Below are 487,175 nucleotides of genomic sequence, written 5' to 3' on the forward strand. Positions count from 1 at the left end.
GGGAACGGCGAGCGGGCCGGGAGCCATGTTTGGTTTGGACTGCTTTGAGCACCGCCATAAGAAAGAAGCGCCTTTGGCTGGTGCTGCAGGAAAACCTGCGCGGGGCTGGCAGAGGGTGCGGGCAGCCTGCGCCGCGGCACCGCGCCTTCCCACGCCGGGCACCGGAGAAAACGCCGAAACCTGGGGTGATGCTGCCGGCCGTGCCCCTCGAGCTGGGGGGACTTTTACACACCTGGGCCTGAATTTTGATGGCAGCGGCCCAGCGATTTTGGGACAGCGGGAACCCTGCAAACAGGGAACACAAGTGGGAGCGCTGGGAGTGCTTCACCCTTGTTCCACCGCCCTGGGTAGCTGCTTGAACGTCTTTTCCTTCCTCAGCAGAAGTCCGGCAGCCCGTGCTGCCTCAGCAAGCCTCTGCCCCGCTGCCGGCTGCGGGCAGTTAAGCAGCTCCTGGTTCCTGTTCATTCAGGGCAGCAGAAACCAGTGCTGCTCCCTGAAACGTGCCGGAGAGGGCGGCTGCTGCGCCTGGCAGCGATCTTCCCTCTGCCCGCGCCTCCCACTGCCATCCCTGGCCCCGGGTGCATCCCTACATCCCTTCTCTCCGGATGAGGAAGGCATTTTTCCCACCCTCCGCCTTCGTGGATGCCCCCACAACCCACGTCCGTGCCGGCGCCGTGGCCGAGGCACCCAGCGGCCTGGGCTGTGGTGCCGGCAGACCGGGCACACGTGGTGGCATCAGGTGCTTGCGGCAGCCCTCCTGCCTGGCCCGGAGCCCAAGTCCGGGCAGCGCCGGGCAAAGTCCGGGAGCCGGGACACCCCTCGCCGCCCGCAGTGCCACTCCCCAGATAAACCTGCAGTAAGAGGCAAAACCAAACTTTGTCCTATTTAATAGCTGCGTGGAATCATAAAATAACCCACGAGCGGTGCTTGCATGAGTAAACACTCTCCTGCCCGCACACTTTCTCCGCAAGGAAATTGGCTTCGTGTGAAATTGCTGCGGGAGCCCCCCCGGCAGGCGCCAGCTCCCCCCGCTCCTGCCTCCCTGCTACTGAGCGGGGTCACGCACAGGAAAACAGAGAACTGGTTTTGTTCACCCTTTCAGTTACCGTCGTCTTTGCTGCTGTTCCTGTGAACAGCAGGGAGGTCGTTGAGGACAGGATATGAGTTTACATTAATTTTGTTTAATTTTGTCTCATATAAAGCACTGAACGGGGAGAGTGTTTAGAAATAAAAGGGGAAGGGACCTTGAAGTGAAGCACCAAGGTTGATGGTCGTTGCAGCAGCAACTATTGCAGTACATGTAAATGAAACCATGACATTTATTTGAAAGCAGATTTAAAAATGTATATAAGCGTCAGAAACACGGGAATCTTGTTTTCAAGGACTCTGGCAAAGTTTTTAAGGGCAATTTTGACCTGTGCCAGCAGGGAGCCCCTTTGCCCACCCCGGAGCACGGCCCCTCATGCTGCGGCAGTGCCCAGCACCTTGCAGGGCAGCAAAGCCCTTCCAGTGGTTGTGCCGCGCTCTCCAAAAAGCTGCTCAGGTGATTAATGGTGCCCGTGGCTGCCAATTAGCTGCTTTGCATCACGTCCGCATCCCGGTGCCTCCAGCAGCAGCGCTGGCAGGGGCGGCAGAGGCCGATGCCTGCCATCACCCTCCCCTGCAACCCCGGCAGAGTCGCGGCAAACCCCACAGCGCGGCTGGCCGCTGCCGCGGTGAACGCCGCACTCCCAGCTCCCGACACGGGCAGGCGTGGGCGGAGGTCGCGTGGTTTTTTGGGTGCCCCCCAAAAATACAGGAGCAAAAACCCACGCTCGGGGCAAAAAAAAACCCCGGCTGTTTCTTTGAGAAGCAGGGCAGCCGGGCTGCCTCCAAAGCCCTGCCTGCTCCTGCCCGTCCCTGCGCCGGTCCCCGCGGGGACGCGGACACGGGTGGAGGCGGGCGCCACCTCCCCAGCGCCCCCTGGCGGCCGCCTCGGGGGCAGCGGGCCGCCCCCGGGCTGCGAACCCCCGGGGTGCCCCGGGGAGCCCAACCCGCGGGGTTTCTGGCGCCCGCACGTCAGGAAAAACCTTTAATTTCTTAAAAAAAAGTAATTTGGCAGTAAGGGAAAAAAACCACCCAAGGTGCGACATGTTGCGACAGATCAGTGCAGCCTTTAACGCCTGTCCTGGGGCTCGCTGCCGGGGGGCTCACCTGCCTTTTTGGGGGGGCATGAGGTTGGTGACCCCAGATGGGTCCCTGCGGGCACTGGGCCGGCCTGGTGGGAGCAGCGAGATTGGGGTGCTGCTGGCTGCCCGCGCCCCACGCACCCGTGTCGTACCCCCTGCCCCCCGGGGCTGCAGGCTGGGAGCCACCGACTCCCCACGGAGGGACTTGGCTGCAAAACCGGAGGAAAAGAAAGGGTGAGAAACCTTCCCGCAGCAGGGCAGGGCTGCGGGAGCAGGGGGAGCGGGGTGGGACGGAGGTGGGACATCCCCTCCTAATGGCATCTCCCCACCAAACCTGTCCCCCGGCACAGGGAGCGGCTGCAGCCCGCGGGGGACACGAGGCTTCTCTGCCCCCCAGCCCAGAAGCTCTTTAGGAGGAATTAGAGGGGACAAAACAAGCAGAAAAATGCAGCAACACATGCTCCGGGGCATCTGCAACGAGCTGCTTCCTGGCTGGCCTCATGGAGCAGCAATGTCCTGTGGGGCAGGAGCGGGGCCGGGGGCTCCCGATGTCCCTGGCCACAGCTGTGTCACCAAGGACACGTGGTGCCACCATGGCACCCACTTCCCCATCCGCAAAGGGCCTGTCCCCGCACAGGCCCTGCCCGCGGAAGGAGCGGATCGTTTCCAAGCTCGTGAGCAAGGACGAGCGCTCAGAGAGCACCGGGTGCTTGCTTGGAGGATGCTTTCCCGGCCGGCGCAGGGCACCGCTGCAGAGCGCTTGCAAACAGGGTGGCTGCAAACTGACGGCAAATTAGCACTCGTGAACTGGGTTTTAGCATTGCTACCATTGCAGAACTCAGTTAACTGGGATATGAGGTGACCTAGGATTCCTTTATTTTCCACCAGCAAGCCCCACTCTGTGCCTGCTGTACTGTTGGGAATGCCGGACAGTGAGGGCTCAGTGCGGGTGGGTGTTTTGGGTGCGGTGGAGATACCCCCGGGCTGGTACTCCACGCAGGGCTGGGGCAGCCCATCCTCGTACCATCACCTCAGTCCAGGAGCTGGGGCTGTAAGAAAAGCATTGAATAACCCCAAACTTGTGACCCAGAGCCAGGAAAAGGTGCAGGCAGCCATCCCTGCAGCGCCGCAGCCCAGGGCCCGCCAGCTGGGAACGCCGGTGCTGCGGCCGGGCAGCTCTTCCCAGGGAAGGGACGGGGCAGAGAGCCTGGAGCAGCACCTTTCAGGCCAATCCTTTAATGTAAACTTGTAAGAAAGGTAATTTTTTTTTTTTTAAGAAAATATACATAAATCTTTTTTAATAGGTGTAATTTTCTAATGAATGGTGTAAGTTTTTTTTTTTAAGAATATACACTTCTAAAGAAATCAAATATTGCTGCTACAGGTCCCTGGTGCTGGAAGATTCCCTTGTCCCTAAGCAGTCTGGCAGATCAGCCCTGTTCTGCAGCCACTGGGAGAGCCAGGGCTGCTTACAGAGGCCAGTCCGGAGCAGTAGCAGCAAGCCGTGCTGGTTTTTTTTTCATGTATTATGGGAGCTGCCAGCACTTTTTCATTAATTTGAGGATTTTTGCCTCTTCTTCTGCTCAGGAGCAGTCTCCAGGCAGGAAACAGTTTTCTCGGACTGGTTTGCAGTTACTCGTGTAATGATTACCCCGCTGCATACGTTCAAGTAAAGCGATTTCTAGCGTTGGTGTTCCTGTTTGCACTGTGCAGCTCCCTCCTCCTTTGCAGCTGGGCTGGGAGCTGGGCAAATACTGAGTTTTCACAATTTTTCATTTGCTTTTGGGCCGGTGCCTTTCCAAGGGCTGCAGCAGTGTCGGCTGCTGAGCGGTGGCCGTGCATGGCACGGAGAAGAGCTGGACCGATGAAATGCCGCGTCTCTGCAGCTGAGGCACCCCGGGAGGGTGACTTCAGGGTGGCAGCTTGGGATGTGGGTTCCCATTTTCCATGGAAATCACATTTTGGGTCTGGCCCTTTCTGTCTCCCAGCTGGGTTCCAGGACACGGGGACACCGGGGGAGCTGTCAACACGGAACGGCCGCGGGACGGCATCCCGGGGGTGAAGAGGATGCTCTGGAGGGCTGCTCAGGAGATGGGTCTAAACTGCTGGAAGAGGGTGAGCTGTGAACCAAAGGGCTCCTCTGAAGATTGAATAAAAAGGGATTTCCTTCGGGAAGGGATTGCACGACTCTGAGGAGCCTCGGTGAGAGGGATCCCTGCCTTAAGGAGGAGATAAGAGCTCGTCAAGGCGGCAGAGGTGGGCCTCGCAGGGCTGGCAGCGGCTCCTGGAGCGGAGCAGGTGCCGTTCCCCACGTAGCCGCCTGCGTTGCAGGCAATATGTTAATAACACTTTGTTCTTCGGTTCTTTCATCAGAGGCGCTCCGAGCGATTCACAGGCGGCAGTTGGTGTGCGCAGCACGCCCACGGCAAACACAAATCCCTTTCTTCCCTTCGTTTTCACAGGTGGGGGCTGGCAGCGAGGGGCTGCCCGGGCTGCCAGGCGGGCGCAGCGGGGACGGGGTCGTGCTTGGTCCAGCCGAATCCCTGCTGCGTGGGGAGGGCTGGTGGCTCGAGCAAGCGGGGTGGCTCCATGGCCCTTCCTCACCAAAGTCTGGCCCCCCCTGTGCTGCAGGCTGCACAAAACTGCCACTATTTTTGGTCCATTTTTATTATGCCTTTTCAGCCAGGAAAGTAGCCTCTTGGTCTGATTCTTCCTACAGCCCTCCAAAGTCTATTTTTAGTGATGTTTGTGGTTGCACGAGCTGTGTCGTGGCGGAGTGTCCCCACATGTCCCCCCTGCGCTGGGGACCCGCGCCCCGTTATCAGAGCGGGCAGCCCCGCACTGCTGCTTGCTCTCACCACGAACGGGACCTCCACCGCGAACGGGACCTCCACCGCCGGCCCGGGGACCGTGCTTCCCGCAGCGCCTTATCTGAGCCGGCAGCCCTGCAGCTCTCTGCTCTCGTCCCTTTATCTGAAGCAGCAGCCGCAGGGACCCCAGGGACATTAACGCTGGGACAGTCAATGAGCGATGCAACGCAGACAGTGAAGCACATCAGCTTAAACCCACTGCGTGGGGAGGCGTCGGAGGTCTTGCTGCAGGTCCCAGGCTACAGGCCCTCAGATCTCTCAGAAACACATCCTGAGCAATTGCTCATCTTCCTTAGGCATTTTTGAGGCCGGTGCCTTAATGATCATGTGCGATGGAGACCCTCGGCGCTCTGCTTGTGAGCAGCCTCCTGTGTGCTTCTCTGCCGGCCACACCAGCAGTGAATCGCTGAGGTTCAGCCCCCTTCGTCCCCCTGCACCATCCATGGGAAGTGATGGTCTTTGCCCCTCAATCCCCCTGGCCCTACGTTGGCTAGGGGCTCACGCTGGCCGCAGCACTGCTCAGGCGGGTGAGGAAGCCCCCCAGCTCCGCTCTGCACCCCGAGGATGCACAGCGAGCCTGCCCGGGGCGTGCTGCAGCCACGGGGATCTGGGGCCCCGGCGCTGGCTGGGTCATGAGACCCTTTGCAGGGCAGGGGACTGGGACGAGCCGGGGCAGTGGGGAAACCTCCCAACCTGCCAGATGGAGCTGAACGTGCAACAACAGCCCCGGGGCTTGTTGGGCTGCAGAGACCTGCGCAGGTCAGGCAGCCCACACTGCTCGTTAGCAGAGAGCCAGGGTAGTTCCTCTGCCTGTAATCACCCTAATGAGTAGTTGTCCTGCCCAGCTGCAGCAGAGGCACTTCTGTGACCTGCTTTCAGTGTGTTTGATCTTGCTTTTCTTGTAATTCCTCGCTCAGGTGAGCCTGCTGCCGCAGCAGGTACGGTCAAGCGTGCATGGTCCGAGAGCGCCCGGGACCTGCACGTTGACTGAAGCCGATGTCCTCTGCCGCTCGCTGCCAGCACCCAGAGACTCAGTGCATGTGCCCTGCTCACCTTCTGGGAATACATACCTCGTTAGTGACTGACAGCATCAGCATTAATGGCTCAGGCTAATTGCCCAAGCCTGATGTCATGCTGGTGGAGGAGGCAATACCTTCCGCACACTCATAACACTCAAGGTTTGCTGCATGGGAGCTGCTGCTTCTGTGCATCCCCCTTTGCCCAGAAATCCACAGAAATCCCGCAGTTTGCCTCAAGCCCCCGGGTTTGGAGATTCCCCTCGCTGGTTCCCAGCCTCCCCAACACCTCTGCAGAGGTTTCATCCCTGGTGAGAGGAGCCAGCGGCCATCAGAGGCGGCCGCAGGGGTGAATCACGGCCGCTTCAATCCCTGCGTCGGTGCCCTGCCCCGCAGCGCTCGCCTGCCGCAGCGCCAGGCGCGAGGGCTCGCCGACGAGCTGGGGTTAACGCCGACGCGCTGAGCGATGCCGCAGCCCGGCCCTCCACCTGCAACACGGCGAGGGGCACGGGATCCGACCGCTGCCAATGTGGGATGCTCCTGGAGAGGGGTGGCTCTGCTTCTCCCTGCCTGCTATAGGTGATTGCATTTCTTTGCAGGGGTAATTCTGCCTCTCAAGGAAGAGCTAAAATCGGTGCTGGTGCTTGTTTTGCATAAGGACCGCGGGCCTCTGAACCACCGCCCCGGTGGCAAGCGCAGGCTGAGCTGCACGCCTCGCTGCAAAGCCGCCCTCGGGTGCAACATCTCTCCTTGCTCCGAAGCAGCTGCACAGCGCTGTGCTGCGCGGGAAACTGCAGGACTGAGGGACCCGGCCCTCTGCGCCCCGCCACGGGCTGCTGCGGGGGGACACATCGGGGGGCTCAGGGCTCTGCAGACCCCCTGCCTGCTTCGGGCCACGCACAGGGGACGGTGACGGCGTGGGGACCCCTCTCTGCACGGAGGAGCAGCCGGTCCCTGGGCATGCATTCCTGCAGGGCGGGGGCCAGCACCATGCAAGGGCACCCACGGGAGGAGGATTTGGGGTGCAGAGGGGTGCAGCCCGCAGCCTGCCCCAGGCCAGCACGGGGGCTCTCACCAAAGGCTCTCCCTTGGCAGCACATGCACAGCTTGTTTAAATCAAACACAGCAGAGCAAAGAACAGCCTCAGCTGACTGCAGCGCGCTGGGGAGCCCGCAACAGTCACCCCGTGTGCCGCACACCCCCGGGGTCTCTCCCCCCTCCCCGGGGGTCCTGCAGGGCTCCGCTTCCCCCAGAACCAAAGCAGGCAGGCAGAAGCAGGCAGGGAGAAGCAGGCAGGGCGAGGGGAGCTGGGGGCCCTGCCCCATGCGCAAACAGCCACGCGCTGCCTGCGCAGGGTGCTCCCGGGCTGGGCTGCTGGCAGGGAGGGCTTGGCTCGGGCACTGGGGCTGGCACAGCCCGAGCCCGGGTCGTTTTTATTTTAAATGCATCTGCAGGGACAAGTAAGAAAAACCAAGCCCAAGGGGTGGGTCGTGTTTGGGAGAGGTCCCTCGCACGGGAAGGCTGGGGAAGCGCTGCGGGTGGCAGAGCGGCTGCACGCCCAGCGAACGGGCGCGCGGGGCAGCAGGACGAAGGTCCTGGGTTGGTTTACACTGATCTCTGTTAGAGATGGCTGGTGGCGGGAGGGAGACTGCAGGGCAGCCGTGTGGCAGAGCTGGGTTTGGGGTAGAGAGTCTTTTCTAACCCATTAAGTTGGTGACTTCTTGGGGGCTGGGGTTTGCAGCACTCTCAGAGTAACCAGGAATGAGCCAGCTGCGATATCGTTATAGCTAAAAATGCAGCAAAGTGTCATTTTTTTTATAATACCCTGATATGGTTGAAATTTCCCTTTTCTGGATTGCTACATTTCTGTGGCAGCCCAGAAATACTTCTGCTTACGCGAGTGCCTGGACGCGGTGGATGTGCCTGGGGTTCCTCTGTGCCCTGGAAGGGACCATCCCGTGCTTCAGGACAGAGCAGCCGGGTGCCGCGCTGCCGTGCCGTGAGGCTGGGGGCTCCGCTGGCGCGGCGGGGAGCTTGGCCGAGCTGCCGGCTCGCAGATCTCGCTCCTGCTCCTTGCTCTCCTGCAGCTGCCAGGTGGGAAGCTGTGCCTTCCTTAACTTAGCCCTGCCTTGGCCGTGCCCCAAAAGAACCCTACGCCCGTTCCCTGCCCTGCGTTGTGCTCCATAAAAGAAAAGGGCCCTTTTTATTTGTGCGACAGCTGAAACCTGGGCTCTACGGAGCAGCTGTAGCCAGCCTGCAGCCGGCGGAGGGGAGGGAGAGGCTGAGCCGCCAGCCGGGGAGCAGGGCGAGCGGGCAGGCTGAGGATGCTGAGGGCGAGCGCTGCCTCCCCGCAGCCCCCGCGCCGGCAGAGGTGGCTGCGGGGTGACTCAGGATGGTCTCGCCTGCTCCTGCTTCGCAGCTCACCCCGCCATGTCCCTGCGAAGCTGCCGGCTCAGCAGCCCGGCCCAGCTCTCCCACAGCCGCCCTCCACACCCTGCAGCCCGTCCGACTCGGAGCCGGGCGCGCAAACAGGATGGGCTGGTTTTCGGCGCGGAGTCGGGCTTGGTGCTGGCGGGGCTTGGAGGCAGCGCTGCTGAATGCAGCTTCGTCCCCACGGCCGCTTCTCCAGCAGGACTGGGACCGGCCGAAGCTCTCCCGAACAGCCTCGGCAGCAGTGTCAGCATGGGGCACAAGAATAGTTGTACCCCGGGGGTTTTCAGGGTTTTTTTTCACTACCCTACGGACAGTGCAGTCCAGATTTTGACTGTCCATCTGTTTTGGAATCGGGGCGGTGAGTCAGCTTGCTGCAAAGACGCGTCCTATTTGCACAGTGTGGCTCTGGACTCGGACTTTGACCAAACCTGTAAGATTGGGATGCTTAAACCCAAAGGCCCAAGCCCAGCCCCAGCTGCCCACGCATACAGGCAGGACACAGGCAGGGGTGCAGGCAGGGCAGGACGCAGCCCCAGGCTTCGCTTGCTGGCATGGAAAACCACGCCGATGGTTTTTCTCTGAAACAATGTGGGTTGCAGGCTGCTTTGGTTCATTTTCTAGGGGATGTGCACCGGAGCGGTGCATGCTAAAGCACCCAGCACGGGTCCAGCCCTGCCCCTGCGACCGGGGCCGGGGGCAGGTTATCGCAAGTATTCAGGCTCCTGTGCGCCTTTGATGTGCGTGGGAATCCCAGCCATCGCTGGCGCCCCAAATGCCGCTCAGGGGTGGCGTAACCCTGCGGGCACCTGAACCCCCCAGCTCCAAAGACCGTGGCTGTGGGTCAGTGTCAGCAGCGAGCCCGGTGCAAGGGGCTGAGCCGCCCCGGCAAAGGCAGCGGGGAAGGTGCGGAGGAAATGTAACTCCTGACACTGGACCTCCTGCTGAAACACAGGAATATGCAACCACGGGCTGCCCTGCGCTCGGCTGCAATGGCGGTTTAACGTATTCCCCTTCCTGCCGGCCACAGGGCTGCAGCGCGAACCCAGCCAGCCGAAAAAAAATAACACAAGGGAAAAAAAACAGCATCTTTGCTTTTTTCCAGCCAGATCGGGGCCCTGAACCAGCTGCCGGTGCAGCCCCACGGGCGGTGTGCCGGCACAGCGGCGGCGATGGCAGCGCGTGGGAGGCGGCAGCAGGCAGAAAGCGGCCGTGTCAGCTGCAGCCGAGATGGGAACCTGCCCGTGGAAGCAGGAGGCTGTTTTAGCTAGCAGGGAGGAGCAGTTTTCTGCCCAGACAGTTACCAGCTGGCCCAGCGGGTTTCACTTTGGCATGTCCCAGTCTTCCCAGCGCTGCTGCACATGGCCGTTGGCCGTTTCTCTTAGGCACCTTCGTTTTTTCCCCCTCTAATTTCCCCCAGTAATAATGCTGAGAAGAGCTGCCGTGGGTGCTGGCAGCGGCAGCCAGAGCAGCTCGGCGAGGGCTGCTGCAAGCGTGGGGAGGCCCGGGCAGGAGGGCTCGGTGTCCGCTGGGAGCCGAGCCGAGCAGGGCGCCTGCTGCATGCTCGGGCTGAGCTTTTTGGTGCAGCATTGCTAACTGCATTATTTAACCCATGGCAGTGGCGGGTGCTGGGGCGCAGAGGCTCCCCTCAGTCCTGCAGCGCCCAGACCCCGGCGTCCCTGCGCTCTACTGAGCCTTTTAGGAAGGGGAAACATTTTTTTCTCCTCTTTTCCATCTCTGTCTTTTCAGATTAGGAAGGCAGCAAAGTCCCCTCTCCTCCGGGCTTGGTCCCAAGGGAGCTGTTTGATCCTGGCAGCAGAGGTGGCTCCTGCGTACCCCAGCCCTTCCTGGCACCCCCTTCAGAGCACCAGGGCCTCGGGAGCCCCAGGGAAGGGGTGGGTAGAGCAGAGCTCATAGAAACGAGCCCCACAGAGGTGATAAAAGCAGTGTTTGGTGTACCTGACCTTCTGCTTTGTAAAGTTCCAGCGCTGGTTTTCCAGGCTAAAAACACCATTTGCCTTGACTGCTGTTAAAGAAGCACACTTGCTTGGGCAGGATGTTTAAGGATTCAGGGGAAGAAAGTTCAGGCAGAGCTCAATTAGTCTGGCTTAATTTACAGGCAAAGTTCTGTGTCTGCAGGATTTGCTTCACTTTGTTGCACAATTTAATGTACAGAGCTGTACTGGGCTTTTTTATTTATTTTTCAATGCACATACTTAATGTAGAAGCACTGTTGTTATTCACATATTTACAACCCTCCTCATAATGAAACTGCTGTTTTTTCTGCTACGAAAAAACCTCTAGTGCTGTGCCAAAATGAGCGGAATATGTGGGAGGATAAAGCTGTGTGGTGCAGATCGTGTATCTTCTCGTGAACTTTCTGGTCATTCCTGCTGTCCTTCTGCCCAGCACTGCTTAATTCTGGGAGTTCTTCTCATAAAGAATCCATGCGCCACGAATGCGCTGATGCAAACAGCTCAGCAACAACTGCTCTGTGTTCTTGCTACCTGCTGTATTCACTGCGATGAGCAAGCACCGGCAAGCATTAGGTACCGCTTAGCTAATGCGATGTACTTTATTATTATATTAGCAATTATTGTTATATTAGTAATGCAATGTCATGCAAAGTAATTGCAAAAGTTACTGGTTTTAGGTAGTCTGCTTGCTACCTTCCACTGACTGACTGCTACTTCAGACTCCCCAGCACTGATAGGCTTTGCTTATAGAAAGTGCCAGGACTAGGTCGTCTGTCACTTCCCTCTGAGCTTTCTCTGCTAAAGCCGTATGATGGCTGTAGAGCATCTCGGTTTGAATGGTCGGTATTTTCATGCAGCACATAAAAAATCCAATGAAAACAATTGCCAGAACAAACAAGAAGTTGCTAAGTTTCTCTGTGGCATAAAATGATTATGTGGTACCTGCAGTTTTTCTTACTGGTCAGAAGTCATGGCCATCCTTGACTTTATTCAGAAGCAAACATAATGTTTTCTGTACAAGAAATCACTGTATTTGTATGGCCTCGGAAAGGATCAATCTCAAAAAAAACCCAAGCAACCTCCTCTTTGTCTGTATATTGTACATTCTGACAGCAAAGTAACACATGCATCTGGAGAAAACTGGCAAAAAACTGGCAAGATCTATAAAGGTTCTTAAGTTAAAAATTAGGAAAAACATGTCTTGGGAATGGAGCAAGGACCCAAACGAATTCTTCTCCCCCTGCCCTCAACTTGCTGCATTTCCTATTCTTGCTTAATAAGCAGGCAGCCAACAGCTGTCGGCAAAGCTTGAAAATAGCATAAGTGTAGCGTGTCAGAAAGCACTCCGTGCCTCTTTTGGTAAGCAGTGCAGGAGCGGCTCCTTAGGTAGGTTATCTATAGGCTGGCTTCGGCCAAGGAGCGTTGCATGTCCCAGCCATAAATAGCACCAGCAATCCACTTCTTTGGGTGGTGGAAATGTTGTTTTTACTTCAGTGAGAAACGATAACACAAGCGTCTGCTACGCAGGAGAACTGCATCAGCGTGCCCAGTCTCTGATGCCAGCTCCTGGAAGTCTCCTGTGCGTGTTTGAATTACCCCCATGCTGTCTGCTAGTGATTAATGACTGCATCAGCAAGCAGCGTTAACGAGATGACTGTCCTGAGACCAATGTGTGGGGTTTCAGTGATTTGGAAGCCGTAATATAGAAGTTACATCCTTGATTAGAAGCAGAAGTGCCGAGTTAATAGTCCTTGGCTATTTAATTCCCAGGCAATGGTCGTCTGCGGTTCAGATCTTCAGGATCAATTGCAGTTTGGCATTGCTGAGCGTGCATGAATGTTTCCCTGGCAGGAAATTTTGCCGACATTAGGAGAGTAGCAAAGCCCCAGACCTTGCCATCTGTCCTTCCCTCGGCCGGCCGCAGCGCGATCTCTGTCCTTACCCAGCATGGGCCGGGACGTGAGGAGGTGTGATGCCCCCGCGCAGCAGCCGTGCTAGCCAGGAGCTGCGGCACACGCTGTCCCAGCACAACGGAGAGCTTTGTCAGTACACCGCATCCATGGTCAGCAGCCTGCTGAACAGAAATTGGGGCCGTTTCTCCGTGAAATGGTGCACAGGAGGGCTCGGCTGCGACTGGCTGAGTTTCTCCTGAGCCGCCCCAGCGGTGGCCGAGATGCTGCCCCTGCCAGCCGTGCTGGAAAGCAAATATGAGCCTCGCTTGTCTGCAGCATCTCAGCCCAAAACAAACTGTGAAAGGTGTTTTCTTCGCTGAGCACTTTTGTCCCTGGCCCTTCCTTCCGGTGGCTCTGTCCACAGACGCGGTCCCACTAGCAGACGCGTTTTGGCCAAGCTTCCTAAGGAAGCAATGCGCGTGCAAAGCTGTCAGCCTCAGCCACCCCCCCAGTCACCTTTGAATTTGTTGGCCAGCGTGGAGCAGATTTAACAGAGCAACAATGATTAGAAAAGCCTTATCTGCTTGTAAGCCCTGTGAAAAGAGGCAGCTGGGAGCAGGGCAGGGACCTGCTAACGCTCCCCCAGAAGGCAAGCAAGGTATCGGGAGCAGCAATGCTCCAGAAGGAAAGCAACGCTCCTCCAGACTCTGCAAGGTGTTGATGAACCTGGTGGGTCCTGCCTGGAGCTCCCCAGCTGGAGGAAGCCAGGCTTTTCGGCTCTGCTGAATTGAAATGTTGTCTTATGGCCAGAAGTGCCCGAAAACTGTGAATTATATTCAGTGGGAAACATTGCCATTTGGACTTTTGACCTGTGTGGCTAATTGCCAGGCCTCTTTATTGTAAACGCCAACATGCAAGCAGGCGGTGCCTGCCACAGCGCGCGATGGTCCCGAGGAGAGCCGGAGCTTCCTTCCATGCACCCTGCAACTCCCGTTTCTTGCTACACAGAATGAGTAAGTCTTGTTGGTGACTGTATTCACATGATGATGAATTTCCCAGTTTATATTAAAATACTTTGAATTTGTTTTGTGTGTGTTTAGTTGAAGGTGTGACTCAAAACTTATTATGCCATATCTGCAGTTGGAAAATTTTGGAATATATGTCAGCTTACAGTATAGCTCAGGGAAGTTGAATATGCACAATCTTTGCAAAAGCAGCGAAAGAGATGCTCTGACTTCCCTTTGAGTGAAAGATCCCAAGCCCCAAAGACAGGCAGCTGAGAAGTCCGTTTCAGTGAGCAAATGCCCTCTTATAAACAAGAAGCCGTCCATGCCATCCGGCAAGCAGCACTCCAGCGCGCCAAGTGAGAAACATTTGTATTTTGTTCATAAAACGTGCGTGATGCAATGTAGCCTCGGCGCGTGTGATGGGACAGGAGGCTGAAACAGGTTCAAGGCTTTTCCGGAAATCATCTACTGTGTAAATACAAAGATAATTATGCGTTGCTCGGTGACATTTGATCCATCCCAAAAGCAAAAGGCTTGCTTGAGGAAAATATTTTGAGTTCTGAGGATATAATTCATGGTGATGATTTAACAATATCACCTGAGAACAGGGTGAGCTGCTTGTGTGAGCGATGCGGTGCTTCAATCCCCCTCAGACCTAGCGCTGGTACTGCAGGAGGGGCTTCCTCAAAGGCCTCCCAAAAGCAGAACAGAGATGGCTGTGGTACTGCAGGGAAAGCTGATGAGGAACAATAAATGCAACCAAAATAATTTTCAGCTAAGCTAGAAGAATCTAAACCGTGGACTTACTTTTCAAAACCAGTTGGTTTGTGGAGTCTCCAATTTATGAGCAATGTGCATTCAAGAACGGAACAAATGCAACAAAATGAATTTCTAGAGCAATTATTTAAAGTGGTCTAACTTCTCAGAGTAGGTGAGGCAAATATTAGAAGTATTATGCTTGCTGAGGATAAACTTAATTATACTAACAGGTACCGAAAGGTTCTGACAACTTATTTAAAGATATGAACTGTGAGCATTGGAAATAGCGTTTTAGAAGGACATGACAAATCTGTGCCAGTTAAATATGTTTTAATCTCTCGACAGAATTCCCACTGGCTATAGATAGAACTATAAAGACTAATTAATACTGCAAATATTTACCATCTTCACTTGATATTATCTTCTACTTGTGTATATCTGCTAATTAGATGAGTATAAATGTTAATGAAAGTAGGAAATTTTATTATACATCTAAGATCAAGGTAAATCTGCAAGGTTTTGAAACAGTAACTTTTATTGGTCATAGCAGCAAATCTCTTAAACCGCTGTTACTGAAGTTGCCTTCAGTGACACACACATTTATCTCAGTGTCATGCTTTAAAAAGCAACGTAATGCTAGTGAGAAGTGTCAGATTCGCAGGTTTTGAATGCAAAACCGCTCTGTATCCTCAGCAGAGGAACGCGTCCCTGCGTTAACCCGATCTCTCGGCAGAAGGGCTGTGTCCACGCTTGCTCAGCCTCCCCGCGCGGGGTACTTCGAGCACTCACGGGAACGCTCTTCACCGCCACGATGTACGATTTTGCTTTCAAATCAAACACCGTGGCATTGTCACCTTTCTAACCTTCAACGTACAACCGACAGGGTGTTTCACCTGCAGTCTGCGCTGGATCTGGCGGCGGGTCCGGTGACAACAATCGCACGGGACAAACCCTGCGGAGGCTGAGCGCAGCGCTGCCTGGCACGTGGCTGTCCCACGGCTGCGTGCCAAGGCCTGGGCTGGGAAACCCAAAACGCCCGTCTCTGATGGCATTCCATGCTTTTCAGATTTTTTTTTAACCTATTTTTATAAGGCAACAAGCTGGTGAACAGGGCAGAGTGAGATCTTGTATTAGTGCATTTACCTGGGTATGTCCAAGTATGAAAGCGTAAGTTCGTGACCGGGTCATACTTTCACTCAGGAATATCAGTATCCTCTTAAAGCCTCTTAACAGCTAATTAAAAACTGTAACTTTGTTGCAGCTAGCCTGCATTATTTAATCCTTAAATAAGCCCTGCATATCCCCCGGTGGTTTGTTGCACTTCAATGGCGGAATTTGTTAAAAAAGCAGTCTATAGATTTTTTCCACTTTTTTCCCTCAGCAGACCCTTGAGATGACCAGTTTCTCCTCCGAAGGCGAGGCCGCAGGCGAGGCGCCCAGCTCCTGAGGAGAGCGGGCTGCAACTGGGGCGAATGGCGCCTGCCGCCAGACACACACACCCCTAGAGTTAAGAAAGACGCTTAAAGAGGCTCATCGCGTCAGGACTGATGTCACCGCTGCCGGCAAATCCCTTCCAGGGCTCTCGGCACCCCCGGGTTAACCCCGGGGCCCTGGGTCGCGGCCAGCCCCGGGCCCCCTCCGGCGGCCGCCGGGGTCCGTGAGGAGCCGCTGGGCCCGCCCGCGCCCTCCCGCCGAACTACAGCTCCCGGCATGCCCCGCGCCGCCATTGTGTGGGGCCGCCGCGGCGGGAGTCCCCTCGCCCCCCGCCCCGCCCCGCCCCGCCCGCCTCGACGGCCCCACACAATGGCGGCGCGGGGCATGCCGGGAGCTGTAGTTCGGCGGCAAGGCGCAGGCGGCAGTGGGCGCGGGCCGCCTACCATTCCCGTCGTGCCCTGCGCGGGGTGAGGTGCCCGGATGTGCCCGGCGCCGGAAGAGAAGAGGGTCTCTTCGGAGCCGGCCATCTTGTGCGGCAGCGAGCAGGGCGCGGGGGCCCGGCAGCATCGGAGGAGGATCCCGCCGACGGGGGCCCATCATGCCCGGACACCTGCAGGAGGGCTTCGGCTGCGTCGTCACCAACCGCTTCGACCAGCTCTTTGATGACGAGTCTGACCCCTTCGAGGTGCTGCGGGCCGCCGAGACTCGGAGGAAAGAGAGCGGCGGTGGCGGCGGGAGCCAGGGGGGCGGCGGGGCCCGCGGCGGCCCGGCGGGCGCCCAGACCAACTCCTCCGGCGGGGCTGGCGGCGGCGGCCCGGGCCAGGCGGGCGCCGGCGGCGGCGTCGGTAGCGCGGCCAAGCAGCTGCGCAGGGAGTCCCAGAAGGAGCGCAAGAACCCGCTGCCCCCCTTCGCCTCCTCCGCCGGGGGCGCCGGCGACCGCCGGGAGGAGGGCAGCGGCCAGCCCGGCGCGCCGCTGCGGAAGGAGGGTGAGCGGGGCCGTGGGGGGCTGCGGCGGGGGAGGGAGCCGAGCGCCGCGGTGCTGCCGGGCCCGGCCCCGCCGAGGGGCCGCCCCTCGCGGGCCCTGTCCCGCCGCGCACAAAGGAGGCGGCGGGAAGGCGCCGGGAGCGCGGCGCGGGGGGCCCCGGGCAGGGCCGAGCCCTCGGCTGCGGCGGCAGCCCCGTGGCCGCGGCGGCCTCACACCCACGTGGGGGAGCGCATGGCGGGGCCAGCGGGCCGCGGGAGGCCGCCCGGGGCACCTGCGTGGAGGGGGCCCGTTAACGGCGGCTCCGGGAGGCCGGAGCGCTGGGAGGAGCGGCGGCCCTGCACGCCGTGCTGCCCGGCCGCACGTGGCCGCGGGCGGTGTGTCCCCACGGCCCGGCCCGCTCAAAATGGAGTCGTGCGTGCGTGGGGTGCCCGGGTGCTGCCTCTGTGCCGGAACGTCTGTTCTCGCGTGGCGGGGCACGGAGGAGGGGGGGCTGCCCGCCGGAGAGGAGTAACGTGAAAGAGAAAATCCCAGCGACGCATCCTACACTTAAATTGTGTTTCGGGTGGCCTGACGTATTTGACAGGACATCTGGCAGCCCCTGGGCTCTTCAGAAGTCGCTTGGGTCATTTTTCTAGGGAACAGCGTTGATAGGAATCACGTATGTGTTTTAATAATAGGTTCTGTGAATTCTCAGCCGTGTTTGCGTAAACCCATAAGACATCCCACACGGGAAACTTCGTTGAAAAAAGAAATCAGAGTATAAATAGGTTAAATGAATATGCTGTGGGCAAAGTAATTAGTAGGACACAGCTCTGCATGAAGAAGGATAGATGTTGCGCACACATGGCGTCCCAAGGCAGACAGTTGTACCACGCACAGTTTTCAGCGCACGTCGAATTGGTCAGAACTCTGATTAAATTGGAATCCTTGAAATGTATCAAAGTGTGGTGACAGCAGTTGACGTGTGGGTGAGGAAGTAACTCGCTAACTGCAGTTTAACTCTAAGTGATCTTTTCAGAAACATGGACAGTTCAGAAGAGCACAGTGCTACATGAAAGCATCTTAATACTTTAGCGCTTACTGCAGTGCATGTTGAAAATGATTCCCCACCTCGTTTTATGCTAAGAAAGAAAAAGTTTTAATATACTAGTTGTTTTAGAAAGTACGCCTCCCAAATGTTACTTGAAAACACCTTGTGACAATCTTTGCTTATGGATCTTTTGTACTTTAAAGCTTGAGAGTTTTTTTCCCTGTGAGGAATGCAATAATTTGTCCCGAGTGGCAATTTACTAAACCAGTGTCCTCTGGAAATATTAGTCAGATGCAGGATTATGGTGTTGTCCCGCGTGAGGTAAACCTGAAACGTGGGCAGTGTCTTTGGCCAACACAAGAGAACGCAGAGGATTTTTGGTAGGGCTAGCAGTCCATGTTTACCTCCCGGTTTTCATATTCATTTTCAAGAACAAGCACTACTTCACTATGAAAAAAGTATTTCGTGGCTTATTATAGTAGTGAAACAGAGAGTCAGGCCTGCTTTTGTAGCAGTGTGTATGAACACTGTAAACAAAGTGACTTCCAGTTTGAAAATTTCTATTTTTTGTGTGGGACAGTAGTTCTAACATTCGATGCCATGGTATCGACGGGGTTTGTATCCTGGATTAATGTATTGCAGTTTAAAACTATTCCACTACTCTGTAAAGGTGCAGATTATCTGACTGATGAATTACCAGTTCAAAGCTTTGTGATACTAAGAAAAAGAAATAACTTGTATTTTTGGTTAGGCTTCACCAGGAACCAGGTTTTTCTGAGCGCAGGGTGTTGAACTCGAAATTCAAAAGACGTGGATTGTTCATTCCAGTTCTGCAGCATACCTCCTATGTGACACTGGCCTGTTTGCTTTCCCTGCTGAGCTTTACCTCTTAAAATGAAATGGTCATCCTTAGTTTGAGAGTCCTTTTCAAAGTAAGTGTTCGTGAGTTTAACCTGTGTTTCCTCAGGGAGTAGGGATTACTTAGCAAGCAATGTATGTCATGCAAACTTCACGTTAAGTACAGCTTGTAAGGTAAGGAAGACATTGTTCATTTGGGTGTGTTGGCTTGGATATCATTACAACTGTAACTTCTTTAGCCCCACCCAAATACGACATTGCTTGTTAGGCAGGAACTTATTTCTTTAAAAAAAAAATTTTAAATTGGCATCTTCTAATTTAAAAGATAGTTCACAATTCTTAAGCCAGCCTTGATGGTTTGCTTATTATTTTTTCCCTAAACATTTTGGCAAGAAAATAGTATAACAAAGGAGCAATGTGTTTATCCAGATCTTTCTAAAGAAAAGTAAACAGGCCTTTCAGATGAGTGGAAAAAACTCCTGTATTTAAGATCCTTCAGTTGTCTCAGTGAAGAAGGTCATGCCATGGGGAGTTATTATTTAAAAAAACCCAAACCTTTCAGAAAGCATAGAGAGGGAGGGAAGAACGCTAGCCAGTTCAGTGGCACAGTGTATTCTTAAGCTATTTTAAGGAAGTACACGACGAGGTGAGTCTTTGTCAGGGAGCATCTGCGAGGATTGGTGTGGATGAGCACACCATTTAGTCACTGACCGGTACCTACTGGGCTGGACTGCCTGCTCATCGGGATGCAAGTGACACTTGTCTGGGTACGGGTGGCCCTTGTGGGAGAGCACACTCTGCCGTGGGTTGTACTGCTGGCCAAAAAAGTTTCCAAGAAGAGCGCAGTGGGATGAAGCAGGGTGGCTGTCATAGGGACTTGGGTCCAGCGTGGCGTCGCTGACTTCGTTTTGGTGCGCATCAAAATAAAAACCCCTTGTTTTACCTGAAAAGCACCTTTCAGAGGAAAAAAAAAAAAAAAAATCTTGCTTACCTTAATCCTTCTTTGAAAGTTGACCCTGTCATTTTAACACGGATTACTAATGTATTGTGTGCTCTGACAGGTTTTGTTTCCTACAATATTGTAAGAGTGTACACTTGTACAAAATACAATTTGATTGAAATGCTGCGTAAAAATGGGAATAAGAAGAGTCAAATGATCTACAGTGACTTTTTTATAAAGGTATAGTTTCTCAGATTATCTAGTCACAAGGCTAGAAGAAAAACTTCAATTTCAGCTTACTTTCAATATTGTTTTATGGTGTTAGAGTCAGTATCTCTCCCAGAGCAGCTCCACATTCCGTTGATGTGTTTCGCCTAATGTTTCAGGGATAAGACGTATTGGCAGGAGGCCTGATCAGCAGCAGCAGCAGCAGCAACAGCAGGGTGAAGGCAAGCCTATTGACAGGAGACCGGAGAGACGACCTCCTCGTGAGCGCCGCTTTGACAAACCTGCTGATGAGAAAGGCGAAGGAGGAGAATTTTCTGTTGATAAGTAAGAATTTTGTCTTGACTCGCAGCTTTCCTAGTTTTGAAAGGAGGGGGCTGTCCTGCCTTCTGCTACTAAGCTTAAAAAAAAAAAAAGCTGATTGAATCAAAATTAAATTGATTGAATTAAATTTTTGTCAGTCACAACAGGAGTGCATGTCATGCAGAATATAACACTTTTCCATGATTTTGTTTACAAACTTGGATCAAGTTATAGACCGGGCATGATCTAACATGAACAGTTCCATTGGTTTAACTGAAAATACGGTTTAAATCAGTAAGATATCTGCCGTATGTCTCTAAATCTATAGCAGATGGGTCAGGAAAGGAACGCAAGTATAGCTGTTGCCTGTAGGATGAGATTTGTTTGCTGTTACAGCTGTTGCTTAAATCCGTACACTGTCTTCAAGCCAATAAAACTTAGTCCATGTAGGTGTTTATACCTTGGTTGCTGTGACTTCAGATCTGGAATTGGTGAAGCCATCTTATGTCTAGGCAAGCTTTAAAGTGCCTCATGTGCATCCAGAATTCAAGTGTTCTGAAAGTAATGTTCAAATATTAAAATTTTAGTAGCCAAATCCTTTTAAAAGTAAGTTGGATGAACGCGAGTTAAGTTGAAATTGTGGTATCAGCTAGTGATGTAACACAATACAAACACTAAATTTTGGAATTTAGTGCCAGAAGATGCAAATGAACAGTAATCCTTCTGAGCATTTGTTTCCAGATTCTAAGATGCAGGCATTATATGTTTGGGTTTTTTCAGTGTAATAATTTGTCATTGAAATTAGAGCCTCAACATAGTTACAAACAATAATTATCAAAGGTAAAGCAAGTAAATAAAATTCTCAGAAGAGGAAAAGAAAACCTGAAAAACCATGCTGTAAATTTTTGGAGGTAAAATATTAAAGTTTGACTGTTCCATGCTAGACCCATTCTTGACCGACCTATGCGTGGACGTGGTGGACTTGGAAGAGGACGTGGGCGTGGACGTGGAATGGGCAGAGGAGATGGGTTTGACTCTCGTGGCAAACGTGAATTTGACAGACATAGTGGCAGCGATAGATCGTAAGTCTTTAACTTTTTCTATTTTTTTTTTTTTACTATTCTTTACAATTAAAACACATTTTTAAATTTGCCTTTGAATTTCTGTATCTGGACACTATAATGTTAACTCAGTTTTGTTAGTTCTGTTTCACATTCACATTTCAGCGGCCTAAAGCATGAGGACAAGCGTGGTGGCAGTGGATCACACAACTGGGGAACCGTCAAAGACGAGCTAACGTTAGTAATCTGTAATTGCTCAGAAAACTATTAGCAGAATGTTAATAAATCCTAATCCTTACAGCTTGCAAAACGTAAAGATTTAGCTGCCTTTTTTGCCTTTGATTTTGATAATTTTTGCTACACTATTAAGGCAGCCTTTGCAGAATTTAGAAAATTTGTGATTTTTTTGTAGCATAGGAGATGGCTTCGCTGTTAAAACCAGAATTTTGGGGAAGTCTGGAATGGGGGGTCTTGTGCTGGTTTTTGAACAATTCTTTTAGTAAAAAAAGAACAATTTAATTTTAGCATTTTTGTTCAGGTTAAGCGTGCTTTTTTACAAGTATTACATTGAAAACTGTATTTTTAATACCCCAATCCATTTTGTGTCTCAAGGTAAAGCGGGAGGCTTTCAGAATGGGTATTAGTAAGTGTTAGGCAAAACCATTAGGAAGGTGGAAAGCATGGAATTTAAAAGGCACAGAGAGCACCAATTCTTAATGAAATAGTTGTTTTGAAAGAAGAGTGGGTTGTGTAAATCCTCTATAGAACTTAGTTGTTAATCTTATGTAGCTTTAAATAGGGATGAACTTTTAAAAAACAAAACTCCAAACATTGTGTAATTACAGTGAATTGGATCAGTCAGCTGTAACTGAGGAAACGCCAGAGGGAGAGGAACATCCGCCTGCTGATTCTGAAAATAAGTGAGTATTACTTTGCCTTTAACCTCTGATATTTATTCCTATTTCTGTTTTGCCAAACTCAGATTATATTTTCTTCAGTAGATACTAAATTATCCACAGTGCTGCTGTAAGACTGTCTTTAAAAACTGCATGTCTGAAAATCATTATCTTGAAACTGTGTGTTAGTGTCATGCAGGCTCTTAGGTCACTTTCAGATTTAGTTATTAATAATCAGTTCTAATATGCTTAGAGTCTCGGGATCGCAACTCCTAAGTACCAAATCCAAAAGCATATGTGCTCATAATTAGGTAGAACCACCAAGCAAAAGGGACAAAATGTTCTTCTGCCAGAGGAAGGCAAAACTTTTTTTAAACTTAGTTTTTCAAAACAACTGTCGACACTGTGTGCCTAGCCTGTAGAAGAAGGGTTGTATCTCTCATTCTCTGGCTTCTGTGTATGCAGGCAATTTTCAAAGAAGTAAACTTGATTGCTTCTCATTTCACTTGGACACTGTTACAGAAGAAACCAGTGCCTGGATGAATTAATTAGAGTAACTAGAGAAGCAGAATGAGCAGTAGTGATATATACAGTTGATGTAAAAATGTGATACAAATTTTTATGGTGGCATAGTACAATAGAATGTTTTATTTTAATGAGGAATGTGCTTTATGGTGAATTCAAAAGAAAATGACAAACAGGTAAGATAGAATTTTGAAATACTTGTTTGCCCAAGATTTCTAATGTGGAGTTTGCTATAGCTTGATTTCCTTGTCAATAACTTTGGTTAGTGGTAAAGAGGGTACAATTACTGCGTAGAGAATAAGAAATGGATTTAGTTTAACTAAAAAAAGACTAAATGCTATTACTTCTCCAAGATTGTGGTGGTCCAAGGTTAAGGTCGTCTTGTATACAGAAGTAGTATGAGAATTTTTAAGGAATTACAGCTTGAGCATTGGTCAGAAAATGCAAGCTAGCTAGTCCTTAAAAAAATTACATGTATTGGAAATCTGGATATATTAAATTTGTTGTGTCTGCAGTATTTCCTGGACCTTTATTAGTAGCAGTGTTCTGGTGATTGACGAGATACTGACCCATCCATGTGTAGATCAGTTATCTGCAAAATTCTGCAGGCTATTTGTATGTTTTTTCTTCTTCCTCAAATCTGCAGAAAATGTGTACTCTTCTCGGTTTCAAGCATAACACATGTTGTAATCCATTGGTTATCTTTATAGAAAAGTGTCTTTACACGGGTTAGTTTTCACGTTGGTTAGTTTGGGGTGGACCTCTAACGTAAATGTTTCAGCAGAACTGTAGGATGTTTTGTGGCAGTAAAATGTGCAGAATGCCAAGGGGTAATACGTTTGCCTTGAACAAAAAAAAAATGTTTCTGAATATATACCATATCAAAAATCATTCTGTCCTACAGAATGAGAAAACATTGAAATACAGTAATTTTGATGTAAAACCTCTGCATTATTACATCAAAATTAATGGGGCTACAAAATGAAGATCTTTTCTCTTAAGTTAAGGCTTTCATGATCTTTTTGCTGCACATTCATGGAACTGGTTTCCTATAAATCAGAAATTCAGTTGCATAAACACACTGAAGAATGACTAGAAGATAGACTGCCTGTGCAGTTGGAACATGATCTGTTATTGAGCGTAGTGGTTGTGTGTTTTACTTAAAAATAGCTCTTTGGCAGAAGGTAGAGGCACCAGAGATTTACAATGAGGTGATGTATTGCACAAGTAACTAAGTTGCATGCATGCTGTTGTGTTTTCAAGTTAGCTGAAAGTAAAAATTGTTTCAGTTAGCTGGGAAATTAGTAATTGAATTGATTCAATAAAGGAAGACTATCCAAAGCTGATAAAATTCTGGTTTTTAAAAAACTAACAAGCTTGAAAATTGTGATAAGAACAAGCTCGCTCTCACTGCCTTAGCTTGAACCTTTGGGAGAGAGGTAGCTCAAAAAGGAGGGGCGGGTGGGAAGCTCCAAACAAGTCCATTGTGGAAGTTAGGCTTTCATCTTTGTAAAGAAAATTGTCATTAATGTGGAGAATAGATGGCACGGGTCAGTGTTATTTTTAACATTTTGCTGTGCTGTGCTCACCAGTTAGTTGCTTAAAGGTGTCTGGCTGTGAGGTAGTTGGTTTTTTTTTTTGGCACTCTGGCTAAAGGATGTGAGTTTTCATGTGTGCTTTCAGAGTGGTGGAAGTGATGGTTTTTTATATACACCTCTTAACTGCTAAATAGTTGTCAAACTTTTTTTTTACAATCTGGTGCTGATTAACAACTGATTTTGAATTTGTTGTATCTAGAATGTGAGTTCTAAGTCATGATCATAATATCCATGAATTTACTACAGAGAGAATGAGGTTGAAGAAGTTAAGGAAGAAGGTCCTAAGGAAATGACCCTGGACGAGTGGAAAGCTATTCAAAGTAAGGATCGTGCAAAAGTTGAGTTCAACATCCGTAAACCAAATGAGGGTGCTGATGGGCAATGGAAAAAAGGATTTGTTCTTCACAAGTCAAAGAGCGAGGAGGTAAAGTGATTTTCAATATTTGCCTGTATCCAGATTGTATAGGTTTTTCTACTGATATGCAGTTCTTGGAGTGGAAGCTCCATTCTTTGGGATGCTGACCTGTAGCTAAAATTTTAGAAAGTGGGAACAACATATTAACTGAAGTTATGCAGTAGCCTAAGTAGCCATTCTCTGTGGTTAGTTTTGGCAGTTGATCTGTACCTTAGGTTGGTGTATACTGTGATATAATCTAGAGATAAGGCTGGAATACTGCTGCATCTGGGCAGGTAACTTTGTAAGGACTGTCTCTTGGTGAGCATTTTAGAAAAAGTTTGTCAATATCAAATTTATTTCTTTGCTTTTTATGCAGTACACAGCTTTAGGGTGCTTGCTATCCACGATGTAAGATTGAAGAAATACTGGTCATGCCTCAGACACCTTAACTGTGTATCTTAAGTTTGTAACATAGGTATCTTCTCATTTTGTAATATTATATAGAGAAGTGCCCTTGAAGCTTTTGAGAAACCAGGTGAAATACATTTGTATGCTGCAGTGATATTCAACATAGTTGCTGTAGAATTATTTTAGAATTGTCGTTTCTCAAGCATACTCATTTCAGTCATTGCAAAATTTTAATTATTCTATTCCAAGATAGTGAGAGTGGCAAGGAGAGACATACTCTTTCACTTCAGAAGGAAGGGAAGTGCCGAGAGCTCTGTTTTCTAACGCAGGCCTGCATTAATCTTGGTTTTTAATCTTTGTTTTTAACACTGTGTAATAGCTTAAGTGGCCCACTGATAATCGATGGCCTGCAACTTTGTATACCAGATGGTTCTGACTCCCTTCGAAGTAACTAAATAGTATGTAATATGCTGTCTGGTCTTCTAATACGTATTTCTGCTTTTTCACAACTTGTCAGTTTTTTCTTGTAAGCTGGGGGCATAATACAGATGGGGAGGCACTATTCAGTACTTTCCAGTGAAAACTCCATTTCTAATCTCATGGAACTCATTCTGAGTTTGACAATCATGCTATCATCTTTTCTTGCTGTATAGGGTAGTTCTTTAAATGATTGTGTATCTTTTTGTTTACCTTAAGCTGTTCAGTGTTTGAAGTGTTCATTAAATACTGCTTTCTCTGGCTTGTGTAGAAAAGGGACATTGAGTTAGACTTAATGTTGCTGTATATTAAAAGAGTATATTTAAACAGAAATATTTATGTACTTTACCAAGATTTACTAAACCTGTAGTCCTTCAAGTTCTCTCATCCCCAATTTATTGACATTTGACATTTAGTCAGCTGAAGACAGTCTTTTTCAACATATCTGCCTGTATGGTAGTATAATAAGATGGTGGTACTCTTGAGTAATTTAGAAGCTAGAAAGACCCATACTGTATTTTCCATTCAAAAGGATGAATCGGTAGTTAAGTCAAAAAACCAAACAAAAACAACAAGAGTAATTAATCAAATTACTTTCATGGAAGAACTGACATAATTAGTAGATTGTTCTATTTGAGAGGTGTATTTGGTTAACTTCTCTTCGAAGAAATGAGGCAGATATTTTTAACACTATCATGTAAGAAGTTAGCAGCTCCTTGCTGTATAAGCACAGAAGTGAGATATTAACAAAACTGCCTTTAAATGTAGATGCTTTTAGCTTGCTTTTATTGTATGTCCAGCAGATGTCTCGCCCCATTTAACTTATTCATTGTTCACTGATCCCATGGGAAGCAGCACGGGGTTTTTTTGCGAAGTATTATAGCAGAATAGCTTTATAATACAGGCATTAGGAAAGCCTTCGCTGCGCCTGCTTTGTGAGCAGGTTTAGAAGGTGGAATATTTAGAAGTTATGAACAAAACCTACCAATCACCTGCTGTTCTTTTTCTGTTTGTCCTCTTGGACATACTTACGAGTCATGAAATTAAGGTTGGTGTAAGGTTTCTGTGATTCTTATCAATAAGAAGGGAGTTGATGTGTGGAAGTGACTTGGTTTATAGCTAAATTGTGGGGTTTGGCCCCAAATCTTCTGTACTCTTACGGCTGAAAAATCACAATGCGCCCCGGTAGATTTTCTCAGAAATTTGGATTGAAGGTTGTGATGACCACCCTCATTCCTGTAGCTTGAGAACTACTGGGAGAATGTCCTAGGAGTCTGTGGGAAAAGGGAGTATGAGGCTCTAGTACTGTTCATGTGCCTTAGTCTTGGGGAAGAGCTGTCCTCCTCCTCCTCCTCCTTGCACTCTTCACTGAGGGGTGAAACGCTTGACCCTCTCTGAGGTCTTTCCTCTTTTTCACATTTGCTATGCAATTACTAGAAAGTGATAGTTTGTATAAAATGAATTCTTAATACTGTCTCGGATTCCTGCTGGTTTAATATGAAATCCATGTGTATTGGCAGCCCTAGTCTAATAAGATTCTTTCCAGGAGATTGGGTTATGCCATAAAAGAGAGATCCTCTTTTTTCCTTCTCCGCAGGCTGGTTTAGTGGCTTGAGTCTTAAGTTCTGCTGGGGCAGCTGAACGAAAAATGGGAAGGAGTTACATTGTGGAGAGATCTTAAAATTTGTTCAGAAAGTTGGATGCAACTCTCCTGGAAAGATTGATACGCTAGTAGATCAGTTCCTACTCTGTATCTGCTGTGCTATGCCTCTTTCCTGTGCCTTCTAACTTTCTTGCTAATCTAATTGCTTCCTCAGCGGAGGTTACAATGGGAGACTGAGAAATATGTTTCGGAAAATAATAGTTCATCTTCCCAAAATTTGGAGGAATGACTTGAATCAAGGCTGCGCAGAAACCTTTTCTCATTAACAATAATTTTAAACATCCCACCCTCTTATCCTTCTAGTTCTGTACGTGGTGAGCCTGATGTATTGAGGTGCTAGAGATCAGCCTGCATGTGTGGTCTCTGCTAGAGTTTCCAGCAGCTTGTGTTAAACTTTTTTGGTATCGATCTGAGATTTCTCTTGTCTCCACGCCTGTGGTGTAGTCCATCCTCTAGTCTTTCTGGATGCTTGCACAGCTGTTGACCTCATCCTTTTGCTGCTTCGTGTGCTCAGTGACATCTGTATCCGGCAAGTTCATGTGACCTTATTACCTGTTGTTTCTGTATGTAGTTAAGTCTCATTTCTTCCTTTTGTTTTCTCCCTTTGTTCCTTTTGTCACTTTGGCGTGGACACGCAACTTTCATCAGACAAAGGCGATGACAGAAATGCAGGGGAGTCTGCTGGAGTCAAATGAGGTACTGATCCTTTATATCTAACTGGTAATACCTGTGTTTTGATATGAGCCCCTTCTGAAGTGAAGGTCTGGATATTAAGAAGTCACAAAAATAGAGAATACAAGTAGATACAATATGAAGCTCTTCTGTCCATGCCTGTTGTCTTAACTGTGCACCATGTAGGACCCTTCATAATTAGTACCCTTGCTCCTAATTGAGCTGAATTCAAACCTTATCATAAATGCTTCTATCATGAGTCTTTTTATTTTTTGTTGCTGTTGTTTTTCCATATCTCGCTGTCTGCTTTGGCACCCTTTCCATTAGTAGCTTGTTCTTAATTTTTGACAGCCTTCCCCAAGACCCCTAAGTGCAGCAATGCCTTCGAGAAGCTACCAGTTAGTAGATCAGAGCACTATTGAGAGTTGCCAATACATATAAATTAAACGCTTCCAAAGATGATTCAGAATAAGCAATTTGTACGGTATGTCTTTGATTTGTCACCTAAGTGGCAGAAGAGTGTGAGGAGAACATGCCAAGTCTTTTATTGGTGTTTTGAATTAGCTTTAATTTAGTTATTTTGGATAAAGAAATAATCGGGTTACATATAGAATTCGCTATTCGTTGGGTTTAGTGGTTAAACCAAAGTTAAGTTATGAAAATACAATGGTTTTGGTAGACTGTAGTGTTTCTTTTTTAAGCAATAGCAGTGTAGGGAAGGAAATGCACAGAATTATTGTACAAAGCCGCCGATACTACCTCTCAGAAAAGAAAATGTCGTACAACTACCAATAAGTCGAAAATATCATCTCAGTACCCTGCAGCAGTCAAAACTGTAGATAAAATATTAAGTAGTAGGAAAGGAGTCAAAACCATAGCAAAAGGTATTGTGTACTGTTTCACAAATTGTTGGTGTACTTACATTTGAGTGTCTGGCTGAGATGTGGAATGCCTTTTCTCTGAAAAATAACTGCTTAAGCTAACTTCCTAAGTTTGGAAAAGAGATCTCTGAGGGAAGGGTCTACAATTCAAATCTATAAAATCAGCAGTGGGGTGGGGACCAGTTGTTACATGGAATACATCTCGGTGAAATATATTTGAAATAAAGCAGCATGGAGAGGTATTTCTCGTTGTGCCTAATTAAATTGCAGTGCCCTCCACTGCAGGACATTGTGGAGGCCAAACGTACAACTGGGCACAGAAAGGGGTAATTAGATTGGCAGGGGAGAACGCTCTTTATGGCTCTGTGCATTATGGTGCTTGTGACTGACTCAAGGAATCCCTGAAAGCAGCTTTCAGCCTTTTGACTGCAGACCTGTGTATCCATTGGCTGCCTTATGAAGGATCCACAAATGGTAATTAAAGGGTACAAGGCTTAATTGCACAATATGTTGCCTTTGAAAGTCAGCATATTGTGTAATTACACCACACGAAAAGTAAGTTAGAGTCAGGAGGCTTAAGCTTGCACATGGCACTTCTGTAGGAAAAAAAAAAGCAAACTGAAAATTGCTGTGCCAGAAATTAGGTGTTATAGGAAAAGAAAGAGTGGTATGTTGTCGCATTTCCAGAACGTGATGATTGGGCCTTGTAAGAGGCAGAGTGCTAGAGTGGACTAGATGAACCCTTGGTCTGATCCAGTGTGGTCAATTTGATATTTTGTGTATCATCATAGGTGCCAAAAATTGACTTACTACCTGGAAAAATTACCTGTGCAGAATAGGAAAAATAATTAATTTTAAAACACTTGGTTCTTTTTGTGTTGAGTGTGTAATAATTTGTAATAGTCAAATGTGCTGAATAGTAGCATTTATGGTGTTAGACATAACTCTTCAGCCCACACTTTGCTTCTCGAGGCTCGGGTTTCTCACTGGGCACCAACCAGCTGTAAGAGGTTGTACCATGGCAAAGGTGGCGAGAGTCATATTTTTCAGTGTATTGGTGAGACTGGTTCTCTGTTTCAGCATTAATGTTTTGGCTACTTCAGTTACGTAGTGTTTGAACTATTTATGCCTCCATTGCTGTTTGTTATGGCTAATACAAACCAATAAGGGATTCTTACCATCTCCCTTGTTTTAAATATTTATACAAGGCTAAGCAAATGAGAAAGTGTGAAGTACTCATTGAGCAAAATAAAGACGGGTTACCAAGTAAGTATTTAAAAAGAATGACATGAATTGATAGAACCTGAAGGCTTCTCAGGATACGAAGTGAGAAGAGGAGAAATGCTAGAATGCTGTACTGGCTTGATGATAGTCAGTTTGGTCTCAGATAAGCCTAAACGCGTTCCTCTGAAGGAACTCCAGAGCTTCCCTGAATTATATTGGAAATGCAAAATATCTTTGTTTGCTCAAGTGCTTATTTGATTATCTATATGTGGTTTTGTCATCTGCACAAGTGGTATAACTTGATTCCTAACAATTCCTGCACTATCTCTTAACTTGAATCAATCAAGGTAATCAGTCATCAATTTGGGAGTGCATTTGGAGGTGAACACGCATGCTGTGGTGGTAAGAGTGCAACTACAGATGAAAACGTTTCTTTGGTGATTTTTCTTACTCACGGAGAAACACTCATTTCAGGCTCATGCTGAGGACTCTGTAATGGATCATCACTTCCGCAAGCCAGCAAATGATATTACATCCCAGCTGGAGATCAACTTTGGAGACCTCGGCCGCCCCGGACGTGGTGGCAGAGGGGGACGGGGTGGCCGAGGGCGTGGTGGCAGGGCCAGCCGTGGAGGCAGAACTGACAAGGTAAGTAGCTACAACTTTCATCTACAAAGGAGTTTAGTTTCAGCTGTTACTAGGATTTTCATACAGATAGTTTTAGGTGTCTGTCTTATTTCTGAGGGAGTTGCTCTGACAACAAACACTGCCTTTTAAAATAAAGTGTCTATTCTTAGAGGTTTACTTTAAACGAGGCTACTGTTAGGACAAAAGGATGAATGTTTTAGCAGTGTTCTTATTAAACACAAAAAAGGGAGGGTGGGCAGTAGGTTGGATTAAAAAAAAAGTGTCCATCTTTGAAGGTAGTATCTAAACCCAAAAAAATGACTTTTTGGTATGGACAGGTCTGAATGTACTATGAGATGCTTCTGTTTGTGCCAGAGCAGAACCCCAAGTGTTAGAGCAGTTATTTTCAGACACAGTCAGGACGATGTATCCGCATCGTGACCTGTTGGGGGTGAAAGACTGGTTTTATGGCTGCGTGTTATTTCTTGAATTTGAGGAGTTCAGAGTTTTCATGTGGAAATAGGACTTGTACTGTTTTTTTTTCTAATCTGCAGTAATTTTTTTCCTCCTAGTCCTAAAGCCCTAAGGAAGTACTCAGGACTAAGTACTGAATGGGGTTGGGGAGAGAACATGTAAAGTTGAAGTACCGTAGTGTAGCTACAGTAAAGATTTGATTTAATATGGATCATTTATTCGGCTCAAATGCATCTAATCAAATTGTTGCTCACTAGAAAATGAGTTCAGTCTGTGTGGTGTGGCTTTCTTCACATAGACCAGACTTGCTTATTTTTCTTGTGTAGGACGCTGACTTTGTTTTCTCTTTTACACTGGATCACTTTAAGTTTTACGCTTATTAGTTGGAAAACTCTCTCCTGATACCAATATAAGAAAATTTTAAGGAATTGATATTAAATGATGGTGGTGTTTGCTCTGAGTTGTTTTACTAATATGGCATCTTGCTTCTTCAAGAATGCTGTCATAAAGTAGTTAAAGACTTTGAGATCTGCAGCTTATTTTATGTTGACTTTGTTTATTTCCTTCCAGTTGGTTAAGGAGTTTGACGTGATCCACACACCCAACCAGGTTGGTGATCTCTGCTGGCACTTACGTTACCTGTGAGCAAGGCCCTCCTGTTGCAGGGACTGTAACTCCACTGCTGCAGCGGATTGGCTTTTTTTGGCTTGCTTTCTGCTTTTGTGTAGTGAGCAACTGGAGATAGTAAGGCTATAAGCTTAAGACCCCGCTGTTAGTTTTTAACTCTGTGGGCTGGGTACTTCTGGAGTGTCTTAGTCTTGCCTATAGAGATTGATACAACTTTTATTGGAATGGTTTAAATACATCTCTTTGTCTTGATAAATGAATATATTTACAGGAAATTCCACTATCCTGGCTCTTCCTACTCTTCTCTTCCACATCCCTCATGGAAGTATTCTAAAATACTTAATTTCTGCATTTCATTGTAGCACTGTTTTTTAGGTGTGGTACAAAGCCTTTTAAAAAAAACTGTTAGGGAAGTACTGAGGAGATTCTTAGTTAATGTGTGTGAATTTCTAGGGCTATGTTGGCACAAAAATTATTTTCATCAACACCTAGTTTGTGACTGGGAAAAGTTAAACGTCTGAAACTTAGTTTGTGCTACAAACAGGTCTTTTCTGTAACACTTCAGTCATGTCCCTCAGTAAGAATTGATGGCTATGTGCTAGTAGAATAGCATAAGCCCATGTGTAGGGATCTCTTTAAGAATGGAAAAAGAGATGTAATCTTGCGTGATAATCGTGTACAAACATCGTCTGTTTGCCTATAATGCCTCTTCAGATAGCTTTGATTCAAAAAGTAGTATAGGAAACTTTCTAGTCCTTGGAATTAAAAAAAAAAAGCATTGCTTGTCATGGGGGAAAAAAGTTGCTCCTGTAGTAATTTGTCCAGGACTAGACTGCTTACTCCCCTGTAGTGTGTACCTCTTTGAAACCCGGTATTTCCCTGTTGAACAGCGTTCCTGTTAAAGTAGTTCCTAAAAACGAAGAATTCCCATCCCTGTTTGTCTGGGGTGCCGGGCGTCCCCCTGCCTGCCGCTGCTCCTGCCCCGTGCAAGTGCCGCCCAGACTGTCCGCACAGGGACGGCGGCTTAACCTTGTCCCCGTGCCCGCGCCCCAGCGCGTGCCCGCAGTTGAGCGGTGCTAACATCTCGCACTGCCCAGCTCAGCTGTGCGCTGAGCCGTGTTTGCCTGGTGAATGGAAGGACTTGGTAATGTGTGAAGAATTAGAGACGCGGGAGGGCTTCGTGCCGCTGAAGGTAATAACTTTCTGATGTTTCTCTTTCAGTCAAGTGCTTCTGCTCCTGATGTAGATGACCCAGAGGCTTTCCCAGCTCTGTCCTAAACTGGATGTCATAAGCCAACCCTGCCCTCGTCGGGCCTTCCTCTCCGAGGCTTGCATGCTTAAGGATCCTAAACAACTAAGAAATTTAAAAAAAAAAAAAAGGAGACTGTCATTCATACCATTCACACCTAAAGACTGAATTTTATCTGTTTTGAAAATGAACTTCTCTCGCTACACAGAAGCAACAATATGGTAGTCAGTTTTGTATTTAGAAATGTAATGGTAGCAGGGATGTTTTCATAATTTTTTCAGAGATTATGCATTCTTCATGGATACTTTTTTGTATTGCTGCTTGAAAATATGCGTTTCCAAACTTGAAATATAGGTGTGAACAGTGTGTACCAGTTAAAAGCTTTCACTTCATTTGTGGTTTTTTTTTTTAATTCAGGATTTTAGACATTTTCCCCAAACAACAAACTGGGTTTTAATTATTGCACACTATTTCCGTTTCCTTAATTCCTGTTTAGCAGATTTTTATCAGCCCATGGTCTTTTTGGAATATGTGAAATTTTAATTTGGCAGACTGTTAGTGCTGTATGGAATACAACTCCTGGAGTACTTTAGTTTTAATGCTTAATTTCAGACTTGGAAAAACAGTCATTTTTCATCTATGTTTGGTAGTTTGTTTATGCAAAATCTTTATACAAAATTGATACCAGATACTTGAAAAAGATTCAAAGCACATTGGTTTATAGTTAAATACCTGTGTATTGATCCAGCGATGATGTGTGGATAATTGGTCTAAACAGTTTTTTTAAAATTAATGTACTACACCTTTCACTCACCCTTTTTACCTTTATTCCCTCCTTCTCCCTTCAACAGAACAAGATGCTTTGTTGGCAAAAAAGAGTTTTTAAATTACCTATGCTTTTTCTTTGAGAGGGTACCCTGTAGCCTGGAGTAACCGGTTTGTTGGAGCTGGGAGGCGGGGGAAGCTGGTAGCTGTTTCTCCGGTAGTCCGGCTGGACTCCGGCTGGGACTTGGAATTTAGCAGCAGAGTCTGACACGAGTGCATCACTGCCTGATGTATTCACAGCACTGCTCCGACAGCAGCAGGTCTTCTGAAGAAGAAACCACAGGCCTTGGCCGGGTCTGGCAGGAGGGAGTTTTGCCTTACCGTTTCAGGCAGGGATGTTGTAATCTGTGCGCGATACAACAAAAAGATGCAAAACAAAACCCCAACATTTAACCTCTCCATCAAAATTTTGTTCTGGATTTGTGCAGTGTTTGAGATCTGATTGCTAGCTGACAAATGAATGTTTTTCAGAGCGCAATTGTAAGAAACCCTTTGTACCCCTGTAGAAATTTGCCATAGGTTTAATTTAATCCCTGTGAACAGGATTACCACTTCAGTACAAAAAAGGAGTTGAGAGAATGACTAATAAAGAGGGTTTCTTAGGGTTTTTATCTGCAGCATTTGTTAGGAGACTAGAAACAGGTTTCTCATTTTATTTAATGTTTTACACTTTGGACAGCTTATAACATATTTGTAGTTTCTTAACTAGGTAGATAGAAAACAAAAGGTAACGCCCTATTTTTTTAAAAGCTGTACAGGACAGGCAAAAAGTATTGGAGACCTTTGAATATGAAATATCAAACTCCTTAACTGTGGTGTTTAGCTGGCTTGCTTTATCTGAACTATTTTCTACAAGTTTTTGTTGTAAACCACTGTTAATATCATTGGATTAGACTTTTTAGTGCACTCACCTATAGTTTAAAGTTCCAGGCTGTGAGAAGGAGGCAAGTTTTCAAACAGTGGATGGTAAAATCTCTTGGTTCATTTCTCCTGACTCTAAGCAGATCTTACACAGGTGCTCAGTGCAGGGGCTGTTGGAGGTCCAGCACTGAGTTGTTTCTCTTCCCTCTCCCTTTGTGCTTTGGTAGATTGTGTTGCAGTTTCAGCGTTAGGGACGCCTTGGATAATACAATTAAACAAATGCCGTGATATGCAGAAACACACTTGCGAAAAAGCTTTCTCTGTAACATAAACCCTCCTCCCTTATCCAAACTGTATATTTGCTGCTTCAGTTGCCACTCAGCTTTTTTTCCGGATGACTTCTGGTCCAGCCAGTCAGTCGTTTGGGACCCTGCTAGCCGGACTTGGTCAGAAGCTTTCCCTCTCCTGCTTTAGAGCACAGAGCAGTTTCCCGAATGGCATGTCACGTATGATTTTCAAGACAGCTTGTACTTCCAGTTGGTCCGTCTGCTGTTCTGATAGCTGTAAATTTGCCTCTTTCAGTCCATTTGTGTCAAGAACTAAAACTGTGAACATATATCTTTAATATTGGTGGGTGTTAACTGAAATAAAGGTTTATTTTCATGCTCTTTTAAAAATGTCATGAAAACACATGAAGATGAAACCACTTAGGTTAATAGCGTCTCATCTAGGTTCTGCCCCAAGTGGTCCAGCCTGTCTGTGGCGATGGTGCCCAGGCATTTCCATTGCCAGGAACGGACTTTGCCTTGGGAAAATGTCTCCCTCCGAGTAGCTTATTTACGATTAATGAGCTTGGTCTTCAGTAACATTTTCTGTCCTCTTGCTTGCTACTTGTGCAGTCACGCCTAATCCAGAGGACTAGACCTTTTAAAAGGTGGTCAGCAGAAAAAGTCGGAGGGAAGCGGAGAGAAGCACATGGTGCAAATTGGCTTTAGAATGTAATGATGGCAAGGTTTGAGCATGAAAGTTCATCTTACAGATTGAATGCCACTGATGCTGGGAGGAAACATGACTGATTAATAAATGCAAGTGTTAGCCGTGTGGGAAAGGACATAAATTTCTTCGGAAACATCAGAAGTTGGTGTGAATATATGGTGTTTGCAGTTCGAGGAGTTGAGACCACTCTTACCTGTAATGACTCTTTGCCCATGGAGATTGGTTTGCATAGCCACGCCTCTTATTTTAATAAACGCAGGACATATGCCTAAAGCTGACACTTCCAGCATTTGCTAACCTGCTTCTTTTCTAAAATCATTACAAGGACCATGTTACCTTCGTTTTGTACTCCTGTTCTGGTCTGCCTTCGCCAGGTGACAGCCTCCCGGCCAGGTCGGGGTATGTTTGAGCGAACGCCGAGTGCCCCGACGCAGTGGTTGGCAAGTCCCCCGCTGCGCTGAGCGCTGCGCTAGAAAAGCTAAACGTAATATTCTTGCTGGGGGGGTGTAACCTGACTGTGGGGAAAACGGTTCATTTGCCCTTACTGGGAGACTTTCAGCTAGGAGTGAAAAAGTTTGGTCATTGTCCTACTAATGATGTTACTTGTCTCTTGGAGTTGGAGTAAGACTTTATGGGAAGCCCCACATGGGAATTGATCTAGAGGCTTGAAAAGCAAGGAGAAAATGCATTCTAGCGTTCTGTTGTCCATGCGTTGTAGCTGAAGGTCAATCTGCAGAAATAGATGACTGACAAAATAGTGGGGTTTTTGCCTTTTTTTAAAAACACTTTTCTTTGGTAATGGGTATCTAATTTGGTTGTATGCAGCTGACGTGAGGTAGTGGTTTGTCTGTGATGCCCAGCCAGAATCCTCTTGCCAGGGCGGTTGCCATGAAAATGGAGCTCTGTTGTCTTGGATGTCTGACCCAAGTCCGAGTGAAACGTTTGCCTTTGAGTGACGCCAAGCCAGTCTTAAAGATGGAAGATGTCTGTGCAAGAGGCTGGAGACCAAACCTTGGAACCAGCTGCTAGACTCAAAAAGTGAAATCACAGAGCTGGTACTTTGCAAAAAAAAAAAAAAAAATCTTGTGCGCTTTCTGTGTAGCTGGCAGTGCGAGTGGCCTTGTGCGGAGGTGGGGAACGTGCTTCGCTGCCTTCCCAGGGACCGGTCTGGGGGTAGCTTATTTGTCTGCCTTACGTGCGTTATTTTCACAGGTGGAATACCTGACAGCAGTGAAAAAAGGCAGTGCAAGAAGAGGACTTAGACTAACAAAGCCATTCTCACTAAGTGGCCTTGGGCTTGTTCCTCGCAGTGAAGTGCAGTGGCCCTGCTTTGCTGGGCTGTGGCCGGCCGCGTGGCTGGGGCCGGCGGACTGGTCGCTTCTCCAGGACTGAAGTTCGGAGGGCTGCAGGGGTTAATGCAGGTGTTTGACAGATGAGTTGGAGCATGCTGTCGCTTCATTCAAGCAAGTAGGAGCTTACAGGTTGGTGGTGGTGGTTTGTTTTTTTTTTCCCGTATTTCAGCAACGATTACAACTTCAAAATAAGAAAATAAATGTGAGGGCTTGAGGTGTGCTGCGCCTGTGTGCGGTGTCTCGCTCTGGGTAGTCGTACGGCTGTTGACGTGTCTTCCGTGTTGGCAGGGGCTGGTAAACCCGTCGGCTTGCTGGGGTGCGCTGCAGGAGAGGTGGTGAGCTGGGTTGGCCCTGGTGCTTGTTTGGGGACAGTTCAGTGCGAGCTGAGGCTGCTTCGGTTTGTGTCGGTTCACTGCCCGAGGGGGTGAGCTTGCCTGTAGTCACTCAAGGGTGCTTGAGCTGTTTGATCTTCACTTGTGAGACGCTGCTACAAAGGTCATCATAACACTGAGTAAGAGTGAGGGAGCTTTATTTTACTTGCACATTCTTCACTGGGCGGGGTGAAGGTAAATCAGATATGGGATTAGTTTTACTGCAATCTTTCAGTTTAGCAATTTGAATTAGCACCTGCCCAGGATGCCCAGTTGTATTTGGGATTTGTACTTGACAGACTGCAGGATTTTCGTTGTCTTGTATGGAGGACAAGGAAAAGACGTGCTTCTGTCCTTTCTCCTAAGAAAGCGCCTGAAGGTCTGTCTGGCTCGGTGAGATCGCGTGGCACTTGCAGGGCGGCGATGCGGAGCAGGAGGGAAGCATGTCGGGACAGGATGGCCATTGCTACTATGTGCTTTTTCGTGCAGCGGTTCCTTTTAACAGTGGACCACTGTTTACCTTTGTCAGACTTGGATGAAGACGCTAAAAGGGGCCGCTGCAGATGGCTTGTGGACTGCTGTTAAAAGCTGTTTCCATGTGGAAGTGCATCTTCCCCTGCTGTCCTGTCTGAGCACGTCCATGTCTGAGCTGTGACCTTGAGCATGGAGGTGCTGGGCCGGTTTGGAGGCGGCAGTGAGGATGTGAACAAGTCCCAGGGTTGAAATGCTATCCCAAAATACAACTCAAAACTAGATTTCTGGGAACTATGTGAGTAGGGCTGCATTGCAGAGCTGCTGAAAAACCTCCTTGCATGGTTTTATTGGGATCAAAAAATCCTGCCAGCTTTGACACCCCTATTGAAGTTGTGGGTGGAAGGGGGGAGCGTACATCGCTTGTGTTGGTACCGTGGCGAGGCAGACTGCGTGCTGTGTCTTAACGAGTACGAGTACAGCCCTCGAGCGAGGGGCTGTGTCATGGGCGTTTTCTGGCACATCTGGGATGTTTTTCTTCAGTGCAAAATTTCTGCCGTAAATGTGGTGAGCTCATGCCAAGTTGGGCAGTAAAGGTAAGTATTCTCGTCCTCCAGTGACTGCGCAGTTACCTGGCAGGAAGAGTAAGCTTTGCCGCAGCCGTGATACGAGAAGGATCCCTGGGCACGTCCGGGAGAGGTCGTGGGCAGCGTCCTGCCGCAGGTGAGCTGAGGGGTAGGTGCGGGGATGGCGGAGCGGCTGTCCTGTGCGCCCAGCGCAGGGGGGCCGTGCGAGCGCCGTAGCAAGAACGTGCATCTCAGAAGTGGTCTCTGTGCTGCAGAGGAGCCCTCGGGTGCAGCCCGCGAGATGGCCGGACTGCAGCACGCCAGAGCTGTTACCTGGAGTGCTGCTCCTCCTGCTCCTCTCCGCTCGCAGCGTTTCCCTGCAGCGCCTTTCCCTCTGCTTCGGGAAAGCGGTTTCCTGGGCAGCAGCTGTCGCCGTCTTCAGTCTCTTCCTCGGTTCCTTATCCCCGAGAAGCGACTTGCAGGAGGAGTGCTGCACGCTGTCACGGCCCCGGCTTTGATTGCAGGCTCCAGCTACCGAACACGTCTTGGTCCGGCAGTGAGGGAGCTTTTGGGGGGTTTGTGGGTGTCCGGTGGGAGCTGGCAGCGAGTGGCGTGTGGGATCCCGCGGGCTGCTGGCTGCTCAGGCGGCCGAGCTGCTCTGCCGTCGCCAGGACACATCTGCTTCCTAGGAATACACACGGCTGTGGGCTAACAACAGGTAAATAATCGCTGATAGTTTTATTTTGTTTTCAATACACAGAAGCCGAAGACTGGAAAGCTAAGGTTTGAGAAGAGCCAGGGTGCTTGTGATCGCTTGTGCTGATCAAAGGGAAACGCTCTGGGCGTTGCAGGGGAGTGCAGAGAGAAGTCACCGAAAGCTGAACACGAGGAGAGCTGGTGCCAGGGCTTGAATTTCACATTCCTGAGAAACCTTAAAGCTCGTGTGCACACGAGTATTGTCATAGCCTCCCACCCACCGCAGAGGTGGTGTCGCAGTCCGGATGGAGGCACAGACCTCGGCAAACCAAGTAGCGCGAGTAACCCCAGCCGGTCTGGCGCTGGCTCAGAGGCAGCGTCTGCCGGTTATTAACAGTCACAGGCTTGTCCTGCAGTGCCTTTGAACTTGGCAGCGCCGGAGCGTATGGGCCTCCTGTAGAAGGTAACGTAGCCACATTGGAATGAAAACTGGGGGAACAAGCCAACGGAGATCTCCCTAACCCGGCAGCGTGGTTTTGCTTTTCACTTCAAGCGAAAAGCAGTGGGGAAAGCCGTGGCCTTGAGGTAGCAGCCTTGCGATGCAGGGGCATCTCTCGCTGCTGTGCAGGGAGAGCTTGGCAGGGCTGCTGAGGTCTCTTTCCTCACTGAGTCGGATCACAGCTGTTCGTGGAGGTGCTCTGAGGTGGTGGTATCGCAGCAGGGTTTCATCACCAGCTTACGCTGCTGTTCAACAGCTTGTGTAGCCAGCTGCGGAGGGAGAGCGGCCACCTGATCCTGGGTGGGAGGAGGATGCTCCAGGTAAGTTCAGACCTAGACCACCTCATCTGTTGCAGCAACGCTTCAGCTTTATTTTTAAAGACACTTTATTCTGCGTGGAGCTGCAGCGTAGCACTTGAGCTTGACCGGAAGAAACAACAGGAAACAAATTTCAGGTTTCCAACACTTTATTTATATATATACACATACAGTAAACAAAGTCATTAAATGTGTAACACATACTTCAAACCTGTAATTAGAATACTTCAATAAATGATTTAAATTCTTGTCACCGGTCCATTTGACTTACTGCCTACACGCGCTGCCTGTTGCTTTTATTTCTGGTGAGGTTTCCTCCTCTCCTGAGCTGAGCCACGATGGCGGGCTGGCCCTGGCTGAGCTGCCAGCCCTGCTGCAGCCGTGTCCCTCGGTCCCCACGCGGGCTGTAGCACCAGTGTCACTGGGGACGATGCGACTTAGTGCCAGTGCTGGGGCTGCAGCGAGGAATACCGCTGGTGGGCATTAAGTTTAGCACCAGTGGGTGCAGATCTCCCCGTCTGCATGGCTAACCTGCCGTGCACAGCCGGCGGAGCAAGGGCTGCAGCCGTGGTGCTGCTGGGGCCGGGATGCTGAGCTCTGACCCTGGCACAACTCCTCGCTCTTCCTGGGCGAGCGATGGTTGGAATGACGGCTAGCACAGCTCCGATGGCTGGGCTGGACCGCGCCAGGCTGAGCCACGGGTGATCGAGCAGTGGGACAGGGGCCTGAGGCAACCCAGGCTGCATGAAGGCATCCGAGTAATTAATTAACCTCTCCCAAAGCAGCCCTGGCATTCCTGATCTTCTGTCTTTAATTCTACCGAGCGTGCTGGGTGGTGAGGAGCTGCTGTATTGTACAGCAAGGTGTGACTTGCAGTGCCGGGAAGGTTGGTGAGTTGGGGTTTTTTAATCGCTTAAAGGTGTCACGTGCAAGTTGCTGGACTGGCTGTGCTGAAACACGCTGAAATATTCTAGTAAAGTGCAAAACATCAGGCCGGGCTTACCTCACCCTGAGCGCCTACCTTGTGAAAGAGCTGCAGTTTATTTTCACCGTATCCAAAGTAAGATTCCCTTCATAGGAAAGTACGGATGTCAAAAAAGTTGTTGGGAAGACGGAGAGCGGATTGCACTCGAGTTCGGGGTGGTCTCCAGTGGTGTCTGTAAGCGGGGGTAGGTACGCGGCGGCTTTGTCGGTGACAGGGTTGGTGATGTACTCGGAAGCGGTCTGCGTGTGCTCCGCCACCTCCACCGCTATCCTCTGGTAGAGGTCGGGAAGCTGCTGCTCATAAACCTCCCCGTCTGCCGTGCCGGGCAGGGGCTCGTACTCCGGCCCCTCGTGCCCCAAGCTGCTCGCCAGCGGCCAGGCGGCGTGTCCCCTCCTGCCAGCGCTGCTGGAGAGGGGCTTGTCCTGGAGGGCCAGGGGGTCGGCCTTCACCAGGGCTTCCTCTACCTCTGTTGTTTCGGGCTCTTCGAAGCTGCCGGCGCTGTGCAGGAACAGGCTGGAGGGCAAGCTCAGCTCAGCCTGCGGAGGGGCACGCGTGATAATGAATGATGCGATCGATATCCTGTCACCTCCCAGCCCCGCAGTGCAAGCATCCCTCCACACAGCAGCTGATACGGCGAAAAATGAAGGATCTCTGCATTGCTCTTGCATTTAACTTGCCCGATACATCCTACGATACGAGAACAGAGCTTATCCGCTATCAGAGACTGCTGGATTTGCTGCATTAAGAGATCACTGACTTGCACGGCTCCAATCGCTTTTTCTTCTGGAGGTGGTGGGATTAGAAGAAAAAAAAAAGTACAATTTACCTTCATAGACGTGTAGCTCTTGGCCCATGTAGCGTTAGCTGGGTCTGGAATGGCTTTGCTCTGCCACTGCGGCATAAGCGCAGAGAGGAGCGAGTGTAATCTGCAGATTGAATAGGTGCAATTAAAAGCATGAATGCCGATACCTGCGGCGCTGACCTGGGACGTGTTTGGGCATGTGATTACCGAAGAGCTCGGTGTAATCGTGAAGCCACCTTAGCAGGGACCTGCGGAGTCCCCGGCTGGGTGGGGAGCACCTCAGTGTTGGCTGGCGGGGGAACGCAGCTCTCGAGCAGAGGCAAGTGCCCGGCATCCTGCTCCTGCCAGCCCCTGCCAGATGTTTGCCTGCGAGGGCTCACAGCAGCCCTGCGGGCAGAGCTTGCCCTGGAAAATCCGGCTGGGGACACGTGCGTGTTGCTCTAAAGGAAAACAGTTTTTAATCTCGGGGTTTAACTTCGCTCCCAGCCCGGGTTAATTGCCAAGGACTGTACCTCTTCAGTTCTGTTTTGGCGGAAGCAGACCTTGGGCTCTAGGTTAAAAATTCACAATATGTATGAAATAAGGCTATGTTTTAAGCTCAATGGGTGTTCTTATTATCATTTGTGTACTCTGAAACCTTTATTCAGAACAATCCTCGCTGTTCCCCAAGGTGCTCTGAAAGGACGTGACCATCCCTTCTAATAACAATTCTGTGTTTTATTGGAACGTAACAGATGGATCCACTCACACTTTTCTTGCCGGAGGCACAGAACAAATGCAGGCTGAGAGGATGAAGAAGCTGCAGGTAAGCACAACAGTCATCCAGTCCCCAGCACCTGAAATACAGAACACCCATCATTCATCTTATTAAAAACAAAAAATAAAAAATTTACATACACTAGTTCAAGTTGGACAACAGTCATGGCCTGACCAGTGTTTGCACTCATAAAACATACCGACAATTTTTTGGTTCAGAATCAGGAATCTGGACGGACTGTTGGCTTTGTAACATAAAGATGCCTACCAACGTCTGGAGGTACGCAGTCCACAACCCAAACCACGCAATTGCTGATCTCCCTTCCAGTACTGAACCACGCATTGACAGAGGACATAAAGTAGGGGTGGTGCACGCAGCAGAGGGGTGTTAAGAGGGAAAGACCTTACAAAATTTGCTGCATCTTTCGTAAACTGTCAGCGAGTGAACTGTTTCTCAGGGACTGCCTTGGCTTTACTGTGCTTGCACTGCTTCAAATGTAATTTTTGCAAATCCAGATTTTATACCAGGAAAACTTCTAACGTGTCCGGATTGCTTTGATTTCCTCTCCCGCTGACCTCCCTGGGTTTCTCCCGCAGTCCATGGGAGAAACCTGCCTCCCGAGGAGCTGCGGGGAAGAATTCCCCAACGTACGCGACTCGGGAGCTTAAAGTTGTTGTTGTGGCACGTTGCTGGGGAGGAAACACAGCAAAACGAACTTTCTGGCAATACTTAAGCACAAGTTTCATCAATTCCTTTCTCAGGGTTTAGCGATCGTTTGTCCTGTTCTGGGCTCGCCACACATCTGATCAAAACCATCCGTCTTGCAGGACAGAAACCCTGATGGCTGCCGTTAGCTGCGGTCAGAAGTCTTTGGGAGAAGGTCTTGCTTCTGCATCCTCTGGGACGCCCGGGAACAGGGGCCGCGCACACGATGCTGTGCTCCTCAGGAAGGCTCCGAGGTCACGGCTGCTTTGGTGACCACAGGACCAGAGAGCCACCGACCCACGGGAGATGTGGAGGGCAGGACTTTCTGCATGGGTACCTGTGCCGGAGCTTGATGCACACAGATACCTGGGCCAGCAGCTCGAAGGGACCAAACCCTCCTTTCCCCCTCCCAATAACCCATCCTGCTGGCCAGCAACTACTGCCAAATGACTGGTGTCTTGGCACAAAACAGGGAGCTTGAAGACGAAGAGCTGCTGCATTTTAAAACTAGAGATCTTCAGTGGTTAGAGGAGTGGGAAAAGCATTCCCGGTCTGTGGAAAACAGGAGGCCGAGGTCTAGGACCTCTCCTGGCCCCCCGCCCCAGCAGAGACTCATACTTTCCAAGCAGAAGAGCTCGCTGTCGCCCCAGGGCCCCTCTCCAGCAGCCGTCGATGCCGTCATCCACAGGGCATAGTGCTCACCGGGCTGCAGGTCGGGGATGAACCGCGAGCGCCGGGCAGTCGCGTTGGAAATGGCTGGAAGGAAAAGGGGGAGAAGCAAATGAAGCGCCTAGCGCACGTGTTTCCTGCGTTGAACTCCGATGAACTGGGTTTCCAGTGCTTGGAGCACGGAGAGGTATTTGTTACTTTGATTAATTCCCTTTTCTATGTTACTGAATCCCTGGAAGGGCTATAAAAGACCGGGGGGTGACCGGTGCCACTGTAGAGCTGGGACACCCAGGATGCATACCCTGCCCCTTGACTGCTGTTGCTTGGTAAGTTAATGTTTCAATCTAAAGTGAGGTTTGTATGGTGGAACTATGAAACATCCATTAAAAACAGTCGTGCAATTTCTGCATAAAGTTTTTTAAAAAAAAAAAAAAAAGCGCATTTCTTGGGTGGAAGCCTGGGAGTTACGCAGGGGGAGCGAGAGGAGAAAAGCCTGGGGTGTGGGAAGGCGGCGGGTGCTGCCTGGGGTGTGGGAAGGCCGCGGGTGCTGCCTGCCGAGTGGGTCCGAGTGCCTCAGGTGCAGAGTACGCGTTTGTTGGACGGGGCTTTTAGCAAGTCTGTTATTTTACCCTGCCAATAATTGCAAGGGCCTGCGGTGTTGTGCTTTCAGAAGATAACTGATAGAAAAAAAAAAAAAAAAAAGAAAAAAAAGCAGGGAGAAATCTGATAGTTCCACATTCAAAGTAACTTAGCACGATCTAACCCCAAGCTGGAAGCCCTGACCACGCGGTCCTGTCGATGGGCAGCGGTAGCAGAGGGAGCCGACCCTCAGGCTTGCTGCTAGCCCTCACGGCAGACCTGCGACCCCCTGACCGCACGGAGCTCTCTGAAGGCACCCCTCTCCCCCACCCTCCCTCCTCCGCCCGCAGCACATGCACGTCACGTTGGTCTTCACCAGATGCCTACCGTAGACCTCTGGGGCTTCCTCCCTGTCCTTCTTCTGCAGGTATATGTGGTACCCTGTGATGCAGCCCATTTGCTGGTGGGCAGGGATTTCTTCCCATGAAACCAAGACGCCGTTTGCCCGTGGTGTCGCATACACCTGGGGCCCGGCTGATGGTGCTGCAAAACATGAGACTGACTTTTAAAGCTGAACTTAAGCTAGCTTAAAAATCCCCGGGAGAGTATTACTGTGACTTACCTTTTGCTCTTGAGTATCCCCGAACTGATACCACTTGTCCAGCTCTGTCCCGATAGAGTGCAAATACGCTGATCTGATAGCAGACGTTATCTTTTATGTGCTCTAAATAAAGAAATTAAAAGTGGAGAGTTACTAGTTAAAGTCCTTCCAGTCGTGGCTAGAGTATTTACATTAGCTGCTTAAATCTGAGATGAATCTTCTGAGTTATTAACGCATCCTTCATAAAGAAGGAAAGAAATGCTCCTCTGTGATCTGCTATTCAGCTTGGCAGAACCTCGCTGTGCAGAAAGCAAGTGACGCTGGCGCTCGGCGGGGCGAAATCCTGTGTTTCCTCATGGAGCAGCCGCTGCCGGCAGCCCCGTACCCTCCAAGGGAAGCCCGGGACCGCGTTTGGGCCCCGGGGAAAGGGAGGAGGTGAACAGCCGTTACCCGGCTCGTCGCTCTGGGATGTGAGGAGCCGGTTTGGCTGTGCGTGAGGCGACTGGGGAGCCACGGGAGTCTCGCGCCCAGTTTCCCCCCGCTGTGAGCATCCTCCTCCGGGCTGCTCCCGCGGGGCGCGGGAGGTCGGCAGCCTCGCTCCTCTGCTTTCCAAAGCAGCGCACAAAGCGGTGGCCTGAATACGCTGCTTTTTCCAGCTCATTCGGGAGTGGGGATGTAAACACCTCGGAGGCACAGCAGCAGGACAGAGGGGAGGAAAGACCAACGAGGGTAACGCTCGCTGTCACCCCGTCGTAACTTCATAGCTATCCGATGTGCAGAACACTGACACGTCGTACTGGTTGGGATTAGTAACCAACAGTTAGCAGAAAGGAAATAGTCTTTTCTTAAGCCTTTGATCTTTTGTACCTCTAGCTGGCTTGTTTCATTTTGGAAGGACTGGGGTTTTTTAAGAGACGTTTTACTTATCAGATATAAATCTCAGCTGAGAGTGACACTGGAACTGAGCCCAGAGCAGCCACGGATTTACTTTTTTTTTCCATCCCATACAAAAAGCTTTCAATGCCATCATTTCTTATGCTGAACTTACAAAAATTAGAATCTGACTTGTTCCTTAAAAAGCTTTCAGAATAGAACGGTACCTCCGTAACATCCTACCTCGCGCGGGCGTTACCTGCTATCACTGCGGACAGGTTGGACGCTGGAAGCTTTACCCAGGCTGGACGGGGCTCCGGGCGCGCGTTCCTCTGGGTGTCTGCCCACTCCACCACGTATCCGCTGATGGACGCAGTCGACCTGACGGGCGGATTCCAGCTGACGAGGATGCTGCTATTTCCCATGGCTGCGGCAGAGACTTTCTGAGGAGGAGGTAGGTCTTGCAGGGGAGAAAGAACAAGCAAACGGACACCGTCAGCACAAACTTGCCTTAACCTCAGGTGGACTCGGTGAGTTTGATGTATGGTGTTTACTGTGCCTCGTCCTGTCTGGCACCACGCAACGTATAAAAATAAACTGCCATTGAAATTTTAAACCGCTCCTCTGATAGAGCCACAAACATGTCATCTCCACTAGACCAAAGCTCTTGCTTTCACAGCTAGAGCCGGGTTATTTTTTCCTGCGGGAGGAAAGGTTGGGGAAGTCGCCCATTTTTCACCCGTAGTATAAAACCAGCGTCTTTTCCGCACTGTTTTCCTAAGAAATACAAGTTCTTGTCTTACTGCCTCCAAACAACCAGTGATATTTCTGCACCAATCCTCTCTCTGCCTAATGAAGGGGCTCATGTAATCAATGCAGCCTGCGAGCTGAGGAGCTGTGCATCTGCCTCCGGAGGAGGGCGAGCGTCCCGCTGGTGTTCGATGCAGCACTGGGAAAAGGTGAAATACTTGGTGGTTCTGTCACTGTTTTACTGACGTTACACCAGGACAAGTGCAAATAGAGAACTGCCTCTTTGAACAAACCCCCCGAGACCGCGAGGCTCCGTCGTGCCTGGTGCCGGCACAGGAAACTCGGGGCTGGGGGCGTTCAGGGAACGCTGCTTAATTTTGCTGCGCGGGTACAGCAGCGTGCAATTTCGCAGGAGGTAAAGCTTGTGTGATTTCCCTTCACCATCACCTTCCCTTCAGTCCCGCCACCTCTCTCATGTGAAAAAAAACCCAACCCTTTTTTTTTTTTTTGGCGTGGTTAATTTTCTGCTGTGTCAGGTCCCTGGATGGCTGGCGGCGTGGCTCACGCCAGCATCGGCAGGAGGAGTTGAGGTGCAATTACAGCAGTACCAATGCAGGGCAACTTCACGGGTCACGAAACTGCACCCCTGACCACGCTGAAAACTGGATCTGCAGATCCCTGAAGATTCATTGAGATGGACCTTGATGAGCACGAGGTGGTGGGACCTGAACGCTTCCATGGTGCGTAGCAGGAGGCAGAGCACTGGTGGTATTCCCCGTGGTCCAGACCCAGCAGAAGCCCTTACCCTGGATGCCCAGGTCGGTCACGACGGTTGCAGGGGGGGACCTGCCCCTTGAGTTCTCGGCGGTGACCGTTATCTTGTAGTGCCCCCTCGGCGTGACTCTGGCGTGGCTGGTTTGGGTGGTGAGGTGTGCTTCTGCCGCGGGGCTCCGCTGGGCCAGGGCTTCGAAGGTCACTGCGTACCGCAGGATTCTCCCTCTCGCCTCCGACTCGCTCAAAGCCTGCGAGGAAAGCGCGTTTGTTACTCTCTGATGATGATGATGATAAGCAAAGGCTGCAGAAAGCTGACGGTACCAAACCGGGGTGCCCGGGAAGGTTTCAGACCTGCTCGTGGAGGAAGGTGTGGTTGACCATTTGTGAGCCAAATATTTCAGCTGCTTTTAAACGAACCTACGACCACGAAAGGGATCTCTGTGTCACACCTACAAGCCCTCCTGAGCGAGGCTTTAGCAAGCCCTGTGGTTTGTCCCCCCCGGCGCTGGGATTCCCGGGATGGCTTCGGCGCATCTCCCTAGCCCGATGCTCAAGCTGCCCCGCTTAAGTGAGGAACTGTCACTTCAAGGTAGGTTTTTTTCTCTTCCTTTTCTGCTCTAATAGTAAAGAGGTTATTTACAGCGACAGCGTTACTTGACTACAGCACGTACCTGTTAATGTTCTTTGGTAACCGATTATCAGTTTTTACTTTCTTTTCCTCTAAAAGCTGGAGGAAACAAGCAGCGCTACAGAGATTGCTCGCTCACTTGTTGAGACTGCTTTCTTCTGGAATACTTTTTTTTTTTAATTTAACTTAAGATCTGTTGGCCTGAAGTACAGCTAATGCATTTTAAAGGCAGCATAGTTTCCCCATCAGTACCAACCTAAGAATACCTGTTCATAAGCGAACGCACACTTCTCTTGCCTAAAACAGTGGTTTTTTCCAAAGAAAGCTAGTGTCCTTGCTGCAGAATTTCCCTTCTCCACCATGATTTTGCGCATTTGTGTAAAACTGTACCATGTAACAGCCTATTCTGGTTTTTCCCTTGCTTTTGCTGCTGCCCAGCCCCATGACCCATGCTCTCCATTCCCAAGCCTTATCCCAGCTCCGTCACCGCCCTGCTCTTGGGAATCCGGGGCATCCAGCCACATGAAATGAGTTAATTCCCCAATGGTAGGGCCGAGAGCATGCATTTCCCTGAGAGTCTCTCTTAAGGTTGCATATCTTTTTTTTATTTCTTATTTATTTTTCCTGTTTAATTCCAGTTTAGTGAAGCTCTCTTGCTGCTGTTGATTTTCCAGCAGTACAGCTGGGGCCGGGGAAACACGCAGCCCCCTCCTGCCTTGGGTCTGAATTCAAGCCACGCTTTTCACAAGGGGGAAAAGGCGTATTAACTGCACAGCTGGATTTGTAAAAATGAGCCATTTTTGATTTGGGGAAAATCCCGATTTTTACTTAAAGCCATGCTAAAGAATTATTTAAATTCAGCCACTTAGAACACACACCTCTGCAAAGCCAGTCGGTGCTGCCCCGTGTAACACCTCGCGCTGGTTTTTCCACCCCGGGTGCCTGCAGCTGTACTATCGGTTTCTGAGTTTCCTGCAGTTCCCACCCAGCCAGCTCACTTGTTTGGCTGTTTTTTTGTCATAACACAACAAAAAAAAAAAGGATAGAGGGGAAAAAAACACTTTTAAAAATAGGAAAATGTTTGCAGTTTTACAATCACTTTGGCAGTGGCTCGGGACAAATGCGGTGCTGAAACCACTCTGAAAGCCTGCTGAAATGAAGTTGGGGATCCTTTCTTTGGCATTAGCGTGCAAATGTGGAGACATATAACGGTAGTACGTTGTACTGAGTCTGAGTCTTTTGCTTTGTAGCTGTCGTGAAAACTATAAAAGCAAGGTATTGCACCCATTTTATGAATGATGCCGCAGGAAGTCTGCTTCGACACAGAAAGCATCGCCAGCTCGCTATTGCAAGGTAAAGGTCTTTAAGGGAAATGTCTTAAAGCCACAACGGCTGGAGTCACATAATCACATGAGATTTTCTGCTTTCACTTACAGCATGGTGCTGCTTGGTGTGGGGAGAAGGTCAAGACTGGAAGGTTATCTAGAGATTGCAAACTGGAAGTCAAAGATAATTTATGCTTTAAAAAAAAATAATCTTACTGGCTTTGAAATAAAACCATAGCAAAACGCCTCACAATCCAAAAATTCCTCTTGGAGCTGGCTTTAAGTATTGGGCAGGTAATACTGGAGAAGCTCAGCACCCAGCCCCGGTGACAGGGCTTGGTTTCACGGGGAACGTCGGTATCGCAGACCTGGCGTAAGCCTTTTCCCCTGAGCTGGATGGTCACGTACGGTAACGTGGAATTTTTACCTTACAGCTGGGTTTTAATCTGAATTCTTTTTGAATTTTCCCTTGCAGGGTCTCAGGCCCCAGCTCACAGACCCAAACAACCGACTTTTTTTGACTCCGAGTTTGTCCAACTTCAGATCTGCAGCTCTATTATTAACAAACCCTTTTGCACGTGGTTTGCCCATCACCTGCTTCACACATGTAGAGAAAACCAATTTCTTCCTGCTGCTGCTGCATGACAAGAGCCTCGACCGACCGTCCTGCCACACAGCAGCGACATGGATGGGACCCTTCCGGTTGCCCAAACTACATCCAGCTCTTACATATTTTAGAGTTTGGTCACCTTAAGGGGCTATAACAATAAATTGCCTCTTCTGCCTCCCCCATTCTTCATTGCTCTGTTCTTCATGCAGGGCAGGAACACCTCTGAAGGAAGCTCATATCCAAAAGCGGACGCACAAGGTGTGTGCACATGGAGAACGTGGGGCATGGTGTCCTCCTGGCCTCCCAGAACTCCTGCCTGACCACATGTGGCAACCACGGCAAAGAACGACGAGGCAGAGGACGAAGAGAGGGAGAAACTTATTAGAAAACAAATTAGGAAGTCTGTAAGGTTGTTATCTGTCCCCTTAGACACGTCATCAGGGACATAGGTCCCCTTGTGGAAAGGGGGAGGGAACGTGTATCTGTGAAAGGTGGTCACTGAGCTGCGGTACCTCCACTTCTCTTCACTGATGTGATGTGCTGGGAACGAGTTATACTTCCAGCACGACAGAAAGTTTGGGGAACTGTAGAAGGGAAATTGTAGGTGGAAAAGAGTTGCTGAATCTCCTGGGGGAAGCAAGCCTTGGGTAGCAGAGCTGGTCCCTGGCCCTGGCCCTGGCCCTGGTAAAAGCCCTGCGCTCTCCCTGGGTTCAGTCCTTTCCTGCGAACACATAAACCAGAGTTCCCCCCCATCTGCCCAGGCTCCGCTTAACTTACCTTCCAAAAAAGAGAGATGTTCTGCCGTTGAGAGTCCACGTCCTGCTGCCGGTACCAGATGTCCAGGAGCCCGGTCGGCACTGGGGTGGGAAGGAAAAGGAGAGCAGCATTACTGGCTGTATTTTGAAGGAAACAAAGACGACATTGGGTAGGCGAAGGAGGTAAAAATCCTGAGACAATTAAAATTTCAGATTTAAAACGTCCCTGAAATGAAGCAATATGTAATAGCCTGTATTTGCTGTTGCAGCTGGAATTCAGCTGCGTTGATGACTGCCCACATGCTGGTACTCATGAAGAGAACAAGCCGTAATCCCAAGAGAGGATTGGGAAAGAGAGTCTGCTGGTGACTTTGTCCTGCGCTCGGCAATCAGGATGGCTCCCAAGGAAGCCCATGCATCAAAGTGACAGTATTAGCTCTCATCTTTGCATAAAAGTTGAGGCTAGTTAAGGTCCTTGGGGTTGGCTACTTCAACCCTAAAACAACGGGCAGCTTCAGGTGATAGGGTTTGTAGGATCTGCAGGATTTCACAGTCTGGTTCTCGGCCATAAACGTCTTTAACAGCTAGCTGGGTAGGACGATTCCCCTTATAGTCACAGAGTGACTGGAAACCCTTGATGTTTTGAATAAACCTTCCAAAATAACACTAAAGCAAACTTCTGGCTGCAGAAACTGGTGAACAATGTGCTCTGACAGTTCAGAACCAGATAAAGACACATAAAGAAAGCCAATGTGACCAAAGATAACACAGTTTGGTTCCTCGCGGTCCCTCACCAAAAGAAACCCATCAAATTCAAATAATAACTGCTCCTAACAGCCTAAGCAGCAGGCAGCTGGTGGACAATCCCAGCTAGAATGGGGCTCCTGCTATTTGCTAAATTCAAAGACAGAAAAAATCCTCAGTGCCAGCAATGTTAAGAGCTGTTTGTCCTGTATTAACTGCAAAGAGCGACTGGAATAGAAACAACAAGAAGGACCGACAGACGACATAAAACCAGAGCACGCTCGCTGTGAGCGAGGGAGGAAGGGGCAAGCTCAAAGAAGGAAAAAATAAAATATGGGATTGCATCTGTCGGGCTCCAGCCCAGATTTTAAAGTTCATTTCACTTGTGAACCACATAAATCAGCTGGGGGGAAAAAAAACCTCACTTATGAGCAGTGCTTGCGTAAAGCAAGTTTTGTGGCTGGTCAGAGGAAGAGGAAAAAACTTAGCTTGTTGAAAAGGTATACTCCTGCCTTTGCAAAAGGCTAAAGTCACGTGTAGAACTTCAGCTCCTTCAAAGAAGGGCAGCCATGGTCTACCCAGAGCTGCTCGCCTGGAACCTCCCCTTGCTGTCACCTAGTCTGAGGACAGAAAATGCTGAAAAGATTCTCGTTTCATGGCATCGGCTGGGTAGCAGAGCGATGACCACAAATGCCGTAGCAAGCCAGGGTGCATCGAGAAGGTTGAGAAAACTGGTGAGAGGAAGCTGGGGGAGGGAAGGAAAAGTTCACACCTTCTGCATCAATCAATGCTTCTTACAGAAACTGATGCTGTCAGTAGTGGTAAATAGCGTGAGTAATAATGGCGCTAGCCTGAAGAGTTTATAGTAATTCACAAAAAAGAGCAATGAAAGCCAAGTAGGAGATGAAAGGAGGGGATGCCAAAGCAGCCGACACGTCTTTGTTGAAACGCAAACTTCTGAGAAGGTTCCTTCTCCCGTAAGAACTGAAAGTTTTGCAGCATGTGAGTTCGTGCAGGTCAGGGTGAAGGCAGGCAGCAGGTACGTGAGCCCGCGGCCAGCCCAAGGCAGCCAATGTTCGAGTTGGCAGAAATTAGTAGGGTTGCCCTCAGGTCGGTGCTGTGTGTCCCTGGAGTCTGCTGTGCCGTCCTCTGGAGCAGAAACGTTCTTTGCTCAGCTGATTCCTGGCGGGATCTCTCTCTCTCCCGAACGCCTGCCCAGGTTCTGCTCTGCTGAAGCTGCCCAGGTCTCCAGCGACTCCACGGCGTGGTGGAGGAGGCCGCCAACTGAAAGAACTTCTCTACTTGGGAGAAGATGACTTGGCAAAATTTAAACTGCTCTGTTAAAACCTGCCAGCATCAGCAGAACTGAGAGAGTGCAGGCAGTTTCCTGGCCAATTCACCCAACTTCTCAGCAAATTGTTGGGTGAACGCAAGGACCCAGAGCGTGTCACCCAAGCTGTGGTTCATCAGCACCGGAGGGGGACGTAGCAGTCAGCCTGACCTGAGTACGGGCTTGTTGCAGGAATTCAGTGAAGTGCTGAGATATGAACCAGTACAGAATATTTTTCTTTCCCCAGCTAAGCTGCACAACTGTCTCTGCCTTTTCCAGATGTGCCACGATGGCTCCGGGCAACGCGGAGAAAATTCCTCCAGCCTTCAACAGTGTCAAAGGAAAATATCCTTCAGACCTTCCGAGTGAACTCTTGAAATACCTGTTTTGCAAGAAACTCCAACAGCTTCATTTTTTGTTCATCAAAAAAGCAATTCTGTACAGAAGTTATTTCCCTGTTGGCTCTGTGTCTGGATCTACAGAGGCTCTGCAAAGCAACCAGCAAAAACCCAGCAGCGTTTTGACTTCATTAGCTGAGGTCTCCGCTTGTACGCAGAGGTTAGACACAGGCTTAGCGCAGGAGGAGCCATCCCCTGTTACCTGCTTCTGGAGTCCGGGTTTGGTACGCCCGCCAGTTGCTCCACAGTCCTCGCTCAGGGTGAATTTTACAGCTGACCTGAAATTCGTAGGCTGTATGAGGCTCCAGACCGTAAAGACTGCACTTCTCCCTGTTTAAGCTTTCAACCTTTAATGAAGATAAAGGACGCATAATGTTAAACTCGGGAGGAAATAAAGGTTGAAGGCAGTGACGAGCTGAATTATTAATGCCCAAAGGAAGCCCAGCCAGCCAAAACAAGTCTTTAAAAAACAATAGGGAAAACCCTGATCTGAGGCAACTTTAACAACTCCAAGAAGGGTGCAATGAATCATCAGGCTTGCAGTTCTTCATCAGAAAAATCCCTCACGTAATTATGTGAAGGTAACAAATTTTCTGTTCACGTGTTTTACTCAACTTCAAGCAATACATTTATTTTACCACTTAAAATAAAAGCAGAGATTTCCAATCAGCATTAGGGAAGGCACAAACGTTTGGAAATTGCACGCCTGTAGCTGTGAGCTACAATGAGCAGATATGACCATATTCCAATAAATGGCGGGTCAAACATAAGCTCTGATTCTTCAGCGCATCATACAGACACTTGAGGTACGGGGAACTATTCATGCACACAGTTTTTTACAGGATCAGTGTTTTACCTTCCTTCAGTTTTAGATCAATGATAATTTTTGACCAGTAGGCAGTAGCTTTTCTTAAATATGATGTTAGAGAACAGAGGGAGGCAAATCCGGACAAACTGATTCCAGTGAGAAATAACAACATTAAAGCAACCTCCAAGAATCGTAATTTCCTTCACTCTCCAGAAGAGGATTACCGTGCTCCAGGTGTGCCTGCTGAGCGGCCGGTATCTCAGCCTGCAGTGCTGCGCTGCTGCTTCATCGTGCCAAGAAAAGGTGCAGCTGGTTGCAGAAGAATTTTCAAATTCCACTGAAAAGTTGGGAGGATGTGGTTTCACTAGCAGCAAGAAGAGAAACAAGCAAACAGCGCTCAGATAGGCAGCACAGCTCGGGACGGGGGGTACATGGAAAACAGAATTACTGGGTTAGGCTGGATGGATGCTTTTTCTCAGAGGGTTAAACGAGAAAGCGCTCAAAGTGTTTTCACGTCTTTTGAAAGGGCTGGGACTAACTGAAAGGCAGTAAGTAATGCATTTACCGATGTCTATTAGCGTGAACACGAGCGGCTGTGAAAAAGCACTTCCTAGCTCATTGGAGGCGGCAACCACAACGGTGTAAGTAGAGTCAAAATTCAACTTGCTCAGAGCCAGCGAGCCAAACTTCTTATTCAGACTTTCTTCTGAAACACATAAGACATCCGTCCCATTTGACAGCCTGGAACAGAAGGAAAATGCTTGCTTAACACTCTTCTGTACAGCAAGAAAGCTAAACCCTGGGTGCTCGGGGCACGGCTCACGTCCCCGTACGGTCCCTTGAGGCTGCGGCTTCCCTGCAGGTCAGCGCTCCGGGGAGGACCACTGCACTGACGGCCAGGTTGGCCCTTGAGAGGTCTGCCCGCTTGAAGACAGCGGGTATGGTAAAGCCCCCGCTAGCTCGATCGGTGGCAAAGGTGTTAGACTGCTTTTTGGGGTTAATCGCAGGCAAAGGAAATACTGGATTTCCACTGAGCTGCAAGGATGTGAGTAGGTTCTTTTTAATAATAGAACGGTTACCTAATATTGATTACCTAATATTTCTCTATGAATGAGCATAGGTGTTGGCACACAGAATTTGGGGGATGATGGATTTTGGTTTTTTACGTAAGTTAGTGATTAAAAATGTAATTTATCTGCAGTTTAATGGTCAGACCGCATGAATTCAAACACAACCTTTAATTCTCAATCTGTCGTTCAACCCATTGCCTTGAGTAAATCATTTAGCTTCTCTGTGTATTTTCTTCCACCTGAATCAGAGATGTTTATATCATGTTGCTTCAGGCCGACCTTTCATAATTTGTAATATACTTAATAACTTACTAGCAAGCACTGCTATACCTCTGTGGACCGTTACAACACTTGCAGGACTGGTTATCCACACTTCCCTACCCTTCTGCACGTTACCCGTATGTTCTCCTTCTGCTTAGACAGCAGTGACAGGTTTCTACAAGCTGCTAAGAAAGTTGCTGCTGCCTTGGCCAACAGAAGCAGGTGAAGAAGAAGAAGCAGGTGAAGAAGAAGCAGCAGGTGAAGAAGAAGAAGGTGGTGAAGAAGAGTGAGCCTTGCAGGGCACGGAGATGGTCAACATGCAGCACCTTGGAAATAAATGGGGAGTAGTTCAACCTACCCAGCAGTTTGCAAAGGGCAAAATTAATTTGTTCTACCCAGATGTTTGCTTGAATAGAGGTTTTTAATAAGGTTCCTCCTGTGCTTGGTCAGGTCTCCTAACGGGCCTTGATGGGCTCTAGGGAGCCTTTGCTCCTTCCCCACAGTTTGCTGCAGAAGTCTCCACAAGCTTTCTCAGGGCAGGCTCAGCAAAACCAGAGAGAGCAAAAATACAGGTTGGGTCTAAAACGGGAAGCAAAAATAACACATTTCCAAGCAAAGTCCCTCTCCATCTCTTTAGCTAAACTCCAGGACAGAGTGAGCAGCTCCATTTGCAGGATTGCTGGTGCAGGCACTGCTAACCACAGGATCACTAAATAGAGGAGACCCACCATGGGAAAGCAGCAGGTTCGAGCAGCCGTTTTCAGACCACTTCCACTCCTAACCTTCCCTTTCCAAAAGGGAGCCATGTCTTGGCACACCCTCTTTACCTGCTGAACGCAGAAGGAGCCAAACTGCTGCTGTGAACTGAAAAGGGGCTTTAACTGCTCCAGGTGGCTTCTGTGATCACGGCAGCCTTGGGTTGACTTATTCATAAGCCAAGTCTTTCGTGTGCTTTGATAAGGGTAAATCTTCACTAAACGGTGTGGAAAAAAAAGCTCTGAGATACCATTATATGAAAGAACCTCCATCCCTGCGTTACTTACCGTATTACGTATGTAGTGTTGATGTACGTGAGCCTTCCTTTCTCCCAGGTGCAGGTGGGATGGCCGTCTGTCCCACGCTGGATACACGACACATTTCTTGGCTCATCTGGAGGATCTTAAACAGATAATCTTGTCAGTCTTCCTTAAAGACGATGATTGGAGACATTTTAAGAAATGGTAGGTTTGGTTTTTTGATTGTTTTGGGGTTTTTAAAGAATTTATAGACAAAATATGCGGGCTAATAATTGTTACGTGTGAAAACAGCTGCGTCTGTGATCTCTGCAGCCTGCTGAGACTCTGACACTTGAGCGAAACCCCAGTGACTTTCCAAGGGTACCAGATGAACACAAGTGCTTAACAGCTCTCCGGACTGGGCACCAAAAGCTTTGCTTAAAGAAATCAACCATTATTCTTTTTTTTCTTTTTTTTTTAAAAAACCAGCACTGATACAGCAGACAACTGCTGCAGCAGCAGCAGCTCATCAGGCTAGAAGAAAATCTAAAGTTTCCTTTAGAATTTTTCTTGCAAATGCCCTGTGTTCTGGAGAGACTGGTGGGTGTCAGGGGTAGAAGAGGAGGGAGTACGATATTTGCTCTGAGCAGGCAGTTTTATTTATCATCTCTCCATTTATCAAAAACAGAGAGTCGCACAGTTCCAACCAGAAATATTGTAAATACAAAGAGCCAATAAAGTACAGCACCTTTTCTGGAAAAAGGGCACCCGCTGCTCGTTTCTAACACACGTCTCAGAGGTACCACAGGAAACGTTTAAGAACAAGGAATAATTAAATTCTCCTTACCTCCAGATGCTATATCGATTCCACAAATGAGTTTTTTCTTGTATTCGCAAACTATTTTGCACGTAAAGACGTGTTTGCCATATGTATGGACTAGAAACTTAGTGCTTACTGAACTGCCGTAATTGCTAATTAGTTCAGAGCTGTTAAAGAAAATAGCTATCCTGCATTGCTCAGCATGTTGCAGGGGTTTCAGCTGGCATGAGAGGGTGATACTGGTTCCAGGCTGGACATGAGAGGCTGTGTTAGCAGTCATATTCCCTTTGTCACAGGTTTCTGCAGTGCCGCGGGGAGGGTTGCTGGCAGTCACGTTCCCTCTACTGCAGGCTTCTGCAACAGAATGGGAAAACGAACCTTTAACACGAATACGTCGCTTATCTTGTACAACACGCTGCGCTCGAGGAAGAGAATCTCCCCAGATTTATAAGGCAAGAATTCCTGCCTCTGCATGGCAACTCGCGGGATATTGCTGTGCCCAGTCTTCACCGATCTGATTAATTTGCTGGCAGAGTCCGGGACACTTGTGCTGGGGGCAAACGAGCCGAGCAGCAGCGGGAGGTAAGGGAAAATGCGGGAGCACCCTTTCTCTTTACTTGTGAGTTCTGAAAGTCTTTGTGGCAGCTAACTGCAGAGATGTGTTCTCACGTACCCAACAGCTCTGCCTTGAACTAAACCAAATAACCTCCCTGCATAACTTATTAGCAACTACTTGCTATACACTGCACACGCAAACGGAACAGGCTTGCAGCGCCAATTATGCATGCCAATGCCTGAGCGTATATGATTCTATATTTGCCTCTTTTGCTGAGAGCCGAGGCCGTTCCCCTGCCCGCGGTCGCTCCCAGCCGCGCAGCCAGCGTGCGGAGCCCTGCCAGACCAGGCGCGGCTGCCCACAGCCTGCCCAGACCATCAAGGTCATTGCCGTAGCGAGCGGGAGGACACTCAGCCGTAGCAGCAGATCAAGGAGTTCCTAAGGAAATTACAGTATAAACCTAATCAAGCATCAATTTTTACTCTCTCTAATAAGAAAGGTGTTTACTAGTACGCCACACAGAAGCTGAAAAAAACCCTTAATGAGTCTGAGTGCTTCTTTTAAGTGATAATTGCTATGTAGGGGGGAAAAAAAACACCTTACCTGCTGTGAAGTGCAGGAACAACCAAATTGCTGCGGGCACAATCCATGCAAATAGCATTTTGCTCCCTATAGAGAAATGAATTCCTTTTACCAGTTCCTAAATGTGGGAAAATCATTTACAGATATTTGTATTTTACTATTTTACGACTTCAGAAAATCCAGAATCCTTATTTCATGAGACCTTTCTAATTAACATTCTCTGCTAATACAGCTAAGTTGTGAGTCTGGAGACCCCGTCATAAGCAGCCGCTGATTTTTAGATGGCTCTTCCTAGCGAGAGGCACAAGAGCTAGGGGAATGGCAGAATTAGGGGTACTTTAAAACTCTGTGCTTTAAAACCAGACAACTCTGTGCTTTAGAAAAAGAAATATTTGCTCCCTTCCCCCCAAAGACCCCCTGCGAGCCCAGAACCAAAACTCTTATTGTGAAGGAGGACAAGAACAAACCGTCCGTACCCCTCATGCTGTTTCTCCCCAAGGTATGGTTTGCATGCAATGCTCCGGCACAGCCCACGCCCACCCGAAATCCTGCCCCCTCTTTTGGATGGAGCCCCATTTATGTACCCGGTGAGGACCCCCGTGGGCTCTCCAGCAGGTCTGTGCCCAGACCGTGCCCAGAGGACCCCAAACCCAAGTGAAGTGATCTCATCCCGGATGACTAACACAGTCTCGAGATTCCCAGACCTGAGTATAACTCATAAAATTTTGGCTAAGACCTTGGGAACTAGCAATCTTACAACGTCTTTAGACTGCTTTCCAGGAGGAAAGCCATCCCACACAGCTTATTTAGGGCTATTTAACTCTACCCTACCAGACTAAGCTGCAGGCACAGGCAGTAAGCACACTGTTAACGACACAACCAAACAAAACAGCTTTGAAGTGTTTTAAACTCCACAGCATTGCTCAAAAATTGTGTTCAGATGCAAACCTATATTTACTAGATAAAACCCACTCTCCAGTACTGGAAGTTATGAATACAAACATTTACACAAATTATTCGAGGTCAGCCTGAACTAGGCTCAGTATTTTCCCATGCGTTTTGCAACCAGCATTAACAATTATTTCCTTTTTTACCCTTCCCCTGCAGAACTACAGGATCAGTGAGAATATATTAGATACTTCAGAAGTGAACACACCAACAAGCACTTTCTGTAACTCCCGACCTGTCACAGAGATGCAGCTATTTTAACAACTTGTTGCCATATCGGAAACAAACTACGGTAAAGTGAAATTTTAAATCCTGACTGCTTTTCATGCCATCTTGGATGGAGGGGCACTTCCATGGGGGTGCGTTGCACGATATAGTCTTTGCTACATGTATATTAACATAAAAACAACAAAAAAAGTTATTTCAGGTTGTTTTTATATAACGAGATGGGATCCATTCCATGTTTTTAAAATGAACCGATATCCGAGGTGAATGTGAAATGCATAAGATTTGTCAAAATGCATATTAACGCTTTGTTTTATTTAAATCCAAATGTTCTTCTGACTGAAATGTGAAGCCTTGCTGCAGTGCCTCAGCTTTGCACAAAGACACTTCATGCAGTGCCTTCCGTAGGTGATTAGCAACTGCAAGGATGAGCAATCATAGCGCCAAGGTTCTTCAAGTAAATGCTCTGCCTTCCAATAAACTGAAATTGCCCAGTGACTGTGTAAACATCCTTCAGACAGCTTGCTTACTGACAGCAAAACTGTACCCAAAATACTTGAGTCAAGAGTCAAAAATAGTCTCGCTTCAAATAGTTTTAATCAGTGGTTTACTTAGGTAAGTGCTAGACAGTTTATGCAGCATCGTATGAGTGCAGCAGCGCGTATCAACTGTGGTCAGAGCAAAATAGGAGAGAATAATGAGAAATAACCTTCAGCTTAGAGCAAAAATCTATGGAAAACTTTTTTTTAAGCAGAAAAAATCTCCAGATTTTGCATCAATGAGGGAAAATAGTATTGCTGGGCATAGGTTAAAGAAAATATAAAGGACATTGTCCTGCTAAGTGCAAGGCAGAGGAAATACATAAGGTGTTCACAGAGTAGGAGATCGTGCATGTTTGTGCATACTTATCTCTATGAAATCTCAGTTGAAAACACAAGAGCTACAGACCGTACATTTTGTTTACCTATGGATTTGCCACAATGGCATCGGCTGTTTACAGCAGTCACCTCAAGCTCTTAAATGAAATCATCTGGAAAGCACAAAAGCTGGGTAGTTTGCATTTAACCAACTTTTAATGCCCTTGTTCCCACTTCTCTCTAAAAAAGCTCCGCACAAAGCAAGTATCTGTTCTAAGGGTCTGACACGGAACCCGCAGGAAAAACTGACCGACGCCAGTGGAAAGAGGAACATTTCCCGCTGTTACATTTCACCCAGAAAAATACCACTATTTGTACCCAAACTGCGCTCTTGCTTACATATCGCTAATACCACTAGCTGGATTTTTAGGGAAACTTCCCACCGTCGGCAGGCTCGTGGGTGCCACTCTGGCTGCCCTGGCTGCCGCAGGCCCAGCGAGGACGGCAGCACCCCGCGCTCCCGGGCTGGGGCTCCACAGCCTTGGTGCCTCCCGCTACCGAGCGCGAGGTATTTGATAAGACCTCACCGTATGAAGGAAAAGGACGGTGTTATTTCTAGAGGACGGCTCTTCAGCGCTGTGCTCCCTTAGGAAGGTCTGTCCCAGGCTGCAGCGAGCATCCCGAGGCAGCGAGCATCCCGAGGCTGGCAGCATCCCGAGGCAGCAAGCATCCCAGGGCGGGCAGCATCCCGGGGCAGGCAGCATCCCGGGGCAGCAAGCATTCTGAGGCAGGGAGCATCCCGAGGCTGGCAGCATCCCGGGACAGGCAGCATCCCGAGGCAGCAAGCATCCCAAGGTGGCCAGCGCAGCAAGCATTCTGAGGCAGGCAGCATCCCGGGGCAGGCAGCATCCCGGGGCAGGCAGCATCCCGAGGCTGGCAGCATCCCGGGACAGGCAGCATCCCGAGGCTGGCAGCATCCCGGGACAGGCAGCATCCCGGGGCAGGGAGCATCCCGAGGCAGCAAGCATCCCAAGGTGGCCAGCGCAGCAAGCATCCCGAGGCTGGCAGCATCCCGGGGCAGGCAGCATCCCGAGGCTGGCAGCATCCCGGGACAGGCAGCATCCCGAGGCTGGCAGCATCCCGGGACAGGCAGCATCCCGAGGCTGGCAGCATCCCGGGACAGGCAGCATCCCGGGGCAGGGAGCATCCCGAGGCACCCATCCGCGGGACGCCGCGTTCTTCCCCAGCGCACCGCCAGCTTGCTGCCCGCGACAGACACCTCGGGCCGGCGCTCAAGGCCCCGGGGATGTTCCTCAGCACCGAAAAGCCGCGGTGGGGGGGGATTCCGGTCCCCGGCAGCGCCCCCTTCCCGCCGCCCCCTCTCCCCCACGGCCCATCCCGTCCCGGGTGGTAGGCGGAGGGCAGCCCGGGCTCCCCCCACGAGCCGAGGTTACTCACCCCGGAGCCCCGCAGCCGCCGGCAGCCTCCCGCCTCTGCGCGGCAGCGGCCCCCGCCCGCCCCGGCCCGGCCCGGCCCGCCCCCGGCCGGCCCCGCTCCCCCCCGGGGGCCGGGGGCCGCCTCCCCGGGGGGATGCAGGCGGGGGGGGTGCATGGGGAGGGGGGCGCTTTTCCGTGCACCGGCAGTTTTTCATCCGGAGCTGGCTGCGGGCGCGGCGGGCGGCTCCCCCCGCCTGCCCGGCCCCGGGGCTGGCTGGCTGGGAAGGTGATGCACGGGAAATTTTAACGACAGAAAGCCCGCGAATGAGAAAAGGATGAGATTAACAGAAAAAGTGTGTGAAACTCCAAGCATAACTCTCACTACTGGCGCGATACCTCATAAACTGGAAAGAACGAGAAGTGCAATGACAATAAAATACTCTCCCTTGTCAGGAGCGAGGGGCTTGTCCTGAGTGGAACCACATCCACTGTGGTTCTTATCTTCTCTTTAATGCGATTCTTCCTTTCGCTAATTTTTTTCAGCACTCCCACAAACTACTGCCATGTTTAAAAGAGCTTTTAATGAAAAAGTTACTATTGTTCTGTCTTTTTTCTGGACATCGATAACATAAACTCAGTTTTCCTGACAGCATCTCCCTGATGTGATTAACTTTTATTGGCTTGAAAATTGTAGCAGGAGTTTTTTGGAGGCAGACATTCAGATGAATGAAAAGGAAGCAAAAAGTTCACAGCCTCCAAGAGTCCAAAGTTCTGTATTTGAACCTCCAGTCCACTTCATCTCTCTTCCAGCGTCATATTTGGACTTCTTTCTAGAGAGCTGACAAAGTTCATAAAAATACCAACTTTGTGAGTCTGTACCCTATGAAACTCCAAATATCAACAGTTTCTTTTTAAGTATATATCGTTTCCCCTCTGTCTTCTTTTAGTTCACGCTACGTTTTCACTTTTCACAGTACTGCTTCCCAGCACAGGCTTGATCTACACTCTGCAAAACCAGGACTCATACAATTTTAAACCAGGATGCCGATAGGAGTTTATGTGGAATCTCATCTCACGTTTCTTATTGAGGCCTCGTTCATCGCTACCCCTCGCTGCGTGTATTTACTTCTCCTCCTTGGAAAAAATACGGCAGCAGCCATTACATGATGTGCTTAACTGGCATTAGCGGAACTGGGTGGTGTTTTACTCCTCGATGATACAGTTAAGGGAAGATGCCCGCCGGGTGGCCCAAGTGATCAGAGTTTTGTGTCCTGGTGACAGGAAACCAAACTGAAAATCACCTATCCATTACCTCTCATAAAATGTAGTTGCTTTCTTTTTGCTTTTTGCTTTTCTGCTTTTTCATACGATTCTTTCTTCATTGACTTGCGTTGAGCACAAAGCTCCAGGAGAAAGCACGTGGAACGTATGAATCATAAAGAAAACGGTGTGCTCCCTGCAGTCGGATGTCTCACCAACACCTCTACCCTCTGCGTGGCTGCAACAGAAGAGCCCAAGCACGAGGTCCTGCTGCAAACGGAGCTGCCGGTGCCGAGAGGCCGTTGTGCCGACCTCCCTGCTCCCGCAGGCAGGGGATGATGTCAAGGAAAGTACGGAGTCATCAGTTCTCTGCGAGGAGGGGGTGTCTGCGATTCTGAAAATGGAGCTTGGGAAAGCACCAGCAACAGTTGACAGAAGAACGTGTGATGTTTGTGACAGTGGCCGGCACTTGTAGCGAAGCAGGGGAGGGCAATGAAAGAGGCCGTAACAAAATGCTGTTAGTGGTTGTGGCTCACACCTCAGGCGAAGCTGCGCTGCCTGAGATCCACCGGCAGCAGCCATGCTGTTCCAGTAGCCTGGCTTCCACGGGGTGAAGCCCATATGATCAACCGAGCGTATGCCAACGCAGAGCGTGAAGGCAAGAGCTAAGGCAGCTTGTTGACCGTCCACTTCAGGGGATACCGGCTGCCTCGGTGGAGCTTGCTTGCAGGAGGAGAATTGCAAACTCTCTCCTAGCAGAGCTTTGCTGCCAACAGCAGATGCTGGTGGTCCCAGCACGGGAGGCAGGGAGCGCTTCTCTCACCCGTGGGACATGGGACACGGGTGCCTGCTGTTATCTCGCCGTCTTATTTCTGCAGAGCTTCCAGTGACAGAAAGCTGAAAGGAATCTCCATTGGTAGAGGCACTCAACGTATTGAGGTCAAGATGCTTTCTGCTTCAACCCACCCTATAATTCGATGAATGCTGGAATAAGGAAAAAGAGTAAAGAACGTGGACTTTCCTTGTAGATAGTGAAAATAAAATGGATGTAAATGATGTAATGAAATGTGAATGTATATCATCGTGGCAATTCATGCTCAGCTTCTGGAAGTCAAAGACGAAATACTTTACCTGGGATCACAAATGCACATAAAAGGAGACTTCTAAGGCAAAGCAAAACAAAACAGAAGACCAGGAATGGCTTGTTCAGCCATTGTGTCCATTGGCTTTGTAAGGAAAAAAATGGCTATCCAAAAATGTAAGAAGTTTCAAATGGTGAAAAGCTGCATCTTTTCCAAGTATTTTAACGAGAATCAGAGAACTTAAAGTTGATGATGGAAGAAGGCTGGAGCCCAGTCAGAAAATACATGAGTGCTAATGTTAAAAATACTACTGGAGGAAACGGAGTTTAAACTCAAAAGTGAAATCAGCAGGTGCAGCCCTTACACTCTCTGGTTTTGTCAGGTTGTGGGTCTGGAAATAACCTTGAGAGAGAAGAATTGTGAAGGAATGGTGGTGAGTCATCAACGTCGAAATGATAAGAGGGGCAGATCGCTGGGAGTTACTTACTGCGGGCTTAAAAACCCATCCAAGAGACTGTGAGTGTATGCAAAAACCCTGCTGTGGTTGTCATCAGTGGTCAGTCGGGAAGGAGTCGTGTTTGTTTATTTAATGTATTTCCTCCGTAACACTGTCTGGAGTTCTTGATTTTACCACATTGTCTAGTCCAGCTTAGGAAGAGCTGTTGTGATAGTGTTTGCATCCCCGCTCTTTCAAAGGTATGCTGCGATTTTTTGTCTTCAGTTTGTGTTCAACATAATTCCATTTTCTTGTGTCAGCGAAGACAAACAATTATCAAAAAAGATCAAACATTTTTTCTGCCTGCTTGAAGACCTCAGAGGTTCATAGACTGCTTTCAGACTGGCATCTCTTACCCAGTAGAAGGGTCACTCCTTCCAGCCTGCTCTTTTTTTAAAATTTCTCTGAATATCTGTTGGTTTCTCGCTCTGGTTTTGGTGATGAGGTTCCAGAAGAGAGTACAGTTTCTAGATCTGATTGTACCAGGGACCACACAGGCAAAGCTGTGCAGCAGCGCTGCACTACATGAGAGGTCTCTGGCCCCACCGTGAGCACTGCGTTGATCTTACTGTCCAAACTGCAGTCGCATTTTGTTGCAATTTCATATTTCGGCTGTGTTTTTTTGCAGTGCTGCCAACCCTCCATCACTGGCCACTCTCCCTACGGAGGAGAAGGTCTCTGGTTCTTGGGTGCTGAGCTTTAGCTGCTGATTTAAACCATTGATAACCAGGACAGCAGGGAAGAACCTTCTCAACAGCAGGGCCACCGCGGACAGATGAGGACAGGGACTCCTGGAGCAGCCAGAGCCAGCCAGACCGGCAACACCAGCACGCGGCACACCAGCCCTCTGCGGTCACCAAGCGTGCAGCACCAACACCAAAGCTCGAGAAGCTCAGAGAAGGTGACACTAATTCAGTGTAGGAATAAACAAAACCAAACCATAGCTGTTGTTATTTGGAATTACGATCAGTCCTTTGATCCAATTTACTTTGCAGGGCCGTGACTCCCGTCAGCGCCGTGGAAGAGGTGGGACCACGAGACGTGGTTGAGGGGACACAACAGCTCAGGCAGCCGAATGTCAAACCACGGCCCTGGCACACGCAGCTCAGCTTCCAGGAACCGAGCTTGGTCTGCTCATTCCTGCTGCCTTTCTTGCTTTACCTTCTGTAATGACTTTAATGACTGCTCAGATGTCCAGTTCCTTGCAACCCAGACAGCGGAGTTTTGGGCCACGGCACTATTGCCGCATTTTCAGGTGGCTTTTGCTGATCCAGGCATTTATTTGCAGCTTTGCACACAAGTATTGGTCACAGCCTGGGTTTGATCTTTTGCCTGTGCATTGCAGGTTTGTCTGTCTTCAATATTGCAGGCAGTCTGTGCGCTGGCTCTCTTAGTTTTACATTTGCTGGGCATGCCAGCGAGTCTCACTGGATTTGCCTTAACCCAGCGGGGTGAGATCCGTTACTTAGTTTGGTAAATGCAGTTGCTGTGTCTCCCCTTGATAACTGCTGAATATGAGGGGAGAGCGTGGGTCCAGCAGTGCCGTTCTAGAAAATGCTATAGATGATGTGCAAGACACAGCATCACCCTGCATCCTTTAAGAGGTTAAGAATTGTGGGGTTTTCTAATCTTCTTGTGGCAAGATTAATTCCTCTCTGTTGAAGAAAGACTTGGCTGGTTTGGTAAGTAGCAATCCTGAAATCTCCTTTAGTAGATCACTTCTATAGTTCGCTTTCTATTCGTTGTGTTCAATGCTTGCTTTGATCTTTTATCCAAACCCTGCTCCTGCTGCGTTACAAGTGGTATTTTCATGGGATTTGGCGTTCAGTGGAGCTGACATTCAGTGAAGCCAGCCAAGACACAAACCACAGCCTCACTTCTCACATCCTCTTCTACGAAATGCAGGTTTGGTTTCAGTCTCTGCTGTCGTGCTCAGCCCTCCCATCCTGTGAGTAACTCCTCATCTTCCCTCTTAAAGAATTAATCCTCCCGAAGGCTAAGGAATGTAAGAGGCTGCACCAAATAGCACAATTTTTAATGAATATCCCTACTTTCGTTGTGCGGCTGTTTCACCTGCTGTCATTTCTCCGTTGCCGCATTTTCAGGAGGCTTTGGCTGATCCAGGCATTTATTTGCAGCTCTGCACACAAGTGTTGGTCACAGCCTGGGTTTGATCTTTTGCCTGTGCATTCAGAAATCCCCAGAGGTCTGCTGTTGTTATTTAGCTTTGTGAAACGTTGAAGTTTTTAATCCAATTTTAGTCTCTGCAGCATATTTATTTGCCACTAAATCTCTTCACAATTTACTGACAACGAAGTGCTTACAAACCTTTCAGCAGGCAGTAGTCTGGCAAATGTATGTGCAGAATAAAAGCCAGCAGCACAAGATTACTCAGAAAACATTTCTATTATCTTCATATTCCTGTGCTGTTCCCGTTACCAAACGCCACACGGTGCTTTTGGACTTCAGATCCTGAGGCTTTCCCAGAGGTAGCAATTGTTGCTACCCAGACTCTGTGGATAAGAAACGGAGGCAAAGTGACTTGGTGAAGGTCATGCAGCCAGTCCGTGACTAAGCTGAGACTAAAACCCAGCTCTCCTAGGCTTCAAACGCTAAACCAGAATTAATGCTATGTCCTCCCGCAGAAAGCATGGCGATGGTGGCAGAGCAGCAGCATAAATAATTTAAAATTGTGGCTATGGATGCATATTTAATGCACGATCTATTACCTGTTAAGTTTATTTATTATGTATTTATTATGCATTTTGTTTAACTAATTTTCAAGCATACTTTTGGAAGGGGAATGGTAAGCGGCAGGACCCGAAGGGAGCGTGTCTCTGGCTGATCTGCACCGTGCTGTCGGTACCTCCGCCGGCTGCGCGCAGGGCTTGCGCCCGAGCAGGAGCACAAGCTCACGCCTGATACACCCTGTCCTGATGCGACAGGATGGAGAGAAGCGCAGGCAGTGAATGGCCCTGCTCTCCTCCGAGCCTGCTGAAGCTTTGAGGAGGCTACACCCAATTTCTTATTTCTTTTAGATTTGTCCTCTCCTTCCCTTTATGTAAAAAGATCCTTTTTATTGAGGTTGTGTTAGACCTGTGAATAGCAATGAGACACAGCGTCGTGGTGCATCTCTGTGGGTCGGGAGCTCCTGTGCTGTGATATTTAATTCCATTACGCTCAGCTCCATTACCCGGGCAGCTCCAATACTCCTCTGGCTGGGCTCGTCCCCAGGCTGGTGAGGGACGTCCCTGTCTGGGGGACTGGGACACCAAGCTCAAGGGACATGGGCTCACCGCTCCTTTACATCAAGGGACATGGGCTCACCGCTCCTTTACATCAAGGGACATGGGCTCACCACTCCTTTACATCAAGGGACATGGGGCCACCACTCCTTTACATCAAGGGACATGGGCTCGCCACTCCTTTACATCAAGGGTCATGGGGCCACCACTCCTTTACATCAAGGGACATGGGGCCACCGCTCCTTTACATCAAGGGACATGGGGCCACCACTCCTTTACATCAAGGGACATGGGCTCACCACTCCTTTACATCAAGGGACATGGGCTCACCACTTCTTTACATCAAGGGTCATGGGGCCACCACTCCTTTACATCAAGGGACATGGGGCCACCACTCCTTTACATCAAGGGACATGGGCTCACCACTCCTTTACATCAAGGGTCATGGGGCCACCACTCCTTTACATCAAGGGACATGGGCTCACCACTCCTTTACATCAAGGGACATGGGCTCACCACTCCTTTACATCAAGGGTCATGGGGCCACCACTCCTTTACATCAAGGGACATGGGGCCACCACTCCTTTACATCAAGGGACATGGGCTCACCACTCCTTTACATCAAGGGACATGGGGCCACCACTCCCGCGCACCAAAAAAGCCTGCCCTGTGCAAAGCCCCCCCCCGCTACAACTTCGACAGCAGCCGCTTTCTCCATGGAACTCATTCGGCACGAAAAGAAAATGTCTTGTCACAAAATAATTACATACGGATTTCTCTTGCATGGGATAACGTACAGATGAGTTTGCAACCTCGCACAGGCCGAGTGAGCGTTACCCGAGAGATCAATGCTTCTTGGCGCATGCTGTCTGTGGGTAGAGACGTTACTCAGCGTATACTTCCTTTACGTGCCTCCAAGGTATATAACCCCATGTTGCAATGAAGCTGAACAACCCATGAGACATTGCCAAACTGATAAGTAACCTGTGGAAATTGCCGGCACAAGATATGGCTGCCAACAATAAAACCGAACTTAGAAAAAGGTTTAGCAAATACTAATATCAAGAATTAGAGAGCATGTAATATTTGAGGGAGGGAGGGAGCCCTGAGCTGTTAAAATAAATGTACTGAGAGCAACATCATGATTTGATTCAAAACATGGGCCATCCATACATTCGAGGGTTGCTCGCTGTGACGATCTCGGTGTTGGACTTGCACGCCCATCGTTCGACCCCTGCCACTCAGGATGCTGGTTTACATCCCTAAATACCGCACTTGGTGGAAGGAAGGCACAGGCGGGATGCAAAGGGCTTTCCGAGGGCAGAGCAGGCAAAGACAAACAGCAGGGCGAAGAGCACGTCCGACAAGTAAAAATCTGGACCCGAGGACACGATGTGGCATGAGGCTATTGGACTGTTATCAAAATTCCTGCTTTCTTCACGCACGGGTCAATTTACCCGCGGATGTATCCATTGCCAGGGGCGAGCACCGCAGGTATCCATCCCAGACCAAGCCTGTCACCTCTTTTAAACCGTTGGTAGATACAAGCACTGTCCAAATGGGTTAGAAGGGAGGGAGAGGGGGAGCTGTATTGTATGTTAGAATAGAATAGTTCGGTTGGAATATATACACACACACACACACATATATATATACATATATATACACAAATATATTTTTGCCCTTCTCTTTCTATTTTCTCCAGTAACTAGCCCGTATTTACCAGACACATCCATGCACCCACGTAAAGGAGAAATATTTCCTTCGGCCCCCAAGAAATCAGTGGGCGCTTTGCCACTGATGAAGCACGCGTGCGTGGTGCGAGCAGGGCGATGTTTCTTCCCTGCACCGCTGCACGCTGAGAGCTGCTGAACAGGAGAGGAGCTGTGCTCCTCTGGCCACAGGTATATTTGCAGGTATCCATCCCGGAGTGATGGGTGGATATCACTGGAAATGGTGGCTGGAAATTCAGCCAGCAGGTACCTGAAATGTAAGACCAGGCTTTCAGCCTTGTTTGCTGACAAGGCGAGCATTTGCCCCCCCGGGGTTTGGTAGTTCAGGCGATACAGGCAGCGCGAGTCTCAGGATGTGGACATTGAAAAAAAAACCTTCCCCATCTCACATTTGGGCTGCTGATAGTATGTGGCTGCTCTTTTACAATTTCCTTCCTGCACAGGCAGCAATCACTAATTTTAGACTCGCTTACATGTAAAAGTCACATTTCTGGCTTGGAAACAGTGTGCTGCTTCTGAAGAATCCTACCCTGTCTTGCCAGGTAACTACTACTCTGTAAATTTAAGCCGCAGATTTCTTGGACTCTTAAAAGGAAACAAGCACAGCGCACAACTGTGTTGGTTTGAAGGTAGCCAGGAGTAAACAACAAAATCGGTCCATTAGTGCAACAGAAACGCATACAGTGCCCAGCAAAAATTGAAAGAAAGATTACAATCTTCAGGTTTAGCAGTTCTACTGCAAAAAGTGATTTCTTAATAGTGGATAACTCTAGATAGGTAATTATATCTAGGTTAGCATTTACATTAGTTTTGTAGCTTCTACGTCTTACAAAAATTTGTCAAGTCTTGCTGTTACAGTTTTACAGATTTTGCTTTGGTAACGCGCAGTCAGACGATCCTTTTGCCTCTTAACGTGCTGGTGTTAACGTTGTTCTTACAAGACACATCCCCTGCAAATATTCCCTGCGCTACGCACGGCCAGCGCAGTCACCCAGCACCCTACGAGCCGAAATCCCACGTACGGGTCTGTAGCTCAGAGGCTCTTCGTGCTACTTACTGCGAATGGAGACTCAAAGCTATATGCAAATACGATGGGATTCTTGCGAGCATGCCAAGCTGCTGGCAGGGTGTATTTAAGCCCCTGGTCCCTCTTGTTAGCGATGGCGGGAGCCGGGTGCTCTTTCGGCTGGTGCAAGGTGGGGAAGGCACCTCCTGCAGCAGGCTGTCTCGAACAGGAGTTTTTCATGCAGAGCTTCCATGCGCTGCTGTAGACTGCCCCAAACCAGCACGTGTACGGGCTGGAGGAGCGTGCATAGGTGTGCATGGGCGTGCACGGGTGTGCATGGGCATGCATGGGCATGCACAGGTGCACACAGGTGTTCATGGGCGTGCACAGGCGTGCATGGGTGTGCATAGGTGTGCATGGGCGTGCACGGGCGTGCATAGGTGTGCATGGGTGTGCGGCTCTGGCACCAGCACCCATCCCCACGCCGGCCACACGCAGTGTCACCTCCGCCGGCTGCAGCTCCAGACCAAAACCAGATGTCTGTGCTGGGACATAAGAGGTAGGAGAAGAGGAGAAGCAGAGCAAACCTCATGGAGAACATTGAGTGCTCAGGCATTTTCCGGAGTATCATAAACTTCTTTTATGCTTGTATTCCTTAAAAGCATTTGGAGCGTTTCCTTTAAAAGGTGTGGGTGACCAGCGAATAGATACGTAATCCAACCTCCTCCATTTCCAAGGAAATTTCTGGTTGCTTTAGGAACATTTTGCAAGACCAGCTCTGAAGTCCCGGCCAACCTTTTAAACGATTTCATGACCGCTCAGGAGGAAGGAGACTCCTGTAGTTCATTTTCTGTATTTCAGAAGACCCGAATTCCCTGCCATGTGCCAATAAATGCCGTTTCGCTGTGCCATGTCCTGCCTCACACATCAAGGCTGAGGCGCTGACAAGCTGCTGTGAGGAGGCGACAAATCCTTCACCCAAAGTGAAGAATCTGCCCAGTGACCAATTTAGAGAGACTTTAAATCAGCCTGGCAGACAATGAAGGCTTGTTGTTACCTGATGTGGGTTTTGTTATTGAATGGGAGGGAAAATGAAATTGGGTTATTCTGTCACACAGAAAGATTTCATGTTCTTGGTACCCGTCTGCTGTACGATACATAAACCCTCCTCGGTGTAGTGTCTCTTCGTTAGGAGTGATCCCAAGACGTCTTACACAGTTCCGTCAGGATGTCTAAGGGACTGTTTTATCCATCTTAACTGCAATCGGCTCCAGGGGTGAAACGCTCCAAATATTTAATAAAAGAATGATTTTGAATAATAATTGAAGCATATTGCATCCTGCAAAAACCACCTGCTTCATATTTCAGTTCTTACAGGAGTCCGAGTTTATGCTTTTATGCCCATGACAATATGAGGTAAGTTTAAAATTGTGATTTACTGGCCAGAGTATTCCAGGCAGCCACAAGTATTTGTCGTCGATTAAGAGGGTGAATTTCAGATTTGGAGTTTTGCTCCAGTTCTGCTGTTTGCAATCGCAAAGGCTGATCGCATTGCTTTGGTTCTTTTACCGCAATTACAATTTCTCTCAAAATAATCTTCCGAGGCTTTGCGGAAAGCAGGTCTTTATATCCACCGACTCCCCGTTCATGGCTCTCAGGCAGGAGACCAGCTCATCGGGGACCAGCGTTTGCTCTTGACCATCGCTGGCCAGCCTGTGTCCCCACTGGTTCTCCAGGAGGGAGCCGTGTCCCCCCTGGGCTGAGCCGAACGCCTGGCTTTGCCCGCTCCGGCTGTTGTTTAAGATGAGGTTGATCTTCTCCAGCAGACAGATGTGGGGTCCCCCGCCGTCCCCGTCCCACAGCTGGGGGACGGGGCTCATGTAGTCTCTGAAGAAGACGTTCGTCTCCGGTTCTGGGAGGGCTGCAGGGGGCTGTGTTTGGTAAATGTTGGCAGCTACGTACCCCAGCGGGTTCCTGTCGGACACCTGAGGTTTGTAGTCACTGATCTGCTCGGGGGCCGTGATGCTGGCAGGTGCCGTGCTCCCCGGGCGCTCCCTGTCCTCGGGGACCTCTCTGCTGGGCTTCCTTCTGGTGGCCACGTTCTTGTACTCCTCGTGCGCTGGCACCTCCTCGACTTCCATAACTGTGGGGTCACTAGTGTCCAAGAACGGCTCACGGAAACTGTTACTCGTGAAATCGCTCTTTTCCTGGAAAAAAAATGATAAGCGTAGTAACAAACTGGCAAATGTTACCAACGGGAGAGATATCATGAGAGCATCCCAAGGAAGAAACGGAGCAATGACTTCTTGTCTTCATCTCGTCTTCCTTCCCACCTCTCTCACCCAATCCCCCCTGTGAAAGGGACCACAGCGAGGTGGACGAGAGAAGACGGGGGAGCGGCTGTGCATGTCTCCGTGCTCCATGGCCACTAAGTAAAGCGTATATTGAAGCAAGGTTTAAAGACCTCAGCTAAGCTGGGCTCCCATGCACCTTGCAAATGCCTGGGAAATGATTCCTGATCGGTTCCTGATCCCTTAGAGCTTAATCCTCTTCCCATCCCTGTTTCTCACAGCTCCAGAGCGAGCTTTAATCTAAGGGGAGAAAAGTGAAGAAAAGCTGGGAGATAATGGCGCAATTACCTGGAGCGACTTTACCACGTTGCTGTTTTCCATGTGGGGGAAGTCTTCAAACAGCCATTTTGGCAAGAGCGACACAACGGCGGCGTTAATTCTTTACCAAAAAGAAAAAATAAACCCCCAAATGTTAGTCCATGTTATTAGTCGCTTGTTCATGCCGGGTGAAGCTGTCCCCTGGCAGGAGGGGAACACGAAGCGCATCCATCCTTCACGGATGGTTGGAAGCCCCAGGTTTACCCCGTCTGGGTGGGTTCCCCGCTGGAACTCTAGCTCTTCATCTTTCAACCTTATTCCTCTGGGTTTGATTCTGGAAGCTATCCCTTATGAAAAACTTGTCTGTACGTGAAAATGTTGCTAAACCGGGGGCTGGGGGGGAGAACCAAGCTGTGTGTATGAACCGGAGGCGGCATGTGTGTCCTGGACGGATGAAATCAAATACACAGCAGTAATGAAAGTTGATTTTCCTACAGCCAAAGCTGCTGCAGAAATGAAAATCATGCTCAAGAGATTTTCCTTTCGCTGAGCTTTGCTGATGTTCTGGTGCACTGCTGCGTTCCTGGGAAAATAGGCAGTCCCTGTTGTTGCCGAAATGCTCGTGTTGCACAATTACATCGAGAGCAGAAGAATTAGGCTGGGTTCAGGAACCGAAAGAGGCAGCCCCTCGACATCCTCGAGCCCCGGGTCTCCTCTCCCCTATCTCTTGGTTTGTCAGGAAAATCCAGCCGGCGGCCCTGTGCCACAGAGGTCACCCATTCCCATGGATTTGTGTCGGGGACAGCAGTGCCTGGACTCCGGGACATCCCTACCCCAGTTAAACAGCAAACTGGGACAGGAGGAGCGCTGGTTTGTGAGGGTGCCTAGCGAACAGCAGTCAGTGTTAAAAACCAGTATTAAGATTCTCCCTGTTGAGTTTTTCCGCTGTTGCACTCTCCAGTCTCTGCCTGTCCCTCGGGGTCCAGGGGCTCCAGCATCCCCTCCTCAGTCAAAACTGGGAGTAACAAGTCCTGATAAAACTTACCTACAGAGGCTATGTTTTTCTACCCCTTATATCTGTGTAACAATACATTGCATGTCCCTAAGTCTGGCCCTGACAGAGGAGTGTTTTTTACTTTTTTTGTTGGTCTCTGCCTTACTGTAAAGCGCATAGATGTCTTTTCATATAGCAATACGATTAATGGGAGAAGTTGTCCTTAGTAAGAGCAGGTTTCTGTAGTTAATTTTAAAATATTCTGCAAGAAAGGCAGGAGTTGGAAATAAGGAAAAAATTGTGAAGAAAGCAATACCTTTTTCTGGCTGATTTTTTAAACATCAGAATTACAAAAACAACCGATAGTATGACCATGCTGACGCCCAGTCCCAGGAAAACTCCAATGTCATCGTCTGAAAAAGGAATAGAGAGGAAAAAGGTCGGTGGGGTGCCCTGCTCCAGCCCCCATCTGCCACGAGGTTTGTGATAGAAAGGGCAGATCTCTGACAAAGCAGCCTTCAGCATTTCACTTGCCCTTTCGCTCCCCAATTAACGAAGCAAAGCCATAACAAAAGCAAAACCAAAACTGCTGTCCCATCCGCATTGTGCCGTGACCATCCCGGGCGCTGCGGCCCCGTCGCCTCCCCATCGCCATGCACGGGGGTCAGCCAAGTAATTCGAAGAAGGGCGGTCACGGTGTTTAACCATTTCCTACGCCGCCTTCCCTTCCAGAAATGCTGAAGTGAATTCTTCAGCTTACGTTGGTTTTGCTTTTGGTTTAAGTACTGCAGCAGATCATAACGCACCTTTTACCAGAAGATGTGCAAACCAGAAGCGTAAGCAAAATTAGGAAAATGGATGGGAAATGTTTAAATGATGCAAGGTTCAAACTGCAAGGTCGAAACAGTCTATCGCTGTTACGCTATATGTTAACATTATCTTATATTTCGCTTGTTTTCTTATCTCCTACTTGTTGTAACATACATTATATGATGAGTCTCATAAGAAAGCAAAACTTAAGGCACGCATTCTGCGGGTGCTATCGAGCCGTGAGAGCGCTGCAGCCTCTCCTGCCGTGCAGCCCCCGTCCCCAGCAAGTGAAAAGTTGCTTTTCTGGCCCTGACCTCTCCAGAGTGTAAGGGAGCTTTCCCTTCCCCATCACCAGGTGCTGCGGGCGCTGCTCGGGCTAAAACTTCCACTTCTGGTCAAGGAGAAGGTCTGGCTTACCAAGTCTGAGCTACTATCTTCTTACCATGGGAGATCTCGCTGTAGGTGCTGCCCAGGAGCTGGTCCTCTGAAGGGACTTAAACAGAGAGAGGAAAAAATGTCCATAACTTCATTTAGAGGACAGCGGGTGACATAGAAGCTATGGCTTATTTTTATTTTGTTAAAATTATTTAGAAAAATAAATAATGGTATAATGAGGAAAATAAAGCCCCCTAAAGTAATTAGTAACTCCAGCTCTGGCTGGACTCTACACGACCTCCTATTTCTCAGAGATCCAATTAAACGAGATGTTGATGAACACGTAACACCAATTACAAAACATCTTCCACCCACATCGCTCCCCTCAGCACCTGAGACAAGAATTGAGTCTTCCTGAGGAATTGTACATAATTTTTCATGAGCACCTACAGATTATTTCCCGAAGTGTCGGAACCCATGGGACTGAATTTTCTGATAATATCTGTTTGTGTGACGGGCTGTGCGGGGAGGGAAGGTCTGCAGCTAAAGAGCCTGCCGTGGCAAGAAGTGTATTTTTGCTAAAGTAAGCAGCACGCTTTCTTCCTGCCCAAATTCAGCAACTCCCTTGGGATCTCTTCTCCTTAATAAATATATGGTGCCGTCGCTGCTATAGAAAACGGTGAGGGTCCAGGCCAAGGGCGATCCCACCGCTGGGCTGGCTGTTGGACTGAACCTGTCGCCTGGACCAGAACCACAGCTCTGCGCTCAGGACGAGCCACCCACCGCATCTCCCCGGGGTCACCTCCCTGCACGGGGACCAGGGCGATCGCCCCGGGCCATCACCTCCCTGCACGGGGACCGGGGCGATCGCCCCGGGCCATCACCTCCCCGCACGGGGACCGGGGAGATCACCCCGGGCCATCACCTCCCCGCACGGGGACCGGGGCGATCGCCCCGGGCCATCACCTCCCCGCACGGGGACCGGGGCGATCGCCCCGGGCCATCACCTCCCCGCACGGGGACCGGGGCGATCGCCCCGGGCCATCACCTCCCCGCACGGGGACCGGGGCGATCGCCCCGGGCCATCACCTCCCCGCACGGGGACCGGGGCGATCGCCCCGGGCCATCACCTCCCCGCACGGGGACCGGGGCGATCGCCCCGGGCCATCACCTCCCCGCTCGGGGACCGGGGCGATCGCCCCGGGCCATCACCTCCCCGCACGGGGACCGGGGCGATCGCCCCGGGCCATCACCTCCCCGCTCGGGGACCGGGGCGATCGCCCCGGGCCATCACCTCCCCGCACGGGGACCGGGGAGATCACCCCGGGCCATCACCTCCCCGCTCGGGGACCGGGGTGATCACCCCGGGCCAGGCATGAGCAACACGGAGAGGGAAGGAACCACCGTGCCCTGCAGTCAGACCTCAGCTGGAGTGGTCTGCTGGCGTCGGGGCCACCCTGCAAGAAAAAGGGGCTCTGCTGGGACGCGCACGGCGCGCACGCTCGCCCTCGGGAGAACGTGCCCTGCCGGAGCATCCCGGGCCGAGCACGCAGGGGGGAGGCGTGCCGGGGCGGCAAGCGAGCGCTGCTGCAAGGACAAGGAAGGTAGTCGGTCCCCTTTCCCTGCGAGCAGGAGAAGAGTCGTCATCACGAAGCATGGGTCACGAAAGAGGACAGCTGCTCCAGCAGCAAGGCTGAGGAGCACCGGGGTAGGCTGCCTTTTCCTGGAAACGCCAGAGCGGTTTCAGCAAACAGCTGTCAGGAATGGAAGCGACACAGCCGATCTTCCCCTGGGATCGGGTAATGGTCCTTTCCTGCCCTGCTCCCTATGTTTTTGCCATGTCTTTCAACGGCGCTGAGCACTGCTGATGATGTGGTGGGGGGTCCCTGTTGTGTTCGAAGGAGGGGAAATGCCCCCAAAGCGGCTGGGGGCCCCTTTTGCAGAGACATCCCTGCAAGCCCAGCTCACACTGGCAGCAGGATTTTCCCAAGACAGCAGATTGCCAACACTGGGAAATTTGGGAAGGGTGGACTCGCATCTTTAGAAGTACAAGGATCCAGGTGCTTTACAAAACCCCTCATGGGCACATCTGAAAACTCCTCCGCACCCTTCAGTTGGCTGACTGCTTTAGGAAAAACCCCGCTGCTCCCCATGTTTGCCCCTCTGTCCCCGGAGCCGGCTGTCCCAGCAGGGCAGGGGCGAGAAGCCACCTCCTCCGCAGAGCGGGGCCATCGCCTGGCTCAAGCCAAAGGTTGAAAGCATTTAAGCAGAGGATCAGTATTAATAAGAATAGCAGCCAGCATCCGCATCTACAATCACAGAGCTTCAACTGGCCGAGACAATTAAGGATATCCAGCATAATATATCATATATATATATATAAAATATATATAATAATATCCTGAACAACATGGGCCCCCTGATTTCAGGCAGTGATTTCTGCAACAGAGTTAGTAACCCATCGATTGAGACTGGTTCAGATGAAAATGAGTGAAAACCTTTTGGAATTCACAGCCTTTAATGAATGAAACAGAACGAATTTAGCGGTCAAAGGACGGAGCTTATCCAAGCCTGGTGGAGTAAGCCCCGTTCCACTTCTGTTTGGTGCTTGCTTTGCAAGGACCAACACAAACCCAAGGCCAAATGCAATTTCTTCCTCTCCAAAGGGCAAAAAAACCCCTGTCTCTGATTTTGTGCATTTGAAGCATATGTGTCTCCTAGCAGAGCTCCTGGAGTTCAAGTATTTCAGCTCCCTGAGCGTGTCTGCAGTACAAGCCCACTCAGCTGGAGCGTGCTGCAGACGCTGCAAAGCATCTTTCAAATATATGGGATTGTGGAAGGAAAGTGATGGAGTACATTATTTTGCAGCCTGGGAATTCAGCAGTTTTGGGGGCAGGTGTCACTGGCACATAGAACTTGTATAAATTAAAAAAAAAATGAATATGATTACAGTAATGTCTTACTGGCGATGGACGGGCTCAATCTGAATAAGGAAGATGAAGAACGAGGTTCAACCTGTGGGGTCAAGCTGGAGGACTTTACTGTAGGTGTCAGCTGTGGGTTGTGCTGGAGCTTTGGAAGCAAACCTTGTCACAGGTAGAAGCTTCACTGCTGCCTCGTGTTCCCCACGTGAACCCCCAGGCTTTGTTAAAGGAGTCTATGCAACCACTAAGGATGAAGTCTCTATTTTTAAGCATTTAACACATTTCTAAGCCGTTTGCTAGTGCAAAGGTTAGAGCATCCTTCTTTTGACACCCAGCTCTTTCCCCTTCTGCACAGAGACCTGCTGCCGAGGTTTAAGGATCCTTGAGGATCAGGACCCTGGAAATTCATGTTGCCAGACCTGGAGGTGCCCAAACCACGACCTGCCCAGAGCTGGCAGTGTGTCCGTGAGGACAACTAATAGCCAGGGCTAACAGCCGTGATGAACCGGTCAGGAATATTTGTTTCCATTTCTTGGGGAAAAATGGAATAACTGCCCTCCTCAAAGCCATGAGAGGTGCCAAGCAGAAACACAGAGCTAGTTTGTCGTGGGGAAAGTATCTGAGCACCTTCAAATAATGCATCTAAAATTGCATCACAGCATGGGACAGTGGGCTGATGACAACCTCAGGTGTTACCGTTGCCTGCAGCTCCAGCTGGCTCTGTCAGGGCACCGAGGGCACTAGCAGGTCTTAATGGCCCTGACCAGCCTCACCTGGGACCTCCACCCACAGCCCCTGCCCAGGGGCTATTTAAGCTCAGCCCTGGGCTATGAGCTATGCTGGAGGGGTTCTGGATGTCCTAACTCTGACCCATAGACTGACTCCATGACTTGGCCTCAGCCCTCCCTTGTCTCCATCCACCTGCCCAGCCAGAGGTTTTGTCTGTGGTGTCCATGGCACAGCTGTGGTGGCACTGGGAGGTGTGCTCAGATGTTGAGCTGTGCATGGCTTATCCTGGCTCACCTCACTGCGGGCCAGCAGTAGGATGGAACAGCTCAGGGAGCTCCGTATGCCCAGCTCTTGAGGGCAACCAAAGCCAACGCACGCAGTGCTGGAGGTGATGCACAGACAGTCCTTACCTTCCTTTGCAAATTGGCCCATGCTCTTATCTAAAGAAGTTTCCAGAACCGAAGCCTGCCTTCCCACTCCAGGTAAGAAAGGGCAGGCTGCAGCTTGGCCAGTTGGTCTCTGTAAAGGTTGTTTTCTATGTTTTGGGTTTTTTATGCCATTTTATTGTCAAATGTGCAGAGCAGCAACCTCATTTTTCTACCACAAAAAGGGAGAATGACTCCATCGATGTATCTTGTGGAGTAAGATGTGGCTCTCGTGCATTAGAGATTTGTCAACAGAGGCAAAGACCAGCTAGAGAAGGCTTTCATACAGATGCATTGATAAAAATCTCTGTTTTCATGTCCTGCAGCCAAGAGGTTTCCATCTAGAGCCTTGCTTTCCTCTGGTCAATGGGAGGGTTTTATATCTCGTTTCTAAAACTAAGTGATTTTGCAAAACTGGCGGATTGTGGGTGCCTCAAGAATGAAACAGCAAGCCGAGCTCTGCAGCTCTGTTGCAGGAAGCAGCAGCTTCCCCACCCAACTGGGCTTACCTTGGCCGGAGCTTGGTTTGCTGACTCCATCGCGGTAGACTGCGTACACCGACACATTGATGTGACCTCCTGCTGCTGCCTCTTCTGGAAGGAAGCAAGATTTGCCTTTAAAATGTATTGTAAGCCGCCGTGAAAGCTCTAGGCTTGCTCAAGGGCTTGTTACTGAGTGGTAAAAGTAGATGGAGGTGTGGGGGGGCCCAGCTCTGAGCCTGCTGCACGCCTTCCCTCCCCTGGGGAAAGCCGCTGGTCCCAAAAACACACGTGGAAGCGCAAAAGCCTGGTCGAGTAACACGACCCAATAAACACCAGAATTAATGTGGGAAGCAGGAAGGGAGCGGGACGGGACCCGCGATGCTCGGGCCGCGTGGGTGAGGACCCGTGGGCTCGTCCCTCCGGGCGCGGCGGGAGGAGAGGTGCCAGAGCAGCAGCCCTGGCGCATCAAGCGTTGTGCCTTCTCTCTCTGCACCCTTTAAACATGCACGTGCATCTCCTGCGCTTGGGCAGGCCTCCACGGGTCTAGCGTGGCTTCCCTGCCTGCCAGCTCACTTGTCACTTCATTCCCTTTCCCTGTCCCTTCTTTCCCTGGGACCTTCACCTGGGGGACCACATCCCTCCTGTCTCCTGTCGCTTCCCTCCTCCTTGGTGCCTAAGGGCTCTTCACGGTCCCACTCTCCAAAAACAAGTGGGCAGGGGCTCACTTTTAATTGAAACTTGGCCTTTAATATATTTTGGCTTTATAATATCCTGATGAACTGCACCAAAAGGACTCCTGGAATATCTTACCTTGGATGTACGTGTGTGTTTCCTGGGATGGGACTTTTTTCCAAAAATACTGCTCCTCCTGCCTATACTGGGCGGTGGAAACCCACTCCACTATGAACCAGACCGGGGACCTCCCGCTGCGGTGGGGGGGCTGCCAGGCCACCGAGACCCTGCTCCGGTTCTCGGGCTTGACCTCGACAGCCGCTGGTGCCGGGAATTCTGTGGAGAGAGATGGCAAGGGGGCTGTCAGCCCCAGCTCAGCTTCGAGGAGCAGGAGGCTTGGAAGGGTCAGCTAAGCCCAGGCAAAACGTGGCTTTCCTGAAAGTGTTTAAGGACTGAAGAGGCAACAAGAAATTCTAGAATGTGGTGGTTTTATATATATTTTTTTAATATATATTTTTATATATATTTTTTAATATATATATAAAACTATATCTATAATTTTATATATATATATGAAAATAAATACATCTATTTTCATACGTGTGTGTGAGCATAGATATCTATATGAAAATAAATACATCTATTTTCATATAGATATCTATGCTCACACACACGTACTACAAAAACATCTTCAGCTTTGTCATGTCTCGTCTGAAATGCCTTACCTGTCATTTCTTACCAGAAAGGCGCGTGATTCTGATAAGTATGAGAGATTAGAGAATTTTTTCCACCTTGTTTCTTTTTAGTCATATATTTGTCCTCAATTTGAATGGGACTTTCCCCTCCCATTGCTCATTAAAAGAGACATTTTTTCAAAAATAGGAAAGTGTGGTTGTGGGGAAAACCACAACCTGTGGCATGGGGAGCCTTAGGTGGCCCGGGAAGGATTTTTCCTCCCTCTCTGTTCACCCTGGGGCTGTCTCCCTGGCAGAGGCAGCAGGAGCTATTTTTGGGAGCACGGAGCAGAGGAGCACCCCTGTGCTGAGCCAACGCAGGCAGGGCAAACTTATTTTTAAACTTATTGCTGCAGCCTTCAAAGTCCAGATGCTGCAGAGCATCTCCATCTCCGGGGGATGCTGGCCTTGTCTGGAGGACGTTGTGTTCCCTCGGCGGAGCGGGCAGAGCTCCGCCGGGGCTTTTCCCTTGCTTTAGCACAAGCTAGCATCTTTTCCCCCCTGCAATCCTGATAAAATCCAATCTCTTAAGGCTGCAGTCGGTGTGCGCGAGATCCTACCTTCCCGACCGCCGGCGTCCCGGCCGAGGGCGATGCTGGCAGGGCTGGAAGCCCCTCTGGAGTTGTGAGCGGTGACGAGGAGGGTGCGGGCTCCCGGGGGCACCAGGACGCTGCACGCCGTGCTGGAGGTGTTGCCGAGGAGGAGCATTCCCCCGGGGCTCTCGGCGGCCACGGCGTAGCCCAGGATCCTCCCGCGGGCATCCCGGGGCGGCAGGGGCTGCGAACGGCCAGACGGACAGCCCGGTGGGGACGGATGCGGGGTCCGACACTGAGCAGCCCCAGTGCAGGACAGATGTCCCCTCGGCTGGGCGACACGCGGGTGGATTTTGCCAGGATGGAGAGATGTTGCCCCAAGGACACATCGAGGTCTCGTCTTCCCCCCATCTCCTCGGCCAAAGGGCTCTTTAGGAAGGGCATCGCCTCCCGCTGCCGCGTGGCAGCTGCTCTCCTCGGGGAGGAGCAGAGCACGCGAAAATTTCACAGGAGCTGCCAAAAAAAGACCTTACCTTGATCAAGACCGTCACCTCGTGGCTGCCGTTCGGGAAGGCCGGGCCCAGGCGCCGCCAGACGTCGGGCGCCGCGGCGGGGGCTGCCGGAGGAAGCGTGGGAGGTGGCGTGGGCAAAGGGGAACCAGCCGGGGCCCCCACCCACGCGCAGCCCTTGCAGAAAGCCCCTCTTGGCCGATGGCTCCATGCGCGGCAGCGGGCTGGTCCCCACGCAGCCGGCGGCAGCGCCGAAGCCCGGCGGCAGGCTCGCTGCTGCATGGCTCTGTCGCCGCGGAGAGGAAGCAGCCCAGACTGCAAACAGCAGCGAGCACGGCTTTGGAGGACAAGCACGTTCCCCGGCTTCCTTGCCGTGACCGGGACGTAAGCAAGGACATTGCTCCGCGGGCATCCGAGCCTGCTGCCGGCCGAGATAACGAAGCCGGCTGTGCCTAAGCTTATCCCGGTGTTAGTAACTGGGATGCAAAGGGGGAAAGCCGACCTGAGACGACAGGTATTTGTGGCTGGTGGGACACCTCGGCTGATGCGGCTTTTCCACCCAGGGCAAGAGGAGCTCCCTGCTGCTGGGGAGCAAGCAAGCCAGCTACCAAAGACGGATAAGGACGTCGCATCCCTCTTTCTGTTCGGAAAACCGTGAGCCCACAAAGTCCCCCTGGTTTCCCTCCGGCTCTCACCGTGCTGCAGCAGCCTCAGGAGTCTGCCAAAATCACCATCACCTGCAATGTGCCACGGGGCTGGGAGCGCTCGGAGGGCGGGAGAGGAGCTGCCAGCTCGGACAGCGCTCAGCCCTGGCCTGCGGCGTGGGGACGGCAGCGGTGCCTCCCGGGCCACAGCATCACGCCCGATGTCTGCCAACGGCGGTCTGCAGCAGCGCGGGGACGTGCAGGCTCCTGTGCCATGTGCTCACCACGCGTGTGCCATACGCACACCACGCACACGCCGTGTACACGCCACGCACACGCGTGTTGCTGGCTAACATGAGCTGCCCAGCAGCCGGAGCTTGGGCCAGGTCCCCGCAGAGCCGATGGGCTGCTTGGGAAAACGCAGCGAGAGCAGCGCCGAGGCTGAGCTTACCTGCCTCGGGGGTGGTGTAGAGAAAGGGGGTGCTCCAGGCGCTCCAGGGGCTGTCGGCAGGGCTGAGCCGGCACCTGACCTGAAACACGTACTGGGTGTTACTCTGCAGGTCGTGCCGCGAGCGGGGCCCGTGCTGCGCCGCACCGTCCCACGCCTCCACCTGCAAGGGAAGCAGGGTGCTGGGGGGGAGCCGGGTGGGACCACGCGGCGCTTGCTGCCTTCCTCGTCGGCACGGATGGGGACAGTCACGGTCCTCCCGAAGCGCACGGGGCTGGCTAACCCTCGGGGCACAGCCTGCCAAGGGGGTCCCCATCGCCCCTCCCGTGGTGCTCCAGCACGTGTTTCTGGGACTGCTGCTGTTGCAAGACGCGGTGCATGCATGGTCCCCTCTGCTAATGCACCGGGCAAGCTGGGGGGTGCAGCGAGAGCCCCCGGCCCGCCGCTGCACTGGGCTTCTGGCAATTTGGGGGGCTCCGGTGGGTGCTGGGATCCAGCCTCAGCCCCTGCCAGTGCCGGGGGAGGTTTCCGAGAGGGCCCCGGGTGGAGCTGCCCCGGGGGCGGTTGTGTCTGTGGGGGCGAGGGGTGAAGCGTGTGGGCGTGAGCATCCCTGGAGGCTGTTTTGCCTTGTCCTTGCAGAGCTAGATAACGTTTGGAAATATTTTGCTTAAAAAGCAAAGATAACCTGGCCTGAAAGTCTGTCTGCCCTCTCAGAGGGCATCAGCTGTCCTGCCCCACCAAAAGTGGGGGGCTGCCCATAGCTGGGGGTGTGTGCCCCCCACCGGTGCCAAAGCAAAGGGGTGGGTTTTGAACGACCGCTATTGCCCGTGGGTGCTTAGGGGTCTCCAGCAGGACCAGGACTGGCACGTCTCCTAACGGGGGGCAGCCTGCACAGGGCCCCCCCCTCCCGCGGATCTGCATGGGGGGAGGTTTTGGGGGGTCCTGGGCCGTCTCACATGCCATGCCGGGGCATCCATGGCTTTGTGTCGCTCCTCGCAGCGCACGTTCTCCAGCAGCGTCTGCCTCCTCCAGCGGATGGTGGTGGTGGGAGGCGACGTCTCCGTCGTCTCGGCGCCGGCGACCAGGGGCAGAGCGGGCACCACTGCGGGGAGAGCCGGGAAAGCGTGGGTCGGGGGGCTGGCACGCCACGGGGGGTGGCCCTCGCGCACGTGAGCCTCACCGCTCACCGATACAGAGACATCTCGGGGTGGTGCATATGGCATCGCACGGCCCCAGCATGCGGTGCAGCTCATGGATGGACGGACGGACGGACAGACGTACCGAGCTCCTGCAGGTCGAGGCGCCGCGGGGCTGAGCGAGCAGCACCCAGCGCGTTGCTGGCCTGCACCCACGCCGAGTAGCGGCTCCCACTACGCAGCGCGCTCAGCGGCACCGGCGAGCCCGCGGGGAAGACCTCCTCCTCAGCATCCTCTTCCTCAGCATCCTCTTCCTCAGCATCCTCCTCCTCAGCATCCTCCACCGCCGCCGTCCCCAGGCTGGGAAGCAGAAGGCAGCCCCGGTCAGAGCCCGTCCCGGCATCGTGCACCCGCTGGAAAGGCAACCCCGGCTCTCGAGGGGTCACGGCTCGCGACTGGGGCGCAGTCGTCTCCAAAACTGGAGTTTGTCACTGCCAAAGTGAACTAGAAAGAAATTGCCTTCGGTTCTTGGCATTTCTGTAGGGCATTTGCACTTTCGCTGTGGGAAGGGAATTTGCTCAGTTCTTTCTGGCTGCACGGTTCAAAGTTTGAACCCAAGCAGATTTAGGCAGGCGGTTAATCACTTCTCTTCACAAAGCCTACGTATGACAGGATTTAATTCGCTTACTTTAATAACTGAGTCAGATTAACTTTGAAAGCCTGCCAGTCCTGCGGCACGGGGGCTTTGGTGTCAGACGTGGCAGAAGCACCCCGGGCCGGTAGGAAGGGCTGTGGCACGCTGCGCAGCAGCCAGCACGCCTGCTTCGGGTTCAAGCTCTTGTGCTCTGCTAGATTTTCGGTTTCGGGGTTTGGGCAGCGTTAGGTGCACACCGCCGGCTGCACCCTCTGCACGCCCTTTAGCTTAGAGAGTCAATGCATCTGCAAAAAATGCATGGCTGCAACGTGATGCGATGTTTGCTGGGCCACTAATAGCACTGAGCGTGTAAGGTCCATCCTGCAGAATTAAACCTGCAGTTTAAGGTGTGGTTTGTGAGCAGGAGACCAGGAAGACGCGAGCTTTAGAAAGCGTAACTAGGGCACGGCGCCCGCTCCCAGCCGCCAGCAGCAGAGCAGCCCTGGTTTGCGGCCGCCGCGCCCCGACCACATGCCCAGCGCTGGCTCCGCTGGGTACCGCGCTCCCTCCCGGCCCCGTCCGGCTCCTCGCATCGCCCACCCTGCAGCCCCCCCGTCCCGCGGGGTCTTACCTGCGCAGGTGGAGGGTGTAGTGGGTGAGCAGGTGGGTCGGCCGCCCCGCGTCCCACGTGCACGCCAGGCACCCCGAGTGCTCGCGGATGGTGCAGGTCAGGTTGCTGGGGGGGTCTGGAGGGTCTGCGGAGGCGAGGGCAGGCAGAGCGCTTGGGCACCCCCCAGCAGTGCAAACCACCCCCCCCCCCCGACCTCCTCGGTGCTGGCGGCTTAACAAAAATCACCAAAACCCCACAGGGGAGGGGGGGTACTCACAGCCGGCCCGGACCTCGGTGCCGCACACCAGCCGGTGGCCTTCGCTGTTGGGGCAGCGGGCGAAGCAGGTGACGGTCCTAAAGGTCATGCGGAAATCGTGCAGCCGGAGCTGGACGGCGCTGCGGTTGAGGGGGCGCGGGGGACCCTCAGTGTCGCTGTAGTTGAGGAGGATGAGGAACTTGGCCCAGGGGCAGCCGAGGGTGGAGAAGCAGTTGATGGAGATGTTGGAACCCATCCGCACCACCGGCGCGGGCTCGATCCAGACGTGCCCCGAGCACTTGATGTTTGCAACACCTGCGCCAACACCCGCCGGGTCAGGGTGGCTCCGGGCGGGTGTCCCACGGGAAGAGATGACGCCTGCGGGCCGCACCGCTCTGCACAGGCGGCTGCTTTGCTGGGATGCAGGCAACAGCATGGCAGGACCCAGCGGTGGGGGGCTGCTGGTGCCCCCCCCCGGCCCACTCGCTCCCCCCCAGGATGGGGATAAACCCCCCTGCCTTCAGCAGCGAGCCAGCACCCGGTGACTCATCCCTCAGATCGGAAACAGCTCGTTTCACCAATTTTAGGTTTTGCTCTAATGCTTAAATGACTGCAGGGAAATAACCCGTAGTCTCGAGAGCTCTGATCCCCCGAGATTAGGGCAGCAGCCCCCGCGCAGAGGCGCGCGCTGCCCTGCGCTATCAGATGAGGGCTCTGCACCAGCCCCGGCAAACCCGGCTCGCGGCCGGTATCGGGCTCGATCTGGCCTTCCTGGAAAGGGTGCAGCTGCGCTCCGGCTTCGTGTGTGCGGAGGCAGGGTCACACTGCTTGTCACAGCCGCTGAAATGCCAGCGTGCTTCAATGTGGCCGCATATGGATGCAAGGATGCAAGCAGGGAGGAGAGGGTGCTGTGGGACGTGGGAGCCCCCCGCAACGCTAATGAAGCGCTCCCCCCAAAATCCATAGCTGTAGCCCTATAATTTTCCTACTCCCGCTCCAATTCCCAGGCAGGGCCAGGGCGTTTGCTCCAGTGGTCAGCGAGGGTGATGCCGTGGTGGCCGTGCCGAGCCGTGCCGAGCCGTGCCGCGCTGCCGCTTACCTCCGCACAGGCAGCAGAGCAGGACGTGGAGCACCAAAGCCTCGCCGGACCCCGCCATGGCCTGGGCTGTGGCTGCTGCCCGCGCGTGGCATAGTCTGGGGGGAGGAAGGGTGTGAGTTGTCCCACCAGCCTCACCGCCGCCCCACACCGCCGGGTCTGCTCCCCGCGGGATGCTCAGGGACAGCCCCGGAGGTGGCGCAGGGGGGTCTGGTGCCTGATGGGGGGGTAGAGATGCGGGACCAGACTGCTCCCAGCACTGCCCAGGAGCTGGACGGGAGGCAATGGGCTCGCATTGAAAATCAGGAAATTCCAGTGAAATAGAAGAAAAAGCACCTTAAGGGTGACCACACGTGGGGCCGGCTGCCCTGAGGGGTTGCCCTGCTGCCTCCATCCCTGGAAATGCTCAGATCCGACCAGGCACAGTTACATGGGAGAGAAACTTCCCCTGTTTCCATAACATCTTTCCCACCTCCTTGCCGTGGCGGGTCCTGCCCGAGCCGAGCAATGGCTCTTCCTCGCAGCCCCCGAGACAGTCCCAAAATCCCGGGCAAGGGCTTCCCCCTCTCTCCAAGGAGCTGCACTTGTCCCCACATCCCATACTCTTGCCTGAATTTTTCCCTTCTCAGTCCCCAGCGTCTTTGGATTCAACCCCCCCCAGCCAACCCTCCCTCCAGAGGGGAAGCCCAGCCTCGCCAGCCCCTCGGGCTCGGGGTACGGGGTACAGGGTGTGGGGTACGGGGCTGGGAGAGCTTTGCAGCAGCCAGGGGACAGACTGGCAGGATGCAAGGAATTGCAGCTCCTGCACGGGGGGATTGCTCTTTTCCAAGAGAAACATCCACCTGGGAGCAGCTTGCAGGGTGGACCCGAGCCCCCCCAAAGGCTGGGGCGATGCTGCGGCAGGCGCAGGGCTGGGTGCTGGGCAGGCCATTGCCATAGCCTTACACCCCGTGCACGTGCACGGTGCTGAAAAGTGAGCAAAGCCCCGCTCCTCCATAGTTTTCTTTTTAAGCCAGCAGTAATTAAAATAACCCTACACAAAAGCTGGCGTTAGAAATGGCAAGTTTTCCCTCGAGGGACACGCTGAACCAGAGTCCACTGTAAAAGCTTCAAAATGACGTTGTTCAACCCAAACCAAGCGACTAGCTCCAGCTAATGCTTTTGTATTTCTCCTGCTGTGTGAGCTGACCTCTTTTTTTTAAGGGCTGTTCAAGAATTCATAATGAGTGAGTCAAATTTCAAGTGCCTTCCTATTACCTGACCCATTAAGAGAACTTGAAGGGCTCCCAATTGCCTGCAAACCTTCTGCAAGTTAGGACAAATGGAAAAAAAACCCCAAACCCTCGTGGTCTATGAAAAGAGCTGAAAATACAAGAAATCTGCCCGGCCGCCAGCTCTAAGACAAGATCGCAGGCTCTGCCTCCTCCGGGGATCACACATTTGCATTTTTATTCCAATTTACAGGCATTTGCAAGCTCTAAAGGCAGAAGGAACGAGACCATTCCCCTTGTCCAGAGATACTGGTCTTTGATCTCGTCTCTATTAAAAAGTACATTAGCGCTACAGAAATGCGAAGCAAATGAAGAAGAAGAAAGCCATCCCGGTTGTGCAAGCCCAAACCATGCGAAATCTTTACCGGCAACGCGTGCCAGAAGCGGCTAACGCACATAAGCAGCAGCCGAGAAACACGAGCTGGGATTTTTTGGCTTTAAATCCGGGTGGTATCGGGCTGGAAGCTGGGCAGAGCCGGGGGGTCCTTACCTTGCCAGTGCTCAGGACATGTGCTGCTGGGCCCCTCCGCCTGCTGCTGCGGCCGGGGCTGCCGAGCGCGGCGAGAAGCATCAGCAACTGTCAGCGAGCCTGACCTAGATAGCTGCGCCGAGAAAAACTGAGAGTTTCCAGTCTGAGTCAGTCCTTGGGAAAACCCAGCATCCCTTAAAGGAACAGCCTCGGGGGGGGTTGTCTGATTCGTCTTTCAGTTGTTACAGAATTTGGAGTCGCCCTGGCAAATTCAAGTCCATCCCAAATGGATTTTTATGGCCGCGTGGCTTCGTGCAAGGGGACAGGAACGCAGCGGAGGGGTCCTGGGCAGCGGGGCTGAGCTCTGACAGCACAAGAATGTTTTTCTCCTAAGCCCAGAAGCCTACAATGAGAAACTCCTTAAGGACTGAGGTTGTTTTCACTGGCACCGAGCGTCACCCTCTCTGCTTGTGCCGGTGCCCAGCTCATCCAGGGTTGCTACGAGCTGCGGACTCCCGGGGCAGGGAGCAGAAGGGGCCGAGGCTCCGGGGCTCTCCATCCCGCCGGCTCCCACCGCAGCTCCCGAACCCCCCTGCTGCAGAGCCCGTGGCTTCCTTTTTCGTGTCGGTTGAAGAGTTAACCTCAATAACAGTGTTAACCTCATTAGACGCTGCAACCACAGGAAATACCGCACCTGCCCTCCCAAGAAAACATTAGGGAAAATAATTGCCAACCCCCCCTTCCTCAGCCAGCAAGCCCCCGCTGCTCTGGGTTTTGACTGATCCATAGGGGGGGGGTTGTGAAAGCAAAGGGTGGGTGAAAGGAAGAGCGTCAGCCTGGGGGAGAAGCCTCGCCGCGTGCTGGAACTATAAGGTGCAATGATATATAATGTAGTGTAGTGTATATAATGTAGTGTAGTATATATAGTGCATCTGTATGTATAGTTATACACACACCGTGCAAGATTGGGAGGGCTTCGGTGAGAATTTTAGTTTCAGCGTGTTACTGAAGCTAATGTTTTTAATGCATTATGTACCAAAAGTATTTGTGTTAGTCTATCGAAAACCATTTTCAGGAGGCAGAGGGGGGTCGTGCCTTGCGGGTGGGCTTTGCTGCGGCTCGGGGGCCTGGTGTGGAGGGGAGCGAGCCGAGGAGGGTCCCGGCAGAGTCCCAGTCCCCTTTGCGGGGCTGCTGGGGCCGGGGGGGGTCATCTGCCTGCGGTGACATAGCTGGGGCTGAGCTGGGTGGGACCTGCTGCGAGGCACACATCTGGGGCCGGGGCTGCACATCTGGGGCCGGGCAGCACTGCGGGGGTGCACATCTGGGGCTGGGCAGCACCAAGGGCAAGCACATCTGGCCCCAGGCAGCACATCTGGAGCGAGGGCAGCAACGTGGGTGTGCACATCTGGTGCCAGGGCAGCACATCTGGAGCCAGCACAGCCCATCTGGTGCCAGAACGGCACATCTGGAGCTGGCACACCACATCTGGAGCCAGCACAGTGCATCTGGGTGCGGTGCAGTGTGCCTCCAGACATGGTGCATTGTGGCTGCTCCCCAGCACCCAGCCAGCCCGAGCACCTTCCCGGGATGGGTGTCGCAGCCCCTCTGAGCTGCTGGTTCCTGTATTTCCCAGTTTGTTCATATCCACCATCCGTTTTTTTCCGGTGCCAGTTAAACTCGTGTCGTCTTATCTTTTCCTGAGCGGCCACGGTGAGCTGCGGCTCAATGCCCCGAGCCAGCCGGCCCTTGGGCAGGAGGGGAGCAGCACGAGCGCTCACGCCTGGCCCTTTCCCGTGGCTTGCTCTTCCCCGTGCTCAAAAACCCAGTTGCTTCAGCCTTCCTCCGAGGCAGGTGACACCGCCTGGGCTTTCCAAACCCCATCCTCCCTGTTGCTCCCTTCAGGGCTCTTTGTGATTTGCTTAGATCTTCCTTACAGCCTGGCATCCAAAGGTGGTTTTGCTGCTGCAGAGGGACTCCTTCCAGGGACTGGCATGGCATGGCATGGCATGAAATGGCACGGCACGGCATGGCATGGCATGCACAGCATGGCACGGTATGGCAATGGCATGGCATGGCATGGCATGGCACGGCACGGCACAGCACAGCACAGCATGGCATGGCACAGTATGGCAATGGCACAGCACGGCATGGCATGGCATGGCATGGCACAGCACAGCAGGCTTCTCCCAGTGCACCCCAGGACAGTGCCTTCGGCACTCAGCGCCTGTTCCCCTTGGGACCCGGGGTGCTCCCCAGCCTTTTTCCAGCTGAACGCCCAGCATCGTCCCCGAGGCACGCTCGCTGTGTCCGGCCCAGGGCTGGGCTCAGTTACCCCCTTCCCCGCCAGTGCTTCCTCCTGACCCCCAACCTGCCTCGGTCGCATTGACCGCTTGCACCCTTTCTCCTCGGCAGCACCCACGTTTTGGGGGGCACCCACTAGCCCTGAATTCAAGCAGCTAAGGAAACCCGCGGGGAGCACGGGGGCCGTGGTGCCTCGCTCCCGCCTCCGCTCTAGCGTGACTTTCCCGAGCCGTGCGGCCGCCCCCGCGCAGGCGATTGCATCTCGCAGAGACTTCCTCGCTGGCTGCCGAGACCTGCCCTGCCCCGGCCCCCGCGCCAGCCCCCCGCCCGCCACCGGCACCGGGTGCTGCCGGATCCTGCCACCTCCTCCGTGCCCCACCGACCTCCCCTCCGCCCCGTCCCCTGGGGGTACCAGCCTCGGAATCCCCTTTCCCCCCGTCCCGGGATGTGCCCCAGAGTCATCGCCAATTTGGCAGCGGGGAGAAAACTCTGGCTGAGTTGGTCGCCAAATGAGATTAAGATTAAACCGGATTAATTTAATTTTTGTTATCTTTGGTGGGCTGGCTGCTGGCCGGGCACACTAAAATACTGCGGTGAGTCAGAGGCTTAGTTTAGCAGGAAGGAAAGGTCGGGCCAGAACGGGCTTCGCTGCCAAAGGCAAAGCACTTGTGTCATGCCCAGAGCTGTGCTGGCACGAGGGACGCGGGGGACACGGGGGACCCGGGGACATGGCCATCCCAGGCACATCTTCTGCTGCACCTTCTGCTGCCGACCAAACCCATTCACCCCCAGGCTCCAACTATTTGACCTTAAAGCCGCTGCGGTGGCATTTGTGCCACAGCAGCTGCACCCACGGGATGCACCCATGGGGGCTTCCTACAACCCCCGTGGGGTTCGCAGGGGGTCCCCACGTGCCAGCAGGTCTGCAGCGCTCTGTCCACCACCGCGGGGTGGCCGGTGCCGCCCCGGGGGGGACGGATGTGCCGGCGGGAGGGCACGCTTGGGAATCAGAGCGCTTGCGTCAATCCGGCTGGCGCCAGTGCCCGGGCAGGATTAGGTTCCTCTCTGCTGTTGGAGAAGTAAATATTTCCATGTCCAAGCCCGCAGCTTGATAAGGATGGACAGGACTTAGCGCAGGAACAAGGAAGGTGATGCCAATGAGAAAGCTTTTTTGATTGTGGTTTTTGGCCAGGCTAAAAGGACACCCTAGATACGGGAAAGTTGCCCCCAGGCTTTAAAGTTGGTCTGTCCTTCCTGCAGCCGGTGTGAGCCGTGCCGGGGAACGGCCCCTGCTCCTCCCGCACCCCTTCGCCGGGAGTGGGCCAGCAGCGCGGGCACAAATCGGCCAGGGGAAAAAAAAACAGAAAGTTTGGGCAAAGAATTTGCTTCTCCCCTGCAAGCCGAGGGGTGAGGGCAAGTGTGCCAGGGCGAGCGGGAGCGCGCCGGGGCGAGCAGCAGCTCATGCCCGCGGGGCCACAACGTCCCGTTTCATGCTGGAGGCCGCAGGGGTTGGCTGTGCCCAGGCAGGTCTGGACGTGGCAGGGAGATAATTGGGGATAAAGCTCTCAAAAAGGGGCCGTTTCCTCTGCAAACACCACCGCGGCCAAGGGCGACAAACATCCCACAGCTGCCTCACCTCCTCCCACCAGGAATGACCCCAAAGCGCTGCGGCGGCCAAGCTGGGGCTCATCACCCTGCACCCAGCCTGCGAGACCCCCTGCCCACCCTCCATCTCCCCACCACCACCCCCTCGGTGCAGCAGCGCCCGCGCTGGCTTTGTCCCTCCAGCCGTGAGCTCCCCCCACACCTCCCTCCCAGGGGGCTGCAGGACACAGGACCCCCCCACAGCGGGCACCCATGCATCTGCCCCGGTGGGGACCCACCGTGCCCTGGCCGTGAGCCCCCGCCCCGGTGCAGCCGCGGCCCCACGGCAGTTGGTGTTGCCGGGGGAAAGCCGCCATGCCGGGTGGGAACGGCTGCGAGCGGGACGCGTGGGCGGTGGAAAGCAGATACCACAGCAGTGACTGCGCTAGGTGCGCGCGTTAGCTCCTCTTCCAGCAAAATCCTCAACAACGCCAGTTTTTCTGATGTAACCCATAGGGTGGTGGGGTTTTTTTTTCAAGCTGCCTTATTTTGGGGTTTTTCCACTTGGCAGAACGTGGCCCAGAGGGGAAGATTTAATCTCTGAAGGGAAAGGTCTGGTGCCAAAATTCTGTGTGCAGGGTCACCCAAGGGCAACGCGCTGCAGGGTGCTGGGCCCCCGTGCCCAGCCGTGTCAGTGACAGCGGTGCCAGAGTGGGTCTGCACCCCCCAGCCTGCGCCCCCCGCCCCTGCTGCTGCTGCGGGGAGGGAGGGACCCTCTGTCCCCTGCCCGCTCCAGGCACGTGCTGCAGCGTGTTTGGAGTACGTGTCCCCTTGTCCCTGCACCCGGTGCCGTGCCACAGTGCCCTCCCCATGCAATGCCCACCCCACGCCTTCTCCCCATGCAATGCCCCCCAGTGTCACCCCCCCATACCAGGACCCTGTGCAATGTCCCCATGCCAGCCCCCTGCGCGCTACCCCCCTGTGCCCTCACCCATGCCCCCCATTCCTCCCTCCATGCCACTCCTCCGTCCAATGTCCCCCATGCCAGACCCCTGTACAACACCTTGCCCCCCACACCAGACCCCTGTGCAACACCTTGCCCCCCACGCCAGACTGCTGTGCAATGCCCCCTCAATGCCAGACCCCCATGCTATGCCCCCCCACGCCAGACCCTTGTGCGACCCTCTCCTCTGCAATGCCCCCCATGCCAGACCCCTGTGCTATGTCCCCCCATGCCAGAATCCTGTGCGCTGCCCCCCGTGCAATGGCCCCCGTGCCAGACCCCTGTGCAACGCCTTGCCCCCCCACGCCAGACTGCTGTGTGATGCCCCCCTGTGCCAGATCCCCGTGCAACTGCCTCCCATGCAATGCCCCCCATGCCAACCCCCCTATGCAATGCCATGCCCTCCCCAAGCCGGACCCCTGAGCATTGCCTTGCTCCCCCCATGCCCTGTGCAATCCCCCCCCCCGTGCAATGCCCCCCCAATGCCGGACCCCCGTCCTATACCCCCCCACGCCAGACTCCTGTGCAATCCTCTCCTCTGCAATGCCCTCCACGCCAGACCCCCGTGCAATGCCCCCCCCCGCCAGACCCTGGTGCTACGTCCCTCCACGCCAGACCCCCGTGCAACGCCCCCCACGCCAGACCTCGCTGCAATGCCCCCCACTCCAGACCTCCGTGCAATGCCCCCCACGCCAGACCCTGTGCGCTGCCCCCCGTGCAACGCCCCCCACGCCAGACCCCCGAGCAATGCCCCCCCCGACCCCAGACCCCCATGCAATGCCCCCCACGCCAGAACCCCGTGCAATGCCCCCCCCCCGCCAGACCCCGGTGCTACGTCCCTCCACGCCAGACCCCCGTGCAATGCCCCCCACGCCAGAACCCCGTGCAATGCCCCCCCCCCGCCAGACCCCGGTGCTACGTCCCTCCACGCCAGATCCCCGTGCAATGCCCCCCACTCCAGACCCCCGTGCTGTGCCCCCCACGCCAGACCCCGGTGCTGTGCCCCCCACCCCATACCCCCGTGCAATGCCCCCCCACCACGCCAGACCCCCGTTCGCTGCCCCCCGTCCCGTGACCCCCCCCGCTCCCGCCCCTCGGCCGCGCGGCCCCGCCCCGCCCCTGCCCCGCCCCCAGGCCCCGCCCAGGCCCCGCCCCCGCAGCCATGTCGTCGGCGGCGGCGCGCAGACGCCCGGCGGCCCGGGCCGAGGGGGGAGCCCCCGCGGGAGCCCCCGCGCCCGGCGATGCGGAGCGGGGCATGGCGGCGCCGGGCCTCACGCTCTGCCTCAAGCTGCTGGCGGCGGCCTTCTACGGGCTCAGCTCCTTCCTCATCGTCGTCGTCAACAAGAGCGTCCTCACCACCTACGGGTACGGCCTGCGCGCGGGGCCTTCGCACCCGGGGACTGACCCCCCTCCTGGGGGGGGGGGCTCTGCATCGCGGCCCCCCAGCGTGCACCCCTCCGCCGTGCCAGACCTCCCCTTGGGTGCCGTGCACCAGCGGGCACCCCGTGCATGCACTCACTCCTGTGCGTGCACCCCCACCCTTGGGGGCTGTGCGGCGGCCCCCCAGCGTGCACCCCTCCGCCGTGCGAGACCCCCATGCACCCCTCCCTTGGGTGCCGTGCACCAGCGGGCACCCCCGTGCATGCACCCATCCCCGTGCGTGCACCCACCCCCTGCATGCAGCTCCCCCCCCCCCCCGTCTGTGCATGCACCGCCACCCTTGAGTGCTGTGCACCAGCAGGCACCCCCCCTTGCACCCCCCATCCTTGTGGGCCGGGCGCCCCTATGGATGCTCCCCCTGTTTTGGGGTCCTTTACACCCTTTGGCACCTCCTGCATGCACCCCCCTGCTGTGGAGCTGGGCCCCCCCTGCACACCCCTCCTTTTTCCCCCGGGAGTGCATTGCACTGCCAGCCCCCCGTGGGTGCCCCCCCTTCCCGTGGGGACCCCCTGCGCTGGCAGTGCCCCCCATGGCTACGGGCTCTGCCGGTTTGGGGGCTGCTGCTATCCCCCTCCCCATGCATGCAGCGGGGGGTGCATGGCTGCTGGGACCCCCGGTGTGGGTGCCCCCACTGATGTCTGCTCTCTGCCCGCAGGTTCCCCTCCTCGCTGTGCGTGGGGCTGGGCCAGGTGAGTGGGGTCCCCTCTGTCCCGTCCCCCCTTGACCCCCCCCGCGGGGGGCTGTCGGGCTGACCCCCGCTCTCTTGCAGATGCTGGCGACGGTGGCGGTGCTCTGGGCGGGCAAGGCGCTGCGGGTGGTCAAGTTCCCCGACCTCGACCGGCACGTCCCCCGGCGGGTAAGCCCCCTCCCCGGGCACCTCTGCTCTGCCCCGGGACCGGGCGGTGGTCTCTGCCCCAGCCCCTCGCCGGCGGTGGGCACCACGGGCTCTGCCGCTGCTCGTCGCCCCGGGAGCTGCGAGCTGCGCGGGAGCCTGCGGCCATGGGGCAGCTCCGGGCTGAGGAGCTGGAACACGTGCGTGTGTGAACGTTGCCGTCACGGGTGGAAATAATTTCATCTTTATTTATAAAAGGAGGGTGCTGCTGGGGAGCTCCCTGGCTTTCTCTGGTCGCTCACGCCGTGTTTTATCCCTCTTAAAATTTTCCAGACGTTTCCTCTACCTCTTCTGTATTTCGGGAACCAGATCACAGGACTGTTCAGCACAAAGAAACTGAAGTATGGATGGCTTTTCTCTACCGGGGGGGTATACAACGGGGTGCTTGTGGGGGGTCCAGTGTTTGCGGGGAGCTGCTGCCGGGCCCTACGGCTTTGCATGGGTGTGGGTGACCCGAGCAGGAGCCGCTCGGGGCGATACGCTTCATCCTCTGCCCACGCTAAAATAAGCCACGTGCCTGTTTCCGAACGCTTTTCCCCAGCCAGCGGGTAGGGAGGGACACGGGTCTGGCCCTCGCCCACCGTGGGTGAGGGTCTGGGGCCGTCCCCGGGGTCGTCCCCCCCCCTGACAAGGTCTGACATAAGCGATACCTTTTCGGGTGTGGGGGTAATGGAGTTTCCATAAGGAGACTGGCAGGCTCGCCCGTGGCTCTGTGCTCCAGAGCCCTTATCCCGGGTGGCCGCAGAGCTGCGTTTCGGCAGCACCGGAGCGGGGAAGCCCTTTCACCCGGCTAAACCTTCCTCTTGCAGCCTGCCGATGTTCACCGTCCTGCGAAGGTTTTCCATCCTGTTTACAATGTTTGCCGAAGGATTCTTGCTCAAGTGAGTCTTCCCAGCCCCTTCTCTCCAGGGCTCTCGGTGGCAGATACCGGTTAGAGTTACAAAAGCCTGGAGGTGTTGGAATGCCGTGCAGCGTGTCAGTGAGTTGTTGTGTGTCGGAGATCCGTGTGGTCAGGGGTTTTGGCTCTAAGCTGGTTTTTAGGAGCGAGGGTGGGCGGAGGAAGCGGATATGGAGAGCAGCGGCGTGTTACTTGCCTTGATCTGCACAGCCCTTCTCCCCGCTGCCTCCGCACGCCCGGGGGGAGCTGGGCGAGACGAGGTGCGATGCGTAGCTGCCAGGCAGGGGGAAGATGGATGTGCTCTGTCTCTGCTTGCAGCAGCCTGGCTGTGCAGCACACGGTTTTGGAAGCAGAGGGTGTTGTGCCCGTCTGCCTCTGCTAACGGCTTTCCTCCGCCCGGGCGCCTGCAGAGACCCCCAAAACCGCGCCATGTGCCGACAGCCCCCTCCCCAGGGCCGGCACCGCAGTGCTGGGCTGGTCCCTACGCGGTGCCAAGCGCCCCGTGCCCAGCTGAACCCTTCGCTGCAACAGGCAGGGTTGTCGCACTCCGTAAACTTGCACCTCATCGATGCTAAGTTTTTTTTTTTTTTTAAATCATAGAGATAATTGTCTAAAAACGTCTCGCTTTTACTTGCTGCTTTTGCACGGGTTGGTTTGCTTGGGGTTTTCTTCCCCCCGCCCCCGTATGTGCTTCTCCCTGCTGTTCTCCAAAGTGCTCGCAGTGCTTCAGTGAAGATTTAGCTGTGGGTGACGGCGGTGTCCTCCTGCCTCTCTTTGCAGGAAGAAGTTTTCTTGGAGTATTCAGATGACAGTATTCGCTATGATCATCGGTGCGTTCGTAGCTGCTAGGTGAGCTCCCGGTTTGCTGTCCCCTCTCCGCTGGCTGGAGGGTCCCTGCGTGGGCCAGCCAGCAAGGCTAAGGTGAATCAAGTACCACGGTATGTCCCAAGAAGGGAGAGAGTAAATGCTGACTTTTCTTACCCTCAGACATGCTCTCTAATAGGAAAGAATGTTTTACCGACCCAAACCCCAGTCCTTGCATGATTAACTTTTTCTGACAACTTACTGGCTAAACAGAAGGTGGAAGAAATCTTGCAAGTGTTACACTCTGCGCAGCTTAAAGCTTTAACTTATGGTTTTTTTCCTTTCCCAGCGCTGACTTGGCATTCGATCTGGAAGGATATATTTTTATCCTTATTAACGATGCCTTAACAGCTGCAAACGGTGCCTATGTGAAACAGAAGCTGGATTCAAAGGTAGGCTGACCTTCGGCTTCGTTCTGGGCATTGCAGCGTTGCGCTTGGTTTGGCAGCAGCTTGCATCTGAGGGGGCAAAGAGGGGCGACTCACCCGGTGCTACCCCGTCCCTCTCCCAAAATCTCCTGTCCAGAAGGTTTGGCAATACCGCTGGGCTGCTCTCGGTGCCAGCGTTGCCAAATGGTGCGCGCCGGAGCCGTGCCCCTGTGCCGGTTACGACCGCAGTCCCTTGCGACAGCAAAGAAACGGCATCTTGATTGACGGTGGCCATAAAGCTTGTTGCAAGCTCGTCACCAAAGTCTCTTTTTTTTTTTTTAATATATGTATATATTTGTAAAAAAAATATAAAATATATATACACACAGACACATGCATATATATATACACACACACACATATACATTTACAAAAAACCAACAACTCTTCTGTCTCTGAGAATCCCACGTGGATTTAGCTCACAAGACCCAGTCTTCAGGAGCAATATGAATAAGGTTTTATGTTCCTGTTTGGAACCAGCTTACATACACAGATGTTTCTTATTTCTAGGAGCTGGGAAAGTACGGTCTGCTATATTACAATGCACTGTTTATGATCCTTCCCACCTTGACCATTGCCTACTTCACCGGAGATGCGCAAAAGGTAGGATTCCTGCCCCCAAAAGCAAGATCTTCAGTGGCACAATACCTTCTGGGCAAAACAAGTTGCTTAGGAGAACATTTTACTGTTCGTTATGAAGCACTTTTTTCTGTAACTTGGGCCTTCTTGCGTAAAATGGGAACTACTCAAAATGTGAAACTGCGAAGTAGTTCATCGTCCCCGAGCTGCGAGCAAGAACTGCGGAGCGTCTGCGGGAGGAGGCTGGGGCAAAGGGTGCTCCGAGGCCGGGAAGCCGCGTCAGTAGAAAGTAACTGTAAGTCTTGCGCTGGAGTTTAAATCCGCAGAGTTGCTCCATTCAAGCATTTTTGAAATGCTTGAGGAATGGGGAAGTGGGAGAGCAATAAGTGAAACCAAATATTACTTAAAACAAAGCAGTCGAGTATTTTTAGAATAAATGGCCTTCTTCAGGCTTCTTCCCATCCTTCCCTCTTGCTGGGGTGGTTATCAGGTTGAATTGCTCTGGAGGTCAGTCTGCCCGTGCTGCCCCAGCAGGGCGCGATGCCATTTACATGCGGTTCAATACTTGAAATTTATATTCTATTGTTATTATTCATTATTATTACACTCACTTACGTGCAGCTGTACTCGGCCGGCTCTCCTGAGCAAGAGCACTCGCTTTTCATGCCTGCACGAACCCCTCTCCGGGGGCAGGGAAGGCAAATGCTGAAGGCTGGAGGTGTTGCCCACCCAGACCCCCGTGGGTGACTGCCGTGGGTGCCGGTGGCCCCTGCAGACCCCCCGTCTGTCCCCCCCCACAGCCATACCCAGGCAGGGAGAGCCTGGTGGCTTTTTTTCTCATTAGGAGCTTAATGCCCTGATGAGGAGCCCCGGTAAGCAGTCGCTAAGATAATGAGCTGCGATTAGCGAGGAGAAGTGGTTGCACGGGGTGAAGGTAGCTCAGACCCTGCCCTTCATAAAGGGCGGCTCAGTGGGATATATTTGGGGATAAAGTGCTCATTTATAAGCAGGAGCTGGCGGATGGGGAGCAAAATGTTGCTCTGTGCTGCACTGTGCAGCCTCTGTTCAGCCTGTGGAGAAATAGCCTCTTTTTTTCTTTTTTTTATTTTTTTTTTTTCCTTTTTTCCCTGAATAAACTTCTTTCTCCCTGGCCGAGCTCCTGGCAGCTGGAGGCAGACAAAGATGCGCTCTGTTGGGGCTGCTGCCAGGAAACTCCACGTTTGCAGCCTGATGAAAAACCCTCTTGTGAAGGGCGTGCAGCTGAACGCGTCCCGCGCGGGGACGGCTCCCGGGGCAGAGCCGGGATGGGGGGCTGCATCGTGGGGGGCCACGCTGGGGAGGGGGGGGGGGGTGCATAGGAAAGCCTCCCACATTCTCATGCGTGTGGATGTGTTAAATCTTGTAGTTCGTTAACAAGCATTAAAGGTAACGATGTCTTGTCGTGCCACGCTTTGCGAGAGGCAGAAACGGGCATGCTGGTGGTGGCGAGCAAATAATTCCTGGGGGTGAAGGGGATGGACCGCCTGCAGGAAGGTCCCCCCCAGCCTGGCATTTCGTGTCCCCGTTGGAAAGCACCGTCCCCGCTGCCTGGCAGGATCCCCGTGCGCTTGGCAGCCCTTCTCTCCCCTGCGGCAGTCCCTGCCCCGCTGGGAGGGGGGGTGGGGGGGACCAGCTATCGCCTTGTTCTCCCCTCACCTCCTCACGGCATCACAGACTGGTTGAGGTTGGCAGGGACCTCTGGAGCTCAACTGGTCCAACCCCCTAGAGCAGGTGGCCCAGGACCAGATGGGTTCTGGATGTCTCCAAGGATGGAGACTCCACCACCTCCCTGGAGGTGCTCGGTCACCCTCACACTGAAAAAGTGCTTCCCGACGTCCAGGTGTCCCCTCGGCACCCTCCTGCAGGTGTTTATAGGCACGGGTGAGATCCCCCCGAGCCTGCCCCGCTCCTGGCTGAGCAGCCCCAGCTCTCCCAGCCTCTCCTCACGGCAGAGATGCTCCGGTCCCTTCATCTTGGTGGCCCTTTGCTGGACTCTCCCCATGTCTCTCTTGCGCTGGGGAGCCCAGCACTGGACCCAGCACCCCAGGGGTGGCCTCACCAGCGCTGAGCAGAGGGGAAGGAATCCCTCCCTCGACCTGCTGGCAGCACTTGGTCCAGTGCAGCCCAGGACACCATTCCCCTTCTTTGCAGCAAGGACACGTTGCTGCCTCGTGGTCACCCTGGTGTCCCCCAGGACCCTGGGGTTGTTCTGCAGAGCTGCTTCCCAGCCGGCTGGCCCCAGCATGTCCTGGTGCCTGCGGTTGTTCCTCCCGGGGACAGGACTTTGCGCTTCCCCTTGTTGGGCTGCAGGAGGTTCCTCCTGACCCGTGTCCCCAGCCCGGCCAGCTGGCCTCCCTCCCCGTCCCTGCCGCAGACCATCTCCTGCGCTGGAGCTTTGTCCTCGGGGTCATCCCAGACCTGCAGCTGGCAAAAACGTGGGTTCGGCTGCATGGAGTGTAACTTTAAATAAATAATAATTAAAAAAAAACCCAAAACAAACAAAACCCCCAACCCAAAAAACCAAACAAAACCCAATTCAAAAAAGCCCCGCCATGAAATCCAGACTTCCATTTTGTCAGCACCCCTCCAGAGGTTAAATTCCCCAAAGCGTTGCAGTTTGCTCCGCTAATCCCGGCCCCTGGCGAGGGCTCTTCTGAGCTCCCCCCCAGGACTTACTAAATCTATATGTGAATTTTTCACGTCCCTTTCAAACGTCGGGAGCCCGGAGAGCTGTCGCTGTGGGTGGCGGTGGCAGGGCTCTCTCGCTGGGGTTGCCTCGCAGCGAGCCCTGAGGTGGCCGGGGGGGCTCGGAGGCACAAAATGTGGGTGACCGCAGCCGCTGCATGGGTGATTTTGGACAAGAACCGGCTGGGAAATGCCTTTCCTGGTTCCTCCTGCTTGTGGGACTGTTGTTCATCGTTTTTTCCAGGAGGGATGTGCTGGGTGCTGGCTTGGGCTGGGAGGCGATGCTGCTTGGGCAGCCGGCCCTTCCGCAGCCCCGGGATGTCACGCTGGGATGTGTTTTCTTTTGTTTTATTCTTTTTTCCTGCTGTGACATGAAAGCCGATGTCGGAGGTTTGTTTCTCACCTTGCTGTGAATTACTGCGTCCCCTCCTCCTCCGCTAAGGGTTGGGGTGTGTTTCTTGCAGGCGATGGAGTACCAGGGCTGGGCAGACACGCTCTTCGTCGTGCAGTTTACGCTGTCGTGTGTAATGGGGTAAGCACGTACACCCCCACGGCTGGGCGGGGGGTTCCATCAGCAGCATATTTTGATGGTCTGAGCTGTTCTGGGTTAAAAAAAAAAATATATATAAATCTTTAGTCCCGATGGGGACACCACGTCTGAGAGCTACGGCAGATGGAAATTATTTCCTACCCTGCTTCAGTGCAGGTTTAGCCAAAAAAGCGGTGGTACCCATACTGCTCTGGAAAAGGGGGGGAGAGATGAATGGCAATGCCCGACGCGTGTCCTGGAGCCTGATGTCGGCTCTTCCTCCTGCAGGTTTATTTTGATGTACTCCACGGTTCTTTGCACTCAGTATAATTCTGCTCTTACAACTACAATAGTTGGCTGCATTAAGGTAAGTGGTTTCTCTGCTCCCAGGGCTGCCGTCAGCAATCGTTGCTCGGGGCTCGTATTAAACAGCGGCTTGAGCTGTTGGGGCGGGGGCTCATCGAGCACCTGGGACGTGCCCGGCACCGCGGCTCTCTCCAACTCTGCATGGCCCGAGTCACCTCGCACCTCCCCGCTGCCTGCCCGGGACGGCAGGGTGCTGCCTGGCTGCGGGAGTTATTCCAGCAAAAGCCAGGAACAGCCTCGGGGCATCCACAGCCTCCCTGCATCTGCTTCGTGCTGCTCCGGCACCCGGCTCTGCAGCGGTGTCCGCTCAGCGGCGGCACGGCAGGGGCTGGACGGAGGCTCTGGGACTTCTGCGGTGCGCTGCATGGAGGGGAGGATGGCTCCAATGGGATTTTTTTCTTTTTATTTTATTTTTTTTTTGCTGCTGTCTGGAGTAGAGAGATACTCGTGCATGTTTGCACGGCAGTCACAGCAAGCAGCCGTGCATGGCGCTGGCTGCAGTTAGCGCATTTAGCGTCCCCGGGGCTAATGACGTGCAAAACGCCCAGAAACAGCCACGATCCTCTGGGTCACCTCGGCCCAACGAGCCCGTTGCAAAAATAGACGGGTGCTCCTGGGCGTTATTCTGGGTTTTAGTGCCCGGCGGCGGGTGGCCGAGGCTGGTCGGGAGTCGAGGGAGAGCACCGCCGCCCCAGCAGCCAAAGCCTCCGTCCAGGAGCGTTTCTCAGCAGCTCTAGAACGTCCCACTTCGAGTCCAGTATTGCCACCGCTTGCCTATCTCACACTGTCTGCATCCGGGCTTTCCCGTTTCCAGGTTGCTTTAATGCATAGAGCATACGCTTGTCTCGGGCTATATGCAAACTTGTGCTCTTGTTCCTCAAATCTTGTTCCTTTGCAGAATATTTTAATAACCTATATTGGGATGTTTTTTGGAGGAGACTATATTTTTACATGGACGAACTTCATTGGTCTAAATATCAGGTAAGAACACTGGGCCTTTGCAGTTATTATTTATGATTTGCGAGTGAAAATTGCCCTGAAATGAGATGGCATCAACACTTCTTTCCAAAAAAAAAATAACCAAACCCCTATGGATTGGTATTCGTGCGGCAGCAGAGGAGCCGGCGCGGCGCTGACCCACATCTCGCAGCCCTGTGCCGCCGGCAGCGCCGCTCGGCCCCTGCTCGCAGCGCGGCTGCGGGGAGCTCCCGGCAGACTCGGGTTCTTTTAAAGCCGGGAGAACGCACAAGCACGTTTTAGCAGCAAACTGAAGTTGTTCTCAGAGCTGCATATCCGGATCGTGTAATTAAGGTAGCAAAAGAAGGATTTTTTGGTTTATTTCACCAGGTATTTTAGCACAGCTTTTGGAAAAGTCTCCTTTCTGGTCTGGGCTGTATCTCTGCGTTGTGAAAAGTCTCCTTGTTCCCTCCCGTCCTTCAGCAGGATTCCTTCAGAGACGGAGCGGGTCCAGCACGAGGCTAGGGACTCGGGCTAGCAAGCATTTGGGTACAAATTAAACAAAATATCTGATCTTAGGAGGAAAACAGAGAATTTCCTTGCAAATTGATGCTTGCAGCAGGTCCTCGACCATCGGCATACCCACGGTTTTGACTTTTCTTTGGCAGCTGGTGTTGGTGGCTGGTCTATATAACTAATAAACGTGCCGGTGTAAAGGGCAGCAGCTCCGCCGGGCTGCTGGTGGCAGGTTTGCGTCGTGCAGTGCAGCGGGGAGCCAGCCGTGAGCGTGCCGCAGCGTGCGGCGAGCGCGCTGTCGCTTCCGTGGCTCTCATTCTCCTACCGACCCTCTTTTGCAGTATTGCCGGGAGCCTGGTGTATTCCTACATCACCTTCACGGAGGAGCAAATGAGCAAGCAGTCCGACGCTGGCATCAAGATGGATATTAAAGGAAAAAGCTCTGTATGACCAGGGAAAGGCTTTTTTTGGAAGCAACCTATTTCTGTTCAGCTGATCACGGGCAGAATGCGGGAAGGAATCCGGGGCGTCTGCCACGGAGCAACGGTGATGCTCTTAATTTGCACAATCTAGATTGCTGCCTTTACAAATTATTGGGAAGATCACTGACTGCACGGTGAAGAATACATCTAATTAAGTCCGATCGTGAGGAATTAGTGGGTTTCTAATCACGCCGAGATTTGGCAGTAGAGATTGGCACAAGCAGCGTACACGCGGAGGACCGCGTACCCTGAGCGTCCCTGGTCTCGTCTCGGTGCAGCTGCCACCCGGGCGGTGGGCGCAGCCGGGGACGGGTGCTGGGGCCGCCTCTGCCCCGTGCCTCCCCCAGCCTGGTCCCTCCGGCCGGGCAGCCGCTGCCGCTGCTGCTGCAGGAAGGTGAGACCAGGGTCCCCGGCGCGGGGCCGGCCCCGCGGGGCAGGCGAACCCTCCTCGGGGAGGGGGGCGCGGGGTTGCAGCCCACGCGAGGCGAGCGCTGGTATTGCCCCAGCAAAGCCGCTTCTGCAGGATGCTCCTGGTTTGGGCCAAAACCCCTTTGTGGAATGCCCAGTGCTCTCTGAACTTATATTTGTTAGTTGGTTTTTGGTTTTTTTTTTGTTCTGGTAACCCACTTTTAAAGCTGGGTTTCCCTCCTTGGTTTCTAAGAGCCCTGCAAACGATCGCCCTGCTCTTTCCCGCCCGAGGACGCTTTTACGAGGCTCAGGGACGTTCCCAACATGAAGGTTTTTCCTGCCACCGCTGAGCTCGGCAGGGCCGGCAGCCTCCCTCAGACCACCCCGGGGTCCGAAACCTTTGGATTTGGGAAAGCTGCTGGCCGTGCCGGGGCTGGCCCCGGTGCAGGGACCCTCGCAGGGCGCTGCAGACCCAGCGGGGAGTAGCTGCAGGGATTGCGGGAGAGCTGATGCTCTCCCACCTGGCACACGGAGCCTCCTCCTTCAGTCCAGAAAATCCGCTGCAAAGCGAAGGCTGCGGCTCCCGCATCCCCTTCCCGCCCGTCGGCACCGCGCACGCACCTGGAAGAGGCCCAGGGACTTGAGTCGTGTTGGTTTTGGCAAGTCACTGGGAAATTCGGGGGCTGGTGGCTCTGGGGGTGCTGAGCGCGCGTTGCGTGTGCCCCCCCGCAGCACCAGCGCTGCAGCTTTGGCCAAGCCCTGTCCCGCAGTTCGGTTTTTTTTGATGTAGTAAGTCTTTGGTTTGTGACCTGTTAAAAGAATGAGATTTTTGATATGTCAGGCAGCATTAACAGGTTTTTTTAACGGTTTTCTGACACAGCACTTCTTTCTAGGTCTCTCCTTGGATTGTCTTTTGGTTTAAAAAGAATTGTTTATAATTTTGGTTAAAAAAAAATTTTGGTAAAACTATATATTTATGACTTTTTTTTGTATACATTCCTTCGGTAACCAAGAAAATAGCTTCTATAGACAATATAATTTGTTTCTGGAAGATATTTGCTAAAAGTATAACTGCTGTTTGGTGAAACTGCATTTATTGGCGTGCTGAACACTGACGTTTTTGTATGTGACCGAGAATTTCTGTAACAGTGCTGGTAAAGATGGGCTCAAGTTGCGCCAGGGGAGGTTTAGTCTGGACATTAGGAGAAATTTCTTTACTGAAAGAGTGGTCAGGCCTTGGAACAGGCTGCCCAGGGCAGTGGTGGAGTCACCGTCCCTGGGGGTATTTAAAAGCCGTGTGGATGAGGCCCTTAGGGACATGGTGTAGTGGGCATGGGGGTGTTGGGTTGACGGTTGGACACGATGATCTTAGAGGTCTTTTCCAACCTGTATGATTCTGTGATTCTATGATTCTAAGATGCGGAGGGAGACTGCTGGCCCCCGCTCCAAAAATCCCGTCCCGGGAGTTGTTCTGGCCAGGCGTGCCGGCGCCGGGAGCTTCCCTTCCCTCCGGGGCCTGCCTTTCGGGGCAGCGGGTGCTGAATGGGGTGGTGGGGATCGGGGGGTTACCGTATTTATTAGGCACCTGGCAGCACAGAGGGCCGAGTCGGTGCATCCCGGAGCGAGGAGCACCCTTCAGTGGGGCTCCCCCCTCGTAGTGCAGAATGGGAGAAAGAAAAACATTCCCCGATCAGTTTTATTGCTTCCTAAATTTCCATAAAGCCTCGGATTTGCAATCAGCTGTAAAGCTCTTCTTTTTGTTTTGTTTTTTTTTTTTTGGAGGGGCGGGGGGAAAGATGCTAAATGCTTCCTGCTGTGCAGAGGGCCCAGAGCTACTCGCACATCGGCTCCAGGCGGGGTTACTGGTCCCAGCACTGGTTCCCAGCAGCCGGGCGGTGCTGGGGCCGGCAGACCCCCGTCCCGGGTTGCCCTGGTCCCTGCAGCGTCCAGCGCCGCAGCCCCCTCCAGCGCCTGCTCTCGCTGTGCCGCACCCCCTCCTCCAGCCAGGCCGCTGCCGTCGCCGCCCGTGCTTGAGCAGAGGCCTTTGGAAATGGCTTCTCGCCATGTTTGCTTGTAACGCCGCTGTGCTGAGGCGTGCGCAGCCAGGCTGTCGATTCTGTCAAAAGGTTTTTGTTTGTTTTTTTGAATCTACTGGTTAGATTTATTGTCCAAACGGTGAAATATTTTTAAAGCTTATTTTGTTTGTAACTGGGCACACCTCAGTGCCAGGGTCTGGATGGTATTGTATACACTGGGAAAGCGAACAGTATTTTCTATGCTATTAATCAACTAAAATTTTTCTATATAGGGTATTTACAAAATGACCATTTTAGTGATTAAAAGGGTGATCTTTTTATTTGAATGTATGGCAGGCTTTGTATGTCCATCAGTGATGATAGCAAAAAGGATTTTATGTGCCTATGTCTTTTTGTACTGGCTTCAAATAAACCAATGACCTTCCCTCCTCCTACCCGGCCTGCTCTTGCCGTCTGCCAGCAGCTGGCCCTCGCCTCCCTGTAGCGTCCCGAAGAAAAAGGCTGGAGATAAAGGCCAGATAAAACCGGGGTGCAGCCGGGCTCCCCCTGCACCCCGGCGGTAGCACGTTTGTTGTCCCTTCTGCCTGCACTCTGGTACGCGTGGGGGAAGCAGGGGCGAGGGAGGGCTCTTGGGTGTTCAGCTTTAAATATTCTTGGAGGAAGGGAGGAGGAGAAGATCCTCATGGGAAAAACAAAACCAAAAACCCCTAGTGCTTTGCTAAAATCGGTCCCGTTCCTTCTCCCCAGCTAGCCTGGGCTGTTAGGTGGGCCGTGGTGTGTTACACGGGGGAATGCGGCACTCTGCGAGGTGCTTAATGCTCCCATTTAAAACCGCTGCTGGCGCTCCGCGTGCAGTAACTGCAGAGCAAGAGCTGGTCCCAAGCCGGCTCACGTCCCTGCTGCACCTCCTGCCCGCTGCTCTGGCTGCAGCTAACGGCAGCGTTGGGACTTACCGGGCCTTTGACTTAGCAATAAAAATTAACTCTTCCGTTGTAACCCACAGCTAGCCCACCGCCGCCCTTCCTCGTCCTGTCCGTCCTCGACGGCAGCACCAAGCTTGCTCTCTTCTCTGTCCTCCTTTACATTATGCTGCCTTTACGTCAAAGCGTACAGCAAAACCCTCCTCTCCCCAGGCTGACCCACCGCCCTCCAGCTGCCCGGAGGAACGCCCGCTCCGGGCCGCGGAACGCCCTCCCGGGGCACTCGGGGCAGCCGAAGGGTGTGAGAGCAACCTGGTTTTAGGGGAATCGAAAGACAGGGTTCAAAGTTTAATCAGAAAAGGGTATTTTGTTTCTGCGGTTTTCACCGCAGCAGTAACGGAGTCACTACCACACCGCTACAACGGGATGGGGTGTTGGCATCCTCTGTGAGCAGAAGTACTCTACCCGCTGTTCTGATCAAAACACTCAGGAATTTTTTATGCAAACATTACGTTTAAAAAAATATTTTAATAAGCTTTTTCAGAATTGCAGACAGGGAGCGGGGATAAGAGAAGGGAATTACTAACAGTGCAAAATTACTATGTGTGGAAAAATGTATAAAACTAATTTGTAAATTTTGTCTGTGTGTGGTGTAGTTGTTTTTCACTATCACGTTTAATCCTTTAGAAAGCCCAGCAAGGATTTATTCTGTTGAACTGGATTCTCCGTCCAGGCTGCAGTCTTAAAGCACTTCATGAATCCAGGACACCCGCTCCAGCCGAAGCCACCACGATAGCGCTTGAAAAACATACCCAAGTGTCACATGCAAGTTGTGATCTCTTCAGCGCAGTTTGGAAACACTTCTGGGCTCCAAACTGTACTGAAAGCTTTCTGAATGAAATCAAAGTTACTATATTTCTAGAATTTTAAATAGCTTTAGTAGTGCAATGACTTATCAAGTTATAGTGGCTGCATTTTGAAGAACATGAACAAAGTACTGTATAAAACACCAGCATAAACAAAATGTAAATTATAATTAAATATTCTTAAAGTCTAGCTGAGCATTACATATTTGTTGATTATGGAATGTCAGGTCTCTTCTATGTATCACCAAAAAAAGGTAAGATATAAAACAAAGCAACATTCCTGAAAATATACACAGTGCTGTATTTCACACACAAGCCTGAGACAATTTACTTATAAACTTTCCTATAAATTTTTGGAAATATTTCCAACTTGCAAACAAAAATGCATAAAAATAAAACTGAAAATAGGACTCTAGTTGCAAAGACTCTTAGAAGCACTGCCCTCAGTCTGAAACCGTCTCGAGACCATCTTTGATATAAGGCTGTGATACTTTGGGTTTCCGTTAATAAACCAGGTTGTAAAGTTAACAGCAACCTCTTACTAAAGCAATCAATTAATTAATTGATTAATGCAGGCCATACGTTAGCAAACCTTACTGATGTGCCTCTCCATGTAAATTGCTGTCTAATTCTAGGCCGATGTCAACTGCTGCACGTCAGCTGAACCGGTCAGAGCGGATCATTCACAACATTTCTGGGAACAGCAGGTTAATACACTCCAGAAACTCATCATGGTGACGGAGCCAGGCCGGATCCAGAGGAGCTGGCTCATTAACGACCATAAAGTCCAAGTACATGAGGTTGAAGAAGAAAACAAAACCCTTAGCAGTTGGTTTTTTTAGGTTGGTACATTAGGTTCAAACCATAGGATCGTACATTTAAAACTGGAATTGTAAAGACTCATAAACGTCAAGTAAAAATAACCAATGAAAAATGAACAGTACACCTGTAAGCCACAGGAGGAGGAGACAAGATTATAAATTATACAAATGAACAATTTTTCCTATTTTTAATACAGTAGATGTGTAGCTGTGGCTTAAAAAAAAATTAAAACACCCAAACACCGCTATTAAAAATCTTTCTATTTCATGGATGCAAACCGTAGGGTTTCAAATTATGCTAGTGAGACAGTGAGCAGCACCGCCTCCATGCCTTTATAAAGAAGTTTCGTTTCTCTCACTTTAATCTTAAACTAGGTATCCATACCTATTCTCACTTCTTGCACACGTGAATCTCTGTATACTGAATGTATAGATGTGCATATGCTGTACCAAGTCTGTGTACGTGATGTTTCTGCTCCCACTGGAACACCCATCCGTATCAGGTCCACTAGTTCTCAGAAATCCCAGCGCAGGCACCAGGTCACCAGCTGCACGTCCATTTCTAACCTGGACAGCCAGAATCACCTGGCCCATTTCCTACCCTTCCTGTGCTCAGTGAAATGTAGATGATAGACAGGCTGACAATAAATCAACGGATATCTAACACCTGATCGTGGCCAACAAGGTTTAGTAAACTTAAGCATTTGGCTGATGTGAAATCTATCTGAGCTCAAAATAAAATGAGAAAATGTATAATGAAAGCAAGAAAATTTGTGCAATGCAAGCATCATGCTTAACAAATTTTTAGCATCACTATTTGCCATAAAACAGAAATAAGAAAAAACATGTTTTCAAAATCAAATGACTTCTAACTATTCTGGATGTTAATTGTTTACTGTTTTCTGAGAAGAAAATAACATGTTGGTGACTAATGAGCATTTTTTAAGTCAATTGGTTTGGTCTGGGATTTTTTTGTTGGTTTTTTTTTTTAGAAAAGACTTCAGCAAAATAAAATGAAGCTGACATTAGACTCAGGATATCAATTCTCTCATAAAAGTTTACCAACTGTACAAGTTAAGAAAATTATACAAGCTTTTGTTTTAAGAAAGGACAGTTCAATCAAGACATAAGTACTGTAAAAATCTTTCAAAGGCTACAAAGAAATCTGGAAAAATACAGAATGTATTTCTTTAGCCCAGATAAAGAATATGGAAAGACATCATTGATGTCAACAATTTTACATACACAAACCTGACCTGGTTTATTTATTTACCTTTTAAAACTTCTATATATAAAAATAGTTGTGCTCATAACTTTCAGGATTCATAAGGGTTCCTTAACAGTGGGATGACACTTTCCTCTCGCTAGCATGAGTGGAAGTCTCTGTGCCTGCTCTGATGTGTGTCTTGGCATTCTGTGTTTCATTTTAACTTCCTGCAACATTTGAACCAGCCCCCTGCTTCAAATAGGATGTTTTGTTCACTTGTACAATGCTTAAATGGTGTATTACACACAGAAGTTTCTTTAATGTATTAGGCTGGGAGTATTTTTGCAGAAACTCACTGATTTGTTTCTCAAATATTTTTAAGAGCCTGAAGAGTTCCCAGAACTACAGTTGCCAGCTCTGAGAAATGGAATATTCTCCTACTGCTTTTCAGCACTGAAAAAACCATATAATCAGATCTTAAGAGCCAACTAGAAGGTGTTAGAAAAAATCTCAGCAGATTATTTTATGGAACTGGATTTTGTAAGGTAACCCATCAACCCTGAAAATTTTAGACACCCAAAATTTACTCCAAGGAATAAAATCAGCTCCTAGTATTCAGTCATCCAAAGTTTCTAGTTCTTCAAGCTTCCCATGCGAGTTTGCTTCTTGGAAGAACTCTGAAGAACCTGGACTCTCTTTTCCATTGCTGTTAATTCTTCTTCTTTTTAGAGGTCTCTCGTTTTTTTCTTCAAAATCATTTTCGTTTCTTGAAGCTGAATGAGCAATTTTTGGGTCAATGGAAAGGTTTTCAGTTTCATACCCATTTGTATCCAGATCCGTGTGAGGTGTTTTCTTGCCACTGGTAGGTCCATTTACATGCACTCCTTCAATTTTCGCTTCATCTTTATTTGGTATCTCACCTGGCCCATTAGCAGACACCCCTGTGTTACAGAGACATACCGTAAGAAAGAACAGAAGCATAAGCAGTAACAGAACAATCTGTGAGAGGTCAATAAAGCAGAAGTCTAACTAGTCCCATTGAACTAAAAAGCCAATACTGTTCTCCATATCCTCACTGTGTGATGAATGAGTGATTTATCTGCATACACGAGGGAGTTTATGGAAGCCCTTCCAAGCAACAGCAGCCAAGAAAATGTCCTGGAATCCCGTAACTGTACAAGCTGCAGGTGGACTGTCCTCACCTGGGCAGTTTCTGTAGCTTCCACTCCATTTTCACAATCTGATTCAGCCCCCAAAAGGTCCTCCCCTCCTCTTGCTACTGCTTTCACTTCAGCTCCTTCGGAACAGCTCTCCCTTGCTTTTGAGGGTTTCTTCCTTCACAAGTCGTACCCTGGCTCTTCTCCCATTCCTAACTGCCCTTTAATGCCCCACATCTGGTAAGAATAGCTAACGATGTTCCTGAGCCAAGCACCAGGGAAGCACTAGTGTGCTGCATGATAGCCCGGTTCCCATCGCCGTTGTCTCAAACATCCTGCACAGGACTCCTCGCAAAGTTAGCACTGCACTGCACTAGCACGGGGAAGACAGTAACAGATTGTTTACATTCAAAAGGAAGATTCTAGTGGAGATTTATCTTCAATATGTGATGACTGGCTAAATGCAAATGTAGCTTTTTTTAAAAACATTTTTAACTTAAAGCTGCTAACACCTTGGAATATATTTAAAACTAAAATTGACTTGTTTTTAGAGAGGCAAGCTGAACTTCTCATTTGGCTTGTCATCTCCGATGATTTGGCAACTCTGTTTAGGAGGGACAGGGCACGCGCTTACCATTCTGATTACTGTTGCTGGTTGTGCTGTCTTCCCTTTCAGACTGGCTGGTGCTGCTGTTGGAAGTTGTAGGAGGAGGGGACGGAGCTCTACTGGAAGCAGCACTTTCACTTTCATCCAGGAGACGGTCCATATAATCTCTACACAACAGAAACAGCACATTCAGCATTGCCCTTGCTGCGTAAAGGATTGGTGTTATTTGTACAAAAATATTCACTGCATATGCTGCAAGTGTGACCAATTCACATTTTGTATCTTTTGAAATGCACAGACTTATCTTGCAAAGTTAACACTTTAAGATCTCCTGTGTTAACTGGCCCACATATGGTTTGTCTACAGCAACTACGTATTTGTTGACCAATCACTGCAGCCAGCTTATATAAATTCAGCCTGTGCTTATGCTAAGTCCCATAAGATCATGCACAAGCAGAAACTTCAATATGCTGTGATGCTGTGGACTGTGTTTTCAAGGTGATGCTCTCAGGCAGGTTCATGCTAAGCTCTTGCAATTTGCTGCGGCAGTGATAACATACCATGAAAGTAAGTAAGTTTTGTGCACGTACAACCTCAAAAGGGGTAAAGTTAAAAGCAAATTAAAAACTTTGGAGTTAAAGATAAGACATTTCCATATCTGACATCTATTACAGTCCTGCAATTCAGGTCACTAATAGTAAATCTCTTATGAAAGATTTAAGTGAAGGTTTGTAAAGCCCTTCTACATACGGTATTAGTCTGGATTAACTCCAGAAACAGCATATCCTCACACATAATTATTCTGGAACTGATACTGCACCCTAAATTCCCACATCTATCTGCAAAAGCATTCAAGAATAGACAAGTACAATCCTTAATGACACTTCCTCTGATCACCATATGCAGTCAACTGCAAAAGAATCAGAGAATGTTTTAAGTGATTAACAACCAAAAATGTCTACTAATCTGGGCAAAAATGGAAAGGAAAAAAAAAACACAGATGGAAGAAGAGGGGGAGGGAGACAGTCCCTGACAACTGGTTAAGAAAATCCAGCAGCTCTGGATGCTTCTCTGGAACAGTCTACTTTACAAAGCCACAGATGGCAACTCTTAATGTCATACTGCAAGTTCACTTCAGCGTTCCAACACACAGTTCTAAAATGTTTAAAGAAACAATAATATTAAAAAGAAGGATCAACAGAAAAGCCAGGAACAAATGAGAAGTAAAAATAATAGTAAAAAGACTTGGAGAACGTCAGCGGAAAGAGTGGGATACTAAAATCATAGCATTGGAATGAAGGGCAGAAGAATACGTTGGCTCACTTGCTCAGATTTGAGGGAGGAAAATATACAGCTACGCACAGACATTTCCCTCTTTGCCTAGCAGCGACGTGAATGGGGAAAGGAGCTATATACACCCAAAAAAGCCCTGGTATGGAGTACTGTGTTGGCCGGAACTCTTGCCAAACAATACATTTCAAGAGTCGTATACTACAGCATGTACCACAAATCCCACCTGAAACTTGTGACTAACGCTTTTGCATAAAAGATGTCTTTAAAGTAAAACAAACATTTTAAAAATTCCACACATTTGCAGAAATGTTACATTTGTGAAACATTTAAATAGAAAACAAACTAAATCAAAAAGCTGTTCAATGCAAATTGCTGGCCTTATTCCAAATAAATGTATTCTAGAAATTACATTATATGCACTAGTAAGCTTTTCTTACACCTTGGCTGTTTTCCTGCTGCAAATTGGAATCCCTAGGCTGTCATACCATTTCAGATTAGAGCAGTATAAAATAAAGATTTAGATCCAACATGTAAAAGCACATAAAAATAATGCACATCTTACGTTACACCAGGATGAAGATTGTATTTCTTCTTTCCAAATCGGGTCTGCTGCGCAAAGAAATCATAACGCTCTGATTTCTTCCACATGTAATAAAATGCTACACACTCACCAACTGATCTTGTTCGTACCTAGGAAATATGTGCCATGCAAATTTTGATGAATTTAAATACATTTTTGGCAAAAAGCTACCATTTACATCAAAAGCTGTGAAATTCAAAGTCAATGCTTCTTTATACAACATAGGAAATAGTGGAAACTATTGACTCAAAATTTCAGAGGCCTAGAAATTGAAATGCAAAGTTTAACAGTATTTGTAAGAATACTGAAGATATCGTGACGTGCTGCAAGGAACAGCTTCAGGAGAAATATTCAAGTCTGTTTCACCAGTCTATTCAAGACCGGAATAAGACTCTAGGGACGCAGATCTTCCCGTATGTATGCACAGCAGGATTTTTGCACTGTTCTGAACTTAGGGTTCACAGCCACAGTTACAAAGGATTTCTGGACTTTGACAAATCAATCTGGACATACATGTACTAAAAATTAGAAGGAGTAAATATGGTAATTTGTGAAGGAAATTGAGGATAAGAATTTATTTACAATTACATTGCTTTAAAAAAAAAAGTGAGAACCACACTTAACATCAGTGTTTACCTTATTTGCCTGAATCACATGAAAATCCTTGCCATAGACCTTCAGTCCTTGTTCAAAGTTCCTACATTCTTCTTCTGTCCAAACAGATAATTCTTCTACAGCAAGGAAATGCAATAAAGAAAACACTTAACAAAAAAGCATACGGCCAATAAAAGAAAACTTGAAGTGACAGAAAACATATGTGGTATTCAAGTTTCTTACACCATCTGCTGACTAAATGAGAACCACCTCCAGAAATTTCACTTACTAGTACAAAAATGAAAATTCTCCCTTCTAGTGAGTAGGTGGGAGACTTGGCTGCCTTACGTAGCTAGTCAGTAGGGACTGTTACAAATGGTCCGTAACTCCAGTCCTGCCGCATGGGGGAAATAACTAGGCAGCAGAAAGAGGAAGAAGGGCTTAGAAACTTGGTCTCACCATGCTGCCCCTAGAACCATAGGAAGCAGGTATCCTTCAAGCCAGGACACAGCATGGAGGAGTTCATACTACGGACTCAAACTGGTTGCTGGTATTTGGAAGAAGCAGGGGAAAAGGAATGAGGAATGAGAGCTGCTTTACTGCTGGCAAGGGCCGGCAATGATAGGCTGTTAATTCCAGTTAGACAGAAAATGAAACTGTGCTGCTTACACTATTAGGTGGGAAATCTTGGCCCCACTGAAGCCAGAATAAACCCCTAATAACTTTCAGCCACACTTCTAAGAACTTAATATAATTTGGCCTTATTGATTCTTAAGGTCATGAATAAATAAGGATTAAAATAGCGGGAGAAGAAACTAATCTTCTCTATTTGATCATTCTTGTCTTGTGATTTGCACAGTAAACTCTGGAGAAGCCATAGGTTTGAAAGCAGAACCAACAGATCAATGTGCAAGGAAAATAACTTGTGCCTTCTCTTAGTTTCTTGTTCCTTTGAGTATAAAGATCAATACCAAAACAGGAAATGCTTAAGGCTCCAAAAGCATCTTTAAGACCAGGGTCTTTTTAGTGTAATACTTTTTTAAATAAAAGATTTAGATGCTCATTCTCCTTTATTTAGAATTGTGAATTATTTCATTTCATATTTTATGTTTGTTCCATTAACTCGGATGACTGAAAAGGTCTAGAAGAACAAAGAACAAAATGCCCAAGAAATGCAGAATTCAGCAATGCACAGTTACCTAGAAGCAATTTTAAATTTTAACTTCTTATTAAAGTCACTGATATTTATATCAAGCTCTACTGACAAGAAGTTAATTTGCACGCCCTCTCTGAGCATGTACCTGTTTATACTACATCTGCTAATTTCATTCTCTCAGGGAACAGTAAGAGATTCACTGAAGGTTGCATTTAAATGGGCACTGATATTTAAGGCTTACATGTAGTCAAGCTCAGTCTGCTGACAGCAAAACCCAGTATCTGTGTAACAAATAAAATGAGAGTTCAACAATATAAACTTAACTTCCAGTGTATGCTCACCTCTGGCTGCTTTTACATTAAATCTCAGCCTTCGTAATGATTCTTCAGTATCAAAATTGCACTTAACGAGTTCATACAATGCCTGGAAAGATGAAAAGACACACATTTAACATTCTAGAAACCGCTCAATATACGTTGTGCCACAGAAACATACTTAGTAAATCACTAGTACCTATTAAGAAAAGATTAAAAATAAACTCTTTGAATGAATGTAATATGTCTTGTACTGTCTTAAATTATATTTCCCCTGTTAAATTTCCAAATCTCTAATTACATAACCAAGTATATATCCAGGTAAAGTATTATAACATTTTCATCCACTGCATACCTTCGTAAAATTGATGGGGTTTTTTTGTATGAAGAAAAAAAATAAGTATGCATTCATATAGCTTTAAAAAAATCTGTAACTCAAAGAACAGAACTCATTCATACACAATTATTTATATATAAAATAACGCACTGATACATCAAGCAATGTTAAGCCTAAGTTAACAGTTTAATATTTGTTGAGAGGAAAAAAACCCATCATACTTCTATCTCCCCAAGGAATAATAAAGCTGTTTCAAAAGCAATTTCAATTCTTGGGAGTAAAATAAAATAAAATAAAGGGATAATTAATTCTGCAATATTAAACTACAAATCCTAATTATTCTTACATACCTGCTCATTGTCTTTAATATGTGATCCTTCAGGAATTGCATCTAGGCCTTTCTCATCTCCCGTACGCCTTGATGCTTCATTTAGGAACTCAATCACTTTTTCTTCAGGTAAGAAGTCAGGATTCCACAGCAGCTGGTCATCGTTTTCGTACACTGAATTAACCACAGGAAAAAGAAAAACTAGCTAAAACAACAATATAGAAGTTTATTCTCTCTTATGAAGCTAGTGATTATGAAACCTTGGAAGATCATTAGAGCACCAACATTAATCCAGAACACACACAAGGACAGGTAAAAGGTAGTCTCACAAATGCATGATCCAAATGACCAGGATACTATACCTTATATTGTCTTCAAATCTCTGGCATAATCAGTGCTCTAGATTCTAGGACCCATTTACGAAACTCCAGAAACTCCACCTTCCCGGTCCTCCCCCTGAAGCCACTTGAATCACAAGGTAGCAGCACTGCCTGACACCGTCCCTGGAAGATCCATCCAGCGTGCCTTTTCCCTAAGCAGCACAGTTTTGCTGATGGCAGCCAGCAGACATGGAAAACTATTTCAGAAACTAATGATATCTGTTTTCTTGCGAGACGATTAGGATCGGTCACATAAAACCAAAAAGGGCTCCATCAAAAATGGTGCTAAAAACACTACCAGGTGTCTGGACCGCTAAATATAAAAGTCTCAGCTAACATGGCTGGCAAAAGCCACCAACAGGGTCCACTACTTCTCCACGGAAGATGATACCCAGACATTCCGAAGTCAAACAGCTCCTGAAAGGAAACTTTGCTAAGACCTTCCTACTATTTCCAAGAAATACTTTCTAAAACAAAATAATTCAGGTAAACATCACTGAATTTTAATACTACCAAATTTCTACTGTTTTTTCAGAGCTTTTGCATGAGCTTTCAGACCAGGAAAGCCATAGTAAATGGAAGTTTATGGGAGGACCATGGCCAAATGGTATATCCTCTGAATTATCTCCCATTTTTATTTTGAAGAACCTAGAAGCTTTACAGGATTAAAATACCAGTACAGCAAAATAAAGTAAAATTCAGGTTATTAAAAAACAGAATCAGAAAAGTATCCAGACCTTGCTTGTGTCTCAGTCCTCAGTGAAAGATAACCTTACAAAAACCAGCAAGAAAGTAACCTTAACATTGATTCCATTAGCTTGATGAGCACCTTTGACTCTTACTCAACAAGAGAAAGAAGGAGCAAGCACTTGGGAAAGCACGGTCAGCACAGGAAGGGAAGATACGGTAGCATTCTGTGCAGGTGGAAAGGTCAGAGTGGCAGCTAGGTGCATCTCCACTTGAAAAAAATTATTTTTAACGTGAAAGACTATAAATAAAAGAACAAAACCGGTAAGGAAAATTATTAAGTGTCCTGCAAAGAAAGACAGCTCCATTTTATCAACGACACACTCTTTGGAAACAGCTCCCAACAATTTTCTGGGAGCTCTTTTTTTCCAAAAGCTAGTCCTAATCCGATGTTTGGTTGCTCATTTAAGAAAAAGATTCTAGGCATCTTGGGATACAAACTCCAGCAAAAGCAACGATTCTTTTCAGGAGATAACTGATAATTGGTTCTAAGCCACCCTTAATGATGCAAGCTAAGTACACTGCAATGTTTATGAATGACAGCGGTCAGTAAGTCTCAAAGCAGCTTGAGCACCTTTCAGTCTTCAGGGCTATCCTTCGATTTTCAAGTCCAAGCCTTCTGAAAACATATCTTTTAATTTTGTAGATTTTTCATAACCTGAAATTGTTTAGTAGCAACTAATTTGGTTCCCAGGCATACTTCTCAGAGAGCCAGTCCCACTGTAATTAGCTTAGTGTAGATTACACGGTCATTCTTTCCTCACAACAGCATGTCAGAACGCATTTTGAAAAGCAATGCGGTTATTCCTGAGAGTTCTAGCATTTTTGTGCTTTTGCTTATGGGACTGGATATGAAGGGACTAGCCTTCTTAGTGTTTGGGAATTTTACAATTAGAATTTCCCCTTCATTAGAGAACAACTAGGATGATGGGATATGTACATGAAAGTACTAAACACATAGTCTCAGACATTTATTTTTCAACTTTTTACGTTTCATTAATATTCCAGTTGGAATCCTGTCAAAGTTTACATCCAAAACACAGCAGAAAGGAAAGATGTGGCAGAAGATTATAAAACCCCACTGGTATATAAAACTAGAATAGCCCTAACTTTTCCCCTCAGTGGTTTTTGCCTATGACATAGGTTCTCTGTTCTGCAGAGAGTAGTGTGCAAGACTATGAAAAACTGGTTTATATAGGTTACTCCAATGCACAAAGCAGCTATTTCTTTTTAATTATTGGAGGCCAGAAGCCATTTAGAGCTAAGTAAATACCAGGAAAAGCAGCTGACTGACCAGTAAAGCATAATTTACTGCATCTCAGGCAAATACACAGTTCAAGCTCTATTTTCAGACAGAAGCAGGAAAGCGTGCAAAGAGCAACTTCTTCACAGCTAAAAAGCAGATGTTTTCTAATTTGCCATTTTCTATTTTTAATGGAAGCTCCTGACATCTCACGTAGTTTTAAATTACATTCTCTTCAACCTCTCTGTCTATGAAGTGCAGAGCTGACAGAATGTGTCAGCTTCAGTGTGAGCCTGCTCTAAGTCAATAGCAGGACTGATGCTCTTTTTAGATGGTTTCTAGCTAGATCAGGCTACAGCGTAGCTACTGCAACCTGGAGCTCGAAGCAAGACAACTGCTACTGCTTGAGTATATACTCGGATTCTAGGAAGGCACCCAGTTTTGTGCTGGTTAGTTGAAAAAGTAACTTACATAAAACTACAAAAGCCGGAGTCTCAAACTGACCTGCAGTGTAAATTCTTAGTAATAGGCTGAATGAGCAGGAAAATTTGCTTCTTTTAAGCTCGCAGCTGGGTCTACCTTTCCTGACTTGATTATATTGAGAGCATACAGCCAGAGGCTCTGGTTGTGAGGGAGGAAAAAGTTCCAGGAAAAAACCCCAAAAGTAGAACAAGAGGTTCTGTAATACTGATCGAAGAGTTATAAAATGTGAAAATCAAAGCTGCTGGTACCATTTTGGCTCTTTTAACATGTTAATCCAATTCCAGCAACACAATTCTTTATTAGCTATTTTGTTTTACGTGAACTAAATATACTAGGTGAAGAGGTTAACATAAGCTACATAGAAAGCTTGTGTACATTACCAAATTAGAATGCAAGGGTTAATAGGCAATAGGCCAGCAATATAATCTTCCTTTTCCGCTTCCAAGACTCAAGCGCTGATGGTAAAGTACAGGATGAACTCTAGTTTGAGATGATGGTTCTGTTTTTCACTTGAAGGAGCTCTTTTATTTTGCAAGACACATGACATCAATCAAATCTTTTATTTCTCCCCATTACAAAATAATCTCAAACACAGCGATCATGTTAATAGTGCTAAGTCTCACCTTTTTCATTCTCTTTGTATTTGCATATGCCAGCTGGAATTTCAGCTTGAAACATAGAGCCTACCATGATTTCCTGTTTTGAAATAACAGAAACAAGAAGTTAAGCAACCATCGCTGTGATGTTTTTTGTCAGCAAACAAGAGAATGATCACATCTTTTTTTATCCCTTAAAACTTTCATTGCTCAGAATCAGTTAACGGGCACTATATGGAAATGTATTTTTGACTATTTGGGGAGGTCTTTAGCACTTCTTACTATCAAATCTCTTATATTTATGGGGAAAAACTGGAGAGGATTTGGGTGATCTATAGAGCTCAGAGTTACTAGGAAACAGAACAACTCATTATTCATGAAACACAGACTTTTTTAACAGCCCTTAATATTTACCTTTTTCCAGTCTTCTGAGGGAATATAATCTTCATCTTCTTCAGATTCCTCTTCTATTTCACTATCTACAAGAAATTGTTCAAACGTTTACACAAAACGAGCTGTGATGGGGCCCGCGCATGCCAATGCCAGCCTCCAGCAAAGTGGGCTGAGCGCGGGGGCCTGGGACGTCACAGCCGGCTCCTGGGAGCTCGGCAGAGGGTGAGGGGGGCACGTGAGCCCAGCCTCTCATCCCACCAGCCTCCAGCCGCGCAGCAGCCCTGCTCTGCCTCACTGCCGTCTCATCTAACACCGCACAAGTGCAAATGGCAGTTTTAGTGACAATACTGACTGTTTCAGTATTGACAACTTTAAAAAATGACCCCCCCAATGTTCACATTTAGAATGGATTAAGATACACAATGGGCTCTGAAAAGTTATGGCACAAATGAATACCTGCATCAATTTTACTACTACCTAATTAAAATTTGCCTTCCCTCACCCAGCTTTGAAGCAGTTGAGATGATCCACAGCCAAATTTACTACAAACAGTTACTTTCTGAAAGTATTTTTATGTGGATGTTCAGCATCCACATGTGGGTTTCAACACCATTTTCAATGAGCTCCTAGCTTAGTTACTGCTGTTCTTTTTCCCTTACAGCAGCTGTCACTGAATTTAAGGTAGACCACAGCACAAGGTGCAAGAGATTTGCAAGTGTGCTTTTCTCAGTCTTCCTGGGATTTAGTAGGCTTGGATGTACTGCTCAGAGATGCACAGCAGCATTTAAAATAGATCATTTCGGATAAGGACTGACAAAAATTTTAAGCTCTTTATGATATAGGCTAGTTGCCTTTCACAACGTAGTGAAAGCAACCGCAATATCTGTTTTATGTATAGCAAGTGATAATATCAGCACTAAAATTATTTGTACATTAAATTACATTCTATACACAGCTGAACATTGTAAAAAAATCAAAACCTAATGCAATCCACTTGCATTATGCTAATGTTATGTTTAAAAAATAGAGTTCGTTTAAGATGCTTGCAATCCTCTGCACAGCTACATGCTGAGGTTCCTTGGCATTTTTGGATGAAAACAAACTGCAGATTAGAAAATGGCATTTCTACAATGTCATGGCTAGTAAGTATCAAGTATAAGGTATCATAAGGAACCTTTGCTTTAACTTTTGTTTGTTAAAACATAGAACAGCAGGAATTCAAACATCGGCGACAGTCACTTCCATCAAAGAAAGGTAAAATATCTGTTGTCCAAACAGTCCTGATGATAGCTCAATACTAAAAGGTTCAGATCCCATTAAGTAAGACTGCCACAGGAGTGAGTTGTCTAAAGGGACAGCTACATAACACCAGCTCAACAGTCTCAAAGGGATGAAAAACCAATTTTTAAACAAGAGAGAAAATAATCAGTCCACTATGCTGGTAACAGTATCAAATGTGGAATTCTTGAAGCAAATCTTCCTCATCGTTATCTCCCCCTTCATTATTTCAGGTTTAACAATCCATTGGCCTTTTTCAGATTTCACTGCTTTTGTTTTCTGTGTTAGCAATCTTGAAGAAATCTGGGGTTCTATTTCTTGAAGAAATCTAAATCTAATCTGAAAAAAATTCAGTTTTTACTTTTTCCTTCAGTTGAACTCTCACCTTCTTTCAATGAGTACATAAACTGGTGTCACCAGGCCTTGGCATGATAACCACGCACTGTGCAGCAATTATCTAGTTGGAACAGTTCATTTCCTACTCGCAAATATTTTTACCTATGTCCTTAGTATGAACTGGCAGCTGAAACTACGATGGTAAAGTAATACCATACTAAACAGTCATTTACCGCACCTGGACTCCATGTACAAGAAAATTTTTCTGAAGGGCACATCCATACAAACCAGTTTGCAGGATCACAAACTGGACTGTTACAACACCCGGAGTAGTGTCATGTCCGAGAGCCTGCTTTTTCAAAACTGTAGAAATCTAAATTTTTCCACAAATTTAATCCTTCCTTTTAAGAAGAGAGAATATCTACTGTCCTTATACAGAGTCCCTTATCTGCAGAGAAGATTTAGCATTCAGCTAAAAATAGGACCTTTTTGTTGCTTATTATTTTGAGCATAAGGATAATCAAGAGGAGTGTTATGAAAGAGAACAAACAAATGTTTATAGGTATCAACATGCGTATTTCAGAAAATATGCTATGGTAACTCAAGCAGTTCTTAAGCAAAGGTCAATCATATTGAGCTTACTGTGCTTAGTACGAAACTGTACATACTTGTATCAAAATATTTACATCGACGAGGGCGAATTATCTCCTGTGGATCTTGAGAAGCAACAGATGGTGCTGGGTCGTCATTAGATGACTGTGTCTCATCTTCCTGACCTGATGAATCTTTTATGGTCTCCTCCTTAAATATAAAAAAGCAAACAGGAGATCAGCTATCCCTTGTATGGGACAAACACTATTTCGGCCATATTTTTTCCAAAACTGTCAATATATCAAATCCCAGTATCTTTTATCTGACTTGAAGTGACTGTATAGATTGTGGCCTGTCCAGACTGAGCCACAACAAATGTGTTTAACACTCACATTATTTATTGACCAGGATTTTAAGCAGATCAATTTAACACTCAGACTCTAACATACAAATCAGAAATATGAACCACAATTAAATATCATGCCTAGTTTTTTAAATTAGTCAAGCAAATCCTTGCGGTTTTCATTTAATTTCATTTAACTTTAAATTTCACTTTGGTCTTTAAAACCCTTCCTTATGAATTTTCCGTAAAAAAGGGGAGGAATTATTTACTGGCTATACTTTTCTCTATCAAATGGAAACGGTACCTTCCATAAAAATTAATGTCAATAGTGTGGTTCAACCCCACAGGAATAGCATATCAGTAGACTCGAATATGTACGTCGAGTCATTAAAAGATCAAAAATTTAGAACAAGTTTCTTTATTAGAACATAAACCACAACAGCTATGGGAATTATTACAATTAAGGAAAATTAAAATGATAAAGGTTAAAAAAATATATTAGCATTTTTTATTTCAATGCATGTTGTCAGTATCTTTTATGTGTTCTATGACTATGTTGTAAGCACTCATATTTGCTAGTTCTCTCACAGAAGCATTAGGCACAGTGCATGTTTATGTGCACCTTTACCAGCAACCAGAGTATTATCACATGTGCAGCTTAAGGCAGATTAAAAATAGAAAACAGCTAAGCGCAGTATAGCTAAATAAGCTGTAGAAAGATGAGCACTTGCAGAGAAAGCTTGAATGATTTATAAAATTATTCCACCCCCACAGATGTATTTTACTGCCTCTCTGCTAAGAGCATGCAAGCATTTCAGAGCTCTCATTCCTGTACCCTGAGGCAAACAACCGTAACAGGTTAGCTAGCTCTCTTTGTGCCCGATCCTCCCCACCACCTTTGATCCAACCCTACCAAAACTGGGGTAGAGTAGGTGAACACATACATTCAGTTCAGCCGCAGTGCCAAGCCTGCAATTAAGCTAACCCATTGGCTGTGTTTACGGTGCCAGACTGTCAACCGTTGCTGCTGATGGGCAGGAACGCACTTGCTTCTGCAGCACGCTACAAAGTGTTAGGGCCCTACAGAGGGACAAAGATGACTCCTCTTGCTGCTAACAGCAGGGACAGACCCTGAGATTTCATCCATTTGAGAGAAAAGATAGGCAGTATCTTAAATCAGCTAGTAAAAGAACCGGAGAACTACAGAGGAGGTCATGAGAACACAGAAGATGGAAGCTGTGCCAGGAAGTAATTAAGAAGCAAGGACACAAGAAGAAAGTGGGACTTCAGGAACACCACCATGCACAACAAAATAAACCACTTTTGTGTCTTATTTTAATTTTGCATACTTCATGTTATGTAAGTTTCTCCCCCTCTCCAGCTTCTTGAACCTTTTCGGATGTAATATAACTATGCATCTTTCTTCTTTTTGAACTATTCAACCCATACAAGTAGCAATCTTTCACAGCATCTGTCAAGGGAGTTTGTAAATCCCAAGAACTTCATTTTCTGAATCAGATCTATCATTCCTGATCTCTGTGTTGCATTCCAGAGATTCTAAAATGGGTAAGATATCAAAGAACAAAATGTACCCGTTTAAAAGCCAGATTAGGTAATGCAACTTCCATTAACGCCTAAGCTTTTTTGTTACTGACAATACAAAAGGTTTCATATTTTAATGGAATTCAGGATGCAACTCTGAATGCCACCAGTAATGGAGAAGTTACAGCTGTGCCCATGACAGGACAGGATTGTCACAAATATGTACGACATACACAAGTAGAAAAGACTCTTCTAAAATCAGAAAATTTATTTTAAGAGCCCACAGAAGAGGATTTTAAAGATGCTAAATCAAAACTATACATTTTGCAAAGATATTTGAAGCATTAGATTCAGTTAACAATTTAAGTACAACCAGGGCTGCCAGGCTGAAAAAATACAATTTAAAATGCTAAAGCTAAAAAACTTGCAGCCATCTCCAATACTCAGAGACACATTTAATTCAATTCCACAATTCACTGTTCAGTTTCAGTAGATCAGCTTTTCATCTTGAAACAAGTATTCAGCCATATCTATAAAGGTACCTTCAGGCATATACAACTTCAGTTTTGAAGTCAGACTATTTCTGAAGGACAAGTGCAATACCTTCTTACATGATGCTGCACGTATACATGTACCCTAATTTGCTGCAGCAACAGTTTGGAATGATACAGAAGAAATTAAGAGCAATGAAGAGAAATACAGCTGGGTAATTAAGGATAAACATTAGAGTTCAGTACATAAAGCATCTGAAATCAACTATATTATGAATTACTTCTGCCACGATCTGGCATCTTGAGTGGTTGTCTAGTACAGAATGGCTGTATGAAAATCAGTTTCAAATTGGTGTAAACACTTACTTTGTTTTCACCACTACAGCCACTGTTGTCATCATTATCAACATCATCATCATCTTCTCCCTCCTCCTCCTCTTCATCATCATCTTCATCATCATCATCTTCTTGGAGTGGAATGGTACCATCATAGCCATAACGGCTAAGTAGCTCCTGGATTGGCATATCACTTTCCTAATAAACATCCAAACAAAGTTTGAGATTTTAACAAAAATATTTCACATCCCACATCTGCTCTACAGCTTAAAGGTGTGCATTTTAAACAAAAACAGATAGATCATGATAAGGTATACTAAGAATGGCCACTCCATTTGACTGTCCACTGAATGGACAGTCAAAAATAGAAGTTTTGGCTCCCAAGAAAAATGTGGGGTTTTATGCAGCGGAACTATTTCCTAATCCTTTACAAATTCACAGCAGACCTTGCATACCACCAATCTCTCAGAGGGGCCATAAAGCTCATTAAAAGGGTACCAAAGGGCTTTACGCCCCACCCCTCCCTTGGTATTTGCCTACTACTACTTGACCAAAACACAAGCACTGCAATGTGGCAGGTTACGTCTGGTTACATCATATCCCTTCACTACACAGAGCGAACACACTTGGCCTGAACATGGAGTTAAATATTCATTTGGGGAGTTGCACTACAGGGACAGTTCTACATAGTTCTGCAACTCTGGCTTTGAATACAAAATTACACCAAAAATCCACCTCTCCGTCTCTCTCTGCCTCTCCCCTTTCTGGGCAAAACAAAAAATGAGGGGTTGGATGGAGGTGAGGGATCACCTTATATTCAGGATCACCTGATATCCATGTAAAGATATTAGTAATGTTTATGGATTGATATACATTTTAAGCTAGTTGACTACAAAACCATCCACAGTTGGAAGCAAATCTGCTAAAATATGTGCACATTTAAAAATCTTTATATTTAGAATGCTGGTCCACTCTGAAGAGACATTTCAAATGATACAGTCCGTTCTCAAATTTAGTGGCTCCCAAGCTGTTATCAATTGCATTCACTTTATTAATAAAAATTATTAATTGCTGGGTCTACAAATTACTTACTTTATTACTTTTAATACCCCAGTATCCAGCCTTCAGGGGCAGTATATGGCATCTCTAATGAGATTTTTCAGAGCAGAAACTTTCAGAGAGCATTTTGAAATTAACTCTCTCAGAAGAACAAATCCTTTGTTTATTATTTAAAGGTGTCTGCCTGCTCTAAATATTTCTCCTTAGTATGTAACGTACATCTCCTCTGATAATCAGATTTTTTTAGTTATCGGCTGACCTTAGACCTCCTCCAATGAACTCCTTTCCTAAGGGCTTTCGCTGATCAACACATCTCTAGTTTCTGGAAACATACTAACAGTACCAATTACAAAAGGCAAGTGTAGTTAGTTCTGCTGTGTAAAAATAAGAGTAACGCAGGGGTTACCAGTACTCATTATCTGTGTATTTTATTTTATTTTACTTCAAAGAACTAAGCCATTCTACCACTTACTAGTCTACTCTTTGGTTAAGCTATATACACAGTAGATGCAGACCATGTGGACTTAAATGTCCTCACCTTCTCTTCTTGACTTCTTGTTCCCTATCGTATCATTTTATGGGAAGAACTCTTAGAAGTGGGGAATTAATATTTTACTGACACAGACAACATGACAGGACTGTGACCTTAATTAAAACCTGACAGTACAGCTATCAGAAAAATCTTATTCATAATTATCCAAACAAATGTTCTCCAGTACATTTTGGAAAGTAATATACTTTCATTAAGCACTCCTTACCACTATCCCATTTGTAGATACAGACTGAGAATTAAAAAGAAGTTTTACTACAATTCATAGGTATGTGTGAACGATATAACAGGCATATTACTATATGTTACATAGGAAAGTGGTATTGTATTTACAATGTTTTTCTTAGGTAGAGCCTCTTAACTTCAAATAGTCCATTACAATTCAAAAAGCAACTCTCCAAGATAAAATACAAATCATGATTTCTGTGTTGTTTCAGGATATCGCAAAAATAGGAAAGGTTAAAAAAGTAACAAGTCTTATCAAAGACATAGAAATTTCTTACGTGGAAGATGTTTAATAACAAGAAATGAATTATAACTCGTGCGTCTGGAGTAGAGGTAAGTGAGGGGGAGTGATATAACAGAGAAGTGTATCGGAAGCAGCACAGAGAAGGTAAATATAAATGACTGTACACGCTTCTAATTGAAGAGCTCAGGGGCAACCACTGAAATGAACACAGAATAGGTCTGAAAAGCCAAACATGTTTCCCACACTAAATGAACTGTGCAACATTGCCACATGCCTCGTGGACACTGAGTTTACAGAGGTTAAAAATAAAATGGACAAATCCACGGGAGGAGGAAAAACAAGACTGACAGGCATTACAGACAAAGAGACAACATCTTTTTCATACATGCCTGAACTGCACCCTGTTAGAGGCTGGAAGAGTATTTGGGAGAAACACTGCATGCTTCCATCTATGGTTCTCTCATTTAAAGACATGAGGATGCTGGTGCATAACCCTAAGAAAACCCAAGAGCCCTCCCTGAAAAGGGGGACCCCAAAAGGAGAAAGAAGTGATTATATGAAACAACAAATGGAAAAAGAAAGGGAGTCAAAAGCTTAAAAATCTGTAAGTAATGCAGAGAGGCACCACACACAGCACCACTTCTTAGAGGCACCCAGGAAGCCAGCACACACCACCCAGTAGCGCTCTGCCCACAGAGAGGGCAGCACAAAGGTAGAGAACTTGGCCTCACACTCCTCACATCCTCCATGTCACACTCCCTCCAGCTGATGCTTTGTACAGTCAGCTTAGCTAAGAGTGGGAGGAAGTTGAGTTTCTGCAACTTGCTGGGGCCTGGTCATTTATTATTTCCAAGACAGAGTGTGAATGCGGTTTCTTACTACCAAAATTACGCTGCCAAGTTTCCAGCATTTTGGAAAACTGCAGTGTCAGCATATGCCCAGGACGCCGAGAAATGTGCCTCATCCCAGGCACACCTTCCTGAGCACTGTCTCTCGGGCTGCTGAAGAAGAATACTGGTTAGCCCGGACTTTGGTCACATCTGGTAGAGATGCTCCTACATAGGAAAACAGTATTACTGAATACATGTCTGGATATGATCAAGGATAGTCTGCTATACCATCTCGCATATAGCTTTCCTGCCCAAGAAAAACTCTTACCTTTCAAGAAACATCACTGAGAACCACCGAATCCAATACTTCTGATTCTCTTCGGGTACTGCTCTGCTCTCAGGGAACTGTATTTTTTCCTATACTAGAGCAGCATAGAGGGCGACTTCAAGTCTCTGGACGCAGATATGCTACTGCTGTTTAGACGTACTTGCACACACAGATGCAGAATACTGCTAAACCTCAGGTACCAATACATTACAGATTCACCAGAGTTTCAACCAATGAGTAGAAAAGATCCCTACCCTCAGAGGAAGGTGTAATTATTATGACAGTCAGGAGTGAAACCATCAAGGTTCAAAAACGCTTTTGCAAAACCTGACTGCCACCTCGCCTCTGAAGGAGCTGAACTAGTAAATCAGGCACATTCACAGCCTGGGGGAAATCTGAAATACTACATGTAAATGTCTAGGGAAAGAAAAAGACAGGATAGCACTTGTCTTGACCATAGTTAGATTGCCAATCATCCATGACTCAAAAAAAAAAAAAGAGATAAAAGTAAGCCTTGATGTGCAGCCGCTATCCCACAACTAGAAGTAACCACAGGTCTCTAGCAAGATCCTGCTGGCATGGAAGCATCTGAAACTCAGTAAAAGCCCTACCTGCAATACACACACAAACTGACCGTAAGATTCTCTGCCAGTCTGTAAAAGCATCCTGCAGAGAAGAGTAGCGCATGGAGCAATGTGAATCTAAGTTATACCATTGCTCACTGTCCTGATCGCAAAAAAGCCAACACATGGAGAAATTATAAACTTGCAGCCCCAACAACCAAGATATGAGGGAATAAACTGATGGCTGAAATAGAGTTATAAACGAAGCATTGTAATGTGGTGATAGAATTACACGACCAGATGTTGACTCTTCACAAAATATGAGGGGGAAAAAAACATATTTTCAACTTAAAAACCACATGACACATATGTGGAGCTCCATTTCTCATTTAGTCTAGATGAAGCATATTTAGATTCACAAACTATTTATTTATCTTTATGTTTACCATTTAATATCAAACCTGAAATTACCAGAAAGTAATTATCATTTACATCCAAAATGTAGTTTAAATGCACTAAATTAATTTAAAGTCATATTGGCATAATCGCTTATACTAAATAGGATTTGTACATCGAATATGCATCTGAGAATCATTAATGATCTGTTCTGGAAGCCTTTTCAGCCAATGAGGCCATAGACAGTATCTAAATTACTTGGCATTTATAATGGACCTAGTTTGTAATTTAAGAATATTATTCCTGCCTGAGAAGTAATTTAAGACAATACATAAGTGACAGCATAACCTCAAAATGCCAAATAAATCTTATATGCAATTATTTCAGAAGATACACATTTTAAGATTTATTTATCACTATTAACAACAACTGTGAGTTCTGATCCCAGCTCTGCTGACTACTCTTTGTTTTGAGCCAATCATTTCATCTGCATCTCCATTTCCTCTACCTTAAAAATGAAGATACTCCCATACGCTCCACTAAAGTATTATACAAATGATTGTATAAAAATGCAAAAGAAATGTAAAATTATGGGAGTTTTTAAAAAATGAAAATCTATATGCACTAATGAAGTGCAAGTGCTTTAGAAAATAACAACACTGGAATATACAAGTTTAGTCAGAGAGTACTTTAACTTATATTAGCTCTAAAATGCAAATACTATACCAGCACATATATGCAAAAAGAAACTGAACAAGCACAGCGTTATACATTATTAAGTATTTATGTACCAGTTTCCTTTTCCCAACTTTTGAGAACTGCAAATTTAGTTCAGCCCCTTTCCCCCGTCTATATTATTTGCCTATTAGTGTTTTAGGGGTGTTTTTTTTTAATTCCAAATATAAGGGAAAAAACCTCCATATGTTTTGTGTGAGACTGTGGGCTGTGGTTATTTTTTATGACTACTTAAGGCTACCTACCCTGTTAAGATCCTCTATTTCAGAATTGAAGTTTGTTTCTCCTTCCATCATTTCCTCCTCTTCTAATGTCCGTTCATCATCAAAGTCATGCACCAGCATATCAGCTGATGGATCAAATTCATGGTCATCAGATGTTGCTGAACCTCCTGATAGAAAACATTTTAAAGAATGTTTTTAGTTAGATCATGGCCTCACAGAGTTTAATTTTTTATTTTGGTGACATTTTAATACTCAAATTATACTCAGAAATTAAAATACCTTCAAAATCCCTCAATCATTTATCTTAGGGAAAGCCAATCTCATTATTCAGAGTACCGTGAAAGCTGTCCTTTGGGTAGTAAGAGATCGTGGAAAAAAGAACCAGGAGATACTGTTTAACCAGCCAGTTCTCAAAGTACTATATATCTGGACATCGGGCCCCTAGTTAAATGTTTGTAAAATGTTCAGTTTTTGAAGACTGAATTCTTAAATCATCATAAACCTGCCTGAATCAAGAGTTCTACTGGGAGCAGAAATACTCATAAAATATAAACTCAGGGCAGTTGTTTCCTTTATACTTTGAAAGCTTTCTTGTTTACAACTACAAAGACAGTCTAATGACTCTTCCAAAATTTAAACTTAAAGTAAGCTTCAGTTATGCAGATTTATTTATGATGCAGAATCCTTAGTTATTTTTCCCCACGCAGTTTTTTCACAGTTCTTGTAAAGAAGTCTGGTTATACTTTATGACAATGAAAAATAAATGAATGGATGAATGGTTTGGCAGATGCAGCATTTTATGTAATTCAGCAATACCTGAATTTCTAATTCTAACCCTGCTAACATTTTCCACTTGTCTCTGTGGACAATTTAAATTTCGTTTTCCAAAGCTTGAAGAGTGTACCCACGCTAAGGGTGCAAGAGGGAGGGGTTGACTATAAGTGCTAACTATACTTTGTAGTTTGATAAAGCGATAAAGCAATTGATTGTTTCTCTGAAAGAAGTAAGAGCTCACGAGACAACGGCAGTCCAGCTAAAGTAACTACTGGAAAGCTTTTCCACTAGTAGGATGCCAAAAACCTTGGAAATAAATAACACTAAGTACTGTGGTACCAAAGTGAACAAAAAAACCCCAGATATTCATAATTTACATTTAGGCTGACTACTAGATAGCCAGTAGCTCTGGGATACTGGAATATCAAAAAATAACTAGCTTTAAAAATAGAAGTCATGAAACCCCTCATTTTTAGTAATCCAATGAGGTAAAAAAATACTGCTTTTCCTGCTGCTTTTGTTCTTGATGCTATTATGCATAAAAACATAGAGCAACGGTATATCTATTAATTGAGAGCACATAGTGCCTTAACTTTTGACTCTGTATTTAACTCTAACACCAACAGGTCACCATGCCTAGCGGGATGGTAATTGTATCACCGGGTAAAGTAGTCTCTTCCATGTTCCCAGCACTCACTCACATTGTGCTCCTTAGGACATCAGCATTCCTGAACACGTGTTCGTGCAGCTCTTGCAAAGACAAGAATCGTATCTCCCCAGTGTATTTTACCATTTAGAAACTTGTGCTGGTACAGATTGGAAGAAAGCAGTGACTACTTAAACCAGTACTGCCACCAATCTATTCATCAAATTATATCCTTAGATTACTAAGGATATAATTTGCTGGAAGAGACCAGTAAAAATAATTTTTCAAGGGTGCCCTCTTCCTTCACAAGTTTAGGAAATATTAAAAATATTTACCTGGGCTTGAAGACTCAACAGAAGGCTAAAAAAGAAAACACAGGAAATTATTTTTTCTATGTTGAACCTGTACAAACACAATTCAGTAATTCAACTGATACAAAGCCAGTCACTGCAAATAACATATTTACAAATAAAGCACCACAAACGCTGAAGCAATTTAAGGTAAATAGTATTCATTTTCTCCTTTATGTATCAATATTGCTGCACTATTTCAGCAAGAATAATTGGAAGAACTGCCCATTTTGTGATGCAATAATTGAGTTGATGAAGGTATAAAATAAAGCAAAACAATTCATTCTGAAAATAGTATTACAAGTCCACAATCAGCTTAGTATGGCATAAATCAGTGCTATTGCCAGATGGGGCAATGCTACTTTCTCTCCATCTCTACCTGCTCATTTCCAATTCTTCCTTTACGCTGACACAAAACTGAAAACTAACAGCAGTGATAGGTTAGTTTTTAACAGATCCAGCTCTGATCTAACTCCGTGTACTAAATCCCCTTTTCCACAACCAAGGTATATGCCAGATTATATTGGCAGTGGAAGCATCGTTTAAGAGAAATTATTCTTCCTATTTGAAACTGCATGATGTGCAATACACAAATTCCCTGTTCTATTTAAATTAAGGTACACACTTTTAAAAGGTAATCACAAACCACAATGAGAATTCCTCATAGAACAAAAGGAAAAAACAATTTAATGTTAATGTCTAATCCAGCTGTGAGGAAAAAAAGAAAAAAACAGCAAAAATTATTTTGCAAGGCTGACTTTCTTCCCAAGTACGTTTATAACACAAATTAATATGATCACAGACCACAAAACAAATATATTTTTTGAAATACAGAAAAAAAAAAAAGAGATGTCCGCAACAATCTTTATGTAACAGAGACATCCTTTGGACTGCCATATTTGGTAACCTTACATTTATAATCAGAACATACGTCTTCTTTCATAAAATTCTGATTTCCCTTGCTTATAACTTTGTCAATCTTTAACCTCCTAGGATGAAATTTGCATGTCAGACATGCAAACCTCATTTGTTTTGAAAATCCAAGCAAATGTTTCAACTATTTTCAGGAACAGACCTAATGAAGTGTTTTTTTCAAAGTTAGGAAGACTGACTTCTTACTTCAGAGAGCTGCAGTACCCCTTTCCTTGGCACCTTCTGGAAACTGAGATATTGTTTGGTATCATGGATATTGTTATATTACATAATATATAATGCTGTCTTCATGAAAAACTGCCTGCATTTGGCCAAGAAATAATATGGAAAACTTCAATTTGCATATTCGCAATAGATACTTGTGTGTATGCATAATACTATAGCTAGATTGTACTCCTACTAGAATTGCAAAATCTGTACACCCAGAATTATATGCAAAATTAAAACAAGATACTATGTTAGAAACCGGTAAATTTAAACTCAAGTAAAAACTTGTACTATTATTCCAAGATTTTCTAAAGCATTTTCCTTCTCCTTGACTTCATCTCATAAGGCCAAGCAGTCACTTGCACAAGCCACTTCCACCCAAAACATCTGGCCTAGCTATGTAGCGAAGCAAAAACTAGAATTTAAAAAATTCCGTATAATTATAAAGTTCTTTTACATCAGCAGCTCTTCACAGTGAGAAGAAATACACCTTCTTAGGAATCAATGACCACAATTCACTTACATGTCTGCTTACATTTTATGAGAGTCTACAATGTACAAATAAAACCTCAAAATATATTTGCCTGTGTCAAGCAGAAAGCAGTATCCAGAGGTAAAAACACATCTTGAACATTTGCCTGAAGGGTGGATAGAAGACAGAACACACAAGAAGTTTTGCTCTCCTAACATTGTACAGCCTAATGAAAATACCGAATATATACACTGTCTTCAGGTGAAGATACTACAGTCTATTTTTCTCATGCTTACTATTTAGTTTATGTGCGGTATCACTGCTGACTTGCAAGAAATAGCTTTTTAAGCAGCATTAGCTTTAAAAGGCAGTACTGCACAAAAAAGCCAAGAGAAATCATATCTGTACAATTAAGTAAACTGAAACTCATGTTAAGCGGGTAAGCACTAAAAACGTTTTTGCAAAATACTGTACAATGCCATAGGAACTTTTGCTAACGACGACAGTTTAAAAATCTTTCTTTGCAAAGATTATCTTAAAAAATTCCAGTGTACAATATTACTAGCATATACTGAGCTAAAGTTGAATATCAAAATCAGCCAGCAATGACTGATCTCTATTTGGTATGGTTTGTTTGTCTGATAAACTTGCAAAACTGGGTAATGCATAATAGGTAATACACAATTATTAGTGCAAATTAACAAAGTCTTAGCGTATTCATTGCAGCAATCACAGGTGGAAAATCAAACAAATTCAATTCTATTTCTGGCAGACAATGCTGAGAGTAAGGCAGACAATACTGCATGTTCAGTGCAAGGAAAAAATAAGGGAAAGACAAACATCACTAAGAAGTATCTTGGAAAGTTTTAAAATAAAGACTAAGTCTTCCTTAATAATTCTCTCGTAACAAATATGAAAGAAATGAGCACTGCAAATGCAAATTATAGCCACCACTAGCAGCAAGAGGAACCTTTATCTCCCAAAGAGGGCATAACAGAAACGTCACTGAAGCTGAACTGCACAGTGTAGGAAAAGCAAAACAGCAATGGTAAGCAATTCACCCGGGCAGCGCAGAGACGCTGCTGTGCGGTCTGTGGGTTGTGCAGCTTTCCCATCCTCGTTACAGGGCAGCTTCTGCCAGGCTATGAAGTACTCTGCAAATACATCCAGCCTCAACCGAGACCGGGAAGCAAGCTGTGGACCCTCACGCAAGGGTCCCTGGAATTCCAGGGTCCCCTTTTAACAAAGTATTGACCTAGCAGAGTAGTATCAGTACACTTGGCAGAAGGGTAGCATCAGTATACTTTGCATCCAAAAAATGACTCATCGTTACAACACAGACTGCTCTTACCAAAATCAAGTGACTCAAATACCGAGTTGCTCTGAGATGGAAAGAGGAAAGCAGAACCAGGGCTGGTAAAGATAAGACGGGAAAAAGTATCCCCATGACTTATGATGAAAGATTATTCCAGAAATTACTGCCCTCATAGGAACAGAGAACCGGATTTAATGTCCTAGAAAGCCCTGAAGATAATCTATTCTGAGGGATAAAACATGTTACTTAATAAACAATAAATTCTGCAAGTGCCATCTTAAAACTGTTCTTTCTGCCCAACCATGAAAATGCATTATTATTGGAAGGCTTTTACACAAGCCAACTCTCCTGCTGACAAAAAAAACCCTTTCCAAGATACAATCTGCACTTACTCATGGCCAGTTTCTCTCTAACCCAGTACTAACACTATTGTTAAGGCTAAATAACCACTCTCTCTCTCCCCAGTTATTTTTTGATGTAACAGAGGCAATTCAAAGGGGGGCTCAGTTGGGAAACAGTTTATGCATATAGATCAGTAGTGCTCATCTGGGCTTTGCAGTGGAAATCCACTGGGGAATTCTAGCTGGCCCACGCATGGGGCGGGTGGAGCCCCTCCTTGCCGATTCACCCGCTTTACCCCAGCCCAGCCTGGGAAGGAAAGTTCTGGGCAAAGGCCTCAAGTCAGAAGGAAAGGAAAGAAGAAAAATGAGTGTATAAACCAGGGATAACAGGAGTGTCAGGAAGCTGTGCCTCCAAAACTGAAGAAATCAGGATGGTCAGTGAGAAGAGGCTCATGGTATAATTATACTTGCGTCCAGAAAAATAACTGCAATTCAAAACACAAGAGCACTTGTGGAAAAGCAAAAATGCTTTCTTTACAACACCAGATAGGGCAGGGGTTCTGAGGGAAAGGTAGCATTCACTTTACCATGAATTAAGGATAGCATGAGTTCAGACAAACAGAATCTAGCATGGCGTAACGGCAGCAGCTCTGCCCTCACGAGAAAAAAACCCCAACCCCCAAAGTACAGCTTTGCTTTCAGTCAGTGTTAGGGATTTGCCAACAGCCAGAATGACCTGTAGGAGGCCTGCTGGTCCACGAGCCTTGTGTAAAGGGGAACCACCAACTCCCCACCTCAATTTGGAAGAGCAGGTTTCCTATGCTGAAATCCTCAACAAGCAGAACAGGGTCGGCTCTAACCTCTGCCCTGAAGCCATGCAGCATCCTTTGGATCCATATATACCTTGTATGGTTTTACATACGCATGCATGGATTTTTGTGTGATTTATATACAAATGTTGGAGCTTGTTGTCTCAGTCCCACTTGGAAGTTTCTTTACTTTACAAGTTTTCAGGATGGAAAAGACATAATTCCCTTCTTCAAGGATAAGTATCCAGAGAACTCCAGGTTGGACAACCTCACCCCCACCCCCAGGCAGGTGATGGAGCAAACCCTCCTGGAAACCATTTCCCAGCCAACGAAGGAGGACAAGGAGGCAATGGGAGCAGTCAGTGTGCATTTACAAAAGGGAAATCATGCCTGAGCAGCCCGAGAGCCTCCCTCAATGAGAGGACAGGCATGGTGGATGAGGGGAACGCAGGAGATGCTGCTTGCCTTTGCTCCAGCAGGGCTTTCCACGCCATCTCCCGTAACACCCTCGCAGACAAACTGATGAAGCACAGCCTGGACAAGGAGGGATGCGGATGAAACTTGCTGAATAGCCCAGCTCAGAGGGTTGTGACAAGCAGCAAAGTCCAGCTGGACGTCAGCGACAGAGGACAGAGCCCAGGGGTTGAGGCTGGGGCTAATACTGTCCAGCATCTTCATTAGGGACCGGGACAATGGGACAGAGCGCACCCTCAGCACGTTTGCAGCCAACACAACATTGGGAAGTGGATACAGCAGACGAGTGCGCTGCCAATCAGAGGAGACCTCAACAGGCTGCAGGAACAGGCCAGCAGAAATCTCATGAAGTTCAACATAGAAAGGCAAAGTCCTTCACATATGGAGGAATCATCTCCTACTACAGGCACCAGAACAGGCTGGGTTCCAACCAGCTGGACAGTAGCTTTGTAGAGAATGACCTAGAGGTCCTGGTAGACACTCGAGTTGAACACAAGCAGCAAGGTGACAAAGAAGGCCAACAGCATCCTGTGTTGCATTAAGAAGAGCAACCAGCACTGGTGAAACCACATCTGGAATATAATATTCCTAAAACAGTTGGGGTTGCAAGGCACACCTGGAGATTGTCTAAGTTCAACCCTGTGCTCAAAGCAGGGTCACCTATAACAGGCTGCTCAGGATCTCATCCAGTCAGGTTCTATATACCCCCAGGGACAGAGACTCTCCAACCTCCCTGGACAACCCGATCTATTTTCTGATCACCCTTAAAATAAAAAAAAAAGTTTTTTTCTTACGTTTAACTGGAATTTCCTGATTTTCAATGCGAGCCCATTGTCTCTTGTCCTGCCCCTGGGCACCACTAAGAGCAGTCTGGTTCCCTCATCTCTATTCCCCCATCAGACTTCTATACCTAAGGATAAGAACCCCCTGAGCTCTCTTTTCTCCAGGCCGAACAGCCCCAGCGCTCCCAGCCCTTCCTCACGTCTCAGGTGCTCCAGACCCTCAGGCATCCGTGCGGTCCTTGCTGGACTCACTCCAGCCTGTCCATGTCTCTCTTGTCCTGGGGGGAGCCCAGCCCTGGACCCAGCGCTCCGGATGTGCCTCCCCAGGGCTGAGCAGAGGGGTAGGATCACCTCCCTCGACCTGCTGGCAGTGCTCCGAATGCAGCCCAGGGTGCTGGGGGACTTTGTCACAGGAGCACACGGCTGGCTCCTGGCCAACTCTGTGTCCACCAGGACCCCCAGGTCCTTATCCACAGATCTGTACTGTGTCCAGTGCTGGGCTCTCCCATTTCAAGAGAGACATGGACAGAACAAAGCAACTCCAGCAAGGGGCCACAAAGGTGACTGAGGGACTGGATCATCTGACATAGGAGGAGAGGCTGAGAGAGCCTAGACTGTTCAGCCTGGAGAAGAGACGGCTCAGAAGGATCTGATCCATGTGCATAAATATCTGACAGAAGGGTGTACAGAAGACTGAGCCAGGCTCTTCTCAATGGCATCCAGTGACAAGAGTCAATGGGCACAAACTGAAATACATTTAAACACAAGGAAAAGCTTTTTTCACTGTAAGAGTGACGAAAATGGGAACATGTTGCCCAGAGAGGTTGCGGTGTCTGCACTCAGGTACACAAAACGAGGCTGGCAACGGTCCTGGGCAACCTACTCTAGCTGACCCCGCTTTGAGCAACAGGTTGGTCTTGATTGTCTCCAGATGTCCCTTCCAACTTCAACAATTCTGTAACTAAATGCTCCAAAATATATTGCAGTGGAGCCTACCACAATGAAGGGTTTTCCTGTTGAGAGTGGACACAAAACCCTAGTGGGGCATAAAAAGATCTTGTAAAAGTCAAGCACACTTTAAGAAACAAAGTTCAGCTTTTAGAATTCTGAAATGGTATGGAGAAGGCATGACAGCTCAAGCAAGCAAACAGCTTTCCCTATAGGCTGAAACACCGCTAAAGCAATCACCTCCTTCACAGCTTCAAAAACATTGCTAAAATACTGCCATGTCTCTAGAGTTAAGAATGACCCCCATGACTTTTAAACAATTCCAAAATGTATACCCAGTACAATCCTAGCCTATGGAAGGAAAAAAAAATACAAACCCCAAACCAGGAAATCTGCAAAAACCCAAACACCTCCAGAAACATTAAGTCCATTTCAGGCTGCCTCACAGAATGCATACATTCCTTGAGAGGTTCTAGTCCATTCTTTGCCACAGACTTCGTAGACAGCTTTTAGAACAGCCCCTGGGTCTCTATTCCTTTCTTCTAAGCTTTGCCTACCATATCTACCTAGTCTGTCCTAGTTTGTGGATTATCATCTGCATTTCATATGTTTCTAGTCTAAGTGATTTTCTGCCTTCTATTTCTAGCTAGATGCAGTGTCACATTATGTCTCATCTATATTAATGGCCAGCTGCTGCCAAAAGTACTAGTCTGACCTCTTCCCACCACTCTGTGTGCTCCTGCCACTTGTGCCAGGTCCAGCAATTGGGAAGCTGCAGCGTGTGCTGGTTCAGCAAACCAATCTCAAAGAAAACTAACACCAGTTTTCCATCCTATCAGTGAGCCAAAGTACTTCATCCTGGGCCTCTGCAATCGCCAGACATGCTGCAAACAACCCTGAGCACGAGTTTGAAGCTAGACACCTGGAGAAGGGTGCGTGGCAGGGGATCAGGAGTAACCCTTTCAGTGACAATCTGTTAGCGTTACATATAAGGTGAAAGAGCATCCTATTATTAAAGAGTTGTTTCAAGACAGTTACTGCAATTCTTGATTATTCAGTCCTATTTCCTTGCCTCCAAGTGATCACAACTCTGGCCAGGGTAGAACAGATGGCTCTGAGGGCACTTGCTTATGCTTATGAAAATTTCCTGGCCAATGTTAAAGATCGTATGTCTACATTAGTATCATCAGATCTTAAGTCCTAAGCTGTGGTATGTCAATATAACAGCAATTCCTGTGAAAAGGAATACCCCTGTTCTTCAGTGCTTTTCATTTTCTGCTGCAGCAATTCAGAGATGTACAAAGCACTTTTTTACCTCAAGGGCACTCATGGGAACAAAGAGTTGCTACCTATGAAAAGATAATGGTATCCAAGGCCCAGTAGAGAAAAACTATGGGATCCTTAAAATACACGGTTGACATACTCAAACTGTTCTATGCATAACACCCTCAGAAAAGACAACCGTGAACATTTGTTGTTGGTTCAATAGAATGAAAAATCATTCATGAACTCCTAACTCATGGACAACTAGGAAAAACTCAAGCGACCAAGGGAGTCCTGCTGTATGGATGCACCATTGAGCACATTTGTTAATGCTACAGACGAGCAACTTGAAGGAAATACCAGTTCTGAGATATGAAGAGCAAAAGAAAAGACATTGAGCAACAAAACATCAGGCTTGGGTAGCACCAAAAGAATCTGTCACTGTTTTTATTCCATGTGGTTTTTTAGGAGTCTCAGGAAAGACATGCAGAGTAGGTGTTTTCAGAATGTTAGTGACGCAGCAACAACCGAGCCAAAAGATCGTATCAAATACATTCCTCAATGTATGGATATGGGAATAAATGGAACTGAAGTTGGCCAGTCTCTTTCAGAGACTGTCTGAAAGTGATGAACCTAGCAGACACATATCAGACACAGAAAAATGCAGTGTTACTCTGATAACAAAGACTCACTGGACTTCAGGATGTCTGTATTACTATAATTTGTGATGGAAGTTAAATGGTAAAAGTAAAACCAAATTGGCATCACAACAGGTTTATTTAATGCAAACAGCCTTCTGCAGACATCAGTTTTGCACAGCTTATTTTTGAACCCACTACTTCAGAAGCAGAGATATGTTTCCAGGCAATGCCCATTTTTGCAGGCTGGCAGGAGATTTTTGTGTCTTATTCCAATGCTTCATCGCTGCTTGGACTGGAATGCGATACTCCAAAATGTGAAAGCTATGAAATAATTCACTGAGTTTTCTCTCTTTACATTTCTCCTACAGCCTGCAAAGAAACACCTGAACAGAACTGACAGGACACTACACAGTTTCACTTCTACCTACAAAACTACTATTCTAATTGCTAACGTCTTTCATACTGTTTAATATAATTGATTGATAAAGAAACATCTTAAAAGTAGCAGTATCTGCAGTCTTTACAAGACAATGACAAATATATATTCTGTTCCAATTTACTCAGTTATCTTTAACAGCTCCTTAAATGTTACCTAAAACACTTAAAAACTAAAATTAAATTTTGTCTATATTGGTAGCAATAAGCCTGACAAATTCATCAAGTTGATGCTCAGCTCTTTTGAACTCTGCTACAGGAAAATACCAAAGTGAACTTCTGGGTTGCAGTAGCTTCCTTTAGCAACATTTGGGGCGCAAAAAACTTCAATATTAACTGACAACCAAACCTTAAAATACAGCAGTGTTACCTATTTTATAACAACACGAAGAATGAAGCATGAGCAATGGGTAAAGAATACATATAACTACCTCACATGTTGAAGCCACATACGTGTATACTAAAGCTACATTTCACTAAGCAGACTAATTAAAAGTAAATTACTGATATGGAATTAGTAATACGTATTCTGTTCATAATATGTAACATTTATTCCCAAAATGCAGATACGCAGTTACATGAATAATATTCAAAGACTGCATGAAAACAGAAGTTTTGAATACACAAGGTTTAGAAACTAACTTTGTACACCTGAAGTTCAAATTATTTGAGAACAGGAGCTCAGCAGCAAAAAAAATTTGTAAGACCCATGCCTGAACTGTTGAAGTCTTAAGAACTGACTGTGGCAGCCATTTAATAAACCCTCCAATGAGCTAAGCTAAATGATGGCCTGGAGAAAACGACTAGTTAAAATGGCGAAGAACATCCTTTACTCAAGAGGGCACATGTCCCTTTTCATAAACAGGTATTTCAGATGAAGGCTTACAGTTCCAGCCTGTCCCTCTCTCCCTGCATTGTATATCAAAATAACCTATGTGTCAGAGAATGGTTTTCTTCCCAAGGTAAAAATGTGGCAAAGAGCAATATATTGAAGCAAGAAGAAAAAAAAAAACACTGCTGCCCCCCATTTAATGGTTTTACATGTGAATACTTCTACAGCCAAAACTACAGTGACATCCAAGCCCTTCTGCACATGAAATGGAAGCTTTTATACACATGGATTTTTTTTTTTTTTAAATTTGATTGCTAAATGAGAAAATTCTTATATTTCCAGAACACAAAGATCAAGTGCAATGTTTCAACTCACAGATCTCAAACGTGTACATCTAAGCCTTGAAACTATCACCTTAGCAAGGGTGCCCTGACTTGGCCATTCCCTTCCTAGTCTTGAATCCACTTAAGAGTTTATGAAGTCGATTTTTTCCCCCATGAGGGCAGCCAATATTAGAAGAGGTTGCCCAGTCTCTTTCCTTGGAGGTTTTCAAGACCAGACTGGAGACAGCCCTGAGCAAGCTGGTCAGACCTCAGAGCAGACCCTGCTTGTGAGCAGAAGGTTGGACCAGAGACCTCCTGAGGTCCCTTCCACCCCAAATTATCTCATAATCCTGAGTTCTGAGATTTTGGAGGTAGCCCTGAAAAACTACATATTTGCTCACTTCCCTCTCCCCGCCTGCTTCTTCGGAGAAAAATATCGGGTAAGGTTTGGTTCTGTTTATTACTAAGTAATAAAAAAAAAAAAAGAATAAAAAAAATTCAGCCTCACTTTTTCTGGAGAAACTGCCTGATCAGAGTGCCTAACTGGCAAGAACCACAGGCTGGGTTTTAACAGAGCTGACTCAGTCCTGTATCCATCTACCTAAATCTCTTCACCAGGAAAAGACTGGAAAGGGGAAGCAGATGATACACAGTATTTCACAGGGGATATTGTTAACGTGGACCGTTCAGACATTTGGTTTGCAACATAGCTCCCTAAATCTGCAGTGGCACACTTGAGGGGAAGCAGATGGCAGCCTTTCTTAAGTAACCTTTTTAAGTCAGTTTTGCCAGTGAAGTCACTGTATCACCCAGGAACATCTTCAATATTGTAAATACTAGTGAAAATTCTTAAATAGAAAGGTATTTCAACTGCACTCTAACAAAAGTAGCAGCTTTTAAAAAAACCAGTGATTCAGGAGAACACAGAAGGCTGAAGGATGGCAGGTGATGACTCTCCCTGGCGTGACTGAACTTTCTCCAGCCTGCTATGTGCTCCACGCTTCCGTCAGAGGTTATCATGCCACAGCAGGAGCAACAAAGCGAAGGTGCACCCAAAGCAAATCGGTACGAACTTACAGGCTTCTGAAGAGTGACGCTGTCATGCTTTCCTTTCTGCCACACTTGCTGTAGAAGGAGTAGCCTCCAGCAAGAAGAAATAGCACCCTGAAAGACCGGGGGGATGACACAGCAGGACAGACAGATGACAATGACATAAGACTGTCAGGGCAGCTTCTGATCACCCCGTAGATCTCTGAACTAGAGGGACCAGCTACCTCGCCAGCCTGAACACTCACAGCCAAGGTGAGCGCAGACCTCTGCAAGAAGTCCTGAAGAGCAGATGTACCAACATTTTTCAGGGCTCCAAATCAAAAGCATAGATAGCACACTTTAGGGTGGTAAAAGCAGTTTCTGTCCAACAGCTCATGACCATGCTGCTGCTGAATCATCTGCTGAACTCACACACTAACTTAACGTACTTACAATAAAGTGGAACTGATTCTCATGCTCCTTCTAGCAGACTAGATGACTGGAACCAGGAACCACCAATTGTATCCCAGGGTAGTCATCCCTGCTCAAGAACCAATGTACAGTGATTTACATAAAGGACTGAGTCATCAGAAAAACTAGATGAGAGCTGATGCTATAAGGCTAACTGAGGAAGACTGCTAGGTGGAGGAAGCTGCAGCCAAAGGGGAATGTCTTGGTTGACACGACTTGTTCAGGTAGACAGGACATTATGCTCACTGGAACTTCACCAAGAGAACTTCCACTTTCAAGGAGTATTACGAAGCATGACCGCAACAGTTAATCAGAATACCATCCCTGTCTTATCTGAAGCACACACTTTCAACTGGACATTTTCTAACTATTTATTATTCATTTCCATCTACAAAGTACAGCATCAGCCTCAACTTCTTGTAATATCCTGAAATTTCTTACTAAGAAAAATTGTAAGCCTATGGAGCGATCATATCGTACCATAGGATTTCAGATTAAATCAGATACAGTCACAAGCTAAGCATCACAAGAAAACAATTTGTGACATGAATGGGTTAGCAGTGAAATAGTAATACAGGCCGGGGCTTCTGGCCAGGAAAAAAGCTCAAAAAGAAACGGACTTTTCAACAATCCCACTACCTAAAATCCCTCCGCAGTATTAGAAAGAACTCTAAGTCCCAAGCAGTAAGCCCACAAACATCAATATTCTATCACACACAAAAAAGTCCACAAAACTCTTCTATTATGACAGAAAAAAACCCACTCTTTTCCAAGATTAGAAATGCAGAATGCTAAATGCTATTGTTTTCCCTTCAATAGCTTGTCAGAAAAACTGTGGGAATACAATCAGTGACTATAACCAACCACTTTGGAGTTTATACTCTCACCAAGGAAGTGAGAAAACTGAATCCCCAGATCTACATTAGGTTCACAGATACCTCTCTGAAGTATTCTACAAAAACTGCTCCAAAATGAAACAAACAACAAAAAAAAGACAATTAGTTAAAGCTAAGATCAAATGAGGAAAAAAAATTGTGCTCAACAGGATGGACTGATCACCCATTTTAATGATGATTTAGATCAGTCAGCAGGAAACCTGGATTTAATCTATTTTGACCTTATTTTGTATCCAGGCATTACTCAAAAGCTCTGTCCTCCCCGACTGTTAAAATATCTCAATCTGCAAACACATTAGTGATCGTGTTAACTTTACTACTGCTTCCTACAGGGGAGGCTATTACACTTTTATGCATAGTTTTAAAGTAATAGCATAGCTTAATAAAAATACAAAGATTAAGAATGTAAAAAAGGTTATTAGGAATGGTTATTAGGTCATGTATTTCTTAAACGTTATGTCCTGAAGTTGTTTCAAGCTGCATATGGAATCTAGAATTCAGTTAAATTCACAAAGTTTAAAATTCTTCAACTGAAAAGAAGCATAACATTCAGAAAAAAGGAAAATTTTACCAGACATTATGAATTTAAAGATGACTTATTAAAGCAGTGCCACACAATGTTAATAAACTGATTTTCTGCTCAAAAGCAACTAAACTTTCAGAAATCCAAACAACATTAAAGTGCACTCAAAGAAATCAGTCCACTGATACCAGAAGAGAAGTGGTCCTGCTCCTCTCCAAAACACGCATGCTCCTGCTTCTTCCCATACTTGCCTGACACCTTTAGGACGCCAATTCAAATTTTTAACCCCAGAGAAATTCACTCTGCAGGAGAAAAAACTTAAGTTCTTATTCCAGCAGGTCAGAAAGCTGAATAACCCTACTGAGAGGCAAACACTAGGAGCTGGCATGAAGGTGGTCAACTGTCTGCTCGAGAGTTGGGAGAAACAGGACCGTACTTTTCAGCAACAGTAAATGGTCAGAGCTGCATAAGACAAGGATACTGTCTGAGGAGAAGCTCAGTCAACCTCATAGCTTGACATTTTTGGAAGGAGGAATACATCACCCTCCCGTGGATCCCCACGACTGGTTCTGCTGCCCCATGCCATCCCTCACACCAGCTCTAGTCTCTGTTGGATCTCTCCATTAGCTGATACAACCGGTTACCCTGCAGGGAGCTTTTCACTTGTTTCAAAGCTAGCGAGCCGAATCAACCCACAGTAGAAGTTCAGGGAGCATCTACGCAAAAGCAGCAGCAGGAGCAGGATCTCCCCTTTCAGGCAGGAAGGAGCTGTTAGACCACCTCAGCTGTGGTCCATCCCCCCCTCAACCCATAATTAAAATCAGCTTGAAATTTAAACCAAGCTATGCCAATCAAAATCAGGGATACTGTCTCCCTAACTCTCCTACCCCACCTCTGACCAAACATGACCCCCCTCATTCCCACACGGCAGCCCCGGTACTTCTCTTATTCTTCAGTGAGTTAGTAAAAAAAAAAAAAAACAAAACACCACAAACCCTTATCATTTTCCCATTAGTTTTGCCTGTTCAGTATCCTGGCAAGGGCCCGTAGCAACCTGACTGGTGCATCCTATCATGGAACAAAATAAAGTAACAGCAGGAATTCAGCACTTCTGGAAATTTCAGTAGGTATTTAGCTGCCTATCTTTTCAACACAGAAGTCTGACCCCAGCTCTTCAGGTTTTTGAAATCAGAAGATCTCATTCTCACTTACATTTTATTCAAACATTATAATGGCTGAATAAACAAAAAACATCCTCTTTCAACTACTAATCAAGCTTTTCAGTCAAAAATCTTTTCTTCTCAATAGACATTAAAATACATGTATTTGGAAAAAGTATGTCTGTATCAGCATTTACTCCACCACAAAGACTAAATAAGCAGCTTAATGTCTGATATGGTAATATTCACAAAGCTTGAGCTCATCTTAAGTTAGAGATGCTTTCTTTCCGATTTATGACTAGAACAAACTTCTAACGTGTTGGAATATTCTCAAACCAATCACGTGAGCATGCTTCAAAGTAAAATGAAACCCTAACACAGGTTATTAATCCCAAATCTAAAACCAGTTTAATATGTATTCAAAATCCTTTTTTTTTTTGTCTGTTCTGTATTCAAACTGGTAAGCGTTTACAAAAGTGAAACAGCATTTTTTGTTAATTTAGTTTCACTTTCTGGACTCATTTACTTACTAACCAGGCTCAGAGCTCCCGTCTGAAGCACTTTCCTGTCAAATTCAAAAAGTTTCATATTTATATTGTTTATTTTTTGAGGTTTATATCTGCAGCATTAAAGCCTGGCTGATTCTCTAGAACGCAATATTTTAGGATCTTTCCTGACTGAAGGATGAGTTCCTGTGCATTCCTGCATAAGAGTCAGCACAAGATTTTCCACTGGGGAGGGATGGGGAAGAGGGCAAGGGGCACAACAGCCATCTACTTCCCACCCACATTTTCAAACGCAGGCTGGTCCTAGGCCCCTGCCTGAATTATCAGTCTTCCCTCGCTCGCTCTCATCATCGCATTATGCGGCGCATTGCTTTCCTAACACACCCCTCCTCCAGCATACCTAGCACACCACCACGTAGCGGCAGTCGTCTTCAGTTCCTCTAGGCAGATGGTTGATACCAGAGCTTCGGTGGTGATGCCGTGCTAAGGAGACTTCCCGTCCTATCCCCTATATATTTCCTAAACTGTGCTAGGAACCATATTCAGGACATTGCTCCTAGCTTAAATCACTGAGAGAAAGTATTATTTTTTTAAATTCTGATTGTTTCCCGATCCAGAACGCAGTGCAGCCATGCAAACAGTTGTCTGCACAATTCAAAGGCTGTGAATGAATGCCAGCCAAGCCTACATTGCTGCTGCCACCCCTGTGCTACTGAACTCATCCCACAGGTGGATCAAAGCTTTCACAGCCCCTTTATGCTGCTCCTGCCCCTTAACCTGAAATAAAGAAGCCAAAATAGGACAAAGAATTCATCTTAGCTTTTCTTCAAAAAAGCAAATGCTGAGGGGAAAAAAAACCACCTCTTCCTTTCTTAGTAAAATACCAAGACCAACACGTAATAAAAGCCTTACCCACTGGAACAACGTCCATACAGTGAAAAACAAAACCTGCCTGACCTCCATACCCCACTGACTTTTTATTGCTCTCTGCAGCATGAATCCCCTACAACTCTCAATGCTATCACTGCTGCAACGTCAATGTAAGTACGTGACAATACAGAATAGGAAGTAATTCAGCGTACTGCCTATGGCTCTTTAGCAATATGGCGAACTTCAGCTCTTACCAGAAGAGAGCTAGTATGAGTATTTCACAATAATGCTGTGTTTAATTAACAAAACTTACAAGCAATTGGTGAAACTTGAGACAAAGATCCTGAATACTGTGATGCCTAGACCAGCATGGGCCCCAATATGTCTCTCCAACTTTACAGATGACAGGAGTTTAATAGCCACATTTTTTCAGCCAAGAAACTACTTGGGGATCAGACCTGTGATTCTCTGCCCGTCAAGATACAGAAAAAACCAGACAGGCAGATTCTTTTAACTTCTAAGATTAGATTAGTACATTTCGTACCAATAACAGGAAGAATGCTTCATTACAGTTTTCATTTGGGAGAGAAAGATAAAACAAATTTAAGTAAAAATTCAGACATATTCAGGAATTTCAAGGGAAGAGGGAAGAAACCTCATCTGTAAAATATTCTAATCCTGATACCTCCAACCCCCCCAGCCTGGCTGGAAAAAACGCCTGTCCCACAGAAGAGATTTTTTTTTTTTTAAATAACATACCTTTCAAATAAGCATTTCCAATTCATTTGTCAACACTGTTCAAGCAGCAAATTACCTTAAGATTGGAATCTTAGGATAATTTGAAGAAAACTTAAAGAAATGTCTATTCATCTGTCCTAACTTGCCTCCTAAGAAGCAAAAGAGCTACTCTTCTAGATCCTATCGGAATGGACAAATCCACACCTCAATAATCAAACACGTACCTCACTCTGCCTCCCACAGAAGAAAAGAGGTCAATAAGCCTTTTCTCATTGCCTGCAACTCCCCTCAATAGTCCTTCTCCCTTTTTCAGGAGGAAGGTCTCCCTCTCAAGAGACTAGAAGGGCTGCCCTTCTATCCATAAAGGCAATTCCCCTTTGTCTTAACGATTACAAAAAGATATCTAAAGAAAATAAATATATGTTTTATCCTCGAGCAATGGTGCTCCGATCAAAGCCCAGAGAAACGATTCTTTCACGCTGGGACAGAGACAGACGATAAGAGCTGGCAAGAAGCGCATCCCTCTCCACCCCAAAGGGATTACACTCCCCCATGCCACAGCGCGTAAAGCTACCCCACTTTCCACCGCCCCCAAAGATGAACCCCGTCCCAAGGAAGGCACAAGCCCTGCTCCACTGCCCTCTCCCCCACCCTCGCTGCTCAGGAGCAGGGCCTGGGCCCTCGCTGAGCCGAGGGCTCCTCTCCAGCATCCCCCCGAGAGGGCTTCTGCCGGTAGAGTCTTGTCTCCCCGGCCCGCGGACGAGGCACAGACCCCTGCCCGGCGGCGACCACCTCTCGCTGCCGTCCTCGGGCGGGAGGCGCCGCTTCCAGGTCCCCGGCCCGCCCGCCCGGGCCGCGCTCGGGTCCCGCTCGTGGCCCCCCGCCGCCGCCGAGGCGGGCCCGGCGCCCCGGTCCCCCGGGGCGAGGCTCCCCGTCCCGGGGCAGTAGGCCCCGGAGGGAAGCGGGCGGGGGTGCCTGGGCTGCGGGCGCGGAGCGGCGCCCCGGGGCCCGGCGCGGCCTCCCCGGCCCCACAACTAACTTGTGGGACGCTCCGCCCGGCCGCGGCCCCGCGCAACAAGTTCCCGGGCAGGCCCCCGCCCCGCCGCCGCCGCCGCGCTCTCACCTCCGCCATGTTCGCTGTGCGGGCGGGCCGGCGGGCGGCGGCGGGCGGGGGGGGGGGGGGCAGGGCCGGGGAGGGGTCACATCGCCGCCGCGGCGGAGGAAGCGGCGCCGGCGGGTCACGGTCTGCGCGGCGGCGGGGGGCCGGGGAGCGGCGGGAGGGGGCGGGCCCAGGGAGGGGGCACGCCACGCACTACGTCACCGCGCACAGCTTCTCCGCCACCGCCCCGCGGCGCGCGGGAAGCCTGCTAGGCGCGTGCCGCCCCTCCCCGGCGCAGCGCGCCCCCACCCGCCTGTCACTCAAGGAGTAGGCCCCGCCCCCGCCCTGTCAGCGGCGACGCGCCCGCCCGCCCGCCAGCCCGCCGCGGCCCCTCACGGCCCCGCGAGCAACCGCGGCCATTTACGCCTTGGCAGGATCGGCTTTAAAATCAGCTGCCCCGCGCCGCTCGTCGGTCTCGGTGCCGCTCCCTCCCACCTGGCTCCTGAGCCGGCAAGTCGTACTCACGCGGTGAGCCGCACGGAGGTGGAAGCTGCCTCACCACGTCGGTCCTCAGGGAACAGCTCTTGAGCCGCGCCCGGGGCTCCTGCTGTGTGCGACACTCTTGGGTGGGATAACACCAACAACGCTAGGTTAGTCCTACGTAAAGAAACAACAAAAAAAACCACAACAGACGTCCAGTCCTAATTCTGTCTCTTTTCCCTAAAACCTTCCCCAGCTGTCTCACCTGCCCAGGTTCAGTTCTGTCCTGGGGCTGGTAGAGGGACACGCACAGTCCTGCAAGGCAAAGGGGAGAGCTCCTGATCCAGCAGCCTGGCATGACAATCGCTCGTAAGAGTGCGGACACTATAGTCTGTTAAATACTTTGGAAAAGCCTGTCAGTCCCCGTCTCCGGGGGAAAGCCTGCGCCTGCTCTTCCCCCTGCTTCACGTCTCTGCTGGCCTGGGGCGGGGGGCCGAGCCGGGAGGCTGCCCGCTCCTGCTCGTCCTCCTTAGAGGTACACAGATCATCTACGATCTGCAGTTCTCCCACGAACCGCTCCTCTGCCACCAGTTTTCCCAACGAACCGCATTTTAAATCCTCGAAAATGGTCCCCGTGAGGCGATGCTGAAAGCAAAGCACCCACGCATGCAACTTTGCTGACTCAAGCAAACGAGGGGAAAAAAACAAAAGAAAACAAAACCCTAACCCCCCCCCAAAAAAAGGCCAGACCTGCCCCGGTCCCCGCCACCGGGGCCGAGTTTTACGGCGGGGCGGAGGGAGCTCCCGTCTCCCCGGGCCGCCGAGGACCTTTGTGCTTCAGTGACAAAGGGGGAGCGGGGGCTGCCGCGGCCCTGACGGCAGGGGAGGAGCCCCGGGCTGGGCAGGGGGCGGGCGCCCCGGGGCGTTGGGCGAGGCGGGCTCTCGGCGGCCCGCAGGCCCAGCCCCGCCGGGCACGGAGCGGGGCCCGGGGACGGGGAGGCCGCGTCCCCGCGGTGAGGCGCGGGGGTCCCTCCTCAGACGGGCGGACGCGGAGGAGAGCGCGGCCCGCGCGCCGCGGCCCGACCTATCGGCAGCGCCGTCCTTGGCAGCCAATCCCTGCGCCGCGTCTTGGGGCGCGCTGCCATGGTTACCGCGCGACGCGCTGCCCCGGCCGAGTGTCGTCGCCATGCAGGGCCCCGGCGGCGGCCGGCGGCCGCCCCTGTGAGTGGCCGCTGGTGCGGGGGTCCCCGGCAGCGCTTTCCCCGCGGGCAGCCCGCGCAACGGCTGTCCCGGCTCGGGGCCTGCCGCGCGGCTCTCCCTCAGGCGGCTCCGGACGCGGCGGGTCGGTGGGCAGGGGCAGGCCGGGAGGGAGGGATGGAGGCGCGGGCGGGCTGCCGCCGGTGTCCCGGTCTGAGCGGCCCCGCACGCCGCCACAGGCTGCACCTCTTGCCCCTTTATCGCCACATCAGTTCCCGTTTGTGAGCTTAGCCCCGGAAAACCAAATACCAGTAAAATGTCTTTTAGGCTTTTACTTTACACGCAGCAAGCATTGCCCCCACCCCTGTCCACCTCGCTCCTCCTATCACCACTTAAGAAAGCCTCCTCAGAAGCTGAAGGGAGATTTTCTGAAGGAATTACATTATTTCAGGATTATCACACAGAATGGTTTAAATCTTTTAAACCATTCGTGAAAGCTAAGGGACAAGTAATTTGGTGACTGTATTTGGTTGGTTGTATTTTATTGATTGAAACAGAACTACGGCTGATTTCAGGGTAAGGCAAGGATCAGCTGCAAGTTCTGGTAGCCAAAGACGAGCGAGCATCCTAAGTGGCATCCATGCAAATAGAGCAGCGAGTTGCAGAAGCCAATCCACGACTTCCGATGGCAAAGCTGTGGAGAGGGGGTCTCTCGTGGGTAACAAGTATGCCATACGGGTGAGAAGCCATTTACACCATTACTAAAAAGTTTTAAATGTGAGTTATTGCAGATGTTAAAAGTTGTCAGAAAGGAAATGGGGGAGGGAGGAGGAAAGAAAAGGCATGTCTGAAGTTGAAGAGCTGTGGAGAAAGAAAATGGTCCAAGAGCTTAATCCATTCTGAAGTGATGATGATTAGTGTCCAAAAACAATCTGCAAGAATTAAAAAAAAAAATCGGAGTAACAGTTTCCCTAATCTGAGAACTACTTGCTTTCAAATCTACATGAGATATGTTGACTGCAGCACCTGTATGTCTTTACCTAAAGAATACAAGATTCCCATAACATAATATGAGTCATTTGAAGACCTTACTGAATACCTTCTTACAATAAAATATCTTGAGCAGTATAATAAAAAAGATGCGTAATTGTTTCTCTCATTGCTTTTGCTGTACTGTTAATTTGACATGCATAGTTACAGTCAATAAGCCACTCTTGGTAGTCATTACAGAATAAATAAGCCAGAAAAGAGAACAGGGTTGACCAAGAAGAAGTGGCTCTGATAATGAGACATAGTTTTTCCAGATATTTTGCAGCCATTTCTATACAGAGAGTTCCACACAAGTCCCAGGCAAAGGTGACAGCCCTCTCAAGGCTGAACCCTAAAGGGAAAGCAGGAATGCAAACCCCCCGGTCCCTGTCCTGGTGTATACGAGGCATCATTTGCAGAGAGGGGTTACTTATCCGTTCTGTCAGGGTGCTGCCAGGATCAGGGTCTTCTTTTTGTTCCAGATGAGATAAAATGTTGCAAGTGTCACCACTGTCGCTTGTTTTGGGAACACAGTGAAACTATTATAATTATTTAAATATTTCTTCAGGTTTTTGATGATGTGGGAAAGGATGTGACACCCCGTCCACTCTTCCGTTCAGATCCAAATAATGTTGTACCCAGGCAAGGCAAGCTCCTAGCATCAAGTGCTTACTTTGGGGCCAGAGGATCTGGTTTTCTCTCTTCTTTTTCCATGCATCAGACATCAGGAGTGAATGCTAGCTTAGGTTCGTTCTCAAGGTAAGTCAATATGCATCAGACATCAGGAGTGAATGCTAGCTTAGGTTCGTTCTCAAGGTAAGTCAATATGCATCAGACATCAGGAGTGAATGCTAGCTTAGGTTCGTTCTCAAGGTAAGTCAATATGCATCAGACATCAGGAGTGAATGCTAGCTTAGGTTCGTTCTCAAGGTAAGTCAATATGCTGTCTCTTAAATCCTGTCTCAGGGTACCTACCCTGCAGCGGCCACACATCTGCTCTTCGGAGAGGTTGGCAGCTGGAATAATTGGGCAGGGCTAACAATTATACTCTGTTGTCAAAATACAGAAACTCGCCGGTCATAGGCGTCATTTAAAATTTGAGGAATAGTAACAAATAGAATAAATGGAATTTGTCAGTACTAGTGACTGACTATGTCAGAACTACTGCTGAAATGCTAATACATACAGGTGAAAGCAGACTGCAGCAGACAGTCCTGTGATATTTCTAATTTTATTCAAATTCTCCTTCCTAAAACACACTTTTTTATGTAACATACCAGAATGGACCATTTTTAGAGATGGTGATGAGTACCTCAGTTCAAAAATGCAGACATCCAAACTGCAGGTTTTGTAGTGGTTAGGCCTGCAAACAAAGTCATGATAGAACCCATACACAGACATGTGACAAAACACCGTCTTAAAGGTAGAGGAGGTTGTGTTCTGGTTGTCTGAGCAAGGCTGTACAGCTGAGAAGGGGCATTTGCAGCTCATTAATATACTCTCTTTAGCTACTTCAGATGCTCTCTGCCTTTCCCAAGCTTGTTTTTACAAAAACTGGAATATATCAATACCTGCTTAGCTGCAGGTATGGAAAAAAGCTTTGGAAACAAAGGCCTGGTTTCACTGAAGAGTTACAAATTTATTTTGAAGTATTTTGTCTGTTTTAATGATACTTATTAAGTACAGACAACCCTTTTTAGAAACTTGACTGTTTCAGTTCAAATATCAAAATATTGTTAACATAATAAGAATCCTCTTTTAAACTAATTTAAGCAAGTTACCTCTGTGTGATATGTGCATCCATTTAAAAAAATACTCTTATACAAAAACTTTTGGTTTAAAACTGCTAAATTATGAGTTTCACTACTTACTAGCTTTCATTCACAAACCTTCAGTACAGAGGGAATAAAGAAAGTCAATGGACTTGAGCAATTTTATTTGCAGGCTGACAAACTCAATTAAGACATGCAAAAGAAGGTAAATAACTATTTGTGTCTAAAATGAAAAATAATGAACCACATCACTTTATCAAATGGTGTGTACACATTCAAATTGTGTGGAGAGGAGATGCTATTTATTTAGTCAAAGGGACTAAAAGACTAGTCAAGACAGCACTGGAAAAGAATACAAGTTAAAGAAAAGCATTTTTTACTGCTTTCTTTGGCAAATTTAATGCCATTGTGATTTCTGAGAAGACGAGATTGCTCTTTGAGAACTATCTTTTTGTCATGTTTCTTAGGCTGGCTATTATAAAGGATAATCCCAGAGGTAGGGATATTAACCAGGAGCAAATATACACAAAAAAATGACTTAAAAATAATAAGTATCTCTTGAAAAATAAATGCATCTTTTTTGGAGACAAGAGCTCTTCATTGAAAAGACAAAATGATATTATTTAACTTTAGTTTTAAATACAAATCTTAAAAATTGTCTTTTTCAAATGCCTTCGGTATATTTATAATTGCTTACACTTAGCTTTTGAGGAAGAGAAAATCTGCTGACAAACCTCCCAACTGTACCTAAGTTCTGAGTTTTACTTCTAGTTATCACAGCTGTCCCTTCTATGAACATTACCTATTTTTTTTAACAAGCTAATCCTTTCAAATGAGTTTCTTGTGCATTTCAGAGACATTTCAGCACATGCAAAACACCAAAGGATCTAAATTCTGGTTGAGAACAGTGCTATCTGTGGGTATGCATTATCACACAGTAGGTAGCCAACACTTCACGTTATTATGCTAAGAATGAATCTGAGAGCTCAACAGCTTCTTTTCCATCAGCTCTTTAATGCCTCAGGATATGCTGTCAGAGGAATTCTTCCTTTTTAAGTCTTTTTCAAACCATTTCATTACTTTCTTTCCTAAGCCTTTTATGACTTCTTTTACAACACAAGCATCACGGTATGTGCTCTTACAGTCTTCTGTGGTTTATCCTGATAACAATGCTGCTATTTTTGTAGTGCTTTGCTAACTGACATCTGGACTCTCACATACTATTTTCTGCTTATTTCTGTGTTACTGAAGGACATATGGAAGCAGCAGTACTTCTATATCAAGCGCATCAGCAACTGAGTCCATACTAGATGAAATAGTAGAACCTGGCTCTCGACGAGACACAACTGTTAGCTTATCTGGTAAAGAACATACACTGTATAATTATAGATTTAAACTGTTCTTTGGAGCACTGTGATTTGTGAGACACTGCAGTCAGTGGATGTGAGATGCCCAGCATTTCAAAGGAACTCAGTGCCTCACAAGTTTTGGCTCCTGATCATTACAATACTTTTGGAATTAAATTTGTCTTCTTTTAAATTTAGAGCAGAAAAGGTCTCGCTTGTTAACCTCATATAATTTTTCAGATGTGCAGGTGAGGCAACAGGAGATAAAAGAAGAACTGACAAAAGCAGACTTAGATAGGAGAGTGGATATTTACCTCACAGAGACGGAAACTATCTGGATATTGGATATGCCATCTGTTGTGGTGTCTGTAGAATCTGAAGATGCTGGAAGAGTTCTGTATGTATATTGGTAGTTGTGTACGTGCATGTAGTATGCTCAGCACAGCCAGTTTCTGCTGATCGCAAAGTCCTGAACAGGCTGTTCACACGCAGGTTCAGTGTTCTGAGTACTACGATTTGTCATTTCACCTTTGTTTAAAGCTGTATTGGGCTTGAGTCTCTCTTTTGACAAGACAGCCTAAATTCCTTACAACTCCATCTTGTTGATCAAATTCATACCTTCTTTCACTGACAAATTAAGGCAGATTAGCAAAAGCACAGGATGGTGACAAGAGAACACACAGGGGATGGGGGAAAGAGAAGATGGAGAAGTGTGGTATACATGAATTACACAATTTAACTTTAATTAAATTAAAATTAAATTAAATTAAAACAGTAAGAAATTACAAAGCTCTGCATTGATTCTTGTGTGTAGCTTTACAGCTAATCATTTATTAATAACAAAGATATAAACAAACTAGGCAGGCCTTGGCTTCCTCTGAAGCTCTTCACGGTGCTTCTATAGCTAGAAGAAACCTCATCCCACCGCAAGTGACCTTGCCTGTTGAAGTACTGTGCCTCCCCTTAGCTGCATCTAGTGAGTTTCCACTTCAGAGTCTCCTCCCTGGACTACCACGAACTTTGGTAGGCAGTTAACGCAGAACACATAGCTTTTTGGCTTACTCCCAGGAGCTGACCTGGGACAGAGTGCAGCGAAGTTCTCTCCATGACATGTCTGATAGACTTGTCACACAGCTTTTGCAGACGTAAGCCCCAAAGCCTGAGATGCAGTGGTCTGCAGCTGGCAAGTCAAACAACTTGGATAAGTGAGGTTTTTCTGCTAGTATACACACAAAGTTCATGGTAGGACTCCAACCCCCACTGTCTGTGAATCACGCTGGTGTGATTTTTGGGAAGAAGGAAGAGGAAGAGCATCCTACGAATCAGACTTAGCTGGTGCACACAGCACATATTGCCAACTGTATAGGAACAGACAGTGACCCTTCCTAAGCGCAGCAACCTGTTGGTGGACTAAGGCGGGGTATAATCTATGTCTGCTGTTAGAATATTGAAACCAAAATAATCGAAAAAGTTTCACAATTCCCGCTGACCATTCCTACAGAACCTGAGGGCTGGACGAAATAGGAATGTACTAGTTTCATTTTTGTCTCTTGGATGCACTGCCTTTCACTCCCAAGTGATGAGAGCTACCTATTTCTGAACTCCTCTGAACAACTCTGAATTCCACCAAAGTTGGAGTAGGGGTTTTTGCTGATGCCTACCTCTACAGGCCATTTCTGTTTCAGAACAGCATCACAAGGTCAGAAATAGCTGCTGAAAGATGATACATAGAGTATAAAATCTAGCAATCAAAAAAAACCCAAGCAGTAAATTGGAGTATCCTCTCCTGTTCAACTTGTGGTTAAATACACTGAGAAGTTGAATGCAAATGTTTTTCAGAAAGTCAATATACACTTTTTTTTTCCAGGGAGCGGAATAGGATTTACGTTGACATTTGCAAAAATAGACCTGGTAATGATCGCTTTGTAGAAAAAATGATGCAAACCGTTAATGGAGCCGCAAAGAACAAGGAAGTGCAATGTGACAAAATCATCATGGAAGATAAAGGTAAACTTTCCGAGTACCATATAGGAAAGGGTATTTAAAAGAATGGGCTCTCATTTACTACATTGTACCCTTGGCAGTTGGGTTTATTATTACATTTAGTTTACTTATTAAGTATTTATTTGGGAAAACTCTAGCCTATAGCTAGATCGTGGGGCCTCAGAAGACTCCCCGCACACAGGTAGGATACTGAGGAAATTCTTCCATTTCTAAGATGATTCCTCAACTTTCACTTCCAGAGCTTTAAGTTCAGACAGGCTAGTGTGATTTGTGGTGGCCTTTTCTGCCCCTCCTAAGACTTGAACATTGGTACTGGTACACTGTATCCATTGCAATAAAATAGTCGTTAGGCTAGCTGAGAGCTGCTGTGTCCTGCCTGCCTCAGCACTGTGCAAGCAGAGTGTGCTTCTTAGGAGGCAGAACTTCACCTAATACTTAACTATGCTCTTGAAATGTGAAAGGACACAGTTCCCTTTTTTCCCCTGAACTTTTCAGTGACGCTGGTTTCTATTTGCCATAATGCAAAGAACAGAACCTCTGTTATGAGATTTAAAATCTTGGGGAAAGCAGAAAATCTTGTCAGTCTCACAAGATGATGCAATTTTACAAAATGTTCAACCTCAATGCTCTAAAAAAATTATAGAGGAATATCTAGGTTTTAAATGCGTGTGCTGAGCTTTGCCTCACTATGGACTTTTTTTTGTGTAGGAGGCCAAAGAAAACTATGGGGAATGATGTTCCAAATATTTTTCCTTTGTGTTCATTGGTGTACGTAAAATGAGTGAAAAAAAAAAAGGAGAAGTAAAATAGATATTAATCTGACTTGAAAACATATCTTCCCCTTTTTTGTGTGCCTTGAGCATCAGCAGGGCTCATTCCAACCCACGTTTGAAAAGCTGAGCACACAAAGGCAAGGTTACGGAGCATCGTTTCACTGGGAGATGGCCCTGCTGAAGGGAAGCCACACACCCAGAAGACCCTGATGCAGCTGCTGCAATCACACAACAGCTGCTGCTACAGCCTTGTCCGACCCTCAGTTGGTTTCAAAGCCCCTCTGCCAAACAGTTGGGAGTGTAGTACAAAGAGTAAAAAAGTAAATCTTTGCTCAGCTGTACATAGTCCTTTATAATAACGTACCGAAACAAGAGACTTGTATAATACAGTGTAATTCATTTCTAGGGATGATGGTCACTTCCTGGGACTTGTACGATTCATTTAATGTATCGGAAATAGAACCTACGTCAAAAGCAGAAGGTAGCAGAGCCACAACTGGGAAATGCAGCAAATCTCATACAACTAAAGAGCTTGATCAGACTATGTCTGTCTCTTCTGACAGAGGTAACGTTTTTCCAGGTTTACACTTCTGCCGTGTTTTCATCCTTCTAAACCATGCATATCGCTATGTTGTGCGGTGTGGTGAAAACTACATGAAGAAAACGCTTGGTCTGCCTGTCTGGCACTTGAAAGAGAGTTTGCTAAAGAATCTTGGACAGGTCTGCACCGAGACCTTTTCTGTACAATGCTGTCATAAATGATCTTAAATAAAGATAAATAGTGAGTGACAAAGTTTGCTGGTACTAACTTACTTAGGACAGTAGAAGCAAAACACCAATTGTGAAAAATCCCAGAAGTATCTCTCAGTGTTTGAGCAATAAAAGAAAACAAAATTATAGCAAGAAAAAAATAATAGTGGAAGTATTTTTTGATGATGATACATTCTTCTATGCTTTTTGCAGGCGGAGGAGGAGGAGGAGACTTCTTATCCCCTTGACTTTTATGTGCAAAGTATTATCATGTTAAAATTGTTTTTTCCCCATATTATCTGTTGTCAGGCAGCACAACTTCTATAATGATTTCTGAAAGTGCTATTCTTGCCAGAAACCACAAAGAGGAGGAATGCCATTCAGAAGCTATATTAACATCAGAAAACTTTCAGCAGGATCTATTTTTCATGGAGAGGATTCTAATGGAGAATATTTTTCAACCCAAACTTGCAGCTTATCGGCAGTTTCCTGTCCTTATAGGTTTGTTTCTTATTGGCTACCCTGTTTTCAGTACAAGGCTTTGCATGCTATTGAAAGTCATGGAGTTATGTCCCTCATTGAATGTCTTTACAGACAACAAGTCATTTAAGAAGCAGACAAAGGAAAGGAGAGTTTATGAGATGTCAACATTAACTTTGCAGTTTTACACTCACTTTAACAGACACCCCTACCATACTTGGTGGAAGAATTGAATAAATGAGTTCTGAGCTGGCTCATCTCCCCTTATCACTGCAAACTGACACCTACTCAAAATATTAGTCAAACTTGTTTTCTGACAGTTAAGATACAGATTAATTCTGCTACTTCTCCAACCATTTTTTGCATTGGAATGTCTTTTGCAGTTTTTTTTTAATTTATTTTACAAGGAGACTGATGGTAAACAGACGTTTTAGCCTGATTCGTGTTTGGTGTCTAACGTAAAGTACATTCATTGCAGACTGTAAAAGGCATTGCCTGGACCCAATTGCTAAATAATATTTTACCTTTTATAGGAGTTCCAAGTTAACACAGGGATTAAAAAAAAAGACAGATTCATACTGCTTTTATTGTATTGCACCTCTTTGTGTCATAGAGAGTTTTAGTTTTTCAGGCAATGAACCTGTTACATTCTGTCACTCTTCAGGAACTAGCTACAGCTGGAGCACTATACTGGCCAGGAGGACTTGTGTTCTGACAATATGGCAGTTATTGTATTCTTATTTTGTTAATGGTGATCTGAGATCAATTTATGATTTGCACATTACATAAAATAATGGGGTGAGTAAACAAAAAGAATACTTAGCAAATGCAGCCTAAAAATGTGCTCTACCCTTAATTTTCCCAAGCAATGAGAAACTTATTACAGCATCATGTAACTTAGCTATGGTGTTAAGCATCAATGTGTGAGTGCGGCTCTTTAAAATTTGGCATGTAGCTTGAAAAAATCCCTGTTTAAACACATTTTTAAATACGAGAGATTAGAAACATTCCTGGTTGGGGGTGGACATAAGTTCATAACTTGTTGCTGGCTAGCTAAATCCACTCATTAAACACCTGGAGCATAACTGGCACACTACAGCCTGATCCAGCCATCTTCTATGTGTCCCTATCAACATTTTAGCCACAGTTTTAGAAGTTAGGATGTCTTAATTCCTCAAATTTTCACTTCATTTTTTTGCTGCAAAGTATTTGCTGAAAGGGCAAATTTTTCTTCTGATGCGAATGACTGGAGTTAGATAAGTGAAATGTTACTACTCAGACTCTACCATATTTGTGCATTTTAGATCCTGATGTAACATCAGACACTAGTGGTACAGTAGCAGCTGTGAAAGCTAAACAGGAAGAGCATAACAAGGAAAAGAAGGATAAGGAAGAACAGAAGGACGCATTCATTGACCCATCAACTCTGTCAGTTCTAAATAAAACCCCAGAAGAAATTGTACCTCCCAGACTGGAACGGCTGTGGTCATACGTATGTGATTTAACGAATGGTCACAGTGTGAGCAGTATGGCTTGGAGCAAAGTAAACCCAGTGAGTTAACAAATGGCTTCTTCTAAGCTGTTTACAAAATGGTATAAGCAATTGTTGGTGTAAATAAACTCCTGATTTTGATGTACTTTGTTGGGAGGGAGCTCAGAGAGATGGATTCATCCCTACAGTCAGGCAGGTCGTCTTTGCATCCCACTCTCTGTATTTTGTCCTTCCATATAACAATATTGCTACATTATTCTACAGGTTGGACAGCTGCGCTAGGCTTTTCCTACAAATGTATCACAACAGCTTTAATTGGTCCAGAATTTAATTTAATTGGTCCAGTTTACCATGGGCAGTCACCTGAACAACAATGTTAAGATAACAGAAACAGACTTGGTCTGTTATAGAATTGGAAGTTGAAATTTAAACCCCTACTACTAAACTTCATTACCATTGATGGAGTTTATTCACGACAGTTTACCACTATCTATGTGGTAGCTACATCATCTTTGTTTCTAACAGTAATCTCCCAAGAAAGCAGCATTCATCAAACTTTAAGGATAAGATCATAATAACAGGCACAGATTTCTGAGCAGCTGGCCCAAGTTTATTTAATTCAGTTTCAGTGGAGGTGAGAATGACTCAGACATCTCCACTTTCAGAGTAATGTAAGGCTCAGTTTTTCCAACAGAGCTCTCTCATGGCCGCAATGAAAATAATGAATGGAAGGAAGGTAAAAAGCAGGTGAGGATGAGAAACATAAAACCAGTAAGATTGCCCCAAGGGAAAAAAAGAGAGAAAATAAAGACCATTTCATACTGTTAGTACACCAGATCCCCAGATATTATAAAGTTGGACACATTTATAGACTTCAGTCTTAGAATTATAGGGCAAACAAATACCTACTTTTAAAGTGTTAGTTTCACAAACTACTTGTTGTGCTCAGGAAAAAAAAATTAATGGAGTTGAAGAATAAAGTCTTGCTGCTGTTTCTTACTTCTACTTATAGAAAGGAATGAACAGAATTCATTGGACCCCACTGTAGAAAGCTAAAAGCTAGGAGTTTGAGGTGGTCACTGAAGCTCCTTTTACAGCTAACGTTGAGAGAGAAAAGTAGAAGTATTATTACGTATTCCATTAAATACTGCACATTAAAATACGGTGACAGAATAATGTATATTCATCTCTGGAAAGCGACATATTTTTATGATGGCCAGGGAGGGAGGATTGCAAACACAGCTGATAGTGACTATGAATGCAGTTTTAGCTGAATCAGTTTCCAGTATTCTGGAAATTCTGAAATTCTGTTCTTATTGTGTGTTATTGTACTTGCATATGACATGAGCATTATTTTTCCAGACTTTGCACTGACACTCACTGTTAGCAGAAAGTTGCCTTTTAAAAATATACAACTGAACTTCAGATTAAACTGAGATATATCTGTTAATTTATGCTTTTAGGATCTTTTAGCTGTTGGTTACGGAGCGTTTGATTTTAAAGAACAGAAGAAAGGCTTGGCTTGCTGTTGGTCGTTGAAGAACCCCATGGTAATGAGCAGCCAGTTTGCTTGCTTTCTTTTTCTTCAGCACATTTTTCTGCTATACTATTGCTGCTTTATCTATTTCCCTCTTCCTGTTTCAAAAAGCAAGACGTAGCCAGTAAAGTTGAATTTGCTAGCCCAAACCGCGCATTTCTGGAAAACTGATTCTGACTGCAATACCTAGCAATGTGCTTAAATCTTGAGCCAAAGAAAGTGCTTGTAGGAAGCAGCTTAGTTTCTGTGCCTGTCCGTCCTCTCAATTGACACTTCCAACAGAGGTGCTGACTGCACTGGTGGTTTGGTAACATGGACGTCCGTTCACAGGAACTAAACTCATTGCACACAGGCCACCAAACAACTAACAAATGGCTACAACTTTCAGGTAGTACCAGTCTATACTAGGCAACTTAGCAATGCAGATCTGTGTATCTCATTTCCAATCCCTAGGGTGACCTACCCAAGGCTGTAAATCTGTTTCATTATTACTGTGGGTAGACCCAGGTGTGTAGAAATTATTTTTTAGACTGGAAAAGTCTTGAGCACAGCAAATGTGAAAATAAATCCATTTACCTTTTGTTTTTCAAAATCTATGGACCATTTGTTCAATAATTCCAAACTCTCATTACAGAGAGCATCTGTATTTTAAATTTAAGGATTATCCTTTCCAATCCATTTTCTGTTGTACCATGAAATTCTGTTAGGCTGAATGAAAAAAAAAGTATATAATTAAATATAATTATCTAATCTACCTTCTCATAATACTGTCAGAAAGACAGTAGAATTCATAGATGTAACACTAACGTCTTTACATATCCATCTGAAAAGTAATCCTTTTTAAACTAGCCATTTTTAAAAAAATCTTGGAAATCTCGGTTACAAAGCGACACAGTAAAAAATCACCTGATTGCCATCAAATTACACAACTTTAGTTTTATTTGTTCTACAAACTTCACTTGCCCAAAATTGTGTATTAGACTAATTTAAATTATGCAGAGTCAAGTCTTTGATGCATATTTATCATGCCAACAACAAACAAATACTCTTGTGATTCCCTGATGTCACCATAGTCCTCAAGTGCCTAACATTAAGAAATCAGGTCTGGCACGCACACTGAAATACAGTTCTCTGCAAACTAACACTCTACTGTTTCCCATTTCAAGAGCTCGGTGCGGTGACTTTAAGGATTTAATCTTATAACAGAGCTGAATCAGTTCTTTGGTTACATAGAGAAATGATGTGAAAACAGCGGTTTACAGATTACCTGAAGTACATTAGATTGCATTTTATCTTCAGCTAAGTTTCCGTAATTGGAAAGGTACTTACCTTCACATAGAAAACAATGAAGAAGTTTTCCAGAATGCCAAGTTTGTTTTAAAAAGAAAAAAACCAAATCAAACAAACAAAACCCCCACACTGTACTCACATAGCTGAATCTTAGGGAACTTGATTTTTAGGTATTTGGTTTGGAGTAGGCCCATCTAACTTATTTTACAGTGTCATATTTCTGCATAGTCTCTTTTTTTTCCTAATTTTATCAGTTGCAGCAAGAAATAAACTGAACCATTTAGAATATAGTACCTCATTTCTGTCTAGAAGTAGTCACTATGGTCATCAGCACTTGAATTTTCCAGCACAGCCTGGCAATTTAGTATCCAAGAAGACCACAGTAAATTAAGAAACTGACTTAAAATGTTCTTGTATTTTTCTACTGCTCAGTGGCCAGAGCGTATTTTCCAGTGTGAGCATGCTGTTACTGCTTTGGATTTTTCTATGGCAAGCCCAAATCTTTTAGCAGTTGGAATGTACAACGGTTGTGTCGCAATCTATAATGTACGGAGTTGTAATGATGCCGCACTTTTGGACAGCAGGTAAGGCTATGATTTCCTGTCTCCTCCACCTTGGTCACATCTTAGCAAATAACAAATAAAAGAATATCCACAACTGAGAAGCTGAGGGAATAGTAACACAGTCTTGATAAGTAAGGCTTGTGAACGCTCAGGGACGTTGCACAATTTTTTTATTTCCAACTTTTGTCAGTCTCTTCCAGTTTTGACTGGAAATGGCTACTTAAACAATACTCCCAAATACTAGAAGTTTCTGGAGCAAAACAGCAGACACAAAAATTTATGATAGTGCATAAATGCCTGGAAGGGCCAGAGTGGGCCAACCAGACTTTTCCCATCCACCTATTCACACCGATACAGCCAAATCCTCAGGCACTGCCGTTCTCCCTCTGCATTGCTATCATTCTCTATTCTTATTTCTGCCAAGAAAGGCTTACATTACTTTTAACACCACCGGCCCTTATTTGGGGTATGAAACTCTCTGCGCTGTTGCTGTGCATACAAAGCAAGTTCCCCACGTTGGAAAGGTGAAACAAATGAGCACTATGCTCTGACTTTTTAAGAAAATGCAGCAAGTTACCACCAGGTATCATTTTATACTCCATGTACTAACTAACTAGGACAATCCTTCCCCAGATAAGAAGTCCTTATGGGAGACCAGTGGTAGCTTTTGGTGTTTTCTCACTGATTCCACTTGCCAAAAATGGAGAGAACATCAGAATAGGTGAGGGATAAGCAGGAATTAAGAAGAAAATGAGAGAGAGGGGGTGATCAGAGAGACATTTGCCCTAAGGGCAGCTCCCCAGGTCTAGGGCTTTCTCCTACAAGGTGCAGATTGATTTCATGATTCAGGTATCAATGAAAGGTGTGTCAGCACATAAACAGTGTCCTGAAACTAAATATCAAACATGTTTGATAAAAGAAAAATTTTCCTGGAGAAAACAGCCAATGTTCAGATTTCATTTTTTTTTTAAAGAAAAGCTAAACAACATTTCTGTTGTAAGACTCGATATTAATCACAAAGTGGAAGGTTAATTATTTTTCAAATACATTGTCTTGTCTTTGTTTATATATGATTTATCGTGTGCATCTTTTGTCCCAGTGAATCCTCAAATAAACATACAGGTCCTGTATGGCAACTGAGGTGGGTGGAACAGGACAGAGATGCAACAGAGGATGGCAAAAAAGAGAGATTAATCTGTATCTCAGCAGATGGCCGAATAACTGAGTGGCTTATACAGAAAAGACTAGATTGCACTGGTAAGCATTTTCCCCTGCAGCTTTTCAGCAGAGGGACAATACCTGAAATTGCAATTGCTTCATTTTATTTCAGGTGACATTCTTTATACCAGTTATCATACACAAAACGTTTAAGAGCTGTTGAGCGTTCCAAAGAAGCATGAGTTATTCATAGCACTGTCACATACCTGTTTGACAAAAACTCTTGCTATTTGCACAGATCTGATGAAAATAAAGCGAACAGAAAGTGAGAAGAAAAAATTACCAGGTGAGAAAGAAAGGAAAAGTGAAGCTCTGATATCTCAACAAGCACCTGGAATGTGCTTTGACTTCCATCCAAAGGTAGGTTCAGAAAGTCCATCTTGGCTAAAGTATTATCCAGGAAAACTATGCAGCAGGGGTAAGATGCTCAGCTGGAGCTACTTTAATATGCACTAGCCTGGGATTTGGCACTGGTATTTAAAGCATATTTAGTTCTGAAACAAATTGCTTCTTAGCTAATAATAGTTTTACCCAAAATGGATGATATGGTAAACCAAGCAAGTAATCCCTGTATGTGAACAACTGTCTAATTTCAGCCACGTTACTCACATTTGCTTTGGGCCAGATCCTAGGGTAGCTTTCCCCTGTGTGTTGGTCAAATCAGTAAGAACTGACTTTCAACATCTCCAGAGTCTAGGACTTAAATGGCTGCGCTTCTCCTCTTTATCCAGCTGAATATTTTGTCCTCAGAGCATGTGTTTGCCCACATGGACCACAAAAAGTCCAAGATTTTCAGGAGTTAAAAATCACAGCGTATGTGCTGCATATATGGAGAACACACATAGCAAATCTGATACATTCTGGCACCACTATATCTACTGCACATACACCTCTGCAGCACACATGCAAGCAGCCCAACGCACAACATCCTGGCAACTCCACCTTAGTTCTTCAGAGGACTGTCACTGCCAAACTCATCCAGTCCTTTATAGATTTTTGAATGAGTGATAAATAGGTTAATCCAACTTAGGCTACTTTTACCTTTTTTTCAGGACACTAATTTTTATCTTGCTGGAACAGAAGAGGGTCATATCCACCAGTGTTCTTGTTCATGCAATGAGCAGTTTCTAGAGACATACAGAGGCCATAAGGTGAGTGATACATAGAAAAAGTAATGACAGCAGAAACTGTTCAATTAAGTTCACAAATGTAATAGTTTCTTTGCTTATATTTACTAAACAAAACATCTGCAACAAAAGAAACCTAATCTTCTTTTCTTATATTGGGAATGAATTCCCACAGCAAAAAGCATCACAGTCTTACAGGATTACTTTCTACACTATAGGGATTTTTTAAAAGTAATTTATTAAAACTTGTACCATAAAATGTTCTGGCTTTATTTTAAGAAAACAATCAGTAATCTGATTGTCCTGCAAACCACAGTTAAATAGTCTTATCTCTGAGAGAAAGATGGCAGAACTTTAAGAGCACCTCTTTTTTTGAAAGTTTCTGCTTCATCCAAGAAGCAGAAACATCCATCACATCTGCTGCATCCTAGTTTCCTATGGGTACACATAAAACAATGCTGGTTTTGCTATTAAGGTCAGAGGACAGTCATGAAAGATCAGTATTAAAAATCACCCTGTGAAGCTGTAGCTCTAGAATAACACAAAGTTCTTTTTTGTTTCTTCCCAAACACCAAGGGTCCTGTATACAAAGTCGCTTGGAATCCATTCAGCACTGACATGTTCCTAAGCTGCTCTGCAGACTGGAGCATTATTTTATGGCACCGGGATTCACAGACGCCCATTTTAAGTTTCAGTTCCACCACTGCTTGTGTTCATGACATTATGTGGTCTCCAAAATCAGCCTTCATATTTGCAGCAGCAAATGAAAGCAGAGTAGAAATTTGGGATCTTAGTGTCAGCACGTAAGTAATTACTTTTCTCAAAGAAGATTCTGAAACTTAATGGCACAAAGGCTACACATTATTGCCTAATCAGTATTGTTATCAGATCATGACAGCTCCATGCCATTTGCTTGCTTAGTTATTGAAATATTGCATTTTTAGATACTCATTTTGTAAAAGCAGATGGTGGTTACCAGGGAATTGTAATTATAAGAGAAGGAGCTGGATGCCTCATGGAGCTGATAAAGGGTGAAACTGCTTTTTTGCTGCAGAAATCACAGATTCTACCACTTCTATAGTTAAAAGGAAAAATAACAAAACTGAGCTACTTTGGACATTTTATAAAGATAAGATGGTCAGCAGTTCAGACACCTCTCACGTTTTCCCACTATTGCAAAGTGGGTGCACATCTCGTGCAGCTTAGTTAATCTGTGGCCTTGTACTGCTGGTCTGTACTATTTAGTATTAATAACAGCATGAAGCCAGCAGTGGAGTAGGAGGCCTGCCAAGTCTTACAGTAGCCAAAAGCAAATTATTCATATAATAAAAATATTAACCACCACCACCCCCCATATTGGGCAATAGCAAGATTTTAGGCAACCAGGATATTTTAGTTAGTAGCAGCTGGGATTTTTGTTCTGGTAGAAACCAAACAAAACACTGCCTCACTTCTTAGTTTTTGAGTTAGTCTAGAACATAAAAAGTAAAAAATGCAACATTTATCAGGCCTGCATTACTGCTAGACTTTACAGGATAGTACACTCAGGCAAATGCAATGTTACCTGTTAATTTTTGCCTCTGCTGGGTTGCAGCTTGAACCCTGTGATCTCGTGCTTTGCCAGCCCAAGAGTGAAATTCACATCTGTACTCTTTGCTGAGAACACCGACTGCCTTCTCGTAGGAGACAGTCAAGGAGAAGTCAGCGTGTTTGAGCTGCAGAACCTGGCTGCTCCCAACAGCAATACGGTACGATTCACTAGGAAAAGGTGGTGGTCCTCAGCGGCCTGCGTGCTTGTCTGGTACTTCATTCCTCAGAAAGGGTGTTTCTGTTAAAGATCTAGCTAATAAACATTGAAATAGGTGGAATCAGATACAATTCCATAACCAGATTAAAACCTGAGGTAGTTCCTGCTCTTCTGCATGCCATACCACTAGAAACTTCAGGAACAGGTACGGCAACATCGAACTTGAGGTTTCACCTGATCGCAAATCCAGAGGTTCCCCACAGCTGGCTTTGGGAGGGACGCTCGGGACAAGGGCAGGAAGGTGGGGGCTTCCTCTAAATGCATTGTGCAGGTGACTGTATTTGGCAGAATGCCCTTACCTGCTGACAACGCAGGAACGACGTGCCCTCTCCTGGCCACCACCAAGAGAGTCTCACTTTGCTGGTGTCAGCAAACTCATTACCCTTTGGCTCTGTATTGCCTCCACTCCTTCAGAAGCCACTACTTATCCTCGTCAGGGCTCTTCTGCCCTAGATGACATGGGAGAATTTGACTTGCCTTACAACTAGGCTCCTTTCCAATCGTACCATTGCATAGATTCCGTGTCGGCAGCAGTGCAAAAGCTGACTGATGTCAACTGTGAATCCCTTCTGTTCACTTTTGCATAAATCACTGCCCCGCTGGGCCCTCCTTGCCTGGTCCATGGTACCTGATGCCACCCTGGGTACTCCAGCACCAGGTGGATCGCTCCTCCAGGATCTCTCTGGAGGTGGCCTACAGCCCCAAACTGCACTGCTGCCTTTGTCCTTTCAGCTTTGAGCAAGTAGCTTTGGCTTACTTGGGTTCCCAATTTGTAAAGTGGAACTGGTACTTTTTAAAACCCCTTCTGAGTTACGTGGTGCAAAACACTAAACTTAAGTTGGAGAGAACGAAAATGCTGATGTTAATCTAACCTTCATTCTTAGGGTATTAAGCATTAATAATTCACAATTGTCAGTGTTGCATTTAGAAATTCTGGTAATTACCAGCCTCAATTGCCAAGTGCTGTAAGCCACAGAGCAAAAAGATATTTCCCTTAAAAACTGAAAGTGAGGCCATTGTTGTTAAACTTACAAAATAAAATTAGTGGGTTTTTTTTCCTACAAATCACCACGAAGCAGCCCAAGTCCTCTGAGCAGAGAAGTCTTCAGTTAGTAAGAGTATAGGGATAATTTTCTGGGTATGTCACCAGACCAGGACTAAAAATATCAGTGCTTAATTTCACACACATTGGGGACGTGGCGTAACTGGTCACTGAGTCACAGAGCCTCATTAGCCAGAGGGAGCCCCGCTTTCCAGCATCGTCCATTTCTTTCACTCCCTTTTCTGATAACAGCAAGGTCTTCCTAGGCTTAGGTATGTACAAGGCTTAGCACGACAGGGTCCATGCTACAGCTAACGCTAAAGGGAGATAATTACTTCAGGGGCAATCACATCTCAGTACAGCTACCATACTTGTATCACCTTGAAAATTAATGTCCTTTATGAACAAGATATATGTTTGTAGGCTGCTAAGTATGATGCTACAAATGCAATCCAAACAGGCCTGCCAAAAAGTGCTATTTTCAAGGAGCACTGTTAAAGGTCGGCATAGCATTAACAGAGTTCCAAAGAAGAATCAGCTGACATAATACAAACTACCTTAGCCTGCTTTCTGGATGCTCATTGCACAAGCAATTCTGTTCTCAGTTCGTAAATAGGAATTTTGGATCACTGCACGTCTTATACTGCAATTACACTGTCATACAGCTTTTTTTTCTTCCTTCTTGTTTTACAGGTTGATACCTTACATGACATAATTGGTCCTGCTGTAGCTATTTAACAGTAGCTAAATGATACCGCTTCTCGGCTGGTAAAGAGCAAGAAAGACTTACTGCAGTATTAACGTAAACCGTTTATTCTTTTTCAATCATTAAAATTCCTCTTTGAAACCATACTGGTTAGAAACTTCTTTCAAATGCTCTAAATTTTCCGCTGGAAGTCCCCCTCATTAGACGAACACTATTAACGCACAGACAGCCTTCCCTGTAATACAGATAAGATAATAGAAAGGTCTCAGTTGTCTTTTCTCCTTGGGTTTTTTCTCCTTGTTTTTTTTCCTCCAAGGTCTTTTCTCCTGGGGTTACTCAAAAAGCAAAAATGCCAAAATCACCTCCTGTATAGGCCAGTCCATAATACAGCCCAAGTCCTTACCAGATGTAGTCTGTATCTTCCCTGTGAAATCGTACAGTAAACAAATGGACTTTTCATCAGATCCATCTTGTCTGTCATCCCATAAACCACCGCCGAGAGTGAAAGCCGAGCTTTGAGTGGCACCAGTGCTCCTGTGGTCATCCCACACCAGGCAAAAGCAGAGACTAACTTTTTCAACCCCTGACAAATTAGGATGATGTAAAACTGCAGTTTAAATTCTCTCTGTTCCACACTGACACTTTTCTGAAAGCTCCTCACAGGAGATAACAGTGTGGTCCTGGAGCAAGGATTGGCTTTTGCAGCTCTGGAAGCCAGATCTGTGCTTTTTGAGCTCTCACCACCGCCCTTAGCCCACCGCCAGCAGCTGGAGAGCCGAAAGCTGTTGGGAATGCTTGCTCTGGCCTGCGTTGCTGGTTGGAAGCAGGCAGCGTTTGACTGTCTAGGCTGTCTTTTTTTGGATCAGAAAAAACAGAAAAAAGCACCCAGTGAGTACCCAGGTGGACTGTGGCGTCTTAGAGGATTTTCAGAGGCTGACTGCTCACCGAAAATACCGAGCATCTCTACAGATGAGTAATTAAGAATAAGATCTAGGCAATAGCCCTATTGCCTGATCGGTACAGCTGGGATCCCCGTCCCAGGAGCTAGGCGATACAGAAGCTTGGCAGTAAAGCGCCCTGCCTGCCAACTGACGGAGGCAATAGCCGCCTGCTCTTGAAAGCATTATGTAGCGAGACATGCATTTTATAGATACAGAACGTTCAGACTCTCTCATTAGCCTGACAATAAACGTCCAACATTTAAACACATCACTGACGTTAAAGATCATTTGTGATGCATTAACATTCACTTCCTGCTGTGTTCTGCACATTTTACAGTGAACACGCAAGCTTACCCTTGACATAAAATTAATCCTTGTGCATTTCAAAGAAAGACACCCATTAAGGTGAATCATGTGTTAACCATTATTACAAATCTGAACAAAATACACCATATATTTTCCATCGGTGGTCATGACTGTTTACTTACTGATGCTACTGGTAAAAAATGAGCTTTCTGTCAAGGCTGTAACACATCGTAATTCACCCTGCACATCGTGCAAACTAATTAACTGTAACATTATGGTCCTGGAAAACACTTCTGGTGCTAGGAAGTGCTAAAGATCTCCAAAGCTCCTCATGTATTTTGTTCTTAAACACGGAATTTCTGACCTCATAATTGACAAATTTTCTCCTTAAGGCATTTTATTGCAAAAATTTTTTATAGAAGCTTACAGCAACCGCAGCCAACAACATCCATGGCAGCATAACCAATCTACTAACCTCTGGTCCCAGAGCACAGTAACACTGCTCCACGCCACTTCAGTGAAGCCACTGTTGTCTTTCAGATACTATCAAAAGGAAAAGGACACGGCCTGATCTGTAGCTATTCTGTGCTTTGTTTAGAGCCATCTCCCTCTCTTTTCTATGCCTTTTTGGACAAGAGCCACGTCCACAGGCCTCACTGCGGAGGCACGCGAGCCGTGCAGCTGCAGGGAGCTACTCCACTGCCCCCAGGTATCTGCGAGGCAAACACCTACGGACACGAGCTGCCAAACAACTGCGCTGCTCTGTACAGTTTGTTACAGCGAGTTGGCTGTGCTCAAATGCTCCGCGTGGTGCAGGATTGCGTCCCACCACGTAGCACGCTAGGAATCATAGCGGGGCATTTGCAGGCTTGGATGCCTACACTTGCCACAAAAACCCCTCGGTACGTGATCTTCTGCTGAGTGACTGCCCGGCACCAGCAGATTCCTCTGAAGCGTCCGCAGTTGCCAGCTTGCAGAAGGAATGCTCGGCAAGAGAACAAGGCAACTGCAGACATCACTGGAAGTTGTTAACTCCCTTTTAGTCCGGGATCACTAACAGAAAAAGACCCGACGTTGTTTAAACTGTGATAACAGGCACGACTGGGCAACAGGCTGCAGTAGCACAGCTGTGTGGGAAACACACAGAGACAAAACCCATTATCTACAAATCATGTAATAAACACCCTTTCATTTTTGCAGAACATACACATTAACAGCATTGATCTAAGACCGTACCTTATAAACATGTTATAATGCATGTGCTCCTATAGTAAAGCTACTAAAGTAGTCTTAAGAAGTCCTTAATACCTGACTGAAATCCCAGCGTATCCCAAAGCACTTAAAACATTACCAGAAACAAGTGATTAACTTGTTTGTAGCAAACATTAAATCACCCTCAGATTGAGCCATCACTCAGTGGAGCGGATGGGCCGTCAGTATAAATGAGAGGGTTTCAGCAGAACTCCTCGCCGATCCCTTCTGCCCTGCCGACAGCCAGCCTCGAAGCACCGCGCCGGCAGAATGCGGGTCACGGTGCTGGCACCGGCCGTGCTCGCTCTCCTGATTGCAGCCTGTGAAGGAAGAGGTGAAGGAAACACCGTGAAGCTCTGCGGGAGAGACTTTGTCAGAGCCATCGTCTTCACCTGCGGTGGCTCTCGGTGGAAAAGGCATTTGACTGATTATCACTACCTGTTTGGTAAGTACTAATTAATGCATTACAGGCTTATCACCCCCTGCAAGGTGTGCCTAGATCTGGGGGGGTTCAGAAGAACCAAATCACCTGCGGGCGGTGCCTCAGGGCAGGGCTGTGCCCTCCATTTCCGCTGCTGCCCTGCAGAGGTGCATCTCAGGCATGAACAGCATGGGCTTTGCTTTCAGACAGCAAAAGTGGTGCAACTTCACGGTTTTTGTTTCCTTACAGCTTGCTTGGCTTAGCTGAGTGTGCTATTTTGCTAAAAAAGTAACATTGAGATTGAGATTTTCCAATCTGAGGAACCACGAGTTAAGCCCAAGGCTATCCCTGAAAATCTCAGTGCTGTGCCATTTTAAATGTCAGAGACAAGCTTTGCTGCAGTCAATGCAAGTTTTTTACCGTTGTCTTCAACAGAACACACCACTTTCCCCAATGGAAACCAGAAACCTTATTACAACTTAAGAATATTATAACTAAACTATGTTGGATATGTACTCTGCACTTTAAGTACCTTCACATGGTGTTGTATATATTTGTATTTATTAGCACATTTTTAGAGTCAGAAAATTCAGCCATTACATGCACTGCTAGCAATTTGTACTCTGACAGGTTAAAAGAACTAGAAAAAAGAAAATAAATGAAGCAGATGACAGGAGCAGAGGCTTTCCACACTTTCCATGCAGTAACATCTGCCTTTTTTGAAAATTCTATTGTAGCAGCAGCTTTAATCCAAGATACAAAGCAATGCCACCTGCAACACCCTGCCTGAGAGTCTGTTAAAGGAGAAGAAACCCCCACTGCTGAACTAAGCGAGATAACTACTATACTTATGAACTCCACAAGGCACTGCCCGACTGTACTGTGGTATTTAAAATGCACATGAATCGCAGGCGTAATTTAAGTGGGAACATCCAGGAACTTTGAAATTGTGGGGTATCTGATGCCTTAACATTACATCTGCATTTCAGGAAACCCACAAGCAGTTCCAGGTTAACACACTGGTCAAGTGCCACCAACACATCAAATCAGTTTTACCCTTTGAAGCAAATATATCAGTGTAAGACTGATAAAGCAACTACTCCTACAAAGAACACTCTTCAATATAAATCCATAAATTACTGGGTTTTCAATGTGTTAATCACAGACTGTGTCTCTCACGTATCTATTTTAATACTGCCCTGGTGAGAAGTCAGTGATCTGGTGCATCTTGGTTGTTCACATCAGAAACACGGAGGATAATACTGTCAGCTCCCTGCCTGTAGGCTGGTCTGTCTTTCTAGCAAAGACAAATGTTATAAACTACTCATGATTCCATGACTTCTAATTTTTAGCCTCTAATTTTTATGCGACAGAAAGCGAAAATCCCCTGCCTTTCTCACAAGAGAACAACGCTTATGCCGACTCCTCAACGTACGCAGAGCAGAGGCTGGAGACCGACGGCGAAGAAATCCACAGCGCCAAGCCTGAGACAGAGCGAGACGTGCAACGCACCAGGAAAATGTCTATGCTAAAAAAGCGCGAGGTAGCCAAGTTGCTTACCACATCCTGCTGCAGCGTCGGCTGCAGCAAGAGAGAGATCAGTTCGCTATGCTAAAATGCAGCAGATTCCGACGAGGTTCAATGCCAATGTCACGGCCTTCATGTATTAAAATAATCATGACATAAACCACAATTATTTCAGTTGTGTTCTTTAATTGTAGCTACATTCTTTGGAGTACACTAGGGAGTACTGAATGTTAAATGTTGTAGTGCAAACCAGTGAACGGCTGCAGTGACCGTTCAGGTTGGTTTGTCAGGATTCCACAAAGTGTTTACAGCGGTTTAGAGTTAAGCTTTAGGTCACGAGTACAAACATTTCTTCCCATCTAACTACTGTTCTAGTTTCAGCTTTGCACATAAAATGTAATAAAAGAAGCAATTTGTAATTTGAAGACATTTTTCACTTGATTTCAAGCACTATGGGACAGAGCTCCAAGCGGCACGACCGATCTCTCAGCCACCTTTTCTGTACCTGGGGATTTTCTTGGGGCTCAGGGGCAGCCAGGCCAGCCCCCAGCGCGCACAGCTCCCAACTCTCGCACCCCCTGCTGCCCTCCCACCGCAGAGCCCACCCGGAGCACCTCTGGGGCCGGCAGGGAGGTCTGAAGGGATCCCTCCGTCCCCCCGGCAGGGCAGGGTAACTCGCAGCACCCAGCTACTGCGGCTCGACAGGACGCAGCATCTGCAATACAGCGTGTGCGTGCAGCCGGGGCCACGGGGCCTGGCACGCCCTTAGCTGCCTGCAAACACCATTTAATGGGGGTAGTTTTAAAATGCTTTTGTTTTACTTTCCAAAAATGTGATTTCTACTTGGGGATCACGTAGCGAGGGCAAATTCAGGGAGAAAAAAGTATTACTGGGATACCGGGTTCTGAAAGCAGCTAGAATCAAGTGCAAAAAAGCACTTCACAGAGAATCACTTCCCAGAGAAAGCTCTGGGAAATACAATTATTACATTCACTGCCGAAAGGCTTATGGTAACCACATTTCAAAACAGGTGAAAGTTGCCTTGGTCCTTCACAACCGTTTTCAGCAACAGAAACAGGAAGAGTTAGGCTGAAAGTTCATTTCTGCTGCTGTTAAACTCGACTACCTCCTTATTCAAAATAGACAGCATAGACATTTGCAAGAGCAAACAGTGAAGTGTTCTGGAACACATACGACGAAAATGTATCACTTGCAGGATCCCACAGGCACCTGCTTCCAATTTGCATGCTCTGCTCATTCAGCTGCCCAATATGTGTCACCACAACAATCTTGTACCTCGGTATCATGAGGTCTTTTACTCGAGCTTTAATAACCTGCAAGACAAGAACACGTTTAGACACAAGTGGCAAGCTCTCTTTTCAGGGGATGCTCAGGGATTTGGTTTTCTGGGACAGACAAGGGCACTATAAAGCCCTTGCAACAATCCCCATGACAATCTTTTAACTGCAGCGTTTGAAACATCTACGGCAAACTCCCCCAGCCCCACGGACAGGTGCCATGTACGCTGCTGTGGTCATTTCACAGGAGAACCAATGCTTCTATCTGCTAAAAACAGGCACATCTTCCTGCTGGACTACTGAAATGCAAGCGCACATGTTAAGTAAGGAGTTACTGAACGTGAATACCATATTATCCTCCGTATGTGTTCATAGTTACCTGCCGATTACAGGGGGGAAAGGAAGAGCAGACAGTACTGCTTTTTTAATACCTGTGAGCTCTTCTGGGCCAAATCAGCTGAAAGACTAAAGGGTCAGGACAATCTTTTCTCAGCAGCATCTGCAGCAAGACTGGATTTAACCAACAAAGAGCTTGCACACGTGCCACTGTGCAGAATTCATCCACTACCATAACTGGCCTATTTCAGAAAGGTCTGATACATACTTAAAACTTATTAATGGCATTTCTGGACAGGGCAACCACAGCAGGGAGTTTTTACTGAAACTTGTGCTTGGCCAGAGCCACCGCTGCTCAAACAAACCTCATCATTAATTCGTATAAGCCTGCACCCCTATCAAACCAACCCTTGACGGCCTCCTCCAGCATTTGTTTTACACTTTATATATTTGGGGACCTCCCTGCCGCGATGGCCACCTCCCTGACGCCCCGTCGAGGCGTGAGGACAAAATGGCCGCCTCATAGCGGTACCTCAGCGATGTCCTTCGCCATGTCCCTGCACCGGGCCGGCTCGTAGGGCTGCTCCCTCAGGTAGCTCCCCAGCACGTCCTTCAGGATATCATCCACCGCCGCCACCGGGAAGTGCCTGGGGGGACCTGAGGGGCAGGCGGTGAGGTTAAACCCGGTTTTCTGAGGGAAAACCCACCGCGCTGAAGCCAGAGGAAGGCGCTTCCTCGTCTCGCCCCGAAGCGCCCGCCCCTGGGACCTACCCGAGCGGGGGTCGCTGCCGGCCGCGCCGCCATGCATTCCCGCACCGCTGCTGAAGGGAGGCGGAAGGGCGGGAGGGCGGCGGCCAGCGCCGTCCCGCGGCCGCCGGCGGCCGCGGGACGGCGCTGGCCGCCGCCCTCCCGCTCCTGCGCATCCCCGCCCAGCCCGAGGGGGTGTCGCCGGCATAGGGCGCCATGCCCGCCCCCGCCTCTATCTCGGCCCAGCCTCCGTGGGTGCCCACGGACCTGCTGTGTCCCGTAGCCCCCCACAGACTCCCACAGCTTGTACGCGTCCTGTGTCCCTACGGCCCCCATAGGTCCCCCGTGTGCCCTTACAGCCCTCACAGATCCCCACAAGTCCCCGGTGTCCTCACAGCTTTCACGGGTCCCTGCAAGTCCCCGTGGGCCCTCATGGCCCCCATGTGTCCCCACAAGTCCCCATGGCCTCCATAGGTCCCCACAAGTCCCCATGGCAAGTCCCTGAGGGCCCCTGTGTCCTCTATGCCTCCCCACAGTCCCCATGTGTCCCCACAGCTCCCTTATGTCTTCATGGCTCCTGAGGGTCCCTGCAACCTCCACAGCTTCTCATGGCTCCCATGGGTTCACACAGCCCCCTCACGTCCCCATGGCCCCTGTGGGTCCCCAGGGTGCTCATGGGGTCCCCACGGCCTCCACAGGTCCCCATGTGGGCCTACAGCCCCCATGGGTCCCCTTGGCCCCCACTTGTGCCTATAGTCCCCATATGTCCCTATGGCTTCCACATGTCCCTATAGCCCACACAGTCCCCATGACCCCTGTGGATCCCCATGGACCCCACAGGTCCCCACATGTTCCACCATAGCCCCTATATGTCCCCATGGCCTCCCACACGTGGCTACAGCCCCCATGTGTCCCTATGGCCTCCACAGGTCCCCACATGTCCCTATAGCCCACACAGGTCCCTGTGACCCCTGTGGATCCCCATGGACCCCATAGGTCCCCACAGCCTCCACAGGTCCCCATGTGTGCCTACAACCCCCCCACGGGTCCATATACCCCCATATGTCCCCATGGCCTCCCACACGTGGCTACAGCCCCCATGTGTCCCTATGGCCTCCACAGGTCACCACATGTCCCTATAGCCCACACAGGTCCCAGTGACCCCTGCGGATCCCCATAGACCCCACAGGTCCCCATGTGTCCCTACAGTCCCCATGGGTCCCCCTAGCCCCCACATGTCCCCATGGCCTCCCACATGTCCCTACAGTCCCCATGGGTCCCCCTAGCCCCCACATGTCCCCATGGCCTCCCACATGTCCCTACAGCCCCCATGGATACCCATGGCCTCCCAGGTGTCCACATGTGGCTACAGCCCCCATGTGTCCCTACAGCCCTGACGTGTCCCCATGGCCTCCATGGGTCCCCTCAATGCCCACAAGCCCCCACAGCCATGGTCCTTCATGTCCCCACAGCCCCCATGCATCCCCTCAAGCTCCACCCGTCCCCACAGTCCCTGTGGATACCCACATGTCCCCACATGCCAACCCCGACCTGTCCCCAGGCCACAGCTCCAGCAGCAATGATGTTTTGGGCCAGGGTCATGGCAGCCCCTGATACCTCTGCCTGGCTGCTCTGGGTGCTCCTGCACGTGCAAGTAAAGCTCACTTGGAAAAATAGTGGTTTATGGTTTTTTGTTTATTTTCAAGGAAAAAAAAATCACATTTAAATTGCAACTCAATTGGGTATTTAATGTGGTTCTTGTGTATAGAATTAATAAATGTTGTTCTGATGTGGGGATTTATTTGTTGCAACATTATGCATGGTAAATAATTGCATATTCAAGATTTTGTGAAATGGGTGACGGGGAGAATGGAGGAGAGACATTTATAAAAAACATTATTTACAAAAATGATATCCACATAGTCGTATTCTAATCTATAAGGCAAGTAACATTTAAAATATGTTGTTTCATGATTATCTTCAACAAGTCAATACAACACATTCATATTACCAGTGGTCAAATACAAAGCTTTGCTGCAATAGTCCATGTGCAACAAACCTGTACGTCTTTTACAGTTTTTTTCTCTGAGAACAGTAGGTAAGCAGCAAAGTTTTCATCACAGACTAAGCAGTACCTAGGCCATCGTAGACTAAAGGTATAATATATCTCATTGCACGTTTAGGCAAAAAAGGCCAGCCATTAATTAACTTATTTAACTTAAATCTTAAAAATAGACCTGTGTATCTTAATCCACAAATATTTATAAACATTTTATACATGAGGGAGTTCATAAAATGATACAGGGCAATACCCTGGGAAATCCAATTCACTTCTGGGGCTTCCTCTGGGTTCAGAGGTGTCACGGCGAGGTTCTCCTCCGCCCTGTGCCCTCCACCCACCAGCCTGTGGCTGCAGGACCAGAGCTTCAAACCACAACCTGACTCGATTCCTCTCTCCGACCACAACTAACGTTTCCATACGGTTTATGCCGTCAAAGCAACCGGGTGATTTCATCAACCTTAGAGCGTTTTGGAGTGGAAAACCCCTCCTGCGTGGATTACGAACCCAACAGCAGGACAGCATGTCTGCAGCGATTCACCAGAAAGAGAGAGATTTTGAACGGAGGAATAAGGTATTCTGAACGCCTTGCTAAAACATGGCGTGTTTTGTCACATACTGCTTGGCCTGTAGTGAAGTCCTGCTTCTGTGCAAACCTTTGAAGAGCATCGCCACACTAACGCGATTTTAAGACCAATTCTCAGCAGCGTTATCTGCAGTCCCTCCTACTGTGATAGGGGAGGTCACGCAGGAGGTGGGGGGTATTTCTGCAGATCTTTTTCTAGCCTTGCAGTGAAATAAGAATTAAAATACTGATGATCATAAAAACTCCCCGGCTCTGCAAGAATTACTTTCCTTGGGAAACTGTGAGAAAAAGAAGAAAAGAAGAATTCTGGCTATGAAACGAAATCTTTGGGACAGTAATTTCTTACCGGGAAAGTACAATGTGACGATGTTACATATTTTGGTCATGGTAAGCTTCAAAATTGAGTTTTTTAACCAAGACATTTTCACATGAAAACAACAAAAGGGTGGGGAAAAATCCCTCCGTATTCAGTGTATTGAAGTGGCTTTCGCAAGTAGATGTTGGGTGTTGGGGTAACAGACCTGTGGGCCATATTTCCAAAAAAAAAAAAGGTAAAATGGAGCAGGATTCCTCTGCAGCACAGAACTGCACCGCGTGCCTGGTGGGCACAGGAACCGCACCAGTGCCGAAGGAGACAGGGGACCGAGGGAGGGCTGAACATTTTTAGTAAAAGATGTTTGACTCTCTCTTAGGTCATTTAAACATATGTGACCTTTTCACTGCAGTCCGGCCATTTAAAAATGCTTCTGCTGGGAGAAAGCGAAGCGGTGATTCTTTACGTGATGCTCGTGCTGCAGGAATCTCGGAGAGCAGCACGGTGGCTGCTGGGGTATGGCTGCGGTTCGACAGGGTGCCATGGCTGGACGGTTTGGGTCGTACAACCAACACAAGTACGACTTGTGGTGGAGTGGGCAGCACGGCAAGGTCTCGGCAGGGACCTCCGTGGGAAAATAATCAGCCGTGCAAGAGCTGACCAATTTTTACTAAACAACTACCCTGCGTCTCTGTGATCACGTTAAAAGGAGAAGGCAGACGGGTCTCACCTGCAGGTGTGCGTGGCTTCAAAATGATAAGTTTAAGCAGCATATTTCTCTGGTGTTCCCCAGGCAGCCCAAACCCTGCCGTGAGAGATACCCCGACAGCATCCCGCAGCGAGGGTGTGATGTGCCTGCAGCCTGCCTGGGGGACTGCCTCCCCTCCCCATCCCCTCCCTGCTATATTTTTTTTCTCCCACCTATATTTTAAAAAAACCTCTAACAGACAAATCCTGAAAGGGCATACTGAAGACAAAATTGATTTAACTGAAATACCGAACAACAGCACTAACATCTTTAAGTCCAGCCTGCGTCGGGAGGAGCGCGCAGTTGTGTAACTTCCTCGGTACAAGATCGCGCTTCGTGTGACAAAGCTTTTGCGAGGGAAGCCACACGCGTGCGCACTGAGCACTCACACCAGCTGGGCAGGAATAGGAGTTTAATGGGCAGCGGCCTAACAGCAAAAATAAGAAGCAGCTTTATAACAGGGGAGTGATATTTAAGAACAAATGCAAACACCAAATGAAAAGCTTCTTATTTGGTAGTATTTCATACTATTGAGCAATTTCATAGTTATTAAGAAATATTGTTAAAGTAGAAAATTGGTCTGAAACGTCTCTGGTGAGGAGCACCATAAGCTGGCTGAGAATCGTGAATATTTGCAACAAACAGAAGAAGAAAAGTTGGAAAAAAAAAAGACTTTCTGCTCCCAATATCTAAAGACCCAAATCTGCAGGTGTCCAGGGGGAAAAACACTCCCGCTCCGTCAGCGGGCACCGAGACCCTGCAGGCGTGGGCTGCTGGTGGCTACCGGGGACCCCAGATCCCTTGGAGGAGAGGACACAGTCTAAAGGGAAAGGTCCACAGAAGTAACCAAGCTAAAACCTTTCTGTGCGTGCATCACACCTATTTGTTATTTGAATGCCTCCTTTATTTATCTGGGTTTTTTTATCAGAAAGTTAGATCTGAGTGCTGCTGAGTTAAGGGGTGCCAGAGCTGGAGGGCTGAGCCCCCTTTTCAGCCTCAGCCCGACTTGGCTAAAGACCTGCTGGACCACACGCTCGGAAACCGAGCGCCGATGCTTCGCTCTAGAAATGCAGGTGACTTGCAGGCAACCGAATCGCTGCCTTTTCAACGCCCTGCTGACGTAGCTGCTCTCTGCTAGCAGGCAGGGAGTACCAAACAGATGCATTCCCTGAAGATACGCAGTTTTTCCTGCCTAAAAGCAGAGGTGAAGCCTGCAGAGCCTGAGTGCCCTGAATGCAACAGGGCAGCGCATCCCTCTCCGGAGCCAGGGGCTCTCGCCGCTATTACAGAGACCAGAACTGGGGATAAACATCCCTAAACATGCCCCTATTTGGTGCTCTAAATTTAAGTCTGATACGTCCCAAACTGCTGCTTATAATCTTTTTTCTGCTGACACCTTCTCAAAGCCAGGTGGAAAGAAGACCAGGCTCCTGCACTTCAGACTTAGAAACGCAACAGTTCTCTTCCCCCTCCCCACGTGGGGTAATGCTGGGGTACCACGCTCGTACGGCACGCGGGGAGACAAATACCTGACAAAATAAGCATCCCCGGGGCACTGCCGCGCTGCCCCTGCTCAGACACCACCAAGGCAGGAAAACTAAACCATCAATGTGGACCGGCATCTCCTGGCAAGGGAGTCCAGAAGGGTGGTCATGCTGGGAGGCAAAGCGGAGACACGCAGTTCAACGCTCCTGAGCAAACGCCTAGGGAATAAAACGCTATGCAAAAAATTGGCAAAAGCAGTATGCAAAAAACCTGTCCCAAACCGCTGGTTTTGGTCCCAGTGTCGCTGGCTGGGAATAGCTGTTTTGTGTCACCTGCCGGTGGCTGGAGGGGGGCCGTGTCCTGGCGGGGCTGCCAACGTGCCGGCACATCGAATTCAGGTCTGCCAGGCAATTTGCCCCAGAAAGGGTGCAGGACTTTCTCATCGCTCTACCCAGGCCACGAGAGCTGCATCCCCGCACCGACACGCACCCGGAAAATGTGACCTCCATTTCGTGGGACAGCACAAATGGGATGAGCTTGGGAGCTTTGGGTTATGGGTTTTTTTGTTTAAAAAGCATTTAAAAACCCAATGCTAATGTAAACACCTTGTCTTTCAAAAGAAATATAAAGTAAAATATCTATGTTCTGGTAATATTTACATTATAAAATCCTTATTTTCAGGACTATAGTTCTCTTTTGGAAGCATGAGTTTATAACAATTGTACACAGCATGAACCAATTATGCAAAAACTGATTCTTAGATTTTGCTCTATATTCCTATGTCAGAAAGGGGTAGGTTACACAGTTTATACATATTTCCATTTCAGGGGGAAAATTATTAACAGAGTTGAACGCTCCATCCAGGAGTACTGGCAAGTTTACTTTCAAAAACGGCAGAGATGTATGAAGTTGCGTAACTGAATTGTGCTTTATCTTCTGTGTTGATACCTTTTGTGAGCATGCACACAAATCAACCACCCTGTCATACATATCTCAGTCTGGGAGTCATCGCAGAACTGAAATACCTCCAGATTTTCTTATTTTCTTTCAAGATGGGCATGGGTTTCTGGTTTTTTACGTCACTCCAAACTGCTCTGTGAGCAAGCACTTCCCAACATGCACAGTCTAAGTTTTCCAATGCGAATGCACAAACCTAATCCTGGCAACATTTGTGACTGTAAAATTAGCACTATTTGTCATCTCACACATTTCTAAAGTCCCCAGCACCACGTTCAGCGGATGCTCCTATGCTTCCCCATGCATCTGAACAGCAGCTGCATTTAATTTTGAAAAGATTCCTTCTTTTTTCCCCATATCGCCAAATTCTCCCGTTAAAACAAGCTCTCCATCTTGGCAGATGCCGCCCCATTAATGCCATGCACGCTATCAGCATGTTGCCAGCAGTAGGCTGAGACTAACGTCAACTAGAAATCAAACGCTGCATGCTGCACAGGCAAAGCAGAGAGAGGAGCAGCGTGCAGTGCAGGAGCCCGGCTCCGAGCCTGCGTCGGCTCAGGAAAACCGGAGAGGGACAATTTTTCCCCCGCAGCCTCCAGTTTAGCACTTTTATGCATTTTCCCATCTCCATGAGATAGCCGCTCCTGATGCCAGCGAGGCAGGCTCCTGCCCCGCAGGATTTTGGAACGCCCCCCACGCTGCTCCTGCTCCCCCGGCCCCGGCCCCAGCCAGCGCTGGGTGTCCCACCAAGGGTCAGCCTTGGCTGCCTTTGCTCACCAATGTTTGGGTACATATGCTTTCCTGCCTGAGTGGTAAAATGGAAAGGCACGGCGGGGCTGCGTGTCTTTAAAAGCATTTTTTAAACCCGTGGGACCTTCAAAAATGGAGGGAAAAAAAAGGAAAAGGTGAGCAAAGGAACGTAGAAATGCAACCAAAAATCTGGAGACTGCTTGGAAAATGCATCCTTAAAACCAGCAATAACTTTTCTGGACAGTGCGGTAAGCTCAGAGTTACTACCCAGCCTCTTTGCCTGCTTATTTCCCTATCTGCACCTCTGCAAAATGTCAGGGCACGGGGCAGGGAGAGGTGCTCGTCGCCTGTGCACGTGCTGCTGGGACCCTGAAGCTTAATCTGCGGCTGGGAGAGAACGAGGGCATGTTCACGGAGGCTGCTTGCAATGGAAATTTGAAGTAAATACTCTTTATAGAAGTGATATTTTTTTCTGCTTTTTGCTGGGAGACTGTATTAGGAACCTCCACATTTACAGCAATATTTTTCTGGAGTTAAACCAGCTAAACCTGAAGATAGAGCTTTTTATTCATCACCGTGAGACTTACTAAGGACTGAAGAAAAAGTAAATCAGCATGTCGGTTCTACTTCACTCTCTCTTTATGAGGCACCCCCTTCATAACAGCTATCAGTATTGTATTTAAATCGTATATATTGACAAAATGTAATCTACCTCTGTAAGCATTGTGCCATTCAACAGTACTACTATTAAATTTATATACCACAGTTTAAATTACATCCATTTCATGAATGGTAAAATGCTAAAACTCAAGTGTCTAACTGCCAAAATACAGCCTTACTGGAATGAGTACAATTTACAAATACAATAATTACATTTTAAAACCATTAACAATGTTACATCTAGAAGTAAATACTGTAGGACTGGTCAAGACGGTGTTTTCCAAGGAAAAAATGCTGAAAGTTGTCAACACTTCCAACAGAAATGTCCCGAGTGCAGGATTTAGTTCATTTTCCTTAAACTGTAATTAAAACCCGTTCCACGCACAGCAGTCCTTGGGTATTTTCCATATTATTTTCCATAGACTTGCATAAGCTTCCATCAGTTATCAGCCAAGTATTTACCTAGAAATGGGATCAGAAATCAGCTGTGGGGAGGGAGCAGCCCTGGTTCCCGGGGGATGGCCGCCCGCCTCCGCCGGCACCCCGCACCCACAGCTGCGCTGCTGCGATGCACGAGTGGCACACGGAAAAATGTTTGTCTTTCCCTCAGCAATGGGGCAAAAGGAAAAATACGTGTATTTGCAGCAATGGGGCAAAAGCTCTTCCTGGAGATCCCCAGACCTTGCCTTTCATGTGGGACCCACTAGCAGAAAAGAGCCCATGAAATTCAAGGCTCTCGTAAGCGGTAGCAGGATTTATTTCATGCACGGGAGCTTTTGCCCCTCTGCTGCCAGCCAGCCCCGTCACACCGTGCTGCGGCAGGACCTTTGGGCTTGAACGGTCAACAACTACACAGCAAGGGCAGTCCTAGGTGTGCCCGCACAGCCGGAGGGGACCATCATGGGTTCATGAAAGCCAGGTCCTGCTTGACCAACCTGATCTCCTTCTATGATCAGGTGACCCGCTTAGTGGATGAGGGAAAGGCTGTGGATGTTGTCTACCTAGACTTTGGTAAAGCCTTTGACACTGTTTCCCACAGCATTCTCCTGGAGGAACTGGCTGCTCATGGCTTGGACGGGTGTACTCTTTGCTGGGTAAAAAACTGCCTGGATGGCCAGGTCCAAAGAGTGGTGGTGAATGGATTAACTCCAGTTGGCGGCCAGTCACGAGCAGTGTTCCCCAGGGCTCAGTACTGGGGCCGGTCCTGTTCAATATCTTTATCAACAATTTGGACGAGGGGATCGAGTGCTCCCTCAGTGAGTTTGCAGACAACACCAAGTTGGGCGGGAGCGTTGATCTGCTGGAGGGTGGGAAGGCTCTGCAGAGGGACCTGGACAGGCTGGATCGATGGGCCGAGGCCAATGTATGAGGTTCAACAAGGCCAAGTGCCGGGTCCTGCACTTCGGCCACAACAACCCCAGGCAACGCTACAGGCTTGGGGAAGAGTGGCTGGAAAGCTGCCCAGAGGAAAAGGACCTGGGGGTGCTGGTTGACAGCCGGCTGAACATGAGCCGGCAGTGTGCCCAGGTGGCCAAGAAGGCCAACGGCATCCTGGCCTGTATCAGAAATAGTGTGGCCAGCAGGAGCAGGGAGGGGATCGTGCCCCTGTACTGGGCACTGGTGAGGCCGCACCTCGAATCCTGTGTTCAGTTTTGGGCCCCTCACCACAAGAAGGACATGGAGGTGCTGGAGCGTGTCCAGAGAAGGGCAACGAAGCTGGTGAAGGGCCTGGAGCACAAGTCTGATGGGGAGTGGCTGAGGGAACTGGGGTGTTTAGCCTGGAGAAGAGGAGGCTGAGGGGAGACCTCATCGCGCTCTACAACTACCTGAAGGGAGGTTGTAGTGAGGTGGGTGTTGGTCTCTTCTCCCAAGGAACAGTGATAGGATGAGAGGAAACAGCCTCAAGTTGCACCAAGGGAGGTTTAGATTGGACATTAGGAAAAATTGCTTCACCAAGAGGGTTGTCAAGCACTGGAAGGGGCTGCCCAAGGAAGTGGTGGCGTCACCATCCCTGGAGGTATTTAAAAGATGTGTAGATGTGGTGCTTAGGGACGTGGTTTAGTGGTGGACTTGACAGTGCTGGGTTAACGGTTGGACTTGATGATCTTAAAGCTCTTTTCCAACTTGAATGATTCTATGATTCTATCAGGGACACTGCTGTCCCAAGAGGAGCCACCGGCGAGGCACCTACCTGCCGCAAACCTCTTCTTGATGAGGGAGAAGCGATAGCCAGCGCCGACGAGCTCGATGTCGCAGCTGGACAGCGTGCTCCCCTCGCTGGTGAACTGCACGGCCAGGGGGGCCGGGGTGCTCGGCCCCTCCGAGAGCTGGAATCGGGCCAGTAGAGACCCCACACCTGCAATGTAAAAGTCCCGCACGAGACCCTTACAAGCCCGGCGAGGCACGCTGCGCATCCCAGGGCCAGATTTGCCAGCAAAGGCAATGAGGTGCCCAAAGTGCTGCAAGTGAAGCCCACTCCCATGGTGGTACCTGAGCCCGCAGCATGCCCTGGGGAGGGGGGGCAGAGGTGAACCCCTCATCCTCCCAGCAGATTTTTACTTTTCAGACACCCCAGCGATACGAAGCAGCTGAGCTGCGTGGGTGACACGTGGAGAAGTGACCCGTGGGAGGCTGCGGTCCCCCTGATGGGGACGCAACGCGGGGCCTCAGCCTTCGAATGCAGAGAGGGTCAACGGAGCAAAGGACGTGGCAAACAACCGCATCCAAACCCGGTGTGTTAATACCCTTCCGTGATGCCAAAGCGGTTGGCAAAACAGTACCAGTGGCACGTATCCCCGCTTTTCAAAGCTCTTTGCTCCTAACTTTAAATAGCACCCTCCCCCGGCAAGCGCCAGCAGGAGTCTGTGTGTCTGGACTTGCGTGCAGGCGTGATAAACGGGTCGGTGTCTGATTTAAGTATTCAGAGTTAATAACGTGCACATTTGCAGGATTACCTCCATTTTCTGACTTCTGAGAGATATCAGGGATCTTCCACAATATCCTTTGCTGCTCGGCATTCCTAAAAACACATGAAGAAGAGCATTTCTGTAGGAAACAAGAAATTACAAAGGAGTCATTTGAATTTTGCTAAAGGCCTTATGGGCTGGGGGAGCAGCTCCGGCGCCGCTCTCCAGAGCTGCAATTCTGGGAGCTTGGCTTTGGGTTTGACGCGAGCAGGAAAATGCCGCTCTTGCATTGCAGGTGAGAGGCAGCGGGGCTGTGCCGTGCCCTGCTTCCCCGCTGCAAATGTGCATGCCCATGCCTACGGCAGCGACGGCCATGCATCCCTCTGAGCCCTGGATAAAAGTAGCCAAAATACGAAATAAGGGTTGTTATTCTGCTGCCTGCACACATGCGTTCAGCACTGACCGCTTGCTTGTGGGAATGGCAAGAAAAAAAAGAAAATCAGAGTGGGGTCGCATGCTTCCTCCTGCAAGAGGAGGACAGGTTTGGGTCCCCAGCGTGCAGACACCTCCCGAGGGCGATCCCGCTCCTGCAGCCAGGACGGCTGTTTTGGGCAGGGACGTGGCAGAGATAGCAAACGAGCTCTTTGTCGGGTGAGCGATTCCTACCAGACAGCAGGAGGAAGCACAGCTTGAAGTTTGGTTACTCCTCCGTCAACGGGGACGAGGAACTGGACGTTGTTTAGAGCTACCGGTGTGGTCATTGCCTCTGTATTGTATTTGTAGTCAATGCGGAGGTCAGTGCTTGCAGGGTCACACCGCCAGCTCACTGCAAGGTTTAATGGAGTAGACTGAATACCCTGGGCAGATACCTTCCAAAATGACAGAAAAAACATTTAGTTTCCATAGGGGTGAAGGGAGAAATCCCATTTTACAGACGCGGTAATTGCATTTGGTTTCAGAGGAGACAATACCTTGTATTCTCATAGAAAGTTTGTACTGGGCTCAAAATCAGGCAATCTAGTGACATACAGAAGGGACTAGCGGGATAGCATGCCCCCACCTCACGTTATCTCCACTCTGCACTAGGGAAATACCGTCTTTTACGTCTATAAGTTAAGCACACAGTTTTGGCACAGTTCTGTCTTACAAAAAAACCCCTACCTGGTATTTGAGCATATCCACATTGTAATAGGTGGCTTGCGGTTTCTGTTCCGATACCTTCTTTAGGTGAGTCATCAGATTTGGCATGTTGACCCAGAACTCCTTCGTGTTGGCGTCACTCTGCGTGGTGTCACTGCGCAGAGGGAGAATTAACCCTTCGCGTAAGCCTCCTCGGCAGAAAAATGCTTTTCTACAAAGCATGCAGGACAGCAGCGCCGGCCGCCGGCTGGGACCGCATTTAATCCCACATTTAGAGAAATATTGCCTCCCTCCCGCGCATCTCTGGCTTGTCCTCAGACGCCTCCGGGGAGGCACAGCAGAGGCAGCCTGTAGGTCATCTCATTTTGCAAACAGGAGGTCTAACGAGCAGAGCGAGGCACAGAACAAGCAAATCCCATCAAAGCGCTTGCTCCTCTCTGCTGATGCTCTTCTGCCTGGCAAAGGGGCTGCTCGCAGAGGGAGTACTCGGGCAAATATTTAAGAGCTTGAGAGTTTCCTTCCCAAAATCAGGGTAGACTTCCAAGGAAGATACTTTGGGCCATGTGTTTTTTGCAAAGCACCTTACTTTTCTGGAAACCCGCCTTCCTTTGGGGTGCTGGTGAGGCGGGGGCTTACCAGCAGAGGAGCTGGGGGTTTGGCAGGACGTGCTCCAGCCTGTTGTAGTTCAGCACGCGGAAGGTGAGCACCGCCGGAGCGGGGTTGTTGGCAAAGTGTCGGGTGATGCCCGCTGGAAACGACAGCACCATCTCCCCCGTGATCTTTACGATACACCTGCAGCGCCGAACACAGAGACCGAGGGGGGAGGAAACGGGGGGGCTCAAAACACAGCAGGAGGGGAGGGTTCGCACCAGGGACGGTGCGGTGACAGCCCCCCGCTTCCCACCCGCCGTGCCGGGGGAACGAGCCTCTTGTGGCCCTAAACCAGAGCAAGCTGAAATAGCAGCAAAGGCTGGCAGCCTGCTAGGGATGGGGACCGATGCTCATGGGGACGCCCCAGGAGCATCCTGACCCTGGACCCCCCGCCTGGTGCAGTGCACTGACACCCCAGCACGCGTGTGCTGAGCCCAGAGCACCTCCTTCCCTCCCTCCCCATCCCTTGAGGTGCTCACCAAAGCCTCGACAGCACCCCAAGCCTGTCCCGACCCCAGGACCCCCCTGTATCAACACCCAGACCCTGTCAGTCGGCACCTACTTGTTCGGGTCGGCCCCTTTGAAGTATGCATTGACGGTTTCCGTGAAGGCGGCGGCGACGGGCAGGGTGTCCTGTGCCCCCATGGTGAGGGGGCTGGGTCCCCGCGACGAGCCTGCAACAGAGCAAAAACCTCCACTTCTTACGTGCAGAGAGAAATGGCACCGCTCCCCCCCGGGGCCGGCGCGAGGGGGTGATCACCAAGAGCCCCAGCCTAGCTTTATGGGCAAATACTAAGCAAAAGTCCCCCCAGGCTTTGGATGAGGCTTTAAAAACATTTTAAAATTATCTTTCCCCCCCTCAAAAGCAAGCAAAGAAAATAACGGAGGAGCCCTGGCCACAAGCAGCATGCGGGGCGCAGCGGCCCCCCCGGCACGGCTCCGGAGGGGCTGCCGCAGGGCAGGCTTTGCATGACAGTTTTTGCAGTAGGTTTCTGGGCCCCGGCAAGAGGGGCTGGGGAGGTTCGTTGTCCCTTGGCCGGAGAGCTCAGCCTGCCCGTGGGAAAGCGGGATATCGGCAGTCTTCCCCCCCCCGATGCTGCCTGAACTCCTGCCTGCGGGAACCCCAACCTGCGGGGACCCCCGCGATCCCCGGCACGCTCCCCTCTCCTCCCCGGCGTGCCTGACGAACCCCCCGCACGGCTGCTCACCCCCAAGGCCCACGGTACGCTACGGCAAATCTGCAAATCGTCAGAAATCTGGAACTACGGAGGAGAACGTGGGACTCCGGGTGCAAAAGCTAAAGCAATCAAGCCGCGGTTTATTTAGAAGATTAAAAAAAAGAGGAAAAGTTTGCTTCGGTCGTGCTGTGCGTCCGTGGACGCTAGCCAGGCTCTAAAATAATTCAGCCCTGCATGGCCATATGCAGGTTTCCCTTTGCTGGCCAGGAATGCCTGTCTCCGAAAACATTTGGGGATGAAAGCATCACTGCAAGCGTACGCCAGAAGCCCCGGGCGTGCTGGAAACCCTGCGTGGGGGCAGTGCCCCGCTCCCCGCGCCCGCCACCAAGAGGAGAGCGAGCGGGGGCTGTCGGCACGGCAAAGCTCTCGCCTCTCCCCGGGGGAAAGTGCCGAAAGATCAGCCCAGGGCTAGGGTCTGGTCGCCCACCTGACGTACAAGGCGCTGATCCCCTGGGCACCCGAAAAAGTCCTCGAGAGGTCACCACCCCTGCCCTGGCACCGCCGGTTCAGCCTTATCTATTTTTCTGCAACGCACCGTTTTGGAACCGTTTTTTTTATATCACAGTCTGGACAGCAGGTTAAGCACAAGGATAGTTTTGCCCCAAACAAACTAAAAAGGAATGGCAAAGGTCTCCGGAGGGGCAGCTTACCCGGGGACCCCCCCACCCCCTTACTCTGTTACCTTCATTTACAGGGTCTGAATCGGGCAGGTGAAACGGGCTGTTAGTTCAGGCCAGGGCTTTGTTTCGGGCGTGCAAGCGAGTGCCAGCTTCAGCCCAAGGCAGACAGGATTAATGCCGGCCTGGGGAAGGGCAGCACCTCCGCAGGCCGTGGGGCGAGGGAAAAGCAAAGCGGCTGAGCGAAATGCAGCGTTTCTGGTGAGCTCCTGCCTTTCTGCTTGGACTGCCTGCAAAAATAATCCCCTCCCTTCTTTATCCGCTGCTTCCCACCGCTGCCCCGCTGCCTGTTGCTTTTTGCCTCGCATCTAAGCAATCTGCCGGGGTTTGTGTGACGTACGGTAAGGTCCTGGCTTGCTGCTGCGAATTTTGTGCGAGTAAATAATAGGGTTTGGGTGGAGGAAATCAGGACTCATAATGTCTCCTGGGGAGAGCACTTCTGTCACTTAAATTACACTTTGAGTTTTGATTTATTAATTGTGAAAAAATGTGGCATTCGCAGACTTACAAATGCAAAGATTCCTCGCGCCTTACAAATGCATCCGCGCAGGCAGTGCGTTAATGTATAAAACCAAAGTTGCTCTCTCCTAGAGGCACAGATGGGTCTCTCCGCGCCTGGGATTTTCCCTTCAAATATCTAACGTAGCCTAAAAGGGTATAAAAAATTAATGTAGCCACGTGTCTCCTTCTTGGTCATATGTCTGCAGAGACTCGGGGGAATAAGTGATTTCAGCCACAGCCCGGAATAATGACGCTCAGTAAGCGCAGCGCGCTGGCTGTCCCAGCACACCGGGACGGGCAGACTGCGCATCTCACCGCACGCGACAGACCCATCGCCACACACACATCAATTATCCTAATGACCCCAGGGCACCCCAAGCCTTCTGCTTTTGAGGCGCAGCCCCGAGCTATGCATCAGGGACTCGGCACACAGCCCTTCAGGGAGCAGACACTTCACGTCAGTGCCAGCCCCGCCTGAAGGCAGCGGCAGCTCCCCAAACCCACCGAACACGCAGAATATCGCAGCCACGCTGCAATACCTGGCTGTGTGGCAGAGGGGACATGCAGGGCCACGGGGCAGCACCCCAGACTGGCAGGGTGCAAATTCTTTCCATAGGTACCACTGCTGGGTTATCGGAGAGCGCAGAGAGCGCATCCCTCGCTCCCCGCACCCAGAGCAACGACCCCCCAGCGCGTCGAATCCAGCCGCACGCGGTGGGATATTCTCATCACACCCACCCCGAAATACAGATGAGATTCAAAAACATCAATGCAGACGGCCCATAGAGGGGTGGAAACTGGAGGATCACCCAGCAGAGGAACATCAGGCTTATCTCGACAGGGAAGGCGAGAGGAAGGTCTTTAGCTGTCCAGCAGTAGCAAAGCCCACGACCCTTGGCAATATGATAATTATTCTTTGGGAGAGAAAAAAAAACCACCTCCCAAACATACACGCTCCGACTGCAGCCGGGTTTAGCCTAGACCCTGCACCGGAGCACCGAACGAGGGGTAGGCGTCTCTCATACCAACGTGCCTTTTCCTTGATTTTCAATCTCTCCTTTCTTCCACCGTTCCTCTGTACGTATATGAGACTTCTTCATTCTCCAGAATGAAAAATCATATGTGCGAGAATAAACTGGCTCGTCTCAGGTATCTCTATTACCAGGCTCAGCTGGCCTTTGAAAATCCCAGTTCATCTGAACAGCGACAGCAACAAAACATCCTCCACGGTTCTAATCTGACTTTGAATAAAAATCACGTGGATGTAATTGGCATTCAGGGTTCTCAGCTCTCTCCACTCTTCCCTCATGAACCTATATATTCTTCTCTTAATGGCTTCAGAGACTGAACAACTTTTTCAATAGAAACTTTAATGTAAAAAGAAAAGTATAGTCTACTTTAAGCCCTGGAATTCTTTTCTAGAAACTTGAGAGACAAGTCTAGTTACTGTGGCACGCCTCCACCAAAAATCTGGCTTTTCAGTGACTGCTTCAGAAATCATTTTTAGAAACTTTTCATTTTGGCAAAATGATCTGATAATACCGGAGAAAAAAAGAAATCCACTTTATGGAGCTTTGGATGCAGCCATAAGCAGCGCACCAGGTTCATTTGCCTTACTTTTCCCTACACAAAGTAGAAAATACAGCCGTGGAGGAATGACAGCTGAGCACCGGTGACCCTGTACGCAGCTCTGCCCCTGCTCCCATCACCAAAGCTGCACCACGTCTTCTCACACACGAGCAAACCACCCCACGTTCTGCAACCACATGGATCTTTGCAAAAAAAACCCAAACCCAGAAACAAAAGATCAGTTCTCTTCTGGCATTTCACGCCCTGAGTTACAGACGCCAAGCTCAGCAGATCTCCTTTCACCTCCCTAGAGACCAGCGTTGAAGTCTAGCTTTTTTTTTTTAAGTTGGACTCAAAGATTTCGGGATAGATCAGGAAATACAGCTTGTGGAAGTGAGATAGCTCCTTCCCGGGCTGTGAGCTGAGCCTGGAGCCGGTGCCACGCTGCTGCAGCCCTGCTGCTGTGCCGGCCGGCCGGCATGCCCTGGGCAAACCCACCCCCCGCTCTCGACCGTCGCGCTGCCAGAACAAAGTACAAGAATTCAAATATACCCTTCAAAAACATTAATATGCAAAACCACAAGAAAACCCCGGCCACCAGACGTGCCCGCAGTGCCGGTGCTAGGCCGAGCGAGGGGCGGGGGGGCACGCGGAGCAGAGGCGCCAGCGGGATGCGCAGTGCCGGGGCGCGCGTGCGGGGGGTAACGCTTGAAGGCGGCTGCTTCCACCCGGCCCTCGGCCGGCACAGCCTCGCCAGCCCTGCCCTGCCGCGCTCGGCTCTTCCCGAAGCGCCGGGCAGGCGGTTGGCACCTGGGAAAGGAAACCCAGGAAAGTTTTTTTTTGCTGGAAACAGCAAAACTTCAATGAGGTTTGGGAGGAAGCCGTTCCTCCCCGGCCCCCTTCCGGGTCCAAGCTGGGAGATGCCGTCGGAGCGGGGACCTCAGGGCCCGGTAGCTGTGGCCGATTAAAAGGCAAGAAGGCAGGAGAGGAGAAACCAACCCCCCGGTCACCACCACCTCCATCCCTGCCTTCTGCTGCTGCTACGGCATCACGCTCACCAAAACGGGCTTTGCTCCGTAAGCACCAACACCCCCTGCTCGGCGGCCAGGCAGCGCCGTCCCGCAGCACTCGGCTGTTTGCTGGAGGGGACAGGGATCGCACGCTTCACAGAAAGCCAGACCCACGGGGACCGTGCTCCGGCACGCCCCGTGCCAGCAGCCTCCCCCAGCTAGCCCCAGCCCAGCTCTGCCTGCAAGCACCACAACAGCTTCAAAGCGCTTCTTTCGGGTTTTAAAGCATCGATTCCTGCTGCTAGCAAACCTCCCCGCTTCTCTTTTCTTTTAAAGAAAAATGTTGGCGTGGTGTCTGTGAGATGAGGCTTCCTCCAAAGCCTCAGGGCTCCCGGAGCGGGGCTGGCGGTGCCTCTGCCCTCTCCGAGATGTTCGGAGAAGCTGCCATCCGCCCCCAAACAAGCTCTTCTCCCCCTGCACCCTCCCCGACGCGCCTTCCCATCCACGAGGGACCCCGAAACCCACGACGCCTCCGACCAGCCACCCTGGCAGCACAACCCGGTGGCATTTCACGCTCCCGAGCCCTCGCCGCGGAAAAATTTGGATGGGAGGTGGGGAAGGGGCCCCGGCTTGGCGGAGAACCCGTCGCCCTTTGGTTTTTAATTAACCGCACTGTGCCACAGCCCGCTCAGGGTAACGAGCAGCTTGCGAGGGAGAGTAGAAAGAAGCCCTGGTTGACAGAGTCAAGTTCCTCGGCAGTGCAAGCGGTTTCGCTCTCTGGTTTTCACCGCAGTCTCGGTACGAGAATATTCTTTTGGGGTTTGGTTTGTTTGGGTTTGTTTTTTTTTTTAATAAATAAAGAGGGAAACAGATCATCGGGACAAATGGCACAAATCAAATCAAAATTATTCTGGTCGAACTTGCGATGTCATCTAAGTAGCCATAGCATTTCGCACGGAAAGCCGGACTGGAGCCTTTGAAGGAAACCCCGGGAGTCAGAGAGCAAGAGCAAGGGGAGCAAGTCGTTACCGGGTATGCTATGCACTACTTACCTTCGAAAGTCAAATAAAACTTTCCTCTGTCAAACCAAACGAGGGAAGGCTGTTCATTCTCTGTATGGCCGGGAGTTGAAGCGGGATGGGAAAGGTTAAGGAGAGGGAGAGAGAAGGACACAGTGTGAGTCACAGAGCAGGTCATTTATCTCGCTACGGGGAGGGGACGAGGCGCTGCAAGCCGTTCACGTGCAAGGAAAGGGGGGGGCTTTTAAACCCTGGTTTTGGCTTAGGAAACAGAAAGCAGAAAGCAAAGCTATGGAAGCCCAGATGGAAGAGTATTTTTGCCCGCTTGGTAAGGATTTTTAGGTTTTCTCTTTTTTTGTCTAGAGCGGAAGAGGCTTCTCGGCTCATGCACTCCGTCAGCTCATTCTAACTGCACTGGTTTTGGCAGACGCCTTATCCTCTTCGCCTCCAGCGATGTCTCTGCCGTGCTGCAGCAGCAGCAGCGAGCGTTTCCCCGGTGGGATGCTGCAACCGCATGCCACGCCGGGGTGCAAAATAAGTGACAGTGAAACGTAGGTATTTTCTGTTGCATTTCAGGACATAAAACTTGCAGATAAACAGCCACACGCACACAGAGCAGGAGATGCCTAGCTGGAATTTTTCCTTTCATTACAACCACCTGCACTCACACCACCTCAAAAGCCACGTTAGACACCAGGCGCTGTTGAAATAATTAGGGGTAGGGGGAAAAAAAAGGCATTTTGAGCTGTCAGATGAACCCTTTTGAATTCGAGAGGTGATAGCCTTTCACCTCGCAGTCCTTTTTGTCACTGAGAAACTGTCATGCAAGGTGCTGCGAGCGGTGGGTGCCGGGGCTGGGGCACTCGGGGCGCCCGCAGCCGCCCGCTCCGAAGCCAGATGTCTCGAAAGCGCCCTGCTAGTACAGTACCTGCGGGCGTTTCACAGCGCCTTTCAAACGCGGGCAGTTTGTCACTAAAAGCATCATCTTCTGATAACATAAGCAGAAGAAACGCAAAGGAAAGAGAAAAAAAAAAAAAAAGAATGAAAAAACGAATCCCAAACGAAATCAAGCAGCGCACTGCATCAACAGAAAAAGACAGAGAAGGATTTTAACGAGAAAAATAACGGAAGGGGCGCTGACAGAAATAACAGCTTCTTTCTTTGCAGTAAATTATTCAGACTGCACATGCAACCACAACGAAAGCAAACCAGAACAGCACGGAGGACAAATAAATGAAATAACTCTTCCACCTGCTCTTGGACAAACTCCGTCGGACTTTGCCGCAGGAAACAAGAGATGGAGAGCGTGGTGGAGACGGACCCGGCCGTAAGCCGAGGGCTGCGGGCAGCCCCAGCCAGGTCGGGGTGTCCCAGCCCCGTGCCGGTCCCACGGGACCCCCAGGCGTCCCCGACCCGCTGCCGTGCCCACAGAGCTGCCCGTCCCTGCCCACGCAGCCCTGCTCCTGGCCCCTCCTCTGCCTGCACACCTTTCACCTTATCTTTTCCTCTTCCTGCCTGACAAACCCAGGAATTAGAAGTGCTCTCTCCTCCGCTGTGGGTTTGCAGCCCGGTGCAGCAAGGTGAGCGCTACACGGATGCTCGCCCAGCGCCGGTGCCCACTCTCATCCCGGCCGCCTTGGTGGGGACAACGGGGAGATGCTTGGGCTCCCAAACCCCGTCTGCCCCTGCCTGCCCTCCCTCCGGCTTTTCCCAGGCCAAATCTTGGCAACGCGGCACCCGCCACTTGGTTTGCGCGGAGCTGGAAGTGCAAAACCTGTAATCTGGGGGTGCTCCTCCCGGCTGCCCCGTTCGGGGTCCCCCTGCCGAGGGGTGACCCGAGAGCCCTGATTTTGGCTCTCTTTCAAGGAAAGCCCCCGCGGAGGGAGTGGGAGCCGCTGGGACCAATGGGCGCAGCTTCTCACCCGCCTGCAGCCACGTCAGCCCCCGCTGCCCGGGGTGGGTAGGTCACTAAAAACACCAAGCAGCAATTTTTGTTCATCAAAATATATGTGTTGGAGAAAAAGAAAAAAAATTTAAAACGAGAGCCTAAGGGACCCATCGCCTGCTCAGCCTACAGGACCAGCGCGCAGCCCCCATTTCATAGCCACTTCTCCCGGCCTCCTGAAGCCCCCACGACCGTCCCTGTCCTCAGCCTGGCTGCTCCCCCCCCACCAAAATCATGTTTAGCACCGTGGCCCCAGGCACCCCATGGCCACCGTGCCCGCAGGCACCGGCCGAGGCCACCGCCGGCGGCTCGCTGCCAAAGCTGCAGGACAGCGGGCACAGACAGGACCGACAGCCGACACAGCGGGGATGCTCGGGGCTGGCCGGCCCCTTGCTTGAGATGCATTTTTTTTCCAGCAGCATGCTGTGACGGTGACCAACAGCCGGCGAACAGGTACAAGCATCTACGACACCTCGAAGCAAACAACAGGATGGAGACGCAGGTCGGAGACTCCAGCAAACCTACGGGGAGGGCTGGGACGGGCACACGGGCACCACGGGTACGGCACCCGCCGCACAGCTCGGGCCATCCCATCGTCTTCCAGCCATCAAGGATGGCGTTGGGGTGGCGATGCTGCCTCTCCCCATGGCTCGCAAGGGGACAGCCGGTGGGAAGCGCCGCAGCCAGGACCGCGGCTGAGCACACACGAGCACCGGCCAGGTTTGGTTTTTCGGAGGGTTGGGCTCTCAGCTCCCTCCGCAGAGCCCATCTACACCAGCCCAGGCTACACCAGCCATGGCCGGCAAAGCTCCTTCCCCGCCACGCAAACCAGGCGTGCTCATCACAACAAAACACGGAAAGGAAAGAAAAAAGGAGGAGGGATGTTCCTGGTAGAAGATGGAGCTGCGGGAAGCAAGGGGCGGTGGGGCCGGCAGCTGGGAGGGATGGCAGGGGTGGCAGAGGAGGGTGCACCGGCAGCCGGGACAGACGGAGGGGACGGAGGGACAGGGGACCCAGCCCGTGGAGCCTGGGAGCTGCCAGCCAGACTTTATTTGCATTTCTTCTCTCAGGCCCTGGGGGGGGACCTGGGAGGGTTTGGCAAAACCCATGTTTTTCAGGACATTCCTCCAAAAGCAAACTGCAGCGCTTTGTTCTGGTCTGGGACGTGCCAAGCTAACGGTTTGGAAGAGCCTTTTCCAAGACCCCGTATCCCACTACCACTTTAAGGGAAAATGTGATTTTAAGACATTCAAAGAGATTTAATATTAGCTGTCCCCTGGATCCCAAGGTCTGGCTTCCAGCCCCCCTCCCCTCCAGGGTACAAGCATCCCCCGCAAAAAAAGCTTATTTTGACCAAATTTACAGACCACAAGCACATTTTATATTATATTTCACTTAGAGATGACCTCTACCTTCACCAAACATTCATTTTTTCACAACATTTGGAGCTGCCACAAAGAAAGCTTCCCTAGCAGCATCACGTTCATGATCCGTCACCCCCCCTCGAATCCCTTTTTGCACTTAAAAACCTGACGAAAATTAATGAATATGAACCCGAAGAACAAGCTAGTAAATGAAAAGGTTTCAGGAATCTTTTAAGGATGTTGAGAGGTAGGAAAGGTGAAAGAACAGCAGTGCTGTATGTTTTTACCAACGGTGGGAGTGGTGGCTGCGCTCAGGGAATTGGTGGAAGATATGGAAGAAGTACTTTCAGCACGGGCTAAAGGTGCTATCGGAGGAGGGCTGGATGAGTGAATAGGAGGGCTAAAAGGCCTGGACTGTAGAAAAACATAAAATAACAAAAGGTTAAAGAAAATATGCACAGCGACATTTGCATCAAACAAACAGAAGCTTTTCCCTGAAGCCGTAACCCTCTGCACCTCCAGGCAGCCCCGCGGGGTTAGTGCAAAACTGAACAGCTCCAGTTCTTCTAGTGCCCACGGCATTTTAGTCTGGACCTAGAAAAATGGCAGACGATTCCCACCATTTTGTGGGTCTGGGCGTTTGAAGTCCCCATCCGCACCAAGGACGGGAGCTCCAGGGGCCACGGGATGGATTTAACGCGCCCGGTATCGGGAAGGGAGCGGTGCCCACCATGTGCCAGCTCACTCGAGAGCGGCTCGTTGGGTCTTTATTGATCCTTTGGGAATAACTTTATATCCATAACAGCAATCCAAAAATTCTCTACAACTTACCTGAAGCAGCCCGGGGTGGTGGGGCAGAACCCGGCAGCCCAGCCGGCACGGTACGGTGGTGGGGAGCCCCACCAAAGATCGCCGGGCATCCCCCGCCCCAGCCAGACACCCTTCCCGGGACGGCCGGACCCGCACTGCTTCACCCCCGGGCACGGCCGGACCCTTCCCTCGGGCACGGTCCCTTTTCACACCCATTTTCTGCCTTTACCGTAACTGCGAACCACCGCTCGCCCGTGGTTGGCATGGCCGGGCCGCGCCGGCAGGCAGGGCGGGAGGTGTCCACAGCCGTTTTCCCACGTGTAATTCCTCTCGGTGAACAAATGATAGAAAACTCCGAACAGCCCGGGCAGCGCCCGCCGGTTACGTGCTCGTATTGACTTGCTCCGCTCCGTTAATCTGTCTCACCCGGCTGCAAACGCAGACCCGCCGCCCCCCCGGCACATGCATCCCCCGTGCACGCCACGCGCCCGCTCGCGGCCGTGAACGTACCACGTCGGCGACGGCGGGCTTGCCGGGGGGCAGCTTGGGCCGGGAGGGGGGCCGGGGCGGCGGCGGCGGGGGGGTGCCGCAGGCGGCCAGCGGCGTGCCGGGGCGAGCCGGGGACGAGGAACCTGCAACAAACGGGAGCCGTGAGCGAGCCGCAGGCTGGCCCCGGGGCGCTGCCCACCCCCAGACCCCCATGCCCACCCCCAGACCCCCGTGCCCACCCCCTCCGTGCACAAAGCAAAGGCTTCTCCCCCGGGAGCCGGCGTGGGTGCCCACGCACGCCCTGCACAAGCCCCCCTTGACCGTTGCTCCGCACCAGCAGCTTTGCGTGGGAGAAGAGCTTTTCGGGATTGCTGATGCCGATGCATTTCTCGCTGGGGCTGCCCATCTGCGCCGGGTACCCGGCTCCCTCGGCCAAATGGGCAAAATTGTTATCGGAGAAGTCTTACAGCTTTCCTGAAAACCAGACACGGGCAGGAGAAAAACGATGCTTAACCCCTGCGGGAGCTGGTGCCGATGCCGCAGCTCCCGGGGCTCCACGAGCTCCTCGGGCGGCCCCCAGCAGGGCCGGTCCCCACCGCGGGAACCAGGGGTCCTGGCGAAAGGGGCAAAGCTGTGTCCGAGCGAAGAAGAGGAAGGGTGGAAGAGCAAGGTTATCAGATTTGCTGGGAGCACAAAGCGTTTCCCAACCTTCTGGAGGAGTTTCAGAGAACAAGAGGGAGCTGTCATCGGGGTTCGTGTGGTCCCAGCGGCTGCTGCCTTGCTGCGAAGGCGGATTTTTTGCAGTCAAATAGAAATTTTAACAGATACTTAAGAGAATACCCAGCAGACTATTTTTCTCCATAGACAGAAGCTCCTTCCGAGGTAAGTTCAGCAATAACTGTACAGAGCAGCCGGAGATTGCGCCAAGACAAGAGGGGTGCAGGAGCGGGGGGGTGCAGACCCCATTTTGCAGGACAGCTGAGCTGGCGTTTGCTGCCCGCCTGCGTGGAGCCGAGCAGCCCGTTGCTGTCTGCAGCGCGGCGTGTTTTGCTCACAGCGATGTAAGGTGATGTCTGCAGCTTGATTCTTCCCACTTACAAGAGAATCAGTTTACTAAGAGTTTTGGGTGATAGCTCAGATTAAGGAAATCTCAAAGCTCGATCTGTAGGAATGAGACTGAGAGGTAAACGACAGAAGGCTAAGATGAGAGATGGGCTCGTTTAAAGGGAGTAAAGCCTGGCCATTCATTTGCGCAACTCCAAAATTCAAGCCATTTTTTTAGAAGCCTAATTTGGGAAGCAAAGTTTGACTTTTTCCTTCCTGATCCCAATAAAAGCCCTAAAAAATAGGGATTATTCAGGGAAAGTAACCTAGCAGCACTGAACGAGTGTCACAAGTCGGAGACTTCGAGGGTGCATCTTGCCCCGGCTCAGGAGCGGCCACCAGTAGCCAAACCCCGGCCAGACGTCAGCTTTCATCCGGGGGGGGGGGGTTATTCTTCAGCCTTTTAAGGCCCCTGGGAGACCGATGTACCTCGAGGTATTTTCTACAACAAGAAACTGTGGCAGCATGTTGTAAATCAGCACGAAATCAGAAGCCTGCCGGGGTGCCGGTCCCCAGCCCTGCCTCGGCGACACCCCCGAGCCCGAGCTCCCGTGGGATGCGACGGCAGGAGGGCGTCCTGGGGCAGCTCCGCTCCACGGCGTCCGGCAGCTGGACACCCGGGGCTGGATGCAGCAACAGGGGCCTCGGAAAGGTGGGGAGGGCACGGATGGGAAGGGTGCCGGATCCGCACCGCGCACCCAGACCGCCTGCCAGCTTTCTGAAGATTTACACGATTTTTGTCTGCGTATTTCATCGCTCTGCATTTTACAGCTCGCCGTCCCGCGCTGGGCTGGGTGAGGCTGAGGTGTCGGCGGGCTGCAAAGCACGCCGAGCTGAGACAGGAGGTAATTTCTGGATCTTCCCAAACAGGCAGCGCTGCCTCGCTGCGTGGGGTTTCTCCATCCATCCCCACGTGCAGAGCCACCGGCACGTCCCCATCCTGCGGATCTCCGCCCACGCAAGGCGGATGCTCGGTTGGCACCGGGGTGGAGAGCGGCGTAGGAAGAAGCTTGCTGTTTTCTGCTGCCGATCTCCTGGAGAAGTCCCAGCTCTGACCAGTGCCACCAGCAGCTGGATGCTGCAGCCCCCGTGCGGACCCCCACCCCCCCACCCCGCAGCCGCCTCGCCAAGCCGGCACAGAAAAGCCACCACCACTGAAGCGAAGCCACATTCGCAGCAACAGCCACGCTTGGGGGGACACCCCCAGCAGCCCCCCCACACCCCCCGGAGGTGGCAAACCCCCGGAGCAGATGGCACGGCTTTCGAGCTCAGGTGAGGCTGGTGACAGCGGTCGGGCACGGGGCTGGGGAGCTGCGCACCCAACGCACCCATCATCTCCCACCGCTGCCTGCACGCGTGGAGGTGCCTGCGAGGCTTTGCGGGGGTAACGCTCTCCAAAATAATTTCTGGTGGATGCAGGCCGGCAGCACGGCGGCTGGCGGGGCCGGGGATTTGCACATCGCGGCTGCAGCGGTGCAGGGAGTGCCCTGGGGTCAGCCTCTCAAGTAGCACGATCAGGTTGCACCTTCTCAAGCACTGTGGGAGAGCTTGTGTAAGCTGACCTCTGACGAGCTCGTTTGCCCTCATGGGCACGCAGACATTTATAATTAAGCAGGTAAAGCCAGGCAGCCAGACACACCTATTAGGTTCTGCCTTTGGGAGAGGTTCACCCTGGAAGCCATTTCTCCAGACCGGGCTGGGCATTCCCGCTCTCGCAGCCGAGAGGGACCAAGCGCCGTTCAGGCCCGTGCCACCTCTGAGCTGCAAGTTATTTGTTCTCGGCAGCCCAGGGGTGATGGTATGTAGGGACCTGTCTGTCTAGAACAGATTTAAACCCCTCTGGTTCTGAGGCTTGCTCAGATTATTTGCCTGAAATGTTTCCACCTGTATTCACTCTGAAACCTACTGAGGACAGAGGTGCAGCAATGGCAATCCTATGCCAAGCTTTGCATTGGGGGTTATGCACGTAGCAGAGGTGGGAAGGGCGGCTCGCAGGAGCTTTGGGGAAAGGCTGTCAGACCCATCCAACACGCAGCGAGGAGCAGGGGAGAGGACACAGGAGGCCAAGGGCAGACGCTGGACTTGGAAGCACGAGACGGCCGGGTGGGAGGGTGGGCGCCGGGCACAGGCACAACCAGGCGGGAGGGGACGGCGGATGCGGTCACGGCCACACCGAAGCACACCCAACGCCACGGGACGTACCGCTGGTGCTTCCCGTGCCGCTGCTGGCGCCCGGTCCGGGTGAGGAGACCACCGTCCGGTAGGTGGGCGGCGGAGGGGGAGGCGGGGTCGCTCTTTGTCCCAGCCCAAAATCTTTGGGAGAAGCGGCCGGCTCCGAGTTATCATCCTTGAGGTGGGGCTGCTCAGAAACCTTCTTGTGAACCTCTTCCAGGTGGAGCGGCGAGGGCAGCGGGCGGGAGGGCTCGGCCGCCGGAGCATCGGCCGGGCTGCCCGCTGCCGCCGGCGGGGACCCCGCTTTTTCCCGGGGCGTCAACTCCGGAGTCACGTTTTCCGGGGATTGATCGGAAAAATTGACCCACTTGTCTTCTGCGTTAACAGCAGCAGACTTGGGGGATAGCACGGGGCCAAAAATGCTGTCCAAGTCATTGATGGACGGAAGTTTGTCACTTTTGAGCTCTGCAGCTGTCTGGTCCCCTCCTGTGGTCAAAGTAGTTTATTTTACACTTAGCATTAACCGAGAGCTGCAGTCACGCTATTCTCTACGGGGCTCTACTTTCTAGAGGAGGTGCTTTAAAAGCATGTTTTCTTATAAGCTGCCGGGGATATAATTCATGTGCAAGATAGTTTCCACGTCAGGTCATGTGCAACGAACAATGAACCACACTGGATTGAAATACATACACTGCATGAGAGAGAGCATGCACCGCGAGCCAAGCCCTCCTCCTCCTCCTCCTCCTCCATCACTTCACACACAACGGTCCCGTAGCCTCCCAAAATTTACGGCTGGCTCTCAGCCTTTGTAACGTATCGTCTAAATAACATCGTTATGTCATTATCGTCACTCGGAATTATCAGCAAATATTAAACTTATGCACTCAGCTTTCTGGCACACTCCACTACATATATATATTTATAAACATACATATAAATATATATATTCAAACATGCTGGCTTGACCCTCTCTAGAACCGGTGCTGGGCATGCAGTACAGGAAAGCAGACAGGCTGTATGTATTTCAGTTGCAAGCAGCAGCAGACAAAGGTATTTCAGGGCTCCGCTCACTAACTGAGCTACCACACATCGACGCTCAATCTGACTTCATCACCAACACGGAGACGGGATTCATCAGCAAAATGTTACACGGCCAGAGGGGGGAGATCCTCCGTCCTTCCCTTCCCACCCTGTTTTCCTGCGTTTCTCTTCCCCGAGGGCTGGCGCCTGGGGAGCTGGCAGCTCTCTCACCCCGGGAGCGCTGCCCGGTACTTGGTTTTGCACAGACTGAAGGGAGGGACGAGGCGAGGACCAGGGCAGCGCCTGGCCGCAGCGCCAGGGTAGCACAGGAGCCGGTGGCCCTGCTACAGCCACGGCCATACGGCTAAAGCCAACGTGCCCTCTGGGCTCCTCGTGTCAGCATCCCCGTTCCTGCGTTTGGGGCAGCCAGCTGTGGGGCTACGGTTAGGGAGTAAAATCTAGTGTTGCTAAAATGGAAAAAAAAAAAAATAGACCTCTGCCCCTTGCTTTACTGGCTGCACAGGCTGAGGCGTGCAGCAAGCCAGACCCCAGCAAATAAACGGTTACACGTGGCTGGGCATTGCATTTGCTCGTGTTGATGAATCTGCGTATGCTGGTGGACACTCTGCCAGTCTGGCTGCTTAGATACATAGAAAAATCAAAATATGGGAGCGTGAATGAAATATTGATGGATAGAGCAGTAAGCTCAGAGCAGGGGATTTCCTCATGGTGACGCTGATCGCGCCCCGAGGTGCTCTGCACGCGTGTGTCCAGGCAGCGTCCCGCCCTCCCTCCGGACCCCCGGCCCCAGCAGGCAGCTCCCTGCCAGCACCATGAATTATATGCTTATAAGCACTTTACGTCCTCTGGCTGCATTCAGCAACCTCTTGCAATCCCTTCCTTCAGGCTGTCCCTTGCTCCAGGTACCGTTTCTTACTCCCCCCTGCCCCTCCGCATCCCCAGCTGCGGCCCGGGGGGGCTTTTCCCACCTTCCCTGCCAGCAGTGGGAACATGGGGGGCAGGACCAGCCCCCCAGCCCAGGCAGGTGCCACATCCCCTTATTTCATAAGCACAGACCGTGCCATGCCACTCCGGGCAGTAACAACGCTCCAGTTATTCCCAATTTTGAGCAGGACTGTAAGGTTAGTGCTGCGTTTCGTTTCTAAAAGTGACCGACAGCAAAGGCGGGGGGAGGAGAGAGCATTCATTTCACCAGGGCGACGCTGCCTGGGGAGTCAAAGGCGTCTTTGCACCGCTTTAAAGCATCGCCCTGACGGCAGCATCCGCTGAAGCACCACGAACACGAGGGAAAGAGGATGCACGAGGGGCAAATCTGTATCCGAAACGCAGCCACGGGGACCCGACCCCCCAGCACGGCCCCCCCGGGCTCTGGGTCGCTCTACCGGGGCTGAGCAATGGCCCGCGCGAGGGGGTGCGGCGCCGAGCTTTTACCTATTCCCACCGTCAGAGGAGAGCCGGTGCGCGGCGGCGTGGCCGGGATGTTTTTCGGTGGGAGCGGTGGAGGTGCTGCAAAACAGAGCGGAGAGAGGGAAAAATTCAGCGGCAGCGCGTTCGGGAACGTGCACGGCTTCGCTGGGAAGGGGGCTCCGGCAGCGTGCTGCCGAGGTGCGAGGCAGCACCAGCCCTGGGATGACTGCTGGGCGAGCAGGAGCACCCCCGCAGCCCGGGAGTTTACGGGGTTTTGCTATGCGACAGGTGATCGCTGGTGGCCTTTTTTGTTGGGTTTTAGGGTTTTTTGCGTTGTTTTTTGTTTTTTTTTTTTTTCCATTTTTAAATCTTAGATTGTACTCATGTTTTAAAACCTGAATTAACATTTTAATTAAAACCTGTAGCCTCAGAGGCACATATCTGCCTCCGCGTTTCTCACGTGCTCATCCCGCACGGATCCGGGAGGAGGAGTGCCGTGGCTAATTAACCCAGCGCTGCTTTACAGGGGCATTTTTGCAAAGCAGATGTAAATAGCATCCGAGTGGGAACCTCCTGGAGGAGCAGCCCGGGAGGCGGCGTGGCTGCTCGGGAAGCGGCTCGGCACCATTAAGCAATCGTTTCAATCACAAGTGTCACAATCCCCTCGCAAGCTCGTGACCGGAGGTTGCCTTGACCTTGGCACATCAGCACCGGCCAGCCGGCAGCGCCGGGGCCGGGGGGTGGGCTTGGCATGAAGCAGGTCGTGCTAATGGCAAGTGAGGGGAAAAGAGGAGCAGGGGAACAAGGAGAGAATGACTTCTGCAGCCAGGGAGGAGGAAAGGCTGCGGTTCCCCCCGCTGCTCCAGGCGATGGGGAAAGCCGCAAGGAAAACCAAGGATGTGGGGCTGCGTTGCTCTTCCTTACTTTAGCCCGGAGAAACCGGTGCTTCCGACCTTTCGAGCCCAATAACTGCTTCGTTAACATGAAGGATCAGGCACTGCTCACCTCCCCGGGCAGGGCGGTTTAACCGCTGGCTCCACGCCGGTGGGCGGCCCTGGCCGGAGGTCTCCCGCCTTGCTAATCGAGCACGCGCCGGCAGAGGCGCGTTTCCCCGGCGAGGACGCGCATCGTCTCTCCCACCCGGGTACCATCCACCCCATCCCTTATCAAACCCCAATGCACTGCAGCGAGAGTCAAGCCAGGGGAAGAAAAAATCCCTCTAACTTGCTACGGGATTAAAATGCTACAGGATTGCGCAGTACAGGAGTCTGGATGAGGAAAAGTAAAAGGCTTGATTTCTGTATGTATTCACTTATTTTTGGTCGCTAAGCTGCACGGTCACTTACTTCCCGTTGGAAAAGGTCTGGGTAGCTTTGGGGACTCTACGCTTGCGTTGACGGGCTGGACCGAACCCCACACCTCCGGCTGATCTAGAGCAGCTGAAAAATCAAAAATAAATACATACACATGCAAGGGCATTGATAAAACTCTTTTCTTACAAATACCAAAACACACAGATGAGACACGTTCATCTGAGGCTTGTAAAGAGAAGAAACCAAATAGTGACAGAAACCTCTCGTTAATTAAAGACAGGGGGTTTTCTGTAATGTTAGATAATTACAAGCTTGCCTGATTTTTAAACAGGTCACGCAATTAGTTTGACACTCATGCTGCTTGACAAACAAAACAATGCCGTTTAGGTATTTGGAGGCTTATTGCATTAAGTGAAACATTGCATTAATTGCAGAAATTGTCTGGAATTTTAGGATACACAGAAAAAAAACCCAGGTATTAAAATGAAAAGATCCAATTATATTCACACAGATTGTAGGGGGGAAAAAACCTCTCCTATATCTCATTTAAACTTCTTGCACTATTTTTCTTAGCTTGTGTGTCAAGAACTGCATGCAAACCTAGTTTTGATTAAAAGAATTAACCGGAGTCATTAATTACAAGGCATAACTAGGCTACAAGTGGCAGCAGCCATTTCACGATAGCCGAGCAGAGCCGGCCGTCTCCGGGAGGAGGAGACCTCTCCGGGAACAAACCGCTCCGGCGGGTGAATGGGGTTTTTCTTTGGGGAGAACAAGCCTTGCAAGATCGCTGTGCTTCGGGAAAGCTTAAAAAAAAAAAAAAGGCTTGGAGGGGAGGAAAGTGTCCCTATATTCCTGTTTCTGGGGAAAGATGGCACCACTGAGAAGACATCTTCAGGGGCACGGGGAGCTGTAAAGCGTCGCCAGACAGCTCCGTCCATGTCTTCCTTCAGTTAAGTCAGCGTGACGCCAGAATGCTGCCGCCGTGTCAGAAGCTAACGGCCGCCCGTAAACACACCCCGCTTCGAGGTGCATCGGCAGAGCCTGCTGAACAGGCAAAACCGGGGTCTCATTTGAAAGTCAGTATTTTTAATGCTCGTTAGCTGATCTCTTTCAGGACCTGTCCCGAGACCACATAATTAACGAATTGACTTAAACACTTGCTCTGCTTCTGTATAACCCGTACAAACCCCAACCCCGCGCTGCCTGTAAGGCAACCACCCTTCGCCTTCAATTTTGTTTTTTCCCCCCCTTTAAGAGGAGGGCTGTGGGGTCGATCACCCGGGCTACCCTGCTTGCTGGGTGCAGAGCTGGGTGCCACCGGCCATCCCCGGGGCACGGCATGGCCAGGGGTCACTGCCAGGAGATGCCACCCGTGTCCCCTGACCCACCGTCCAGCTTCTGCTCCTCGAACGCCGACTCCAGCGGGGGCCCGAAGAGCGGTGCCAGCGCGGCGGGGTCCTCCCCGGCTTTCTTGCTGCGGGATGAGACAAGCGCAGAGGAACAACGTGAGGTTCAGGTTTGGTGTCTGAGTACCAATTTTCAGGGAGTGTTTATGTTCTAGGTAACAGGCACCTGGCAAAACACGGGGTTTCAGGCAGGGGAAAAGGAAAGGAGAGCGGTAGCACTGGCCATAGCACTACGGTGCAAACTCTCGGCAGTCGCCGAGGCACCGGGGCTTGCTTCGGGGTCAGTCAGAGCTAACTCCAGCATGGAAAAGGAGAAAGAAGAGTCAAGGTCTGGACCACGCTCAGGTCCAATGCACCTCGAGTAAAACCCTGCAGCTGCACAGGGCATGCTCCTGATCAGATTTGGCTTCGCTCCATACCAACTCGCCTGTTTGCTTTCCTAAATCAAGGTATACCCACAGCACACACTTGCCAGCTCTCCCTATCGATCCGGCTGGAGGCGGCTTCCAGCAGCAGATGTCCTTGCTGCTCTTGCGGGAGAGCACCTATGGATGCTGTGCATCTGAAACCAGGGGTGCCACTGCCACCGGCACCTCAATTTCGCGTGTTTTTGTTCGGTCACGCTCCGGGGGGATCCGCCGCCGCTGCCTGAGCACCTCCGCTCCTTTCTCATCCGCTCACACTGCAGCTGAGCAGAGCGCCCGTGGACCCAAAGCTCCCTGTGCCTCTTGCATCCAGCAGCACGGAGCCTTTACTCCCCTTATTTAAACACCAAACGCAAACGTTTGGCTGTCTCACGAGCCTGAAAAGTTATAAAAGTGATGTTCCTGCAGCGGTGTCTTTGATGAGCCCAGTTCGGGCAGCTCAGCTGGGCGATGGCAATATTTGTGCGGCAATGATTGTAAATACCCCCTGAAGTTGCTGTGTTATTCTGGGGTTGACCTATCCAGGTATACATGAAAAAGGATCAAAATCTGGAGGCGAAACCAGATGCTTCCCATTGAGCAATGGTGTAAATGTGCAATGGCCCAACAAAATGTTTAAAAACCACATGAGGACGACGTGCCTGAACGTAGCGGTGTTGGATAATTGTGCCGATGGATTCCATACTGACCTGGCAGGGTCCAGCGTCGGCGTGGAACGCCGGGGCCGCGCGATCTCCTCACCTGCGGCACAGGACGGAGAGCGCGGGGTTAGAGCCGTCCCCCGGCCGCCCCCCGAGCAGCACCCCCAGCCCACCCGGCCGCTCTGTCGGCAGGAGGGCTCACACCAGCCGTGCCCCGTCCCACGCCTGCTATGGAGATGCTGGCAGTAAGAGGTCTGTTTTATTCATTCAGATTTTATTCCTGTAGAGAGCTAGACTAGGGAGCTGCACTGTTTCTATAGGGTACCCCAAGGACGTCCCATATGGCCTTCTTTAAGGAAGACATTTGGGTGCCATCATTTCTGCCAGGACCTCTTTAAAGCAAACCTAACGTGCTCCTCGTTTTTTTTTTCCGTCCCCAAAATGCCACCACCACCACCGCACTGCCGTGATACTGTTCTTGAAGGCTGCAGAACATACTTACTGGATAAATTCCTTTTAATCGTCCCCTGGAATTAGAAACACAGGAGGTAAGCGGAATGCACAGGGACACGGGCGCGTGGCAATTGTCACCCAAGGAGGGACACAGCAGGAGCAAAGCAGCCCCGCAGATGTGGCAGGAATTGCCTGTCTAGGCTGGTATTTACTGTACGCGGCTGAAATATGCCCAGCTGCACGTGTGCGTTGTGAAATCCCGTTTGCTCCCAGCCTACAGGGAGCAGAAAAACCCTACCGAGAGGATTTTGAGCCACATGAAGCCATCACCCGGCAGCGCTGCCCTCGCAGCCGTCCTGACCGCGAGTGGCTTACGGGAGTCACTGGCACCCTCACCCCGTGAGAAGTGGCATAAAACCAAAATCCTCACGTTTGACGGGCTGCCAATCGAGCTAAGCCAAATAACCTATTTTCAGCAATCAAAATCCTCGCTCCCGCCGCACAACACACACGTGCCCGCGGGCAGCAAAAGCCAAACCCCCCCCAGAGCGCAGTGGCTGGGGCTGCAGGGCAGAGCGGGGAGCGGGAGCCCCGATGGGCAGCGGGGGTACCCTGGGACCGCGCCAAGGGCAGGGTCTCCGGGGGAATTGCAAGGATGCAGGTCGAGGATGCCCATCAACAGGAACTCCTTTGCATCGGCCCGGGGGGACAAGGTCCCACCATCACCTGGGGTCACACAACGGGGTGGCTAACGGCACCGGCACCCCGCTCCCCTTCCCCGGCACTCACCACAGAACCCCGGCACAGACTCGGACCCCACCAGCACCCCCGTTCCCAGAGCGGCAGGGGCAGAAGCAGCGAGCGCGGGTGCTTACCGGGCTGCGCCGCTGCGGTCAGCGAGAAGGAAGAGAGAAGAGACACCTGGTCAGAGAGCGACAGGTCAGCACCCCGAGAGCCCCGACGCCCATCGCACCCCGCCGGCACGGCTTCTCGGGCCACAGCGCCGGGTGGGTTTCCTCCTCCACGCAGCCCCCAGCCCCAGCACCCGCTGCCGGCAGCGCAACGCCTCGCTCCCACGGGCTGGTGGGTCACCCCGGCCCCGGGACACGAGGCAGGGAGATCCGAGTAGCGTCCGGAGAGGGAACCCAAACCCCACGGAACGGATGATTTTCCCCACTTTGGGCTCAGAAGAGTCTGAAGCCCGGTCCTCCCGGGGAAGCCATCACCATTGCACACAGCAGTACTGCGGCAGCGGAGGTCGTCGACCACTGATGGGTTTTTTCTGTCTTTTCGTACCTTTTGATGTGCAGTGACGTACGTAAAACGTGCCCAGATAAAAAACTGCGCCCTTACACATCTTGTCCAAAACCTCTGGCTCTTTCACCCAAACTACACCCCCAGACTACGTACATTCAAAGCAAAGAGAGCCTAGCTCTGTTTTAAAATACTCTAAGTTAAACGAAGGGAGAAGGAAAATAATAAACAACATGCCTTCCAAAATGGTAGCATTTGTTATTTGCATTTTACATTTCAGCTCTGGAGACATGCAAAACAGGGAGCGTGCAAACAAGAGAACACAAGACTGTTAAAAAAAATCATAGGAGATAAAAAACTGTATTTCTTACCGGACTTTTCCTCTAAAAGAATGCAGAAAAATAAAAAAAGAAAATGAGAATATAAGATATTTTCTATAAAGGGATAACAGAGACATAAAAGATTTGTATTACGACCAGAAGCATCAGGTGTATAACTGTTAAACACACAGCAAAGCAGAGTCGTGCGTGCAGCCAGCCAGGCTGCCCTTCATTCGGACAGAAGATGGGAGCGATAGAGCACGGAGAAATACAAAACTTGCGTCTGAGCCATCTTACGGAAAGGGGTCACATGCTTTGACGTTAACGGGCCCTGCCAGCTAGAGACAGAGGCCATTTCCCATCCCGTTTCATTTCTTGAAACCGTATGAGAGCAAAGTCGAAAGCACGACTGGCACCCCGAGGTGCCTAAACGGTAGTCACCTATCAGCTCTGCCCAGTGACTATTTTTTCGGACCACCACAAAGCCCCCGCTCCTGGGGCTGAGTTTTCCGTGGTGCGAAGAGCGAAGCGGGCGGGAGCTGCCGGGAGGAAGGAGCAGGGAAGAGGGTGGGAGGTCTGAAGCTGCCGGGCTGTTGGAGGTACGGTACGCGGCACGGGCAGCCTGTACCGCAACGTTCATACTTCTCGAGAAACGAGACCCGAGCTCTTGGGCTTCAGACGGAGGATGCAGCTGACACCAGTGTACAACAGCATCCCCAGTTTTCTTCTTATCTTCAAGTTAAGGCACCGTAACTTGCACCCCAACGGGGTGGGGAGGACAGTGCCTGCGGACACGGCACGTCCCGTCCCGCTGCTCTCTTCCAGGAGAGGCCAGTGCACAGAGCACGGCTTTGCGGCTGGTTTTGGAGAGGAGACGAGCCCAGGACAAGGGCAGGGACCCAGACAGCAAAGCATGAAACTCCCGTGGATGCAAAACTCCCTCAGACAGCTCCTGCCCGGGGCACTGGTGCTTTCCCGGACAGCGGGGCCGGCTTTCCCGGGAGCGCCCGGCCGCTCGGCGGTGGCACCGCTCACCTCCCCGTCTGCATCCTTTGGCTCCGTATGCCGGATTTTGGATCCGGACATGGAGAAGCAGCACGGTTCTTTCTGTCCAGCCTGGCAGAGGGCTTTTCCCTGAGCCCGTCGGGTGGAGCGGAGCACGTCTGCACTGTTTTACGGGGAGGCATCGGCTGTGCTCCGCCAGTGGTGGCCGGGGACAGGGATTTCCCCAAAGCAAAGCACAGGGTGTCCCAATCCAACGCCCAAAGGGCAGGATCCAGACCGCACCTGCTGACTCACACAGGCGTGCTCACCAGGGGCTAAATCCTTCCTAACCGACGGCAAAACTCCCCCTGACCTCACCAGGAAAAACACCACGGAAAAGAGGAGAGACAGAGTCATATCTAGCAAAATGCACATTTTGTGGGGTTTTGTTTTCCTGGAAAAGGCGAGGTGCAGAAGAACTGCTGACCACATCGGCCTCATCCTTGCATGCCGGTGCAGAACTATTCAAGTATTTCACCAGTAAGAATAAATATAATCAAGGAACTTTGGACTGCTGGGAGCGGAGCGTAACCATTCCGTAATTTCTTAATAGATCTTTCTTTATTGCTAGAGACAACATTGCTTTATATTTTTTGGCTAGACCCTCTGAAGTCCCTACCCCGCAGGCTGCAGAATCAACGAGCAGCTCCCCCACCTCTGCCGCGCTGTGCCAGAGCCACCGGCTACACCCCGGGATGGGCGAGTGCCCTGCGGTGCCCGGAGCAGCAAACCCCCGCGGCAGGGGCCTGCTGCCAGCAAGGGACGCAGAAATAAAAGCCACAAGGGAAGGAGAATACACCAACTATAGACTCGGCCCCTTAAATAAATTCTTAGTGCTTTCCCTATCCCATTTTTAAAGTATTGCACCATTTCCTCTCTCCTCCCAAAATAATGTTGTCTCCTACGTTATATACATGTGTGCTCCAAACTGCTGGGGCCATCACTTTGCAAAACCAAAATTAGCTTGGTTTTGCAATAAGAAATTCCGTGGGTTTTTTCCCCTCTCTTGATCAAAATTATCCACCTCTCTGGCAAATAATTACCAGCCTCCAAAACTCCCCCCCACCCTGTTTTGCTGAATTTTCATGGGTTTTTGTTGGTGGTGGTGGTTTTGGGTTTGGGGTTTTTTTTTTTTTCCCTCTTTTTTCTTTTTTTTTGTGCTTCCCAAAGCAGCCGAATGCAGTTTCTAACCCTTGAATTCTAACAGCCAGAAACTCCCCGGTCACAGCGCAAAAAGCATCCAGACGTGCACATCGCTAAGAGGGACCGAGCATCGGGGGGAAGCGGAGCCGTGCCGGAGGGACTCGGTATTTCCAAGGACAGTGACTTGTCCCAAAAGCTTTCATTAAAATTGGTGATGTTGTGTTGGTTTGGAAAGAAGAAATAAAAAGCAGTCATTTTATTTCCTCTTCGCTTAGAGTTTGAGATTCATTCACACTTCAGATACAGGCTAATTATAAACCATAGAAAGCTTCATCTGAAAAGACACTGTAGCCCACACTAAAGCCCACTGAAAGACAAAAATCAAATCTTTTCACGGCTGAACAGATTGGGATGAGATAACAGAAACCTTGACAAGCCTTAGGAAGACCAGCGTGATGGTATTTATACTGGGAGGGACTAAGGAGACAAGACCTTTCCTTCCAGGAACCCTGGATTCACCCCCCGGGTAAGAAATGTCCCTCTAACATCCCATAGCAGCGGTGTGGAAAACCCCACAGATGCTTTCCCTGTCCCGGGAATCAGGGCAAGATCCATCCGATTTATGTCCTGAATGATGACCGCATTGAAAAATGAGGAAAAAAGGGGAAAAATAAGGGAATAATATATTCTGATCTCAGTTGCCCTGTTTTATGAGCAGGAAAGGGAATTTTTAAGACATTTTGAACTGGGATCACCACAATACATCTGAGATCTCCTTGCAGTCACATTATTGCATCTATATGGATGAGACCCTATAAATAAGGACACAAATGCAAACGTAACCGTCGGCACCTAAGGAAGAGCCCCCTGCTCGCTCGGGGCGAGCCCTGGGGAGCATCTCTGCTTTTGCAACCGGGGGAAGAGACAAACACTGGGGACTCACCACGGGGGACGGAGAAAGTGCAATGTTGCCTATCGACGCCTTCAGCTCGTCCACTGTCGCCGCGCTCTTCAGGATGTCTTTAGCCTGCAAAGGCTTGATCTTAATGTTGAACTTCTTGTGCGCCTCCTCTTCCTCTTCGGATTCGCTCGAGGAGTAGAAGTGCTTTCCTTTGGTAGGTAGAGCACAGTTAAAGAAGGTTTCCTTCTGCTGCGAGGGCAGAGCCTTGGCATTCAAAGGCTCAAGCCTCCCTGAAGAGTGGGAATTAGGTGTTCCCCGAGCTTATCCCAAACGCCCAAGGGATAAGCAGGATTTGCTCCTGCCATGCCCGGCACTGCCGGGATGTTTCACCGCTTTATCCGTGCGCGGGCAGAGGACGCGGGGACTGCTGCTCACAGCGATAAAGCCAGCCCTGGTTTAGCCCAGCACCGATTTGCGTCGCTGCCCGGGTTTCCTCCCCATCATGACCGCACTGGCTCATCGCCCACAGAGAACCAGCATTTTTCAGCAGTGGCAGAGGAAGAAATTCTGCTTTTCCACTGACCCTCCTCCAGCTGCGAGGAGGCGGCTTAAAACCTGCCGCCAGCCCGCGAACCCGGTGCCTGCACGGGCTCTGCACGGCCATCAACGTCTCCTCGCCCCTTGGCAGGACGCGCTGCGGGAGCTGCAAATTGATCTTTGCTCATTTTGCTTTTGCTGCCATGCAGGTCGGTTCCACCCCCCAACAGCATCAGCTGTGAGGAAGCACCGCACGGCCAGCACCCTCCGCAGACGGGATGGGACATCGCCGTCTCCACGGGCCACCCCGCTGGGCTGCTCCCACCTCCTCATTTCATAGCGGTGGATCAAAGGCAATTAAAACCACCTTCTGCTCTACTGCCTAGGTAATTCCCTCCGGGAGCCAATTTTAGCTGTGGAGTGGCAGCTCAAAAGGGAAATAAAAGGGGAAAAATAAAAAACAACAACAACAATAATAATAAAATAAAAATAGTCAGTGCCCTGTCTGTGAACCCCAGCTCATCTTACAGTCCGTAAGCCAAGAGGAAAAGCCGACAATAAAGGATATAGCCTGGTTCCTCGGGTCGGATGCTGTACCCCTCCTCATCAAGCTCAGGTGAATTCTGAATAGGGCACAAGAAACCCAAAAGAATTAGGAATGCTAATTCTGTTCCTAGAAAGCTGGAGCGGCTCCTTCCTCCTGCGGGAAGCGATGTCCAGCCAAGCCCCGTGGCGGCCCCCGGGGCTGCACGGAGCAAACGGCACCCGTGCTCTGGCAGGGCACCCGCTGGGGCATTTAGCAGGGGCTGAGCACCCGGCCTCGCTGCAGATTAATTTTTGCAGTGCTCAATTTTCACAGGTAAGATTTTGCAACGCTCAATATTTGCAAATTTTTTTTGCAATGCTTGGTTGCAACCCAGGTTTTCTCCAGGTAACTGCAACGTGCTGCAGGCCCGGGCAGCGCTCTCCCCACCTGCGGGTGTCAGGCGTCGGAGCCACACAGCTTCTGGGCAGTTTTATGTTATTTAATTAACATGCAGATACGAAAGACGTATCTGGACCCAACTAAGACCTGGACATCGCCCAAAATAGCCACACAGAAAGCCAAAACGGCGGCATGGGAGTGCAGCCCGGGTCCCCTGTCGGGAGCTGCGCGGGTGCTGGGTGGAGGGGAGGCTCCTTGGGACACTTACGTATCTGTCCCAGTCGATCTCCGCATAAAATCCATTTGGGGCTCCATTTGTTTTCTTCTGCAACACATTGGAAAACAAAATTTCCAAGTTAAGGAAACAAGACCACAGCGTGCCTTACACGTGTGCGTTGACACGGCTGGGATGCCGCTGGTATTGCTGCAGCTGCCGGCGCAGGCGCCACGGAGAGCCGCTGTGCACGGGCACATCAGCGATACACAACGGCATTTCCCATTTCTGGAAGGTCTCCCATACCAGAGAGCTAAAAACCTTTCTTTGAACATTCATCAGCTGAACATATAACATTTCTTAAGGAAAAGAAATGAAATGACCACTTCTCCGCATGCCGGGGTGTTCCAGCCCATGGGGAGAGCTGGCGGCAGCGGGGGGCTCCCGATGCCCATCGAGCACAGGTAGCACCGTTATTTATCGGGAGATAAACACCTGAAAGAAGGATTCGGTTTCTGTTATTCAGTAGCCAAACCGCCCGCAGAGCAAGCCGGGTGTCATTGCTTCACCGTGCGGTGAAGCTGGGTTGCAGCAGTGAGAGGCGGCCGGGCTAACCCCGCGGGGATGCGGCGTTAGCGCACGTCACGACGCACCAACACACACAGGTTATTGCTGCTTCGGACCGAGGGGGGTCTGGTTTGGAAGGAGGCTTTGGGCATCCATCGCCTGCGGGACCCTTTGCTGCTCTGCTCTGGGCATCCAAAAAACGCCCAAAGCTCCCGCTGACCACCGCAGCCAGCGAGCAGTGGAGCAAGGCCAGCTCAGGGACTTAGTTAGGCTGGGTTCTCGATTTTGGGCACCTAAATCAGATAATCCGGTTCCCTTCAGCTGCCAGAGGTAGCACCCCCCACCCCAGCACCCTGCCATGCACTAACGCAATGCACTGCCCTGGGGCAGCAGCGGCGGCAGCACGGGCGCTGGGTCAGGCCACCAGCACCCTCGCCCTCCACGTTTCACCCGACGGTCCTCACGATGCTGCCCAGGAACGGAGCAGCCTCGTTAGAGGTACGAGGGTGAAAACTCAGACTCTGGATGCAGTTATGTGGGATTTCTGCTTTTCCCCCGGTCCGTTTGTATTTAAACCCATTCTGTTCCACTCACGTATATCCACCTGACTGAACCTAAATGGTATTTTCCTATATTCCGGATTTCAAACCAAAAATTACTCACTGCTTTTAACAACCCTTTCATAGCTGTAAAGCGAGCTCTGTTTTCCTTACCGAATTTTTTTTTCCTCCTTCACGGACACTCTCAGGTTTGCTATTGCAAGGTGGCTCATTGGGATGAGGGCTGGGCAGCTGGAAGGGATTGCGGTTTGGCAGAAAAAGGGTTAAAGTATCGGGTGGTTGGTTGTTTTGGTTTGGTTTGTTTTTTTTTTTTTTAAAAAAACACACAAAAATAAGTTACAAGGAATTAGCAAACACATTGCCTGGTTTTATAAGAAAAGGAGGGCTCAGCTGCGGCTCCATTAGGAGTAAGCGTGGTTTTACCGGGGGCAGGTAACGGGGCTCTATTCAGCAGTCAGAGGATTTGCCTCTTGGCCGCTCCAGTGGCTTCAAATGTTACGGTGAGAACATGTTGTAGGAGGAAAAGTTATACCGAATGTCTCCATCCTCCAATTCCCCCGCCTCCAATATATTCAGTGGCTTCATGATACCCCCCCTAAAATTGCATTTCTGCATCCTGCGGCTTGCTGGAGCGCTGGAGACCCTGCCTGCGCCCAGCCTGAGCAGCAAGCCAGCCGGGAAATCAGCATAGGAGCCCGACGGAGGGGGACCCGAGCGCACCCAGGGGCCCTGCGCCCATGCCTGGCAAGAAAAGGCTGCCCAAGCACTTCTGCCGAAGGGAACGGCTCCGGGCTGCTCCTTGCATTTTATTTATTTATTACTGCTGAATAGAGCCTTGGTTAAAGCGCTACCTGAGCTGCAGACTCTTTTTTTTAATTGCTATTTCTTAACAAGTGGCTTATGAACACAGGGCGAGCCCAAAGCCAAGGATCTTGGGTCAGATGTGAAAAAAAAAAAAGTGATCTCTCTAAAGGAGCAATTTGGCACCCCAATTTTTGTATGGCTTTGTAAAAGACACCCCAGCACCGCTCTCCCTGCCCAGCCTCCCGAGGGTCTCATTTTTATTTTAAGGTGAGCTTCTAACGTCTGAATTTGCTCAAGAAATAACGACAGCACAGTCCCAGTCTGAACCCAACATTCTTATTTGGAAACTTGAAATCAAACGGCTAAAGGAGACGTGGTCCGTCTACTGCCCAGATCTAGCAGGGGCATTTCTATCTAACACCATCAATAAAAGCAGCAATAATTCAAAAACAAGCACCTCCTCATTTTCAGTTTAATATAGAAAATAAAAATAGGTATTGGAAACAGCTGTTCTGGCCATTTTCCCTTCACTCATTGTACAGCAAATCTGACCCAAGCCAATTAGTGGGAACAGAAATGAGGATGTGGAGCTGGGGGTTTTAGCAGGACACCTGGTCCCTCTGCCCACGGCGCTCATCAGGTGTTTCTGTAGTGTTATTTTCTTTATGTTAATTTTGCAGAAAACCTGGAATATGTCTTTATTTTAAACTTCTTACTGAAACCTATTTTCTATATTAAACAGAAAGGAAGAGACGGTTCACAAGATGCTGGTGGAGGAATTGGCATTTAAGGGGCCGGGGCAGGAGAGGAAAGCGGGGCCGGGGTCCGTGCAATACTTACGATGCCGTCCCTGTCTGGCGACCCTCTGCAAAGAACAGAAAGAAACGCAGCCGCGTTAGCTCCCACACCGCGCCGTCGCCCGATTAACTTGTGGAAATGGTTTTCTTAACGAATCCACAGCAGTAATGGTTTTAATTACAAAATTGTCAGCGAATCTGAATTACCTGCCACACGCTCCTCCTGAAACCCACACAATGGTCTCAGTACCTTTGCTTTCACATTAGCAGCTGACAAATTTAATATTTATTAGTAAATAAAGCACTCCTGCCGATGATTGCACTCTCCCAACTGAGGAGCTGGGCTGGCTCCTCCTCGCACCCATCCCACGGCCACAGCCCTACCCTGGGTGTGCATCCTCTTGCAGAAGACAATAAAAATTACATAGAGAGTAATTTAGAGATTTTTCTTCTGCTAGAAGCACCGTCACTTCGCTTTTGACTGGATTTGAAAATTGATGAGACCCCTCAGGGATCCTAATCCCCAACGGCTTATGGGATTTGGACCTTGGTCACAGCAAACGGCGTGGCAGGCTCAGCAGCCGTATTTAAACGCTGTCTGAGGATGCTAAGTTATTTAGCGAAAAGACAAACATGTTTATGAAAACCAGACGGGCTCCTCCACCTCCCACACGCTCCTGAGTTTTATGCGTTGCCAGAGATTTGCCACAAATTAATGTCTGACTCAAGGCATCATCAGAACCCCGCAGGGAGCTGCCGCCCGTCCGGCTCTGGTTGAACAGAGAATAACGCCCTCCGTGGAACTTCTCCGGTTCATCCCCGTCTGCCTCCCATCTCTCTTATCTTGCACTTAAACTCTTTGCACAAACGTTTCTGAAATTTTTTGGAAGCAGCAGAGACCCTCTCTGCTTCCATATTTCCCCTATGTGCAGGGAATGTCACCTCCTGCTCATCTCCCCAAAAAACCCCCAGTGGGTGGCGGGGAGGGGGCGGCAGGTCCTTCACCACTGCGCCGCGGCTCCGGCGCGTCCCGCGTCTCCCCGGCAGCAGCTCCGGAGACCCCACAGCGCGGTGCCCACCGCCGGGTCCAGCCGTGGTGACCTGAGGGTCTGTCTGGCCCCGCCGGCCCTCGCCGCTCCCCCCGGCCCCGCGCTGGGGGATTTGGAGAGCGCCCAAAGCCATTCGGGGCGATGACCGCCATGCGACCCTGCGACATGCTAATCACTGCTGCTTGCTAATTGCAGCATCTCCCCCACAATGGCCTTTCCGCGAGCTCGTTACCATCCCGAACACCCCAGGATTCGTTATCTCCGTGTGCCACCGGCTTCCTCAGCCTCTGGGAAGAGCAGGCTGCTGCAAGCAAGCGTGGAAAACACGGTGCTGGCTAAAGACAGGACCTAGACGCGGCTCCATTGATTTTCCGTGAGCAGAAGAGGAAGATGCGAAGCAGCCTGTTTCCTGCCCATCCTTCTGATAAATTATAAATGAAGCCGTGCACGGCTGGAGCAGGAGTTCCTGGCTGGTGGATGGACAGCCACCACCCCTGGTGACAAGCCCCCCTCTGCCAGCAGGCCAACAGCTTGGAGCTGCACAGCCTTCTTGCAACACGCTCCATATCCCCCCAAATTTTTCGGCCCCCTTTTGCAGCGGGCAAAGCCCCACAGGTGCCGGTGCAGCCGGGCTCACCGCAGCCCCGGGAGCGTGGCCAGACCTGCAGAGCTGCAGCGGCTGTCCCTTTGCCTGGGAAACCTCACCAACCGCCGCTGAGATATAAAACAGCTCAGGAAAACAAATTTAAAAAAAAAAAAAAAAAACCCATAGGGTTTCTGCTGTGCCAGACATGAAGCACCTGGACGATGCTGCGGGTGTGGGAGCAGGGTTCCCCGCTGCCTTTCCCCCTCTCCGTCCCCAGCACATGGGCTGGGCAGGCTCCTTTGCCACGCTGCTTTGGGACATCCCCCCCCCAAACGGCGTCAGCGACAGCCGAGAGCCCTCCCTGGGCTGGGCTCAGCGCCCCGCCAGTGGTTCTGCACCCATGCACAGTATCCCCTGCCAGATGTGGGGAGAAACCCCCGCCAGATGTGGGGAGAAGCCCCCACCAGCTGTTTTCCCAGGAAGCAAAAGCTTCTCTCGCAGCAAAGGCGAAGGAGCGTGCGCCCCACGAGCCCCTGCACCCTCGCCATCCCGAGCCTGCCCCGACCACACAGCCCCACAGCCCTTCACTCCACCAACGGCCCCACCGCCTGCACGGGCATCTGTTTAAGTTGAATTTGCATCTAAAAATATCTGAGCAGACGGGCACATCAGTAGTTTGGGCAGAGATTAATCTGCTGAAACTCTCAGAGGAGTAATTTTCTTCTGATCACCGCTAACTGTCACCGTAAATTGCAAACACGCGGAGAAACGCCTTTATCATCTCCGCAGCGCCACCGAGAAAATACCTGGTTTGTTGGCCACTGGATGTACAAGGGGAAACAGCCTAAACGAATTTGCTATTACCAGACGTGATCCGAGGATGCCGCATGCCTGTGGTGCGCCGACTGCCTTCCTGTCCTGGCACACGGGCATCGACCTCTCCCCCGCACCCTTATCTACCGACGTGGTTTGTCTCTCATTGACTTACGTGGAATCAGTATCCTTTTCTTTCTTGCGTATACCAAAGGCCTTCCTTGTACGTTTTTTCAATCCTGTGGAGAGAAGGAATATAAATAAGAATGCAATATTAATATTATGCTTCAAATAAATCCTCCAAAAGGTTCCTTGTTCCCTTGTCAGCTGTAATTTATAAATAAGGTTAAAAAAGGAAGAACCAAACCCAAGAACCTGCCAGCAGGACTTTGCAGGTAGTGTGTACATTTGCTTATGCCTTTTGTTTGTTCACTTAACACTTATTAACTTGATCTCAGCATGTGTGACTATATATTTCACAGTTAATATTTCTACGCTTTCCGTCTTAATTATACACTCCTTTGCCGTGCTGCGTGTGGGTACTAATGGGGAAACCCCATTTTGGTGTTAAAAACACAGTTTAAACCATGAGGTTGGTTATCTTCTGCACTGATTCTTGATCTGCACAGTGCTTAAAACCATGCCTGGTACCAACGGCGCCGGAGCTGGACGGGAAGCGGGAAGCCCTGGGAGCCACGGATCCCATCGGGGCAGTGGCCACCACCCCACCACTTTTACAAACAGGTGGAGGAGAGCGGGTTTCTGCGAGTTTCTCCCTCTTTTCCAGACTAAGAGCTATCCAGGAGAGGGTTTTTTAATAACGGCTTGCAGCAAGCACACCAGGGAAGGGATTTGGAGCATTTCAAGCTAGCGCGTTTCACTTGGCCGGCTGGTTTTCACGCAGGTGATTTTCTGCTGGCGGTGGCCGTCCAGCCCGACCGCTGAGACCCGGCTGTGGCTGGACGCTGCTGACACCCTTGTTGTGCAATTGCTGCCAGCAGCACGATAGCAATTAATTTCGGTCAGGCTGTAATTTAGAGATCCTGGTGGCCGAAGCAGCCAATGTAAAGCACAGCCCTCGAGTCTAGAACAGCTATTTCTGGCCTCTTCCTTTTGGAGCTCCTTGGAGTTTTGCCTTTGCCTGGAAGTTACCGAGCGGACACAGCTGTAAGGATGCAGCAATGGTCTGGAGCAGCAAATGCAACGGCTCACACCCATGCAACGAGCTGGCCTGCAGCAAAGGGCCACATCGAGTGTTCAGGATCCACAGCAGGTCCCCGCTCGGCAGCGGCTCCTTCCCCAAAACCTCATGGAAAGCAGAGTCAAGGCATCGCCCAGCAAATAGGGACCATCATTCCCCACAGCCCAGGGCCTGCCGGCGGGGCCGAGGGGAGGAGAGGCAGGTCTGGCAGCGCTGCCCCTCGCCGGTGCTGAGCCAGCCCTGCAGGGAGCTCAGCCAAGAAGCCAGGGGCACCGGCACCGAGTCCGGCTGTGCGGCAAGGTGCGAATTTGCAGGCAAGATGAACACGCTGCCATTAGGGGTCCCGTTAGCCACACGCGTGCCCGCACAGCCCCGCTGCTGCAAGCCTTCCTCTCCCCGATGCGGTGTGCAACGACTTTCGAAGGTGCAGACAAGGCTCAGCGGCACAAACCGGGGTTGCCACAACTGGGACGCAGCTCACGCAACGTGCAGCGTACCAGAAGCACGCAGCTTTACTCGTGCTAAAACCTGCTTGCTTAAAAAATACTATCTAGGATTCAATGAAAAAAAAAACTCAAGCTTCTACCTCGAGTGATGTGCTGAAGGAGCCAAATCTCCTGTAGCTCCCCTGAAATCGGCTCTGGACACCCCAGGAACATGGGAGCACTCGTCCCAGGAGCTGTGTGCCCCGGCACAGTTCATTTGATTGATGCTTTTCGGGAAGACGGGGCAGGTTTGCCTCCTGCTTTGAACATGCCCTTGAAATGCTTTTCCATTTTCCCAGGAACATCCTACTCTTCTGGGCATTGACTGAAGCATGCAACAAGCAGACAAATGCTAGCTTTCTGCAGCACATCAAAAAATCGATGTATTTAAATTATATTATCAAAATGCATGTGGGATGCTTCAGGCTTTTGATACCCTATGGCCGGGTGGTTTTTCAGGCCAACGCTTGGACCAAGCCAGCCAGGGTAGGGCCAGGAGAAGCTCCAGCAGATCTCCTTGGTATTGCTCATGGAGCTTTTAGGTTGGACATTTTCCCCCGTGAAAAGGGAAACAAAGGGGCTGCTCCTGAAAAAAATCACACCCAGTGCGCTTCCCTAGTCTGCCCAAAGCAAGCATTACACGGTCAGGGATGAAAGAATCACTTATGGGATCCCATACGCCCCCAGCCTATGGGATCCATACACCCCCAGCACATAGGGCAGCGCAAGCAGCTGGGAGCGACGCTGAACCCGCGGGCTCACCCAGCAGCCGTGGGCAGACAGCTCTGGGTTTACTACATCTTGCCTTTCAGCTTCCCTACAATTTCTTCAAGACTCAAGCGAGTTATTAATAACTGAGGAAGGTTTCCATTGATCTCACCCCTAGAATAACTTCATCCTCCAAACTCAAAGTAGAACAGGGAGGGTCGAAAACCCCAGAAATGAGTTGTTGTTTAGTCTTATCTGAAGAAATGCCCGATTTGGCTAAATTGTGTAGCGAAGCCTTCTGCTCAGTTATATAACAGGCCCACCATCTGCTTCAAATGGTGATGACTGAGGGGAAAAAGGGATATTTAGGAAAGGCAGAACAAAAATGAAAGCCTCCTTTGGAGACGGTTGTCGAGAGCCAGTGGGAGCGGTCCCCTTCCGAAGCCGCGGGGCACCGGCTGCCTGTGCCCTGATGGTGACCCCAGAGAGGACTGTGGTTCGGTGGGGGACAACGCGATGATTTTCCAGGACAGCTCTGCTTTTGGGTGGCTGCAGCTCAGAAGAGCTCATGCCTCCCTGTTAAAAATACCCCGTCTGATAGCGCGGGGACAGAGCCAGGGCTTGTGCAGGGAAGGGGCATTGCACGCTCTGGTCCTCAAGTCTCATTTCAGTTGGTTTTAGGAGCTGAAGCACCATAAAGTCAGTCCTGGCAAGAGTCGTCCTTATAGAAAGTAATAATAATAAGACCTTGCCCATGGAGGGAACAAGACATGGGAACACTACGGGTTCAGGGAAACCTCACAGGACAAGACAGAATTATTGCTGGAAGAGAAAAGGTGATGGTAAGTGGGAGAGAAAGCAGAGAAGAGGCAGTGAGGCAGCAGAAAGAGGGGCATGAAAGAAGAAAATAGAGCATATCCATGTGGGGCATGAAGGGATGGCTCAGAGGAGGGAGGAGCTGAAATCACCGCTCGGGTGATGCTCTAAAGCAGCACCCAGCATGGAGATCAAATCCCACCTCTCCCCATCCGGGAGTGCAGGTACCGGATCCAAACCGGTGGGAAGACCTGGAGAGCTGCATCGCCCTGTGATGGCAGGGCTGGGTGACACCAGCACGAAGGGCTGTATGTGTCACCCGAAGACACAGCCCACTCCTTCAGCTGTCCCCACCCTGTGCCCAGCGCCTCTGGGGACACCTGGGCAAGACACCCAGCCCCTCCAGACCCGTCTCTTGCAGGTCTCCCAAGGCTCTTCCTAGAGCCCTGAGGCACCCCACCTCACTGCACAGGTCGTACGGGGCACGCTGGGAACATGTCTCCTTTGACCCGTACTAACTCTGCCCAGCAGTGCCACAGCCTTCAGCCGCCGAAATCCCATCGGCCACAGGGCTACCAGAGGTGTCGGTGAACTGGGGATGAGGTCCCAGGCCACCGTAAGTGCCAGAACGATAAAGATGGGTGTGATGTGGTACCCGGCTAACGGCAGCACCAGAGGGGAAGGATGTAAATCCCTGCGGCTATAGCCATGCTGGCCCTCTCCCCGTCTGTTCACCCCAGGTTCTTCCTACCTTACTCATAGGAGGAACATTAATGCACTCGAGTATGTAACATTAATAGTTACAGAAGTCCTCACCCACATTCCCGAAGCCTTCTCCCTTGTGTCACATCCAGAATACAAGGACAGACCCAGCGCTGCGGGGCAGGCAGCACGTCTCTCTTTTAACCTCGGCTTAAAACTGCGCTTGGGGTTGGACAAAGGTCAGGACAAAGCTCGAGCTTTGCTGCCAGGTTCATAGCACTGGAGAGGGGGGGCAGGCGTGAACTCTGCCTTCCCACCCGCAGCTACTCCTCGCTGCTGTTTTCAAGATTAACAGCTGATTTCATTCTGCACGTTATTACGTGGCTAAAGCAGAGGCGGGCTGTCCCCGATCTCCAAGGGGAAAGGCCACGCGTCACCCTCACCAGCAGTTTAGCGTAGGCTCTTTGAAGGGCACAGCAACACCGGTGTGAGCCCCACGAGCACGAGCTGGAGAAAACACCAGCAGCAGCACCAAGTACCGCACCCGCGCGTCCTGCTGCAGGACCAGCGTGACACCCTTCTTCTGGAGGGGAGATTAGACCAAAACACTTGAGGACGGATGTATTTGACATCTCTGCCGTCTCCTTCAGCAGGTTTTCCTCAATCAGCCTCATGCACGACAGCCCAGAGTCATTCGTGTGCTATTACCTGTGTGGCAGCCAGAACGCCTAAAACCACATCAATGGCCACAAAAGCAGTCTTGCCCGCAGAGGACAAACAGGGGGAAAGCCACCGGCCCCTCCAAGGTACAACAACTGCAATTAGTCCTCAAGCCAAATGGCTTCAAATGCTCTTACTCAAAGACTCAGAGTAGCCACACGCCAGGGCTGAACTAACCGTGGGGTGCCAGGCATCTCATTTCAAACACAAATGGCTCTCTGAATCGGGGAGCATTATTCACCTTTTATTTACTATTATCCTTTTTTTTCCTGGTACACCTAAGAATTGGCATCTGAGAAACGCAAATTAGTATTTAACACTATGAAGCTTTCTGAAATTTATTCTTAAAAACTACCAGCATCTTATTTCCTATACTGAAAACACCTCTACAAGAAAAATAACCCTGTGCTCCCAAACCCAGTCCTTCATCCTCCATCCCCAGGTAGTGGGAGCAACCGCTGCTTCTGGACCCCCAAATATCGAGGGGGATCCCTGGAGGAAGAGCTACTCGCTCAGGAGGATGGGCCTCATAAAAGCAACACACCTCTTAAAACGGACAAGACACCAATGAGACTGTGCCTTAAACGTGCTTTTGTGATGACTAAAGAAAAAAAAATGATTGAAATTAGTTCAACTTCATCTGTGCAAAGATAAGTGTTACCTGTTGCCATGCCAGAGACTCAAGACCAAAGTAGCTGCAGGGAGCAGGGGGAAGAAGGAAGAAGGGGGAGAAATGGGGGGGAATAAGAAATAATCACTATTAGGTTTGGTTTTTCTTTGGTTTGGTTGCGTGGATTTTTTTTTGCATGCAGCTTGGAGCTGGATTTGAGCAATCCCCTTTCCCCACCGCACAAACCCGCACGTGCTCTTACTGAAGTACTTCGCTGGGTCCGAAGACGTGGAAGCCTGCTGCTGTTTCATAGCCAAAGGACTTCGTATTTGGTGTTGGCTTGCCTTAGGAAAGAAATAATAATCTTCCCCTTGCTCAGCAAAACAAAACCAAAGCCAATACAAAACTACTGAAATCCTCCGAGTTATAACCAGAGGAAAAAGTCAAACGGTAAATTAGAGTTTAAGAGGGGAGGGTGTAACCACATCGAGCCCCAACTAAAGAATCCGACCAGCAGCATCCCGAACGCTCTTTGGGGGTCAGCCCAGAAGAATTTTCCCTGCTATGACACAGCAGCAGCCTGCACCTCCCCGGGCCCATGCTGCACCGCCGACACGTTTTACATGAAAATGGGCACGTTTGGTCCATTGCAAACACCGGGGATTCTCAACTGCCACGGCCTCGGTAGCAGAAAAGTCAAGTCTCAGTTACTGTGCTCTTTCAGTCCATGTTATTTTTGGTTTTGCCCACCTTATGTGTAATTAAATTAGTATACATCTTCCTAACATTTTAAATGCTTTATCTAAACCAACCTTTGCATTAAAGCTCATTACCAGCCTTTCAGCAGGCTTAATAACGTGGCGAGGAACTGAGCCCTCCGCATACTGCCTTGATACAATCATTAATATTTTAACCACCTTCATTTACAAGTCTAATCGCAGACGTTACTCTGGAGAAGAGAGGATGGACCATCAGCAGGCAGCAGTCGGGCAGCCATGGCACCGTTCGTGCCGGCAGCCCGGGGGGTCTTCTTCTGCAGCAACCTGGCCCTGCAGACCATGGCCAGGGGTTACAACACGAGTCCTTCAGGAGACAAGGTCTTCTGCTGCTCCCCCTGCCTGCCGTGGTGTCACTGCAGCCGCCAGGCTCCAGCCACAAGCCCATCACCATTAAAGGTCATCATGATTAATAACGCACCGTTGCCTATGCTGTTACCTGCCTTCTTTCCTAATTTAAAATGCTGCATCCTAACTACCTCTGCAGAGCAATTTTTAGGAAAGATTCCCTTTTTAACCTATTTAAACCCATACAACTTTGTCCTTGGGAAGGGCTCACACCAGTCTCCAGCCCAGGCGAGGCTGCAGGCTTCGCCAGGCTCCTGGTACCGCAAATAGCTTTGCATTTGCTCTGCCGTGGTCTCCCTCTATTATCCCCCTTGTTGAGGGTATTTATTTCTGGCGTTAGCCTCCATCCTCTGTGCACAGTGACATAAATAATGCATGCCAGGTCTTTTTACCAAACGTCTGTCTTCTCAGTCCATAAATTACCCTTCTTATCCCCTTGAGGAAATAATTTTAAAACCCCTCTCTATTTCAAGTTGACTGGTTGTTCATTTTCCCCTCAATTCTCAAGGTTTCCTTTTCCTAGCAGGCCTAAATTCCACTATTTTACGCTTTCTGACAACAGACTGTCGGGCTCCCCGTCCCCAGCAAGCGCTGTGCTTCACTGCTCTCCCCCAGCCTCTCCCATGGGTCTGCTCAAGCTCCACCAGACGAGACCTCCCATCCTTCACACCACAGGGACATCCTCCAGGACCACAGCTCCCCGTAAACACACAATGAATATACTCCTACCAATTTAACCAGAAAAAAAGCATTTCTTACAGCTCAGCTCCTCTTGTATCAAAAAAAAAAAAGAAATAACCCAGAACTTCTTTCCAAAGAGGAATCTGTCCTGAGGCCAGATCAGAGTATTTTGCTTCAAATCAACTACAACCACCACGCGTTCACACTTGGATGAAGCCCCGGTGAAGGAGGAAGGTGCCATAGCAGTGGCTCAGGGAGCAGGAACAGCCCCTGGGCTTTCACAACACCAAGGACAGTAGTTTTTGTCTCAAGTCCCACCGATGGAAGCCACCACCCTCTGCTCGGGGAAGGGACCACCACCGGACCCTTGGAGATGGGGCCAAGGGACAGCTGCGCTTCTCAGCAAGAATGCAAATCCACAGCGTGATGCACATTTGAGCGGTGAACAAGCCTTGGTTTCAAATGAGAAGGTTTACCTGGCACTGAAGATTTTTGATGTTGATAATTTTGATTGATATTTGATGGTGGGGGTCCAGAAACCAGCTGCTCCCCAGGGTAAGGACTAGACTTAGTACTGCCCCCACACAAGCAAAGTCTACATTTTAACAAGTCAGGAAATTTATTTTTCTGAAAATTTGCTGGAAAACTCCTTCAAGAAGGCTGCGGGAGTCACCCGCAGGAGCTTACTTGCTTTGCTACCTCAAAATACATAAGAAGTCATTTTTAAACCAAAGAGTTGATGCCCCTTCTGAAGATGCTCAGTGCTGTGTGCGCATCCAGCTCTGCCCAGCAGCCCAGTGATCTCGCTGTACTTAGTATTTCATCCCAGTAAACCAATAGTTTCCAGCGCAAACTGTCACTAAACCACTACATTTAGCTTTGCCATCGAGGGCTAACAAAGTCATCTTTGATAACGAGCTAGCCAGGCATTAAAGGTCCTTACTGTCTACCTAGAGTGAATTTACTCTATCCTGTTACGCTTCCAAGTTATTGGAAAAAATTATCTGGTTAGCAAAGTCCCACGGACACGTATTACAATCTTCCACATGCTTACAAAAGTTTCTTCCTGTTAGAAAAAGAAAAAATAAGGGAAAAGGGGATGGAGGTCTCATGGCCACTCCTGTCGTTCTCTGCTGGAGCAGGACACTGTTGGCTTCTTGCCTGTGGCTTTCAGGAGAGGAGATACTTGAAAACAAAGGTGAGCAACAACAGTTATGGGTTTGTGTTTTGTTTTTTTCTTTTAAATAAAAATAAATGCTGGGAAGTTTGCTCCTTATTAGATATTTCAGTTGGAAGACATTGAAGGACTAACAGCGTTTGAGAGCCTGAAACAAGATCACAAATAAGTCTGAATAAAATAAAACATCGCAAGTCACTGCTCTGGGATCATTTTCTCCTACAGTAGAAGGGGCTACTCTGGCTGAGGGTCCCAAGCTGTTGAGCCTTGTAAATAATGCAGTTTTGAGATGCGGCACACACCACCTTTCACTGGGGGGGTCCAGTGATGGTCCTCTTGGTTATCGTCAAGGAGATAAAAGGCTTTGTACTAAAAACAAGCCCACCCATTAAGCGGGGACATGCCAAAGAGGAGCAGAGAGGTGGCATCACACCTGGGCTCGGTCCTGCTCAGCTGCTGCCCCCGACCCAGCACCCAGCGCTTCTGGAGCGACCCCAGAGCTGGCACACGGCTGATGGGAGAGCAGTCAGGGCAGCTGAAAGGCTGGAGAAGGAGGAGATGGGCACCTGCAGGAGCTTCGTCCATTCAGCACAGCACCAAAACCACGTCGGGAACAGCTGCATTGGCGTCCAAGCACCCACCCCGGGAATGGAAACGTGGTGATGAGGGGATCTACGCTCCAATGGACAGAGGTAATACAAGATCCCGTGGCTGATTCAGACATACAGTCACATTTTCAACCATGAGGGCAATTAAGTCTCTGAACAGGTTGCGGTGAACCCTGCCTAAGGAGTTTTTGAATTAAGATTCAACACCTTTCTAAAACTATATATCTTATTCCAGCTACTAGATGCGAAGAAGAACTTAGAGAAAGCCCTGGGGCCAAGTGGCCATCTCTAGGTTTGTGGCTGCCGACACACGTGTCCCAGAGCAGCAGCCCCCATGCCGGGCTCTGCTCCTGCCCAGCGCAGCCAGCATCCATCCCTGCGTACCCGGAGGGGTTTGGGCTCCCAGGACCTTCATGTCTTTCCCTTTCCCTTTAGTCTGCACCTTTCTCCCTTTGCAAACCACCCAAATACTCATCGCAGCAGTCGGAGATGGGAATTCAAAGGGCTGGGAAATGGCACAGCCCTTGAGCTGAAATCCCTGCTTGGCATGCGCTCATCACGGCGAGGGAGCGTGCACCGGCTTATTTAAATACACCCGAGATTAAACCTGTGCCTGGGCATTAGACGGGCCCCTTTGCTTTGCAGGCACAGATAACCTGTGCCTGCAGCACAGGGTGAGATCCCAGCCCTTAACTGCAGCCCCAGCACACGGGAACACACCCTGAGCCATGGAAATATATTTATATTCCATATAAATTCCATATAAATATAGGTCTGGGCTCTCCCCGTGGCAAGACCCAGTGCAAAAATCAGCATCCCTGCGGCGGGGCGCAGCAAGGAGCCCAAACGTTTCCATCTCATTACAGGGATGCTCAGCGGACCCGCGCCCAGCCCTCCTCCCATGCAGCCTGGGGACCAGGCCAGCAGCTGCAGGCTGTCCTTAAAATAAAGGGCAGCATCAGCAGGATGCACCACAACACACAGCGCATCAATTCATTTTTCTTCTGCAATGGCGCTGAGCATTTAAGGACTATTTAACATCAGAAGGAGGCAAATTGTTGCTCGTAGGTTATTCACCAACCTCAGTAAAGCAGTTGCAGGAATTGCTCACTGCCTGCTTTCCCCAGAGATTAGATTTTTAATATCAACTTTCAGAGACCCCAGGTGTGTGGCAACCGGGGGATGCGGGACACAAAACGTCTCCACCAATATTGTCAGTAAATTAAATCTGGATACAGTTGTGGCTTTCATTCACGACTGGCACATGCACAAAAACACCAGATGCATTTCTAAAGGTTGCTGTGCTATTTAAGAAGTTGTCCAGGACAGGCCCTCCCTCCCAAATGACGCTCAGATTTCTATTTTGAGGGGGTTTGGGTCTGTTGGGAACGGGAGATGACGGTGCTCCCACATGCCTCCCCTAGCACCAAGCAGCTGCGGGAGGGCGTTGGGCTCGCTGGTGGGGCAGCTCCCTGCAGACAGCGCGTCCAGGGGACACCCACGCAGGTTATATCCCCCATGCCGGTATTTTCTCCCCCTCGCCCAAAAAAAAAAAAAGAAAAAAGAATCATACTGCAAACCTCTCCTTTTCTTTGCAAGGCTTTGCCATTACATCTGCTCCTCGGCTGGAGCCACGGCCAACAGCAGGTCCCATCTCACAGCCCTGTTTTAAAAGGCATCTCCTTAAAACCCATTGCCTCCATGCGCACCACAGACTCCCAGCAACTACTTTGACAATCTTCTATGAAAAAGACACTAATTTTGCAGTCATAGTGTTTATGCAGAACATAAGGTCTTATTAAAATCCTTGCCTAGGTGTGACACTAAGAAACAGCCTCCATCCACCCCGTGACTTATCAATCAAGGCCACCCCGCTGCTGCTGACATCCGTGTGAGCCTCCAGGGACTCCCACGCCCGATTTCCCAGGTGGAGGAGAGGACACCCGGGCTGGTGGGGTGGGTTTGTCACCTGCATGACACGGGAGCCACTTCCTTGGGGACAAGGTACGACTCCGGGCGAGCTGCCAGGGAAAAGCATCACTTGCTCTTAATTTGGTCATCCCCCCCAAAATTTGCAATATTCACATTTGCATATGATGAAGATTTACACCCAAAATAAAGCATGACGAGACACTTGTTTCCAGTTCCTCTAACCATCCCGTTCCTCCCATGGTCTGCTGTCAAACCAATACCTTGATTTCAAAGCAGTGATTAACCGTGGCAAGAGCGTAACTACAGCTGAGAGCAGGAGACCTGACCCGAAAAAAGGCTTCTGTCCAGGCAGCGTTTGGCAAAGCTGATGGAGCTTCTTCCACCCGTCTGTCTCCCCGCAGAGGAACCGTGCGGCGTGAAGGAGCTGGAGGTCCCCGGGTGAAAGGAGCCAGGTAAACATGAAGTATAAACGACCTTATTATTAATAACTTATACAGCATAAATGACCTTATTATTAACAACTTACACAGGCTTCTTTTGCATCATCTTGCACTAATGCCAAAACCGGGCCAAACCCCTGCAAAGCTCCAATAAACCGTATTAAAAATTAAGTCCTCCTTTGACGTTTGGAAGGGCACCCTAAGAAGGACCTAAAAGTGCCCCAGATGAGCCCATCATCAAGCATATTTACCAATGCCACCAGCTCTGAGCAGACCCCACCAGTAACGAGGCGGCTACAGGACTGTTTTCAGCAATGTTACGTTTATTAATTTATTTGCTGACAGCAAAATACTTGGGGAAGATGATTTTTACAAAACCAATACGTTTGTGGGGCTGGATGAAACCCTCCGGGCACCCGAACCGGCAGCTGCAGCCGGGTGACGAGGGCAGGCTGCGAAACCTGCCGCAGCGTCGCCGCGGCTCGACCTGCCCCAGACCTCCCTGCAAGGTGATCTCCACACCTCCTACACGTGATGACATTAATCTCAAGTTGTTTTAAATTCCCTGCAACACGTAGGTGGAGAATTTTAAGAGGTTTTTTTGTTTTCCTCAATAACTCTCCTAAAGTAAAAAAACAAACAACCAAACAAAAACACAAAAAAGTTATAATTTAAATGCAAAGAAAGATGTGCCAAAGTCAGGGGTGCTTTTCCGAGGCTGGGATGGGTAAGGCACAGCTCCCAGATAATACAGGCTGCAAAGTATGGTTTTCCAGCCCTGGTACCTCACTGCTTTCAAACAATATTATCCTTGCCAGCACTAATCCAGTGTAAATAGGGATAAGGTATCACTTCGGCAGCGGAGCCCACTGGTGTGGGGGGGAGGAGATGGGGATTTGTAGGACAGGGCTCTGTGCCTGCTCCCGAAATCCATGCCTCTGGCTCCCAGGAAGGCACCAGCAGCTGCCTGGTGACCATCTACAAAATTAAAAACCCCCTAAAACTAAACTGAAAATTAAAATAAATCCTTCTGCAAGGCTGTAAGTGCAAAAAACCAGTAGCTGTAACCAGTGCAAGCCTTACTCCTCTTTCATTCACACAGATAAAGTAAAAAACCTTCAAAAGCCCCCAGAAACATCAGCCTGCAACTGAACTTCTATTAAACACAAATAGCCGAGGCTATTCAACAGCTGCCAAGGCAAAGAGGGCTACACTTCGTACTGCTGCATTGCACGGGCACAACCCGCTCCGCTAACAAACCGCCCGTCAGCCAGGTGTTTGCCTTCTTCCTACTGAACCTGTAGAAACTCAAATATACTGTCTTAAAGTTAACAAAAAATGGCTATATTGGGCCGGCACAGAAAATAGGAACGCTACCGCGTGTGAGCTTCGCTCGCCGCCCAGGCGGGGAGGCAGCCAGCGTCGCACCCCCATCGACCTTCCAAAGACAGATGGATTTTTGGTGAAAGTAGAGCAAGTTTGGGGCATGAAAATAGTTTGAGGTGGCTGGTTTGGGGAGGAGCTCTGCCTTCCCCTCCTTTCCACTCTTCCCCTCTCGGATCCCGGCGGCGGGTGGGGATCCCCAGCACAAGTGCTGGGAACATCACATCTTATACCACCTATAGCTTCGCAGCCTCAACACCAGCATTGAGGGAAGGGTATTTCCACATACAACCATGTTTTTCCACCTTTAACTGCTTCAGACCCTGTGATGGAGGTTCAGGAAGAATAAACACCTGATTTAACCTGTAATTTTTTTCTAAAGTGTCTTTAAAATTTGAATAAAGCCAATGAATGAATGCAGAAAGTTTCTGCCTTGGCAGAGAAAGTCCAATGGCTGCATTTGGGCACCAGTTTGAGATGCCCAAGGGCACGCTTTAAACTGGGGCTCACTCCAAGAAGGCATTTTGCAGACCTGTGTCACATGCAGTTGTTGAGTTTTGCCATAGTTTCTATCCTTTCTACCCCAAAAAAACCAACCCTGTTTGGGTTTTGCTTCAGCCGCTACATCCCATCGATCATTTCAGGTGCGAGGTTTTGCTGCTTCGCTCGTATATTGGTTTAAATCCTCAACGCCACCATGTTGGCACCGGATGGGTTTTAACTGGCAGGTACCGCCAGCCCCAATCCAGAGCATTTCCCAAATTCCCAGAGTTTGGGTGGGGCCTTTGACTTGGTGGTTGTTGGTTTTGGGCTAGAGCCATTTATCCTTTCCCTCCTTTAGCATGGAGAAACATGCTGCCAGTGGACTAGAGCTCCACACCAGCTCAGCAGGAAGGCTTTGGATGCCTGCAAAAAGGGGGGGTTTATTTCCTCCCCCACAGACTAGAGGTTTCTACTGCAACCTGTTCAGCTGCCTGGCCTCGGGACCTCTGAACAAATTCATGCAAAATTGTCGGGGATGCTCTTCGGGTCCACTTTTGCCAGCCCAGCTCCAACCTGGAGTGCACGAGACGTCGCTGGAAGCACCACGATGCAACGTGGGAGCCTGTCAGAGTCCCCAGAGTGGCTCTGGGCTGGACATACTAACCACATCCCCTGCTTTTGAACCCACAAAACCAAGAGCTAAAGAGCTTCTTGCCGTTTCTGTTGCAAACACTTCACTTCCCAAACACCCATTTTCACGTGCGCCATCCTCGGTAGCTCAAGACCTCAGTCGTCCTGTGCAGGCAGCGCCTGCGGGCAGGATCAGCCCTCAAAACACACCCTAAAAAGGCTTTATGCATGTCTTTGAATTTGAGAAGTGGTGAGATGTCCCCAGCCCTGTGCCCACCCTGGGCTATGAGGGGAGCCGAACCGCTGGCTCAGGGACAGCGTCGTCCTGTGCCATGCAGCGCACAACGCAAGGGTCAAACATAATCTTCTCTTGCATTCACGAAAAAAATACTTTCCCCACCAGTGTCGGGTCTGTCGGTTAGGCAGCAGTTCCAGCAGGTCTGAAGAAGTCCCCCTTGCATCTCAGGATACGGCTGGAGATGCTCCTGCAAGCCGAAGCCTTGAGCCTCTTTGCAAGCCCGAGCTCGGTCGTGGGTTACTGCTCAAACAACGTGCTGGAAAATACAGGTCCTAATCTGGTGTTGTGGTCCTCATCCATTGTCTGGGATGGTTTTGCCATCCACGCCTGAGTTTACATTAATTGCCTCAAACCTGCTATTGGCTTTCTCAAAGGAAAACCAAATGTTTCTACCAGGTCATTTCCTTGCCAAGTCACACGGCCAATGCTAAACGCATTTAAATATCCCATTTACTGAAACGAGACCACCTGAAATATAATAAAGCCAATTTACTTGCCTAATCAAGAAAAAGGGGGGTTTATGTGCCATTAGGTGCCTCTGGTCCCAGTACTACCTGTTCCGCACGATGAAGACATCAGGCCTGGAGACAACCATTGCTAAAAGATGATGCAAGAAAGTTCTTGCCATTTTGGATGTGACCAGTCATCCATGGCAGTTCCCAGAGTGACCAAACTCCCCCAAAACAGGTGCAAAAAAGTCTGGAGAAGAGGGTTACAGAGAAATTTCCACTCTGGGAAAGCTTCTCTGTAGCAAACGTCTGGTTCTGGGCTCTGGAAAAATGCAGGAACCATCTCCCGCAGAAGAAGAAATGACCTTCTCTACTGTAACCACGGCTGCTCCCATCAGCCACATGGCTGTCTGAACATCGCAGAGCTTCTGGCTTGACTGACATGTTGCAGCAGTGATTTCAAAACTTAATTAAGCTGTATAAAATACCTTCAGTACATTGGAGATGCAACAGATGGATAAAAAAAAAGGAGATAAACTTGTTCTTGTGCACGGATGTTTACCTTAATGACATGCCCAGTGCATTTCTGAGTACCGGTGAGTTATTTGACAATCAAAGGGAACATCTAAATACCTCTCATATCTACAGCCATGCATGCAGAGACCTTTCCAGCACCCGGCGGGACCTTTCCAGCAGCAGTTTCGGTCCCAGATCTAGTGCTGACATGCAATACAGTTTTGCTGCAGGATATTTTTGTCAATTCAAAGTTGGGGGATTTTAGTCCCCATCCCCAACACCTACTTTCCACCTGTGTGAGCGAGGCCAAGCACAGCAAAACCATCCCCAGCACCCTGAGCCTGCTGAACGACGGCAACTCCTGCACGCCGCGCCCGCCGAGCTGCGGAGGTGGAGGACATCCACTGCTGGTGGTCGAGACACCGCGAGGCACGTGGGCAGTTCTCCTTCCAGCGAGGGCTGGTTTCTTGAGGCAGTGTCTGCACTCAGTTCTTTTAGATATCATTGTGATTTTTAAGCACCCAGTGAAAGACACGCACCTTTTCTCCCCATCTACCGGGAGAATGAGAAAATATTCCATATTGGGTTCAGAACAAACTAGTACAAATCGCACAACCTGCATCATTCCCAAGGAGCCAAATTCTCTTCTTCCCAAAGAAAAGGATCTAAAAACATCAACCGAGCCGGGTCCATCCTGCCGGCCGTGGGCGATGCTGTGCGACCCCGTGCTCTGCACCCCGCAGGTGCTGGGGCTGCCCATGGGCACCGGCACAGCCCGGCTCCACCCTCAGCTTCCAGCACAGTGTCCAACATTTTGGCGAGACTAGTGATTTAAATCATTATAATAATAACAAAAACCCTTTAACATGTTTACTGCAGGGAACTACAGGTATTTTGTGTGGGTTTAAAAGTTTCAGATCAAATTAAGCTAAGCCATTCGAAAGCGTTCTTACATTAAAATAAAGCATCTCTGCAAGGTGTCAGTGTTTCAGTAGGGTATTGGTCACAAAAGTTTCACTCTTCCACAAATAGAGCCAGTTTCCAACTGTTTAAAAATTCATCAAAAGGCACTAATTATTTCTTTTAATGCTATTTCCTCACTTCTGTTCTAGGTTCCCGTATGCATTAGCTAGTTGGGGAACAGCATGTTAAGCAGTTTAATAAGTCACAAATAATGGGGAAACTTCTTACGGCTCTTTTTTCTTTTTTTAATGCGAGACTATTTCACGAAAGGCGATTCCGCCTCCGCGGGAACCCGACGAGCCGGCTGCCCCAGCCCTGGCCGACCTCCCCGGTGCGGGGCAGGACACCCGGCCAGCCCCTGGCCTGGGCCACGGCGGCCGAGGCTCCCGCGCAGCGGCACACCGTGGGTATTTCATAAGCAAGGCAAAAATCCTCAAGAAAAAAAAAACAAAAAAAACCCCAAACAAACAAAAAACCCAACCGCCTTCCCCCCCGCCAGCCACCAAACCAGTTAAATAACAAACCAAGAATTAGAGCAGGCCAACTTCAATGTATCTGCATTAATTCCTCCACAAATGTAGGCACTGTTGAGAGAAACCGCGTTGCTAATGACATCCTCTCTACAATTACCTGTTCTTGCACAGGCTGCGTGCCTGGTTCCCAGTGTGTCAGCATGGTCATGGCCTAAAATTAAAATCTCTTTTGGCTGTGGCTTTATCATCGACATTAGAGAAGACATTGAAGGCATTTCCTCACATCAAAGGACACCGCCACTCCTTCCCTGACACCCAGGAATCAAAAAAGAGCAAGCAGCAATTCCGATGTGTTCACACATGGCCATTGCAGCACCTGAATTTCCAAGGTTCGGCAAATATTTTAAGTCAATACAAGAAGTCTCGGATACGTGGAGCCCGACGCCTTTCTCGGTTGATTTGGTCGGGGTAACAGACCGAGATTTGCAGGGACACACCGACGGGCAGCCCAATTTCTGCCTGTCATCCCGGGGAAGGCCGGGCAGCTGCCTGGTTAGCATGCCGGCAGCGCCGCGAGTCCGGCGCTGGATGCGGCTCAGCACAGCCCTGGCCGAGGGGAGTCCTTCTGCCTCGGCCAAAGGGCCATTAGAAAAAAAAAAAAATTTATCTTGTTGGCCCAAAAGTGTCTATTCTGGTTAAAAAAAAAAAAAAAAATTAAAAAGTCTTCCTTTCCCGGCATATTACTCCAGAAGGCATTAAAAAAAAAAAAAAGGAGCTTTAAGGAGCTTTACATATGGTTGAGACAAATGACATAGGTTAAAATTTCTTTAAGAAATGCCCAGGGGCTTTTCCCACACACCATCAGACGCACAGCCTCACAACGCTCCCTGAAGTATCTTACGCCTGGAGCCCATATTTCCTTCTCGTTTCCTTTTTTATTCCAGTAAGCCTCAATCCAACACCCTCCCCTCCTCACCCTCAAACCAGTGACACTACATGGCAAAAATTACCTTCAGCTCAAATATCCTCGTTTCCCACTGGAAAGATGCTCATCCACAGAGCTGCACCGTAAAACCACAGACCCCCATCTCCCAGCGACAGGCTTCACAGCCCCCGCTCCGCGCGTACAGATAACACTGAAATTCATCCTCTTTGCATCACGTCAGGCTGAGAAAGTGGGTTTCCAAGCAGAGGATAAAATAATGCTTAAAGGACCTTGATGCCGACCGACCCACGCCGGCCCGGGCTCCCTCTCCCTGCCCGGGCTGCCGCCTCGCCAGCCGGAGGAGCCGGCGGCTCTGCCGGTTAACCGGGCGTGTGCACACCCCGAACTGCCTACACGGGGCTGGGGATGGAATTGCAAATAATCTGATGGGCTTGATATTATATCACCATCCGCCAGCTCGCCGGCAGTGGGCAGGGTGCTTCGGCTTGGTTGGGATTAGGGGGAGGGGAGGATTTTATTTTTATTATTATTACTGTTTTATTTTTTTAAAAAAGGAAAAGGATTCACACACACAGGTTCAGTGCATCCTCCTTCCTCCACCATTGCTTTTAAAACTCTAGCGATCCCGAAAGACATGCTCGGATCATCACCTACCTTCCATCATGGTGGCAGAATTGCATTCCTCAATTTCCAAGGAGCCTGAAAAAATACAGGAGAATACAATCCCAGTTACCAGATGCTTAACGTCAGCCCTTCAATCAAACGCCTCCGATCCCCAGCTCGCTTAGCTGCCAGAATAACAAGGAGAGGAAAAAAAATAAGGTGCTAGGCTAAGGGCAGGCCATGGATGCTGCTGTGCCTGTATCACCTCCAGGATCACCGGAGGATGCTGAGAGAAAGGGAGGACGAGCCGGGCTCGGCTCCGGCGCAGCCGGTCCCTCCCGCCCCGCACCTCGTCACATGCGCGCTCGCTCCCGACACAACCCCCTCCCGGGAACACACCAACCTATTTCCCATATTTCCCCCCCCCCCCACTTTCACCAAAAGCAGAACCCCTCTTCGTACCTCGTGACGCACTTCCCCTCCCTCTAATCCTATTGCAGCGGCTGGGGAGCCAGATTAATTACCGGGCGCTGTCAGATTAGGAGCGTGCGGAGAGACCGGCTGGGAACGGGGGGGGGGGGAACCCAAAATAAATGCAGCCTGGATGAGGCAGCGGAGCTCGCTCGGGTAGCAGCGGGTGCGAGCTTCGGCGCGCCCGGCGAGCAGAAGGGCCGGGAGCTCGGGCGCCCATCCGCGGGCGCCGGGCCCTCCTCGCCTCTCCCGCAGCCATTCAAGAGAGAAATCCATCGGGCTGACGTCACGTCGCCAGCAATTAGCCCCGAAAGGCTGATGCGGGAGAAATTTCTCCCCGACTGCCTTCCGAGAGCGCCTGGGAATTAATTTCACGTGAAGAGCAGCCGAAGCATCGCCGGAGCGGGGAACAAAAGGGGCTGGGGAGGGAGCGGGGGGGGGCTGCGAGAGCTGACCCCCCGCCTCTGCCCGGGGCACCCCCCGCCCGGGGACCCCCCATCTCCCGTCACAGCCGGGCCACCGCTGCCCGAGGAGATGCCACCCGAGGCGGATGCCACGAGCCCGTCCCCGCAAACTGCCACGTCCCCCCATTTCTCTCTGCCCGCCGCGGCATCCAGCCCCCCGGCACAGAGCCTCGCCGGGGCGTGCGACCCCGCCGGCTCGAAAGCCATTGCTCAGAGCTGCTGCAGGGCGGGGGGAGCTCGGCCGGAGGTGACAGGCAATGCCAGCGTGGGAGTTACACGGGACACTGCTAGGATTACCCCAGTAAATACGCAAGATACAAAACTGGTTCTGACAAAACTGGCTTTAACCAGCTCCAAAAGTTCAGTTATATTATTTTTTTGCTGGCAGGGAAGATGCTTTAAAACCCCTTAGGCTTGCACTGAAGTAGTCCCCATGCACGGCTGCGAGAACAGGAGCCGCTCATCCAAAACAGCACCCACCGCTGCGAGGGATGGCGGGGATCCCAGGGGCCGAGGGCACCCAGGCCAGGGACACATGAGGGGGTGTCCCCACCGCAGCTCAGCGCCCAGCAAAGACGGAGGTTATGACCATCGGCACCAACCTGCGTGTGCGGAGGAGCCGCCTCCCCCCCGCCGGGCACCACGGCAGGGCTTCAGCACGGCCAGCCCGTTTCAGCACGCGCAAATGCGGCTTTTCAGCGTGACCTTGTATCTGTGGTGGAAACCCAACTTCTACCTCTCACCCTGCATCACCATCTTTCCAACCCGTCCCAGTCAGCCACACACTTTTCTCAGGACGTCGCCCTGTTCACAGGCAGGGTGAGCAATACCTGCACCATTTTTCCCATTAAAAAAAAAAATCCATTTTTTTCCCATTAAAAAAAAATCCAAAAGGCAAGCACCTCCGAGGGTTTGGTTAAACCAGTGGGTAAATGAGCTTCAACATCACGTCATCAGCTCCAGCACCGAGCACCCACAGCCCCAAAGCATCCCCGGCCGCAGCCCTCACCCATCCCAGCCGGCGAGAAACGCCCGGGCGGAGGGACGGGATTATTTAACAGATGGTTTGTTTAATCCCCGCAAGGAGCTCCTGCCACCTGCCTCAGCCGCCTGCACTTTTGGTGAGGGCAGCGGCGTTGCAGGGAAGGGTGCCCGGCACTTCGGGAGGTGCGTTTGTAATCCCGGGGCAAGCGCAGCCCGCTGAGCATGGCCCCCCTGCCCCCCCAGACCAGCCCCAAAGCATCCCAAGGAACCGGGCTGCCACACGTGGCAGGACACCCAGGTGACAGGCACGCACCCGCTGTGTCCAAACCCCTCCCGGACACACCAAAATAACAGTTATCTTCTGAAATTCATCCAGCTGTTGCACAGCTGCAACATCCTGCAGCCCAGCGGCTCTGCTTCCAGCCGGGACAGACCCACGGCTCTCGTGATGCTCCCGGCAGGGTTTATATTCCTTAAACAAGCAGGAAGAGCTGCCGCTTCCCCTGCAACCCCCCTCCTGAGCTGGGCAACGGGTAAATAAGTTCCCTTCACCAAATTCCTCCATTTCGGTGCCGAGTTACGGCAGCCTCTCCATTGCCCCAGCTCATACTGCCCTAGCACAGGGGGGAAACCCATGGGTTATTGCTGACCGCAGCACAGCTCCAGCCTTGGTCGGCTCTGCGGGATGTCTCGACCTTACGAAATAATTCTTGTCGAGTGGAAAAACTAAAACACATCTTCCTGAGGGCAAAATTAATGCCGCGCTAATGAAACCATGAACCGGCTCCCTGCACGGGCTCTTCCCAAAGCCGGGAGGCATGGGGAGAGCTGGGTCTCCGCTGGAGCACACCCGTCCCGCCGGGGAGGGCAGCGTGCCGGTGAGCCCCTCTCATTCCAAGGTAAAATTGGTATTTAGGGATTTCCAAACGATTTCCAACCGCACTATATGACACATGGACATTTCTCAGCAAAAGTGCTGGAAATCTCAGGTGGCTCCTGAAGGATACGCGTTGGGAGGCTGCAAGGAAACATCAACAGACGAAGTCAACGGCCTTAAAAAAATAAAAAAAAAAAAAAAAAAAAGAAGGCAGAAAATGAGTCACCGGAGTGCATTACTCATATCCGAGCAGAGTCATGCTTTAGGTACATGTGACAGGCGCCGCGGGAGCGGAGGAGCCCGGCTCGTCCCCTGGCCGGCCGGGGACACGGTGGCCCCGGGGTGGGCGAGGAGCGCGGGGCGCAGCGCAGATGGGGATTTGCTAAATAAAGCTCCAATCCGCCAGCCTCATCCCTGCGCAGGATCCGGCCCTGGCAAATCCCCCAGCATTAACGGCGGTAACGGGCAGCCGGTGGATTGTTTACATCTCCGCGTACGTGGCTCCACAACCCTTTCGCTAAACCATAATTAAACCTTTACTAAAAATAAGCTCATCCGTTTAAGTGTTCCGGGTGGACGAGGCCAGACCCCCGGCAGCCTCACTGCCGGCACCTCCCATCACCACGCAGCGCTGGGGATTTCTCCCCCATCACCTGCAAAATAGACTTTCCAACAAAGCGCAACCATTTGCCTCTTCCCCTATAAAATTCGTTTTTTCCGTGCAGGGCGCTGGAGGTCGGTGTGCGTTTGCTGGAGGATCAAATCCTGGGACGCAGGAGTCTCACCGCGAACGTTTGTGCTTTGCTGTAGGACAGCTAAAGACAAACCCAAACCCTTGCACGGGCTGCCATTTGGGCTCTGATAAAGTGACGCATTTACAAGATTCCTTGCTCAAAAGGCTTCTTCCTACCAGGGAAGGAGGCTGGGGGACGCAGGGCCCCGCCAGGAGCATCTCGCCCGAGTCGCCAGCGAGCTCAGGAGGGTGCGGAGGCAGATCAGCCCATCAGCCGGGTCCTGAGCACCAAAAGGGCTCACAAAACCTTCTTGAAACGCCGCTGCCTGTCAAGCTGAGCCTAAAAAAGCTGTGTGCCCAGATGCTACCGGGCTCGACCACCCTGCATCGTGTTTTGCACAGCCAGAGTGTTGCACATGCACCCACAGTGCCCCGGCGGGAGCAGGGCCGGACCAGCCCCAGGAGCGCACGGGAACGAGCCCTGCCAGCCCCCGGCTCGTCCCTTCTGCCCATCACGGGGACCTTGTTGCCACCACCCCGGGTGGGAGCACCGGGGACCCGGGCTGCCCTGCCCTGGCCAGGGCTGGAAGGCGGAGAGGAGCAGCGCCCGCCCGCAGCCCCGCACATCCCCGGGCGCGGGGCCCCTTTCGGGACGCAGCTGCTCCTCGCTCCACAATAAAGCCTGTTACCTTCTGCTCTATTAGTTTTTTTGCTCTATTCATCCCGGGTTTTCCCATGCACAAAGAGCTGCCGGGCCCTTTCCATCTCAGTGAGCCGCTCCGAGGAGAGCCGCGGGAGCGAGCCCTCGCCCGCCGTGCCATAGCCCTTGGGGTGCGCGCTCGGAGAGGCGGGGGTGCCCGCTTTCCCAGCCGCGCTGGGGAAAACTTGCTTATCGGGCGTTTAAAGAGAGACTCAATGCACTTGGCTCTCCTCTGGACATGGAGAACAGCAAGGCTTTGGCACAGAGGAGGCTCGCTGGAGATGCAACAGGAGCGGAGCATGGCACAAGCGCACGCCGGCTCCCCCCCAGCCTTGCCAGCCCCCCTCCTGCCCACGCTTCTCCACGTGCTGCCCCTCGTCTTCCTCCAACGCCTGTCCCCACCGGCACGCAACCGCAGCCGGCCCTCGAGTAGCACCCTGCGAAACGCTCTGCACCCTGCCAAGCACCCCCCCCAAAGCACCCAGCCCAGGCTGAGAACCAGCACGGCAGCATCCCACAGGACCCCAAACCCTCCTCGATGCGAGCGACCCCCCTCATCACCACCGCGGCACAACAGGGTCGGAAACGGGCAGTGGTTCCCCTGAAACCCAAACACGGTGTCTGGTGGGACCGACTGCCTCCATCACCAGGCACGAGCGGGACGCGGGGCAGGGTGGCAGGCACCCACGTGCCGGAGCCGGCAGCCCCACTGGGTGCCCCCAAAAACTCACATTTTGCCGAGCAGGGCCCCTCCGCCGAGCGGCAGCCGGGTGCCCCTGCGGCACGGAGGTGTTGGCGGAGCCGAGGCACAACATGCACGCTCAAGGAGCGATTTAACGCTGCCAGAGCCAACTCTGCCTTATTTAATAGCTATCATGTAAGCAGAGGTAATTAGGCTACGCCCTGGGGCGTAAAGGCACGATGGGAGTCCCACGCACGCCCAGCGCGGCTGGGATTCCTGCTCCGTATCGCTGCAAATCCCGCTGCAGAGAGGCACCGCGTTCAAAAATGCCCATTTACCCGCACGGCCGGTGGAGCCGCGACCGAAACCCCCCTCCACCAGCTGGGAAGGACACCTTCTGCATGCACCGCACCAAAACCCACCTTCCTCTGCCCCCGCCTCCTCTTCCTCTCAGCAACCTCCCCTGCACCAGGAGCTCCTCCTGGCCCTCACCCATACCCCTGCTAATCAGGGGCTGATCAGGCTAATCACCTGCCCCAGCACCACACCCCGCCGGGGACGAGGCGCAGCTGAGGTGCCCCGGGATGCTCCGGCCCTGCCGTCCCCCCGCACGCGGTGGGGACGGGGGGTCTGAGCCGAACCCCCGCTCCCGGAGCCTCTGCAGCCCCCCGCGCACCCAGGTGGTCACCGGCTCTGGGCCTGAAAGGGGCAAACGGCCCAGCCGGTCAGAAAAGAGAGGGCAGGGGGGATATTGTTAATTGTTTGGGGGGTTTTCTTGCGAGAAAGAAAGTTTTCAGGAGCACTGAAAAGTCCTGGTGCGCACCACAGGCGTGGGGGGTGCACAGCAGCCCCTCTCCACGCCACATGCCCGGTCCTAAAGATTATTAAGCCCGTTTTGGATTTGATCACTGAGAGCATCGGCCCCCAGTGTCCTTTCAGGATGGGGACGGGCTTCCCCATGTGCCCCCGCGCCCGGGCGGGGGGGTCAGCGCTGCACCCCAGCTCCCGACGCCCAGCGCCCCGCGTTGCAGCCAGCATCCCCGTCGGGTGCCGGGAGGTGGGAGCGGGGCTGAGCCCCCCCTCTCCGGGAAGGCCAGGCAGGATCTGGCCCCTGGGCACACACATGCAGAGGAGCCCCCAAAATACCATTTCATCCAATTCCGCCCAAAAAGACATTCATTTCATTTGGAACGCTGCACCCCGAGGGTGGAAGGGGAGGCTCAGCAGCACGGGGGGCCGAAGCGGGCGTCAGCTTTCAGATGTGAAATAAACTCTACAGGAACAGCGTGGGCTGTGGGTATTTCAAAGAAACTTCATGCGCTTGGACGCTGTTCCCTCGTTAGACATTAGCACAAATAAAAGCAGACTCCGAGCTCCTGCGCTGTTCCCCTCTTCCCCGTAGTTTAGGCGTTAGCTTAATTGGAGTATCAATTAGCGAGGGGAATAAAATATCAAAGGACAAGACCACGAGCCGCAGCAAAACCAAACCAAGCGAGCCACAGACGCACTGCCTAGCGCCTGGTTTCTGCCCCGGCGCCGGCTTGGGGGGGGCTTCTCCCCGCGGTGCCAGGGGGAGCGGGTGGGCACAGCCTGGGTGCCCCTGGTGCCCGGCCTGCTGCCCGCTGCCCCCAGCTGCCACGCTGCCTGCGATGGGAAGCCCCAGTGGAAGATAAACTGGGAATTTTTTGCACTGGTCCAAATCCAACAAGATTTCAAACATGTTTTTCCCTCCAGGCGCCGCGGCTCACCGACTTTAAATAAACCCAACCGCCTTGACCCTGCGGGAGCAAACTCGTGCTCCCTGGGAGCAACAGGGCTCTGCTGCATCCTCGCGGCGGCCGAACCAGCACAACCCACACGGGGCCGGCGAAACCCGGTGCGGGCGGGAGCCCCGCTTGCTGCACGGGTGGGTGCAGCTCGGCCGGGGGTGCGGCTGGCGGGGGCACCCTGGGGAGCACGTCCCGCTCCCCCCTCCCCAGCACCGCAGCCGGGCACCACCCAGGCGCGCTGCCGCTTCTGGCAGTGGCCCACCTCGGGCTGGTTTTTTTTTTGGGGGGGAAGGTTTCAACCCAAATAGCTCAGCTGAGAGTGAGGTTATGGAAAAAAAATGTTATTTTAACGCTGAAAATATTCTTACCACCGTTCCGCCGCGAAACCCTCCTACCTCTGCTCCCCCTAAGAGCAGCGCTTTGGGGCTACTGCAAGGATTTACCTGTATTTTACTGCGGAGAGGGCCGTTGCTCGGGCATCAGGGTGCTCCTATGGGTGATCGCCCCAGCTGCTGCCTAGGTATGGCACCCACCCTGCTCAAGAGCCCAGCGCGGGGTCTACAGGGCACCCTTAGGTGCCCTGGGCAGGCAGGAGAGAAAGCGTTTGCTCCTGCTGGTTTCCAAAGCCCTGAGAAGATGCTCTCCAAAGCCCTGAGAAGATGCTCTCCAACCCCTGCAAAGGGCATGGTCCTTCCTGGCGTCTCCTTCACCCTTCGAGGGTGTTTCCAGCCATCTGCTGCAGGCTGGGTGGGAACACGCTTCGCGGAGAGATGATGGCCAGCCTAGTTCAAGGCAAATGGAAGTCAAACGCTCGGCCTTGTTGCTGCGGCGATGTGTAACCTCAAGCCTCGTGACTCCTCACCTTTGATGTGGTGGCAACGTCACGTGTGGTCGAGCACCCGTAAATGCCCTTTGTGTGATTGCATCCTCCGATGTGGCCCACGTTGCCAGGACAGAAACATTTATCCCTCCCTTGTAAAAAAAAGATTTTTCTGCAAGACCCATATAAACTCTACAAAAAAATGTGTGGGAGCAGAAGGCGGTGCGTGTTAGATGGGAGGAACAGACGGTGGGAGACAGAGAAGCTGGGCCACGGCTGGGCGATGGGTCCGACAGGTCTGTTTGTGCAAGGCCACCTGCGCTTGCACATCACACAGCGAATGCGAAACCGTGAGCTGCTATGGAGCGAGAGGGAGCGATGCGGGAGCGCGTCGGAGCGGGGAGAGGGCGGGGGGGCGTGCTGGGAAACATCTGTGCAGCGTGGCTGAAAAGGCAGAGAGATCCCCAAAGGTGAGCACCCCAAAGCAGGCCTGGAGACACTGCCTCCAGCTGTGCAGGGTTCCAGCTGTGCAGGGTTCCAGCTGTGCGGGGTTCCAGCTGTGCATTGCTCCAGCTGTGCGGGTATCCATCTGTGGGGGGTCCAGCTCCAGATGTGCTCAAGCACCAGCTTTGCTCAGTCTCCAGCTGTGCAGGGCTCCAGCTGTGAACTGCTCCAGCTGTGCGAGGCCCCCCCAAGCCATGCACCCCTCCAGCCGTACACGGCCCCAGCTGTGCACCGCTCCAGCTGTGCACGGCCCTGACTATGTGGGACCACAGCTGGATATGTCTCCAGCTTTTTGGGGCCCCACCATGAACGGCTCCAGCTGCCTGGGTCTCCAGCTGTGCATGGCTGGACCCCGACTCCACAAACTCCTGCTGCCTGTGTCCCCGCTGTGCATGTCCCCACTCTGCATGTCCGAGCTCTGTCCCCCGCAGCGGACATCCCCGCGTGCGCATCGCAGCGCTGCAGCGTCCCGTGGTGCACGCTGCGCTGTGCAGTGGTCTGGGGCCTCGGCAGATGGAGCTGTGCAGCTGTGCAGGCAGCCCTGCGCAGGCAGGATGGGAGCTGTGCAGCTGTGCAGGCAGCCCTGCGCAGGCAGGATGGGGCTGGCAGCGGGCGCTGCAGCGGGCTGAGCCCCGTGGCGTGGGGACCCGCGCTCCCTGGGGACGGCTCCCTGGCCCTGCCGTTGTCACAGACTGAAATCTGTCTGCAGCGTGGCGGTGACCCCCTCCTCCGGCCAGCCAGCCCCAAAACGCCGCATGGTGCACCCCAAACCGCAGCATGCTGCACCCCGACATGTGTCATGCTGCACCCCAAACCACAGCGGGGTGCACCCCGAAGCATGGTGTGATGCCCGGCCGGAGCAGGGCCCATGCCAGGCAGCGAGGCGGGAGGGCGGCAAAGGCAAAGGCAGAAATAACCCAGAACTATTTCATGTCACCAAAATCCTCTGCTTGGCCCCATCCGAAGCTGCTTCAACCACCAGCAGCGGGGCTGGGGGGTCCCAGGGGAGCCGGGAACCCCGTGTGGGACCCACGGCAGGACCCACTGCCCGCAGCGACCCCCTCCTGCAGGGAAACTTCTCCTGCAATATATACATTTTTTTAATTGCAGCAATCTTCTCTCTGCAATGAGGAGCTTGCCGTGGGGATGAGGATGTCCCCAGGCTGGTCCTGCTGTCCCCTGTGGGTCAGCCCTTCACAGCACCCCTGCAGCCCCCCAAAATGGTGCCAGACCGCAGCTGTGGTCTGTGTTCGGCCCCTCGTGCGTAACCGCGTCGCCAGCACAAGCTGTTCCCAGCTCACCCCCGGCTCCCACCAGTAAGTCGCGGGGTGGGTAACCCCACATCACGAGCGGGTGTCCCTCAGGGACGGGAGCCCTCGGGCACAGGGAGACCTTGGGGGTGGGGAGCCCTCGGGGACAAGCTCCTTGCGTCACCCCAGAAGGGACGTTTGGGAGAGCTAGAGCACCTAAACGCATCTTAAATCGCGTCAGCTGGACCACAGCCTGCCCTGTCCTTCCCGGCCAGCCTGGGAGGGTCCCAGCGGGCGTCCCCGCTGCCGGACTGGGAGACCCACCTCCTCTTTGCACGGAGGTTACCGTGAGCCCTCGAGCTCCGTTCCAGCACCGCAGACTCGATAAAATCTGTGCTTTGTGCGCCAGCTCCTTCCTGTTTTTGACTACAAAACTGTCAGCGCTTCGGATTTTCATTTCTTTTTTTTCATCTTTAGGTGAACTCTAAGCCAGTGGCACCTGAATCTCCTTGGCTAGCAAGCTGCTTCCAGCACTTTGCAAATCCTTACGGTTGGATTGCCACCTGGGAAACGCTCCATCCCGCTGGCTGGCGCAGAGCGGGACACAGCGCTGTGGGCCAGGGTGTGCTCAGGACATGGGGCGTCCCCCACGCGAACCTGATGGACGTGAAGCAAACCTTGGTGGGGCTGAAACGCGAGCAGGAGCATTCAGCTTCCAGGCACCCGTTGCAATAAAAGCACATTTCTAAAAGTGTTTTTGCTACTTATGCAAACCGGAGGCAATGTTTGGTGTCTGGTGGTCCCAGCGTAGGGACCCGCATCCCTGTCCCCAGTCAGGCCCGTGGTGAGGGGCACGGGACACCCCCAAACGCCGGCCCGATGGCTTGGCACAAAGCTGCCGCTGCGTGTCGTTATTCAGACGAGAAATCCGCATTCCCAAAGCATTTCCTCGGAAGAAACCCAAGATTTCTTCAACACTTTTCACTGGTGGAGAACACTGCGAGCGGCTCGGGCTGCGGCAGGGACCAGCACCGGCTTACTGCTGCCAGCGTGCATCGCTGCGGCGGTCGGCAGGTGGGAACACCCATGCTCATCCCTAACTCCAACGGGGGAAAAAGAACATGGAAAACCAGCCCCACACCCAGGAGGGCAGGCGCAGCGCCTGTGCGCCATGGGAAAAAGCAACAGAGCTGGTTTATTATCTTATTTCTTTGCATCACGGTTTCTATTAACAATGCTGACCTCCGGGTCAGAAGTTTCCTGGCAGCGGCGGGGGCTCCGCGGGACACTTGTCCCCATGCCCCGGGCAGCCGGGAAGGGCCGGTTCTGCTCCCGGCTCAGAGCTAAACAGCGGCTCATCCCCAGGATCGAGGACCGCGGGTGGGTTTACAGCTGGTGGAAATCCCCCCTGAAACCCCAGCTCTATGGCCTCAGCAGGAAACTATGTCCTGGAGGACGGCTGCCACTCGGCCCCTGCTGGAGTAGGGGCTGTTGCTAACATCCGTCATTAGCGCTGGCAGCAAGGAGGGGACAGCGTGTGCTCCCCCTCCTCCCGCAGCCCCGAGGCTGGAGGTCCCGAGCCCCTCCGGCTGGGCTGGGGTCCTGCATCGACCCCGCACACACCCCCGCCCCTCCTGGACCCAGCCCCAGTGAGCGTTGCAGAGCCCAGTTGCATTCCCTGGTTGCACATTGCAGTTGCACGCTGCAGTTGCACACTGCGGTTGCACAGCTGGTTGCATGCCTGGATTGCACACCTGGTTGCACGCCCCAGTTGCAGACCTGGGAGCCACCCCCCCTCCGGAAAGGCACGCTTTCTGCACCCTGTTTTCTTGCAGGTTTTGTTTTTCATCCTGCTCTCCCCCAATATTTGAGCAGTGGCGATTCCCAGCCCCTCTGGGCGCAGCCAGGACCTGCTGGGGGGTCGCTGGAGGCAGCACGGCTGCACCCGCGGGGGGACCACCGGGGAGGGGGAGCAAGCACCCATCAACATCGTCCATGCGGGCCGCTAACGAGCGAGGAGGAAGCACCGCACCGCTGCCTCCACGCGGGCGTGCTTCCGATGCTGAAGGAAACCGTGCAAACCCCACGGGGTGCTCGGGGCCAGCGGGAGTTTTGGACGTGAGGACGGTAAAGAAGAGCCAAGACGCGTTCCTCATCCCCCCAGGAAAGGAGGAAAACCGAGCCAGCAAGCCATCCCGCACCTGAACTGGGATTTCCCACCCCAAAATGGAAGGAAAACAGAAGGGATTCGGGTAGTTTTGCAACACAGCTGCCATGGGAGCGTTTTCTCTGCCGTGCTGAGAAGGAGAAGTGAAAGGAGGCTGTTATTTCAGCGCCAGAGCAACACCGCCGTATTTGCATGTGCTCAGGATGAAGCCGCTGCCTGGCAGAACTAGGTCATTGGAAGGGAAAGAAATAAAGCAAGCGAAGGCTGGCGGAGGGGAGGGGAGCGCGGGCGGAGGGGAGGGGGCCAGGGCAGAGCACCCCGTGCCCGTGTTGCCCCTGCACCCAAGCACACCACCTCCCCCCTAACACGTCCGCTGGCCGTGGGTTGGTGGTTCACCTGCAACTTCAGCTCTTTGCCGTCTGTCCTAGTTGGCCACTTTCTCCACCCAGAACTGCAAATGTTTTTCCAGCCCGATAACCCCGTTTCCCATCTCTGCACGTCCCCGGGAGCCGTGGGCTCAGCGCCGGGCACAGCCGGACGCAGCCGCCACAGCAAAGGCGCATGTAAACAATGCGTAAGGGTGAATTCACTGGAAAAAAGAAATCGGTATCGGCACCCCCAAGAAGTTTTCACCAATGGTTAAAACCCTGGCAAGGCGCTGGGAGAAACACCCTGGTCGGCGTTGTGGCCGGTGGGCACGGGGATGTCCCCGCTCGCAGCGGGGCAGGCGCCGAGCGCACCCAGCGTTAATGTCAGCTGCCGAGCCCACGTCAGCTGCGGCCGAAGCCCCCTCCCAGCCGGGCAGGAGGCGTTTGCGTGAAGGTGGGTTGGCACTCGCTGCTCCCGTGAAGCGCTGGGTGGGAAGGCAGGGGCGGGGTGGGGGATCTGCGCTTTCACGTGGCTTCGTGTAGGAGCCAGCGAGTCTGGGGAAAGCCTGCGGAGACCCACGCGGTGCTACAGCAGGGTCTCCTCCAGGCACTGCCGGCTCCCCCGGCATCACCCGCGAGGGTGGCTCAGGGGGAGTCCCCGGTGGCCCAGGGTCCCCGCTGTCCCCTTGCCCCCACACTGCCTGCCAGCAGGATGTTTTTTTACTGGAAAGTCAGTTGTTTTGGGTCAGGCCGGGACATAAAAGCAGCCCGCGAGCCAGCCCCGGTGCCGCCCCGCGCCGGGCGAAGGCTGCGCTGCCGGCCGCGGCCATCGCCTTCCTGTCTGCACCGCCTTCCTGTCGCCGCTGCCACCGGCACCGTCCCTGCTCCGCCGCCGGCTGCCGCTCAGGAAGGCGAAGGTCTCGCAGCCGGCACGATGGAGAGGGCGGCCGTGCCCTCTGGCCGCAGAAAACCTTCTCTTCCCGTCCCTAAGACAAGGGCGCCGCGTGTCCGCTGGGTTTTGGCCACGGGAGGGTTCGGTTTCACTGCACCCCCAGCCGAGCACAGCGAGCGCAGCTGCCTGCGCCTGCGGTTGAGATACTGCCCACGCCGACCTGTTAAAAAAAGCAGCACGAAGAGCCGCAGGCAGGGTCATGCTTTCATTTATTCACTTCATATAAAAATCTCTTAAGAATGCATTTGAACACAATATATAATACTATAACATACATTGTGTGAAACTTTTGGAAACAATAAAATAACCACCTGGAACAATGCAGTGTTCAACAGACATACAAACCCATTGATCATGCACAACTGTGCTATTTTCATTAACTAGTTAGTCACAAGTTGGACCAAAAGCTTGAAACATATTTTACAAACTGAGATTGACACCGCTCACGATGCCGGACAAGCTTTGTCAGAAGAAGTTTCACAGCACAATTATTACATCAGTTCACATTTTTGTCATAGAAATTCACATTGGGTTGTTCAGAAATTGGAACGTGACATTTAAAAGCCGGCCCGTTCGCGGGGGTTTCTTTTTTTTCGGTTCCCCCCCTCTAGGTTTTCAGCACTTCCAACCCCTCGCCCGCTGCCCTGGGGTCCGGTCCCCCCACGGCTCACCGTGAAGACGAACCCCCCGTGGACGGCTGCCACCCGAATGCCCTTCCTGGGTTGCGTCTGTCTCTTCAGCTATGTTCAGGTTCTTGTATTTTATGCAATACAAAAGGTTACAAGAAAAAAGGCAACTCTTATTCCGAGTTTTCTACACAGTTAACATCGCCGCCGACAGGCAATGCTAATTCATATAAATTAATAACTTACAAAACATTACAGTATATACATTACATAATAAATACACTGTTATAAACAGTAATGGAGGTGTTAGAGCTCAAGGCAGTGCAGGAGGAGGACGGTGGACCTAAACCTAGGAAACGTGAACGATAGGCGAGAGAAACACAAATATCTGAGCGTGCAACTTCCACTGAGCCAAGGAGCTGCCGAGGGGGAACGCGTGTCACACGCTGCCTTATCACGCTTACTTCTATATGTACTGCGCTGTGCCGTGGAAACAAACTACCCTCTATCCTGCGCACGACAAAAATAAAACCCCGTTGAGGAAAAAATACTGTTATTCCTAGCAAGCAAACAGAGATGGCATGAAGTGACTTTAAATGGGTCGCCCGGGGTATTAAGAAGATGATTAAAGGTGCAGTAATGCAAAACAGAGGGTTTCCCTTCTATTTAGTCTGTAAAAGTGATTAACTGCAATAAAGTGACAGGTATTGCCCATGAAAAAAGGAAGACTGCTTCTTGTAACAGGAAGAATCAAAAAAGTATCCGTCAATTTTGAAACACTTTGTGTCGCTTTTTATACTAAACTCCGTGTATTTAATTAATAGACTCTTGAAAAGACATGAAAGTGTTTACAAAGAAGGCACACAGGTCTGCAGACAGGTGGTCAGGTGGACAGGTTTTACATGGAGAGTTATTAATCAGTAGTTTCTATCAGTCTAACTGGTATAAATTCCAAAACTAACAGTATAAAATCTCTCAGTTGTGTGTCATTTACTCTTCAGTCACGACCCAAGCCAGCTCCAGGACAACACGATGTTCTTAGCTGACAAGGCTTAAACCACAATGTAAATCACCTGTTAATTTCCTGAGCAATCATTCACTACACGATCTTTAACCCTGACTCCAATCTCAAGTAGCTGGGAAGATCTTTCAGCCAATGTTAGACACAGGCCTCAGACCCAGGCTGCAGGCTAGTCCGTGAGACTGCTTGCATGCTCATTAAGTGTTTAAAATCCACTCACACAGGTACAGGACATTATGTGTCGACAGGAGACGTATCTTCTGTCACAATTTCTATGTTCGCCTCCCTCTGTGAATCCTCTTCCCCTGGGTCGGCCACGCAGAGTGTCTTTGTATTGCTGAAGTAGCCGATGCTCTCGCCGTCCTTCTCCGGTCCATCCGAATCCTCCTCCTCCAGCGTCAGTTCAAACTGGAACTTCTCCATCAGGCTCTGACAGTCCCTGCCCCGCTCCTCCAGCGGAGGAGATGGGCTCTGAGGTATCATGCTCTGGTACCAGTTCCTGTTGTCCTCCAGCGTGTCCAGGATGTCCTGGGCATCGGGCTGCACCAGGTCAGCCCACGTCTCCCAGAGCGGATGGACGATGTAGTCAATGAATCCCACCTGAGAAACACAGGAACACGCATGGTTAGGGGAAGGGAATGGCTAGGAGCAGATGGGTGTCTAAAAAGCTCAAATGCTGTTAATACATGATTTTTACAAGCAAAATACCTGCCTCAGAGCAAGCCCCCAAACCAGCACAGACCAATTGCAGACATAACCATCTGATACCCAAAGCTGCACCGGTAACGTTGGACTAGGTTGACATCTTGTCCAAAATCAAACCTTGGATGAAAGTTTAACTAAAAGCAGGAGCCACTAGAAACTCAGCGACGGAGCTGCCAATCCCATCCCTGGCTGCATGCGTGATTTTAAATATCCCTGTAGATGTCCCTTCCTGACTAGCGGATCGACCCCTGCCCTGCAGAGGTCGGGGTAAAGCCACGGCTCTGAAGACAGCATGTCCCACCAAGGGATGCCTCTTACCAGCTGTCACTGCACAGAGACATTTTAGACGATCATTGCCTCTACCCTAAGCATTGAGAAAGTTTGCTGTCTCTCAGGTAGGATTCTCTAGTGACTGCGGCAAGGCTGGTGCCTTTATGGCAACGCTGCCGTTACCCCGGGGTATGCATGCGGCTGGCAGCTGTGAAAACGCCAGTGCTCCCAGGGCGAGCAGCCGTCCTAACGTCGAATGTCACTGCTTTTACGGACTGAAGATTGACCTTTAGGTGTATTTTACTATGGTGTGTAGTTTGTACCTATTCCGAACTGTTCATCTTTAAACATTTCAGCATTTCTCCTCTACTCTGCCAAAGCAGCCACCCTGTTTCTCTGTGGAGCCGGCCCTGGTAGAGATTTCCTTTCCTTTCATTTTGTTTTGGAAAGAGCGCAGAAAGCAAGTCAGCTCATCCCAAGAAATACTCCTCCCGCACGAAGGCGGACAGACCGCTGTTGCCCGACTCCCATGGAGTGACGTGCCAGCGGTGGAAACAGTGAGGGTTGCGGCCGAGTCTGTCAGTCCTTCCGCCGGTTGGCGCGTAAGCTCTGAGCTAAATCATTTTTCAATTGTCTGACTAAGAGGACGTACGTCCAGGATGGAGAAAACTGAATGGCCATAAAGAGGATTGAAATTCTTCCGTCTTGGCAGAATGTGTCACTTCTCTCCTCGCTCCGCTGGACAACATTTCTGTGCAGCAGGAAAATGGCTCTCAAAGGGGCCAGACTCAACGTGCAGATGTTTGCTTTGGAAATCACACATGCCTCCTTCAGACACAACAGGATGTCAATAGAACCATTAACATTCAATTGTAACATACTGTTGAGGCAGCTTAAACAAAAAGGTGATGAAAATTTCCTGCAGCGCATGTTCCGGAGCACTTTTCAAGTGAAAAAAATTTTTGTATGGTTAGCTGATGGCTTCACCACCATCCAAAATGCTCAAGGGCTATACAGCATCAATGGCTAGAGATCGGTCACTTCGTAACCAGGTCTTTGTTTCCTTAAACAAACATCCCAAATCACGGAGTAGCTGGCCAGATGGCTGAGCACTGATCTTAAATATTTTGATGTAAAGAGGTACCATCTACAGCTTTGAAATACTTGCATACTATTTTCCCATCAGTTCCTCTTTTCACTCCAGACGGACATGCCACCTCCCTTTCTCCTTTGCCACTAATTGGGATTTCAATGGTAGCCATTTTGTGCAATTCCTGTTCCTTTTTACATAGCAAAAATGCCATTTTGAAACCTCTGTGAAGTGCATATGTGAAACAAAAAATTAATTGGAGCTCACATGCGGAGCACATGGGCATTTTCTGGCCAAGCCTGGCCGAAGGATTCATTTCTTGTTAGGTTAACAAATAAGACAGATTCTTCCAACAAAATCACCATGCGGTTGAGTGAATAATTTTGAAACCACTTGGCTTAGCCCTAGAGGACATTTGGAAATAATTATCATCAATTTTGTTACTTATTCAAGCTGAAAAACCTCGATGATGACTTGCTCGAGTCATTTAAAAACAACAAGCAAGACACCATTGTATAAAGATTGGAATATGTTTAGGCAAACATAAATTACCGGCTTCATTACAGACTAACCGGGTGAAATTTTACAGCCTGTGCTACACAGGTCAGAACAAAATCTGACCTTTAAACTGTTTAATCTATGAATCAGAACTAGGGATGAGCCAGTTAATCTCAAACCCCAAGACATATCCAGCTCCTTTTAAGGTTTGTATTGACATGAATAAATATTTCTTTGACTTCACCCGGCACACAGCAGCTCCATCAGACCTCTAACTTAACCGGCCAGATCATGCACGGCAAAACTGTTCTGCACGAGGCCGAATAACAACTGACATCCAGACTTTTCCAGTGTCCTGAAGTGGATCTCAGCTGGGAGAAGCTCCTAACCCTGCAGTTCAACAGGGCTGGCATTGCTATAAATGTCTAACACGGGGTACGATGTCAGCAGGTTTAGGAGGTGCTAATTAAGGAGGCTGGAAGGCACGAAGGCAGAAGAGACCTGGAGACCTGGCAGAAGGAGAGATCAGAATTGCTCTTTTCAAGCCTGGGGAACAAAAGGAAATCAACTCACTCTGGAAACTGGGACGCAAAGAGGGCAAGATGAACATGCATTTGGAAATGAGGAGATGCCAAGGGGTACATAAAGGAGTCTGAACAGCCTCGCCAGTCTATATGAGCTTCAGGCACAGCTGGATGTCAGGGTCAATCAGAACCAACCCTCTGAACAGTTGGCTGTTTGCCTAATTGTGCTAGAGAAAGCAGACGAATTTTGTCTCCGCTTTAAAAATACAAGCTTAGGCAGTACAGAAATGCAGCTCACGGCCAATTACCTGTGATTTTTCCACCGATGCTGTGTGTTTGTCGCACATTGGACTGATTTCCATTCCTCTTTCTCGCTCTTTGTCTCCCTGCTGGAAGAACTCCTCCATGATCCTATCCGTCCACTGCCGGTACAGCTCCAGAGACTTTGTGGGATTACTCAAGTCCGCACAATGTACCATATTTCGGAGAACCTGCAATTACATTAATCAGAAAACTCATAAAATCAAATGGAAAAAGACGACGGTTTCAAGCTGTATCTGCTTGCTTAATTCAGAACATTTAACCACAAGACTCTTTGATTATGCAACAGCCTATAAAAATATTAACGTCGTAACATCTCCGTATATGAGCCTAGCTGCTACAGTCCGCTTCAGAAGTAAAACATGCTGTATGTTTTTCAGACAACTCGATACTTGCACAGGGTGCAGTTGTGGCAATGTTCATATAGGTTTGTTTTTGAATGCAGGTGCTTTCCACCATTCAAAATTATTTCCATGCTCTCAGATGGTTAAATGCTCCTACTTTATTAAATGAGTAATATCCCTTCCACACACACAAAAAATGTGCCTGACTAACTGGCCGCAAGGATTTAGACAGCAACGGAGTGACCTGTTTTAACATCAGTAGTCTTAAATAAAAATGTAAGGAGAGTTTTCCCACGAGTCTGTTCTCAAGAAGTTGGCCATCAAAGTGGAGAGAAGATCAGGATGTATGTTGTCCTACTAGCTACGTAACCCTATTCCAGTACTGCTTTGTCATTTCTGTAAATCAAGGATTAGATTATATAGGGAACAGACTGTACATCACTAATTTCAGCTCAGTGTGAGAGTTGCTTTAGGTATGGAGTTACAAATTAAATTCTTGCAATCTTGCAATGCTATAGCAATCTTGCTATACTTTTTCAACAGGAGAAACACATGAGAGAAAGCAGCAAGGAAATTCAGGAGCCGTCAAAAACCCAGCCTTATAGAGTCATCTCAGAAGAAGTATGCAAGCTTGCAGTTCCATGCTCTAAGTGTTAAAAACATAATCCCCTTTACCTAAAAGGTATGGCACCACCTTGTACCTCTTTCTGGTGCAGAACAGAAGAAAATGGTTACTGAAAATTTAGGTCAGTAGCTTCTATACATGGTCCATTTAAAAGCCACAGTAAACAGAGGAGCATGGTTTCTTCAACCCTGAACAAAAGACACAATACATTGAGGAAACTCGGCTGCCGAACCTGTATTCTGTCTGTGTAGTTGTCCAGAAGGAGGACTCCTGAACTGGTCACTTTCTTAGTTTCCACCATAGTCTTCAGATCAGCTAACAGACTCATATGCTTGGACATATCTGTCGCCAATACCTTTACAGAAGTGAAAACACAATCTCAGTACGGGCAACCATGCAAAGCAGCCAGTTTTTTGTTTAAGAAGAGGAGCAGGGTGTGCATAGTTCATACCATGTCGATCACCATCTTCCTGAGCGTCTGACGCTGTTTCTTGGTCAGGTTCTGGAAGATGTCACAGTGCTCCTCTTGAAGCAGTTTGAAACCCACAGCGAGATGGTGGTTCTCCAAGACGGATTCATCGTTATACATCAGGGCTAGTTCGGAATCTAGCAAAGCAACATAAATGTGTGACTCCAGCATGTGAAATGTGTGATTCCAAACAGCAAACGCTTGTCCTGGGTACTGAAATGTTTATCTGTATGCAATAAATTGGGAAAAGTTTTCTTTTTTTGCTTCATGTGTGCCAAGAGCGTGCGGTTTTCTAATCCGAGCACATATGTATATAATATAAACAGCCCTTTGCTTGGTTCTAATGAACAAAATAGTACTCGGTTGACTTAGTTACGGGCTTCAGAATCACTGACAACAGAAAGCATGAATCCTGCAAATGCACTTTCCAAAAAAGAACAATACCCATATTTTGGAATCAAGATACACGCTTAGCCTGTTGCAGAACACAATATGAACCACAATATTTAGCTTTATCGTTGTCAATAGCAATACCATTATTTATCTTATATTAATGGTAAAATTTGCACTCACGACTGGAAGAATTATTATGTGTTAGCAAATAGTAATATTCACAAGATTCAAGGGCACTTTGCAAATTGCACTACAATAGCGTCCTTTGCTAGGAATTTCATTTTAATTACTGCTTTATTTCAAAACATCTAACTAGTTTACTGCACAATATTTTGAGAAAGCAATGCAGTCTGAAAGTCATAATTTGTGACCGCGCTGTAATGGAAAATGCATTTCCATTAGTTTCCAAGTTTGCAGATGAAATTATTATTGTATTTGAAACAAAACTCACTTGTATTAATAAGAAATTGATTGGAGACCCCAGGGTGATCCACATCATGAATTGCAGCTGCAAAAATTGCAGCAAGGATTTCTAAATCAGTGAAGACGGCCTAGGAAGGAAAAAATGAATTTGTCAGAAAAGTCCTTATGTTTTATCACTCAACAGTTTTGGAGGCTGATTTAGAGAAACCAATTAGTTTTCTGAGGACAAGACATTTACTCAGGAGAAAGGTCTACAAGCAGCATGTGCTCTTTAAGATGAAACACGAGATTCCAGGCAAAGCTGCTGCTGAAATTTCTTAATGGCAATTTCCCTGGCAGTAAACTGAGCTCTCAGAAGAGCAGGCAGCACACTGCTTTTTGCGAGTCTGAGTGGTATTGGTGATTGACTCAGCTTAAGGTTTTTCTCCTATGTTCACACAGGCAATGTGGTTCTTTCTTTTAAGCCGCCATCCCACCTTTAAATACGATGACTGCCCAACACAAAGCACTTAGCTCAAATTAGGTAACTCACATCCAGCGCAGGTGTAGAGAGCAGAACATGCGTGGACTGGGCAACATCAGCAGCATGGAGGCTGTTGTGGTAAGCTACGTCCGAATGGTAGTGGTCTTCTAGCGTCATCATGTATGTTACAAAAGTGTCTGATGAGATCTTGAATGTTTTTAGCAGATCTCGCTCCTGTATAATAAATGGTACAAGCATAAATCAAATAAGGATGTCATACTGTAGAAGGCAACAAAACAGAAAGCAATTAGAAATTAAAATAGTGTCGTAAAAGAACAGCAAATTTGATCAGAAAATCACGAACCTGAAATATAGCATACATAATGCAGGTGAGCGGCCTGTTGTGGGAATACCTTGCAACATTAAATATGTTGAGACCCCACTTATTCAGATCTTCCAGTTCCTTTTGAAAGGACAAAAAGAGAACGGTTACAATATTTTTCAAGACAATTCTGCATTTATCACTTGCACCATTTTCCAAAAGTTTAAAAAGATGCAAATTCAATCTTCATTATGGTAATTATGTAAGTGCATGAACACGCATACTTAATAAAGCACAGGAACACAGAGTAACTGTGAAGGGCTGATGCCAAAGCACTTGTATAAGGAGACGACACCTCCCTGTGTGGCAGGGGAATTATTTGTGATGTGCGTTTCCAGGTAGCAAGAAGAAATGCCCTGGCAGAGACAAAGGCCCCGCAGCCAGTTTGCTGGACATAGCGTTGTTATACGTTCCTGTGTTTGATAATTGCTCTCCTCAGCCTTCATCACATTTTTTAAATTATTTTAGGGATATTCTCAAGGAATTTATGAACATAGAATATGCTGGTACCATTAATTACAATTTGTAATTGTAATTTACAAATTAATTACATTTGTAATGGCCACATCACTTCAGGGATACCGATTCCAGTTTTACAAGGAGGGGGCAGTCTATCCAGCCAGACCATCCCTGGCTTCCAGATAATACCGACTCTCCCAGAACTGCAAGAATCTGCCGTACCTTGGCCAGATGGTCTTCCTTTTCTGTTTTCACACCAAATCGTGAAATGCTGGTGTTATTTAAGCTTGAACTATGCATTAATTTTTTCACTCCACTGATCTGTGTCATGAGCTGCTGTTTTTTCTTCTTCTCTCTGTCTTTCTGGGTGGGAGAAGGAATCTCCACATCATTCTGCTTGTCTGTAACAAATAAAGATGAAATGAGTCAACATCGTTTGCAGTGCAAGCACCCATCACACCCCCCCAAAATCAACCCTTAGCTTTGCTGATTAAATGGCTCTGCACACCAGTTCGAACCCATGTGTTTCTGCTGGGGGCCTTCTCTAATTTTGGGACCGAACTGAACCAAAATCAAAGCAAAACAGTCACATAACCTCTGCAGTCTTGCCCTCTGCAAGACTGAACCTTCCCACTGAGCCCTGCTGGGACGTGAAGCGCCAGGCTGCTTTCATCGTAGCCTTTTTCAAGCTGCATCGCTTGGGGACACGGCACGTGTCTAGGAGCTAGCTCTCCATGCCTGAAGGGCACCAGATTCTGCTTATACTAGTTCTCAATTAATTTTTACTATCTATGGAAAATAAAATATATATTAAAAAACCACATTTTCCTCAATAAAGTACACAAGCATACATTTTCACATTCACTCTACGGATACTTTTTGGGGCCAAGCCCATCTCCATGCCCTCTGCTCTTAAAACACCAACCCAATAACAAATTGGTGTCACTGATTTATTAAAGGTTTGCCTTTTACAAATACGTATAGACTAACATACCATGCACAGGCCATATTTCTATTGTCATGCTCAGAGATAGCAACAACATTAGTGCATGTTAAGCAGGCACTTAGTGGGGCACAAACTTGGCTGTGGAGATGTGTTTGATAAATAAATCTATCCACATATGCTGCCTATTGCCTTTACAACTGATTTATTTGCTGCATTAAAATGGAGATACAGTGGCTCATTACTTTCATACTAACCATTTTTTCATGAACTTCTAGAAAAGGCTACTATAATCTCTTTGTACCTTTGCGTCTCTGAGGACCTCTGGAGGGACTAGGCATCTAGGCATTAGTTACTTTTGCCTTGGCTTAATTAAAAATCTCTGAAATAAGAACTACCAGTGTGTCTGCAATACTGCAATTAAGAAGGAAGCCATTATTCACAGCAACAGTCAAGCTGACATCAATGGGTGTTTCCCTTGTGTGTTTTTGCTGAACAACAGAAGGACTTTCCTCTATATAATCTCCTTAGCAATGACTAACGCAAAGGCAGCGTAAATGGACATTCTTGAACAGAAATCTCTAATTTGTTAAATCATGTGTCCCCATGGTGGTAGCGGCAGCAACACCCCTCGCCCCTTAGGAAAGGGCATGAGCTGAAAGGCCATCGTGATCTTTCCCATTTACGTGATGTGGCCAACGATAAAACCATCGTTTTTCATCTTTGTCCTTCATATGGATCTAAAGCTGGCGTCCTTGCTCTCACTGACCAAATGGTGACTGCAGGACTGGCCCCTCTGCAGAGGACATCACTTCTTGGTGCCCTCCTCAGGTCATTTAATAAAGTCAAGAGACTGAATGAAGCCACGTGATCTGGTTTTAACATCTACTAGTTATCCCCATCTAACAAATGCTGTTTGGAGATAAATGAATGACTATCCACATGTTTCTTTTTTTTGTTTGTTCAACTTCCTCAGTTGTAGACTCCTGTTATTTTGTGTGTTCATTTAATTTTAAACCAAATTTTAGGGGGGGGAAAAGTAATTCACAAAAATGTAACAGCCTGACTTCCTAAAAAAGCTTTAAGATCCTTTTAAAAGCTTTACTCGTTTCTTTTTAATATGAGCAATCAAGTTGCAATCTGGCCCAATCTGGAGAGCCTGCACCACTCGGCGTTAACACGGCCCTAAATGGTTCAGTGGCCTTCATACTGCCATAAAACAGCGAGGACGACACCATTACAGAATATGTGAGAAGAAGCAGAATAGGCATGAACAAGACCATTGTCAAGAACTGCAAAGGGAAATGCAGTTACCTGCCCCAGCCAGAGTACGGGGAATAATACAGCCCCATTAGTACCAGCAGCGGCTTCAGCTAATTAGCCCCTGCTGAGATGCAGACTGCAGTAACTTGAGTGTATGTGTGGTTTATTAGTTTTGTATTAGTCCGCAGTACCAAGCCACATTGGGCATTTCTGCTGCAGCACATCCTGCTCCAGAGACATATGCCTACTGGCAAGAGCTGATAAACAACAAACTCCCTGAAAATGCCATGGTGGTCACGCTCCCCAGCGCGCTGTGTACGCTCCAGGCTCTCCAGCTGACGAAGTGGCCTGCTGGCTGGCAGCTAGGCAGCCTTGCTTCCATTCCCTGTATGAATTCATGTTCTGGATGTCACGATTAAGCTGAGCGATAGGACAAGGAGCTACAGACTTACATGGATTATTAATGATGTGATGTGTCCTAAATGCACGCAGCAGTTCCAGTTGCAACTGGCTATTGAAATCACTTTAAAATCCCTTAATGGAAATAATTGTTTGTCATACAGTGAATGCATTCTGGGCCATCTTAACCGCAGGGCAGGAGTCACCATTTGAAGCTGTTGGACTCAGAGATATGCATATGGGCGTCCTATGCTAAGCTTTGTTTTATATGCAAATTGTCACAAATTCTAAGCTGCTTGAAAACACAGAGAATTCTATTTTTCATAACAAATATATTTTGTAAACACAGAAGATTAATTCATGTCAGGAGTCCTACGAGCTCCAACAAAACTAATCACATGCAAAATATTCTCTTTACTCTTTATTCTGACTTCCAGTGCAAAATGAGCAAATATACACAAAGTAATATATAAAATGTCTGGGCTGAACCCACTTGTCTGAACCCCTGTTTCTGATGGGTGAAGATGCAGCTGTAAGAGGCAGCAGTTGTAAAGATGAGCGTATGCAGTTGGGCTTGTGTGACTTTGTCCTTTCCGTAAGGTCAACACAAAAATCAAACATTGCATAATGCAGCTACCAATAACTTAATTCAATGTGAACAGAAAAATCTTTTGATTTGGAGAAGGAATTCTTCTGTGGATAGACTTATTCAAACACTGTATTATTCACCTCCCCATATCCATTTTGAAAGTGAAAAATCAGAATATTTAAATAATGCTCTGCCCCAAAGGAAAACTGGGCACAAGCATTGACTGGTGGGTATTAGGCTGACATTAATGGTTATCTTTGAGTCACCCGAAAGCTTGGGATGCGACACCTTACCCAGGAAAGTGTTGGAAATGTACTCGGACACCTGGTTGCCAGAGCGGCTCATCTCGGAGAGGTGTGTCAGCTCCCGGTTCAGCATCCTCTTGAACTGGGAGGGGAAGAGCACATACACAAAGATGGCATTTTTGTGAATGCTTTTCCAAATTAACACAGCTCTAACTGTATCACAAGCAAGTCCACAAACAAGATGTTAAAAGCAAAATTCTGGAGATATTTGGAACAGAGTCAGCGACATATGGTTTCATTTAGATACTGTTCAGCATCATCATGACCAGATATTTCTTTTCAGTACACTAAACTACAAAATTAATTTCCTCCAAAGATGCATATTAGTTTTTACTGCAACAAATGAGAAGATAACGTTTCAGGTAATCTCTCTGAAAGATCAAATTCCTGTACTGGTTTTAAATTCCACCTCCTATAACCTTCTTTTGTTCTGAATTTTATAAATTTGCTCCATTTTGAATTATGCAAGTAAAAGACAATTGCATACGTTCAGAACAGAACAGAGAAGAAATATGCCGTAAATCTGAAGATCTGCCGGGATCATTGCAGTAAAATGTAGGATTCAAGCATTTGTTCACCCAGATATATATGCTATGATCCTCCTAATTTTCTAATCACACATTTTCATTGCTGCATCATTTTATCCCGCAACAGTGAATTCCCAAAGGGGAAAAAAAATTTACATACATGTATGCCGCATGCACAGTACACACATATGTTTATCTCTTGCCATACAGTACACATAAGAAACCATTTAAAAAGCATGCTGTCCTTATAGAGGTTTTATCCAAGCAATACAGCAGAAAAACCGAGTGATTTATAATCCTTCAGGATTTAAACCCACCTTAATATAACCCCAAGATACAGATAACAAATAGTTTGCTTCAGGCATTTTGGAAAACTCCACGCCACCGTCCACAAATCCTCACAGAGAAATCGCCGGTCAGACAGGAGAGCTCCTCGGGCACACGGACACCCCCCTTCCCCAGTCAATAAAAAAAATCAGCATTCATCAAAGCCAGAGATCTCCCAAAGCCCGGCAGTTGCTAATCCCAGACAAAGCCAACCTTGGCATAGCATCTTTGCAGAGGGCTGAACGCGGGTGTATTTGCTCGCAGGAGAGAATAATGAAATCAGGGATTGCACGAAGAAACGAGAACTAATCCAAACGCATTCAGCTGGATGGCTGGAAGCACTTATGAATTATGAATCGTCCTGGTTGCTTAGTTGGCTGAAGGGGGTCCCCACTCCACATTAGCCTTGCTCAGCTGAACTATACGACAAAAAAATGATGCTGGTTTCTGAGGGGTTGCCAGCTTTAGTAACACAGCCATCTTTTTATAAGGAAGATTAAAATGGAGGAAGCTCTATGCATATTTAAATAAGTCAAAAGTAGGCAGTAGTCTCTTCTCCATTTCTGCTTTTTTTTTTAATCCTCTTCATTACAGAGACTGAGGATTTTCAAAGCAAGTATTCACGTATGGATTGTTAAAAGCATAATTTTTCACATTTTCAGTGTGATCATAAATTTTTTCCCCTTACATCGTAAAGGGCAAAATGTAGCAATGTAGCAAAATGTACCTTTACAAACTTAAATAACCTTAAATCTGTAATGTCAGCCTGCAATCACAATATAAGATTTTAATAAATTCCCCCTTACAAGAATATATTCACAATCCAAATTTCAATATTTAATCATTACTTAATTTTTATTTTAAACTGAAATGCAACCACTTTATGAGGAAGCTGTAGCTGTCCTTTTAGCATCAAATCAAAAGCAAAGCACATTGTACTGTGTATGCGATACAGATCACAGCAAGGAACCATCACTGATATGCAGCACTCATACTGCTTTAGGACGTCCTTGGTGATTGCTGGCTGTAATACACTGCACGACACCGGCCAGGGTTCCTAAAATAAAAGTGCAATCTTTGTCTAAAATAATTTCCTTTCTCCGACTGCCTTGATTAAACGTTACCAGTCTCATTTGGCATGACGTCATGAGGGTTCCTCACGCCCTGTGGGACACACAGGGCGGGGGGGGCAGCCTGTGCTGCATCGCACCCCCGGCCTCCGCTGCAAGAGCTGACGGGCAGGGAGATGCAGAGCCTGCACACAGCCCACGCAGAGCCTGCAGCTCCCTGCTCGCCCAGGCTGGCGCACCAGCACTGAGCACCATGAAAATCACGCCTCACTGGCCAGGCACGGCTCCAGCTGCTGCTCAGCACCATCCAGATGGGACTTCCGCTCAGCCTTTCGGCCATAAGAACCATATAGAGCAAATGAAGTTGTGAACCCACCTTCTTCTCTCCTTAAGTTCATGATTATCAATCAGAGGTGGAAAGCTGATGCCACCTCCCTTTTACCATGTGGCTATCTGCGCAGACCAAAGATGGGGTACTATCTGCTCGGCCTCTGCCACTACCATCTCTGCTGTCTTCTCTGGCAGCAATCTGCCTTGCCCTGCCAGTGCGAATGTCACACAGTGAGGCTTCACTTTGTGGGTTACTCAACCAGTTTAAATACTGTCTCGTGGGATACGGGCAGGAGCGGGATGTGAAGGATGCCATCTCATGGGATACAGGCAGGAGCGGGATGTGAAGGATGCCATCTCATGGGATACGGGCAGGAGCAGGATGTGAAAGATGCTGGCTGCCCAGGAGGGCATCCCACAGTGCTGGGTCATGGGCAAGGGCTTTGGCTCACGGGGTCTCCACTAAACTTCATGCCAACCAAGGGGGACAAAAGCCTTTTTGAAACTCCTAAGAGAAACCTTAGTGATGGAGAATGAGTGGCAGCAAAAACGAAAAGCAAGTAAGAGAAAGCCTGTGGGAGGAGAGGAGAGCTCTGACCCTATCGTTCCTCACAGTGACGTATTTTTGCCGGTCACAAGCGCCAGCCACCAACACGTGAGCACTCCCACAGACTTACAGCGAAGCATGTGCTGAAACATTTCTCTGGATCAAGGCCTTTATCTTTACAAGGAAAACACCATAATCAGATGATCACACAAACAACTCTTAAGCAACGTTGAATCAGTCGGGTTTTCTATACAATCATGCCTTTCAGACAAATAATCAGAAGTGGTGGACAAACATTTGAAAAAAATGCCTCTACCTCACAACTGGCTTCATAAAGTACAAAGGGTAGCTGCTGCCTTTTCACAGAGGCACAAAGCAATTAAATGGCCTCACAAGGTCACCCAAGCCATGTGCAGCAGAAATGAGTACCAATAAAAGACCTTGGGATTCTCATATCTGATCTTTAACCAGAAATCTGTCCCCTTCATCTCCTCCAACAGCCTTAATCTTGCTCACTTTTCCAGACTTTTAATCAGCAATCTTTTATAAACGCAGACAGCAGTATTACAGCACTGCTGAAAGGACTATTGGTGCCAAACCCAGCCGAGACACCCACAGTGCTATGAGAATACCCACATGCTTTGCAAAGTTTATTGCAATTTACTATCTGAATGATGCTGGCACCTAAGCAGGATTTACTTAATAACATGATACTCTTTTAAAAACAACACAGTTCAGCACGGACCGAGGCATGCTGATGGTGCACTCGGTAATCACAATGTCTTCACTGCTCGTGGGGGGTATTTGGGATTTTTCCTGAGCTTCCCTTGATGTCAGGACGCTCTGGAGCGACACTGCTTCCTCTGAACTGCTTTGCCATTTGCCTGCAGCGCCCGCGGGGAGAAAGCATGACTGATGTCATGTGCAAACCTCTGTAACGATCCCTTCGTTAAATCGATTTGACAGCAAAGGGTAAAACAAACAGATTGCACGCTAGCAATGAGAAAATACCAACTGCTCTGCCATTAAGCAAACAGAAGTGTTGCTGCTTTAAAGAGCTCATGCATCAGTGCAGCATGGCCCTCATCTCGGCAATTACGATAATGCCTATCAGCAACATGTGGACGTGTGCTGTTATTTTCATAATTAATAATCATTTCGGTGCCTTTTACAAAGGAAATAAGCACTGATAACCTCGCTGTACAGATGGGAACTGAGGCACACGTAAGAATATGCGTGCGCACACACAAGGATGTACATGGGAGGGGATGCCCACCCCAACTCGAGGGGGTTTTTCCCTTACAAAGAAGCAAAATAAGGAAACGGGCTTGGGGCTCCCTTCCCCCTACCCCAAACTCCGATCACAGGACCATGCAATTAACACATTCAACTGATGAAAAGAGTGCAGATAACGTAAATAATATGAACCCCCAACTGAAATTTTTAATAACCAGATACACATGGCGGTACAGCTGACCTTCCCAGCAAGTCACAGAGGTCTAAAACCATCTGGAGGGTTGTGTGAGAAAAAGCCATCGCATCGCGTGGAGTTTTCCTGTTTTGCATGCTCTGAAGTAACTGCAGAAGTCATCTGAACCAAATTAAGTCTCCCAGAAATTGAACCACTCTTTGATTACCAGCAGTGACCCTTTTTCATGTATTCTCTGGTAGAGGGAATCGCAGTTTCTTTCCAGCTTTCCAGTTGTGCGTGCGTGCGGTAATTTCCTTGATTAGCGTTGGGAAAGTTCACTCACGGTTCCCCTCTTGGCTGCCCACACCGCACCCTCGCTGCTCACGTTTTCTCTGCACCGGCAGTTGCACTATTTGCTTTTACTTCTTCAGCTGCAGCGCGGGGCTGAGCGCTGGCCCCAGCACAAGGCTCTGCAAGGACACGACCACAGGGACCTCTGCGGGCACGCAGGAGGGCAGTGCCATCAGCACCGTGTGCATGGCAGCTCCTTCGACTGCTCGGCAGCTGGTCCTTCACCCCATCCTAACCAAACACTCTGCAGGTGAAGCTTGCTTGCCTTCCTTTTTGTGCAGAGGAAGAAAATTCGGCCTAATTTATGATAGGATTTGCCAGATTTAGGAGGCCAAGCACCCTGGGAGTGCGCTGGCTCCAGGGCCACCACGTGCGATACGGGGTGGAGTCCAGGGCAGCATCCAGCCACACGTGGGAAATCTCCCTGGTGCTTCAGCGTGGAAAATCCCATCTTTCTGGCTCTTTATGGAAGAAACAACTCTCTTCCTTTCCTAGGAAGGTTAGGGAGAGCCACGCAGAGGCACACGCAGTTCTTGGCCTTTCTGTCCCCGCGACAGCCTCAGTGATAGTCCTGTTGTTATTCCTGCTCCTATTCCCCTTTGGAGTACGGCATCAGAGGTGTTCCTGGTGCTTTACAGGGAGAATAAAGACAGGAGGATGTATCTGCTGCTGATGTAAATCCTTTGAAGTCGATTTATACCAGCTGGGGTTCCCTGAGGCCAAGAGTCCTTATGCAAAGAGGCTGCTTAAAAAAGTTTTAGTCATTTGCAGGAGCTGAGGGCAATTTCAAGATAAAAGAGCTGCTTAAGATGCTGCGGGGTTGCAGCCCCAAGTACCTAGGGAGAGTGGGGTCCCACCCCACACTTTGATGGAGGAATCTCGGTGCAGATCTCCAGTGTGTAAAAATGTTTATAAACTCTGTTCCCCGCGACCCACCCTTCTGACGCAAACATTACATCCCTCGCTCTTCCACCGCTCCTAGAAATCCTTAGACCAAAAGGATTTGTGGTACGAGGGTTACTTTCGCCTTTGATTTCTACGCAAAGGCAGCTGGGCTGAATCCTTCTCAGCTTAATTGCCCAGGTAAATCACTTCAGTTCCAGAGGCGCAATTAAACTTTGGTGTAACTCCATTCATTTCAACAGCTCTTCTCCTGGGAATAATTGGACGCCCAGCACCAGGAGCTGGGAAGAGCTGACACTCACCTGCCTGTGTGACAGAGCGGGAACGAGAGTCCAGCCGGAAATCATTTACACGCAGGAGGGAAATTACTCATGCACGTATACGGCAACCAGGACAAACAGCAAATGCGTAATGCTTTTGTCTGGACCTCTGGTCGCTCGAAGAGAATGGATGTGACACTCATGCGCTACTGCAGATTTTTTAAAAAATGAGATTAATCTCATCGCCTGTGTTTGAGAAGCTAGAAGAAATATTTGTAAATACCTAGCTCTCCCTTCCTGACACGGATACCTTGTTCCTGTATTGCACAGAGACACCTAAGCCTTAGGCAGACAAAACTCCAGGAGTTAGGATTTTGCCCAGGCAGAGCGAGGCTCGCAGGGTGCAATCCCGGGTGCCCCGCGACAGCGGTCGGTACCAAACCTGGACACCCCCTGCTCACTCCTGAGACGGGCAGGGAAGCAGAGCTCTGGTACACGAGCACCTTTTTACTCTCTGAAGGTAATTTTTCATTACTCTGTTTTTTCCCCAAACTACATTTGGAAAACCTGCTGACTCTGGAGTGCTGGAGCATTTCTTTTGTTGTTTCTTAAAAAGTTTGCAAGTCAAAAGAGCTAAAATTCTTTCATTTATAGGAGCAGTCATCTGATCGTTTATCTGTGCTTTCCTGATGTTATATCACTTACAGAAAGGACTGTGTCAAACACATTTGCAGCTGTCCTTGTTACTTCATAATTTCTATCGATTTTCCTTTTTAAGCACTCACATGAAGGATGATGGGAAGGTGCATTTAAATGTTTAAAGAAAAAAATTATCCCATTTCACACTAATCAGTACTAAAGGAGAAAGTCTGCAGGCACATTTCAGTGCCTGAAGAAAAGTGGCATGGTTGCAGTCAACTATCAGTCATTAAAAAAATCAAATGCTTTTGCAACTCTTTCTAGTTCTTGTTTCCTAAAACAATATAGTTTTTAATGCGCTAGAAACTATTTTTAATGAGATACAAAGTACTATTTGTTTTTTGGGTTTTTTTTGTTTTCCCTTCAGCTTATTTTTTAAACCAAAAAGTAAACACACGGTTATGAAATCTCCAATTTCACATCAAAGGAGAGTTGATTTATATATATGTTCAAAGGAAGACTTTAAAGGAGTAACATCATGACCAACTTGTTGGCCTTATGTTATTAGAATAATTTAAAAATCCACAATGTAAATGTTGATAAATAAATAGCATGTTGCCATAAATCAGCATGTGGCTGCTCATGAAAGCAATAACATATATCTGATGTAGACAGAATAATATTCAGATTTTACCTGTAAAGTTTAGCATTTCTGAAAGTAGCAGAACCTCCCTTGGGTGGGACATATTTACGCAACACAGGGCTTAAAAAGTGATGAAGTGGAACCTAAAGCAGGAGTGTTATCACCGGTACATTTCCAGCTCATTTCCAGACAAATGAGACTTGAAATATGCAAATTGCATTAAAATGCCGGAAAGGAAAAACTCCCTATAGGATCCTGCCCAAGGAAAGCACTGTGAATTAGCACGGCTTAGAAACGATACTGAATTTCCTTATTTAAAAGCAGGCTCGGGGCATGTTACTCACTTGCTGGGAACTGGTAAGGCAGAAGAAAAACCCCCTCCACCCGATGCTGGGGAATTGGTAAGGTCATGGAGAAACCATCCCGTTTACTTTCCTGAAAATGAATGTGTCATGTGTTTACAAGGTGTGCCCGCCTGAGTTTTTGTTGGCACAGGGAGAAAATGCCTGCCATACCCTGCAGGGCCAAATCTGCTTACCACCTCCTCGGTCAGGGCAGTCCTGCAGCATCTATTGCCGATAGATTCAAGTCTCGGTATATCCAATACCATTGTGTTTGGTACCCAACAGCCCTTGGTTTAGATGTACATTTGTTTGAATTGACATAAAATACCAGGACTGAGAGAGTTTAAGATTTCACGCTGCGTGGCGTGACAAAGCACATATTGTCTGTCTCCTCGGGCAGAAAAACCGCGGCAGCAGGGTACGGCCCAGTCTGCAGCTTGAACTGAAGCTTTGGGTTCCTTTGGAAGAGGCTCAGGTCGGTTTCTGCTTCATCCAGAATGCTCTTCCCATACTTAAGAATAGGTCTCTTCCAGCCAATTAATACATGCGTCTATATCTGGAGTCTACGTGTCAGTTTATTATATTTTGTATTAATTTCCTCACCGGTAAGCAGCAAACAAATGCCTGGCACCAAAACCCCTCACCTGTTAAAACTGCACACCGCAAGAGCTCTCTGTCAGACAGAAGCTCAGCAGCAGTCCCCCAGGAACTGCGCCCTCCCCATCATTGAAAGGTGCATTTCGTAACATAAAACAAATTGCACTGTAAGGAGAAAGGACGACACAAACGGCAAGCTACAGGCAAGGGGTAACTCTAGCATCACCTTTCCCAGAGCAGCTGCGTGCAGCGTGGTGAGCATTCATACCACTTTTTCATCCCAGCGCTGCTTTTATTCTTCACTCGAAGAGGCGAGTCAATCAAACCAGAAACAAGCAAAAACACTTGTTCTGCAAAATCATTTTTATAGAGTTTTACCAGGTAGAAAAATGTTTGTCGTGTTAACTGCAAAAGGAAAATCAGGAAGAAGAGACGATGAGTACCAGCCCGAGCTGAAGGCTAGGAAGCAACAACAAAATTAAAACCTACAGCAGCTTGTTTGTTGACATAAAGTTGATTAAAGAAAGACCTGATGCAGCTGACAACATCTGTGGCCTCGAGAGCAGATAGTGCTCCAGAAGGCTGCAGATCTCAGACCAAAATCTTCTGTCAGTCACACCCATGCAAACCACACTGATGAAGCGTTGACTGCCAAAGGAAGCCAAATGACTACGTAAAGAGAGCCCACAAACCAGAGAGCCTCCCCAGCCACTCGCCCCTGCCAGGGCAGGCAGGGAGCAAGTAGACGCATCCCTGCTCCTGCGGGGTTTGGGAGTGAACCGTAAGGAGATGCTGGACATTCGGATTAAACATGCCTGGATTATATTCTCAATCTTCAGAAAAAAAAAAAACTGAGAGGGAAGAGCATTTGTCATTTAACAAGAGAGCAATGCAATTAAACATGGGATTTTATTAATCGTATGAAGCAGCAATTTAAATTTAATTTAAATTTGAGTCAGGCTACACAGTCATCATTTAGGCAAATCCAGCTGGGATTTTACCTGAGTAGGAGAACAGGCTTTGGAAAATTCAAATAACTTTGTGCCCCGAGATGACTGTTCCAAGACGCCCATAATGAGAAAAACTCTGGCAACTTTTAATCGACAGAAGTCTGTTTGCTTCAGAAAACACAGGTTAAAGAGTAAGTCCTGTGGAAGAAGTCAGTGTAGCTCTACAACACAGTATCCCCCCCTCAAAAAAACGTGGCAGTTGGTCCTGCCAAAATGAAAATGAGCCTAATGCAAGCACCAAAACCATACGGAATACACTAATTAATGTAAATACATTTAAATGAAAAATCCTTCGCACATAGAGATAGGCAAATGATTTGCAGAATGATTTTTATGCAGCATTTGCCCAGCTGTGCTAAACCAGCAGCAAGGTGAGGCACTTCTCATTTATTTGCTTTAAACACAGAGCAAAGGCTTTAATCAGAGGAATCTCTCCCTCTAAGAGCTCTGACGGATGAGCCTTCAAACCAATACATCTCCACAACATGTTCTGGCTTTGATAACACAACATCTTTCAATTAAGTTTCACTTAGTGCAAATATTTTGATCACCAGCTGCCCCACTGAAAGCAGTTGGTCTGCAACTGGGTAAAAAATGAGGAGTCCCGAGTCAGGCTGTGGAAACTGGCCTGGTCCACAAAATCAGGGTCAGAATTAGGACTGCTCCGAGGATTAAATCCTACTTTGAAATCCTTCACAGCTCACCCTCATCCTAAGTGATGCTTCTCCTCTGAGATTTCATGCGTCTCCAGTATCCTCACTTCACTTCCAGAGAGGTCACTGCTCTGAACAGTTAGTCACTCTCTAGTCCTGCCCTCAAATCATGATTCACTTTGAACCTGCCTTTGAGCTATTATTTATTTAAGCCCCACCCTAATGTGTTATAACGTAGAAGTCTGAGAATGCAGAACTTTAAAACCCATCACATCCTAGTACAGGCAGAAATGTTTAAAGGACATGCTAGAAGGTCCTGGGCACCGTCGTGTCCCAGAGGATGGCAGCTCCCCAGAAAGGCTCCTGGGAAGTGGATTTGAACCAAAATTCAAACCCCAAAGTCTTCATCTCTGCTGTGGCTACCTAGACATGCACCAGCAGTACATATGGTGTGTGGCTGTGGGATCTCCCTCGTACGGGCTTTTCCCACCCATTTACCGCAACAGTCCCAGAAGATGAGAAAGCATCCGCCACTCAAAGTCACTTTGCTCTAGGAGGGTATCTTGAATGGTGGCACTGGCTCCTAATACTGTACCGACACTTTTCACAGACAACGGTGCAGGTTTCCAGTATTTCATTTTTTAAATATTTGAATCAGTTTAACTAAGATATCTGGAAACTGACAGCCCAGAGGGCTCGCAAGACCAAAATATTAGATGGTTAAATAAGCCCACGTATGGCCCCACTATTCCACCTCACTCTTAAGACACGTTTGATATAATGAGAATGATTTATTTTAGAGACCAAAGAGCAAGGGAGGAGGAATAGGATAGATATGGAGACAGCGACCCTAAAAGTCCATTTATGATAGTGATGAGAACTGATACACAGCAGTTGACTCGGACCCAGCTCCCCAAGCCTTGAACATCCATGAGGAGCTCTGAGGGGTTTCACGGTCTGGGGCAAAGCCACCGTCCAGAGCTGGCTCCTCCTCACCCAGTAGGCTTCACTTGAACCTCATGTTCACCACTCCCAAGTGTCTCTGTTAAAAAACCTGGCTCCCACTTCACACATAGCTTTGCCTTAAGAAATACAGTGCCCTGTCCTCTAGAGCAAGGACATCCTTAACACAAATGAAAAGCCATCAGATAAAACAAAGATGGAGTGAATATTCCCAACCTCAGCTATAAACAGCTCCTACCGCAGTGTTGATCAAGCACAATGATCATCTAGTGTTCTGCTCTGCAGACAGCAGCTGTACATCTAAGAAACAGTTAACCGCTGCGGAGCACGCAACCTGCGTTAGGACTCTGCAGGGACCAGCTCTGCAGGGACCAGCTCTGCAGGGACCTCCGCGGAGCAGTGCCAGGGGCTGCTGCAACCGGCCCGCCGCACTCCGGAGAGCTCTCCCAGGCGTTCGGGTCACGGATCCCTGTTTCCGTAATGCCGAGTCCCCGGGCGAGGGGAATACCGGTGCGCGGCTGGGGAACCGCGTGCAGAGCTCAGTGATTCATCCCGGCTTGTAAAAACAGGAGACGTGGAAGTCTCTTTGTTTCGCTGGCTGATGCACAAGTGAACAAGCCTCTCTTTGTGCAGCGCTCGGTTATTTTAAAGCATATTAAACAAAGGAAGTTACAGCAAAAGCAAGCGAAAGACTAAACAGCTCGGCACCACTTAAGGGAAACATCACATACGAAGAGGACAAGATTTGAGGCTGACGGACTGGCAGAAAACAGGCGAGCGAGCGTGGAGGCTGTGCAGCCCAGCACATACGCTGCTGGCACTTGGCCCCGCGCCGCGCTCGACCTCCACCACAGACCTCAGGAGTTTACATTAGTGTCCAGATGTTTATTTAGCCACTGCCTCCTGAAAGCTAGGTGCGGCCTTGCTCCTCTTTTCTGACCAAAATGCCCTTTGAAATACAAGCAAAATGAAATCAGTTATGTTTATCTTAGTGGCTTCTGGCTCACAAGCGACCAAGATAGGAGTGCGGAGCCCCGCTGTGCTACTGCCCCGAGCTGCCGGCTGAAAATGGCCCTGGGTGGCAAGATTTGAGTCACGTTATTCAGCACTTGGTAGTAACGGAGATGTCTTTAAGAGTTGAAATAAGAGAGTTTAAGGATTTACTCTGCAGTGTTTGTAGCTGCACGAGCACTGCTGGCAGGGAAGGGTCCCCCAGGGAACAGTCCGGGGACAGAAGTGGGTTTCCAAAGTTGCAAGAGCACAAGGCAGGCACCCTGACGACACCACTTCTGTCTACTCAAAATTAGAATATCCCCACAGACCGCAAATTATGTTATCTGTCCATTTACTTACTCGATGGACTGCAAAAAGCTCTAAATAAGACTGGTCTAATTTAGGGAGATGGAAAGGTTAGGTCCATTCAGATACATCCATTTTATGCATGATCTGGGCTGAATCCTGCACAGACAGGCAGGTAGCTCTTCAGAAATAATACATTTTCTCCATCCCTCATTTCTGTGATACTAACGGCCCCATAAAAACTTGGATCTGGCAAGACCAGCATTTCAGCTGGGAAAAATATTTGTTCCTTTTTATGATTCGGGGGATGCACTGAGCATGTCCTCCCCCAGATCCCAAATGCTACATTAGGGAATAGAGCTGAGAGGGTCCTACGCTTCCGTCTGCAGGACAAGCGAGGCTGCGGACAGCTGCCTAATGCCAAACGCAACATTACAGGGTGACCACTAAGAGAGAAAATACCCCCTCTTTATCAGCAGGCCCATGACTCACAAATCCTTCTAAGACACAGCAGTTGCCTGACAGGGTGATAAATGCAGGAAAAAAAGAATATATATATTACAATAATGTAAATATGTGTGGTCTGCTTCTGCAGGCAGCACTGAGTGCCTACAGAGCTTCACAGGTAATTTTGTTTCATTGCAAAGCTGCAGTGCCATACTCTGCTCACAGCAAAAGATTAGTGTAATGTTAGGAAAATAAATTCCCTTGCATTCCCTGCAACCACGTAGTTTTCCAGGTAGTTTTTTCTCTAATTTAGAAAGATAAGGGCACCAGTGCATGGCCAGTTGTTCTTTAGCAGAAGCTTGCAGCTGGAGCACCAAGGGACTCGGGCTGGTTTGCGGATTAGGCACTGCTCTGGTAACGCATCAGGACTCACGGACGCCGACAACAGTGCACCCGGAGAACAGAGTTCCCCTCTTTGCCAGTTTTATGTCTGATCCCTGCTCGCAGGACTGTAGGGTCCCACTGTGCAAGCAGCAGTGCTCCCTTGGCTCACAGTGATGTCAGTGTAATCAGGCTCGTTAGCTCACAGTAAGATTAGCTGCTCATTTCCTCACTTCTCCTGTAATTAACTCACATCTTAAAAAAGTATACGCACATGTTTTAACTGATGTTTTCCGAAAACCATCAACTTAGAGTCAGGATGCCGTCCTGCATGGCGTTTCCCCCCAGCGATTCCTTGTCGGTGCAGGACTTCTGAGAATCACCCTGTGAACACGTATGCCGAGATCCTCCCTCTCTGCCTGCTGTTGTTGCAACTCTGGATTTTCTAAACTACGTCTGTCAGGAAGGAGACAGGAAATTCGAGTCACACTTGCAACAGCTGTGCCATGCCTACTATCAGTCTCAAATGACGTAGTTTGGCTTGGGTGGCGCGGGGCCAGGAACTCGGCGAGAGCGGAGGTCAGGAAGATAGGTCACTGTTTATACTGCTCTTGCACTTGGGAGCATGCTGAGTCTATTTGCTTTCTTCCTATCTATGCTGTTTCTCTTTCCGTTTTTCTTTAATAATGTGGAGCCCAAGCATCCTGTTTTCAAAACATCTGACTGTTTTGCTATTTACCGGTGACAAATTTAAATGCCTTTGACCGAAGCAGGCAGTTGAGTGGGATACTTGGCGAAGGCAAAAACCTGACCAATTAAGGACCGTTGCAGCCTCCTCCTGAAGATGCCCGTTTCCAACCCAACGGCTTCTCGCACTGTAAGATCACTCTGCAGAGCATACGTCTGCCACCAAAACTCGAAAACCACAAACCCCCAGAGTAACTTGTGTCAATATTTACCGCTTATGAGGAAAGGAAAGCAAGGTGTGAGGCCATTTTATGCTTTTCTTTCACAGATGAAAACGATACTGGAAGTTGACCAAAAAGTGCAGACATTTCAGAAACTGGTTATGAAAGAACAAAGTTTTGGGAACCTTTTGCTCGACCCAGCTGTAAGCCATTTGCACACAGAGGGATGACAACTTTTAATTACTACACTAAGCAATTTAGTTAGTCTTTCACCTTCACGAGTCCAGATTGGCACTCAGTGAAAAAAACAAATCTCAAAAGGAAAGGCATCAGCGTCCACACTGGACGTGCAGCCTTCTCTGCAGCCTAAACGTTTCCAAACTTTCACCCCGGCTTCCCTCAACACCATCTCAAAAAAAATATTCCTTTCTTGAAAGCTCGGTCTATAAAACTTTTATTGCTTCCTTTGCCCCTGCACGTCGTGGTAATCACTAACAGAGGAGGAAGTTGAAATAATACGGCCTTTCTTTGCTCAACTTTTTCCATAAAATCAGTTTATGATTCAACATTTCTGATTTCATTGATTTCCAATTAGGAAAAAAAAAATAATAACATCGGGTTCGTGCCGTACAACTCAGAACTGGGCTTAACCATGGCAACGGGTCGAAGGCATGGATGCAGCAGGCACAGCCCTCGTCCCAACGACCGAGCAAGCTCAAGTCGGGACTGCATGACCTACTCCATCGGACAACACACGGCTGCAAACGCTGCATGAAAGCCTGGGTGCACAGACTTGCGCTTGAAAAAACAAGGCACGGGGATGGGGAGCAGCCAGCCTGTCCCGGAGGTGTGAAGGCTCCGCTGGCAGCCAAGCGCTGCCCCGGGCAGCGGCTGGGATCAGAGCGGGGAGGTGGCTCCGGCCCCGGGGGAGGGAGCGCCTCCCATCCGGCTGCAGCCACCCCGGCGAGTTAAGGTCTGACTCGGGGAGATGCTGAAATTCGGCTGATGCTTTGGCTCGGCAGGACGGAGCTGGGGAGCCCGGCTCCAGCACGGGGAGCGGGGAGGCAGGAACACTAACTTCCAAAAGTTGCACAAAGGCTTTCAGACCTCGCATTTCGCTTTCTTTCCTCTCTGCTGCTTCTCAGTGTACTCCCGGGACTCTCCGCTCTCCCTCCTGCTTCTGTGACTTTTAGCACAGCATACTTTTCTTACTTTATTTTAGCACAGCATACTTTTCTTACTTTATTTTAGCACCTTACTCCTCGCAGAAAAACTCAAAACTCCCCTTTCGCTCACGGCGCATTAAAAACTAAAAAAAAAAAAGGTCTCGGGAGGCGGGCGAGCAGCTCCTCTCGACGCTCATTCCCTATGCACAATCTTTGACTTCGCACCCTCATCATGTGCTGGCAAGCGGTGCCGAGCCAGCCCACCACATTAAAAACAAAATTAAACGCTTACCGAAAGACAAAACAGCAATAAAATAACGTACCACAATGTTTAGAGTTTGCCATTATTACGGACAGACAACAATGAAGATAATTGACTTTTGAAGTGATAATTTGTTAAATGCGGGCGTTTTCGCAGTGTTTCTGGTAATATCGGTTCCGAAGGGACCGGCGCTAATTGAAACCTCTTTTACTTCTCAGAAATGAGCCCGGCGGTAAGGATCGCTCTCCCCGCGCCGTCTCGCCCTGCCACCGCCAGTTTTTTCTGGCCGTGCCTCTGCGGGGGAAACCCGCACCTCCTTCCCCGGGAGTAACCTGGGAGTTGCTCTCCTGTACAAACGCGTAGACGGGCCGGGCATCACGTTGCCGTGCCCCGCTCCCCGCATCCCCCCGCTCCACATCCCCCCGCTCCACATCCCCCCGCCCCGCATCCCCCCGCCGCTAGGCTCACCTTGTTGGATGCCATCTCGCTGACGGAGCGGTAGGTCTGGATGGTCTCCAGCTGATCCAGGCACCAGTCGAGCTCCTCCAGCGTCTCCATGGCCAACTTCTGGTAGGGCTCCTCTGCGAAGAGGCAGACGGACATGTAGTCGGGCTGGCGCTGTGGCAGCCTCTCCATGGCGGGGCCGCCCGAGCCGCCGCCAGCGCCGCCGGAGGTGCCGCACCGCTCCCTCATCATGCGCCCGCCGCTGCGCTCCCCTCGCCGCCGGCGAGCAAATCCCCGCCCGCCGCTGGCACCCGGCACGGCCCCGGCCCCGGCCGCCCGCCCCGGCCCGCCCCGGCCCGCCCCGGCCCCGCAGCCCGCCCTGCCCCCGCGGGACGGGGAACCGGGCGCCCCCCGGGCAGGGCAGGGCCGGGCTGCGGCTCTGGGAGCGCCGGCCCCCCCCTCCCCGGCTGCTGCGGGGGCCCGGGCCGCCCCCGCCGCTCGGCGCTGCACGCGCCCGGGATGCTGGTCCTGCGCCAGCCCCGCTCCCCGCCCGGCCGGGCCCCTGCGCCCTGCCGGAGCCTGCTCCCCGGGCCTGCTCCTCTGCCCGAACAGCCCTGCTCCCCAACAGCCCTGCTCCCCAACAACCCTGGTCCCCAACAGTCCTGCTCCCCTGCCCCAACAGCCCCGCTCCCCAGCCCCAACAGCCCTGCTCCCCAACAACCCTGCTCCCCAACAGCCCTGCTCCACAGCCCCAACAGCCCTGCTCCCCAACAGCCCTGCTCCCTGCCCCAACAACCCTGCTCCCCAACAGCCCTGCTCCCCATACCCAACAGCCCTGCTCCCCAACAGCCCTGCTCCCCTGCCCCAACAGCCCTGCTCCCCAACAGCCCTGCTCCCCAGCCCCAACAACCCTGCTCCCCAACAACCCTGCTCCCCAACAGCCCTGCTCCCCTACCTCAACAACCCTGCTCCCCAACAGCCCTGCTCCACAGCCCCAACAGCCCTGCTCCCCAACAGCCCTGCTCCCCAACAGCCCTGCTCCACAGCCCCAACAGCCCTGCTCCCCATACCCAACAGCCCTGCTCCCCAACAACCCTGCTCCCCAACAGCCCTGCTCCCCTACCTCAACAACCCTGCTCCCCAACAGCCCTGCTCCACAGCCCCAACAGCCCTGCTCCCCAACAGCCCTGCTCCCCAACAGCCCTGCTCCACAGCCCCAACAGCCCTGCTCCCCATACCCAACAGCCCTGCTCCCCAACAACCCTGCTCCCCAACAGCCCTGCTCCCCTACCTCAACAACCCTGCTCCCCAACAGCCCTGCTCCACAGCCCCAACAGCCCTGCTCCCCAACAGCCCTGCTCCACAGCCCCAACAGCCCTGCTCCCCATACCCAACAGCCCTGCTCCCCAATAGGCCTGCTCCCCAACCCCAACAGCCTTGCTCCCCAGCCCACCTGGTCCTGCTCCCCAGCCCCACCTGGTCCTGCTCCCCAACAGCCCTGCTCCCCAACCCCACCTGGTCCTGCTCCCCAACAGCCCTGCTCCCCAACCCCACCAGCCCTGCTCTCCACCAGCTCTGCTCCCCAACCCTGCCAGCCCTGCTCCCTAATCCCACCTGGTCCTGCTCCCTGCCAACTCCTGCTCCCCAACTCCACCTGGTCCTGCTCCCCAATCCCACCTGGTCCTGCTCCCTGCCAACTCCTGCTCCCCAACTCCACCTGGTCCTGCTCCCCAGTTCCACGCATGATGCTCCCCAATCCCACCAGCCCTGCTCCCCAGCCCCACCTGGTCCTGCTCCTTAACTGCACCAACTCCTGCTCCTTGCCAGCCCCTGCTCCCCAACTCCACCAGCCCTGCTCCCCAACCTCACCTGGCCCTGCTCACCAACACCACCAGCTCTGCTCCTCAATGCAGCCATACCTGCTCCCCATCAGCCCTGGCTCCCCAATCCTGCCGGCCCTTGCTCCCCACCAGCCTTGACCATCAACTCCACCAGCCCCGCAACCTGCCCCCCAGTGCCACCCGCCTGTGCTCCCCAGCAGGCCCTGCACCTCAGCCCTGCCAGCCCTACTCCCCGACCCTGCCAGCCCCTGCTCCCTGCTCCCACCGAGCTCTGCTCCTTGACCCTGCCAGCAGGACAACGTGCTCCTGAGCGGCTCTCGGTGGAAAAGTTAAGGTTTACATAAGCGGATACAATGAATCATAAAATCTCCCCATGAATGTAACTGCTTCTCATAATACCAGTGACATATGCTTACCCCATAAATCTGTCAAAGTTAATGGATTCAGCATTTCTAATGGCACTGGCTGAGCAGGTAACAGTGACATCAGAGGTCAGGATTGCTCTGATATACACTCAGCAAAGTATCTGCTGTATAGCACATACGCTGTATGCGCATATGCCCCATACATGTGTATGCCACTGCCCTCCCTACCAAACTCTGGCTGGGACTGCGCGGGGTGTGCTCCCCGCAGGGCTGCCACTCTCTGTGGCCCCCCATGTCCTCGGGGCAAGGTATCTGCCTTCAGGCAGACCCTCTTCATCATTCACCATATCCATAAAGCAACAAACTTCATTAATAAGTATTGTATAGAGACCACACGGTCAATGTTTGAAGTTACATGGCAGAAAATAAATGCTGCCAAAGAGTAATTCAGCAGGGACTCGCAGGGAGCGCATGGCACAGACCCGTTTTAAAGATTCAGTACATCTGAATCTTTGTGGCATTGAAAGTTAGTGTTTTTTCTGTGCTGACAGAGCTCCAAACATGGCAAGTAATCTTGTTCTTGCATACTTCTGTGATACATACATCAAAAAGCAGGTGGAAATAGCCAAAACACACAGAATTTGGGCGTATTTTCCTTTCTAACATGCATATTCTCTATCAACTACTTTATCATGTAAATTAGCTGACCTGGAAGGGCTCAAATTCCTTGTAATAGAAAATGTTTGCATTGATAAAACTCACACAGGCTAAATCAAGATTTTAGGAATAGAAAAAATCATCTCCTCAGACAAACTAAAGAGGAGCTGACCATATGTTTAAATAATGAACCATACTGTGCTATTGTAATGTGTTCTCCTGCTCTAAGACTTCTCATTAAGCATGACCACGGCATGCAACCATGGTGCGAGCGATGTGTGCATTCCTGTACAGAAGGAGTAGGAGAAGGAATAGGCTCACTGTGGCACTAGACCCTAATTTAAGTCATTTGGGGATTTCCAGCCTTGGCGAGGGTCAGGGTTGCAGGACCTGCTGCCCCTATCACTTCACTTCAAGTCTTCACCTCCAGAAGAACCATCAGGGCAATGCAAGGCCAAGAACAGAAATCTACTTATTTTCCCCAGAGCTGAGGAAGGATCCAGGCTACTCCCTTACTTCGTAATCTGAGTTTTGTGTAATAAAAGGGGGAAAAAACCCCAAAATCATCAAGGAAAGATATTAGGTATTACAGAGAACAATGTGAATTATGAAAAAAGGAAACTTCAAGGGCTTAGGTATAGAGTGAATGGGTTTGGTAGTAGGCTACTGCCAGCTCTGAATTTTTTAAATTTTTATTTTCAGTTTTTAGAAGATGAGATAAAATAGAATGAATGTTTTATACAATCTAAATGTTTTTTAGGAATTTTAGCACAGTAGGTCTGGACAGTTGTGCAAAATGACCCTTCCTTCCCACTGGCGTTTTGCAGTGTGTGAGCTGCCCTTCTGCTTCGTTTCAGTGAGGCTTCCTGAAGGAAGCTTGTGAACAGTGGGGATCCCCTCAGGGTGAAGCGTGGTTTACTCAGTAAAAATATGAGTATTATCACTTACTTAGGCCTTTTCAACAAAAACATTTAGAGGACAATAGATTAACGATTTAAATGCAGATGTTTTGAAAACTGCCACTTAAAATATCTCTAGTCATTTCAATGGCAAAGATACAGTAAAGTGATAGTAAACAGTTCTGGCTAAGTATCATTTTAAGGAAAAAAAAAAGTTGAGATCTGCTACTGTTCAAAAGCTGTTTAGTGCCCAGCCTGGAAGAGATGTATAAAAGCACTGTTAACGTTTCTTTCAGAACTTGCTTTTTCTGACACTACGCCTGCCCATTTCCACTGGCCTGCCCACAGCTCCATCTGGGTCTTCGGACCCAGGGAAAGATACATCACCTGCATCCTCGGGCAGCTCTTCTTAAATTCTTCAGTGTCTTTTGGTTTTGACTAATCTAAATATTTTTTCACTCATTTTCTTAAGGAAATGAGTCTTGTGAAATGAGGCTCTGATGGCGTGCCTCCCTCCAGGTGTCTGCATGTCTTTCAGCTTCTCCACACCCTGCCCTCCTTCCTCAGTCATTTCTGAACCTGCTGGTGAGTTTTAGCTCCATTTGCTCGGCCAGTAAGTACGTCAAAGATACCACATTTGTACGAGTTTCAAGAAATCACACAGTCAAGTAGAAGAAGAGACACTACCATCCTCGACAGAAGGAAGACAGCCCGAGCTCAACCCTTCTTGGAAACTCAGTAACTAACTGTCTCCTAAGCCATTTTCTAAGTGACCCAGTCTGAGACCAATCAATGTGGAAACCCCAGTTCATATCAAACCAGCCCTCCTTGGGTACGTGCAACTCTGCTAACTCCGCTTGTTAACTTCTTGTGACTAGTTACAAATAAATTGTGAAAGCACTGGCTACGATTCCACAGATAAGGCTAAGTTTGCACCAAGTGTTTTTGAAAAACAGCATGTAAAATTAAAATACATACTCCAAGTCCCTAATGAAATGTTGTAAGATACACAGCTATCCAAAAATAAGTCAGATTTAAAGCCAATTAGAAGTTGCTCTTCTACGAATGTAATAACTTTCTGTGGGAATGATCTTAAAAGGGAGTAACATAGTTTTTCTAACTTTCTTAATAGTTAATATTCATGGATATATACCACATTAATCACATTTGAATATTTTAAAATTAACAGTACATTTTGATGCTGATAAGGGAAAACATACTTTATAGCAGAACCCAACACAGACCTCCGGAGAAGGAGCAGCTCCTCCCTTCCTGATGCACCGCGCCACCTTCCACCCTGCTCAGTGGTCCTGCAGCATCAGAAGGCACTGCCAGCGCTGCGTTCGGTATAGCACGATACACGAGAGTACGATACACTCTCGATAGCCTGTGATGCTTCAGTGCCAGCGCTGCCTGCAGCAGCAGCATTTGCTTCTGCAGAGGTGGCTGTGTGGGGCACAGGAGGGGACTGGAAGCGATGGTAGGGTTAAAATGCAAATGGGAGAATGGAGGAACCCTACAAAAGCAGGAGGAGAAGAAAAAGAGGAGTCACAGGGGAAAGATGAAGTGCATCGGGATTCTTTCACTGAATGGTATCTAGCGTCACTACAGGGATTCAAATAAACAGTAAACAGAAGTTTAGATGCTTCGTGACATGTTCTTTCCCTGAAGCCAAGGTGAGCGTCCCACTGATGTCAGGAGTGCAACACCCTCTGCCAGAAACACTCTCAAACCTTCTCCACTCACAGACTTCAATAACCTTCCTGGTACAGCTGATGCACATGGTCACTTACGGAAGCAGTCCTACAATTTCTGGGTATGGTCTCCTGGAATACTATATGACGCGTCTTCAACTGTATCATGTTCCAGTTTATATTTGGGTGTTGCATAACCAAGCCCTTACCCATAAAATTATAACCAGCATTTCCATCATTTTTTCTAGTGCCCTACGTGAAATTATTTCCGAGACAGAATAAAGAACTAATTAATGAAAGGAGTTCGTTTCAGTTTTCAAATATTACAGGTCTTTGTGCGCGACTTTCAATCCTGACGGCAATTTAGCAGGAATGGAGGTGACATTTCATCATAAGACCTGATTTGCTGCCAGTCCATCAGAGGACAGGCTGGCCGAGCCTTCAGAAGCAGCACACCATTTAATATTTTTCCGTTGGCACTTAAAATGCTCTAACATACTTAAATGCAATTCATTTATGTGCCAGTATTTTGAAACAGCTGCATTTTTGGTATTTTTTGCCATCTATTTCTTTTTCATATCTGTAAGATGATGGAACATACAGTATCTCTCACTAGAGAAGTGACTTAGCAGCCCATTTTTAGAAGCTTTTTCCCATTTACTGACTTGGCCGTGCTATCGTTTTCTCACAGTGAGAGCTGCTAATGAATATGGACTTGAGGCTTTTTTTCTTCTTGAATACTTGAAAAATGAAAGGTTTTGGAGATCATCCTCTTTTCTGGGAGTGGTTCAGCCTAAGAGCAAATATGCATTTCATCTGAAAGCCTATGAAAAGTCGCAGATGAGAAGGGGGCTTAATATGATGGAACTCTTGCCCGACGCTCCCCCAGCAACCCCGTCTGTACCAGGCTTCTCTGCAGCACAGAGCTACAGCCCCTCGCTGCGGCACGCCTGTGTGTGCAAGCCCCTGTGCTCGTCCTCGCCGCTGGCCCCGATATCTCTGAGCAGGAGGCCAATGTTATCTGCAGCTGCAGCCGCGCAGTCTGGTTCCTCTCTTAACCCACAAACTCACTGTCCCCCATCCTGTTATCCAAATACACCGAGCTCCACAACACGGAGGCAGCAAGGCGGGATGGTGGGGCAGAGACCCCAGTCCCCAAGCTGCAGGAGTGAATGGTGGCTTTGCCCTTGATTTATGCAGGAGATAAACCAATTTAGGAAACATTTTGAAACGAGATCCCAACGCCAAAATTCAAAGTGAGTTTTCCTCTCTCCTGATTCCCTCACAATTCTCTCTTGTCACCCGAGTCCCTTTTAAATAAATACATTAAGACATAGGATTCCTTGTTTCTGGCAGAAAGTGCAAAGGCTAAAAAGTTTTAAGAGTGGTCAAAATACCAGATCCCAAACAAGTGAGTTAAAAAAGTTGGAGAGGAGTTGCAGTTCTTCTCTTTGCTCAGCAGAATATTGCAGGTGCCAAATAACTAAGTCTTCCACGAACTAGTGAAACACACTTAAGCAGGCTAATATTACTAACGGGTTTCTGTCTTGTGAACAGATTGTCCAGTTTAGCTGGCAAGAAACATTGAATGCAAATATTTGCAGACATCTTTACAAACTCCTCAGCTCTTTACAAACTCCTGAGCTCTCCTCAACTCTTAAAGATGAAATTATGGACTGACTGTACTGATAAAAGACTTAATTCCTAATTCCGCAAAGAAAAGAAATAAGTTACTTCTAATGGATTGTAACTTTGCACATAAACTTTAGGCATGTAGAGTTTAAGACTCAAAGCTCCCCGAACAGTCTCTATCAAAAAGGGCTGCTTTCTGTGCCAAAAAAAACCCGAAGAGAAACTTTTACAATGAAGGGTAAAAAGCAAGGCATTGCAGCTCACAGCAGTTTTCCCAACTTTAACACAGTATATCCTATTCCACATGCAAAGCCACTTGTTTACAGTGCCAGTAAGACATCTTCTGGGTTATTTACTTTTAATTGCATCCTGGTTGCAATAAATTGGAGCTATTTATAATCATAAACTTCTTCAACATTTGAGGCCGTCCTTCCCACAAGCACTCTGCGCTCAGCTCCAGCCTGCCTTCATAGCAGCAATTCATCTGAGACTCGAGCGACGGCCGCTGAGGTCACCAAAGTGCCCATTTTCCAGTGATTCCAGTTGATTTAATAAAAAATATTATCATTCTATCTTAATCTTACCTCAACAACAATTCAGACTCAGGATCAAATCTGTTCATTTAAAAGTAAAATTAATAAGAGCAGAGCAATTGCTCACTTTTGCCTTGGAAAGGCTTTAATACTGGATCTGTTCCCAAATCCAGTATGTACAACGTGGCAGTAGGCAGGCACTGAAATGTTCCCCGACTGTTTAACAAACTGATAAAATTCAACAAAACCTGAAGCAGACAAACACTCATAAGAAACAAAAGATTAAACTACAAGTATTACAGAAGAAAATGCTTCTTAACTCCCACTAGTGACGGGGAAACGAACGGTCAATAATCAGTAGATTTGGTGAACTGAGCTCCACTACGGCTCTTAGGTGAGCCAGGGCTTTTGAAGTCCTCATGTCCTTGTATGGGAACATGTAAATGTTTATCCTGTGCACGAAACCGCTTGCAGGCACTGAAAACTCTGCTTTAGGAAACGTCTGAAAGCACACTCCCAGGCTCCTAACTTGTAGAAATGCTTGAAAATAACATTAAGGGTGCAATTTTAAAATGTACATACTTCTCAGTGTAAATCCATAGGACACAACCCCTGTCCCAGAGGTTTGAGACACATTTGAATATTTTGCTTATTTACAGATATTTAAAATAATTTACAAAGTAAAAAAAATAAAATGAAAGCACATTCAAATATGGACATTTCTTAAAAATTGTAACAATATACATTATGAGTCTTTATCGCTTAGAATTCATCAGAAGACTTTAAGACAAGTCATTTTTAATTATATAACATAGTATATTTATTATAGATTATCATAATTGTTGTCATTATTATAGACAACAAAAAAGATTAACAAGAGAAGGGAGATCCTCTGGTTAATCACGTGAATGACAGATTATTATTTTCTGAGTGGTATAGATATCATTAATGCTTACTGAAGGCTTCATTTACATTTCTCAGTCCTTGACTACTAATGACTAAGAGCTTATATCTAAGCAAGCTGGCAGAAGTCCTCTCTGTGGGATCCTCACATACAATCTGATCCACAGAAGACTGATCCACCAGCTGAACTCATCCGCTTCAGCTGAGGCCCGTTTGATTATAAGTCCTGATGCAGGTTAGAGGAGAGAAAAAGAAAGGAGAAGGAGCAGGAGCAGGAGCAGGAGCAGAAGGGAAAAAAGGAAGGGTGGCCCGTGTGATTTAACAAGTACTCGTGGTCATGGCTTAAATAAAAGTCACATAGATCCAGACGACTGAAGGTGCTCCCTCCAGTTCCCTTCAACAGAAGAATATGGCTATTTTAACTTCAGAAAGCGAGATATGCCCTACAGTAATCACTAGCCAGTGTCTAGCATCACTCTAAAACCCAGGAGCATGGAGCATGTTCAGTAGAACAGGTTTATCAACAAACGACATGCCAAAACTTGATAGAATAGGGACTTGTGCAGGCTGTCAGCCATTTACCCTTTGCCTTCCCTAATGTATCTGTGGTTGCTTACAGATTGTGTGGACATGTTTACATATTTATCCCTGACAATGCTGAGTGAATAACTAACACCAAATAATTTATTTGTTTAATGTATCCTGTTAGTGCATTCATGACTACCCATGAGCAGAGAGCTATTTCCTTGAATCAAGCCATTGTTCTAACAGATCCAACAAATATATTTGCGAAAATTGTTTGTAGATGTGTTTGAAAATTCACAGGAAACAAAATCAAAGGCACAGAGCACAACTGCAGTGATTCATTTAAAATCTGCAATGAAAATGTCCAAGTCTGACAGCACCATCTTACAAACTGCAAGCACTGAAAAAACCCTGTATCCTGTAATTACAGGTTTCTTTTACAGATGCCCTGTATGTTTTTTAATATCTAGGGAGTCTACGGACAAGATTTTCAACTTTTTCTCAAGTACAAAAGCTAGAAATGTACCTAAAAGAAGGTATTATTCAAAAGCAAGATGCATCCAGCAGAACTACCCAATGCCACACGTGCCGGCAACACTGCCAGAGCATGAACACGTTCCCTCTTGTAGATTTATGGACACTTGCGTACTCCCAGTCCGCTGGACCGTGGGGCTGGAATTACAGAGTAATCTAAAATCATGGGAACGACAGAGCATTGAGGTGCACTTCCCCCCCCCCCCAACATTTCATTGTATGCAATGAAACTAATTATATCTTTTGCAAAGATAAGTGCAGATGTGCTAAGAAAGGCACAAAGCCCCAGCACCTGTGGAACAGGTGGAGCCAGTATGTTCTTGAGCAACTCCCCGAACAAATGGACGATCCTGCCCTTCTCCCCACTCCCGATCGTATTTTCGGGACTCCAGTTCAACCAGTAACTCTAGCCGTCCCCTCTCACATTTCTCACACCTGCAGCTATACAGCAGCCTCTCTCTGGTGTGCAAGGGAGGTGGGGGAAAGAGCGAAGGGCTCTTCATTTGCTCCCTGGCATGACGCAGCCGCGCTGGGCACCAGGAGAGACGTGGAGCGGGGCCAGTGGGTGCCAGAGCTTGGCCGGAGACGGGCAGGCTGCAGACGGCGTGAGCACGGGCACTGCATGCAAATGAACGGAGAGCAACATGTCTCAAAGTAACGCTTTTAGCAAAAAACTATTTTAGAAATGTGGACTTTTCTGTTACCCAGTGCTAATACATGAGATGTGGTAAGAGAGGCCAGGGTAGCGAAACCCCTGCAAAGAGAGACGATGGGATTAACTGGCAAAGCCACTGTTGGAGGTACACTGAAGAGGTGGCATTGGAGGAGATCCAGCTGTGGGGGAACACAGAGAAAATCTTAACACAGGCTTAAAAGAAGCAGAAACAATGGAGTCTGTATTCAGAGATGATAGAGGAAGATAGAGACAAAAAAAATGAAGTGAAAGCTTTCTACTGCTAATTGCGAAAAATGCCAGGAAATGAGTGAGATGCTGCTGCCAGGAATAATGCTTGTGATACTGAAATTGTTGATGAAAGTGTTTGACGTGCACTACAACCTCAGGCAAAATAAGGCCAAGATTTTGGGGGGCATTTTTCTTTTGGTTTGTTTTTTTTTTTTTTTGAAACAAGGAGCAGAAGAAATGAACTATTCTGTTACATTTCTGAGGAGTCTGGCATTAGAAGTTCCCTAATTAAAGACAGGTCCTTTCTGGGACACACCATTTCAGCTGCCCAGAAAGGCTGCTGGGAAAACTCGGCCCCTAGAAAAACGGCTCCAAAATCGCTGAAGATGCCAAGGCAGTGATTAAAACAGTACCCGCTAAGAACGTCAGGGACACATCCAGGTTCAAACTGGAGGACTCAGGGAGCAAGGAGAGACGCCTCACCAAGCAAAGGCACAGGGACCGCAGAAAGCAATATGAAAGGGAGAAGGAAAAACCTCCTGCCTGTAGCGAACGACAAAGACCAAACCGCTTCAAATCCCCATGCTGCAGCCATCCCAAGAAGGAAGAAGCCACAGCTCCTTTAACCACCGAAGCAGAGGCTTCCAGTGACGGGAGGAATGCCTGCAGCGTGACTCGGCCACGACGCGAAGCACAGGAGACGTCTGCTAGTCACTCAACTGCCATAGTAGCAGTGATGTTTCTGAGTCAACAGCCAACGTGCTCGCCGCCCGATCACTGAGCCAGCTGCAATGTAATTTGAGCAACGCCGATAAGCAGTAATATTAGCCTGGAGAAATGTCACTTGGGGGGGAGGCTCATCCGAGCTATCTTTAGTTGTCTAAAAGTTAATCACCTAAGCTCCCCGCACAGTCAGTGGAAAGTGGCTGGGACCTCCAAGGGGTGATCCTGGTCTATTCTCAGCATGACTGCTGCAATGGGCTGAATCACCCTTTGGAGGTGCCTGTCCTTCTCCATTAACTGCAGAAGGTACCTCTCTACCGCAGAGTCACAGAAACTGTCCGGAAGGGACCTCCGGAGGTCATCTGCTCCAGCCTCCCACTAGGGAGGATAGCAGGACTATCCCCAGCTAATCACCAACATCAGCCTGATGCCCAAGTAGCTGTAGGGCACTGACAGACACCCCACACCCTTCCTGTCACCAGCCACCAACTGGACACGCAGCCTTCATCACCGCCCTTAGAGCCTGGTGGTCCAGCAATACCCATCCCTGTCAACAGTCCGTTTGTCCGGCCAATGCCACCTCCGCTTCCACGTGGGAACGTTGTGGGTAACAGTGCCAAAGTGCTCATTGCAGCCAGGTATACCCTCCCACAGTTCCCCCCATGTCCCCACAGCCAGGCCATCCCCCTAGCCCTTGGCAAATCTGTGTCTACCATTCCCGATTTACTTTCATGTCCTTCAGTGGACACCCTCAGTGACCTTTCTAGTGACCAAGAAGAGTCTGACTAGTCCATAGTTTCCCAGATCCCCTTCGCCTTTCTCAGAGATGGACCTTTTTCCTGTTGCCACAGACCTTCCCAAGCACCATAGTTTTTTGTGAAGGACACACAGTGACCTTATAGTCACGTCATCCAGCTTTTCCAGTTTGAATCCTGTGCAACGCCGTGGACTTGAACACATCCACCTCCTCTAGGTTGCCCCTAACCCGCTGCTCCCTTGTTGCTCTCCATCCCTCTTCTTCCCAAGCAGGCTGGTGGGCACTGGGGCCCGGGTGAAGGCTCCGTCTGCAAAGACTGAGACAAAAAAGGCATCGAGTACTTCAGCCTTTCGTGTACCAGTTGTCACTAGGCTGTTTCCCCCATAGATTAACACTTTTTCTGAACTTTCTTTCCCTGTTCCATACCCATGTTGGAGTCCCCTCACTAGCCACAGCTCCATTAGCCTTTGGTCTGCCCAACTTCACCCCACATGCCCAAACAGTGCTTCTACATCCCTCCCTTGTTACCAGTCCTTTTCACTCTTCACCTGCTTTTTTTTTGCACTTTGACTTGCTAAGAAGCGCCTTGCTTGACTGAGTTGGCTTCTGCTGAAATTCCTGATCTTCCTGCATAGCAGGATGGTTTGCTCCCAAGCTCGCAATACGTTTTCTTCAAAAACCAGCCACTACTTAAGATTGGTCTATAATTTTTAGGTGGCTGAAGTTAGGTGAAATTAATCTTATGACAATGACAGAGTCTTGAGACCAAGCAGTAAATGGAAGCCCTCAGCAGCAAACAGAAGAGTTTTTGCAGAGCCCTGGTGCTGGGCAGCCCGCCTCCCCCCCGCCTTGCTTTGATCCCGATTCCTGCAACCCACCCCAAGGTGAGCGGCAGGAGATCAGTCACGGGGGCCCAGCCACTGTTTTGAGGCAAAAATGAAACATGAAACTCATACCAAGAGGTCAGCCTGGAGGGAGAGCCAAGCCCTGATGAAGCCAGTTAAGGCAGAACTGGACAAACCTGCAAAAGTCCTGATTATACCCACCAGTACTGGTGTGCAGGCTTGTTGGGGTGGATCACCAGCCAGGTCATGAGAATCAGGTCACCGAGGACCCACACGGGCTTGCAACTCACTGAACAGACCACTGACTGTTAGCAGTAACTAGGCAATTGCTTACCAATTAGTCTAGAGTAGGGTGATTGTGGTTTATTATCGCGGCAGCTGGAGAAGTCACTCAATTTTGCCAGGCTTTGTGGCAATAACTGTGGGTGCCCACAAGGAGTACTTATCATTAGAGTTAGTCTTCTAATGCCAGTGTCCAGGCTCCCCGGGGTTGGGCAGCAGGATACTGAGAGTAGCAAGAGCATCGCTCCTTCTAGGAGAGGATGATGACGTGGAAGAGGCAACCAACGGCCAAGACACCCGCCTGGGATAACCTCAGCAGCTCACCCTGGGTGCAGTGCCAGGCTGAGCACAAGAAGTTGAAGCTCTGAACTGAAGGCGGAGTCGGTTAGGGGGTACAGCTGCAGTTTTTCAGGGACTGCTGACAGGAGAGCCTGTGATATTCCCACAGACACCTCAAAAACAGACTGAAAAAGAATGAAGAAAATGGGGAGAGCACACTATCCAAGTATTGCCTTGCAGAGAACTGGATTTACCAAACGTTGCTTGGAGAGAAGGACCAGAGCTTCAGTGGACATTGCAGCGGAGTGTAGATGTCTCATCATGAATCTTCATTCCCGCAGAATAAGTAATATTAACATCTCTCTTCTGCTGAGATGGAGCGTTGGAAAACATTTGGAAGGGACTAGCTAAAAAAAAGCTAGGTTCTTGAATTAAACTCAAAAAGTACTCTTACATTTATTTTGTGTGTTTACATGTGTCAGATATGCATGCACTCTAAAACAGCTGTGTAAACCTCAACTTTAAAAATGCTACAGTATAAAGATTAAAGATCAAGATTCCCAAAGCAAAGTTAACACTATGCCTTTTGCATGACAATGAGGTGCAAAAATGAGGCGTAAACACTAAGAGCACGTTAAGGTGGCTAATAGAAGCCTATGAAGCTTCCCAGAGAGGTAATTTCTGATCTGAAGATAAGCCTAAAGGTTTAATCTGAAATGCTAACGAGCGAGGAAAACTGGAGAAGTTCTGAAGAAGGATTTAGATTGGAGATACCGTCTCAGTGTAGGGTGGGATGGAGTGTTTTGCCACAAGGCAGTCGCTGTTTCTGCAGTGTCCTTCTCCCCCACGGCAGCCACACGCAGTGAACAATACAGCGTAGCTGCCACAAATCAGAAGGGTAAGTGACAGTGCTTTTATGGTGCCAAATGGAAGTAACAAAATGCAGGAAGCATCTTGTCAGATGTCACTTAGCAGTGATATCACGGGGGAATCTGGGAACGGGATTTGCCTGCATAGTAGGAATTCCTCAGTCCACGGAGAGGGAGAAGCAGAAATGGCAAGAGGGGTAGAATCTAATCTTGGCCTGTCGAATGAACGGGAAAGATTGCTCAGTTCCAACTTTATCTCGGGGAGCAAACACACGGTTTGGCACGTTATCGTTTTACTGACCGGGCTTGATTCCTTGTTGCCCTGTAGGAATCCTGCCTTAATCACAAGACAGGAGGAAAAATACGACGCAAGAGAGTACCTCTCCTACTCTGGGTCTAACAAAACAAGTGCACTTAAAGGACAGCTGCAAGGAGAACGCTGAAAATGATTTTTCAGATGACGTTTCGTAAGGAAATAAACACATACTTCGAACACATTTCTGAAGACAGATGACAATTACCAAGTTCATTAGAAATTTTTAAGTAACTGAATCCTCATCACACCTTTACTACACACGCTCCTTAAAGTGCAGCGAAAACAGCCCAGAGAGCTGCAGGCTGGGGATGGAGATGACCATCGGTTTCGATGGGCCACAGAAGGAAGTCTCCAGCCCAGACCTAGAGCTGAGCTCGGGGATTGGAATCCCTATCCCAACTCCCTGTAAATCATGGGGCGCCCAGATTGTGGTTTTGTTTCTCTAGTTAAACAAGGAAAGGCCGGATCACAGTAAGATGAACATTTTATTGTGCGAGTAGAAATGTTTTCTCCCTGTGCACATGGCGTGCATGTGAATGCACGAGTGTGAGAAAGACGCTGAAAAATCAGGATATGATTACGAAATTACCTAGCTACCCACTTAGGATTTACCTGTGCCGTGCAGTGTATTATCTCATTTGATACATGTGGGCTGGCTCGGAGAGGGCTGGTAAGCTTACACGTGCAGGGAAACCAACTTGGATCCTGGAAGCAACATCGTTGTGCTAACAAGGCACTCCACCTAAACTAATTAGCCCTGCCTTTCAACAGGCTTAATTAGGTGGGGCACCATCCTGTGCTGTTGTGGCGAGACAGCTTCCGGTTCTGGAGCCGGCTCATCCACAGCCAGCCTGAGAACTTCTGCACTTCACTACCTGGTGCCACGCACCGACGACATGTGCGTTGGAGCGGGGGCTCCTGCCCGCGTCGGCCCACGGCTGAGCCCAGAGGCAGTGCCTCTCCTGAGCTGTCCTTCTGTGCACGTATCTGTGCAAAACTGTGTGCCGGCGCCCCTGCTGCTGCACTGAAAACTCCTGAGAAACCGAGCTGACTTTCACAACAGGCCTAAGAGAAGGAAGGAACTATCTATACAGACCATAGCAACGATTTTAATTCAACAAAGAGAAAAAAAAAAAACCAAAAATGAAAGATGCAAGGGACTAACCATACTCTATTTCACTGTTTCATGAGAGTTTTGCAAACCACAAACAAAAAGGTCTGCATTTGGATCTGCCACAGAATTCAGATGTTACTTTCATCCACATACCCATCTGGAGCCATCAAATCAGGTTTTGAACCAGGTTAACCTGGAGATAATAAAACTTATGGTCTAAATATTCTGTCAAGAGTGAAAGTCCTTTGACTGTGTTGAAACAAATACTGGAGTAGGAAATGGAAGAGGAACTTCGGGAATGAATCCTGGAAGTACAAAGCACAGTGCCAATTTACCTGACAGGCTCCACTTGGCCTCTGGCGTTAGATGTAAAGACAAAGTTTATTAATAATCCTTAGCCCTTCATGAGGAAAATTATTCAGAAATTTTAAATGAGGGTCAGAATAAGGCTCCTCACGTCACCATAGCAATGTAGAACAGGCTATTGGTAAAACGCTAGACCTGTTTAACTCAGTTTCCTTGGCTCCTGGAAAGGTTACAATTTAACACAAAATCGTCCTCCGTTTCCTCTCAATTTAATTTCCTTAAGGTCTTCAATGTAAAAGTTAAGAATGTGGGTCCTGGAAGCATCCCAACCATAATTCATAGGAATTCTTTAAGACACATATCAATCTTTGTGTCTGTATGTCCCGCTTTCAGCCTTGGAAAGACTGGGCATACAGTCATCTGTTATGTTTTGAGCCATCATGCCAGCCATTTAAATGATATTAATTATAAAATATAATTAAATGGGGTTTTTTTTCATGGCTAAATGTAATTTCTTGAAAGCATTATCCTTTAGGATGGAAGCTTAAAAAAAGATTTAGTTTGGAATTTTAATCTGGTTTCCTACAATAGATACTTTACATACCCAAAGGGTAATAATGTCAACCTCGCCGATTTACCTTATTTGAACTTTCTGCCCTTATTTAGCCTCTCAAAATAAATGAGTATGACTGTCATCCTACAGCTGAAACCCAGAGATATTGCTCCGCCGCATTGAGCAGAGCCACTCAAGTATGCAGCGTGTTGCAAAAAATGACCTGTTTTGACATATTTGGTTTTCAAGTGATACTCTGAGTAAGCCCTATCGACTGATGTGTAATTGTGCCAAACGACACTGTGGGAAGTCAGAGCATTGCTCACTGCAGATCGTGGGTCGGTCATAAAGCAGAACCAGCAGAAATAGCTTGAACAATCTGAAAGCACATGCAATTAGAAAAGTTGTTTCTTAATCCGCGATCCGCCAGCTTTTGAAAATGCGGAATGTTTTGCATATTAAGCTAGCATCCTTCAGATAGCTCTCTGATGGCACCCCGAGACGTATGGATTCACTTTTTGCACGTCCACACGCTGTAACTCTGAACATTTGGAGTGAGCCTCAAGTCACAAAACTAAAAATCTTCAGACCTGCAGTAGCTGACAACAGAGCTAAAATATTCACTGTGCTAATCATCTGTATTAATCTACCCTAGCGAACAATTTCAGCTGTTCGTAGCTGTGACTCAGTGTGCTTTATGTTTACTAAACTGCACGTACAGCCTTTTAGAATAATCTGTTTAAAATCACAGAGTAAGTCCCACGGGTAGAAGGGTGGGGAGGAAGAGGGAGATGTCAGTATCCTATAAACCAGCATCATTTGTTTTGACAGCTTTTAATATTCCATATTAATCCTTTCACGTGCTGATCTCCACTGTGCCTCTGTGTCACCTTCAAACTGAGGCCATCCCACCCCGGTCGCCAGCTTTTTAAAAGATGTGTTTGGGACACGGGTCAGAACTGGACCATATTTTCCCCAACCTTGCCAGGGACACAGCAACAGATTCATTACGTGGTTATTCATAATCAGAAATAGATAACATAGAATACCGGATAATAATTTGTGTTTTTTTTCTTACATCTGGATCATTTTAGCCAGAAGGTGATTAAACCTGGAGGTCTGAGTCCTGTATGGCTACTTTCCTCAAAGCCAAGGTCTCAGTCCTGACCCAAATCAGGCTGTTTACACTACAGCTAAGCAATCAGAGAGATGCCTTGAAGGGGCAGATGGAGGATAAACTTGAACCCAGCAATGACAGGCAGACTTGAAAGTGTAAGCACTTGTCAATTCGCTACAGCCAGCACAGGTAAGAACAGCCTTTCACTCTCAAAATACACTTAATTAAGGCCCTCAAAATATATTTATTTAAGCACCTCAAACCGAGTTCAAGGAAATCAAAATGTCAGCTATAATAAAGGCATCCTTATTAACAATCTTAGTTAAAATATCAGATTAAATGGACATGGAAATGGAAATGTTCCCCATTGAAGGTCAAATATGGGTTGGCCTGCCACAGATTATTCCAGTGGTTACTTTTTATGCTTTAAGTTTTATGCTATGTGGCACCTTTCAGGATTTCTTACATTTAGCAGCATAATAGAGGCACCTCGTGTTAGCCTTGGCCAACGTCTCTGCACTGTTGTTCTCTGAAGTAATTAATTTTGTGAAATAAGTTCAGTGAAATTCATACAATTTCTGTGAAACATCTGATTTTAAGCTGCACATGACTTTCCATTTAAGGCAATTTGCAATAAGAGACATTCTAGCAGCATGCTAAATTGACCACATTTGGATGTGTTACAAAGGCAGGCTCAGAACGAGCAGCTGCTGCTGAAAAATGTGGTGTGAGCATCATCTCTTCTTGCATTTCATTTTTTTGTTCCTGATCTATAACGTGTGAGTAACAGATTTTTGGCTTTTACCTGGATAGTACATTGCCACTGTAAGTGGATGGAAATATTTAAAAGTTTCACGCAATATAGTTGAAACCCAGGAAGCTGCAAACAGTTTGTGACATTTCAGTAACAGGAATTTCGGGAAATACGCTGCCCAAAGAACTTGAATGAAGATGAAGGCCCAGCATACGCATTTGACTAGGCTCTGGATGTGGACCATGTCCCATAAAGTATTACTGCTAAAACAGAAAATACTCTAGTTAGACTGGAAACTTGTGTCTGGATTTCTCTTCTTCAGGAAGTATCTTTGGGAAGAAAGGGACGAAAACATTTCACAACTGTCAAATGCTAGCAAGACCTATTATTGACAAACCCTGTACTTGTGTTTGCTAATGCATCGCCAACTTGTGAATATCTACTTCTTTGAATTTTTGCTAGCAGGATTGGCCCCACACTGTGCTCAACTCATCGGATGACAGTCCCCGCAGAGCAGACGGTTATACCACATCCTCTCGGGCTGTCCCAGACCAGCGTGAACACGCCCAACGCGGATCCAAATGTCCTGCACTCGAGTCAGTAACAGCAGGGCCACCAATTTCAGGTCACTTCTTATAAAACTCAGAGAGGGAAGGAGGCAGGGAGGGAGGGAAGGGAGCAGGAAGACAGGCTGGCTTTTCCACTTCTCAGAATAGTAGGCTGGTTTTTCAGAGAACGCAACGATTGCTGTAACTGTGTCCTGCTTTTGTCAACCTAATATTCGGCATTTAAAGAAAAATACATTGTTTGTAAAACGTGACATTTTAGAATCATTTTGATATTAAGAGCTAAGCTTGTAAAACCTCCCTAAACATATGCTTGCAGCACAAAAAGGCCTAACTGGATTCAATCCATTTTAAGCGAAAACATTGGGGTGTCTGGAATAAGCTCTAAGGGCCCTGGCAAGCTGGATCCAAAGCCTTGCTCTAAACGCCTGGAACCTGGAGTCTTTTAGATACAATGCAAAAATGTCTGTTTAAGAAATTTTTTTAAGAATGTGGAGGTGTGGTAGAGGAGTTTTCGTATGCACAGATGTTTAATTTCCTCTTGGAAAGGTGTATTTATGACAGCAGGATATTTATACTAGAATATCGACATTAAAAAGCATAGCTCTTTTAAAATTAAATCTAATTACATAAGTATTTAGTACTGAATAATGGCCACTGATCATGGCTCCTAGTAAACAACGAAACACAGTGTCTAACCTTGGGTCAGATCCTATTCCTCTTCCAGTTGATGAAAGGCTGTTTGCCACCAGCCTTTGACAGGCACAGTACTGAATACAAAATCAAAAGACATTAATTGTCAAATCAACACCCTGCTAGATTTTGGCAGGTTTTGTTTGGTTTTTTTTTTTACATTCTGAATTCCTAAAATGATTAAGTGCCTGACTGCACAACAAAGTCAATCAGTGATACCTTTAGATGTGAAAATATATTCCACAGGGACAGACGTATTTAGATGCTTTTTAAAATCTACTGCTTAAAAAATTTAAATCTTTGTAAGCATGCATATTTTTCCAGTGAACTGAATTAACTTAAGAACCTGGCATGTTTTATTAATAAGCATAAATAATTAACAGTTGTTTCCTTTCTGTCAAAAAGATATCGCAATTATACAATACTTAAGGCTGTCATTTACAGACACTTCTTACAGAGAAAACAGTATTACAATAAAATGTTTCATTAACTATTAGCGTAATATTCTTTACCAGTTGCACAATGACATTATGCTTACATTAATAAGCATATCATGCTTAACTACATAAATCTTTTTTAGTCAACCAGGAGATGAAAAGATACTGATAATAAAACCAGCGCATTTCTGCGTGATTTGAACACTGAAAACAGTCAATACATTCATTGTTCAGTATCACCGTTTGGGAACCAGCGAGTCTGAACCGTATCTCAGAATGGATGCAATTCCGCACCCGAATAGAGCAGTTAGCAATCCTTTACTCCGTCTTTTAATTCTACCTGGATTATACATTGATTATAAAAGCTCTTAAAGTTTTAATCTTTATAATTGTTATCCTATAATTGTAGCGTTAACTTTGGTGGGCAAAGTGTCTACCCTACAGAGGACAACGGGCGAATTCAAATTCTGTCCATCAAGGCCAGCGCTTTACCCTCTGTATATGCCCCTACAAACTAGAATCAAACCCTGCTCCCACCATGACTAATAAATACGAAACAGTCAGCGGGAGTTCCTGCCCAACTACGGACTGAACGATTTGGCCGCTGACAATCAAAACACAAAGTTAGAAATACTTACTTTTTAAAACACGACAAGAAAGCAACTTACACTTGGAATCAGATCCTGCAGGAGGACAAAGTTTTGAACATTGGGACTGTCCAAGGACAGGCTGATGGCTCTGGGATTTGTGCGGTGCATTACCCTGGGAACGTCTCCGCACAGATACTCGGATGCAGCCTCTCACACTCCCATGGCCAGCTGTGTCCGGGACACAATGCTGCAGCAGTGAGCTCAACCTCGGGGGAGGAAGGAGAAACTTATATATAGCTGCTGCGGGGATGAGCTGATGGGTGCTTTCAGGAGTCCATTTCAGCTCCCACTGGCTGGAAAATGCTGATGACATGGAAGTTGAAGGGGCTCAAATCAGTGGGACAATGAAGAACCCTATTCATCACTAAAGCACGCACAAACTGTGCCCCACGACCTAAAAAAAATAACTTGGCCTGCCAGAAGTTTGGTTTGGGTGTTTTTGTTTGTTTTGGTTTGGTTTTTTTCTCAGATCAAGTAGACATTTCTCAAACTCATATGGAACTGATTCAGTATACTGAAGGCTGCGGATGTCAAAATCTCACCCACAGCAACTATTATCATTCTACGCAGAAAACAAAAGAAACACAGATTTTATCAACTCTGATATTAGCAATGGCAAAGTCTTATTGTCTTCGCAGAGGCCTTAAGCAATCCAATACGAATGGGAGCTGAGTAAGCAATATAGGGCTTTCAGGGCTTGACCTGTGCTTAAAGAGCAGACTGAATATGGGGACACAATGAGAGCATGCCACTACGAAGACCTCTTCTTTGCCACCCTGGGTTTGCAGTTGCCTGGATCATTCAGAAAGAAACCATCCATCAGAGAGAAGCCCTTTTAATAACCTATGACTGTTTTTATGGTTTTATCCTACGTAACAGAGTGTGGTATCATCAGTGAAATGACAACCTCAACAAAAAAACCCAGTGGTTTGGCTCCTCGACTGTTCTTCAAAAACGCATTGCTGCTGTTGATTACAACATACCTGCTTATCTCGTCAAAGGAAAGGTACTCCCTCCACCTGGGTGAGGATGTCATCTATATATCTCCTTAGGTTTTCAGCTTGCAGCCCCTTTGGAGCCTCTGACTGACGGCCAGGGCCATTCCTGACACTGGGCAAGGAGAACTGCACAACCCGGAGCTGCCTTTAGCAACGGGCAGGACGGCAGCTCCGGGAGGTAGGTATCTCCCCGGCCACAGTAATGAATGGATGTCTCGGCCAGCCCAGGAGAGCCCAGCCCTCCTCAGAAATACAGCAGGACGGCGTGAGTGCACGCAGGGAGTCCCACTGGCAACGCGGCCGCTTGCCCCACGGCCGCAGATGGCAGCTGGGCCCCAGGGAGTGACAGGCTCCTGATGGCAGCAGCACGTGTAGCATCTTCATGTGACATCCACAGGTGGGGCGGAGGGGAAAACAGTTTTTATCCGTTGCTATGGAGTCATGATTAGCTTGTATGTCTTCAGAGCTTGCCGAGGAGAAATGAAGGCTATTTTCTTATATAGATGTCATGAAATCAATCCTTGCAGAATTTCTGGAGTCAAAGGCTAAACAGGTTTGCCTGAATACCTTCTGTTACTTGATACACAAATAAATCTAGCCGGGAGACCTAAAATGAGTGTCATTTTTCAGCTGGAGCTGATCGCAAAAAATTACTCTTTAGTCTCATTTGGAGTTGTTTATGCACACAGTAACATAATAAAAGTGTGTTAAATAAAATGCAGCAATTATCTTCGCAGAAAATGAGTCTTAGAAAATTAAGCAAAAAAGCCCTCCCTTATTGCAAAGCACAGTGACTTCAGAAGAAACTTTTCCCTTATTCTCTCCAAATGCTAAAAGAAAACCTGATGTTCTTCTTTTAAAATGTGTCTGCCTCTAGGTCTTTGGCACAGGTTTACTGATGGGAGGGCCGGCAATCTATTTAATGACTGCATTGACGTCAATAGCATAACTGAAATACTTACTAAGATGCATGAGTCCAACTTTCAGGGGGTGTGTGTTTGCAGGCAGGCGCAACACACGAAACGGACTCTCCGCGGGAATGAACTACCCCCGAAGAGCAAGAAACGGCCTCTGGACGTCCCCAGCGCAGTCTGGAGCTTGGTCAGCTCCGCTTGCTTTGTCTGCAGTAACTTTTAAAGTTCACGTTGAAATGCGCTTTTAGTTTCTCGAGCAGTAAGAATCGTTTTACCATTCAACAGCCTTAATTTTACTCAGTCACGTCATTAAGCTGATATCTGATTTCTTTTACAGTTTTGCTTAGTTTCTAAATAATCTGCAACATTATAGCACTGCATCCTTTAAAAATAATATTTGTAGGTAATAATATTTATAGGTAAGTCTACAGCACCACTGAATTTACTGTGCACAATCAGTTACTTTTGAGCTCACCTATTTGGTCTTATATGGCTCCTCTTGCCAACACTTGTTAAAAGCCTAAAACACCACATCTACTTGACTTGTACAATCTGTCTCAAAATCAAAAGGCCAGATCTTCAGCCAACAGAATTTCAAAATGAATCCTCTATTTCATATATGCCCAGAGCCATTCTCCGCACGCCAAATAGAGGAAGTATGGTGCAAGAGCACTAGCTCCATACAAATTACTTGGGATTTATAGATATTTGTAACCAAGAGCTGACTTTGATGCACAGGGCTTGTTAACTCGTTCAAAAAGTCAGGACTCTCATTAGCACGAGCACCAGCATTATCCAGTCTTTTGTTTATGCTTTATACAAATGTTCGTGCACGAGTCTGTGTACATCTTACACCCACATAAAAAATGAAAGAGTACAAGTTCTGAGTTCGTGTAAAGGCATGTGAGCAGTGCAGACAAACGTGCAGATATACAGGAAAGCAGAGGCTAAGGCACAAGCAAGAAAAATACCAATCTTTCACTCCCATCCCCAGAGAGGAATTTTAACAAAGCTTTAATCCCATGAGCCCTGAAAAGCCTGTGTGTGACATATCCCAAAGCATTACACCCCCAAAGCCTCGGGTTGCAAAGCAAATCAGCTATATTATATTGCTAGCTATATAATTAATTGTTAGGACATACTATAATTATTCGGCGTTGAAAGTATCCAAGGGGCACTCGGTTGCCTGCTCTTGAGAAAAGTTTCTGCAAACCCCTCACAGCTCCAGGAAGCACACAACACTGTTTGACCCTTAACACTATGCTTTGCTCCTGTCAGCCGTCATTTAAATGCGACAGCCTATCAAACGAACCAGTATGGGAAAATACTGTCCATCTGGGTATCAATCTTTCAGCAGAAATGTGCCACCTCTCCCCTGTCCCCCTGTTCATCTGGAAAAGGCTTCTCGCTCCCTGTTGCAGAACAACTGGTACAGCACCTTCTCCACAACCTCTGCGACAGGGGGGGTTGTTTACGGCAGCGCCCACAGGTAACGCGCAGGCTTTTACACGTGCAAAGGTAGTAAGGTGATGGCGCGAAGAGCCTGTGCTAGTTCAGACAAACATGAAGACTAGGTACACGAGCATTGTTGTGCAGTGAGGGAGAGGCCTTGCTATTGGGAATCTAAGCAAACAGCACTGATCCTGTGCTGAGCTGAGAGAAAGAATAGGACAATATGAAAAAGTTCCGGGAAAAATACAAAGGAAGCAAAACAGATGGAGAAAAGATTCTACCACAGTGGGTGGAAGAATGAGAGACTTCGACTGAATGTGGCAGCCAGTGAAAGACAATCTAATTCAGAGGGAATTAGGGACAGTAAATAAATACGGAGGAAGGAACAAAACTAAGGAGGAACCGCCAGACTTGTTGCTGGTTAAAGATTTTATTAGTTGAATCAGTTGGGTAGGATCTAAAGACCTTTCACTGATGCCAGGGGAGGAGAGAGCTGAATCGAGAAGAGAAGGCGCTGATGGATTCACTGAGACCAAGGTAGCACAAAGGTCAATGAAAGTAACTGTGGCAGAGGCCGCATTTAAAAAAATAAGGGGAGAATAGGAGAAAGAAACATCACGGACACTTGTGTGACAAGGTGTTTATATCATTGTTTCTGTAACTTCAGAGAAGGTAGTTGGGTAGCACCCGCTCACAACCCTGGCCCTGCGCAATTGCACTCTGTAATGCTATACACCGCTTAGGAACCTCACGGTCTGAAGTATTCCCATTACCCTTCCCAGCTGTGAAGTACATGAGCTAATTAAGGATTTATGTACTTTTTGCTACGGCTTCATATTTCCATGTTATGGTTTCTCAGTTAATTCATAAAAGCAATTTTGTTCGTTCCTGTGATCTGCAGTTATAACAAAATAACAGGAAAAATCTGCCAGATTTACTTAAGCTGATACCAAGGACAAAACACAGGATGTTCAATACATATTCCTCTTCCTTTTATGGCTGTGGTTATACGGTTAAGAAAGCTCTTTGAAAGCACTTTGTCCCATGAAAAACCTGGCCAGAATTTTTTGTGCTTTCAAGAAAATGAAAGCAAAAAAGAAAAAGAATTTCGTAATTTCGACACAGCTCATTCACTTTGCCATGGGCCTGGGTCCTCAGTGATGCAACTCCTTGGGAATACACTAGCAACAGATTTGGCTCCTCTCTGTTTGAAACAACTGACAAATCCTGTAATATTCTAGCTGGAGTAAACAGCTGGCATGTATCACTTCCAGTGCAAATGCTGAATGTAATTTGTCTCCCTCCAGGGTAATTTTATTAATGTATGCTAGTTTGCTTTAAACCCTAAGTTCTGTACTTTTCATAACAGGATATAAATCACTCCACTAATGACAAATAAAAGGAGACATATATGAGGTGCTCATAGTGATGTCAATTGATCGTAGTAAATCTATGAATCAATGTGTGACATGGGAGAGCTAAAATAGAATTCCGAGCTTTGCCGACTGACCAATCTAGAGAATATAAACACATTTCATTTCAAAACACATTCTTTTATCTAGAGGGATGTAACTTAGCCTAGTCCCAATCAAAACATTATTGTTTCCTTCTCCAAAACTTTCAGGAAAAACACTCAGCATCCTTTCAGACACATGAGCCGTTGGCACATAACTGGAAGTGTTCTGATAGGAAAATCTCTCCTTCCTTTCATAATTTCCAAATCAGAAGCCATCTAGGGAAAAAAAGCTGCAAACACTGAAAAAAAAAAATCCCCTAAAGATCTTTGTTCTTGCTGCATTTAAATGGAAACTTCCTTAGAAAGTAAACGGCCGTCATTGTTTTCTGCTGTACTGAAATGAATTCCAATATGCAACAATGTCTGTAAGTAGGTGAAGGAAGGCAATCACCAAATTGATCAAGGCAACCGCTGTACAGGATGACTACAGCCTCCACAGGGAACAAGAGAGGCTCTACAGGAACCTGGAATGCACTCTGGGCAGCAAAGTGGGGACACCAAATGCAACAAGTAGATCAGGTCAGAAATTTAGAATGATCCTGGCTTACATGCTAGAATAGCACAAAATAAGAAATAAAATAACTGCAGGATAGAGTAACACTGGCATTCCTCACTACACCTCTATTTTCATGCGAGCATGGGGAAAACGTGAGCTGAGGGTACGCAACCTACCACAGAAGCGAGTAGGCGGGTGTCTGGGTGCTGGCCGCACCCGAGAAGAGCACGTCCCCTCTCTCGGCTGGGACTCTAAGCCTTGTAAACTCCCTGACAATTTGTGAGTGTGGCAGCTCTGTCAGGCTGTTTTTCAGAGTCTTCCTTCAGTGTGTCAGAGATGCTGTCCCTTCTCAGCAAGCTCACTCCCGATGCCCTCAGCACAGGGGTGTGACAGTACGGCAGATGCAATGTCTTAGGCTGGCCAGGAAGGGATGGTTTCAGCCTGGAGACTAGATCCTGCTAGAGCTGATGAAATTCATCAACAAAAATAATCTGAAACTGAATTTAACTAAGAACCCCAGGCTTTTTCACTAATAATGTCAATATTGTAGGAAATGTAGGAAATAACACAATTTCCTATCAATCTCAAAAATATCTCTTATTCTTACCTACAAACTGTCACAATTCACTTACGTTGTAATGATACAACTCACATTTTTTGTTTCATTTGAAGACTTCACCTAAAGTCAGTTAAGTTACATGGTTAAGAACTCATTTACTTGAGGGGCCACAAATCCAGCCTATACTTCTCTACTTTTTACAAATTCCACAAGCCGCTGAGCTGCAGTTTTCTTCCACAGTCTTTTGTTATCAAATAAAAATATGCATACTGAAAATGTATCCAGCGTGGCTCATTTCCACATCTCGACATTTTCTTTTTTCACATCTCAGGTAAGATGTTAATATAATTTATTTTAGATATAACCACCTATCCACATATAATTACCAGCACTGAAACATTAAAAACCATGAGTCAGGATCACAAGGTTAAAAAGGCTAGAAGTTGGATTCTTCTCAGTTGCTTTCTCTTTTTGAGGGTAACACAAAACTTGCTCTACAATCATGTGTGTCAGACCCTTCAGTCAAAAAGGAAGCTGAAATTTTCATGTATTCCCAGCATTAGAAGCTTGGGTTAGCTAAAAAGTAGTAAGTATCCTATGGCTCACGTTGGAAATACTGTAGAAAAATATCCACAGAGCATTAAAAAGTTGAAAGCAATTGTTTCCACAGGAAGCGTTAAGCAAATTAATCTAAAAATTCCTGGAAGGGAATTCTGTCCTCATTATTAGATTCTGTAACCTATATAAACAGATCTATGGAAAACTTATGAAATTTTCCATGATTTTTTTCACACAGGCCACAAAATCAAAGTCTTGCTAGAACAGACTTTTAAATAAAGTGATGAGTTGCATTCCTGCTAGCCCTGACTCGACACTATTGTCAGAGAGAGAGTGAAGGAGAAGGCGCTTAAGATCATGTTGGCCAGTTTTCTTTCTGCATCAGAGGTTTCCATGTTCCATTAACAAGTTTTGAGTAGCCTAATCTGGAAGTCTCCAGGACTATACGTGTCCCCAGACAGTAAATAATACATAGCATGAAAGGAAATGATAGTTAGTTATCCAGGCTTCACACACTGTAAAAATTAAGCTTCATTAGTCCCTCCTAGCACATAATTATTGGAAAGGCTGAGATTAAACCTTACAAATGGGCACTCCTCCAAATCTTATCTCTGTGGGAGTAACCTTTAAACTAGTGCAAGTAGGGCCAGCTGTGTTCCCGAGAGGGGTCCCATAAGCCCTCAGCACTGCATGGCTAAATCCAGGTGTAAAAATAAAGAAACTTGTCATAAGCAGGTTGCCTCCACTTCCCATCCTCAGTACTTCACCCTACCTGAGCAGCCCCCTGCTCCCACCGCGACTGCTCCCTGCCTCCGCTTGCTGGACTCACACTGCTGCCTACCCCACCTTGCTTTGGCACCCCAGGCAGACGCTGAGCCCCCTCAGGGGGCCCTTGCTCGCCCGGGCTCTCGCGCAGGCTGTACACAGTGCGTTGCCCGGTGCCCTCCGTCCGAGGCTTTGCTCGGTGTTATTCTCCTCCAGGATCGTAGTCAAACCTACTAGCGTTTGCTGTGGTCTCTGACCCAACACGGGGGTGAGGACAAGGTGACTGAGGGACACCGTGGGCAGGGGGGGAGCAGACAGGAAGGAAGATGCGATTAGCCACACTCACTAACTTCTGCTCTTGTGCGATTGCTAAATGTAGATTTCAAAAGACCGCAAGCAAACAACGAAACAAAAAAATGCTGTTCCAGGGCAGAGGAAGTTTCACCTGAGAAAGGTTTTTGAGATTGCAATTTTTAATAGATCACATGGAAACAAACCGAAATAAACAGGATAAAAAAAATACAGCTGTGTCTGAGCCTGTTCAAGGCTTGTAGGCTGGGGCTTGTCCAGGCCTGTGCAGCACAGGGACTCAGAAGAATAGCAGTCACTGTGGCCATGACTATCAAGCCAAAATCATGTTCGTCTTTTATGCTAACGCACAAGGATAAACCCAAACCCCAATATTAAAATAACAATACTTTGGGCCTGATGGTTCTCTTGTATTGGTTTTGCACAAGTAACTCAGAAGAAGCTCTACAAGCCCAGAAGTGCACCAGGGGGAGGGGCAAAAAAGCAGCTGTTGGTAAAATGATGTGCAATTAAGTGTCGTCTGCATTTGACCTTGCAGGTGATTATCAAAGTCACACACATACCTTGCAGGTTAACTCTGGAGACAGGTGGCTGACTTGTTGCTGGAGATCGCCTAAGAGGGATAAAGAATACTCTATAAATAGGTATTATTTTATCATTTCAAGCCCTGATGGCAGTTCAAACTGTCAACTCCCACAGTTAAAACTCCTTTTTCATACTCACAAAGAAGCCCAAAACACTTTAAAATGATTTGGCAGTTAATGAGCAGTATCAATATATCTGTTAGGAAAACCCAAAGATCTATGTCCCCTGGCTAGGCTTTCATACGTGCTGGAAAGAAGGTATACCAGGAAAGATGTGCCATCATCCCACGCTGCCTTTGCAACTTTCTGCTCAAAATATGCCTGGAAGTCAGCGAGGGCTGGTCTCCGTGGCTGAAGGGGTCAGTGCGTCCCCCAGAATCAAGGCCTTCTCCTGAAAAGCTTTTCCCTACAAGGTCCGGACTGGACCCTGAAGGAACGTCAACTGCTACACCAGCATGCAGGCTGCAAGGCAATGCCATAGGTAAGGTAAGAAACGGCTTTAAACCCTGCAGTTAACAGTTTGAATTGCACCTGGAAGCAAGTAAGAAGATGCTGCAGTCACTAGTGTAAGCTCTGGAACAGCTGAAGGACATTTTTTTGATGAGGAGCAACAATTTCATCAGAAAAGTCTGGATTTCGGAAGGACCAAAAGCTACTTTAAAAATTGGTTCAAGTCAAGCAAACAGGGTCTGACTGGAAAAAGGGTGCAGTATTTCTCCAAATGTCAAAATATTTCATTGCGAGATGTGCCAAATAAAACTGTTAATTTTTCAAGTCAAAACCATAATTTACTTGGGAAAAAAGAGACTTCTTTTTTAAAGAAGTTAAAAAGACTTGACACCAAAATCGGGATACTTAGTTTTGGATTGAATGCGGTATTTCAGGCTGACCAAAAACAAAACTTTGGGCTTTTGCTTCCCTAAGAAGTTTCTGATACATTTTAACTGAAGCCAGATTTCCCCACACTCTCTCTTAGCCAACCTCCTAACCCCAATTTTTTGAGTCAGCCACTGAACTGAAACATCCATTATTTGCCAGCTCTCCTTTGAAGCTAAAATCAAAGCAAGTGAGCGGCTCAATTCTGCTGCAATTGTAGCTCCAGGGGGTTCTTCAGAAGTGCTCCAGGAAGCCCTCGCTAACCAGGTAAGGTCCGCGTTAGTGTAACGCAGCTACAGTCCTGCTTCAAACCCCCGGCCCCAGCCTCCCGACCTGCCAGCAGCGCGTTGGCCATGGGGCTCCAAAGCCTGCTCCTGAGCCGCAGGCTCCCCTGGGTGCAGCACCCGCTTGCCGGCTGGGATTTCAAAGGTTCGGCTTTTCTGGAGGGAGCTGCGGGACCCAGATTCTTCGAAGGGTTCAGCACAGGGCACACATGTTGGATGCCGACTTCTCTGAAAATCTGCCCCGACCTGCCTCTGCTGAGCCTTTGAAAAGCCAAATCTTGAAATCTCTAAAAAACAGAAACTCCCCAATAGGGACACCACGCCGCGGCTGCAGCGCTTCCAGTATCTGGGGAGACGTGCTCCAGGTATCTCCAAACCCTGCGCTGAGTTGCACAGACATGCCTTCAGGGGGGCGGGGAGGGATGAACTAGTATTCAGTAGGGTATTCCCCGCTGCAGAGCCTGAAAAGGGAACGGCATCGCCCCCGGCATCCTCAAATTACGTCCTGGCTGTTGCCCATCCTGGTTTCTGCGGCAGCCAGGGCGCAGGCAACAGAGACCCAGAAATCTGGGTTTCGACAGCACTGTCCCTTCTTAGACACCACCATGCTCAAGTGTACATGGCTCCCGCTTCCCGCTCCTTCTCTCTTGCTGGTGGGTATTAAGAGGAGTAGGCGCCGGATGCTTTCTGACCGTGTCCTGGGCCGCATCTGCCAAACTCAGGCACTCCGAAACCATTAATCATACTCTCCTCTTTTCCAATCAGGAAACTGTTTTAAAAACCCTGACGCTGAAGTCCAAAAAATATGACTTCTAGCTGTTTTTTTTTCCTCCAGCCCCTAACATTCATATTTTCCAGCATTTCTGTAAATATGTGGGACAGCATCTTCTTTTTCGTTCTCGGCGTGGTGGGGGTGGAGGAGAGGAAAAAAGAGGGGAGAGGAGAGGCTAAAGAAAAGCTGAGATTCTCATGATCCCCAGAGCAGAAGTTCAAGTAAAATACCACATATCATGAGACATATGATAAAATCATGAGCTGGCAGCATGGCTGTAACCCAGCAGAGCTGTTTGGAAACTGTGCGGGAAGCTCCGCAGCGCCTGGAAGCACATTCCGCCACAGACTTGGATGTTTGGTATATAATGGTTTAAACATTTAATGACTTTTACTTTGGCTGGCCACATGACTTTATACCTCAATCAAATCTGGGAATGTTTTCAAAAGGACACTGCAAGATGCCTCTGTGTCCTACAGGTTACGCCCTCGCTTCCTTCCGGCCCCGTCCAATTTCAGATTCCTCATTAGGAACTGCTGAAATGCTCGAGCTGTTCAAAAAAGCAAAGCTTAAAAAAAAGAATCTATTTCAGCCATCTGTTTTTCTATTAACCTCCATCTTGGAATGCGGTAGTTCCTTCCGATCAGAATTTGCAAACAGAAGTCAACAGGAGGAAAACCTCACGCCTGGATAAAATGCTGACCTTTATGTAAAATACAAGATTGCATCAGAAGGCAGAAAGCAGAGTCCACGGTGGGTACCCAGGCGATGCCACTCACGCGTGCAGCAGTGAAACAAGCCCGTGGCGTCCCATTGGAGTTGCATTTTTGCACCTCATCCTTCGCTTCAGGAGCCAGCGAGACACTTTGAGCGAGCAGCGCCTGCCAGTCCCAGGGTGGGATGGGTGGGTGCGTAACTGACGTCGCCAGGAACGAATGATGCTGGTTTCACACAGAACAGCTCTCTTGGGGCAAAACAGGCCAGAAAATGACGATGACTGGCTCATTATAAATAGCTAAGGGGAAACAGTGGTTCCGGACAAGGCGCAAAAAGGAGTTTGTTGGGTTTCTCCTGTTCAGAAGGTATAAAAACCAATATCCTCCTCTTGAGTTCAGTGCCTCACCTTCCCCATTCAGTGCAATTATATGTCAAACGAAGCGACGTAGGATCCCTGGCCAGCACAGGCTGGTCCTCTGGGCAGCCCCTCGGAGCCGAGCTGCAGGACGCTGCTGCCTGCCCTGATGGGGAAACCCTCACCGTCCCCACAGCCTCGTGCCTGGGGTTTTCCTCCTTGATGTCTACCCTTTGCCCATGACCGCCTTTCTTGTGAAACAATGGTGGAAATGCAGGGCAGCACCACAGCTTGACCAAACACCGACACTGCCTCTGGTCCAAGCTGGGTGCCTAACGAACGCCTGGGACAGCCAAGGCGGCAAAGCGAGGAAGTTACCACATCACACGCACCCGACAAACCCAGAAACACATCGCACCCGCTTCCCAAGCAGAAATACATCACTCCCTCCTCAGGCTCACCATGCTTTTCCATTCTCTCCAGCCAGGCGCCATGACTGAGCAGTGAGGGCTGCAATACTGGCAGGACAAGAGCCTCTCTCGGGGGTGAGGCGGCACAGATAGGTGTGAGGAGGGGGAACAGGGGCTCGGCGGGTCGGTGGCCGCCGGGGAGGGGATGCCCCGGGGAGGTGCCCGCCCGCGGCCGCTCCCTGAGGTGGGAGACGACGGCGGGGCCCGGCCGGCGGGCTGCGCTCTGGCGCCCCCTGGCGTCCCGCGCAAGAGGCGGAGCGGGCCGCAGGCAGCGCGGCGGTAGCCAGGGGCCGGCGGGGTCCGGGGAGGGTCGGCGGCGGACGGGGAACCGCGGCCGCGGTTCCCCGTCCGCCGCCGACCCTCTCCGGACCCCGCCGGCCCCTGCTGCGTGCGAGCTGTAAGGGAACAAAAAACGATGGGCTTACTTGTTGGAGGTGCCGTGCAAATTGGTAAGGAGCGTGAAGTTGTTCCTCACGCTTCGTAGACTCGCCAGCACCTACGAGGGAGGTAAAACCGGAGACGTTATCTTCTCCGCCTAAGGTTTTAGTTTGTTTTTGTTTTTTTTTTTTTTAATTTGAGAGGCCAACAGGCTGCCAACTCACCTGGGCGAAAGGTGTGACAATCAGGTCGTCCCCATGCCTAAGGAGAAATGGAGAAAATTTGTAAATTTACCTGAAACAGGGCGTCATTCGCCTCAGAGAAAGAGCATTTTACAGAGGGAAGTTTCCCCAGGCAGCGCCCACGACAAAAAAAAACATTAACCCACGCAGCATTTATTTAACACTACATAAAATCTTGTTCCTAATGGAAAGGTCTCGCAGCGTATATCCAAAACAACCCGGCTGGAGCGACTGTTCAGATCAGTAACACCAGGCAATAAAAGCCAGGAAATTCAAAAGTTAAGGCAGCACGCTCGCACTGCGGTGGAAAAAAACCCGTAACGGTCCGGGGAAAGGTCAGCTTTGAATTTCCTGGCTTTTGTTGATCTCTGTCACAGTCTTTAATGTTATTCAGACGCTGGGTTTGGTCCGGCCATTTTCATCATGGAAGATTTGAACAGAAGTTCTGAGAAAAATACATCGTCACAGTCAATAAAAGGGATTTTTTTTGCGATATTATATATAGTACTTGTGCGTATATGAAAAATCCAGTGTGATTTACCTAACTGAGACATGGCAGGGTAGAGCTATTGCTGTGCAGCACAGACCTGGCAGCAGCTGGAAAGCAAGGCAATCCAGCGCGGCTGCTGGTGGGCTCCCCTCCCTCTCGGTGTGTTGTACCTTCTGCATCTGATGCACTGAGCCAGGGCAGGAGAGCGGGCACGGCTGCAGGACGCCACTCGCACCTCTAGAGAGATGTCCACCAGTGTGGGACCCCTTCAAAGGGGTATTCTCCCTGGCTGTACTGCCACAGACCGCATCCACTTACCCAGATTCAGGTATCAGTGCTGCTAAGTCTACGTTTATAGTTAAAGTTGTCTCAACACTGATGTCAAAACCAGGTCCGTGTGAAGATGCCGGCTCCCCCGAGTGCTGCCGGAGCCTCGAGGCCTGCAGTAAATGGACACCTCTTAACTGCAGGCAGCTGTGAAGTTTGGGGAAATGAGGGTGGTGGGCACAGCTGGACTGGGCTCTCCCCGCCCCAGCAGAGCTGTCTCCTCCGGCACACTGCTGGGAACACGGGGCAATTGTTAAAATCCACCGTTTACACAAAACCTGGTATTTGCATAATTTGGAGTGGTTACTTTGTCTCTGGTAAATATTTACTAAATGTTAACTAACAGGGAGGGATATTCTCTTTCAAGACAATTCTCCTCGTGGACCTCACCAATATTTAGATTTCTATTTCATGACAAAACTTGTAGGGCTTTCATAACAGTTAAACTTCTTTTATGAGCACTTTTTTATAGCTTAATGGTCACTTTAAGACTTTAAACTGTGCCTTTTAAAATAAAGGGCTGCAAATCCAGGACACTCATTTAAGCCCCATGCTCTGTGTTGTATTGATCCTCTCAAGCTCAACCATCTGTCTCGGCTTTCTGCTGTATTTTCTGCTCAGTTCTAGTGAACAACCCATGACAGAAAACAGGATGGAGAAGAGTAATACTGTAAATATAAGTACAGTCATATTTGTATTGTCCAGGCTAATGGAGTGTTACCTACTTAAGAAAAAGCAGAGATTATGTTAACCAGGCTCTGAGAACACACGGTGAGAGTATAATGGAGAAAAAAGAGTGCAGAAAAACACCAAGCAAGCCAAGTGCTGGAGCAACAGGGCTCTCCTGCCGGCAGGCCCAGCGGGGACACGGGCAGCTCGCAGCGGTGTCTGCCCTGAGCACAGCCCGGGCTTCACCCTGCAGTTTGCTGCAAGCGCTTCATACCCCAAACACAAATTCCTACGTGAAGAACTAGTACCAAGAAAGGTAAAATGCAAAAATTCTCTGTTATTTCAGGGTACGGATTTGAAAGCTCTTCTGCTAAATTACGGAGAAAAGGGGAATATTTCAAGGACGGGATGGGGAGAGGGAAGTCATGCCTTGGTTGACCATAAAAGCCACTGTCTTGGGCACTCAGGCTATGAAATGCGAGTAGCACCCAATAAGCACCTCTTAACAGAGCTCTGAGGATTACAGGAAGCCATGTAAAGCTCTTAGTTACTGTAAAATATGATATGAGCTGAATTTATGCTTACTGTTCACTTGGGAGAGAAGAGTTCCTGGACATCGTCTTTGGTGATAAGTCATAGTCGCTGTCGGATCTGTACAGGAACGACTCCCTGCGCTGGCTGTGGCCCGGGAACGTCGTGTGCAACACGAGTCCTGACGAGGAGCTGGCCTGCGGGTCCAGCGGGCTGCGACCTGGTGACGGGCCATTTTCCACATCGAAGCTGTGAACAAAACACATACTGTGTGTCACGCGCGTCTGCCAAAAGATGTTTTTCGGTGCATGGTGCAGGACTGTCCTAAGCGTATCGCATCGACGCCGCTCACACCGTGTCATTTGCTCAGTCCAGGAGACGCAGGGCTACATTTACTGGAGCCTCTCGCTGGCATATTTCTATTGTATGCAAGCAGGACTCTGCATTACAATAAAATATTTACCCTCGAGGCTTCTTTCCTGACTACATCTGCTCAGACCCCCTTCAGCCTGAACTTTGCTAAGCTCAGCGCAGCTCCTGTCGCTCTCAGCACGAACACGCAGCAGCCAAACACCGTCCCCAAGCTCTGCAGCTCTCCCCACGCCACCCCCATGGCCGCAGTGTTTGCCCAAGTCAGGGGGTTTGACTTGCCAAACCTCACTCCAAGCCTTACAAGGGTAACAGGGGCTAAAGGAGCCGTGACATGCCACTACCCTCCAGCCGAGCCCTGTCTCCATCCGTGCTGGAAGCAAACTTTGGAAATCCTGCAAGATTAGTGAGGACTTGGCAGTTCTGTGAGCTGGATGCCCAAGTCTCTTTTCAGCCATAGTTCACGTCTTAGCTACTCGAAATACTAGTTCAGTGAATTTCAAACAGCTGGGCTGCAAAATGGAGGACTGCTTAAAAAATTTTAAAAAAGCCCCAAACCTTCTGTCACCATTTCCATTATACACCCACTTTCTTATGGTTTCATAACTTGGCTGCTGCAACTTGTGGCTGAAGTCACCCTGGACACTTTAGCAAGTGACACCCCTCGTAAACCCTGAAAATAAGCAGGTTTTCCTTTCCCTGGGCATTTGGATCTGATATAAATACCATATGCGTGACCATGTTCCATCTAAGCCAAGTGAAGTACGGGTGCATTCAGTATGAATTTTCTTGCCTTTGGAAGTCTGAGGCTTCATCTCACTTGCAGTGGGAGCTGAGTTTCGCTCCTACCAGGGCACGTGCCTCTCCCCGTTCCCGATTTTCTCCCGATTTATTGTGCCTGATGACCGCCCTTGACAGCACCACCCAGCTGGGCGTGCACTCGGACTGCACTCGGACTCAGCCGCAACATCGAGCAGCGATCCCTGCCATACGTTTCTCCATTCCTCCCTGCTGCTGCTGGCCCCCACTCATCATATTAAGTCAAAAGATCTCCCGTTTCTCCCTCCGCTCTGCACAGCGCACAGCGTGCTTTTCACTGCTGCAGGAGGAGGCAGATAAAGTACCCACCCATAAAACCCAGCAAAACCTCTGGTAGATCTGAAAGTAAGTAACACACAGAATCGTGAAAAAAATAAGGGAGTCTGCGTCCAATTGCAAAAGGTATCTCGGCTTAGTCTCCTCCTCTTCTGTGAGTACAGTACAGAGATTCAATACGGGTCGACTGAGGGACAAATGAGAAGAGGAAAACAAATACTAAACACTGCAGAATGAAATCACAGGTAGAGAAAGTCTCAGAGAAAACCACTGACGTGAAGGTGCCATCACTGAACTCGACCTGCATTATTTAGACACGAGGCCTCGGAGAACGAAAGACCAAGCAGAAGAAAGGCAGCCTCTCCCCTGTTCGGACAGTGACCTGACACCTGGAAGCATTAAGGCTTCTACCTCCTGATCAGGAAATCTGATTAAAATCCAAATTTTATGGTGTAGCCTCTCCGTAGTCCTCTGGGTATTGTCGGGAAGGACGCAGAGCAGGGGACAAATTCTCCCACCATTCTCCCACTGAGCACCAAGTACAACGTCAGCCTTAGGTTTTGCAGAAGCATTTCAGGTTCCTGTATAATAAAACTGAATGCCTTTCCTGAACAAGCACCGAGCTGTGGTGTGACACCAAGCTGCGGCTGGCGATGCAGGAGGGTGACGCAGGAGCTGCCCTGGAAGCAGCAGTGACAGCGAAACACAGGCTGCCTGCTCTGACGTGGCAGCTCCCGATGCAAGCTGCTTCCTGGCATTTTACACCAACTAATCTGTATGAAGAATGACTGATGAATTACAGAACAATTTATCAAATACCAGTAATAAATACATTGCATGTGAGGGATGGCATACTGTGCTTGAGCGGTTATATTTATGACATAAATATTTATTTACAGTTGTGTATGTGCTTGGGAGGGAGTGGATGCTCAAACAGTTATTTTTGATGTCTCCAGAAACTACTTACTGGGGTGGAGCAATAAAAGACTAGGTCTCCTGGCAGTTACTCTGTTCCTCATGGCTGCAGATAGAGGGTAACTACTTTGGTCTCGTGCTAATTGGTCCCACGTACGGTTCCTCAAGAATTAAAAAATGCATGGGAACATGCATTTAATTAATGCAATTAAAAATGCATAAGCACCAGTGGAAAGATTTTTAGATTCTTTGGAAATCCAAAGGCAGGGCACCAGTACAATACAGTACACATTGAAGGAGATTTCTACGTCTACCATGCCTCACTGTAACATTTACTTACCCAGCTGCATAAGTACATCTTGAAACTGGTAATGGCTCAATTAATATTCTTTTCTTTTACTCTTTATTATCTGCTCTTTTACCAATGACAGCTTGAGTACACTTTATTTGTAGCCACAAAGTAATCAACAGAATAAACTCAGCTCTGTAACTATGGCATCTACAAACAACAGCCAGCTGATAATTAATCCATACCTATTCAGAAAATTAACCATGATTACTCAAAACATTTTATTGCAAAACCTTCAATCGAGAACATTTCGTTTACTGACATAAATGGAAATACAGCAATGAGCTAAATCTGAGCATTTAGCAGAGCAGAGCTTCTTCTGGCTGTTTGATCCCGTGCCTGCCGCTTGCTGGTAGACATTAGGAAGTGGTTTGGGAAGAAAAGTAAACACACAAGGTTTAAAAAGTGTGTAAGAGGCAAAGGGAGGGAGGCAGGGGCAAGGCTGACAAGGGATCTTTTGCAAAGGCGACTACCAGCAGCAAAGGAGTAAGCTGAGTAAGAGAGGAAGTATCCACTGACGATCTGGTTTTGCATGGCTTACTGTAGCACGGCTTCTATGCCTGGAGGCAGGTGGAAGATACTCAAATCCCCTTCCCTCTCCCACTTTTAACATTAAAAAAAAAAAGTTCTCTGCCAGCCTAGGCCTATTCTGAGTCACTCCTGCAGAAATTCCCACCTATGACCTGGGAGATTTTCAATACCTTCGGAGGACGTGAACATCGTCGTAGCCGGAGGTGTAAGAAGGACCCTGGCGCTCTGTGACCTGGGTAAAGGTGGAAGTTAAACCTTTGCAAGGGCAGAGCTCCCCAGGAAACAGTTTGCCTGAACCGTGCAAGTTTTCCAGATTTCTACAGCACTTGCAGCTCGCACTGGGATGAGCCGGAGACATTCAGGCTGCGTTAGCCAGAAGCCCGGCACAGTTGACGCCCAGCTCGGAGTGCCGTGGCTGCTTCCAGCCACCCCCCCTGCACGCAGCCAGCTCCTGGCTGCACCCTGCCCGTGCTCCCCGTGCCAGCGCCTGGGACGCTGCAGCACGGATCACGCAGTTAATCCAGCTGGAAAGGCGTTTTTATATCTTTCCGCAAGTTCAGCTTGCAGCCATGCCGGCCCCCTCATCTGGCTCCCCTTCCCTGGGCCTGATCCAGCACTCAGCCATTAAGTTAACAGAAAATTCCCCCCCAAAAAAGTGAAGGCTAACCTGCAGTTTGGAGTTATCTCTACCAAGTGCCCTATTTTGTGCTCGAGAATAGGCACTCCCAGCGGTACGGCTGGGTGGGCAAGGTCTTCACCAGGGTGGCCAAAACCCAGGTCTAAGTCTTTGCTGTTATGGTTTTTTAATAGTTACAAGAAGCCAAATATGGGAAACTATTTCCCCCGGATGACCCAACATTAGGAGAATGTGGCCCGAGATAGGTAGAGCAAGAGCTTAACCTTGTGTTTTTCAAATCTCTGCTGCACATTGAGTTCACCAGTTGCTCTTGGTTTGTACAATAGCCCATCTGGAATTGTGTCCTGATGCAAAAAACATCTCTCAAACAAACATTTGCTGAAATTGGTAAGAATTGCAATTAGATTGTAAAGTTGCCCTCTCAGAGCTGCATTTTCCCCTAAATTTTTTCACTGGAAGTTAACTGATGAGCTCTGCTGGAAAAACTTAACCGTCAGTGTGGCATCACGTTCAGAATACGCCACAGATTGCAAGAGTCCTCTCCAAAGTCTGCAGCACCCGATAGTCTTTGTGTAAGTGGAAAATAAAGCTGCATTTGTCTAGTGAAAAATAAGGATGGCAAAGTACAAAGCACAACTACAACAGACTAGAGAAAAAAAGCTAAAATTTGCTTTGCGGTTTATCTTCAAGCAACAGCACTCGCAGTCGTGACGCCCTATTTGTGAAACAACGATGGCACAGGAGCACCGAAGCAGCGGCAGCAAGCTCCAGAGGTAAAAAATCAGCAAATACTTGATCTGTATTCTACAGTCGCTCCTCACCCCACGTCCGTACCAAGGGATGCTGGATGAAATGTTTTTGCCCAAAGCACAGTCATCCACCAGCATGTGCCTCTCCTTTCCCTTACCCCCATGCTGACCCCAAGGGCTCTTCCGCACAAGCACGTGCATGCCCAGCGTGCTCAGGATTAAGTGGGCACTGTTGAGACTTAAACTTGCGTTACCTAAACACATAGGTCACAAACCTGGTACCTAAGGTCCCTGTAAATCATTCAAGATAAGTCACATAAATACCTGTCCCACGCAGGAGATCTCCTCTCTAAAAAGCCGGCCTCGCTCTAAGGTCTTGGCAGCTCCAGCGCACCGAGCTGACACCGTTCCCCGCCTGCCTCCAGTGTGTGTTACCAGGTTTATCCAGCCAACATTTCCAAGTGCTGCGACAGTCTCAGGGGGTGACAGTGTGTCTGGAGGCCACCGAGGGCTTCTAAGGAGTTGAGCCCACTTGCACAGAGCCAAACGCTGGCTCCACAGGAGGAAAGGTGACGGTGTCTGTATGGGACGGGCGTTAGTTAACCGCTGACACGAATCAGCGGTGCCAGCCGTATGCCAGAAAATAATTGCAAATCAAAGACTTGACTGACAGACAAAAACAAGTCTCCTGAGGCCCTTCTGTTTTTACCAGTGGATTCACGAATGTGCAATTCATGAGCGCGAGTGAGTGGCACCCCTGAGGTTAGCATATTCTCAGGGTTAGTGACCACCAGCAGAAACCCAGCAGCTGATGAAGAGGGGAATCCGGTGGACACAGAAAGCCACAAATCCCACTGCCAGCCAAAGGGAACAGCAGACCCACCGGGGAAAACCCAACCCGGCAAGCGCACAGCCAGCGCGGCGAAGGCAAAGCATGCAACGGGCATGCCAGAGCAGCGCCCGAGCCCCGCAAGTCTCCCCTCTCAGCACTGCAGAGGTGATCTGTCCCCCGGCTCTCTCCTGGAGCCAGGCTACAGTTAAACTCAACATCCAGCTCTCCGCTTACTCGGCTGGATGGGAGGAAAGCTGGTGGTGGAGGAGAGGAGGCGGCAGGGTCGGCAGCGGGAGGAGCGGGGTGGCTGCAGAGCAACGCTCAGCAGGGAGGTCAGTGCAAGCGACGGGGCAGCCGCAGCTCCATCTCCTTTGTCCCTCTGCATTTTTTAATAAACCAGGATCTTAATAAAGTGAAGAGCAAAGAAGGAGACAGCAGGTGGCAGGAGTTAGCTGTAGCTCGCGCCGACAAGCAGCTAAGGGGGCACTTGCTTTGGACCTGTAGAAAGATGCGACTGAACCACGGTAACGAACAGAGGCAATACGCAATGGCAAGCCAGGAGAAATCACGCTCAACTGTAGAACACAACGAGGTTTCATGAGTCATTCTGCAAAACAAAGAAAATTAATAAAAGCAACCCCCAACTGTCCAAATTCTGCAGTTTTACAGTAATGACTGCAATTTCTCTACATTAAAAACTACTGCAGTCCTTTATCATAGGGGGAAAGTCCAACCAAGCCTCTGCAGGCGGAGGGATCCCTCCTGCGGGACTCCCCATTGCCCTCCAGCCGTCTTCTCCCCCACCCAGCGATGGGGCCAGCTCCCTGCAGCGTGTGTGAGGACCCGTTCCCATCAAACCAGTCCTTCTCCAGGCTTGGGGAAGAGTGGCTGGAAAGCTGCCCAGAGGAAAAGGACCTGGGGGTGCTGGTTGACAGCCGGCTGAACATGAGCCGGCAGTGTGCCCAGGTGGCCAAGAAGGCCAGCGGCATCCTGGCCTGTATCAGAAATAGCGTGGCCAGCAGGAGCAGGGAGGTGATCGTGCCCCTGTACTCGGCACTGGTGAGGCCGCACCTCGAATCCTGTGTTCAGTTTTGGGCCTCTCACCACAAGAAGGACATGGAGGTGCTGGAGCGTGTCCAGAGGAGGGCAACGAAGCTGGTGAAGGGCCTGGAGCACAAGTCTGATGGGGAGCGGCTGAGGGAACTGGGGGTGTTTGGTCTGGAGAAGAGGAGGCTGAGGGGAGACCACATCGTGCTTTACAACTGCCTGAAGGGAGGTTGTAGCGAGGTGGAGTTGGTCTCTTCTGCCAAGGAACAGTGATAGGATGAGAGGAAACAGCCTCAAGTTGCACCAAGGGAGGTTTAGACTGGACATTAGGAGAAATTTCTTTACTGAAAGAGTGGTCAGGCCTTGGAACAGGCTGCCCAGGGAAGTGGTGGAGTCCCCATCCCTGGAGGTATTTAAAAGCCGTGTAGATGAGGCCCTTAGGGACATGGTGTAGTGGGCATGGTGTGTTGGGTTGACGGTTGGACACGATGACCTTAGAGGTCTTTTCCAACCTTAATGGTTCTATGATTCTAAATGAATCCTAAAGCAGCCCTGCTCCTTCCCACAGCACAGCACCACCGTCACATGAAAACACGGCAGCTGCCAAGGTGTCCCGACAGAAGATGCTGCCTCCAACTTACCCAACAATTCAGGCTTTCGAGCCCTTTGATCTACCTCTGCAAGGGGGTCTTGGCACAAAACTTTTTGGTGGAGTAGCAATAAGGAAGAGACAGCATCGGGAACGCGTTGTCCCTGGATTAGCATTGCCCGCCAGCAGCCTTGGAATGTGGTAAGATTTGGCATAAAAACTGAAAAATAGGATTGCGCCACGATTTTGATGTAATTCAGAGTCATTTGAATAGTCATTGCAAGTCAAATGGTTACCACGAGAGCTACGCAGCCCCACAGTTTGTTTCTAGATCTGTAACATGAAGTACAAAGACAGACACGTTGAAGTCTACCAACCCAGGCAGGCTTGTGTATTTTTTGTTTATGTTACGAACTTACACTTTTCCTGCGGATGACAGCGCTGACTCTACCAGAGGGCTTACCATCTGCTTTGCCTTCCCAGGCTCATTCCTGACGGCATTGCTCCTGAGCTTCTATCTACGGTACCACCTTTGCTATGGCATCAAATATGTTTCCAAAATACGGTCTTTCAAGAAGTTTGGGCAGACTCTGCTCATTATAAAGATCCTCTCGCAATCATTAGAGCCCTGCTTCTCACCAAGACGTTCAGCTGGATTTTTAACACCATTAGCAATGAAAAATGCTGCTTCTTACTTCTTCAGATCTGTACAGGCACGACTGTTTCTCACTGCTATCTAATGTCGTGCACCTGTTTCCCATTATCAGAACAGCTTGCTGGTTTTTCTAAATAATCTTTCACACGGACAGGTCTGTGCTTGAAACCATCAGCACTTCGTGAAACAGGATCGGACAGACAGCGGGCATGCCGGAGCTGAGCACACCGACAGCCGATGCAGATGCCCTAGCACGGGCACAGGGCTCCACGAGGCTCAGCACCGCAGGTATTAGTGCTTTTTTCCCCCTCCTGACCTTCTCTCACCAAGGGGAAAATCTTGTTGCTCTCAGGGGCCTCTCCAAAGTGTTCAAATCCCTCTGCCAGGTTTGTCCCTCATGTGGCTCCTAACTCTTTTTTATCTCCAGAGCCTAAACACCCATGCCTCCTGAAATACGGCCACCAAACTCCTCGCGGTCCTCCCCAGCACCGTGCATCGCAGCTGCCTGGCACAGAAAGCCCAGCAGCGCTTACTTAAGTGTTTGTAATGCAAACTGTCATCTGCCGCTAAACATGTTATTAAGCCTCCGTGTGTATCACAAAGCAAAAATATACGTTGATTTGACTTCGTTACCTCCAAATGTAGAAGTTCACTCTTCCTAGCAGCTCTCTTGTTCAACGGAGGCAGAATAACCAGAGCCCCCTGCCATGGCCGCAGCCTGTCTGCCACCGCACAGGATGGAGCCAGGAATTAGCTTGCCTTGCGCTTACAGACTGCTTTGAGCCACAGGCCCGGGGACCAAGGCAGACCGGGGAGCTGGTGGCACTCCCTTTGCAGCCAGGTCCATCTTCAGCTAAAATACGCATACGCAGCCCGAGCCCTTGCACCTCTCCAGCATAACTCATCAGCAATACCCTAGTGAGGCTCACGGTTCGCACAGCAGCAAACATCAGTTCAGCTGCCAGCTCGGCACGAGCACTGTTGGGTTTTGAAGGATGGTACAAAGTGCTCATTTAGTTTTTTAAAGCTCTATTCACCACGAAGAAGCCATTGTGTTACCTGCTTGTTCAGTGTCTGCGGCAACCGCTGCCTGAAACTCTCAGCACCTTGCACATCAGGTCCTCGAGCCGCTACTTCTCCCCGTTGCCATCACTCACCGGCACCGGTGAAAGCCACCAGGCTGCGGAGCCACCATGCATGCCTAAGGACGGCACGCAGTGCCGCGCCGAGCCGGCCGCAGCCTTGCACTGTGCCCAAACAGTCACCAGGAGAGGGTCGGAAAAGTACAGGAGGGAGGTAGAAATGAGTTCTGTTTTCTTCTAGCATGGAGGGTTCCAAGAAACCTAATCCTTTTCATGTTTACTGCAGGTAAGTAGCTTGACGTTATCCTGCAACAAGCTAACGTGGTTGTTTAAGTCCCCCGGAGAAGAAAACCTGAATTCTATAAACCAGTTGCTATTTTTCCAAATGCACAACTTGGGCTACTTTCTCATCTTACTACAGTTCACTGCCATTAATCTCTGGAAAATGCAAGGCATAGTCGAAGACAGCAGACACCCTCCCTATTTTCACTTCCAGAGCTTGTAAATGGGTGTGAGCGTGATCGCTCTTAGCACAGGCAGCAATGCCACTTCCTAAGCGCTTCTTTCTTTTTCCTTCTGAAAATATTCTAGCTAGCCACTGACGGAGTAGCTGCTTTTCTTCCCTATCGCTGCCGCCCCAGCCGAGCTATTAACGAGGTATTACCCTCCCTGGGCAGCACCTACACAGCTCTGCTCCTCGCCTTGTGGGTGCTTCTGCCCAGCACCCTCCACTCGCTCACAGCTCATCAGGACCAAACCTGCTCCGGCACACGGGCTGTGCTTTTGCTGCACCGAAGGACCCGGCTAGGTCTCACCGAAGGGACAATTGCCACCTTTTCCCTGCTGGAAAGGTGCTGGACGGGCAGCCGCACACCCGTGGCCGGCTGTACCGGTGGCACAGGGACAGCGCGGTGCTCCTCAGCAGACACTTGCCGGATTTCGGCATCACCTGCTCTGCGAAACGGTGCTGTTCTGCGGCACAGATGTTGATCCGCTCAAGTGACGGGACAGTATTTATCCCAGTCTGGCCCGGCTGTTATGCTCTGTTCAGTGTCAGTTCAGCTTTTACAGCTGCATCTAAGCTCCGGAACATTTTACAGACTCTCTGGAGGAGGCTGCCTGCGGTGGCCTGGCTCGTGTGATGGGGACCCTGGTGCGGGGCTGCAGCTGAGCCTGGTGCCGTCTGGTGGGGCTCCAGGACACCTTACAGCATTTCTGCCGAGGGACAAGCCCTGGGGTGGGTAATTCCCAGCCTGGGGTGGGTAACTGCACCCGGCAAGTGTGTACACGGGGTCCAGCCTCGCCCTTTCCCCACCAGGGCATTACCGGCAATAAAAGGAGAATCACAGTCGTACATTGCACCTTTTATCAATGCATCTTAAAGTATGTCATATACCTATTAAGTGTAATCCGCTCTTACCACTCTTCCCAAAGCATGTCGTGCGCTAATGGCAAATGCAAGACAGCAGCACAAGTCTCAAGGGTCCCGTACAGCAAACGCCCTCTGCTTCCAGTACGCAGGAAAGTGTTCCTGTATCCGTACGGAACCGCTGCACCAGGAGGCTGCTGGCCAGAGTCACGGTTTAGTTCATCCTGACCTTAAAAAGAGGATCGCCTGGCACGACTCCAAGAGGCACTTTTGCCTTTTCAAACAGGCCAGCAAGCTCACAGCAAGCCACTTCGCTCTGCCGTAACTCCGTCCGGCTGCGACAGGCTGCACGGAGGCATCGGCTACAAATCAAATAGCAGCTGATCTGCTGTCAAACAGACTGGAGACAGGAATAAAATGACAGTAATTTTTAACAAGTTGCAGAGACCACAGATTTTTCCATTTTACCTGGCTCATCTGAACTGGGCGGACAGACAGCCTTTGAGTCAGAAGATGTACAGATTTTCTGCGCTAATGTTTTAAACTACCCTCAGCCCATCTACAACACCCAAAGTCCACCAGTGGATGTGTGGAAAGCTGCTGCACTGAGAAATGCACTAAGCCTTTTCACTTGATTCATAAAATAATTATTTGACCTGGTTTTTGGATTTATCTCCATAATTGGTATCTGTGTTCCCTGCCAGTAAAAGGACAATAAAATGTCCTAAAATGGTATTCAGATTATTGAATCCTTTGGAGACTCGGCCCTCCCAAATATACTTAATCTGGTTGGGTACATTTCAGCAAAATTTTACTTGCTCCACATCTTTCAAATGTCTGTACTCTTCATCTTTTATATCAATAGGAAAAGACACTGTACACGGCAAACGGCAAAGTATACTGATGTGATTTCAAGGGCAATCTTTTTTATAGCTCTTATTGATCATTTCAGGCCCAGCAGAAGCTTAATGCAAAAGTAGCCTCATCCAAATCACGAGCATCTGCCAACTGGTACTATTTGAAGACAAAATATTAAGGATGGAAAAATCTGGCCCTTTGGCAGAAAGTCGCATGTTTACTCTGCCTAAGTGGTTTGGCACGTGTACCGAACGGACGGTCGGAAACGGCACCCTCTTCCAGGGTACCGCAATAACGAACGATACCGAGACCCTGTGGTTAATACAGCTACAGTTGAATATTTGCTGTAACTGCTTCACTGCCAACCACGGTCTTTCCGTCATCGCTGCAGCTAAGCAAAGGCAGAGAAATGGCTCATCGGCTTGTTTTTAAATTGCAGCTCCTTACTCGCTCTGGTCAATCACAGCCGCAGCCATCGCCGCGCTTCTCACTGCTCATTTGTTTTATTCCCATTAACACATCAGGGTCATGACGGTAAGGGCAGAGGGGCTCAGCTCCTTCATCCTGCTGAAACGCCCACTGAGGGATGATGCCCTGCTTCCCTGCGGGTACCAGGGGCAAAGGCCAGCAGAGGAGACGAGATCTTTAAGCGAAAGGACATCGCTGGCACAAGAACGAGTGGGTATAAAACGGACAGGAATTAATTGAGGCTGGAAATAGGAGGAAAATTTTTTGCCTCGAGAGCAGACAGATCACTGAACAGCTTTCCCGTAGGAGTGATGGGGGTAAACACCAACTTGATGTTATTACTGGTGGGATTAATAGCATAATTGACTACAACACTGCGGGACGGAGCCTGGTGGCGTAGGAGGCTCACCCCACTGCTGGCACTCGGGCTTTGCCCCCGACGGACATGGGAATGAACCCCCACCCCGGCTCACTCGGAGGGAGCCGATTCCTGCGGTGCCCACGTTTCCCCTGTGAGTCACCGCGGATGAGCCGCATCCCACTGAACATCCCTCCGCTCTCCAGAAGCATGCTTATTTTGGGGGATGTCACAAGGGACAGACTTGGCAGAAACGGGCTGCCTGGTTTGGGGTCTCTTTGCCCCCTTCCCGCCCCCCCAGTGCTGCAGGGGGAAGGCAGAACGCCGCCTGCCGAACCCCTTCTCTCCCGCGCTAAGCCGAAGCCCGGCCAGCGCAGCAGGCGGGCGGTTTGGGAGGACACAAGCAAGACACAAGCAAAGGGCTGGTGTCAAAAGCACGTTGCACCATCCCGAACGAGAGCCCTCCGGCATCGCCTCTGCCACCGATGCTGTTACCGTAGCTCCAAATAATCCCCACACCTCGGCACTTGCGCAGGCACAGGCAGTAAATACAAAGCGTGCCGTCTGCTGGCATGCACAATACAGTATTTCCATACATTTGCATTTTTATTAACGATGCTGGTGAGCTGCAAGGGATACCTGAGCGCAGGCAGTGACCGGCAGTGACACGCTCTGCCTGCCCACGCTCCCTCCCTTCCTCCTCAGGCTGTCTGAAAACAAAGCGGGGAAAGGAGGGTGAATTTAAAACACAGATTTTTATTTTCTGCTATTAAATCACATGCTCTGAAATGAACCTTAGTAATTCTGGACAGCAAACTGGATTTAGCAGAAAAAAAACCTTCTACAACATGCAGAGAAGACAGAAATGGTGGGCAGCAAGAGCAAAACCTTCTATAGGAGTGACTAGGGGACCAAAAAGCCAGGCAGGCCAAAAGTTTTGCAGCATATTTCATGTAGTTTATGCCAAATGGTGAGCTCATACAGTAAAACAAGGCCCCAGATTTTCCAGGTGTGGCAGAGCTCAGGATGTCGGTCCTTGCAGGCCTGCCAGCTATTGATCGCAGAACTTTAGGAAGGAGGCAAACATTATTACCCGTTACGTAGGAGAGCCATTATCTGGGGTTTTTTTATCCTTTCTAACATCTTTACAGCTTGCTTCTCCATCCAAAAGACGTCTTCTAAACCACAGTGTGTGTCCGCACAGGCCAGCCCCTCTGCGGGTGCCTTTGCTGCCCGGATCAAGGCAGTTCTCATCCCAGTTCTCCTGCTCTCACCGAGCCAGCGCAGGAATCTCTGCTCCTGTTCCTGGCTCCCATCGCCTGGCTGAAACTCCCAGCTTGCCGCTTCCTTTACCCGCAGTTTCACAACCATCTCGTGACTCCTCTACAGCACGTTTGTGCTTGCAACAGGCTGCGTCTTCTTATTGCCAAATTAGCTCCTTGCTCAAGTCCTTCCTCAGCTCATCATCCCGCCATAAAGCCCTTCGGAAAAGCTCCTGCCAGCCTCCTACACTGCCTCCTCGCGCCGCGGCACTGGGCGCGCTGCATCTCAACCGACTCCTCTGCGCTGCGTTTCTAAAAACCTCTCGGGAAGGAATTATTTCTCTGATGTAAAAGCAGATAGTGCACTGTTGGCACCCGAAATATCATTTAATAACACTGTTATTTTCTCTAGACCTGCAAATCTTCCCAAGAGCTGCTTCAGGGCTCATTTTGATCTTACTTAATTAGCGATCCCTTAGAAGCTCTGTTTCATGTTGAAAATCACTTGCTGGAATCACTACTTTGGAGTCACTTACTACAAATCATAAAGCTGCACTATTCAAAAGTCATAGAGATGTGGAAGCACAGAGCAAAATACATTGCAGCCCCAAACTATGAATATACTAAGTGCAGCTATAAGTCATCAAGTCCGGTAATAGCAAACAACGCAGCAATACAGCCACAAACACTCGGAGATTCGGAAGAAATATTAGCAGCATACTTGCTACAATTGATTACCATTTAATAATGCAGAAGGTGAAGTTTTCAGTGTGAATAAGCATAAATGTGTAGGCATGGCACAAAATCATTATATCTGATTGCCGTTTAAGACTCACATCATCATAGTAAAAGCTTCATTCTTGAGCTAATAGAATTCAGACATCCTGAGTATTTTATTGTATTGATAAAGGTTTGTACTGAGCTAATGAAGAACGAGAGGGCAGAGGTAATCAACGTCCAAAATGGATCCATTTAAAAAATATTGACAAATTGTGTGAAAACATTCACTGTTGCAAAACCTGAAGACAGTCTGCACAGATGTGTTACTCCGAGGGGGAGAAAGAAATGTTTGATTTCACTGATGAAAACACATAAGAGAAAACACCTGAAACACCTGAGGAGCTGTGGAAAGTCCCAGGGGGGCTGGCTGGCCGGCGGCGGGGGCAGCAGGCAGGGCAGGCAGGGCAGGCAGGGCAGGCAGGGCAGGCAGGGCTGCAGCAGTGGGTCCGGCAACCCGGGCCCCAGCGATGCCGGGGCACTGAGCAAACACCCCGGCGCACACCAACCCCTCCTGCCAGGGCTGAGCCCAGCGGTTCGTGCTCGGTACCGGTTTTCAGATCAATAATTCTATAAGCTGTAGACGTGAGCCTTCTTCCTGCAGCTCAGCACCGAACGGGGGTGTTTAACCCTTCATCTGTTTGCAGAAAAGCTGCGTGTGCTAGGTCGCTGCTAGCCATATCATTTAAATTGGAAAGATGGATTAAATTTAGCCTGTTCAAGCTCAGATTAAATCCCAGCAGGAGACTGGAAGGAGCCTTAGCACCAGCCCACAGCCTCCCACCCCAGCTCAGGCATCTGCCTTCTCCAACCCAAGCTGAGACACAGTTTCTGAAACTTTTCCCCTTGCTCTCCGTGCTTTTGCTGAACTCCAGCTGGAATCCAGCTCCTTCCTTCCTTCAAGCTCTGAGCTTTCAGGTTAGGAAACCTTTCTGCAAATGTGTTGATGTACTTGGAACTGGATGATGTCCAAGAAACCAATCAGTCCCGGGGGGAGCAGGACGGCGTGCTATCTGTCTGCCAGCCGCCGGCAGCGTCTGGAAAAGATCAAGATTACAGACCCAGGGTGGGAGACAAACAACGGGTATTCCCTTTATGCCGCTCAGCCAGAATAAAATGTGACACGCTATATTAATAACCTGGCGTCACCCAGCAAAACATCTGACCAAGGGGAACATAAAATGCCACGCAGATATCCAGGGCCTGATGGCAAGTCATGTGAAGAGCAAACAAGATAGCTGGGTGGCATGAGATGCAACCGGGGAACAAAACCTTAATGTCAAGCCCTTTTGTGCTTAGCAGAGTCAGCCCTAAATGGGTTTGTGATTTTTGCTTTCTGCCAAGGTGCTGCTTTAATTGGGCAAGGGAGACTGTTCAGCGTATTCAACAACATAGGGCGGAGAGGAAAATGGCATGTGCCAGGCTGAGAAGCCATGCAGAAGTCACCCTGCTTAAGTGCAAAGATTTATTACTGGTAGGAACACATCTCCTTCATTATGGCTTTTTACTTTACTATTGTAAGAAATGTTCTCCGTGACTTAACCTAACAACACAACCTTTTTTGTGCGCGCTGTTAACCAGCCACACACGGAACCCAAATTCTGTCTAAATTTATACTCGCGGGCACCACTAGCTCAGCAAGCAAAGCCAGAATTAACTCCCATCCCTTCTCATTTCCTTGGGTGAGGTGGAAGCAAAAAGCCACTGACCGCTGAGACAGCCCGAGAACATAACCACGGACATGGTGGCGGATCTCATCCCCGCCGTGACTTTCCCGCACGCTGGCCGGTGGCTTGGTGGTGGCGGGGGCCAGCCTTAACTACACACTGCTCTTACCTGCGCGGCGAGGGCTGACGGAGCAAAGTCCTCTCTGGGAGCAGGAGCTGAAACCTACCGGGTCCCTCTAAGACATCAAAAGTTGGCCTAACTCCCAAATTATAGTGGCCACCCATACGGCTTCTCAAGCAAATTTGTGATGTAGAAAATGTGAGCAAGCGTAACCGCGCCGCTTACTGACTTGAACTAGTAGCTCGCCATAGAAGTAACATCCTAGCAATGCCCCTTCCTCGACTCTTGTAGCACCTCCATCATCATCTGAATAGCATCTTTAGTACTTGAACCTCTTTCCAGCATAAAGACAGTTCAATAGCAGCTTTCAAGCCTAGAGTAGCTGCACTGGCTGCATTCCATCTTCACAAGAGTATGAAATTCTTGCTGCAGTCTAAAAAAGAAAAATCACTTAGCACAAATAAGGTCTTTTTTTAAAACCACTGATTAAATAGATATTGACAAGATAGAGCACAATGGCTTTGATGGAGCCATTGCAACCTATTATATAAATCCTCATTCATGCTCATAAGAGTTTTTCCTTTTCTTTTTTAGTAACAGAAGAGAAAATGCAGCCACGTAAAAGATATTAAATTGCATAAAAACGTGTGACTGGTAAGTTTATGCCTCAAACTCAAAGAGGCAAAGAGACGGAGAGTTTGGGCTGGAAATCTCGGCTGCCGCTCGGTCCCCGGCTGCGAGCTCACAGGAGCCGTGCTGCAGCCTTGGCTCAGCGGCCCCGGAGCTCGCTTGCTCGCTTGGACTCGGCTCCGCAGCGCCCGAGCCACAGAATTACACCTCTTCTGAAGACGAGGATTTAATTGCAGAGTTTATTTATGGCCGCACGGGAGTGCTGACAAGGAAAGCAAAGCGTTATGCGAGGGGGCTGGTCGATACTTAGAAACTCCGTCCCTTATTCCATAAATGTTCCTCCTCTGCGTGTATGCCGCTACAGCCCCAGCACCTTCCAGCCACGCATTAAGCAATGCGAATAACGTACGTTAGCAGCACTATTCACGCTTCCATACACTGCTGTACTAACATGTCCGACCTGGTTGAAGGCAATACTTTTGCTACAGCTTTGGCAATTTTCTGTGTTTCCTCCCAAGAATGGATTTTTTTGTCAGAATCCACCTCTTAACACATTTAATCTGAAATAAATATATAATATTGCGTCAGTCATCAGCTGACTTGCTCTTAGCTCATTAGCTGGGCTTGCTCTACTGGAACTAAAACTGGTCTGGGAAAGCAGCAGTAAGCGTAGCGTTTAATAAAATAGTTTTTAAAACACTGAGTAATTTTATTGCAGTAAAGCAAAAGGGGGTCAGCTTGTTCTTCCAGCCTCCACTCCAAACAATTTACTATCTTTATAGCTGAAAAAAAACGTAGGCAGCCTTTTGTGATTTGAGTGAAACTAGGACATTCAAGATATACCCACTTCAAAACTTCACTCACAGATGTTCCTTCAGCTAACATTTATTCTCCAGATTTTCAAGAAAGCCCTTTTATGCACCCTACATGGCGACATACAGACACAGCATCTCCTGCGCTGCCACTTCCCTCCAGTAAATTTCTGTTCTCATAAGCGTCTCTAACCGCAAATAGATGAAATCAAGCTCCAACCAGGCAGACTGGCTCTCCCCGGAGTTACGGTGTCGTACAACACTGGGAGCTCGATGGCCCAACCAAGGTGGCCACGGGGGACTTGACAACTTGGCCCAACACCAGGACCCAAACCAGCAGTCAGTATCCTCACTGAGACAGCATCAAAAAGCAGGCTGAGCTCAAGAGATCTGTAACTTCAGGAGCAGACAACGTGTAATGAAGACGTTCCTAACCCTGCCCTTCTTCTATTGGCTGGACATGGGAGCTCTGCAGCCCAGTGGCCCTACGGGAGGTGGAGAGGCACGGGCCAGAGTGACTTGGTGACACGGGACGGCCAAGCGCGATGCTCCCTGGACCTGTGGGGCATCCTCTCTGCCTTGCTTCTTGCCAGAGAGGGACTAGTTTGTGCCTGCTATGAGTGGTGAGCGTCCTTCCAAATGCTGTGCAGTCCGTACGCGACCACACAGTGGTTCTTCACAACCAGGCAGGACACAGCTTCTTCTCTTGGATTCGCTGACCCAAGACACTCCATTGAGACAGGCTGTGGTCCCCACTTCACACTCACTGGCCGTTGATGCGGACAGCACGCAGAACCAACAACTTCTTTTCTGCTCCTCAGCATCAGAAAGGGTTAACAAGAAACGTTTGTTCAGGAGACTGACAGGCTCTCGGTCCCCAAACTGGACTCAGATCGCAAGTAAGAAAGACACATATTGAACCTCTCTGGGTGCTTAGCCTTTATCTTCTCTGCTTTGCAAGGCACAACTCAGCCGGCAAAACCAGGAATTTAGTTCACTGGCGTCACCCTCCGTGTGAATTCATGCCTTTTCCTCGTGACGTTATCCAGCCTCAACGCCCCTGGGGCTTTCGCCGGAGGTGGGAACTGTTGACGTGTGCGGGGATTCTCGCTGTAGCTGAAGTAGAGATGAAGAAATCCCTGATTGCACTTCCTCCAGCTGGCTTCAATCTCTTTCCCTTGGCGTTTTTATGGTAAAGCTCCAGGGCTCAGCCCGCCCAGGGATGGCCCCGCTCCCCGCACCCTGCTCCCACCCGGCACAAGGCGCACCCGAGGCAAAGCAATGCAAGATTTCCATGGGTTTATTGAGCTGAGCTGGCCCACCGCAGGGTCACAGGCCAGCAGGTGACACCGAGCCATTGATCCCACGGCTGGACGCCGTACGTCGGGTAAGGGGCTTGCAGCTTAGACCAAGACCAAGAGCTGGGAACAGGGATCAGGGACTCTGAGACCATCCGGACTGGGACAGTGCAGCGCTTCAGTGGGAAGTTCACCCCACCCAGTATTTAAATCGCTCCCACCCGAGCCGATATCCTGTCCCACGTAACAGCATGGAAGCAATGACATGGCAGAGCAAGATTCAGGTCCAGAAACTTCGGGGGTCCCTGCGTCCAGTCCTCTGCTACTACAGGCTTTACACGAGACAATCTGCTCCATAAACTTACCAAGCTTTCTCCTGAGTACTTAGTTTCTTAAAATTTCTAGCTTTTCTCCCCAGCTGCCCCAGCGGAGACGCCCCGTGGTGCTGCACACCAGCAGGCACCGCTCCACCACGAGGTCTCACCACCAGCATCTCAGCTGGATCACAAACGTTCACCGGGGAAAGCCCACACCCACGGCAAAGCCGTACGGGGCTCACGGCTTGCAATTACCCCGCAGTCAGCACGCTGGCTCTCCTCCTCAGCTGTTTTCAGCTAATGAGTTTCCAGGGTATAGCTGAAGCTTTTCTTACTAATCCCCACGTACGTGACCTTACACTCTGTACTGCTGAACTTCACCAAGGCCAGGCAATCGTTCCAGGGCTGTACCACAACGTGCAACAGTGGGTGTAGGGAAGATCAAAAGATGGAATCAACACAAACATAGCAATGAAAATATTTCAGAAGATCAGACGTAGGATTTATCCCCGCGACACCCCATTGCTAACTTCCTCCAGCCTACGAGCTCTCCTTGCCGTACCACCAATTTCAGTGCGCTACCCTGCAGCTCATTCCTCATCCACCTTACAGCTCTTGTTGCAATCCACACCTCCGGCTTACATCTCACCATGTCATATACGGCACCACACTGAATGCTTTAAGATAGAAATCTACTGCATTTACTTGATCTGGAAAAAAAAAAGTTGTCTAATTAGAAACACCCATTAGGACCTAGAATGGTGTACCTAAGACAGACCCACTTCACCACTGCCTTTGTATTTTTAATTAACCTCTCCTTCCAAACTACTTGCTAAACCTATGCTAAGGAAGTGATAAAAATTGAACAGAAATGTCAAAATACAGCATATAATAAAGATTAAAACAAAATTATGTAGGATCCGTGTAAAAATAATAGACTTACATACGATAACTGAACAATAAAATCTGATATAAAGCTTTTCAAGAGCCTTGCTAGCTTGCCCTTCTTATAACTTCTGAAATGCTCAGGCTGTTTTGAGTTTATAGTACAGTTCTAAGGAATAGATTATAAACAGAAGGACATCACTTTTTTCCTCTTTCTAAACAGAGATTAAATCTAAGAAATATTTATCTAACACCTCAGACAACCAGAAGAGTCGAGCCTCTCAGGAGCGCGCAGTCGGGCGATGCCCACACTGCAGTTTAACAGATCCGTATTTCCCCCCTTTAAGCTTTTCTGGATGCCAAGGAGCAGGCACACGTTTCCATTAAGCACCACGGTGAGGTGGTGCCGGCGCGGCCGATGCCGGCTCATCGCCTGCACCAGCAGCCGGGTGGAACGGGCGGCAGCGGGGACGCAGCCGCGGGGAAGTGACTTCCCCGGTCACCCACCGAGAGCCTTACTTCTCTGAGATCAATTATTTTATTATATGTTTATATAAAGATTGCAAACATCTGGGAAATATTAGGCGGCTGCTGCAGAGGGAGCAGGCTCCTCTGATTGCAGAGAGCTGCATCACGGCTCCTTCCTCCGTTCTCCGAAAGGGGAATTTTGGGGCCAAATTCTGCAGACTCATTGACTGGGTGCCCTGTTGGCACCCAGCAGACCCGCTGCCTCTGGCTCCCCACAGCACTTGTGGCAAGATACAACAGGTTTATTTCTTTGGTTTTTTTAATCTACAGCCTTTGAATCACTGCAAAATATATTCACTACCAAATACACCAACTCTACACGGAAACTGCTTCGTGCTCCATCTTGTCTCCAGTCAGATTATGCCAAAATGCCCTGGATCTGCTCCTGCGGGTGACAAAACTGCCAATAAAATTTTGGTTGGGAAGGTCCCTGTCTACCTGTCTACACACCAAACTGTACTTCTTGGGTACGCTGTGGCTCAGCTCACAATGGGATTTCAACCGGGGACAAACATGAAAGCATCTTCTGTTCCCATAGGTACCAACAAGAACATGGGCTGCTTGGAAGTCTATTGTTAAGACTTTTTTTTCCTCTTTTCAGCTCTAGGCAAAGACAGAAAAAAATTATCTCAATGCTATGGCAACTTTCCATGGACAAACTTGTCACCTACCTACAAATAAACAAGTGTACCTCAACATTTCAGGTGGGCAGAAACAGTGGTGGGAATATGATGAGCGGTGCAGGGATGAAGATCTGACGCTGTACCCTACGCATCAATGTACGGCAACATCGAGACAATTTCTCCGGTGATCAAGAGCCGCAAGTGAAGCAGAAGGATTCGGGCTTAGAAACACGGCAGGGAATCAAGACGTTACCCAAGTGAATTCTGATGTCTTGGTTTCCTTTCACCTAAACTAATTGCTAACGGGCTCTGGCTGATGTGACCAGAAACAAGGCAGGTACTCTGTGGAAATAGGCCTGGTTCCAGTCGATGGCACGTGGCTCCTCTTGTCCAGAAAGCTACGAAGGATAGCTCTTCTCACCCAGGTCCTGCCAGGGGCCTCTGGGAGGGTTTAACACCCACTTCCCTTTTTTTTTTTTTTTTTGGAAAAAGATCTTGCCAACAACCTGCCTCTCACTTTTGCAGAGTAGCGGTGCTGCTTTTTCTTGCATAAACACGTACGGACCAGCCCTTGGCAATGAAGGCTGCTTATGAAAACATAAGCAGGGGGAGGACTTGGGTGGCAGCAGACGCTCCCTAAAAGCTTTTGGATCTCCTCATCCCTCTCCGGTAAGAGCCGGCAGTTCGGAGGCGATGAGGACAACTCCTCCAACAGATTCAGCCCTTCTCCCACCCAAGGAACGACGAGCCATGGACTCCTACGTGGAATTTCCCCTCCTACCAGTTTCCAAGACCGGATGATTCTACCCCAAATATTTGTTTATAAACTTACGAACCAGTGAATGATGCGCTAAACAGTTTCGCAAAAAAAAGGTGAAGCTTGTGCAACAACATCTAGAAAGCTGTATTATTGATAAAGTCAAATAAAATGAATATAAACAAGGTAAGATTTAATCTCTTAGCTCTTCTCGCATTAAGTCATTCTGAGGACTTAATTTTAAAATACAGAAGTGTTCTGAGAATATTTTGTAATTACAAACCAATAAGAAAAATCATCCAGGAGGAATAATTACATAATTTCTAGATGAACTCACTGCTTAGAAGAACTCACAGCTTAGAAGAGCAGTAATAAATAGATCCTCATATCGTTACTGTTGCTGCGGCTGATGACTCACCACTGTTACTGGGATCATATCCCAGAATAGTCATGCTACTCTGTGTACTGCATACAAAATTAGCCACGAGGGACTTACTATTAAATGAAACAGATTTGGGGTTTTAGGATTCATGTGGTCATATCATAAAAACAAAAGCTGTTAAATATCTTACTTGAATGCAGTGAATTTTAGACACCGAACCTGGAGAGCTCTGCTCTCCATCAGGCAGAGTTAGCGTCTGCACCCGCTGACTGCAGGGGCTTGCAGGGGACCGATTCCTACCGGACCCTCTGGTGCTGGCAGCGAAGGACAGCCCTCTCACACACCGCAGCTAACACATGCCCTCTCGAGAGAAAAGTACACAGTTTTACACAGACGTGAGGGAACAAGTACGGGTATCTGATACAGCTTACCAAAAAGAAAGAGATCATCTAATTAAAATACAGGTGCCTTACCAGCTAAAGCACGATGGTGTATCATTTTGATAGAGCTTAATTCAAAACGCGTGACAGACTGGAATGAAACATTAGAAATGTCCTGCTACTCTGTTAGCCTCCAAGAAACCTGCTGGAAACGCCAACGGTTTCCTCTAAGAAATACATATTTAATCACATAATGTAGGTGTGGTCCGCACTTCTGCGCCACGCCGAAGTGTGGTTGAGGTTGACTTGCGAGGTTCAGTGAACACCGAAAGCCTTTGGGAACTGCGGGGCGGATCCCCACGTCGGCCATGTGAGAGACCGTCAGCACGGCAGGGCTGAGGAAGGACCTTCCCCCCCGCTTCACAACCTCGCTTCCAAACGTGGTCTCTTCTTTCAACTTCTGGTAGGTATGCACATCTCGACGTGCCTAAATACCTCCTTTACCTTCACAACACGTTTACTGGAAAGAACATTAGGAACACCCAAAGTTTACTTTTTGGCTGAATAAAACCCTCTCCTTGTGCATTATACAATGATCCAGTATGTATTACAAGTGCAAACACTTCTTTTTTTCCCAATCTCCAAGCAACGTCCAGTACTCAGCCTAAATAAAACCTTATCAGCGTGCTACCACCTCAAGGTACTTGCTTCTATCTTTTTTACATGAACCGCACCTGCAGATTTTGCCAGCCACTGATTCTTCAGGCTTTCCTCTTAGGATGTTAGCTATGTTTATTTTATGTTGGTTTCTTAAGAGAACTCCTATTCTGCCCTCCAAATAAGCACACAAAATGACAGAAAATCTTTACTTGTCTTTGTAGCCATCACGCACCAGCGAGTTAACTGAAGCAGCAGCCCCGTGCACGACGTTTGCTTTTAAACTTAAATGGCTTAAGGCTCCCACTTAAATCTTCTCAGGTGCTCGGCAGCTGGCCTTGCTCCCTCATCGTTCCTGCCAGGAGTTCCGTCCCTTTGGGCAGGAGCCGCTCGGTGGGTCTCTGAGGACAGGTCAGCGGGTACAGGCGACGGTGCTGGCAGCGAGAGCAGCCGCGATGGTGTCACCTACCAGCTCCAGAGCCCGTCCCCGGTGGAGACGGATCTAGGAGATCTATCTGCCAATGTCCCCGTGGAGATGGATCTAGGAGATCTATCTGCCGATGTCCCCAGTGAGATGGATCTAGGAGATCTATCTGCCGATGTCCCCAGTGAGATGGATCTAGGAGATCTATCTGCCGATGTCCCTGGTGGGATGGATCTAGATCTATCTCCTAGATACCTCTGGCTCCCCAGAGAAAGGCCCTGCCCGCCCCATGTCCGGCACCTCCACGCTCCAAACACGCGACATGCCTTCAGGCCACTCATCTCACTCGCACGCAAGCTCCTTCCCAGAAAGCTCACAGGTAAAGCAGCTCGCTCGTGTTCTTGGAGCCATGAAAAACCACGAAAAACCACTGAAAACATGAAAAACCATTGAAATTACACGTATGGGTTTTTCAAACTAGGTTCAAGGTTCTCCGAGATCAAGAAGTCGGTTGAATCCGTGGGCAGCGACATGAAGCACCTTGTCCATCCACCTCCTGCAGGTCACCCCACAGCCCCCTCCACTGCGGTGTCGTGCTGAATCTGCCTCGTTTTCTGCTTCAAACCCTGAACCCTGAATAGCTGCTGTGACTTCCTTGGAAATACGTCAGCTGCTGCCCTAGATACCGAGCCTGCTACGCCAAACCGTCTTTTCCAGACTGCGCGGTGGCTACCAGCTTATTTCTGGGGTTATTCTCAGCATCCTTCGGTTCACCCTCATTTCGCCTTTCCGCCACCCTCCCCGGAGTGCCACCACGCTGCTGTGCACCCTGCCCAGCTCCCTCTCCTCTCCCCTTCTCTTTGACTAATATGCAGGAAACCAAGTATTTATTTGTCACTTTTCCAGCCTTTAGACAACAAGAGTTTTGCTCATTTCTCTGCGGATACTAATTCCCGCAGGCAGGGTAATAACAGGCTCTCCCTGCAGGACCCCAGTGATGCCCCCCGGACCACTCACTCCAGTTTCCTGGCCGTATTATAGCTCTCCCCTTAGGAGAGTCAACCTGAATACTCAAAGTTGTATTTCATGCTCTCCTAAAAGCCAAATATATACTGTCTGTCAAATTCAGTTCCTCTCCTAATTCTCTTACTTCTATAAACAAACCCACCAATCACATATGCTGTGTTTGCTCATGCTTGTGCTTTTGACGGTGGGCCAAACCATTGGAATCAAACGAGCTTCTGAGCCAGGGTAGGCAATACAATGTATGCTTCTTTAAATGCGGCAAATCTGCTTTTAATAGGCTTTTAACGATGACAGATTTGAATCCTGCGGCAGCAATTGTCTAGACTACTACCTGTGCATTTTTACAAACACGTACTATATTTGCTTTTTCCAGTCCTCTGTTTATTCTATATTCCTATCCCAAAACTGTATTACTTAAATCATCAAATGCTGCATTCATTCCAGGAGTTTATATTATCGACCTATCAAGTTTTATCCACGGCTTCTAAAAATATTTTATAATGGAATCAGGCCCTTTGGATTAATTCAATTCACTGCCATTTCACTAGCAGACCTACACCTATTGCCTTCATCTAAGAAAACATAGGAATACACGTCAGGTTCCCACGTCCTCTAGCTTTCAGGGACGAGACACTTCAGGGACTAGCTCCTAGAGAAAACCTTCACATTGAATAGCAAATCTGGGGGCACAGCACGTGGCACCCCATCACAGATGCTGCGCGTGGCCCAGCAGCTCACTGGAAAGCGAAGGGGGAGGCTGAAGGGAATCTTCACAGCAAAGTCCGCATCTGACACTTGTATTACAAACACAAGTTTCATGCTGATTTATAATCCAGGCAAACACATAAATAGAAAGAAAAAGGAAATGTGGGACGTCTTCCATCATAAAAGAGGAATTGTGAGAGTTTTTATGAAGTTTCAGAATTATGTTAATCACTATAGAATTAGCTAGTTTAATTTTTTTGTTGTTACTGCTTACATTAATTGTTAAACTCTATTCGGAGTTAACGCTTACACACACAGTAGGCATCAACACCTCGGAGGGAGACACACAGCAAAAATTGCCTAAAGCCTCCCACGACAGAAAGCTGCGTTCGGCGTGATGCTGCAGCCTCGCCAGGCTCGACCAGGATGAAATTTGCCTGGAAAGTTCCTGCAAAAACTATTGAGCTGTTTTCAGGAATAAAATTATGGAAAACATGCTCTGCCCGCAATAACAAATGGTCTGTCAGAAGCTGGCCGGAGGTTGCTGGGTTTGATTTTTTTCTTTCTTTTCCGTTTCAGGCTATTGCTTTAAAGGTTCGAATTGAAACTTGGCCGGAGTGCTCGGCCAGTGTCAGTCAGGGATCAGCCCTTCCCCGAGACAAACACTCACAGTTGACACTCACTGATGGTCTTTTGAAAGCAAATCCTAGCCCACATGCACTAATTGGAGCCTTTTTAGCGCTGCTGCGTTCAGCGGCCCCAAAGGCGCCGGGCACAGGAGCCCGCGGTGGGCACCGGGCAGCTCCTGCCTGCAGCACCCGGCCGGTCAGCCAGACCCTGCCTCGAAAAGCAACCGAGGTGAGAAACTCGGTTAAAAAACAGGTGCCAACATCACTAAGGATTATTACAGCAATGCACATGGCGGGGTCTTGGCCTTGACCGACGCTGCTTTGGGTTCTCGCTGCGGGAGTATTGCTGCAGAGATGCTGGGCACGCGGGCCACTGCTCCCCGCGCCACGGCACCGCACGGCACCGGCACCGGGGAACGCAGAAACGGGTCGCGGCTCTTCTAAGAAGTTCTGGGGCTTTTTCCACTCCCGTATCTTAGCAGGCTTAGGAATGCAGATTCTTGTTTCTAAAGCTTTACCAGGATTTGCTTCATAAACCTCTTTTACAGAGGTTAATAACTGGGATAAAGATTTCTTTTAGCTGCAAACTTACTGGCCCGTAAGGCAATCTCTGGGCAGTTAGCTGTTGCAGTGAACACCACAATGAAAAACGGGTTTGAGATCTGCATCCTGCAGAAGGAATGAATGCAATTTTGGGTTCATACCGACCTGGGGTTTGTTATATACGAAGAATTCTAGAAGTCGAGTGCATTTTTTTCTAAACACACCCTCCCATAGCTTGTGATTTACAGTTCTGCCATCCTGAGAAGTAGCTCCACATTAGTGATGAACCAGTCCCCTACAATTTATCCCCTTTGCTGATGGGAAAACTGAAAAAGCTATTACAGGGGCCATGCGACGTTCCCTTTGAGTTACTGCTGCTCAAGTTCCTCCTGCACAGAATAAAGCCAGGCGCACCCTAGGTAGGAGCAGCCTTGCCAACACGATGCCCAGAGCAGGTCGGACGGACGCTGGGCACTGCCCTCTGCTCCCCGGGTCCAAAGCTCAGCCTGAATTTAACCCTGAGAATTAAACAAAGTGTTTTCTCATTTAAAAATCTTTCTTCACACTTTGCAAAACCAAACCTAAAATCATTATCCAACTCCTATTTCCACTAGTTCCGTCTCGGGAAACTCTGGATTATGGCAGATTTATGTCAGCGCCCGGCTGCCACGAGAGGAGAGCCATCTCGAACCACGGACCGGTCACCCTCCGGCTGACGGTGAGCCATCCTTCCTTCATAATTTTGAGGGCAACCATATACAAAAGAAAGATCCTGAAGCTTATAATGCAGAACACAAAACGATACTATTCCACGTAATATAACAATGCTGATAGCATGTTTATTTTTTATGAGTGTTGTAAAATTATGTTCTAAACTGTCTGAACGACAGTAAAAACGCCGTTTGGTTACCTCTGGAAGAACAGAGAGCATCCATCCGAGCGGAGGTGCCGGTATTTCTCAGCAAGGCGATGTTATAATGAGCTATGCTTCATTTCAGCAGATCTATCTGACACAGCCGTAGCACCACAGACCTCACGGAAGTACAGCTGGTTTGTGCAGACACCCGGCAAAATTATTAAAATGCGGCATGATGGCAGACTAGGCTGTGTGTAGCAGGTAAGCAACAGCAGGACTTCTCCTGCAGCCCCCCCGCCAGCCTCCCCTTTCTCAGCATTTTTATAGTCTTTGTTCAATTTATCACAGATGATCTCCGATGCTTATTAAAACTGCAGGTTTATTTATTTGAATACTAAATAAATACTTTATCTAGTATTCAAATATAAATTTGAATACTAGATAAAGGATGTGAAAACAGAACAAAACAGGAAAGGTGTTCCGAGAGAAAAAACCTCATTTTTATTCTTGTGAATTAGGTACCAGTGAAGCATCCCCGTAAATCAATATTGCTCTGGTACGAGAGCTCGCACACCCGTATTCACGCAGCCCACGGCCGACGCTGGCCTGAGGACCCGGCAGGCAGAGACTTCTCGGAAACGCGACTCTCTTGCCACAGAGCCCTTGTTTGCATCTTTAGAATCACTTTGTAATGATGCTGCTGCTTTCTTAAAAGCACTTCCCTGCACAAAAAGGTAAAAAAAAGGTAATATTCTTAAAAAGAGAGGGATTCCTGATGCTCAAAGAAAAGCCAGCAGCCCGATCCGCCTGCAACTGCCGTGCTAGGAATCAGCCTTTCGGTTTTTCATTATTTCATTTATGTGCAAGTTTACAAGACATACCGGGCTGGTTTGAAACCTCCCAGTGACGTCAATGGGCCGGCGAAATGAGAGCTCTGGGAGACGGCGGCCCCGCACCCAGCCTGCCCGGGTCTGCGGCTCCTCGCGGGGGGACAGCCCAGACAGGGCCATCCATCACGCGCTCCTGGCGCTGCCCCGGCGCAGAGCTGCTTCAGCATCTGCAACGGCCAACGCTCCCCGTTACTCGGAGAATATTTGGGTTTTTTGGTCAGTACAATTAACAATGAAAATGGTATTAAAAACTGCAGGTGTTAAGAATGTATTAAAGCGTTAAAGCTCCTCCCTAAATTCTGGAAGTTTAATTTTTTTGGAAGAAAAAATAAAATTCCAAAGTAACAAAATCGCTGCTTGACTTATAAAGGGATTTAATCATCATTTTACAGGATACATTCCCCTCCCCCCGATTACTTGTACGGTTCTGTTGCTTTTTTATGTAGCGCTCACTACAAATTCTAGAAAATAAAATGACTGCAAGCCTTTAATAGCAGTTTATCCTTTTTAGCTTTTTTTTAAGGAAAGCATATGAAAATGTGTTAATTCTGTCAATCTAACTGTTAAACATGAAAACAAGCTCAGTAAGAAATCGACCCGTGATACTGTTTGATCCGATGAATTACTGCTGCATGCTGTGAAGCCACATGTACTCATTTCACAGCACCTTCGGTTTATCAAGGAATCGTCCCAGTTCATCCAGCCCTTCTCGTCCGAGATATTAAATCTGGCTGCGGGAGCACGGTACGGCACAGGACCGCTCTGCACGGCACTTGTCTGAAGAGCCAGACACATCCCCTAAGCCACCACGGAGCACGCGAGGGGGAGGTGCCGGCAGGAACGGGTGTCAGTGGTGGTGGAACGTGGTGGTGGCCAGGAGGAGGTCTCGGACACGGCCGCAATAGCAGGGAAGCGGGGGGATCATGTAGGAAGAAATAAAATTATCCTAACTCTCTGTAGCACTATTAAAAATAATCTCTCAAGCTTATACGCACTGGTGACGAGGGAAGTATAAAAATCAGAGCCGCAGCAGCATGCGTAGAGGTTGAAGAGCAGGGAAGCTAATCAGCAGACCTTTGCAAGCCAGGGGAGCACCCAATGGTATCCCCCCTCATTAGGAAGACGACCACTGCCTTCCCCTCTAAAAGTACTCAAGGAGAACCTGGACTCATATGAGAAAGTCGGCATGTGGCTTCCTGGTCACCCCTGGATGCCACCTAACCCAAAGGTACTCACTGGAGACCCACCAAAGCCAAGCTGGGGGGTAGGGGCTACCGAGCTACCAGGGCAGCTCCTCCATCCAGGCTCACCCCGATCTGTCGACGGGACCGACACAGCATGGGGTGTTTGCAACAAGTAAGGACTTAGATCTTTGCGTCTTAGACAAGTCAACAAGGAGGAGAAGGAAAAGACTCAAAAAATAACCTAATGTGCATGACAGATATAGATGTACATGAACTTGGCTAAAAAGTTTCCCATCCAAATAAAGTTACATAGATTATTTCACTGGAAGTTAAGATCATTAATGCAAATATGATAATGTAAATACAACAAGAGCAGCCTGGAATGCTCTAACTCTTATCTTCTGCCTCGCAAGACCAGCATAAAAATACAGCCAGAAACAACTTGAAAAGATACAGCATGAGGAGAAGGGAAAGGTCACTAAATACCAAGCACCATTCCTCCACCAGAATCCCTCCGGAAGCAGCTTCTCCACTAGTGAAAGAAATGCTGCATGGCTCAGGCCCCATTAAATCCCCGCTATTTTACAGTTAAAAATCCCATTTCAGCCAGGCATTGTCTTCGCTGCAGACACGTTTCAACAGCGTATTCTTTATGCTTCCTACAGCCATTTGTGAGCACAAGAGAAATATTTGGCTTTCTCTTTCTAAATTGTGCCTACAGATTTCTGAGTTATGTCTCTCAAACCTACCCCCTGCATATAAATCATTTCTTTGTTGAAGATACTACCTATTTATAGAGGGCTACGGAATTAATACATGAAGACAATCAAAATGTTTTACGTATGTCTAAAGTTACAGCTAAGCCCCACAAAAGCAAGATAACTTGAAGGTAGAGCAGATTTTTACCTATGGCGTTGGAGAGTGTTAACTTCCAGACCATACCTAACTCTTCTTCTCTGAGGAGAAGAGTCAGGTACTTCAAAAATCAATTTAAAAATCAGAGGCAGTATATATGGTACCACATTATGAAAAATACTTCCAGCCTCATCTCCAGCAGTAACGACTGCAAACATCTCAGCTTGAATCAAGCGAGTTGAAAGAGTTAACGCCAGGACGGCTATTTTGCATCCTGCGGTTGTCACCCCTACGATAAGCATGTTTCAGTACTGATACGCAGATATGCCAAGAGCACGTGCAACTCTGACTGCGGTTATCTGCGGGCTGCGCAGCACCCCTAGGAAATCCCTGTGCTGTCACCCAGAGACCTGCTGGGGTTTCGTTCCGTCGACGACGCAGCTGCTGTTCAGTCTCTGCATCACCCGTGCGGGGGACAGACCCGAGTTTTAAAACATCCCTATGAACAAGCGCCGACCACAAAGTTTCCCATTTCTCCACCGTGCATTTAGAAGAACTGATACGCTGGTGCGCTCCCAACTGCAGACGACTATTTTCCATTTCTCCAAAACAGCTTCCAAAGCCCCAGTCCAGCCAGAGCATCCCCCAGCACCGTGCAAAGCCCTCCCCTCTCCCCCGAAAGCAGCAGCGACCGATGCCCCACATCGTCCACGTGTGGACGGGAGCCACCAGTTCCTCTCCTGATCCTGGTGGAGAACACGGTGCTCCGAACCTAAAGGCCACCCAGGCTGGCCCCAGGCTGCACCGTTTAAACAGCTTCTCTGAAATGCATCTGGTTTTAATGACCCCTTTGCAATACAGAGCAGTTCACTTGCATACCCACCTGGCAGGGCATGATTGCTTGGTTGACTTGTTTGATTTAATTAATACATTTTGGATAGTTCAGATTAGTCAACAGTTATGCTTCCACCAACGTCTACAATTGATTAAAGTTTAGTTAAAGAGTTTGCTTATGCGTGATGGGACAGAGGAAAGGGAAGCTCAGAAGAGGACCAAAAATTTATTAAAGAGGAACAAAATGCCTGACGCTACGGTGCAAATGGCTAACTAATTAACGAAGCTCAGCCACGGTGCATGCTCTGAACAAGCCGCCAGGCAGTTACAAAGGTCATGATTAGCAAGACTCAGTCTAAAACTGCAACTAGAGCAGCATGGGGTGAAGAATATCCTTTATTTCCACCTGTGCACAGGGTAAGTGAATTTTTATAGGATAACTCCTACCCCCTCCTTTGTCAATCAATATACTGCCAGGGCTCCCTTTGCCTGGACGGTTTTAAATACCTGAAACTTTGCTGATTGATCAGACCGGCTCCGATGGCCCCGCTTGTCTCCGGGACCCACCTCTGACAAGCCTCCCTCTTAGGTGCTGTTGAGCATTTATTTCAGTTCTACGCTTCCTAGAGCTAAAACTCCTTATGTTGCTCTTGCAACTACAGAAATGCATTTCTCCTTTCTCCGAATGAAACATTTATTTCGTAACACCCTCTGCTCGGCCCAGGCGTTGGCCCTGTCCATAACCAACACGCACGGACTCTCCTCTTCCTTGCACTTGTAATTCTGGCACATCGATTAACGCTTCCCATCCCTTTCCTCCTGATCCAATATTCCTCTGTCTCAGCTTACTAGGGTTCCTCCTCAAGAGGAACTTCCTAAATCCAACCAACAACTCCCCCTGCCAAAATGTCAAGGGGAAACCATGGTAATAATTTCAAGATAGGTCTAATACGGGCTCTGCTAACGCGCAGCAACACCTGCCGCTGCGTCAGGCGCAGCCGCATGATTCCTCGCTTATCTCGGTCCTTCAGATCTGGCACGTCGCTGAGCGCTGGCAGCAAAGCCACGTCTTCCTTCCTGAGCTCGCCCAGCCTGATCTGCCGGCGCCGGACCGCATCCCCCAAGGCCGGGTGCCTTCGGAGCTTGCTCGCGCACAAGAACAATTTTGGATGGGCAATGTCACACAGATTTTGACACTCCCGTGGCCACTGTTTGTCGAGATCTTGCTAGGATCTTCAACACGCGCGCCTGGGTGACACATCTGAGCTCTCCTCTACCGCTGCAGACGAATGGGCATGTATGGAGAAAGGAAAGCTGAAGTATTTTGGTACAAAGATGACGAATGCTGGTAACGTGCTTGCCTGAAACTACGAGACCGTGCGACGTGCTGCACAGCAATTGACACCTTGATTACACGGTCCTTATTTCTCTGCCAGCATTACATCTGCCTGGGAGTGGACGCCGGAGTCGAACAGAGCGGGCGGTAAGGACAGGAGGACGGGAGAGGCGGCACGGCCACCAGCGCACCCACCCCGGCAGCGCTGCTGGACCTCTTCGGCTGGGTAGAAACTCGTGCTGCCAGCACCCTTTGCCCTCCTGAGCGCACAGCAGCCTTGTGAAGGGGTGAGGTGACACGTGCCACCAGGTCTGTCCCGCAGAAGGGCAGGGGGTGTCCGGGCAGCGCCGTGCCACCCGCCGAGGCTCCCCGGGGCTGGCGCAGCCGGCAGCGGCAGGGAGAACGACCTCGCCGTCCATCCCAACCCACAGCGCAGTGGAGAAAGAGCAATCTTTCCCATCTCAGCTATCAATTGATTCATCAACGCCTCACTGAGCGCAGAAGACACAGCCCTAACGTTTATGCAATGTAATGACAGATATCGTTGGTTTTTTTAATTAAGAAAGCCTCCCGCTGATGTGAACCGGTCCTTGGGAAGGGAGGACACAGCACCTTGCATGGAGAACTCAAGCAACTGGTGGGACCCTCCCTCCTTCCCCTTCTTGCTGCCTCCTTGTTTACAGGGCCCCCCGTTTCTTCCTTTCTTAACATTTGCTTTAACCAGAGGTCTTCCGATAATATAATAATGTGCTTTTCCTTTTCTCTAAATATTTACCTTTCCATTCTCCTGTCCCTGAAACACCACACACGGCTCTTCTTGACTCTGCGCTCTGGAGAAGGAAAGCTAACTGTGTATCTTTACAGCACCATTTAAAGACTCAGAGCCTCGATATCTTTATTAATATACACAAATACTGAGGTTCATCCCAGAGCCTAATGCAGAGGGAGCCACGGTTAAACGATTACACGCAATAATAAGATTACACAGAATAAATTCTACCTAAGACCAGAATATATGTGTATAGGTAAGATTACAGAACACAGTATCTGAATATCTAGAATATCAAATTCTCTATTTTGTATTCTTACAAGATGCTGTACAGACTACATGGAATATCTGCAACTATAAGGATATATATCTCACACTATCCAATGACTTCATACCTTGACTCCAGCAGTGGGCCTTTACCTACAGAAAGGAAAGCCGTTTCGGTGCAGTCTATCAAAGGCGCCCTGCGGTACCCGCGGCGGGACATGCCTCCGAAGCCTCCCTCGCGTCTGCCTCTGCCCTCACACGACCAGATTAGAGCAGAGGCAGCAGCGGCAGCTCCACCGGCTTATTAAAATGCACCAGTAGTTGACAACAGACTTGAGAAGGTACAGAGGTAACACCATGAAATCACCCAAGTGAAAAGAGGGTTTAGTGACTCATTACTTTTTTAAATGAAAATTTATGTTCATACAGACCTCATAACAAAAATAATTAAACACAATGCAAAATTCTCCATCCTTTTCACATCCCCCCCAGTTACTAGGCATCATGAGGATGCATTGTGAGATCAAAATCTGACCAGTAAGATAGAGGAAAAGAAAACATTCAGCAAGCACCATGACAATTCGACGGTTTGAGGAACACGTATATCCTTATCAATGCTTCTGGTGAGCAGCTGCTTTTTGCAAATGTAAAACCGCACACTTTCAAGCTCTTTTGCCCACCAGAACTGCTCTGATCCAGACAAAACCAAGCAATACTTACCAAATCCACGAATGACGGCGGTTAGGTACAAAATTAATATTTAACATCTTCCAAGATGAGACTTCTCTTCTACTCGTCCAAAAATATTCAGTACATTTTCCACTCACTCCAAACTTCTGTATTTCTGAAGTTGTATCAGTGGCACGTAGATGTTTCCCGGAGTTTTCATTCTTTGTGATTACACGTCAACTCCCATTGCAGGGTGGATGTCACTTTATATACGAATGCAAATGACTTGGCAATCAAAATGTGAGGGTGCCTGTGGAACAGCCTCTATGGACTCCCATATTTCTTCATTTATATCAGAAGGGGAAAAAAAAAAAAAATCTCTATTTCTGGCAAAGCCCTGACTGCAGTTTCCTGCTCTCATTTGTATAATCCCTTCCAGTGATCTGAGACAGGGCGGGAAAAAAAAGCAAGCCTTTTCCAAACTGGAGAAACATCCCTATTTTCCTGTTTATGCTTTCCAGGTCATATCCCTCGTTCATTCAGCACCTTCACAGATGAATCAAGGTTTTCTGACGCTGCAGAAATTCTGCTCCCAGGTCCCTCCTGCGTAACCCGCTCCGCACCATGGATGCGAGGGATCCCGGGGTGAAACGGGTGCAGGCAGCTACGGGGGGACCCAGGTCCCAGTCCAGGTGAGGGGTTATGGGCAGGAGGGAGCACGTCTCTACAGCAAAAGGCCTGGCTTATCCATCCCACCAACCTAGAAGAAACAGCAAAGCTTTCGGAGGGTTGCAAGCGCCCTGCAAGGGGTCATTCTGCACAAACGCGGCTGTGCTCTGCGTTACTCCTGTCTCTCGGGGCCGGGGCTGTGTTTCTGGACGGGATCCCTAGCTGCCTCTCCAGCCCTCCCTCCGCCCGGCTGGAGAGATGCTCTGCTGCAGGAAAATCCTCCGAGCAGGTACGTCCGCAGCTGCAACTTCAGCCAGAGCCTTTGAGCGAGAGCAGATTTGTGTGTCTCTGCATAAAATGGAATTTTACAAGATTTACATCTAAATCCCGCCGCTAAACATCAAACCCAGCACAGCTCCCTGGTGCATCGAGACGTCAGGGGGTGGGTGGTGGGAAGACAGCCGCCACGGAGCCGCGCGGGGAGCAGCTCCCGAAATAAAGGCTTTCCGCAGCAGCGCAGCCCGGGGCTTGGCTGCCAGCCCCCCGCCACGCACCCGCGCCCACCCCGGGGCCGCCGGCGGTGCTTGGCAAGGCTGCACTGCCGCCGGAGCCGGTGCTGGGGACGCAGAGCCGGGGAGGGGATCTAGGGACAAAGGGAGGGCTGGTTGAATAAAGGAGAATTTAAAGCGCTTCCAGCAGCAACAGCGCGGTGGTTTGGGAATGCTGAAAGGGGATCTGCCCACGCGTCCCTGCCCAGGCAGCACCTCCGTCCAGCCGAACGCGGGGGCAAGGAAGGGGGTTACGCTAATGAGGCTGGAGCGTATGCTGCGCTTCCTTCTGTTTGGGAAACAAGAAGTTCAATGTCAAGAAACGCGCAGTATTTACAAGCAAATTTTCCGTTTACTGGATTTTTTCCTCCCAGTGAAGTCTCGAGACATTTCACCTTGACAACAAAAAGGAAGGGATTTTATCATCAGCTGAAATCAAATGCACAAGCAAACACGTACAAATGGGCTTCCTATAGGTGATGTATGAATGGGCTTTACCTTCCATCAGAGTCATAAGTGATGCATAATGTCCCCTGCCCAGAGAGAGGAGGGCACCCACAGCAGCGGGAGGGGACAGGGTGGCAGCCCCGCAGCCCGGGCACTCAGCAGGGGATCGCACGCCCCGGCTCGAGGAGTCTGTCCATAAACCTCGACCTGAGACCTGCCGGACCATCCCGCCCTCCAGTTAAGTCCGAACTGGAAGGGGGAATGAGTTACTGTTTTATTAATTAAGATCTCAAATCCAATTTCACAATACACAGGAAGGGTTAGACTGGCCATGTCGTTACACGCCAGTCACAACTCAACAGTTTGCACCAACGTGGTCAAAGCTCAGAAAAAACCCGGACTGGAAGAACTATGTACTTCTCTTCTGTAACTGTTAGATGAAACATTAAACCGTATTTTATTCTACGGACATTAAAAAACATTTTATAAAAATGTAAGGGCAACTTAAAAGTATAATAAAAAAGTCAGCGTGCCTGCACAGATGGAGTGCGGATAATCAATACGCAAACAGTTTGCGCCTCTCATTTGCTTTGCTGCATCTCCACTTCTGTCAATTTGTTTTGAAAGGAGCCAGTTTTACACAGTGGCAAGTAATTTTGCTTTCAAATCAGTGTAGACCACAGAATTATGCATCTTATAGATGAAAAAGGCCCACAAGCATACAGGGATGGAGCTAAATATAGAGACACACAGACACACGGACATCTTCAACCCCAGCCTGCAGGCTGTACTACTGGAACAACAGGTAGTTGTACAAATGGGCATTTTTACACGCAGCCAGCAGAGACATCAATTCTCTGCTACTGGCTTCAAAAAGTGAATTTACATTTTCAAAAGTCATGTTTATTATGCTGGAAATGCATGTTGGTTTGGACATAGTTGAAAACTCAGCTCAGAAGATATTAAGAAGGCATTTCTTAATGGCGCGGGAATTTCTAAATCACTGTGCCCTCCGTTTCTTTTGTGCAGTAAAGCCCAGCATCACAGGCTGCTTCTACACATGCTCGGCACTCACAGTCAGGCTAGGAAAACCCAGCGTCACAAACCCACGGATATACCTCATGTGGTTTTCATAAACGCAAAACACTGTGTGCGAGAGTTAAATTCAGCAACTCCCCCCGTGGGGCAGGCTAAATTTCATTTGCTGTCAAAGAAGAGAAATTCAGCTCACACAATGAGCTGAACCCAAGCCTCCGGGCCATTCCCAATGGACGTGCCAACATTGTGGGCTTGGGGAGCCACAAACCACTGTCACCCCCAAAAATCTCCCACCCATCACTCCGCTGGCTTCTCATCCAATCTGCACCCAACAAGTTGCAAACTCACACGATTTCATGCCACTCAAAGAAATTCCTTTTTAATGTCCTCCTCTTGCCCTACATGATTCTGCCTTTTTAGCTCTTCCTCATTAAAATATTACCAGGTTTAAATGGCTGTGCCCTCCACCCCCCGTGCCTGGGAAAAAACACCAGCATGTCCCTCTCGAATAGAAAGTCTGCCACGTTGGCCTCCAACAGTATTCTCCTTCTTCTAGGTGAAAAAGACAAAATTAATTCACTGCTAATTTGGTAACAGACGTTTTTGTGCGCTACTGCTTCTTTTCTATCCTACCGCACTGAGATTCTGCATTTTCTCTCCCTGCTCCCATTTGTGTGGTACCTCCCTTCGCGTTTCCCTTCATCGAGCATCCTGAACTTGATGCGGATAATTGCAGGAAACATGGCAGTAATCAAACGGTGGCTGGGTGGGAAGGATAATAAGTCATTCTCCTGTTTTTTTCTCCTATAGCTTCTTAGACAGTTGAATAATTATCCTCCACTAAAGACCCAAACGGAAGACTAGCAATTGCAGTATCAACATGACATAAATGAATATAACTCGCAGGGCTATGATCAGAACCCACTTCTACCTCACTTCTGGGTCTAAGCACCGCTGAGTGCCCTGCCTCCTACTCCTACACACTTCAAAAAATCACCAGATTGTTCATTTTGACCTTTATCCACCATTGGGTGCCACACCTACATATCTAATACGTTTATTAATTAGAGGATAAAATGGCTTTGCAAGCCCTACTAATGATGAGTCCTAGTCCCATCGGTCCATCCTGGCAGCCCCAATACCGATGCTGCACCAGGGAAACGTCAAATGTTTTGTGAAAAATTGCACAGACTCTTCAAAACCGTTTTCTAGAAAACCAGCACGTAACGTTTTTCCACGTCTTTCCGAGGCGTTACACAATGCAGCTATGGCGCAGCTGGCCCGTTATCCTGCCGGCTTGAAACACTCCAGGCCCTTCAGCACTTCGTTACCTTTTTTCCCTCAATCAACAGCAGGTTGCTGCGAAGGCTCAGGAATGTTCTCTGTCCTCAAAAGACACAGGCACGGCAGCCTGAAAAAAACCAGCTGATATTTTGGATATCTTGAGACAAACCAGAAGCGCAGCACATTTGGAAAAATACGCACATTTGATGTTTTCTCTTTCCAGATTAAAGGCCATATCCTAACGCAAGAGCATATTGGAGTTTTCACCCCAGATAAATAAAATACTAAACATGTTTAGAGGAATATTTTGTCTTCCTCCTAGTTGTCAATAGTGGAAGAATCAGGTTAACATGCAAACATCCTAGCTCATAATCAAAAAGCATGAAAACCACTCAGAAACGAACTTCTGCTCTCATGCTGCTCCCCGGTATTTTATTAGCTGTTTTGCAGAGCGGTATCGACCCTTTCGCAAATGTTTATATTGTTGGGGGGTTTGTCACATGCCGCTGCCACAGGCTGCTTTGCGGAGTACAAAGCTATCTATTGATTTGGAAAGGATGCGATTGCTTGTGCACCAAACCAACTGCTCAGCCACGCAGAAGCTTTTCATTCATTCTTTCTTTCTGGCCACTGATTGATAATGAAGGAATACTGATTTGCAATTCTAATTTCCTTGTTTGCCTCTAAAATAGTCCTCTGCCCACGGACTGACCCAAGAGCTGCAGGAACATTACCTTATTAACCCTTACATTAAATGCCAGCATTCTCCATGTGATACTGAAAAATATACTTATTTAAGAAAAGCAATCATAAAACATGTACCCATTCAAAATAATTAGCTCATCAAACATAATTTTAAGATAATCTATTTTTCTCCAATTTTGGAATTCTCTTCACCAAATAATAAGCTATACCTGCTGTAAGCTGACTTGAAACCTGCAGGTGATTTGGTGTGCCAGGAAATCACCGGCTCCAAAACCCGACCTGCATCTCCCGCAGACTCTTCTGCAAAACGTGCATGCCAAAGGCCTCGCAGGAATACAAGTCTGAGATAAGCCGAGCTTTGGGCTGCAGAAAGTGGCAAGCATAATTACAGGTACGTATTCATTAGGGACAGGCTCAGCGAAATCTCTTGCCGACGCAGATGGCTCTTTAATTGTCAACTCAACTATTCAGGGCTGTTTCTTCCCCGGCTCTGCGGCTGGTGCAGTCCCTACACCTGTGCGACGGGTGTTTAAGAGGTGCTGAACGTGAATGACGGGCTCCCTCTCGTCGCCTTACACTCCCGTTGAACTCGGTCTGCAGAGCTCTGGATAAGTACAGGCGGGAGACGGCACGAGCGCTTTATGTTTTCCAAAAGCGGTATCACTAAAAGTCATTTGGCAGCAGGAAACTTCAGCGTGTGGAGCGATGCTATCAATATACCCCGAATCTCTGCTCCACAAATGCAAAAACAAAGTGCCCCCCAGGACGATTCATCTTTTCAAAACAGATACATCACCTCCACCCTCCTCACCAACCCCTTCCTTCCCCTCATCCCATAAATAAAACTCTATTTTCAAACAGGTCACATTCAAGCCAAGCAACTTAACGTGGAAGAGGAGGCGTTTCAAAGCAAACCCTTCACACAAAGGGGGCTAAATCCGAGAGACGGTGTTTGCCTTCAGAACAGAGCGCAGCCTTTTCCCTCCAAGAAACCCCCAAACCTCTCTGCCCGCTGCCGCTGCCCACCGCGCAGGGCGAAGCGTGCACCGGCCGCAGAGCGATGCGCGGGGCGTCACCTCCTGCGCTGCCGACTGCGCGTCGACATGCAGGACCCGGCTCTTCCATCCCGCCGCAGCCCAGAAAAGCAGCATTTACGTAAAAAATGTGCGAGATTCCTTTGAGCTGAGTGAGTGACTAGCGCGGCCTTAAAGCCAGCAGCACGCTGTATGGGACCGGGCAGGGAAAGGAACAAACGACAGCTCCCATCAAAGCCGTACCAAGACTCAGAAGCGCTCGGCTGCTGTCACGCTATTGCATTTGGGATAACTTCATGTGGAAGCCAGCACTCCCCAATTCCTCTCGGAGAATGGTCCCTCACCCTGCCTCGAGTTCCCGGCAGGTTTAAGATGATATGGGAGGCAGAAAGCAAAGGGGAGTTGTGGGGAGAAGAGGTCAGAGCAGGTGAGGCACCAGACTGGTGTGGGCAAGTGGGAGAGAGTCAAAAAGAGCCTGTACAAGAAACAGAGGAAACTAGAAAAAGGAAAAAAATGGAAAATCAGCTCACTGCTACTCGATCCACCCCGCAACTTCCCAGTTTCCGAAAAGTTTCCAACAGAAAATAGCATAATGAATCAACAACGGCAGCTGGTTTGTGAATACCGAGCGCCACGTTCTTCATAACCATCTCCAAGGGGTCTTAGTACTGACTTAGCTTGCAATTAATTAGTGGGAGAGTTTTTATCTATTTTATGTCAACAGCATATACGATGACATCTTTAGAATGCACATTTTTGGTGAGGACACACCAAAATTTCAAAGCTGGGAATGTGCTGTATACAGAAGAAGTTCATGCACTGAACAGGTTTCCATCTGGATTATATTTTGATCTACAGTTTTATTGCATCTTTAGGGAGCTTTAATTTTATGTTCCACTTTGGCTACTTCCAACCTCTAAAGCTTTCGCAAACCAATTTGTGGAAGAGATGCTGCAGGGGATGCGAGTTCCCACCGCAGCACGCGAGGTGACTAAACCAAACCCAGGCATCGTTTATCTGATGGAAACAGAAACGACCACAAATATTTCAAAATGAGCTTTATGCCTAAGATGAAATTTATTTGCTCTCGATGCTCCACTTCTTTGGAGACGCAGTTGCTGTATTACCTCGCTTAGGGAGGAAACACTGGTGGCTGCTTTCTGGATGAAATTAAATGAAGTAACAGAGAAAAACTGCTGTAATCCCTTGCATATCCGAATACCATCACCTGTAAGCAGACTAATAATTAGAGATAAGGCATCTCAGAGTAGTTAGGCGGTAACGTATCAAGCATTGTGAGGCTTCCCAAGCTTTCCACCGGTGGAACCATCTGGAAAAGCAGATGCTGAATGAACGCCCTTTTCCATCTTCCCACTCTTTGCTGCAGGTCAGGAAGAAAATCTGAGCCCTGTACCAGGCTGGACGTCTTCTGGACGAGTAATAAACCCCCCTAAGCACAGCCCTGGGCTCTGACGTGCCCCGGCGTTTTCAGACTGAAGCATCTAAAGCAGGACTCAAATTTAGGTACCGACGTAAAGGACCGGATTTCTAGACGTGATAAAGACGAGGACCAGGGCGGCGGGTGGGAAGGCACTCAGGAGCAACGAGCTTTGCTGGCTTCCCTAGACCTCATCTACAGCACAGATTTATACGTGAAAAAAATAATTGCCTCTTTAACGTAGGTCATAATATTGTGACTTATAACCCTCAACACTTTTTTTCTTTTTTTTTTTTTTTCGTGTCTTCTACCCTTTAAGCTGTAGTTTTTGAGAGCATTAGCTTTCATATCTCCTTGACTGAAGAAGGGGTATTTTTACATGATGGCATTTTGTGTTAAAACAAGCAGATGACAATTTCGGAGTGCAGTACTTAAGGAGCTATTTCCTGACAGGAGACGAGGGAAGGCAGCAGTTTCCTCAGGCGCTCAGATTGCTCCTTTCTGCTCTCTCCCATAATGTTAACTCCCATCATGCTCTCAATTTCCTTTGAGTACAAATCCATCTCCATGAAAATATTTTAAAGTATTTTCTATTACATCTGATTTCATGACAGGGAAGAAGCCCCAGAACAGACAGGAAAATTTAACCACATCCTCCATGTGTTTCCTCACTTGCAAGCAAGTATTTTACACCCACCACTGGCCAAGGCCACGGTGATCCCAAGCGAACCCCATGAGAAGTGGCTTCCAAACCTTTGCAAATTTACCACCTAGCGCTTGTTTGGACATGAAATGGCCCTCCCCGGCTCCTGCAAGCAGGCTGGTCCCAGCACAGCCTGTCCCCACTGCACCCCATCTCCGGCGTCGCATCCTCGCAGCAGCCACACGGAAGGCGAGAGCGCAAGTCCCGTGTGCTGGCAGAAACGGAGTGCAACCACTTGGGGCCGGACGGGGGGAAGGCTCTTACCTACCCGTCTAGGAACAAGGCTCTGCATCTACCTCTAACAAATATTACAATCCTTGATTTTCACACTCTGAAGAAGAAGATAATACAGTATCTTGAAGCCTGAAAAGTAGGGAATCTTCAGCTTCTCAGACCCCTTCCAAAAACTAGAAAAGCTAAGACAATATTGCAAAGGTTACGATATGAAGATTTTATTTAACACATCATTTCCTTGGCATATTGGAACTTCCCTCTCAATGATATATTATATTTCTGTAACAAAGAAGTAACTTATATTGACAATAGTTATTTTTTCATATTGAAATCACTCTCATTTTAACTTCCAGCAGTAGAATAATATGCATGTCTCTGCATTCATCCAAGCCAGAAGATTTTGGCGTGCTAAAACTGTGAAAAATCAGAACAATAATAATTTTTAAATAATTTGAAAACGGTGAATGTGCCATCATTATAGCAGAAGAGAACATTTCCCGGAGTTAGCTATACAAAGTAAGCCATGCTTTGTCATTAAATGCCTGTCACAGAGCGCAGCACACTGTGAAATACATACAGCACATGGCAATAATTTGCTCTGAACCAGGTCCAAGGTGGGTGAGCTCCAGGGTGGCTTAGACCTGCTGGGGGTTCTTCTACCTCATCTCGTGCTCCTGGCACAGCTGGTCTCTGGTTTTAAATCTCCTTCACTTGGGGGCATGAAAGACGTGGTGGTGGTTTGTTGAGTGCAGGACGTTTTCTCCTTTTTTGCTATATTGGCTGAGCTGCAGCCTCTGTTCCTGTGAAACCCCTAAGCACAGGGAGCACAGGGAACCCCACTCAAATCTGCCAGTGGCCAAGCAAGGTGAAAACAAGAAAGCATTAACCATAGTTTAACAAAAAAGGTTAGCGAACATGAAGAAACATACTTTGAAGCTATATCAAGGAGACAACAGCTTCACGGCCACATTTACTGGTTTTATAGAGTGCTCATCTTCTACAAATACTTGTGCTATCCTGTGGCCTTTAAACTAATGTATGTATGAGCTTAAAACGTCCATCTGAACACTTTCCATTGGGCTCACCCTGCAAAGAGATCTCAAATGCAGTGCAGCAGCACAGAAACAGGACTGAATAAAAATGATGTGAACTTTGCAAACCTGCTCCTCCTGTGTGTTTAGCCACACACCTTGTCACTTATGTGACTAACTATTATATTTTGTTCTCGCAAAATACACAGAACCGTTATTCTCAAGGCACATACATCAGGAATCCATCTCCCTCATCTCCCTCATCTTCCCATCTTCCCTGGTGGGAAATCAGCTTTGCAAAACAGAAACGATGGACATAAAGAAACGCAGAGGGAAAGGACTTCTTAAAGTCATTATTATTTTTTTATTTTCTAAGTTTATTGTCTGGGTTGAACCTAATTAGAGAACAGGTATACCCCGACAGAATTTGAAGGAATATCTACTTTTGTTCCAGGCAGAGCACTTTCAAAGACAGCGTCATTGGGATCGGCTTCACACGAGCACATGTACCCGCCTGCCTTTAGATGTGCACTGAAGCGGTTTGTATCACGTAGCAGTACAAAAAGTGTTTGTCCAGATAACGCTCTCTTTCCTGCCATTACTACCAGTGGAAAAGCATCTAATTCCCAGCATACGGCAGCCTCGGGCGATGCCGGTGTGTTACGGCACCCACACACCCCTCCCGCTGTCGCTGGAAGCGCCGCTTCTCCCAGGGGATTAAACTCGGGATTTAACAATCCCCAGAGCACCACTCTCTGAACTAAGTGAAATTTCCCAGTTTTGCCAGCAAAGACTTTGCAGGAAACCGGGGATCTCGCTTTTCAAGAGTGCAAGCTCTGCCAAAGCTCCACAGAAAAACACATCTGTTTTACTGAAGTTTGGCATTATAACAACATTTTGAAAGAGAAATGACATTGCACCTAATTTAATACATACATATTCATTTCAAATAGATAAAGCTGATTAAATCTAGCTCGACCACGCAGTTCAACACTGTAGGTAGAAACAGTTAGTTTCTACAGACAGCAGGGCTAAAATGAGGTATTTCAGTCCTACCTAGTCCAGGGCCTGGCAAGGACGGACTTGTCCTGCACGAAGCCTGCCCCTCTCGGCAGAGGGTGCCCCTCAGCAGAGCCTCTCCCGCCGTCAATGACGTTTGCTACGGACCGCTCTCGCCTGGCTTTCTGGATCACCTATGGTATACGAGGAAAAAATACTATTCCCAGAACAGATTTCGTGAAGAGGTTTAAGTCCTTCGAGAGACTTACTCATGCATCTCAGAATAGTCCACGTCGCCGCCCGGCATCGTGAGTGTATATATTTAACTGTTATTCCTTATCGCTTATGTTCCCTACCCTCTAAATACCACTATCTCAGGAACAGGGGGAAGGCACGCTCTTCCGAAATGTTTCCAACTTTTGGGGAAAAAAAACCCGCCACACACACACAAAAAAACTTTTGGACTTTGGCATGTGGACTCTTTCCAATTTGTTTGCCCATTACTACAATTTTCAAACCATTTTTTATGGTTTTTATGACAAAACCAAATTTCAGAAAAAAGGGCAAGAAATCGGGAAGCATCTCCCCTCCGCGCTCCTCAGCCCTTTTTCGCATCGCACGTGCTCAAGGCAGACGTTAGGACACCTGACAGTAGCGGCACATAAAACCGCCAAAAATATTGCCTACCCAAAATACGTTGACCTTCTTTATCCAATATGGAAAATAAACACTACAAGTAAAAGTAGAGCTGTAATATAAAATAGCAGGTGTATTATCTTACCCATAAAGGATGCTCCTATAGCACCACGTACTCTTTCAAGAGCACTTAGGACACCTGCACAGAAGAAACCCTGCGGAGCCGGGGTGACAAAGCCTGAGACGCCGGAATTAGGATGCTGACACTACACCGCTTTTTTCAGGCACCCAAACAGCGATTTGAGAAATACACTCCTGGTTTCAGGAAAACACGAGCCCAGATGTTTTTAGAAAAAGGCTCCGCACAGGCCACCGTTACCTCCCGACACTCTTCTCTCCCGGGAGCCTGGTTATGGCATTTTCTTACAGGAAACATTTGATGCAAGGCAAGCGCAGTGCATTTGTTTCCTTGGAAACAAACCCTTTCAACCTCCATCACACACAATCTTAAGCAAAAGAAAACTCTGTAATTAGGCCCAAGGTCTAGGTATTTTGAGCCAGCAAGATGTTAAATCGCAACCATTTTATTAGCAATAGAACACACTGAAAATGCACTTATCTCAATTATTGGAGTAGTAAGTCTTCGTATCAACCAAAACAATAAACCCATTGAATTATGCTAAGAAATATAATTGCTCGCCCGTTTAAAAGAATCTGGTAGATTTGGATTTAGCTACACTCTGCACCAGGATGAAAAGAAAACCTTTAAGTGACAAACAAAACTGGAACAATCAAGAGGTAACATTTATTCATTTAGGAGACTTTAAAACCTTGAATAACCATCAACGCGCTGCTGTTAGCGCCTGTTGCAAACAACATTTGGCCACAAAGGCTGAAGTATCAAGTACCACCACCCGCACGTACCTTGTCAGAACTTTACTCGGGCTCTAGGACAAAGAATATCGTTAGCACCGACTTTTAGCCAAATACTGTTTGCTCTACAATAAACTACTGTATAAAACTCAACATAATATTGCTTGATTGATCGGCTTAGCTGTAGAGGTTTTGTAGTCAGGAGCAAAATCCTTTCTCACCTCAGGAAGATGCTGGACCACCGGAGATCCACTTGTACAAGTGTCGGCAAGAGCTGCCACGGTTGCTCCAGCCAGCCGGATCAAGAAACACGCGTATCCCGGTCTTCACAACGTCCACTTTCCAAATTTTTATATTCATAAATACACAAATTCAAAACGGCCTCAACTTGCGCCAGGGGAGGTTTAGATTGGATATTAGGGAAAATTTCTTCACCGAAAGGGTTGTCAAGCATTGGAACAGGCTGCCCAGGGAAGTGGTGGAGTCTCCATCCCTGGAGGTATTCAAAAGACGGGTAGATGTGGCGCTTAGGGACATGGCTTAGCGGTGGCCTTGGCAGTGTTAGGTTTATGGCTGGACTCGACGATCTTAAAGGTCTTTTCCAACCTAAATGGTTCTATTCTATGATATAACTGACCAGGACTCGGCATACAGAATGGCCCAAAGGGTGAGCTGCTCTGGATGTTCACCAGCACTGCTTTTCCCAGCAGAACCAAAGGGAAATGCTTTGTTCCTGCAGTCCCAGTGCTACGCTCTTAGCAAACACATCCACAACGTGAAAATAGTTCAAGAATCAAAATCCTGTAGTCAGAGAAAGTAGGTAGATTCTTTCACTAAAAATGTAAATATGGCCTGAGGAACTTTGTTAAAAGCAACTGGATAGTTTAATTTAAAATATATCGGACAATTCTATTCTGCTTATGATTCCTCGGTGTTTTTACTGTAGAAAATCTCTGTATCATTTCAATTAAAAAGATGTCAATTGAATTCTACAAAAAAATTATCTGAAAAGATAAATGGAGAAGAATTATCTATTAAATTCTACTGTAAAGTTGATATTTCAACCTAAGAAGATGTTTTAAAGAATTATAGAATTATTTATTCTATAAATCTGTAATTTTATATCATTCTCTAATTCTATTGTTAATTTTTATACTTTTATAAATTATAGGGTATTTTTGCTATGCACTGAACAGATTATCAAAATATTATTTCTGTTAAATTCTACTACTAGGCTACATGGGGAAACGGATCATTAAAAACAAGATTTACAAAATTATAACTTCATGTTTCATACAGCAAAGCTGAAGCCGGGAGTGAAACTGTTTCACAGCCCTTAACTTGTATTTGCCGTTCCCTGGAGATTCTCTCACTTGCCTCTGATAGGTTTTCCTTTTCCTTGTATAAATGTTTTAAAATGAGAAAGATTTATTCTATGACCATCATGTCTTTTTGATTAAACATTACACTGCAGGGTTTTTTCCACAATAAATAGAGTGATTTTCAATAAAAGGAAGCGTCCTGACACTTGTGAGTTGAATCAGTTGAACAAATAGAGGTAAATTACAGGGAAGGGAATTTGAATGTTTTTATGGATAAAGATTATTGTGCTTAATGTTGAATATGTGCTTAAGTTTCTTGCTGAAACAGAGTTTTAATCACTTCATGACCAAAGCACTGCCCTGAGAAGAATCACAGCTACTGAGAAGAGTAGATAGAGAGATGAATCTCGAATCACCATTTGAAAATGTAAAGCTCTGTACTGAAATACTACATTTTCTTACGTGTGTAGATTATACTTTAAAAAGAAGTTAGTGCGCTGTAACTGGAACGTATGCCCTTCAGCGATTCACACAAAATCAGAAGCAGATAGTCTGTTAGACTGGAGGGGACAACCTATGGTAGGGTCAGTTACGGGGGAAGTACTGGGGGAAAAAGCAGAATATTAAGTAATGGGAGGCAGGGAAGGCAAGAGGAGAAAAAGACTTCAGGTTAAATTTCACTTCGTGTTATCAAACATAAACACACGTGTATGTAGACACTGCTGCTGAGTCAGCAAAATAAGATTGTTGGGTTTTGAATTTGGGCGCTATGTATGTTTTCACGGATGACCCCCGCATATTACCACAAACAGCAGTAAATCCGGGATTTCTATCAACCAGGAATTAGTTCTGTCATATATTTAGGACAATAAACAGCCTTCTGGGCAGAAAATATCATTGTGGGGAAAAGGAGATGATGAACACCCTATTGAAGATCCTACTGTAGTCTCCTTGAAAAAGTTATGGAGCCTACTGCTTCTGTAAGTCAGAAACTGTTTCAGATGAATGAAACTACCATAATATACAAGTTAACACAGATAGCCTTAAAAGAAATCTGCTCATCTTTCTGATGGAGAGCTGGGAGGCCATCTTCTCGTACTTCTACAGAAGCTCGTCCTATTAACCAGGATTTAGAGTTACATCGACATTACCAATATAACAGGTAGGGCCAGGCTGAGCAAGGTTTCCTACCTTGTGGACTGAAGTGACTCCCTGCAAGATAAGCATTACTTGCCTTTCTATTTAAGTTGATTTGAGAAGAACACATCCTCTCCCTTCTTCTGTCAGGTGTGCTTTGTGCCTGCCTTCGAAAGAAAGGGCTGAAGGACTCCAGCGGAGACCACACGCAGCCTAACACCTCCTGCGTTCTTGGGGCTTCTCTATTATTCATGCAGCAATTGAAGAACAGGGTACCACTGCAGAGCTGTTACCAGTGTTTTCCTGATCGACAGCAAATACACAACGCTGAACCGCAACAAAGCTACGCGGATTCAGCACAGTCTGCAATCATCATAAACAGGCATTCGTGAAACGTCCTTCTCCGTTCGTGTTACAATACTCTTGTATGTACGGTGTGCCGGCAGCTCACTGCCTTAAGCAAGAAGTGGTAGTTAACTCAAAAGTGATGACCTTTTCAAACGTCAAGGTGGGAGGGGTTGGGTGTTACGCACAGACCCCCAGCCCACGCTTCCAGCCGCAGGAAGGCTGCCCAGCTGAAATACAGATTATTGCTGCAGTATGCAATATATTGCTACTTTTCCCCAAGAGCAGGTTAGATATTAAATTCTCTCTCTATTCTGAAAGCAACTGACACAACAGCAGAAAATTCAGAGATGGATCTAGGCCCCTAAATGAGGCAATTCATGGCTGATAAATGACACTTCTCTGTCTGCCTAAGAAATGCTTCATTAGAAGTGCAGCTCAACCCCTACTGTTCGGAGAGAAAAGATCCACTTACTTAGAGTTGTGTTGGATCCTAATATCATGCCTCTGTCTCTTCAGCTCCTCCTAAACAACGGCTGTATACAGCTCTACATACTGCAAAGAGACAATCTGCCTGCTGAGACAGAAAATTGCCCCAGTTGTTACAGAAAATACATATACCGGGAAGCAGCTGGTGTGAAAACTATCTTGTTTTGAACGATGGGAAGCTGAGCTTCTTAATGTTTTTCATTCCTCCAATCTCTAGGGTATATGCGATTCTCTTCTGCCACAGATGACTTAACATTATGGATGACAAAAGGGGTAGGTCATGTTGTATGTCAAATGACGTCATCAATATGCACAAAGGCAGTGGAGGGCAATACGGACCACAGAACCCTCCCTCACTGGGAGCACAAGCCACAAGACCAGTCTGTGTCAAGAAGATCAAGCAATTACAGCTGCCTCTGTTCTTGCATCATATTACAAAGTCACCGAGGATACTGGCCAATTTTTCTGTGGTGAATCAAAAAGTCCACCAACATCTCAGACATGAACATCTGAAAATCTCTGAGGCTTCACAACTCAAAAGAGCATTTCCAGTGGTGAGCAGTCTCCGTTGTAAGATGTGTTTGTTCCTGCACTTTGGAGAATGGAAACTTGGACTGAACCTCATTTTTCTCTAAGTCCCCCACGTGAGAAGCACATCTGGAAGACATTAGCCTCCTACGTTGGTGTGTTTAGACATAAGAATTGGATAAAATGGTTTCCAGGCCGGTGAATATAGATTTTTTTCATTCGAAGAGCAACTAAAAACTGTTATGTCTGATATTAGCTGAAAATTGTATCTAGCTAATAGAATCAGAAACAAACAAGTTGAATGTCATTTCTGCTAGAGAAAACAGTAACATATAGATTAATGTTCGTCTAATTGTACATGACAGTAATTCTACTGAGGGGGCTTCGAGTGACACTAACAAGGCCGAGCGGGTTATTAATCTCACAGTAGCCCCTCTGTGGGATTTCAGCTTCCCATGAATAATTCAGCTTGTTTAAAAAAACCAGCTTAATATGTATTTTATTCCGACTTTTTCATTACGAATTTTCTCCTCCCTGCGCTCACTGCTTTCAAACCTGAAAAGAGTAATTCATTGTGCTTTCAGCTATATTCTTCTCATGGCGCACCAATTTTTAACTCTTTCTTTATCTGAGGGAAGCCGGTACGTCTAACTGCCTTTGACTTCAATGAGATCTTGTTAGAGTATCTGGAAATCTGTCCCAGAAAGACTAAAAAATTAGACTGATCTATCAGCAATAGTTGGGAGATCTGGCTGAAGGTAACCGCTAGGATAAACTCATATTTTGCTGACAAATAATTAAACGTAACTGGTTACGTCTCCAACACACCGATCAGCCCAAGTAGGGCACACTGAAGCAATGATAAAATTTGTGAATAAAAACCCAGTTCTACTTTTGAAAATTTCACTCAAACAGCCCAACTTCACCACCACTCACATGAAATAGGTCTTTCTATGCAATACAGACACTAATCATTTTAAAGCCCCGTTTTTGCTAATTGTCCTGGTAGCTCATTATGAAGTTCATTACGAATTTCACAAACCTAAAAATTTAGCATACATAAAGTGCTGTAGAGCTTTAATACTGAAATGTAATATGAATATTAAAAATATGACTAAGAACAGATGCTAAAAAGGATGTAAATTCAGAAGAATCAACTCCAAGAGAACGATCCACACAAACCTGCCAATTTGGAATTTCTCTTTCACCAGTAAGGTTACTCACGTGCCTAATATTCTATTTTTGCATCCGTCCAGGAGTCCAGAGCCTTACTTACCACCGTACCTAGTTCCCACCCCAACCCGTTGGGATCCACAAATTAGGCTTCTCCAATCTGGCCGCCCCTCGCAGGGAAGCTTAACGCACGAATCCCATTGAATCTGGCAGCTCCCCGTGCGTGGGACAGAGATGCAGTTTCCTGGCAGGGAATCCCCAGCCTGCAGCTGGAGACCCGCTGGTCAGGCCAGTATGCCCAGACTGCCCCTTGGGAAAGAGGTCCACGGAGAGCCGGAGGCAGCAAGATGCGCCTTCCTCGTGGACTACTCCCAACACGTGGGGGAACCACGGCACGGAGATCAACTTGCCCAAGCCACAACGCCAATGATGGCAGGCTTCAAAACAGGGATCAGCTCGCTACATCCTAATCAGATAATCCTTGAAAACCAGACAGGCAATTTGCTATAGCCACACTTTAACAATATTAAAAGGTATTTTAAGTTAAATCTTGGGGAAAAAACCTTTAGTCAAACAAATGCAATAATAAACTGTAACCTTTTCTATTTTTTGTTTGTGACAATTTATTGGCATTAACATTCATTATTTCAAACATGAGTAATATAAAAATATGAAAATCACATACTAGGAAAGCATCAAAATGACAGCAGCAGCAAATACTAACTCTTTAAAATTAGACTCTATTCTTTTATCATGAAGTAGAGCTCTTTTCCATTGCAGCAAAGAAATATGTAAACTGATAATTTAATGTGAACTGGAAGGTGTGAGATAAAATAAGAATTAAACAACACTTTCATACTTGCAATAAACTTTACACATTACACGCAAGCATAAATTTAATAGACAGAACATCTGGAACCGCACAAGGATGTGAGTTGATGTAAGGTGTGGAACTGGTTTATCGGTATAAAAATTAACCATCCTAACATGTGCTGCATATAAAATTCACTGAATATCTATGAATGAACACAGCCAGAACTTATGGCAATCCTATTTAATACCAGCTAAGTAATATATAGAGAGTTCATAAGATGTGACTATTATTCAAGACAGTTGAAAAAGAAGTGGTGGAAATTCATTTCACTTAGCCGCACCAAAAGAAGTGCTCTTCAAGTGGACAGGGTACAAAGCTATTCAGTGGTTTTTCACAGGACTTCAGCTTTCCTGAACGTGGCCAACCTCTGTTCAGCCTTGGCCAGAGATCAGAGTCACGATACTCAGCAATGCAAAAAATACTTTTGTAAACAAAGGGAGTTTGCCTTCTTCTCTCCCTGCCGAGTCCCACAGCTGGACCTGAGCTCGATTTAGATGCTTGAGTTGGGTGGAGGAGCAATCCAGCTGCAGCAACCCAGAGCACAGCCCGAGCTCCCCACGCCCCATTGCTTTGCAAGCACAAATTTAAAAAAAAAGAATTCCGAAGAAACTTAGTTCCTGTAGGGTTCAATGACCAAGCTAGTCACATAAGACCAATTTTTAAAAGGCATTTTTTCTGGGACAAGCACCTGCCCCGAAGCTGTCCTGCGTCTGGTCGATCCACTCCTGGCAGGCAGTCATAAAACGTGATCAGCAGAGGCTGACCAGATGCAAACTGAAACAAAAAGGTTTGGGCTGGCTCCTCCTGCCTTCTCCCACATCTTTATTTTAAATCTTTACAGCACAAATATATGTATACTTATACGGGGGGAAAAATCTGTTGAATAATTTAACTTATAGTAACAAAATATTTTCCAAATCAGCATCTAATAAGAGTTATGAAAAGAAAAACTAAAGACTTTATCAGTGTATAGTGAAAACGGGCAATCCAGAGATTTTCTAGAAAAGCACAAATGTATCCTACTTTAGTGGAAATGAACAGTAATTCCCAGCATCCTCCTGCTCATTAAAGTAATATGCATCAACATCCTTAAACCTTCCTGATTGTCCCTGCTGCTCTTGAATTCATGGCACTGCACTATTATTCTGAGCAAGACACTTACAAAAATTCAGAGCTCTTTTACAGTTCATATTTATTTTTCATGAGCATACACAGATCCTATAAGTAGAAAGAGTACTGACTGAGCAAGGAGTCAGTACATCGAGCCAATTCAAAAAGGAATCAAATTAAAGCTTACAGACCTCTGAAACAATTTCTTCTGGCTTTGACTGCTGTATTTGATGCGTAATCAGTAAATTCTGAGGTCGGAACCTGATGGGATTTTACAAAAGAAGGATTTTCTCTGCAGAACCGTATACTTTTCATCTCTGTTACCGCAACAAAAATAAAGCAGTAGAAAATATCGTTAAGAATTGTAAGGCCAGACTGGTGCCTAGATATCCCCAGGTCAAGAAAAAAATCAAACTTTTATTTATATACTCCACTGCTCTTCAGAAAGAAACAAGGGTCAATGTCCTTAGAAGTTTTAATATTAAAGATAGTAGTTCTGCTAATAATGCTAAGCAATGTCCGGTGGTGGTTTGGCAAAAAAGAAACAGTGCTGGTCTTCAGCTTCAAAGGTCTTCAAAGAGATAAATCAAAGAAAGCTGTTGGGAAGAGCACGGGGGAAATAAGCAGCTGTGACAGATAGGTACCTCTAAAGGGAATACCGGCACCGCTTGGGAGAAGCAACAGGTGAAGCAGTTGTTGGAAGATCCCTACCTCCCAATTGCCAGGAGAACCACCAGCCCACTGGGACTCCACTGGAGAGACCAGAAGTGAGGGTGGTGGCCCTGACTGCCAGAGAGCCACCAACTGCAGCGGCTCGTCTGACAGCTACGGCAGGACAGGGCACGCAGGGGATGCCACAGGGCCGTCACCGCGCCGGGAAGCCCCGTCAGGCTCTGGGCAATCACAGCTCCCGCTCGATGGCGATGCCACTGCAGACAACAAACCTATGGATATCAGTCTCCTGATTTTGCTATGGAAGCTACCTCATCATGAAGGTCCTCCTTCATATTGAGTCCCAAGGGCTCTTCCACCTCTTGACCACCAACAGAACGAGCATCAACACTAAACACGTGCACAGCCATCAGAGTTAGGGCCCACAGTTCAGCATCGCCTTCCTAATGAAATTTTATTATATCAATTAATGCAATTTAAAATAGATTCGTAACTATTCATCATTGTGGCCCAGCACTAGTCCCATTAAATTTGGTACATTTGATAGCACTGGTCAGCGGCAAGATGATCAGCTTGTGTGTCCATCGCAACCCCTAACGCAGCCGTGGAGCAGAGAGCGCAGTTAAATCCATCCTACGAAAACCATTCAATAAAATCTTTGCGCCTTTGTTTACTGCCTCTGAAGTTTTGCAAAAGCCACTGGTGCAATCTAAGGAGCAGAAACAATGGCTGCAAATGAGCCATTTGCACCCCATCACTCAAGTAACACGCAGTTTAAACATTTTAAATACAGTGTTCACCGAGAAACCCACAGTGACATCCGCGTGGGCGTTTTAATACACTTGGTAAATAAAACGCGTTCAAAAGATCTCTCCAAATGCCTACAACAGAGACTGCTGAACGGGGAATTTGCCGACGGGAAGCGGCGTGTGAGATTTGGTGGGATTCCACCAGGAAACCATAAAACCTGTAGGACGGTGCCTGCCCCCCGCAGCCACCTGCAGAGGCAGAGCTCTCGGATAAAAATACACTGCTCAGCAGCGGCGGTGGCCAGATTTACCCAGGAGTCTCCAGTGAAAATCTGAGTTGGGGTTTGGGTTTTTTTTTTTAAGAAATCCTTCAGAGCTGATGTCTGTTTTCCCCTCATTCAAATAAAAAGAAATGCAAAACAAAATAAGCAACTGGCTGTATCGGAATTTATCACTACAGTGATAAAACCACAAGAAACTCAACTGCCAAAATGAGGGCTCCGGCCTCAATGGACATCAAGGAGCTTCCAGCAGAGATGGCAGAATACGCCTTCATTTTTGTACATACATGCTATAATTACTTTTCCATGAAGCTACTGCATTGTCCACGGCATTGCATTACACAATATGGATCAAATCATGGTTCTCAATACAATCAAAATAGTCATGAATCCTTCTGCTAGTCCAAAGCTCAATATGCACAACGTTCAGATACCAAAACTTGAATTAAAGCAAAACATGAAGACAAAAAAGAAACCTCACTTTCTGCCGCTTACTGTTAAATGCAACTCAGTGAGGCAGAAATGTAATCCATAAGATACTGGGGATGAAACATTTGAAAAATTGTAATTCTACTAATCTTTAATTGCTCTAAAGGAAATACAAGACCTAAGGAGAGAGGAAGCAGACGAGTCGCTGGTCTGGTCTAGGGCTGAGCTTGTAGGACCTTCTCATCATGGGACTCGGGCACTTCACAAAACCTCTCCTTACAGCCGAGGCAATGACCCCAGGTAGGGCAGACTCTTGCATTCCCCCTACGTATTGCTGTACAGCCAACAGCTACGACTGCCAGGGTTCCCTCCTTTGCTGGATTTGCACATTTTATTCGCAGCTGTTGAGGTCTCCCCTGCACTGCAGCTCACCTGGGCACGAAGGCACTGCCTGTAAGCAGCCAGTGCTGCCCGAACCAAGCGCTGCGGAAGCACTAAGCCTAGCAGAAATCACAGATGCCCAGTGAATGCCTTGCCAGCGCAGGCAGCACGAGCAGTACCTAAACTGCCTTGACATCAGCCCAGCTCAGGTATGTCAACGGGGGTGCAGTCCAAAACTGTCCGCTTTAGGTGCCAAAATAGGGAGGGCAGGGTGAGGTTTCAGCCCTCTCCCTCCTGCTGCTGGCTGAGCATTTCACTTTGCTGAGCTGCACACAACTAGGTATTTTTGTTTGGTTTGCAAGTTAATTTTCTACCGGATCAGCTATGGTGTGGCTGAGCAGGAGGCGGCACTGGCAACGCGGGACCGTCCCTTCTGGCACCGGCAGGGGCTCAGCCTGGCTTACCACGAGCACGAACCCGTGCAATCGTCTACACGGAGTGGCCCACAGCTGTGAAAGGAGAGTCAATAAACTCCGTTCCTTGCTTTATTCCAAAAGGAACAACACCCATGTCAGACTTGTGAGACTTTAAGAGCTTAAAACATTCTCACGCCAGCCCTTCTTCTGGGGGAAGAGGTGCAAACTAAGCCCCTTGCTAGCCTGAACCGACACTCTCCACTGTCAGAGCTGTAACATTTGTTAAAATGAGGGACTGCTTTTGCAAATAGCAAGGTGATGGCGTACTTCTAGAGCAATACCCTCTCATTTTTTGTATGCAGCAGTATTTGACAGCAGTCATTTAATACCCCCTCCAGGATTTTATTTTTCCACTTGACTGCAAATTTTCAAAAACAAGAATTAAATGTATTCAGGTTTTTTTTTCCCCAAATACATGATAATGCTTATGCTAAAAAACTCTCAGTTCTTAGATTTCATTTTTAAACCATGCATAACAGGCAATGCAGCTATGGAAGCCTGTCTTTTTCCTTTGAGATGGTTTCCAAAATTTTATATTAACAGTCCAAATCCAGCAAGATTTGGCAATGTGTAAGCATGGCAAGGCCAATGACGGTAGTTCTGGACATAAGCACCCATTAAGCTGGCCGCCTAGAGAACACCAGGTTACCCAGGTCTGCACGGGGAAGGAAGGTAATGCTCTGGGGGGAGCAAAGAAGAGCATTGTGCCTCCCTCTGCAGTACGGATGTCAACAGTGCAGCTGCACTCAGGACCATTACCTTTTTAGAAGCTGGTAAGTGTGCCCTGCTGGGAGCCAACAGACAACGTCTGGAGCCATGGAGAAATTCTCCTACCAGCTCAAACCAGCAAGGAGTGTCATGGGGAGGAGAGTTAAATTCTTCTGTGCAGTGACGAACCACAGGATCGTCCAGACGTTACATGGACGAGTGCTCTGTGACTGCAGAGAGGACACTGATGACACCTTTATCGTCGTCTTTCTTCCTGGAGCAAAATACAGATGCAGCCTCTGCCCTTTACAACATATTTTAAGTTTGTTAAAGGGTGCTGGAAAATGCAGTGGTGGTGTGTGGGCACTTTTGGATTGTCTCTGCAAAGGACTAAATGTGATGACTCAAGTGCTCTCTTCCAGCTGCCCTGCCCATCAAGACTACATTAGCAAGGCTCCTTGGCTAGGATGGGATCCCTGCTATGCTCTTCGCTACTGTGGCTAATGCAAGAAGGAAAACTACCTGCCTTGAAAGAAGAGGACATGATGCAGCTCCAGCATTAGGTCACCGAAGGATGCACAAAGAATACCGAGTCACTCTCACTGACCTGACTGCCACACATGCCAATTGAGAGGAAGAGTTGCCATCAGCTAAACACAATGTCAACTCTGAATTAAAAGTTGTTGGGCAAACTACAGGCTAGGAACTGTAGCAAAATGCTGTTGCCATGAGCTACAGCAGTTATTTTCACATGGACTGCAGCCCAGGTAGCAGAAAGAAGGCTTTTAAAAAGATATTAATTTCTAGGAACCAACATATAAAATTTATTTATATCCCCTTACTAGAAGCAAATCTAATACAAAAGTAAAAAGACAGTGGAAGACATTCTGATACCCACACTGGCAACTCCTAACAGCATTAGGTTTCAAGCAAAACAAAATGTTTCTTTTTTTTTTTATTACAGTCTGATTTGCTCCAGGTTACACATTAACCTGCTGCATTTGTGAGGCAATAGCATCGTGCCGCGTGTGGGAGTCAGCAAATTAAATTGAAAAGCTTCTCTGAAAACAGTCTTCTCACAAAGAACACAAAGAAATTAAAATAACATGAATGATTAAAGTGGATGAGATTTTTCTGTTTTCTGTATTTTTCCAAGAAGGTATCAGTTACCACCTGAATAAGGGGCTCTCTGATAGCATTTTTCATTTGGAAAGAATAATTACATATTCTTACATTAGATGGTGATTTTTATATAAAATTTAGCTTCATATGTAATAGTAGGAATACATTACGCATCTTGCTTTTTATGCATAAGTTAAAACTATCGGGGTTTACTGCTTTGCTTCCCAGATTTAAGGGGGAAGCAAGAGTGGGGATGCATTATCCCATAGCCCAGGGATTCCCCAGGCACCAGGCACGGGGCTGCCAGGACACCGTGGGTGGAGCAAACCCCAGGAAGCCTACCTGAATGGATTAGTATGGAAATTAATCAACTCCTTGGCTAGTTTTTACCAAGATCCACTTCTCCATTGTGTCATGGTTTAACCTGGCAGGCAGCCAAACACCACACAGCCGCTCACTCACTCCCCCCCACCTCCCCGCAGTGGGATGGGGAGGGAATCGGAAGGGTAAGAGTGAGAAAATGCGTGAGTTGAGATAAAGACAGTTTAATAGAACAGAAAAGGAAGGGGAAATAATAATAATGATGATGATGATGATGATGATGATGATGATGATAGAATATACAAAATGAGTGATGCACAATGCAATTGCTCACCATCCGCGCTGACCGATAACCAAGTAGTGATTGCTACTTCCTGGAACATGCCTACCATTCATATACTGAGCATGACATCACATGGTATGGAATACCCCGTTGGCCAGCTGGGCCGGCTGTCCCGGCTATGCTCCCTCCCAGCCTCTTGTGCATGTGGCAGAGCATGGAAGCTGAAAGTCCTTGACTAGCAGGGTACTTAGCAACAACTGAAAACATCAGCGTGTTATCAACATTCTTCTCGTACTAAATCCAAAACACAGCACTAGGACAAAATTTAACTCTATTCCAGCCGAAACCAGGACACATTGCCTGCTGAAAATCTTGCCCTCGACATCCAACCAACTGAAATGTTTGCAACAGAGAGTAACGCTGGTTACAGCTGAGATATTAGTGTGTAATACTTGTAGACCGTTTACATCTGCTTTCTGCTTCATCATCATCATAACTTCCCCTTTTCTCCTCTATTTTCACCTCCTCTTTTCATAGTGGTCTTGTAAGAAGATTTTTCCTAGTGGCAATATGCAGGAACTTGCAAGTGTTACAGCTAGTCTTGAGTAAGAAATCAGACTATTCCATAGCTGCAAGGTATCTACATTTTGTCCTGAGATATCTGAGCTGACCAATATGCAAGAAAGGACTCTAATCCATCTGGACCACAGAAATCGCAGACTCACAGAACAGTTTAGGTTAGAAGGGACCTCTGGAAGAGTCTCATCCAAACCCTGCTGCAAGCAGGTCCAACTAGATCAGGTTGCTCAGGGCCTTGCCTTGTCAAATTTTGAGCATCTCCAAGGTTGGTGATCTCTCTGGCCCCTGTCCCAGCATTTGACAACCCTCCCAGTCAAAACATTTATACCTTACAGCAAGTCAGAATTTCCCACATTATAATTTTTGCTCTGAGAAGAGGCTCTGTCTTCTCTACACCCTCCCATTGGACGTCTAGAGGCAGGAATCAGATCTCCCCTTCCCTTTCTCCCCCTAAGGCTGAAAAAACCCAGTTTCCTCAGCCTCTGCTGATACACCACGTCAACCTGCCGGCTCCGTTATCGATAACCCAGGCCGGTGTGGGCTGGCCTCCCTCGCTCCAAGGGCAGGCTGTTGGATCAAGCTCAACTGGTCAACCAGGACCCCCAGCCCTTTTCTGCTAAGCTGCTTTCTACCTAGTCAGCACCCAGCCGGAACTGTCCTATGGGGTAAACTGATGTAACTGTCAGCATTATTACATTCCTATGTTAGTTAGTCTAGATGTCTTTAATTATTTTCTTCTAGTTGTTGATTAAATCTATGCTATTTTGCCTTTGCTTGGAATTTGGTTTTCATTCCAGAAATTGTTGTTGTTTTTAAAAGTATACTCACCATTCCCACCAGCTCTTTATGAACAAACAACAGACTTTTAAAATATTCACTATATCATCAGAATTGATTTTAATTTGAACCGAAGCATAAGGATAATTTATGTTATCAAAACACATGCATTTTTCATGAGGAAAGTATGCATCTTGAAAAACACTGACTTTAAAAAACACTAATGGCTTAGTGACCATCCACATTACAGTTATTAAAAAATACATACCCTTCAAAAACACAGTAGGAAGATTTTGTTTTAAAAAATACAATTGACTCTTCTAGTACTGCCACCAGGTATTTCCAAGAAGGATGTATGAATAATGTATCAAGTATGAAGGGAAGAGGTTATTTGCCCCTTGAATATAGCAAATAATCAGGTTCACCTGAAACATTAAATTTACAAAGCTTAGCATGCAACACATCACTTACGGTGTCACTGATAGAGACATAGGGCCCATGAGAAACCCCTGCACACAGGTTGCAGTAGCTGCCCTGAGCTCCACACTTTCCATATTCTTTGTTCACTTGCTTTGATACCTGATCATCAGATGAGATCCTGATTTGGCAAACTCTAGTGAATGAATGTGTCTCAATGTACATGATTTGTCCCATGACCCCATGTCAATAACATCAGGTTTGGGCAAAAGTCATTTGTTCATCCTACTCTTGTAAAGCATGTGAAATTCTTTGTGATATAGATAAATACCATATACGGATAAAAAAAGAAAACAGGAGGTTTATGTTCTCTCTGTATGTACTAGCAATGCACTCACGTTAGATCTCTAACGCTTCTGGCATGAATTATTAATCACGCTGAATGTAGGGAACTTTGGTTAGCTCCTACCACCGACCTGCTGTGCCTGGATAAATTCCTACTTATTACACATTATGCAGAATTCTTCCTTCCTTCTCCTCTCTGGGAAGTGAAGATCCACAGCAACCCTCTTTCCAGAAATAAGGAGCGGGCACTGAAATCGACTGCTCGATGACCCTGTTTCACTCTGTGGGTGGAGAGCGCAGACACACGCGTGGACAGGCACCGCCGGCGTGCCCAGGGTGGCAGCAGCTGTGGGACCGACAGGGACGCTGGCTCTATCTAAAACTTCGGGCTCTCGGATGTTTGGGTGACTCAATATATTGTCTCTCGACTTGCTCCTTAACAGGTGTTGCTGCTATTCAGAAGAAAATCTGAGGAAGATAGAAGATCCTCTTGAACTTAGAAAATAAGAATTTATATTTTAGAAAACAAATAGTGGTTGTCTAGAAATATCTCTTATGTGATATATGTACACAATGGAAACTCTCTTTTTGCATTTACTCTAGTATTTGTTAAAAATAAAGAAAATATGGCAAACACTTTGTTGCAGGAGATGCTTCTCCTTCCCCCCGAATTTAATAAGTTCACACGGGGCAGCGAGAGGGAGGGACTGGCCAACCGAGAATCCAGCAATCTGCCCTCCGTTGTGCGTGCAAATGCCTACGGTTCATGTCTGAACTGATGTCAGAGAAATACATATTTATTAATCTGTTTAGAAGTATGCGCAATGAGTGCTGCTAATGAGATACGACTAGGGAAGTTTATCACGATGCCTTAAGAGGTGATGGACAAACATGCCAAACTACCCAGAAACCAGGAATGTCCCAGGTATGCCTACTAATTAATAAAACAGATACATAAATTAAGCGACGTTATCCAAAAGTAATATTCTTTTGAGGGGGGGAATTTATTTATTTATTTAGATGTTTTAAAAAACTCAGTGCTTTTAAACTACAGCTGAAAAAGATGGATCGAAAAGAAGTAAGTATTTCACAGGAGTAAACTTTCAGTTATTCCCTATAGCTGTAATACAACAAATTAAAACCTGAAATTCAGATCTCTAATATTACTTCTAAAAAGATGTGGTGCATTTCTTCAGGAAAGAGGCATTTTGTTTGGAATAATAAATTAGAATAACACTTTTATAAGTCAAAGTTAACACATTTTTATTTTTAAGAACTGAACTAAACAGGCTAGGAGAAAATAAAACCTTCAAAGAAGGTATTATTGAAACACATCCTTGATTCACATGATAACAAGTATCAGGCACAAACACTTGATTTCTCCCTTACACATCAGAGCTCAATAACTCTTATTCATTGCTCCTGGTATTTCCTATCTACAAATCTGCCCCATCTACCACTCACTTTTTGACAAGACCGTCAGAATACAGTACAGAAAAGAACAGGAATTCCTTCACAAACAGGTTTTTCCTGAATCTGCTGAACATTTCAGATTATAAAGTATCCCCTGAAAAACTTCGGAAAATTAACATAAAACTAGTCCCTGAGGAGCATTGTTAATTTTTTGTCATGTAACCCACGTCATACTCCACTTGCAGCAAGGACTCATCGCTAGCGCTGATGCTGCCCGTCGGGGACGTGTATATACCAATGGTTTCCTCTGGGCCATTTATTCTATCAGATTTATAAAATCCGTTTAAAAACTTGTGTAAACTCTCCATTGTTAACAATACTTTATACCATCAACTGAAAATCTTGAAAAGATCTACAGGCTGTTAGTTATGATGTGTTTTTTCTTTTTGGATTTCAGAGGTGAATATAAAATGGGTAAGCACACGAGATTTTATAAACAATCTCTATATGCTGTACAGTATTACCCTGTATTTCCTGCGCTTTCTCAATTTACTGTCATAGATAGATAGCATCCTGTAATTTTTAAAATATTCTTTCTGAAGTAACACAAAAATAACCACTCAACTTCCACTGAAGTGGAAGTAGCAATTGATACACTTATACATGAAAGGTTTTGCTTTGAATTAAAAAAAAAAGCTCCAGATGGGCTTCTTAGCAGCATGGGGCTTGTGGGGAGGGGGCTGGAATTAAAGCTTGTTGACAAGCAGAGATGTCAAGTCTGAGGTTTGCTCTGCAGCTTGCAGGGATATCTAATAACATCTTTTTCATAAAAGATGAAAGCGTTTCAGCTAGAGATTAAAAACTTCACTGAAGGCCTCAATTAAAAAAAAAAAGAAAAAAAGTATCTTTTCTACCTAATGTTTCTAATCGCGGAATTCTGCTAAACCTGATAATGGATAAATTTTATTTTTAAATAGAAAATGGGTTACTTCTCTGCATATTGTAATATTCAACCTAGACTTTTTTTCGTAACAGATTACATGAATATGTTTAACCTTGTAAAAAAATTATTTACAGGGACAATGCAGCCGCCACCATGAGAAATACAGTTCTGCCGTACCCTAATTTGATTTAGATAGCATCAAAATTATGTTTATATCATAGAGAAAATCCAGAAATGACAACTCAGCTGCAATGCATTGACTTGCTCCTATGGCAAAGCAGCTCCGCACATCCCCGAGCACAGTGCGTGCTGCGAGCAGCCTCCTCTCCCACCACGAGAAACGGTCCCACCGGCACAGTTCAAGCCACGCCAGCACGAGGCATGGGGAGCACCCTGGAACAACTCATTATGGCAACAGCGATCAGACCTCAGCAAACACCGCATCTACTGATCTGTAAACTAACGCCCCAGGTCCTATGAAGCTCCTGCGAGAAGGAGGTAAGGAGAACTACGCCCAGCACTTCTGCAACCAGCAAATGGAGGTGGAGGCTCTACTTGGTGACATCCCAGCCAAAACAGGACTCGGGACCCCCACATGCAAAGCAGCAAAAGGGCCAAAGATTAAAAACAAAACAAAACAAAACAAACAAATTAAAAGGAGACCCAGTGTCTTGGTTTAACCCCAGCCAGCAACTAAGCCCCACCCAACCGCTCGCTCACTCCCCCCCGGTGGGATGGGGAGAGAATCAGAAGCGTAAAAGTGAGAAAACTGGTGGGTTGAGATAAAGACAGTTTAACAGGTAAAGCAAAAGCCGCGCACAAGCACAGCAAAACAAGGAATCCATTCACTCCCTCCCATCGGCAGGCGGGTGTTCAGCCATCTCCAGGAACGCAGGGCTCCATCACGCGTAGCGGTGACTTGGGAAGACAAACGCCATCACTCCAAACATCCCCCCCTTTCCTTCTTCTTCCCCCAGCTCTATCTACTGAGCATGACGTCACATGGTATGGAACACCCCGTTGGCCAGTTGGGTCAGCTGTCCCGGCTGTGCCCCCTCCCAGCTTCTTGTGCACCTGGCAGAGCATGGGAAGCTGAAAAGTCCTTGACCAGTGTAAGCACTACTTAGCAACAACTAAAACATCAGAGTGTTATCAACATTACTCTCATACTAAATCCAAAACACAGCACTATACCAACTACTAGAAAGAAAATTAACTCTATCCCAGCCAAAACCAGGACACCCAGTCATCTGCATTGGTATTGTCCTAACTAAAAACACTAAAATCTTGACCAACAGAACAAACAATTCATACCTGAATCCAAAATCTTGCACCAGCTCCTACAGCTCCAGCACGAGTTACAAGAAAGAATAATAAATAATAGCAGGACTTGGAAGGCTACAGATTCTGTGAAATAATCATGTCCACAAATCACCTTCCTGAAATTGAAAAGCACAAAGCTAATTCAGATGGTCACCCAATACACTGCTGGGACAAGAAACAGAACGCGTACCCACAGGTGCTGTCTTTACTCAGAGGAGAGACATTGCAGCCTGTGGGAAGAAGGCTCAGGTGATGGAAAGGCACTATCTGCACCAACTTCCAGAGGGGAGTCAGAGAAGATACTTCCCAAGGCCACCAAGAATTACATAAAATATCAGAAAACATTAAGCAGAAAACATTGATTTGTTACAACCGAAATACACTGAGAAAGCGCCCAAGCGCTTCTTTGGCATCACACAAACCGTAGGATGAGTTTGCAGCTCTGGGCTGAGATGTCCTCACACCCTACAGGACTGCTCCTCTTGGTTCACTTCAGTGTCAAGTCTGACCAGGCACCAGCCTGGGAAGTTTTGGGGTGGCTCATGTCCTTCTGCACAGGGAGGACCTTCAGGCTCTTTACCCTGGAAGGGCTTTCCCAGAGCAGTGCCACGGGGCTCGAGGTTCAGCAGTGCGGATGGCTGGACACCGAGGGCTCTAGCTCACACTCAATTAGGAGTTCAGCTAACGGTATTGAACAGGCTCCCATTACAAATACAGCATAAATAGTTCTTCATGCTTCTTTCACTTTCAAGGGGCTGATTATTTCAGGACCTAATTTTTCTGCGACCCTATTCAGACTTCTTTTAGAATAAACAAGAAGGAGAAACATGATGAGAGTATCTAGTGTTACTGATAGGTCCTTCCCAAACACCACCAGATTCAACGCACAATACTGAAGAGGGTAATGTCAGCGACAAAATTACAAATTCCCAGCCTGAAGATTTTCTTCCTCTCCTCTCCATCTCTTGTGGTGGGCAGAGGTTCAGTTCTCGCTGTCCTTGTTTTGATACCAGAAGGAAACAAACACATTAATATGGAGCCCATAAGTGGCAGTGTGGGCTGAGCTCGTTATCCGCAGCGACAGCCGCACAAATGAGCAGCAGCTTTCCAAGGCTGATGCCTTCACTGACTCAACATGAGCTAACTCATCAGCCCAAAGCAATCTTCTATCCCGCTACAGAAAATCTTTTGGGCGATTCCCATGAACGATTTGTATACTTTCTTCTAGAAAGAAGAACGTGAAACCGTATTGTTTGACTCACTATTATTTTCTCTGGTCATCTCCAAGTACTGCACTTCACGTTCTCTGTCCCCATCACAAACTTTCTGACTTTTCCTGCCTGCCGCGGTGCTGATTTTTGCGTGCAGAGCTCCAGAGACAAGCTCTGCTTTCAGGTACACGTAAGCAGCTCTTCTTTTTGATGCCAACAGTGTACTAAAACAAGAATCTGGGAAGAAAATCTCTACGTGAGTCTCATCTTTCAGCTTTAAATACCTGTCTTGTCATCCTGCCACCCCTGCCCCAGACGACAGTATTCTGTCTTCCAGTAATATACATTTACTGGCAGCCCACACACTAACGTATCTTCTGTCTTCTTCTGTGCTCATCTGTACGCCCGTCTTGGCTTTCATCTCTTATTACATATTCAGCTTTTTCCTGTATGATATCACTACTCCCTTCCTCTTGCTCTATCAGATCATTCTACTGTGTAAAGTGATTTCCACTGGCTTTCCTAATTTCCAAAATTAAACACACAACCAGCATATTACTGGCTATATTCTGATGACTGGTGCCGAGCATTATCTAAATATGTTAATAGCAACTTCATATTTACAACTAGATTCATCAGAATCAGTCTTCATATCGCAAGAGTTATGGATGACAGCAAATTTATGGTGCTTTCTCCCCTGAAGCCTCCACCACGTACCATTAAAATGCCACCCAGCCTTCACCGGAGGGTCTGTCTTGTCCCCATGCCAAGGACAGGCAGAACAAATTTTTGCTCTTGACACCTGCCTCCTGGGCAGAGGTTTGCAGAACGAAGCTTAATGTTAAGCACAACTTCCCCAAGAGATCCGAGTACGACATCGGGACCGACACGTGTATAGACTGACGGCTGCATGTGCTGGATGGCAAAAAATTGTGACGCTCACCTGCTAGAACAAGTCTTCAAGCTAAAGCAGGGACTGACTACACAAATTCGAGTACAAGTAGAAACGACTTCAGTCGAATGACTCCAAGTTACAAAAAATGACGCTTCATGATACCAGAGTCTAAAAGGCAAAAAAGACCCCATGGGATGAAAAAAAAGATATAAAAAATCTGTTTTGTCTCAATAGCCTGATCGTTTCATGACGAAAGGAAGGAGGTTTGTACATGGTTTATGGATGCTGGCAGGGGAATCCCCAGCAAGTTATCATCCTCACTTTGCATGGAGACAAGCTTAAAAAGAGTAGAAAATAATTACACACAATCTGGAAGCCTGCAATCGTTTTGTAGCTGACAAGGACATAGCATTCTTTCTTAAATGCCACTTTTCCTACCTTCATGGACTTATTTTCCTTCAGAGTGGCTTTTTTTTGCAAGCTCTCTTCAATTAGTATGAAATTTAATTGATGAAATGTTTAACGTACTATCAAGGTATTTATTTACATAGCACTAAATATTTAACATCTCTTGTGTTAATGAAGGGAACCAGACCACGAAAAGACACAGTACAGAAAGCAAATGTTTTTGTGACAGTGCAAACAGGAATAATATTGTATTTGTGTGTACACTGCTAGAAATAACTGAGAGATAAACATAATGAACGATGCAGAGCAGAACGGGAAACAGCAGCTGTCAGTAAGGTCAGCTCTGGACTATATTACGTTTGATTTTAAAAAGGGAGATACGAAAGAATCACTATATTCTAAACTTTGAAAAACGGATAAAATTGCGTAAAAGAAAGAACAACCTGTTAAGAGTATTTAGCTAAATATAAAAATCAATTTCTATGCGATATTTTCAGGGCAAATTTCAGGTTTTACAATTAAGAGGCGCTCATTTAATCAGAGGTGAGCGCCGTTACTTCGTAAGGACACACCTGTCTCGAGCCCGACACGATGAACGCCGCAGTACAAAGTGAGGAATGTGAGAAGCGCTTACGGCTGGCTTCTAAAAGAGTTATTGAGAAATACTAATGTGGGGAAGCGGTAGCGATAGGGTCACTGCAGGCCATTTGGAAAGAAAGCGGAGGTTTTCTATGACTGGTTTGTACTGGAGGGCTTCTGGTGCCTTTGCCTGGGTACCCTCAGCTCCCCAGGGCCAGGGGATGTGAACGGAGTTAGGGTGCAGGTCCGCACCTGACAGGAGCCTGGGCTAACGCAAGTGTCACCCTGCCCGGTTTGGTCCTTTCCCACCCCACAGAAACCCCTCTGGGAAACTGAAAAGAAACGGGGGAGGTAAGTTCCCCCGGGGAGACCGCTGGGATCCAGGCTTCTGGAATGAGCAACCGGTCACCAGGGCACGTTCAAAACCACGTCCCACATCAGGATTATTTGGCAGGCAAACGTATCCCAGAATCTGTATGAAGTTGGGTTTGGCAACCCCACAGGCGGTGAGGAGTAACGACAGCTCCATCAGGCCAGGGCAGGAGGTATGTCCTCTATATTCTCATGCTTAGGCAGCCCCGTTACCAGCTTCCCTTCCCTTGAGCGATGGGCCACCACAGACACTGACCAAGCCCTTTTCAAATATGCTGATGCTGAAGCAAACAGCCACAAAATGGAAGAAACCCCAAACCCCACCTGCTTTCTAATCTCTCTGCTAGACAAACCATTTTTGTCTTCCACATTCAGTTTGTTGGAGCTTTCTGTAGACACAGGAGAGGAAAGGTTCAGACCTTGCTCAAGGTCAAGGAATCCAATGTTTTGGCAGCACAAGCAACCAGAACATGCAACCCATTCACCTACTGACGTGCAATTTAAACTAAACTAAATTCTTCCATTTTTCAGCTTACATTGCCAGGTCTTCATTCTTGTCTGCTGGATTAAATAAGCTTGCTTTCTTAGCTTTGGACCTGTTCCTCAGTCAGCATTTAACTCCTGCTCACTGCATAGCAGCCCAGCTTTCTCCTTTTCACCTAACAAACTTCTTAGTGTTTGTTTATAATGCAAAGCCCCTTTTGTCAGTGTTTATTTTAACCCTACATGTTCAATTACACAAAATGTAACTTTCTTTGGTGATGTTCCCTCTAGGAGATGGTCCCTTCTAGCACCATACAGATCTCTAACCACTGGAATGCTGCACCATTGCACAGAGAAATCCAGCAGAATCATTTCTGCAACCCGTTACTTGTTTTTTGTTTTTCAGAAGTCTGCATTTTACCAGGTGTCCCCTTAGATTTCACCTCTTGCCTTACCACAACTTAACGTCAAAACTTCACACCATCGCAAGAACGGAGGAGGAGGAGGAGGGATGCAAGCGGGGAGAAGGCAGAACCAGACCCCGGGATTAACTGTCAGATAAGGCGAACACAATTCCACCCGCAGCTCATCCATAACGTAATGCAAAGCCCACCCCTTGAAATCACCTTTCTTGAAATGATCCTCTTAACATGCCTTCGCATGTTAGAGGCAAAAAACCCCTCCAGTAATAATGAAGCTTGTTTATACCAAAAGAACTGGATTATAAACTTCTTGAATTCAGTTCATCTGGACAACATAACTTGGTGTTTGGTGACCTTACAAGTTTTTGACAGAGAAGACTCTATAAGGTATTTATCTCCTGAAAAATAATATCATCTGCTAGAATACACATTTGAGTTAGAAAAATGAGCTATTGTTTTGAACACATTAAAAAAAGGAAATGAATCTAAAGATTATTGCGTGAATCCAATGTGCCTATCAAAGGGCAACAAATGATTTAGTCATGCTTTTCCTTGGCTCCAGCATCCATGCCTGCACTTCCAATAAGCAATGCTGCCTAATAATTTCGAGAATTTCCATGAAACCAATGTTCAAAATGCAGTCTGATTATTTATAATATAATTTGCACATAAAGTACCTTTTAAAACAGAAATAAACTTTTAAATATTTAGCAGTGCTAGTATCATCGGTGCACATTTTCCCCCAGGAAACAGTAAGTGTTGTCCACAGAATTCATTTAATCAAAACCTAATTAGCATTCAATAGTAATTCTTTAAATTCTTAAGCATGTTTGTGTCAACAGCATAATGTCCATAATGTAATTTATCAAAGTGATTTTCACAGCCATTGTATACACTAAAAAATATTTTCCATGACCAAGAACCTTTAAGATGTCTGGATTTTTTTATTTTAGATTTTTTTTTTTTTAAGTCTAAAATGATAAAAGTTTTCAAAAGTCTAAGAGATGCAACCCAGGTAACCCAGGACAAGTGGAGCAAGCTGCTGTTGTTTTCTGGTGCGGTACAAACTCACTAGTGAAAATCCCTGTTCCGAGAAACTTGTACTAATTAGTGATAACAGAAAGTACAACTCTAGCAAAACCGACCTCCCCAGCACTGGGATCACGGAGCTGCCCTTGCCCACCTTTACGGCCGGTCAGCCTCTCCTGCCTCCTTCCTGGGACAGTCTGACCAAAACAGTTTTGCAGTTGGGAACGCGGGACATTACAGTAATAACAACTTTAGCACACAGTTTACATTAACTCTCATTATCTGTCCACTAAAACTTGAGTGAGCACTTAGGAAGAATGATGCTTGCATAGCACGCTGCTCCACAGTCGTTTGGGATTAGCTATCCATTAATACCCTGATGAGGCTCTAGTTTCATGTCATGTTCGTTAGGCTTGAGAAAAGAACTCCCGACCACGTAACCCAGAGCTGCCGCGATGAAACGCGTTCCCTCTGTACCCAGCGAAAGACGTGTCCCTCAGAGGATGCTGACAGGTCTCCAGTGCCAATGACACTGCTCCATCCCCTTCAGTGGGCCCGGCAATTGACATCCCATAAGAACAGATTTGCTCATTGAATGTTTTGTGTACGGTCAATCAAAAGAATATCCATTAAAACAGCACGGTCCTCTCTAATTCAGTTAGCAAAGAGATGGAGCAATTGAGTGATGTGGAGGCTGGCGGGCACCTCTCCCGCCGCGTTAAGCAGTATGTACTACAACAAACGGGAGAACGCAGGCAAACGATGCGCTTTATATTCCATTTATTAAAAAGCAGAGACTATGACTATTGTATCAACAAGGTTAGTAAGAGCATTACTGATCTCTTCCTTCAGGGCTGCTTTCCCCATAGGGGAAAGGAAAAGAATAAGATTTTCTTAACATTTAGGGGGGAGAACCAACAAAGAATAAAATTAGATAACTTGCTTGTTTATCAGATCACCCTTCAAGTTCTTCTCCTTTCTGTCGCCTAGTTGCCACCTATTTTAAACTCCCGTCTCCACAGTGCTAGGACCTATTTCCATAAGCTAAGCTCCAGATTAGGAGAGGAGGCATTTGTAAACCATACTGGATGAGCTGCTACCAAACCCACACCTTTACGGAAAAGGTAAACCTGCATGGGAGTGACTGTTTCACAACAGAAAGTGCCAGAGAGTTCCAGCACTGGCAAACACTGACTTACGATAAAATTTAAAAAGAAAACACAAGCAGTTAAAGATACACAGAATACAGCTTAATGAAACCGATCTTTGCTTAAAGAAATAAATATTGCCATTAGAGGTTTGAGCATCAAAACCATTTATGAAACAATGAAGGACGCCATTCTCAAATTCCTCTAGTGAAATGAAATGAGAAGTGACTAAAAAAATCTCCAGCTACTTAAGCGTTGCATATTCTCAAGATGAGTAACTATATATTTTATATTAGAAGGAGGAGTCCAACTTCAGCTCCTATAAACAAGATAGTACTTGACAGGAGCGACCACATGGCAAAAATGTTCAGGCCCAGTTTGGTGCCAAACCCAAAACACAAGGAACTCAAGTCACTGCAGCCACGATCAACTTCTGCTAGAAAAAGAGGAGGGTGTGCTTCTGAGTGCTAAAGTATTTGAATTCCATTTTGTGTGTGAACTGGATACGAATGCTCACCTGGATCTAACAGCAGGAGCTGGAACGACGCTACAAAGCATTACTGAATGCTGAACTCCCTGTGCCACTCAAAGTAATAACAGGTTAGTTACTCCTTTGTTAATCCATTAACACAAAACCCGACTAAATGCTAACTTTCAGAAGCAAATGGCTTATTCTGTTGACCTGTTTTCCATTAACAATTAATGATACTTTTCAGCTACTTTTTAATATGAAAAAATGCTGTGCAACTGATGCAAGTCCTCTTTCTTAAAAAAAAAAGGTCTATTTCAGAGATTTGCTTTAGATAAAAAGAAAATGAATGATATTAAAACACAGTATTGATTACATAAGCAATTTTAATTAAAACTACAAAGTGATTTTAAACTGGACTAGAAGCTTGTTCAAGAGAAAGAAACAATAGTTATTTTCTTAAGAAGAAAAAAAGCTCTAAATGTCCATGTTTCCATAGAGACAACCTCTATCCTTCTGTGCTTACTAATCTATCTTGGTCGATCAATACTTTATGGTAATTGTTTCCATGGTAATTGCAACGATAATAATCCCCCTTTTCAGTATAAAAGGAATGTATAAAAGCAAAAACAAAACAACTTGGGAAACACAGACTGTGTCTGCAACAGTGACAGCAGAACACGCTCCTTTGTCTTGATGAAAAGAATTTAAAAATTTGTGCTTAATTAACCCAGCTGGAGTTCACCGTTTACGTGAAGTTTCAAAGGGGATCTGAGGATGAGGATGCAAAGTCAGTTCTGCCCAGCGCCGGGCTCAATCCGATGCAGCCGAGTTCAGCAAGCCGAGAAAAATAAAACTAGAGAGGCTTTGGGGCTGCCTTCCCACGGCGTGAAGGAATAGCACGAGGCTCTGGGCATCACTGCCACCCTCCAGCGCTCCTTTCTTATCCTGGCACCCTGCTGACACGGACAGGGACAAGAACAAGGCGGTGCCAGTCCAGAACATCAGGGACAAAAGAAACGGCGAAGAACAAACCATTAGTGACAAAATAAATAATCACAGAGTTGGGGGGGAGGAGGGTTTTATTTCCACACTGGGCCTGCGTCCAACCTGATCATCCAGGCGACGCGCAGAAATGCTGGGTATCACCCATGGGGCACCACAGAGAACAGCCCTGAGTCCTTTATCTTAGTCATTAACTTCCACAAACGATCATTTAAATGTTCATTATCATTCAACTAAAACAAACAATAAAATAAAGTGACAATGCAAACTTCGTGCTTCACACGGGTCAGTATTTCAGCTCCAGTTAACAGCAAAAAGGCCCTCCAACATAGCCACATAAAGTTAGATCTTCAGTAAAACTATCTTCTGGTTTTAAATTTTTCATCCTGGTCTCGACTTACTGTTCTGTCCGTTAAAAAATGGAGCTATGAATTTTACTGCCTTTTTGCAAAGAAAGAGACATCACTCCCAAAGCAGTATTTCCACATAGTTACATCTCAAAGCAGTAGGGTAAAGGTAACATCAGGTAAAACAAATTTCATCAATATAAAGATTAGCAATTAGCAGCTAGCTAAAAAGGAAATTACCTAGAATACTTAAGGAAAATACTCCCCCTGAATTAGGACCAATTTAGCAATTTCTGATAGCTTTCCATGTGAACCAAGGAGAGCAACAGTATAGAAATTAATTATGTTGATTATGTACTTGATTACAGTGGATTAAAAAGCATTATACAAGTGCTGTTCCCATGGCAGTGTGAACTGTGTCAGTGCTCGCTTCACAAACCTCTGCCATAAAAATGCTGCAGCTCTGAAACCCCAGGTTGGCTGGATCCTTCTCTACAGACAAAGAAACCGGGCAAATTTGGTGAAAGCATCTAGAAAAATGGAAGATGTGGCACTCAGCTGAGCTCACTGCTTTCGCTGTGCTTCAGGTCCGCTCTATTTATACATGCGAAACCGGAATGTGAAGCAGTCACCAGCCAAAGTTTACGTTTGTTAGTGTGTGTTGGCTCATCTGCATTCGCAACGCCAACGTTTCTGAGAAGATCTCAGCCCATCGCTGTTAGGGAAGGACGGCACAGAAACCTGAGCCTAAAAAGTGCATTTAATTTTTTTTTTAATCATGGAAAAAAGAAAAAGAAAAAACAAAGCGTACTTGGCAGGGAGAAAAGTAGAAAGGATCTATTTGTTTATGTAATATTCTACATTACACAAAATTCCCCAAATTAGGTTTAAACCCTACGCTAACCCGAGGTCGTGCCAGGGATTACCTGGCGGCATCACCGGAGGCATCACCGGAGGCAGCAGCAGCTCTCAGTCGTCAGGGGGACGGGAGGGAGCACTCAGGCAGCGCTCCCGTCCCCTCTGAACCACAAACTGCGCACAAATCGCAGCCTGGCTACCTCCGACTAAAGCACGTTACAAGGAAGTCAGTAATATATATCTGTGTGAGCCAAAGGAGCCTTCAGTGCCACCTCGCCAAGTGTTGGCAGGTAGGTCCTAGGATACGTTTGACCTGACGTGTCAAGCAGGGAGCCAGTTGCTTTGCATTTAACATCACTTTAAAATGATGATGAATCTTTTAAATCAATAGCTAATCTGTAAAAATGCAAAGGCAAGGGAAACTTCAGGGGGAAAATCCTGAAGGCACACAAAAGGCTAATTCTGCTTTAACAACAGGTCACCTACTTCAACAATGGAGTTACCCAGGAACCCCTGAAGACAAGGAGCTGCCAAGTCCAATACATCAGCCAGCGCCGTCTTACGGTGCAGCTGCTGGACGGGCTGACCCTTCTGAACTCTGCCTGCAATGTGTAGAACACAACATTCGGACCAAAAAAAACGTGGGCGGAAGGAAAATTGTAAACCATGTTTGTGACTAGCTTCATGCACATTTTATGAGCCCTCCTCTCGAGACAATATGCTAAAAATGGCACAGAATTTGTTTTCTCAATTGCTTCTGTGATTGAGAGCCATCTTTCTGCAACAGCTGCAACTTGGTCGTGGGGCAGGGTGGAAATATTCGAGTTGTTTGCCAGTTCAGTATTCTATATGTTATATATATATACACACATATTTAAATGCATATACATAGATATATACAAACACATACATATTTTTATATACATACGTATACACACTTATATAAAAAAATTTCCTACTTGCTTACTAGCCTGTAACTCCACTGACTTCTTTGGGAAGGAACTCTTCACCAGGCACAAGGAAGGAAACTACCAAGCCCCCTGGCGAGCAATTAGAAACTCTTCCATAAATGTAGAGAGTTTGTAAAAATGCTAAATATATAAAAGCAATGAAAACACATATTTCACGTATATTACGAAAACACAAAATCTGTATTTAACCAAGTATATTCTAGTACTTGAATTATTTATGGCAAGGCTCTTTTTAAAAGTCATTTAAATACTCTAGGAATTAGAATAAAACATTGACGTCTAGTTCTTTTTAGTGCCTATGGGTCAGAATACAGAGAGTGCGTGAATCCTTACAAATAAAGGTTTGAACAGGTTAAATATATAAAAAGCACCATTAAAATACCATGGCGATACCACTGTGGTATTTCCTATATTTGGAATGGATACTGCGCTAAAGGAGTCGTATTTTACCCTGCTAAAGGCTTGATCCTGCTCCCACTGATATCAAAGGGACTTCTGTCATTGACTTTAATGACAGCAAAATTGTCCCTTAAACATTTAATAGACCCCTCTGTACTACCGGGCTAAACAAACATGCAGGTGTCCTTCGCTGGTATCATTTAATTCTAAAATTAAATTCTTTAATTCTGAATTCTTAAAATCTAAATTAAAATTAACTCTTCTGCATTATTTATTTGCCATGGAAAGTTCATTTTAAAAGCTTTAAAGAAATTCAGAAGTTTCTGCATGAAATCCAGAAAAGGGAAGCAAAAAACTGGAAACTTTTAGACGGCAAGCACTATTTCTTTGATGAGAAGAAGCAGGACCCCACTCCAGAAGAGAGAGGAGATGCAACTTTGCTGTGCGCAACCTGCCACTCAAAGGGGACTTTTTTGAAAGGTGGAAGCCAGGGAAAAACTACAGCTACAAATGACAAATGAAAATACCCAATGAGTCTGTTCCGTAACAAAAAAATACTTGGTATAGCTGTACGCTTCACTCCACTTCGAAATGCAATAAAAATAGCACAGTGTGATAGTTTTGTAACCGTGCTGGAAGCCCTCAGTTGTTCCATTTTTACAAATTTATACAATCATGTTACACTTAAAAAGCCAGCCAAGAAATGGTATGGGGTTTTATCTTAAATTGGTGATTTAAGAGGGAAGATCTCCTGTAAAACTTCACTTTAATGACGGAGAATCTACCACAGCAAGTTATTTCAGTATGCCCTGTTTTATATTACCATTATCTCGTTCAGGTTCAATTAGAGAGATGTTCCCCATGCTTTTTTTACTGAGAACCCTAATACTTTCGGCCCCACTTTGACAGCCTGAAACAATATTTAAAAACCCCAACCAAATTCTGAACTACATATGCTTGTCTTCCTAAAGTTCTCGTTATTAAAGGGCATTTCTCTTCCTCCTCCTCAGGTAGCAGATGGAGTAGTACAAATCACACTTCAACGTATCCTTGGGAAATAATTTGAATAAATATAGCTCATTTTTAAAGCTGCAGATATCAGAAATATGAGAAGAAATACGGCTGAGTACACGTACCATACTGACAGCCACGCAGCAATGAAAACGTAATTTAAGAATTGATGACAAACGGCATATAGCTGTACACGCATATGTAACAGTAATAAATACCTTCCTTATCCCACTGGAAAATCAGCCTTTGTGTGAAAATGCCCAGCATGATGATAGAGCATCATGTAGAGTAAGGTGAAGATTACTGACTTTGCTGCCATGCCTCAAGTCATGGGAAATGCTCTACATCCTAAAATATACCTTATATTTCAGTGAGGAGTTTGTCCTAGCTGAAAACCTAGACTGGAAATATACAACATTGACAGAAAGTAAGAGAAACTTCAAACCCAAGATGTTTAGCTAAAACCTAAATATGAAGAACTGCTATCTTTATCAAATACAGTAGCTAATCTAGTTATAACTAGACGATGTCAGCAGCTCAGAAAACTCTTGAGGTTTGGACTTGCTTCCCATGCTGATGACCAAGAAGTCATCGAGGCACTTCTGCCGTTTTATGTCCTGCTGCTCAACACAAGGACCTCAAACACGTTCGAGTTGCACCAAGGATGTTCCTTCTCTAACAGCCTCCTGCCGGGTTGCAACAGGACTGCAAGTAATTGCTTCGGACAATAATGGAGAATGCCAATGCCAGGATGCATTAGGCCAACCCACAGAACAGAATCAATAGAGCAGCCACTTATTTTGCTCTTCAGAAAGTTGCTCGGTGAGCTCATTTCTCCCGTCTTCTCCTCCTGCTTCCTCCTTGCGGTTCACCCCGAACATCACCTTCAGGATTTTGCAGAGTGAGAGGGAGCTGATGGAAAACTCATCAACGATTTCTGGTGAAGATAATTTATGGATAGAGGAAACTTTGATCTGAGGACACAGAACAGGAGCACTGGCAGTGCCTTTGATGCAGATGATCAAGTGTTTTCGGCAATGCTGTCTTGGCTGTGCTGTTAGTTAAGGGATTTTCCTTTCTTCTCAGGTTGAAATGTCTTTTGCCAAATAAAATTTTGATTCCTTTTATGTCAATTATTTTGTGTTGAATATATTGACTCAAGTTTTTGTTGTGGGTGTTGCCAGGAGTGAAAAGTTTTTCTAGATCTCCTTCCTTTGAAGAATGTTTCAATATTAAGTATGAGTAAGCTAAAGATGAAGATGAGTCAGACCATCACTCAATGAAGAGGCAGCGAGAGGGACTTTGAGCTACTGGAGACAATATGGAAGCCCTCAAGTGCACTGGGAAAAACTTACCCAAATGCTTCTTTCAGCTGGGAGAATCACATCTGCAGCAGCCTCATGGAATATGGTATATAACTCCTTTATGATTTATTGGATTTTCTCAACGTACGTTCAATGGAAGAAAATGCACCTTTAACTTAAAAGAGAGCACGCAAGTCATTACACAACCCTGAACATTTAATACAGAAGTGATATCCAGTTTCTAGACTTGAAAAGCCCACAGGAGTTAAAAGAAATCTTAATTTCTCTAGCATTTCTGCTGAAATCAAGTAAAATTTTCCTCAACTTCTTTGAGTAGTACAAAAAAAAGTCTGAAAATTATTCAAAACTTGTAGGTCCTTTTTAATGCTAGAGACAAAAGTGCTTACCATCAACTTTACTATATGACAATTTATTTAAAGCAGGAAAGAGCTCTATTAATAATACTTATCTATGTACATCAACAACTCATTCTTTTGGAAAAGGAGGTCAAATGTCCAAAATAGCAATTAATCTTCCTGTTCATTGATTTTGTTAATTATCAGTAAACTTTCAATTTTCACGGGGAAAAAAAACATTCCTTGCAAGAGGGTTGCAGACCCTGCAGATCTCCAGGGAGGTAATGTCAGCCTGGAAGCACACCCGGGATTCCCTCGTAATTATTTACCTTTCTTTCTCATGCTTTGTTGCGTATGACCTCCTGTCAAACAACTCCCTTACAAATGAAGAAGAATTTACTTTTCTAGCATTACAAATGTGATGATTCCCTTACGATCTCAGTCTTTTCTCATACCACTCCAGGAGAAACTGAAACAGAACTGACAGGTCTTGGTATAAACAAAAAAAAACCCCAAAAATTTCAATTGCGAGTGCAACAAACTCTAATACACCAGCACACTAAGACGCATGAAAGCCCTCAGGTGCAACCTCTGTACTTTCTGTTAGGGTCTCCCAGGTGGAAAATACCACAGCCGTGGCATGGAGGCGGCCAGGGAAGAAGAGGGGGAGCGTGCCTTCAGCCCTGCTCTGCCCCGACAGGCGAAGGCAGCACCCACCTTCTCACGGGCAGAGGGATTTCACACGGGTCTCTCTCGCATGGCGTAACTCAGGGAGGACCATGCCTTCGGATGCTCTTTTGGAGCTTAGTGTTGCTACCCCCTTCCCGGCTTTCAGACACAAAACCGTACAGAAAACCTGCTGCAGTGTAAAACATTGGCAGGATGGGGGAAGAGGAGGTACGTCAGGCCGGCAGCGCCCGAGCCTGGTGCAGGCAGCTGCAGCCGGTGCCGGCGCTTGACGTCAGCCCCGCTGACCCCCTGCCCTGCTTTGTCTCCCTCCTTCCTCGCTCCTCCTCCAGCCTCCATCCCTTTTGTCCTTCCCCTCAACACATTTCCCTCTTCCCTGGCATTACTTCATCCCTTTCTTTTACCTTTAGGCTGTTTTTACATCTGCTGCCCTCCCTTCCCCAGTGTTTTTATTTACAGGTTCGCTCTGGGTTCAGCACAGCTATAAAAATCACTTTAATAGCATTTCCAGCGCTAATGCTTCTCCATTACAGCACAGCCAGCTCCGGCTTTCATCAGTTTTATTCAGCGGAGGGTAAGACCAACTAAGAGCAAGGTTGTTGAATCAGCAGAGTTGCCGCTCAAAGCAATGCTGAGAAGGAACCTGCCCGGTCCCCATCCCACCCCGCTCCACTCCCACCAGCCCCCCGCAAGCCCCGGGCAGCGCTCGGAGGAGCCTGCTCATGTCTGTAAGGCACAACGTTTCTTGGCAAGTAAAAGAATCCCCTTTCTGAAAACTAAAATGATTCCTCGAGCCTGTGGATTGGTTTGCAATTCCAATCGTAATTTCTTAGCGTGTCTTTAAAAAGCCAGAAAGTAGCTGAGAGTGGATGGTTAATCTATATGTAAATGAACAGTATGCATATGGTATCACTCTGCTGAGGACCCTCGCACGGAAAAGCGGAGCCGCTTCAGCTTTGTTCCACAAATGTTCCAACTGCTATTTTCACGGGATGACGTCCTTAGTGTCATGGTTACAACAATGCTGCATAAAGCATCGCTCTCGCCTCTCCCCGCTGGTACAAGAGCTCGCTGGGAACAGCTCAGCCGCCGCCACCTCCCTTCCCGCTCGGTGCCATCCGGGGCTGACCCGTGCCCGGGGGCGAGCACCCGCACCAGGGCGGCTCGGAGGGACGCCACGAGAAGCGCGGGGGGGTCTGCAGCCGGTGGCTGTTTTAACAGCATAGGCAGGAATCGAAGGTAAATTTGCACCAAGCACCGTTGCTCAGTACAGGATTATTTAACAACAGGATGTACCGGTACACAACCCTCATTTCCTCATTATATTTTAATGGTCTTTGTTTATTAAAAAAGTTAGTCAGCACTTGTGAAGGCTCCTTAGCTGACTCCGAGCTGTGCTTATCATTCTGTAATTTTTCAAAGTCCCTATTCCATGCAACAAAGAACAAGCAAGCAATATTCCCGGCTGTAAGGACACTCAGTAATCTCTGTAAACTCTAAAGAGGTCTTTGAACCTTTTTTCCCTGAGAGGTGTAATTTAAGCCTGTTCTACATACTATTTTTCCCCATTTACAAATACAAAGCAACTAATTTTTCATCTCGCCAAAACATTACCAAGCTTAATAACCAAATAATGGATTTCGAGTACAGATAAGTAAACCTTATTCAGGCAGAAGTCTCACCAGCTGGGCTTCACGGTATTTTTTTTCCCCCCACAATATTTGCTTATATTTCAACTCTGTTATATGCAATTTTAAATCTTCATTTGAATTTCAAAAAATATCCCCTTTTCTGTTACCTCTTGGTCCTTCCTGAGAAGAAGATTACTCTGGTCAATCTTTTTCTTACTACGCAATTTTCAACATTACCGAATACTACTGTAATTTCACTACTACCTGTTTTCAAATCAGAATTGAAGAAGAGCTTGGTTTGGGGTGGGTTGTTTTTTGGGGGTTATTTTTGAGTTAATGACTCCCACCTGTGTCTTTCATGGTAGAAGGCAATAATTAAATTGCAGAATTTCAAACATTTTCTTGACATAATGGTTGCTTTCCCATTATCAGACTACCATTTTTCCCTCCACCACTATTCTTAAAATGATGAGCAACTGACAGGCATTAAATGTCAGTGCAGAAAACTGGCAGATCGATGGCGAATGACTTGTGACTGAATATACTTCAGTAAGTCTGGCCACCCCCTCTGACACAGTATCAACATAGTTAAAAGCAATTATTTTTCAAGTACATTTGAAAAGGGCAAAACCCACGCCAGTTTGTTTTCTGCTGGTTTTTGCCTCTTCCCCCCTTTATTTGGTTTTTTTAATCCATCAGCTGAATGCCTGGCACATGTTAGTGTTCAAAGATGCTCATTCTTTGGCATGATAGCCCAAAGAAAAACAGCCCAAAGAAAAACCCCTCAATTTCTGTTAAAATCTGCTTGCATTTCAGAGTTTCAGACAGCCACCAGAACTTGAAATACTTGAAGTACGTCATGAGATCCCTTGAGTCCTACTGAGTTAGGGGTGCAAGGCGGGCAAGGACAGCCTTGCTGGAGGGAGCAGGTTCCCCTAACAGCAAGACTGGCTCGCCTGGTCAGTGCTGCAGCGCTGCTGCTGGGCTTTGGTCCTACCTGCAAATACCATTCATGAAATACACAGGTATATTTACTTGACTTGGAAGTTTTTCCAGGATTTTTTAATAACTTTTTTCTTTCTTGATTTCCTCTCATGTTTTCTTTATCAGTAAATCAGGAAAGTAAGACAGTCTACTGAAATAAAACCAAGAAAGGTCAGATTCATTGAAGACAAAACATCCTAACGTTGCTACAGCATCCACATTCCTCACTCTAAACCTTAACAGTTACTACAAAAACATATTTTAAGATTCCAGCAGGATCAGATACTACGCAAGGAGAATACCTGCCAGAAATGAATGCTGTTAGGCTTTAAGTCTTACCACAAGGTACAATCTACTGATTTCTGACGATTAAAGAGGAGTAAACCCTGGTGCTTTCAGCGTTTGAATAACTTCTGGCATTTCACTACGTGACTTGGAAGTCCGAGCACGCAAACACATCAAACTGCAAGACAGAATGGAAATCTCCACCTGAAGAAATGCTTTTTAAAAAAGTAATTGTTTTATTGGTAGGCATTTATTTTCCTTTATTAGCCTCTGCTGATTCCAGTCCCCCAACAAGAAGGGTGTTTTCTCTGTATGCATTATCCACCTTGGGATAACTCAACAGATAATGCAGTGTTTTATTTCTGACAGCATTTGCATCTCAACAGTACCTAGGTGCTGGCACCTCATTTAGTGTGTGTGTAACCACAGAACACAGAAAAGGCACTGGAATCCAAATTTTTAGCATGCCCCTCACTGCTTATTTGACCCCAGTCCATCCTCTTGTAGTCCTGAAGTACCTCAGACTTCCCTGGTTTATTTGCAGCTGCAGACCTCAACACTGCCTCAGCACTGTTGTGATAATGGTGTCCACATTCTCTCTTCACAGTAACAATGGCAGCCTTAATTTCTTCGTCAGGATACGTAAAATTTAAAGCCATTCAAGTTTTCATTTAAATATCTCACAAAACTGTTCTAAAGCCCGAGGGAGGTGAAAAGAAAAGGAAGAATACTGTTTCAATTTAAGTATCAAAAAGGCACAAAACGTATATATTTAAAGGTCAAAACTCCCAATGCTATGTCTTCTAAAGCACTACAAATAACACAAAAAATCCTTTTTTGTGTATATGTGGTTTTAGGTGTCTTAAGCATTCTCCCATGCCTATGGTAAGAATTATTGCTTAATGAAGAAGGGGACATTCAGAAATTGCTTCCAGTAGAGAAGCCACTTCAATGAAAAGGAACAAATCATAATTCGTTCTCCAAAACAAATAAATACCCTGAATTAGTTCTCACTATTGCTAACCCAGAGAAATATCCAATCATTTGCTATTGTTCTTGATTAGTTTGCATTAAACTTTACTACACATGCAGACAACAGGACCCTGCCAATCTGAAAATGATATGATTTGTTGAAAAATAAGGATCTCCATTCACAACCAGCAAAGACATAACGACAGACCACAGCAGAAAGAGTTCCCATTACTGGGACAACAATTTGACAGCACTCAATGACTCTTCGCAGCAAAGCCGGATCTCCCAGGAACAGAGCAGAATTCACTCCATTTATAAATTCATTAGGTCATCTCCTCATGAACACGAGATAAGAAGGTTAATTGTACTGAAGCACGACCCACTGCAGAGGAGATGGATTATTTGACGCTCGTTAGTCTGTCCCCTGTGCCGTGCTGACGTACTTAGGGAACGCACTGGAGCTGGTAATGACGTTAAGGGGGCACCTTTGCTTTGGAGAGATGCGTCTCCCTTCCCCTCGACTGCAGGGACCTGCACCCCACGCAAGGCTTCTTTATTAAGAGCACACCCATCAAACACTGCATTGCCAAGGGTAAGGACACTCTCACGGCAACCCTTTCCATCAGGTGGCCCTGTATTAGAGGTCTATACTACACTGTACTATACCTTTACAATTCTCCATAATATAAATGACAGTTAGAGGCTTGTAAGAAGGGATGCTGACAGCTAAAAGAAATAATCTTTGTTTTAATCCTTGAAAATGTTAGGTAACTTTCACAAGTTAATTAATAAAAAATTAAATATAATTTCTCAGTTAAAATTGCATGACTTTATCTTACTGAACAAAATCCTAGGTGAGGGAACATACAACATGTCACATGAAGCAAAGCATCTACTAAGCTAAGAGTAAGTGACAGAAAATAATATTCATAATAAAATATGTAGAACACAAGTGTCACTGATACAAAAGAAGGATGGCTTGACTGGAGTTCACAGTACAAGTTCTACTAAATTAAAAATAAAACAATCAAGAAATACACTACTGAGGCTGGTGCCTAAGTGGTTACATTCATCGAGGCTGCCAATTGCCACACAAGATGCATTATAAGCAAAATAAAAGCTTATTAAGGATGTAATGCTGCTGTATTTCAAACCCTGGGTAGGTATATCCAATTCTGTCTAGAACAGCTGGCATCAGAGTAAGGGATTATCTGCAAAATTATAATTAACCTTGTATAAAGTGTTCCTGGCTAACATAAAGAGCTGCCTTTTATTTTATTCTGAAAGACAAGAAGAGACCCAAGAATTAGATTAACACTACAAAGATTTATATTTTAGTCAGAAAGACAACTATGAAATGAAAACCTGCCCTTGAAAATCTTGGTGGGTTTTGATATCAGAAGGCTGGACTTTCAGCCCTATGTAAGCCCCTAACCAACTGCCCGTTCTCTGAAACAACAACAGTGAAAAAAAGAATGAAAAAAAATTATCTTCTGGCATGGATGGTAAACAGAATATAAATGTGTATTATTCAGCTTCTCAATGAGATTATATAGAAACAGCCACTGCACTCTTAACAGTATTTTCATCTCTACAGTCTGATGCGAATGAGATTTGGGGATAGAGGCAATAACTGAAATCATTCACCAATAATGAAAATAGGTGAAAACTCCTGTGGGAGAGTTGTACCATTCGCCATTTTCTCAACCCAAGTAAAAATGTGTATTAAAATAATAATTATCAGGATTTCACAGGACATGATTTAAATAATTTGAATAAACCATTTTCATTCTCACTAAAATGCTAGACAAGACAAAGTTGCAATGGCTTTTTGAAAAAATTCATTCCTGTTACATAAACAACCTGGAAGTAATTTAGGGGGCACAAGACTACTGGGAAGATTTCCTCTTTGGGGGATCTTGTTTGTTTGTTTTTAAATAATGGTACATGCTATGCTCTACATTAACAATAGCATCCCTTTCATGCCTCACCACTCCATGGCTTTTCCTCCTCTCTATACACCTTCTACAGACACATATAGTGACAAGCATTTCAATGTATACAGGCTTCCACCAAACTCCCCCTGCTCCTCCTCACTCGGAACCCAATTTAAAGGTGGTAACGTTAGCCATGAAATACAGACTGTATTGTTTCCACGGTCCCTTGATGAAGTGCCATAGTAACCAGGTAGTAGTGGATTTGTAGTTGACTACCTCATCTTATTTTTATTTCAGTTATTATTCTTGAGGTGAGAGTACAAAGGCAATTCACGACACTACTTTCCACATTCTCTATCATGCAAAAAAACCTTCACGTTAATTGTAAGCGAGGAAGAAGAAATACGGATGATGGACACCACCACGCAAGGCACACGGATACTCACTGACCCCACTTGGAGAAACAGGTGCCGTGGTTTCTACACTACTGCTTGAAGCAGAAGATAAAGGTATCTTCTGCTGAAAGGGATCACGATCCATGTCCAACAATCGGTGTCACCAGGTGTATGCCCACATTCCTGTTCTTGTTCACGCTGGGAGCTGACTTTTGAAGCAACTCTCCCAGCTGTCCCCATTAACAGTATTTTGGTTGCAATCTGGGGCAGTCTTGAGGTACACAAACTGGAGCTTCTCAGGTGAGACTGGAGGGTGCACCCCAGATGCACCCGGGGCTCTCCAGCCCCTAACGGGCACTCAGTTTATGGAACCAGCCCAAAGTAAAACCAAATGTCTGCGGACACTGGTTCCTCACCACTGTTATCCTCTCCAGATTTGCTCTTATTGAGCCTCCTATTACCGTTATTTGCTAACACGGACAAAACTTGACTTTATCAACGATAGCTTTCCCTATAGTCATCAAGGTGACAGACCTTAAAGACCAAACTAAGTCGGACTGTGTACCTCTGCCTATTGCAGAAGAATAATATTTTTTTCTCATGGAAAACCTAAAAAGCTGATAACAGTTTCACTACTGTTAGTCCACAGCAGATGTTGCACTGTCTTGTTCAACTATGCCTTTTTTTCCTCCTCTCTAATTAAGGATCTACACTTAAAAAAAAAATAAAATTCACAGATCATCTCCTTCCTCTGGAGAGAGGACTTTCGTCTCATCAGGTAGAGGGGATGCTCACCGTGGAGGGGCTGCTAATGGAATCCAGCTTTTCCAACAATACAGATGACAAATATTTGGAGAAGGGAGGCAGGAGAGATCACAGCAGGACTCTATGTAAAAAGAAGAAAAAACCCAACAAATAAAATGAGCCCACTGAAGAGACCTGGAGGATTTGAGATTTGCATGGTGTGCCCTGGAGCTCAATAAATCTGCCCAGGGAACAGTCACACTGAGGATGGGAAGGTTATCCCGCTAACATCGCTGGCACATTTAACACCACCACAGTGTGACCGCAGGGGCAACTAAAATGAGATACGTGACCTGCACTGTCTTACATAACTGCAATCATCAATCTTTCCAGCAATTATTTTCCACTCTGACCTATGGTTCAAAACACCAGATACATATGTAAGGTGACTTACGCCTTCATAGTGAGTACGGAGGGATATACTTCAATTACAATTACTACGAAGCCACTGTACTGTGCACAGGGTAACTGCAAGACCAGCAGTGCATCCAACAGAGAGATTTTTCAGGAAAAGAACTTCGGTAAAAGCAGTAAGTGAATGCTACAATCCTCCTTTTTCACTGCATTATATACCCGTGCCAGCTTCTTTTCAGTGCAGATACAGCCTTTATACCTTACAGTCATTTGTACCAACATACACCGAATAGGCAAAAGGTGGGAGGTTTAATACAATGACTTACAGTGGAGAACATCGTTACACAGCAGTAGTGTTATCAGATGTCTCGTTTCTCTTGTTTTTATGTAGTAGAACAATAGATAAGAAGTAGAGAAGTAGAGAAATGAGTAGTATTTTTTAAGATGAATGTTCTTTTATGTTCACTCCTGTTATTTTACTATACACATACTACATTGTCACAGAAGATCTCTTTCAGTGCTGTCACTGAAACAACTATGAACAAGAAGTTCCCTTGAATATCTAACATACCTCTTTTATGAGCAGAAAGACATCCCTGTGAAGGATTTCAAGAAGTCATCTGCTCTCTTCCCACATCCAAAGTAGGTTCAACTTTCCAGCTGCATTCAACAAACGATTCAGGTCTTCCAGCAATGAAGACCTTAAGCTTGCCCAGGCAATGGAGTTCTGTTCTTCATCGTCCTTCCACCGAAGCTGGTCTGAATGCCTATACCCTGGTAATCTCCCTTGCTGCAGGACTTGCTAATTCTCTCTTGCCCTATCTGCAGCAGTCATGGAAAGAAGACTTCTTGTCCTGAAACTTTTTATGTACCCAAAAGAAAGTAATTGCCTCTAGAGTAAATAACACCAATTTTCAATCTTTCCTGATAGGCAATGTTTGCTATTTCTGCCATTTTCTTTCAGATTCTCTCAAATTCTTCTTCTTGAAGTGAGGTCCCTGAACCGGACACAATCCTGCAGCTCTAACGTCACTACTTGCAGTAGGGCACAGTATCTCGTAACTGCCTCATTTTCTCAGAACGGTAATATTGAGCGTTGTTCAAAGCCTGAAAAAAGCATCAGTTGTTACTCAACTTTCAGCCTGACAATATTGCATTTAGCCATCTCCAGACCACTAGGATGATTGCTAGAAATGAAACTCTCTGCTTTGTTGCTATTCTATATATAGATTAAAAACAACCACAAAAGCCAACACCTTTTTGATGAGTATCTTACCTTGCTTCTTTCTGTCTACCACACTTTTCACAGTAAAATTCTGTAACATCTCATAAAAGTAACATGTGAAAATGCAAGTGATTTGCTCCGAGGATGTTTCCCCAGGCTTCTCTAATGTTATATTTGCCTTTCTGGACATAGAGATTACAAGCAAAAATATTGCTTAGCCAGTCAAATAGAGATATGTGTTGGAAGAACAAGAAAATTATTACTGTAATAGATTACAATGCACAAAACAATATGCTTCTAGTGCTGCAGGCAAAAGTATCTCTCCACTCTGTTGGCCTAATATCAATAATTCAATATTAAAGTAGCTCAGCGTTTCAGCAAAAGTACAGGCTTTTCAGCGGAAGTATTCTTCAAGTGTGATGTCTACACACAGACCTGACACGCGGATCATAACCATGAAATTGGTTAAAAATATTCTAAAATTAATTTAACAATTAGAGTTGAGAAGATGCATACGGATTAATGAATTACAATTTGTGTGATGAATATTTTCTCAAGTAAACAAGCTGCAACACGAGTACATGCTATTGTGATTGCTTATTCTGTGGCGCTGAAATTTCTACAAGAACGCAACGGTGAATCATCTGAACAGTCATGCTTCTCAAAGGGAAAAAATCATCCATGAATACATTTAAATAAAAAAAAAAAAATCTCTCGTGACTCTCTACTTCCAGAATGCCCCACCACTTTGGGGTGGGCAATGGAGGCTCATCAGGATTCATCAGAGTTTCCCCCTCTTCCTTGGCCAGAGAAGGTGACGTTTGGTGTTCCACACAACCAGCTTCACCCAGCAGAGAGAGCAGCGAGTTCTGCAGAGCGCTGCATCAAGACAAGAATTTCCTCACCTGGCTGGTATCTGCAAATACTGCAGTCCCAAGGCAGCCACGAAAAACAACAACTGGTCACTCCACCAAGGAGGGACAAAGAGGAAATCCTCTACGCTGGGTATCAGTTAGCGGCCAAGATGAGGCAGAAGTCTCCAATACACTGTACTCACATCCCCTCCACTCTTTTCTCATCATGTACGGTGAATTAATTTACACCAGAGCCTGGTGGAAACTGCTAGTTGTGGTTATGCCAAAGTGAGCTTCCACCAAATTTTTTTTCCACGGTTTTGGCTGGAGGTCAACAAACTAGGTACACTTGATGCCCATAAATCCTGACCACAACATTCACTAAACCAAGTCATACAGATATGAATAATTTGTATCTGCAATATTTATTAATTCCATTAATGCAAAACTACCAAAATTCATAAAAGAATTTATGGGATGACTATGAACCTCTGAAAGAAAAAACATACAAATGAAATACATCATGGAAACTGCACGTTACCTCTCATGCTGTGTTGTGATAATAGCATACCAATAGGCACTGACAACAACCCTAGCAAAACGAGGCAGCAGTTTGGCGAATTTGTGTTGGAAGCAGAACAAAGAATTGTGGTTTACGGTGCAACCTTCTGGTTTTTTAGCCTCATTTTTACCAGAGATCATCAACTGCCCACAATCATACAGCAACTCAAATTTTGGACTGGCCAAATTTCCAATTCTTATTTCAACAAGAAAACTGAAACAATTTTCACTTTTACTCCATCTGGACGCTCCACCGATATTTTCAGCCCTTAAAAGTTAATGCATTAACTGAAGGACTACTTACACTGAAAAGCAAATTGTTTTCCAGAACTCATAAAATCCATCTCCCCAAAATCCAGTGGTGCTCTGTCAGGGACTGTGGTTTTAACCGTAGTTGTTTTATACACAAATATTTTGAGAATGGAGGAATGAAGTATACACACTGCACTACTTAACAGCATGATCCACAGGACAATAGATAGCTTATTAAGGGACAAAAGACCAATTAAAAATAGTAGATGAACCTAAACAGCAATTGGTGTTAACTATTGGATTCGGTCTACTACTGCTTCAATCACAGCATGGTGCCCTGCAATACTTTTTTATTGGTCTGCCAATAAAAAAGAAAAAAACAAGCCCACAAACAAAACTTGGGATGAATTCAGCTTAAAAAAAAAAAAAGTAAATTCAGTCTCTTCTCATGGATCTGATTTGTACTTTGGGATAATCTCTTGGTGACAGCCAAATGAAACCTTCAGTGCAGGAGAAGGGGATGGATGAGGAGATGACATGTATTGCTTAGGTACTCCCCAGAGGATGGTCTCCTGCTCTCCAAAGAGCCTCCCCATAACACAGCTTCCCGAGCCCCCTGTCCAACACACTGGGGCTTAAACATTCCCAGAAAACATATGCAGTGCTGGTGCATCGGGAACAGCAGAGACTACAATACTGTAAATATATCAACAGACCCTAGAAATGACATGACAGATCTGGAACAATGATGTATGAAGTGGTAGAAGACTGGTCAATAGTAGAGTGCCTTGCGAAACATGAGCGTTCTCACCGAGGAAGGATTAAGGCTGATCAGGCAGAAATTACATCTCCTTATGTAGGTGGCAACATATGGGAGTTGTCAAAACACATGTTCCTGCAGATGCACACGTCCCAGCGCAACACTGCCTCTCACATGCTGGGACTTAGCCTGGCTACAGGAGAATTTGTACATTAATTACTGTAATCTTAAAAATGATGTTGCGGCAGAGTACCTGGGGTCTCTCGCGGTGCCTTGCAGAGCCAGCTCGCAGCTTCTCAGCAGTGAAGGTAAAGCCTGCGTTTCATCGCAGCAGCACAAGCGGTCTGACGGGGAGCAGTGACGCTGCTGGGGCTGATGCGGAGGCGAGGGCAGCAAGCCGGGAACGATGGTAGGGAGAAGGGTGTTTTGCATTTCCCTCTTCTGGCATGGCCAGAGAACTCCTCTTCCAGCACATGGTGCAGAGCAGGGCTTTGTCCTGCTGCTGGTGGCAGGGACTGTCCTGCACCTCCACACCCCGAGCTCTCCGGGGAGTGTACTGGGGAGGGATAGTCCCGCGCAGCTCCTCTCCATCCCCTGAGCTGGCAGCACAGCAGGAGAGCTGCTGCCCTCTTCCCACTGCCCCTGGGGGTAGCTGCCTGTTTTGTTGGTGCCTTGAGATAGCTCCATGCCTGGTACCCTCGCAGCCCCTCCAGATGAGAGGGAGCTCGGTGCTCCAGCAGCCACACGCCTCCTTTGTGTGGCTGATGACTGGCTGCTTCCTCAGACAGACAGACAGACGGCATGGTGAGGGGCTCTTCTGGAAAACAGGACTCTGACACACTGCACAGGAGGGGCTCTCTCAGCCCGGCGAAGCAGAAGCAGTGCTGCTTCCGAATTAAAGCAGTAAAGGTGACACATCATGTACATAACTTCTTCTGGCTCTTTCCTCCTGCCATCGGCCTGTCTCCTCTTACCCATGTCCCTCTGGACACAGAGCTCGTCTGCTGCTAGCACCCACTCCTCACTGAGCATCCAGAGCGACTAAAGGTCTTGCCTGGCTTTCAGTCTCCGGGGCCTTGAAATTATCCAAGCCCCCCCAAGTATCAAAGCATGAACCTGAGCGATAACTCTGCTCCTCAGACCCAACCATGATGTTCACCGACCATGCTTCAAGCTGCGAGATGAAGTCCACGGGAGCAAAGAGCCACTTCCATTCCTGCTGCTCGCCGTCGGCAGTGCAGACCAATGCCACCACTTCCCATTGGGACACGAGGGACAAAACAACACAGCCTTGCCCCGTGCAGGCTGGCCTCCACAGACAATGACTTTGACTACTGCAAATCAAAAGACACAGGTGAAGAGCAAGCAGAACCACTATCTGAATGCTGGTAAGGCACTTTCTGTATGAAGAGCAACTCAGAAACATTCAGCACAGAAAATTCCTCTTGGTCTGTTCTCAGAAGACTTAAATTTGATGACCTGGAGATTAATCTTCTGCATATAACGTAAATCCAAGCATAGCAGCAGGAGGCCCACACATGTCACACCAATCAAAACGGCTCAACCCAACCAGTTCAGGAAAGGATTACTGCAGTGGAATGAAAAAATTTGTTTTAAAAGCTAAATAAGCTAGTCAGTATCTTAAAAATATTGAAAGATATGAAGATGTCCCCCATGTTCCTAAAAATTAAATGCAAGATTAGAAACGTGAAGTCAATATGTTCCACCTCAGCTTGAATGCCGATTCATACACTCTCTACAAGGTACAAGTTGGTCAAAGCAGGAATAAAAAATAGATGCTATAGCTGATTAAAACCTCAGCTAAACAACTTGTCTACAGGAAAATGCACTAGCCCGAGAGATGCAGGAACAGCAGGACACTCAAATGAAATTGGATTCTTTAGATCATCTGTCTAAAACATTAGAAATTCCCTTGTTTATCAGTAAAAATTAGTATGATAGGGATACTCCAGGCATAGAAAAACAAACACAATGCTGACACCTGAAATGACAGTCTGTGCTATGGATAGGTTTGAAAGGAAATAGAAAACAAGCATAAAAGGCCCCGTGGGATTAGTATAAAGAAAGATTAAAATAAGAAAACAGTCATCTTTTAGGCATGTTATAGCTAATACAGTTATGTTGATTGTCAACATTTGTTTCCAGGTATTAATACAAGAAGGAAGAAAAATATTAGAGTGGTAAAAGATAAAAGCATTGCTAGGAATAATGGGATGAAATGCAGAATAAAAGTGTAGGCTATTAGAAGAAGCTTCTAGACCACAATATTTACCAAATACGAATAGTCCATCAAGTAGCTGAAGCTCTGACACTAAGGACAATTTATTCTAGATCCATAGGAATACTCATCCGCGTACTCCACAGCTGAGCAGGTTATCAGAACAGGAAACTGTGCACCTTTCGGGCAGGATCTGTGCTGGATGAGGAGTTGTTCTCGCCCTGTGGACTGTGAGCACCGCGTATGCGGAGTGCATCGTTTAGCTTGTGCAGAATAGAATGCTCAATAGCAAACAGATGATCATTGGGTATATACAAAATACAATTAAACATGGGCTAGACATTCAAAAATACAATAAATAAGTGTTATTATGCTAAATCCTTCAATATTTATTCTGCTCACGTGTTCTGTAAACTAAAGGAACTCCTCATTAGTTAGGATTCACAGACTTTGGGGGTGAGAGGAAGGAACACCTCATTAGTGGCATAGCTAAACAAATAATTGAGTTACTTCATAGTTTGTCAATTCTTTTATTTGTACTATATCTATATGTCCTATTTAACATAAATACCAAGCTGTAGAGAATTAGTGGATTATTTTCAAAAATAATTTTGTAATCCTGAAAGGATGACTAAAAATGATTAAAAATAAAACAGTCTTAAAATGAAAATAGGATCTCATTCCTATGAGACCTGTGACAATTTTTCAATAAAGAAATTATCTCATGGAAATATATTTGTAATAATTCTTGAACAGGAATGGCTGCATTAGGTACCTGTTATTCCTATGTGCTCATACCTTCTTTTGGTCTGTACTGACTCCTCTTTACCAACACCTTACCAAAGTGAATGCCATTTCCAGTAGCACGAAAGACATACTAATATTATTGATGAAAACCTTAAAAAGCATAAAGTTTGATTCCAGTTTGGGGTACCCAGCTGGAAAATGAGAAGGGTCTCAATATGCAGAAGTTTCTCACTTTGCTCAAAGTGAAATCACTGGGAGCTCCGCAGCCCATGAGAATCAAACTCAACCACAAATACCTACTGTATAGTAAACACCTCTGAAATTTGAGGAGTCCAAAATCTAACCTATCATGAATCTCCAATTTTTTCATCGTGGCAGTAAGTCAAAAAACCTAAAACCAAATAAACCCTCCCAAAACTATATTCTTCAGCTATACAACATGGTTAGTTGAATACCTTTGTCACAAGGGTTGACAACATGAATTAATCAAAACTAACAAATAGCTGCAAACACTTCTACCCAGTGGTCTTCCATCTGGACACCGCAGCAGAGGCTTCTCTTTGGTATGCCCCCTTATACCACACTTATACTTATTAAGCACTAAGAAGTTTTTAATCTTGGTTATTCCTTTCAGTTGAGTCATTACTAGAATATTTTATTGCCTTCCTGAAATGATTAACAGTAGTGACCTTTTCAGAATTTGGAAGGATCTTTTCTGCATGCTAAGTAATACCACAATGGCTTAATTTAAACTACAGCACAAAACCAATCTACCTAAATAATCGCTGTCAACAATTAATTTAACTTTAAGAAAGTCAAATAAAAATGCGTAGTCAGTAGCAGTTCTGGTTTTAATTCATTTGCCCTTTTTAATATCCTGCTCAAGGCAAGAACTATTGGTGATGAAACCAGTCACAGTTATCACATCAATTTAACTTCAGCGCACGAAGCCAAACTCAATTCAGCTGCAAGAAGCTGCAGAGATCAATTTTTCAACATCACAAAATTCTCACCGTTAGTGTTTCTTGGTTCCTAGATCCTAAGAGACTCAATAAGCCCTATGAAAGACCAGATCACCATTAAAAAAAACCCCACATCTCTATTGCCTTTTATAAATAAACAAACAAATAAATAAAACTGTACCCCAAAACCACAATTGCATCAGCGCATATCAACAAAAAAGTTACTTGAAGGAGATGTCTGCCACAAGAAAAGGCCGACTGAAGGGTACTGAACAGCTCTGAAACTTTAAGTGATCATTGCTATTTCTTTTCACTCAGATAAAATTACCTGTAATTTTTGTGAACTGTTCTCCCTTAGAGTAGGCATATCTACGCAATTGTTACAAGCTACAGGATTCCCAATCCAGGGCCTTTATGTCAAATGGGGAATATCAGATAATTGCCTACGCGAGGGTGATGCTGAAATGAAAAAAAAAAGTTATTTCCAATTGCAACATACTGCTATTTTTAGTGATTTCTGTATTACTTTGAACCCAAAATGTCTTCAAAATGCGTCTACTTGGAAAGGTGACGTGTTACAATGCACTGTTCTGCAAGTCTCTGAAATTCTTTATTTGGCTTTGAAATCCAAAATTTAAGTTTCTGAAAATGTAGATCAAGAGATCCAGGATGAAAATAGGCCATTTGCAGCTCTGAAAAGCATTTGTATTAACGTCTGCTGTTCTCAGTGGAGAGAAAGTATTCTTGAACATTAACACCTCTGCTTTAATTCTTGTCCCTATTTGAGATTCACTTTTATCTCTCCTATCTCTTTTTAACCTTTATCTGTGGTAATTGTTTTTGTTAAGTCTTGTTAATTAAGACTGCAAGCTCATCAGGGAAACATCCTCCCCTTTGTTTTCCAGTTCATATCCAGTATCACGCCTGGCAGAAGTACGGCATCAAAAATGCATCAGATACTTGGTTCAACAAAACCATCTCACAGAATTATAGAGTATAGACATGAAGGTCCTGAAGTCCACCTGTATGCTTATATCAAAATGCTTCTGCTCATATAACATAGTGTTTTATTAATATAATAGGCTTACTGCTTCTGGTGAGAGATTTTAATATTGACTATTAAAAAAAAAAAACCTATCAGAATTAAATCATTCCCTCTTTCAGCCAACAGCTGATGCCCTTCAAAGGTTCATAGGCTTATCGCAGCATCCCCTCCCACCACACTAACTTCCCAGTTTGGTCATTGTTTAGCTAAATGCTATGTATTTATTCTCTTTGTCTAAGGCCCTGAAAGTTGGCTTTTAGTCTATATGACGGGGTTCATAACTTAGTGACCCTGAATTATTCATTAGATATTTAACCAAATGCTCTACCAAAACCCCCAGTTGCTGTAAATCTAAAAACATTATATATTCTGTTTTTCTCTATATAGCACTAAATACCACATTTTTTTCAAAAGATTCCTTAAGGCATCACTAGGTTTTACCTTAAGTGATACCACAATAAAAGGCAGATTTAATAATCTGTTTCAGTTTCTTATCTTCCCTTTTCTTGAACCATTAATATAAATGAAAGTAAAAATGTAACTCAGCTTGTCACTTTTGCAAAATCAAATACATTAGACAGGGTATTATTTGCCTCAGGCAATGCCATTTCAAGTTAGTATCACTACTACCCAGGACCATTCAGTTTACCAAGAAAAAAAATTTGGATTTGACAATGACTGCTGCCACTCATTTACAACGAGCAATTGCTCTTTCACCAAGAAATCAGTTTCCACCCCAGTACATTTGAACGAACAAACCTGTGGTGTTTATTACATAGGAAACATTTTCCCTAAAGTCTTGAAATAATTTGAATTTATTTCTCTTTACCTTCATAACACATTAACAAGAGAAATCAGAAATTAACAGAGACCTTTCTTATGAGTGCAGCTTTTTCATCAACAACTTGGAAATTAGATTTTTAACCATGAAATACAGTGTTTGTTTGGATGAGAATCACTAAATAAAAAGCCATCCAAACAACTAAATGCCTGGGACTTAAACCTCCAGGTTGACTGCTCCAATTGTCACCAGCCTGGGGGGCGAGTTGCTCTCCTGTTGACAGCATTTTCGAATGTCTAGTCACTTATCTCAGAGACAACTACAAAACTTAACGCTATCCTCCTGGTTTTGCAAATTTTGACCCATATGACTGATAAATGGCTTTGAAGATCTGTGAATATTTGCCTTATATTGTCATGCACACAACTTGAAATGAGTTTTTAAAACATCAGCCCTATATAATTTTGAGCTCGCTTCCATCCTCATTATTTACACAGTTAATAACGCAACCCTCAATATTCTGCTTAACTATCTCCTGCCATGTTCTCTTGCTTCATCTCCCATCCCTTCAGCACAGAAGCAAGATCACAGTTTCTCAATTTTAACGTTCTCTTGAGATTTACCTAACAAGTGAGAGTAAGTCAAATAACAGAAAGACTGAGTAAAAAGCCAGGTCTGATATTTGAGTCTGAACGATGAGAGATCCAGTGATAGAGGTGATGTGAGCGAGTGAGTTATCTAGATCAGGTTCGACAGGAATACTCTGACACAGAAATGCAATTGTCATCTCAGGCCACAGGGAGAATTTGTAACTTCTTCCACATCTATTATTACCGAATAGATGCATGATCTTAATTCATAATATTTTTCAAATTTCACTTTGTGAATTAACATCAATTTAAGTCCTTTTAATTCATTCTAAATTATTTTAATCAACCATTAAAACCACTCCTATTTCTCAAGTCCACCTTGAGGCTATTTTTAGCGAGGACACTACAAAGGGAGTACGCTGTCAAATACTGTTAGCGGTTAATATTATGTGAATCCTAAATAACACAAATATGCTCTGAATATAATAAAACAACCTATCGGAAAATATTTCTATCCTACAGAGGAGAGTCCTGACATTTTTTCTTAGCCTTCAGTGGAGTCCTAGTTTACAGAATTGGAGTAAATGAAATTCCAACCCAAAGAATGAAGACTATTCTCAAAAAAAGATCAATGCTTTCCAAGCATGGTTGAAGAAGATTCACATTCAGTTCACAACAGGCTGACCAACTGAAAGCATTTACAACTTGTTACAAAATTTTTTTCGTTGTAAAATAACAACTGACACGTACAAGACAAACGGTAATAATTGTCTACGGCAGGCATGCAGTGTATCGCAACTGAGAATGCATACAGCAATGCAAGAGCTTCTTTCTGGGATATGCTGTAAAAACAGCAAAGCCTGACATTTAAAGATTTTTCTTTTTCCCTATGGAGGCAGGTTTCAGGTACAGTAGTGCAGATTTTCATTAATCCCTTCTTGAAAACAGGGCAAAGCCTTAGGTCTTGGTAATTTAGGAAGGTGGTTTTGTTATAGGCAGAGAGTGGGAGATCTTATGTCTATGGAGACGATAGCTTAACACTTCTGTAAGCCAGAAGAAAAGGCAGCTGACAATAGATCCTACACTTACAGAGACCACCAAGATATTGTGCTCCAGAGAAGCCCATTCCAAGATCACGTTTGTATGAAGTGTGGGCTTCTCATTACATCAACTTGTCTTTCAATGTGCATCTTCCAGCGTTACCTTCTCCATCCAGTACCGTCTTCTCTGGTTCCGTCTTTGCCATTATGCCAATGTAATTGCCTGCATCTCATTACCAATACGAAGGGATCTCTTGAGACAGTAGGATTGTTCCTCATACATTCTTCTCAACATTTAAGGATATTTGTCTTGCAAATATCAGTTAACTGACAATGGCGTTCTTTGGGGGTTCTCGGGGGTTTGAGGTGTGGGTTTTTTGTGGTAAGGACATCATTTATCATTTCTTACCAGCTGTCTTTGAGAGCAAAAATAAATAAATAATGTCTTAGTGGCTATGATTCAGAAATACGCAACATTTGCAGCTTCCATCAATTTCATCTGGAACTGAAGGGGCTCGGTATCAAATAAAAAGGTCTGCCTTGTAATAATTTGTAAATATGCTGTGACCTCTTGATGAGTTATGTTTACTGAATGTATACATTGGTTTAATCTAACAGCAAACTGTTGGAAAAGTAAGCAGCAAGCCCAACAAGGGCTGGAGGCAGCCCAGTCTACAAACACTGGGGGGACAACGCAAGAGCCATTTGTTTTCGTGTTCCACCTCTGACCTCCACCAGCTCAACAGAATAGTTTGTTAAGGGGATCCAGCCTGAAAATACAGACCTTGACTAGATTTAAAAGGATGCATTCCCTATGGGGGAAGAGAGAGCTTCGGAAAATAGACTGATATCAGATCTCAAAAGTTAAGGGTGGCAAGGGTGGCTTGCCATCATTAATTTATAGTGATCATAGTTAAGAGATGTGTATAATTACTACTTGCTTTGAAAACTCTCCTGCTTAAGTCAACCACTAAAGAAACACTTGAATACAGAATGTTATCCACTTACTCTGATAACCACAAACCAACCCGGTTCGTCTCCAGAGTACTGCAGTCCACCTATGCAATGGGATAACTCAAAGCCCTCTGCTTCAAACTCGAAAGCACGTTTCCCAGCCACAATACTCTGTGATCCCACATCCCTCCCTCCCAAAAACAGAACTCAGGCAACTGGGATAAGGACAGAGCCAAACATATGATTGCAGAGTAAATTACCACAGTAGTAGCAACTGGGGAAGGCGGCATGGCTGGAGAGGTGCAGCATCCAGGTAGCCTCAGCCAGGTCTGATGACTGGGGCACAGCAAAGACACCGCTCCCTTAGGCCCTGCATACCATAAAGGATGCACAGTAAGGATGCTAGGAGCTCTATAGTTGTGACAGCCCTCAGGAAATCAAGGCCCTGTATACACTGTGAAAGTGCTCATGATTGTAATAACTGAATACTTATGGACGAGCCTCCCTAGGATTACCTGCCTCATCTGGTTTTTACACAAATATTCCAATTTCCTACCCATCCAACTTGCTTGAGAGGGGGCAGAATAAGGCAAACGGGCTGAGAACCTCTTAAATGAGCACTCGTATGTTAATGTACAGGAATTAGATCCTCAGCTGATCACACACTCATGTATGAACTCCTACAGTGGGACTCCCAATCACTCAGCCATTAATAGAAACCGTGCAAACCTCACACTGAGTGCCATGCCATTTATCCATCAGCAGAGAGGTGTCTCCATCTGTGGCGTATAAGAACAGCTTGATTTTATGACAGAGGAAACACTGCTCTAACTCAGTCTACTCATATTGATGGTCATTATGCTGCTATTTCTGTTTATGTGAGAGCTGCAGTATGAACAGTCTTTGGTAGAAATAGGAACATGTTCCAGGTTGTGAGGTAAGGGAATCGTGTATGCCCAGATGAGTAAAATCTACTAATCTAAGGTCATCTGAAGCTGCAAGAAGAGATGCCAATATAGACAGAGATATCTAAGTCAGAAAAATTATATTATCTACTCTGTGCTTTTAGCATATTCATAGGAAAACACCGGTATTATGAAATACATCTACAGTATTGGGTAGCGAAGGAACTCCAAATGCTGGACTAAGTGCCTGGGGAGAGCTACCGCACTGAGCCACCAGAGGCAGATGCTTGTATAAGCTCTCCAGCATAGCTTCTCAACAACACGGACCTGTATGAAGCAAATACTTCCGCTAGCATACACTACCTAAGCCTCTTAAAAGCAAATGCTATTGCTATGAAAATTCATGAGAACTTGATTTTTCAGGACAAAATTCTAGTTTTTGAAGATAAGGTAGGAACAGAAGTGTCTCACGCTGTGAACACTGCTTATTTTCCCAGAAGTTTTGCTATGTTGTATGAATAGCATCAGGACCTGGATTTACTTGATTTTACTTTCTTAGCTAGGTAAATGAGTCCCCATGTTGCTTTCTGCAATATTTGAACAGTAATAGTGTGCATGTATGTTTGCAAGTCTTCGGGAAACACGCATTCAAATCTCTTAAGGATGGTTTAACAAAGATTTGAAAGCTGGCACTGAAGTCTAACTGAAAAGTAGATGGCTGTATTACAAGCCACCTTGAGGCTGGCAGTGTATTCATTAGGTATTCACAATCGCTTGCAGATGCAAAGACCCTGGAGGCAATAAGTGTGTAGGTTACTAACATTACGTCCTCACCTGAAAGGAACAGACAAAACTTCCTCCAAAGCGTGAATCTAAAGGGAGTTTCAGAAGTGATGGTCAGATTTGGAAGGCTAAGAAGAACTCTGGGTCAGGTCTTCAAAGCCTTGCCTTTTCCAAGGGCATTGATCTTTAATTCCAGCAGCTGGCTCTCACAGCTGTAACTGCCTAAGGACAGTCTGACATGCTAGTGACAAACAGTGATTGTGGCAATTAGGATTGATGCAGAGTCATCCGGAATTTGTTTCCCACAGGATTAGTGTGCTATCCAGCTCCTCCTGCCTAGCCCTTCTTTCTCTCCCATTCTCTTCTTTGCCTTGGCTCTGTATTCCTTGTCAACCTCTTCTTGAGTTTCCACATGTCATATTTGATTGGTTTTCATTCTTTCCTTATCCCCCTCAGAAAAAATACAAAATAAAATAATCCACAGATAAGCAAGAGGATTGCTTATCTAAGCAATATAGGATAGGATGCTTCTAACTTGTTCATTTTGGTAACTCTTTTCCCCCTATCTTGTCTCCTCTGCTTAAAAAAAGAGAAACACTGCAGTACATAGCACCTGACAAGCAGAACTTCAGTCTTAACTGGATGATCAGGTCTATGATAAAAATTAACTTTAAACAATAATACATAACTTGACTTAGTATACCATTCTAAGGAACAGAGACCTGAAAATACCCTTGAACGTACAAGGACTGAATGCCTTCTGAATGGTGCCGAGTTCCCTTAGACCTCATTTCTGTGGCATGAGCTCCAGAATGCTCTGGGCTCAGTACAGGTTCAGACCCTCCAATTACCTTGGTAATAATGAATCCAGTAAAACGGAAGAGCTAATTTTGCATTATTGTTATGAAAGAAAACTTTCACTCTAACCTAATGAAGTTGTCCATCATTATGCAATTATTACCTGCATATGTACAATGTCAGCAGGGTTCATTAAAGCTTTTTGAAATGAAGTAGCAGCACAAAATGTTTCTAATTTTCAGATAGCTCTTTATAGGGTTCTTTATATACTGAAAAGGCAGCAAGCAACTGTTCCTTTACAACTATATTGTGCACGTTTCAAGAACATACAGTAAATACTATGATGCTATGGTAAAAACTACACACAATATCATAAAAGGAGGTCATAGAATCAGAGGATGGTTTGGGTTGGAAGGGACCTTAAAGATGATATATAATCCAACCCCCCTGCCACGGGCAGGGACACCTTCCACTAGACCACGTTGCTCAGAGCCCCATCCAGCCTGGCCTTGAACACTTCCAGGGATGGGGCATCCACAACTTCTCTGGGCAACCTCTTCCAGTGCCTCACCACCCTCGCAGTGAAGAATTTCTTCCTTATATCTAATCTCAATCTCTTTATCTAATCTTAACCTCTTTCAGTTTAAAGCCATTACCCCCTGTCCTGTCACTACATGCCCTTGTAAAAAGTTCCTCTCCAGCTTTCTTGTAGCCCCCCTTCAGGTACTGGAAGGCTGCTGTAAGGTCTCCTCGGAGCCTTCTCTTCTCCAGGCTGAACAACCCCAACTCTCTCAGCCCCTCTTCGTAGGAGAGGTGCTCCAGCCCTCTGATCATCTTCGTGGCCCTCCGCTGGACTCAATCCAACAGGTCCACATCCTTCTTATGTTGGGGGCCCCAGAGCTGGACACATGAGAGCCGAGTAGAGGAGAACCACCTCCCTCGACCTGCTGGCCACGCTTCTTTTGATGCAGCCCAGGATACGGTCGACTTTCTGGGCTGCAGGCGCACATTGCCGGGTCATGTTGAGCTTCTCATCAACCAACACCCCCAAGTCCTTCTCCTCAGGGCTGCTCTCAATCCGTTCTCTGCCCAGCCTGTATTTGTGCTTGGGATTGCCCCAACCCATGTGCAGGACCTTGCAGGTCATTTCTTAAACATTTTTGTTGCACTTGCCCTTTATCAACCTGTATCAGTATAAAAGCTGTGCCTGAGCTGAGAGAAAATCAATTGATTTCTGTTTTCTTTTACTGATAAAATGAGATTAATGTCTCCTTATGTTTCCTTTCAGGAGGTATGCTTTCAGATGGTACAACGTGCTTGCTTTTCCATGCCAACGTCTAGACAGCTAGTTATGTCAGAAATCAATAAAACAGGAATCCAAGAAGTTACTGTACCAAGGCAAATATGCAATGAAATGGAAATTATTCCGTATATACATATGTAGGAATCTACCTGCAGTACATTTTTATTCAGAATAAGACTCCTTGTCTGAGATCTACATCACGATGCATCATACACTGTACACAATTGCACAATGAAAAATCATCATCCTAGCGATAACTGAACTACATAATGCTGGACACATGGAGCTCTTGGAAGTGCAACAAAAACTCTTTCTTCACATGAGTACAGATTGATTCAGGGCAAATTGATAAAATGGTTCCCATTTAATTCCATTAACTGCCGTGCAGATGTTTTGCCTTCATAGTATTTAAATCTGTATTGCCTTCATAGTATTTAAATATTTAATTGTGGAGAAACCTGCAATAAATTGCTCTATCACGATAAACTGCAACTTGCTGGCTTATAAAAAAAAAGCAGAAGGCCTTTAAACAACGTTACATTGAACATCGAAAGGTAAATTCAGTTCTAGTGAGTGCAGGCATCCTAATTCTACCCATAAAAGCTCTCCTTTTCTAGTCCAAACAAGTTCTAGACAGTAGCAAAGTAGGCAGCTTCCTAATGTAGCAGATTATTATGGCAACAACAACAAAAAAATAATAATTCCACGTCCCCAGTGCTTTCTCTGCTAATGACAGCATGCCAGCTGCCGGCTGCTGCTGCAGAGAGGGAAGCTGCCGAGATAAAGAGGCTGGTGGATACCTCTGGCAGCAGGGTCGGTCAGTCCAGCCCCTGCAGTTGTAACCCCTTGTCTCACTGACCATCCATCTGAACTCTACCATTCGTGGCAGGGCCCCATCTCTGAAGCGCCAGAAGTCTTCTCTGCACCACTGGGAAGTTTTGAAACTGTTCTTTTTCCTACTCTGGTGTTGTTTATAATGTCAAAAAATACCTCAAACTGTAACATTTCTGGTCTCTCAGCACTGCCGCCTCCTCCTGCCTCTATCTCTTTCATCCCTCCTCAACTCATTTAATGGCCGACTTGAATCTTGTCAGCCTTCTTACTCAAGTTCTTCTCACATTTTGGTCAATCAGTTTTATTGGAAAGAGTCAAAAATCAAAGCAAACCTGATTCCTATTTAAGTGCACCATCCTAGCGACATGGAAAATGTGAGTATACTATAGTGTGCCACACCACAAGGAAGGTCTATATTTATCAGGAGGCATTAGTAGATCAATCAAGCGTTTTGTCCAACACAAAAAAAATTAGGGTTTTTTTTACCATAAGAAGAAAATAAATCAGCTAATATATTGCTGTTTCTCCAGACTCTTATTCTTATATTATTTAATATCTGCTCTGCCCCTCAGCAATACCTATTTGTAGTGTTGAGAGAACAAAAAAATTTGACAAACTTAAAAACTTAAGTTTTCTTCTGGTGCTTCCCAGTGGTAGAAGTTTATCTGAAAGAAGAGATTGAATCTATGCATATGTTTCTTGGAAAATAAAACCATATTTCATATTAATAACTTTTTCTATGGGTAGCTATGGCAATATTTTACCCCAAGACATTATCAGCTGCTGTTGCACCAGTCGTCTTGTTTTACTTTAGCATTATGCTTGTGTGTCACTATTTCAGTACATTTCACAAATGCCTCTTATTTGTTATCAGTTATACCTTATATTGTGCTGAGACAGGAACTCGCACATGTCAAGCAATGCTGCCTATTGATTCATAAAGCACCATATTTTCTGTCAGACCAGACAGTATAGTAGAAAAGGCAAGAAGTGAATGATAAGGTGTAATGAACAACATGGATCCAAACACTTTCATCCAAGGCAACACCTCCCAAAACTTGGTAAAAGTCATAGCATCCCATGAGCAGAGCTCAGGTCTGTTATTTACGTTCTGTATATCATAGCCATTCAGGTAGTCCAATAGGAAACTGAGAGGAACTGTAATTTTCACGCTGTAACTTCCCAAATCTGCTCTCTTTTTTCTACTCCTCCAAATCCATGTTTGCAAGTCTGCCCATCACAGAAAGCAGAGCATTTTCTGTGGCACTGCTTTAATTCACCTCTGCCAAGAACATTATGCATGTTTTAGCCTGAACTAATTTTTGACTATTGCAGAATGCCCATACTATGACCATTATGGAAGAATCTACAAACCCCACTTGTCAAACTACCCCCAAACTTGTACCATGCGACAGAGAAACACGCCGTCATTGCGGAACCCCTGTGATGTTCTCATAAGGTAATGCCAGGTAATACCAGGAAAAACACAGAGAACATTGAGGAGAGCTAGTGTGGTTATTCAGAAACAAAAAAACTGAAAAAGATAAAAAAAAAAAAAAAAAAAAAAGAAGGACCAGTTAATGTATAGATCTGCAGTGAAGCTAATCTACACTGCATAAATTATGTGGCAGTCACATTCGTGGTTTATCAGTCTGTCCTGGCAACCAACTCAAGCACGTAAGAAGCAAACTGTACCTCCTGGAAACGTACAGCACAAATCTGTAGATGCTATCACAATGGCGAGTTTCGCACATCAACATAGCTTTCAACAAAGCTAAATTCAACAGTAAAGCTTCCTTAAGAAACCATTTTGGCACAGAAAACATTAACTTAATAGTTAAGCCTGTGTATGAGAGTTGGAAGGCATGGATTTTCTAGGCAGGTCCCAGCCACCACAGCAAGTCATGAAAACTCTGTGAATCTATATTCCTCATAGATTAGCACACTGTAAACATTACAAACTTACGCTAACTTAAAGGTATTACAAATTCCAGAAATAGCATTTATTTCTCTGAGAATGGATCCACACTCTCTCTCTTCCTCTCAGAGAAATGGCTGAACCTATCAAAATCAAATTATCGTTAATATAATAATCTGTTGTACTTTGCTTGAATCTTTAATAGCTGGTGAGTATTTTAACACCATGTTTTCCCACATAAGTGGCTGGCAGATGAAAGAAGTTTCTCCTTCCTGTCCTCCGTGGTTGTAGACAGGGTTTAGAGGCAAGATACACAGTCAGAATAGGTGTAAAGGTTACACAGCTGGTTCTGCGTTTGTTGTGTGTACTTATTTCTGTGTCTGAAGAGCTCTTTCCTTCTCACCTTCATGTCCTTTGGAATCCTTCCTGCCACTCGCTGTTAGCACTCAAGAACTCTCCTCGGGACAGATGGGAGAACGTATTTAGCAGAGAAAGAGAGGGCGACCTTCTGGTTTTTCCCCATCCTTTTCCCTGCTCTACTTCAGCTTGTTTCTCCTAGGACTTTCAGCAGATGACTGAGCAACACAGCGTCCAGGTTTGAAAGAGAAACTCCAGAAAGCAAGAGAATCATCTTGTTTCTCCAAAATGAAAAAAAAAAAGCTTGAAATCACATCAAAAGTCAGTGCGAAACACAAACAGATAAGCTCATCAAAGTAAAGACAAGTGTGTTATTCAGTGCTAGAACTATGGAAATACATCCTGCTATATGTATAGTAAAGTTGCAACGGGTCCAAAAGCATATCATATAGTACTTTCAGGGAGATAGGCTATGGTGAGAGACACTAGCTTTGCCTCAAAAGCATAAATCAGTTCCTCTAGCCCAAGTATTGGATGAAGCTGGCCAGGAGATCAGATCAGGGGCCCTGGCGCACGGGATGCCAGCACAGGGCAGAGGCCACCTCATCGCACTTGGACGCGGTAGGACTTGGTGCTGAAGGGGACTCCAACAGGGACGAGGTTCCACCAGGAGCTCCATTCCACCGCGTAAGTTCTGTCCTGCGACTTGTACACACCACATAACATGACCAAATGACTTCTGTCATCCCCAGCAATTTCAAGTATATAGACAGTCTCCAAAAATTGAATTTTCTGAAGCACTCTTCCAAGTGTGGGATGCCACTAGGTAAGTCTTTCTTGTTTGGTTCCAGAAGCATGATGATCAGAATGCAAAACAAAACGTGACATCCTTTGATAGCTTGGATATGCCTACAGTACATCATGCAGCTTCAAGTAATTAAACCGACCAGTTGTTATTCACCGGGCTTGGAAAAAACTCAAATGCTACCCTTCTGACTGGATTGTGCCATACTATTTAAATTACTAAATTCCACCACTGAAGATTATTGTGTAATGAAAACAAATCATGATTTCAAAAAATTAAGGCTAGCATGATTTACATTTCACATTATATTTTGAAAAGCAAATTTGTGTCTGTATTTCAATTGCATTGAAGGATAAACAAAAGAAAAAACAGAGCAAAATTTCCTAGTATACCATTTCTGTTCTGTCCTGTATTTTCTTTATAAACTAGATAACAGGTATAAAGAAAAAACAGGCTTAAAACCACTAAAATGGTGAAATCTAAATGTGAATTAATTTGAAAAAAACCCATAGAAGTCTTCGTTAAGATATAATCTTGAAGATAAATATTGCAAGATAAATAAAACTGTATTATAAGCAGCAGCGTGCATTTAGAAAATATCTACTTTCTTTTAGAAGATATTCAGGATCTACCAAGACATTTCGGAGAAGGACCTTGCTTTGAGTGTAATCCCAACAAAATTAACAGAATTACTTTACAAAAAGAAGATGGCAGACCTGTAGAAAATAAAAGCCATTTTTAAAACTATTGCTTTGAAAGTCCTCAGGCTAAGGGCAGGGCGAGGGAGAAGAGACAGTGAGCAGTCGAGAGGGAAGGTGCTGTTCCTGTGTTAGCACTGGCTCACATGAGAAAGCGCTGTGGACCAAGCGTACCTCCTTGTCTTCTGGAGATGCTGTCCTCTCTCCAGCGACTGCAGAGGAAACTCTGCAACTAGGGTGCACTGCATGTTCAAAATTTAGATGGCTACTAACAGGTATCAAGTCATGTCAACTACTGCCTGCTCTTTTCATCACAAAACCCCCCAAAATGCAGGTGATACAAGGGGAACTGTCAGAAAGGAAGAAATAAGATATGGGCTTTCAGGATCTCCAGGACAAAAACGGTAGATGCAAGAAAAGAAGAATGAGACTTATGGATTCTGGTGGAGGAAAAAGACTGAAGGCTTAAGAGTTTTTGTACTGTTATTTTATATGAACGAGGCATTTGAAGACTGGACACAGCAACAGCAGCCATGGCCAACTGTTTAAGGGGTCTGGAGCTGGAAGGGATCAGCTTGAAAGATGTTTGAAGGCAACTGTGTTGACATGTTGGTCATGTACTGTCATGAGAACTGGATCCCGAGGAAAAGAAAGATTCGGAGCACAGAAGCATTTGAGTCATAGCCTTATTTTTAAAAAAATCTGAAATTTTGCTTTGCTTCTTCTTTTTGGATAAGATCTGATGAGTGGATATTGGTGAAGATTGGTGATGAGAGAGATCTCATCAGCATAATCAGGAGAAAGAAGTTGAAATTTATTCAGTTATAAGAGAAGGAAAATGCCTAGAAAAGGCAATTAGTTAAAAAGGAAAGGAGAAGAGCAAGTGAAGACAGAAAACTGAAAACAAGGGGCACAGAAGAGTAAACAGAAGATTCATCAAGTAACATTAGCAATGATGATAAATGTGGTGAAAGATCACAATTTACCATGCCACTAACCTCCAAACTGAGGAAGTTTACTGTTTCTATTCTATTCACGAGGCTATGAAAGTTATAGATTAGATGATATCCAACAGCATGAATTAATTTCCTTTCTTAGTATTGCTGTGTAGTTGGTATTTCTTGTCCATTTAATGCTGAGGTAATTCCTTCGCTCCCCAGATACAACTTCCCAGCTTAACACAAAAGAGCACCTTACGTAAGTGGCATTTTTGCTTAGCACAGGTGATGATGTTTTCATGCATTGCACAACAAATTTACAAATAATAAGCAAATTCAGTTACATAGCTGAAAGTACACCACCTACAACACACGTGCAACAGCTGCACAGACATTCTAATGAAATGTTGTATCACACAAATAGTTTAAATTCCCTCCTGTTTCATAACATGCTAAAGCAAATTGAAAATATGTCTGGATTTGCTCTATGTTTTGACTGCATTAAACATGTACTCGCACTCATACATTCTGGAAACCTGTCCCTGCAAGGATGATTTTCTTCATTTCTACAATAGTTCGCTTCTTACCTAAGGTTAAAACACTTACGTGCAGTTCATAACGACCTGATATTAAAAACTTAAAAAAAATGGAAAGAGTATGAGAACCTCCCATTGTTCCATTAAAAAACGAACCTAGAGTAATCCCACCTCCTTTGCAAGTTGATTCAAGTAGAGATTATTAGTTACATCTATAAATATTTGTGTTTGTGTGCCTATATATATTTCTTTTTTTCACCAAACAATACAGTTGCCCTGTGTTGAGTCTGACCACATTCTGCTCTTCTAATTCCCAGCAGTGCCTCTTTCCACAGTACGCATTTCTCAAAACATGCTAGTGGGGGTAAGATGAGCAGCACCCCACTGTTTCAATGCTGAGAGATATGACAGATGTTCAAGGGAATTAATGTGTATAAATCTAAACACTGCTGACTACAACCAATTAAAATGCTAGAGGAGGCTAAAGAACACACTGAAACCGTTACAGTATGTAACCAGTTTGGGTGGCTGCTATTACTGCTTGGATTTTAAAAAAAAAAAAAAAAAGCAGAAAGTCTGCATGATTCTAGAATTCTAATTTGAATTGAATGTTGCTACACCCCAAATGCATTTCAGACTGTGTTTAAAAAAAATTTAAAAGTCGTTATCCCAGTTCTACCCAGTACAATTCCCTGGTATGAGAGTTTACAGTTTTTCCTCTTATTTTTCTTACTGTTTAAGAGCACAGAACAACTGTAAGAGCTACTAATCCACTCTAAGCAAGTAATTAGTAATTCACTTCAGAAGTAAATACAGCTCTGAAATATTTCAGCATGACTCAAATAAACCATTTAAAAATAATGTTCTATTTTAAAAAGTAGCAGACAAGGATGGGTATTTCCGATACCCCAAAACAACCGGCTCATACAGATACAAATGGGATAGCCTCATCCTCTCTCCTCTGATTCAATCGATGGAATAGGAAGGTAATGGATACAGCTAATTGCGAGCAGGGTTTAAAAATATTCACATTACTGAAAGTTTTCTGGTTTAATTCCCCCAGTCAACTAGTGCATGTTTACAGAGACTTGGAATTTAAAAAGGTGGACCATACGAGACCCATATAGAGTAAATTTAGAAAACGAACCAATGAGATTCTCATAGATTTTCCTGAATTACATATTTTGATTACTGTTTATGGGATGGTTTAACCAGGATAACTGACAGTCAGAGGCAGCTCACAGTCAACTGTAACGGCGTGCAAATTGACTATTTGGGGTTAGTAATTTGAAGGAAGGGAAAAAGACGACTGTTAGCTGGAGTTTCCTTGAAAAAAATGGCTGAAAGAAGGGATATTTGTAGCCAGCAAAAACTGTTTAAAAGCCCCTCATCGTGAAGTTAAAGCCCTTCCCAGCATTTAACTCCAAGAGCACCCTGCCCAAATCGCCCGGTCTGCGCTGTACTGTCATCTGCAGTCAGAGCTGACGGGGGCAAAGAGAAAAACATGTCTTGAAGGTTCTGAAATTAATTCATGTGTTCTACCTACAACAACATAACGCCTGGGAAAGTTACCGGCTGCTGCCTTTGTTCGACAGAGATTAACCACGGCACACATGAATAATGGGCTGGGATTTATTCTGGAGAACAGAAGCTGAATGACAATTGTCGAGGCACTGCATAATACATACTTTGGCTGCCTTCTGCTCTATTCATTTAACACTTGCAGGGAGTACTGTGAATGAATCTCAGCTCATTTTTCCCTCTTAAAACCACAGCTACACACACTGTTTTGTAAACCCGCACTGATACCCAGCAGATCTTACCATGTATGTGCCACTGTAAAACGACGACGCTGGCGGATGCTTTTATTCACGAGCAACTTTCTGAAAAAGCATGGAGAGTTCCTCGGTGAACTGCGAGGAGAAATTTTTGGAGACGTAGGTCTGTTCCCCGGCAGCTTGGGAAGCTCGAGCTCTAAATGCATTTGTTCTTTGAAAGTCCTTATGTAAATCTCTGACTCTGGAGTAGCAAGTTCCCTAGAAGAATCTTTTGCTGTCATAGCTTAGACGTTATGTCAGCTCTCACCATTCAGAAAACCTAACAAAAACACATCACGCAGGCATCGCCGCAGATTAAAAACGCTGATAAATCGGCAGGGCTTACGCCCCTCATTCACAAGGCTGGGCTCCAAATGGAAAGGCTGCCTGAAGCAACAGCGGCATAAATCGACGGACGATAAGCCAGGGCTGTCAGAAAACCCTTTATCAGCCCAGCTCTCCCTCTGAAAATGCGCCAAAGTGTTTCTGTGTCAGCAGCCTCTGTGTGGATGCGGCTTGCCTGCCAGCCACACACCGACGCGCGCCGGAGCCATTCAGCCCCGCGCACCAGCTCATGAAAAATTCATAACAGCCAGCTCCCGATCAACCCCTTTCCTATAGCATTTTGGCTTCACATACCGAACAGAAAAACGCTGGATTTTTCAGTGTGCAGTAATAAAGTCAAGGAATTCCCTAGTCTGTCGCAAGCCCAGTAACCCGATTCATTCAGGCCCGTATGTTTAATATAAAGGTCTTCATTCAGAATTAGTTTTACCCGTACTGCAGTAGCTCCACCCATGACATGCTTATTGGCTCGATATTATTTTGACAACTGGACTCTGTTCAGCTCCGTCTTGCGTGATGAGCGTGTCGGATTCTCATGAAATTTTAACAAGCCATCTAACACCATGATATTTTTCCTGGGCATTGCTGAGCACACCCCGGGCACACCTGGAGCGACTTTGGGATCACAGCAGCGCTGGCACTGATAGAGATGTGCGCAGCGCTCAAGGTGGGTTAAGAAGAAAAGGTTTAGTAGGAATAAAAAAAAAAAAAGCAAGGAATAATATTCTGCAAAAACAAAGCGTGCAAGAATGCACACTCCGCAGACGAAGCTGAACACTGCCGAAGCAGCATGCTTTGCTGTCCTGGGATCAACGTATGGTGAAAGGGCAAAATCACTGCCAGGCACTGGAGAAGCTAGCACAGGGTGAGCGAATAGAGGGAAACATTAAAGGGTGGGGGACCTGGCACCTCCCTGCAAAGACAATGTAAATTAATTCAATTAATTTAAGCAATATATATATTCAGAAACACAAAAAAACAACATTTGTTCTGGACATAAACAATCTCTACACTTGCAAGGCAAAAAAAAAAAAAAAAAAGTCCAGGGAGGGAAGTTAAAGGCAAGATTCAATGCTGATAGTAAGAACATAATAAATACTACAGGGAGTGGCAGAGCATCTTTTTAACTGGTCAAAAGTAGGTGACCCTTAAGTGTAAATACAATAATTCCTTTTAAAGAAGGTGGAGCCAGCCTAAGGTGAAAGTGCTCTGATCTGCATGCAAGAGGTTGATTGCACAGTACAGACATCAATTACACAACAAATCCCCACCAGTCCCTATCCATTCCGGTGTTCTTTTCACTCTTATATCCAAGAGGTTGATTGCACAGTACAGGCATCAATTACACAACAAATCCCCACCAGTCCCTGTCCATTCTGGTGTTCTTTTCACTCTTATATCCCAAAACACTTCACAAAAACTTTAGCATGCCTTCCTTAGTGTCAAGCAAAAGGCTTGCTATAGAGAGCTTCCCTACAGCAGAGACTATAGAGGAGTTACCAGACATTCTACCTAACCTGATGCTATGCTCTTCACTATTCGCCTTTTTTTTTTTTAAAAAAAAAAAAAAAAAAGTAGAAAGACCTGCCTAAGCCTAACCTGAGGATACTGGAAATTGCAGTGTTATCTGATACCGAGAGGTTCACGTAGTAGCAGAACAGGAACATTCAATGCTTTAGGAATTATGACGTCTTAGACTGTGATCTGTTATTCTACATCTTGACTGTACTGACAGCCAGTGAAAGACACAGGGAAGCTTGAGAGCTATGCTGAATGATAAATAAAATCCACACAAATGCTTAGAATTCGGAATTCCAAACAGAAAAAAATAACTTTCTAAATCACCAGCAAGCAAAATGAGATATTGGAGGGGGTTTGTGAGAATACATCTGATATCAGAGAATCAGTATTTCCACGCCTTTTCATAAAGCTATTAAAATGGCAAGGAAAATAAAGGGAAACCTACCTTTTTAAAGCAATAAAACATGCTGTACAACGGCATGCGCCTCGTCCTGAGTATGTACTTTCCTTACCTGAATTCAGAGATGTTTCAGAAGCAGTGTCCATTAAGGGAGTGCTTCTCATTATCTGGACATTCATAAATTAGTAATGAGATGTCAGCCCCACAGCCTGTAGCTCTGTGGTAAGATGTGCAAAGGCTGTTGATGGAGCAAAGAAATGCAAGAAAGGCTGAGCTAATAAGATGGAAAAAGGAGACTGCGGGGAGAAACAAGCCTCCACTCTCCCTTGTGGAAGCATAAAGAATGGAAAAACAAAGTGCCACCCACTGCTTTGGGTAGCCAGAATGCAGGTGCTTTTCCAAGCTGAGGTCTAGGACACTAGTTGCTTGGTACACAACCTCAGAGTATTTTGAAGGCAATCAAACAATTCTGTTAAATAACTCCCAGATCTCAGTGGCAATGGGAGCTAACGATTACCTGAAAAAGGCTGTAAAAAAGCTCTCTTTCTCAGCTACCATCCTTCATGCTGCCAACTTCTGATGTTGCACACACACAGAGGACCGTGCAGCCGATGTCTATGCAGTCTCTACTGAATCGTAGTATTGGAATTCTGTCAAGACATGCTGCTTTACTCCAGGATAAGCCAAGAAGAGGTGAGAACAAGAACATCTCAAGAGGCTTGAGCTAACTGGCATGAAAGCTTGGTATCAGAATAAACTTGGCAATAATTCTGAAAAATGAATTTTGCTATACTTGCTGAGGTTACTGTCAGCAACAGCAGGCAATGGTAGACAGAACACCTGGGGTACCAGAACACCTGGAGAAGTTACTAGGTGCAAGGACCAGTTTACTGAAGTTCCCCTAATATACAAACAAAAATGGTCAACAGGTATCTTGCTCTTTCCTGAACTTCTGTAACGTCCCAGTAACATAGTGTAAATCAGTAATTTGTCAATACGGATTATGTGCAACAGGATCAGTAGTCCAAGAGTCACAAGTAATTTCAGCTCATCAGAAAAGGGGCCAGTAATACGAAGGAAGAGTTGAGGCGGGGGAAAAGATGATTAAAGAAAAGGGCCTGGTAGCACTGGCAGGAAAATTAAACTGCTTGGAAGAACAAGGACAATTAAGAAAATTTTCAAAAGTTTAAGTATACTTGGGTGAGTTTTCATACAAGCTTCCCAGCTTACCAAAGCGTCTAGGATCGCAGAAGGTTTTAATATATTTTATTAGAATAACCGATATAGGTGGAAAACAACATTTTCAAGCATGCAATTCCTCCTCAAAGGCTGATCTTCATTGTGTTGAGAGCAATTGCTAAGCAACAAGAATACATACTTTTTCTTTACAGTAGCACTATTATTTACCTGTTTCTAAGTCATAATTGCCAGTATAAAATAAAATGCCAGGGAAGAGGCAACTGTGAAATGTCCTACATGCTTCAGTAGGAAAAGAAGAGTGGTTAGTCGACTTTTCACAGCACTTTCAGTCGGTGGCAGAGTAATTGGATAATTCTTCCATACAGCACACTCTCTGGAAGCACATTTAGATAAAAACAGTTAGGAAGCTCCCCTCTGTTACTTAGGTCATTGTTCCATCCATACACATTAGCAAGGCATCCCAAAAAGACAATGCTAACCTGACAGCAAATTAATTAGAAAAATTATTTCAAGGGATTGCGGTTTGCTGGTACTACTTTTACTTCTTCTTCAAAGGAAGGAAACCTAGGGGAAACATATTTTTCATCAAGTAGAGAGTCTCCTTTTCAGCTTTTAGTATTCCAATCGTTATAAAATATAAAACACAGGTCCCATCTCGCCCTGCATATTTTTAATTGTTGTTCAAGCAATTTGCTGTCTAAATGCATAGATGTAATATGTGCTCCTGAAGCAATAAAGGGAGTCTGTTCCTTTGTACTTGTTAGTCCTGGAAGGACGTTGATGGTCCCTCATATATATCAGTGTTTGCTTGGTTTAAGTCAGACATCTGTGCAAACACAGGATTGTAAAGGTCACTTGGGAAAGGGGCCATCTCTAGAACCTTCATTAATAGTTGAGGATGCACAAGCGAAGGACTTAATCGGACTCTTAGAAGCCAGTATCTTTCTTTTAGACTATAATTTGAACACATTTGATGTAAAAAAAAAAAAACTATTGGGCCAGCAATGTTATGGAATCTCACAGCACTGTCGCTACTTAACATCTGGATTTCTGCCAAACGTACAGGGAAGAAGATGAGTTGGGAGAGGATCTACAATGGACTTCCAGGAGAGAAACTCAAGAAGCCGATTAGCTCCATTAGCTCAGAGAGAGATGAATAGGCAATGTGATCCTACGTAGGAGGCAGTGAAATCACTGTCCCCCTCCAACAGGTCAGCTAAATCACATTTCCATTAAAAAAGAAAAAGGTCGATCAGAGTAGGAGTGATCATGCAGGAGACTAGAAATTGGAATTAGAATTGGGCCATTGAAGCAAGTGATGAGTTTAGAGGAACAGAGCAGTTGAGGAACGTCTGTTTTTGTGAAAGGACAGAAGAACAAGATTTTGAGGAAAAGGGGGAAAGTAAACCAAGGTAAGGGAGAAAAAAAGCTATAAAATGACTATTTTCTCTAGGACTAAACCAATAAAGGCATGTGAATAGAGAAAGCGGAGGAAATGAGAAGGTAGAAGAGACAGTCAAGAATATGGGAATAGTCACTTGTACTAGACAAGAATGCAGTTAAAAAGACCGCAGTAGAGGAGGGAATAAATTTGCGGTGGAAATGTCGCAGGACTGACATGGATGTGATCTTCAGTTCGATGCCTAAGGCAGAAGACGTAATTGCCGAGATGAGCCAGCGCTGGAAATAAATAAGAGCAACCCAGGCAATGGGAGACAGGAAGAGACACGAGGGGGAGGGTAAGTGAATCAAACAAAAGAGAAACCTCTAGGAGGAAACTTAGAGCAAGACAAAAAATATATCAATGAACTGGAAGCTGTAGAAAGGTAAGGGGCCAGGAAAACAAATGCCAAGGAATAGTGCTTCAACGTGAAAATAGAAGTCACTGTGGATGAACATGAAAGGATAGGAAACGACAGCCAAGGCTTTAAGACAGAGCAATGGCTGGTAAGAAAGAGTTGGGAAGGCGACAGTGATGTGAAAAGAAGAGCTAGATGCAGCATTGCTAAAACCTGGAAAAGATTCCAAGAAAATAAAAAAACATTGTACAGCCAAGCATTATCCATAAGGATGTGTTTGTGGTGGGGAACTTAAATCTTTCCAGTGATGGAGTTAGTTCTCTAGACAGAACAGAAGCGGAGAAAAAGGGAAAAGAAAGGTGAAGAGCATAAGCTGAAGAGACCAACACGAGAGGAAACGATAAAATAGGTACTTCATGCCTTCTTTATTTCCTTTCTGTCACGACCAAGAGGCACACTGTGTCCATCCCGCTGGTGAGTGCTACTGATTACATTAGAGGCAGAATCAGTATTAGTTAATTCTATCCCATCCTAGTCCCTATTTTACTTTTAGTTCCCTCAGAGTAGCAGCAAATCTGATGATAGCCTCTACTTAAACATATACCTATGATTGACATTTTAAACCATCATACTAGTTCTGATGCTTTAAAATAGTAATTTAGCCTGAATAATAAGAATTCACCATTCTAATTTGAGATGCATTTGATCAGCCCCATCTTCCTACAACGCAGTAAAGGGAAGCCACAACACAGCACAGTGATCAAACTTCCAAAACATGCAATACAAACCTAGTGCTTAACAATAATATAAATATAACAGCAAAGAAATATTATCTGGAAGCTGTGAAGAGATGCTCGATGCTCATGTAGTAAACTTCTTCAACTCTCCCTTAATAATGTCTTCTTTAATAGAAGGCTGAGCAAAGCCCAGTGCAGGAAAGTCTCTTTGGCTCAGAAGTGGGAGGCTTTTTGGTGTTCGGTTTGTATCTTTTTAATTGGGGGGGGGGGGAAGAGACGCCTGGCTTTGCTCAATTGCAACATCTGCTGTCTCACAAGCTAGAGCTTCTAAAAGATGGCTCCATGACAGAAAACTTTAAATGACATGTTTGACGATTTTTCTTATACTTTCCTGAAAGTTTCCAGAATTGAGATGCTGAATGAGAGGCAGAAATACATCACTAATTACTGGTTTGCATGACATTTCCCACATTTAAGGGGTAAAAAAAAAATAACAACAATTCACTGAAATTTATATTACTATTGGAAGATAAGGTTTTTCTATATTTAATAGTTTAAAATTATATAGTTTCTATCTCCATTCCCACAGATTTAAGGGCCTCTGAAATTTTCTGAAGAGCAGACACTAGTAATTCTTGCATTGGCCTTTGAAGCGATGTTTTGGAGCGCTATAAATGGTCACAGAAGACAACCACAGCACCTAGCAACCCTTCGGTTTGCAGTGTAAGAGCTGAGCCAACTGCAAAAGAAAGAAGCAACTGGAAAAGTCCGTCCTTATTTATTTTAGAGAGTCAGGACACCAGCACAGAGACATTACCCACATCTATGAGCTTAGCAAAGGTTGAACAGGACCCACCCTATGTAAAAGGTGACCTTCTGAGCTCTTCCCATTCCATTGGCCTCCAATTGCTTTCAAACAGGCTATTCCTCGTTCAGTAAGCAGCTTGTATATTAGTTTTTGTTTTAGCACCCAACAATTGCAGCCTCTGTATATGATTTCATAAGTTTTTAGGTCTTTAAAACATCCAGTACCTCTAACAAGGTCAAGCAGATCCAGAATACTTTTCAGATTGGTCACAAATAAATGAACTCCATCTTTAAGAAAGATACCTTGAGAGTTTTGAGTGGCTTGGATGCTCGCCTGTTCACACTGAATTAGTCATCTACGTCAACCAGGTCATTGTACTGTTTGAGCAGAGCACTACAGGGTGTCCTCTGCCACAGAAAAATTATTTGCATTCAGAACATGAATGAAGAAGTCAGTAGTAACAGTAAGCCTGATGCCTTTCACCTGCCATTTAGTCCTAAACTGAATTTGGTACATTTTTTTCCATAGTAAATCACACCATAGAAAGACAGAGACACAATTTATCTGAGTTCCTTGCACTTTTTAGTATTTAAACAAGAAAGTACAATTTCTTATCATGCTACAATGCCATTTTTTTCTTACAGATATTTATGTTGTTATCTCCTAGTAGATACATACGAGGAAATAAATTTATATCCTATAAGCCCTCAGGGCATGATGTAAGATACCTTGTTCATAATGGTAATTTCCTTAGCAACTTTGATTGTGCTTGATTTAGAGTATTTCTCAGAGAACATTTAAATGCCTTTTATATTATCCATAGTGAGTGATCACATATGTCAGACCAATCTGTATTACTTGCCATTATTTTCTCATTTCAGAGCTATGGATTAATATTTTACAAATGAATTCAATACACCAACTTATTCTTCACAACCAGAGACCTCTGGGGTGACTCCAGAGAGAAGAGAGGCCAATGCAAAAAAGTCTTACGATTTCACACATCCTTTACATCTGATGTGATGAGAAAAGGCTTTATGCTACTGCAGAGATGTAGCATGAAGGAATCTCTAAAAAGATATTGCCCGAACAGGCTAGCTCAGCTCTCGCCAGGCTGTGTTTCATTCACTCCGTGGTGTGTTACCTGACTGTGATCAGCGTTAGCTGCACCCGGCGCTGCCGTGAGTTTGCCTGTGACTAAGCACCTCACCTCGCATGAGTCACCAGCGTTCCGCAGCCAGGATCGGGTCTTTGCTCACCGCTGCAGAGAGATGCCTCTGCGCCCGTCTAGGTGCCTCTGCAGATGCCTCTGTGCTGTGTCCAGAGGCAACTACGGGCACCGTAGCTGCTGGCCAGTATCACCCATTGTAATTCAGTCACAGGTAACCTCCTTGTTAGATATGAAATGCAAGCAAACGTTAGTCTCTGTAATTTTCATGTAACTCGAATGAAAATGACATCATACAATGACAAACATGAAAAAAAAAAATCAATATTGCTCTGTCAGAGCAATGTTTTTACTGATAACAGATAATCCTATGTAACCAATTCAGGCACCCACTTTGTCAGGTCATTTGTGCTTCCTGCCGTGCATTCCCCTGAAAAACTACAGTTTGGTTTGGTTGGCAACATCTCCTCCGCTCACGCAGGCAATGAAGAGGGTACAAAAACGAATGCTTAGCCTTGGACAACCCTCCTCCTCCTTTCAAAGAAAGGATTTAAATCATTTTTATGAGCAAACATATTTCTCTGTTATTGGTCTCACCTGTGATAGCTGAACAGGAACAGAAAACTTCACCATTAATCCGAGACTGCTTAGGTTTTGTATTTTACTCTTGCTCTTCCAGATTCTTGGTTCTGCAGCAGTTGACTGACAAAACATCATTCCAGTTTGCATGCAAGTTACTTTAATTACTTTGTGTTTCAGATCATCTAGACCTTATCAGCTCTCTCAAATTAGACAGTATCGGGTTTACAATGTGCATTTATTTATAGCTATTTTTCCCTAAAAAACAAACACCACAGACAGGTAAAGCTCACTACATTTACTGTTCACCAGCATGGCTGTAACCTCCAGCTTTGCCAAGTGCCTCATGTTTTGGAGCTGGAAAGCAATACAAAATGCATTGTGCACAATCATCTGAATTCACATACGGCTTTGTCCGTTACAGCTCAATTAGAGGAATAAATTCACAGCCAAACACCCAGGGACCAGTGCGCTGCCAGCGCCAATTAAAACAGGGTTAAAGAGAGGAGGTGGCTTTAGCCTGTCCAAGCACATAAGAAGTCTCATGTTTTTCTTAATAGAAAGAGAGCGTCCAGCGACAGGTAACGAGCCCCCCGGAGCAGCAGTCAGGGTGAGAACCTGCAGAACATGACCAAGGTCGGCAGCAGAGGACAACGCTATGTTCTTGGCCCTCTAATTCATGCCGATGACACTCTCAATGTTATCAGGGTCTCTGTTAAAGGACCCAGGAAGGAATTGATACAAAAAATAAGTTTAAAAGATTCCTGGAGGTCACGACGTAGCTAATGATAAAATGTAAGAAAAGGTCTAAAGGCATTTGGCACCCACCAGTGCCAGGTGGATACGGACAACAAGTAATTTGTTGAGATCAGTCGGTACTCGGAGGAGCTGATCTCCAGTTATCCTGGAGATGTTCTGGCAAACACAAAACAAGAGGAATCATCCAGGGACACGCTTCCTACATTCACACACAGAAGTCGTCACCGGTCACAAACACAAGCCACATCGCGCGAGGCGGTCGGGCAGGAGCTGTCTCCGCGGACGGACACAGACCCCGAGCGCGCGGTCCAGCTGCCATCACCGGAGATGAAGGGCAGGCCCCACCATCCTGCCGAGCACCTCCGTCCGGCACTAACCACAACCGCTGAAGACAACCCAAGGACGACGGGTTTAACACTGGCAGAGTGGGTGGGTTTATTATGTCCTGACCACAGAAGCACTCCTACCTCAAGGGGGACTTGCCAACCAGAGGAACCCCTGACAGCAGACCAGAGACAATTGAGTGTTGTTAGTAAACGGATTTAGCAGCTTAGTTACAAGTATTATAAATGTGATTTGTAAGTGGACTTTGTTGAGTTTTGGCTGGGAAATAAGTGCATGCCATGGATCAGCTGAGAACCAGAAAGTAGTTGTCCAGGTAACGAAGCAAACTGGCTTTGATCTTTCCTTTCAGATGAAGTTATCGTTAGTCAGAAGTTCAAAGAGAAAAGAAAGTTGTGTCAAATTCTTGTCTGTTTCAGCTTTTATATCAACGGTATTTCCATAATCTCCATTTATTTTATGTTCTTGGGAGGATGAAGTTTGAACATAATATTTCAGAAGCTTCATTGTCTTCTCCTAATTAACAGTGACTCATTTCTTTCCATTCTAAATACATTTCAAGCTGTCTTATTTCATTCTGGATCGAGGTGTATAATTACAATTGAATCATTAAAAGCCTTTTTTGTGTGCCTACAGCTACCTCTGTTTTGAACGACTAGTATCTCCAGGCAAAGCTTGCAGCACCAAACTTCAGGATCATCTTCAATAAAATTACTGGGCTTACCTTGCAATTCATACAAAAAGGGGATGCTATCATTTTGATCACATAAGCAGACTAAAATGCAACGAATCAAATAAATGCAAACTAAGATTATATTGCAATAACAAAATATAAATTGTGTACAAAAAACATTTATAAAATAATGACATTTTTAATTCAAAACCTATGACTAATCCAACATTATGTTTCTTCTTAAAATTCCTCTATACCAACTACACCACACATAAATCATAGTTATTCTATCCAGGCCTTCTAGAAAACAAAAATTAAAAAATATTCCAACTGAGAAGGAGATCCAAGAGCTTCAAAAACTGACAGCAACAAGACAATGTCTAAACATAGGCAGTCAAAACACTTATCTGTATATTTTTAGCTGAGAAAATAACTTCAGTGATAACTCAGAGATAGCACAAATTATCTCTGCAGCAGTTTCATTTTAGATAGGTTTGCACTTGTACTGACTATGTATAAAACGAGCAAGCAATGACCCCTATATATTTGGGTTGCCCATCATTTTTTCCTATTATGAAGGATTCTTGTGATTTCTTTTTATAAACAGATCTCCAGGATTTGTTGCGTAATGTCAGATGGGGAGGGGGCTCCACCAGTGACCCCCACATACAAACCAGTCTTCTCGTAGCACAGCCAGGGGAGCAGGCTAACTGTGAGTGGTTTAGTTTTGTTTCTTTGACCGATCCTCTACTCTGCATAGTTCCTGGTCAGGAAGAACCACCACCCCCCCAACCAAGTCAGCGAGGATGGGATATTTTCTGGTGCAAACTGTGAGAAAGCAGCAAAATTTTAGAGAAGACATTTCTCTAAATTATCTCACTCTCTACATTTCCTCCTCCACGTCTTCGCGAGGTGTTAAAATGAAGCTGGGGGGGCAACAATGACAACGAATTCAAGGGATTTCCTCTTCCCATACTAGACAAGCAGCCCCTGCCTCCCACCTTGGTGAGCCCACACAGATTTAAGCCTTAGTGAACTTCTTCATGTAATTTTTATGATCTACTTGTAGACAACGTAAGAACTATCTCGCAACAGAGCATTTTCAGCTTTTCAGAGACTATCTTGAGGGGTCCCCAGCACTCCAAGCTCCTACCAATTCCACTGCTCAGCACCAGGAATGAGCCATCCCTAAATGTACCAGATAACATTTCTACCTACTGCAGAACAAACAAAATCACTGAGCAGATGAAATCCTGTAGGACCGTTTCCAGATCTAACACTCTTCAGTACTCTCTACATCTTTCATATCGCTAGGAAACTTAGGACAAATTTTAGGAAGTCTGATTTTCAAAACTAAGCTATCGTATACATTTTCCAGAAACAGCACGGGGTAATTAAAAACTATTTTCCCCATAGAATATATGAGATGTTATGACGAATACAGCTGACCTCCTTTCTCAAGGTAAATAAATGCCCCACAGAAATGTGGTACTGGCTTTTGAAATATAGGAAGCATCTTCAATAAGAATAATTGATCCTGCTTTTTTACAACAAAAACTGATGTGATTTATATAAATAATAAACGTTTTGGACCAGATGATGTCCTGAGGTCCCTTCCAACTTCAACCATTCTGTGATTTAAATAATTCTAAATATAGGTATTAAAAAAAAAATCAAAAACATGTTTTAAGGGTTTTTTTTTCCATCCTAGGTTTTTATTTTTCACATCATATGGGAAGCCAGCTCATCTATTTTTTTTCTATTCCAAGCCTGCAGCATATTTCTTCAGTTCTTATCTAGTTGAATTTGAAGTGATCTAAGAAATAAGACTTCAACCTATTTCACAGGGTATTATCGCACAGTCTGAAACAACATTTGGGGAAAAAAAAAAAAAAAAAAAAAAGTCCCATGCTTCTCCAAAACAGCATTCCTCCTTCTGATCTTCTGGTTCTCATCCCGCTGTTCCTACTTACGCTTCCTATTACCCTAAATATTTCCTTTCGTTCCACGGGATTTACAGATTTCAAATATGTAAAGGAGTGACTGGGCATATTACCTTCTGCTTAGCTTACTAGCCTGACTATAGTTTTATTATCCTTTTTAATCCTCCACGCAAATCTCCATCCCCTTTATTGTTCTAACTTTCCATATCTGTCCCTCAATTAATTACTACCAGCCTAACAGCTTCAGATGGCTACGAGCTGGCCCCAGCTGAAGTCAGCATTTCTGCTGAAGGTTTGGTCTCAGACTCAGTTGCCCAAAATTGTACTGATTTTGTTTTGGTTTGTTTTTAATGTTGCATCTAATTTGCTGCCCACGATCACCATCTGGAGAACAACGTGCAGTACTACAAGCACAGATTTTACAGTACATACATGCGTCAGCCCTCGCCGTGCACGCACACTTCAGAATGCAGTAATGCACTCACACGCTCTTCTTTCATAGAATCATAGAATCATTAGGGTTGGAAAAGACCTCTAAGATCATCGAGTCCAACCGATGATCTCCACGTGCACCCCAACTTCAATAAGGGTTTCAGATGGACGTGGAAAATAGGATCAATCCCTTAATATTTTCGTTTTAGATTCTGACCACCAATCTGCACAACAGAATTCTTTCAGAACAAAAGAAGCCATAGACCTGGTCACTGACAAATGACTAGCAATAATACTGCAAGCTCACAAACACACCACACACTATAGTTTGCTGGTTAATTACGACTGCTGTAAAAAAAAGAAAATCTTAAAAAGATAGGCTAATGGTTAATTTTTTTTAGTAAGTGGCAAGAATGTGACTCAAATAGCAACCAACTCTGTTAGCAGACAACTTCCTTCAAACCTAGTGAGTTCTCATCTAGCTCTCGCAGAAGAGCGAGGTAGCTTTTGCATTGGACAATTAGCAACATAACATATTTCAACACAGTATTTAACACCATAGTCCAAATGTTTAACAGAATCTCTATGCCGTGAAAACATGCACTCCTTACTATATTTAATATTAACCATATCAACTCTTAGTGGAATTCTTAAGGCCTTTATTTTCTTACACTTTGGGACTCATCATAGAACTTATTTTTGTTTCAACATAGAAACTTGATGCAAAACTGTCAAAATGTCTCCACAGACCTCAGTCAAATGTGTAGAAATGGTGTAAATCAGAAGCTAGCTGTCAAACCTAACCCAGGAGCTGGTAAGTATCAAGAAATAGGGTAAGACAACTATTTTGGATGCTCCAAGTGTAGCTACAAATATATTACTCACACCCTCATTCTTACCTCTTGCCTGGATTTATTATCACAAAGCTTTAGTTATAAAATATGGAGCAGGATTGTGGAAAACATTTAAACCACTTTTACAAAAATATGGACAAAATTTGTGCAAAAGAAGCTTATAAGACTTCGACATTCAGATTGCCACTTGGAGACCTATATCCTATATACCTCTTCCCTAGCATGATTCATGAAAGCTATTTCGTGGTGTGCTGCCTTGCCATTTTCACACAAAATATTATTACATCGCAGCTGGCTTAGAATTATTGCTTTGGAGTCAGCCTGCCCATTATTTCTTTGCTGGTTACAGATCTTATCAGAACAGCACCAGTCTCAAGAAAACACAGTTCAAATAAGAAAAAGAAAAAAAAAAACTCAGGAGCAGCTTTATTTTTTTGGTTCCCATGTACCTTACGTTAAAATATTTATGTAAGTCATGGCTCACCCTCCCACAGTTCTTACTTTTGTATTACCACTGGAAGTTAAACTTAAGGTGATTTCTGAAAAACTGTGGCGGAAAAACTATTTACAGAAGGAACAGGATTATTTTCCTCTACCCCTCCCAAATCACACGTTCTGTATTTGAACCCTGTTATTCTTTTCTTCAAACCACAGTTACTGCAATCCCATGGACAGGTACATTTCCACAATCAGCGCATTCTTAGCACATAGTCTGTAGCACAGCGCTGATGTTGCAGGTTGAATTTTGTACCATTTCAGTGATGATAGAACCAACTTTCACCTTACCAATAAAGAACAACATTTTTAAAAGAAAACAAAGTACTGAAGCTGCTGTAATATAATCTGACTATATTCTCCACTGATAGGTATGGTTTTGCCAAGAGCTTGGTAACATCCAGGGCTGTGCAAGATGCATGGGTAGTAGTGGGAAGCATTGTACTTCACAGATGTGGCAACTGCTAAATCGCTCCAGGAAGAACCACAGATATATTATTATATGTAAGCTCTCTTCCAGGATTTCAGTTTAGAAATCTCATTTGTTAACAGAGATATTTGCCATTTGGCATTTTGCTCAACACAGAGCACAAACAGTGAAACGCTTTGGAGCAACGGAGATCAGAGTGAGCCTAAATAAAGCATCCAGAAGAAAGCAAATCAGTATTCCAGCACAAGAACAATAAAAAGATAGATAATGAGCACATAGCAGAGATTTTGTGCTAACAGGAAATGGAAGAACCAGAAGAATGGCTCAGCAGAATGCACACCCCAAATACAGGCAGTGAGAGTTTCCCCAGGGATTTAATCAAGTTAACAGGAGAAAAGAGAAACAACCCCAACAGAGGCAGAGCTTTTGCACCTTTCAGAGGAATCCTCTGGTGATCGGGTTTGGGTTTATCCCTGCCTCTCCAGAAACTTCGTTATTGTCTGTCTGGTTAAGATGACAAATTTCTACAAAGACTACAATGGCTTGCACAAATAGGAAACAGAACCCCAAACTGAAGTGACTTCTTTGTTCAGTATGAAATGCCCATGGAAAGCTTCACTTCCATCATACCTGCCCTAGTAAAAGAGACAATGTCCCTTATAGAAGTTTTGTATGCACTTCTGAAGATACGCTAAATATAACAGCGCAATGAGGAACTTGTATATCAGCATGAAAAGTTAACTGTCATCATGATATCACTAGGAAGCTCTTTCACGATCTTACACTCATTACAAAAAAAGATGAAGGCTACTATGCACGGCAAACAAATGAAATGAAGACATTATTTCTAGGAATGATGTTTCGTGTCATAATAATGAGGTGTTTCACATCTGTCTTTGGGGTTTCATATGCACAGAAATAGATTACAGAAAGCTCGGGTAAACCTACACACTCCTGAACGAGTCCTATCTATCTCTTGTAGAAAGCGTCTCCAAGCTACAACTCTATGAAGCCTCAGGAAAAAAAAAAAAACAAACATACTAAGTGAATGTTAAATAATTTGTATTGGACGCATAAGAGTTATGATGATTTACCTTACAGAAAACTTAAATCTGGACCTTACATTGTTTATGCATTTTAGCTGTGGGGACCCCAAATGTCTTAGACCAAGGCCATTTATATTTACATTTACATTTCAGTGAAGTTTTCTAACTCCACTGCTGTAACAGCATCAATGAACTTGATCTTGTACAAGCTGTAGCGAGACTGTCTACCTTTGGGAACATAAACAGAGGTCAGGAAACAGCTGCATCCTGAAGCTAAACCCAGAGAATAAATTTAGTGAACAATTTCCATAGCCCAGAGACATCGTGTTAGGAGCCTAAAGCAGCGCAATCTGAATATTCAGTGCTGCATTAATGGGGTAGATCTATGGACTGACAAAGATACATGCCACATTTCCAAGGAACAGCATGCTGCCCTCACCTTCCACCGAAACGCTGGGAAACACAAGACAACTGGCAGAAGACAAATCAGGAGAGATTCTGACCAGACATGAAGACTTTTTTCCTGAGTTGAGGACAGTCATGCAGCAGAACAGGTTGCCCAAAGAGGATGTGAAGTCTTCATCCTTGGAGGTTTCCAAGCTCAGACTAGATGAAGCCCCCTCAGCAACCTGGTCTGACCCCACACCTGACCTCACTGCAAGCAAGGGGTTGGACTAGAAACCTCCTGAGGTCCCTTCCAGCCTGAATTATCCTATAATCCTATGAAACTAAGAGTTGGATACTCTTTCCACAAGAAATACCCTCTTTCCTGTCCCAGTCTGAGATTTACACTGTTTAATGGCATTAGCTTCCCCACATGTAAAGCCTTTTCCCCCCCTGGGATTGCTTAAAACATGTTAATTTTCTGCCTGTGGCCTCAAGTATTTTTATTAAAGCTCCAAGGAAAGATACCCGTGAAGTGAGGTGAGGAAAAAAAAAAAACAGACTTGTAATACAAGAATGGTCTTACTGGTCAGACCAATGGTACATCTAGCCCATGACCTTGACTCTCACAAGGGATTAAAAGCACAGAACAGAAGGCAAACATATACGATACTTCCCCTCAAATATTTCCCTGTCCTAAACAACTTCCAGCTCCGAAGCTGAACAAGAGATGGGGTTTATGTATTTGGAAGGAAATCACAACAGATTACTCCTCCAAGGATCTGTTAAGCTTTCCCTTGAGCCTGCTCAAACTCCTAGCATCTACAGTATCCTACAGCACAAAGCTCCACCGCATAACTAGAAATGCGTAAGGAACCTTGCACTTGCTTCACACCTGCCATACCAATTTATTCGATGGCCCCTTGCTCTCATATTGGAAGGGACAATAAGCAAGAGATCAACTACGTCTTTATACCACTAGCAAGATCGTGGTCCTATTCCTTTCCTCAACTGTTTTTTCCATGCTGAAGAGTTCCAGCCTCCTTGGTCAATCCCACTGCAGAAGCTGTTCCGTATGTTTGATCATCTTAGAGGCCTTTAACTCTTTTTAGTTCTGCTATACCCTTTTTTGAGAGGAAGGACCAGAACTGTACACTATATTCAACATTTGACCAAGTAATGGGTTCCTACCATGGCATCCTAATGTTCTATGTTTTATCCACTATTCTTTTCCTTCAAATCTTTAACAATTAATTTGCTTTTCTGACCATGAATAAGCACTGAACTTGCAACTCTATTGGACTTCTATCCTATAGCCAGGATCTTGCTCCTGAGCAGTAATATTGTTTTGCAGCTATTATTCTTTCATGCTTGGATATATCACTTTGTATTTATCTACACTGAAATTTTCCTATCGCTTTATTGCCCACTCACTGAGTCTCTTAATGCTCATATCATTCCAAAGCTGTTTCAACACAATGGCACATACCGGGCTTACACAAATATAAGCTGCCTCTGGGGTATATTTCATGCAGAACTGAACCACAATATAGAAGCCCGAACAGCTTAGGGACCAGATCCCACTTGCACCGCTCCTACACAAAAAAATCTCAATCATGACTGTGCTCCCTGAGAGTATGGTCAGGCTCCGAGTAACTGGAAATTGCGTAGGTAAGGAACTGCCTGGCATGGGGTAGAGAACAGCCCTTGATGACTAGAACTTAAACAGAGAAAGGGAAAGATTAGACCAATTGTCTGCCCAGCTGTCACAGCAGTCAATCTAACTGGTCCCAAGTCAGAAAGGTGAGGGGGATGCAAAGATACCAGCGTAACAACGTGTTGGAACAGCATCGCAGTCACACTAACCAGCAGCTCCCAACCCGCCATATGGCTGTAAACAGGTATGATAGCTTCCGACTTCGCTGTTTTGCTTGAATCTATCTGCTCACTTGTAAGAGATTAACAGCAGTAAAGAAATAGCAGTGACCCGCGTATCAGTTGTAAGTGTTTTCTCTTTGACTGGCATACCGTTGAAGAAAAATACACGTTGTGCGACACAATACGCATACATTGATTCTGCTGCAATGGAAGAGAGGAGCAGCAATGCCCCCTTGTGTTACAAGGGAAACTAATGATAAATCCATTGCAATTCCTTGCATTTTCCTAAATCGTGTATGAAGTTGTATTCAAAGATCAGAACTAATTCATTCTTAAAAGCACACCTTACGATTAGGCTCTCAATCGTCTTGCAGTCAAGATTACAAACTGCTGCAGGGAACACTCATAAAATGCTCATAAAGGTAAACCAACCCTTTTATTGTCAAAATTCACAATCCATCTGAAATTAGATAACTCAACTTTATTAGATTTATCCACCGCAGTTAAATGCAAAAATGGAACAAAAGCCCCTGCTAATTCCTCTTTGATTTCTGTATCTCATCTATTCAAGTGCATAGTTTAAAAATGCTATTTTCAATAGGAAAACTGTTTTTAAAGGACTAACAAATGAATTCAGGATGTCCTCTATAATTGTTCAAATGCAAACTGAAATGCCAGCTCTGAAGAGTGCTGAGCTTAACAGAAGGTAAAACCAGATTCAGACTTGGAAATAATGATGTGAACATATCTTGCAGCCATCAAATGAAATTGAGAGTGGAGCATTTAAAAATTAGAACCTAAAGCACACTTGAAATCCGAAGTTGAGAGTACAGGTTTTAAGGTTGCATTGCAATGCCATTTCAAGATTCATATGGCAAGCTGGACATCTACCCTTATTTTGCCATTAAAATCTAGCATTGCAATTCCTGCACATGAACACCCAGGGCTTTGTCTTCCTCTCCTCCCTCTAGATAAATTTCCCTGGTTTGGCACTTAACATTCAGTTTCTGTTTTGGAACTCACCCCTTAGCAACCCCCTTTTAATCAGCTCTCTGATAGTTTCTTTGGGACTTTTCTTGAGCTTAATATCAGATTCAAATGCTTTTCTAAGCCTTTCTTCTAACATTTGGACAGGAAATAGCCAGAGAGTTAAAGCCTTTTTCCTCAATCTGTTGTAGAAGAGTCTACCACCACCTTGAACTCTTCTGTGGGTGGAAAGCTAGTAACGCAAATCCTCTGGCCGAGATCGGAATTTACGACACAAAAGTTTCATGAAGATGCACAAAAAAAGTGAACAGAAGAGGTTTTAACAGAAGTAGAATTTCAAAAAAAGGCAATTACTTTGTAAAATTATGTCCATGACACACCAACTGATAGACATCAACCATAGTGATTAGTATATGCAAGATAATTATCTTCCAAAAAAAAAAAAAGGAAAAAAACCACCCAAAACCAGAAAACAACAAAAAAAAACACCTTAAAAAAACCCCACAAAACAAAACAAAACACCCAACCACGTGAGATTCATAACAAAAGGAAATAACCTACCAGTCTTGGTAAGTGGTGATGGCAATACTTGGAGGTGTCAACAAAGGCAGAGTCGTTGGTCTACAGACAATGTCTCTGTCAGGTGTCCTTGCTTTTTCTGTTTGTCTTTGGGATAGTGGTGGTAACTGCAAATTACCAGAACAACACCTTCTTCCTCTCCAGAGGTCTATGCCCAGAGCATGGCTGGAAGTACTGTAGGACTTACTCAGCCCACACTCCAGGTAATCCAGAGCATTCTGCAAAGACAGAAAAGCCACTGAAGTTCTGCAAACAAATGTCTTCCTCCGTGAGGATAAAACACATTCAATTTTTGTTTCAGTCATAGCTACTCACAAAAGATAACTGTATGGTGAAATCTTGGCAGAGCCTGACTCTGCTGCATTGTTATTTTATGAAGTTATGAATGAACTTGAAAATTCACTCATAGCTTGTCTAAGCCAAATTCAACATCTAATTCTAATCTAATTGAACGCTTCAATAATCCAGGTCACTTCAGTGATATGTTAAACTTCTGATATTTTCAACTTTTTCAGAGAACATTCCACTCAATATCCACCTTAAGTATCATTCCTCTCCACAGCACAAACATACTGGTTTGCTACTTTTTTTTAATGAATCACCAGGCAGAGAAAGGTACCAAGAATACTGGACTTAGACACATCCTGAATTATCCAAGAGCTATTCAGTGACAAGAACTCTCAGCTAGGCTACCCTACCCTATGTCTGGCGTTCTTAATAGTCTCAAAAAAAGGTTTTGATCAGTTGAAGCCATTTTTCCTCTTCTAGTTTCTACTGGTTTCTATTTAAAAACATCACCATGATCTCAGAACTGGCTGTCAGTCTTCTCAAACCCAAGCTAGAAGTTCTCCCACAGCGGAACAGCACTGCGAGAGGGTTGTCAGTTTTGGTCTTAGAGAATTTAGCTAGTCAAATAGAATTGTCCAATACAAATGAGAATATTTATTTATTGCGTGTAATGAGCTACCAGTAGAAGCTGGAGGGTTACTGTAATAGCTATATATATCTCTCTATGGCATCCCCTCTACATTTTTCCTCTTCTTTACCTGCTCCTGAATTTTGATCTCTGCCCGGCTCTCTCCACCCTTCTCAGACCTTTCCAAACCCACCTTACAGCCTCCCCAAATCCCTGGGTTCACTTTCCCTATGAGCAGCTACCGCTGTGTCCAGCACTGGGTGTAGAAGGATCTACCTCACCTCAGTGAAAACACGAGTGACAACTGGTAACCCAGTAATGTTCTCCATAGACATGAGACTATTAAATTAAACAACTCTGTGGTACTGTCTACTCTCTTACCTCTCAGCAAGGACTCTCAACATGGGAAGGAAAGACAATACTGATGGGAGAATGGCATACTACCAGTTTTCTCAACTTTTCCTACTTGCTTGCCCACCCCACAACCGTGTGAAGCATCCAGACAGGAAACAACATGGTCCACAGCTACTTTACTCCTTGACTATAGCCTGAAGTGCTATAAGGCATGCTGGTGCAGATTCATGAAGTTACTAAGGCATCAACATTATAATGACCTAGATAGAAGTTTAAAATATTTGGCATGCTATGCTTCCAAAAATATGCTAGAGATCTTCAGTGATCCAAACCCTACTCTTTCACAGCACAAAAACAGGTCAATAATACTCCTAGGAACCCCAGAAAGGAAAGCCTGCCTTCTATATGAGGATCAAACTTAACCTGCTTTTATTAATAATCTTTATAAGACTGCTTAATTTTTTTGTTATTATTTAAGAAGTGTACAGCAGAGTTTTCTAGCTTCCCATTAGATTTCGGATGCCTGCTTTCATTAAAATCAGCAAGCACTGAGTGGACCCAGCATCGTGCTCAGGCAAACTGACCATGAAGCAGTGCAACATGTGGTCTAAGAGTGTAAAAGAAACACTTATTTATTGAAGGAGTGCTATAGGATACACTATTAGGTTCCACTCCTCCACTGTATTTTCATATACATTCCACATGGTTTTCCATCTTTGGCGAGCCCCAGCTGTGACAAACAAGACAATTAAGGCTGCGGTTATCATGCCATCATTACAACCTGATACATCCCCCCAGAGAATGGGAACTGGAGTTTAATTAATAGGGGATTATGGTGATGATTAGCAAGGGTAGTAATGGAATAACACATGCATCATCACATTAGGTGTTCAGCAACTACAGTGGGGAGAGATGTTGAAACACTTATAAGTATACAATTACAGCACATGCACAAAGATGGGACCCAGAACAGAGCTTCCATAAGGTATGGAAATGTTCGGTCCCTGCTGCCTGCCAGTATTACACTGACCAAAGACCAGTAAAGTATATGCTCTGAGTAAGACTCCTCTAAACTTCTCATGGTGTGGGGGTTGGTTCGTTTGTTTCTAAATGTGCTGGGCTTATTTCCTGCTTATTATATGAGCTGCGAACAACTCTAAGGAAATCAATGAGTAATCAAAGCAAAACCAGCTGATACTTGCAAAATAAGACAAAACAAAATTTTAATCTCATTTTCATGAAGTACTGGGAAAAATAAAGAAGAAACTTACCTCATCTGCAGTTACTGTCATGACACTTCTGCTTTTCTTCATTATCGAGATTAAAGTGCACCCCGTTATAAAAAATTCTTGTCGTTCAATCCAATTTCTTCAGACAGGCAACCTGAAAGAAAAAAAATTGTATTTTTGAATCACAAACTGTTTTGATGATAAACTATGGAGCTAACTGCTAACATCACAGCTGATTTATAATTTACTGTCCCTTCTCATAAAAGACTTGGCAGCAGATGTTATGCAAGTGTAGCTCTCAATTAGTGAAAGGACAATTCAATATTTAGTAAAATCATGTTAAAAGTAACCAGTGTTCACAAGGCTCTGCAATCTAAGCAAGCCCTGAAACATGGCTAGTAATACAGGATCAAAGCTAACGGGTTCTACTTGCAGAGAATTTTTCTTTACATGAGCCTTTTTCAGAGGTACAGTATAGAAGGTCTCCAAGAACGGCTTGAGCTGGCTCTCACAGAAGAAAAGGAATTGCGTTTGTATGCGATGCTAAGATTTAGTCATTACTCACAAACATTATTTATTATTACACTGGCACACACACACCACTTCAGCCACTAAACTACAGCCTTCTGTAGAGGGTGACACTGCAGCCACTTTGAACTCTGCAAGAGTGCTAAGGGGAATGAAACACAGCTGAGCAGCTGAAGCAGCAGGAGAAACCAGAACATGGGAACAAACCCCCTTGGAGTGTTCCCAGATCCCCTGCTCTTTCTTGCTGTGGATTTAGAGCTCATTAAAAAGCTACATTCATGATTATATAGAAAGATTATATAGAAAGAACACTGAGGGTTTTTTCTTTTCTTTCCCCAAAGAACAGGTAGAGCTGGAGTGCCACTTTTTGAGTGCTGACAAATTTTCTCCCCTGCTTGGAAGGATTATCTTCGAGATAGAAGACTGCTGAAGGGCCACTGTTCATAGACTTCAGTGCTGAAGCCACCACAAAAAGCTGTGCAACCGTTTCAGGCTTGGTGATGTTAGACTTCTAACATGATGCTCACTCTGAGAAATCCGTAATTTTGAAGTGTATTCAGATCATCTGTTCATGCAGTGCAAGTTCAGGAGAGCAATAAGCAATTCATACTGCCTGCAAAAAAAGGCTGCCAGACCCTGGCCATCACCCAGGTAATGAGAAGCAGATGTAGCATCAAAATTAGGCACCTAATTCTCTTCCCTGCCACTACCAGCCGTCAGGGTCCCAGAAAGCAGGCAGCCTGCACCACTCACTTTTACTGGGAGGTTCGAAGCCCTGGCAGCAGGTACTGAAAACGATCTTACACAGCAATTGCTGGTTTTACAGACCTGTTCTTTGGTTCCCACCCCACAATGAATTCACGAGTCTGAACACTCAAGCGTGGCAGCTCGGCTTGGCTTACAGCCACCACACCACCGTCCCATCGAGGGTTCAGGTTCAGTTTAATATCATCATGCCCAGGTTAAATGCTATTTAGCTTGCACCTGTACCTATTTAAATCAAAAAAGCTTAAAGGAAAAAAGCCACACTAACTCTCAGGCATAGCATCTGAATACAGAGTGGTGCCTCTGATCGCAGAGGTCTAAGGACATCGCAGTCTCCAGGAGCCAACTGCTCATCTGCTCTTCCATGCACAAGAGAAGTGCTGTAACGAACCTGCTTCCCTCTAAATCAGATCACTCTGGGGAAGAAAGAGAGAGAGAGAGAAAGAGAACAGAACAAACTCAAATGAAACACTAACACACTATGCCAGCGCTGTCGTTGAGTCTGCCTGCAGTTCTGGCTGTGGCACAGGCACCTCCAGTTGTTTTCATTTCCTTAGGGTTCGTACATCCAACACACATATATCCCTTCATCGCCAGCCAAAGCATTCGGAGCGCTCAGATCCATGCCAGACATAACTCACTGCCATTTCAGCACGGGTGCCAGCACACAGGGCTGTATGCTTCATCCCGTACAAATCAGCATTGGAAAAGAGCTGAGGGATTTGTCTTCTAAAGCACCTGAACAGCTTCCCTCCAGAAAAGGACGAACAGGACCATCCAGGAGCAAAAAACCACAGAAAACAACAGAAAGCGTCTGCAATGCCTCCCCCCAGGCTGGCTCTCCTCTCAGCATCCATCGCTGGTTGTCACTAGAGCCAGGCCAGTGGGAAAAACAGATTTATGGCCTGATCAAGAACGCTTTTCTAACAACAACAGGCCACATGCACGCACCAGCTAAGCCATCAGGGTGGGTTTAGAGATGACAGCATGGGACGGCTATTAAAAACCTGACACGTGGCAGCACAGTTGAGTGGCAACGTTACTTCTCTCTGCAAACCTTATCTAGCTTTTGATCCATATTACAATTAGATGAGCAGGCTAGAAGTAAGAAAAGCCATTACCCTATTAGCAGCATAAAAGTCATACGACAGTATCAGAATAAAAGTCTAGAATAAGTTTAACAATTTTATCAATCTGCAACCATCGGGAGAAACTAAAAAGCCCTGTCATAAAAAGAATCCAAAACCGACAGCAGACAGCAAATTAGATGGCACTGTCCCAGATGTCACGCAGGTAAAGATGACCATGACAGAGGTATGTATGCACAGACTAGGAATAATATGGCATAACTACTTGCTCCCAGAAATAAATACATATTCCGCTGTAATATGTAGACAAAATTCATAAGAAGAACAAAAGAAGGAAGCAGTTGCATAAGCAGCAGAACTAAGCAGACTACAGATTTGTGTTTAATAAAGTACAAGTTTGAGACATTCATTGCTGCCCTGCTGCGCAGGCTTTGTGATACCCAACACAAACGAGCTCACACTGCGGCACATCTCACAGTGGGACCAACAACTCCATCTCCCTCCTGAATATATGTCAGTTCACAAACCAACATAAATAAATAAGTAAATACATAATAAAGTAAATAAACACACACATAAGTAAGTATCCAGGAAAACATCTTTGGGAAAAAAATCTGAAAGAATGAGAGTCTAAGAGCGTCTCCTAAATTTTGCTGAACTTCAGGATCAGGACCGACACTAGGAGACAAGACATGGAGAGATGGACCAGACTGACTAGTGGATCATTTCTGTGGAAGCCTGAGTCCTCTTATACCACAACTTCCTTTCCTTTATAAATATTTATCAATTTGTCAAAGTAAGGTTAACCAAAACACGAATAATTATAAAAAATTTCCGTATTTTGTTCAATGTGGATTGCATTTCTGAAGAGCTTACCAAGAAAATCTAAGACTTCCGTTAGTCATGACTAAATTACTGTTAAAAACTGAGTCATTCTTTTCTTCTGTCTTTACATAAAAGATCTGACACCTGGGACAAACATCTAGGGGGAAGGAAAAAAAAAAAAAAACAACACAACACACTCCAAAGAGGCTTACTGGAAAAATTTTTCCATGCACATTTTCTAATTCATGCAATCTTCTGTTACAAGCAAAGAGTTTCTTTCCACTACCCAAATTCTCCAAAAAGAAACTATATCCCAGCGGACTGCTTAAGTGTGGGTAACAGGGAATGCCTAAAAGCAGCAAGGCTTTGCATTTGATAGTAGACTGCAAAGAAAAGTACTCTTTCAGTGCTGCAGTTGGGTCTAATCCATTTTGCTGGAATATATCCTAGGTAGGGTATGAGATTTCTTTTTACACCAAGCTGACCTAGTTCTTCCACCTGAATTTTTTGTGTTCAAAGACCGTGTTTTTCAAAAATGACAGTAAACGCTCCAGCAATTTCAGAGTGATAAAGCCTTATAGCGAAGGTATGAATTAACAGGATTCAAAACTGGCAACTGACAGTGGTGAGGATAAAACTACATGGACGCATGTGATAAAGCCTGCTTTTCCTACACACTTTTTTAAAAATAGCTATTTAACTCATCCAGTGTGAAAACCACTATTTAAAGAAATTCCTAAAACGCATCTTAATGTGCAAGTTCTGGTATGATTTGGAATACAAGACGCACATTTCACCACATCACTGTTTCCCCACACATTTTGGCTTCTGCATGGGCAGCTTTAAAGCCACAGGGTTATATGACAAGCAGATTAACCCCCTCACCCCTAAAGAGACTCCCTTCCCCGATGAAACGCAGGCAAGGCAGGGCCAGGAGGATTACATTTTTGCTGCCCGTGCAGTGCTAGTTCTTCGGATTAACAAAAGGTTTTGGCAAGCAGAGCTGTTTATCTGGCTGCTTTCATACTCTAAATTCATTTCCTCCCACTTTTCAAGAAGGCAAGACACAAAGATTGAGCGATAGCGAAAAACAAAACAAAGCCCGGTGAAACTCGGATAATACAGCACATTCTGCAGTACCATACCTGTTTCTTCCTAACTGGAAGCGCTGCCAGGGCCATGGCACACGTTACTGGGGCAGTATTTTTCCTAGCAACAAAATGCTGATCCTTACAGGTTCAGCAGAACCTGATCAGAGATAAAAACAGAAACCTGAATGGTGAATTAATAGAGAAGCTTTATTAAGGAAAAGGCTGGGATGAAGGAGATTATCTGATCACACTGATAATTACATCACTTGAGAGCTGGGATTCAAGCAACTTGATTCTCCCTAAAGATCATCAAAATTTCACAGGGTGAAGTACGTACTTAGACAGGGTGACAGTCACCAAAAAGAAAAAAAAAGTTATAATCTTTGGTCTAGCTCTCCCAGACGAAACACATGGGTTCCTACTTCAGGCTTGGAAATTGCACACGATTCCTTGCAAGAAAAATAAACCCCACGTGGATTTAACATTGGTCAAAGGCAAGCTGAGGTATAAATAGCAATTGGTACCGAACAGAGATGGTTTTGTATTTTACCCTAAACAAAACCAGCAACTTCAAAATGTGAGAGCAATTCTTTGCCCTTGGATTGCTAAGAAGGTCAGCTTGCTTACAAAAAAGAAATGGAGGTCACGGCCGACTGGTTGCACAGCATGGCGGCAGCACCGCAGGTACTGGAGCTACACGCCTACACCGGGAACAAACGTGCAGTATGTTTACAAGCTGTACATACAACAAAGAAAACTTCAAAGAGATACCAGTCAAATGTTTCTGCAGAAATTACTGAAAAATTACTTTCAGGAATTTTACCATTTTATTTTTGCATCACACACACACGAAGTCTTGAGCCACTGAAGAATTAACTGTACCTTTTCCTCTTTCACCAATTTAGGCTCTAGGCTAATTTTTCCAATATTGAGCCCTAAACTTTTAGCTCTGTGACCATCATTATGTCCAGCTTCTTGGACACAGCCTCCCAGAAATGCATACATAAGAATTTCCCAAACAGCTCTTCTCACTATTTACAGACCAAAAAATGGTCTTTCCCCATTTCCTGTGAACAGAAACAACTAAACGGGATCTGCAGAGCTTATGGCAGCTCCAGGAAACTCACTCCTCCTCAGAAAAGTCCATCCATTGCAATTTTCATAAAATTCTGAGAAGACTTCAGAGCACGACACAAAATGAAAGCAAGGCCATCTATTGGGACAAATGCTTGCAACTTAGGTAAACAGACTCCGAAAAGAAGGATTTGCCCTGGGAGGTAAAACTAGCTTCCTTATCACTGCAATTCTCACATAAACTAAGTTTGCTATAGAAGTGCTAAGGATCTACTGATGCCATCCAACTAGAGAAGTGACTACTTCAGTTTGTCCTCTTCCAAGGCGGCTTTAAGCTTTCTCGTAATTGCCAACCTGTGAATTACAGGCTGAGTATGCAAATAAAGTCTAAATTAGTTTGCTGTTTTTAAGCTATCAGGCATCTGTGTGATGTGATAAAGTTGCAAATTTATCTACAATATAAATTAAACCAATTATTTTATTACAAAAAGCGAATCCTATACACAGGATACTCTTTGTACCTACTTGAGAAAGTTCTGTCAAAGTTGCTCAGGGCCAAATAAAAAACATTAAAAAGCCCCTCCCTTCCCACGTTACCACTGGGTAAATTATCCTTATTAAAACAGTGTCTTAACTTTCATTAGGAGGTTTCTTACCGAGATATCGCCAAGGTTAAGAGGATTGCAAAGACTCATCTTTTCTCTGGCAACCTAATCATTAAAGCTGAGAATAACCAAGTCAGTCTGTTCCAGAAATTCCAGTAACTCTTTGATTTCCAGCAGAGGGTACAATCAGGTTGTCATAGCTCTTCATTTATTTCAGTTATGATAGGAAAATCAATACTAATTTGAACATATCATTACATTGCTTACTGTCATTAGGCCTAATGTGCTCTGCAGAACTCCCATGAAATACAAGCAATATTTTTTCACTATTACTGCTGAGAAAATACGACCATATTTTTTTTCAGGAAACTTTCAGGCAAATGTTAATAGCCTGGACCGAAGAAAGAATTGCAGAAAACACTATTCTATTTTCTTTACTATGTTAATGATTTTTAAATCTTATATTTCTAAAACAGTTTGCCTACTATTGCAAATGCAATTAATTTAAAAATCAGTTCTGACAGCAACAAAGGATACAGTTGAATAGTACCAGCACATACAGGATTTTCAAGGTAATTACTTAGGAAAGTGAAGCATACTATTAAAAGATGCAATTTATACCTTTCTTGTTCCATGTGCAAATGACTAGCAGAGCCTCCCACTCCTCGGAGTGGAGCTGAACAGCATTCAGAGAGCAAAGAACAATTATTATTTATGCTTTTTAAAAAAACCACATCAGTTTAAAAATACAACAAAAAACAGTGCGACAGAAAATGCACGCAACACAAATTTTCCCCCTTTAGATTGGTAGGTTGCTTTTTTAAAAAAAATAGACTTCACGCTCCCCATGTGTTTTTATTAGGAAAGGAGCATAATGCACTAAGCCTGCTGGTCTACATAGATAACGCTGCAGATCAGGCAGGATTAGCATGTGCTGGATGAACAGCATGGGGAAACTTACTGTGTCACCGCCAGCTACTGTGGCACTTGCCTCGTGCCACTTATTTATTTCTTACCTTCCTAAACTCACCCAGATATTGCTCTAGTCCAAGAGGAAAAGTTCTAAAATCCTCAGATCTCTCTTTCCCCTACAGTTTTTATGGAAAGAGCCAAGTTCAAACAGTCTGCAAGAAGGATTCCCCCCCTCCCCCCCCCCCCTTTTTTTTTAAAAAAATATTGGAGCCATGCAGCAAAGCAACACAATGATCCTAAGCACAGAAGTACTAGTTACAGAGGAATACAGAGGAAACTCTAGTTACAGAGGAATATTCCTAACCTTGCCAATTTTTCCCTTTGAAAAAAACCACTAAAAAATAGTGGGGAAAGATGAAATGGGAAATCAGAATTGCAAGAGGTCCCTAGAGAACCAAAATAAAGCTAGCTGAGACTTGCAAAGGAGGGGACCCTCAAAAGTAAGAAGAAATCTTAACTGTACACCGGCTGCACAGCAAGAGGCTGAAGGAGAAAGTCCAAAGCACCTACAAGCAATTCTAACAGCCCAGTGAACAGCAGACCCCTCAAATCCCACAAGAGACAGGCTTAGCTACTCCGTTTATCGCTGCTGCATCTGTGCCTTGCATCTGCACCACAGGGCAGAAGCTCACCCCACAGGCCAGAGGCAAAACCTCTGACCTGAGCTGTGCTGGCCAACGAGGTCTGCAGGCGAGGGGAGCAGTCATGGTGCAACGCTCCTTCTGGTGAAGCCCCACGCAAGTAAGAGTCTTCCTGTAAAGGCCATCTCCACACTGCCCCAGAAGCCTTCCCCCACCCTGCAACGAGCCAGGCACCCTCTCACCCTCTTTTTTTTTTTTTCCTTGTACTGTTCAGGCAGGTAAAAATCCCATAAAAATTAACAAGAATCTCCCCTGAGTCTCCCATAACCCTTCTTGCTGTTCGGTCTTATTTCCAGACAGCTTATGAAGTGGGAGATAAGGGGCTGAACAAGCCTGATCAGATACCCAGCAGCATCTTCAAACAGGAGAAGGCACTAGTCAACAGCTAGGGACAGAGCTCCCCATGCTGCACGGTGGTTTTCGGTACCAGCTAGTCACGCTCAGGCAGGTCCTGCTCATCCCACAGCCCAGCCTCAAAAACACAACCCTGCAGGCCACGAAAGACCACCTAACAAAACAATTTAATTGCCCGAGGCAAAACCTATTCCATGGCCAATTAGAGTAAATGCTTCCATAGTGGTAAGAGCGAGATCAGGTAACTAGCTTTTCTGACCACAGACAGACACAAAAACTAAATAAAAAGGAAAAACGATGCTCCTTGCCAGGTAAACAGCTGCTGCCATTTTTCTCCTGCCCCCCCATGTCCTCTCTTCACCAGGAAGAAGGATTCTGCAGCTGATAAACTGCATTTTCATAAATTGTGCATCCTAGACTGCTCATAAAAGACTCCTGTAAGGAGTCCAAGGAAGGAGAAAGAAGAGTCTGGGAGAGACCCCTCCGTGCTGTTAAATGAGTACAAAATGAGGTTACTCCTAGGGTAACAGCATCTAGCTACACGCGATATATTGTTTCTAACAACCCTGCCTGTCTGCAGCACCATTTTTGTTAGTGAAATACAAAGGATTTATTTTTTTAGATCACAGATTTTGTGCAGCAGTAGCTGCTATTACTCTATTATTAAGTACAGGAATAATCATTCCACGCTACAGTGCATTGTCTCAACAATTTTACACAATATACCGGAACATGCACATCATCTCTCGTAAGAAAAACAGCCACCTATCAACAGTAAAGCTAATTGTCGTCTCAGCATCTCCTACCTAGGTTTCGGATATATTTAACATCATTACAACACTTTTCACCCACAGACCTCAAAGCATTTGGCAAGTGTGCTCAGCCTTACAGTACTGGACAGAAATCCACAGAGAAGAAGTGACCGACTCAAAATCACTTATCAGTCAAAGCAGAGCCAGAATAAGACGGACCAGCTACGCTCACCGTTGCACAAGAGCACCCAGGAAAGAGTACACAAGCTGTGTATGCACAGATTAGAAAAGAGAACCTATTTTTAACTCGCGTTCTTTGCCTAACTCCCCTATTTACTATTTATTGAAAAACAGTCACATTCTGAGGTTTCAAAAATAAGTTAATTGTTCTTTTAGAGCTGAGGAAATTCTCTAAACATAGGATTTTGAGGCTTGTCAGGAGAACTCAACCCCATTCCAAAATTCACGTCTAAAAGCTTCTGTCATAACACTCTCACTTTGGAGTATAAATGGTTCATCAAATGGCTCCACTTTTCAGAAAGTCCCTTTTCATACAGAAAGAGAGAGTAACTAAAGATTAAATTTCACATCTCATCTGCAAAGGCTAAACATGGCATCCGGAGTATTAAAGAGGCCATGACTGCATTAGCTTAGCATTGTCAACTACAAACCTGTTTATCCCAGTTTTTCTTCCACACTAGCAACTTCCAGAATGAAATTTCTGTCTGTCCATCCCACAAAAAGTTAAAAATAAAAATTAAGATTAAAGGAAAAGCCTCTGGGATTCTTCAAATGCACAGATGTTTTCTACCAACCACTAGCTAAGACCACTTCCATTAAAATGTTTTACTTCATATATTTTAAGAGGCATCTATGACAACATTTCTGTATTCTGAAAAATTAATTTATAACAAGAGATTTAGAAAAAGCCTGATTCAGAAGAACATTTAAGCTTTCTTATTCCAGGATTTTTCTTTTAGCCAAAGCAGATGTTACTGTTTCTTTATACTACTGCTATTTTGTTTCCCTCAGTATCTGGTATTTTGCTTGTTGGGAAAATATTTGCATTATTCTAGATTTCAGCCTGAAATGATCAGCAATTTTTAAAAAAAAATGAAAGAATACTTTAGAGCACACTGCAATTTCCTCAGAAATCAAGTGCTATTATGTTAGGTGAAAGTGGTAACACCAGCATTTTCCTCAAACTTCTCATCATAATTTTTTTCCTAGTTATTTAAAACTCTTCAAACCTTTAATTATATGGCGTGATATTTCCAACACTCGGTGTCTGCCTCATGCTGCATGCTTTAGAAAGTTTTGATCAAATTCAATCACTTCAGAGAGTGCAATTAACGAGGAGCGCACTGTTCAGTAACCTCTACTTGCAGCATCCCCGTGCTTCAGAGCACAGACTCACCATTTCACTGGGACGAGCTTCGTGTCAGGATTCTTTTGTGTGCATCACCAGGAAAATCCTGGCTCTTCTGTCCAAATTATTCAACACTGAAGTTGCAAAAGGAATTGCAAAACTGGAAATTGCAAAACGTACGGATGTATGAGAGTCCCAGGTTGTTCAAAGCATGGTCAGAGGAATCCCAACCTGGTTACATCCAGCCTCACCAAGAAAATGACTACTGCTCTGCACACAGCTGGTAATTTTGAGAAATTAAAGCAACTGGAAATGGAGTCTTGATGTCAAAAGTCAACATTTGTATCTATAGATGCAATAACTGGTACCATTTCAATAGTCTCCAGCCTATAAAGTAAGAGATATTCAAGTGAAGACTGGTAACTGCAGTCAATATTGCTCTTCTAATAAGATTTGAAAATTTGGTGGTAAAAGGCAGTTCTTCACATTTGCAGCAATGAAGCAAAAGAATGTATTTGAAATATTTGAGTTCTTTATAAAACAGGTAATTCTATTGGCCACAGATGATTATGTACTACCTCATGTATCTTTTTTCCAGAAATAAAATATTTAGGTATTATCAGTACAGCATTCTTCCAAACTAACCTTATATTAGGGCAGAAGAATACGATGCTTTTGCTTGTTCCAATGCAAAAAAGTCAAAACAACACCATGATGTAGACACGAAATGACCTTTTTATGCCACAAGACATCAGCCTACAAAATGCTGTAAGTCACAAGAGTAGCCTAACATTTCTGCAAGGTTTCCCATTTTGCTGGTATGATGTGCTTTACTCAGACAAAAAAGGCGCTCCTTTCTCTGGATGGCAAAGCAGGCTTTTCTTCTGGGCAGAAGAAATGCCAGCTTTCAAGAAAAAAAGATGTCCTGCCCGTCCTGTATTCTTCTCCCATGAGCCAGGTCACACACTGGAGACCTGAGCTGGCTGCCACGGCTGCTCTCAGCGACGGAGCTCCCACCGGCAAGGCAGCGCCGCCGCGCTGAGCATCAGGGGGCTCGGGGAGGCTGCTTGGATCGTCCAGGGTCTGCCTGCGGACACGATGCCTCTGTACGGAGCTACTACAGTCCTGCTGCAGCCATGCAACAACGTGAGGGCCATGGTAGTGTGCCTCTCACTGTACATGCCCTCTAGACTCGCCTCTCCAGTATGGAAAAATCTTCAAACCCACCAACCTTTTACAGCACCGTCAGGCAACCGGGGCTTTCCGCACCACCCCCAGGTAACAGAATTTTGAGTCAGTTAAGAAAAAGAACTGACTCAGGGCTACTTGCATGTTTTCTTTCATTTCTATAATTTGCTGTACGAAAATAAAGGTAAGGATTTTCAAAGATGAATAGCAGATTAAGAGGATATATGACGTTCTGTGGCCCTACCGAATCATTAAATTACCACCCAGCTACGTGAATCCCCAAAGCGTAAACAGTACAGAGGAGTTTTAAAACTCCATCTTCCAGGATTACCTTACTGAAAAGCTGAAGGGCACCTGTATTCCTGTAGTAAAACAGCAGTATTTAATTACTAAATGGATTTTGCAGCAGGGATTACTCTCCCTGCAAAATTTAAAGCAATATATCCACATCTTTCTTACAGTTTGGAGAGTATAATGTTAAAAAAAAAAGTATCAGCTTTTCACCTTGTTCTTGTCACCCCAGTAGAGAGATCAAAGAATCCCACATTACAAAAGTAAGAGAGTATTTCCTTGGGGCCTTTAGTACAACTATATACTCACCCCCAATTTTTGTACAGATAAATAGATGTGCATTTATCTTCTACAAGTATAATAAACATTTCTATTAACTAAATGGAGCCTGATTACTTTTAACCTTAATTGCTGATAGACAAAATGTTAAGTTTGGATCAGAAATTAAACACTTGGATATCCTTATATTTCAGCAGAAATGAATGTCTACCTAGAACAGATGAATTCCACGTAAACCTGAAGTAACTGCAACACTAGGCCAGCTGATAAATCAGACCAAACACATACCAAGAAGTCTACATATGCTGTCCAACACCTGTGTATTTTTTTAAATAAATCCAAATTCTTACATAAAAATGACAAGCCTTTTTACTACTCATTTTTAAGTGAACAAGATGCAATAAATCTCTCTATATTGTCTAAATATTTTAAAATCACCATAGACCATTACACTACCAAATTACTTCTAGGTTTAGAGCTTGCTGTTATGCAACTGCTCAACAAAAACTTCATTGTTCCTAAGGCAGAAGCTACACACAGTCAGGAGAATTACACTATGAAATAGCAAGCCACTGCTATTTCAAAGGTTTATTATTAATTCTGGATGCAGAATTTCATACTCAGAACCAAGCAGATTACAACGGCAAAAAAGATCTTCACACCAGGCTGAAAGAAGCATCCCAGATTTCTGCACTCTGTTCTTCAGACATCCATGCCATTACCTGGCATCAACACCCGCAGAGAAAGCAGGTAAGTGTTTATGTACTGTTCTGGTAGCAGCTGCACCCTGTGAAAACACCGAGTGCAAATAATGAAAGTACAGAGATATGCAAATAAAACAATCCTTTCCCACATTCACTCTACACAAGTATTTTTTAACAAGGTCAACGAAAGTAATGTACTTCATTCTACATCTATGAGAAGATCCCAAGTAAGTTACAGGAAACAAATCCCTTTTTTTAAACCTCAGTAGATATCCTTTTTCCAGGGGACCTCCAGAAACGAGGGGGTGCTACACTGCAGGACACAAGGACCCACAGATTTCTTATCACCATTATGAAAGAACCTCTCAGAAAGACCTAGCACTGCTACCACTACCGCTTATTTTGGGTGAGTTTTGCCAACTTTCTTCAAGGATCAGCAGACGTGCTGCAGAGACAAGCATTAATCGTTACGCAGATATGCAACAGGAAAATCACATGCTTTTTGCAGCAGATAGGGTGGATAGAATAAGCTCATCCTTCCTGCTGACAAATAAGCTCAGGATTTGGCGAGAGCCTTAACCGTGCAACGTGTCTACAGCGGAGCTTCCCGGGGCACGGACAGAGAAGGGACCAGGGAATAGGATGCTGCCAGCTCTCCATATGTGGGCTTTCAGATCCCTTCCCCCAGAGCTGAGTCACTCAGATCATACATTTTAAATCTTAGCTTCCCAGTTACTATAACAACTTAATGGATTTCTTCTTGATGTTATTAATTACATTCAGTTTAATCTGTTCATACAGGATTTGGGGGGAGGCACTATACGATAGCTTCTCTTCTCCTTTCAAAAGGCTTTTACATTCCTAACTCGCTCCAACGCTCAGGTGCTCCCCCCATAAATCTCCTTCCACTGATAAGGAAATGCTCATATTCCTTCCTTTGAGAACTCAGAATAGAAGGAAATGGTTTTTTCCTGAAACCAAATAAGATGCCCAAAATAAATCTGTGAAAGATCTACCCTCAGCTGTTTCTCTACAGTAAACGGTGCAGAGAACAGCTTGTAACCTGGCTGAAAGTGGCATTTATAATACATCCCAGCAGAGAAAGACTGAGCACTTTGCAAGCAAAACTACCAAGAGCTCAAGCACAGAAGCAGCCAGAATCTAATTTATTAGGTCTACATTTCACAGCCCCAGGGTACGAACAGGCAGACCTCTGCTGCGGAAATGGCAGGAAAATGCAAGAACCTCGAGGCAAATCCCAAGGTCCAGCAGCGTTGCAGGGTGCAGATTTAGCCCCCTTCATTTTCACTTGTATCAGCTTTGGAGCTGGAGATCAGAACTGCCACCTCTACCCAACAGCACAGAAACAGAGGAGAAAAGCAAAGACTTCGCCTCCCCTGGCAGCGCCGCGGGACGGGGAGGACGGGCAAGTTTCCTCAGCCTGGCTGCACAAGGCAGGCAGGGAAGAACGCTTGCCTGCTCCATTCATGCAGGGATTAAACAGCACTGACCTCCTGCCACTTCAGACCTGCAGAGCGTTTAATTAATGTAGAAAGGCTCCAAACACCAAATCCCTTCCTCTTCCGAAGGACGGTGGGACCCTGGCAGGCCACAAGATGACTGCCAGCCATTTTGAGGGCGACAGGCTAGAAAAGACTGAAAACCAGTAGGTCAAGATCTGTAGAGGGGCACTTGCAGCATGTCAGTGTTCAGTATATATTGCTGCATGTCCGTCCAGGGGCAGGCATTAGCTGTCGGCTATTTTCCTTCCTCCACAGCGTGGAGCGAGGGGAGCCCCACGCTGCATCCCTCCCGCAGGCAGAGGCTTCTCAGCACCCAGAGGAGTTAACCCGGCTTGGGAGACAGCCTGTGCATCCTTGCAAATGACTGCAGGTCTCTGCGATAGAAGTTCTGGCAGATACCCAGAGTTAATAAATGAAAATTACAATATCACCTTCTACACGTATTTTTGGAAAAATGTCTACTGCTTACTTAAAGCAAAAGAAGTCCTACTTAAAAGGGCCAAACCATAAGTACGGGGACAACTGGGCGCAATGGAGAACCTGAACTTCCTACAGCCTGAACGACTCAGGAATGAAGCATTCCCACTACCTTCTCCATTTAGATTTATCCATTTTAGCTGTAGAGTGCGGAACTGCACTCATCTGCAGAACCATAGCCACACAGCACTCAGGATAATTTTAACCCCACAGACATATGGAGAACACTCCTTTCACCCTCCTCTGCAGAAAAAGCAAAGATGATCTGATCCTGCAGACTTCCAACAGGGAAAAAAATCTTCTCCAGATATTTTAAATCAAAAAAATTCATGGAAATGATAATAATAGTTGTTTATATTTACAGCGTAAAAACATGCACTACATTTTAGTCACCAAGTATGCAGTGATAAATACGAGAACCCAGGGAGAACAATTTTATGCTGCTTGCAATTTTTTTTTAATTTCAAATGACTAATTTCTATGAATTTAATTACTCTGATTATAAAATACAGTTGTTAGACACCTACAAGTACTCTTTTAAAACCTATCATTGTAACCACACTGAAAAAAAAAAAAAAGTATATGACTGAAGTAAAAAACAGTATGAAGCAGCTGTGCATGCCACATGACTGCACTTCACAGCATTAATCCAGGTGCAGCTTGTTTGTTCCCAAAGACACAATATCAATAATGAAAACCAAAATAGGTTTGGTTTCCTGAAAAGCATAAGCTTGCTTAAAGAAAATCTGTTTTATACAACCACAAAGTAAGTGGTACAAATGCAGAAATAGAATGAATGTGCTCTGGATTAAAAATGCTCTGGCACTATGATGGGAATAATTACCAAATGCGTAAGTATGTATGCTGAAGTACTGGAGATGGGACTGCCATGGCTCTGGAAAGAAGGAGGTAGACCTTAAGATGGTTTTATAACTATCACTTGTGTTTTCCTAAATCCACAGCTAATCTGCAGACTGGAAAAATCGCCTGCACTGCTCAGCGCACTACAAGGTATTGAACAGGAGTTCAAACAGTGCAACAGGTAATGGCAAACCACTGCCTTCAGAACCAGACGATATACAGATGCCTCCGTGCGGCAATCGCCCACTTGCATTGCCATGTCAATCCTCTCTTTTTATCTGGCTGGGATCCACCTCTTAAAAAGAGTGTTGAAAAAAAAATTCAAAGCTCTGCGACTGCCCGGCCTACTCCATGCAAGCAAACTTTAAAAAGATGAGCCTGGACCTGATAGCACTGCAGCTCTGATGTAGAGGCTTCCATTTCAGTTCACCTTTTCCTTACTGTTTTTACATTGTTATACTGGAAAGCAAGCGCTGGTGCCCACCAATATGCAGGTCTTTGATCCATTAGGCAGCCACAAGACCTACCAAATAAAGAGGCAATTAGACATCTCTGCAGAGTAAAATGGAAAAAGCAGTAACTGCTCCAGGGATTGCACCATATTGCAGTCTAACCATATAGCGAATTATGGGAAGGGAGAAGGGTATTTGGGGGCTGGTTGCCAATGCTTTCTCTGATGCATTCAACCCCAGCATAGAAAAGCAGTTTCCTAAAAGATGAGTGCTACAGCAGAAATATCACTACCGCTACCCTAAAGTGAAGCAGAAGAGGAGCACGTGCGTTTCTGCTGGTGAAGAGGCGCGTGGAAGCATAAGCCATTCCGTCGAAAGGACTTTGGAAAATGTCTCCTGCTTGTGCCTTGATTTATAAATAAAACAATGGAGCTCACAAAAGAAAAATGCAGCTAGCATCAATTCCTCCTGGTAATAAGAGCAACAAGCAAACTCCACAACAGTGATACCTCAGGTCAAAGAGAGAAGCAATATTTAATCTAGAAAAATCCATCAAAGATTTCTACTGATGTGCACAAAGTCAATAGGAGTTTGCTTAGGGCTAAGTTACTATTTTTTATCGTAAAGCTTCTCTATTTTTACATGAATCTAAATAAATACCTTATCTTTTGCTTACCAAGTATTTCCTAACTTTTACTACACATAATTGAATTGAGGAATTCATTTCATTACAACTATGTTACATGACAGGAATCTTGCACCAGAACAGTACTAGTCTTGTAGAGACTACTAGTCCTGTAGACTAGTACTCGTACAAAATATTTTTCACACTGATAGTGGATAATTAAGAAACAAGGAAAGATGTTAAGGAATGTATCTTTCTACTTCCTTCTAGTTAGCTACTTGCTGTGGCCTGATTTTTTTTTCCTTTTTTAAAAATATATGGTTTTCTGTGAATATGCCAATAGGCTCCAGAAGAAAACTAAGCATTAGGTAGACAAGTATTTATTTTTATAGTTCTTATGCCTGACTTCATTTGAACACTGCCTTGTTCTTTTGTCGTGGTTTAACCCCAGCCAGCAACCAAGCCCCACCCAGCCGCTCGCTTATTCCCCCCCGGTGGGATGGGGGAGAGAATCAGAAGGGTAAAAGTGAGAAAACTGGTGGGTTGAGATAAAGACAGTTTAACAGGTAAAGCAAAAGCCGCGTGCACAAGCACAGCAAAACAAGGAATTCATTCACCACTTCCCATCGGCAGGCGGGTGTTCAGCCATCTCCAGGAAAGCAGGACTCTGTCACGCATAACGGTGACTTGGGAAGACAAACACCATCACTCCGAACGTCCCCCCCTTCCTCCTTCTTCCCCCAGCTCTATATGCTGAGCATGACGCCATATGGTATGGGATATCCCTTTGGTCATTGGGGTCGGCTGTCCCGGCTGTGCCCCCTCCCAACTCCTTGTGCACCCCCAGCCTCCTCGCTGGTGGGGTGGGGTGAGGAGCAGAAAAGGCCTTGACTGTGTGCAAGCCCTGCTCAGCAGGAAAGAAACCATCCCTGTGTTATCAACACTGTTTCCAGCACAAATCCAAAACACAGCCCCATACCAGCTACTATGAAGAAAATTAATTCTATCCCAGCCCAAACCAGCACATCTCGCCTTTCTGAAAAAAGGCATCTGAAGTCTTCAATATATATTTTAATTGATTCATCAGTGACCCACAAGCAGCTTGAAAAAAAATGGTCCTGTAGCTCCTCCAAATTTACAGAAATGAATGAAAAATGTGAAAAAGCACACAGGCCCAATTTACCTACAGAATGGGGGAAACATTGGACACATGGAAGTAACACATCAAACCTTTAACAGTATAGGCAGGGGATGTCAGGATACCAAAACATTCTGCATACCAGGGAAAAAACAGTGGGGAAGGGTATCCTAAGAGCTATTACAGCAGAATATTAATTGTTATGATAGCAGTAGACCATTTGCCTAGAGCTTCTTGATGATGTACCTCTTTTGGAAGTGTCTCAAGAATCTGTCATTAAGCCCTTGGGGTTAGCAGGCAAGGATGCCACTACACCCCATCTGACCCTCCAACTCTGTTCTTTTTGCACTGTACCTCACCACTAAGGCTCCCTGGAGAAGCTTCTAGAACTTTCAAGGATGGCAATGCTGGGACAGGCTTCCTGCTCTCCTTTGAGGATCCCAAAAGGTACCTGAGAGTTTTCTCCAGTAGGAAGAGGAGCACTTCTGGAACACTTAACATCCTGCTTCTAAATGCTCTTTGTTTCCCGCCCAAGAATGGCTAGAGTTATTGTGAACTCGGGTTCACAGTAACACTAGCCATTCTCAGATGAAAAATAGAGAATCTTGTGCTATTTCCGTGACAGTTTTCCAAGCTGATGCCTACAGCGACTGCAAATGTTATACATGGACGGCTCTTCTTCAGGGGGAATGACCGAAACAGGCAGGGTTTAGCTCTTGCACCATACACAGGCACTGCGAGATTTATGATTAGTATTCCTGAGCACACTGTGCACCCTGAGAATATGATTTTCTTTGAACAGAATCCCATCAAACAGAGCAGCTTCACCCTGAAGGTTTCCATATGTTTTATACTTATTTTCTTCTCAAGAGCTCTTGTGAGGTTGGATCATTTTCTGTTTCTTATTTGGGCTTGTAGTTTCAGAAATGGTTACTACCGAGGATTAATCATTTCGGATTCCTCTCTTCCTGAAGTTCCTGCTTTCCCTATTTATAAGCGCTCTTGAAAGTACCCCTGTTGCAAGGAGCTCCACTACAGATTTATCTTTCACATTTAACAAGTGCTCTGGCAATTTCAGAAGATTTTTTGGGTACTTTTTATTCAAGTGGTATGCAGTCTATTGCTTCCTCGAGCAATTACTGAAATACAAAAGCATGAATGAAACAAAAATCAATTGCAAGAATTTATTTTTCAATCTGAGCATAGTACCGTTCCTTCAACCAATGCTCTGAAGTAATTTTTCACTTGGTGACCATCTTGCAGGCAGAAAGCATTCAATCCACATCAATCTGCATGACTCAGATGTTAAGCTTTGTTTAGCAACAAGAAGGTTAGAGAAGGTTCTCCCCCATCAAGGGAAATTTTCCCCCTTTTTTCTTGACATTTCATAGTTTACATCCCAAAACTGATTCTTACACATCAGTGAGAAAACACTGCGGCTCCAACAACTCCCAGACTTCTTGTATGCTCCAGACAGTGACTTTATTTTGATTAGTTTCCAGAAGAAACACTGTTTCTGGTGTGTGTCAGTGGCACCTGAGTTCACTCAGGACCCCAGGCAAAAACAAAAATGAAAATATCTGGGTTATTTATTCTAGCAAAGGAAAGGGTCAACTTCTTGTTCACAAGTTTAGAAACACTGTTATAAAAGCAAAACATCTAAAAGAATACTGAGGAGAAAATCCTGACATTAAGCTCTCACTCTAGCTATCTTTTGCAGCTTTCCTGAGGTATCTTTGCCTGTAAAAAACACATAGCAACCTCAGCAGAATACGGTCTCTAAAATGTAGCCAACAGGTCAGGTTTTCTTCTGCGTTTAGGAGAGCAGAGGTGACTTCTCTTCCAGATATGCCTTACAAAGCCACCCTATGGCATCAGCTTGATAGCTGCTCCCCACTCTGCCGTGCTTGCCCAGCTCTTTGTAGGCTTCCAAGACCATATTGTTTCCTTGAATTTATTTTAGATGACCTCTCTTTCCCCTTTTCTCTCTTCCTACTTCTTTACTTGTAGAACAGAGCTTCTGCTCTGTGCGTTCTTTTACAACATACGCCTTGGATATCTTGTGCAAAATAATTCTTTCATTGCAAACATCACACCAACAATCCCTGTCCTAGTTCATGCAAGTTGAAAAGTATTTGATAAAAAAGGTATTAGTAGCTGCTGTTTGGTAACCCTCTTAGTCAACCTTTTATTACCTGTTATGTATTAACTACAGTCATTCTAGTTCCACCGTTGCTCACTAACACTTCATGTTTGGAAGGCATATATTTTACCACAAATTGCTGCTGTTCCCTGCAAAGTCTGCTGCTTATAATCAGGTCAAAAGTAGGGTATTATCAGCTGTGCTGCAAATAATTAGAGAGCAAATGAGTACATATTAACTGTTTAGCAGCTAAGTCAGGTCAGTTTAATGTTCTCAGCAGGCAGCTGTTTGCAAATGAAGTGTATTTCAGCAAATGACATTCAAAGTATTTCTCAGAAATGTCATGTAATAGTTTGCATGCCCATACTTCCATTGAAACGTAGCCTAGACCTTCCATTCTCTTCTAGGCATCACTCACGGCACTCCAAGAAACAAAGAGAACATCAGTCACCTCAACTTCTCTGATGCATTGCAAAGGATCCTGGTGGCTTCCACTGCTTTTCTGTTACCAGAAACTAATTTAACATATGATAAAGTACATCATACACTGAAACACTGGCATTTCATCAAATTAACTACAGCCCACAGGAAAACAGAACTGCTGTAAGATTTCTTGGTCAACCAACAGCGAAATCACAGAGGTTTTCAACCTCAGAAGGAAAGGTCCTCTGAATTCACTACTGTTTCAATTATAAAAAGAAACTCAAAAAGACTCGGTTAGCTTAGTGCTTTCATTTTCAGAGAACGGAAAGGGGAAAATACCTCTGAAGAGTAGTAATAAGGATTTAAAGTCTTCAATAACACAGAAATTCGTGAAGCTTGCAGCTCTTTTTGGTCAAGTTCATCTTTCCTGTAAGTGCCCAGACAAGACGTTCCTTGGGCTCTAGCTTCCCCAAGATGGCCTCCACGGCCTGGTTTGAAGGAGCCTCTGGTGTAGGGCACAAAAGGCGCTGACACACTATGTTTAATGTTGGATAGCAAACGTCCCACGGGGGTAGGGCTGCTCTAGTTAAACCTGTGATTTGGGTCTCTGAAAGGAACATCTACATTTCTTCCCAAGGGTAAAGCTAGCGAGGCAAGGGACAAATGTCTTGGTTTACTGGCAAGGAAGGGTCAGTATGGCTACACCAAGGGTTGGATGGAATCCCTCAAGGAGTGAAGGCTCAAAAAAACCTTAGAGCTGACTCCACTTGCTGGGACAGGAAAGCAGTCCCTATATTGCTGTTGGCAAGGGTGACTGCCTAACAGGAAACATCTAAGCATAGCAAGTTTTCATGGAAACCTGGATCTTAACTCCAGCTCAGCAAGGCTGCTCATCTTCAGAGCTCATCAAAAGACATTTGCCTACTTGGCTCCAGCCATCACAGTTTAAGGACCATAATTTAGCACATTTCTTAGTGTGTTAGCTGCTCCCATTTCCAAATCCAAGCTCAGAAACTCAACCCTGTGGCTGTAACCACCATCAAGTCAAGACTTATCCTTCAAAGCATTTCCCCCTGTTAGTATCACCCTTATTGGTGTTACAGAAAGAAATAGTCATTAATCCACAGGTTGCCAATCCCTAATCCTAATTTTAGTCACACTACTACATGTAGCATTTCTACATGTGAGGAAAAACACCTAAGTTCATGACAGATCTCTTTTCCAGTGGCTTTTTATGCCATGTTGCACTGAACTCTCAGCTACTTCCACCCCACCAGAATCTACTGTAACTTCACCTAAGCCAACAGTAACTCCATATCACCCACCCACATCATCCTGAGCCCAAACGCCACATCCATTCCAGCCTCATTTCACTGTCCCAGAGGCCGTCATAAACCATTCGTTTGTGCTAGCTCCAGCTCTTACCTGTCTCTCAACTCTGTAATGATTTAACAGCAAAGATGTTCAGCCATAAGGTACCAAGCTTTATAATTCCATCCCAAATAAGCTACCTTTTTTCCTATATAAAATAGATCACTCTGTACAATACCTTTGGTCTACATTGTCCCAATCCCCAACCTACATTTTCAGTACCACCAAGATTGTCCTTGCTTCTTCCAGGCCCTGAACCTGCACAGATGCCTCCAGATCCTACGACTTGGTTTGTCATAGCCTGGTTTCATGACTCTCCTACCAACAGTAAGCAACCCTGGTTGCCCTCGTGGAAATTATCAGTGTCCTACCCACACCTGATAACGCCTCCCCCCACAACGGGACATCTTCCCTCCCCTCTCTCTGCCTGCTGGCCACCTCTCAGAAGGTAAAAGAGAAGGCATAGTTTGAAGGAGGCAGTCAAATCCCATCACGTCCTCAAAGCCCATGACATAGCTTTTGGTCCCACTCGCCTCCTCATTCCCCACTGGCAAAAATATATATAACGCTCTTTGCTTGGCTTCCAAAGAGGAGAGAACATTCAGGAGAGAGAGATGGATGGAGGGGAGGAAAAAAATCCCACAAACCACACACACAAAAAACCCACACAGACAGAAAGAAAAGGGAGAAGCAAAGACAACTACAGGGGAATTTTCTGGATCTTCTTCCCCTGACTTATTAATAAAATAAATAAAGTGTATTGTTAAGTGCACAAACATGAGAAAGCGCCAAACGCAGAGTGCACACGTGCACTTACAGAATTACATTTTTTAAGCATCTGAATAGCCGCAGATCTAATCCATCATCATCCGCTAATCTATTTTCTCATCACTGACAGTAACGCCAGATGCTTCAACAGAAAGTGCAAGAAATTCCACTGTAGGCAGACATAGAATAATCTGCTCTCCTAGAAAGTTTCCTCTAAGCCTTATTTCTCAGAGACTGGCTTAAGCTATGAAGGTTAAACATTTACATCTTTTCTACAGCTCTCCGAAATTGTCTTTTTAGTATTTGGAAAGTTTTTCATACTTCTGGATACTTCTGTGATTTACAGAAATTATTTTGGATCTAGCCAAGTTCTGTGCCTCAAGAACGCTCTGGCAAATAGTCCCTCAGTCTAATTATACATCTAATGAAAAAAAAAATTAAGTCTCTTGAATTTTTCAATTTCACTGCATGCCTACTTGTTCTTATATTGTATGACCAGGAAAAAGGTTCTTAACTTACCTTCTCTATACCATTCATCATACTCTCTCTAATATGTTAACCTGAATACGGGATATACTCTTAAACTATTTGAGATGTCATGGCATGTAGGGCTTACAGACGAACAGAACCAATGGCATTTTACACTCACAGACGGCACTAACAGGAAAGAGGAAGAGGCCTTTCACGCATGTTTTTAGCAAGCAACATGATACTATCATTTTGTCCTTTTTTTGTAAAAACAAGTTTTTAAAGCTGAAAAATAAGTTCATAATTAAAGAAATTCAGCTAAAATGTTTTACCTAAAACAGTTAAATAACCATTCCTCTGCACTGCCTGAAACCAAAATATTGCAGCAGCAAGAATCTGAAAGTGAAGCTGAGGAATTATTTTAATTCTCTAAACTAAGAGAAATACAGGGGGAAAAAAAACAGAGCATGAGTAATAACATCAGATTAATATCCTTTTTCTTAAGAAGCAATATTTAATGTATGTAGACACACAGTCATTTGCAATAGCCTTCAAGTTTAGGGGAGTTCTTTCACATCGTCATTCGTTCTATGCCTTTCTAATATTTTTTTGCGTCTGCTAGGGCTATATTTATCCTACTACCATAATTATACAGTTTCATTTACTGATGGAACTATTGTAATGATTTACATGCTTTATTTTCTTCATAATGGGCATTTAATTTAAACAAATAAAGATATCTCTAAACACCATTTTGTCACTCTCTTTCTCAATGCATAAGAACTGCCCACATCTGTACTGGGCATAGCTTGCACCACTTGGATCCCTTCAGGGCGGGGTTGTTTGGGTAAAACAAATCATCCCAACTGGCCCAACTTGTCAGTGCCTAAAATTGCCATTTTAGGAAGGATTTTACAAATCTGTCCATGGCTATCCATTTCAAATACGGAAATTCAAGACAGTTGATTGTAACGACTTTAAACAAGACTACTGTTCACAGAGATGATTAGTCAGCTAATCTGTTATAAGCTTCCTGAAAGATAAGTCACACTCTGAATAAGGATTTGAATGCTGAATAAGGAGAGGCTTCCATGCGAGTTGCAAAGAGCTGGGAAGTAAGTACCGGGGTGGCTGGGGAAGAATAGGAAGGTCTGGGACACAAAGCTGCCAGCGCTGGGCAAACGGAGGGGCTGGTGAGCGCCCAGAAAAGCGAGAGGAAAGACGACGAACAAAGCAGCATAACTCTCTGTAGCACTTTCATGGTACTTCAGAGCAGCAAGAAAGGAAGCAGCAGAAGGATCTAATGATTACATTCAGCACGGTCAGACCAACAGGTATGGAAAATGGTTTGGACAGTGAGATTGTCATCAAATATACAAAGGCATATAGTGGTACAAAAGTAACTGCAAAGAAGGAAACTGCAGTACCCAGAAGGCACAAAGATCAATGAAGAGTTTTTGCAACCTAGTTAGGAAGAGGAGAGGCTGTCTTTGCAGAAGGTAGCACCCTATTTACCACCAGAAAATGCGAAGAGGGCCCTACCTACAAATATCAAAATAGCGTGGTATCAGGATTTGGTATACCACTTATCTCCATGACACAGAGTAGACTTCGCTGAATTTTTGCACCTGGATGCAAATTCAACCTGAATACGTTTTTGGAAGAAGCAGCCGAGAAGGCTGAATCTTGTATTTTACTTCAGGTTCACGTTTAAGCGTTACATTAAAAATGGTTTACTGGAATCTAAAATGTCCAAAGATGAGAATAAAGTAAGATATAGGTGTACCTGGAGTACCTGAGCAGGCACATGGAAACATATTAAAATAGATTAGATGACAAGAGAAACAGATTACAATGAATAATCTGCTATAGACAGCTAGTATACTTAATAATGTACTAGAAAAGCACCCTTTGTACTAAAGAGCTTTAGATTCTAGATGATTTATAAATCAGAGATTTGTTTACAATCTGGCCACCATCTCTGGAGCTGATAGCGAGGGACACAGCACACGAGCGTCTCTCTCAAAGTGGTATAAAAAGTTCTCTGTTTCATTGGATTCAAAACGTGCAAATGCAATTATTCAGCTTATTCACTGCTGCTTCCTCTGGACATCAGAATTTCAGAGAAGACAAAAAAAAAAGCATTGTACGAATTCTGCTGTTAAGATAACTTACAAATCTATCAGGAATTCTCTCTTCAGTGTAGCTGACCTCTTGGGATATTTTATATTGCAGCAGATGCACACAAAACAACTCCTCACCTCCGTGGCTATGTTCCACCCCAAGAGACCTAGGGTAAATAGCTCGTTGCCTACCAGAGCCGATATATCAGTCCTCAACCTTCACCCAAGGAGGTGAAAGGAGCACCCCTCTCTGCTCTCCTGCATGGGCTTGCAGGCAGCTGTTGCCTCGGAGCTGATGCGGAGCTACGCAGAGGAAACACTCAACTTCCAGATCCTCTCTAAACTCACAACTCCCACCAGGCACCGAACTGAGAAAAGGAGAACCAGAAAAAACAAACTGACTCAAACCACATGTTAGCGAACATGATGCTAACTGTAAAGCCTAGAAGAGAAAATGTCACAGAGAAATTAACGTTGGCAGGGCTGACCCGACAAGAAGTTACAAGGACCCAAGGCTGCGGATCACTTTGGAGGTACGGCCGACGTCCGACCCATTTCAGAGGCGGAGGCATGGCACGGCATCCCCCAGCCCACGGCCGGTGGTACCGCGCAGGGAGAACACGACTCCTGGACACATGTTTAATGAAACGTGATGCTGCAACAAGACAGCCTTAACAGGTCCAATATAAAACGAGCAATTCCAACAGAAATTTGGAAAAAATGCAAGAAAACGATTTAAAAAAACAACAATTAAAGTACATCTTCCCTCTTTGGAAAACCACAACCCTGTGTTTTTTTTTAAACTATCAGTTCCTAATGCCATGTGATTCAAAACGACAAAACTTGCTGAAACCACCGAAACAACCCACAAGTGACTAAGACGTTTTCCTCAATCACACCTGCTGCGCGCAGGTAGCGACGCCGCGCACCCCCACTAACCCCGGGCACGTAACGGGTCCCAGCCCTCCGGGACCCCGACGCCCTCCGCCCCCGGGACCCCAGGGCCGGGCGGCTAACGGACCCCCGGCAGGGCGGCGGCCGCTGCCCCGTCCCTCCTGCGCCGGGGGCTGACAGAGACCCGGCCCCGGGCGGCGGCCGGGGGAGGCGAGCGGCGGCGAGGCGCAGGCGGCAGCCTAACGCCGCTGCCGCCCCGGCCCGGAGCGGCGGGCAGGGAGCCGGGGAGCGCTTACCTTCGCCGGCAGCCCGGCGTCGTCTCCGGGGGCTCTGCCGCTCTCCCCGCGGCGGCGCAGGTTCCCCGTCAGCCCCGCTCGCCGCCGCTCCTCAGCGCTCCATGGCTCCGCCGCTCTCCCCAGCCGGCGCCGGCAATGGCAGCGGCGCGGCGGCTCAGCGCGGCGGAGCTATCGGGGCCACCACCTGCCAGGGCTGCGCTAGCGGCTCGGCTGCGCCCCGCTCCGCTCCCTTCCCCGCGCTGCCGGCAGGGAGCGGCGCCTTCCCCTGTGGGCGCGGGGCGGGCCCGCCTCAGCGTCCCGCTTCCCGCCCGCCGGGCGGGGGCGGCGTGAGGGGCGAGCGGCGGCGGGCCGGGGCTGCGGCCGACCAGACCCGCAGCGGCCGCTGTCAGGGGGGCGGCAGCACCGCGGGGGCCCTCCGGAGCCTTCGGCCCTGCCCTGCGGGGGAGCCCAGGCCTAGCACCGCCCGCCGCGGAGCCATGAGGCTGTCCCCCCTCCTCAGCCCTCCGGGGCGGGCAGCCATCGGTGAGGCGCACCGGCACCCTTCCGGCCTCTCTAGCCGGGTTTGGCCAACAACCCTGCTGGGCAAAGGTGAGCTTTGAGAGAAGGTCTGCTGCAAATTACCCAGGCATAAAGCAGAAAACCAATATATTGTTGCATCCACAGGGGCAGAGCAGGAGAGGAAGCAGCTCACGGCGCTTTGAGGACTTGCCTTAGGAACCATTGCCCTCAGCACCCGGCACCCGAAGGCACGGAGCAGAGGACAGCCCAGCACAGCCATGGCAGAGGCACCACCAGTCCCCTGGAAGGTATGCACAACTCTCCACGCGTGGAAAGCCGCGCCGACGGAGCTTGGCCAGGCTGGCAAACAAGCAGCTTAAAAGCGCAACAACAAAGTGTCTCACATCTGTATGCTAAAGCCACTGGCTGGTCATACCACCCCCAAACACCCATGATGTGGACGATAAGGATAACTCAATTTTATATGGTTTTGTTACAGTAGGAACTTCTGTTTGATCCTAACAGTGATGCGAGATCTTTGGGTGTTTGATGTCTTTATCAAAGGCCAAGTTTCTGGAGTAAAGATGTGAAGCAAAAGATGTGCAGAACTCGGTTTATATTTTAAAAGAGGACGTTTCTAGTCTTCACGGTTGAGGAGCAGCATTTAAAAGGTTTAAAGAACCTGCTCCAACTCCTAAAACCTCAGAATCCAGAATACAAAAATAAAATGTATTCATTATAAAACCTTTTGAATTAAGAGTTAAACTCGCTCTTTGTGGATGACACATAGACCCTTGATTTTTTCCAGGGATTAATGACTACAGCCTCTGAAAACTGAACAGAAGGCTGCTGTGTTGCAATTCTTGCTCAAGTACCATCCCATAGCCTCGTATCCCACAGACCCACAGTACAGACCACACCAGATCTTGATAAACCAGTCTTTATGCAGTGCAGTGTAAAAGAACAATATTGAATGAATGTTTTGTACCGTATAATCATAAAGAGGAAAAAAGATTGTCTATATAGCTATTCAGTTACATTGTGGTAAAACTAAGAGTTAATAACTGCCTGATAGAAATCTATAATATACAGAAGTTGCTTTTTAGCACGCACAAAATATAAAACTAATTATCAATGAAAGTTCAATTTTCCCCTCCCCCCAGATAAGTGCAAATTTATTTCTGTACATGTAGTATAAAAAAGTGTAAGACTGCTAACGGTTGTAATTCAAATGATGACTTTGGGTACGTACTGTATTTCCTTCATTACTTCATATTGCAAACAAGGGTATAGAAGAAGGGCAACCTGATGCTGTAGTGCCAGAATTTTTAAAGCAACTGAAAGTCATTTCTCTAGAATGTTTTGCACCATTATAACTTACCACCTCATCCTTTCCTTTGCCAATAAAATACCGCTATTAGGCATTTACTAGCCTATCAAAAAAAGAAGATCTGCACAACTATATTGGACAACCCTTCCAATATCGTGGTTGGATGTGGAACTAAGGATGCTTATGTTTGGACACAGGAGCTGAACTTTGTTGTTCACACAAAAGCAAGATTCCAGAGGCTGGCGAAACAGGGACTCCAACTGAGTTTTGGCAGAAATAGGAGCTATCACCTTGCAGAGCAGCCAGCTAGGCTCTTGCCTCTGTGACCACCTCCAGTTCCTGCAGAGGAAGGCCGTGTAGTGCCATGCCGCTTTACTAAGCGGCTGTCCAGGGATAGTTCACCCCTGTGCGAAGCAAGAGTGGCCAAAGCAGCCTGTGTGCAGGAGCCGTGCTTGAGACGGAGCTGTGAGCCTCTGCAAGCCCCGGTCAGGATGGCACTGTAGGTCTGAAAGTGCTGGGGTGGCTTACGGCCCCATACGCTGCCTGCCATGGATGGACACATACCGATCTGCACCAATACACAGGCTTTCCCTGCCCCAAGCCTCACCCTTAGGTAGGGAACACCTTCATTTTTGTCATGTGAAGGACGTGCTTTTGGGAAAGAGTAAGGCGCACAGGCCCCAGTTGCCTGCAAAAGAGGCAAGCTAGACCAGCACCAGATCTAGTCTGACCTCCTGTACTTCATAGGCCATTACATTTCACCAGTTATCTCCTGCTCAGTATTATGTATTTGACTAAAGCTTATCTCCCAAAGTCACCCAGCCTGGGTCAGAAGATGGGACAGACAAGTTGCCACTTAGCAATCTGTTCCTCTGGTTGCTCACTGACAACAATAAAATATGTACTTAACACTCTGATTTGAACTTGTTTTACTTCAGCTTCAAACAGTGGTTCTTATGCCCTCCCCTGCTACACCAAAAACTTACAGTATTTTACATGCTAATCAAATCACTGCTTAATCCACTTTTTGATAAGCCAAGCAGATCAAACTCTTCAAATTCATTATACATGGCTTTTTCTTCACTCTTCAAACATTTTTACATTTTTTTTCTAGGCCTCTCAAAACATGCTAATACCTTTTACAAAATTTGGGCTGCAAAACCATGTGTAGCATTTCAGCAGCATGCAGGAGCAGTGAGTAGAAGCAAGGTGATGTCCAACACACCCCCCTCCCATATGCTGCCTTGGTCAGAGAGTCATGTAAGAAATCTGATCAAGAGTCTGGTGTGCAAGGGTGTTAAACTTTGTGAAACTCTACGGTGAGGTCAGGTTCAGCAACCCTTCCCTAGATTCTAGATTTAATCTCTGTGGTTTAGGTTCAGGCAAATCCGTGATTGTTGGGTATGGAGAGTTAGGAGGGTTGTCTCTTAACTATAAGCACCGAACATACATAAGTTATGGCAGGACATAAAATTCTCAAATGCCTGAAAGAAACCCTTATCCTCTAGACTACAAGGCCAGAAAAATTAAAATCTTGCTCTTAGTCCCTCAGAGCCTTCAGGCATCACATACTATCTTTTAACTGCCTGGCAACAAGAAATATCAGTAATCCTGATTCAGTCAGCGATTCACGAACACTGACGGAGTTCCAAAGCCTAATAACAGACAGCAGTGCTTCACCCTGATGGGAGGAGGACCTGGTCGTTATTGCTGCATGTTAGCTTGCAGCAGCAGCCTCAAACGATCCTCCTCTCTTCACCGCGCTCTGGCTTTCTGACGTCCTGTTGGAAACCTGAATACTGGTAGCAAAGGCTGATACAGGGAGGATGAAATGAAGAAACTCCTTAGAGCTCATGCTGTGATCATATCACAGGCTGTGATATTCTTATCTTCCTCTGCTGAATCTGCCAAGTCAACTTCAAGAAGTTGTCAATGGCACTAAAATATTCCACTGACCCTGAGCACTCATAATCTGCACTAGAACTGAATACTGAAAGCTGCAAAGCTTGCTGTTCTTACACTGCTGTACTAATATTTACCAAATACCATTCATGAGCACAAGTTTTTCATTATCAAGAAGCTCTAAACACCCTAAAGGACTTAATACCCATAAATCTGACTGATATCCTGCCAGCCTTGTGGAAAGGTTCTAAGTGACTTACACTGACCAATACTGTATGACCAATGCCTTTGTTATTCCCCACGGACATTTAACTCTCAAACACGCAGTAGTCAGGCAAATCCTGAAGATTCCCACTTGTGATACATCAGGTTATCCAGGTACTGTTCATGGCCAAACCTCCCCATTCCTGTGAGGGTCCACAGAGGTGCTGCCCAAAGGCCACCTCCAAGTGCGTCTCTGAAGCTAATATTCACGGCTCAGCACAAATTTAGGCCAAGGCATGGAGATGAAGCAGTTTTACTGGCAGTGATGAATTGGTCTCCTCCTCGCAGTAGGTAGGAGGCAGGCATCTGTTCTCATTCTCCAGAGTCACTTCATGCTTAAACTTTTGACCCTGGGATCCCACTGCCTTCCATACAGGAATTGGCAGGATAATACACTAGGAGGCTTTGGATGCTTTCTGAAGGGGGATAGCTATTTCACAGTAATGGGACCGTGTTCCTCCACTGCTGGATGTTTCACTTACAGGGTCTCATACCAGTCAGTGGGCAGACATCTGGCGATAAACGCTCAAGTGCCAACAGTGTGGAGATGATGCGCAAGTGGTCAGTTCGGGCAGTAACTCAGGAGTATTTTTGGGTGCATTATTGACACGGAGCTCTCACTTACCAGTCTGAGTAATGCTTTTCATCATCTCCAGGTGACTTCTTACCATTTCTGTCCTATTCTGGTGTATGACTTGACTGCAATTATTCATGCCTTCGTCACCTCTCGGTTGAAGTGCAGCACTTCAGAAACTCCAGCTAATATACAGGATATTGCAGAACATCACCTCAGCAGCACCAGTAACCATCCTGGACTTTACTCAAGTTCCCCGTAAAACAAAATCAAGTGTAGAGTTCTCACCTACCTAATCCTCAGTGCTGCAAGCCCATCATGGTCAAAAGGCTGCCCAGTAGGACAAAGAGTATTACTGACACCTTCATTACTGCCGGTCGGTGGAGGGATGGTATGGCTTTATGGCCAGAAACCAGAAATGTCTCAGGATCAAATCTGAGGATATGGAATGAACCAAGAAGTAAATATGATTAATAAATGTGTGGCCAATTATTACTCCATGTGAAGTGGACATTTCTTGGGCTTTGCTTTTTCTACTATAAAAAAAATAGAGCAATGTATATGTAAGAGAGGATGGGAAAAAAGTCCTACTTACCAAAATAGGACACTATTGCATGCATATTTTTTTTTTCCTGAGGAGACTGAGAGAAAAAAATAACCTGGCAGATGTTAGTAATTTTGCTTAATGCACTCAGATACTTTGGCAATAAATGTGGTAGGAGAGCTTGTACAGAATAGAATAAATGGCTTCAGTGAGGTACTGTCAAAACAGTAAAAAGAAGATACGTTTCCTATTAAAATAGAAAGAAAGTAAAAGCAAATGCGTTTTGAATGAGGATGGCTGATATTAGCAATGCTAAAAATAAGGGGAAGCGAAGGGGAGCACAGCCCTTACTCCACTGCCAAAAGAAAAAGGAAAATCTTTGTCTCTCAGGTGAAATTAGTTCCCTCCCCAGTCTCTTCTTCGCTGGTTAGCTAGTTGGGGTTGCACCATGAAGGACATCACTGACAGAAAGGTTTCCCAGTTCCTACGCCCTCCACCACTCCCCCAACAGGCAGCGCAGCCCCAGGGCTTCCACTGAGAAGATGGTTCCCATTTTGTGGTATTTTGCGTAATTTTCTGGGGTTTTTTGTTGGTTTGTTTTTTCCCTCCCCTCCAAAATTCCTCTTTTCAGAGAAGATGAGGAGATTTCTTGGTACTGCCAACACCAAGCAGAGAAGACGGCCAGTACCTCCCCCCACAATTGTCTTTTCCTCTATGCCCTCAGTCCATGAAACCCAAATGGCTTTGTCATCTCCTCTCCTCTTCCATAAAGGCCTTGGTACCAGAAAAAGGAATTCAGGTGAAAACTGATGGGAGGCGGCAGACTGCTAGGAGATTAATAGGACAATATGGAAATAGGGGAAGGAAACAAATACCCTGAATACTGTAAGAGATCGATTGAATTAATTCATTGGGCTGAATTAATGAATGTTTGTGCTCCCATCTCTGTCCTTCCACTGCAGCTGAAATAGCTGAAGAAGCTCATTATATATCAAATAGAGGGGAATTAAATGAGGAATAACAGATGCTGTCTGTGCTCCTGTGACGGCAATGAAATTTACCCTCCATGTTTAATAGCAGAAGTAGAAGAATCGTTGCTTTTCCCTTCAAGAGCCGAGATAAGACAGACTGAGCAGAGAGGGACAAGGTGCAGGGCGGGCACTCCATCCCTGCTTAGCTTCCTTGTAGTATTATTAGAAACCTGTTTGCGAGAAATGCATGGAAGTTGGCTGTGCTGTGAAGGATGTACTTCCTATCCCTTCAAAGGTTCATTTGGGAGGCTGTTAATCAGTCTCTTCGCTCTCACAAATGGATGAGAAGACGGCTGTGGATTCCCAAATCATGCATGTAAACAGATAAATATAGCAATCCAGGCAGCCCCACCACCCAGCACGCTAGCTTCCCTAGGAAAGATCAGCTAGCTTTCCGTATGAAAAGGGCAGTAGCTTACTAAACCACTGAAGCTAATTTCATTAATTTAAAAATCTTCTAAAATGCAATGTAGTTTTTAAACATAGCCTACTTTCTATGCAGCCCTAAAGCAAAGCCGAGGAATGCAACCACAGGAATTTCTCATTTATAAACCAGCATGCAGGTGTAGCTTGCAGCGGTCAGGTTGTCAGATAGCAATAGGAAGCAGTGGTGGCTGTGTGGTGCTTCGCTGCCGGCTGGGATTAAACCACAACATGGCATGAAAGGTTTTGTAATAGTCTAAAGCCAATGAGGATAATTCCATGGATGATTTCTCCTTCTGAAATAAGTTTGAAAACCAGAATATTTTGGTTAAAGACAACAGCATTTCAGTGCAGAAGTAATGTTAAACACTTCCTGGGATGTGGGGCTGAGGTGGCTCAGACTCCCATTTTCCTCTGTAGACTGGGCTCTAAGAGAGGCTGGGCGTCGGGGGAATTCTTAGCCCTGGGGCATCGTCACAGACATTAGCTGGGAAGCGCTGGATGCCCTGTAAAATATAGGTAACAGAGCGGAAAAAAATACCAGCAGGAAGGTGGGTTATTTTGTGCCCTGTTTTGGAAAAGCTGGGTGTTCCCATTGATTCAGTTCAAGGTTCAACAGCTTTCATAACAGGCCCAAAAGGTACCACCTTAACCCTGCCCCCAGGGGACCAGGTATTGGTTTTAGCAGGGAGGACAGGACAGGACTGTTTCTTTCAGGCAAAATATTGAGAAAGGAAGAAGCTTATGTCGCTTAGGTAGCGTGCTGTAGCTTCTCCACAGCCTTGGTTGTGGAGACTGATCAGTACATGCACTTCACTCCTCTTCCTCCCCCTCAGCCACCCAGTATTAATTGACGAGACCGTCAGACACAGAGCTGATTCATTCGCCCGAGCATTTTATGAATATCTAAATCCCTGAGAGGGTCAAAGTGGAAAGTGGTGGTCAGGGTCACAGCTGACACTTGCAGAGAAACCTGCCGGTGAATAATTCCAGTCCTCACAGTGAGGACTCACTGGCTGGCAGCCTAAAACTCAAGTGTTGATGCATGCAGCCCAGTTTATAAAGCTGTAGGAGGGAGGGCTGGTCTGTTGGCTGGATGTTGATGAATTCTGTGAAAAAATAGCCACTAACAATATTTTTCAGCTCATCTTACATAACAGCTAAAGCTGGAAGGTCCTTGTATTTTATGAAGGAACCAGCTAAAGTTCCATCTGATAAACTGATCTGATCACAAGTAATACATGTAACAGATAGAAGAAATTAAGTCCTGACATTGAAGCTAGCATTCTTCATCTGTTGGGAAATGTTTGATTTCGTAAAGTGCCAGTAATCCAGCCACTTCATTTAATTAAACATTAATATTTTCCATGGAATAGGAAAGTAGGTTTACTATGAAACACAGGTTTAAGATCATTTATCCTTAACAGATAGTTAGAACCACAAATTTCAATGAAGTTTCAACCCATTCTCCCAGTGGGCCTTTCTCTTCTGCCATCAATTGTGGAAATCCCAAGTGATGATTCTTGCACAACCCATTCTCCACAGAGGAAGATAATGCTTTTGCAATTTATACTTTAAACTTGTTCAACTATGAAAACCCAACTGGAGCCAGTCCTGGGCAGCCTGACCCTACTTTGAGCAGGGGGTTGGACTAGACAATCTCCAGAGGTCCCTTTCCACCTCCATTATTCCATAATTCTGTTCATGCTGTAGTTTTTCTGGCAGGACGTTTGCAAATCACCAGCCCAAACTGGATATATGCTCATCCAAATAATCTGTTCTGCGTACCATTTCCTTACAGCTGCCTAGGAGAAATCATTTTAAGTGATGTAAAAAAAAACCCCAGCTATTGCATTTTATGAGATTTATGCCTGTTTTGTTCTAACATGGACCTCACTAGCTCACCATTCCTCCAGGCAGACTTCCAAGCCTCCATCCCGAGGTTCTGGGTGCAGTGGTGCTCTGGCTAGATCAGATCCAGTGACAGTAACTGCGGGAGACACATCCCAGTGGGCAGATCCACAGTGACGAGACAGGCCTGAGGTGAAGCCAGCCCACAGGCTGGGATCGGCAGGGTCCATGGCCGTGTACAGCTGTGACAGAGCCACAGACACGTGCTCCTCCAGCATAGCCCTGGTGGGGGCTGAGGGCCCGGGGCTGAGCTTAAATAGAGCCCCGGGCAGGGGGTGTGGTGGAGGTTCCCAGGTGAGGCTGGTCAGGGCCCTCCCTTCCACTTCTCGCACATGCCTGTGCCTTGCAAAGTGATCTGCAGTCTTTTGCTACCGGGAAAAATGACAGAAGCCACATCAGGGTCACTCTTGATCATAAGCACGAGGCATGTGCAGCAGCCTCATCCCATCCTTCGCACTGCTGCACGTGATGAAACAGGCCCTTCCTCCACAGACTTTGGCCTCCTTTCTCATGTCTTGATCTGCAAGTCTGAGTCTAGACAGATGTCTGTAAGCTGGCCTGTGACACGTTGTCTTGGAAGTCCATAACGTGTCTAGATGACAGGTTCCTACCGCTTCACACTTCTTGCCTTCAGCTCTCGATGTGTTTTGATCAGCCCTGAGGAATGGATGGCTCCAAATTGTCTGTTAAGGGCTACAATTAGATTTGTACGTTGTAGTATTTTTCCTGAGATAAATTCGGCAGCAGGATGAACATGTCCCTTTATGCTGGCTATTAGCGCTCCCAAGCTTCTCGTCCCTTTTTCATGTTGTTCATCTTGACTGATGACATCATTCTCCTTAGGAATCATAGTCTTTCGATGATTTGAGCCAACCTTCTGCTTTTCCTCTTCCAGGTCACTATACGTGGTAAACAGGGCACAGACCATTGTCTGCTGTAACTCGTGTCCTCTGGCTTGCTCGGTGCTGTATGCAGACTGCCAGCACCCATTACTATCCTCCGATCTTCTTTACAAGGCGTTTTTCTTCACTTCTTTTCTGCAGCTCACCTCCAGCTTGGTCTGCAGTACAAGGCTTTGTTGCCATCACCTGTGCACGCAAAGACACAAACTCACAAATCCAGAGTGCAGCCCAGGTAAGCTACATCTCATGCACAAACACCTGAAGTCCTCTATAACCCACAGCCACCGGCAGAAGGACTGGTGGCCACGCAGTATTTGCACGGCGGTGTCGGCCGTTGTGGCCCAGCCACCTTCTCGGGGGGGACTGCTCCGTGTCAGCACAAGCCTGAACAAGTGCTCCTGGTCTATGACCAAGACTCTGGCTAAAGAAGACAGCTACACGATCTGTAGGGTTAATCTGGGAAATGTACAGGGAAGTCATTTTTCTCCATGTAAGGAGGCTTACAAAGATAAGGTCTTATTTAGCTTTCTTGTTTGCACCTAGGTTTTTCACTAGATTTAGAAAATCACGTCCAAAAATGTGTCTAATTCAGTCAGGGTACAACACTGCTAACGTAACCAGTTTTACAAAACCATTAATTTACTAGGCTCAGCTAATTAACATCAGCTCTCTAAAAACAAACCAAAGCAGTAGCCATTTAGACTTTAGACCCTAACCCTGTGATTTTTTTGGAGTGTGAAAAAGGATCTCAAATTGGCAAGAAAAGTCCCCCTGTCTTTCACACACTACATTTTGCCTACAAAAAACAGAGCAGATTTTTAAAACGAGAAACCCTTCTATCTTTTAGCCTGACAATAACTGATCCAACAAACAGAAGTTAGAGGAAAACAAGATCAAATAAACAACAGCTGTTTAGAGCAATGAATGTCAGCCGTATCTCTGACCACTTTAATGGCAGGCAAGACAAGATGCAGGCTGTGATCTGGGTGGTGTATATTAAACTCAATTCTAATGATTTGTTTTGCTAACATATGTGGCAGCAGTGGAAATATTTGCTCTCTGAAGATCCCCTGTATTTCCCGTAGATTTGACAGTAGCAGGGTGGAGTGCTAAATGCAGGGCCAGCTGGTTTATGTCTGCTGGTGATGGAGCAGGATGGAGGGTTTTAGCAATGGATGCTGAAGGCGCATGGTCAGCTTGGAAAATGTGGGGCAAAATCTATTCTTCCAAACCCACGCTACCTGAATCATCATCAAAGCAGAATTTTTCCTCCCTTTGCTCATTACAGCCGGGCGGGCTGTGAAGAGCTCGTTTCTTGCTGGCATTTGGCCTTTCTCGTTTGCCTCAGACACTGACACTAGTCTGGCTTGTGTTTTTGGTCGCTGTCACTACTTAATGATTCTGGGCAGCACCGTGAAGGTGTCACAAAGCAGCACTTGCATTGAAACGTATCTTCAGATAGGCTGAATTTAGATCTCTGCAAAAGCTAGTGCAGTTTTAACCTTGCTAATGCAACAGCGTGGGAGTGGCTGCTTCAGCTAGATAGCTCCAAGTGGTTTAGAGAGCAATCTATTAAAACCCCAGATAGGAAATTGGATGTTAGTCATCACAGAGTGATAAGGACAGGGCTCCTAATTCAACATCTATTTTTGTAGCCAACTGATTGGAAAAAGAGCAAAAGGGACCCACAGTTATAAGACAAGATGCAAATAAAATGTTGTCTGTATTTTCAGAGTGCATTTCAAAATCCTATGGATTGAAAACAAAAAGAAACCCAGCAAACATCCCTCCTATTAGATACAGCTGTAGGAAGAAATCTCTCTGTAGCCATCTTTCCTCCTGCTCCAGCCAGAGGAAATTGCCAGGGCGTGCGGGACGGTGCGCAGCGCAGAAAGGGAGCTCTGGCCCGAGCCCCCCAACGCGGCACCCCCCTGGTCCCTGAGCTGAGGAGCGAGTCGGTCCCCACTTAGGAGCAGCGGCTGCACAGCTCTTCAGCTGGTGTTTTCATGACCACCCAACTGAAAGCAGAGGGACGGCAAGCTGTTCTAGCAAAACAGCATCAGGTCTCTGCAACTCCCTTTTGACATTAGGCAGGCAGGAGACTAAATATTTCACTGCCAGGCTCTTCTGGCCCAGATCTTTAATCATCATTTGAAGCTTGAAATAAGTCTCCGAGTGATTCTTTCCAGCACAAGTTCCAGCCTGCGCTGTGTCTCCTGCCCACCTATGTGTAAGTCTCCCAGCACTGCCTTGCCAGCTTTGATTTGGGAGAATTAACAGTGAGTCTGTTCCTCGGCTTCCCCGTTACGTCCATTCTTCCTCACAAAGAAGTGACACAGCTGACAAGCCGTTGGTTTCAATATCAAAAGGAGTTTCTCTGCCGAGAAGCAGCTTTGTAAAAGTAGCACCAGAACGTTTTGCGTTTGTTATCTGTCCTTAATGCTGTGTTCAGGTTTAAAGACATAAATGGATGTTTTAAAAGTAATTTTCAGGGATAGGAAATTTGCCTTCAGAAGGGACCCATCTAGGACTATGCAAAGAGGCGCTGGGCATTGCTGGTGGTAAGAAAGGCAAGACAAGACACTCTAATTACAGCTGAAATACAAACAGAGGTGTGCACTGCCGTGACCTTTATCATACACGGGCTCCACACAGCCCAGAGACCTCGCTGTCTACGGCTTTTCATCAACATTAAAAGCCCCCCCAGGATCTCCTTTCCTCCATCTCTCTTCATCATTTGTTTTTCCATTCATTCCCTAACAGCGGGACACTGCATTATTTCATAAGCCATCAAGACTGATTTTCAGATCTCCTAGTGAGAGTTTCTCAGTGCCTCTCCCTGCTTTGCTGATGACAGCTCTTGCATAAGAAGCTCCTGATGGGTAGTAATTAATTAGAGTCTCACACAGACAATTCACTTTTCTTTTGTTTAGGATAATTAGTGAACAGAATGACACCTGCCAAAACCAAGCGGTTTTCCGTCCACGAGGGTGCTGCGTATTTCCAGTTTGGCTCTTCTTGAAAGGAAATTATTTCTGCGGGTCCATTTGGTCTTCCCGGGACTGCGTGCCAGTAGCGCAGTGCTCCGTTGTGAGAGCCACATGCTGCCACCGAGTCTTTGTGAACGCCAGCATCTGGCCACTGGGTCAAGCGCTGAAGTCTCAGTGTTTTATTGTTGCACGTCAGAAAAATCTGTATGCACACCAGGGCCTATGGATTTCATTCAAGCCTTGACAAAATTAATTCCTGTTGCTTTCCCAGCAGAAGGAAGACTGGAGGAATGTGATCCTTCCTCTTACAGAAGTTCACACCAGAAACCTGCATTTTAATTACTTTTTCGGCAACAGGGAACACATAAACAGCAAAATCACAGTCTGGGTAACTACTGAAAGCATGTATTGCTCACTTCTGTGTTTTTAAATCACCTCCCTCGACCCGCTGGCAGTGCTCTGAACGCAGCCCAGGGTGCTGGGGGACTTCCTTGCCCCAGGAGCACGTGGCTGGCTCACGGTCAACTCGGTGCCCACCAGGACGCCCAGGTCCTTCTCTGCAGAGCTGCTTTCCAGCCAGTTGGCACCCCTCCTGTACTGGTGCTTGTGCTGGGGGGAGATTCCTCCCCAGTGTGCAGGACTTTGCATTTTTCTTTGTTGAATTTGGTGAGGTCCCTGTCATTTCTCCAGCCTGTCCAGGTGGGTCAGGCACTCCTCCGTCCCCGAGTGCGCGTTCGGTGGGAGAGCAGCTCGTACAGCGGAGCTGCTGAGCTCTTGCAGGCCGAGAGAAACGGGACCTCTCCTGCCCTCCGTGGATCTGGGGGGGCTGGAAGCTCACTGATGGGCTAAAAGGCTGTTGGAGTGTCCTATGAGGCTGGCAATTGTATTAAATAAAAGTAGTTTTGTGTTATTATCATAAAACACTCACTGAGTGGGCACACTGAGATTTAACCGGACAGAACAGATCTCACTGGTAGCAGCAACAGAAAGTCAGACCTGGTGTCTCAGAGAGATGCAGGGGTGCTCGGCGAGGGGTGAGGGTCTCCTCCGCCCCCGGCCAGCAGTGACCCACGAAAAACAGAGCAAGCGGGCGACAGCGGGGGTTTGGCCGCGGCAGCAGAGCGGCTGCGGGCACGCAGGGGACTTTTCTTCTCTACTTCACGAATTCATCTCCAGCCACCAGCTCCCCCTGCCCGATGTTTTGTACCAACAACAAGGGGCTGGATCCTCTGTCTCCTCTGCGGTGGGAGGCGAGGGTGATGTGCAGCTTGGTGGACTACATTCCAGCAAAGAGGAACTGAGGAAATTAAGTACAAATTCTGTGCAGAAAGGAGGTACAGAAATAGCCATTTGTACCCAGCAGCTTGACCCCAGCTGGTACCCGCAGGTGAATTTGCCTAACTTGCAAATTCCCTTCCCTCAGGATGGGAACCTGCCTGAGGCCAGTGACCAAATTTCATCTGCAGGTCTTCTAAAGATAAACTGCAGAGAGGAAGAAGACGGTGCACTTACAGAGATAGCGCTCATTACCCCCATAAATGCCATACAGCCTCCAAAGCCATCGTGCTCATGTTGCCATCTCCCTACGCTTGTCAGTAGGGGTAACTTAGGTTAGTGACAGTGGTCATTTACTGCACTAAAACTATAATAAAGTAGGATAATAAACCCAACCGTAGTATTTGCGTAGAATATTATTACTCAAAATATTCAAATAACTATAAAAACACACTCCAGAAGTGCATCATATTGTAGTATTTATTACAGACAACCTTAGAATACATTAGATTGAAATCTCCAAAAATTAATACTCCTCCCCAGCACGCATTGTATTTATTTTTTTTTACAGAGAGACACACAAAAGGAGCGTGTCCCGTCTCCTCCTGCCTCCCCATCGATCCAGTGGCATTGTCCCTCAGCAGGACCGGCCCTGCTCTTCTGCAGGGGAAGGTTTTGGTAAGGACGGCTGGCGGGCGAGCAGGGGGCTGGTAGGACGGGCTCAGCGACCTGGAGAGCCACAGGCTCTGGGCAGCACCAGGAGTTTTGTTCAGAGACATGAGAAGAACATGAGACCTTCCCCCCCTGCAGCAGAGAGAGCCTCCGCCTGTGAGTGGGGACACGGTCCCTCTCACGGGAGCACGACGCAGCTGTCGGGGAGACAGAGGCTGTAAAAGAAATACTAAAGGAGGTAATTTTACCTCTTCTGTGTTTATTTAAAGGCAAAAAAACCCTAACAACCCAGCCCACAACAAACTAGCTATGTATTTCTCAGGAAAAAAAACTACTTTCAGTGTCTCATTGCTCGTCTCCATTGGTCCCTCTTCCCCTCCCAGCACCCAGCTGCAAATCCTGCTTGCATCACAGGACTTTTCCGTACATGTCCAGAAATAAGTGATCCATTGATCCTCCACGCTTCCCGGGACAGAGAGGTGCCACCCGGGCTGGTCACGCCTGGCCTGTCCCCCCAGGCTCCGTGGTGCCCACAGGGACGGGACAGTTCCCGGGGGGTAGACCCATACGTAAAGCAGGACTTTGCAGCGTAGAGCGGGTGAGCGCGCCAGGCACTCGCCTGGTGCCGGGCAAAGAAACGCCCGGGGGCTCGTCAAGTAAAATAACTCGGGGTGGGGACATGGGGGCTCCTTCCCCACGCAGCCCCACGCCGGGTGGCAACAGCTCCTCGGGCGAAGGCGTGAGCGGGGATGGGGAGATGGGGGTAACCCGGCTCCCATGGGACTCGGTGGCTTTTCAGGGCGGTCGAGGGCTTCGTGTTGCAATTTCTGTCCCAAATCAGCCTGAACTGTGTGACTGTGGGGCAGGGGCTGCTCACAGCAACGCATTTTCTCAAAATAACAGAGACAACCTGCAGCATCTCATCACAGGAGAAAATTTCACTCAAAGCAGGGAGGGAAATGCCAAAAACCAGAGCAGACGCCGAGCAGGTTACATGCGCTGTGCCAGCCGCAGTAACGAGGGAGGGATTCGGGCAGGGACAAGGGCAAGAAATCTGCTCTTTACATCAGTTAGTCCTGCGCCTGCAGGCACGGGCAGAGAAGGACCAGGTGCGTGCGCAATAAATGAGCCAGATAATAACAATCATAGAATCGTTTAGGTTGGAAAAGACCTGAAGATCATCCATCCTAGCAGAAGCGGGGATACCTGCCCCTGATTCCTCCGAGCTCTGCGCTGCGTCCGGCTGCACAGGGACCTGCTGCACAAGCCAGCGCCGCGGCCGCCCCGCATGGGACACAGCGGGACAACAGTATGTTACGTTTCAAGAGCCAGCCGATAGAAATGTTACGTATTACACAGCAACGCTGGTCTCTTCACGGTCCAGTTCCAGTAAACT

General features: G+C 47.1%; 10 protein-coding genes and 1 long non-coding RNA gene across 27 annotated transcripts; 5 read left to right on the forward strand and 6 right to left on the reverse strand.

Moving 5' to 3' along the window:
* The first annotated feature begins 16,024 nt into the window (after positions 1 to 16,024).
* Positions 16,025 to 35,632, forward strand: SERBP1 (SERPINE1 mRNA binding protein 1). 6 transcript variants are annotated; one of them, XM_075155550.1, is made up of 10 exons: positions 16,026 to 16,538; positions 19,752 to 19,917; positions 20,838 to 20,975; positions 21,096 to 21,191; positions 21,800 to 21,874; positions 24,220 to 24,397; positions 27,567 to 27,614; positions 30,170 to 30,343; positions 31,367 to 31,405; positions 32,645 to 35,632. In XM_075155550.1, exons 1-10 carry the CDS (start codon positions 16,151 to 16,153, stop codon positions 32,699 to 32,701), a joined length of 1,359 nt encoding a protein of 452 aa, XP_075011651.1. In that variant the 5' UTR covers positions 16,026 to 16,150; the 3' UTR covers positions 32,702 to 35,632. The 6 variants fall into 6 exon arrangements, with proteins under 6 accessions (XP_075011655.1, XP_075011651.1, XP_075011652.1 ...); XM_075155551.1 differs by having other exon boundaries at positions 16,027 to 16,538; positions 21,120 to 21,191; XM_075155554.1 differs by lacking the exon at positions 21,096 to 21,191 and having other exon boundaries at positions 16,025 to 16,538.
* Positions 35,633 to 40,643: 5,011 nt separating this feature from the next.
* IL12RB2 (interleukin 12 receptor subunit beta 2) lies at positions 40,644 to 58,085 on the reverse strand. The gene is made up of 15 exons (XM_075155556.1): positions 58,025 to 58,085; positions 56,893 to 57,219; positions 56,094 to 56,208; positions 54,285 to 54,460; positions 53,944 to 54,083; positions 53,114 to 53,258; positions 50,462 to 50,541; positions 47,153 to 47,369; positions 45,857 to 46,057; positions 44,746 to 44,847; positions 44,511 to 44,666; positions 43,494 to 43,631; positions 42,162 to 42,249; positions 41,438 to 41,537; positions 40,644 to 41,147 (listed from the first exon to the last, which is right to left on the reverse strand). The coding sequence occupies exons 1-15, from the start codon at positions 58,080 to 58,082 to the stop codon at positions 40,644 to 40,646; spliced, it is 2,547 nt and encodes an 848-aa protein (XP_075011657.1). The 5' UTR covers positions 58,083 to 58,085.
* Positions 54,631 to 59,418, forward strand: LOC142084694 (uncharacterized). The gene is made up of 3 exons (XR_012674423.1): positions 54,631 to 56,270; positions 57,162 to 57,447; positions 59,111 to 59,418. It is a non-coding gene; the product is annotated as an uncharacterized LOC142084694 (long non-coding RNA).
* An 11,727-nt stretch (positions 59,419 to 71,145) lies between these two features.
* Positions 71,146 to 88,769, reverse strand: IL23R (interleukin 23 receptor). The gene is made up of 15 exons (XM_075155549.1): positions 88,673 to 88,769; positions 86,915 to 87,009; positions 85,837 to 86,130; positions 85,581 to 85,704; positions 84,461 to 84,675; positions 84,136 to 84,281; positions 83,183 to 83,342; positions 82,112 to 82,194; positions 81,606 to 81,822; positions 80,450 to 80,647; positions 79,667 to 79,750; positions 75,147 to 75,197; positions 74,211 to 74,307; positions 72,931 to 73,021; positions 71,146 to 72,498 (listed from the first exon to the last, which is right to left on the reverse strand). Exons 2-15 carry the CDS (start codon positions 86,970 to 86,972, stop codon positions 71,878 to 71,880), a joined length of 2,439 nt encoding a protein of 812 aa, XP_075011650.1. The 5' UTR covers positions 86,973 to 87,009; positions 88,673 to 88,769; the 3' UTR covers positions 71,146 to 71,877.
* A 5,918-nt stretch (positions 88,770 to 94,687) lies between these two features.
* Positions 94,688 to 321,646, forward strand: SLC35D1 (solute carrier family 35 member D1). Of its 6 annotated transcripts, none has more exons than XR_012674425.1 (13): positions 94,688 to 94,904; positions 95,635 to 95,668; positions 95,749 to 95,835; positions 96,145 to 96,212; positions 96,681 to 96,752; positions 97,550 to 97,618; positions 97,923 to 98,025; positions 98,572 to 98,664; positions 101,829 to 101,896; positions 102,182 to 102,260; positions 103,158 to 103,240; positions 104,074 to 105,792; positions 321,500 to 321,646. XR_012674425.1 is itself a non-coding variant. In XM_075155569.1 (12 exons), exons 1-12 carry the CDS (start codon positions 94,702 to 94,704, stop codon positions 104,180 to 104,182), a joined length of 1,068 nt encoding a protein of 355 aa, XP_075011670.1. In that variant the 5' UTR covers positions 94,688 to 94,701; the 3' UTR covers positions 104,183 to 107,092. The 6 variants fall into 6 exon arrangements, 2 of the variants coding, with proteins under 2 accessions (XP_075011670.1, XP_075011672.1); XR_012674426.1 differs by lacking the exon at positions 321,500 to 321,646 and adding an exon at positions 186,493 to 186,507; XM_075155569.1 differs by lacking the exon at positions 321,500 to 321,646 and having other exon boundaries at positions 104,074 to 107,092.
* On the reverse strand, positions 106,750 to 150,932 carry MIER1 (MIER1 transcriptional regulator). 4 transcript variants are annotated; one of them, XM_075155567.1, is made up of 15 exons: positions 150,471 to 150,932; positions 150,334 to 150,383; positions 150,114 to 150,245; positions 132,507 to 132,531; positions 130,773 to 130,918; positions 125,628 to 125,795; positions 122,963 to 123,095; positions 120,702 to 120,766; positions 120,315 to 120,387; positions 116,861 to 117,012; positions 116,201 to 116,282; positions 114,746 to 114,840; positions 114,092 to 114,219; positions 112,264 to 112,403; positions 106,750 to 111,413 (listed from the first exon to the last, which is right to left on the reverse strand). In XM_075155567.1, the coding sequence occupies exons 5-15, from the start codon at positions 130,869 to 130,871 to the stop codon at positions 111,088 to 111,090; spliced, it is 1,461 nt and encodes a 486-aa protein (XP_075011668.1). In that variant the 5' UTR covers positions 130,872 to 130,918; positions 132,507 to 132,531; positions 150,114 to 150,245; positions 150,334 to 150,383; positions 150,471 to 150,932; the 3' UTR covers positions 106,750 to 111,087. The 4 variants fall into 4 exon arrangements, with proteins under 4 accessions (XP_075011668.1, XP_075011669.1, XP_075011666.1 ...); XM_075155568.1 differs by having other exon boundaries at positions 150,819 to 150,930; XM_075155565.1 differs by lacking the exons at positions 150,114 to 150,245; positions 150,334 to 150,383; positions 150,471 to 150,932 and adding exons at positions 143,374 to 143,460; positions 149,613 to 149,665.
* DNAI4 (dynein axonemal intermediate chain 4) lies at positions 151,199 to 171,409 on the forward strand. 2 transcript variants are annotated; one of them, XM_075155560.1, is made up of 17 exons: positions 151,199 to 151,289; positions 151,841 to 152,003; positions 152,863 to 153,053; positions 155,318 to 155,427; positions 155,653 to 155,809; positions 157,280 to 157,419; positions 158,596 to 158,754; positions 159,249 to 159,440; positions 160,724 to 160,971; positions 162,375 to 162,461; positions 164,171 to 164,322; positions 165,401 to 165,558; positions 165,758 to 165,879; positions 166,572 to 166,670; positions 167,223 to 167,449; positions 168,241 to 168,394; positions 170,189 to 171,409. In XM_075155560.1, exons 1-17 carry the CDS (start codon positions 151,255 to 151,257, stop codon positions 170,231 to 170,233), a joined length of 2,439 nt encoding a protein of 812 aa, XP_075011661.1. In that variant the 5' UTR covers positions 151,199 to 151,254; the 3' UTR covers positions 170,234 to 171,409. The 2 variants fall into 2 exon arrangements, with proteins under 2 accessions (XP_075011661.1, XP_075011662.1); XM_075155561.1 differs by lacking the exons at positions 155,318 to 155,427; positions 155,653 to 155,809 and having other exon boundaries at positions 151,239 to 151,289; positions 170,189 to 170,937.
* On the forward strand, positions 172,891 to 174,735 carry INSL5 (insulin like 5). Its single transcript, XM_075155558.1, is given in 3 exon segments — positions 172,891 to 172,910; positions 172,912 to 173,144; positions 174,494 to 174,735. Coding segments are annotated over 3 exon segments (495 nt in total).
* Positions 174,674 to 177,158, reverse strand: DYNLT5 (dynein light chain Tctex-type family member 5). Its single transcript, XM_075155559.1, has 3 exons — positions 177,053 to 177,158; positions 176,814 to 176,938; positions 174,674 to 175,981 (listed from the first exon to the last, which is right to left on the reverse strand). The coding sequence occupies exons 1-3, from the start codon at positions 177,087 to 177,089 to the stop codon at positions 175,778 to 175,780; spliced, it is 366 nt and encodes a 121-aa protein (XP_075011660.1). The 5' UTR covers positions 177,090 to 177,158; the 3' UTR covers positions 174,674 to 175,777.
* SGIP1 (SH3GL interacting endocytic adaptor 1) lies at positions 184,852 to 239,649 on the reverse strand. Its single transcript, XM_075155572.1, has 25 exons — positions 239,384 to 239,649; positions 221,560 to 221,623; positions 218,980 to 219,004; positions 217,489 to 217,566; positions 216,263 to 216,319; positions 215,638 to 215,692; positions 214,575 to 214,750; positions 211,496 to 211,507; positions 210,746 to 210,757; positions 209,920 to 209,944; positions 209,466 to 209,517; positions 208,334 to 208,419; positions 206,976 to 207,068; positions 205,654 to 205,728; positions 203,212 to 203,667; positions 199,927 to 200,048; positions 198,894 to 199,020; positions 195,331 to 195,390; positions 189,846 to 189,957; positions 189,269 to 189,424; positions 188,654 to 188,786; positions 188,159 to 188,361; positions 187,541 to 187,605; positions 186,778 to 186,942; positions 184,852 to 185,048 (listed from the first exon to the last, which is right to left on the reverse strand). The coding sequence occupies exons 1-25, from the start codon at positions 239,391 to 239,393 to the stop codon at positions 185,026 to 185,028; spliced, it is 2,442 nt and encodes an 813-aa protein (XP_075011673.1). The 5' UTR covers positions 239,394 to 239,649; the 3' UTR covers positions 184,852 to 185,025.
* Positions 252,264 to 471,730, reverse strand: PDE4B (phosphodiesterase 4B). Of its 3 annotated transcripts, XM_075155562.1 has the most exons (17): positions 471,464 to 471,730; positions 445,418 to 445,529; positions 442,859 to 443,094; positions 314,732 to 314,926; positions 312,643 to 312,679; positions 312,466 to 312,536; positions 308,546 to 308,595; positions 279,692 to 279,804; positions 264,174 to 264,267; positions 260,909 to 261,087; positions 260,210 to 260,308; positions 259,915 to 260,079; positions 259,411 to 259,510; positions 258,549 to 258,703; positions 258,330 to 258,452; positions 257,116 to 257,298; positions 252,264 to 254,320 (listed from the first exon to the last, which is right to left on the reverse strand). In XM_075155562.1, exons 2-17 carry the CDS (start codon positions 445,457 to 445,459, stop codon positions 253,955 to 253,957), a joined length of 2,208 nt encoding a protein of 735 aa, XP_075011663.1. In that variant the 5' UTR covers positions 445,460 to 445,529; positions 471,464 to 471,730; the 3' UTR covers positions 252,264 to 253,954. The 3 variants fall into 3 exon arrangements, with proteins under 3 accessions (XP_075011663.1, XP_075011664.1, XP_075011665.1); XM_075155563.1 differs by lacking the exons at positions 442,859 to 443,094; positions 445,418 to 445,529; positions 471,464 to 471,730 and adding an exon at positions 348,715 to 349,293; XM_075155564.1 differs by lacking the exons at positions 279,692 to 279,804; positions 308,546 to 308,595; positions 312,466 to 312,536; ... (3 more) ...; positions 445,418 to 445,529; positions 471,464 to 471,730 and adding an exon at positions 277,162 to 279,300.
* Between the last annotated feature and the right edge of the window lie 15,445 nt (positions 471,731 to 487,175).

The sequence above is a fragment of the Calonectris borealis genome, chromosome 8, assembly GCF_964195595.1.
Source record: "Calonectris borealis chromosome 8, bCalBor7.hap1.2, whole genome shotgun sequence".
Classification (NCBI taxonomy): Eukaryota; Metazoa; Chordata; class Aves; order Procellariiformes; family Procellariidae; genus Calonectris; species Calonectris borealis.

Coding starts and splice junctions, on each gene's coding strand:
- IL23R (XM_075155549.1), bottom strand. CDS start 86,972: ATGGCGGGGTCCGGCGAGGCTTTGGTGCTCCACGTCCTGCTCTGCTGC. Junction 79,751..80,449: donor AACACACACGTACATCCAAG/GTAAGATATTCC, acceptor GCTTCCTTCCAG/AAGAGGCAGCAGCAGGAGGT. Junction 72,499..72,930: donor ACGTGGTAAAGTCGCTCCAG/GTAATTGCGCCA, acceptor TTTTTTTTCCAG/GAAAAGAGCGATTTCACGAG.
- MIER1 (XM_075155565.1), bottom strand. Junction 116,283..116,860: donor ATATTAAAGACAATGAGCAG/GTATGTAAGAAT, acceptor TCATCTTTCCAG/GCATTGTATGAACTCGTTAA. Junction 111,414..112,263: donor CAGCAACAGTAATCAGAATG/GTAAGCGCGTGC, acceptor TCTGTAACACAG/GGGTGTCTGCTAATGGGCCA.
- PDE4B (XM_075155562.1), bottom strand. CDS start 445,459: ATGAAGAAAAGCAGAAGTGTCATGACAGTAACTGCAGATGAG. Junction 312,680..314,731: donor TCTTCTCTCCCAAGTGAACA/GTAAGCATAAAT, acceptor ATTTCTCCTTAG/GCATGGGGACGACCTGATTG. Junction 261,088..264,173: donor CATTTCCAACACTTTCCTGG/GTAAGGTGTCGC, acceptor TATTTGTTACAG/ACAAGCAGAATGATGTGGAG.
- DYNLT5 (XM_075155559.1), bottom strand. CDS start 177,089: ATGCATGGCGGCGCGGCCGGCAGCGACCCCCGCTCGG. Junction 176,939..177,052: donor CGGCAGCGACCCCCGCTCGG/GTAGGTCCCAGG, acceptor CCTGCCCCTCAG/GTCCCCCCAGGCACTTCCCG. Junction 175,982..176,813: donor TGGCGAAGGACATCGCTGAG/GTACCGCTATGA, acceptor CTTGTCTTGCAG/GTTATTAAAGCTCGAGTAAA.
- SGIP1 (XM_075155572.1), bottom strand. Junction 188,362..188,653: donor TGGATATGCTCAAATACCAG/GTAGGGGTTTTT, acceptor TCATTTTGGAAG/GTATCTGCCCAGGGTATTCA. Junction 187,606..188,158: donor GTGCTTCCTCCTGCTGTCTG/GTAGGAATCGCT, acceptor ATGTGTTTTTAG/GAATGCCGAGCAGCAAAGGA.
- DNAI4 (XM_075155560.1), top strand. CDS start 151,255: ATGCAGGGCCCCGGCGGCGGCCGGCGGCCGCCCCT. Junction 158,755..159,248: donor GTCTGTCTCTTCTGACAGAG/GTAACGTTTTTC, acceptor ATCTGTTGTCAG/GCAGCACAACTTCTATAATG. Junction 165,559..165,757: donor GAAAAGACTAGATTGCACTG/GTAAGCATTTTC, acceptor CTATTTGCACAG/ATCTGATGAAAATAAAGCGA.
- SERBP1 (XM_075155550.1), top strand. CDS start 16,151: ATGCCCGGACACCTGCAGGAGGGCTTCGGCTGCGTCGTCACCAACCGC. Junction 20,976..21,095: donor CATAGTGGCAGCGATAGATC/GTAAGTCTTTAA, acceptor CAGTTTTGTTAG/TTCTGTTTCACATTCACATT. Junction 24,398..27,566: donor ACAAGTCAAAGAGCGAGGAG/GTAAAGTGATTT, acceptor AACTTTCATCAG/ACAAAGGCGATGACAGAAAT.
- IL12RB2 (XM_075155556.1), bottom strand. CDS start 58,082: ATGCTATTTGCATGGATTGTGCCCGCAGCAATTTGGTTGTTCCTGCAC. Junction 44,848..45,856: donor CCTGTCCGCAGTGATAGCAG/GTAACGCCCGCG, acceptor TTCTTTATTTAG/AGCACATAAAAGATAACGTC. Junction 44,667..44,745: donor GGGATACTCAAGAGCAAAAG/GTAAGTCACAGT, acceptor CATGTTTTGCAG/CACCATCAGCCGGGCCCCAG.
- SLC35D1 (XM_075155569.1), top strand. CDS start 94,702: ATGTCGTCGGCGGCGGCGCGCAGACGCCCGGCGGCCCGGGCCGAGGGG. Junction 95,836..96,144: donor ACCGGCACGTCCCCCGGCGG/GTAAGCCCCCTC, acceptor AAAATTTTCCAG/ACGTTTCCTCTACCTCTTCT. Junction 102,261..103,157: donor CAATAGTTGGCTGCATTAAG/GTAAGTGGTTTC, acceptor GTTCCTTTGCAG/AATATTTTAATAACCTATAT.